The following is a 576,716-nucleotide window of genomic DNA, read 5'->3' as shown; positions in this document are numbered from 1 at the left end:
GCCAAATAAACGGCCATTTCTTCTAGAAGCGACGCTGGTATACATCAACACCAACATAGACCTTTTTTTCAAATCTTTTTTTCATACGTATGGCAGCAGGTGCAGGTGTACACACACACACATGTTGTAAAGATACATGATCAGATTGAATCGCATTACACCACGACCTGACCAGAACTGAATTGGGAATTAAATTGCAAATAATTCTTGAATTTAAATTGAATTAGAACAGCAAACAGAATGTGGATTTGTAATATGAATCCGAGAAAGTAGAATTCATATGAATTGAAATTCATATAAATGCTTTAGTTGTGCAGCATTCATAATAATTAATTTCATTTTTCAGTATGAATTATCACTAAACATTATCAAATACACAACAAATTGGGTATTTCCATAATTATTATTATATAATAATTATATTAAATGTTAAACATTGTTTTTATGCTTTTGAAAGAAGTCTCTTGTGCACAGATTTGATCAAAAATACAGTAAAATCAGTAAAATTGTGAAATATTATTATAATGTATAATAAAGTGTTTTCTATTTGAATATATTTTAAAATGTAACTTGTTCCTCTGATTTATTTATTTATTTACTGAATTTTCAGCATCATTTCTCCAGTCTTCAGTGTCACATGATCCTTCAGAAATCATTTTAATATGCTGATTTGAATAAAAATGTCTTATTATCATCCATGCTTAAAAAGTTTTGCTGCTTAATATTTATGTTTAATATTAAATTAATAGATTCGCATCTAATATTAATGTTTATAATAATATTATATATTCATATAAAATATTTTTTTTTGTAACAATATAAGAGTTTTTACTCTCAATTCTGATTAATTTAATGCAAAAACAAATATTACTGACCCCTAATGTTTGTAACAGTAGTGTGTGTGTGTATATATATGTATATATATATATATAATTTTTATTAAATATTCAATTTATTAAATATACATTTCATTAATATTTTTCATCTTAAGGATCATAGAGGAGGAATACATCACTTCAGATCAGAGCAGTCATAAGCCTAAAAATAATCTCAGCGTTGTCTTCTTTTGTGGTCATTTTGTTTTTCTTTTGGGTCAAGATTGTTCAACTAAACCAAGTTGGTCTTGCAATGGCCAATAACTAATAAAGTGCATTGGTTGTATTTCTATGAATTACAATTTAGTACATTTCAGTTCAACATCCTTTGGGGGTCAATTCAGTTCAAACTCCACAACTGTTAAATTTAGAACCACTGTCAAACACCGCAGTACACACTTCTCTTCTGTCCAACCCTTTCACACCCCCTTTTTGCTTTTGATAAACTTCCCCAGACAGCTCAGATGATTAATGGTAGTTAACAGAATTGAATCAAGGTTAAGAAAGACAGGGGCCGGACGGAGAGCGACAGGGAAAAGGGCCAGGTTGGTCTTGGAGAAGGCACGGTAAATAACTTCTTTACAGAAATATACGACAGGGGCCCTCCCCTTCGCCATGCCCAGTAATTACTCGCCCAGGCCCTCTGTAATAATTCCTATTACAAGCAGAACGGAAAAAGTCGGTAACTCACAGCGCCGGGACAAGGTGAAGGCAAGGCCACGGAGCAGCGGATCAATATTTCATTTACTCGCCCCTTGCTTCCACACCCGGACCTGTATCAAATTCTTCACAGCCGGGCCGTGGAAGGAGGGAGAGAGGCCGAGCGCTAGAGAAAGACAAGATGTAGAAGGAGAAAAGAAACAAGGTTCACGAAAACAAAGACACAAGGCCTCTAATTTCTCTGGGGTGCTGGCTGAGACGGTGTGTGTGCGCAAGGTCATTCATTACGCACCACTGTCAAATGGAAACGCACAGACCCATTACAACCGCGTTGGTAAGCGCACGTCAATCAACTCTAGACAACAAAATGGGCCTTTTCACTTCTTCAGTACCAGCTGGAAATGAAAAGGCCCTTGTCAGCTTCATTATGAGTCTGTGAGAGCAAGGTTGGTCCAGCAATTGTTCCGGACAGGTGTTGAAGCTAGAGTGTAGTGCTGCGTTTGCCTGAGCTGGGTAATGTCGGACGTTGTGAAGTGTTGTTAAAGAGATGACCTTCGCTCTTCTGTCGAACAGGAAAAGAAGATATTTTGAGAAATGTCTCAATGTGTGATTTTTTCTTCTGTCCATAAAGAGGAAATCTAATGTTGTTCTTCAAAATATCTTCTTTTGTGAAAATAAGTCAAAAAGGATTTGGAACGATATTAGGGTGACTTAATGATGACAGAGTTTAATATTTAATATTGTCCACTGCTCTCTGTTTACCCATAATTCCTGCACCGAACAAAGGCCAAAATGGCAGATTTGACTTGATGCGGTCCCATGTCCTTTTGTCTGTTCAAAAGGAGTTGTTTGTCCTCTGGATACTTTTTGGAGATTTTAATGATTGTTTGACTGAAGAAAACATAGAAACAATTTTCACTCAGAAATTGCAAGTAAATTTCAAAATTGATTACAAAGAAATGGCAAGTAACACATTGAATTAATTGTGAAATTTTGATTGAAATTGTTTTTTTTTTTTGTAAAATAATATAAAAATAGTTTTCATTTACAACTTCAAAAAAATATATATTTTTTTATATATTTATAGCACGATGCATGGGCCATGACTAGTTTACTTGTGCAGCTCAGCATTGTGATAGTGCTGACTTGTGCAATATTGTTAAATCATTAATGATAAATTGCTTGTGATGTTACTGATTTTTGAGTCGTTTTAGTGTCTGCTCAGTGATTAAATGTAAATGACTGGCTTCTTTTCAACCAATTAAAGGTACCATTCAATGTCCACTATATACCATTGAAGTTTGGGGTCAGCTATTTCTTTCTTTTCTTTTATTCAGCAACAGGATGCATTACATTGATTAAAAGTGACAGTAAAGACATTTATGGTGTTGCAAAAGATTTCTATTTCAAATAAAAGTTTCTATTCATCAAAGCACCCAAAAAAATATTCCACAAAATTAATAATCATCACAATTGTTTATGTTGAACTGTTATGTTGAATCATGATTTCTTTTCAGTACCCTTCATATGTGTGCCCATGTTTCTCTAAGCAGTTATCCACAGTATAGAAGTGGCTTTGAGAGCGCTATCAAAGCACCCAGGCCAAATTAACTTCAGTAGCCGTAGGAGTTTGAATTTAATAAATAAATCTAGCTGGTTCTCCTCTGAGCTTTGCTTTGTGCTTAATTGCACTGTATTGATTTTCTGTTTGTAGCCCGGGCTGAAGTGCATGTTGCTGGGGTCTCATTCTCAATACAATCAGGAGCACAAAGTGGACCTCGGTACCTCTCGGTCCCCTTGTTTTCAATTCCTTTTTCCCCATAATGCATCAGAACAGAGGACAAACCAATTTGGTTCAGGGCCAATGGTCTATGTCGGCCAGGGTATGTCATCAAGCCAGCAAATACCTCTGAAAAGGTTTTAAACTCTTAGGTATGTGGTTTTAAAATGTAAGTACTAGAAATCATTCTGAGAAAACATTCTGAAGTTTAAGTGGTTTTATAGGATTGCATGCCAAACCCTGCAAAAATATGTTGGGTTTGTGTATCATTGATGGATATTTTATCAAGCAGAAATAACTTTTTAGTTTCAAAAATATTCTTAATTTAATGCAAAAATTTGCATTACAAATTAGGTTGAGATATTTAACCACTGTAAAAAGTGAAAGTTGACTTAACTTAAAAAAATTGAGGAAACCCGTTGCCTTAAAATTATTAAGTACATAATAATTTTAAAAAAAAAAGTTAAGTGAACTTGACAACTCAATTAACTTATATTTTTAATGATCATTTACTTTAAAATTTTAAGGCAACAGGTTTCCTCAATTTTTTTAAGTTAAGTCAACTTATCACTTTTTACAGTGTAGAAATAAATGAAGATATAATAAAAAAAAATAAAAATAAAATAAAAAGATAAAAAGTTTGTGGAATTGTGAGAATGTCACAATTTACCTTCTTTTCTTTTTTATTCCATGGTGGAAAACAGCTTCCTACTCTTGTGCAGAATCTTTTTTTTACTTATTTTTTTTTTTTTTTAAATATATAACATTTTTCTTTTATTTTAAATGTTTATTTCTGAGTTAAATTAGATTTTCAATACCAGATTTTGAATGAGTTCAGAATTTTAAACTGTAAATGCATTTTCCTGTCTGATTGTATTCGGCTTTGTTATTTTCTCATTTCTCCGTTTTTATGAACCAAATTACAGCTTTTATTGTTCCAGTATTTTGAAAGGTTTCAAAGGTTTCAAAACACGAACACGAACTTCACGAATGACATTTTACTCTCAAACGATGTCCTTCACCTTTCACTGAGACGGTGGAGAAAATGATGGGTTGTACTATGACTTTGCATACCACAGCATAATTAAATATGATGAATGCAAAGTAATAAGGCTTAACACAATCTTGAAAATGGCAGTAAGGATCTCCAGTGACAACACGGCCATACCTTTCTTTCTTCCCCTTTCCAGGGGGAAACGCATGTGTATTTTCATGTGAAAAGGCAAACAATTGTGACGAACCCCTTCTCGGGTTGGGGACTTGACATTTCCTGTCATTACTGACACAATGCACTCCATTAGTGAATGAATGGCAATTACACACAATGAAAAATGTCAGGAGAATTGCACCACGCTGGCCTGTTTGGCGCTTGAGACTTTGTCTGTCGCTGCAGTATTCACGCTCACTCGCTCTCTCTTTCTCTCTCTCTCTCTCTCTCTCTCTCCATGAACGATGGCGGGAATGTAAGACCGCACATCATAAGTTTACTAACTGTCTGCTTTGTATAATTAACAAATACAAATATTATCCTTTTTGTAAGTGATTGGACTTCCTGTAGCTTTACATTTTGAAGGACTAACCTGAGCCATATAGAGGCTTGGAGGTGAAACTCTTTGATCACTTTGTAAAAGATTTTTTCTTCTCTTTGTCTTTTTAAAGACGCCACGTGATTTGTTTCAATATTTCATTGATCAGGGCATAAAAGAGTCTCCTGTCTCTGATTTGATCATCATCTCCTATTTTGGTGTTGATGTTTATTCATTTTTCAGCATTGTTTTTTTTTATGAATTAGTTTGCCCTGCTCTCTTTTTCTTTTTTTTTTTTGTCTTATAATTTGTTGATGAATATCTCACATATTTGAATTTACTGTATGGAACTAACTCTTGAAATCAATTAATTTGCATTATTCTTGTGTTATATTTGATAACATTTATATTTTATAACAAAATGCTATGTCATTGGCTTAATATGCTAATAAAATAATATTTTGATATCATGTAGAAGACCATTTTATTTTTAACGCAACTCTTACAGATCCACCACCAAATTCCATTAATAGCCAGTATAAAAGTGCAGATTGATTTTCTATTTCATTATATGAAGGAGTTATTTTTTGTTTATTTTTGTTATTTTATTGTTTATTTTATTTCATTTTATTGTATTTTATTTTTAATTGTTGTAATATTTTGTTTTGTTTTATTTATTTTAGATTCTGTTTTATATTATTTTATTAATTTTTGTGTTATTTTTTATTTTATTTTGTTGGAATTTTTTGTTTATTTTTATTTTGTTTTAGATTTTATTATATTACTTTTAGGCCCGGTTTCACAGACAGGGTTTAGACTAAGCCAGGATTAGGCCATAGTTCAATTAGGACATTTAAGTGATTTTTATAAACGTGCTTAGAAAAAAAACAATACTGGTGTGCATCTTGAGACAAAACAAAGGCACTGATATATTTTAAGATCAGTCATTGCAAGTTTCTTTCAGTTAAAACAACTCAGACTTACATTTTAGTCTAGGACTAGGCTTAAACCTTAGTCTATGAAACCGGGGGCTAATATCTATCTATCTATTGGCAGAGTTTAGCTATAACCATTGCAAAAGGGTAAAGTTACAGTTGAATAACAATTGAATAATGCAACTGAATAATTAGGAGAAAAAACACAAAAGCTAAAATGAAAAATAATGCCTTTGTACTGTCTAAATGAGCATGTCTATATGTCTATATTAATAGACATATTCTAGAATACATAATAATATATTCTATATTATTATTATTATAGTACTCATATATAAATATAGTTCACATCTCAGAAGCCATTCTGTATATTATTCATATTCTTTATTTTTAATATAATAAAACTTGTCTGAAAATGTCTGGAGGGAAAAAACTAACAGCACAGATGAATTCATCATTGCCTTATATTATTGCTGTATCCCAAAAGCCATTTTGTCCACCCATATTATCCTGCCATTGTGTCCTCAAGGTTTTTCTTGGCAGGCTGTTTGGCGCTGCGCTGAAGAGCTGAAGGCTTTAGTGTTGTTGCTCTGCACCTGTGTCCCTCTCCAAAGTGACCTCACCTCTAAGTATGTAATTTCCCAGTTTGCAGTCTGTCTTCAGATGTATTTCAGGCCTCTTACCTCATGGCCATCGAACTCCGTGCCACTCAACAACAACGCGTTTTGATTATGTCAGAGTGCTTTTCCAATGTCAGAGGTCAAAGGTTAAGTCTTTTAAGGGTCACCTGGGTCAAAATACTTGTGTGGACAAAACACATGTGATGTATTCCATCATTTTCCCTTCGAGGTTGTTATCTACATTCATCGTAAGGTAAAGTCGGGAGGTCATCGCTGAAAGAAAGCTTTTAGTTTCTTCAGTTCATGAGTTCAAGATATTGTGTTCATCTTGTGCAAACCTTTTAAAGTTTAACCTTGTCCTCGGTAAAAAGAAAAATGTGTTGTCTAAACTGTTGTATTAAAATTGAATGTCTGCTTGCCAAGTATACATCACATTCATAGTGGGTTACTTGGTTGAATTTGTTTCAAAATACATCAGGTTTAGTCTGCTCAATATGATTTTTGGCTTGGCTAAGTAACATTTTAGATAGAAATGAAAGTTTTCTTTTTAAGCCTACACACATTTATAATATCTTCAGTGTTTTTAGGGTGTTCAGAAAAAGGAAAGTAAGCAATAAGTTATATCGCTCCGAGTCCAAAATCTACTTCTGCCATCCATCTTTGGAGGCCAAAACAATGAATCGCATGTAGTGCCCTGGCATGTTCCTCTAGATGAAGTTTATTTTAAACTCTGCAGCCGGAGCTTTCATCTGGTTTGATGTTTGTTAACGTTTGTGTTGGTTTAGACTGGATTGAGCTGTTTTTCTTAGTGGTGGTGTTCCGGTCTTTGCAGATCTGGCTTCACCAGAAGACATTCAGTTCTTATGTTGAAGATAGAAGTATCTTCTAGCCATAGTAGAGCTCTTCTACCTCAGTTTTAAGAAGAGAGATGTGAGTATATATAAACTATGTAGTAGACATTATAATGGATGTGTTTTGCTTCATTTTAATAACTGAAAGTTTGATTGCAGCAGTTTAGTTGCTCTCGGTTTGCTTATAAATCCTGATCAAATTACACAGCTGTGGTTACAAGACATTTATCATAACAAATACAGCAATAGTAGGTCATAACAAATAAGTTTGGTGTTTGGAAGATTTTATAATACCAATATTTGGACGTTTGTGTATGTACTTAAAAAAAAAACATAAATGGCAAAAAAAAAAAGTTGATGTAATGTGATGTCAGATTAATTTGATATATATTTTATATATATATATATATATATATATATATAATTAATTTAATGAATAAATAAGTGTTTATTTAAATCATATACATAAATAATAATATTTACAGTTATCCTAATAAAATATATATTTCTACCATGGTATTTTTACATTATGTATTTATTTATTTAAAGAATTTAAGCATTTATCCAATAATTTGTTTATTTTATTTTATTTTAAGATTTTCTGCATAGCCGTTTCTTGTCACTGACACATTAACACATCATGTTCAAGCCACTTTATGTCCCCTATAATCAACACATGCAAAACATAAAGTGTTGTCACAGGTTCGACTCTGATCTGCATCATTTCTTATATTACCCATGAGTTGGTCTCCATTCTGTTGTCCTAAAAAAACTGTTCAAATCAGTCTCTTAACCTTGCTCACAGTTCCTTACAATCACTGTATTTGACTGCTCTCTGTGATATGTTGGGGTTTCATATGTATTTCTTTATGGATAGTCATCGGTTTGGGAGTTTATACAACATGAGAGAAGTGGGCATATCCTAGTGGGTTGCCTAGAGGTCTGATCTAGGTGGTCATCATCCTTGGCTAACTGGTGTTGATAGTAATTGTGGTGGATGCTGTGGCAGTGGGAGGCTCAGGAAACATATGTGCACAGATGCCCCCCCTACCGCGGCTGGACTTACTCTCCCGGCCTCCTACAAGCCACAGACCAAACACGTCTGATCACGGGTAACCTCTCACCACCAGCCCAAACACATCCTCAGGCTCATTGATCCCTTCTGCTGTCAGACAACCGGCCGCAGGAATAGGATTAAACTCGTTGTTGTCTGTCTCATTTTTACAGCTTCACGGAAACTATACGAGTACTAAAAACTGAGATTACACTCACTGCATATTACAGTACACTTATTACAAAAACAATCCACTCAGAGCAACCGGAGATTAATTAGCTTACTCAAGATCACAGTGGTTTTTGCAAGGCTCAATCCAGCAACCTTACATCCCACTTGCTAAAAGGGTAAATTTGTCCCAACGCACTTGCAAAGCTTGTCTTGATCAAAGAAAATTATAGTAAATGGGATCAGGAATGCAGACCAGAATCAAACCCATGTATCCCATACAGTCACCAGAGCTTGACGTTTCTGCAGCCTGTGCACTAATTATCTATATCTTGCTGATAAGTTTATTTTATTTATTTGTTCTTTTGTTTTGTTTTAAGCAAATACTTATGCATTTATTTATTCAAGCATTTGCTTTATGTATTTATGCATTTAGTTTATGTATTTATGCATTTTTGTATATTTATTTATGTATGTATTTATTTTCATTTAGTGTTTTTGTTTATGCATTGTTTACATGTAATTATGCATTTGTTTTATTTTTTTAATTAATTTAAGCATTTATTTATGTATGAATTTGTTTATTTATGCATTCATTAATTTAATGCATTGTTGTATTTAAGCATTCATTTATTTGTGCATTTGTTTATGCATTTTATTTATGCATTTGTTTATATATTTATGCATTTATTTGCTCGTGCATTTGTTTATGTATTAAAGCATTTATGTTTGTATATTAATTTACTTATTTATACTTTATCTATAAATTCAAGTATTTATTTATTTGTGCATTTGTTTATTTATGTATTTTAAAAATTTATTTATGTGTTTGATGTTTGTCAACAAATTTTTAATTTGTCCCTTGATCAGTCCCCTTGAGACCTCACTGTCTTTTGGACATTTTCTATATAGTCATGTCTTGTCACTGACACTCAGATGTAATGTACATGCCCTTTCATGCCCCCTACACAAGCAACACATGCAAAATGACACAAGTGTGCACAGCTCACATGCCCTCGCGCACATACCATAATAAACAAACATGCACACCATACTAGCACCTCTAGATCTTATTAATGTTTACAAAAAGATTTAATTATCCATTATAGAACCAGGTTGCCCTTGGTGGAGTGAAACTGTCACCTATCAAATAAGACTCTTCTTACCTGCAGCCAATCAAAAGCTGTGCCCGACAAGTGACCTTGCTGCTGAGCAGCTGATTGGCTTTGTCAGAACTGTCAATCTCTTCAAGACCCTGACAGGATAAACAGAGCAGAGATATGCACATAGTCACAAACAAAAGAGATGCAAGAGAATGCAAACAAAGAGAGAAAAGGTGCATTCAGTCAGGATAATTTTTATTTCATTTATTTATCTATTTTTTCTTTATACATTATCCTTGATATATACAGGTGCATCTCAATAAATTAGAATGTTGTGGAAAAGTTCATTTATTTCAGTAATTCAACTCAAATTGTGAAACTTGTGTATTAAATAAATTCAATGCACACAGACTGAAGTAGAACAAATTAGAATATGGTGACATGCCAATCAGCTAATCAACTCAAAACACCTGCAAAGGCTTCCTGAGCCTTCAAAATGGTCTCTCAGTTTGGTTCACTAGGCTACACAATCATGGGGAAGACTGCTGACCTGACAGTTGTCCAGAAGACAATCATTTACACCCTTCACAAGGAGGTAAGCCACAAACATTCATTGCCAAAGAAGCTGGCTGTTCACAGAGTGCTGTATCCAAGCATGTTAACAGAAAGTTGAGTGGAAGGAAAAAGTGTGGAAGAAAAAGATGCACAACCAACCGAGAGAACCGCAGCCTTATGAGGATTGTCAAGCAAAATGAATTCAAGAATTCAAGAACGGACTGAGGCTGGGGTCAAGGCATCAAGAGCCACCACACACAGAGACATGTCAAGGAATTTGGCTACAGTTGTCGTATTCCTCTTGTTAAGCCACTCCTGAACCACAGACAACGTCAGAGACGTCTTACCTGGGCTAAGGAGAAGAATAACTGGACTGTTGCCCAGTGGTCCAAAGTCCTCTTTTCAGATGAGAGCAAGTTTTGTATTTCATTTGGAAACCAAGGTCCTAGAGTCTGGAGGAAGGGTGGAGAAGCTCATAGCCCAAGTTGCTTGAAGTCCAGTGTTAAGTTTCCACAGTCTGTGATGATTTGGGCTGCAATGTCATCTGCTGGTGTTGGTCCATTGTGTTTTTTGAAAACCAAAGTCACTGCACCCGTTTACCAAGAAATGTTGGAGCACTTCATGCTTCCTTCTGCTGACCAGCTTTTTAAAGATGCTGATTTCATTTTCCAGCAGGATTTGGCACCTGCCCACACTGCCAAAAGCACCAAAAGTTGGTTAAATGACCATGGTGTTGGTGTGCTTGACTGGCCAGCAAACTCACCAGACCTGAGAATATAGAGAATATATGGGGTATTGTCAAGAGGAACATGAGTGTAACGTGTCTGCCCCATCTGAAGTCCCCATTGTCCTTATTTGGTTTAGTTCCGTTCCTTGTTAGTTAATTATCTGTCATTGTCCCCACCTGAGTGTGATTTACGTTGTTTGCTCTTTTGTTCTCTCTCCTTTATAAGTCCTCAGTTCTCCCTTTGTGTTTGTCCATTCTTAATGTAATTAAGTGGGAAAAGTGAGTTGATGCCGTTTCGTTCTCCCGTCTTTTATTTATATTCCCTTTTGCTCACGCCACAACCACAACCCGTAACAATGAGAAACAAGAGACCAAAAAATGCAGATGAGCTGAAGGCCACTGTCAAAGAAACCAGGGCTTCTATACCATCTCAGCAGTGCCACAAACGGATCACCTCCATGCCACGCTGAATTGAGGCAGTAATTAAAGCAAAAGGAGCCCCTACCAAGTATTGAGTACATATACAGTAAATGAACATACTTTCCAGAAGGCCAACAATTCACTAAAAAATGTTTTGCTTATGAAGTATTCTAATTTGTTGAGAAAGTGAATTGGTGGGGTTTTGTTAAATGTGAGCCAAAATCATCACAATTAAAAGAACCAAAGATTTAAACTACTTCAGTCTGTGTGCATTGAATTTATTTAATACACGAGTTTCACAATTTGAGTTGAATTACTGAAATAAATGAACTTTTCCACGACATTCTAATTTATTGAGATGCACCTGTATATATCAAGGATAATGTATAAAGAAAAAATGGATAAATAAATGAAATAAAAATTATCCTGACTGAATGCACCTCTTCTCTCTTTGTTTGCATTCTCTTGCATCTCTTTTGTTTGTGACTATGTGCATATCTCTGCTCTGTTTATCCTGTCAGGGTCTTGAAGAGATATGCAATACATATTATTAATAATAAATTAAGTTTTAATATATTATGGTGAGAAATGTACAAAATATCTTAATGGAACATGATCTTTACTTAATATCGTAATGATTTTTGGCAGAAAAATTGATAATTTTGACCTATGCAATATATATATATATATATAATCTGAACAGGTCTTCCTAAATTACAAATTCGGACTGGAGGCCTGTTGCAAATAAATAACACATCATCATAGTCAGATATTTTGGTGTGATAAAGTTCATATAGATGGAGTTCAACTATATATTTCTTTTATACTTTATTTGATACTGGAGATTTGATGCTTTAAAGGTAACTCACCCTGCAGCATTTGTTGACATTTCAGTGGCATCTTTGTGTCTTCATGTATATTTTACTATTCTTTAGTCTTTTTGTCACAGTCATATTTGTGTATTGCAGTGCATGTATGTTTAGCAGTGGACAGGAAGTGATGTGTACCACCTCTGCCAGGTTTGTCCCTCAGGCCTCTATATTTGTATGGGTAGGAGCTATACATTCTGTTTTTATTCTGGTCATGTCCATCATGCAGGAAGCAGAGCACATGGAAGCAGGAAGTGCCCCATGGGCAGCTAAAAGTGTCACAGCATGAGTTGACCACACTCAAACGAACACACACGCTGAATGGGTTGTTCACATGTTCACCCATCACATGATGGATTTATAACAACACTGAGAAATATCATTGCTGAATTCAAGACTACATGAGGACTTATGCACAGTCATATTCAGTTTTCAGTTTTCAATTTTGCATTGCAAATTAATGTATCCACCAGCTTTTAGATAGACAAGACACATTTTAGTGCAAGCAGTAATTATATAGTTGATTAAAGTTGAAATATATGCAGTATATATATATATATATATATATATATATATATATATATATATATGTATGTATGTATGTATTAAGTATTTAACTATTTAAATGTATTCATAATTAAATATATATATATATACATTGCCTTTGCGAAAATATTCAAACCCCTTCATTTTTTTCACGTTTTGTTAAGTTGCAGCCTTATGTTAAACTGCTTTAAATTACTTTTTTTTCCCACATCAATCTACACTTTCATTTCTGTTTTATACTGATTTTACTGAAAACAATTTACTTGAGAGCAAAAAAAAAAAAAAAAAAAAGGAAAGTGGCAAAAAAAAGGAAAAAGCTGTTTATTTAGTCAACAGGCGATCTTTCGCTATTTCTTATGTCATATGGTAGCTCAGAGTTTGACCTCTGTGTCACAGGCTCAGATTAAACATTGACTCTTTCACGTCCTCCTCGCACCCGCTGACCTCTGCTGATGTCATCTCAACCCCATACCTCACTCCCGTTTTCCTGTAGTCTAATTTTAGATGTAAGACAAAACTTGCATTTCAGGCTAAGAGCACTTAATAAATTACTCCCACTTTTCTGTTCTCTCTTCTGTCTCCGGCCTTTTCTTTTTTTCCCCCCAGTCTTGAATATGGCATTTGAGACTTGAGGTATTTTAAAAGGCTTTATGGGAAATGTATGTGCAGATGTTCAGAAGCAACAGCGTGCCCGGTCCATAAAGGAACTGCCATTTTAGTCACTCATTGTGAGCGGCGAAACACGTCAATACCAGAACTGAAAAGGCCGGCCTACTTAACCTCAGAGCTTTCATGAAAAATTCTCATAAATTACAGGCTGCCACTAGCATTAAGGCAGGTAATTTTCCTCCGTGTTTTTTTCTTCTTCTTTTCTCTTTCCCCGACACACAAAAAAGTCCTGTGACCTCTTCCTCAAAAGAACTGGCAGACAACGAAAAGATTTTATTCTTCTTTTATTGCGCAAAATAAAAGAATGCCTAACCTTTATTTAATGTGTTTTTTTATGCAGTCTTTGGAGTAATGTGGCATGTTAACCATCATTTTTAATGTTGTTTCATATCATAACAGAAGTCCAAAATCTTTGCTGATTTATATCTATGTAATTTACAAATATGTTCCTGGTAGATGTCTTCATACTCATGTAAATTAAAAGAAAGAGTGCAAATGACATATTATTTATGCACTTTTGTGTTTAGGTGAAAGCGACAGAAAACTGGAAGGAGATGGAGGCCAGCCTTGAACCAGTGGCTCTTCATTGGTTCAAATGTATGTATTAACCATGGTGCCGCATCTCTGAGCTGACTTTTAAAATCAAACAGCATTATATAGCTGGGGTCTTCAACAAGTGCACCATTTGCTTGATTTTTTTTTCTTTTTGGATATTATTAACTAACCATTTTGTTGTTACTTTCACATAAAAAAAATACTAAAAGTAAAAAATAAAGCAAAATAGACAAGTATAATAATCTATTAATAAAATTTAATAAAAATTAAATTAAATTAAATAAACGCATAAGTGTACAAGCATATTACTTTATTAATAAATAATAAATATAATACAATTTTAATTAAAAAAACACATAAATAAAAAAGCTTAAATTATACAATAATAATAGTTATTTTGATGTCTTCACAATGTCATCCTCATAACAATGTATTTGAATACTTTAATATACTAAATGCATGCTATTATAGGTCAAATTTAATTTAATTCATTTTACATTCATAACTATGCTGTAAAATATGATTTTTTCAAAGTTGTAAATCAAACAATAAATAAAAGATTATTATGCATTTTACAAGAAAATACTATTTCAGTTTTTCTACTTTATTAGTTTTTTTACTATTTGACTTTTAATTCAATGTTACTTGCCATTTCTTTGTTTGTGAAATTTATAAATTAATGATTGAAAATGTCTTCTAAACCATTTTTTCAGTATACTTGCAATATTGCAAAAAATAGAAAGAATCCATCTGTTTTATGCCTTTTTGAATTACAAACAGTATAAAGTATAAAGTATATTATGATCATATAATGTAGTTGCGTATACTGCATAAACAGGATTCAATGCACAAACACTTTCTGCGATTTCTGCAACTTTTAGGTCATTTTAAGGTCGCACATCACTGAAACTCTTCATATGTCAGATGTTCTCGGCTCCAGCTGTATATATTTCAAAACATAAAGCTTTATTCTGGTCTTGGAATCCATATTCAGAGTGACAGTGCTGCTGTTTTGGATGAATGGGGATGGGTGGTAAGCGGCAGAGGAAGGATGGGTTGGAGAACAGAACAAGAACAGAGACTAAGGAGATTTGCAGTGCATTGCAAAACAGCAAAGAGCAGCGGCAGTGACACAGGGGGGTTATAAATAGATCTCCATATATAGAGCCAGAGGCTACCTGGCTGGCGGAGGCCGAGCGCTCGCTACAGTAATCACACATGATTTATACCTGGTCCGGTGAGGTGCTGCGATTCTGCACCTGAGTTCTGCCACACGTGGTGTCGATTATGTGATTAAAGATCAGACGGTGGCTGTGTTTACAAAGACGGCAGTAATATGACCATAGACACTATTTTGGATGAGAAAATTGCTGTAATAAGGCACGTGGAACATTTTTCGAATTGTATCATATTATTTAAGACATGTAGACATTTTAATCGGGCTATAACTCTCTATTTAGTTTGTGAGCGACTGGCAGCATATGGCAGTCACTTCACGGCACATGCTTTACATTCCTTATATGCAGTCATTAATCAGACCATAGCATGAGCGTGAATGGGGAATCTGAACAAAACAGTTGTACAAACAACCCATGTAAACAATTCACAATCTATCTAAACTACTTAATCAGTATATCGTCATATTCAGAGTAAACGCAGAATATGTAAACAGTGAGTTGAGACTGAAACTGAGACATTTATTAGAAAATAGTACTGCTGTTCCTGTAAAACATTTTTCTACTAATTTATATTTAATTTTTTATATTTGATTTACTCTTTTATCTGAACGGTGGGACGTCTTTTTCGTACAGCTGTCATATTATGCATTACAACTTTTCAGTGAGTTTTTTTTTTTTTTTTTAAGAATAGGCTCAATGTCATTGGAAATCTCTGGTATTTTTACACATTAAGCTTTTTTTTAGCTCACATTTTAGGTTGTGTGGTTTTTAAGACACCTTACAGTAACAACACTGATATTTTAGCATGTTAATTAGCCGTCTGAGAGAGATTCTAGTGAAAACACAAAAGTTAAAGTTACACAACTCATCAGAAAAAAAAAAAAAAAAAAAATCTTAATAGCATATGCTAATTCATAACCTAATAAAGAATTGCATTCTTTCAGTTAATTGTTTAAGCATGTAACATGTCCCATAAGGATGTCGGAGATCTTTCCCTACTCCCAGAGCCATATGACCTATATTGTAAACCACAATATTATTATTTTTTTATCTAATCCCATATTTAGACTACAAATCATGTACTATAAATGCAACTAACATAGTAACCTAAAAATGAAATGAGTGTTGCCTTTGATGTCTGTGTACTGTTGTTTCCAAGGAAAACATGTATCTTTGTTCCTATATCCTTGCTGATACATGGTAAAATACAAAATATACAAATAAATCAAATTTTAAAAGAAAAATTCTAAGTTACTATTCATAACAGTTCACATACCATAGGAAACGCTAAACCTGCACTCCAGTAAAATATGATATCATGCATTACTAATTTTATAACATGTCTACATGACACTACTGCGCAGTTGTTTGAATTCATATTTTTTCCATTCCAGTTTATTATTGGCATCAACTATTTCAGATCAACCCATCCCTAAATGACACACCAAACAACATGAACTGTAACCACACAGACTTTTCCTGTAATTGGGTGATTAGAGAATTAGCTTCAAACAGGACGAGAGACTATATGTTGATAGTTAAACATACCTTCAACATGTAACTACACCATCTGAACCCAAACAGTAATTTCCCCTTTGAAATTTTATTTAATTTTATTTAATTTTTTTATTTTGTGTTTACTATTATTATTATTATTTTATTTTACTATGGCTCTAGATTGATTAGTCACGTGGCATTTACGGTTCAGATGATTGCCTCAAAATTATTTTCCTCAAATCTTGTACTTCCAACAGATCCTGCGCCAGCCAGGCAGCTGCCATTTAGATGAATGGGAATGCTAACAGATAGCTCTCTCCAGGTATTGCACTGTTTTTTTTAAACACATTTGGTGTATGTATCTATATTCACTATCTGTACCTCTTTTGTAGCCCTTCCAGTTTTTAGATAGTCACTTTCTCTTTAGAGCACTTTATTATTTTGCTCCTCATACAGTATTTTCGTTGTCCTGCTGTGATTTGTTTGAGAAGGTGTCCAGGGATGCTGTGAGCCTGTAAGAGGGGTCATCCTCACGCCCTCTGCCTGACACCCCTCCACGATACTCTACCAGACCTCACAATCAACCCATTGTTCATGCGGTCAATGTCGCAAAGGAAAAGGTAAGGTGCATGTGTGTGTGTGTGTGTGCACATCTTATTTATCCTGAAGCCTGCGCTTACTATTGCAAGCAGTCAGACTCCAATCGTAAGCCTGAGGATTTTAGGAAATGAACTTTGATCAATGACAATCACTTATTTTGTTTTGAAGTGGAAATGAGGTTTTTTTTATTTAATAAAATGCTAATTTTAAATAATACTTTAAAATTCTGTACTATTTTTCAACTGCAATTTCAAATGATTTCCTCACTTCCATAGTGAAAATAACAACAATAACAACAAATATTAGTTTTAAATGACTGAAAATGAGACATGCAGAGACATGCAGATTTGAAATTACATATCTTGTGGTTTAAGGAGTTAAAATATAGCTACATTCATGAAAATCTTTTTAAGTTTAATATGGAAGTTTGTATGGAAAAGAGTAGCATTTATCAAAAAAATACTTGAAAATGAATGTGTGTGTTTGTAAGACAAATAAAGATATATTTCAATTCATATTTCAAAGCAGACTTTCTATCTATCTATCTATCTATCTATCTATCTGTCTGTCTGTCTGTCTGTCTGTCTATTTTTATATATTTGTATATACGAATGAAAATGTTTATTCTTGCGCACCACCTAAAATAAAACTTAAGTCGTTTTTGGAAATAAATGGTACTAAATCCTTTTTGGTAATTTTGCAGTCATTCAGTCGTCATAGATGATTTCTGATTAGAAACTGTGTCTGAATCTGTCTGTGTGTATATTCAGCCGCTCCGTCTGAAGTTTAGCACAGCAGATGTCGTGAGTATTCGCTCACACACACTTCTGTATATACATATAATGTAAATGCTGCAGTTCTCAGTATAATGACCCCTTGTGTATACACATCTGGACGTACACACACACACTTAGCTTCCTCTGTACATACTAATATTCAGGCTCCCCTGCTTGTGCTGCAAAAACAAGCAGCTCCCGTTAGAGGCCTGGAATAATGGCTCCATTTTTCTCTCTTACTCTCCCTCTCTTTCTGTTTCTTTCTCCTTTTTTTTGCTGTGAGACGGGCAATTCTTTACATCCTATGAATACTGCATAAAGCTAGCCACGCGCCTACTAGTCCTCCGGGGCCTTCCCCAGACACAGGCGGGCAGGCCAAGGCCCACTCAAAGAGCTCTCTTGCCTTTATTCTTGTGTAAAGCATTCACACACAGCCTGCTCAGAATCGAAACCGGTAGAGCTGAGTTCACTACATACAGTGATGTGCAGGACAGGTTTGGCCAATTCTGTGCAGGTTTGTCTTAAGGCCACACATACATATTTATGCGCCCACATTGCACATGAATGAAAATGGACTTATATTTATTGAAGCTACTAAACTGCTTATATTATCATCTAAATCTCAACTGGAAACTGTAGAAATCTTTTGTATGAAAACACTGCACATGGTCAGAGAAATCCACAGAGAAAAAAAAAATGTACAAAGCTGTCACTGGTGCTGTACCCTGAGGTACAAAAGCTAAAAGTTATATCTTTGTACCTTATTCACTCCTAAATGGTACATATTAGTACCATAAAGCTACATATTAGCACTTTGAATGTACAAATTAGAGACATCCCACCTCTCCCGGAAGGTCCAGGATTCTCCTGCATATTGATAGTGGCTCCCTGATGCCCGCAAATTATATACAATATCCCTGAAATCGAGTGAGCAAGAGATAAAGCCTGTTTCCATCTGGTATTAAAATGTGTTTTTGGTGAAGTGATGCCAAGATGCATTCAAGACACATTACCTGGTATTATTATGCATTTCAAATGCGTTTTCTGTGTCCACATGCTTTCTTGTGTCCACTTGCCTCTTTTTCGTCACACTCAATTATATCACTTTCACTTTCGGTGCACAAATAGTATTGAATAAAGTATAGTATTAAAGGCAGCTTACGCAAATGAATAATTTCAGAGTGGGATACCTGAAATTTGTATTTAAAATGTACATTCTACCCACAGAATAAAAAAAAAAGGTAATTGCGACTTTTTTACTCACAATTTGGACTGTGTTTTAAAAAAGTCAGATATGCGAGATATAAATGTACAATTCTGCACTTTTTCTTGGAATTCTGAGTTTACATTTCCATTTAAATTTCAGTTTTTTTGTTTCTGCAACAGAAAAAAGAAAAGAAAAAAGCAGTTGTCACTTTTTATTTCCAAAATTTCATTCTTGCAATTATGAGTTTATATCTCACAATTAAGACTTATCTTCTCAGAATTTGTCTTTCTTTCTTTCTTTCTTTTCTTTCTTCTTTTGGTTGTTGAATTGCAGGTGGCAGAAATTATCCAAAAAGGCAATGCAGGAAATATAGATAAATAATAGGAATGTCAAGAATTTCAGTTTGTCTTTTTGCTTTCATTGAAGTAAACTGTTAAAAGAAGACTAACAGAATCTTGCAACATAGGCTCATTGGAAATACGTGCCTCTCAATAAATTTCTGCAAAACTGAAAAAAATAAAAACGTACCTATATGTACCTTATGAATCACTACAGTTTCCAGTTGAAATGAACACTAGAGGCAGTAAAACTCTGACAACGTAAGCCAATGCACAAATGCAGATAAGTATAATTTGTTTTATTTGTGATAACACAATATATTTCATTTTAACATGTTACTGTAATACACATCATTAAAAAAAGTTGAAAAATGTTGATTATTGGGTAAATGTGAGTACTTTAAACTGATAATTATTTGTATAAAGAGAGGAATGACTATTATGGTTTATGCCACCGTTTTCAGTCCATGTTTCGAACGAGCAGGTGTTTTTGATTCAGAGAGGTCTGGTAACATTTTGACATGAAACACATTTTACCTTCACAAAGTGATAAATGCTTTAAGCTTGTATCACTATGCATCTTGCCTCAGTTTTGCTTTTATTACTGATTTCACTCTTAAATGAAATTATTGATTGAAGCTTTTCAATGGTTCTTTTCAGCAACTTACAAGAAAAGCCTGCTGAATTGGGCTTTTCACTTGACTACCGAGACCCCAAAATGCATTTGGACACTTATAATGTCTGAATTTCATGACCTGACTTTACTTTTCTTAATCATTTGTGCTGACTTTTCACCAGTGGTGTCAAGGTTTATTAATGGAAGTACTGTATGAAGTCACTTCTCCAGGACACAAGTGTCCAAATACATTTTGTCTCCATTTTACAGTATTGTTTTATAATTTCAAACCTAACAAGCTTCTTTTATTGATTTGCTGAAAGTGTGCCTGTGCTATCTTACTTTAAAATGAAGCCATTTTGCTTGGATATGTTATTATATAATGCAACAACAAGCATATATTATTAAGCATAACTATCCAAATATTTTTAGGAGCCACTGTATATGGTTCTTTTGAGATTAAAACTTTATGTGTATGTGTGTGTGTATGTGTGTGTGTGTATATATCATGGTTTCCACATAAAAAAATAAAAATAAAACAGCACAACATTGATAATAATAAATGTTTCTTGAGCAGCAAATCAGCATATTAGAATGATTTCTAACAATTGACAATGATCCTGAAAATTCAGATTTGCATCACAGGAATAAATTACATTTTGAAATATATTCAAATGGAAGACAGTTATTTTAAATTGTAATAATATTTCACAACATTGCTATGTCACTGTATTTTTGATCAAATAAATGCATCCTTGGTGAGCAAGAAGAGACTACTTTCAAAAACATTAAGAAATCTTACCAACCCAAATTTCTGAATGGTAGTATTCATATCTCAACACAGTCTCATGGCAATTTGTATTGTATTGTAATTTCTATTTTTTTTTTTTTTTAAGTTATGGCAAATTTTTAGCTAATTTAAATGAATTCATACAATGTAATTTGGATATTTTTTATATATGATCTGCTTACCCTTCAGTGCTAGTTATGTTAGGAGTGGATCATCATGCTTACTCTTTTGCTAAAAATAGGACGTTTTGGACGATTTACATTATGTGAATTCATAAGATATCACCGCCTTGTAAAATAGTCATTTTTCCTGTGAGATATATATATTTAGGGGTGTCGCGATATACCGTCATTGACGATAACCGTGATATTCAAAGCAACAATTATTGATATCGTGTTAATTTAGTGTCTGACGATATACCGGTATTGGCGATAACCGCAATATTTAAAATGAACAGGACTCTTATGATAACACATGTAAATACTCCAGCGCCAGTACCTGGTTGACCTCCAGGTGGCAGTATTGCGCCTTTACCCTGACACCTGTCAAACAAGAAGAAGAGGCAGCGCATACAGCTACTCAGAGGAAAGCAATGTTCAGTTATACAGAGTAAGTTGCGATTATTTTATTAGTCATAGAATGGGAAATGTTACATTAACCTGTTAACAGAGGTTTTCTGTGTTCATATATTTAAGTAAAGGGTGATTTTGTTAATAAGTACCGCGTTTTATTTACTCGTCTTATTTTTGAATTTGCAATCAATAAGGCCTGTGCTTAGTAACACTTAATTTCTTTGTTCAAATCTATTATTAACAGTTACACGATTAAAACTGATCTTGAAAAACTGAGCGACTACATTGCTATATTAAACGTTGTAAAATGGTAAGTTGGTCGCTGTGCCATGCCTTTAATGCCTCATCTGCAGCCGTTCTAGATGCACATTAAAACTGAGTTAGCAGCGCTCTTACTGCATGACTTCAGTGGCGCCGGCGCAACCATAGGTTAAAGAGATTAAAATACCGGTATACAAGTTAACAGGTTAAAGTAATAGTGTAGATGTTAATATGGCAACACTTTACAATAAGGTTCATTAGTTAACATTAGTTAATTACATTAGTTAACATGAAATAAGAATGAACAATAATTCTACAGCATTTATTAATCTTAGTTAATGTTAATTTCAGCATTTACTAATGCATTATTAAAATCACAAGTTGTGTTTGTAAACATTAACGCACTGTGAACTAACATGAACAATGAACAACAGTATTTTATTAACTAACATTAACAAAGATTAATAAATTGTGTAATAAATGTATTGTTCATTTATATTAGTTAATACATTAATGTTAACAAATGACATCTTATTGTAAAGTGTAACCATTAATATTTATTAATCATACTGTTGAACTTTACAGTATTTTCTCTCTTGTTATTTCATAGGAGCTCCAAAGAAGACAGAGAAAGATAGAGTCTTGTACCCTGTGTTTATCAGTATCTTTATGTTCGTTGGGTGAAAAAGAAAAACTCAATAAACAAAGTAAAAAATAATTTGACATATCTTCCCCTTCCCCAATATATATTCACATACAGTATATACGTGCGTGTGTGTGTGTACTGGTATATATGGTTTATGAGGACACAAATGTGTATAATGACATGGGTACTACAACGTAAACATGGTTTATGAGGACACTTCCTGTGTCCCCGTAAAACAAAAGGCTTAAAAAAACATACAAAACAGTGTTTTATGAAATTCAATTGCCAGTAGTTTCCTGTAAGGGGTAGGTTTAGGGGTAGGGTTGGTGTAAGACGATAGAAAATACAGTTTGTACTGTATAAAAACCCATTACGCCTATGGAGAGTCCCCGTAAACCACAAATTCAAGTATGTGTGTGTGTGTGTGTGTAAAATATACATGTATTCATATAATTCATATACAGTATGCATCGTAAGACAGGGCCTTCCCATGTATTTTATTTCCTCTGAACTGAAACTCTTAAGTAGAGATGGAAAAAAATACGCAATCCGTAAGCAAAGCTACAGCCTCCCACATCAAGGTAAAAATCATACTATTGTAAGAATCCCTGCTGAGTGAGTGATTGGAAACATGAACTGCAGCTACATTACAAGGTAAATAATATTGTAAACTATATATACACACATGCATGCAGTTCTTTGCTTGTCTTTGTAATTCTTTCATGTCATCTGTATTTATTTTGACTGTTTGAACAGACTGCATTTGTTTCCAGAGAGAGAGAGAGAGAGAGAGAGGTGGAGCAGCGCCATACAAGCCCAGATGTAACACATCAGTGAGCGGCAGATTTGATTGTGTGTGATGGCCCTGAGGTTGTGAGACGCTGGAGAGGCGTGTGCCACAGATACATGAGGTCATCAATTTAACAGACAGACTTTATTTGTCTGTTTCTTTTTCTTTCTGCTCTCAGTTTTTGCCCACACACATAAACACACGACAAACACATCTCTGCACCTCATCAGTGCTCTCTCTCTTTCATTTATTTGACTGTGCATGCCATGTGAGTAGTTATATGTTTTACTTCATATATTTCACAGTGATCTGTTCTCAGAGTCCAGTAGAAGATCTGATTGGACTGAACTGACGAGAAGGATCATTCCTACTGGACAGTACATTTTCATATCTTCAGTAAATTCATCTTAATAGATCAGGTAAAATATTCACAATTTTTAAAGGAAATAATCTTAGTTCATTTATTTTCATTACTTGAAAACAGTAGGTGTAGCATTCCTGTAGGTCAAACTAGATCATGCTGTTAGCAATGCCACTGTCATGGATTGGAAGTGTTTATCTTGAATGCAATGCAAGTCGCTTTGGAAAAAATGTTTCTTGAGCAGCAAATCAGCATATTAGAATGATTTCTGAAGGATCATGGGTAACACTTTACAATAAGGTGTCATTTATTAACATTATGTAATGTATTAACTAACATAAACACACAATGAACAATGCATTTATTACAATATTTATTAATCTTTGTTAATATTAGTTTATGAAAATACAGTTGTTCATTGTTTATTCATGTTAGTTCACAGTGCATTAACTAACGTTAACAAACACAACTTGTGATTTTAATAATGCATTAGTAAATGCTGAAATTAACGTTAACTAAGATTAATAAATGCTGTAGAAGTATTGTTCATTCTTAGTTCATGTTTACTAATGTTGTTAACTAATGAACCTTATTGTAAAGTGTTACCAGATCATGTGACACTGAAGACTGGAGTAATGATGCTGAAAATTCAGCTTTGCATCACTGGAATAAATTACATGATAAAATATATTCAAATAGAAAAACAGTTATTTTAAATTTTAATAATATTTCAAACTACAACTATTTACTGCTGTATTATTGGTCAAATAAATACAGCCTTGGTAAGCATACAAGACTTCTTTCAAAAATCTTACCAATCCTAAACTTTAGAACAGTAGTTAATTTGAAGATTCTGCAATAAATGTACATTTTTAATATATTGCAATATATTATTACTTTACTAATAAGTAATTTATTATAAGTCAATACATTTACATTGTACTCTTTCTAATCTGATTGTCATGCTTCATGACTCAAACCTTCTACCATAAAAAAAAGAGAAAGCAAGTATGACTTAATATATTTCAATGTGACTTTATTTCTCACAATTTCAGCTTTACTTATCATAATTGTGACTTTCGTATCTTATTATTTTAAACTTTATTATTACCTGTTTCATTTTTCAATCCTAAAGTGGAAACAAGCTTCCAAGTTATGCATTAACCTTTTTTTTTTTAAATAGTGTTTGTTTTTTATAAAATGTTCATTCAATTTCACTTTCCATTAATAGTCTTTTGTAATATTCATTTAATAGTGCCATAGTGACATCAGCTCCCAGGAAGTGACATAATTTTGGTGCAGGACCACACAAATATAAGTGTTTGCAATTGATGAATGTTTTTTGGGGTTTTTTTGGCATCAACTGGTATTTCACATTCCTGCTGATAATATTATAAAGATATCTGTATGATATCAACATTTCAAAAGAATATTTAAAATATATCAAAACTAAGTTGAAATCTTTATGCAAGCTAAATGTCAATCCCTCATTTATCAATGGCTAACTTTAGCTCTTAATTTCAGTCCTGGTAGACATCCATTCATTTTCTTGCTATTATGTAAGTAATCAATTAATTTTGAAAAAAGTCCCTGAAGTCTGAATACCCTTTATTAGAAATACATACTTAAAATACAGGCATATCAATTTTTTACAGTTCCTGCATGGCAGGAATGACCCAGGAATGCTTTTATGAAAGTGCTACGAACAGCCTTCTATCCGCAAAATATGACAGACAGAGATAGAAAAAGAAAGAGAGATGAATGGGAAGCAGGCAGAGAGGGGCGGAAAACAACTCTTTCATTTTCTGCAGTGAGGACTTGGCTAAAACATGGTAAATCATGGCCACGGGACAGCAACTAGGAATGCCATTGACAGGATATAAAACATTGCATGTACTCGGCTGGCTCTCATTCATTCCACACGCGCACACACTCACACGCACACAATCACGCTGTCTGTGTTCCACATAATGAAGAGACCATCTACCATCTCCTCTCGAGATGGAATAGAGAGTTAAATGGAAGTGGGAAGAGAGGAAGGATGGGGGAAGGGAAGGAGAGATAGAGACGGATGTGTAGAGATAGAGCGATGGGTAAATGGACACATACAGGAAGCAGAGACAGAGTGAGTATCCCACACGGGAAGTAGTTCTGTTCTGCATTCTGTATTCAATTCACTCCTCAAAATATCAATGACAACAGTGTTAAAATTAAATCCACATTGAGTGTGAAGAACCATACTAAACTCTTTTGGTTTTTGGAATGACAACTACATTTAAATACAAGTGCGAATCCCTCTTATTATTATTCTGTGTGTGATGACCATAGTTTTTTGGCATCTCCCAATTAAGACACATGGATGTTAACAGTTTAAACTATTGGTTGTTAGCTGTTTTTGACCTAACAAATGTTAGAGACTGGCAAATGTTAGTATTGCTGTATTACACTGTGAGGAACTGAACTCACTGCCACCAGGCAAAATATTATAAATATAAAATAAGTATGCAGCAATATTGTGAAATACTATTACAATTTTAAACAGCCAATTTCTATTTTAATATATTTTAAAAATGTAATTTATTCCTGTAATGCAAAGCTAAATGTTCAGCAGCCATTGTACTGTAAGCCTGTACAAGTTATGGAAACCCTAAATGCTGTTGCCCTAAAAAAGTTGATTTTGTCTTCTTGAACAAACAAAGTTCTTTACATGTTCATTGAACTAAGTATCTGTTACAATAACTAAAATTTACCAGTTAAGGTAACTCAAAACATCAAATTGCACTAAAGTTAGTTTAGTAGACCAAATTGCATTTTTAATATGACTATTTAATTGGTTTAATTTGACTGAATTCTCTGCCCATTTATTGTTCTTTAAGTTACAGCTGCACAATAAACAAGGACAAAAATACAAACAAGGATTTTGTTTTAGATTTCAGTTTATTTTAATTCATTTTACTAAATCCATTTAACAAATTTCAGGTAACTTTAGGTATGTTGAGATTTTATCTAATAAAACAAAGAGAAAATGTATGTGTTTAATGTATTGCTCATTAATCAATGAGCTGCAAGGCATAAGTCAATCTAAAAACAAGAACAAATGGCCTGAGGGAGGTTCTCTAAACCGTCCTTCCCAAGATTACCCTCTGAGATGATTCCTTACAGGGGCTAGATGGAGGAGAAAGACAGGGGATGCTGTGCAACATCTTAGCTTTCGTGGATTCCAACTGGAATGTTTTGGTGTGACTCCTCATCATCAGAAGCCTGGACATGAAGGAAATTAATAAAATAAATTTTAGTTAAAAACTATGTTATGACTCCCTTTTGACCCTCAGGCCATTTAAAATGTAGGTGACTGAATCCATGGTCCTTGGTGATTCATAAAATGGAAGTGAAGAGGTTCCATCACTTTGAGAGTCATAGAAAAAAAAAAGCAGATACAGAAAACACAAAATAGCTGGCTCTTGAGGATATATGAGATCTTATGAAGCAAAACAGTGAGCACATTGACATCATTACCTTTAATCCATAGCCTTAACTTAAATAAAATGTTTAGTCTAGTATGTTTTAAGTAGTATCCCCTTTTGCCACAAGGAAATTGACAGCACTTACATTTCCAGATCTTTTTTTTTTTTCTTTAGTTCAGCACTGCACTTCTTGGAATCTGTAGTGTGACAACAATGCACATTAGACTTTTTTTTTTTTTTAACAAGCTGATAAAGCAAACTGTCATTAAGATGTGACCTGCTGAGTTATCCATAAACTGCTTCTAAAAATTGCAGTGAAGTTATCCGGCATTACATGGTAGAAAAGACTTGGTATTAAATTAAATGTATTCAGTAGCTATAACTAACTAACACTATGTGGACGAGAGAACGCATTTCTTGGGCTAATATCCGGCACATGCACCAAGTTTTTCAATATAAGCTTGTTTGTGTTAATACATTCACACTCGCAAAAGTAAATAAAAAAAAAAAGGCTGTGAAAGACCGTGGCGAAAGTTTTGCAATCGACATTCATGCAGTCTTAAATTATATATTTTTTTATTAGCTAACTGTTATACCTTTCATTTATTAATAATGGTTTCAGAGCAAAAGGTAAAGAAAGAAAGAGTTTCAACTCACCAGAAAACCCTCGAGGAGTCGGTTCAAACAGCAGCTCAGACCAATCAGATTCTTTGTGTCGCGTTCCTCATTTAATTGCCATTGGCAACAGACTCAAATAAGCTTAGTTGAGTTGATTCAACTTAAAACATTCAATAGAGTGAGGAAACTCATGTAAATCGTTCACCTAACCAAAGTCTCTTTAAGACAAGTCATGTCACTCGGCAGCCATTTTTCCAATTTTAAGTATATGGTGGTTACGCCCATGTATGTATGTATATATATATATATATATATATATATATATATATATTTATTAATAATGGTTTATATATATATATATATATATATATATATATATATACATGGGCGTAACCACCATATATATATATATATATATATATATATATATATATTTTTTTTTTTTTATTTATTAATAATGGTTTATATATATATATATATATATATATATATATATATATATATATATATATATATATATATATATATATAGTATATTACGTAAGGGATAATCAGCGGCTAGCTGTGCATTAAGCGATTTGAATGCACGGCGTGGAGGCAAAGAACCACCCGACACGCAGCGGAGTGCATTCAGATCGTTTAACGCACAGCTAGCCATTGATTATCCCGTTTATGCCATGGTCATTTCCCAGCATTCACATATTAAAGATGTTAATAATATTTGCGCTGCAATATTTGACCGGAACGATAAAAATGACGGTTATTTTCGTCTGTGTTACTATTCAACTGTAGCTGTATGTTACTAGGGTTACCAATGTTTATAGGAAGCGCATTAATATAGAACGTGATCAAACTGACCTGGAACATAATATGCTGTGTCTCATTTAGAAGGCTGCGTCCTCCGGAGGTTGCATCCTCTGTAGGATGCATAACGTATACGAAGTGTCCTCAACCTAGAATTAAACGAGACGGCCTTTGTAGGATGGGCGGGGGGAAAAAACAGGAAGTATCACGTTGATTTGCCAACACATTTAGAGCATTGTCGCACTCTCACACTACTTAAATTAAGGAAAAATGTTTCTAAATTTGGAAAGTAATTTAAAAAAAAAAGCTTGTTTTATTTCGCTCAATGTTTGAGGAGCTGCAACGTTCGTACAACAGACAGCTGTTAGAGAAAAAAAGGAGGAGGATATTAAGAACAAAGTTTAACCTATATCAACCTCAAAGTTTTTATTGGAGGCAATTTAAGTTAAGTTGAAAACACCACATCTGCGCTTGTGTGTACATCTGCCGGCACCGGCATTTTTCAAATTAACGACAGTTGTTTATTGACGCAAAGAATTGTGGGTTATCTGTAGCAGCGAAGGATACACCTGATGCATCCTCCGAATTCCCGTGAAAGAAGGTCGCATTCGGAGTGTCCTACTTGCTTTTCTGAAATGAGACAGCCTCGATGACGTATGCACCCTTCGAATGAGACCTCCGGAGGACGCAGCCTTCTAAATGAGACACAGCTCAACACCTGCCAGCCAATCAGAATCGAGTATTCAGACAGACCATGGCATAATAGTAATATACTCATTTGCTGCTCAAGAAAATTGATCACATTTTTATAACTTTTATAACATTATAAATGTTTTTAACTTTCACTTTTGATAAATTTAATGCAGCTTTGCTGAATCATTTAATTTAAAATAAATGTTTTAAAGGGTTAGTTCGCCCATTTAAGACATGAAGTTGTATGCAATCCTTACCAGCACTATAGTGCATACACACTGACCCACCCTTTAGTCACCTCCCTGGTCAGAGTTCTGGCCGCTGGAAGTTTTTCAAGATAGTACTCCCGGTTAGTTTCTGGGGCCTCAAAACTGGGTTGCAACTGCATGTCTACTAACTCTCAGTAAGGTAGGTTTAGGGTTAGTAGAATAAGATGACATATACTTGCAAAGTTTCTAATTCTCAGTATGTTGCATGTTGTGGGTCCATCAAAATAAAGTGTTAGAAGATATTAAGCAGACAGTGACTGCTAGTTGACATGTAGTTGCAAAGTTACTTACTGTTAGTAGAATGTCTAAAGTGGACTATCGAAATAAAGTGTTAGCTTAATTTCTTTAGACAAAGATTTTACACTAAACTTTTGAACAGTTATATTTGAAAATTTTTAAATAAAAATACTTTTTTATACTAGTAATTGGTGACTTAAGACAATAGTTTTATGTTGCGCTCTTTCTGATTTGATTGTCTTACTTCATGAGACAAGTAGATCGTTTACTTATAATTTCTGATTTTGTCTCAAATGTAGAGTTGGTTGTTTTGGCTCATAGATTATGGTTGGATCATGGTTTGGTATACTGTGAAAAATAGTGTGATGATAACAGTTAAAATGACGTATTAGCAGGCAGTTTCATTTCATCTAAATTTAAGTGCACACTCTCAGAAAAAAGCTACAAAACTTTCACTGGGGCGATGCCCATTCAAAAATACTGTAACTATGCACTTTAGGTTCTATTGTGTACTTTTAAGGTTAATATAGACCATTTAGGGGTAAATAAGATATAAAGGTGTACCTTTTTGCATTTTAGGGTACTGCCCCAGTGACAGCTTTCATTTCTGTGAGTTTATGTATAAAGTCAAATTTATATTTAAATTCATCATAGAAAAAAATCTAAAACGTTTTGATTTTTTTCCACACAAAGATTTCCACACAAAGCACATTGTTTTAGGTTAAATGACAAAACATTCATAATTTAAGGGATTCACTCCAGTTATCACTGCCAAACCTTGTCACCGCAGTGTGCATTTGGCCAAATAGTTCTAACGTGCATCCAAACAACTGAGAGCTCTGAGCTTTCAAGAAATTAAACAGTGCGGTTTGTTTGCTTTCATTCCAAATGAGTCTGAAATTTCATTAGAACCGAGAGCCCGAGAACATCAAGCCTCTCAAAAGGCTTAACGGCACCCATGATTTCTCTTTTCTCATTGAATATGGGGAGACTATAAAAATGTAATCAATACGTTCTAAATCAAATTGGTTTTCATATTTGTTCCTTTCAAAATATAATGTGCAATCATGGAGTGCATGGGCCTGCAGTCTGATTTATTTGATTATTGTGGACAAAGAAGACGTCAGACTTGTGTTTCATTGCAGGTCTGTTGAGTGATTGAGAGAGATGAGAATGAATGTTTGACAAAGAGTGAAATAAAGACGCTACAGAGACAAACATCGCCTGCCACACACATACACACAATTCTCAGAGCAAAACACCATCAACAACCACAGCAGGGTGGAAAGCAATGAAACTGTTATATTGTCTGAGACGCACAGACTTCATGGTCCAGATATATCACACACTTCTATTTAAAGCTAAACAATATATACATATATTCATGATTCACATGCATTATTCACATGAGAGACCATTTCATGTGGTATATCGGAGGCCATGAAGTCTAAATGCATTATTGCAAGTGTATATATGACCATCATGTCGTAAAAGTGCAGTTGGTTCACCGCTGACTAAAATTAATGTTTACACAGATGCTAGTATGATTACACATAGACTTTTATCCAAATTTGTCAACAACACTATTCTATATAATTTGTAATAAATATATCTAAAATGATTCTTTATTAATATATGACAATTTTTTACTTATTTTCAATATATAACGTCTTTAATACAAATATTTTAAAAATAGTTTTATTTTATTAAAATATTATATTTTTATAGAAATAAATATCAGAATAAATTGGGATTACAAACATGCTTCGATGCAGAAATAAGTTTGCATTTAAATAATATATGTATTTTTCACATTAAATTAATTAATTTTCTTAATGTATTGTGTGTGTGTGTATACACGTTAGCATATAAATAATATAAAAATTATTTTGTATAACATTACCTATGATGTTTTTATAGTTAATGTTATAAAAAAATTTAAAAAAACTTTAGAAGACTTCATTTTCTTAATGTATTTTATGTAGAGATATATAATAAATATATATTTTAGTATTTATCTTAATGGGTTAAATGGATAAAAATTTGCCACAGACATTCACCTCATTAGCTTTTGTTCCATATTCTCTTATGCAACCTAAACTTGCATTTGCTACTTGCTTTTGCTGCATGTGACCCTCACAAACACATCAAGCCGTTGTTGTTTCACACTGCAGTTGCCGTCAATATCCCATCTCTACAATAAATCTGTTTTCTGTTCTTCCTTGTTTTATTGTCACACTTTCAGAGCCGATGGGGGAGAGAGGGAAGAGTGATTGATCCATCTCTGCGGTTTAGCATTAGCGGAGGGGAGAGATGGGATTGAGAGTTCAGTCCCTCTGAAGAGAATCAACTTCACTCTGGATTCTGAATTCTCAAACACAGACACTCAAAGAATTTAAAAGTAAGAGGTGAAGAGAGGGTCAACACTCCAACTTTCTTATTTTTTCAAATATAGATAGATTCAAGGAATTTTACATCTATCTAGCTATCTACTGTATCAATCTATCTATCTATCTATCTATCTAATGTTCTGTCATTCTATTGTGTGTAGGGGTTAAGGTGTTCTGGTCGAATGCCACTTGCACCTTAGCGAAAGAGCAACTTCAGTGACGATTGAGCTGTCTCTATGAGATGTGCTGTTACAGAACAACAGACCTTTGTAAACCCTGTCAAAACATGACAAGAGGTCATTCCACGTTTTGTAGAAGCAGCATTGTGACGCTGTGAGTTCTCACCCTGATCAGTGCTCCAGTTCTCCATGACTTCTGAAAGGTATACGTGTAGTGCACACCCTTGGACCCACAGGTGCAGAGCTGTCAAAGGCGACAATGAACAAAACACTGGGTTAAACTTTACAAATGCAACCTGATATTTTACAGATACCCTCATATACTTAAAGGGGTCATCGGATGCCCATTTTCTACAAGTTGATATGATTCTTTAGGGTCTTAATGAAAAGTCTATAACATACTTTGGTTAAAATTTATCAGTGGTAGTGTAAAACAACACCCTTTTTACCTTGTCAAAAACATCTCTGCAAACAACAAGCCATTTTAGTGCATGTTTCTTTAAATGCTAATGAGCTCTGCTGACCCTGCCCCTCTCTTCTGTGGGGTGACGAGCCGTTCTCATGAGACTGTTTACTTTAGCCGTGGAACTGGCTAAATAGCACATTATTAGGAAAGGCGATTTGCAAAGATTCATAAAAAACCCTTATACTCACTTCTTCTGTAGGTTAAGCTGGATCACGAATTATTTGTGCGAACATAGATGCATTTAGGTAGATCGGGGATCTGCACATTCCCTTCAGAAACAAACGTAATCCACTGTGTCTTCAGCGGCTCAGATGTCGGGAGTAAATGACGACTGCTATGTTCATTATTACATCCAACAACAAAACACTTCAATCACTTAGGAGACATTCTTGTCTACTCCTGCTCCAGCGTCGAAGAAAATGGCGGACTGATGACAGCTCACTCAGGGCGGGTCTAAGGTAAAACACCAGTGTCAATCAACAATCTTGGGAGGGCCTGGGTCTGTGTGACGTCACACAGACAGGCATCTGAGATCGGCTCGATTTGAGAAAGGGGATATTATTTATAGAGATTAAAAAAAAAAAAAAAAACACTCGAGTGGATTTTTTTTATCATTATAGGGTGGATGTGTACAAACACTGCCAACACACATTTATGTTCAAACAACATGCAAAAGTGAATTTTGCATCCAATGACCCCTTTAAAAATCTGTTTTCTACTTATAGGGTTACTCCACCCCAAAATGAAAAGTTTTTCATTAATCGCTTACCCCCATGTCGTTCCAAACCCGTAAAAGCGTTGTTCGTCTTCGGAACACAATTTAAGATATTTTGGCTATTGGATATTTTGACTGCCAAACAATTAACACTGTCAAGGCCCAGAAAAGTATGAAAGACATCGTCAAAATAGTCCATCTGCCATCAGTGGTTCAACCGTAATTTTACAAAGCTACGAGAATGCTGTTTTCGTTTCTTTACGCTTTGATTTCAACTAAAATAGCGTATCCGTGTGGTGCGGCTGACACAGAACAGCGTACGCTGTTTGCATCCAGCAAATTTTCTCCAAAATGGCGCTATATGCTAACACAGAGGAGATGAATTGTTGAATAAAATCGTTATTTTTGTTTTCTTTGCATACAAAAAGTATTCTCGTAGCTTCGTAAATTATGGTTGAATTATGGTTCTCATCCAAAATATCTTAAATCGTGTTCCGAAGTCAAACGAAGCTTTTACAGGTTTGGAACGACATGGGGTAAAGTGATTAATGACAAAATTTTCATTTTGGGGTGGAGTAACCCTTTAAATGTATTTTAAAGTGCATTTTATTTCTGTGATCGTGAAGCTGAATTTTCAGAATCATTGCTCCAGTGACAGTCTCCAGTGTCACATGATCCATCAGAAATCAATTTAATGTGCTGATTTGCTGCTTAAGAAAAATGTATTATCAATACTAAAAACATATGTGCTACTATCAAAAGAACTGCCTTTAAAAGTATTTACTGTCGCTTTAGATCAATTTAATGTGTCCTTTCTGAATAAAAGTATGATTTTCTTTAAAAAATCTTTTTGATCCAAAACTTTTAAATGTCAGTCTAAAAACTTTCAAAAATGTATTATAAAAATGTGCTGCTTTACTGTCAACATGAAAATATTGTTTCAATATTTTATATTTTATTTTAATTAAGTTGTGAATGCTGTTTCATGACACTTATTATAATAATTACAGAAAATCACATGGTGTGTGTGATTGGCAAGTTTATATTAGCTTCAGGCTATGATTCAATCCAGTCATATAGGATATCGAACTTGTTTGTTATTTTGAGCCAATTTCGTAACATTTGTCTTGTATCTCCACACACGTTGTCATGTTTCTGTGAGCTTGTTGTGTTCAGAACGACTTCAAAATTGTGTGGTGTTTTCCAGCCTTAAGTTGCTTTGGATAAAAGTGTCTGCTAAATGAATAAATGTAAATGTCACATTAAAAATGTCAAGGTGTGAATTTGGGCCTTTAAATTTGGGTGGATATCAGGCAGGTTTAGTATTTGGCTGCTTAGAATCGGCAGTCAGCCTCTGCTGGTAGATCTCGTAACTACACCATTTGGTTTGTCTTTTGAAGGCAATTCCGAAATTAGCTGGTGTACTATGAAGTCATTTTTTGCAAGCCATATATACATTGCAAATATTTTGCTGTATTATAGTAGATGTTTTACAAGAGCACGGCTGTTTTTGGAGGCTTTTAAAAATGTGAAATATATTTTTTGTTGTCAGAAGCCTTCGACGTCACACTCAGGATATGGGTTTGTGTCCATTTTGGCATCAGTCAATCAGCATCATGATGCCATTTTGGCTATAGAATGATTAGTCACATGACATTTTATAGCTCGTGATTGGCTCAAAAAACTGAGCATGAGCAAAAATCCAAGGCTGTGTATTTTCGTAGGCATTGAGGTGAATAGGAATGTTCTCAGATATCCTTTTCCAGGTATTACAGGCCTACTTGTTTAGAATTTAATATTTTAAGATGTAGATTTATAAAATAAATCCTTTTTACTTAAATTAATTCAGGCAGTCATGCAGTGCAATATTATATGAAATCCAATTATATTTTTCTCTTCTCCTCTCATTCCCTATAGTCTTGATTTCCTAATCCAAAGAGTGACAATATGTGTGATCGACATAAATCTGTGTGTGTGTGTGTGTGTGTCTGCGCTTCTATCTGTCTGAGAGCCCCTTGTGCCCCCACTGCTAGATTTGGGTTAAGTGAAAATCACCCACCACTCGTCACACAGAAACTATCCCACCCTCCCGGTTAATATGGCTTTTATTCCATTTCCATTTTCATGGAGTCATTTTGCCCCTCTTTTATAGAAGGTCATAAAATATATAGTGAATTTTTTAAGCATTCTGCATAACATTTACATTTTCTATTGTATAGATGTGATCAGGGGAAGGAGACTGAATAAAACATTCATGTCAGAGGCCATTTCTTCAGTGACATTTGAAGCTGTATCTATCATCGCTCTCTCTCTCTCTCTCTCTCTCTAGCGCAGGCAGGGGGACAAATGATGGTGCGGTGTTTAACGGCGGCCTCAGCGAATAAAATTCCTACTCTGCCTTCACATTATTGCCCGCTGGCTAGTCGATGAAAACACATTTTCCAGTGATAAGAGAAAAGTCAAATAGAAATGTCGCTTAGTTGTGTGTGGTTTGCGTGTATTAGTGTATGTGGGTTTGTGAAAATTGAAACATGTCAGTGAAAAATACACATTTCAAAGATTCACCTTCTTGCATAAAGTAACAGTAATGCAAAGCAACTATAGTCCTTTAGCTTGAAGACACTGAAAGAAAACATAAAACTAAATGCATGCATGATGAAATGAAAAGCAATGTTAAAAATTTACATCCCTGTCATGATTTTTATGGCTTAGTAAAAGTCACCACATATATGAACCATATTTTGTAATCACTGCAAATGATTCACTACACAAAAGTATACTTCACTTATACTTCAGCAACTTTCACTTATAAGGTCTATTATATTTACAAAACACTAGAAACTAAAAATAATAATAATAATAATTCTGACCAGATGCTTCCTTTCTCTTTAAAATAATCTAATTTTAAGTTAGGATAAATCATATGCACACAGTATATTGAATGCGTTATCCATAAACACACACACACTGAGAAACTCACATTACACTTGTGTTCATTTGGTTATGAGTTAAACAAAAAGCACAACTGCACAAAATTACAATTTAAAAGAAATTATGAAACCGTCTTTCCAAGTGTCTATAGATTGTTTATGAAAAATTATATATGTAATTATTCTTTAGAGCACTAAACTAATTTGTCTCTCTCTCACACACCTACACACACTAAGTGGTTCAACTGAGTTTTAGCAAGATATTTCATATTGTTCTTATTTTGACACCCCCAAGTCATACGCAGTCCATCTGAACTGAACCCATCGCTCACATACACTTTAATTGGTATGCCATAATGCATTTCCTGTAATGTAATGTCATGTTAAAATTAAATCAGGAACATTAGTATTCAATGACAAGAGGGTTTGGTTCTTTGTTCACAATTTTGCTGTAGATTTTCTGACTCATTTTGCCATAAACACAGTAGCTGGGGTTTCTAATATTGTAATAGCTGCTTTTTGTTACATAATTTCAATGTAAAAATGATATAAGACCTGAATTTACCAAAAAAGTGGCTCATTTTACCTTACACCCAGCCGTTCACAGAAAACTTTGGAAACATCACTTCATTTTGACAGTAACAAAGACCCAGTGCTCTCTCTCTCTCACACACACACACACAGTGTAAAGTAAATCTTGGTGTCTCCTTTAAAACGCAACCAAAATGAGCACTTCCTCCAGGTATTTTAGGTCTTCTCAGGTTTGATTAAATCAATGCACTAAAATGCAACAAAGGACACTGCAGAAAGACGCGAAAATAAGCAGCAGAAGAGGGTCTCTCCTCTCCACGTGTGAACGCATATCATGGCAGACTCTTCTGAGGGAGGGGAGGAGTAACCACACACACATTTACACACACACACACTCGCTCCGCCATGCTAGTACGGAGGCTATGCTCTCGTCGCTGCTCTCTGACCCCAGTGGCAGTCCTTTCTTCCTCCACTGCGGTCTAGACTCACTCCCCCTCTCCGCCAGTCAGAGCGAAGCTCTCGCCGCCTGCCTGCGCCGCTTTTCCCGCGTCTCGCCGCCAGCTTCGCCGGAGGGTCTCCCAGGGTCGAGGGTCCTGCCCCTGGCCGGCTCCGAGTGCCACCTCTTCGGCTACCGACATCTGCATTCCCCGGCGTGTATGGAGCAACATCTTTAGAGGTGGGCGAGAGAGAAAGAGGGTCTTCCAACCTCTTCTGCTATGTTATGCAGCCTGGAAATGTACGCTTAGACAGGGAGCGAGAAAAAAAATAAGACACAAAAGGGTTAGAGGTGGCTTGTCATTGAGCGGCGGTGTCAGCGCGGCCACTCACCCAGGGAACGATCACCCTTCGCGGCAGTCGTGTTGGACACATTTACGCGCGACTTTGCGTGTTTTTAACAAGAAATGTCGGGGATATTGTAGTCGGGGGTGATGTAGGTTCAACTTGATCTCTTGTGCTCTCTCTCTGAAGAGTGTAGTCCGCACTTGAAGCATGATTTGCAGCCTTTATTTTGATCGTTCCCTCGCATTGTTCAGCCGGAAGCGGTAGAGTTGTGCGCAAATAAATATCACGCGGGGATATAGACGTTATGTATTAAACGCAACGGTAGGTTTTTACGCAGCTATGCTAGTGGTTGCTAGCTAGCTGAGGCGAGGAAAGCGATTTTTTTTGCAGAATACGCGGATTAATAAGGATTAATATTTTTTTTTATGCAGAAATTGAGCATTTTTAAAAACTGTTTGATTTACGTTAAACAAATTAGTATATCACCTGTAGAGTTATTTTAGAGTTTGCCGTGAAATCAAAGATAACTTAATGACAGATACCTGAAAAAAAAACTAGTAGTATACAACTTATCGTATAATGTCGTGTATGATAATACTTTTAAATTAAGTTAAAATGAATGTAATTATAATTATGGTTATTATTTGTATGTCATTAGTACAATACTGTATATTAAAAACAGTAAGCATAACTAACTATAATGTGTTACAGTTGAGTGAAAAAAAATGGAATTAACGTTAAGTCTTGCAAAATAATACTTATAATAATAATGTTATGAAGTAAAGCTACAGAAATATTGAGGAGGGGACTGGGAAAACAAGATTCATAAATTAGACCAGACTCATAAATTATTCATCAATTTAAAACAAACATCTAATTGACTGACAGAATACTACTGACTAATTCTGGCATGTCCAGATCTACAGAACAAAAAGCAAGAATTCAGAATTAATTTGCATCACATTTCAAATGCCTTCAGGCTTGTACATATTTAAATATGTTGTATTTAGTTAAATAATGTGATTTTTACACACACCTGGTTGGTACAGTAGATAACATGGAGAGAGCAGTGCTACTCTTTACTCAATTTTTAGGATGTACGATGATGGGTTGTGTCATTAAATGATGTCTAGTAAGGTGTCAGCTAAATCTAGTGCGGTAAACCAGTATTTAATCAGAAACACAAAATGTACTTTGTGGCTGGTGTTCCTGTGCAGAATCAGTGATTATTATTTATGCATTCATTCATTTAAACAGTAAATATTATAATGGACGTTGTAATTATTTCCCATATATGTATATATATATATATATTATTTTCTTGTATTTGTATTATATTTATATATTTTTTAAAGAATAAAATACAAATTGACAGCAACATGCTACAGAGTTTCTACAGTAAATATGTTATAACATCTTTTTAAGTAAGTGAATGAAAGTTGTTTTGAGAGGGTTAGATTTTGTAGTTGGTTGTGGTTAACTGTCCCTCTGAAGATGTTGACTCGCTGCTCACCTTTCTGTTTCTCAGCTTTTTCTGTTAAGTTTTACTTTCAACACTTTTGCATCTGTCATTAGACACTGTGTTTAAGTTTTGGTTAAGTTTGCAGCTGGAGTTTGTGTTGATGATTTTAGAGGAGATTCTGGACAACTTTATTAGTGATGAGCATAAAGTTGTTTTTATCATAAATTTAAAGTGGAAATTATATGAAAATGATTATAAATTGTAATTTTGAGATGTTTGCTAGAAAAGCTTTAAATATTTAGGCAGATGTATTCTAGAAAATAAAATTGATATGCACTGTAAAAAAAAATTAACTTAAGTGTGTGTTTATGGTAGTAAAATCTAAATTAACTGTTTTTTTTTTTTTTTACAAAACGAACATATACTTTAATATGACTAAATAAACCTAAAAACAAAGTCATTTTTAGGTAGAAATGTAATGATTGTCCATTTTCACTTGTTTTTTTTTTTGTTTTTTTTGCAGTGAAAAACACTTCAATAAGATAATAGACATTTAAGCAAGCAAATATTGTACATATTTAAAATTTTCCACAATACAACTGCAGTTATTTAGTCATTTCAATGTCTTCCCTTGTTTTACAATCTATTTTTTTTCTATGCATTACTCATACAGTCATTTTATGCAATTGATTTCACATCATAATCTTTTTTCTGTCACTCTATCTTTACAGATAGGATATCGTCCTCCATCTCGGCACTATCAAGGGTTCTTTTCCGCGTTTAAGTGGTGGTTCTGAAGGATGCTGACTGCGTGGGTCGCTCCAGGGTCCTGGTGAAGTGTCTCATGTGTCACGTGGAGAAAGAATGGCCCACGGAATGCCGTCACAAGGCAAAGTGACCATCTCGGTGGACGAGTACAGCTCCAACCCCACGCAGGCCTTCACCCACTACAACATTAACCAGAGCCGCTTTCAACCGCCACACGTGCATATGTGAGTAACAAGGGACAATGCACAGAAATACAGTTCTGTTTGCTTTTTTATGCATTCCGTTTAGTTTAGTTTTTAGCTATTCTGTTTTGCGCTCACTTTGAAATTAAGAAATGCATCGATTCATACTTTATTCCTGGTCTGTCAGGCTCGCAGTATCACAAAGCCTTATATGTCTAACATGGTGTTTGTTCCCGAGTAAGCAAACTTTGTAATAGGTTTGGACTGCATCAGACACAAGATACCTTTAATAGCATAATGGTGTACGCGGGTCAGACAGAAATAGATAGTTACTATTACGATTTTCAGGCTCTTGGTTTTTATATCGACCTCAGCTGTGGCACAATATTACATATTTTAGGTGAAACGTACACCGGACTCTTTGTCAAATACATTTTCATGCACTGCATTATGTGCAATTTAAAACCAGATTGTTCACTCCACGTGTAGAGGTTTGTGGTTTGGAGGAAAAAGTCTTTGCAGCAGACATGCTGTTTGAGCATTATTCATTTTTGGGTAAGGTCTTCCAGACAGTTGAATATGATGATAAAATTACTACTGTAGCATGCTGGTGTTATTACAAAAGCTTTTACATAATTTCAATTCTTATTGTCTGTTTGATAGGCTGATCATTTTGCACGATCCGTTCAGTTAAAGTATAAACCGAGCCATTTTAACACAGCAAGTGTTTTTGAGCTGTAACATGATGAAGATTAAAAAGGCTGCATCATTATTTAAAGCCACTGATGTTTGCATCACCCGCAGTTTAACGTACCACGGCCTGTGATTCCTTTCTAGTATCAGCTCTGCTTCGTCCACTGCTTTCTCCTTAATCACCTCCTTGCTTATAGAGCAGTGTGTTCTGGGAAGGCAAAGGCTTGTTTAGATTGGGGAGATAATGATCGTGTTTACCAGAGGCAAGGGTTGCTGGACATAAACACACACAACTGCACATTCGCTTGAAGAAACGGGGGTCTTTTAGAAAAGGCCATGTTTTTGCTTTCTAGTCAGCATGCACTGTGATTTGCTTTACTTTAAAGCTGTATCTACCTGATCTGGTCCTTAAAGTCATCTTGAAATAAAAAAAAATAAAAAAAACATCTGTGAAATTTATGGAGAAAAAAAACAGTAGCTGTGGTTGCCTGAACTTTACTGTAAAAAATATGGTAGCAAGATTCTCATATCGAAATTAAATTTACAGTAAACAATGCATATAATGTATAGTTGAAATAATGTTAATATACCAAATTACTAAAATCGGTTTTTTACCTTTATAATATACTGACATCCACCTTAAAAACACATATGAGAAGATGTAACGTAAATCCCTAATGTACATACTAATAAAAAAAACAAAGAAGAAACCGTAATTTCAGGGAAAACCCATCAAATGTGAGCTGTCACACAGAATTCTGGGAATGTATGTGTATGTTTTTTTTTTTTTTCACCATTACAAGATGGCTTGTTCTTTTACACTTTCAAAAAATGTACATTTAACAGTATTTTACTGTAATGAAATATCCCATTAGATCTATTACAGCTTTTCACTATAGAATAAGGGAACTTTTTACCGTTAATTATGATCATTTTGTTAGTTGATTTAAACGGTGCATTTTTAGGTTACCTGGAAAAAATATTTTTTACAGTGTGATTGTGAACCTGTTTTATATCAGTAACATATTTCTTTGTGAATGGATACAACCAAAAAATATGTAGGATTTACTATTGTCCATTGGGAGTTAGTCTTTGTGGCATTTCCACGCTAGAGTTAAAAGACTAGCTAGTTGGTTGATGTCAGCTAAGAAGGAAAGATGCTTCAGAGAAAGATTATAAATATGTTTTTACTCTGGAATAATATAGATGAATTGGTGCACTACACCAGGAACATGGTTTAACAAACCGGCTCAGTTTGGATTTCACGCTGACTTTATGCAGCCCTTGTGTAGGTGGTTTAGCAGGGAATTTCGTGACGCTACACAGTCGACGTTGTGTGTTCAGATGATCGTGGCCGTGACCCAGTTATGCACATGGCCCCTGTGCATCGACAGCAATTACCCTCGTTAAGGCTCGCTAACGTGACCTCAGGGGTCAGAGGAAGACTTAGGAAGAAACGTTTTTTCTTTTGTGCAGCACTCTGGCCAAGAACTAGCACGTTTGTCAGTTTTAGTTCCCTCCCCTTTCCTTTAGGCACCTATGTGTTTTTTTTTTCTCTCCTCTTGTTTGCATGGAACAAATTCACAGCAACAGAGAGCATATGCTCTGGTGCTAGGCATGTCGTGTAAACTACATGAGCTTGTGTGATTTTTGGGAAGATTTATGGAAAGGAAATGCTGAGCACATTGTTTAACAATATCTAAAGCTGACATGACTTCGGCATTTTTTTTTTTTTTTTTTACTTTAATTTTTAAAGTGTTTAAAAGGCAGCACTCGATTAAAACTCTTCTTCTCATCCACAAAGTTTTTGTGTAGATAATTTCAACCTTTTTTTAAGAGAGAAATTACTTAAGAAATGTAAGATTTAAAGTTTGAAAATGTTGATAGTGTTTCAGAATCTAAAATACTGCATTGTGATTTGACCTTTCTTGCATTTATTTGAATACAGCATAGCAATTGGTCTTCTTTCTTGTGCTTATTTGAATATTGAAATGTGATTGGTCTTTTCTTTATTGCATCTATTTAACCACATAGCTGGCTTTGCACTGTTAGGTTACATGTTTATTCTCAATAACAAATTTCTGATGCAGCATTTATGCAGAACCAAAGCTTAGATCCCAAATTACCTAAAGCTTATTCTTTTGCTGCCTTGTAAGCAATGATAGTATAGTCTAGTTATATACTTTTTTTTTTTTTTATCTACTGTCTCCCCTACATCCTTTTTTATTTGTTCCCTCTCTTTCTTTTTCTATCCCTATCTTCTTTGTGATTGAAATCGGTTGTTCACCTGCTCCCTCATTACCCCTCCTCCCCACAGCCACCTTCCACCTGAAATTGGTTGTTGCCTTTTTTTCTTTTTAACCTGATCTAACAGAAATAACCGAGCACGGCCCGGCAGCTCCTGTGCCTTTATTTCTCCAGCCCTCTTTAATAAGAGTGTAATTGATCTTTGGCTCCATTGCCCTGCTCTTTAATGTGCACGTTTTCAGGCCTGAAAGGATGCCAGCCTAAAAATACTCGGCTGTTCAATACAGAGTAGATTGATTATGAAATCACAAAGAGAAAATGGAACAAAAAAAAAAACAATAGTTCTATTTTCGATAGATTCATCAATGGGATAGTGCTTTAAGTAGTGAATGTGAATTTGCATGTAGCATGCAGCATGTCCAATGCAGTCTGATTCACAAGCAAATGACTCTTATGAGCTGATTCATCATTGTTAACTTGATTAATTAAAATTAATACATTTTGCTGGGAAAAATTGCAATATTGTGCACTTCATTTTAAAATTTTGTCTTAAGTCTGCAAGACTGAACTATCCCTCTAGTTTCCCCCCTCTCTTTCTTTCTCTCTCTCTTTTTTCATTGTGCGGCTCTGATCGGCTTCCTTTAGCCTTGTTAATTTCTCAACTTTTGAATAATTAAAACGCTCATAAAAGTGCGAAGCGTTTAAGAATTTCAACTCCGTTCATTTCATCCCAGCCACGGGGAAGAAGAGGGTGTTCATATCGAGCTAAACGAATGCAGCATGCTTTCTAGCACACAAACAAACCACAGACTTTTGTATTCGCTTTGAATTCAGTGTTGTTTGAATTACCTCATGTATTTATCTTGTTGTTGGACAGGAGAAAGAAGAATATTGTTGCTTTACGAAGTCTGTTTCTCTTTTCGTTTGAAAAAAAAATTGTTGCGTTTTTTTTTCCATTGATGAAAGACCTGCAGAAAATTCCTCTTCTAAAAGAGGATATGGTGACTAGCCTAGTTCGGATGCATTGACGTGTTGTGTATGAGCAGGTTTTACCGCACCTGTCTTTAGAGATTTATGTTCGGCACATTTACGTTGTCTTTCTAAAGCACATGAGTGACAAACGACAGAAATCGAGTGCAGTATGTACGTTCGTGTGCGCATCCGTGTGCGGTGCGTGTAATGGAAATGCATGGGATTGAAAATATTGGAACTAGTGGGGCTTTGCGTGGACTGTAATTGCAGTAAGCACTCTAGCCGGCCTCTGTAATGCAGATGTCCCGCAGAATTAAATCAGCACTCTCTCTTGTTCTGGCGGTTCCTCCGAAAGGCCTGAACTTTTCAGGGGGATCTGTTTTAGCTTGTGTGTGTGTGTGTGGGAGGGTTACACAGGACTTCCCAAAGCCTTTGAAATGAGAGAACCCTTGATTAAACTCACACAGCTTCTGTCCGCCGAGGCAGCCACTGCACAAGGTCACGGGGGTCAAGTGACAATTGACATTGGGCAGGTCTGGGACAGGTCTGTACGTTTGAAGTTTTTTTTTTTTTTTTCAGCCCAGGCGACTGTGCACTTCCCTTCCAGACAAACGGCACTGTGGCCGGTACAGAGAGGAGTGAAGATCCTGCTAAATCGATTGGCTAAAATTTCCCACTTCTGTCACAGATAAAGGACGTCTGACTTGCTAGTTCTGAATAGATTATTCGTTAAGATTAGATTGCCCTCATACTCTGCTTTAGATGTCACGGTGGACTGCATTGCATGCTCTGTAACTTTTCCTTCAATTGGTTCTGTAAGATTGAAGGAATCTGTTTTATAACAGCCACTTCAGGATTAACTGTTTCAGTTCTACAGTCTGCAGTGTTAAAACAGTCTGAATCACAGAAAGTGTGCTTAGCTCACCAAGGCGTATTTATTGATCAGTAAAAACGCTAATATTGTGAAATAATATTACAATGTAAAATAACAGTTTTTTTCATTTTAATGCATTTTGAAATATAACTTATTCCTGTGGTGGCAAAGCTGAATTTTCAGCATCATTACTCCAGTGTCACATGATCCTTCAGAAATCATGCTGATTTGTTATGCTGATACAGCTTTTATTTGAAAAAGAAATATTTTTTTAACCATTAAAAATGTCATTTTTGATCAATTTAATACATTCTTGCTGAATAAAAAAAAGTATTAATTTCTTTCTTTAAAAAATCTTAAGGTCATTGCACACTGCCTCCGAAACTTTCATCTGTCATTAAATAAAATTCAGATCAGGTTCGATTTTCTGCGTTTTCACATCCGTAGCATGCATTTTGATTGGAAAGGCACGTGAAAATTTCGGACTCAGTGTGCAATGGCCTTTACTGACCCCAACGTTTTGAATGGTAATTATTAATGATTGTAATATTTTTAAGTTTAATCAACATACACTATTTGAGTAAGTATAATTGATAAGTATAATAATTAATTGTTAATGTTTATTATACAATATGGTATCGTCGCCATTTTTATAGAAGCGATAATCCACTGGAAGCTGTGCAATATAGTCATTTTTACCACACTTCACATCCTGCCTAATAACATCATTTGGCTTATTGTTTTATTTTATGCATTTTTTATCCTTGTCAGTGGTGAATCTGAATTATATTTTTTGGCAAAGGGCTGAAAATGACATCAAAACATGAAAAGTTGAGAGGTTGGCGTATTATGAAATCTGCGATTTTAATTTTAAATAGATTTTAGACTTACAATACAGCAGATTTTTGAATAACAACACAACCTGTGGAAATACACCATGGTTTCTAAAAGGGCTGCAAATTGTCATGTTCTAATTGAAATGTTTGTTCATGAAGTGTTTCCTCATTCATCCTCCATGCTGTTTTTCCAGCTTCTCTCTCTCTCTTTCTCTCTCGTTTTTGTGCTCTCTGTGTTACTCTGAAGTTTATTGAATTAGCGCCGACAGCTGAGAAGCACAAGATAAGATAGAAACGCTGTGTCTCTCTTTCTGAAATGGATTTCATTGCTATGTATGAGGGAAGGTGGTGGACTGCACGTACGGCTTGATGTTTCTTCACCAATACAAGCCGAGCCGCATGAGTGGAAAAGCCAGTAAATATTTGGATCCTCTTGATGATTATCATTATAATTTTTATTCTTTGGCCCTGGTTCATGGAGCTTCCTGCCCCTGCTTGTCTTACACACACACACACACGCGCGCACGTGGCCCTGAGTGAGGCAGATAAGACTGAAAAGTCCATTTCCTGCCGAAGATCAGTGCAGTGGCGGTGCTATCCGCATCAAAGGCTTGACTGCAGGGCACTCTTTTCACAGCCCTGTGCCCCACATCTACAAAACACGGCCCTCTGAAATATTCATACTGTACACAGAGGGTTCAATCTCTCACTCCGACTCTTTCTCTCGGTCACTCTCTCAGCAAATTCCTACATTAAAGAAGGAATCTTTCCATGGCGGGAGAGAAATGCGAAATATTTCCTTGTAGTCTGTGCGGAGCTCTGATTTATCCTTCTATGAAGAAATTGCACGTCTTCTTTTAATGGCTGTAATTTTTTTGTTTTGTTTTAGATTTAACCGATATAATGTCCTATCTGTCTATCATATTTGTGAGGTTAAATCAATAAAAACTATTCCAGTAAGTATAATTGTTGTTTAAAAACTAACATTAATATAACATTTTTATCATACATCTATCCATCATATTTGTGAATTGTGATGTTATTATTTCTGATATTTTCAATATTAATGCATCGACCTGATTTCAGGACTTTTTTATTATTAAAACAGGTTATTATTTATTTTTCATTCCAGGATTTTTTTTTTTATTTCAGATAAATGCAAAAACACAATTGCACAAAAATGCAAAAACAAAAAGGCAAAAATGCTGAAATGCTCAAAATTAACAAAAAGAAAAATATTCTATTTAATAAATTAATCAGTTTTATATATATATATATATATATATATATATATATAATATACTTGTTTTTGAAAACTTGATTTATCCATTCATTGTCGATAGATTTGACCTCAAAAACCAATGCCAAAATACAATCTCCTTTACCAGATATTTTGATCTACAATCAGTTGTTTGTCTGGATTTGTCTCCGTTTTGTAATTCGATAATGATTTCATTTACATTAGCAGAGAGTAATATTAGTAAAATGAATGTTTCTGACTAACGTAAGAACCCAGATAATGGGCATCTGATGTTAATTAGCAGTTGGAGCACTGCCTTTAAACCCGTAGACCAGAGGTCAGGCTCTAAATTAACCGCCTATTGACCGGACAATCATTATGTCATAATGAGCGCTGGGGTGGGGGACGGAGGGTCTAACGTAATTATTCTTTCTTCTCATTGGACAGCAGGTGTCTCTGTGCTGTAAAGCACATTGACTAACATTTCCTCTGTCAATTATGAAGAGTAGGTGGGATCGCAATGTAAATCTGGCTATATTAATGTTGATGGAAATAGTCTGATTCAAAAAGAGAAGCTTAATTCTGAGAGAAGTGGATTTTAAACCTATTTTGCGCTGATAATGGATGAAATGTTCACATATAGACTGTTAGATATAATCTGGAAAAGTTAAAGTGTCATTTGTTTGATACAACAGAGCCAATCAGAACATGTTTAATGCACTGTTAAGTGGAGCAGGATTTCCGACCAATGAGAGTGTGCAGTGGGCGGAGCTACCCAGCACAGCATACACAAATAGAAACCAAGCAACCAACAAAATGTCACTCATTTTTAGCTCTGATTATGACTTGATTGACACAAAAACTATGATTTGTGTGGCAGATATGCCTTTTATCGTATATCTTTAATCACTTGTCACTTTATTTCTTCCCATGAGGACTGAGGGTGCAATGTTAACTGTGCTAAAAAAAGGAAGAAAGTCAAAATAGAAACCAGCTAATTGTTCCCAACCTCAGTTTTGACCTTATAAACAATTGTGGCTGCTATTTACAAATTTTAGGTTATTTCTTATAACAAAAGCTAAAGGAAAGAAGAGAGATCCACAAATAGCATGCCTGTGTTCGGCTCTCTGAAGCAGATGAACTGTGGCTGTTTTTGAAATCTTTGATAAAGTTCAATTGTTTGTTGTTCCTGAAGGTTAAAGAATCAAGTGAGCGCTGTCAAATAGAGTATCTTTGAACAGAAATCAAAACGCTTTCCTGTGCAATATGACACATGTATCTAATAAAAGAGCCGCGGTGCATCCGGAGTCTGAACGTGTGTGTTTTATAAAGGTCTTTTCCTGGCATGAGGAAGCTTCTCATATCTAAGTGTTGTTTTTACCATACTTTTACTGTGGATTCGAACGACTGTGTCTTTATTCACTCAGTTTCCTAAGATATTTCTTTCCTTTTACAGTTTCACACATTCCCAATCTCTCTCTCACACACACACACACACACACACATTCCAGTTTTGCTCTAATGCAATTTCAGTGGCTCCATAAGCCCCTGGTCCGAATAATCCTTTCTATTCTCCCCCCGCCTAATGAATATTTAAAAGACTGAGTGAATATTTAAAACAATGAGCAAATATTCAAAAGGCTCCATCATGGCTATATTTGTGGCTGTGGTGATTTCGGCTTTCTTTTAGAAAGCTAAGCACCTTGAGTAAATGTTTTTTCAGGTAGAAATGTGCTTCATGTAAATAAATTGGTTTTATTCAAGTGGAAATATATTTAAAAATCAATGAATCAACCAGTTTTTAAGGAATACTGTTTCTCCGGCTTCATGCTTGATGCTCACTGGTTTGATTTTCATGTACGTTTTTTAAAATGTACCTCAGTTAATCATTCACAATTCGTAAGAAGTGTATTAAGAAAGCAAATGTCCATTTTTATTTCATGTTGGCATTAAAATGTTGGTTTGCTTGTGAAACGAATCCTGTGATTCGCGTGTTCAGGTGACAACGGACCGACAGATACGCAGCTCTGTTTCCATGTGGAAAAACCTTGTTGACTCATATGACCGTGTGTGTGTGTGTGTGTGTGTGCGCAGGCCACAGAGTTCAGCACGCCAGCCGCTTCCATAACTAGATCTGTCGAGTCTTTTATATCTCCGTGGCTGGCCTGACCACCACAGACCACATTTAATCAATACTTGTGTGTGTGTGTGTGTGTGTGTGTGAGCGTGCACGGGCCTGCTTTTATTTACTGCATTGTGATCAATAACAAATATTATTTTCTGTCCGCTGTTTCTCTCTCTCTCGTTTTTAAAGTGTCATGATTTTCTGTGCAGGTGGTTCATTTCAGATATGACTTGGTCATATAAATGTAATCACAATTCAGAAAGATGCACGAGCCAGTGACGATGGAAAACGGGTGGCTTTTTCTTTCTTTCTTTTTCTTCATTCTTTCGTTTTACTTTGTGTTTGCTTACCTTATAGATGACTCTGTATATTTCTTCTTTCTCTCTCTTTCTTCTTTTTTGTTGACTCGCTATTTGCCATTCTGCGCTATTTTATTTTCTTTCATTTGAGTCTATTCTCTTTTATGTACAACTGCTTAACATACTTGTTTTCCTTAATGGAATTGTGTGTGCGTGTGTGCGTGTGTGTGTGTGTGTGTGTGTGTGTGTGAGAGAGAGAGAGAGACAGAGAGCATGTGTGTTGTGCACAACGGCCCACTTCCCTTCCTAAGGTCCTTTATATTTTTAGTCGGACAGGAGATGTAAGTGTTAATTAGAGAGCCGAGGGCTTTTTGTCGACTGACAACCCTTTTAGTAATGAAATAATAGTGGGGGGGAAAAGTGTGGCTTATTGCACGTTTCTGACTGCAATTACAGCCAAGATCCTTTTTTCATTCCTTTTGAGTTATAGAGGAGAATTTCTTCCACCCCCCACCCCCTGCCCCCCAAACTATCTTTGGGAAAATAAATAAAAGGATGTTCAGACAAGAAGAGAGTGATTCTCTTAAATAGACATCAAATGTGAGAATTTCTGAAGGCTGCTTCCATTTTCAGAGCTTCTGCAACAAAAGATTCTGCTCTAGTTTTCACTTTTCCACGAAAGCTGTGAATGCAAATGGAAAAATGTTTCTGCAACAACAGTTTTTGTTGCATTCCAATTCCAAAATATCTGTCTATCCAACTATCCATCTATTTGTTGTTCTATTTGTCTGCCTGCCTATACTTATGGACGTAAACTAAATTTTAGAACGGTTGTATTCCAGATTATAAGAACATAATTTATGTTTGTTTTTATATTTTTATATATATATATATATATATATATTTATAATTAATACAAGAATATTTGTCATTTATAAACTATTAGTCAAAAGGTTGGGGGTGGTAAGATTATTTTTTATTTATTTATTTTTTTTTTAAAGAAAAATAATACTTTTATTCAGCAAGGATGCATACAATTGATCAAAAGTGACAAGGACATTTTAAATGTTTAAAAATCTGTTCTTTTGAACTTTCTGTTCATCAAGAAATCCTGAAGAAAAATGATTTCCACAAAAATATGCAGCACAACTGTTTTCATTGATACTGATATTATATTATATTATATTATATATAACATTGATAATGATAAGAGACGTGTCTTGAGCAGCAAATCAGCATATTAGAATAATTTCTGAAGGCTCACATGACACTGAAGAAATTATGTTGAAAATGAAGCTTTAACATCACAGAAATAAATCACATTTTAAAAATATATTAAAATAGAAAATTTCATAATATTACTGTATAAATGTAAATGCATCCTTGGTGAGCATTTGAGACTTCCTTCAAAAACATTTTAATGCTTTTGTATGACTTTAATGCTAGTGTATGATAAGAAATATGGATCAATTCCAATACCTATCATTCATTGAATCCGGTGCCTTATTGTTTCCGTCACACATGGATCTGTTATAGATAAGTTTTGCCACTACAAGTTTTTTTTGGTTTGTTCTGTCGTGTTAGGAGTATAGCAATGACAGACTGATTTTAAGCATGTCGCTGAGCTCATGTACTTGTGTAGCTAGCCGGCTATCAGTTGTGTACAGTTATTTCTGCTGATTTTCATGTTCATAAAATACCCTCCTTCTCTTTCTCTCCCTCCATCTGTCTTTCTGTGGCTTACTCTCGCTCTCAGGGTGGACCCCATCTCGTACGACAGTCCCAAGCCGAGTGGCCACACGCGTTTTGTGTGTGTGTCGGACACACACTCACGGACAGATGGCATCCAGATGCCTTACGGGGACGTTCTGCTGCACACGGGGGACTTCACCGAGCTGGGCCTGCCCTCAGAGGTCAAGAAGTTTAACGACTGGTTAGGTAAAGAGCTGCGATTAACCACCGTTTAACCCCTTGCATCACAGCTGACCCTCACACACACACAGGGTTTAGCGACGTGTGAAGTGGTGGTGACAGGTTTTAGTGACTGAAGCTAATGGTCAGGAGAGGCTGAGTTTCTCCTTACGGCATCCGTTACATTAACAGAAGGTGTTCAGTGGGCTGCGTGTGTCGTTACTGAATCTTTTTTTCTGTTCAGTGAGGATTCTGGGTACTCCAAGTCATTTTGTGAGATTTTTTTTTATGCTAGTTTTGGGTTTGTCGAATTACGATTTAATTTTCCTCAAACTTTTAACTTTGAATTTGGATGTATGGAAGTATTTCTCTTCTAAAACAAAACGTGCTTATCTAGTCATCCTACAGTGCCGTTCAAAAGTTTGTGGTCAGTAAGATATTTTTTTTTTTTTTTTCAAGGATCAATACTTTTGTTCAGCAAGGGCACATTAAAAGTTAAAGTAAAGATTTTGCTAGAAAAGATTTCAAATAGATGCTGTTCTTTTCTAATGAATTTTCTATTGATCCAGATATCCAAGAAAAAAAAAAAACATTTCATGGTTTCACAAAAATATTAAGCTGCACAACTGCTTTCAACATTGATAATAATATAAAAAAAAAACTTCTTCTTTTTTTTGAGAAGCAAATCAGCATATTAGACTGATTTCTGAAAGATCATGTGACACTGAAGACTAGAGTAATGATGCTGAAAAATCAGCTTTGCATCACAGGAATAAATTCTATTTTAAAATATATTCAGATTGAAAATAGTTGTTTAAAATTATAATAATTTTTGCACATTGTTACAGTTTTTACTGTATTTTTCATCAAATTAATATTCTGCAACGGTGAGTGTAATTTACTACTTTTAAAATTCAGTAGTGTTAAAATTAACTTTTACTATGTTGTTATGGAATGAAATACAGTATTTTACACAAAAAGGTATAATTTACAAAACTGTATATACATACGATCAGAAACCAAAACTTTAAATTAGTAGGCAAGAGAACAGCAACATCTAAATGTGGCTTTGATTTAACAGTAATAAGTTGTTTAAATGCACAAATGAAATTGAAATGAAAAATATATTTGTATTAGTAAATAAATGCAATTCATTTCATATGGACTAGGACAATAAAGCGGCAGGAGAAACGTTTTCAGTGTAGACAGCTCTGCTTATTATAATCGGTGAGATCTATTTTTATCTTTTTATCTGGTGTAGACATGGTGTTAGAATTATTTAGTATTTTCTACAAGACATTCTAATTACTGATTCATAGGAGAGCAATGGAACTTCATTAGCAACTAATTATGCTTATTTATGTAGGGTTAAATTCAACATGATTTTATGTGTAGGAACAATCCTCTGAGAAAAATATGTAGAATACCGATGAAGAAAAAGCTGAAAATTGTGAATATCACAATTTTCAGCTTTGTTTACTTATTCTAGCTAGAGGAAAGATTAAATATTTTGTTAACGTTTTAAATAAATTGGTATTAAATGTTAGGTTTTAGGAAACCTTAGCATAAATTGCTATTTTATAGGCAGTTGTCTGCTGATTAGCAGTATATTAGATAACTAGCTATTGAAAAAGTAAATTTCCAGACAAAAAAATATGATTTGTTTTTGACAAAGAACCCCAGATCGTAGCCAGCTTGCAGCGCGTGGCCGTTATGGATGTTGTTACTGTGACACACCGTGAGATTGATAGATTTGAGATTGAAACATCAGTCCTGACTTCCATAACTCTTCCATAATATATCTGTTTGGAAGTCCTTGATGCGTGACGTGCTCTCATTAGTTTGAGCTGTAGTACAGTGTGTGCATATAAAACACACACAATCTGTTATGCAGTGTGTGTTAGCATGCATGGAGTTTGTAATTTGCATAAGTCTTGGCTTTGGTAATGCATTCCAAATCTTATTGTATTCTTGGAAATTCATCTTTTAATCTGTTTTCATTTCAGTTAGTCATAAAGTTCTTGGTGTTTGAACTGTGGGTTATTTGAGTTTATATTTAGCTTTTATATGGTATTTTGTGTACAATGTATACAGTGGGACAAAAAAGTATTTAGTCAGGCACCAATTGTGCAAGTTCTTCCGCTTAAAAAGATGAGAAAGGCCTGTAACTTTCACTAAATTGTAAATTGGTATTTTGGTCCATTCCTCCATGCAGATCTCCTCTAGAGCAGTAATGTTTTGGGGCTGTCGCTGGGCAACACGGACTCCAAAGATTTTTGATGGGGTTGAGATCTGGAGACTGGCTAGGCCACTCCAGGACCTTGAAATGCTTCTTACGAAGCCACTCCTTCGTTGCCCGGGCGGTGTGTTTGGGATCATTGTCATGCTGAAAGACCCAGCCACGTTTCATCTTCAATGCCCTTGTTGATGGAGGTTTTCACTCAAAATCTCACGATACATGGCCCCATTCATTCTTTAGTTTACACAGATCAGTCGTCCTGGTCCCTTTGCAGAAAAACAGCCCCAAAGCATGATGTTTCCACCCCCATGCTTCACAGTAGGTATGGTGTTCTTTGGATGCAACTCAGCATTCTTTCTCCTCCAAACACGACAAGTTGAGTTTTTACCAAAAAGTTCTATTTTGGTTTCATCTGACCATATGATCATCCAAATGCTCTCTAGCAAACTTCAGACGGGCCGGACATGTACTGGCTTAAGCAGGGGACACGCCTGGCACTGCAGGATTTGAGTCCCTGGCGGCGCAGTGTGTTACTGATGGTAGCCTTTCTTACTTTGGTCCCAGCTCTCTGCAGGTCATTCACTAGGTCCCCGTGTGGTTCTGGGATTTTTGCTCACAGTTCTTGTGATCATTTTGACCCCACGGGTGAGATCTTCGTGGAGCCCCAGATCGAGGGAGATTATCAGTGGTCTTGTATGTCTTCCATTTTCTAATAATTGCTCCCACAGTTGATTTCTTCACACCAAGCTGCTTACCTATTGCAGATTCAGTCTTCCCAGCCTGGTGCAGGTCTACAATTTTGTTTCTGGTGTCCTTTGACAGCTCTTTGGTCTTGGCCATGGTGGAGTTTGGAGTTGGACTGTTTGAGGTTGTGGACAGGTGTCTTTTATACTGATAACGAGTTCAAACAGATGCCATTAATACAGGTAACGAGTGGAGGACAGAGGAGCCTCTTAAAGAAGAAGTTACAGGTCTGTGAGAGCTAGAAATCTTGCTTGTTTGTAGGTGACCAAATACTTATTTTACCGAGGAATTTACCAATTAATTCTTTAAAAATCCTACAATGTGATTTTCTGGATTTCTTTTTCTCATTTTGTCTCTCATAGTTGAGGTATACCTATGATGAAAATTACAGGCCTCTCTCATCTTTTTAAGTGGGAGAACTTGCACAATTGGTGGCTGACTAAATACTTTTTTTCCCCACTGTATATGGCATTTTGTAGGGCTGGGTAAAAATTTCGATATCTAGATTATAATCAATTTTAATTTTTACGAAGCGATATCGATTCTTAAAAGAATAAATTATTCTAGCCTGTTTTCAGTTAATGGACAGAACATTGAAGGGCACCTCCCATCCAATAAATCGCAATAAGCATTGTGCTTTGGTATTTTTAATATGAAACAAAGTTTAAGATTTCAAATTATGTCCATTGTATTGCAGTATTCAAACAATAAATGCCATTTTGGTGCTGTTTAATGTGGAGTGATTGCTGTAGCGCGGCGTGCCTCATTTCAATAAAAGCGGTAGTGCACGTGAACTGATCAGATCTCCTCCATATTAATACCAGTTTCAGCACAAAATAAACATGACTAAACCATCCGAAAGTAAGTTTAAAAAAAAAAAAAAAAAAAAAAGAGTACAACTTTACAACCGCGCAGAGACGTCAATATAACGTCTTGTAAACAATGTCACGTATTGTCACATTTACCTCAGAAAAAAACATATTTGACCATAAACTCATTAGTCTCATAGAAAAATAAACTTAGAGAGGAGCATTTTGCTAAATATATGCATCATATAATATATTCATTATAACTTTTACTTTTCAATGTTTAATTTATATTTCTTTATGACAGCCACCATTTAAATGTTTATATAAAAAAAAAAAAATGAATTGAAGTAGAAATATTATGTAATTGTAAGTGTAATTTAAGCAGTTGTATAGCCTAAAAAATCTGTCAGTTTTAACCTTCGATATTATAGTAATGTAGTACCAACTGACTCTCATGTATATTTTACAGCATTAGTTGAGATTTTTTTTTTCCTTGAGAAAATTTTGCATGTGTACCTGATATATATCCAAAATAATCGATATCGAATCGAATCGAATTGGGAATCAAATCGAATTGCAAGCTTGTGAATGAGAATCGAACTGAAATTTGTGTCAAAACCCAGCCCTAGCATTTTGTTTACTGACCATGACTGAAAGTGAAAATTATAAAACCACTCTTTTTTTTACCACTCTTTTCAAAATACTGTGGTATTACTTCAAAGTATACTATGGTATTACCGTGGTTCATTTTTCTTAGTGACGTTTGAGTTGGTTTCTTGAAGAATTGTGTTCTTAGAAATGTAGTTTAGGAGGGTTCTGTATTGTTTTGATCATGTACGTAGTAAATCCTGCACCTCAAGTCCTATTTGATCCTGTGCTTTGGTTGAGGTGTAGATCAAAACACATGTGATTAAATCAAACGCTTGCCGACTCTGACATCCAGAGCTCTGTTGGCGCCAGGGAGTCCCGGGCCGAGGGTTTGGGATGTTGGCACCTGATGCAGTCATAAAGAGATCACACTGAACCGTGAAGCCGCTCATACCGCTGACCTTCAGACCAGCGAATCTGGTGTATTGTCATACTGTTTGTATGTGTATCCTATCCATGTGGCCTCTTTACATGAGCCGTGCGCCACAAGCAATATTCAGTATTAGAAATAAACTAAATATAAGTAAAAAGTACTAAAATTGCAAAATGTAATTTTTTTTTTTTTTTTTAGTATCATAACATTAGTTCAGCTGGTTTCAAAGTAGCGTTTTTAGATGCTAATATTTCAGTCAAGTAGCAATTTAGCATTTAGAATTTGTGTCATGCTGTACTGTGATTACTGTCGCAAGTACATGAACACAGACAATTCCAACTATGCAAACTCAATACCATGCATAATTGCTTTCTGAAATGTCAGACCATGCAGTTACCAGAAATGTTTGTATTCTCAATTGGTTTTCTGGCCAAAATTAGCATAAACTGTTGTTTTTCTCTCTTATTTGAGCAATGATTTAAGTTAGTTAAAAGACAATATGTTTACAACTTGGTGTGAACAGTTTGATTAAGTGAATTAGTTCATACAGAAATTAGATTCACTGATTCATATCATACTATATAGTTTTTGCTAAATTCTTCGCAAAATGTTGAATGTCTTTGTACTACTCTTTTCTTTGTTTACTTGTCTAGCAAAATAACTTGCAATGTTTATCAGTTTTATTAGTTAATGTATTTATGTTTTTGGGCCCACAGAACTCTGTTTTTATGAGAATTTTCTACCAGATATTGTCCTCATAAATATCTTCAATATAATATAAAATATAAAGTATATAAGTATTCAATATAAAAGTACTGCACCAAAATTAGTTTCTTTTTATTTCTTTAGTAGCATGACAGTAGTTCAACTGTTTTTGCATATTGCGAATACTGTACACAAGTACACAGGTTTTAACACTTGCTTGAGCTTGAGCTTGAGCTTGTTTTCTCAGTGTTGCCACAATAGGCGTTAGAGTAAACATTCGCATAAACCGTCTTCTGTTTTCTCTTTCAGCTCAGCTACTCTTCTGATTGAGCAGCTGTTTAAAGAGAATCTTGCTAAGAAAGTTGGTTGCTAACCTAGTTTGAACGGGTTGATTCAGTGAATTGGTTCATTCAGAAATTCAATTCTGCGATTCATATGTCAGTCATCACTCATATAGCGTTTGCAGAACTCTACTGTTCCACCAAAATATTTTGTAAAATGGTGTGTTTGTCATTGTTTTCAGTACAGTTTTTAGGTTTTATCATTTAGTATTCCTCATTTTTGGGCCCACAAAATAATTGCTGCTCTTTTACATTTTTTCTCCAATACATTGTCCTCATAAATACCTTATAGCTTTTAGAATAGATTACCATATTTTACTATTGGTTGGTCATTTAAATAACAAGTGACTTCAATCTTGGCAAGTTGCAATTTCAAAGTAGTTTCTGTGACACTCGCATATGTATTTGCAGGAGCCTGATTTTTAATGTCACAGGCTCTTAGTTTGTCCTTCGTGCCGTCATTCCATGCATACTCCCGTGTCACACGGTTGAAATAGTGCATCAGAAAGAAAGAAACGGAGAGAGCTGTCAGCAATCTTTCCATCCCTCCATCTATCAACGTACTCGACGCCACCTCTTTTTTTTGTATCTGGCATGTGACACCCGGCAGCTTTTGAAGTGCCTGGTGGTCGGAGAACGCTCCGACTTTCTTATTATTCACGTCCCACAGGAAACCTGACGATGAAATTATTTTTCACATCATCGCTTTTTGTTGTAAACACACAGCTGGGCGCTGATAGATAATCTCATGATGGCTGAAAGCTGTCTTCTGTCAAAAACCATGTTTGGAGAGAAGAGTTTAGTCAGTTTAAAACAAATCATTCCCTCGAACATGACGCGATGATGGAGTAGTTTATAGAAGCCTTTTGAAGAACTCTATAAGAAAGTTGCTCAGATGAGCCTGAAGGGGATCTTCGGGAAAAAAGGATCTTTGTGTTTTCATTGTCCGAGCCAAAGCATTCCGGTTATATTTTCTGGAGAGTTCCACAACATAAATGCTTGCATTTCTTTCCAAGGTTGCTCCTTTGTTCTTTAGCAGTTGGGGCTAAATGATACAGGAGGGAAAAAAAACATAAAAGGCCTCTATAAATTAAACTTGCAAGGGGAAATTGGTGTTGTTTATTTTAGACCTTTTAAATACTGCCGGTTTTGTCATTCCTCTCCCTCTCTCTTGGATTTGCCTCATTCACTATGCATTTTCGTGAAGCGTAGCTCACTTTTGTTTGTTTTTGTGGCACAGAAAGCCCAGCCGCTAATCGTTGTCATTGATCATGGTTTTTGTTGGTAAGTGGGATCGATTCTCCGGAATCGTTCGGTGGGAATGAGGTTTCTTTGCTAAAGTTCAGTTCTGCTCGATATCTTGCCCGTGAGATCTGACCTGTACTTCTCCGTGCGGGATTCACGGATGCAAACATGGATCTGTGCACCGTAAATAAGGAGCTTTTCTAGGTCTTGACTTCGTTTGTCTGAGTTCACTGGTTATGATCAATGCAGGACAGCCGATAGATCCAATGTCCAATAGATCAGCTTTGTTCCTTTGTTTTGCAATGTTGTGAGGGTGGAAAAATAAAGTGTTTGCATGTCTTTTAAACAAGTCAATGCTGAGATATAGGGATAGTTTGCCTTAAAATGAGAATCCTGTTATTCACTCACTCTCATGTCATTGCAATATCCTGCTCTTTACAATAGGCTTCTCAAAGGACACAAAAGAAACATAAAACTGTCTTAAATTAGTCCATATGCTTCGTGAAACTTGCCATAATTTGAGTTCTTATTTGCTAAAAATCTTCCTCTCCAGTGACCTTATAACTGCGGAGACCTGAACATTGAGTCGGTGAGAACTCGAGAATCAAATCAGCCAGATTCATGAACGAATCATTCAGACAGGTATTGTGCACCAACTCAAGTGATTCATTGGAAACATCTGACTCGTGAATCACCCATTGGTATTTCTCTCAAGAACATCATTACATTTTGTAAAAGTTAAAGATAGAAAAGATAAGTTCATACTGTGGATGAGACTATTGTAAAATAGTTGTTACTTCCGTTGATGTACATCAATTAATTTCCATATTAATCAGGAATTGTTTAATGTAAATATTTGTTTATTTATATATTTTTTTAAATGTATTAACACAATTGCAATCAGTCTGTAATCTATAATAACACGCCATTGTTGCTGCTATATTGCAAGTTGCAAAATAGCATAACACTGTGTCTTTATCAGATACTAAATTATCTCTTCTAAATCTTCTACGTTAATTGTTTTGTGGATTGATCAGATTCATGAAAAAAATCTTTCAGACAGGTATTGTGACCCAAATAAACTGATTCGTTGGAAATATCTGGCTCAAAAGAAAGTTTTATTCACAAAGAACCCGCTTAAGCAAATGTAAAGACTTTGAGTAAATAACTTCAATTTTGCTCTGTTCATCACAAAACTATCGTATGGTTCCAGAAGAAATAGAAGATTGGCGTATGGACCAATTTTATGATACTTTTGTAATGCTTTTTGACACCCCCAGTTCTCATTTCCTTTCATTATACGAAAAGAGTGACCAGGATATTCTTTAAAAATGAATCGTTTGTGTTAACATGAAAGAAGAAAAGACGTCATACTAGTTTGGAAAAACATAATGAAGAGTAAATAATGAGTTTTCATTTTTGGGTGAACTATTGCTTTAATTTATGATTGAACGTTTGGTGATTTGTGCTGTTGGGCTTTCTGGTGCCATGTGCTCTTTGTTTTTTATTCTATTCATCAAATCCCACATGTTTTTTTGAGCAGCGGTTCGAAAAACTTGACGAATGTGATTGCGCCGCTCTGTTTTCAACAAAATACACATGTTCCCTACCAGTCATCCTTCAGTTTCAGATGTTTACGGTGTGTAGTTTATTTTCACTAATTTGATTTACATTCATTACGTGCAGCGATTGCCAAACTGTGCCCCGCACCGGTCCTCTGATGTAAATCAGATTCAAACACTGAGGCTAAACCCAAATCCCTTTGACTGTAAGCGCTTTCCCATACGCCACATACCTTCCCATATGTTCCTCCGTAGCTTCTTCAAAGTAATAAACAGAGTTTATATCCGCAGTCCTCTTCGAAAAATACATTTTGATGGCAATAAAATGTTGTAAAAATCCCTGCGGGGACGCAGAAGATGCAGTCGGTGGGGAGGTAATTGCATTCTAGGCCTTTTTCCGCCATGGAGAGGCTGGCACGAAGCTCGTCCGCCGGGAGTTTGTGATTCGGTTTTGTGCGACGGGAAAGCTCCATGTAAATGGATCCGTGATGGTGTTTGGCTGACTGCGGACCGCGGAGCTGAGAGATGGGCTCCTGTTATTAGATTAGACTGGGATTTATGATATATCCCAGTCTGTATAGTGCCGAGCGCATGGAAGGAGCAAGAAAGTAAATTAAACTGCTGGGAAAGTGTTTACTTTTAAATCGGGTTATCTTTTTATTTTCTTTATACTTTCGGTCAAGCGTTTTGCTCCTTTCTGATGCCTTTACAGTTCAAGATTTAATTGGTTTTTATTGTTTTCCGAAAAAGACACACTTCCAATTTAAATCGTGAAAAGCCGTTATTAAACTGGCTATTTCACACTGTTCTCTTTCATAAAAGAGAACAAATAATGGGCTGCGACGTGCACCTTCAGACATATTTTATAGAGCTTCTGATCACACTGGATTTTGACTTTTATTACGTCTTTGCTTTTTCATTTTTAGTCCCATTTTGCTTTGAAAAGCACCTCGTTTCATCTGTTTTGGTAGGTGAAATATTGTGATTTGTTTTGTTCTCAAACTCACTCCGCATTTGAAGCGTTCCATATGTGTTATGCAATCCACTGAGAGACGGTCTGTGTGTTTTCCTGTCTGAGGATTGGCATATAGAGAGAGAGACACTCTTTTTGTTTGAGTTCTGTGAAGAACAACTTCCCCTGTTGCATTATCCTGATGTACCAGCACAAAAGAGCTTTGCTGTGACGATGGAGGCTGAAGTGAGGAAGAGAAAAGGGAAAAAACGAAGCGACCGTGACTTTAATAAACGTTTGGTGGTCGGTTAATGGCCGCTGAGTTTTAGCGCACTTTCTGTAGAAGGAAAAAGAAAGGCCATAGTGGCTTGAAAGACACAGACAATACCTTTATCCTTGACTAAAAGTCTTTCTGATGTGTTTTAGCTTTAGGTTCTCGAAGTCGATATCCAGCCATATCGTTGTTTGAAAATAGACAGTAGCCTGAATAGAGAGAGGTAAAGAATGATGCTTTGGTGTATGTTTTGTTGTAATGGCCTGTTTCTACTTGCAGAGTCCTGTTTTTCATTATCTGACTTTTCCTCAGGATCGCAATAACCTCACTTGAACTTCAACAGAGCATTTTTTGTGACCATACGTGAGTTCCATTGACGAGAAATATGTCTGTCGGTGGGGAATGCAAACTAGTGTGCAACAATGTCCGACCAGAAGATATGTGATCAGTGTTGCCAAACCCCTCCCTCAGAAAATCTCTAGAACCACCCACAAAAGTCTCCATTTTTCACAAAAAGTCGCCAAATATGAAAATAAAGTAAATACAGGTAAAATTGGTAAAGGAAAGTAAATATATACTTTACAATGACAGTACAATTTTATGACAGTATAAAAAATATAACAAAAGTATAAAAAATTCTGAAGTGAAATTTAGGAAATGCACTCTGCACGACACATTTGAATCAGTAAATTCTTCCTGTGATCTGCAAGCACATGATGGAAATGATATAAAGACACAATGTTGGGCATTTGTTTCATATGTCACCAAAGTGCATCCCTGTCCTGCTCAAATACAACAGATAAGAGATATTATGATTCTCCAAAAACAAAACCTTTATTCATACAAAGTTATTTCAGTCAACACACTCTATTATACGGTGGCCGAGAGAGCTCAACGTGCTGCAAATAGGAAAAAAAAAACACCTGCATATTAAGAAAACAACTTCATCAATTTGACAACACATGCGCTGCAAATGCTCACAACACAAGAAACGCAAATACAATTCTTTATTTGGTTATGTTGTGAGCATTTGCAGTGTGTTTCTTTATTTGTTTGTGTTGTGAGCTTTTTCAGCAAATTGATGAAGATATGTTCTTGATTTGCTGGTGCTTTTTCTATTTGCATGTGTTTTATACTGCAAAGTGCAAAATACTGCATCCCAGCACACGACACGATGATGCACTGTCTCTCAGTATCTGGTTGACATGATTGTGCATGAATTGTGGTATAACATTTGTGTCTGTGGTTAAAACAAGATGTTCATGCACTGAGTAGTTGGTGCCCTGATGTAATCATAATTTTTCATATTTGTTCTCCGCCATCTTGAAGCTTATAATGAAATGGTGGTGCGTGTCATCATATCTGAATGGCAGTTGTACTGATGTGTGTTCACTGCACACTGTGCACAGACTCATTGGCATGATTGAGAGTAAATGTGGGAGGTCACGGGCCTAGTCGGTGTGGCCAAGTAAAAAAAATTAAAAATCTCCAAAAAAAATCGCTATTTGTATTTAAATATAGCTAAAATAGTTCCTTGTCGCAAAAAAATCAATAAAAGTCGCAGCAACAACGAGAAAGTAGCTAAATTTGGTGACAAAATCCCCAAATTGGCAACACTGTATGTGATGTTTAGCGTGCAGTTAAGGGGTATAGGATTTTTTTGGACCAATGAGATTTCTCTGTAGGCGCATGGTTCGGTTGCACCACTATTGTAAAAATGTCAACTTCTATATTGTCACAGTTCTTCCAAACAAGTACTTTAGTTGCCATTATTTGTTGAATATGAAAATCTAGGGTTAATGTTCTGTTTTAACATTGTATGTTTTTCTGTGGTGTTGCAGGCAGCCTGCCATACGAGTTTAAAGTGGTGATCGCGGGGAATCATGAGCTGACCTTTGATAAGGATTTCATGACGGAGCTGGTCAAGCAGGATTACTATCGCTTTCCCTCCGTGTCCAAGTTGAAACCCGAGGACTTTGACAATGTTCAGTCTCTCCTGACAAACTGTGTTTACCTGCAGGACTCTGACGTCACCGTCAAGGGCTTTCGAATATATGGCGCACCATGGTAAGTTCCTCATGCATTTCTTGTGTTTTTACATTTTAAGATCATTTACTTTAATCAAAATTGCATATTGTTGACAGTCATTCGATGGTTAGAGTGCTTTCTCTTTGCTTTGTTTTCTGTATTTATCTTCTTCTTCATCGTCGTGTCACCGTCATTCTGTTTTTGAAGATTTATGTTATGTTGTCAAACATATATTTTACCCATTAACAGACTAAGAGAATTTGCTTCAGTAATTTAGTCTTTTTCCAGGTTTGAGTTTACAATGACTTTAGATCGGCATACGTCAACAGACTAGATGCCAGTTTTGCTTTAAAGACAACATGACGGCATTCATAACACCTTTAACTTCTGTAACATGACTATTTCTCAATGGGCAATAATGGAGGGTAGAGCTTGATCCTTTCCATTGGTATTTGATTCAGTTATTATGGTCTGATGATATTATTGTTGTCTAAAAGAAGTCTCTTATCCTCACCAAGGCTGCATTTTATAAAACAGTAATTTGTGAAATAGTATTACAGTTTATTTTAATACTTTTTTAAAATTAAATTTATTTCTGCGATGGCAAAGCTGAATTTTCAGCATCATTACTCCAGTCTTTAGTGTCACATGATCCTTCAGAAATCATTCTAATATCTTCATTTAATGCTCAATAAACATTTCTTGTTACTATCAATTTTGAAAACAGCTGTGCGGCTTAATATTTTTGTGGAAACCTTAATGCATTTTTTATTTTTATTTTTTTCAAAAGAACAACATTTATTTGAAATATAAATCTTTTGTAGCATTATAAATGTCTTTACTGTCACTTTTTTATTAATTCAGTGCATCCTTGCTGAATAAAAGTAATCTTATGGAATTTATTTACAAAATTTGTTAACATACTAAGAAAGTTAATTGTTAAAATACTTTAATTATGAGATTTTGAATTCATATGTACTTCAAAAGCTTTTGTGATGTCATTTCTAGTAAACAAGCGGCCTGAGAAAGCACCTCCTCGTCATTCCCATACTCCATCCCCGTGTGTTTGAATTTCCTCGGATGCTCTGATCCTCTTGGAACCTGCGTGTTTTTCTAGCGCTGCTGTGGGAATCGTTCGCCTCGCGCTCTATTGGGCAGCCCATTTAGCTGCACCTCTGCCCTACTTCCTGTTTTCCTAGCGTCCATATAAAAAGATAAAATGGCCCTGAACTATAATTATCCCGCACAACATCTTTAATGCTTCCTGGCATTTTCTATTTTTACGTCTTGCCCCTTAGACTCCGTTTTCCTGTGTGTTTTTCCCTCTTAAGAGCCATTGTGAGATGCACCTCATGCGCTGTCTTGTTTTTGTCTATAATTAGCCGTGAAATGAAGTTAAAGAGGGCGTTGTAGAGGGCATCCCGCAAAATGTAGAGAAACAGACAGTGGGGAAGCGGAAAACAGAGGGAGGAAGTGGAGAAGGAAGGAAGGAAGCCCCCCGTGGCCCTTTAGCGTGAAAGCTGCTAAATGTCTGTTGTGACAGCGTGGGGTCTTGTGGGAAACGGGGAGGAGGGGCCCGGCGGGTGGATACTGATAACTCAAAACACACACACACACACACAGATGGCCGTGAGGTGGTCAGTCTGACCAGCAGCGTTAGGTCTTGCTATAAAAGCATTTGGGTGGCCCTGGTGTGGCATGTGCCTCATCTGGCCTAGAAATTTGAGAAGCCGGCTAATTTGTATTACCATATTGTCACACCATCGAATGTGTAACATAAGTCAGACATTCGCTGAATATCGTGACGGCAGACCGGCCGTTCGCCTCGAGTGCTGCTGACTCATTCCCGAGAGTGAAAACGGAGAGAAAGCGGTCTAAAAGAAAAGAAAGATATCCATAAAGCTATCTTGATGGACAGATGGAGACAGTAATGGCATACTTTGAGACACAGAGACAAATGGTGACAGAGGAAGGGAGACAGCGAGAGGACGGGTGTCAGAAAAAGGGGAGAAATGCATAAAGAAATCAGAAAGCGCTGATGCAGATAGACATGGCGGTGGCTGTATTGATGGGAACACATCATGCGCAGACACGCTCCGGGAATCAAATACATCTTCACACCAGGATCTTTTTTTTTTTTCTTGAAATTGTCAAAAGAGGATTTTATATATTGTAGTTCAGCATGAACCGAGTCTGTTCCCAAAAATCAGATGTGCAGCTAATTGTTTTCAATATCTTTTCCTCTTGTTTATTTAATACAAATAAATTGTTTATTTTTATAAAAGTAATATCACTTATTTAGTAATTAAAAAAAAAAAAATTAAATTAAAAGATTTTATATTGTAGTTTTGCATGGACCAGGTCTGTTGATCATAGTGAAAATCAGATGTGCAGCTTATGTTATAGAAATACATTGTCTATGTGATAAGTAATATCACTTACTTAGTAATTTAGCTTTAAGTTTAAATGATTAGTTAAATTTAGGGGGGAAAAAATGCAATTAACTTACCTTTCATTTCATTCCAAACCTATTATTCCTGGGAAATTTTGAAGGATCTTCACACAGTTCTTTTCATGCCCTGTTTTATTAGCAAATCAGTGTTGCTTTAGTATCACTTATATTTATTGAATTAGCTTAAATATTTTTATTTTCAGATCTCATTTTAAGAATTATGAATTTTATGTAATTTTATCATTTTTGTATTTTTTTTATATATATAATTCTATATAGATTAAATTTTATTTCAGTCATTTTTACAGAAAATACAATATAAAGTAAAATACGTTTAGATAGTTTTATTATATTCATATTCCATTTTATTTCACAAGTCACATGGTTTAGTTAAATCGTGGTAATCTGATGATGATGAACTGTGGAAATACTGTATATCTGCATGTGGGTTTGAGTGCGGTTGACTGATATGAATTTATCATCGACAAAGAGCGTGAAATTCTCTACCAGAACTATAGGCCTGTCTGTCTAGGCCAGAACATGCATCACAACACTAGGCCAGCCACCCGGTCTAATTCTTCTATCTGCAATCAGCTACTTGAAATGATACCAGTGTTAAACGCACCTGTCTTCAGTCCAGGGTTGAGAAGTCGAAGTTAGCAGCCTTAACCTTTAAAAGTCTTAAACTGCAACAAGAGGGAAAAAAAACTTTTGAAAATGCATTTTTCAGAAAAAGTTGATGTACTCTACTGTTTAAAAGTTTGGGGTCGATAAGATTTATCGAATGTTTTTGAAAGAAAACATCAAGGCTGCAAAAGTAAAAACAGGAGTACTGTCAAATATTATTACAATTTAAAATAGCTCATTTCTATTTTAAATGTAAATTTATATTTAAAATGTAATTTATTACTTTTATAGTAAAATAAATAAATAATGTCTTATTGCCCTCAAACCTTTGAACCATGGTGTATATCTTATACCTGGGACTATGGAAAAGTTTAAATAAAGTTATTATAGCAAACTAAGAACCAAATACAGATGTAATGATAAAGGTTCAAATGCTATAAATGGTTTTTTTTTGCTTTGCTTTTTTTGTCAGCTACTGTTTGCATAGCGACAGAGAACCCAGACATCTTTCAGGAAGTGGCCTTTTGTTCAGGAACATCCTGGTGCTTTTGTCTGCTCCACGAGATCAGACCCTGGCCTGACCTCAGAGAGCCACTTCCACAAACAAACTCACACAACACGATAAAACCCTTTGAATTTTAAGGACAAGAAAATATGAACCGAGATAAAAAGACTCAACAGTTGACATATGCATCGGCTTTGATCGACTATGTTTAGATACTGGTCACTTAAATATGTAAATTTAAACCTAAGAAACTCTAAACGTTTCCATTTTCAGGTAGAATTGAATTTTAAGCCATTTCAAAACAAACATTCAACAAGCCGCTGGTGTTCTTGGATGTTTTTAGAGTTTGAAGGATTGATGAATGCCTTCAGATGAGTGAAAGCCGTGTGAGGGGTCGTGGTACTCAGGTTTGGGTATTAAGGGGAAGGGTGGGGGTGTCTGTCTGGCTTTTTAAAGCTGCATGCTAGCAGTAATCTCCCTGAAGGCCTGACCCGTCTGGTCATGTGATGCAGTTCAGATGGGGTGAGTCCTTCTGCTAGTCAATCTGGGCGTAAGACCAGCACCACTCCCCAGGGGTTAAGACATACTCTTATACTCTCTTATGAGATTCAATCCCTTTAAACTTCAGAAGAATTTTTCAAGCATGTTTTCATGGGCACAATAAATATTTGCCTGAAAGATGCCAAGCTATGACTGATTTTGCAGTTTAAAAAGAAATAAAAACAGTAAACAGTGGCAAAAAAAAATCCTTATTCCTTTAAAATCTTTCCTAGGTGAATTCAAAGTCATAATGGTAATTGGCAATTCTATTTTTTGTGAATAAAATATATAATCATATGTAAATATAAATTTATTTATATACACACTTATATAGGGGTGACCCCCGAATAGTCGATGCTTCGATAGGAGGATCCTGATTCGACATAATCCGTGACCGACAGAGGAGCATCTTGGTGGCAGGGATTTAAATCTTTAACAAGACTCAAACTGACACCGGCAGAGTGAAAGACAGGTGGGGTAGAAGTGATTTAAAAACATGTCAGTCGGTTTATATATCGTGTATATATTATTTATCTCGTATAAGATGCATTTGGTTGTGCTGCAGTAAAGCGCTTCATTGAACGGTGATTATCTCGTCAGCGCACAGCGCAAGCAGTACAAGCAACAATGCATAATATTAATGTCATATATATATATATAACATTATAATGAGAACACTATTATAATAAAACGCTGTGAATTATTTTTAGTTTAGTTGCCGTGTTTCTGCACGTTGTTGCGTGAAGAACGTGTCCACAAAATGAGTTCATTCAGAGCTGCGCAGACACGTTCACGTGCATTCGGGGCATTTTGTGCAGATAGCCTATAAGTCGTAATATTAATGTTATGTTGTATAAATAACGTATTATATATGAGATAAATTAGTTAAAAGCCTGCTATCAAATGCTTCATTCTATTGGTCATCTTCAGCGCGCGCAGCTCAAAACAGAAATGCAGAACATTAATTACTGTCATTTACATAATGTTATAATGAGACATTAGGGTTAATGTTATCTATATTTTAATCAAAACATAAAACATTATTTACCCCATTGCACATTTGCCCTGTGTGTTAACGTCAGTATTTATGACTGTCGAATGTCTGACTTGACTCTTGGTAATGTATTTTGGCCCTGCCCCCAAACATAGGATTCGACTATCAGTCGACTATCGGCAAGATTCGAAAATTCCGATTCGACTATAAAAATCCTTAGCCGGGGACATCCCTACACTTATACAGACTTATATATAAAACATTGACATTTAGGATATGTCAGATAGTTTTTAATGTGTTCATATATTTCAGAAAGTTTTGATATTTAACTATTAATTGATTTTTTTTAAATTATTATTTATACTTTATTGACAATTAATATGCCTTACAGTAATGATTTACAATTTTTTTTTTTTTTTTTTTTTGCCTGGCTACTTTACATATTCTATTATCCTATTTGTTTTATTTTTGTGAATACAATTTTATATATATATATATATATATATATATATATATATATATATATATATATATATATATATATATATATATATATATATATATATATATATATATATATATATATATATATTATTGACATGGCAAGTTATATCCAAATAAATATTTTTACTGTTTTCATGTATTTTAGAAATGTTTCTTTTTTTATTTTAAAGATTTTTTTTTTGTTTAGTTTATTTATTTAGTAATACTTTTATAGACAATTAATGTGACTTCCCAAATTGTTAAAAATACTGAAACTTTATTGATCCCTTGAAGCTAACATTAGTAAAAGTACAGCAATACCAAGCTGCAAAAGTGGACAAAATAGCTAGATAGCAATCACCCAGATCTTGAATGATTTTGCTCGAGTGTATTCAGCGCTCGTCTGGATGCTGGGAGAGTTTGGCTGTGTTGGGTAAATATTTCTCTGTGGCTCAAACGGGCTGGTGGTGCAGGCGCCAGGCTCTTCTCTCGTTTGTGTTGGCCCGGCGCCCTCAGCCCACGTCCAGTTCTGTACGATAATGTGAAAATCCCCCTCTGTCCACAGGCACTTGCTCCGGCGCTCTCTCTCGTACGCGCGCTCAAAGACACTTATCCTCTTCCACTGTTCTTAAATGCTGTGAGAGTAATCCTGAGCCGTTCATATTATCTGTCTCCCTCAGCCCTTATCTGAGCATAGAGTGATTGATAGTGTGTGGAAAAAGACCTCACAGAACCAGAGAGAAAGGATCGCTTCTCTCTTGCACTTCCAGATTATTGCGTACGTATGATAACTGCTGGAAAATATTGAATTCGAGACATCCAATCCCGTTATTTTAAGCGCACTGACATTCCATGCATATTGTAGCTTCATCGTAATTTCACAAACTGACAGTTGAGCAGGACCTTAACCCTTACAACAATTTACCAATTTTTAGCTAAGTTTCTACCAGAATCATCATACACTCTTAAAAATAAAGGTTAGTAATTGACATTGATGGTTCCATGAACATCCATGGAAATTTTGCAAGGTTTTTCAGAGTATTTAAATGTTCTTCACACTAAGAAAAAGTGGTTCATGATTCTTAATCTTAAACTAAATTTGCAAAACTCACCACCATGATGCTATGATGTTTAACATTTGAAAATTTAAAAAAATAAGACAGCCATAAATATTATTGTATTTTTACCGTTGTACTGTAAAATAAAACCTTATATAATTTTTCTTAAATATATATATATTTTTTTTTTTTTTTTTTTTTTACAGTGAAAAATTACAATAGTAATAATTATTTTATGTTTATTATTTTATTTAGTAGTTATAATCATTATATAAATTATCATTTATAGTCATACTGAGATATAATCACTATTTGTTTTTTTAGCACAGCAAACCAGGAGCTTTTTATCACATTTTAAATTCATATATTTGTCAGAAAAATCACAATTAAAACATCTTAAACATCATAAAACATACTGGCCCCTATATGACTCCCATCCCTTCTTTTTTAACCCGTATTGTCTTCCGTCAGATAAAAATCATGATCGAGCCACGTGATTTTAGTCGTAATCCATGTCCATAGCACGAATGTCCCAGGATGAGTTACACATCAAGGTTTAATAATATATTTTGTAGCTTCATATTCTGCTATACACAAACAGTGACTAGAGCAGGTTGACTGTCTTTGTGTTCAGATTTTGGACTCATACTGAGAGAACTGTTCAAATGAGAAGGTGTGAGGGTTATGTGTCCCTAGTGATTTGGTAATTTTAGTTTAGGGAACTTTGAAATGGTGGCACCAGGTGTTGGGCTTGCAGTCCCAGCGCTCTACGGTTCCCCGACTGAGCCATGGGCTTAAAGCGGGGCTCATAATGTAGTCAGGTTACTGATACTGGGGGATTTAGGCAGTCGGACTTCATACAGACTTTATGGAGCCTACAGGCTGAGGGGGAGGGTTTCTATATCTGTGTGTGTGTGTGTGAATGGCTTTCCCAGGCTGAGTCGCTCGGTTGACTGAGTGAGTTTTAAATGGCGCATTTGTCATCACCTTTGCCCCACGGAGTGTGACGGGACGCAGAGCTCCCCCTCAAAAACCTCCCGCAGCCCTTCTCACGTATACGCTCACACACTCCATTCTTCCATCATTGGCTCATCATCCGACCCCCTGCTCTCCACGGTTACTCCTCCGTCACATTCTCTCCATCAGGCGAAGAGTCGTGACAGCAGCTACTGTTTGAGATCCTCCCGTCACATGCACACACACACACACACACGTGACCGTTTAGACTATAGTTTTATAGAAAGCTAATTGTAATGACTGAATTAAAAAAATTATTTTTATATATTTATTTATTTATGAATAATGTTTACATTTTAGGGTGTCCACAAAAAGAGGTTTTACAATTTTGTCCCTGAATTACAGCTAATTATACCCCCACGCACATTTATCCATCAGCGTCCGGTCAGACACGGCTGATAAACCACAAACGACAGGGAAAGTTTGAGGAAAGGACCGTTTCAGAATCTTTGCGTTTGTTTGTTTGTTTGTATTTCCTCATGCATTAATTATTTAGCCTTCAATAAATGGGTCTTACTGTTTGGTTTTCTTCAGGGCTAATTAGGATTTGCTGGAAATGCGCTTACTTGAGTTTTTTTTTTTTTTTTGCCAAATTATAATCTTTATTAATTCTGTGGTGGTTGGTTGTTTTCCATTAGGTCTCCCGCTCTCTCACTCCCTAACGTCTGTAAAATCTGAATAGATCTATTTCCAAAGGTGTTATTCATTTATCATATTTCATACTTTTTTCTTTCGTAAATTCATTTTCATGTATTTGTGGTCACAAGACTGTTTAAGGATTAAAATACATACAAAATAATTTATATTTTTAATTATATTGTGTAATTTATTATATATTGTGTCATTTATTATTTACACAATAGTTAATAAATAAATAAATGTATTAAATATATATATATATATATATATATATATATATATATATATATATATATATATATATATATATATATATATAATATAATATAATATAATATAATATTATTAATATATATAGCCTGATCAACGCTTCCTTTTTATTACAATTTTTATCGCAAAATATGCATGAATGAACATCTCACCTCTCAATTAGTGTTTCAACTGGAAAGAATCATGAAAACAGCTTGTAAACAAAATGTCACGTAGCCAAACCGTCATGTTTGTGTACCACCCCTAATATACACAGTCATTTTAAATATATCGTATTATATATATTCATATAGACACATAGAGAAAGATTTAATGGTCAGTTGTGTAATGAAAGATATCAAATAATTATATATAATTTTTAAAGAAATATATATTATATAAATATAATACATTTAACATAGTATATAAATGTAATATAATTCTATATTTACACAATATTCAAATACACATAGATAGATAGATAGATAGATAGATAGATAGATAGATAGATAGATAGATAGATAGATAGATAGATAGATAGAAGGGCTGCAACAAACGATTATTTTGATAATCGATTAATCTAACTATTATTAGAACGATTAATCGACTAATCATCGATTATTTCACTGATTAATCAATAGACTTTGATTATTCAGCTTTTGCAATTAGTTAAAATATTAAGTTATACATATTCTAACATAAAGGTCAATTCAGCTTTAGAAAAGCATGTTATGTAATTACAATTATTATACAATTAATTGGTAACACTTTACAATAAGGTTCATTGGTTAACATTAGTTAACATGAACTAAGAATGAACAGTACTTCTACAGCATTTATTAATATTGGTTAATGTTAATTTCAGCATTTACTAATGCATTTATAAAAATCACAAGTTGTGTTTTTTAACATTGGTAAATGCACTGTGAACTAACATGAACAAACAATGAATAACTGAATTTTTATTAACCAACATTAGCAAAGATTAATACATGAATTTAATAAATGTAGTGTTCATTGTTCATTCATGTTAATTAATACATTACAATAAGGTATCATTTGTTAACATTAGTTAAAGTGTTACCAATTCATTATACAAATAGATGTATTTAGCACACAAAATGAGACGCTCTCTCACCATTTAATTAGCTACATGGAAAAGTAACACATCATTCTGCCTAACATCTCCTTTTGTAAGTGATGGGAATCAAAATAAAGGTAAGTGATGAGATGCTTTGGATAAACAATTTTATTCAAAACATGTCTTAAAATAGCCTACCATATAGGGTTATGATAATGATTTCTGTAAAACAAACTATCACTTTAATTAAATATTTTTTCCCTACTAATAAAAACATTTTATCATTAGCTAGCTCCACACTGGAGAGCTGATTTTTTTCAGAAAATCAAGTTGTAATTCTAACTGAAAGCGACACTGACTCTGGGTTTTCATGTTTAATACCGTAAAGCTGATTGATTTAAGGCTACCTATTGCATAAAGTACTATATAAATAAACATGATGTTAACGGACTTTACTTGAGTACTGAACTGCAGAGCTCATGCAAACATCCACATTGTTGTAATCAGATGCATTTTTAACTGCTGCTTTCACACTGCTGTCAGTTTTTGTTGTGTTTATTTTGTTACTGAGAGGAAAGCGCGCAATATATATTTACATATTCATCAAACGCCGCTCAGGTTCGGGTGTGTCTTCTCTTGAATTGCATCCAGGAGAGCTGAATTACATTCTTGCGCTACAGCGCCACACTGGTCAAACCGCAGTATTGCAAACTCTTACATTAGGTCATGTGAGATCAAACGATTACTTGACAACAAAAATATTTGTTGACAATTTTTTTATTGTCGACGTTGTTGATAATGTCGACTAATCGTTTCAGCCCTAATAGATAGATAGATAGATATGTATAGATATAGATATAATATACAGTGGTGTGAAAGTTTTTGCCCCCTCCCTGTTTTTTTTTTTTTTTTTTTTTGCAGATTTGTCACAATTGAATCATTCAGATCATCAAACTAATTTCAATATTACACAAAGATAACCCGAGTAAATACAAAATGCGGTTTTGAAATAATGATTTCATTTATTAAGGGAAAAAAGCTGTCCAAACCTGTGAAAAAGTAATTGCCCCCTAAATCTAATAACTGGTTGTGCCACCCTTAACAGCAAAAACTGCAATAAAGCGTTTGCGATAACTGGCAATGAGTCTGTTACATCGCTGTGGAGGAATTTTGGCCCACTCTTCTTTGCAGAATTGTTTTAATTCAGCCACATTGGAGGGTTTTCAAGAATGAAAGGACTGTTTAAGGTCAATCGGATTTAAGTCCAGACTTTGACTTGGCCACTCCAAAACCTTAATTTTGTTTTTCTTGAGCCATTCAGAGGTGGACTTGCAGGTGTGTTTGGGATCATTGTCCTGCTGCATAACCCAAGTGCACTTGAGCTTGAGGTCACAAACTGATGGCCGGACATTCTCCTTCAGGATTTTCTGATAGAGTGCAGAATTCATGGTTCCATCAATTATGGCAAGTCATCCAGATCCTAAAGCTGCAAAGCCCAAAAGTCTTGGGGATATTCAAGATATTTTTTGGCAAATGAGAGACGAGCCTTTGTGTTCTTTTTTGCCTTGGAACTCTCCCATGGATGCTGTTATTGCCCAGTCTCTTTCTTATTGTTGAATCATGAACACTGACCTTAATTGAGGCAAGTGAGGCCTGCAGTTCTTTAGATGTTGTTCTGGGTTCTTTTATGACCTCCTGGATGAGTCGTCTTTGTGCTCTTGGAGTAATTTTGGTAGGCCGGCTACTCCTGGGAAGGTTCATTACTGTTCCAAGTTTTCTCCATTTGTGGATAATGGCTCTGACCATGGTTTGCTGGAGTCCCAAAGCCTTAGAAATGGCTTTATAACCTTTTCCAGACTGATACATGTAAACTATTTTGTTTCTCATCTGAATTTCTTTAGATCGCAGCATGATGTGTTGCTCTTTAAGCATGCTTCACTTTGTCAGACAGGTTCTATTTAAGTGATTTCTTAATTCAACAGGTCTGGCAATAATCAGCCTTAATAAATTAAATCATCATTAAAAACTGCATTTTGTATTTACTTGCATTATCTTTGTGTAATATTAAAATTAGTTTGATGATCTGAATCTTTAAGCGTGACAAATATGCAAAAACCTTTTCACAGCACTGCATATATATATATATATATATATATATATATATATATATATATATATACACACATGAAAGGAGGAAGTACAAAAGGGGTTATAAAGAAACACTATAATGCAAAGGAATAAGCTTATTTATTTGCATTATTGTGTTTCTTTATATCCCCCTTTTCCTCCTTTCATTGAGTGCATGAATGGGATAGAGTCTGCTTTGCGTGTTTAAGACGCAGAGTAAAAGAACAAAAACACTTTGCCCTCTGTTGAAGGAGGAGATGGGGGGCGGTTATGGGGGTAGAAATCACTGCGAGTGCTGGAGAAGGGGGGAGGAGCGGCCCAACAGAAGAGGGAGGGTCGGAGGAGGTCGTCTGGGAATCTTTGTGTCGTCTTTCCAGGGGCAGACACTACCTGCACTTGTCAGTGATTGCAAGGTGACCCTTGACCGGGGGGAGTGGCGGCTTGTCAACATTAATTAGCGGCCCATGTCTGGGTATGTTCCACAGACCCTCGGCCATGACCGTCAGACAGACAGACCCACAGCGGCGGGCGGGTGACGGCCCCCTCTCGGCTTTGAATGACTCTTTTCTCCTTTCGTGTCAGAGGTCATCGTGTAGCCGCGCTCTGCTAATTGTGCTTAAAAATGTGTTTCTACATCTCCTGCCTTCTTTCTTCCAGTTTAAACTGTATAGACGTAGCAAAAAACTGCTTAGCATCATTCTGAAAAGGTGAAGGGAAACATATGGCAGACATCGATGATCTGTGATTAGAAAGACGGAGGTCTGTGCTGACAGGACGTCAAACGGAGCCGGTGTTTGTTTACGTGTACGCACATATGTTAAGCTCTAACCTTCCCCGCACTGGGCCACGAGTTACATACCACACTGCGGCCCCCCTCTATCCATCAGTCTTGGGTCCAAGCAGCCAGAGAGAGAGAGAGAGAGAGAATTAGCAATAATGAGAACTAGGACAGTTGCATGAATCTAATTACCCGTGAAACGAGCAACATAGTGGTTCTGCTGTTGGCCAGGCCGTTGTTCACCATACACACCAGGGATTTACATGCACAATGCAAACACGAGACGCCACGCACTATCATGACCTCACATGACTCAAACCTTCATTATGTTTATTAGATTTCAGTGGCGTTTATTTTAGTGGCAAAGGTTACTGAGTTTAGTTCATGGATTTAGGTGGATGTCATAACTTTTAAGCTGATATATCATACTGATATATTTTATTCAAAATTAAAAGTCAAATGATCTGTTATTTGAACTTTTCTATGGCAACATTGATCTTACTTGCGTTCTCTCATGATGTTACATTCTCCTGTGTGGACTAAAACCAGACTGTAATAAAAAAAATTTAAAAAACACTGAAATTAATGAATGATTATTTATTATATTTAACATTTTATGTATAAATCAGAAACAGCCTTTATATATAGAATATAAAATTATATATGTATGTATGTATGTATATGTACATAGATGTGTGTGTGTGTGTGTGTGTGTGTGTGTGTGTGTGTATATATATAATATATGTGTGTGTATATGTGTATATATGCATGTATGTATACACATACACACACACACACACACACACACATATATATATATATATATATATATATATATATATATATATATATATATACAGAGCTGGGTAGTAACTGATTACATGTACTCTGGATTACGTAATCAGATTCCAAAAATTAAGTACTTGTAATTAGAGTATGTTACATTTTAAAATACTCGTAATCAGACTACAGTTACTTTTTTATGGATTACATGATTACATATTATTCACACAATAGCAATAAATTATTCATAATTCATTGTTTCTCCCTAATTTCTCTTTTTCATCTTTTAAATTTTCCTTTCTAAAATAGCCTATCGATTATATACATATTATATATATGTATATATAGTCCAGTTTTGTGGACATTCACACAAAGATCAGTCATTATTAGTCAGGTGGTGAAAGAATTTGACCACTGGATTTACAAAAATCATTTCAGGTTTAAGAAGGGTATCAATATTGCATCAACTACTGATGAACACATTCATTTTTATTTGAATTGTTACTCTGTAGGTTTTTTTTTAACCATGTATTATTAATTATAACTAATTAAAATGCATATATTCACATTATTTCTTAGTTACATGTAATGCAGGCATTCCAAAACTTTTTTTCATCTAAACCTTATTCACCAAATATATTTGCTTTAAGTACCCCTGAGATTTAAAAAATATATATATATTTCAATAATTAAGTATCACATTTGCATGTTCACAGTTTCTTTGATGTTGATTAATGATCACATGGCATGCAGGTAAATAAAAATATTTCATCTTTTTTAGTAAGTGTTTTATTTACTCCTATCCTTATGAATGGGAGAAACTGTATTCTGCAATATGGAGGAATAATCCCACTTTCTAAATGAAAGAGCCAAATTTCCCATAGAAACCTGACTAGAGTCGATGCACATGCGCAGTATAAGCACGTTATGACTCCACATGCGCATTGGTTGGTCTAGCATGAAAAATAAGCTTTTTAAACGCTATTTAGCATAAGAAACAACATTCATGGGGCAATTAATTTCAGATTTTTGTTGTTGATTTAACATTTGTAATTTAATTGTGATTTCAACGAACAGTTTTTGAGATTTCTGGATTCCCCCATTCATTAAGATAGGTCTTATACGAGCTGCCCGGAGGCGTTGCAAATATGGCCGCTGAGTGAAGAGACTTTCCTCAAAAGGGAGTTTGTTTTAAAATGATTTATTTTCATTAATTTTTATGATTTAATTAATTGTCAGCTTTTCATTAAACTCTCAACCACCCTGCAGTTACTTTATGAACCCTAGTTTGGGAAACCTTGATGTAATATAATGTTTAATGCACTTCATTTTGTAAATTACAATGAATGGAACAAGTTTTCTTACACATTGCATTTTTTTACATCATTATGGTACAAGATAATGCCATTTAAATCGATGTGATAAACGAGTTAAATCAAAAGTAATCCAAAAGTAATCTGATTGTTACCTTAAATGTGTAATGTAACGGATTACGTTACTGACTACAATTTTTGTCATGTAATCTGGAATCAGTAACGGATTACAATTTGTAAGTAATTACCCAGCTCTATATATATATATATATATATATATATATATATATATATATATATATAATGATACAGCATCGTCTCTATGGGATTTCTGTGTGAAAAGTGTTGTTGTTTTTAATTTTTAAGTATTAAAAGTGTGTTTCACTTGTGTTGTTCCTGCTACTCTTGTTCATATCCACGAGACTCAGAGGAAGAAAAAAAACAACTGCCCGTTTATATGACATCCTGTTCATTGTAAGTGCCTATTCTCTCTGACCCTGGCAACACCCAATATAGAAAGGTTAAGACAATAGCCTTTATCACCCTGGCTCTCTTTCTCACTCACATGGGCATTTATTCACTTACCCCCTTTTCCTGTTGACTACTAAAACCTTTGCCCTAGACTCCTTACAAGCGATATAAGGTGCACGGCTCAGTGGATTGTAGTGTCGCCCACCCTCCTCTCAGACTGCAGCTGATTCTAATCTCTCCCCTCCCAGCAGCCACTTCTTCTGGTAGACTGAATGGAGACCTGTGTGAATAGTGCTGCCTTCCTTCAAGATTCTACTTAAGAATTCTGGAGTGATTTTGGTCAGAAATAATAGCAATTTTGTATTTCTTTCTTTCTCTTTTTCATTTCCAGCTAAAGACGGGAAGCTTTTAGCGCTAGCTTTTAGTGGTAATGCTAATACAACAGAATGAAGAGTGAAAGATGCACATTAGGCATTTAATTGATGCTTTATCTGTTGGTGTGTTCAGGTCATGTTAGAATGAGTGCACATCAACATGGCTGTGAAGATGTAGTCTTTTAGCGAAAGTTTCCAAAGAGGATACTTGTCAATTAAAGAATCACAGCGGAAGCCGATTGTTATTGATCACAATAAGTAGTTGTGAATGTTGAACATTTAGTGCCTGTGTGCATTCTGTGTACAGTTGATAAAGAGTAGTGATAAAGCATGCCATGAAAACATGAATCATTTAGCTGGTTTATTATGAGACTGAGTTGTGCAACCAAACTACATTTCCCATAATTCTCTGTTATAGCATAAGAATGAAAAAGTACTTAGATATGATATCAGATACACAGCTATGCACATCCTTCATCCAGTGAGTCTGTTTTAATCCAAACAAAATGATAATTATGACCAGTATGTTTCTGCCATGAATTCCCTTAATTGCTCAAGTCTACAGTTTTACAGTTTTGCTCTGGTATTAGACACACTCATGCATGTATGGCTACAGACAACATAGTATAAACAGATAATAATTAGAGCATTTCATATCATAATGCATTGAAAATGGTATGTTAGATAGCACTTTGGTACTGTACTTCTGGTAAAAATTCTGCATAAATTTTAGCCAAATATTTCCTACAATCCTTTGCATGCAATGGTTTCCAATGGCATAATTTTTGAATTTTTATTTATAAAATTAAATATTAATATTTACGCTACAATTTACAGGTTTATGGCCTGTAAGGTGTTTCTGTTTTTGAAAAAGATTTCTTATGCTCATCAAGATTGCATTTATCTGATCAAATAAAAACAGTAACAATTGTCCGATAATCGGTTTTACAGATATTTAAGCATTTTCCATTATCTGATATATTATATAATTAGAATACTAATCTTTTTGTTTTTAAGATGACTAAAAGATGACTGAAAATGTTATAAATAAACCTTTCTCTATTGGTATCGGTTATACAAACTCAAAATCGGCCAATCTCTCTGTAAAATATTAATGTGATGGCATGTTGTGAAAACCATGATACAATTGTTTTGCAGGATTTTTTATAAATAAAAATAGTAACTTTTGTTGCATTATAAATGGCTTTACTGTTGCATTTGATCAATTCAGTGTGTTCTTGCTGAATCAAAGTATTCATTTCTTTTTAAAAAATGCACTGAAACTTTTGAATGCTAGTGTACGTTTTTTAGCAACTAATACAATTAAGCAAATTGGGATTCAGTTGTTCTGTTTGTCTCTTTCTCTCTTAGTATAAATACACTTTCTAAGCATTATAAATAACACTACATTTCTATTATAAAAGCAGTTGCAGTTAAGCTAGTAGAACAAGCATGGTCTCTTTTGTCTTTTCTCTCTTGTTCTGTCAGTCTTTGAGCCCTCTGAACTTCCTTAGAAAAAAATCTTTCTGTTTTTCAGTGGCGTTGGTTTGTTCGCTTCTCGTTTGTGGGTTTCTGAATCAGCTCTGAACAGTAACTCACGTCGGTATGGTGAAGGAGGTAGAGTACACAAGCTCAGGTCGATAAAGGGAAGCAGATGCCAAAACGCTAATTGGTACAGCCTGTGAGCCGCTCTCTTTCTCATCTTCCTCTGTAATCTTTTTTCATCCGCCTCTTTTTGATCTTTGGTTTACAGTAGGAGAATGAAAATAGGGATTTCTATTGGGCTCTTTCCAAAGTCTTCCAAAAACATTTCCATGATTGGAACAATACATTCAGCCCATAGGAATGAGCAGGAGACCTTTACCTGCTTCTGAAGATTTATGTTCACCTCAGATTCAAGTTCTTCATTAAAACATCAAGATTTTATATCTGAGCGTGATCCTTTTGGGTGGGTTCCGGTGTTTCACATCTTTATTATATATCTCTTTTCTCTTTGAAGGACAAGTGAATGTTTTTCTTCGGAATATTTGAAACTGGTACATAGAAAAGTCTCTGTGAAATGCATTACACTTAAGCTTCACTCTGGAGAGAATCAGACAGAAATTACTCTTACTTTCATGCTCTTGATTTAACATCTACAGTCTATAAAATGTTATAGCCTCGTGTTGCAAGTTTCAACCCTGCAACCATTGAAACACCAATGTGCTACTGACCCATACAACATTTAGCGTAGTAACCGTAGTTTCCATACTGTAGCTCTGATAGCACACATACACAGAACAGGCGTCTGTTAGATGTGCGTGTGACGGAAAAAATGTTAGGAAAATATTTGCAATGTGTCTCTTAAAACATTCCCTGTTGAATGTTAAAACAACATTCACAAAATGTTTCTGTGACATTTTATGAATTTAAATGTAAGTGAATTAGGGTTGCATGGTATACTAGTACAGTAAAAGGTTCCAAACGTTTATTAGAATGATTAAATTTCTTTATTTCAGAATTTATATACAGGTTAGAGTACATGATTTATATTATATTATATTACATATAAAAATTGTTTTATTAAATTATGCACTTCAAAGTTTCTGTAAGATTTTTATTGTTCCTTAGAGAAGACTTTTATGCTCACAAAGGCTGCATTTTGAAATAAAAAATTACAGTAAAAACAGTAATATTGTAAAACTTTTTACACTTGTGTAAAAGTTTACTATTTTTAATATATTTTAAAATGTAGTTTATTCCTGTGATACAAAGCTGAATTTTCAGCATCATTACTCCAGTCTTCAGTGTCACATGATCCTTCAGAAATCATTCTAATATGCTGATTTGCTGCACAAGAAACATTTCATATTATTATCAATGTTGAAAACAGTTGTGCTGCTTCATATTTCTGTGAAAACTGACACATTTTTATCAGGATTTTTTGATGAATAGAAAGTAATAAAAATAAAATGAAAAAGAAACATTTTTTTTGGACAGTCCTATTTAGCAATCAATGCTTTTCCAATCATGTGTTATTTAACATACATCATGGGACGTGATACATTTTTGTAAAAGAAGCGTGACACTTGACCCCATATTGCTCCAGGGTGTTTGTCCTTGTATTGTAAGTGTACTGTAAATCACTCATCTAAAAGTTTCCCATAGTAAACTAACCATGACCAACATCAAATTTGTAAAAGCCTCCAGATCTCCACCCTGCTCCTTCACCTTTTTTCTGTGTATCATGTGCGGTGGGTCAGGTAACCTTACCGCACCTCTGGCCCTCCTTTAGTTAAACAGAGCATAGTCTGGGGTCTCTGTGGCTCTTTTGTGTGTGTGAAAGGGCTTTAGTGTGTGAATAGGGTTGAGGTGGGTGAATGGGGCTAACTGTGTCTCTCCATCTGTCTATCAGAGAGGGCTCTCATTACTCTTTGGCTTCCTGAAATGATCCATATTTCAAAGTCACGTCGTCCTGCGTTGATGTGTGAATGCACAGGTCTTCATTTTCTTTTCCGCGAGGCTTTTTATACCTGCCAAGAGGGAAGAAAAGGAGCGAGATGGAAGCGTACGGGCTTGGAAAGAGCACACTTGCTCTTTGTTACGTGACCCGAAAAACATACAGTCTGTGTATTCACACGCACACACACACATGTTCTCTCTGGCATGTCGAGACATTTATCTACCCCGTGTGCTCTTGAACTGTTCTTTATATTGCACTGCACAATATGTTTTCCCTCCTGGATGAACATTAATTATTTGAATAACTCTGCTGTAGATGGTAAATCTTTGGTGTCCTTGTGAATATTGACGGTAGTGTCTCTTACTCACTAAACCTGTCAAAAATAGGCCAGGGTCATTTTTCAGCCCAAAATCAAAAGACAAAAAATATATATTATATATTGTAAAGGGCCACTGAGAATCTTTTGCATTGTTTTTCATGACACTTAAGCACATTTTCCTCTCAAATTCTCATTACCATAATGGGGGAAAAAATCATTACTTAAATGCAGAAAAAAAATTGATATATTTAATTTATAAAAAATATGTAATTCATGGTAGCCTTTGCTGAACTGCCTCTAATTTCTTGTCATTTTTTTTTTAAATTAGCATAAAATAAAGTAATAAGTGAGATTTTTTTTTTTTTTATTACTATTTTTTTTTTTTTTTTTTTAATGGATTTTTATTTTGCATATGTGGTGTATATATATATTTTTAGTTTTTGTTGTCTTGTTTTTCTTTCCGATTTTTTAAATAAAATAAGAAAAAGTTCTATACACTGCAAAATATTATATAATATGTATGAAATAAATGTATATAATACATGTATATGTGTGTATGTGTGTGTATACACAATATAATATATAAATATATGTATGTATATGTGTGTGTGTGTGTGTGTGTGTGTGTGTGTGTGTGTGTGTGTGTACCTGTTTTTCTATTCAGGTGGGGACTTAAACCTGAATACACACAGACTCATGGGGACTCGTGTCACGGTGGGGACCTAAATTGAGGTCCTCACAGATAAACAAGCTAATAAATATCACAGAATGAAGTTTTTTGAAAATCTAAAAATGCCTGTAGTTTCCTGTAAGGGGTAGGTTTATGTGTAGGGTTGGTGTAGGGCAATAGAAAATACGGTCTGTACAGTAGAAAAAGCATTACGCCTATGGAGAGTCCCCACAAGGATAGCTGACCAGACGTGTGTGTGTGTGTGTGTGTGTGTGTGTGTGTGTGTGTGTGTGTAAAAACAAATTATATTGTGTATCTTTCCTATTTTTAAATAAAATAGGGAAAATATTTAATGAAAATGTCTACACTGCTGTAGCTTGTAAAACAAATATTTGAAATCTGTCAACCTATGGCAGACGTGTGCAGAACCTTTTTTGATTTTGTTGTGATTTCATGAGGTTCACTGAGAAATTATTTACTGCCTGATCTTGAACTCTCTTTATATTCTGCACAGAACAAAATGTTTTCCCTCCTGAATGATCATTAATTACTCCAATAATTCTGCTGAAGTTCGTAGACCTTTTTATCTCCTCGTGAGGGTTTTTTTCATGTCTCTCACCTCAGCTGTGGAGCTCATATGCGTAGTGTGAAGTCATTTCCAGCGCTGTTGAGCTGGTTAAATATTTAATATGTGTCTGACACTTTCTCTGTACAGGGTTCAGGTACTGAATCCCTCAGCTTTGACTTTTGTGTGCGTGTGCAAGACACACATGCACCGGAGCTCCCGCTTCCCGCAGAGACTGCTGAATATTTCACTGGCGCACCGTGCCCTTTGATGCCTGCTTTAATCCTTCATGGCGCTCTGCAGGAGGAGCTCTCGGGGGACGTGTGTGTGTGTGTGTGTGTCTGCACACATGTGCGTATGTGTCGGATGTGTTTTAATGAGCCATATTTTTTTTGGTGAAAACTACAGTTGAGTCGTGTCTGATGCTGTTTTTTTTCACTTCTCCTGAAAACCCACAACCGGTATTTTCAGAGTCAAAAATGCAGGTTTCTCGTTCAGTTCCTGTGTTGTTCACTTCTTCACTTTCCTTCTCCCGTAACCGTGTTTGTACCTTTCAACCCTGATGTACCTTTCATTTCCAAAATGTTGAGACATGTAGTCGACACTGTTTTGCAAAACACGTTAAATTTGGAGATCATTTTACAAAGACTGAGATTGCACTTGGTATTAACATCTGTCTTGGGTGATCCGATCACAAGTGAGAAGAACAAAAATACAGGTGTGATCCAATGTGTCTTGGATCCAATCATAAGATGGGCAGGGTTTGTAAATGGCATCCAAAATAAAAGTTTTTGTTTACATAATATATGTATGTGTACTGTGTTTATTTATTATGTATATATAAACACACACACATTCAGTATATATTTTGAAAATATTTACATGTGTATATACATTTAGATATTTATATTATATATAAATATATTTAATATATAAACAACATATTTTTCTTAAATATATACGTGTGTTTGTATTTATATATACATAATAAATATACACAGTACATACTCATATATTATGTAAACAAATCTTTTATTTTGGATGCGATTAATCGTTTGACAGCACTAATATATGTATTTTTATTTATTTTAAGTTTTTTGTATCATATTTAGATATTTTTTTTTATAGACGCCAATGGTGCAATATCAGAAGATGCTGTTTTAGTTTCAATGTTAACAAAATAGTTATTTTATGTTTAGGGTTTATTATTTAGTGTCCCAGTCTCTCCCTGAGGACGGCACCGTCTTATTGCCCCACGGTTAAGCATCTATCCCTCTTCACTCCTGTTGTCCTCCAGGACCCCTATAAACTCGATCGTTCTCTCGCCCTCTGCCCACATCCATCCGTTACAGTCCAGCTCAGGTCATTACCAGTGTCCCAAACAGCGACAAACCCCCCTAATACCGGCCCACGTCTCCTCCCCTAAGTTAACCTGCGAGTGGCCTTGGGCCGAGAGGTCATTTATCAGGGGTCGGTGCATTGGGTATCATTACGGCGGGACTCTGGGTGCTTGATAAACTGGAGATGAGCGCTTTGAAACAGGGCATTACACGTGTGTGGGGATAGATAAATATACTGTCCTGTGGCAGTCGGGTCGGCCCCCCTCGGGACAAATAAAACCCCTATTAACATCCAACCCTTCATTGCGTTTGACAGGCGAATCAATTAGGCGAGTGTTTAGGTGACCTGTGTGCTGCAGTGACAGTGAGGTGAGGGAGCAGATGAATGGAGCGGTCACTGGAACTCTCTCTGGGGACTGCAGTGCGCTGCTCTGTGCTGGATCACTGTCACATGATGACCCGTCTTTCACTTCCTCACACTTCCTGCAGCTCTGTGCTTGCACAGTATTCCTTGTTTTTCTTTTCCTTCCTTCACTGCTTCCTTCCTTCCTTCCTCTTTCTTTCTCTCTTCTGTTATTTCTTCCTTGCTTTTGGTTTTATATCCTATGTTCATCCTTTCTTCCCCTCCTTTTATTTCTTAATTTACTGCTCCAGTAACCCTGCATCTTCTTTCTTTCTTTTTTTTCTGTTTTCCTTCCTTTTTTCCACCTTTCTTTCTTTCTTTCTATCTATATTTCCTTCCTTCCTGCCACCATTCCATTTTGTTTTTCCTCTTTCTTTTCTTCCTTCCTTCCTTACTTACCTGCTTCCTTTTTTCTTCCCTTTCTTCTTGTCCCTCTGCTTCTTTCTTCTATGTACCTCCTTCCACCATTCATCACCTTTCTTGGCCTTCTTCCATCCTCTCATTATTAATTTCTTTTTCTTAATTTTTTGTTTTTCTTTCTTCCTCTTCCATCCTTCGTTTTTTCTATTCTGTCTCCACTATCACTGCCACATTTTTCCACCTTCTCTCAACTTTCCTTCCTTTCTTTGATTCTTCCATACTTTTCCTCTCTTCTCTTTCCTTCTTTTCTTCCACCTCTTTCTTAATTTTTCTTCATTCCGAGCTTCATTTCATCATTAATTTTTGTCTTTGTCTTGTTATTCGCTCATTCAGTTCTCTCTCTTCCTTCCTTCCTTTCTTTCATTTCCTCACTTTCTCCCTTTCTTGTCCTTTTTTCTTTCTTTCTTTCTTCCTCACCTTTCCTGTCACATTTTATGTCTTCCTTCCTTCCTTGCTTTATTAGTTTCTTCTTTATTTCCTTCCTTCCTTTGTCCCTTACTTTTTCTTTTTTCTCTTCATCCATCCATCCATCCATCCTTCCTTCCTATCCCTCTTTTCTTTCCATCTTCCTTGTTTTTTGTTTTCCTTCCTGTTCATTCCTCCTATTCCCTTCTTCTGTCCTTTTCTTCTTCATTCCTTCATTTTCTTCTGTTCCTTCCTTCATTCATTCCTCCACTTTTCCTGCCACCTTTTCCACCTTCTCTTCTTTCCTTTGTCATTCTTCCTCTTTCCTTCCTTTCTTCGACCTTTTACTTCATGCTTTCACCCTTACTTTCTTTTTTCCTTTCTTCCATACTTTCAATCCATCATTAATCTCCCTCTTCTTGTCTCATTCATTTCTCACTTGCTTCCTCCTTGCTTTAGTTCTCTCTTCCCTTTTGGTTTCTACCCATTATTTCTTTCCTTTTGTCTAACTCCAATAGTTCTTCATCTCATTCTCTCTTTCTCACACATGCCTCTTCCTTCTCCGCCGTCCACCACTGCCACTATTCCCTTGCCGATGCTCTTCCATTGTAGAGCAGATTAATGGTGTCTCAGATGTATATCACACTTAGGTTTCTGATCTTATCGCAACACTCCACACAGCCGAACAAAAGCCCGGGAACCTGCGTGCATCGTGTGAATACACACTCCCACATTCACCTCCAGGCCTACCTCTGAATAACATCAGATTCTCTTAGAGTACCGGAGGAAGGCAAATTTCACCCCTGACCTGAACTCGACCTTTCATAACGTGCTGTAATCCATAACACGAACGTCCCACCGTGCCCGCTCTCAAACGTGAGAATCAAAGCATTATGCCTGAAATTCATGGATGCACAGAGTTCAGCGCTGACAAAACACGACTCTTTTTCCCATTCTGGCTGCAGACGTCATTTAAACAGCGCTGTTTCTTAGGCCACGATAGGGTCAGACCTCAAACCCTGGTGGACTTTTTAATAGTGTAACCGGTTCAAGCGTGAGCTCGTGCTGAGTGAGGGTGGAGTGTTTGTGTTCATAAGCTCTATGGACTTTCCTTTGTAATGGTGGAGGAGGTAAACATTCAGGAAGACTGTGATTTTGCTCCGTGGTGCTGTGGCGTGGGTCATAGGAGCGCTGTGTATTGAGAGTTTAATGTTATCTCGCTCCCCCTCTCTCTCTCTGTTTGTTTTGTCTATTATATTCGCAGGCCTCTGACCTTTGCATTGCCCGGTGTGTAATGTCCTGCTGCCTGACAGCTGGAGCTAGTAATACTCCATCCGTTCCTCACACATGAACAGAGAGCAGTATATGAGGAGACAGAGAGGCTGTGTGTGATGATCGAACTCACTGGGGTTGATATAGTAGGCCATCTGAGGACAAACAATGATAAAATATGGTGCATCAAATGACCTTCCTACAGTGTATTGAAGCCAAATTGCTAACATTTATATTTGAAATATTGCTTCATTTTTGAAGAACACTGTGTCAATTTTAGTAAGACTGGAAGTTATTCATACTGACAGTGTTCGCTTCTGTAAGCTGATGTGTAAACTGGGCAGTTTGAGAGTCATACCTGTTTCAGTAATATATTTGTTGTCCGTCTCAATCAGTAACTCTTTAAATGTAGCATATATTGCAAGTAATATTACATACTACAAGACAGTTTGCGTAAATATAATTATCCATTGACGTTGGCACGTAAATTATATATATCATTTTATAGAACACTCATGAACCCTTCATTGAAGCCTGTACTGAAAATTGAAACTTTAAAAGTTTGAAATCTTTATTAACGTGTCATAGTACTAATAATTATTCTGTAGAAATAGGACTGTGCAGGTACAATAATTAATTCAATATTTTCTATTCTTTTCCTAACAATATTGTATGGATACTTCAGATTTTGTATAGATTTTTTAAATCAATGCAAAATTAAAAAATAAATAAATAAAATAAAGTAATAATAAAACTAAAATAATAAACAAAAATACAAATAATATAAGAATGCTTGATCTTAAAGCTATCATGTTAATATTATGTGTGTGTGTGTGTGTATATATATATATATATATATATATATATATATATATATATATATATATATATATATATATATATATATATATATATATATATATATATATATATATATGTGTGTGTATATGTACTGATTTTTTCTAAATTATTTTTATCAGTTTTCAAAGTGTTGTAGCAAGATCTTGACCTTAACGATGTAATTTTTATATTAATTTATATTTAATTTATAATAATATATTATAAGTATTATTATGGTTTTATAAAAAATATGTGATATAAAAGAACAGTGTGGCATAAATACTTGATTGAATTTTATTTTATTTGATCCTGAACACAGTTTTACATCATAGTGATATGAAACTTTTCAGTGTTGAAACGTCTATCATTCTTGATTTTTTTATTTTTTATTTTTTTATTGTTTTTGTTTTTGTTTTGTTTTTTATGTACTGCCATTATTATATCTGAACTTGATTTTCAAATCTTCAGGATATTTTGAGTACAATGAAAAAATTGTTAAATTATGTTACCTTCGTCTGCATGAATCAAAACAAAAAAGTTTCTTCTGCCATTGTGCAGATGGTGGATCAGCGAGAGGACTATCTAATCCGGTGCGTCGGTGTAGCCGGATCACATCCCGTCCTCGCATCTCCCACTCAAAACACACACACGCTCACACCTCTGTACAGTATAATAAGACCTATGTGCTTGGGTCCATAGAGGAAACAAGGTTTCCTTTATATGACCGGGATGTCGTTAATCTTTATGGAGGTTAACAAATGCATTCGCATGGAAGGTGTATTTCATTCACGGACACCAACAATGGGGCCATTGTGCAGTCTGATCTTCCAGCGTCCGTACCTTAACATTCCTACCATGTAATGCGCGGTATGAATGAACGTTGTGTTTTTCTGGACAATATATTTATTTGAGAAGATTATTTGAGATATGCTCAGGTCATGAGATATAGGTTGGATTTACACCACACTATCTTTGCTCCTCTCTGTGCTCGTGTCTCATTCTTTTTCTTGTTTTTAAAAGACAATATTGCAGGAGGTTTTTTTTTTTCACGAAAGCTCAATTTTGTGCAGCGTCTGTGACAAATTGCTGCCGCAGTACAGAATGGCCTGGTTCGCTATGAGTTATGTCAAGTCAGAGCTGTTTAAGAGTTGTACTTCCCCCCAAGACACATTGCTGCTTATCCTCACCACAGGGATGAAACGCAATACAGCCTTGTCAGCTTAACATACTCATTTTCCTACACATTTCTTGACAATTTTGTATAAATCTGTTCACTTTGTTGCAGAGTTCGGTTCCTTGTTAAAGGAACGACACATTAAGACCTCTGTAAATTCTCTCTCTTTTTTTCCCCCTCTCAAATTTTTTTTTATTTCTGCAGATAGAGATTGAAAGACTGCATGAAGCGTTTTATATGTGTCAGGTCTCCCCTCCGCCCGACCGCTGTTCGATAATCATTGGTAGCTGTCGCTGTGGCGGCCTCTGACTGTAACAAACCTTATTGACGTTTCTGAGCCCTGATTTCCCACCCTGGTCAAATTCAATACAAAAAACGCTGCAGCTAAATAAGTCAAAAATAGCAACTACAACCTTCCTGCCTCTCTTTTTCTCTGTCGCTCTCTTGTAAAATTGTAAACCCGTTTGGGAACAAGTCACTTTATTTTCTTATGCTGCTTATGTAAAACCTGTGTGTGTAAATACACTAGTGCTGTCAATCGATTAAAAAATGTAATCGCGTTAAACACAGTCCTGGACTGTGATTAATCATGATTAATCACAAATTTAAAATACTAGGATTTACCTGTAAATGTGTTGAAATAAAGAAATGCATGACAAACTAGTTTAAGGAAACAGAACCTTTCACACTTCCGCCAGGTATGAGACATAATCCTTATTGTTTTTTGTTTTTATTCAGCCATTATTAGCCTTTATACTGGCAATAAAACGTTTACCAAGCCACATCGCTTCAATCCCAGTATACATTTACCCAACTATTATCAAAAGTATTTCTAAATAAATACAACAAAAAAATTTTTTTGCGACCTTACATGAAGTATTATGACAAAATGCATTATGAAGAAGAATTGGACCTATTCTGCAGGTGCATTAGAGCTAATATTACCATCATGCTACATAAGACAATTTATGAGATTAATAATACACTTTTACTCAGAACTCACTTCAAACCACCATCGAGTGTTTGTAATAACTTCCTTTTGCGATCAAATGTGGAATTTGGTTGTTTACTGTTGTTAAAATATGCTATTTATAGCCTTTTATATCGCTGCACAAATGAGCATTTCAGATGTACACATTCTTCTCCAGAAAATCACATACAAATATCCTATCATAATCGTGTGTTTATTATCTTATATAATCTATAGTGGCTGTTGTCAAGTTTATTTCTGCTGTGTAAAAGCCTTAACATGTATGCTCTGCTGAAACTCACGTTGTTTGATGTTACAACCGCCTCTCCGTTCTTAAGTTGCCAGGGATACATTTCAAGTATAATACACATTAGTAAAAGGATCTATTTTAATTTTTATTTGTCTATATACACTTTGGGCGGCCGCCGTACATTATAAAAGTAGCCCAAAAAACCGCAAACCACGGCTCTGTAATTTTTCCCGCGACTGTATTTTCAAAATAGCCCACTTGTGCCGTTACCCTGGCAACACTGGTTCGCTGTGCCCTCATCACACAATGATAGATAACCTTCCACGCTGCGATGACGGGAAGACGTTGGGGTCAAACCTTATCAAACGATTAATTTGCGTTAAAAAAGAAAATATTAACGTGTTACAATTTTTTTATTAATCGCATGCGTTAACGCGTTAACGTTGACACCCCTAAAATACACACACATACAGCATATATTTAAAAAATTACATGTATTTAAATGTATATATTTATATTCCTATAATTTTATATAATATATAAATATATTTAATATGTAAACGTAACATATTTTTCTATTTGTGTGTATTTATATATTCATTATAAATATACACAGTACACAAATATATATTATGTAAACAAAAAGTTTATTTTGGATGCGATTAATCATTTGACAGCACAAATATATATATATTAGTGCTGTCAGATGATTAATCGCATAAATATATAATGTATTATGAAGATAAGCATATATAAATTTTATTTATATATAAAAATATATTTAGAATATATTTATATTATTAATTGCTTAATTGTTTGTGTGTATGTATGTATATGTATGTGTAAATATATATGTAAGAAATATCTATAAATTACAGTTGTTTTATTGATTTTATATAAATAAAATTTGTTAGACTTTATTAAAATATGTTAGAATTTAATATAGAAATATTTTTTATTTGCTTTATATAAATGTTTTTTTTTTTTCAACAAAATATTTTTCACATTGCTCGACATTTCTTTGTTGCTATCACATGTGAATAACATGAAACTAGTACAGTACCTGCACGAATATATCTATTATGGTTAAAAAAGAAGAAAAAAACTACAGCACAATCTCCATCAGTTTACCTGTATCCATAATCATACTGCCAGCCCAAATGTGTAGCACTATTGGGCTTTGCTAAAAGCTTTTCATCACGAAACGTGTCCTGCGCTGTCTGTAATTTTCTATAAAGAGTGCCAGACTTCCTGTTCTGGTGATTTCCACAGACAGTGATTAGTGTTTCTCACCAGACCTGGGACAAATGGACGCTCAATTTATCATCACTATCAGACCCTCAGCTTCACACAAACATATAGATGTATAAATACACCCGCATATGAGCACGCGCTCATTTTTCACATTATTTCATTTGGGCGTCGTACCTACATTAACCCCGTGGCTTTATTTGAGCTATCAATCCATAGCAGTCATGGGAGAGGGGCCTGTTTGCTCTCTGCGGCTGCATCTCCCAGAGCATTTGCATTTATTATGGCAGCCTGCAGTGAAGCCCTTCTCATTTCACACTTTGAAGCTTCCTCCAGGGATGGATGGAGGAAAGAAGATCACTTTGACAGGTTGAGATTGTTTCTCCACATCTGCCGTCAGCTGTCATTTTAAACTGCGCGTATACGTCTCTGTCCCGCCGCGTGGACGGATGCATGTGTGGTGCTTATGAATGTGTTTTTCTGTCTCCCCGCAGGACGCCGTGGTTTAATGGCTGGGGTTTTAACCTGCCCAGGGGACAGTCCCTGCTCGATAAGTGGAACCTCATCCCAGAGGGCATTGATATTCTCATGACCCATGGGCCGCCCCTTGGTGAGTTCAATTAACCAATCCTAATGGAGTTCCATCCAATTATTCAAATGCTCGAGAATACATTAAATGGCTTTCAGGTAGAAGCCTATTGTCATGCTTGTCAAGAAACCCATCTTACGAAGTTATAGAAGGAAAGAGTGACATTTGACATTTCTGGCATACATGAAGTAATATCTATCCTCAAAACATTTTATTAAAACTAAAACTTAAACCAAAAAACACATTTTCATTACTTGAAATAAACATGATCTGAAATAAAATAAAATATTAAAAACATATTTTATTTCTGTAGTATAAGTTGCTAAAATGAAAACTTTGATTAAAACTATATCGACATATTTAAGCAAGCCAACAAACAAACAAAATAAATAAATAAAATAAAAGTAAAAATGACAAAACCATGCAAAACAAATTGCCAAAACTTAAACTTAGATCTATCCTCAGAGCAGGGTTATTATTGTTAACTAAAATGAAATAAATTTAAAAAAACATAACCGTAAAAATACTTGAAATAAAATATGCATTTCCGTAAATGAAATAATTTATTTAAAAAATTTATTTTATTTCAGCTTGTTGCCAAAACAACGTTTTACCTTTTTTTTTTTTAGTAACTAACTAAAATAGCTCAAATTAAAACCTTATAAAACCTTTAAAAAAAAAAAGAGCATGCAACAAAATTAATAAAACTCAGAGAAGAGTTAATTAAAGAATTGAATTAATTTTATTGTTAATTAAAACTAAAACTAAAAACATAACCATAAAAAAATCATTATTAAAATGAAATAAAATATTACCTGAAATGAAATCAAATATTAGTATTCACTAAGTTTAACTACAAAAATAACTCAAACTTAATAAAATGTATTTAAAAGAAATCCAATTTAAAGAAAATGGCAAAACCACACAACAAAATTACTACAGTTTCACCTCAAAAGAAAAAAAAAAAACTAATTCCAAATATTAAAAACTATAATGGAATATCAATGATAGTAAAATAACACCTTAGAGTTGTAAAATGCCTCAGAGTTGTTGTTGTTTTGGGTTTTTTTTCTTACTGATTGTCTTGTTTTTGAAGCTTTAGGTTAAAAAGCACAAATGATTGGACATGAGTCACAATGTGAGCTGTTTTTCCTTTAAGATTAGAAACTGATTTGTGTGTGTGTGTGTGTAGGTTTTAGGGACTGGGTACCGAAGGAGCTGCAAAGAGTTGGGTGTGTTGAGCTGTTAAACACAGTCCAGAGGAGAGTCCGGCCCAAGCTCCACGTCTTCGGAGGAATTCATGAAGGTGAGTAACCACAAAGACAAACCGGCACTGCCATAAAAAAAAAAAAAGGAAAAAAATGCACTACAGTGATTTCCATAGTCAAAGGGTGTTTATTGACAAGACATAAAAAGAGAGGCGACAGCAATGTGATAAAAGACACCAAAAGTTTAATCATTAACCAAATTTTATGAATAATAATCACAATAAAGACTACAAAAAAGAGGCCAGAAATATTGCAGCGTCACTTTGATATAATAGTTACACGTCATTCAGGAACGGTTCCCTTTTATAACGGTTACCAGTATCCCTATATTTTTATATTTTTGAGCGGACCAATATCCCTGTACAATAACCATGAGGACAGCTGATGGGTCTTTTGAGACAAAATCTGAAACAGGCCTAAATAAATATACTCTACTATTCAAAAATGTGGGGTCTGTTTTTTTGGAAGTCTGTTATGCTCACCAAGTCTGCATTTATTTGATCAAAAATAAGGTCAAAGCAATAATACTGGGAAGTATTTTTATAGTTTCAAATAATTGTTTTCTATTTTAATATTTTCTAAAATCTAATTTAATCCTGTGATGATAAAGCTGAATTTTCAGCATCGTTGCTCCAGTCTTCAGTGTCACATGATCCTTCAGAAATTATTCTAATAATACGCTGATTTGTTGCTCAAGAAACATTTCTTGTTATTATCAATGAAAACAATTGTGCTGATTAATATTTTTGTGTAAACTATGAAAGAACAGCATTCTTGAAACAAATCTTTTGAGAAATGCATCAGCACAAACATAAACCCAATAAGCAGTCTAGGATATAAATATATATGGATATGGGTTGCATTTTAACACCAGATTTGGCTACAAGTTCAACCCAGTACTGAGGGAAGAGGGATCAGAGAGATCTGCCTTTGGGTTCAACTTCAGACTCTTTTCACCAGATGTGCTGCATCCCCTCGCTTCCTCCCTCCAGCTTTTGAGGCTTTTCATTATTATTATATTTTTAATTAAACATGTTTAAGACAGAGAAGGGTTTCTGAGCCCAGGGGCTAATTTGGACAAGTGCTCCACTTGAGGAAAGACCTTGTACGGTTTATTGTGTTTACTCAATGTGTTTGTATGCACACACACACACAGTTAGTGGGCAAACTCATAACTCCCTTTTCTGAATATAGACTATTTAAAATGCTCATAAAAATATCTATATTTACAATTTATAAGTGTTTCAACCTCCATTTTCATTTCCTTTGTTTGAGCAGCAAGTGTCTTTTTGTCACACCAACCTTTGAAACTACTAAAAAAAAAGCTCATTGGCTGCTGATATCAAATGAATGATGATGTAATTATATCAGACTGAGTTAGAACCTATTGACCTGTGCCATCTAGAGTCTCATGACAGAACTTTGTATTTTAGCAGTATTGTTAAAAGTGTGGAATTAAACAATGTTCAATAATGGAAAATACACTACCATTCACAGGCTTTGTGTCAGTAAGATACTTTTGGAGGACATTAATACTTTTATTTAGAACACATTCAAATGGATCAAAAGTGACAGTAAAGACATTAATTTTACAAGATTCCTTTCTGCAAATACAGGTGCATCTCAATAAATTAGAATGTCGTGGAAAAGTTCATTTATTTCAGTAATTCAACTCAAATTGTGAAACTCGTGTATTAAATAAAGTCTTTGGTTCTTTTAATTGTGATAATTTTGGCTCACATTTAACAAAAACCTCAATAAATTAGAATACTTCATAAGACCAATAAAAAAACATTTTTAGTGAATTGTTGGCCTTCTGGAAAGTATGTTCATTTACTGTATATGTACTCAGTACTTGGTAGGGGCTCCTTCTGCTTTAATTACTGCCTCAGTTCGGCATGGCATGGAGGTGATCAGTTTGTGGCACTGCTGAGGTGGTATGGAAGCCCAGGTTTCTTTGACAGTGGCCTTCAGCTCATCTGCATTTTTTGGTCTCTTGTTTCTCATTTTCCTCTTGACAATACCCCATATATTCTCTATGGGGTTCAGGTCTGGTGAGTTTGCTGGCCAGTCAAGCACACCAACACCATGGTCATTTAACCAACTTTTGGTGCTTTTGGCAGTGTGGGCAGGTGCCAAATCCTGCTGGAAAATGAAATCAGCATCTTTAAAAAGCTGGTCAGCAGAAGGAAGCATGAAGTGCTCCAACATTTCTTGGTAAACGGGTGCAGTGACTTTGGTTTTCAAAAAACACAATGGACCAACACCAGCAGATGACATTGCAGCCCAAATCATCACAGACTGTGGAAACTTAACACTGGACTTCAAGCAACTTGGGCTATGCGCTTCTCCACCCTTCCTCCAGACTCTAGGACCTTGGTTTCCAAATGAAATACAAAACTTGCTCTCATCTGAAAAGAGGACTTTGGACCACTGGGCAACAGTCCAGTTATTCTTCTTCTTAGCCCAGGTAAGACGCCTCTGACGTTGTCTGACGTTCAGGAGTGGCTTAACAAGAGGAATATGACAACTGTAGCCAAAGTCCTTGACACGTCTGTGTGTGGTGGCTCTTGATGCCTTGACCCCAGCCTCAGTCCATTCCTTGTGAAGTTCACCCAAATTCTTGAATCGATTTTGCTTGACAATCCTCATAAGGCTGCGGTTCTCTCGGTTGGTTGTGCATCTTTTTCTTCCACACTTTTTCCTTCCACTCAACTTTCTGTTAACATGCTTGGATACAGCACTCTGTGAACAGCCAGCTTCTTTGGTAATGAATGTTTGTGGCTTACCCTCCTTGTGAAGGGTGTCAATGATTGTCTTCTGGACAACTGTCAGATCAGCAGTCTTCCCCATGATTGTGTAGCCTAGTGAACCAAACTGAGAGACCATTTTGAAGGCTCAGGAAGCCTTTGCAGGTGTTTTGAGTTGATTAGCTGATTGGCATGTCACCATATTTTAATTTGTTGAGATAGTGAATTGGTGGGTATTTGTTAAATGTGAGCCAAAATCATCACAATTAAAAGAACCAAAAACTTAAACTACTTCAGTCTGTGTGCATTGAATTTATTTAATACACGAGTTTCACAGTTTGAGTTGAATTACTGAAATAAATTAACTTTTCCGCAACATTCTAATTTATTGAGATGCACCTGTAAATGCTGTTCTGTTGACTTGACTTTACTCATCAGAGATCAGGGCTTAAAGTTCTCTGGCACTGTGCTGGATCTCCGGTGTGCAGCGTTTGGCTACGGAAAAAAATAATCCTACATTTAAAAAAAACTTGTTGATATCACTTTCGAGTCCATGAGTTCACCTACCAATGGTATGAGAGGAGCACAGCTTTCACTCTCAACCAAACTAACATTACTAGCCAATCAGAATTTTTGCTCTTATAAACACGAGACGCGCATCGCAGCCCTGATGAATGGAGAAGCGCGACACGTTAAAAAGCTGCGAGGTGCAATGGTCAAATATGTCCATCTAGCGCATATTTACATAGAAAAACTAATTAAAAAGCAGCGGAGCTTTGTAAACCGCTCAGAGTAATCATGTCAACTCCATAAGAACGATATGATTGCCAGAACAAATTTACCGGGATTTTTGAAAAGGTCCCGTTCACACATGATCTTTTAATGGTAACTTACCGATAATTTACCAGTAAAGACTCTATGTGTGAAAGGGGCTAAACTCTTCCTCTGTATATGCTGTGAATTTGAATTGCTTAACGTTCATCTGGGAAAACTGCATTATCTCACTAGATTTGTAACGGAAATAATTTATAAACCTTTGCACAGGAGAATACATCAACCTACGTCTAAATGTGCTATGTATTGTACATCGCGATTTCAAAATAAGTTTCTGCATGATGCCAAATATTAAAATGTAATGGATTTAAACATTGTTTAATCACTCTGTAAAGTGAAACAGGCCGTTGGCACCATCTGCAGGTATTAGTTATAATACATAATGTACTTAAGTTGGTTATGTTCATATTATGTTTAGGCATATTACTTTATGTATTTTAACAGTGTTGTTCAATAAAACCATGTAATTACTTGGTTTTGATATTTTATTTGAGCCAATTATTATTGCCTCATCATTAGTTTATATATAAATAGTCATACTAAAGCCTGGTTTTCACTTAGGTCTGTTTGTGTTACTAAAAAATATCGGATTACTCAGTTGTCAAAATAATCAGTAGATTACTCGATTACCAAAATAATCGTTAGTTACAGCCCTAGATTAGTTAAAATATTTCTAAATACAACTGCGTTGTTTTACTTTTTGTAATTAAAAGACAAATATTTTGTCATTGAAAAATTCTTAAAAATAGTATTAAAATATTGTCTCTTTCTAGTGAACCGAGTATCTGTATTTTCTCATCTCGTGAGCTAAGTGTATTGTCACACCTCTAGTTTCGATAAGCAGTGATATAGCTCATAATTTTCCAAGTGTATGATACAGCTGTCATTCTTCAGGTCAACCATATATTCATGAAAAAAAAATCAGTTTGAATAAGTAAAGCAATAACTTTGCCGTAGTATCCTTTCAAATGTTAAAGTTGCCACAGTCATTGCAATGCTTTGCATGTGCTGCCATTTCTGAAGGATCATGTGACACTGAAGACTGGAGTAATGATGCTGAAAATTCAGCTTTGCATCACAGGAATAATTTACATATTAAAATGTATTAAAATATAAAACAGTTTAAAATGTGATAAAGTTCTACTATAATAGTGTTTTTACTGTAGTTTGATCAAATAAATGTAGTTTTGTTGAGTTTAAGAGACTAAAAAATCTTACCAACCCCAAACTTTTGATCTTTTGTGCATCATTTAGCAGATTCTTTTGTCCAAAACGAAATACAATTTGTATTCAACTGAAGAGAAATCATATGGGTTTGAAACCATTTCATTATTGGATGATTCGTTCCATCAGTTTGGTGTATGAATATTAACTCCTCCCTCTCTGCTTTCCTCTAGGTTACGGCATCATGACAGACGGGTACACAACATTCATCAACGCCTCTACCTGTACAGTCAGCTTTCAACCCACAAACCCTCCCATCGTGTTCGACCTCCCGAACCCCCCCAGCTCTTGAGACGTCCGTGAACGTCACCATAATCTCCTTTTCTCCTTATGTTTTCTAACAATACTTTGAAAGAAAAAATAGTTGAATGTTTCTTTTAAAATCGCCAGTCTTTTGCTAAAAGATTCAGTGAAAGTTTCTGATGACGGACGGGGTCATGCAGGTGTGAACAACAATCTTATGAAAAGATCTGATTAAATCTGTAAGATAATAAGCTTTGTGAATTTGTAAAATTGTCTCTTTTTTGTCAATATTCGAAGTATGTTGGTATGGGATGCCATTGTTCATTTTGTATATTCTTTTTCAGGATAATTAAGCTTTCTTTTAGCTGACAGGGATAATGCCTTAAACTAGCTTTAAGTTCCCCTGGCTGGAGCCCCTTCTTTCTGCTAGCGAAGAGAAAGCGTCATATTTATTGTTTTTTATCCAAAACTAAGGGGATTTCTCTCTTTATTTTTCTTTATTTTTTATTTTTTTTTGCATTCAAAGAACACTTTCTTACAAGCGCAGGGAAGACATGGATGCATTTTAACTCATGTATATTCTGGAGCGCCTCATTCTGCATAGAAATTGGAAAATGTCTTAAAATATGAGTATATCTATATGTATGTGTAAGCTGTAAAATCTCTAACTAAAATTGTGTTTGTTCTAAGCCTCTTGAAGAATATCATTTTGCCTGTAAGTGATGATGACTTAAAGTGCGTAAAGCGCACACATGCTCTTTTCTGTTTTCATGAAATGTTCCTCTGAAGCTCATTCAGTGTTGCCTACTTTACGGCGTATTGTTCCATACAATAAACGAGTATTCGAGTTGAAATTATTTTAATGTACAATCTCAAAGGTTGTTTTTTTGTTTGTTTTTTTTCTTTGAACCTGCTGAAACCAGGTTTAGTTGTCCTTTGATATCTTGCATATGATATTTTTTCTCTTTTTTTTTGTAATTTTGCACTGTGTAAATGCAGTCTTGCTAGCACAAAAAAAATGATGCCAATAGTTGTTTCAACTCTTGCCACTGTAAATGCCTCTCAGCTTTTTTTTTTTTTCAGTTACAGTCTCATTCCTGGGAAAGTTTAGATACATTTCTTCTTTTTTTTCTTCAGGTTTCATTGTTATATATTTAGCTGCCTTTATATGCAAATAAAATTGCAAGATTTTTACTTCTGAACATTTTGTTTGGTTCATTCTCGCCTCTAGTCTAGCTTTGCACAGTCAAATTCTGCAGGTTTTTATTGTTCACCTGACACCGAAGTTGTGGCTTGTTAGTGACAAAATATATTCTTGTGACTTTTACTTGCAATCAAATTAGATATTCACAAGCAGAAAAATGTATATTTAATATCAGTGGTACTGTTAGTATTAGTAGTATTATTAATATGTTTAGATCTATTTTTTTATATCTCCAAAACATAATTGGTCAGACAGTCTCTTCTTGTCTCAGTGGGCGAATAAGTAGACCAGACTTTATGGCAATTGTGAAATGTACAGCTAAACAGGGCTGTTTTTATTTTATTTATTTATCTATTTATTTATTTTCATTTTACCTAAAAGAGCAAATTGAAGTAATATCTTGTAAACTATAATCTAATAGCTCAGAATGTAAATATTTAAATCTAAATGAATGCAACTGAAAGAATTTTAACGTCCCTTTAATGCATTTTGCACTTTCATCTCTTTGACTTTCCTTTTTCCTTTGTCACCTATATGAACTGCCCTCTGCATCTTTTTTCAATTGAGGTTGGAGGTTATTGTTGTCTGACGTCTCCAAGATATAATTCAACCACATTCCTCAATACGAAACCTCAAAAGATATTTTACTTCTTCCAAGCAGTCATCTTCTAAAAAGACCTCCAGTGAATGTAAGTTTTCACGCTCACAGGAAGCGCATTCACATTTATCTCTTTGTAATCCAATTTGAGATACACATGAGCCAGCGGTAAGCTAAGAGAAAGAAAACCAGCAGCGCTCTGGCCTTGGAGTCAAAGTGGGATCTCTTTTCGTCAATCTGAATCCCTCCAAGGCCACAAAAACACACTTTTCCATAGTCTCATATTCACCCTCCCCCATCCGGCTTACCAGCAGTCACATCAAAGGCTCCAAACCAATTAACACTTCCCCCAAACGAGAGCATGAAATATAGCCCCAGACCAGCTCGTTGGCATAATCCACATAATCATATTAGTGTAACCCTGTGAGCTGGCAGCCTGGCACAGACACTTTTGTTTTCTCAAATCCTATTTATAGAAGCACCTACTAGCTAATATACTACTTTTTACATTTGTGAGTGGTACTTTCCATGTAAAACTCGCCACCTGCTATCAGATTGCAAAGGTGTTCTGAATGTTTTTTTCAGCATTTTGCCATGCAGTTGCTAAAGTATTCTGAGAGGAATTTAGCATATATGGATACTAAGACACCTACTTAAAAATATATTTCTGTAGAATTATAGTTCTATGAGAGTAAAAATCATCAAACAAACACCCTTAAGGGTAAATTAGCTAAAACTAATGCTGTTAGCATTTTTTTAGTAGCGTGACAGTAGCTTAGCTGCATTCAAAAAAGTAGCTTTTCCAGTAATTATTTTTTTCCCCTAATCAGCTGTGATATAGTGACATTACATGACATTCTTTTAGTTAAAATATATTGTTGCAGAGTTATTGCTATAAGACATTCTCAAACTGTGGGTAAATTAGCTAAAAATTAACGCTGTTAGCATTTTTACTAGCATGACAGTAGCTTAGCTGCATTCAAAAAATAAAAAAGTAAGTTTTTTCCTAATCAGCCATGATAGCGACTAGCATTACGTTTTGTTGGTTGTTTGGTAGAAATATATTATAGAATTACTGCTATACAAACGTAAAAATCTTAAAACAAACACCCTCAAACATAGTGGAGGGTAAACAGCTTACAGTAAAGCTGTTAGCATTTTTCAGTAGCATGACTTAGCTGCATTCAAAACAATGTAGATTTTCCAGTAACAAGGCAATATTGCTGCAATATTACCTTGACAGTGTAATTTGTTTGGCAGTCAATGGGACAGTCACAAATCTCCCGGTTTTCATCCAAAATATCTTAAATTGTATTCTGAAGACGAACTAAGCTTTTATGGGTTTGGAACGACATGGGGGTAAGTGATTAATGACCAAAATTTTCATTTTGGAGTGGAGTATCCCTTTAAAAGTAAAATTGCCTACACAAGTAACATTTAGACTGTGCTTCTGATTAAATAAAGCAGTAATTGATGTCATAAAATAATAAGTATATTTTGATTTAAAGGTCAGAAGCAAACACAAACAAGAAACTTGTAAATTAAATAATTTTATATATACTGATTTATTCATTAATGTGTAATATATATATTTTTTTAATCATAAGCTCTAAAAGATTTTCAGAATTTTTACAACTCTTTTGCTTTAGACAATCTACAAATGTTAAATCTTAATATAAAATGTTAGGGTTAACACTGCATCTTTCTGGGGGGGAAATGCAGCGATTGATATATATTATTGATAGTTTATTTATAGTTATTTCCAAAGCTTCAATGTACTGTCAAAAAATCTTCATTATTGTTTATTTATATATTGAAAAATACTTCCAGAACCAAAGCTGCTGAAAAAGTGGGCGGGCACTGTTGCACTCTTTTGCACTGAGTAGCCACACCAACAATAAATGCACATTGAACTGATATACCACTCCTCATGTGTATTAACCAAGCTGACTGCTTTCAAATGTAGCTTTACTATTTATATAAGTGCGCAGCTTGAGTAGCCGTTAGCTACAGCTACGGTTTCAAAGTAGCTTACTAGATACACTGAAGCATCGCCCTTTTCTCTCTCTCTCCCAGCTGTCTCTGCCTTAAATGAAGGTGAAAGTGTGTATGTCAATCTAAATTGTGTTGGGAGCATGTGTGAGTGTATTAATTACCTCGTCCTGCAGCAGGGGCCAGGCATTAATAGGTGCCCGTGACAGGGACTGCTATTACCCTACAACGCCCCGACAGCTTCTATTAATATTGGAAATTTGTCAACTTAGCCTTCGTGCCAATGTGATGGATGACGTGCAACTCTGAAGGCTAATACCCACCGTCACTACTTGAGAGATTGTGTGTGTGTGTGTGTGTACACACTGCTACACAGAATATAAGGTAAGGTTTAGACTGAAAAGAATATGAAGTACCTTTGGTGGAACAAACAGTCACATGATCAAGGTGTTTGTGTCCATACGTCTTTGAGGTAACTTATATGGTCCAAATAGAATCTGAGTGCTATTTTTGTATTTTTTCTGTGGCATTTGGAGGGAAATCTGGAATAGATTTAAAGTTTGAAAGAAAGAAAAAATCTGTCATCATTTTCCCTCATGTTGCTCCAACCCAATTATTTTTATTTCTTTTGTGGAAAGCAAAAGGCAAATTTCCAAAGATTGCTGATTGAAAAGGTTGCAAAAGTACCCGCCAGTGTCATTTCTATCAGTACCGCATCAGTCCATATTTTGATACTCTTTTTTTAATATTCTTTGGATATAATGGATGCAAATCATACTTACCTGCAGTACAGAGCCGTTCACAAGTTGCACACACAAAAAAAGAGCTGCTTCTTTGTTGCCAAAAGATAAACACTTTTTTTTTTTTTTTTGTTAACAACTTTTTATTAAATTTTCTTCTGGGAACAGTAGTAAAAACAAAAGGCAACTGTGCAAATTTAGAACCCCTCCCACCCCTTGGTAGACTTAAAAAATAAATAATAATAATAATAAAATAATTTTTACAAAGATTTTAGAAAAGATGACACAACATTAAAAGCTGAATGCCATAAATTTACAGTTTTCACATTAGATCCATGTATACAAGAAGCTGCGAGTTCCATTGAGATGAAGTCCAACAAATACAGCGTCCAGGTTCATCTGTCCATTGTGTGAGGATTGCAACAATTGTTCAAACTGAACAATTACAGACCTTTTTACAAACCATTTTGATCAATGGAGTGATTCAGATATTCCCAGAAAATGATTCCCAGGTTAGTATATGGAAATCTTCATTGGCACAAAGAATCTTTATCACAAAGAAAATATAAAGAATATTTATTCATGAATTGGACACTGCCATGTTTTAAATTAATAAAATTTTTCTTAAATTTTGTCTAAATATTCATCTATATATATATATATATTTTTTTTTATTTTATTTTTTTATTATTTTTTTTTTTTTAAAGCTATCATATGGCTTCAGAAAACTTGGAATAGATGTAGATTTAACCAAAAGCATGATTAGCCAAAATATGTAATATACATACATGCGACAGGGACCTTTGTGAAAGAGGTACATTGCAGTTCTGTGGAAATCTGTATGCTCTTCCTGCATGTGTAGTTTCTGTGTGGGCTTACATGTTGCTGCATGTGTTTGTAAATGTGTATAAAACAGCCTTCATAAGTCTGACTGTGCTGCCGGGAGCTTAGTATGGAGTGTTTACGCTCTCCTAATTGAACCCAGCCCTGGCATTATTGTAATCTGGATTTCATTTGGGCCTGACTTGACTCACCCATGAAATAATGAAGTAAAATCTGGGGTAAGAAGAGAAGTGTTGGGTTCCTTTGTTACCCATTTCCTCATTGCCCATGTGTTGCACATTATCAAAGAAATCACTGTAATATTATTTTATTGTTTCAATTATGATTAAAAGATTAGGCATATCTGGGCTGGAAAAATGAAAACACCCCGGCTCATGACTGTACTGTTCACTTACAAACGCACACCCTCTCTGAAGCTAAGAGACATTACATGGCCTCATTACATTAGAAAAATGACTCTCCAAGGATTTCCATGATAAATGCATCACTATTTTGAGCGACAGTATATTTTTCTCTTGATGTGTCAAGATGAACTATTCACCCTCTTTTCCTCATCCACACATCCACACACAGCAAAGAGATGAATGTCGTCTTTGTACATTAGAAACACAAGCAGTGACAGCCATGACACTAATTTTCTTTGTTTTCCGTGTTGTTTAACGAATTGCTTTTTTCTTTGTTTTATTATTTTTTTTTAGATATTAATGTTTTTTGTTTGTATAAATGTTTTTTTTTTTTTTTAATTCAGATTTTATTTCAAATATATACACATCTTTTCTTGTCTTTTTAATGAAAGTTATATTTCAAAAATATACAAATACATTTATTTGTGAAATATATAATAACTTTCATTAAAAAACTTTGAAACTTCAAAAATAATGATCGGTTCAGTATATATAGAACGAAAATTAATATATATATATAAAAAAACAATCTATTTAATGATGGTTTTTACATGTTTCACATAGAATTTCATGTAACACAGAAATGCTGCTTCTGTGCATCAGTGCAGTTTAGTACCAGACTGAATCTGATGATTTGATGAGGCTTATAGTTGTTTTCAATGGAGCTGTAATCACAAACATCACATGAAAACCTGTGATGCAGCAACAATAGCTCAATCTGACCACATTACAGGCTGATTATGAGACGACAGGCTGAAGTACACAGGACTGTGTCGAGATGAAGATGAGGGATAATCAGGACTTGTTTGGAATTCTGGAACGTGTGTGAATCTAATTTGAATTCATCATGTCGGTTTGTACAGATTGGATGATAATTGGCACTTATTCAATTGACATAATTTCCACCCCCCTAAAAATCCGAAACAAATGATCTTAATTATGAACATCTTACATCACACCGCCTTATAGTTAGATTGAATAGAGCCTTAATTGATAAATTAATATGAAAAAAATCTCAGTTTGAACTGGTGTGTCAACAAGTACAGATAACAGCTAAATTAAGCTTGACATTTATTCTTATTTAAATTTAGATAAGTGATGTTATGTGCAAAAAACATGCAGTTTTCTTTGCAGAGATGTTAACGTCTCAGATTGTGTTGGGTAAAATCAATAGACACTTAGGCCTCGTTTACACCTGGTATTAACATCCATCTCAAGCGCATCTCCTGTGACCTCCTGTGATTAGATTTTGTTGAGAGGAGGGCCTCTGATTTTGTGACTACATGTTTAACTTACTGTGGCAATGTGTTACTCTGTGTTTTCATGCACAAAGAAGTAAAAAAAGGTCTTTGTTGCACCCAATGCACCTTTTTTGCAAGACTGGTGTTTGCTTATGCTAAAAATCAACCGGATATATTCAAGTAACAGGTGTAAACAGGCCATTTGCAAGACATATTTCACAACCAACTAGCAGAAGTTCAAACCATCTCATGGTTACTGACACATTGTAAACAATTTCACAGTTCCATAATGCAAAATCCAGTGTTATCTGCAACACTTGTGTGGTATAAATCGTGGCGCTTGCATCTCGCAGCAGAACACAAGTGCAAATCAGTTGATTTAATAGCTGCTGCTGATTTGGGAATTAGTGCCTAGCATATGACGACTAAGTGGCGCCACAACATCACATCCTCCGGTTACCCATCCCCACAGCTGCTGCTGTTGGCACCGTCCTCAGAGATAATCGAGATGTCCAAATGAAATACATTCACTGTGGAGAATGCATTGTATGCTTCAGGAGAATAGATAGCAGTGTTGCAAAACTTTTCTACTGAGCTGTTGTGTTGCTGGTTTTGCAACATTGTACATAGTAGATCACACAAAGTTACATTTTCACAAATGCAACTTCTTAAAAAGAAGCAATTTAGAGTTCATGTAAACTCTTTTAAACATTGTGAGCATAATATTTTTTGCAAGGGTTGAAATGCATTTATTCCTGAACCCAAAATTAAAGAACTCAAAAGGGGAGTCAAGTCACACAACTCAAAATGTTCTTTTAATGAATAAATCTGTTTGGTCATAATGAGTTAGACAGGTGTATTAATTGCATTTTGATGCTTTTACGTTGTCTGGCTTGCATCTGCCTTTGTCTTTCCTTTTCTGTTAATGGATGAAGGTCCATTTGGATAATTAGTATTAATTTATTTTCAGCGTAATTGAGGCCTTATTTAATTGACTGACCCTCATTGTAATTATAGTTATCGTGAACATAAAGTGACAGCATAGCAGCGGTTTTTCCTTCTTGCTCCTCATCTTTGTCCTCTGTCAGGGGCCTGTGGGTAATTAGCAGTGGTGTTTGCAAAATCCTCACTCTTAGTATTGCTCATACAGTATGTGGGGTTTGTGAATTGAACAAACCACCTTCTTCCTACGCCTCATGATGCTTTGTGCAAATTATGGGAGTAGCTTCCGTTACACTGTAAACAACTTGCTCTTCAACCATCGATCACTGAGAGGAAATTTAACAGTGTAAAAGCATTAACAAGACACTTTCAGCATAGCATGAATAACCTCAAAAACTCCACAACAATATCATGCAATATCACATCATTCAATCCAAATGCAATGATAGGATAGGATGTACTACCTTCCTGTCAACCCATGTCTTTGCATACCTCCAAACAGCCAATAGTGAGAGTTTGGGGCGTGGCAACTGTAGCAGGCAGAGGGTGTTTAGCCAGTGTGGAAAAGAAATTCAGAGTCTGTTACAAAAGTGCAAGGCTAAAATTCAAAGACTTCAAAAATACACAGAGACAGACAACGGGAAAGGGGTAAATCAAGAGTAAACACTGGCAGTTTTTAACAAGATGGGGGAATTTGATTGAATGTTTGGGACACGACAAACTTTAAATTAAAAGTATTCCTAAATGTTGGACCTTTTATTGAAAGTACCTTTTCCTGTTGAGACATGCCTTCACTTTTATAGACCTGTAAGTATGGAAGGCAAACGGGGCCAAAAGTTCTTTAAATGGATAGTGTTATGTTTGTCTATGTTAACAATACGCACAGCAGCCAATGAAATTGTTGCATTTGAAACTACATTTTCATATTTTACATGGTGGTATGTTGGTATATACATATACATACATCAGACGTAGGGTGGCCATAAGTGCCATTTATACGGGACACGTCCTGGCCAGGATTTTTATATTGCCTAAAACATCCAAAGTAGTTTGACCAATAACATGCAGGTATTGTACATAATCGACCAATCATGGCGCGTGAGAAGGTGAGAACCTTGGTTCGACTTGAAACTGCGCACCGATCATTGTATGACACCAAAGTACTGCGAGAGCGATTTGAAAGCATAAGGAGCCATCTGCTCTGCTCTCTATAGCTCTCGTGAAATAAAGTCATACAATGATCAATCTGCACAGTGCAAACAGCCAAAACCTGGATATTTTAGGCAATATAGAAATCCTGGCAAGGGCGCATCCTGTAAAAATGGCCAGTATGGTCACCCTAATCAGATTTTGATTGATCATTTTGATTTGAAACATCAGACGTTATATTATGTTCATGAGAGATATTGCTTCATTGCATTGCATTACATTCTTTCTCAGGTAGAAAAGTCTTAATTTACTTTGTAACATTATTATTTCACTCTAACACAGTTAGATATCAGTAAAGCAATGCTGCAGTGAACTAAAGAAAGGATTACTATGTGGGTAAATTTAAAGGTAAATCTGCTTTAAGCAGAATGTGTGCACGTTAAGAAACACATTCAAATTTGTTGTCTTACACCTGTGCGCCTTTACACATACTAAAGAAACGCCGGCAAGAACTGATGCCTTAACACAGCTATAATGTTATACGTTAGAAATGTGTTAACGTGGACGATCAATGCATGTTGACATGGTCAAATTTCACATGCTCAGTTTAAAGGATTTTGGCCCTTTCTGCCTTCCATATGTAAGAGCTGTGTTTGTGATGTTTGAGTTATGACACGCAAAAAGTGCATGTAAAAAGATCTGTTACATATACTGTAAGACATGCTTTGAAATCCCCAAACCCTCTCTGGTGTATTGAGCTTGTTGGTGTTTCAGGGTTGTTGTGTGTAGGGTTTGTGTTAACATTGATTGCTGCGGTTCGTTAGACGTCAGGGTTTCTGCTGGTAGGGAGAAGGGGGTGATGGGGGATCACTCCACAGATGGGTATCACATTCCTTTTGTTCTCGGTCTAATTAAAGCACTGCTAATCAAGGCTGTTGATGAGGGGAGAGAAAAAGAGAGGGGCAAAACAGCAGGAGATGCTTTCCTCCATTTGTAAGAGTTGCTCATCATGCACATGCGATTAAATTCATACCAAGAGTTCTCTCCCTCATTCTCGCTCTCTTCCCCTCTCTCTTTCATCTCTGTGGTAGTAAAGTGACATTTGTATTGAACTACATTTCCTCTGTATTAATCTTTCACACTAGAATCATTGCAGGGGATCCAGGAAGCGTTGAGATGAGACTGTTTGATATGCCAGCTGCTCACTACAGCCTGACAGTACAGTACAGACTCTCTTTAAATGAATGTTACAACTTCAAAACAAGTTTGAAGAATTACTAAAAGCACTTTAACAATTTAACCCATCTGGGATGCAATAATGGAACTGCATTACTGTAAACATGTAAATGTGATTTTTATTTATTTTTTAAAATATCAGATTCATGAAGTACAGTACAGAATACAGATTATTTCACTACAAAATCAAAAGAAAAATATATTTTGCACTAATTATTTATAACATTCAGAAATATTTATAATATTGTCATTTATTTATTTGCATTATTACAATTCCTCATGACAATAAGCACAATTATACACAATTTCTCCCCAAATTTGCATTATTTTGATGCATCAGACATTTTTTGTTTTTACCTGTGGTTCTCAGTAGATTCTCCTTATTGCTTATTGTGCTGTAATACAATACACTTTATTGAAATCGAAATAAATTAAATGTAAAAACTTTCATCATTTAAAAATGTCATCTTTTATTTACATTACAATAATGAGAATTTCGGACAGAAATGTCAATGTAAATAGTGTGAATATATAAAGAAATGTAATTGAAAATAATATTTCAAGAAAATTAAAAAAAACATTTTCTAAAGATTTTAAAGCCCAAAAGATATATATATTCAGACAAACTCTGGAGATCTTTTTACTGTAGTAGTGATGAGCATCGGAATATTTTTGTATATATATGATTTCTTTATTTAGATTTTTGAGCGAAACAAGTTTTCCATACTCATTTTAATATGTAGAGACAATTATAATGAATCTCTCTAGATTCATTGCACTAAACACTGTGGTTCTGTGACACTTTTAATGCGTTTAGTATGCCAACACTGCAACATTGCCTCAAACAACCAACTATCTGGGACTATCTAGTTGTTCGACCAATGGTATAGATCAGGGCTCCTCAAATCTGGACCTCGAGATCCACTTTCCTGCAGAGTTTAGGTGTAACCCTAATCAAACACACCTGAACATGCTAATCAGTGTCTTCAGGATCATTAGAAAATCACAGACAGGTGAGTTTGATCAGGGTTGGAGCTAAACTCTGCAGTGGATTGGACCTCCAGGTTAAGATTTGAGGAACCCTGGTATAGATGAAGGGAAACCCGTTTGAAAACAATCATTTTGATTACACACTCGAGCTTTAATGACTGCATGTTCTGCATGTTCTGGGTTTGACACAAAGAGACCACATGTGAGTCTTTCAGAGATTATGATTCTGGAATCTTGGCCCCCACAATCCTTTTGCCTACAGTTCCTCAGCAGTCATCTTCACTCTTGAACACCGAGTGCATATGAAGACACTCTGGGTCTGATGTTTTTCTCACACTGACACATCTCTCCCCTCCTCCCCCTCTCTTCATCCCTGCAGCTATCTCTCCGTTCCACTGGATCACTATAATCAGAGGAAGACAGCCGCATATATCGTCTGATTCCAGAGAGAGGAGAGAGAGGGAGGGAGCAAATACATGTATAAATTTTGGGAGGTGGCAGAGAATCAGAAATGCTTGAGCCATAGACAGGCAGTAAAAAAAGTTGGCAGATCTCAAAGTTGTAATCCAGTGTCCACAGACCTGTGTGACAGATAAAAGATAAAGGGTGAAACACACACTTACACTCCAGACTAAGAGGCACACTTCACATGTGAGGATATGTGCACCTGCTTTCCCTTCATATGAAGATGAGTACATAGAAAACATGGTTTATTCACCTATCTCATTATAAGTTTTATCATTCTTTATAGAGTTGAAAGGTACACTCTCAGAAATAAAGGTACAAAAGCTGTCACTGGGGTGGTACCTTTTCAAAAGGTACACTTTTGTACCTATTAGGTTCAAATATGTACACTTTAAGTACTAATATACCTTTAAGGTACCAAAATGGACCCTTTAGCTACAAGCATGTACCTTTCGAAAAGGTACCTCCCCAGTGACAGCTTTTGTACCTTTGTTTCTGAGAGTGTATGAAGGACTTTATATTTCTTGATTTGATTATTTTATGAAAAAAAGCCTGTTCACACAGAATGCATTTTTGCATTTCAATCCAATCCAATCCATGCAGTTTTAATGGCATTATCTTCATGTTTTTGCATCCTGATGCCTCTTGAACTCTTGAATGCCTGCTTTTTTCTTATTTACAAAGCTAAACATAAACATACCATGATTTCCAGCAGTCTAATAGAAGCCCAAATGAAGACATACTAAATATAGGAGCCCTTTATAAGTTCTTTCCAAAAGATTTCTCTTTCTGCTTTATACCACCCCAGACCTAACATCCTTTTTTCAAGGGCTGCTCTCTACAAGGCTAGGAATTGTGAATTTTCAAAAGAGTTCGAAGTAAAGAAAAGCAAGAAAAAAAATTAAAAAAGGAAAATAAATGCATTCATGAAAGCCTGAGTTGGAGAGTTCACTTCCTCAGAAGAGGAGAGGTCAGTTTTGAATAGATGAATCTCTGAGAGTGCAAGGTTCTCGTGTTATGGGTTGGCGGCCCTGTTGTCAGGAGGCAGGTTCTTTTAATGCATCCTGGGTATTGATTCTTTCCCACTCTAAATGTAGGGGACATGCCTTTTTATTAAAGTAAGCAGCTGGTCAATGTGCCTAACCAGTAATGGGAATTGACTTTCTGCTAATTACCCAAACGCAGAGCATTAATGCAGCTTCATAATGGAAAAGAAGCACTTTAAACCTCGAGATGGTGTGTAAAACTCGAAAGATCACTGCTCTTTCCTTTTTTTCCCCCGGTAGGGGCTCTGGCTTCTGCGAATGGTAAAATCTATCTATAAGCTACCATTCAAAAGTTTGGAGTCGTTAGGATTTCTTTTTGAAGAAATTAATATATTTATTCATCAAAGATGCATTGAATTGATCAGAAGTGACAGTAAAGATTTCTGTTTTAAATAAATGCTGTGAATTTTCATCAAAGAATCTTGGAAAAAAAATGTATCACATATGTTTCCTCAAAAATGTTAAGCAGCACAACTGTTTTCAACATTAATAATAAGAAGAAATGGTTATTGAGCAGCAAATCGGCATATTAAGGATCATGTGACACTGAAGACTAGAGTAATGATGATGAAAATTCAGCTTTGCATCACAGGAGTGAGTTACATTTAAAAAAAAAATAAACATTCAAATAGGAAACAGTTATTTTAAATTGCAATAATAATTAAAATAAGTTTTTACTGTATTTTTGGTGAGCATAAGAAACATATGGTACACTTACTGTATAAAACATGCTGAGAAGTTTCATCTGTCAGTTATTTGGGAATTTTTACTTATGAAGCATTAAACCTGAAAACAGAAAGATTAAGGCTAATTATAAATTTGGTCATTTTAACATTCCACATGTGCATTCAGTTGTAAGATATGCAAGCAACTATTTTAAGTCTTTAACTTGCAGCCCCATGTGGGCAGGATTTTCTCACTTCACTTATCATAGCTGTTAAAAAACAATGTTCATATAATAGGCCTGTATCATCAAGCTAAATCATACATTTTGCAAAATGAATAAATCCACTAAAATTGAACATTTTTCAGTCTAGTATACTGAATGCATTACATGAGTTTCTTCATATATTGTACTGAAGTGTCAGGAGAACAGCATCAGTGAAGATGCATGAAAGTTTAACTAGCGTTGGCATCATTGGCCACCCTTGGCCAGGGCATGAGAAGGAGAAATTCAGTGTGAAGAACTTTGTGAACTTTATGTCTACAATCCACAAGGAGATTAAGTAGGCATTAGCTGTTATTTATTATTTAAACAGGTGTCTGAATCAAGCGAGTGTGTCCTGTGGTTTAGTAGGCTAACATCCCATAGCCGTTCCATATTAGCATGCATGAAAGCCTGTTAGCTTTGGCAAAGAGGCTTTACCTCATGCAAGTGTACTTTACTGTAGGCATATTTTTATTTGGTTAAAGGGTTTAAATCTATTGGGAATCAAAGTGTTAGTGGATAAGTAAATAAATCCACCACTTTATCATAAATATCTTTATGAATATTCACAAAGATACAAAAGAACAAGGGCTTAAAATCAAGTCAAATTACAAAGCATTCATCCAAACGTCTGTCATAATTTATTCCAAACCCATATGATGTTCTGTCTTATATTGATTTCTTGTGATGTCTCATTTATAAGTCGCTTTCAATAAAAGCATCTGCTAAATAACTAAATGTAATTTCTGTTCCTAAAGCTACCAAATGAAAGCCTGTGTATCCCTGCCAACTTTTTCTTATATGCTTTGACTTCAAATTTCAAAAACTGTTAATGTGACATTTCACCCAAATATCAAAGTTTCTATTTTATAATCTTAGCTAACATCCCTCACACCAAAGAGGTCTCATAGCAGACAATTTGCATGTCTTGCTAAGGTTTTCTTTCCCCAAAAAGCTCAGAAAACACACTCAGTTGTACTTCAAATCAATACGGGAATAAATATTGGCAGAAATGTCATTTTAGTGTACTGGGGGATTTCTTTTCTTTATTGTAGCTTCACTAATCTGATCCTTTCAACAAAGATTTGTCATGTTGACTTGACCAGAAATGGGACTTAACTGCTTTTACAGTGCTTTTGCTGCTTTTCCACATACAAACAAATATGGAAAATATACAGTTTTGTGACAGATAGGAGAGACGGAATAGCACAACACACTTAGCATAGCGATGCTTAGGCATCGATATTCCTCACACTGACAGTCAGAGATTGCAGCAGATGAATGGACGGCCCAAAGTGCCGCACACGCAAATGTCTTTCCATGTTTTGTCTGTCTTATTCAGATGTAAATTTCCTTCCTTTCTCTGGGGGTGTGGAGGAGGGTGGGAGGTTGTGGGGGCTGGACTGAAAAATCTAGCCCAAATTGAAATGTCAATAGTAATTTTTGGCATACTGGAACCTTTAAGAGTCAAGGGCTCCTTCCCTCGTGAGGAGAGAGAGAGAGCGGTCGTCCTCTGGGAGTTGATGTCTTCTTGACGGACATGCTGAAATACCAGGGAATACTACCTTCTTTAATGGATTGATGAATGAGCTTTACTGCCCTTCTCCACACAAGCATGTCTGGATAGCGGTGAATTCTGATGGTATACATTCATTCATTTAACATTCAGCTGGATATGTTTCTTATTAGGGGTGTTTGGGGTTTAGGGTGAGAACAAAGCCCTATCCTGAAGTACCACAGTTTAGTGTATAACCCATCCTGCATCAAAATTGTTGAGAAGATGTGTAGTCTTACTTTTAAAATAATTTGACTTATAATAATAAAACAAACTGGGTAAATTCATTCATTCATTCATTCATCTTTTACACTTTTAATAAATGGTGGCCAGTTGATAGATAGATAGATAGATAGATAGATAGATAGATAGATAGATAGATAGATAGATAGATAGATAGATAGATAGATAGATAGATAGATAGATAGATAGATAGATAGATAGATAGATAGATAGATAGATAGATAGATAGATAGATAGATAGATAGTTATTATGATTTTTTTTCCTCTGTAGATTCAGTATGGATTAGTTTGGTCTTGAGGTGATCTTGACTCCCCTTGTGTAAATATGATAATCAGTTTCTCTTATGTTGTGTTAATGAGCGCAGGAGTCATCAGGAACACCTGCATTTTTTAACCAAACAACAACAAAAAAAGCTTTTGAACTTGAGAAGAACTTGGTGGAAGGAAAATCACTTGAAACCTTATTGCAGCTTTGGGAGGCCTTGACATTCTTTATTTTCAAGTCCATAGCAAATGGCCTTCAAATATTGATTTTGATGTCTGGGCAAATTGCCCAGAGTTATGTGTGTCCCCTTTTATCAAACCAGCGCAGCCCACACAAAACTCCATTCCACATAAAATGGATCACCGGGCTGATTATGGTGAAGTATGAATGAAGTGGGATGATACATCAGCCATCGAGGATACAGATGCACACAAACACTAAGCCGAGACGGATCGTTTTGTGTGCATGCGGGTATATCTGTTTGTTCATTGGTTTGTTTGTTTACATGAGCCTCTCATAAATAAAAATCAAATCCCTTCTGATAGCCGAGTGTCTTTTTTATATATAACTCAAGCTCAAGATTTTCACTTGCATTCAGTTGGAAATCTATCAACAAAGAGTAATCCTTACTGTCCAATGTATATTTTAGCATGCATGCAAATTAATATCAAGCGTATTTTGTAAGATTAAAGTGAAATGTGTGGTGGAATACAGGAAGTTCAAAGTGTGGCGGCCCACCATTTTTTAGCTCATTAGTTCATGATGTCCGCCGCGCGACATGCTCATGTTAGAGCACTAAACACACACGAGACAGATGGAGACAAAAGCTCAGCATCATGCCTGCAGACATCTTTAACCCCTCTGTACTGCCATTACATACTAATGAGATCAGATGAGCTGTGCTGGTTTTGTGAGGATTGGAAGAGTGTGAGGACGAGGAATATGTCTGCTGCAGGAAACTAATATGGTTTTGTTATAGTACACGAGTTGTGAGTAGCTATGTCATCCATACTTGTGTGTTTGTCACTTCAATACGGCTGCTCTCCTAAGGCTCTCATAAATCCATAATACATATTTCCTTTATGACAAAAGGGCCTTGACTTCAGAGATATTTCACAATGGTTTGAGCGCTGGGTCGCATACATTACCGTTAATGAGGCTGGAGAACAATGTAAATACATCAATCTCGTCAATGTAATTATGTTCTCTCAGCCCTGGAATAAAAAAAAGAGAGATTACATGGAGCCCCTGCTGATTAAATTAATTATGCTAATAAACTGTTGGTCTCCCATAGGTATTAATGAGCTGTATATATGTAGAGTGACTACTATTCTTACTCCAGCTCCGAAATCAACCTCATAAACAGGTTTCTGAAGATGCCTATAATTCAACAGTTCATTAAGTGTTCAAATTAGATTCGACAATTTAAATATCAATACATTTCGCATTTATATAAGAACAAACCGAGACAGATAGATAGATAGATAGATAGATAGATAGATAGATAGATAGATAGATGGATGGATGGATGGATGGATGGATAGATAGATAGATAGATAGATAGATAGATAGATAGATAGATAGATAGATAGATAGATAGATAGATAGATAGATAGATAGATGGACGGACGGACGGACGGACAGACGGACGGACGGACGGACAGACGGACGGATGGATTGACGGACGGACAGACAGACAGACAGACAGACAGACAGAGAGAGATGGATGGATGGATGGATAGATAGATAGATAGATAGATAGATAGATAGATAGATAGATAGATAGATAGATAGATAGATAGATAGATAGATAGATAGATAGATAGATAGATAGATAGATAGATAGATAGATAGATAGATAGAGGGACAGACAGACAGACAGAGAGATGGATGGATGGATAGATAGATGGACAGACAGACAGACAGAGAGATAGATGGACGGACGGACGGATGGATTGACGGACGGACAGACGGACGGACAGACGGACAGACAGACAGACAGACAGACAGACAGACAGACAGATAGATAGATAGATAGATAGATAGATAGATAGATAGATAGATAGATAGATAGATAGATAGATAGATAGATAGATAGATAGATAGATAGATAGATAGACAGACAGACAGACAGACAGACAGACAGACAGAGATGGATGGATGACGGACGGACGGACGGACAGACAGACAGACAGACAGACAGACAGACAGACAGACAGATAGATAGATAGATAGATAGATAGATAGATAGATAGATAGATAGATAGATAGATAGATAGATAGATAGATAGATAGATAGATAGATAGATAGATAGATAGATAGATAGACAGACAGACAGACAGACAGACAGAGAGATGGATGGACGGACGGACGGACGGACAGACAGACAGACAGACAGACAGACATTTAACATTCAGCTGGATATGTTTCTTATTAGGGGTGTTTGGGGTTTAGGGTGAGAACAAAGCCCTATCCTGAAGTACCACAGTTTAGTGTATAACCCATCCTGCATCAAAATTGTTGAGAAGATGTGTAGTCTTACTTTTAAAATAATTTGACTTATAATAATAAAACAAACTGGGTAAATTCATTCATTCATTCATTCATTCATTCATCTTTTACACTTTTAATAAATGGTGGCCAGTTGATAGATAGATAGATAGATAGATAGATAGATAGATAGATAGATAGATAGATAGATAGATAGATAGATAGATAGATAGATAGATAGATAGATAGATAGATAGATAGATAGATAGATAGATAGATAGATAGATAGATAGATAGATAGATAGATAGATAGATGTCTGTGATTGTGTAATATCTCAGGTTCAGGTCCAACTGAGTGCGCTTGGAGACAGTAATTCAGAGGAGTGTGAAGTGATGGATCTCTTCAGGCTTTGATTGATCTGTGGCAACATGATCAATAGTTCTGTACTGGCAACAAAATGCTGAGGGGTTTTTTCCTGGCTGAGGAGCTTCCATTAGTAATTTACAGGATATGCTGCCATCTGGTGATCACTATTAGCCTACACTCTTAAAAATAAAGGTTCCAAAAGGTATAGGCCTATATATATCAGTGAATCTTTTGTGCAATGGAAAAGTTCTATGGAACTTCATATTTTATATTTTAACCTTTAGTTTTAAAAGTGTAGGTCCCAGGAAGGAATTCAATACATTTAATAACATCCAGGTGTTCAAAAATAGCATTGTATGTAGGCTACTTCAAACTCCTCCTGTGGGTTATATGATCTCAAAAAAGGTTTGTTATTTAATGAATGATCAGTTAATGATAATTGTTTCTCAAGACCTTTTAAAAAAGGTGTTGTGGTTTATCACGGGTTTGATGCACTAAAAAAAATCTGCCACACTGCTAGGCAATGATTTAAGCAGAATTGACAATATCATCTGCTTTGTTCTTAAACCTGCAGCAGCTTAGTTAAACTAGATTCAGTCCGCATAAAATAGGCTAATACTTAGTTAAAATCTTGTATTTACATTTTTTTTGTTCCGCTACCAACGACAATGCAAATGCACTAGGCCTTTGTAAAATGTAGGCAAATATATGAGTCTCATATGTGCGTTTATACTTTGGGGACATACAGCCTAGGCTACACATTTAGAAAAATGATTCATAAAAAGGAAAACTGTATTAGTTTAATAAATAAAATAAATTAAAATAAAATAAAATAAAATAAAATAAAATAATAAAATAAAATAAAATACAAGTTTTCTAGTAGTGTTTGTCCAGAAACAGTGTTTGCATGATGTACCATACCAAGGAATTTTTTGTTAGCTCTGCAGAAACCTGGAATAGTGTGATTATATTTATTATTTTAATAAATTCACACAATGCCTGAAACCAATCTCATTCGCATATGCTCTGTTTTTCACAATGTTTCACAAACTGAACCGGAACAACATGTTTAACTGGTATATGACCCACGTAGAGTGTGAAACTTGATGTAACGATAATCTGCATTTCTAACAAACGATGGCTCTTGTCTCTGTCTGCAGACAGGAATGTGCTCTTGTGAGAGAGGAAATACAAAAAAGGAGAACAAAAGCAACGTCACTGACACAAGGCGGCCAATCAGAGCGCAGGGTTTGTCACTCGTATCCAGGAAGTGGAAGATGCGCCCAACGCACGCCCGACTTCAGTCTCTGTCAGCGTAAATTCTTCATGATCAATCACTTATAACTTTGCACAGAAGTGATGGACTGGTCAGAAGGAGACGGAGTAAGAGAGAAAATGTTTTATATTCTCTTTTGTTTCGTCGTTAAATGGATTCATAAGACTAAGCTAACTTAGCATCTATTGCTAACTGATCACCTGTGTGTACGTGCTGATCGATCAACTATTCAATTCGTACTGCACATTTTATACATGTAATTATATGATTAGACCTGGAAAACAAGCCCGGCCGTGATTATTGCCTTTAACTGGCAATAACTGACTATAAATATGGGCCAAATTTTGAACATGGTTATGGGTCAGCTACAGTTTTCAGATAATTGGAAGGTTAAATTAGCATATTCAAAGTTCAAACCATCACTACAAGGAAGCAAATCAGATGTTTACTAGCAACATGTACCGAACTGAACTAAATCTGCTTGTTTTTAATATATATATATGCACTCGATATTGTCTGTTGATTTAAAAAATAACACATTTAAAATGTTTGATTATTTTTAAATAATTAAATATAATTTGGCATGAAGACCATGTTTTATTTTACATGGAGAGGGTCTCCCTCATGGGCACTACCATGTTGAAGTCACATGACCAGCCTGGGCATGCACCTTTTACTACAACCATTAATACTAATATGATTAATAGTAATATGTTTTCTACACACATCTGTCAGTGGATGTGTGTAGAAAACAAATTCTGTTTGTTAATTTTCAAAATCAGTCACATTTGATGTTAACCTTAAAATTAGTCAGAAATAACTTGTGATGTGATATTTTACAGAGCCACTCCCATGGACACATGGGTGACAGTTGCCATGGACATGGCGGAGGCCACTCCCACAGTCACGGTCATGGAGGACCTGGATTTGGCGGTATTGTGCCCGGCGGCTTCCACGGCCAGCTGGTCCCGGGACCTCTTGATCCCACGCAGCAGCCGAGGAAGGTCTCGCACCCGGAGGACAGCAGTTCTTGGGATATCGTCAAAGCAACACAGTGAGACTTATTCCCTAGACGTGCAATAAACACAATAGGATTACACTTAATAACCAGACCGGAATGTTTAGCTGCTGGTTATGTTTTTAAGATGCCCTGGAGGTTTTGTCACAGCTGTATACTGAAAGTATTTCTGTGATTACAGGAATTAGTTTAAGTGTAAATCTCACAAAATTGATGCTCAGATCACATTTCACTCCTAAAAATTATTTTTTATTATCCTGATTTGTGACAGTGTTTGCTTGACAAACAAATTCCCCCTCATTTAAAAAAGACAGTTATTGTATAATTATATTTAGTTTTTACCTTTAAAAGTTTGCATAAAAATAGTATTACAAATTCTGCCATTGTGTAAATATTGTGCAATTTGAATAATGTATCTTTATAATTTAAAACATATTTTGTTATATATTTTACATACTGTTCAAAAGTTTGGGATCAGTATGAGCATTTAATGTTTTTGATAGAAGTCTTATTCTCATCAAGTCTGCATTTATTTGATCAAATATACTGTAAAAACAGTAATATATTATTATTGCAATAATTATTTAAAATGCAAATGTTCTTATTTAAAATGAATTCTCAGCAGATCCTTCAGAAATCATTCTAATATGCCGATTTGCTGCTCAAGAAACATTTCTTATTATCATCATAATTATTGTGCTGCTTAATAATTTCTTGGAAACTGATGTATTTTTTCAGGATTTATTTTAAGAATAGAAAGTTCAAAAGAGTAGCACTTATAACATACTCATATAATCATACTGATCCCTAAACTTTAGTATTTTAGTGTCTGTTAATACTTTTTTTCCTCCCAGATTTTGCATTCACTGTTTTACAGGATTTTTTTTTTTCAATGTTGTTGAGAGTTCAACACTCTATGGATATTTCAAGCATCCAGTAAATGTTTCACGTATGTTCTTGATCTTACTCTGAGATCTATCTGCTCAGTAGTGAGTAGAAAGATTGTGTAAACAGATCATTCATCTTCCCTTTGTACAGAAGCAGACAATACAAATACACAATACTATTGTGCTGTTGTGTTGATATCTGGCTTTCTATTAACTCAAGCGGCGTCCATATCTGTTGTCTCACCTGCATGCTTCACACTGCTCACAAATAGTTCATTTCCATTAGACGATGCAGATCTTTTTATCACTTGTTCATGCAGAAAACCTGCATTGTATGTGGGTATACATGTTCAGTCAAGTCAATTCTGATGAAAAAAAATAAGTAAACAGCATCTTTCTTTTTAAATTTCTTTTTTTTTTTAAATTGTAGGTTTGGTGCTCTTGAGAGGTGTAAAGAACTTATTGAGGCTGGGTATGACGTTAGGCAGCCTGACAAAGAGAATGTTACACTGCTCCATTGGGCCGCCATCAATAATCGAGCAGATATTGTCAAGTAAGATGTGTTTTCAAGGTTTTTTTTTTCATGCAGTTATAATTTTTTTTAATATTTAAGATTTTTAAATGTTTTTGAAATAACCTCTTATGTTCACTAAGACTGCATTTATTTAATCATAAATAGTTTAATATGTAGTTTATTCCTGTGATGCAAAGCTGAATTTTCAGCATCATTACTCCAGTATTCAGTGTCACATGATCGTTCAGAAATCATTCTAATATGATGATTTTGTGCACAATTATTATTATTAGTGCTCAGTTAATAATGGTTCATCTTATTATCAATATTGAAAAACGTTTTTGCTGTGTAAACCGTGACATTTTTGTTCAGGATTATTGGATGAATAAAAAGTTAATTGAACAGCATTTATTTGAAATCTCAGCTTTGCATAACAGGAATAAATTACATTTTAAAATACATGCAAATAGAAAACAGTTATTTAAAAATGTAATATTACTGTATATCGTATATATTACTGTAATATTCGATCAAATAAATACGGCCTTGGTGAGCATAAGAGACTTCTTTGAAAAAATTAATTATTCCAAACTTTTGGCTGCCAGTGTACATTACTATTAAACAGTTGCAACACTTAAATCCCTTCACTTATTAAACCTATTCTTATTTGTATTTGCGTATGTTCTGCTGTGTTTCATAGATACTACATATCTAAAGGAGCCGTCATAGACCAGCTAGGCGGTGACCTGAATTCAACACCACTCCACTGGGCCATACGGTACGTTTCGGATACATACAGCAATAAATTTGCAATGACCTTACATAGTAGAACATGTCCTAGTAAATGTAGTGAACTACACCTGTGTGATCTTGAAGAACTGACATCTGCATTCATACATCCACTAGAATCACCAAAACACAGTCAGTTAACACCAGTGAAAAAATGGCTTTGAAAAATGTTGGTTCTAGCAGCATTCGCTTGCAAGTGGCACTTGACCGTGTTTTATATCTTCTGATGTTGTTCCTGGTCACCCCTGAACAGACAGGGTCATTTGTCTATGGTCATTCAGCTGATGCGATATGGAGCCGATCCATCATTAGCAGATGCTGAAGGGTATCGGGGTCTCCATCTGGCTGTGCTCTTCCAGCATATGCCCATCGCTGCATACCTTATGGCCAAAGGACAGGTGTGACACAAGCACAAAGTGACATTTTAAATAATGATGGAGGGTTTGAGTACTCAGTAATACAGTTGAATACTATTCTTGTTCCTGTGTTGTTGTAGGAAGTGGATTCGCCGGACATAAATGGACAAACTCCACTAATGTTGGCAGCACAAAAAATCATCGGGTAAGATGACCAATCGACTCAATCAGGCTTTGGAGTTTAGTTTTTTTTTTTTTTTTTACATCTGCCAATTATTAATTAAGTAACTATGAAACTATAATTTTTTTTAGTTAACATATGTAGAGATGATAGTAAATATTAACCTATGTATTTAAAATTTCGGGTCAGTAAGGTTTTTTTAAAAGAAGATAATAAATGTATTCAGCAAGGACTGATTAAATTGATCAGACGTGACAGTATAGAAATGTATAATGTTACAAATGATTTCTGTTAGTTTCTACAAAAATATTAAAGAGCTGTTAAAGAACTGTTTTTAACATTCACAAGTTTCTTGAGTACCAAATCAGCATATTAGAATGATTTAGAAAACTGTTATTTTAAATTGTAATAATATTTCACAATATTACTGTTTTCCTATATTTCTGATTAAATAAATGCAGCCTTGGGGAGCATAAATAAGAGACGTCTTTCCAAAACATTAAAATGTCTCACCAACTCCAAACTTTTGCACAGCATGTAATTGCATAATCTGTAATTTATAATTTATAGGTATCTTTTCATCTTGTACTGGCATTTGGCATATAGTGAGTGTTAATTTTAGAAGCTTTACTCAAAACGTCTAGCTCAGATATCGTAAAGTATTGGAGATTTGAGTCATCTTGTAGGCTGTGGTTGATGGCCTGATGTTTTTTTGTTCTCACACCTTGTCGTTTTGGTTTTTTGAAACGCAGACCTGAGCCCACAAACTTCCTGATAAAGTGCAACGCTTCCGTGAATGCGGTTGATAAAGTGAACAGAAACTCGCCTCTACACTGCGCTGTGCTGGCTGGCAATGTTGATGCAGTCCACATCCTGCTAGAGGCTGGAGCCAGCATCGACCTAGAGAATGCCAATGTAAGTGGGCACATAAGCCCTTAAAGTGCCCCTCTTATGAGTAATGAAGTGCCCCTCTTATGAGTAATGAAAGGTTCTTATTTTGGTTTTGGGAGTCCCCAGGTTGACATGCGTGCAAGGTCAAAAAACACTTTCATTGTCTAATAATATGGATTTATTTTTACCTTACTTGCTCAACGACTGCCAAGCGATTCGCTCAACGATTACATTTTCCAAACCCCTCCTTTGCGTGACGCTAATGTGCGGTGATTGGTCCGATTGGTCTCATTTTCATTTCATCATGCCTGTAATGCCTGATAAAGCAGCGTTTGTGAGCACAGTGCTGCTCTGTGTACAGTGTTACCGGGGAAACAGCTATTTTTAACGCTTCAAAAGCGGCACCTAGTGGCAAAGAATGAATTTGCATTTTCATTCAGACCAACACTAAAAGACCAATAAGTGGGCGGCAATATGCTAATGTTTCATGTTGAAGTCAACATGAACCTGCTTGGGATTCGTTTTAAAAACGACTCGTTTCAATGATTCAGAGTTGACTCTTTCTTTTGAGAGACAATAACTTTATACAAGGTGCACTTTCAGATTTAAAACTCTGCAGGATATTTTCATTCACTTAGAGCTGTGTTACACACTGCATGAAAAGTCATTTTCAAAAATCCATAATAGGGGCACTTTAAAGAGACTGTTCATCCAAAAATTTTAAATCTGTTATTACTTACTCCCCGTCATGTCGTTCCAAACCTGTATGACTACTTCTGTGATATTTTGAAGAATATTGCTAAGCAAATGGTTTTGGTTCCCAAATAACTTCCATAGTTTGGACAAAAAGTATAATGGTAGTCAATGGGACCTAAAACTGTTTGGTCTTGTTTTGTTTTGTGGTTTGCAGAAGAAAGAGAGTCATGCAGGTTTGGAACAATGTGATGTAAATGATGTCAGAATTAAATTTTTGGGTGAATTATCCCTTTAAACTGGCTTGTGTCAGAAGAAAACTCATTTTAAAAAAAGAGAGCATTTTATTACATTTTAGATGATTTATGAAAAATTGTGAGGTTATGAAAACTCAACTGTGCTGAATTGTGCATAATAAGACCAGAGACATTTATTAAAGAAGTAAATAGGGTCAGCTTTGATTTTATGATTATTTAAGTAGGCCTGTGATGTTATTTGTGCAAACAAAATGACTGCAGTCAAAGACTGTCCTTAAAACCTGTGTACTTTTTGAAAGTGCTCACATTCATTCCACATAAATGTAAACATCTTATTGCTTGCTTATTACATATCCAGTCACTAATTTCAAAGCCATAATGATGCAGTTTAAAACGGCAGAACAAAAGAGTAGTGTTTCTCCATAGCTGTAAAACTGGTTTCAAAGTAATGCCCTTCACTCAGCTGGCCGTTCGGTTTGAAAGTTGAGCTTTAATTTGTGTCCTTTTTAACTGATGTTTTTGCTGTTTTCAGGGTCACACTCCCATTGACCTGGCACACCAGGTGCACAGTCCTCTGCTCATTCACATGCTCAGTTTGGTGAAGACAGAGCGAATGAAAGCCAACTCCACATGTCTCAAACTGCTCAACAGATACAAGGTACACTCATGCTCAGACACACTCAGGCCAACAAGTTCAGATTAGAAAAAAGATTTACTTCGTAATGTAGATTTAATGCACTAAAATCTGGAGTATTATTCAGGTAATTTTGAATTTGAACAAACCTCTAATTTAACCTAATGAATGAATAAATAAAATAAATAACATTTTCTTAAGAAAATGGGAAATGTTAATAGTAAAAATGGTGTTTCATTGCATATGAATCCCAGTTTTAATGGTTGGATTTGTAACAATTGTTCCAGGCAAACTCACAAACACAGACATACACACACAACCGCTCTCACTAACCTTATTAAAGAGATGTGAGGCGAGTACTTGAAATCCCAGGGCTATATTTAACCTTGAATTAAGCTTTCAGAAACAAAAGCAGCCAATTTCTCACATAATGTGTGTTTGGCCCTGGAGAATTCTCCATTTTTAGGCTTTTATTAAACAAGAAAATAACATTCCACTTATTCTCTGACCCACATTCCTCTGCTGTAACCCTGATTTTTCATCGCAGTTGAAAAGACTTCATTATTCAGACTCTGAGTGTGTGACTGTGTGTGTTTCAGGTCTGTCTGCTGTATGTGTTCAGTGTTGTTGTGGTCGGAGCCATCGGTTCCATATTAGACATGAAGACAGAGTCCTGGTTACTGAAGGGTTTGCTGCTGGCCTGCACCATAGCTGTGATCAACCTCACTTCAAGGTTTAAGCATTAACAAACACACTGACTTTACTGACTTGTCGTACATATGGATTTATAAGGCCCTGTTTCTACAATATCACTCTTATCATTTTTACAACAAATGTATTCCTTTGTATATTATACATAAAATATAACATTTGCAACAAACTATGTACACTATATTACACTAAGAAATCAAGAAACTAATTTTATTTTGGTAATATGTAATCTGATAAAAGAATGCTATATTTTATTTTATGCCATGGTCTGTCTGAATACTGGATTCTGATTGGCTGGCAGGTGTTGATTAAATTCATTGAACTGCACAGGTAGTTCCAGGTCAGTTTAATCACGTTCTATATTAATGCGCTTTCTATAAACATTGGTAACCATAGTAACATACAGTTACAGTTGAATAGTACTACAGACGAAAATAACCGTCATTTTTATCGTTCCGGTCAAATATTGCAGCGCAAATATTATTAACATCTTTAATATGTGAATGCTGGGAAATGACCATGGCATAAATGGGATAATCAACGGCTAGCTGTGCATTAAATGATTTGAATGCACCGCGGAGGCACGTTCTTCGCCTCCACGTCATGCATTCAAATCGTTTAATGCACAGCTAGCCATTGATTATCCTTACATGTATTATATGTTTGTGTGTGTATATATATATATATATATATATATATATATATATATATATATATATATATATATATATATATATATATTATATAAACAAAAGCATTAATTAAAATCAGATTAAAATATAATAATTAAAATATTTTATATACAGTCGTGGCCAAAAATATTGCCACCCTTGCAATTCTGTCAGAAAATGTAACCCTTCTCTCAGAAAATTGTTGCAGTTGCAAATGTTTTGGTATTCACGTTTATTTTTTTGTTGTTTGCATTGGAACAACACAAAAAAAAAACAGAAGAAAAGTCAAATCTGATACAATTCCACACAGAACCCAAAAAATGCACTGGACAAAATTATTGGCACCCTTAACTTAATATTTGGTAGCACCCCCTTTGGAAAAAATAACTGAAATCAATTGCTTCCTGTAACCATGAATGAGTTTCTTACACCTCTCTGCTGGAATTTTGGAGCACTCTTCTTTTGCAAACTGCTCCAGGTCATTCAGATTTGAAGGATGCCTTCTCCCAACTGATGTTTTCAGATCTCTTCACAGGGATTCAGATCTGGACTCATTGCTGGCCAATTCAGAACTCTCCAGCGCTTTGTTTGTAACCATTTCTGAGTGCTTTTTGAAGTGTGTTTTGGGTGATTGTCCTGCTGGAAGACCCATGACCTCTGGTGGAGACGCAGCTTTCAGACACTGGCCACTACGTTGCGCCCCAAAATTCTTTGGTAATCATCAGATTTCATGATACCGTTCACACAGTCAAGGCATCCAGTGCCAGAAGCAGCAAAGCAACCCCAAAACATCTTTGAACCTCCACCATGTTTGTCTGTAGGGACTGTGTTCTTTTCTTTGAAGGCCTCATTTCTTTTTCTGTAAACAGTGCCATGATGTCCTTTACCAAAACGGCAACTTTTTTACTTTTGTCTCATCTGTCCACAGTACCTTCTCCCAGAAGGATTGTGGTTTTGTCACATAAGTTTTGGCAAACTCCAGTCTTGCTTTTTTATACCGTTGTGTCAGCAGTGGTGTCCTCCTGGGTCTCCTACCATAGCGTCCCTTTTCATTCAGATGGCGACAGATAGTGTGAGCTGACACTGTTGTACCCTGTGTCTGCAGATCAGCTTGAATTTTATTTGGAAGTTAATTAGGGGTTATTCATCCACCATTCGAACAATCCTTCGTTGTGATTTTTCATTAATTTTGCTCTTCTGTCCACGTCCAGGGAGGTTAGCTACAGTGCCACGGGCTGTAAACCTCTTGATGATATTGTGCACAGTGGACACAGGAACATTAAGATCTCTGGAGATGGACTTGTAGCCTTGAGATTGTCCATGTTTTTCCACAATTTTTTTTCTCTCAAATCCGCAGACAACTCTTTACACTTCTTTCTTTTCTCCATGCTCAGTGTGACACACAACACAAAGGTTGAGTCAACTTTTCTCCATTTTAACTGGTTGCAAGTGTGACTACTATATTACCCACACCTGTTACTTGCCACATGTGTCTAAATACAAATTACAGGAGCATCACATGCTTGAAAAGCAATTATTTCTTACAATTTTGACAAGGTGCCAATAATTTTGTCCAGTTCACTTTTGAGTTCTGTGTGAAATTTTATCAAGTTTGACTTTTCTTCTCTGTTTTTTTGTGTGGTTGCAGTGCAAACAAAAACAATAAGCAGGTGAATACCAAAACATTTGCAATTGGAACAATTTTCTGAGAGAAGTGTTGCATTTTCTGACAGAATTGCAAGGGTGCTGATATTTTTGGCCGTGACTGTATATAAAGATGGATGGATAATGTAGATTTTGTTGTACTGATTTTAATGATTTTGAATGATACTGATTTTAGTATATTTTTAAATTTAAATATATTTAAATATTACATTTATTTTGTTATAATTTCAGATTTTTAAATAATTCTGAATACTGCACATTCTCAGAAAAATGCTTTATAAATTGTTTGGTTTTGAAACTATTTAATTTTTATTTTTTATTTTTTTAAAGAGACAGATCATGGCAGTATGTCTTGGTATGAAGGGCTTTATATAATTTGCAGGTCTGTTGCACTTAATGCAAATCTGTGAACAGAATAACTGTGTGCAATAATATTGACTTCCTCACGAGGGCGCTGTAAGCTCAGTAAAACATCTCTGTTTAGCTCAGTGGTTTTCAATCCTGGTCCTGGAGACCCACCACTCTATTGTGTATCTCTCATGTATATTACAATACATATTAAATATCTACGGTACACAGGCAGAGTAAGAAGAGCTGAATTTAGAAGAAGAGCTGTTGTTCCCAGTATTGAAAGCATCTTGACAATGCTGTCCCGTTTGTGTGGTTTGTTCCTGTAGGCAGTTGGCGACTGTGGCGGTCCGGTCTTTGATTCCCTCCACAGGTCTCATGGCTTCTGTCTTCTGGATGGTGGTCACCTGGGGCTTGTGGTTTCTGCCTGATATCCTTGTATAAGACATTTGAAACTGATCATAACTTTCATACAGATGTGTTTATACCAGCCAGGATGGGTTTTATATATCCACCTCATGTTCAAGCCAGAGTTATTATAGTTGTATGTGTTGGGTGTTTGTAAATACCTTAACATGCGTCGTTCACATGAACCGAGCGCTACGGTTCAGATGCTCTTCACTATCAACATCACAGCCTTACTGTATTACTACCTCCGCTCCTGCAGGACAGACCCTGGCATCATCAAGGCAACCGAGGAGGAGAAGAAGAAGGTAAGACTCTGGATGTGATTGGCTGGCATGCTGCCGCTGACTGATTAATACATTTACCAGTTACTTGTGGTGAGATTCTGGGCACAGTGAACCAGTGTTGCCAGGGTAACGGCACAAGTGGGCTATTTTGAAAATACAGTCGCGGGAAAAATTACAGAGCCGTGGTTTGCGTTTTTTTGGGCTACTTTTATAATGTACGGCGGCCGCTCAAAGTGTATATAGACAAATCAAAATTAAAATAGATCCTTTTACTAATGTGTATTATACTTGAAATGTATCCCTGGCAACTTAAGAACCGAGAGACGGTTGTAACATCACAAACAACGTGAGTTTCAGCAGAGCACATGTTAAGGCTTTTACACAGCAGAAATAAACTTGACAACAGCCACTATAGATTATATTAGATAATAAACACACGATTATGATAGGATATTTGTATGTGATTTTCTTGAGATTGAATGTGTAAGTCTGAAATGCTAATTTGTGCAGCGATATAAAAGGCTATAAATAGCATATTTTAACAACAGTAAACGACCAAATTCCACATTTGCTCGTAAAAGGAAGTTATTACAAACACTCGATGGTGGTTTGAAGTGAGTTCTGACTAAAAGTGTATTATTAATCTCATAAATTGTCTTATGTAGCATGATGCTAATGTTAGCTCTAATGCACCTGCAGAACAGGCCCAATTCTTCTTCATAATGCATTTTGTCATAATACTTCATAAGGTCGTAAGAAAATGTTTTTTTGTATTTATTTAGAAATACTTTTGTTTTGATAATAGTTGGGTAAATGTATACTGGGATTGAAGCGATGTGGCTTGGTAAACGTTTCATTGCCAGTATAAAGGGTAATAATGGCTGAATAAAAACAAAAGAATAATAAGGATTATGTCTCATACCTGGCGGAAGTGTGAAAGATTCTGCTTCCTTAAACTAGTTTGTCATGCATTTCTTTTTCAACACATTTACAGGTAAATCCTAGTATTTTAAATATGCGATTAATCACAGCCCGTGATTATATACATATTATTTATTTTATTTATTTAATTATACTATAATTAATTAATGTATTTATTTATTTATAGAAGCAACTTAGAAAATAATAATAAAGCAAATGATAATGAGATTAATTAAAAGATAACAAATAGCATAAATTTAAAATCAGTACAGCAAAAATATATGTATAAATAGCCATTAATAACACATATAGCATAAATTAAAATCAATACAGCAAATCTAGATATGTATGAATAACATGATATTTATTTATACATATTATTTTGTATAGTTTGTAGACGTAGTTATAGTTTGTGCAGTACTGATTTTCATTTATTTAGATTTCTTAAAGAACTAAAAATGTAAATTTAAATAAGCATTTGTAAATTCTTTGTTTTTTAAATATGTTTAAATAAAAAAATATTTTAATATTCTTGCTCTTTACATGTGCTTGTTGCGATCAGCGTTTTCTGATTTATATTGACCATTTGAATTGGCGGAGTCGGTTGCATTGTTTGACGTAATGATTCCTTTAGGTTCTTACACTCTTTCTAGTCTCTTGGGCGACTTTAACAGGTTCACCTGTCTCTCTGTAGAATATCGTGGTTCTGGCAGAGGCAGGCTGTCTGGATCCCAGGATATTTTGTACTTCATGTATGGTAAGTTATTATCTCTTTTCAGTGACGAGATAGAGAGGGCAAATGATGAAAAGAAAACTGGATTGGGAAATGATGCAAGATAAATTCAGACTTGTTACCTTCTCAAAGCACCGAATGAGTCCAAGCATGTGCACTAACCACAAGGCCATGGTTAGGAAAATCTGCATGGTTTTACCGTAGTACTGACAGGAACATATATTTTAAACATTCTTCAGAGTTTCCTATAGAGTTTAAAAACCTTGTTTTTGCAGATGAGGAAGCCAATGAGAGCAAATCACTGCTTTTCCTGTAACGCCTGTGTCGCTAAACAGGACCACCATTCCATTTGGATCAATGGCTGCATAGGTAACCTGCACGAACTAGGATGTTTTATAGCATAGACTTCCTTCTCTCTCATTTTTTGCTCTCGTTATGAGTCACTCATGCTAACCTCCTTTTACAGGGGCCAGAAATCACCCGTACTTTGTGCTATTCCTGGTTGCTCTGAACTTCCTCTGCATATGGATGTTCTACGGCAGTATCGTGTGTAAGTCACCACTCGAATGTACACTACCATTTGTGGTCAGTACAATTAAAAATAACTGTTTTCTGTTTTAATATATTTAAAAATTTGTGATGCAAAGCATCATACTCCAGTCTTCAGTGTCACATGATCCTTCAGAAATCATTCGAATATACTGATTTGTAGCTCAAGAAAAAAAATCTCATTATCAATGTTGAAAACGGTTATGGGGCATATTTTTGTGGAAACCATGATTTTTCAAATTCTCTGATGAACAGAAAGTTCCCAAATGAATAGTTGATGTCTGTAAAATACTACATCTTGCATTTTCAGTGTTTTTTTTTCTGTGTGTAGACTGGTCCGAACACTGTCCACCGCACTACACAGAGGAGGGCATCTGGGGGGTGGTGACCGCTCTGACGGGCTGCTCTCCCTGGGTGCTCTACATCTTCTGCTTTGCTTTCTTAAACGCTTCCTGGGCCTCCATCCTGCTTTTGGTGCAGCTCTATCAGGTGAATCACATGATGATTTGCTATAAACTTCGAAACATCCCAGCTAAATCAGGGCTCTACGAGTAGTGAGTAGTGCAAGTTTAAATTCAAGTTTAAAAAAAGGTGTAAACCTTTTAAAATGTGTAAATAATGACCTTCTCATATGTCTGTAGTGTTTTAGCAGGAGATTGAATTTCTCACATGATTAACAAACAGGCATTAGGAACATGTTCTCACACTAGCATAATAATGCCCTGACTTCCTGTCGGGAGTTTGAACGAGTTAATAGTGGTCAATAGTGGAAAGTGGGAGTGGACTGTTTGTCTTTTGATTTCACACAAATGCATGCACAGACTCTTCATGGTTTGCTTTGTTTCTTCACAGATCGCGTTTCTCGGGCTGACGACGGCCGAGAGAGCGAACCTGATGCACAGACAGAGAAAACTCCCTCAAGCCTCCTCTCTCAGACAAAACCCATTCAAGTGAGGACGTCTTCATTAGTATAGGGTTGATAACACTCGTAAAGTTCTTATTTTTAATTGTGTTTCTTCTCTCACAGTCTTGGAGTGGTGAGGAACCTGGTGAACTTCTTCCAGTGGCGCTGCTGTGGTCTCTGTAAGCCAATGGTGCTGGACTGGACTCAGCAGTATCCCATGGGTCTCAGCAGAGACCATCCCATGTTCAGCGGCCCCGATGCTGTTTGACCCCCAGCAATCAGTCGCCCACTCAGGGAGAGCGACGTCCCCAGTTCTGGAGCCATTGGTTTGATTTGAATGCCTTTTTAATGATGGAAATGAAGAACAGACTGAATGCTAATTTGGATAATCATTTGTTCTATTTGCAAGAACATCCACCTTTTGTATTTGAGGGAAATATAGTATATGTGATGTGCGTTCAAGGTCAGATTTTGCCTTACAGCTTAAGTTGTACATAAGGATGAATACATGTTTATAAGCACACTGATATATTTTGAACAGAAATATTTTGTAAGGTAGGGTAAGATCACTTTATGGTTTTTACTCTAAGTCCTTTTACAGGAAGTGACCACTATACGTATGCTCTTTGTGAAAAGATTTGTAAATCGGAGCAATTTTATTTCTACAAAAAATGCTAATTTCGAGAACCGTGCATCCCTTGATGAGTCAAAACACATTTGAAATGACTTTACAACCACAGCGTTTATAGCATTATACATGCAGGACGAACCATATATTTTAGTAGCTATTAGTATCACGTTACCTTTAATCAGTAATGTTTTCAAAGGCAGTTGATCTTTTATTTATGCACTGTGTAGTACAGGGCTGTGCCTGATAGCATCAGCTCGCTCTTTACTGCAGTTCTCAATTCTATTCATTATACTTTATTACGCTGTATGTCATAATAAGAGAAAAGTGCTGTTCTTGATTCTTGCTCTGTGCTTTGGAATAAATCGGACCACTTTTGTAATTCGCTGGTCAGAGTGTTTCTCCAGGTAAAGGTATATTTTTTGCTGATCTAACAAAAAAAAAAAAAAGGTTATTATTGAATAACTTGCATTACAGCCATTATTAGCTAGTAGAGAAGGAATTTTAGATATATAAAAAGTATAAATATATAGTTTTTGAAATAAGTGCTGCTACTTGATCAAAAATACAGTAAAAACTGAATTGATAAATATTACTTCAATTTATAATAACTTTTCTATTTTATTAATTTTGTAATATAATGTACTTCTGTGGTGCAAAGTTGAATTTTTAGCATCATTACTCCAGTTTTCAGTGTTACATGATACTTCAGAAATCATTCTAATATGCTGATTTTATAAGTTTATTATCCTAGTTACTGATTGTCTTTGAATCAATGTTGAATGACACATCTTTTATCCTTTATTTACTCTTTATTTTTGTTTTTATGCTATGACATGACATATATACAGTTACAATTCTTAGGATTCTTATAATTGTTTCATGCAGCATAGCATCAACATAAGATTAAGTTTAAAGCTGAAGTGTGTACATTTAAAAAAAAATCTTAAAATACTTTCCCCTGCCCCAACTTAACATGAGGGAATAAGTAAGGTGGATGAGGTTCTCAAAAAGTAAACATTTTGCACCATCACAACATAATACTGCTTAACCACACAGGAACACCGGTTCAACCAACGGTGAGAGTTTTGGGTGGGATTTTTTTTTTTTAATCTGATCTATGGCAAAAAGTAAAGTACAATACTGTTTGGAACTGACACACTTCAGCTTAAGTATAAAGCTGCCTTTTCACTGCACACAACAAACAGCGTTTGATTGACCAGAAGTCATTCATTTCCTATGGAAAGTGGAATTTTCTGATCCAAATTGAGCTTTGAATGCATTAAAACATGTAAAAATGCATAGTTAATTAATTCATTAATAAAATTTTTGTACTCTTTTATGCATTCCACCATAGATGGTGCATGTTTAGAGGGTAAATGCTCTTGCTATTGCACTCCTTCACTGAACATGCAAAAAAAAAAAAATTAATCAATGCTGCCACTAGGGGGCTGTCCTGTTCAGATGATGTGTGCTGTGAAAAAGCGGCTGTATTGGGTTGGATTAAACTTGTCAATCATTCTCCTCAACCATACCCAGGTTCCCCAGGCCACGCCCCTTTGGACCAAAGTTTTTGGCATAGCAAACTGGAAAAAAATTAAAAAAGAGAAATCTGTTGACAAATCTTAGTTGTGAATAATAAAATACGTCAGGGCTAAAATTCAATTACACTCTTAGGATAAAAGGTATAAAACTGTAACTGGGACGTTACCATCTAGAGGTAAATAAAGTACAAAGATGTACCTTTTAGCTTTTGTACCCTAGAATACCACGCCATTGACAGCTTTGTACCTTTTTTTTCTGAGAATGTAGTATTCAGCAATATTTTTAAAACGCTGTTGTAATATTTTATTTTAATTATTAATGCAAATTTCTATGGAAGCCCATTTCTGCCATGGAACAAAAAATAAAAATGGTACTTGCAAGCTTTTATCTCACAAATTCTGACTTTTTCTCAGAATTGCGAGAGATAATTCCACAATTGTGAGCAATAACACTCCCTGCTAACAATCATGAGTTTACATATCACATTTCTGTCTTTTTTGGAATTCTGAGTTTTTCTCGCAATCCCAACTTTTTTTTTTATGTCTTTGCAATTGTTTTTTGTTTTCACCATGGAATTAAAACAAAGTTTAATAATGACTTTATATCTCACAATTCTGATTACGACTTGAATTTTTTCTCTCGCAATTCTGAGATGTATTTTTTTTTTTTCTCTAAAGTGCGAGAGAAAAGGTTTGAATTGTGAGATCACCTTTTTTGCTTTTTTATCCTGTGGTGGAAACAAGCTTCCGTAAATTTTTGTTAACATGATCAAAAGCACTCGGCGTAATACAACTTATTAAATGATCATCATTCAGGCTTTCATCGCTGCAATACTTGTGCTCTTGATTGCATCAGTTGGCTTGTAATGACTGTTGAACGATAACTAGGTCTGTCTGAAACAGAGTATCTATTGATTGGTTAAGTGATATTAATGAGATTGAGCTGGCAGAGATCTTGCAGTCACGTTTGATTGATTGTACCTTTACAATAGAGCTCTCCATCTTTATCCGTCACTGTGGTGGATTCCAGGCTCTTCCCACACAATAAACAACGGAAGCAGGTTTTGTGCCAGGGCTGTTGGATCAGAACCAGTCGCAGTCTGATAAATTACTACAGTGAAATGTGCTATACACAGCGCTGACCTGTGACAGCAGCATATTGCAGAAGTGCTGAGAAGGGAACACGTTCTCAAAATATGCTTATATTTCTGTTTGAATGGTTAAATATTAATATATTTCATATCATAATACAGTATAATGCATCAAAACTCTTGAGTCAGCTTCTTGCTTTAATTCTAGCTGTAGTTTTACCTTTCCAGCGCCCATGACTTTCTCTGCTGCGTAAACGGCTTTAGAGCAGCGAGGACAGCGATCTGTACTCCCCAGCTTCTGTGCAAACTTGTTTGGGTTTGAGTTAGAAGATGCAGGGCGGGGAGCTTTGGGCCTTAACATAAAAACATGCACATAAGAATCACAAAACTACAATAACTCTTCTTCTAAATGCTCTTAATTAAAGTGGTACTCTATCTTTAAAGGAATTGTTCACACAAAAATAAAAACTTGCTCAAATTTACTCACCCTCAGGCCATCCAAGATGTAGATGAGTTTCTTCATGAAAACAGATTTGAAGAAATTTAGAATTACATCACTTGATCGACAATGGATCCTCTGCAGTGAATGGGTGCCGTCAGAACAGAGTCCGAACAGCTGATAAAAACATCACAATAATCCATGTTTTTAATTACACTGTAAAAAGTGATAAGTTGACTTAACATAAAAAAAACTGAGGAAACCCGTTGCCTTAAAATTAAGTACATAATAATAAATAAAAAAGTTAAGTGAACTTGACAATTCAATTAACTTATTTTTTTAATTATCATTTACTTAAAAATTTTAAGGCAACGGGTTTCCTCAATTTTTTTTCCTCAACTTTTTACAGTGTAAGTTTGTAAGAAAGAAATCCATCATTAAGACTTTTTAACTTTAAACCATTGCTTCTGGCTAAAATACAAGTCCTCTATACATAATATTGCTTTTTCCAATGAAAGGAGAGAAATATACACAGATCAAGCACTGTTTACAAGCAAAATGAGTCTAAAACGGTTTAATCACGTTATTATGTACACTGTAAAAAGTGATAAGTTGACTTAACTTAAAAAAATTGAGGAAACCCGTTGCCTTAAAGTTATTAAGTAATAATAATTTAAAAAAATAAGTTAAGTGAATTGTTAAGTTCACTTAACTTTTTTTTTTAATCATTATTTAATTATTTTAAGGCAACGGGTTTCCTCAATTTTTTTAAGTTGTCAACTTATCACTTTTTACAGTGTATTACTGACAGAAATAGTTTAAAGTTAAAACACCTTTTTAGATGTTTTTTTTTTTATAACAAACAGCTTTTCACTTCATAAGACAGTAAGTAATGGACTGGAGTCATGTGGATTATCGTAGTTTTTATCAGCTGTTTAGATTCTCGGCACCCATTCACTGCAGAGGATCCATTGGTGATCAAGTGATGTAATGCTAAATTTTTCCAAATCTGTTCTGATGAAGAAACAAACTCCTCTACAGCTTGGATGGTCTGAGGACGAGTAGATTTTCGGCAAATTTACATTTTTAGGTGAACTGTTCCTTTAAGAATATATATATATATATATATATATATATATATATATATATATATATATATATATATTTAAAGATATTTCCAGGACATACTCTTGAGGCTGAAGTTCTTCATTATTGATGGGATCAGAACTCAAAGCTCCGGCGCCCTGGCCGTACCCATAACCTTTTGGACCATATTTCTTGCCGTAACAGGATTTGCAGTAAATCTCAGACTCGTGTGCTGCAACCGTAGTGCTATCCAAACCTTTACGACAAGTCACTAAAGAACAGAAAGATAACTCTTTTAAAATATGTAAAGCACATAAAGTATAAAATTATAAATACACACAATTCAAACATTTGATTTTGAAAGAAGTCTCTGTGGCTCAAGGCTGCATTTATTTGATAGAAATGCATTGAAAACGGTAATATTATTAAATATTATTCCAATTTTAAATAACTTCATATGAAATACATTTTAAAATGCATTTATTATAAATTGAATTTATGAATTCATGATCCTTCAGGAATCATTCTAATATGCTGGTTTTCTGCTCAAGAAACATTTCTTTTTATTATCAATGTTGAAAACGTTTGGACTGTTTGGATGCATTTTGTTTTTTAGCATTCTGTGATGAATAGAAAGTTCAAAAGAACAGCATTTATTTGATATCAAAATATTTTTGCATTTTAAAATCTCTTGATGGATCTATTGGGAGAGACAGAGGGAGTGTAGAGTTGGAGCGTGATCTCGCGGCTCCTCCAGAGGGCTGTCATCTCCTGTCTGCGTTCGTCAGCTGCTGCACTTTCAGCCAGGATGGCTCAAGAGGCTCATGGGAGCTTGTCTTTGTGTCTAATTTTGGGATGGATGAACAAGAGGCTCTGGGAGACCAAAGCATCCACAGCAGATGGAAACAGGCCCTTGAATGGTGGCGAAGTGCAGGGGTGTTTGTGTTATCAGTCTCAGACTGACTATCACCACCCTTTCTGGCACGACTCAAGCGTTTAAGAGTTAATGCTGCGCCACTGAAAGCTGCTGCTCACTGGGAAACATTTCAAAGAGTACTTTTGCTTTTGATGGCATTTTAGTTCCCCAAACCCCCCATCATCATCATCATCAGCTCCATATATCAACTATATATTAAATATTCTGACATTTTTAAATATTCTGACATAACCAGATACATGAAGCAGAAGAAATGGGCCAGGGTTATCAAACTAACACCATTAAAAAAACATTACTTGAAATAAAAAAATAAGTATTTTTAATAAAAATTTAAAACAAAAGACAACATTTCTAATTTTCATTAGTTTAAGTTGAAGTACTAAAATAACTAAAACAATAAATTAAATGTAGACATAATTTGGGGGGGAAACAAAAGACAACATTTTTTTAAAATAAAATGAAAACGGAAAATACAAAACTAAAATAAAATATTAACAAAAATGATAATAGTAGTGATATTAAAATAACACTCCTGGGAGCTTATTGCTTCATCCTAAAATACTGATGCTATTGAACTAAACATTTGATGGCTCAATATAAAACTTAAAGGTAAATATGTTTGGCAAACATACTAATGGACCCAAGGGCTGAAGGATGCACATGTTTGCGTTTTAACAACTTATTTTATTTAAGTTTAGTTTGGTTTTACATTTTGTTCTTCTTTATCCCACTGGTTTTTCCTTATGTTTGTGTGTGTGTTTTTCTTTCTAGCTAAAACTGCTCTATTCACAATGCTTTTATTTTTATTATTTGGCACCTGGTTACCTGAAAGACGTATCTGGTGAAGTCATCTATCTTAAAATGTTTCAAACCCACAAGGAAAATCTTAAACTCTCCGAACTTGACCTTTCAGGGTAAGAGTAACATTCAGTTTATTAATGTTTTGTGGCCTTACTGCAGATGAAGCAGGTTTTGTGGAAGCTCCGGCTGTTGCACTGGATCTCCTCAGCATGGTAAACCGTCTTCTCACAGGCCGCACACTTGGCTCCTCCACCCCAGTTTGGCATCTTTGGCTCTGGCACAGGCTCTGACATTCACAAGGACGGGAAAAGAGGCAATCAATGCAAAACTGCCAACAACTAGAAAGAATGAGTGTTAAAAAAAAGAGTTAACTAACACAGTTGAAATCTTTACCATTTGTTAAACACTGACAAAAGCTTCATGTGACTGGTCAGATATAAAAATAGATGTATGCTATCTCAAAGTAATATGTGTCTTTCTATCTCATCTCTTCTAATATCACCTCACTAGTCTGGAATGCAATGATAACGGCCCAGAAATAGAACTTTTATTAGTGCCACTGCCAGCTTACAAGTAATGACTGCTTTGTAGTGTGACTAAAAGACTGCAGTTCTGTAAAAATCTGTTCGAATATTTACATTACGAAGTCTTTTATGTTCACCAAGGATGCATTTATTTGATTGAAAATGCTGTAAAAACTGTAATATTGTGAAATATTATTACAATTTAAAATAACTGTTTTATATCTGAATATATGTTTTAAAATGTAATGTATTCCTGTGATGCAAAGCTGGATTTTCAGCATCATTACTCCGGTCTTCAGTGTCACATGATCCTTCAGAAATCATTCTAATATGCTGATTTGCTGCTCAAGGAACCTTTAAATGCAGTTGTGCTGCTTAATATTTTACATAATCCTTTGATGAGTTAGAAAGCTTCCTTTTTGAATGATAGTAATTTCTTTCAACTAATAAAAGCCCATACTTTTGAATGGTAGTGTAACTTTATTGATCTCATACTGATATTCTCTTTACACATATTCTACTTTGTAAGAAGGAAAGATTTAGTAATGTCACGACTGTTGAAGCAATTTTAATTAGTAACTCTTTCACATTACAGACAATAAAATTAACTTTCATTAAAAAGTCATTAACAGAGCTTATATGTTACATAATCATTTGATGTACATTCAAATGTAAATATATTTGTAACATGATCTTTCTAACTGAATGTATTATTACCTGTTTTGTTGTTGTTGATTTTATTGATGAAAGTCATTAGTTACCCAATCATCATAACTCAAATAAAACCTGATGAATTCTTCTAAAATCACTTTTTACAGTGTTTCTTATTTCCATATTTATGATTACACACTCTCAGAAATAAGGTAGGAAATAAAGGTACAAAAGCTGTCACTGGGGCGGTACCTTTTCAAAAGGTACACTTTTGTACCTATTAGGTTCAAATATGTACACTTTAAGTACTAATATGTACCTTTAAGGTACCAAAATGGACCTTTTAGGTACAAATATGTACTTTTTGAAAAGGTACCGCCCCAGTGACAGCTTTTGTACCTTTATTTCTGAGAGTGCATTACAGCACAAATGATGAATCTATGGATAAACATAAAAATGCAAATGTTTAAATTCTACTTACACAGGTTATATAAGAAATCTTTTTCTGGAAATGATGCTTTCACCTCTGTCCAGCTCAGGGTCCTGATCATGTCCATTTCGGACCCTCTTTGGTGGATCTTTATATACTGGGCATCACTGCCTCACCTCCACACACACTCACTCACTCACTCACAATTTTAAGAGGACCAGGAGGCCGTGCTGACATTCAAATTAGTCTATCCTCCTAAATTAACTGCTGACAATACACAGATGCAATGCAGTTGCAGTGGCCTCCTCCAGTCCTGAGCTCAGATATTCTACAAACTCTGCAGCATTTGTTCAGTGCTTTAAAGGCTTGAGTGCTCAACCCAGTTTAACAACTGTGCACAGTGTGACAAGTTCACAGGCTGAATAGCCTAAATAATGGGAAAATTCATATAGGCTGCATATACATTAAATGTTCTGGATGACTGAATATTAAAATTGATGATGACAATTTTTTTTGGTTACCATTTCTCTGCCTAATTGCAGTTATTTTATGCTTTGGATGATTATCCAAAAGAACAGACTGTACTTTACAGGCATAATTTCTATAACTACTTTGTATCTGATGCAGCACGTTGCACATTAGTCTGAAAAATTATAACGTTTAGACTTAATTCTTATTAGTAACATTATTTCTTTATAATTTAACCTAATTTATTATTTAACCTAATTCAATTGTCTTTTTTTAAATCAGTGGAATATGAGTGGCATTATTAGCCAAAATTACGGATATGCTCTTTGGCATACAATGACAATGAACGGGAATATACAGCAAATATATAAAAACCCATTAAAGTTTTATATTCATGCGAAATATCTTCAATAGCAATCTATAATAGATATGTGAGGAAGTTACAGGGCCTACAGGCTTTAACTCGCCGTTCACTGAAAATATTGCACTGATTTCCCATTTAAGTAAAGATACATGTAGATTTGTTTACTTACAGCCGGAAATGCAGCGCGCTTGATACCATATAAGGAGAAGAAGGGGGAGGAGAAACTGCGCAGAATGCTGAAGATGGTGATGATTAGGTGCTTTATGTTCCTGCACTTCTTTATTTTGTTTACTTTTTATTTATTTTTTTGCATTATGATACAGTGAATGTTTGTAAGATTTTGTACTTCAATAAAAAAAGAAAATGCTGGGTTTTGAAGAATATATGGTGACTATCCACTATTAATAAGAATTATTATTTTTTTTAATTAATTAATTAATTACAAAACTGAAATACACTGCGTTCTGTAAAGATGTGGGTGTAATCAATGTTGTCCAAACCGAATAAACATCGGTATCACATCAACCGGCCTCGTGGCCTAATGGATAAGGCGTCTGACTTCGAATCAGAAGATTGCAGGTTCGAGTCCTGCCGGGGTCGTATCTTTAGGGAAATTGTTATATAACAGCAAATAAATCCAAAAATAGCCACCCAGCTGCTGGAGAACTACTGCATTGCACAGTCTAGCGCCAACACTCATCTAACGCACCTGAAGCTCATGAATCTCAGGTGTCAAGGATTGGCTAAAAATTAGACAGGTGTGTTGAAGTAGCATTGGAACTGGAATCTGCAGGTAGGTGGCTTTCCAGGAGCAGAGTTGTCCCAGATGGTGAGAAACAGATTGAAGATAGTGTGTAAACTTAACTAAACTCAGGGTGCAATATTCTTCACTCAAGTCATGTAGCATAATGTAATGCTGTGACTGATCCAACTCTAAACTGGTGTTTGCATGGTGAAATGTTAACTGTATTATCGCATTGCTCTCTATATAGTTTATATATATATTATCCACAAATTTACCGGCAGGTATAAAGTATGCTAACATAAAAAATTACACTATACAGCAGATCTAAACTGCCTGATTTAGTTGCAAAATGTAACTTGGATATGTAAGCATGTAATGACAAATGACTTGATTGTGTTCAAAGTTAGGCTTACTTCAAAGTGATGATGACCTCAAACCTCAAATTTTTTTATTGACTTTGATATGACGTTTGCTGTATTTACCTTTAACTACACTGTAAATTAATCAGTGCATTTCTGTATCTTAACAGATTATTCAGATGATAATATGTCGGTCTAAAGTAGTTCATTCAAAGTATATGAAGTCTTCTTGCTCATTTTCACATTGGAACTAGTTATTATTAATTAAAAGTTAATAACAATTGTGATAATCACAAGTGTTTAACTACGAAAAAGCAAGGAGCTCTAAGAACTTTGGATTCATTGAAATATACTGATTTACTAAAATGAATCATTGCTTGAAGACATTCATAAAGATAAAGACATTTCAGGGATGAAATAGTGGAAGACAATTCCTCTAAACATTTTACCAAAAATTAAATAAACACAAGAGTGGAGCACATTCATTTATCTTTATTACAAAGAAATCAGATTGTAATAATCTCAAATAAATGATGTGCAGGTAGTAATATTACTAGATTTCATTAACATAAAATACATCTACAATATTTAATAACACCCTTAATCTAACATCCCATATTAATACATCATAACACAATGTCAAGTTATGGCAATTTAATATACTGTGGTACTTTAACACTTTGAGGCCATGCCACTCCCAACAATTAAAAAAATCGTAAAAATTTGGCAATTCCTACAATCCCTGAAATGAGATTTCCTGTTAACATTTCATACATTTGACCATTTTTGCTCATTTTTCCTTCTTTTTTTTTTTAACCCTAAATGTACAGCATATTTAAATAAAACCCTGAATTGTGCTTTTATTTTGCAAATATACCCTCAATTGTCTTGGTAAATAGCATAGCACCATGTTTGCTGTGGCACCAAGAGCCTCAGCAGTAAAAAGCATTAAGCATCACAGATTCATGTGAAGTTAATGCAGACCCTACAGTAAAGTAACAATATAAAAAGAGGAAAACATAAAAAACACTCAAAGACAAATAACAAGCACACACAATGGCTCAAACAGAACAGTGGTTTTTAGCAGCATAAGGACTGCAGGTGTGATGATCATCAGTGTGAAGGTCTTAGCTGTCCTCTGGACTCACATCAAGCTTTCTCTGAGGGATGTACATGTTTTTGGGAGCCGCAGTGTTGGTTACAGTAGGGAAGGAGACGGGAGTGTGAAAGAAACTCTGCTGGAGGTGTTGACAGGCACCTTTAGGTGTGGTTACTAAAGGCTGCAGGAGAAAGAGAGTAAATATGCAAATGACTGTTTATACAACAAAGGACTATTTGCACAAACCCAGGGAGGCTCCAAGAAAAATGAAAATTACACTGTTGTTCAAAAGTTTGGAGTCTGTAAGATTTTTTAAATGTTTTTATTTTTTTTTTTTTTAAGTGTCTTATGCTCACCAAGGCTGCATTTATTTAATCAGACATCCAGTAAAAACAGTAATATTGTGTAATATTATTACAATTTTAAAAAATATATATATTTTCAAATGTAGTTTATTCCTGTGATACAAAGCTGAATTTTCAGCATCATTACTCCAGTCTTCAGTGTCACATGATCCATCAGAAATCATTCTAATAAGTTGATTTGCTACATTTATTAAAAATGTTTCTAATTATTATGAAGGTTGCTGCTTAATATTTTTGTGAAAACCACAATACATATTTTTTCAGGATGCTTTGATTAATAGAAAGTTGAAAGAAAAGAACAGCCTTCATTTAAAACAGAAATCTTTTGTAACATTATAAATGTCACTTTTGATTTTTTTAAAAATTAACTCTTCTCTCCAAACAAAAAAAAAAAAAAATCATACTGTCACCAAACTTTTGAACGGCAGTGTAGGTCAAACTAAATTTTGTTTCCGAGCAATAGGAAAAATAACTTTAATGTGACTTGAGTGGGCATATACTACACACATAATAAAATGTTTTTATTTATTTAAAGAAATCCTTGATATTTTATCATTGGCCAATGCTGGGGCCTGTACCATGATGGTGGCTGAACAAACTCAGGGTTACAAGATTAGTTTTGAGTTGACAAAACCAAACCAGTCCAATCCGGCTTTGTTGGTACCATGAAGCTGATCATCAACTTTCTCTGTCAACTCAGGTTTGGTCCTGAGTTAATAGAGCGCGTGCACATGAAAGTGTGACATCAGTAATGAGCAGCCAATCACATGCCTTAAAACTATGATTCACTTATTGTGAGAGAGTCAGTGCGAAGTTTAAAAGATTGAATAATATGAAGAATTTAAACACATTTACACAGCACGATCGTGAAACGATCTATCCATGAAAGAGGAAAACTTAAAGATAACATCTTACCATATAAGTGCAAGTAAAAGTCGTAAAGTTAGTTTATAGAGTTGATAATATTTATAGTTATAAAAACACTTAAAAATCTAAGCTCACATGTAGTCATGTTTAAAGCTATTGATTCTAAAACTTATTTATATAGCATATTATTTATATTATCTATATGTTTACATTGATTTTAAATAAAATCTTAATAATTACTATTAAACTAAGCTGGCTTGTGTAATGGATTAAGGGTATAATAATTATATAAATAATATAAAATAATTATAAAAATAATCAACTTTAAAAATCAGGTGATTTTATCTTTAAAAATGTTTTACTATGTAGCGTCCTTTCATTTGGAGTAAGAGAAACTGGAGGAGTGGCTTTCTTGCGTCAGAAACGTATCACTTTCCTTGAAGCTGATTGGTCAAATTTCAGTTTGAGATCTCTAAACCAGAACATAACCTGCCCCGGAGCAGGTTAGCTGTGGAGCGTAAGTTACTATGGTGATGAACACTGCTAAAAGCCAAACCACTTTCATGGTACCTAAAATCCAGAGTTGGCGCAAACTAAACTGAAACTTACCTGGCTAGCCAGCTAATCCGGCTTCATGGTACAGGCCCCTGGTGTTTTTAACAATTTGAAGCTAAAAAATATATTATTTTACTTTTTCTATTCCAGGTTTCCTAAAAACATAGTTAAGAATAACAGTTAACTATTTTGTCTAATGTCGATTATAATATCTTAAATTATAATATTAGTTATAATAAAAAGAAAATCATAATATTATAATTTCACACACTATGTAAAACTAGATTTTTATTTTATTTTATTTTTTACAAAAGTGGACTGCTGACTGTAGATTATCCCCTACGCTTTACTTTTTTTCCATATTGTTTCATAGCTGCAGTTGCTGTACCTGTGGTATGCTGATGAGGGTGACAGGCTGCCCGTGTATAGAGGCCGGCTGCAGAGCTCGGCCAGGTGAGATGGGCTTCACAAAGATCATGCTCTGTGGAGGGAGCCCTGGGTGGGGAGACGGAAGCGTGCTGGCCTGCTCAGGAGTGGAGTTTGGTGTGCTGGAGCCAGGGATAAGGCCCAGGTTCTGCAGGGTGAAGTTGAGAATGGCAGGACTGGGGCTGTGGATGCGATGCCCTTGAGAAGGGAAGGGAGAGAGGGACGGTAGCCGGTGGAGAGGGAGCCGGGTGGGGGTGATTTCTTGAGGAAGTGGATGTCTGGAACCTGGAAAGAACAGATAAATCAGTGATTGTTCAATTTGTTACGTGCATGTTTAACTGTATTTCATCATTAACACATGAGTAGTGCTTATGAATTGCCATATTTCACATGTTTGCATTTTTGTAGTTTACACAGACACAATAATGGTATAATTTTCAAAAACTTGCACAATGAAACCCATTTTAAAATGCTTACATTTTTAGGCTCCCAAATGTGGCTAACATGTAAAGTCCGGTACACACCAAGCCGACGGTCGGCCGTCAGGCAGTTTTTGTTCGTCGGCCGACTAAGTTTTCTCAGTGTGTTCCGCACCGTCGGTTGAAGTTGGTCCTCGTCGGCTTTTTTCGGCCGATTCGACATGTTGAATCGGCGTCGGAGCTCGTCGGTCAGTCGGGCCATCTGATCATTCTGATTGGCTGTTGAGCTGGCGAACCAGTGCACGAGAAAGGGGCAGAACGGATGTGCTACTTGGCCGTCGGGTGTGGAGCGTCGGCTTGGTGTGTCAGGGCAACTTTCGACCCAGACGCTGCCGATGTGAGTCGACCCCGGAGTCTGCTTTCATCACCACTAGTTCGTCGGCGTCGGCTTGGTGTGTACCGGGCTTAATGAACAGCCAAAACGCATAAAAAAAGTTTTCCGTTTTGAGTTGAAAATGCCCCTCAAAACCAAAACAATTTACTCACAAATCAAATCTCACAATTAAGTTCTACTTAATATTCTAATATTTGGTCAAAGAAATATAACTAGAAAGTACACTGGGGTTAAAGCAAAAAAAAAAAAAAATACTGAGCCTGAACTTTTTTCTGGGTGTGGGGCGGGGAGTTTGGGATGGAGCAGCACATGACTGTGGCAACTTTAACATTTGAAAGGATACTACGGCAAAGTTATTGCTTTACTTATTTAAACCGATTTTTTTTCATGAATACATGGTTGACCTGAAGAATGACAGCTGTATCATACACTTGGAAAATTATGAGCTATATCACTGCTTATCGACACTAGAGGTGTGACAATACACTTAGCTCACGAGATGAGAAAATACAGATACTTGGTTCACTAGAAAGAGACAATATTTTAATATTATTTTAAAGAAATTTTCAGTGACAACATATTTGTCTTTTAATTACAGTGCAGTTGTATTTAGAAATATTTTAACTAATCTAGGGCTGTAACTAACGATTATTTTGGTAATCGAGTAATCTACTGATTATTTTGACAATTGAGTAATCTGATATTTTTTAGTAACACAAATAGACCTAAGTGAAAACCAGGCTTTAGTATGACTATTTATATATAAACTAACGATGAGGCAATAATAATTGCCTCAAATAAAATATCAAAACCAAGTAATTACATGGCTTTATTGAACAACACTGTTAAAATACATAAAGTAATATGCCTATTATAATATGAACATAAACTTAAGTACATTATGTATTATAACTAATACCTGCAGATGGTGCCAATGGCCTGGCGATGCTTTACTTTACAGCGTGATTAAACAATGTTTAAATCCATTACATTTTAATATTTGGCCACATGCAAACTCAGAAACTTTTATTTTGAAATGGCGATGTACAATAAATGGTATATTTAGAAATAGATTGATGTATTCTCCTGTGTTGGCAAAAGTTTATAAATGATGGAAATCACCGGCAAGTTACCACTAAAAGATCATGTGTGAACAGGACCTTTTCAAAAATCCCGGCAAATTTGTTCTGGCAATCATATTGTTCTTATAGAGATGACATGATTTCTCTGAGCTGTTTACAAAGCTCCGCTGCTTTTTAATTAGTTTTTCTATGTAAATATGTGCTTTTTGTTACGCTTCTCCATTCATCAGGGCTGCAACTCTACAATTGGATACTATTATGCGCATCTCGTGTTTATAAGAGCAGAACATTCTGATTGGCTAGTAATGTTTGGTTGAGAGTGAAAGCTGTGCTCCTCTCATACCTTTGGTAGGCGAACTCATGGACTCGAAAGTGATATCAACAAGTTTTTTTTTTAAAAATGTAAGATTATTTTTTTACACAGCCAAACGCTGCATGCCGGAGATCCGGCCGGAGCACTTTAAGCCCTGAGTACAGCTAGAAAAATTAGGCCTAACTCTTTCCCGATATTTCTATAGTAAATACGTATATACATGTTTGGTATAACCTTGGGTATCGGCATACCTGCAGTTGGGGTGTGATAGACGTTGTATGTTGGTGTGGAGGCTTTGGAGCTTTCTCCAGTGGAGCATTGTGGATCTCTGAAATTCACAATGGACTGCTGGGAGATCGGAATCAAATAACCTGCAGGGATCAAAGTCTGACGCAAAAAAAGAAAATAAATTAAGAGTCAAGACTGGCACTGTGTCCCAATGTGCATATTATCCACCCTATCTGCCCTAAATAGTATTGAAAATGACTAATATCACATAGAATTTAGGATGGATAGTATGCACACTGGGACGCAGGCTAGAACTCATGTGAAAATAAAAACACATAAAAACATTTTGGATCATTCCAAAATAAGGAATATTGAGGATCAGACAGACAAGGTGCACACGTGTGCACACGTTTATATAGTAAATAGTATCTCTACCTCTGTATGTATGGGTCCAGATGGCAGCACCATGTCCTGAACGCTGAGCTTCTGGGCCTGTGATTGTGGTGGTCTGACAGGCGTCAGTCCGGCCTCATTGTCTGAGTTTTGAACCTTCTCCTCCTTCTCCAGGAAGGTCTCCACGCTGTGCTCCAGAGGCGCTGTGCTGGTGATTAGCGAGGGAGGCTGGTTCTCAGAGGGTTTAGAGAACTCCAGGTGCAGGGCTCTCGGGGAAGGCCGGTTGGAGGCAAAGGTCCCTCTATGGGCATTTAGTCGAGCTTGCAGAATCTCACACAGCTTTGGTGAAACATGCTTAAAAGGAAACACACACCAGAAGGTTAAAACTGTTACCCCATGTACTGTAAGCACATAAAATGCAGAAACTGAGCAGTTAATTTAAGACTTAAAATGCCAGTTCAAACTTTTATTATGATATTATAATAAAAAAAAATGTTTTAGCAAAATACATGTAGGTAATTATTGTTCTTCTTCTTATTAGATTTATCTCCACATTTTTTAATAAACATTTTAAAGCATGTGAAATATTTTTGTTTAATTGATTTATTATTTTTAAAAAAGATATTCATGTTTTTCAAATTAATTTGAGATAAAAAACATATAACATATGGTAATGATATGCACAGCTATGGAAATTTATTATATTGTTTGGACAATAAAATATAAAATAATTATGCAAAATTATTGTTTTAGTTGGATACATGTTTTGTTTATTTGCACAATTAATGAAACGTAAAACAAATAAACAAAACATGCAATCAACAAACAATAATTTTGCATAAATTATTAATAATAACAGTAAATAAAAATTGGCTCTGAATTATTTTAATATATTTTATATATAAAATCTAAGGTGTGTGTGTGTGTATATAAATATATACTGTGTATATATATATATATACACAGAGTATCTCACAGAAGTGAGTACACTCCTCACATTTTTGTAAATATTTTATTATATCTTTTCATGTGACAACACTGAAGAAATGACACTTTGCTACAATGTAAAGTAGTGAGTGTACAGCTTGTATAACAGTGTAAATTTGCTGTCCCCTCAAAATAACTCAACACACAGCCGTTAATGTCCAAACTGCTGGCCACAAAAGTGAGTACACCCCTAAGTGAAACAGTCCAAATTGGGCCCAATTAGCCATTTTCTCTCTCCGGTGTCATGTGACTCGTTAGTGTTACAAGGTCTCAGGTGTGAATGGGGAGCAGGTATGTTAAATTTGGTGTTATCACTCTCACTCTCTCATACTGGTCACTGGAAGTTCAACATGGCACCTCATGGCAAAAAACTCTCTGAGGATCTGAAAAAAAGAATTGTTGCTCTACATAAAGATGGCGTAGTCTATAAGAAGATTGCCAAGACCCTGAAACTGTGCTGCAGCACGGTGGCCAAGACCATACAACGGTTTAACAGGACAGGTTCCACTCAGAACAGGCCTCGCCATGGTCGACCAAAGAAGTTGAGTGCACGTGCTCAGCATCATATCCAGAGGTTGTGTTTGGGAAATAGACGTACGAGTGCTGCCAGCATTGCTGCAGAGGTTGAAGGGGTGGGGGGTCAGCATGTCAGTGCTCAGACCATACGCCGCACACTGCATCAAATTGGTCTGCGTGGCTGTTGTCCCAGAAGGAAGCCTCTTCTAAAGATGATGCACATGAAAGCCCGCAAATAGTTTGCTGAAGACAGAAGGACATGGATTACTGGAACCATGTCCTGTGGTCTGATGAGACCAAGATAAACTTATTTGGTTCAGATGGTGTCAAGCGTGTGTGGCGGCAACCAGGTGAGGAGTACAAAGACAAGTGTGTCTTGCCTACAGTCAAGCATGGTGGTGGGAGTGTCATGGTCTGGGGCTGCACGAGTGCTGCCGGCACTGGGGAGCTACAGTTCATTGAAGGAACCATTAATGCAAACATATATTGTGACATACTGAAGCAGAGCATGATACCCTCCCTTCGGAGACTGGGCTGCAGGGCAGTATTCCAACATGGTAACGACCCCAAACACACCTCCAAGACGACCACTGCCTTGCTAAAGAAGCTGAGGGTAAAGGTGATGGACTGGCCAAGCATGTCTCCAGACCTAAACCCTATTGAGCATCTGTGGGGCATCCTCAAACGGAAGGTGGAGGAGTGCAAGGTCTCTAACATCCACCAGCTCCGTGATGTCGTCATGGAGGAGTGGAAATGGACTCCTGTGGCAACCTGTGAAGCTCTGGTGAACTCCATACCCAAGAGGGTTAAGGCAGTGCTGGAAAATAATGGTGGCCACACAAAATATTGACACTTTGGGCCCAATTTGGACATTTTCACTGGTGTACTCACTTTTGTGGCCAGCGGTTTAGACATTAATGGCTGTGTGTTGAGTTATTTTGAGGGGACAGCAAATTTACACTGTTATACAAGCTGTACACTTACTACTTTACATTGTAGCAAAGTGTCATTTCTTCAGTGTTGTCACATGAAAAGATGTAATAAAATATTTACAAAAATGTGAGGAGTGTACTCACTTCTGTGAGATACTGTGTGTGTGTATATATATATATATATATATATATATATATAAACATATATATCACCAAGCCCTATATTCTTCACATAACCTCACCTTTGGCTCTATTCGCTGCAGTTTAGATGGACTTCCTGCTAAGCTCTTTTCTCCACATGGTCGTTTAAGGGTTGAGGGACTCGTCGGCTCTTTACCGTGTAATGATGGTTGGTTGGTTTGGTTACTGCTAGCTGTGGCAGCCGGTGATGTCTTTGTGTTTGCACTTCCTGGGCTCTCAAATGTCATTGAACGGACTGCTAGGCTAGTGGGCTGCGGTCTGAGAGAAGTGGGGTGCATGTAAACAGCATATGACCCGCCTGCCTGATGCTGGGGTATCAGAACCGGGATGATCGGGGAAAACTTGGTAGAAAGGTAAGGAATCGCCCCTGCGGGAAGAACTGGGATCTGCATTCCCAAAGGCCCGTGAGACTGATGATTGCTAGCAGACGTGGATTCAGGTAGTTCAGATACTTGTGAAGTGCTTCCATTCAGAGCATCTGTCACCTCATTCTTAGGTTTAATACGATGGCCCCTGGAAGACAAATCATGGCTGTTATATCTGAAATGGCTAGTTCATTGTTTTTTGTTCTAAGAAACACAGAAAGTTTACTTACGTTGATTGTTCATCTAGTTGCTTTTTGCAGATGGCAGCCAGATGAGCCATTTTGTTTGTGTAGAACTCGCCGTTTGCAGAATCACCTATAAAACGAAATGGGACATTAGTTTTCAGGTGTAGTAAAAGTCTAGGGATGTTAAGAAATAGATAAACTACTAAACTTTTTTAAAGAAATCTCAATATGCTAAATTCATTTTAAAGCATTTATTTTATCAAGCATACAGTAAAAACAGAAATATTATCACAATTTAAAATAACTGCTTTGTATTTTAATATATTTTTTAAAGTTTAATTTATTCCTGTGATGGCAAAGAATTGCAATTACTCCAGTCTGCAACATCACATATTCTATTTCAGGCTTTTAATTGCAACACAAAGCGCCCCAAAAATAAATTTGTTTGTGTGGTCAGATTTCAAAAAGGCAATCTCAAGCTGGAAGGCAGAAAAGAGGCTGGTACTATTAATAATGACTGACCTTAAAGTAGAAAATCCCCATAGAAAACAGAAGATCATTAGTTGGTTGCTTTCTTATGATGAAAAAACAGTTATGGCTCACCTGTCATTTTAATCGGACTAGAAGGAGCAGAGTTGATTTTTCTGCGGTCATCTTGTATGCTCTTGACCAGCTTGACTAAGGAATGATGCCGAGTAAAACCTCGCTTTGTTCCAGGTGAGGAAAAGAGGTTTTTAGCACAGTTGTCAACAGAGGAACGAGACTCCAGAGGCCGTGATGCTGCTGATGAAGCTGAGGTCCCCAGATCTATAAAACAAACATAAGCAAAAACAACAGATGATATTAAAAGTGATACTGTACTATAAATAGGATTATGAGCAATTTCATGTGAAATATGCTACACTTACCCTTTGGAGATGGTAAGTCTTCTGGCCCAGTCCACATGAAAGCAGGCTTTCTTCCTCTATCCTCAGTCACATGCACTTTCTTTATCAGCTCTAGGCTGCTCAAAACATTTGCAATGTCATAAAGTCTGCGGATCTTAGCTGCCAACAAAAAAAGAGAGAGAGATCATTTAGATAATCAGTTCCATCTTCACTGAGCAGACAGTTAAAATTCAGATGAGTTTTACACTCAAGCATTAAAAAATGAGTTTCTTCAAAGCAGGATTTATTGGGTGAGTACACTTGATAATGCACTTTTGCAAGATTTGTATCTGTCCGCTGGATAACAAATGTGCCATACACTATAATGATTCAAAGTCCTTTTAATATGTACGATGAGAACAGCACTCACTTTTGAACTTGTTTTTGTCCTGATCCACAACGTGATCTTCACCGATGAGGATCTTGGCAGCTATTTCCAGACTGACCACAGGAGGGCTGGACACCAGGAACAACATGACGAACTTCTGACTCATCACTCTCAGAGATTTGTCTTTACGACTGTTTGCCGAAGCTGCAGATAAAAAGGTCAATGGGTCTCAGTTAAATATGCGTACAAATGTTTTCATGAACAAATCGTGATTCACTGATAACTTTCATACTAAAATATATTCTACATTTACAAAAAAAAAAAAAAAAAAAAAGGATTAATTGAAATCACACAAACTTAAAAATCACAATCTCTGTGGCCTTACAATCCTGTTAAGTTTTAAATATATTTCATCATGTATAGTAAATAATAATTATAGAATGAGCTGCAAGGTTTGTCTGCATAAAAATGCATTTAAAACAAGTTTTTTATCATCTGAAATGTGCTTCAATTATAATGCAAAGTGAAATATAATGCAATTATTGTCAGGCTTGCAAAACATACACAAAGCGTTCACATTTAGATTTCTTCCAAATTAAAAAAAAAGTATGGGAGCACAAGTATATATGTTCAGTGCATTTCCCACAAATCGGCAGTTTCAGATTTGCTGTTAAATTTATAGGATTTGTTGTAGAGAGGGAACTAAAACACGTTTCTAGAGTTTATAATGTTTGTAAATGTTTACATTATTTCTGAACATTCTAATAAAATGTGACTTATATGCACCTTTTTTTAATTTCAAGAAGAAAACATTAACATTACAACGAAATTAAGAACAAATTCATGCGTGTATGCATGTGTAATGATTTTTGAGAAATTCTTCTATTAATAAATAATCCACACAATTATTTGTAAATGCAACCTAATGTCTTTATATCATGCATAGATAAATACATCTAAAATAATACGATACTGCCTTAAGCAGATGGTCAGACATGACGTTACCTGCTTTAGGATCTGCTCCTGAAAGCTCTGCTTGACCAGAGTCTCCATCTATATCAAAACTGGACATTTCTTCATTCTCCTTCTCCTCTCCATCCAAGTCAAACTCTCTCTCTTCTCGCTCTAGGCTTCTTTGCCGGATCTGCTGCATTAGTTGGTTGTAGCGGTTCTCTTTGCCGGCCCGTTTCAGCATGGCAAGTGTCTGTGCAAGTTTCACTCGGCCATGCCACGTGTATCGGTTCTTAGCCAGTCGGCTGACCATGTTTAGGCTCTCGAGAACGTTCATGATATCGTAGATGCGACGTCGTTCCACATCTGACAGGTTAGCGAGAATGGAGGCAATTAGGATTGTTGAAACGCATGATTTGGTGACTGAAATAAGTAGTTTTGTTTGATCGTTGAACGACTTACTTAGCTCTGTCGCCACATCGTCGAGGCTAATGTCGTTGTTTACAGCAGGATTGGGGTAGTTTGGGTACCTTGCAAGAAATTTGTAACAGAGCAAACCCAGGCTTTTGTCTTTACGACTTATCTGGAGCTTTTCTACTTCTTCCCCTTGTTCAGGCTCCTGTGTGGCACGACAATGGAAAACACACACATACATCAAAACATTTTTTAGCAATACAGACCGTAAATCAACAAATGCATGAGATGCACACAGAATTTTATTGATACCTGTGAGTTTTCTGATTCGCCACTGTCTACGGCTCGCTCTTTCTCGCGGTTGCGAATCTCAGGACTGGCTGCACTGATGAGCATCTTCAGGTTGGAGGTAGGTGTCCAGGGATCGCTTGATGGTGCCTCAAGGCCCTTAGTAGGTGTTGTCAGGGGCCCCATGTTCTTATGGCTCTCCAGCAACGCAGCTTCTGAAGCCTTACTTGAGTTTTTTAGTGGTGTTTGTGGCTCAACAAAAACATGCCCCTATTTCATAGAAAACACATTAGGTCTTCTTGATCATAATCATGATGTTTTTCAAGAAATGCTTCTAGAGCTGAGCTGCCTAAACCTTTTACTAAAAAGGACCAAAAACAAAACTCGACTGAGGGCTGTGGGGTCAAAGCAACTGTTCCATTATATCCAACTATATTATATTAAGACATTTTTATTCTTCACATTTCAATGCAAAAATTAAAAATGTTAACGCAGAAAGATAAATTAGAAATTAAGATATTTCTTCCTTTTTATCCCTCCTCTTGTGATATGATATGAGGCCCTTGTTTGGGCATGTTTGCTCTAGAGTATGACAAGTTAACTGTATAGATTCTTCAAATCACTCTTTTGTGATTTTGAAGACAAAATATTTATAACTGACCTTGTAATTTTCTGATCTTTCCTTGAATGGACTTCTTAAAGGTTTCCTGATTAGCTTTTGACCTTCTGATAATGTACTGGACATTTTCCACCTAAAGAAAAGAACACACGAGGCAACGTTAAAATAATCAACGTTCACTTATTATTATTTGCATTTAATAAAGCAGTCCTACCGTTTCTTTACAGCATTATACATTCTTGGAGACAACATTGTGAAGATCAGTCCGGGTATAACGTTCAACAATTTCTCACTCAGCTAAAACTGATTTTTAAAACTTAACAGATGTCAATCAATGTGCGTAAATTGAAAAGTATTATGATTTCAAATGACAGTGTTGTTTTTTGCGCTTAGCAATAACTGACAAGCGTTCCATCGAATGGCTACGGAGAACTCGTACGAAAACACGCCCCCAACTGACAGCAGCCAATAAGTGCGGCGCTAGGAGGCGGGACGTCACCTCGTCCCGCGCGCCTCCACACTTTTTGAAATCTTGGCGCGGAATCTCGCAGATTGCAAAAGATTTAATCCGGAAGTTACTAACTTTAATGCAACTTTAAAGAATTCCTTTAGCTGCCGATGGTCGTGCGCCTTGAATAACTCAAACAATCTATGTAAACTATCAAGCAGTTTTTAAAATGTTCAGAGTACCAGCAGAAGTAGCTAATAGCTCAGTCGCTTACGTGCTGTATAATATGCTTATTTAGTATAACGTACATAATTATCGCTCAGGAACTAATTATATAAATATACGTACGAACTTATATCAAGATTTTAGTCATGTTGGCTCATAACACTACAAAACTATTAGCAGTTTCACAGTTAGTTAGCGCGGGTTCAAAACTACCAAGAGCCGCCAGTCTGGCTTGTGTCCTAAATGTATGATATTGAATGTAACTATCGTACGTATTATATTATACGGACAAATATGATATGTCGATTAATTTTATTAACTAAAGCGGATATGTTAAGCCAAAACAAGCCTGAAACCAGCTAACAGTTAGCCCGCAAGCTTACAGCCAACCACATAACATTACATTTCTCCCCAGTCTACATAGAGCAAAACTACAAAAACATGATAAAATATAAAAGCTACTCACCCAAAAAGAGAAATGTACCACTTTCACATACTACTGGACATCAGTCGTGCCCATAAATCCGTGGGAATACTGTACAGGTAAGTATTACACGTAACGCATACAGTTCCAGGTCTCCAGTAATACGAGATCTAACACTTCTGTAAATTAACTTTTAATAATTAAAAGTCGTATTAAAGTAACCGAAAATGAATAAAAAAAGAGAAAACAAACAGCTTTTGATGCATAGCTGAGGAAAAGTTGTATGTAGCTGTTTCCTAGTGAGTAAAAAAGTTTATTTGATCAGTCTGACCATTTGTCCCGCCTAGATGCTGGAGCTGGACACAGCGCGCTACACTCCGCCCCGCCTCCTCTCGCCTCTCCACCAATCACAGCTGGAGGGACCCAGACTGGAGGCGGAGTCAGACTGTCGCTGCTACTCCCACAGCAGGTCACGGGGGTAAAAACTCAGTGAACCAGGCTGTTGCGTGGTCCTATACACATCACAGGAGTTTAACCACTTCCTTCTTATTTCAGAAGACAAATGTACTCAAATGAGAGAAAAATGTGTTTTGACAGGGATCCAGTTTTATTGAAAGTTTATTATATATATTTTTTTCATTTTAGCTCTTAAAAACATCCAATGTGTGTACATTGGCGGTCAAAAGTTTGAAATATAGTTTTCTTTTTCTTTTTAAAATGTTTTTGAAAGAATCCTCTTATGCTCACCAATCTGTATTTATTTGTTAAAAAATACAGTAAAATTGTGAAATATGAATACAATCCAAATTATCTGTTTTCTATATGATTATATTTTAAAATGTAATTTATTTTAAGCTAAATTTTCACCAGTCTTCAGTGGCACATGAATCATTCTAATATGCTGATTTGGTGCTCAAGAATGTATGTATGTATGTATGTATTTATCAATTTATGTATGTTTAAAGCACAATAAATAAATAAATAACGGTGGTACCCCCTTTCCCCCCTAAGATTCTTTGATAAAAATTTAAAAAGAACATTTATTTGAAATATAAATATTCCGTAACATTATATATATATATATATATTTTTGTTTTTGTTTTGTTGTTGTTGTTGTCACCTTTAAGCAATATAGTCCATCGTTGCTCAATGTTTTTTATTTATTTATTTTTAAATTTAATTTAATTTTTTTTTTTTTTAATCATTTATCTGACTTACCCCAAACTTTTCAATGCTAGTATAACTGTTTTCAACATTGATAATAATAAGAAATGTTTTGTGGGCACCAAATCAGCATATTAGATGCATCAAGTCAGTAAATGCTCGAACATCTACTTGCAAAATTTACGTTTTCCCTCATATTTTCTCGCACTGAACTGTATGAGGTCTAACTATTAAATATTAAACGAATCTAGCCCAATCATGTTATTCTTGCAGCACAGTACATTGTTCGCTAGCGACACTTCCGTTGTCTGCCGCTAGGTGCCACTGTGCGTATTCGCTGTGGACGTTTCCATGGAGACGGTCGCCGGCATGAAGCGGCGAGAAAAGAGCAGTGTGCGCGGAATGACGTAATGTGATGGATTGAAGCCGCTGTAGCGCCGGTCCCGCGTGCACTCACTGCTGCTCCGCTCCGCATCCCTCAGCGGACTCTCTGCGCTCTGCTTTGGGTGAGTTGTCTCTTTTATTTTCTGCTTATCGTTACTAAATAAGCGCTTCGGAGTTAATATGCTTTATCACACCTTATCTATTAGCGTCGCGGTCTGAATTGTTGTTCAATGTTATATATTTTTTTATATTGAATCACGTAAGAACCAAAGGATTTCGACTACAATGCGAGTGCTGTGAAGGAGGGGCTGCATGGCAGAGATATGATTACTTAAACTGAGGGTTTCTATCCATATTCATGCATATACAATGCCAAAAGTCGGAATAATGTTTTAAAGTATTTTAAAACAAATCTTCAGATGATTGTGGGTTTGTGTGTCGCTTACGTAAGAGCTTATTTTTATCGAAATCAAACTTGCAAAATTTGTATTTTAGGGAGAAAAGTTTATTTAGACCAACGCTTTTTTTGTTTATTGGATGTTTTATGATGAATTGTGATATATTATACTATTATATAACTATAATAATTAAATATCAATGTAAGCAGTCACGCTTGTTTAGCCGCATCTCAGTCTTTCTCATTGAAGTTGTAAATATAATGCATTTTCATATGTATATCTGACGATATTGCTTATGCTGTATTTAGTTAGTGTTAAGTTACTTTTGAAGTGTAAGTTATTTTGCCCTCACTTTGTCATTTTTTTATTAAAATGAAGTGAAATTTGCTTTGTTTTGTTTCCTTCTGACCCACATGCACCTGTTTATGTAAAGAAGACCAATCCTGGAGCAAACGTACCATCTCTGGATTTGTGCTTTTTGAGGATTTTACAAGACCCGACTGTGATGTGAAGCTGCAAGAACATGCCGCTGTGTCATTTGCAAGTTTTCAGATCATCGGGAAAATGACTTTGTGAATACAGAAATGTGTAATTATGAAGTTGGGGTCGCTGGTCACAGGGGCCCTTCCCCCCTTCTCGATGCCTGTCACAGAGCAGCCGTGCTGGGCTTCATCTGAAGGGATGCACCATGGTGTGATCACACGTCTGTCCTACCCCAGACCCAATGAATCGCATGAATGAATGGACATTACTGTGGCAAAGGGAATTAGCTCGGTTGCATAGGGATTTGGGATTTGGGAGTACTGGAACCGGTCGGAGAGTGTTGGATTTTTATTTGAAGAAGTGCAGTGGATACTTCAAGGAGTGTTTTTGGAAGATGTCTGAGAAGGGAGCTGAGGCGTCTACATCTCAGCCCACAAAGCGGAAGCAGGTGATTCATGGTCTGGAAGATCAGAAAAAGGTTAGTGCTTTGATTTGAGATGGTAGATAGCATCATACCTTATGTAAGACTACAGCGTTTCCTAAATTTGATGCTTGATCTTTTCCTAAACACGGCTAATTTGCTTTCAAACATCTCAGCTTCCAAACAGAATTGTGTCTGGATTTGATTCTGCAATCGCCGTTTGTAACTTTTCAATATTTTTCTATTTATTTTCATGCTAAAGTAGAAACTTGGAACACTTTCACCTTGGCCATGCTGCACATTATCCAGTGATTTATGGTCAGCTGAGGCCGCACGTCCCTTGGCATATGGCCCAATAGCATAGCACCAGGTGCAATGGCCGCTTAATTGACTTGTGCTGAGATTTGTGTGTCTACTTTATGACTGCTTGCAAATGCATGTGCTGACCACAAAGCTTGTGGATAATTTTAGACTTTATAGCAGTGAAGCATGAGAAAAATGATGCCAGAGTCTTGGTGTTAATGTAAGAGTGTGATTTGCTTAGTTTAGTTTTATTTGAAAGCAAATCCTAAGCCTCTCAGTGCAGATTATCACTCATGCAAGTTTTATAATAAAATAAACAACTAGTAATGCAGAATAACTTCAGGGCGGGCATCACAAACCTAGGCGTTCTTTGCATCCGATCCAGTTTCAGGCGCATTCTGCTCTCAAGAGCCGAACTAATTGGCTTAGAGATTCCTCAAGGCCCATGTTTCACTTCCGTCTTTGGGAATCTGATTTTACATGTAAACGGATACCCATTTGCTTGCCTGTCCAAGTATGACATGTTTTGCTCGGTGTAAATCCTAGCGTGAAGCGAGTCGATGAGGCTTGGGCTTCCTGGTTGCCCAGCTGGATCCTTCAGGGGCATTTTGGTTTCTCGCCCAGGCTTAAAGGAGAGTCTTGGAGGTCTATTAAAATATACAGACTCATTTTGCTGAAAGTCTTGGTGGATGGGCATTTTTCCATCGTCCTCTTTGGTTTGAGTCAATTAGATATGCAAAATCGATCACCTGGGATTTTAGTAGAACATGAATTAATTAAAGTAGCAAAAGGCACAGCTGCTGTTTTCCAATTTTCCAGCATGATGAACTCTTGTTAGGACACTACGCCTTCACTAAGACGAACACACACCGTGACATAAAGAAGATTGTTGGCATGAAATCCAAAATTCAAGTAACTAATTCCATATTCAAGTTATGAAAAGGATGATATGAATCAGTAATTTGTTCATTTTGAACGTGGCGCTGTATTTTGTATTGCACAATAGTCTCTGCCAACTGAAACCGGTGGTTTTGAATAGGTCTATCCGTCTGCTAGTATACGGTCCATTGTTTGCGGAATAACAGGGGTCTCCCTGGATCTGACGCTAGGTGTTTCCCAATTACCTCATGCTATATAGATTTTCCTGAGAGAGCTGCTCCTGCTTTGGTTAATTGGATTTTCTCCCACTATTCGGCCTGATTTTTTGATTACGTGTGTTCATCAAATAACATTTCCTGTGAGAGATGCAGGTAACACACTTCATTATGGAATTGCTCATTGATGTGAAGCTTACATCATATATTTTTTTCAGTCTGAAGCCATGAATTTTAGATTAGGGCCTGGTAATGACAAAGAGCCAGTGAACTCCTGTTCTCTGTTCATTGACATCAGGAAGGGTGAATCAATGAAGAGGCTGAATAAAACATTAATGAAATAGGTATAATCGAAAAAGCATAGTGGCTTGTATTGAGAAGCATCTCCGAATGTTGCATCGCTTTGTTTGGCTTCAGAAGAAGAAACTAAAGTGCATTCTGTATATGTTTTCTGCTACCATCGATGCAAAAGCACAGTAGAAGGTTTCTTAATGGATAGCTATATTTGGTAGCATTTCCATTCCATTCTTTGATTTTTGGGGGCTTGTGAAATGAAAATTCAGTTATCATCATTTACTCTCCCTCAGGTTGTTCCAAACCAGTTTAAGTTTTTTTCTTCTGTTGAACACAAAAGAAGATATTTTGAAGAACATGGTTAACCAAACATTTGACTGTAGCCATTGACATCCATAGTACATAGTACTATGGAAGTCAATGGCTTCTGTGAACTTTGGGTGAGTAAATGAGGACAGAATTTATTATTTTTTTTGGTGAACTATGCCTTTAACCTCTACGTTTAAATATTTTTATTCAAGTCGGCAAATGGCAAATGGTTTTTGAGTAAAATTGATGGTAAAAGGATAGAGCGGAGGTTGCCCTTAATGTTATCAGTGTGTGAATTAAGTTTGCTGTATTTATCATATTTTTGTGATTTACTTGTGATATGTAAATCTATGATGATTTGATAACTTTTTTTGGTGATGTACCATATGTACCGCTTTCTTTTGACTGTCTTTTAATTTGACTTTTGTGGTAGCTGAAATGCAATTTGAAAACTTTAAAACATACTTGCAAAAGAATATGCATTTTTAAGACCCCCATGCCTTTGCCCTTGCTTTTTACATTAGCCTAGCTAAATAACAGATCATGCTTTAATGTATTTATACTTGCCGACTTTTTATTTTTCCTCTTACTTTGATTTCTTAATTTAGAAAGTAAAAGAAACAATCTCAGTGAAATTACAGGTTTTTTAAAATCTCAGGTTCATCTTTTGCTTGTTTTATCAACCGCTGAAACGTACCGACTCTCTGACCGCTGAAGAACCTGAGCTCTTTTTTTAAGGGATGGTTAGTTACTAACACAAACAGCCAGTTCTCAGAAGAATGTTTTTATTCTTTTCACCATTTCTGTTGATTCATAACTTATCCTTTTCAAAATCAACATGAAAAACCGTGGTCGTTTATTAATGTTTACATAAAAAGAGCTGATTTTTAAATATGTTGAGTTGGTCTGCTTTTGAAATTTTAACTCCAATTGGTTGACATGGCTACTGTGTCAGTAATGTACATTAGACTGTGTTTATTGAGGCCACACACAGTGGAAACAGACAGAGCCTACAAGTGCTATTATATTTCCTTCAGTATTTTGCCTGAAGATACAGTTTAATATCTCACATGTTATTAAAAGGAACAAAATGCTGTTTGTACATGTTGTGAGATGTTAACAGGTGAAAAAAAAATATGAATGCATTTTTAATTGTATTTCAATTGAAATCTCTTTGTAATGGGAGGTCTAGATCAGGGCAAAAGCTTTGACACAGATCAGCAGTTGCATGTGGTTCCCTGTCAAGAAAAGCTGTTTCTTCTGAAACATGTCTGGAGAGATTTCCTGTGCTATTGGGAATGATGGGAGAGTGATGCTAATTGTAAATCAAACTGTTTGGCTGTGACATCTTGGACGTCAGATTGCTCTCATTAGGATGGGAAGCCTGTGTGTGTTTGTGCTTGAGCTGAGAGGCTGTTTTGTTTTGATCTTCTTCACTTTATGTCATATGGTGTGAAGTGTTGAAGTGTTAAAGTGCACGTGTGTTTTGACTTATTAAGGCCGCTGCCTTTGATATTGATACTCTTTGGGATCATTTTGATAGTAAAGAGAGAATGATGGCATGCTGTAAAATTTTTGATGCCATATGATCCCAAATATGATGATCTCTCATCCACTGATATAATGACTATGTATTACTGTTTTTATTTATACAGGCCCATTTATGCTGTGAACTATTTTATTAAATATTAATATTATTAATATTGTTAGTTTTATTAAGTATTACTATCAAAACATAAATTAAATATTAATATATAATATTACCTGTCCTATTAAAAAATATGTTGTTTCTTAAATTCAATATTTTATTTAAAATTATTATTATTATTATTATTTTTTTTTAAATAAATTGTTAATTCACAAAAGTGAAAGCAAAATATTAAAAATCAGGGAAAACAGCTTTACAGAGAATATTGGCTTAGTTAGTATAAAATTGTCTGTAAATAGCATAAAGTGTCATGATTTATCTTATGGTTTTCAATTTGTCACCAAAGAAATGCACCAAAAATAAATAAATAAATAATATATATATATATATATACCTGACCTGTTAAAATGTATTAGATGTATTCGGTTTGATATTATTTTAATAATATTCAAATAATGTATTAATTTTAGAATTAATATTAATTAAAAAATAATTTAATATTTAATTAACGTTAACTTTGGCAAAAGTAAAAAAAAAGAAAAAGCATTTTGTAAAGTTTTTTTTCTCTTCATTTTCAGCATCTTCTCATGGGTCTTTGAAAACCTCTGTCATTGGTTATATTTGCAAAAATGTTGAGAGATGATGAGAGATGAATACACTTATGGAAAGAGCCTTCTAAGATTTTTCATTAAGTCTTGATTCAGTATAAATATTCAATCACCTTTTCTCCTGGAATAAATATAGGTTTTGCATGGTATTGTATTGCATGTATATGCTAAACAAGCGATATCTCTATCCTTAATGTTCTGTAATTATTTAAGTGTATTGGCAGTAATGTTCTGGCTGTTACAGATTTAACTGGAGTGCTAAAACTGCATCAAAGACACTAATTGCCATTTTGAACAGTATATGTCTGTGCACCTTTATTTAGTAATGTTGGCTTCCTTCCTAGAGAGGCAAAGAGAGAGAGAGAGAGAGAGAGAGAGACCGCTGACAGCCTTGATTGATCGTTTGCCACTGGCCCATTCTAGAAATATCTGAGTCTAATTGAACATAATATCAGTGAGGCAGGAAAGCTCATTGAAAAATGACTGTCACAGCCTCTTTATTTACAGCCAGCCATTATCACCGTAATCAGGTTTTCCTCCCCTTCCCCCCCACCAGCGTTTCTCCACTGGAGATGAGAAGAACTGTGTGCTTGGCTCTCTCTTTTTACACCTCTTTGACAATTCATCTCAATAACTCCTGCGAGGAACTGCTCATCCGTAGAGGAAGGTCTTACTCTCTGCCGACAGAGATCTGAGAGGAGACATAAGGTTTCTGACTGATGTTGACAGTACAGGCCACTGTATTATGATCAGAGTATTGGATAGTAGTGCAATGGTTTGTATGGTATTGTAGTGAATTTTTGTATAGTATAGTAGGAGATTGTTTAGTATATTACAGATTGTTGTATCATATATTGCATCATATATTGTAGAGTTGTAAAGTACAGCATAGGGAACTATATTAACCCCCCACAGCAGAATTTTATGGGAATTTCTTTTGATATTTGGTGCCTAAATAGAATTTAATTTCAGCAGGTTGCTGTTTGCAGTATTTTTGTAAGTATTGCATTGCAAAAAGTACAGTATAATATATAGTTTACTTTAGGATCCTTAAGAAAAAAAATCTTTAAAGGATTTTAAGTGGTTTGCCATTTGATTGGCTGATTTTAAAAAGTAGACTGGAATATATAATTATAAATTGATCATAAACACCGATGTTCTGCTGATTAATGAGCTTGTGACATTAAATGCACTTACTGTATAAAATTAATTTTGTAAAAGGATTTCATTTGTCTCAGTTCATTGATGTAACTGCATATGTAAGGATTTGGTCCAACTTCTTAACTGGTGAATAGTTTATTTAAATATAATAAGAGCAAAACAGCAATCTCGTGAATTTCTTAATTGGTAAACTGAATTCATAATTTCACAGGTTTACCAATTGGTGAAATTATGAATGGGTAAAACTGAATTGGTCAAACTGCGGTTGTTTAAACTAAGAATAATTTGTAACTTTTAGAAATAAGTAGGTTATTGTTTTGCATGGATTTGGGGGAAATATAGTCCACATTTTTGGCTTTACAGTTGAAGTGGTTCACCCCATGAAAACATGAGAGCCAATGCTATTGTGTATATCAATAACGCTATTTGTTTTCTTGGATTTTGCAGATAAAGCGAATGACTCCTGAAGCTTTGCATATTCATCATATTCTGTGTGGTGGTTAGTTTATAGCAATGACAGAAATGAACTTTTCCAAGTTATAATTTCCCTCTTAAATTGATTTTTACATTTTATGAGGACAGTTTTTGAAACCTTATTAATGTATTCACAATCTTTGAAGTCATGCTTACATTTAACTAATAAAATAAAATTTGGAATAAGACACTCTAAGTTTATTACCAATCAAATTAAATCAGTATCAACAAAATCCATCTTTGCGCTGTTAAAATGCACAACAGTTCTATTGTGGATTATTTTGGCAGTATGACAGTATTGTCTAAAATCTAACTCACAATATTAACAACTTGTTTACTGAACTGTTTTATAAAATCAGTATCGTATTTGCTATCACAATCAATTTGGGAAAAACCACACTCTTGCTTGTGTGATATTGCTTAACTCTATCATTTGATAGATAAGACAAAATCTTCATGCAGGGGCATTTTTGTCTTGCATTTTGAAGTGCAGTAGACCTTTCATTCTGGTCTGTTGGATTCTCCATGAACAATGTCAATGCAGGGAAAGTGTTTTTGTTGGTCAGGGCAGGTGGCACTGATGAGCCGTTGAATGTGATGGAGGGTGGAGAGTGGAAAAACCAGCTTCTGACTCTCTGAGGCCCTGAAGCACCATCTGTCAGTCCCCTCTTCTTCCTCACGGAGGGACGGGTGGGAGGGGACAGGTGGTCAGGCCCAGTTGGAAGGTTGAAGCTGAGCATGAGCAGTCTTGTATCTGTAGGTCTCGTCTACGTCTTTTAATTAAACTACACTAGTGCCTAGATCTTGGATGCAACCTACAAGAGTCTCACTGTGCTGCTATAAGCCACTGATCTGAGCCATCGTTTGAACATGATGGATACTGGAGTCACATAATGGACTTGACAAGCCATGCATGTTCTTACAGGATTAATCAGATTATCATATGCCATCTGCATGTCCATAATCGGCACATTACAATACCTTTAAGATGGCATGAACTATAGACTCTGGATAAACCATGTCCACTTTCTGTAGAGAATCCATGTAGAATTTATGAGATATAGTTTGGACTGTGGGTTGGCATTACATGCTGTACCTGTCTGGGGTGTTATACACAGAAATAATGCAGTCTTGTAGTGTGTTATACAGATCATTACTGTTAGTGGTGTTTGCTGAAACAAGCGACCACATATAGGAAACCTTAACAATCGCATTGCAATGTCCTGGCAACACCTTAGCATCGTTTCTGAGAGTTGGTAAACACCATTCATATTTAAGTACATGTTCTGAAGAAAATATATTTTATTAAACCAGAATCGTAATAAAGCTCTGTGTGCAAACAAAAATACAACCATTCTGTTAGCCAGTGATTTCCAACCTGGGCTGTGTGAACACTGCCATTTAAAAGTTTGATGTTCTTTAGATTTTGTGTAACGTTTGCTTGAAAGAACTCACCAAGGCTGCATTTATTTGATCAAACATACAGTAAAACAATAGTATTGTAAAGTGTTATTACAATTTACAATGGCTGTTTTCTATTTTTCCTATTTTTAATATTTTTTTTCTATATTCTAATATAGAAAATTCTAAAATATATATTTCTATATATTTTAAAATGTAATTTATTCCTGTGATGGCAAATCTGAATTTTCAGGATCCATTACATCAGTCTTCAATGATCCTTTAGAAATCAATCTAATATGCTGATTTTATATTTAAGTTTCTTATCAACATTAAAATGATGATAATATTTAGATTTTTAATATTTTTGTGGAAACCATAATCATTTTTCAGTATTATTCAATGAACAGTAAGATAAAACTAACAGCATTTATTTGAAATAGAAATATTTTGTAACATTATAAATGTCTTTACTGTCACTTATGATCAATTGAATGCTGAATAAATGTATAAATTACAATAAAAATTGTACTAACCATAAACTTTTGAATGGTAGTGAATGTAGGAGATACTGGGACAAATTTTGATTTGCTTTTAACCAAGTCTGTATTGTAACTCATTGTGATTTGTGCTGCGACAGTCTATTCACTTGTGCAGGGCTCGCAAAATTTCAAAATCCCTGGTAGCCCTTCGGGCAGGTACTCTTCAGATTTTGGTAGCCCGAAAATTAATTTAACTAGCCCAAATTAAAAAAATTTTTTTTTTTTAAATATAGAAAATCAGATAGGAGTTTAAATGTCAATCAAAAATATTTTCATTACACAAATATCAACAAATATGAAGGAAGGAAGGAATCTTATTTCACTATTTACAGGGTATCTGCAGAATTTTTAAAAGTAAATTTAAGGCAATTTATGACCCATTTTAAGAGCTGCACAAGTAAAATGAACACAATATGAGCGGGGTCGAACAATGTCTATGGCAACATACAGTATTGAGCCATAAAATTACATGATTTTCAGTTCAGATACAGGTTTTCACAAAAACAAAAATCTTATACAACAGCATTTCAGGCTATAGAACATTTTTATGAAAAGGGATCAATCAAGCATATAAATTATGTTAATTTAAAACACATAAATTTTACTGTCTTAATTGTTTAGATTTTTAGAAGGCACATTAACTTCTTTCTCATGTACAACTCTATGTGTTTGCTGCGTAAAAACATGAGTTGATATTTGCATTGAAGTTGCGCTTTAGGAGCGCTGATATATTGCGGTTTCCCCGGAAACGCTGTACACAAAGCAGCTCCGCGCACATAAACGCTGCTTTATCAGGAATTATAGGTCAAATGAAATTAAAATGCCAACGACACGTTTCTGAGGACAGTCGGTTACCTTCAGATACATTCACATAAAGACATCCGCGCCGTGTTTTGACTTGAAACGTGCAGCGCTCATATTTATTCAATGACATCATTGCCTTTTGCAGTTTAATCCTGCCGTATTGCGTGACTCTTGTCTTTCCGTCCCCAACTGTAAGACCTCTTGAAATTATAATTAAGACATTTCTTATACCATTTAACATATTTAAAACTTATGGCCTTAAGTTTGATACAACTCACTTTCAGAGTTTTTAAGGACCCTCGGGAGATCTGTATTTAAGGAGCCCGTCGGGCAGGCGGTTATACATTTTGGTAGCCCGACTGGAAAACACAATAACCCCGGGACGTCGGGCTAGCGATTTTGCGAGCCCTGTTGTGGGTCATATTGCATTCTTGTCAAGCTTTGAAAATAAAAAAACAAATTGCAGTGCAAAAAAAACTTTACTTTTGCTAAACATCCCTTGAAAATTTCATTTAGGAATAAATTCGCTGTTACGTTTTTCACAAATAAAGTTTCCCCAGATCTGTCCAAACTTGTCAGAGACACAAAAGCTCAGGTGTCTCTTTAAAAAGGAAGCTACTTTGGTGTGTTTTTCCCCACAGTATTGATTTTTTTTTTTTTTTGGTTTAGAAAGTGAATAATTGGAATAATTTTCATAATAATGCTAATAAATGATTTTGTAATTTTAGTATGAAGAGCCTTACTGATAGAGTCGTGTGGCTACGTAGTATAAAAATGTTTATTTGTCCAGTCTGAATGACTAAATAAAAAAACTAGTAGTTTGTAAAGAAGTCAGTAGGAGACATAGGGCTGCCACTAACGACTATTTTTATTTTTATTAATCTGTCGACTAATTTATCGATTAATCTAAACGATTAATTTCCCACAAAAAATCAACAATTTTACTTAAGAATATTTTATTAAACCAAATAAAATCCAAATTTCTATTAAATCCTTTTTTAAAGCAAAAGTAAAGTGCAACAGAGTGCAAGAAGCAAGTGTCCATCTCAGTCCAAATCACTGAAATCAAAGTTCAACATATCCACGTGTTCTTGTCTACTACTAATAAAATTATAATAAAAAAAAAAAAAACACTTTTTAAAGGAGTATTTACCAGAAATATTATTTACCAGAATTTATTTAGGTGAAAAATGTAAATGTGCAGTATTTCTGAAAAAATAAATAAATAAAAAAATTAATTAAAAAAAGCATTGGAGATGCTTTTGATTATTAAAAGAAAGAGTATAGAAAAATGAAAATGGAAAAAAAAAAAAGAATTTGGAAATAAAACGGATTTCATACTATAATTATAATTTTTTTTTTTGTAGTAATAAAAATAGATTTAAGTGAACAATAGCTTTTAAAATGACTTAAAATACACATATAATAGCAATGATGCAATAATAATTAGTTCAAATAAAGTATCAAAAGCAATAAATCATATGGTTTTATTGAACAAAACTGTTAAAATACATAAAGTATTATAAACAATAGAGCTAATGTACATTACGCATAACAACAAAGGCCTGCAGGGGGCGCCGACGGCCTGATGATTGTTTTTACACATTACTGCGCAATCTAGTCCTTGTTTAATATTGACCAAGAATTTAATTTAAATGTCCACTTAATCTTTAATATTTGGCCATTTCTTTAGGACAGAAATGCTATAGCCATTGTAATTAAATGAATATGTGGACATCAAATCCTGTAAACTCAGAGTGAGGGTTTGAGCTTTTATTTTGAAATCGCGATGTGTTTGTGTGGATTTATAAATGATTTACCTTACAAATATGATGAAATGGCGCACATTGCGTTCCCAATAAACGTTATAATAAACCAAAACTCACAACAACATGCAGAGATGGAGTCGTCCGTGAAATGCGCCACTTTCGGTATTTTGCCGGTTAGTCGACGCGAGCAAAATGAAGTCGATGATTTTTAAAAATCAACGAATCGCGACAGCCCTAATGAGGCAACATCTTAAATCCAAATTGTATTTTCACACTCCATATAGATTACTAGACCCATAACCTGCTTATGAGATTCCCAATTTTAATTTATTGTATGACCTTTGTGACTAGCATCCAGGCTCCGGTAAACACAATGTATGAGATTTGTGCACGGAGACAAATATCCATACGTTCTGTCATTCATCACGGCGCATCCGCCCAAACACGCCTGAGGCGAGAGTCGCCTGCTGATCTTGACTAACAGTTCTCCTCACATCAGCACGCGAATGAACTGCCTTCCCAAAGTGCCTGGAAGCTGTTTTTAAGGCTGTTATCTTCAGTCTCTCACGCAGGGGGCTGCTCCGCTGCAGATATATGGTACCTGCTTCAGTATTCTCCTTTAAGCCCTCATCCACTTCCCAAACTCTTCCCTAATGTCCCCCCTTGGCTCTGGCACGGCATATGATCTCATCAAAATTCAATTTTACACTCTAGGAGCTTTCCCGCCGATAACGAAGGATAAAGGCGTCTTTTCCCTCTCTAGCCATCTGTAACCTGCAGTGTAAAGCCGGAGAATCCCGTTTCTGCCACCGCTTGGAAGAGCGGCTCGAGCACTGAATCCTAATCGGCAAAGCTACAGACAAGCACAGGGACAAAGAGGGGTGGAGAGGCGGCGAAGGAGAACACGGAAAGCCACTTCACCGAAAACCTGCAGTTGTTGCTCTAGGTCAGGCTGGCATATACGTGTGTCCGTGTGCGATGTGACACATGTTGTGTAAAAAATGTCGAGCCGCAGTTTCCTTCAGGGTTGTGGGAAATGGGTTTGCCGAGGTGACAATGAGCAATGGCACAGGCTTCGCTGGCCTTTCTCAAGACAGATGGAAAAGTGGTTACTTGTTTTCTCACTCCGCTGTATGAAATCCTTATAGATTTTCTACATTGTTACAAAAATCGATCCTTGTGCTGGAATGACATGAATCTCCTGTGTTGTTTACTTTGCTGCTTTTAACAACATTTTCACTTTTGTCTGGTTCAAAACTAAATGCTTAAATTTGAAAGGATAGTTCACTCAAAAAATGACAATTCTGTCCTCATTTACTCACCCTCATGACTCTTTCTTCTTCTGCAGAGCACCACAGAAGATATTTTGAAGAATCTTTCAACTATTTTTGTCCATACAATGAGCAATAACAGTCTTTGTTTTGTTTTGGAGGCATTTTCCTTAATAACTTCTTTTTTATTCCACATAAATAAATGCATAGAAAGAAATGCACTAAAGAAATGCATAGAGGTTTGGAATGACATGAGGTTGAGGAAATTGTGATAGAGTTTTCATTTTTGAGTGAACTGTCCGTTTAAGATTGTAAATTCTTAATTTTTTGCAGTTTTGCCACTTTGTAAAAAGTACCATATTGGTTGTAGGCTGATATTAGATTTTTTTTATTATTTAATAATTTTAACAATATTGGCCGATTTTAGGATATTTAATTGTACATGCTCATTTTATATACTTAGATGACCTTTGCCATCATCTAATCTTTAAAAACACTGTTAAATGTAATTTTCAGTGAGTTTCATAATAAATATCCATTTTTCATGCTGTACATTACAATGTTGTGAAACTTAAAATTCACACGTGCCATTTGAAATTGCTGATATTAGTTAAAATTTTAGACAAAATATTAAAAATTTAGTATCAGTAATTTATCCACTGTCAACCATAAGATGAAAGCTTGAAAGATGAAAGCAATTATTATCAGCTTATCGCATTGGCCAAAATTGGTCTGGAATTGAACTTGGATAGCACATACAGTGATAATATTGATAAGATTGTGATAATATTGGAATAAATTGCACATTTTATATATACACCATGGTACTGAATGAATACATATACCAATGGTGTTTACATATATTATTTATTGGTTTGTTTAAAAGATACAGCATATACTCTTTTGCGAGCATCTACCCATCTGTAGAATTTCCTGTTCTGCTTTTCTTAGCCATTTCAGATGTTTTCACCCCTATCATCAGTCGTTTATGTGAGCTCCCTCCACCATGTAATCTACAGAGAATGAGGTGGAATGAATCACTGAATGATTTTCCTGTCACCCATTGGCCTCTGTTCTACCTGAGAGACGTGCAGCATTATAATGCACCTCTGCTGAGGTGGGAGTGTGTGTATGTGTATGAATGTGAATGGGTGGGAACCTTGAGAGGTCGCACCTGAGGGCCAGATACTCATGTTGCAGATGGGCTTGAAAAGCACTCATTGATTCCTGTGTCTAGAATGAGGCATTTATGGGTAAATCCATTAAAATCCTTCTGTTAAAAGCCATTCCACCTGTGTTAATGACCAAGAATAGAAATATAGAGTAGACATGGGACTTGAACATACATTAGATGTTGCAAATGCATATGGACGTTGACTTAAAATTCAGATTTTGTCATTATTTACTCTGATTCATGTCCCTCCAAACCTTTGTTTTTCTTTATTCGGCAGAGCACGAAAGAAGATATTGCAGAATGCCCAAGAGTTTTTGCTTTTATAATGAAAAGAAAAGGATGGAAAAAAAGAAAGAAAGAAAATTGGTTTGTGCAGCTTACTGGTTATCTCAGAGCTTGGTTCACTCAGTCTGTTCTTGTTAAAGTCAACATGAAATAAAAATTTGGCACTTTAATTTCTTAATAAGTGTCTGCTGTCTTATTGTCCTCAGTTCATTAACGGGAAGACATATAAAAAATATAATCTACGTTGTTACAAAAATATGAATACTTTGCCTTTTGAAATAAAATTAATTTTATTCTGATGTGACCATGTGAATGAGGAAAGATAGTTGGGAATGGTTTGACCCAGAAAGATTAGTGAAGTACGGTTAGAGTTTTATATATAAACATTTAAAAAGATTGTTTTTAAAGAATTCTCACCAAGGCTACATTTATTTGTTCAAAACAGAAAAAAAAGTTCAGAAAAATAAATACAATTATATTGAGAAATGCTATTATAATTTTAAATAAATAAAATGTAATTTATTCCTGTGATCAAAGCTGAATTTTCAGCATCATTACTCCAGTCTTCAGTGTCACGTGATTCTTCAGAAATCATTCTAATATGCTGATTTGCTGCACAGGTAACATTTCTTCTTATTTTCACTGATGAAAACAGTTGTGCTGCTTAATATTTTTGTGGAAACTGTGATTAATTCTTTTATGAATAGAAAGTTCAAATGAACATCATTTTTTTGAAATTGAAAACTTTTGTATCACTGTAAATGTTTTACTGTCATTTTACTGTCAAATAAAATAAAAAAAAAAAAAAAAAAAGCTGAATAAAAATAAAATAAAAGCAAAAGTCCAAACTTTTGAATATGCTGATACAATGTCCTTTGTCTGGTTTTGCATGGCTGTCATTATTTCCCACTAAATATTCAATTTCACTTTGAAATATGTCACAATCTAGAAGCTAAATGTGTTGTGAATACCGTTTTATGCTGTCTATAATCATAACAGTCATTTTGGCAAAAACTTGCATGTAGGCCATGCACATGATCTCACAAACCTTTGCTTGAACTCAGAGCGTGATATTGAGTTTTACTTCATAAAGCACCTGTAACCTCTCTAACCTGATCCAAATTCCAGTTGCCTCTTGGCAGGTGTTCCCTGTTCACCTACTTTCATCCAGTCCATTACTCCTGTAGAGCATCTGTGTGTGTGTACGTGATCTCCTCTGGCATGCTTCACCCAGAATCCCTCTCCCGGGGGCCTTCTCCCCCACCCAAATCCCATAATTGATGGAATTTCCCCAGATGAGAGCGAGTAACTGGAAGTATCACATATGGAGCAGTCAAAAGACAACACACGGGGGATTAATTAGCTACAGTAACCCCGTACTGCCTTCACATGAGCTCCATTCTATTCTCATTACCTCCAACCCCCAACGGCCTGTAACCCTGCTCCTCATAAAACACACACGTAATCAATATTCACATTCTGCTGCTATTGATCACAGCCTTGAGCGGCTCTGCCCGGCCATTGACGCCGTTGCCTGAAGACCCTTGATTTCCACCCAACATGTCCACAGTTGGTTCCTTCACCATATGGTTTATTGAATTTGATTGTGTATTAGTAGGATACTCATACTTTTGAACAATTCGAGATTTATAGTTGTTGTGTTCAGGGATAAATGAGTGTTTATCTGGATTCATGAAGCCAATTTATCTGCTTTTCTATTTAAATGTTGTTTTGAGTGCTGGTGGGATGAATGCTAATGATTCAAATTAATTGCAGATTTGATATGATCTAATTTGTCATAACATGCACAAACAAACCCATTCGGTTTCCACTGGGAATCAAGTGTATTCGTTTCTAATTGATATTACTGTTTTGAGATCTTTTAGATATGACATACATTTCTCCTAGATGTATGCCATATCTAGAGAGCAGAATATTATGGGCTTTTATTATAGAGAGGGTTTATGCGGCATGCAGAATTTAATTGAGAATGCCTTTTAGAATTCTTGAATTTGAATTGAGGTAGCAAACGGGATACCAGATTTCAGATATGAATGTAATAGTAATTAACTGAAATTGAAAGAAATTCATATAACTAATTGTTTTAACTAAAAGCAAAGTTTAAGACAACTGTAAACGTTTGCTTGAAAAATAGGTTAAATCTCTGATGTTTGAAGGTTTATAGACCTTAGAGATCAATGTTATTTTAGAATTGTTTATTTATGATTGTGTAATTTGATGGACGGATATACAGTATATAAAGATAGATTTTTGTATAGATGGATATTGGATAAATGGATGCATGGATTTTAGATGGATGGAATGGGTGGATGGATAGATTGTTGATAGATAGATATAGAGAGAGAGAGAGTGAGAGCGAGAGAGATTCCTCTTCCTATCAACTGCAAAGCAACTCCTTGGGAACCATCCACCCTTCATCTTTTTTTTTCTTTAGAAAATGTACAGATCATGTTTTCATATACTGTGGATTCGCGTGACCTTAGTGTTGTTGCGTGGTCAGTGGAGATTAGTTTTATTGACTGCATGCATGATGATGAGTATGCTTTATGTGATATATATGTGTTGGTGTTCATGCGTGGGATGTTGCTCAGGACGAATGAGAGCACATATATGTTTGCCCTCAACACCCACTTCCAAATCAAATTGTGTAAGTGCTAGTATGCTGTACTAATGCTGACACCCTGAACTCTAAGCAAAGATCTCTGTGAAATGAAGCCTTAATACCCACCCACCATCTCTAGAGCGGTTTACACCAGTCTACATGATCATAGCATGGCCCAAACCTGTATATTTGGTGAATACTGCATTGCAATACCTTTAGATCTGTAATAGAAAACCTTTTGAGGTGAACGGTCAAATGGGTTCTCTGAGCTTTTGAACAATGGGCTTTGGCCACACCGATCTGCAGAACAGGTCTGTCATGTCCTCGTCTTAATCCAGGCCATTTTCTTGCTGAGAAGAGCTTGTCTTCGTACAGAGAGGAGGGGCCATCCTGTCGGGAGCTCAAGGACGTTCTGGTGTTGTAATCTTAACCGTTAATAGCCCTCCACAGCAGAAAGACAGCAGAAATAGGAATGGGGAGTCTGGTTATTCGATTGTACAAACACACAACAACATTAGCTGCAAATACAAGTGAAAACCATGCTTAATTAAAAACTCATATGACAGATGTTATCTCTGCTCTGATGCACTTAGATTTAATCTACCGCAGACCTTAATGGCATTTTAAAGGGCAAATTGATTCCATGATGCATCGGTTAACATTTGCTCGTATTATTTTTCCGCAGTGAATGCTTTATTATAAATTCTAAATTAAAATAGGATGAGCCACTTGAAGCCTTCACTTCAAGTGGCACAATATTATTGTTATAATTATGTTAATAATAATAATAATAGTGCAAATTTTATAAATATTTTAGTATTATTACTACTAATAATAATTACAACTTTTTCTTTATTATGGATTTAATAACTATTATTATTATTATTTAATATAATAATTTAATTGTGTGTGTGTGTGTGTGTATATATATATATATATATATATATATATATATATATATATATATAGTATGTTATAAAATATTGTAACACTTTTGTAAATAAAATGTATTTACAAAAGTATTATTATTATTTAATAATAATAACGTGTAAAAATAGTAGTAGTAGTAATATTTAATCATATTACTAATACTTTTGTAAAACATTTTTATTGCAATGATAATTTATTAGTTTTAATAATAACAATAATAATATTTAAAGTAATAAATTATTAGTAAATTATTTACAAAAGTAATTTCATGAAATAAAAAATATATATTATTACTAGCAACTATTATAATAATAATAGATTAACATGGGAAAATTTATTATTTATTTTATTTCTATTTTACTTGTACTCTATTTTACGTATACTCTAATTTGCTATTTTAAATTAGTTTATTTTATATAAAATGTATTTATATTTTTGTTATTCATTTAAAATTTATTTTGGGGGTACATTTATTAATTTTATGCATTGACTATCAAATTGTTATTGTCCTCATTTGATATCAGAGTCTTCTCCCAACCTATCATTGTATGACCCTATGGTGGTGTGCCTCTGGGCTCTTACCAAATTAGCAGGCTGTGGGATGGGACTTTGTCTGATCTTATAGAGCTCGGATGAGATTTTTTACTGACAGTAACTTCCATGATCGAGAAGGTGTCTGCAGTCCCCTGCAAACGTTGGTCGATATTATAACCGTGGGGTAATAGTGGAGATCAATAAGCATCAGGACCGGTCTGTTCTGCTGATCAAATATTAATCAAGACAGACAGAGCCGAGTGGTGTCTTTAAGGGTCTGTCTCCCTGTCGTAGATCGGCGTTTCTATTGCCTTTGATGGGGGCAAACTAGGACTTTTCTTTAAAAATATATTCAGCTTTTTCTGTTCTCAGAGAAAAGAAATAACAGATGATATCAGGGAGATTCTTCCCAATCACATTACAAGCGCTGGACGCTCTGGATAAATGCTTTAAAGTGTTCATGGTAATTGAATGTAAAATTATGTTAATATATTGGCTGTTAGGAGTTCTCACCCGTCCTGTAAGAGACATGTGAATAATTGTGTTATAATCAGAGGTGACAGAAATTCATACGGAGGTGTTTATATTTTTCAACGCTTCATTCTGATCAGATTGCATTGTGGGAGATTGCTGTTCACAGTTTTGTATTCTGGATTAAACACATGTTAAGCTTTAATAATATAGCATTAGAAAATGCATTTGTCTTGTACCTCGTAATCTGTAAGTAAACCATGTATTGTGTGCAGTGAATGTGTGTTTGTGGTATTTGTCTAGTTATGGATGTTTATGTGCATGGTTAGGGATGCTCATATCTTCCAGCGCCAGTGAACTTGATGTTAAAATGCTGTTCAACTGCTTTTCTCTCTCATTGAGCTTCCATTCATGTGCATGGATATAACAGCTTCAGAAACGCTTAGACTGCAATGTGCACACATGTGTGTGTGTGTGTAAGGTTCTCATCTTCTGGGAGAACTCAATTCCTCTTCAGTTCAGATAAGTGATAAGGAAATGACAGTGTCTGCAACCCTAGTACAGGATAGAGTGTAATGATTTGTAGATAAGAGGCAGACTAACTTCTATCTCTGTTCAAAATTATAGTGAACTGCCTATCTATAGACAGCATTTTAAGGCATCCTAGATGCACTTCTGATTATGCAGCTTTCTAGATACCTTGCTTTGACGAAATTCTAATTGCATTTCACAGCAATTCACAGCAATGCATTGCAACAAGCTTAGTGTAGAAACACAAGACGACAAAGCTGAGCGGTGAAATGTAGATAATAAATATATTTAATTTAGTGCCAATAGCCCAATCTAATTAAAAATTGACCATTTTCCCCAATATTTCTGTTTGCTATGTACTGTATACACTGCCGTTCAAAAATGTTTCTCACTAAGGCCGCATTTATTTGGTCAAACATACAGTAAAAACAGGAATAATGTGAATATTACTGTGATCTGATATAACTGTTTTCTATTTTAATATATTTCAAAATATATTTTATTTCTGTGATGACAAAACTGACTTTTCAGCATCAGTACTCTAGTCTTCAGTGTCACATGATTCTTCTAATCATTCTAATATGTTAATTTGCTGCTCAAGAAACATTTCCTATTTTTACCTTGAAAACAGTTGTTTCATATTTTTGTGGAAACTGTGATGCATCAATCAAATGTATGCATCCTTGCTGAATAAATGTATTAATTACTATCAAAAAAGAAGAAAATCTTACTGACTCCAAACTTTTAAACAGTAGCCTCTTCCTTCTATGAAAAATATTGCTAATTAGTCCCTGTCACGGACTTGTAGTTTTAGCGAACTGAAACTAAAAGACTTGGAGAACTAATTATAAACACACTTTCCATTTATTGACGTTAAGATGAGACCAATACAAGGGGAAAACTGAGGACTTATAAATGGAAGAGAACAAAAGAGCAAACAACATAATCCAAATCAGGTGGGGACAATGAACGATAATTAACTAACAAGAACAGGAACTAAACCAAATAAGGAAAAACAGAAACTCAGACGGGTCGACACGTGACAGTCCCAAAATCTGTCTCATTTTCATTTATAATGCTATCTATAGAGCACTAGCTTTTGAAACATATGACAAAAATGTGATACTGTGTATATCACTGTTGTTGTTTAAATGTCAGGGATTATATCTTGTAGCTGAAACATGGAATTTGATTAATATTGCTGTATATGTTTATTTATTTATGTCCCATTTTATAAAAGCAAGACACTTGAGGCCATGTTGTATTGTGTGTAATGTATAGACAGAATGCTGTCAGACCTCACAGTCTCTGATACTGAGTGTGTGTGTGTGTGTGTGTGTGTGGTTATTAGAGCTTGGAGGTCACCTTCAGGCTTTGCACAGCAACTCGCCAATCTGAGACTGTGATCTTTGAAAGCGATATGTCCCCTATTCCTCTCCTCCACACTCACATGCGCTCTGATACAGACACACTATCTCTTAAAAGTAAGCTCCTGTAGTGTGGGAATGCTCCTCTGTGTGTGATTTATTACAAAGACGCTCAGCACACTTACATGGTGAGGTTCAGTGAGTCAGTGTGTCTGCAGACACTAGACAGAGATCCTGCTCCATATTCCTCCATGAGACTTTCAGGCTTGTCTTAGTGCAGTAACAGCACACAAACCACTGAGGTTACCTCAGGACACCACTGGATACCGCGGTATACACTATTACACTGCTCTCTTTTTCAGTCAGCACTGAGAGTGAAAATATTGAGATATGCAACACAGATAGATATGATGTTTAGTATATAAGTATGTGGAGCAGAATTTTGGAACAATGAGATTTAATTGTGGGTGGGGCTATTTAAAAGGCTTACCTCAGGGTAGTTGAAAACTAGTCCAGAGGCACTTGTGTGAGGCATTTAATGTAACTTAATAGTTAACTAAACCTTTAACGTATATATTGACTTACATTGACTTATATTAGTATCTTTGACTTAAGGTTTAAGCCAGTCACGGTCAGCCCACACAAGTAGATAAAAAGGGGTTTTAATATAGTTTAGTTCAGGGGTAAGCTATACGTCGGTCATGGAGTGCCGCTGTCCTGTGGAGTTTAGCTCCAACCCTAATCAAACACACCTGAACAAGCTAATCAAGGTCTTCAGAATTACTAGGGCAGGTGAGGTTTTTTTCAGGGTTGGAGCTTTGGCACTCCAGGACCGACGTTGCCTACCCCTGGTTTAGATTATACAGTTTCTATTAGGATTCATATCTTGTCATACACCTCAAACCATTGGACTGCTTATGTTGATATTACTGACATTGTTCTCTTTATTCATAATATTTTTTACATTTTTATAGGACTGCAACTTGGTCCTCTCAGAAAAGATTTGGTCCTTCTGGATGAATCTCAAAGTCGCATTTTACACAAACTCAAAATACGTTGAAATAAATAAAATAAATATATTTTGCATTAGAAAAGAATATTTGAAGTTTGAAGAAAGTGTACAACAAATAAAGTCCATTATTATAGTTTATTATTATATGCTTATATGAATATAAATATGATATGAAATAATAACATATATATATATATATAAAATATAATATTTGAAATATTATTATATGATTATAAAAATGTGAAAATAAAGTGTACTACACATCTTTAGATTTTTTGCATTATGACATTATTTTCAGCACATCCCCCAGTTCTTGTTACTGTAATGTGAAATAAATATATTCTTAGTTAAATGTAAATTACAAGTTTTTTTTCTTTTCTTTTTTTTTTTTTTTTACATCATATCCATTGTGCTGCCACTATTTGATTATAAATTATAAATTATAAAAATTATAAAAAATTTATTAAAAATACAGAAAAATAAATCTTATTTTGCATAAAGATGTTTTTTTTTAATATCTGCATATCAGTAAAATTCTAAGGGTCTTTATAGTAGATTACATTTCTTTATGCAAAATATTCATTTATTTATTTATTTTGGTTTTGTGTGCTGACTTTTCTTGATAGGTGTCATGAGGTTACCTTTTATATCTAAATGTACTTTTCTACAAAGGTCATGTTTTGTAAGTACTAACTTACCATCTAACTGAGGTTTAATTGCCACCTCTAAACACTGTTACAAATTTCACAGGTGCTTCAAAGCTTTTGTGAGACATGCCGACTGCAAGACGAGGAATGAATGGGATTTCCTCCTACTGTTTTATCATCCGCCCCGTACAGTGCTTCACACAGTGTAGAACATGTAAGAAAACACCAGCATTGTGAACGTGTGTGGGAGTGATTGTGAAATGAAGGTGGCACCACATGGGGTCTCGATGCCCCTGCAGGCTTCTGGCACAAGCTCAGCATCGTCTCCTCCAGGTGTGACTTCCCCCTCCAGAGACACTCTGTCTCAAAACCTCCCAGATTGATTCTGTTATTTACACTTTCCCAAGGGACTGGGAATCTCTTCAGAGCGAGGCCTTCAGTGGAGGCAGCTCTAAACTGTTTGGAAATCTGGGCAAAGTTTTCAGATGACCTACTACATTTGTCATGTGTGGTATATAACTGTAGCAAACTACACAGTATGCAGTATCCCACAATGCAGTGTGCTTAAATAATTAATAATTCAAAACCATTAAATAATTCATTTTTTCTTGACTTGTTTTTATGAGACTCTAAAGCTATGACATTATTAACATCAAATTGGATTACAAATAACAATATTTATGTTATACATTTGAATAAATTGTAATTACCTATTAAAATTTGTCATAATAAATGTGCACTATACAGTTGTAGCAAACTTATAAAAGTTAACCTTCTTTCTAGTGTGACGAATGAACCAAAAGTATATAATATCAGCCACGATTTGATCTTTTTCTTTACTCATTATTTTATGAGAAGGTCAAGTTATGGCATTATTAATGTGAAATTTGATTATTAATAACAACATTAATATTATACATTTTTCATATTTTATTAATTTATTAAATCACATACTACATTTGTGTTAATAAATGTGTAGTGTGAATGCTACAACTATAGCAAACACAATGCAAAAATAAAAATAAGTTGATTTAAAAGTTACCAATCATCACGTCATCATTTATTCACCATCATGTCATTTCAAACCTGTAAGACTTTCAACACAAAAAAGTAACTGTTTTTGTCTGTGTCTTGTCTTTATGGACGGAGAAAAAAAACTGAGACATTTTTCCAATGTCTTCTTTAGTGTTGCACAGAAGAAAAATGTAATAAAGGTTTGAAATGACACAAGAGTTTGTAAATGATACAGTTTTCATTTTTGGGTGAACTATCCCTTTAAGACGACACTCAACTTTCTCTAACCCATATTTCTTCCCATCTTAATACCAAGTATGTGAGCTATTTTGCTCCTTGCATTGTTTTTCTTCTCTGTTTTTTTATGAAGAAAGAATATTGGGGGAAGGTGTGCTTATATTTTCATACTCATTTATCATAAGAATGCTCTGCAGCCCATTTAAGGTTAACCCCTCGTCCACGGAATCTTCCAATAGGAAGCTTTGTTTACTGGGGCACCCTCACAGCCGGCCAATCAGGAGTCTCGTCTTGTGCCATGTAGGGAGCAGGATTGATGACTGGAGTATATCAGTGTGAAAGCTCACCACACTTTGTCGTTTATAACTTTATATTGGAGATCATATCTTTCTCAGAGCTGCAGGAGAATCTAATATGTTTAGGCCTTAACCGTGTTTCATATGATGAAAGTCTTTGATGTAGCGCTGTGAGTGCAGCCCACAACCAGTACTGCAGCATAACAGGCTTTCCCTCTCTCAACATTTTTCAGCATATATAAGCTTGTTTTAAAATTACAGCTGCTGTTGTATTTTGCTTTGACAAATGCGCAGCAGAGGAATGATATTAGAACACTTCAAGAGTTTACTCTCCGAGCATGTAGCATAAATGTATCAACAAGAGGCTCTTTTTATTGCTTTTGTCTATTGCTTTAACGGTAAATAATGTTGTATCGCTGTAACAGTCTATCACTTTAATGGTCTATTGTTTTATCATTTTGTCGATTCAACATTCTGTATATTTTTAACACTTTAACATTCTGTTGTTTTAACGCTCTCTTCTGATCTAGGCCTGTCCGTTTGTTGCTTTACCAGTTCATCGCTTTACTGTTTAAATCATATTGTTTAATACGATAATCTTTATTAATTCATTTTCATTTTATTATAGCTTTAACTTTTAATGTTCTATTTATTGTTTATTGCTTTAATATTGTTATTTTATCGCATTTACATTATACTGTATATTGCTTTTAATGTTTTATCGCTTACGCATTATCTCTTTAATGCACTGTTAGACATTTCAAAGGGTTTTTACAGTAACTTAAGTTACTGTAATTAAGATTTACAGTAGCAAACTGCATTTGATTTACAGTTGCAAACGGTACTGTTTTACAGTAAATCACTGTAAAAAATCCAATTCATCAGTATACTACTGTAATTAATTCATTTTAATATAGATTTCATTCGATTTGATTATTTTTATGTAGAATTAATTTTATTACTACTCTACATAGGTACTACTGCCATTCAATTAAAACAGACACAATAATTACAAAATATAAAATGCTTTATTTAAAACATTGCATGTATAACATTTAAAAAATATAGTCTTCCAATGCTGGAACAGTGCATCTTCACCATTTCTCCTGTCTTAGGACGTTTTGCAGTGCATTATGTTGTGTCCTCTGGATTCATCCTCACAAAGAATCTTTAGGCAACAGAAACATAATGGGGAAAAAAGACAAACATCTGTAAAACCCAGGTGCTGCTCCAAAACGTGGCCACCACCTTTGCTCACCATCCACTTTGTTAGTGACAGAAATGTCTTCTCTGAAAAACAAGAAGTAGAAATGGCACACTTTTAAAATATATATTCAATAAGGTGAGTCGAAAAAAATAACAGTGTCAACGCCTTTTCAGTGCTAATTTCCCACTGCAGGTATTTAGTAAATCCTGACAGTGTTTTTTTAATTGGAGTTATAAAAATGTGTATATATTGTCAAATGTCAGTATAATAATCAATGTATTTTCATTTTCATTTTTTACATTCAAATTCTGCATTTCATGTTTAGGAAGTGCACTGGAATTTCAAAATTTAATTCCGATGTTTAAATTCCCAATTCAATTCTGAATGATGCACAAACCTTGTTTGTTTGTTTTGTTCTGAAACACAGGTGATTCTAGGTTGTGCTGGTTTTTGCTAGGGTGCTATGCCATTTTATGCTTTCCTTAGCAAGTACCATTAAAAGTAAAGAATATCATTACAGATCTGATAACGCAAGCAGTGTGAGAATTATGTTTGGGTCATAAGTCTAAAAGCAAGCCTAGCGTCGTCTTGCCGCTGCAGTCCTTTAGAATAATAATAGACTATCATCTACTGTTTTCTTTTACAATTCATCTTAACTTACTTTCCAGGCTACTGAAGTGAGCTTTATATGGGTGGGCGCAACCTACTTTTTCCTTGAGGCTGATGGAGTGTATAAATTAAGGAAGCAGAAAAAAGATGTTATTTGCCTACCCTGCAGTTCTTAACATGACCTCACAAGTTACAGCGTAAAGTTTGATAGAGGTCATATAGCTCGGTCTTGCTCACAGGCATTTGCTCCCCATATGCATATTCCTTATAGGATCATGTGTTGCTGTGCATTTCTCCGTTTCACCGGATGATGAATGGCGTGGCTGTAACATTTATCCATGTGGATTTGAGGTCAACGGCATATTGCATTCATGGTGCATTGTAATTGAAAGCAGGTCTGTTGGAGCAAGTTAGATTTTACACTGTCTCTCTCTTTTCGATTTGTGCTCTTCTGTATGGCTTGTATGGTTGTGTAGCGTTTCTCAGTGATGTGTTGATGATGCATGGTGCAGGGAGGGACGTTTATCATCGCATGGGCTGATTAGCACGCCGTCTCTGGACACTTCATGCCATCCTTCAGACCTACACTGACAGAGCAGCCATCAGTCCTGTGGTGTGTGCTTGTGTGTAAGCTACACTTGGGGTTTCGACCTATCTTTCTTTAATGTCACATTGAGATAAAAATATATACAGAGACCTGCACAAGACATGCAGAAAAAATATAAATCATGAGCACGAAATAAGAATTTTTAAATTTGTTCCCATGATTTATTAATTTATTACCTTGTTTTAATTAAGTCAATTGTAGCCTCAGTGTATATAGCCTAATTTCATTGAATTTAAATATTTAGTGAAATGCTGGTGTTTGTTATTATTTTGACTGGGTTGTGGATGTGGATTTATTGTATTTATTATAAATTTATCTGCTGATTTTTATATAAATGAAAGTAAAACAGACTTTATTCAATGAATAAGGTTTGTTTAACAGTATTACTGTGCTTGTTTGTTTCTCTGTTTATGAGACGTTTATGAGTTTGGGTTAAAATGGCATATAAATCTTTGTTTAGGTTTTAATGCTGCTTATTGCGGCTGTTCTTTATCTGTTCCTAAGCAATCTTACAAAGCCACCAAATGTTATCAGCTAAAATTTGCACACTTTAATAAGACATTTTAGTGGAAATGATCGTTATATGTGATATTCATCATTGATTTGAACATGACTTCATCAAATATGCATGTATGAATATTATGGATTCATTATCTCTAACAGTTCCAGGCGATAATGTGCAAATGAATAAACAAATTAGATTCTTTTTTTTCTTTTTTTGAGATAATGTAAGCATTTTTGGTTGGTTTTCAGGATGTTGCGTTTCAGTTACTAACTCTATTCTTTACAGGTCCAAGTTGACATGAAAAGGCCTTAGAAAAGTAAGTTTGCGTGATTTGAGGTATCATTCATTTTCATAGCACAACTGCCGCTACCGCCAAAGTTTAATACAAACCCTACACTGTAAAATTTACGGTAAAAAACCGGCAGCTGTGGTTGCCGGAATTCTTCCGTAAAATATACGGTAGCAACATTTTAGGTTTTACGGTTTTAACTTAAATTTACAGTTAAATACCGTAATTTCATTTACTGATATAATGTTAATATACCAACCTATTGAAGTACTGAAATCTGTTTTGTACCTTTGAAATACACTGATAACCACCAAATGCAGGTGGTGATGAGAAAGTCACATTATGATAACATAAATAATAACATATATAGAAGGTGCATGGTGTCATTCAGACAAACATTAAACACCATCATGGTGAGACTCATTAAACTGAAATATGCAATAAACATTAATTTAACAACATTAGATGTAACATACAACCCTAATAAACATAACTGATCAGAAAAAACTAATAAGAAACCTAGTTATTTAAAAGAAAAAACATAAAATTCAAACAAAATTTGAAATGCAATGCAGGGAATTCTGGGAACGTCAATTTACGTTTTTTCCCTGTAAATTTTACATTCTTTTTCCCTTCCAAAAGCGGTATTTCACCTTAAAATTGTCTGAAATGTCTATTACAGTTTTTCACCGTATATATTAGGGGAACTTACCGTTAACCATTTAACAGGTTTTACCGTAGCTTTTTCACAGTTTTTTACCTTTAAAATCACTGTCATTTTTTACAGTGTAAGTATGAGCTCTAGTTTTAGTGATGCTAGTCTTAGCAGATACCACTAATGAAAAACAATTAAATGAATAAATAGAGCAGAGTCCTGGGTAAGGTTCATGATTTAACACAAACCGTACGTGTTGCTGGTAATTGATTTCCACTCTCTGCTTCGTATCTCATTAATGCAACTCCAGGAATCGCTTGCAAAACCTGCAAAAGTGAATTAAATGTGCTTTACTGTCTGACCTCTTTTCTGTAGTCTGTGTGTGTTAAATAAATGTGTAAATTTCAGAAAGTGCCTAGCGGGACTGTGGAATGCAACATCATGTCTGCGTGTCTCAAAAGTGTGTTTTCTCGCCAGGCTTTGTGTTTTGCCGTTTTTTGACTGTTCTCCTGAGCAGATCCCGTAATTGCTTTTCCTACATCCCCGCTGCCTCCTGCCTATAGAAAATCCCACTGAGAGTGATTGCTGTGCTGTGTAGCAAAGGTGTACGCTCAAGCCAAGACTGCAGGTCACAATGCAGGAAGTAAAAGTACATTAGACCCCAGAGAATGTGATGGAGGTGTTTATATGTGTATATGTTTGGGGCTGAGGTTGGCATTGATACCCAGAATGAGTCTGAATACAATTTTTAGTCTACATCACAAAATTCCCTCATGTGCAGTGATGTTACTGTTAACTAAAACCGAAACTATTGAAAATTGTTTTGGGTATTTTAAATAAAATACAAATAGGCTGTTAGATGAAAAACTTAACTTATTTCTTTTAGTTAGTTGCCAAATCAACATATCTAACTTTCATTTTTGTTTTACTTCACTACATTACAAATAAATCCTAATCTAATAATGACAAACTATATATCTTTGGAAAGGTTTTTGTTACAAATTATGTAGGAATAGTAATAGATTAATTTATGACAAGAGTGCACCTCAAAAATCTACATCGTAACAGGAGTTCTGACCTTTGTCACAAAAAGTCTTTCTTTGTTGCCTTTTTCCCTATCATGCTTTAGAAATCATCCTAAATTTTATATCAATTGAAAGCTTACAACCTCACAATTCATCCTGTGAAAACTATTGTAAAATCGGACATTGCATTACCATGGAAATGGTACATAAAAATCATATTACAAAATGTTTTTGTTCATGAATTATAGCAATTTAAGTTTGGATAGTGCACTTTCACGTCTGTTTTCAAAAATGGGAGTGACAGTTAAAGGGTTAATTTTTTATTTTAAGTATAAGTAGTACTAGTAAAACTAACACTGAAATAGAAATTAAAGCTATGTAGAAATATTTAAAAAATACTAATAAATAATAATGTATAAACATAATTATAAACATAATAACAATAACAAACGCACATAAAAAATTCCTAAAATAAAAAGGAAAAAAATTACAATTTTGGAAATATATAAAAATAAAAGTTAATTCCATAGATTAATACTACATACTACAATAGTATATCAATTAATACTAAAATAACACTGCTCATTTGATTCTAAGCAAGATCATGAAACAGTTTTCACTGTTTAATATGACTTTATAATATGACTATGACTTTAAAAATAGAATTATATTGGTAATAATACACAGGAGGGATCACTTTCAGAGCAGTTTTTTCCACCTGATGAACAATAAAATGATTGACAGCCAATCAAAATCCATCTGACTTTAAAGAATAAACATAATGTTATCATCCATTAGTGTTGATGTTAATATAGTCATCAATATAGTTGCTTTTCAGTGCAGGACTGACCTTTAGGTGTATAAGTTCTTGTTTGGGTTGTGAGTGAACCTAGGTTCAAAGCAACCTAACATAACCATAACTCATAAATATGCAACAAAAAGCTAAAAGAAAAGAGGCTGCAAGAGGAGTAACAGCAGGAAACAGTAATAAAAAGTATTCTTTGTAAATATTACATGCCGGTCCGAAGGCTGCTGGTGTCAGAGCTCAAGAAACAGGACATGATGGACAGTGTTACTGCAGACACTGCGGCTAAAATCATATTTAAGCATACTGGATATTTAGGACTTGATCATAAGCATACAGAATAGGCTAAATTGCCTAAAGATTCAAGACTTAGTTCTGTCCGAATAGGGCTAGAGGTTAATCTGCCATTTTTTTGAGTAGCCCACTGGTCTCTGTTGGGCTGGTTGTGTTAGCATGTGTGTTCATCCGAGCCGACCCGCTATCTTCTACTGAGGCCTGTGGTCTTTAGATCCCAGCTTTTGAAGTGTCTGTTCTGGCAGGTCTATTCTGCTATAAGCACACACAGTGCGTTTCGATGGAAGCTGACGTGAATACAAATGTCTGTGGGACTCGTTTGAGATCAGAGAGCATCACGAGGTCTTTCCTTTTATCTGTAGCGTTCCTGCCATATATGTATTTTCTCTTTAACAGATATCCTGATAGTATATCCTCAAAAGCAGCTGCAGGAGCGTGAGTGGGCGACAGTTTGGGATTTAATTAGGGAATATTGTAGCTTCCCGTGGGAGACAGACTGAGATGATTGGAGGGTTGGGTGAGTAGAGGAAAGAGAAGTGGTTGGAGGCACTGTAGGGAGAGAGAGAGAGAGAGAGAGAGAATTAAGGGCAGGTTTTCTCATGTTGGGTTCATTCAAGGCTACAGTAAGAGAGAGATAGTGTGTGTGTGTGTGTGTGTGTGTGTGTGTGTGAACATGTGGAAGCGTAAAGTATCTTCAGCTTGTCTTGATGTTATCCATCATTCTCACCTCTGTGCTTCCTCGCACCCCTGGGTTTCATATTCGAGCCTGATCACAACCAGATATCTTTTTTCTCTTTCACACTCGCTCTCTCTCTTGCTCTATTTGTTTGTTTTAGTCATTCTTTCATTGTTTCTCTAGCTCTTGCGTTGTTTTCCCATGTGTGCACAATGTAATACAATCTAGATTTGGGCATTTTCTGAAGAAAATGTGAATTTTGCCTTGACTGTGGAAAAATAAAGATGCAAATATGATTCTAGAGTGTTTGTGGTGGTTGTGAGGGTGTTGCTAGTGCATTTCTAATTGGTTTGTAGCACGTTGGTTGCTATATAGGGTGTGCAAGGTGGTTGCTTATTAGTCCAAATCAAAAGATTTTAGTGACAATCTAAAGTCAGGTCAGTTCAGTCTGTGTTTTCAACATTGATAATAAAAAATGTTTCTTGTGCGGCAAATCAGCATCTTAGAATAATTCTGAAGGATCATGTGTCACTGAAGACTGGAGTAATGATGCTTAAAATTTGACTTGCATTTTAAAATAATAGAAGTTGCACTAATAATCAAAAAATAAAACAATTTGTTAATTATTAATATAATGTAAAATTAATATTATCTAAAAATATAAAATGTTAAATATTTAAATTTTAAAATAATTATATAATTTTAGTGTTTCAATGTAATTACATGTAACTATTTATTTCAAAAACATTTTGGATACACTTTATTATAAGGTGTCCTTGTTACTGTGTAGTTATACATTTAAGTACTGCGTAATATTAATTAACTACATGTACTTACTGTGTGGTTAGTGTTAGGATTAGGGTTTGGCTTAGGGTTACTTGCATGTAATTATGCATAATTTATTAGTATTATAATAGCAAGTAGGTTGCATGTAACGTGTAACAAGGACACCTGCAAATAAAGTGTTACCAACATTTCTCTAAATAAATCATACGGCAATGTAAATTGTTTTTAATAACATAGGCTATTTCACATTATGAATTTAATCCAACAGCAATTGTGTTATAAATTGTGTCTCTTAAAGGTTAGCGGTAGCAGTTAGCGATTTCTGAGAAATGCTGCTGTTATTTGAAATCACCAGACCAATCATACCCCTTCCAAAAAGGATCACATGCCTATCATGATAGCTCCACCCCTAAATTCACAAACATGCTATGCAACACAGGCAACTCCCACATTATACACGCCCCCTACTGGTGATTGGCTAGAAGTGCGATTTGGGGCTTAGTCCAATCTAGAAATCGCTTACTGCACCTTTAAGAAACACAATTTATGATTCAATTGCACCCTTTTCAGTTACAGTCATTGAGATTGTTAAGCTTATCATCTACCAGGGAAAAACATAAGTCTGATGGCTTGGAAAACTAATACATTTATATTTATGCATTTTGTGGACACTTTTATTCAAAGCAACTTACGTTGCATTCAGGGTATACATTGATCAGTTTATGCATTCCCTGGGAATCGAACCCATGACCTTGGTGTTGCTAGCGCCATGTTCTTCTGTTCTACAGTTTAATACTAACTATAAGCAACAGTAATAGTCATGTTTGCTTTAGAAAACAGCATCTGGATCTTTCTGTCCTTTCAGTAGCCGATTATATGAGCTCATTATAACGATTTTCAACCATCTTTATTCTCTCTTTTTATGTTTTCCTCACACTCACTTCTCTGTTCGTCTCTCCTTGCTTATTCCCTCTCTCTCAGCATTCTTCTTTTACTTCTGTCCATGAAGAGGCTCTCAGGGAGATGTGCTGCGGAGTTTGTGTTTGTGTGTGTGTGTGTGTGTATGTATACAATTCATTAAGCCCTGGAACAGTGACCTGAACTTCCTTTTCACCAGATACAAGGACCCCTCCACTGTATTCTGAGCTGAAAAGACACAAACAGACCTCGGCTTCTCTTGAATTCGCTTTCACTGAATGCCGTGTAGTCATAGTCTGTGCAATTTGTATTTGAGAGCTTGTTGTGAATAGCATTGTATGTGGGTTTGTGAGTTTCCCCAGCCTGATGAGACCTCATGGGAGTGCTGTAATTGCCGTCTGCAGCAGACCTGTTACCCGAGTTCAGAATCAACTGTGTCTCGTGTAGCCACAGTTGGCCACGCGCGTACAATATCACAAAACCACATATACCTGCTGTGTTGCAATTTTAATTCACCACCTGTCAAATCAGCCTTCATTGCATGCTACGGGTTATTGTATTTTTAGCTTTGACACTGTGGCATAATTGGATTTGTACACCTCTCAGGGGTAATGGGAATTGGGCTGGAGGGTTACGTCGAGGTAATAAACAAGTATTGACTGAAGGGAACGCCGGTCTGCAGTCGAAATCTGGACTGTCTCCCATCAGCCCCTTTCAACATACGTATTTAAATGATAATGTAAAATGTAAAAATATAAAATGTAATATTATCTAAAATATATAAAATGTATTACATTTAATTTTATTGTTTATATACATATACACATTAATTTATATAGAATTTATTGTTTTTAGATAATGTTATTATTGTTTTAGAAAATTATTTTTCAGATAATAGTTATTATATTATTTAAAATATTATTTTAGTTATATAATTTTTATGTATTTAAAATTTAATATGTAATTTATTAAAATATATACAAATACAATAATTAATACTGTTTTATTTCTTTTATATTTAAAAGTTTTGTAATAATAATTTATTTTTATTGCACTTTATTTACAGGTTTTATTTGTAGTTTTTGGACTTTTTCTGTAGCATTGATCTTTGATTTAAATGTGTTTATCTTACATGCTATGCCAAACACGTGTGGCCAATTACCAGTATCCTCACTAGGGTCAGGTATGTTGTTTGTTTATTTATTTCTTGTCTTTTCCATGTAGGAGTGTTTGCCTCACTGCACTAAGCTGCGAATAGTGATCAATTACTCAGCCATGAAGACAAATTCAACTGAACAAATAGTACAGCTCATTTATTAACCCCTCTGTTGTTTGTTTAGCTATTCATCCGCAAATACTTGCACAGTATGGGCACAAACAACACCACAGCATGACATGAAAACATTCACATGGGACAGACCATTTGCACAGCATTCTTATCTTGTGTTGTTGATGCTATTAAGCTAATTGAGTTAATTAACCCCTGGAGCTGTGATCAACCAGTGTTGTGAGCACCAGACATTAAGCCTATACATTTGACGCCAAATAACGCCTTAGTTTATGCAGCACTGCACATTGTAAATTTAATTGTGGGTTTCATGATTATATTGGCCTTGGTGAAGGTTAAATAGACAAACATAATCTCTGCTCCAAAACCTAGTGATCTGCTTTATTGTCTACTGATTATATAGGCAGCATCATAACTGAAATGGATATGCATGGGAGACTTGACTATCAGCTGATTCAAATAAGAGTTTAAACTAACAACATAATACTCTAAGAAGTATAAATATTCATACAAATATAAATCTAGGGTGAAATGTTGCATTTTTAATTATATCCTGAATAAAAAAGGTTAAATATTAAGTATAATAAATAAAAAAAAATATAATAAATATTTTTAATCTAATTAAGTACATAATAAACTGAATAATTAAATTAATTATTTTTGTCAAAATTTGAAGATAAAACATTTACAACGAGTAGCTTTTAAGGTTATTATAGTACAGGTGCTGGTCATATAATTAGAATATCATCAAAAAGTTGATTTATTTCACTAATTCCATTCAAAACGTGAAACTTGTATATTATATTCATTCATTACACACAGACTGATATATTTCAAATGTTTATTTCTTTTAATTTTGATGATTAGAGCTTACAGCTCATGAAAGTCAAAAATCAGTATCTCAAAATATTAGAATATTACTTAAGACCAATACAAAGAAAGGATTTTTAGAAATCTTGGTCAACTGAAAAGTATGAACATGAAAAGTATGAGCATGTACAGCACTCAATACTTAGTTGGGGCTCCTTTTGCCTGAATTACTGCAGCAATGCGGTGTGGCATGGAGTCGATCAGTCTGTGGCACTGCTCAGGTGTTATGAGAGCCCAGGTTGCTCTGATAGTGGCCTTCAGCTCATCTGCATTGTTGGGTCTGGTGTTTCTCATCTTCCTCTTGACAATACCCCATAGATTCTCTATGGGGTTCAGATCAGGCGAGTTTGCTGGCCAATCAAGCACAGTAACACTATGGTCATTGAACCAGCTTTTGGTACCTTGTGCACATTTTCCTACCCAAATTCTTCCTTCCAGTCAACTTTGCATTTAATATGCTTTGATACAGCACTCTGTAAACAGCCACACCTTTCAGTAATGACCTTCAGTGACTTACCCTCTTTGTGGAGGGTGTCAATGTTCGTCTTCTGGATCATTGCCAAGTCAGCAGTCTTCCCCATTATTGTGGTTTCAAAGAACAAGAGATACCCAGAATTTATACTGTAGGGATGTTCATTTATTCAAACTCAAATGTAAATATTCTAATATTTTGAGATACTGATTTTTGACTTTCATGAGCTGTAAGCTCTAATCATCAAAATTAAAAGAAATAAACATTTGAAATATATCAGTCTGTGTGTAATGAATGAATATAATATACAAGTTTCACTTTTTGAATGGAATTAGTGAAATAAATCAACTTTTTGATGATATTCTAATTATATGACCAGCACCTGTATTTGTTTTTAAAGGGTTAGTTCGCCCATTTAAGACATGAAGTTGTATGCAATCCTTACCAGCACTATAGTGCATACACACTGACCCACCCTTTAGTCACCTCCCTGGTCAGAGTTCTGGCCGCTGGAAGTTTTTCAAGATAGTACTCCCGGTTAGTTTCCGGGGCCTCAAAACCACGTTTTTACGTGAAAAAAGTATTTGCGTTTCAAAGCTTGAATAATTTACATCACAAAAAACACGCCTGACAAAATTCATACCTCAGTTTTAATCGGCACTATTTTCTTTCCATTTCTATCAATCCGCTCTGCTGTCAACGTCAACAGTGCGCACGTTCAGATCAGCTGTTGATGGCGCGACTCGCTGACAACATGTCTGACTACGAAACTTCTGATGACGAAACCAATTTTAGCACAATGTCAGACGGAACAGATGATGATGAAAGTAATTTTAGCACAACGCCAAAGGGATACCTTTACCTATACCTATACCTATACCTTTACCGTACAGTTTAGACATTGGATCATAAAGTTAGTAAATAGAGCTTACCCGTGGTACTGGTACAGCAAAACTCTTTAAAATCATTTTTTCTTTTTCCTCCTTGGTTGGGGATGTAATCGTCTTCGCTGAAGTGAGCACTGCACACGGAAATCCTTGATTCTCGATATTTTAGCTCCGCAGAGTAGCCGATGGCAACCAGCCAAAGCTGTCTCGTAGCTATATCCGAAACTGGAAAACGATGGAATCTGAACGGTGATCCCGGCACATTCTTGTGGTCACAGCCTGGGAATTTACAAGTTCGCACCATTGTTCATTTTCTACTTTTTATGTCGTTGTCATTCGATTGTGTAAACACTATGGAACAGCTGATCTGAACGCGTGCGCACTGTTGACGTTGACAGCAGCGGATTGATAGAAATGGAAAGAAAATAGTGCCGATTAAAACTGAGGTATGAATTTTGTCAGGCGCGTTTTTTGTGATGTAAATTATTCAAGCTTTGAAACGCAAATACTTTTTTCACGTAAAAACGCACAGTTTTGAGGCCCCGGAAACTAACCGGGAGTACTATCTTGAAAAACTTCCAGCGGCCAGAACTCTGACCAGGGAGGTGACTAAAGGGTGGGTCAGTGTGTATGCACTATAGTGCTGGTAAGGATTGCATACAACTTCATGTCTTAAATGGGCGAACTAACCCTTTAATGTTTTTGAATAGTTTTTTGCTTCACATTTTGTTTTCATCTTTGATAAACATCAGGGATATTCCTTACTGCTTTGTTTTTGTATTTTTAGTAGTTCCCTGTTCATGTGTTAATTTGACAGCCATTTTATCTACACTGTAAAAAAGATCCTGCGGTAAAACAGGCAACTGCGGTTACCAGATATTCACTGTAATTCAATATTCAGTGTATTTCTTTATTTGTTAGGTGTCTTGAAAGGCGCCTTACACAAGTGTATTTTCACTAATATACCAAGCTTCTATAATTTACCAAAATCTGATTTTTACCTTAAGATGTACTGACAACTACCATAATAATACATAATAATAAGTGGTACAACAGAAATCAAATGCAACACAAAACACCCTAAAGTACATTACAGATAACAACATTAATATAAAAAAAATATTATATTGAAAAATAAAATGTCATGTTTCACACAGATTTCTGGGAATGTCATTTTACTGTTGTTCACTGTAAATGATAATTCAAATTATAATTTACCGTTAATGCTAATTAATTTTTTTACCTCCAAAAACATAAACTTGACAGTATTTTAAAGCAGAAATACAATTTATAGTTAATCAGTGTAAGATTACAGTTAACCAGTTAATAGTTTTTTACCGTAGCAGTTTTCAGTAAAATGTAGAAACATTTTTAAAGTGTATATTTTTCAGTACTGAATGAAATATATTTATAGTAATTTCTCTTGCCTTATCTGCTGCATAGAATTTAGTTCATAGCAAGTCATTCTAGGAGCACTTTCATTGTTATGAATACATGCAGTGCTGCCTTATAATTTGGCCAAAATGAGTGTCAACGTGTGTAATATTGTTTTTGGAACATATTTTATGTGTACTATGATGCTGTCTAGTTAGACAGCTCACCAAGTTTTGGAACAGAGTCCCACATTAAGGTGCAAATCAGATGCCACATCTGTGCAGCGCTGCATACAACACACACACTTTCACCCGATGCCCCACAGCAGCTTTATGAGATTTCAATGAACGGGGCCATTTTATAGGGGTGACATTTATGATGGCCAGACAGCCGTGAGCCCGAGGGGGGCATCATTCATTAGACAGCGGTGGCCAGTCACCTCCTCGCGTCACACAGACACACTCACACACTTATTCAGAGCGGAGCGCTGGCAGAAAGCTACGTTTCTGCACTGAAAAACAAGCCAGAGGTGTAGGGTGTAGATTGGAGAGGGGGGGGGATGGGTGGAGAAGAGGGAAGAAAAGAGAAAAGCAGCAGAGAGATGGATAGGAGGACGACAGCAGCCTGACAGGAAGTCTGTCTTTCTCCAGGTGTGGAGGCTCTTTGAAGATGCTGCTGCTGCTGCATAGATTCGTACACACACACACACACACACAGAGTCCTGTAGCTCTACCCAATAAAACGTGTGTTGCACACACCCCTGCCTGCAGTTCTGTCCAATAATGCTGAACAATGTCGTATTGAAATTCATAGTGTGTGTTGTGGAGAGCTTTCCGCTCTTATTTCATCGGCATGCTCGAGCTGTGTGGAAATGTTCAATAATCGCGTCTCACTTAGGCAGTGTGTGTATGTTGTAAATCTACTTCGCTTCATTAGTATTCATGTGCATTGGTGCTGTATGTACAGTGTACACATATTTTTTAATGTTTGGATAGATATTGATAATGTATAACATCAGTGCGTAGCAACTCTAATCATTTTTGATCTTGTTTATCAGTATTAGGTTCACTTTTTAAAAAACTTATATTTGTTAATATTACAAAAATCATGTATATATTTGTAATTTAAATTTAAATTTTTTCAAATTAATTATTATTATAATTACATGTAAAATAATTTACATCATATATTTAAATCCATTAAGCATACACTGAAAAAAAATTATTCATTGAATTTACAAAAAAAAATTAAGGTAAGTGGTTGCAATCAATTTATTTTAGCTAATAAACAAATTTAGTTGACTAACTTTCAATATGTTTTTTTTTAAATAAATGTAGCTAAAATAAATTGTTTGCAACCACTTAACTTAAAAAATTTTGTATAATTTTTTTTTCAGTGAATTTGATCCTGTTTATAATAATTTATTTATAATAATATTACCCTGATTTGGTGCAATTGCATATTTATTAATATCGTTCAATATAAATATAGTAAAACAGTCATTGAATTCAATATGAAACTAAACAGAGCAGTCGTAAAGCTTTGTAGATCTCTAAACTTGTGCAGGCATTAAAGTATTATATTTTAGAGGTCGTTCACTGACCTTGAATGCATCATGGTCTGTCCATGAAACATATATGTGCTAGAACTCCATTTCCTTACAAATACCTGTGAATGCATCTGTTCTTTCTGTGCTTGCTAACAGTCTCAATCTGTACTGCATATGTTGACCTGCTGTAAACCCTCATCTCTGCTTTGGAAATGAAGGTCTCTCTCCCTCTCTCTCAACAGTCCTTGAACGATTAGTTTCTCACCTGAGGCTGTAAATTTGATTTAGTATTGTCACTACACTAGAGACGTGTACACTTCTATTGGTCTTTTATGAATTTAATGGGTAGGTAGGGCAGAACTGGAGCGGAATATAAAAGAAGGTTTTATTTCCTCCTCCACAGCCCCAGTAGAAACCTTGAAACTGAATGGTTATGAGGTAAATCAAGTGAAGAGCATCATTTTCCATTTAAACTTCACTTTTTTGTATTCTTCACTGTAATTTCATTTACCTCATGCAGCTGTGGCACGTCGTGCTATTGTCCTGAGACATGCTGAGGACTTCAAATTGTGCGTCAGTGTGTGTTTATGTGGAATTACACATTCAAAGTACCAAAGTCAAGACAATTTTCAGATATTAGAGTGCTACAGAAGCATGATTATATAAAAATTGCTTATCAATTTTCTAAACCAACATAACGTCAATGCAATATGTGCATATTGATTATTTGCACACTGAATAGTGTTTTCTTTCTTGCAAAACATTAACTTCATCTATTCATCCATTGCCTTTTCATTTCATCTAATTTTGTCGCATGCCTCCAAAAACTGTGTTGTTTCATGTCTGCCTACATCTTTAACACTTTTTTTTTTTTTAGTCAAGTGCTGCTGTTTCCAGTTGGAAATGCAAATTAAGTTATATTTAGTGATGTATTACACTGCTGTTCAAAAGTATGGGGTCGGTAAGATTTAAAAAGAAAATGTTTTGGAATGAAGCTCAACAAAAGCTGCATTTATTTGATCAAAAATAGAGTCACTTAGGAAAATTAACCATGGATTTATCACAGTAAAAGTGTAGTGACCATGCTTTTTTTTGGCTTATTGATTACCATTTGTATAACCACAGTTTTACTACAGTACAAATACCACAGTTAAACTATGGTTAGTGTAGCAAAACCATGGTTAATTTGTGGTTATCATGGTTTGACTATAGTAATCATGTTTTTTTGGTTTTATTTATAGTAAAACCATGGTTAAATTTCGTAAGGGGTAAAACAGTAATATTGTGAAATATTACAATTTAAAATAACTGTTTTCTATTTGAATGTATTTTAAAGTCATCAGTCATTTTTAAGTTAAAATGTTAAAAGATTAGCGACTTGATAAAACATGCTAGCAGTGTGTTAAATCATGCTAACGTTATGTTAAAACATGTTAGCGAAGTGTTAAAACATGGTAGCAACATGCTAATTCATGTTAGCAACATGTTAAAACGTTCGAAACATGCTAAAACATGTTAGCAATGTGCTAAAACGTGTTAGCAGCATGTAAAATCATGTCAGCAACATTTTAGCAATGTGCTAGAACATGTTAATAAGATTTGATTGACTTAAAATCTTCAAAGAAAAGTTATTTTGAACTTTCAAACAAGGCTTTGTCAAGCCAATATTGAAGTTTGTTTGCAAACTTTACTTATCTAGAAATAGAAATCTTAACATGTCTTTAGTGCCAGTTTTGACAAAACAACAACAACAAAATCTGGCTGACCCCAAATTTTGGAATGATAGTGTACGGTATATGCTGCATGACATCTAAAAATAGGAAAAAACCAAAACATTTTAATGCCTAACCCACTGACCCATTTTTTTAAAGCTTTTTGCTGTTTAGTTTTTTTTCACACTTTAGTTGGCAATTATGCCGATAGTATATGATGATGATGTGAAGATGACATCTTTGAGGGAATACTACTATTTATGCTCTTTTATAAATGGTATGAAAATGCAAACTATAAAAATTCTCCCAGATCATTTCAGCAGATCCATTAAAAATGGCACACTCATTTTTAAAAGAAATTCATAAATTTGCATTTTACATTTTGTATCTCGCAAGCAAATTCTCTACAGAATGTCTGGTCAAATTTTTTTGACATCAGAACTATTTTCTAAACTACTTGTAAATGGGGGTCTAGAGTACAGTATTAGTATGAGTTTTCTAAATAATAATAAATAATGTAAAAAAAGCAGGGATGGAGTTCAGATCAAGCTGAGCCAAGTGTAAAAGCAGCCTTATTTTACAGTAGAGTTGAACCATCTGTCTCTCTTTCTCTCCATTTCCTTTTTCTAACCCCTAACCTCTTGTCATGTAAATAAGTCTGATGTTCTTACTGCCCCGGACCAGCTGCTTCTGTGCATGTTTGTGTGTGTGTTTGGGCTCAGCTGTGGATGGAGGCAGGTGTCTAACCTCAGGGAAAGAGCGCAAGTGTCACTGATACATCACACACAGAAATACACTCAACCAGAGCATGACTAATAAAGCTATTTGTGCTTTCGCTCACCAATTACAACCTTTTTCTTCTGTCGCACATTCTCGGTCTCTCTGGCTGAGAAAGCACACCGTGGTGCGGTTCTGGCAGTGTGAGGTCTCCCGCTGTGTGTGTTTCTCTTTATTTATGAGTTTTGATGTAAAAGGGACAAATATCCCCATTCACGCTGCAGAGCTTAATCTGCTGTATAAACACAGTGGCGCTCTCATGTGTTTGCAATCAATATGCGTGCAGTAGAAGCACGCAGAGAGCGCTGTGCCTCTGGGATTCAAACCTGAGACCCCATAAAACAAGTGCAAAGTCTGTCTTTGATCCAAACACGGGCTTAACACCTAATAAGGGAATTGTCCTTGAATAAACTGAGCAGTTTTCCTGTACTAAAACCGAGGTCCTTAACAGGGCACTGCAGCTGCTTGAGGCTCAATATGGCACTGGACGCTGTGCTGAAAGGTTAATGCCTGAGTAAAGCCTGTGGCAATGATTTCTTCTATCGTAGTGCAAATTTGTTCTTGATCGCCCTGACAAAATCTGACAGTATCTGGCTTACAGTCCTGCAGTGTGAGCGAGAAACTGTCTATATGCTATCATTGTCCGTGCAACAGAAATATCTTGTAATTTATGGCATGTTATGATTGTACTATCAAAAATATAGCTAGACATGTCTAGACATACTCTCCTTAATAATATCCTTACTTGGATATTGGATATTTATCCGCAGATATTAAAGGTTACTCCACCCCAAAATGAAAATTTTGTCATTATCACTTACCCCCATGTCGTTCCAAACCCATAAAAGCTTTGTTTGTCTTCGGAACACAATTTAAGATATTTTGGATGAAAACCGGGAGGCTTGTGACTGTCCCATTGACTGCCAAACAATTAACACTGTCAAGGCCCAGAAAAGTATGAAAGACATCTGCCATCAGTGGTTCAACCGTAACATTATGAAGCTACGAGAATACTTTTTGTACGCAAAGAAAACAAAAATAACATCTTTGTTCAACAATTCATCTCCTCCGCGTCAGCGTAGAGCCATTTTGGAGAATATCCGCTGGACGCAAACAGTGTACGCTCTTCTGTGTCAGCCGCACCACACGGATACGTCTTCTACGTTTATTTACGCTTTGATTTGAACGAAAACAGCGTATTCTGTAAATTTTATAGTGCATAGTGCTTTTCACAATACATATTGTTTCAAAGATGCTTCACAAGAAGTGTTTTTTTTCAATGGTACAGTCAGGAAGTAATGAGTGATGAGTGTGTCAGACTAATATCAGTATGTCAGTAATATGCAGCTATAATGTATTGCAGGTTACGTGGTTAATTAACATAATGTGTTTAGTTACGTAGACATAATGATCTTATTGACTATGATGATTACAGCTTGGGATCATAATGATTACAATTTAATCATTTGGCAGTTTTGTTGACTGTTGATCCAAGGCAGGTGTCATCCAAAGTTGAAGGTAGAAACAAGAAATCAAAAGCTGGATTATATCCTTTAGGATTGCAGGTTGAATTGAGTTACTGTGCAGATGTAGCAGAGCTGTGTGTGTTTGTGCATGAAAAAAAAAAATTTTTCTTGAAAAAGTATAAAATATTTATTGAAAAGTGCACATTTAATCATTAATCATACCCATCTAATCATTCAAATCTGTGAGTACTCTTTGAGCTGTAGTTTTCAACAATCAAACCAGCATCTTAGAGGTTCCTAATTCCTTTAAAAAGTTTTAGATTAATAACTGTCATAGTTTGTAAATAGTTATTTTTAATTTTAATAATTAGTTTTTAAGTTTTTATATTTAAAATTTTTTTTTAAAATATGTAAATATAAATTTTTTTTGTTTTGTTTTTATTTTAGTTCTTATTTGCAGTATAATTGTGTAAAAAAATTATAATATCAGCTAATAATTAGTTATTGGCAATAACATGAAAATAATTATAATAAATTTGTAATAATAATTATATAATATAAAAATAAATAATTAAATTTATCAGCGTCAGCCACCAGAAGTTCAATATTGGTGCATTCTATTTTTAATTTTTTTTTTTTAAATTGTCAATAATATCAGAACCTCAGCATTCAGTACTTGTTGCTGCTGCTTTTCTCTAGTGCTGTCAAACAATTAATCGCATCCAAAATAAAAGTTTTTGTATATGTAATATGTGTGTGTAAATACACACATACAGTAGGCCTATATATTTTGAAAATATTTACATGTATTCACATGTATATATTTATATAATTTATAATATATATATAAATATATTTAATATACAAATATAACATATTTTTCTTAAATATACTGTACACATGCATGTGTGTGTATTTATATATACATATATTATGTAAACAAAAACTTTTATTTTGGATGCGATTAATCGCGATTAATCGTTTGACAACACTACTTTTCTCAATAGAACATTCCAGACCTCAGAGTCTGGAGGCCACCTACATTGAATTACCTTTCCAGCATTACTCTTCTACACAGCAGACACACAGCTACCTGCCTTCAGTACATAGATCAGTAACATGTGAGCAGTGGTTTTAATTAATCACATGATGAGGCTGAAAGTGTGGCCAGATTTACGCTTCAGAGACAGAGTGCATCTGTGTGTGAGAGACTCAGACAATGCATATACACAGTGCGTGTGAGTAAATAGTTGTATGACACCTTAAACATGGCAACATGACAAAAAATATAATGTGAACTGGGTGGTCATCTTCGGTCATGATGGTTTAACAAAATATGTAAATTGTTACTTTTCAAGTGGAGTAAACGTTTGGATCCACAAACTGTCTTGACAGCACATTTGTTCTCGATTACACTAGAAATCACATCTGAACTTAACAAAAAGCTTGTACACATCAACAGATTTGTCATTGCTTTGCTTTTTGCTTGTCATTGCCGTGGGTTGTTGGGTGCTTTAGGGGCCTGTAACAGCATGTGGAGCTGTGCTTAGTGTAGCATGTCACATTCGCTGCCCAGCGGTACAGTTTTTAGTCAACACTGTCCAGACTTCCCACTGTGCCACTCTACTTTCTACAACACTGAAAGAGAGACACTGTATTTTCTTTACTCTTCGTCAAGAGTTTCTTTTTTCCTTTTTTTAAACACTTTTGAACTGGTAAGAAGCATGTCTCTCAAATTGTCTTTCTAGGTTGTCACTGGTCTTACAGGGTTTCTGGGTGCTGTTGTGAATGATGTCCTATTTTCTGGGTTGTTTTGTACAGTATCTATGTTTGGACTCACGCTGCATGTGTGTGTTTGGTTGTCTGATTTCATCTGAGGTTCTCACTGTTTGATTTCATCTCTTCAGAGAGCTCCTGCTACTTATTCTTTGATTTCAGTTTTGTCAAAATTATTTTTTGACAGATTATTAGCTGCTTTGTGTTCATGTGAGATAGGCCTGTTTATTTCATATTCATTCACTCACTTGCTTTTTTAGACTCAGAGTTAGGTACCTAATTATCAACTTTTTTGTGAAGATTCTCCTAGAATTTCTTAGAAATAAAAATAGACTCAAATGAGACAATTGACAAGAGCCATAGAGCTACAAAATGTGGATAGCAGGCACCTCAACTTTCACTTGAAAGTGTTGAAGACTTGATTTAATTTCAGACTTCGGTAAAAGGAAATCTGAGCAAAGTTTGAGATGCTTATGAAATCTCTCTTGTCTTGTGACTTTTATCTCAAGAGAAAAAGCAAGGGATTGAGATATATCAGTAACCAGTTTTTATATTTATATATTTTTTTGTTTTAATTACATTTTTGTCCAATTTAATACCGTTATGTGCTTTTGTTTTGTAATAAATATGGTAACACTTTACAATAAGGTTAATTAGTTAAACATTAGTTAATGTATTAACTAACATGAACTAACCATGAGCAATACATTTGTTACTGGATTTACTAATCTTCGCTAACGTTAGTTAATAAAAATACAGATGTTCATTGTTAGTTCATGTTAGTTCACAGTGCATTACCTAATGTTAACAAGATTTTAATAATGTATTAGTAAATGTTGAAATTAACATTAACAAACATTAATAAACGCTGTATAAGTGCAGTTCATTATTAGTTCATGTTAACTAATGTAGTTAACTAATGAACCTTATTGTAAAGTGTTACCATAAATATTTATATTTAGAACTATGTAAAAATGTATTTGTTTTAGTAATTTTAGTACTTCAACTTTGCAATGCATGCAAACTTTGGAAAAATAATATTTATGGCACTCAGACAGGTATGTTCAATGCAGTTGTTTTGACCGAAGTAAACAAGATTCATCTCTAGTTTCAACATTATTTGTTCTTCAGACATTACTCTTTAAAAGAAAAAAAAAAGTATCATATTTTTGCAAATTGACCCTCATTTTTTACCACTGAGAATATGTACATTTTAACAATTTTCTCCCGAAGCCATATTCAAATTTCAATATCTCTGGAACCGAACTATATAGGGCCTTAAAAATGAAGATGCCAAAAGGAAAGTTTGTTAGGGCCAAATATCTAAAAGGGCATTAAGATATATTTGATACTTCTTGAGTTACAGGCACGCAAACTTTGGAGAAAAAACTTGAAAAGTGCTGTTTCCTCATTTTTGAATGGTCACCATTGGCACATAATGCAACAAAGACTGCTAAAGTCAACAGATTTTACTAACAGAGTTACCAATCTCTGTGTAAAAATAATATTATGATGCTGCCATCTTTCTGAAATCGTTTTTTTTTTTACCCCCCTGTAATTTGGCTCTGAATCTCAGATGAAAATTGCCATTTTGACCCCCCTCTACAAAATAGTGGATTATTCAGTCAGTATTCATCCATGACATTTAATATTTTGGCTTACATTATGATACATGTCTGTCTTTCTCCAAAAAAAGATATTACCAAAATCAAAAATTTGAGCCGGGGACCTCTGGTTGAGTTGACATGGAATGACCCTATAGTTTTTGTGTATTTGAAAAGAATAGTATGTCATTTTAACATCTTCCAATTATCTGTAGACTTAAACAAAAGTCTCCATTTGCTTTCCATTTAGCTTCATTGCTATCAATGAGAAGCAATATCTTCTGACATTTTGATTGGTCTCATGTGGGCGACTCAATGTCTTAATGTTCTCTGCTGATATAATTTGTTTTATTTTGTTGCCTGCTTCCTCTTAAGAGTTGCAGCAGAAAGCAGACACTCGGTCTGGTCTGCAGGTCTGGTGTTCATACATGTCTTGCTTCTTGCGTAGTCTGTCTGGCTAGTCAGAAAGGCTGTGGTCTGGTTTAAAAAACATTTGGTGGCAGACAAATGGTGGATTACAGGTGTAATCTGTCCCAGGCTGGCGACCAAGAGCGATGTCTAAGAAAGCCAAGACCAGCTGGCCTGAATGCAAACAGAGCTCCCTCCTGCCAAGCGCCTGGGCCGGATTAACAAACAATGAAGCAATGACTCTGGATGTGTGCTGACTTTCTTATTGGATCCAAGCTGGTAATGTAATACAATGGGATTCCAAGGGGGAATAGTGTTCAGGGGTCAAAGGTGACGGCAGTACATCTATCCAAGTTGTTTACATATTGCTATGAATTTTATGTGTTAATAGTTAATATATGTGTGCATGAAAGTTATTTAGTCAATTATTTATTAGAATTTAGTTGATTTTTAATTAGGTCTTATGCAAATATTATGCAAAAGTATGCAAATTAAGCTGTTAGTCTATAATTACAAAGTATTTCATTGTACCGCCCTCAAAGTAATTTTATCTGGAACCTAAAATGAAGCCACATTAATGAAAAATTTAAGGCATTTTTTGATGAATATTGAATAGACCGATAAACTCACTATTGCTATTTTCAACCGGTGCAGTGCCAGCTAACCAAGGTGTTTATCTTCGGTATGGCTGTTTAGGTATGGGGAGAAAATTGGCCATCATTATGGTCTTCATTTGACAATAAAGCATCAATTTGGCTAGTCGCAGTGTCATGATTTGGCCAGGTTGTGGTGATTTGGCTTCTGCACTGTTATTTTGCAATGGTTAATAATTAGTATCTCATGCAGCTATATTATCACAGATGACAGCAGAACAGCTGAGCTGCTGATAAGTGTCAAGGCGTGAAGGACAGATTAAACAAGGACCCTGTCTCTGTATTGTAACAACACTGAGCTTTTTGTGTGGTATCCTTTGTCAGATTTGCATAAACCAGAAATTCTGTGCTGAAGACTTTGATTATGTTGTATATGGTAACTACTCTTAGTATTTCACTTTTAGTATTTTTTTAGTATTAGAGTATTTGACACCATTTTTAGTATTTCTTTTTCTTTTTGTTTCTTAGTATTTAATTTGACTCCATCTCTAATTATTGGCTCTCTCTCAAGTACTATGTAAATACATATGCATATACATATTAATATATTATATATATATTAATACAGCTGTATATATAAAGTAAATAATGCACAAATCTGTACATAAATCTTCTGTTCCAGATTCATACACATCATTATTATTTATTGCTAAGTCTTGCTTATTTAAATGTTTCTGTTCTCATGTCAGATATGTATGTATGCATGTATGTACCAAGAGCTCCTTAAAAAACCACAACAAATTCCTTGTGTGTTTGCGCACACTTGGCGAATAAACCTAATTCTGATTCTGACACAAATGAATGTCAATTTGTGGGGATGGAAGCACAGTCTATTCAAAGTGTCATTTTATTGTGAATATGTTCAATACTTGACTCTGATTGGTTGACAGACATTCAGAGGTGTAGAATTGTCCATAGCTGCATAACTGTGAAGTATTTCTAGGTTTGTTTACTGTCTTGTGGTTCCAAATTATTTCATCACATTCTTTCCAAATTAATAGACCCTTTTTCTGTAGGCGGGGCTTCACTAACGCTAGCTATGAAGTTTGTTTACCTTGTTTTTTTAACAATGGCTGGAGAAAATCTGATTTTACCTGCATATGTAAGGTCACTCACTGTGCAGGACCATTATTGTTACTTAAATAAGTTAACTTTAACAGACAAAGTCAGATTGGCCGACCCTCTGCTCATGGATGGACGATCTGACAGGATTAATGTTACCTCCGATTGAGTGACTCGTTAGAGAAACCTAACCAGTAGTAAAGAGAAACTCACCTGTGTCTATCTAGTCATGAAGATGTACATATATTTCAACTTTAGCAAGCTATTTTTACAGCTAACGTTACGTGAGAGTGAACTGGGCCAAAATACAAAAAGTTCAATGTGATGATATATTATTTGAAGATGTATGTATCATGGCCAAATAGTTATTTTAAAGTATATACATCCTGTAAATTATGTAAGTTAAATTTACAATACTTTACATACAGTACATTTAAAGGAAGATGTGAATAGTTTCTAGAAATAAAAATTCCATAAATTAATTTTGAACTTTCTGTATTTGAATATTCTTTCTTACTGAGTTCTTAGAAAGTCCAGCCACTATCAATCACAACAATTACAGATGATTAAGCATATACATCGTCAGTTTGTTGTTTTACACACATGCACACAGACATTATTTCATAGTTGTGAGATGCATAAGAAATCTTTAGACACGTAACACAAACCATAATCCATAACAACAAAAGACAATACTTTATTTAACCTTTTTTGATAAGAAGTGTGTGCTGCAAACGAGAGCATTTTTGACGATAGTTTCTGTCCAGTCCGCTCGTTTTATCTCGTTTAAACACAGCTGGCGTCGTTTTTTTTGTCTGGGAGTGGCAGCAGGTATGCGTTAAAATTTCAAATTGGAGCCTGTACTACATAGATTCTTGCATCCAACATCACAACAAGATGATATTTTAAGCTCCTTATGTAGCCGAATCTGCGCTGGTTTGAATGGGCCGCCTCCAGTTTTCCCTTTGTTTTGCCTCCAGCTAGCACGGTGACGTAATCGTGACGTCGGCGCAAAAAGGGTCTATAACAGTAGCATGTTCTGCTTTAATCACAATAATAATCAGCGCTTTAAAAAGGCAGAGTAGTTTTACACACAAGAACTTTCTAGAAGCAAAAACCTGAAAAATATCATGGTGTTCCATGTGTGACAGAACACCAAAGATGTTTAGCTGCACTCTTTCATATAGTGAAAGTGGACCGGGACCAAAACGAGCAACCTCAAAACAGAGGGTCTATCATCTCTCTCTCTCTCTCTCAAAACTCGTGCTTATCAAGGTCACCATTCACTTTCATTATATTTACATTCTGCTATAAATTTCTTATTTTGTGTTACATGAAAAAAGTCACACGGGTTTACAAACAACATGAGGCTAAATAATGACAGAACTGTTCTTTTAATTAACAACTAATCATCAATTAATTTTTAGGATGAATAATTGATAATGAAAAATTAATCATGTAGTTTGACACACAAAACACAATGTACTTCCATCCCCCACAACTACAGTATTATGGACTTTTTTATATAATTAATTAATTATTAAATATTAATGATTAATATTACAAAATTAGTAATAATAAATTATACATTTTAAATTAATGATAAAATAGATTAAGAATATATATATATCTATATATCTATACACACACACAAATATATATATATATATATATATATATATATATATATATATGCATATACAAACACACACACATATACTGTACATATGTGTGTGTGTGTGTGTATATATATATATATATATATATATATATATATATTATTAATTTATTTTTATCATTAATTTAAAATGTATAATTTATTATTACTAATTTAGTAATATTTTAATCATTAATTACTATTTAATTATTAATTATATAAGGCAATGAAACACTACAAAGGGAAAAGTCCATAATACTGTAGTGTGTATGTGTATATATAATATTTATATATGTGTGTGTCCATAAAAAAACAGTAGTATTTTATTACAGTTTGAATTATTTATATATTTAAATATTTTAATCTATTAATTTTGATAGATAGATATTATACTTAATTAGAATTTATTATTTTCAATTTGCATTCACAGACTCTTTCTCCTCAGCCTTTGCCTGTGCTTCAACCCTCTTTAAGAAACGTTAAACGCTTTAAACAATATTGTTTGTCTTTGTGAGTTTTGAAAAGCCTCTGGCTGATCTGCGTACTGTGGGGGCAAGTGAGAGCGACTGGTTGTGTGTTCAGACTCGCTGGTCTCTGCGTGATATGTTCAGAGAGGACGCGCTGCTTCATTTCGTATGCCTCCTTTTGAAACGACAGCGCTTTCTCTGTTAACTTCCTCCCCTCTCAGGTTCCCTTCTAAAACATTATTAGTTCGCTCTCTCTCGCCTGCCCTCACGCTACCTGCTGCGGAGACTTTTGTTGCCGAAAGTGCGGTTGCCACGGTAACGCACCACCAACAGATGCTAGACACCTTTCCCCCCTCAGCCTTCACTCTTGAGCTTTTTCACAAGGAATGCCATGATTCTAACAAGTGCATAAATAAAACTGGGTTAAAAGGGAGTGTGGCAGAGGGAGTCTGTGTGTGCTGTAAAAGAGCAACTCCACCTCATGAACTCATGAGCCCAATTAGCATTCATTATCACCCCTCGTTACTGCCGCACACACTCTAATTTTAACCATTGGCTGCGTTCAATAATGCCGTGATTATACTAAAGGAGCAGTGAAGGACATTTTCATTTGTTTCTCCCACGGCCGTAACAGCTAGCTGGCAACAAGCAGCCTCTGTTTTGTATGAGGGATCTGCCCACTTTTAATGGGACAAGGTCACTTGAGCTTTAGGCTCACAGGAACTCAGAAGTAACCGTCAACAGGTTCTGCTGACTGTTTAAAATGTTTGTGATCTTTGTAGTCAGCATTAAATGCTGGCAGTACATTGGGCCTGCAGTTATAGTTTAAATTCACATCATGTCCTTCCCTTTTCTCGTCCTTCCTCAACATGCCCTTCAGTCTAATGAAGGCTAGAGAGGAGGAGGGTAGTGATGGGGCACGATGGTCAGCTAGTCATTCAACCACCAACTAGATGATTTTTAAAATTCATATATATATTCTTTAATATTCTTATATATTCTGTTAGACAGTTTACAAGGTCAAAACTGCTCTGAAAAGTGTATTTCCATCCCTTTAAAGCTTTCTTTTTTGACATTTTTTATTGAATAAACATCAAAATTATTCAAATGCAAATAATGCATACAATAACAAATTACGCATACAATAAAACCATACAAAAATAAAAATAAAAAGGTATGAAACAGCTACAAAAAATAAATTTAAAATATAAAAATCTAGTCTACATTTTTAGTCTGCATAAATATATAAAATAAATGTTTTCTAAAGCTTACAAACTCACAAACAAGTCACAAAAGTGTCCCTAAAACAGTCGTACTTCATTCAACAAATTTTATTAGTAACACTGCTTTTATAAATGTGAAATTTGGTTAAAAATATATGTACTGATAATAATTAAATACTCCAGTCAACAAATTTGTATTATTAAAATTGCATTTATGACTGAAATTTGGTCAAAATATAAATAATTAAATATTTCAGTCAAAAACTATTATAAGTAAAGTTGCATTTATGACTAAAATGTGGTAAAAAAAAATTATGTAAATAATTAAATACTTCAGTCAACAAATGTTATTAGTAACATTGTATATGTATATATATATATATATATATATATATATATATATATATATATATACACACACTGTATATATATATATATATATATATATATATATATATATATATATATATATATATATATATATACAGTCATGTGAAAAGTTAGGACACCCTATTGAATTCCATGGTTTTCTTTATCAGGACATAATAAAAAAATAACTGGTTCTTTCCACGTCTTAAAATTTGGACAATAAAACCTCAGATAAACAACAACACATGACATATTGCACCGTGTCATTGTTTATTTAACAAAAATAAAGCCAAAACGGAAAAGCGGTTTGATTAACTGATCATCAGTAAGTGTCAGCACCTCTATAAAAGCAGATGTTTTGGCAGTTTGCTGGTCTGGAGCCTTCTGGTGTGTGTTACAACAATGCCAAAGAGGAAAGACACCAGCAGTGATCTTAGAGAAGCAATTGTTGCTGCCTTCAATCTGGGAAGAGTAATAAGGCCGTTTGCAAACAATCTTAAGTCCATCATTCAAAACAGACACCAATCCTCCCAGGAGTGGACATCCCAGCAAATTCACCCCAAGATCAGACCATGTTACGCTCAGAGAAATGGCAGAAGTTAAGAACTTCACCGCAGGCTCTACAGGCCTCAGTTAACATGTTAAATTATAAAGTTCATGACAGTACAGTTAGAAAAATATGGGACAAGTATGGCATGTTTGGAAGGCTTGCCAGAGGAAAGCTTCTTCTATCTAAAAAAGCATGGAAGCACGATTTAGGTTTGCAAAGTTGCATCTGAACAAAAACCGTAGTCTTCTAGAACAATGACCTTTGAACAGATGAGACCAAAGTGGAGATTTTTGGCCATAATGCACAGCAGCACGTTTGGTGAAAACCTAACGAGCATATCAGCACAAACACCTCATACCAAAAGTCACGCATGCTGGTGGAGGGATGATGATTTTGGGCTTGATCTGGGCACAGTCATCAAGTCGACCATGAACTCCTCTGTATACCAAAGTATTCTAGAGTCAAATGTGAGGACATCCATCTGACAGTTAAAGCTTGGCAAGGATTGGGTCATGCAACACGACAATGATCCCAAGCACACCAGCAGATCTACAACAGAACGGCTGAAAAGAAAAGAATCAAGGTTCTGCAATAGACCAGTCATAGACCTCATCCTGACTGAAATCATGTGGTGAGAGCTGTGCATAAACAAATGCCCACAAACCTCAATAAACTGGAGCAACGCTGTAAAGAAGAGTGGGCTAAAATTCCTCCAGAATGATGTGAGAGACTGATAAAGTCATACAGTAAATGATTACTTCAAGTTATTGCTGCTAAAAGTGGATCTACAGGCAACTGAATCATAGGGTGTCTTAACTTTGTCAGACATGGCTTTACCATCTTGGCTTTATTTTTGTTAAATAAATAATGACACTGTGTGATAATGTGATATTGTTCATCTTAGGCTTAATTTCCAAATTTTAAGACTTTCCAAGGACCAGATAATTTTTTTTATTATCTCCTGATATAGAAAACCATGGAATTCAATAGGGTGTCCTAACTTGTTCACATGACTGTATATATATATATATATATATATATATATATATATATGAATAAGTATAATGCCAATACAGTTTATATTTATAACGTTTTTTGTTTTTTTTTTAAATAATGACTTGCTGGACCTTTCACCATAAATATTCAGACAAACATCTTTGACCATCCCATCACGTGTACGCATGTTATGTGAACAACCATCAAAAAACATTTCAGATTTGGGTCAGATGAATCCGAAACATTATGCAGGGCTTCCTTAAGACCAGTTAGTAAACTAATTGTTCAAGTGGCCCATTGACATTTGTAAACCTTTCATTGTGGAAGTTCTTTTCATATTTGTATTGTTGAATGGAAGGGTGTCTGTTTAATGGAACTCCACAGTATTTTGCAAATAGCAAGTTAAAATAGATGAATGTCATTAAGGGGCATTTATCCTCTCCTCTTCTTTGGTATAATGTGGTGGAGTAATAAAGAAGGAGAGAGAATTGTCGAGGCCAGGAGGACATGCTGGATTGCTCTTGTCTCTTCTGCCCTGCAGTTTAATCAGTCAACAGTAATTCAATTAGCTTGCATTACTGCAGGAGAAGGTGAATGAGAGAAAGAAAGGCAAAAAATGAGTGCGATGAATAGGGTCCTTCTATCACATTGTTCATAATGATCCACAAGTATCATTCAGTTACAGAAATGAAAGGCATTTATTTTCCTGAAGTAATTTATGCAGAAGAGCTTATCTGAGATTGTGTTTTGTGACATTTGTTCCCTTCAGTCATTGTGAGGCATTAAATGAAACCGTTTAGGCTTTAATTGAGTCCTGAGACGCTGCTATTGTGTCACGATTATCGCTAATCACAGCGCAGTCACTGAAACACCTGATAGGATTGTATGGTCAACATGTACAGTTGGGAATAATTTAAATTCCTGTATGATAGAGAGAGGATGTGTTCTGAATGTGATGCTAACAAAGTACAAGACAAGTACATCCTAATTACTATTTTATTTAAACAAGTAGGCTGTTATTATCTGGGTAATTAATGCATATTGAAAGCTCTCAGTTTTATGGTTCTGAACATGATCTAGACTAAGAAGAGTATTGTTAGATAAATATGAAAGTGACCTTAAGATGTCATGTTGGACTGACTATCATAAGTGTGGATTATCATTAACTTGGGTGTGATTACAGTAAGTCGGCAGTCATAAGGAAATAACTGACAGTTTCTTTTCAAAAGTGTTCAAAGTTCAGCCGTGTTGAGTGTGATTGGTTCTGTGGTGAAATTCAAACTCACAGGTGATAGATTTACAGTAGTCATAACCGATGACCTCATCTGTGTACGCTGTACACTCTCTCTCTGAAGAAATCTGATCCGTACATCCGCTACATATCCTGGAGATTTTGATCATAGGTAAGCCAGTGTTTGCTTTAGCTATTTCTTCTATTGTCTGCAAGTTTTTAATACCTCCTTCTGAACTTTGTGCTGGCCACAATATATAATTTTAAATCAGTTTGATGCTTACAATCGTTGTTGTAATGCCTATGCTCAGGTATGATTTTTAGCCTCTAAAATTGTGTATTTTGTGAACAGTTTCAATTTAAAATCACATCGTATGGTCTGCAAGTTTTTATTGCTGGTCAATGGAAAAATTTGACAAAAGACCTTTATTCTGTCTCTTGGTATGTGTTTGTAAAATATTTTGGTATAAAAAGGTTTAAGAATTGAATTAGATGCTTTTCAGCTGCAAATACTGTAGGAAAGTGGGGTTTGTGTTTTTTTTTTTTTTGTCTGATAGATACAGTGAAGTGAAAAAAAAAATGACGATCTGTTGAAAATAACAAAATGCAGTAAATGCACGCACAGTATGTGTGTGTATATATATATATATATATATATATATATATATATATATGCAATAAAAATAAGCACTTTTACTGCATGTTTGCAGAAATGCATGCAATCTCTCTCTCTCTCTCTCTCTCTTTATATATATATATATATATATATGTGTGTGTGTATGTGCTGTCAAACGATTAATCGCGATTAACCACATCCAAAATAAAAGTTTTTGTTCACATAATATATGTGTGCGTACTGTGTATATTTATTATGTATATGTACATGTATGTATATATTTAAGAAAAATATGCTATGTTTGTATATTAAATATATAAAATATAGTAATATAAATATATAAATGCATATACATGTAAATATTTTCAAAATATATACTGTATGTGTGTGTATTTATAGATACATAATAAATAAATACAGTACACATACATATAGTATGTGAACTAAATTTTTTATTTTGGATGCGATTAATTGCGATTAATCGTTTGACAGCACAAGAGATCAGAGACCGTTCCTTCATCCAGAATCACTCCAGACCCTTTAGATTCACAGCTCCATGTTGGTGCTTCTTCTCTTCAGTTCACCCACTCATTTTCTGCAGGGTTCAGGTCAGAGGACTGGAATGGCCAGCAGAAGCTTGGTTTTGTGCTCAGTGACCCATTTTTGTGTTGTTTTTGAGGTTTGTGTTTGGATTATTGTACGGTTGGAAGTAGGGATGCAACGATATCATTTTTTCAAATCTGCTTCGATCCGATCCAGAAAATTCTGAGTATCGGCCAATTCCGATCCGATACCAGCGCAGTGTTTTTTTTAAAATCAATGTAGAATTTCTATACTTCTGTGTCACTCTTTTGTGTGTTAAACACAATCTACTAGACAACTTAATTTGAATGAAAAATAATATAAAAAAAAAATAGGGGTTGTTTACACCTTTTCACTTGCATTTTGCATTTTGCAACATGCATTTTGTAAAATAAATCCGGTCGCTTAAACCACTTCAGGAGGTGGTCTGGGCCGCATTCCAGACGAAACTGGACATGTATAAATGCATCTGGTTGTTGTTGGATAGAGAAGTTCAAAGCACAAATGAAAGAGATATTGATGCGTAGCTTATTAAATCTTGCGGTAGTTTATTGAACCTTTTCTTTTAACAGTTTTAAATTTTAGTTATTGTGTGCTCTTGGAGAGAGTTTAGTCGTCTTGACTGTCGTAACCGAACGTGACACGCAGTTTGAATGCTGAACGGAGGATGACAGAGACGCAGCAGAGAGAAGAGTTTACATGAACTTGAGTTTAACGACTTAAATATTCATCTGTACCTCACATTAAACTATGGAACGGCTTCAGAACATTTGGACTTTGACTTTATGGTGCTTTATAATGTTTTTGTGCTTTCGTGGGACTTAACAATAACACAGAATAGTATACACACAATATCGGATTTGGATCGGTCTCGTCTGACCGATACCCGATCCGCAGAAAATGCCAGTATCGGAGCCGATACCGATCCTGCGTATCGGATCGATGCATCCCTAGTTGGAAGATCCAAACATGGCCCATAAGATTTCTAACAGAGTCAGTCACTTATTGATTTTTTATCTGTTGGTATTTGATAGAATCCATGATGCCGTGTGTCTAAACAAGATGTCCAGGACCTCCAGCAGAAATATAGGCCCACAACATCATAAATACAGCAGTATATTTCATTGTACACATGGGGTACTTTTTATCCCTGTGTTCACCAAACCCATCTTGAGTGTTTGCTGCTAAAAAGCTCATTTTTTAGTTTCATCTGACCATAGAAGCCAGTGCCATTTGAAGTTCCAGTCGTGTCTGATAACTGAATATGCTGGAGATTGTTCTTGGATTAGCGAGGAGAATTTTTATTGAAACCCTCCCAAACAACATGTGGTGATGTAGGGGCAGTTTGACAATTTTTTTTTTTTCTTTAAGGTTTTCTGACCCCGAGACTCAACTATTTTCTGCAATTCTCCAGCTGTGGTCCTTGGAGAGTCTTTAGCCACTCAAACTCTCCTTCTCACCGTGCATTAGGACGATATAGACACACGTCCTCTTCCAGGCAGTTTCCTAACATTTTATGTTGATTGGAAATTCTTAATTATTGCCCTGATGGTGGAAATGGGAATTTTCACTGCTCTAGCTCTTTTCTTAAAGCCACTTCACTAATTTGTGAAGCTCAATTATCTTTTGCTGCACATCAGAAATATATTCTTTGTTTTTTCTCATTGTGATTAAGGGAATTTGGGCTTTGTTTTCCCTCCTATTTATATTTCTGTGAAACAGGAAGTCATGGTTGGATAATTTCATGTTCATAATCACCCTGGAGTGCTCAAAATTGTGAATATGAATGGGAATATACTTCAGAGATATTTTACTCATAAGAATTTCTAGGGGTGCCAATAATTGTGTCCAACATGTATTTGAGAAAAACGTTTATTTCATAATGACATTTCCCCCCATTAAATTCGTATTATCCAATGAAAGGTTAGATTTTTGTGAGTATTTTTTTAATTAAAGATCAAAAGGATTAACAATGCAGATTAATTTTCACCGCCCTCTTTGATCATATTTACCAAGGGTGCTGATATTTTTGGCCATATACATCAGCAAAAAATTAACCTCTCCATATTGTACTTTGAGTTTGTTGTTGTTTTTCAGATCCATGGTCTCTCATAACTCTAATTTTTACATGTCAGAATTGTTCTCATCAGTGTTTTATTGTTTTAGCAGTTTAAGTTGTGTCCACTTAGTCTCTCTGCATTAGTTCAGTGTGTGTGAGTTAACATGCGGCATGGTTACGGGTGTGTGTGCATGCATCTTCACAGGGTCACAATAAAGTGTAACCATCAAGTTGCCTCATGTGTGTCCGCCAGGCTGGTGCTCCATGCCCAGAGAGCCCCTTTCACATTTAATTAAGTGTCACAGACACAGCACAGAGACCCTGGGGAGACGTGAGAGAGAACTGAGATTACAGGATACAATCACAAACATTCAGAGCCAGAGAAAGGCAGAGAGGCCAGAGACAGAGAGCTGTTGTGCTGGCTGGTTAAATGCTGCCGAGTTCTTGTTCTCCCATTAGACGTTAATGGCCGTACCGTAACTCAGTGTTGCTCCTTTAACTAGCCAATCTCTCCTTCCAAGCAGCGAGGGAGGTAGACATGAATAAATGAAATGGCAAAGCGCTAGATGAGATCAAGGTGTTAACTGCAGACTTTTCATTATGACCTGCTACTTTTAACCTTTATGACAGAACTGATTAGAAGGCGGAGATATCAGCTGTGTCTGAAATCAAAGACAAGCTGCATCGCTGCCCAGAGAGTCACTGACTTAAAAGACAGCATGATGCTGTTTTCAAACAGGTTTCCAAGGCACATAGGTTCACGTCTAATGATTTAAGATTTTTTTTTAAATAATTTTGAGTCTCTTTTGCTCACCAGGGCTTATTTATTTGATAAAAAACACAGTAAAAACAGTAATATTGTGAAATATTACAAATTAGAATAACTGTTTTCAATTTTAATATATTTTAAAATATAATTTATTCCTGTGATGCAAAGCTGAATTTTCAGCATTATTACTCCAGTCTTCAGTTTCACATGATCCTTCAGAAATCATTCTAATATGCTGATTTGCTGCTCAAGAACTATTTATTATTATTATTATTACCCATTTTGAAAACAGTTGTGCTGCTTAATATTTTTATGGAACATTTTCTTTAAGATACCTTGATGAACAGACAGTTCAAAAGAAATGCAGTTATTTGAAACAGCAAAATTTTGTGAAATTATAAATGTCTTTACTGTTACTTTTGATTATTTTGGTGTCATTTTGTGTAATAAAAATAGTTAAATTTTTAAAAAAATGTTTCTGAAGACCTTTCCATTATTTTGCACTCCATTTGAAGGTTTTAAATGCATTTGAAAGTGTTTAAAAATGTGTTGCTTTAAATTAATGCATTAATTTGATGGCCCTGCTTTAGACTTAAGCAATAAAAAATGTATTCGCTACAAAAAATATGTTGTTAAAAATTTAATAATAATTAATTTTTTTGCATCCACTGAATGTGGGATATCAAAGGTAGTGGAGGACACATTTATGCTGCTTTTAAAACCAGATGAAGGCCAGTTTTCAAACTAAGCTTTTAAGTCTACATGCATGCCAAATTTGATGGAAAAACCTGACCTGATGAAGGCATTGCAGTTGACAGGATGCTGAATTAGGAGGTGCCTTTATGCCCTTTGTATATTTTTCAAATTTTCAGGTTTCAGCCATTAAGCAGTTTGCAACACATTTACATTTATTCAATTAACAGACGCTTTTATCCCAAGCAACTTACAAATGAGCAAATGCAACATAAGCGATTCATCTAAATTGATTATGAGACACCTGCTCCAGGAGCTGCAGGGTTAACATCCTCCTCACCCTTCCCACAATCCACCTGCTGTGTATGTAAGCATGTTTCTTTATACACACCTCCTTCCCCTGACTTGCTGCCTCCCTTTCTGCATTGCCTCCCTCTGTTTGGGGCGTGAGGGGAATTGAACCTCTGTTTTTTTTTTCAGTTCAACAAATTTGGCATGCATGTCGACTTCAAAGCTCAATTCCAGCAGGAGGCTTTGTGCTTTTGGAAGGATCTGATTTTAGTACATGTTTCTTCATAAAGAACATACTACTATTACACTGTGAATGTGGTTGGTGGTGCATAAATATACACGTGCGTCTATGCAAAATTTCCATTTTTCTTTCCCTTCTTCATGTCCCTGATTTCTTCTGTTTTTATTTGGCTGTCACACTTTGTTCACCAAGGCAGTGAAAGCTAGTGATACCTCTCTAGCTCGTGCAGAATATAATGAGGGAGGAACAACATCAACTCTCATCTCTATTCTTTTTCGCTATTTCTCGTTTTTAAGCACAAAATTTCCTGTTATAACTCAAAATGTGTCAATATATGTCAGAAATTTTGACAGCTGTTGTGAATATTGTTATATTAGGACAGGTTGCCTAAGGGCAAATTTTAATTAAAAATTGCATTATGATACATAGTATGATTAGCCGTGTGCTGCATTTCAATTAAGAGCAATTTAAATTCGCTCGGTGTTTGCTAGGGTGGTCGGGATTTTGATTGTCTATAGGATATTCAGGGATTTTTTTTTCACCTGTTTTATTATGTGCATGGCAAAAAAAAAATTCCATTAATATATGCACAGGTTAGTTGATAATGTTAACCTAAATAAAAATAGCTGTTTAATACATAACTATTGGCACTGTTATATACACGTTTCATGTAGATCCCTATGAATAAAATCAAGTCCCATCCTATATATATTTTTTTCTCTTAAGTATCATTTTTCACCCAGAAAAATGTCTCCTTACACATATAAAATATTTTGTGAACTACTTTGTTTGAAACGTGATTCTAAATTACACCTCTTCTCAACAAGCTGTGTAATTTGAGTTATCATTTATGTCTGGAGCCCAAACGGTACAGGATAAGTTACACTAATTGCAATCGTTTATTGTACTGGTGGTTTTTAAACATGCACATACAGGAATGAAGTATGTGGGCTGGTCATATGCATTGCATTAGTTGTAGTCTAATTCGCCTATAAGCTGGTGTGTTTCCCAGGAGAGACCCCATGTGACAGACTGTCTAAGTTTGAGACAGGAAACGGCAGACTGTCTCACTCCTGGCATTAGTGGTATTGATTTGAAGGGAAATGTTTTAGCCCAAACATGGCACGACCGCAAGGTTTATAAACCAAACTTGATTTGGATTTTAGGACCAAAACACCAAGCTTTTTCCACATGGACTGCCAGAATTACGTGGTTTCCACTATGAAGATATGCTGCAGACCTACAGTGCATTATAAAAAGCAGTACAACAGTGATGCTAATATGTCATAAGAGAGGTAATTTACATATATGTGAATGTGTGTTATACATATTTTATTCTAACTACTTTATTTATTATTTAAAAAAAACGCCCCTCAAGCACTAGCGTTCTCTATTCTTTTTCTGTTTTATTTATTATTTAAAAAAAATGAATTAAAAAATGTATTATTTAAAAAAAATCCTTGCAACATGACTTGTCATAGCACTTACATATTATTGCTCTTTTGTTGGTTTTGATTGCTTATGTTGTCGTTATTTGTAAGTCACCTTTGATCAAATGTAAATGTAGGTGTCTGTATGTGTATATATGTTTCTTGGGATCTGGACGGTTGGAGATCGTAAAGTTGAAGCGGGTGAAAAACAGTGCCCACCAGGCCTGTCGAGGATTAAGTCTTTTAGCATCACGCAGATATTGTAGGTTCTTGTGGTCTGTGTTGACGATGAATGGATGTTGCGCACCCTCCAACCAATGCCTCCATTCCTCTAAAGCCAATTTGATGGCTAGAAGTTCTCTGTTGCCGATGTCGTAGTTCATCTCCGCCGGGCTGAGTTTGCGTGAGAAGGCACGTGGATGGAGGTTGGATGGAGTCCCCTGCTGCTGAGATAAGACCGCTCCTACCCCTGAGGTAGAAGCGTCTACTTCTACTAGGAAGGGCTTCCCCGGATCGGGATGGATGAGGACGGGAGCGCTGGTGAAGGCTTCCTTGAGAGTTTTGAAAGCTTCAGTGGCAGCAGGTGTCCAGGACAGAGACTTGGGCTTGTTCTTCAGGAGGTTGGTGAGCGGGCTGGTGATGATGCTGTAGTCATGTATGAATCGTCTGTAGAAGTTTGAGAATCCTAAAAAGCGTTGGAGTTCCTTGATGGTAGAAGGAGTGGGCCAGGTCTTAATGGCTTCCACCTTCCTCTCGTCCATCTGGATGCCACCACTGTCGATGTTGTATCCAAGGAACTGCAGTGAGGGTTGATGGAAAGAGCATTTTTCGGCCTTGAGAAACAGATGGAATTCCCTCAGGCGTTTCAGGACCTCCGCAACATGGTGGCAATGTTCGGCCATGCTCCGGGAGTAGATGAGAATATCAATGTAGACGAGGACGAATCGATGGAGATACTCCCGGAGAACCTCATGCATGAAATCCTGGAATACAGAGGGGGCGTTGACTAATCCATACGACATCACCTGATACTCATAGTGGCCAGTAGGGGTAACAAAGGCGGTCTTCCACTCGTCCCCCTCATGTATCCGGATGAGGTTATACGCGCTGCGGAGGTCCAACTTGGAGAAGACAGTGGCTCCGTGGAGATGTTTGAGTGCTGCTGGGACGAGAGGAAGAGGATAACGGAACTTGACAGTGATTTTGTTGAGTGCCCGGTAATCGATACAAGGCTGCAAGCCTCCGTCCTTCTTGGCCACGAAGAAAAAGCTCGAAGCTTCTTCAATATACTCCTCCATGGCCTTCTGTTCTGGAAGTGAAAATGGATAAATCCTTTCACGGGGCACTGACTCACCTGGTAACAGATATATGGCACAGTCCCATGGCCGGTGCGGAGGTAACTGGGAGGCTCTCTTCGGGCAGAAGACGTCGCTGAAGGAGGCATAGCAGGTTGGAATCTCAACTGACTGTTTCTCTCGTGGACTCTCGATGGACGTCGAGTTGATGGCCAGCGTCCGGGGGAAAAGTGTCGATGGTCATGGAAGGTGAGGGAAACAGTCAGGAAAGCATTTGAATGAATGAATGAGGCATTTATATAGCGCTTTATTGTTTATTGCAATACACCCAAAACGCTTTACAATCATGTATTTGCTGCATTTGTTGCATGAACCAAGGGCGCCCTAGAATGATCTCAGTGGTGGATCCCTCCAGAACCAGGAGATGTATGGATTCCTCATGCAACTGGCCGATTTGAAGGTGAATGGGATCCGCACTGTACTTGACGTGTCTTCGACTGAGGGGTTTCCCCGTTATCGACTGAACTTGGTAGGTGATCTTGGTTGCTGTGGTCTGGAGATTGAGCTGGAGGCAGAGGCTCCCGGAGATGAAATTCCTGGCTGACCCGGAGTCGAGGAGGGCATGTACTGGAACACAGACATTGGAGGCAGTAAGGATTACTATAGTAGTGCGGGGCTGCATATTAGCCACAACTGACTTTATAACACTCACCATAGGTGGAGGAGGACGAATTGGACATGTGGAGATTACATGCCTGCCAGCACCACAGTGCAAACACAGGCCTCGGGTCAGCCTCCTCTGCCGCTCGGTGGAAGAAAGGTGGGTTAGGTCAATTTGCATGGGTTTGTGGCCTGGTTCTGGAGTGCTGAGAGTCGCTGGGTGGCGAAGGAGTGAAGAACTAGGAGAATTTTGGGATTCCGCAAAACAAGACTGCATGCGGTTAGCACACCTGATGGAGAGTTGGATGAATCTCTCCAAACCGTAGGAATCATCGTATGCAGAGAGCTGCAGCCGCATTCTTGGCTCCAATCCCTGCTGATAGGTGGTGAGGAGCGAACACTCATTCCAGCCGCTGGCCGCTGCAAGGGTTCTGAATTTGAGAGCATAATCAGTTATTGACAGAGATCCGTGACGGAGATGATACAATTGCTCTCCAACAGATGAATCACCAGCCGGCCGGCCAAATACTTCTCTGAAATGTTAAATAAAACTGTTAACAGATTGTGTCACAGTACCGGATTGGGTCCAGATGGTCTCAGCCCATTGGAGCACTCGTCCTGTCAGCAAGGAAATGATGAAGGCTATCTTGGCTCTGTCCGTGGCGTAAAGATGCGGCTGCATTTCCAGAGCGAGCGAGCGAGCATTGCAGAAGAAATCCGTTGCACTCCTCCGCCACACCAGTGAAGGGCGCCGGTTTGTCCATGGGACTGGCAATCACTGACTGTGAAGAAGAGGTGGTGTTGGTGATGTTTGTGACAGGTGGTACCAGAGTTGTTGTGGGGGTGAGGAGAACTCGCCGAAGATTGTCCACGAGTTCCTGGAATGGATTGGGCTGACTCATCCTGCCGTATCCCTCCGTTTTGGTCCGATCTTCTGTTAGAGAAGCAGACTCAGACAGATGGTTAGAATACAACAGGTGAGTTTTATTACAATCAGCGGAGTCAGCGGGTAGCTTAAGGAGGTAGGTAACAAGTTCAATGAACAGGCACAGTAGTATGCTGAAGGGGATAATGGAAGTTCTCTGACTTTCACAGAAACTCGTGGATAAGGGGAACGGAGCACACACCTAACAATCCTGGATGAAGGAGACACACTCATGGAGATCCTGGGAAACTCAGATGATGGAGTAGAGCTGGGAGGAACATGCTGGAGATGAGACAGGAGGCAAGTAGAATATCAAGGTAATTAAACAGGTAAGTAGCTGTAGTAGCATCAGTCCACTTTGAACGAACGAGATCGGACATTGAACTGGTGTGAGGTGTGTGCTTTTGTATGCTGGCTGATAAGGGTGCCGATGATGTGGAGGTGCGTGCAATTAATACTCAGGTGATGGAGTGCGTTGTGATTGGGAGGTGAGTGAACCTGGCTGATCCGTGACTATATATATATATATATATATATATATATATATATATATATATATACACACACACACACACACACAGAGTTTTTCTACACTACGACTTCTAAAAAAAAAAAAATTGTCTTGATGAATGTACTCTACTGTTCAAAGTTATGAAATCGGTAAGATTTTTTTGCTTTTGAAAGAAGATTCTCCTCAATGCTGCATTTATTTTGATAAAAATACAGTAAAAACTGTAATATTGTGAAATATTATTAAAAATAGTAAAAATTTTAACAATTTAAAATAGCTTATCTATTTGAATATATTTTAAAAGTATATTTTACATTACTCAGTCTTCAGAGTCACATGATCCTTCATAAATAATTCTAATATGTTGATTTGCTGCTTAAGAAATATATTTCTTAAGCAGCAAATCAACATATTAGAATTATTTAATTCTAATATGTTCTAATATATTTCTTAAGCAGCAAATCAACATATTAGAATTATTTATGAAGGATCATGTGACTCTGAAGACTGGAGTATATATATATACTATCATAATATATATATATTATGATTATCATTGTTGAAAGCAGTTGTGTCATTTGAAATAGAAATCTTTTGGAACATTATTAATGTCTTTACTGTCACTTTTGTTGAATTTAATCCATAAATAAAAGTATTGATTTCTTTAAAAATCATACTGACCCTAAACGTTGGAACGGTAGTATACGGTTGATGTAAAATGCTTCTTCTAACTTGATTAATACACTTTATTTTTGTTACTGTTGTGACAATTATGGCATTTTGGATAATGAAAAAAATAAGAAGCCCTAAAATAAGCGCATAATATGCACAGATTCTGTCTGGGCCTGCTTATCCATGTGTGAATGGGAAAATTGGCTTGGTGTCACTTTACACCAAATGATATTATCCATCAATGGAATCGCTCTCATTTGCAGGTTTAATTGCATAACAGGCATCAGCACCCACGCCACTGTGTTGACAGCAGCGACATCTCTGTGCTCTGGACACTGTTCACTTCCTCTCAGCTCTCATTGGCTCTGAGGAGGCTGGTTTGACTGAGGCCTGACGTCTGGATCCGCAGGGGCTCATTAGAGAGAGTTAGAGGCGCAGCGGCAGCTCGGCGGGAAGGCGATTAGAGGGGTTTTATGTGATTTTTGTGGGATGTGCACTCTCCTGTCTCCACTGAGAGCTGAGGAGGAGAGAGTCAGTTAGGAGTCCTGCTCGCTGAAGTTGCAGGTTATTTGTATCTGCTGCAGCCAGAACTGTGTTGTTCCATTTGTTCATTTAGGAGAAAATGAAATGTCGACACTGTGTATGCTTTTAAATGTAATAGAAAATCATGGATTATAAAATGGAAAGTTCATACTTGTGAATTTGTTTGGATAAGCCAGGGTTGAAGTTGTAAAATAGCCTGTAATGGCATGTCAAACCGTCTATAATTACATTAATGAACTATAGGTCTTAGCAGAAGAATTATTTTTGTTTTCAGTATTATGAAATTATTTTAATTTAAATATTTTAATTATTATTATTTTAATTATATATTTATATATATTATTACTTAAAATTATTTTGTTTTATTTTTATTATTTTGCTTCAAGCTCAAGTTAAATTTAAACTTGAATTGCAGTTTGCAATGTTTACATGTGTAATGTGACATTTTGCTGGGTGAAAAACTATATTTAACAAAAATAAATAAATAAATAAAATGTGGTACTTGATTTCATTCATAAGAATTAGACTGAATTGTGAAAAATTGCTAAATTAGTGCAAATAATCAACTATTAGTTAACATTATCAGACATTCTGTGCAGATATTAGTGGAAAATAAAATAAAAATGTTATTATTATTTGATAATGTTAACCAATATATTAAATAGCTATTTAATATAGTAACTACTGGCACTGATTTATCAAACTCGCATTCAGCCTCAATTTTCACGATTCATTCAATTTTTATCATTTTTATCATCTGGAATTATTCATTATGCCTCATCCCAAGGGAAGATGGGGGTCTATCCCAGAGATCTTCTGCCCTTTTAGTCACTGATTGACACGTTACAGCAGATGTGTCATTTCTATTTTTCCTTCATGAGATCCTCTCCTGTCCTCTCAGCCATGAAGGGTGACTCCAGGTTCACCTGTGTCAATCATATGTTTGTTTGTAAGACATTTCCCAATGAAGCTGGTGAGGAATACACACTTTCCCGACACGCTTCAACAGACACAGTTCAAAGCTATTGTGTTTGTCCTGTCCCTTATGTTCGCATGGCTGCATTCATATTTAGTCTACTGTTGGTGGTCTCATAAGGGAATGTGTAAGTATTGTATTGGACCTTGTATTTAATGTGAAATTCAGCTCATTTTTTAAATGTGTTTGTAAGAAATACTCTTGCAAGTGGGAGTTTTGACGATTGCAATTACGTCTGGTGAACATTGTAACTTATTGTGGCCAAGAACAGCCCATTTAGACAGTTGTTGTTGTTGTTTTTTCCTTTAGATTTGGTTGTTTATTGCCATTTTTCATGTTCTTTGACTAGTTATTGAAAGCAACAGCCTAACTGTGAGTGCTGCCACCGAGTGGAAATTGATATTACGTTGAAACAGCAAATTTTTTTTTTTAGCTGTAACCTTACTCATTGTTAACTCTGACTTTAACCTTGTTCTTTAACCCAAAATAATCCATTATAATATGGTAGCGCTGTAGCAGTTGTTTGAAAATTATGACGCAAGTCTCTGTCGTGCAGCTGCACAGATTCAGCATGCACCATCTGCATTCAGATTGAGCATGTGATTTCATTTTGGTCTTTCTGGTGTTAGAGAGATGGTGAAGTTGATAAGGAACATCTGGAAGCGGCATGCGAGGTCATATTATTTGCTTTGCCTCCATTCTGAGTTCCATCCCCACAATATTTCTATTTGCCGGACAAAGGATTTATGCAAATCAAGTAGCCATTCTTTGAAGCGCTGACAGTGTTCTTGCTGGTTTTTATTAGCAGTGACATGAACCCATCAGGAACATATTTAACTCGGCAGCAAACAAGCCCATTGTAGCATTAACCTCATTATGAACATAGAATGGCATTTAATTGGTTTAGAGAACACTGGGGCAGCCAATCAGATCACTCAAGAGAGTTACACAGTTTCCCACAGGACAGAAAAATCACAGTTGAGATCTTTTTGATACATCAATTGTTTTAGGCAGAAATACGATGTATATAGAGAACAAATGGATAGAGTAATGTGTTTTTTTCTGAGTGTCTCACTATTCAATTTTCTTTTTTTTTGTAAATTTTCATTAATTGAAATAAAACTGAAATAACTTATGATTCTAAGTATATATATAAGTAAAATATAACTATAACTAATACATGAAAAACTTCAACTTAAAATAAAAAATAAAAAAAACTTGAAAATGAGAAATATTTCCTTGGCAACTTACTTAAATAAATTGATATACTAAAATTACTAAAACTAAAACTGGAAAAAAGCAACAAAGAAAGAAAAATAAATAAATAAATACATGCATGACAAAAGTACATAAAATTGCTAAAACTGAAATAAAAATGAATTAAATCTAAAGAGGAAAAAATGAAACTAATATAAAATACAAAAACACAAAATTATTAAAACTTAAATAAAAATGAAAACCAAAGAAATATATAAAAATAAACGTTCAAAACAATTCAGACTTTCAGACTGGTTTATGGTTCATTAATGTGGTTTATGGATTTTTTTTCTTGATCCCATGATTCCATGAATACCCAGCACTCTTTATATGAGATTGTTTTTCTAACGTAATCCTGTATTGATGCAACTTTTTATTTCACAATTCAGGCTTCTTCTCCCAATTCTGAGTTTTTATCTTGCAGTTCAGACTTCTTTTCTCGCAGGAAAAATGTACAAATAATTAATATCTGTGTACAAATCATTAATAACTCTAGTTATCTGTCAGTAATCTTTGAGTGTTTGAGTGTTCAGATGTGCAAAAGCATCAAAAGCTTTGAGTTTTTCTTATTGTATGTCAACAATTGTCTAATTTATTTTATTCCTCATAAGGGACTGTAGGAGAATCACCAGAGTCAAAGTGGATGAGCAGTAACATTGTTCTCTTGGTAATGTCTGCTGCTGTAGCCCAGTTCTCAGAGACTGTAATAATAGATCAGCGGGGCGCAATGACTCATGATGTACAGTATGGCTCCTCTTCACTAAGGCATTCACATTGTGAGTGTAATAAAGAGAGACACTTCAGCCTGTCTTCAGTGGGACAGCCGCTGAGCGCAGAGGAATCAACTTGCTCACCTCAGCAAGTTCCTGGGCAGGCGAAGGCGATGAGAATATCATTTGCTAGAGGAGTGTGTGGGTTGACTGAGTGTATGCATATTTACAGGGAGCTTGAAAGAAGAGCTTCATGACAAACAAGAGGATTGATCTGATAGTATCAGAGAGGGAATGTGAGCGCAAAAGACCGATGTGAAGAAAGATAAGAAGATGACATGACGATAATGCAGCTATACTAGACATGCTATTGGCTACTTTTGTGACAATTTTCTAGCTTTAAGGATAGTTCATCCATAATTTACTCACCAGTATTATTGTATACATATATGTAGATTTTTTTCTTGTAAATGATACAATGAACACCCAGTGTTCTTTACATGAGAGTTTTTCTATTTTTGTTACAATTGTGAGATGTAATCTCAGAATCGTGAAATATAAACTTGCAATTCTTAGAAGAAAAGTCAGAATTGTGAGAAGTTAAGGCGAAAAAGTCAATTCTGCAATTTCGTGGCAGAAAGAGCCTCCATAGCTGTGTGTCCTGATACAGCAGAACAAGGTGACTTCCTCTTTAACAGCTGTCTAGGAGACTGATGATTCATGAAACTCCTGTGCCAGAGCTTCATCCTTTCATAGAGGTCAGCTCTGACATAGACAGGAAGATGGATGGGGAAAGGCCTGGCCAAAAACGGCAGTCTGACAGGAAGGGGCCATCTAATCGGTGATATTGAAGGGCTGGGCCAATCTAAAATCAATGCAGCTACAACTGGAATTTTACATCCAGTGCATGCATGTATTTTGACAACAAAACACAGTATAGCATGAAGCATAAATGCATTGTCTTGCTTGTTTAGTACATTGCTAGACTTTAACCAGCCAAGTTAATCATTTAAACACAGAGCAGCACTTTAAATGTATATGTATATAATAACACGGATCATAATCTTTCATGTTTTCTCATAAACAAATAACAGATTTATTCTCTTCTTCATGTGGATGTGACAGTTTTACTAAAAATCCTTGGAGAGAGCAGAAGTGTTTCTCTCTCTCATCAACACGCACACAATCCACTTTATAAATTGGCTTTGATATGGTTTTGAAGTTTGACGGTGTTCAACAAAAGCTGTCTCTCTGAAGTAAGCAGCTGTCAGCTTCCATTCTCATATCTGAAATGATATTTCACAGCCCGTGCCCTGTTCTGCAGGAAAGAAACACTGAAAGATAATAAAGCTGAATCATTCTATTTTGTCGGTCGATCATGGAAAATAGAGAAAGTTTCATTGCAGGGTTCATCACTAGGTTTTTGTCTTTTAGATATTTTAGAAAGAATGTGTAATGTCCATTTGAAATAATTTATCCCTGCTTTAAATCGCATTAAATTCTGCAGAATTAGTGCAATCATTATGCATCATTTCAGAATAATTTAAACCAATAATCGCCTTTTTGAATTTTTTATTGAAACAACAGACTCTTAAGAAACATTTGTTTTTGTAATCGTTGTACACTTGTCGTGCTGTCTGTCTTTGATTCACTGAAAGGATCCAGCTCAGAAAAGTCATTTGGAAGTGAATTGGACTGCACTAGTGGAACTGTATGTTTTTGATTAACTAAAAAAAAATAAAAAATAAAAAACCTCTCGAGTCATATGTCTCGTATAAGAGCATTCTTGAATCTGATTACAGTGGCTATAGGCTCTCCTTATTTAATTCACTAACAATAACCAACTAATAAGAGTCATTTGTTTGGGAATCAGGTTACTGTATTAACAAGAACCGACTTATAAGAGGCATTGTTTTGGAAATCACTCTACACCGATTGCGCTGTATATTTATGACTCAAATACACACAAAAATATGTCAAAATGCTCATCTTGAAAAAAAAAAATTCCTTCAGATTATACAGTATGTTGTGCCCTATTTTTACAGATTTTTTAGAGTGCATATAAACACAGTTATGTCTTAAGTGAACATTACAGTTAGGAAAGAAAGAAAGAAGATGCTTGTCAGTATATTAGGTCTTAAAGTGACAGCAGCCTAATATACCAGCTGCTGACTGTGTCCTTACTGTTTATTAAACAACAAAAGAAAAAGGGAAAAGCACATGGACTCACTATATTGATATCATAAGAGTCATATGAGCCCATTCTTGAATCTGACTTGCACTAGTTAGTTCATTAACAAGAGTCATTTGTTCTTCACCGATCATCGCTCTTCACCGATCATGCTGTATGTTTTGCACTTACTAAAAATAATAACCAATTCATAAGAGTCATTTGTTTTGGGAGTTGGTCTACAATTGATAATTCTCCCAATGCTTTTTCCTGTTACTGTATTTTTAAAAAAATTATCTACAGGTTTAGTCCTGAGAAGTTGCTTTCCTTCGAAAGTTTAACTGCAGTATTACAGTGCTTGTGTGGGGTTGTAGTGTCATTAGCCTCTTGACTCTGTCCTGGTGTGTGTGTGTGTGTGTGTGTTTATGGATCATTAGGTCCATGCACAGGTGGGCGCTGTAACCCCATTATAATGACCTCATCTGTCCTCATCACTGAGCTGCAGATGCATGGGGGCAAGGACATGTCTCTCTTTTTCTTTTGTTCCCTCTTTCTTTTTGTCGTTCTCCATCTTAATACCAATTCACACCGAACAGATTTTGACTGTTTTCAAACAGGTTTCCCAAACCTTTTGTATTTTTTGCTTTTTTTCTTGAAGTGAATATGCTTTACGATATCCTGTTATTTCCCTAATGTATGTTCATGTTCCTAAACTACAAATCATCTTTATCTATTTGCTTTATATCTGTCTTCTTCATAACTTCCGCCCACTCACTTCCTCTCAGAGCCACACATATAGATGGTGGGCTCATATATCTGACATCAGGTGCCCAGGAGACCCACTTTTATTAGGCGCTCATGTCGTTAAATGCAGAGCGTTGATCAATTCTCTCTCCATTAGAGGATCTGGAGGTTGAGAGGTGACTTGAGAGACCTGCTGGGTGGAGGAATGACATTTAATTTGAACAAATCACGTTTCAGCTTTCATTTTCTTACTAATACATGACAGATAGATTAAAATGGATTTCCAATAAAAAGTCTATACTTTATTGCACTATATTTGTAGAGGAATTTTCTGTCTGTCTTTCTGTCTAACTATCCATCTCTGTCATTTTTAAAGATTTGTCTTATTACAATATCTTCCATTGGCTTATTTTGCTAGAATATTCAGCATTCAGTTATCAGACTGACCTTGATAATGTTAGTAATACTTGCATACTGACTTGTCTTCTTTCTTGCATTTCTTTATACTAAATGATTGATTTTCTTATGTCAGTTTGACCTTCTCAAGGAGCCTTTACGCTTTAAAGGTTGTTGTCGACGACAGAAAACAAGGCATGTACTTGAAATCCCTGTTATTTCCTTCTAGAAATATTGACCTAGTTTTTATTTACTATATGTAATTTATACCGTAGCCACAGGAAAGCTGATCTCAGATCAGTGTTTGGCCATTAATATGGCAATTAATATGAGTTTAAGTGCTTAAGGAACTAGTCTCGATAGTATTCAGTGTTGTTCAATAATTAGTGTAAGAGCTGACTACAGGATAGATCATTGTAATAAAACTGATAAATAATTATATCACAGAAGCAATGAGGTCTAGACTTATTGCATTTATAGGTATCCGTGATTGTGTGTGTGTGTTTGTGCGGTGAAGCGCTTTCAGCCGCTGTAAATAATAAATGAGAGGATTGGATCATCTTTGTCAGGAGGAGAGACCGACAGCAAGAATAGAAGAGGGAATAGGAAGGAAGAAGGGAGAGAGGGAGCGATAGAGGGCAAAACAATGTCAAGAATTTTGGCTTTTTTTGACATTTACAGGCCGCTGCGATACAGTGTTTTGTGTGCTCCTGACATATTGTGCTGTGCTGCTTATGTGGGAAATGCGGATTCAAGTGTGATCCATGTTTTCTCTCCCTTCCCAACACTTCCTGTCACTCTTTCTTTTTTTTTTTATCAGCTTAGAAAAAAAATAGGTGGAAAATGCTACATATGTCCACATAATCCGTCTCAGAAATTTAATTTCACCATCTGCACTTACAGAGGACCTGGCAACCTTTGCAGCTAACCTTTAAAATGCCATATTGACCCTAACCAATCATGTTTCTCCCTCAAAATCATTTTCTGTGCGATACCATCTGTGAATCAGCACACCTGCCCTGTCTCACCCTTCTGTTAGCCTCTGTGTCCTTATCTTGCTGCAGTAAACAGTCAGCCGGTGACCTCGTGACCTCAAATAGTGGCAGATTTTTTGCTCTCATCTCAGACAACACCCGTGTGTTAGCCGAGCAAGCCTGACATGTTTTTCTCCCCACCTTTGCCATCTTAACTGCCAAGTGTTTGCCAACACAGTGTCACCTTGCATCATCCTGGTACCTTGTCAAACACGGTGCATGTTTTTTGTTCCATCTGTGTCCACGAAAGCTTGCTGAAACATTAGCCTTTATGTCGGTATCAGCTGCTCGACTTTGAAGGTTTGTGTATGGGAGGCCACACGCTGTGCATGCTAATTCAGCTTCGTAGAGTCCAACTAACTAACTAACTAAATGTTAAATGCATTTATATGGTTGTAGTTGACCATTTAGACTCATTAGCTAGTTGCAGCTGGTGGTTTGTATTCATTAGCAGGTTGAATCTAGTCATTTATGGTCAGTTATAAAGTTGAAGCTACTGATTTAAAGGGATAGTTCACCCAAAAATGAAAATTCTGTCATCATTTACTCACCCTCAAGTAGTTTCAAACCTGTATGAATGTCTTTGTTCTGCCGAACACAAAGGAAGATATTTTGAAGAAAGTTTGTAACCAGGCTGTTTTGGGGCACCATTGACTTCCATAGTTGGAAAAGAAAATACTATGGAAGTCAATGGTGCCCCAGAACAGCTCTGTTTCCCATATTCTTCAGAATATCTTCCTTTGCGTTCAACAGAACAAAGACATTCATACAGGTTTGGAACTACTTGAGGGTGAGTAAATGATGACAGAATTTTCATTTTTGGGTGAACTATCCTTTAAGGTCAGATTGGTTGAATCAGGTAAATTACAGTCATTAACTGGTTGAAATGGGTCATTAGATGTTTAAAGCAGGGTGTGTTTGGTCATTAGCTGGTAGAAACTGGTCATTAATGTCATTAACTGATTAAAAGTGGTCCTTAATCATTCAAAGCAGATTGTTTATGTTCACTAACTGGTTGAAACTGGTTAGTAGATGTTGGAAACTGGTCATAGTTATTAACTTGTTTAAGCAGGTCAGTTATGGCAATTAACTGATTGAAACTGGTGAATAGTAGATTGAAATTGGTTGTTTTTGGTCATTAGCTGGAAACTGGTCATTAACTTAAGCAGGTCAGTTATGGTAATTAACTGGTTGAAACTGCTGATTAGTAGGTTGAAACATGTTGTTTTTGGTCATTCGTTGGTGGAAACGTTTCATGTTTATTCATCAGCTTGATTAAGCAGGTCAGTTATGGTCAATATCTGATAAAAACTGGTCAGTAGATGGTGTTTGATCATTAGTTGTTGTAGTCATTAGCCAGAAACTGGTCATTTATGGCTATTAACTGGATCAAGTGGGTTGTTTTTGGTTATTAGCATTTATAGTCATTAGTTGATGGTCATGGATAGTCATTTGTTGTTTTATTTTAATTATGTATGGGCTTTTTGGTAGTTGTGACTGTCCATTTAAGGTCATTAGATGTTTGAAGCTGCATATGCCTATTTATGGTTGATAACAGTTTGAAGCTTGTTGTTTGTGATCATTATATGGTTGTTAAAAAGGATGGCATGAGAGTAGAATATGAATGTGTGTGTGTGTGCGTGTGTGTGTCTGGGCATATATTGCTGTAGATCAGCAGGAAATCTCAGCTCCTGTGGTGTGTGTGACTCACACTGAGCTCCTGAAAGATCTCTCCATCACACACTAGAGAGACGGAGAAAGAGAGAATCGCACAAAGATTCATTCATTCTCATTCAGTCCCGTTTTCCAATCCACAACTAACACTCAGAGTTATTATGAGTTTGTGCATGTGAGTGTGTGTGTGTGCAAATCTTTTTTCTCACTGCCACTCAATCATACACTAATATATTCTGTATCAACCCTAATGACCTTATTACAGCCACACACACACACACACACACACACACACTCTAATGGCGTTGTCAGTGGCACACATCTCTCTCCCACGTCTTCTGCCTTGAGCAAAAGTGCTAGTGTCATTAAGCAGAGCATGCACACGCACAACAGTTTTTATATCAGGGTTGCGCTCTATTGTTTTGAAATCAAGCTTATTATAATTAATACAAACCCTAATTCTGCACGAACAGAATGAGTAAGCTGTTCTAACCATAATGGAGCACTTCCTGCCTAAGTATGGCAATTGTTGAGTTTTAATTTTTTTTTCTCAGAAATTATTTTCAAAATTTGTAAATTAAAATGAATTTAAAAGAGTTTTAATAATAATAATAATCATTATTATTATTTTATTTATGATGATCAAATGTTTTGAAATATTTCAATAGTAATATTTATTATTTTGTTTAATATTTTTATTTACTATTAACAATAGTCAATACAACAAGAATAGTATAAAAATAATAATTTTATTTATATATCTTCTCTTTGTTTATTGTAATGATTTTTACATAAATTACAGACAAATAGTATTATTTATATTGTAATATTTATTATTCTGTTTAATATTTTAATAATAATAATAATAATAGTTTTATTTTAAGTGATTGTTTTTATAAAACATGCATCATATTTATGAAATATTATTTCAGTAGTAATATTTCTTATTTTGTTTAATATTTTTATATTTAGTAATGACATGAATCTTAATAAAACAATAATAATATAAATTTCGATTTTCGATTTTATTGCATTTAAGCATTCACCCTTACGGGACTGATCCTACAGTTCTAACCGACAATAATTATTTTTACAAGTGAAGTAAGACATTATTTGATCGTTTTATTACCTCTTTGTTAATATCATTTGGTTTTTCAGGACATTTGTTCCCAACAGCCACAGCCGTCTCTCCTCCTGCGTTACCCCTTTACTCACCCCACCAACCCCTTTTCATCGTCTTCTTCCCCTTAAAACTGCTGTATGCTCTTTATCCACTCCTTTGTATACAGACTCATTGACTGTGACAGGCTCTTATCTGCAGCCCAGCTTAATGAGTTTCCCCTCCGCCAAGCACACACACACACACACACACACACACACACACTCCTCTCCTTTACGCAACTTTTGCTCCCCTGCGTTTGAAGGGTTTCCTAGGCCACGTCTCTGGCTCGCACCACCGATCAAGCCTGTCCTGCTCGAGCATGACTTGTAGGCTTTTAATTGGTTTCACCCCACCTCTTCCTCTGGCCCTCGTCTCCCTCTCAATGTTTCCTCTCTGCTTGGATTGCAGTGAAAAGAAAGCAGGTCTGAAAAAGAGAGATGAGTCGAACGAAAGAAAGGAAGATAAATATACTGCACTCTTTTAAATGCATCTTGGTTTTCAAAGGACTAGCTGCGATTTTGGGGGGTTTTGGGTGTAAGAAACTGTTTTCAAGGATCTCCTCTCCACCGTGCTATCGCTTATACTTGGGGTTAGTGTACTTCATCTCACACCGTTATAGATGAATGATTCCTCAAATTATGTGGTTTGTTGACTTTTATAAGCATTTATACTTAATACATTCACATGTAGGACAGTAAACCGGGTCAAAAACTATATAATAAAAGTTCATTTAATTAGCAAATTGGAAACTCTTGTTTTTGTATGAATAGGATTTTAATTTTATTTTCGAAAAATCTAGCCTCACTTTTTGTCCCAAAAACCTAAATTTATATTTATTTTTGACATCCCTTTTATTCATTTATTATTGTTTAAATGAATATATGTGAAATAAATGTATGTAATAAATAAATATTTATTTAATAAATATATAAAAATAGTTATATACTGTGTGTGTATATATATATATAAATTATTGTAATAATAATTTGATTATTTAAAAAATATATTTGAGCTATTTTTCCCCTTTCTTGAATAATCATGGGGATCATAAAATGACAGATCGGTCTGTTTAGGTACAAAGTATTTTATTAACATATATAATATTTATATCTATTTTGTTTATTGATTATACAGTTGTTAGACACTTTGCTTTTTATTTCTTTTACATTCACTTTGAATTTAAAAATCTTCTTTCTATCAATCAGTCAGTGTTTGAGCAATCTAGCCAAACTCTGTGAATATAATTAGGACATTATGTAAAAATTACAATACCTTACACATCTGTATGTTTTTTTTAATTTTTTTATTTGAATAGACTGGAAGTAGGAAGTAGTGGAGTTGTAGAGCGTGTACAGCATTTGTGTGCTGCCCCCTGGTGGTTCATAGTAGCTCTCTCAAATCATCTCTGAGTTTGGAACCCCACTGTATGTAATTTGCATATTAATAGATGTCCTTTTATTTTTTTATCTTGTTGTTTTGAACTTTAATTTGATTCTGGATTTAATTTAGCTGGACCTCATCTGAAACATCTACATAAGGTTTTATTCTGAGATTAAGTTTATGGCCTTTATGGTCTTATTTTAGACATATTAAATTATAATTTAATCTTTCCTGTATATATACACTGTATTAACATTCTCATGACTATATGCAGTTATTAGCATGTCACAGAACATGTTTTTTTTTTATATTAATAAAAAAATTAATCAAATTGTCTTTTAAATATAAAGCTCCTGTGACTGGTATAGAGCATTGTGCTGGTGACACCAAAGTCATAGGAACACACACACACACACACACACACACACTCGTAACACATCCTTTGAATGCACTGTTAAGTTTTCTTAAAATAATTTACAAATGAGTTAATATACTGTAAATGTAAAATGTGTCAGAGGTAGAGTTCATCAGTCTAACTCCAGGTGGCGCCCTGAGATCAGCACCTGAATAACTGATCAATACAGATATCAACCTGCCTGATCAACATTGATATTCCATTCACAGCTAGACCAGGTCTGGATAAACAACAACAACATTCCCTGTTGAATTTAGCTTGCATTAGATAGTTTACATTTTTATGAAGTTTAATCTGTGTATATTTTAATTAAACAGCTTGCTAACTGTCGTTAACTGTCATTTTAACTCAATTCTTGTTCAGAAATGTTTTCAAAGACTGTTGAATTTAGTTTTGTATCAGATGCCTTGAGTTTTGACTTTTGACCTTTTTTTTTTTTTTTTATCATTAACCCAATGAACTTGGAAAGTTCTCTGAACGCTCTGACAAGGTTCTCTCAAAGTTCTGAGCAAACATTCTTCCAGTAACATTAACAAAACATTCATTTGAAGTTATCTGGTCTTTAGCAATGTTCTCAAAGCATTAGCAGACACACATGATTTATAAATCTTTTGTTTTTGTTTTTTTTCCTGAAATTTTTGAGTTGGCTGTTTGTTTATTTTAAATTTTTTTTAAATGTTACTTGTTTCCGAATGTTTAGAGTACATTCAAAAGTAACATTCCTATAATGATAAATGATACAATAGAATTTTCCCGTAATATTCATAAAAAAACAAAAAACAAACATTGAATGTTCAGCGGAATAGGAACATTAGCAAAACATTCTTATATTTTTTGTTAGCTGGGTAAAACTCACAGCGATTATTTACATTTAAAGCACAGTTAACTGTCACTTAAGTTTTTCTTTTGTTATTAATCTGCATATATTTGAATAAAACAGCTTATCAACAAGTTTTAACACGATTCTTCTTTAGAAGTGTTTGATCCCAGAGCAGTATTCCGCTGTTTGTGTTTGGATTCAGGAATGCCGTTAAATTCAGTTTTCACAGTCTACAGCTGTGAAAAAAGCATGTGAAATTATATCATGGGCAAATTGTCTGGAGGCAGTGCTTAATCTCATTAAATATGTAGAGCGAAAGCCAGTGTAATAATCATAATGTTTTAATTACAAGGGGATTTTAAATGCTAACCAGACTTTTTTTTCTCCTCTGTATTGTGGGGAGGTTTATCTCATGCTCATCCTGAGATTTTGCCATCCCTGCTCCTTCAGCTGCAGTTTTATCTCTTTAGCCCGACGGGAGATGATACGGTTCTTACGATGGCTGTAATTCCTCTGACACGTTTTCAAAGACACTGACAAATGAATAGAGAGTTACATTGTTTTTGCCTAAAGCGTTTCAGGCCCACCCAGACTCTTTAGGACACAGACAGTGAATCGAGGAACAGCAGCAGTTTTTACTATCGCAGATGCAGCATTATTTTTAGCATGTGTGACGTAGTGGTTTAAGATATTGTCCTTGTGGTAGGTCTGCTGTAAGTCACTATGAATAAGTTGAAGCTTCTGCTAAATGAAGAACATTTGTAATAGCAGTAGTTTCCTGAGGCTGGATACTCTAATGTTCATGATGATAAAAAATAAAGTCCAGAGAAATCCACTTGTCTGCCTCTTTCATTAGATTATAAGCACTTAAGAAGAGGTCAGTCATAGGTCAGTTTTTAAGATTTAGTTTTGTTCTGAATCCAAATACCATTCTGGCATCAGTAAGAATTTTATAGTTAATATTTTTATTTAATGAGGATGCATTAAATTGATCAAAAGTGGCAGTAAATATGTTTACAATGTTAGATAATAGTTCTATTTAAAATACATTCCGTTTTTTTAATTTTCTGCTTGACAAAGTATTCTGAAAAGAAAAATTAATCACAGTTTGCACAATATTTTGAAGCACATATGTGATAAATAATAAATGTGTAAAAATATATATCAAAATAATTTGAATTATGTCATGTGACACTGAAGACTGGAGTAATGATGCTGAAAATTCAGCTTTGCATCACAAGAATAAATTACATTTTAAAATATATTACAATAGAAATCAGTTATTTTGAATCATAATATTTCACAATTTTTAATTTTTTTTTACTTTATTTTTCAGCAAATAAATGCAGCCTTGGTGAGCATAAGAAACTTCTTTAAAATTAAATAAAAAAATATATATAATAATATTTGTCTTAGTCATGATGTTTTGCATAAATTTTCTGTTTTCTGTTTTTTATTTTTTTATATTTATATTTTTAAATTTTTTAAAAAGAAAACATTTTGCAGTTTGGTGAACTAAAATGTTTTTGAATAATCTAATATATTTATATGGAGGAGAAAAACTGACACATTGCTGCCCCATATGGTATTTCTGTAATTTATGTGAAAAATGCTTCGCTGTGATTTTTTGCAACTACTGTAGTATAGATGACACCACTAGGGGGCATAACATTTCCAAAGCTTCACAACATTTTTATAAAGAAATGTTCCTCAAAAGTTTTGATTATTGAAATACTAAATTAAAATTTGCTTCATTGCGTCCCTCTTGCTTACTCAGCTGTGTATGTGGGTGGGTTTAGTGTGTTTGTGAGCAGTCTCTCTCTCTCTCTCTCTCTCTCTCTCTCTCTCTTTCTGTGTGTGTGTGATTTGTCATTGTGTGTGTCGACACGTGAGTGTGTGATGATAAGCCACTATGACATCCCTCTCTTTCTCTCCGGTCACTCACTTCTCTGCCATGTGGCATCGCCTGCTGCATCCAGACATGTCACCATAGCAACACCATCATCTCCTCCTGCAGCACGGCAACCGCATACCAGTGGGTGTGTGTGTGTGCATGTGTGGATGTGTGAATGTGAGCGATGTGATATATGAACATTTCTCACTAGATCACACTCCATTCAGCCTGCAGGAGCTCCAGTGCGTTATATCCAAGTTTTTACACGTGCGGCACTGTCGTCTGTATCATGACGTGATCCTAGTAAAGATATTTTGAGAGCGCTGAAACAAAAATACACCTCCATCTGTTGAACAAGAACAGAGAGGAAAATTAATTCAGAAATGAACATGTGATATAGAAATGAATACTTCTATTCAGCAAGGCTCCTGTAAATTGGTCCAAATTGACAGAAAAGCCTTTTATAATGTTACAAAAGATTTCAAATAAATAAATGAAGTTCTTTACAACTTTCTTTTCATCAAATAATCTTCAAAAAATAAAAAGTCAGAAATATTAAGCAGCACAACAGTTTCCAACATTGATAGTAAATGTTTCTTGAGCAGCAAATCAGTCTATTAGAATGATTTCTGAAGGATCATGTGACACTGAAGACTGGATGCTGTAAAATCAGCTTTGCATCACATGAATAAATTACATATTAAAATATATTCAAATAGAAAACTTGTAATAATATTTCACTATAACTATATTTATGTAAAGACACTTATGCTCCGTCTACAGAACACGCTGTGTCATCCAAGGTCTGGCCTTTAATAAACTGTGATTCTGTATTTTCCATGTGGCACATGTGTCATTTAATAAAGACTGTCGAGTGGTAATGCGTATTTCCTCTGGCTTTTACGTAAAGGCAGAGCGACATCAAACGAGATGGTGAACTGCAAGGTTGAGACTGTAAAACTGCGTCAGTCTGTGAAAATTTGAAAAAACCACCAGCCACATGTTGCCTCGTGTCAAACAAAGCTCTGAAGTGACTCTGGTCATGTTAATTAAGATATAAAATGGCCAAAAAAGTACATAGACACTTACGTCACACTAAAATTGTTTGGAGTTAAGTGGCAAATCAATAGATTTGCTGTTATAAATGAGGATGTAAAGTATATGGTCACTTTATTGTTGTGAAATGTTAGCGTAATGCAAAAAAATCCTGTTCTTAATGAGAATTTTTGAGTAATTGTTAAAATTTTAACAATTTAAATAATCTCTCTCTCTTTTTAAATAAGATAAATTTACTTTAAGGAGACACTGCGTAAGATGTTAAGACTGTAATTCATCTGGAAGACTGTAATAAATCTGTAATTCATTGTCAGTTGTTAAGTATCAGTTAAAAACAAGTGGGAAAAAAGGCATTTCATCATATTCACGATATAGTCAACTGTTATAATATCTTAGGCAGTGTTGCTTTTTTTTTTGCTCTGCTTTTTGAAAAAAAAAAAAAAGAAGCATATCAGGAAACTCAAAATTACTAACCATGGCTCCTGACAATATATTTAGGTCTTATAAAGTGAAATGATCCGTCTGTGCAAGAAAATGTTATTAACTGTAATCCATATCCTCAAGCAAACAGTCCAGAGTGATGGCCGAATTATTCTTTTGAACTGGTTCTTTTTGGTGAACCAGTTGATCCAGTTCATCACATCGGACTGAACCGTCTGAAACAATTTGCAGCTCGAGCAGCACAAGTCTACAAGTTACTCAATCAAAACTCACTTTCTGTCTTAAAGAAGCAGTTTGCGGAAAAGAATTGGACTTCGCTGTTTGTCTGAGGCTGTGGATTACAATATAATGTTGTCAATAAGGTTCAGTTTCTTGCACAAACCAATCATTTCCCTTCATAAGACCCCAATATATCGTCAGGAGCCAGGGGTGTTAATTTTGTCTTCCGTATATACTGCGTATATATTTTTTTTACTCTCAAGTACCGACTGACTTGCATTTTGTGAATCATCAGGGACAATGGTTTCAGCTAAAACTAAATAAAAAAGTCACCTACATCTTGTATGGCCCCAGGGTGTGTAAATTAACAGCAAATTTACATTTTTAGGTGAACTATCCCTTTAAGTGTCCAAAAATGTACAAATCATGCACGCCAGCACCTTTTTCGTCTGTTCTCAAACTGTCACTTACAATATGCTCATATTTTCACCTGCTAATTGAACTGAATAATAGTTGCGCCAAACTTAACCTTTTCTAAATGAATCAATGTCGTCATAGAATCCAATTTGTAGCCTACGACCAAAAATTGGTCCCAGATGACGAGAAACACTCATTTATCCGTCTGCGTTCCCATACGCATTTATAAAGATACATCAAGAAGGGACTTTTAATAACTAATTTGAAAAGAACCATAAAACCGTCAACCACAGAGACTAATGCGGAGCATCTGTCACAGATGTCTGACAGACTCCGCTTACAGAATGACTGGTCAAACTCTGTCTTACAGCAAAAAAAGGGATTTAAGTCATTTGAACTGATTAAATGTCTTCTATTCTGTATAATTTTCATTGTAAGATTAAGCATATGTCAGATTTTCCTTATACAATTAGGTATGAAATTCCATTTGAGAACTTTGCTGGTCCTCATCAGTGTTTATTTCTTCTGTCATGTTTTTTCCCTTGTTATTTTTATTATTTAGCGGTCAGAGCTCCAGGCTTGACCTGTTATTGGCACCTGCTCCCCTGGTGTGTGTGTGTGTGTGTGTGTGTGTGTGTTTATGCCTGGAGCTTGTGTTGAGTGAAACGTCTGTATTTATTTCGGTCAGCTTGAGGAATGGTAACAGAAAGAGGGCGACACTTGGTGTGTTTGTGTAAGAGACGTTTAAAATTCTGGAGCTTATCCTCCATTTATCCTGGAGTAAGAATGTTAAAAGCGTTTGTGGAGAAACACTGGCGTGCCGCTGAGGGTTTGCCGTTAAATCCTGTCAACGGTTTTGGGAGGTGTGGAAATTCCTCCTGCTCTCCTTTACGTCACTAACGTTTCTGAACTTCTGATCCACCCACATATGAAGCTGAAGACAGCAGTTAGTTGTGTAACACACGTGAACACACACACACACACACACACACACACACACACACACACACACAGACAGACAGTTCAAAAGGAGGTTGTAAAACAAAACTATATTTAAACAGGCAAAATGTCTGTTTTAGTTTTGATGTTGTCCATGTCTTTATTCTTTGTCTGCTTCTCACCACATTTTAACCCTTGGATACATGATTTTCTTTTTAAATAAGGAAATTAAACTGTTCAAAATTTTCATATTTTTGAAAGACAGCTCATCTAGGCTGCATTTATAATATTGTGAAATATTATTAGAAAAAAAAAAAAAAAAAACAGTTCTCTGTTTTAAAATATTTGAAAAAACATTTTATTCTTCTGATGACAAAGTCAAATTTTCAGCATTTTTGTGCGATTCTTTGATGAATTGATAGTTTAAAAGAATTATTCTTGCTTTTGATCAACGTAATGCATCATCATTGCTGAATAAAAGTATTAATTTCATTCAAAAATCTTATTACCCCAAAATTGTAGTGCACATAATACTTTTGAGTATTATCATGATTTTTTTTTTTAAATTAATGTAACTTTATATAGTTTTAAGAGAGGTAAATAAAGTTGTATTGCGTTCACATTTATTTACATAAAATCCTTTAATCTGCATGACTCAATTGTTATATATTAAAAATAGACAGACAAATTTTCTCTCATTAGTGTGTAAGAGTGAATCATATGTGACCCTGGGCGACAAAACCAGTCTTAAGTGTCAATTTTTCAAAAGCTTTCCGTTGATGTATGGTTTGTTAGGATCTGACAATATTTTGCTGAGATACAACTATTTGAATATCTGGAATCTGAGGGTGCAAAAAAATCAAAATATTGAGAAAATCGCCTTTAAAGTTGTCCAAATTAAGTTCTTAGCAATGCATATTACTAATCAAAAATTAAGTTTTGATACATTTACGGTAAGAAATTTACAAAATATCTTCATGGAACATGATCTTTACGTAATATCCTAATGATTTTTGGCATAAAAGAAAAATGGATAATTTTGACCTATACAATGTATTGTTGGAAATATACCCCAGCGACTTAAGACTGGTTTTGTGCTCCAGGGTCACATATAGTCTCTCTCTCCTCACTGTGTTTCTGTCCCTCTTTTTATTTTCTCAGCAAATAGCTGGGTGTTTTAGGACACATTATTGGCCGCCGATAGTTTCTCTGCTGGTGGTCTTTGGCGTTTATTGTCTCTATGTAGATTGTGTTTTTCATCAGTAATGCATTCTCAAGGTTTTTTCAAGTTCATGCTGAATTAGCATGTATTTATGTTTCGAAAACATTTTGTGCAGTGAACCACTGCAACATTAAGTGTGACTGATGGAAGCACCAACATTAAATCAGTCATCAATTTAATTTCACTTTTAAAAAGCTTTGTTTTAAACAACAGATGTTCACATAGAATTTTCATGTTTGCAATGTAAAATCCATGCTATACAAAAGATATGTGTAACTGTTATAAGTAGCCCTTCTAGCACAAATTTACATTCAAGAGTTTAAAATTGTGGTGAATTGAGGAAAAGGTTTTTTTTTTGTTGTCTTTTTTTTGGTTCTCGTCATGGCAAAAGTTACCATGCTAGCTATAGAAAGGTCACTCATTAAAACATCACACACCCCTCAGTGAGATGGAAACCTGTGTGTGTGTGTGTTTCTAATTGCGTCATAGCTGTAAGAAAAGTGAGGTGTTCATTTGAGCCAGTGGGATTGGGTGGAGTGTGTGTGTTTATATGTGAATGTGTCTCAGGATATTTAGCTCTTTTTTTAAAGGGTCATGAAACCCCCCTCTTTCAGCATCAGTCTTTCACACCTCAGACTTGAGAAAGGCTGAAGTAATGAGTAGTAGAGGCAACTTTTATATGCTTGGGTGGGATTTTTTTCCCCCTTCTTCTTTGAGGTTTAGCAGCCACTGATCCCCATCCACTGTTGGTGAGAGGACTGTGAATGCTCACCAAGGCTGCATTTATTTAATCAAAAATTGAGCAAAAACACTAATATTGTGAAATATTATTGCAGTTAAAAAATAAGTTTTATTTTGAATGTATTTAAAAATGTAATTTATTCCTATGTTCAAAGCTGAATTTTCCGCATTATTACTCCAGTCTTCAGTGTCACATGATCCTTCAGAAATCATTCTAATATGCTTATTTGCCGACCAGGAAACATTTATTGACAGAGGTATAAAGAGTAGCTGAAAACCACACTTGAGTAAAAGTACAGATACATTACAGTGAAAGTTGCTCCACTACAAGTTACAAGTCACCAATTCCAAAGCAACTTGAGTAAAAGTCTTAGAGTATCTGATTTTAACAGTACTTAAGTATTTTACTTATACTAAATATAGGCTCAAAGATGCAATGATCAAAGAGACATGCCGGTCAAAAACTGTAATGTTGTGGAAAAGCTGGGGAAAACAGGCAGAGGCAAGGATCTATGTGCAGGTATTTCATGGAAAAACTAGATCAAATAATAAGCCAAAAACCAAAGGGAACAAAGAACAGAATGACGGGCAAACAGACAACCATTACATTCAACAACTCACAGAGAACTAAAGAAACACTAGGGCTATATATATATATATATATATATATATATATATATATATATACAGGTGCTGGTCATATAATTAGAATATCATCAAAAAGTTGATTTATTTGACTAATTCCATTCAAACAGTGAAACTTGTATATTATATTCATTCATTACACACAGACTGATATATTTCAAATGTTTATTTCTTTTAATTTTGATGATTATAACTGACAACTAAGGAAAATTAGAATATTGTGAAAAGGTTCAATATTGAAGACACCTGGTGCCACACTCTAATCAGCTAATTAACTCAAAACACCTGCAAAGGCCTTTAAATGGTCTCTCAGTCTAGTTCTGTAGGCTACACAATCATGGGGAAGACTGCTGACTTGACAGTTGTCCAAAAGACGACCATTGACACGTTGCACAAGGAGGGCAAGACACAAAAGGTCATTGCAAAAGAGGCTGGCTGTTCACAGAGCTCTGTGTCCAAGCACATTAATAGAGAGGTGAAGGGAAGGAAAAGATGTGGTAGAAAAAAGTGTAAAAGCAATAGGGATAACCGCACCCTGGAGAGGATTGTGAAACGAAAGCCATTCAAAAATGTGGGGGAGATTCACAAAGAGTGGACTGCAGCTGGAGTCAGTGCTTCAAGAACCACTACGCACAGACGTATGCAAGACATGGGTTTCAGCTGTCGCATTCCTTGTGTCAAGCCACTCTTGAACAACAGACAGCGTCAGAAGCATCTCGCCTGGGCTAAAGACAAAAAGGACTAGACTGCTGCTGAGTGGTCCAAAGTTATGTTCTCTGATGAAAGTAAATTTTGCATTTCCTTTGGAAATCAGGGTCCCAGAGTCTGGAGGAAGAGTTGCTTGAGGTCCAGTGTAAAGTTTCCACAGTCAGTGATGGTTTGGGGTGCCATGTCATCTGCTGGTGATGGTCCACTGTGTTTTCTGAGGTCCAAGGTCAACGCAGCCGTATACCAGGAAGTTTTAGAGCACTTCATGCTTCCTGCTGCTGACCAACTTTATGGAGATGCAGATTTAATTTTCCAACAGGACTTGGCACCTGCACACAGTGCCAAAACAACCAGTATCTGGTTTAAGGACCATGGTATCCCTGTTCTTAATTGGCCAGCAAACTCACCTGACCTTAACCCCATAGAAAATCTATGATGTATTGTGAAGAGGAAGATGCGATATGCCAGACCCAACAATGCAGAAGAGCTGAAGGCCACTATCAGAGCAACCTGGGCTCTCATAACACCTGAGCAGTGCCACAGACTGATCGACTCCATGCCACGCCGCATTGCTGCAGTAATTCAGGCAAAAGGAGCCCCAACTAAGTATTGAGTGCTGTACATGCTCATACTTTTCATGTTCATACTTTTCAGTTGGCCAAGATTTCTAAAAATCCTTTCTTTGTATTGGTCTTAAGTAATATTCAAATTTTCTGAGATACTGAATTTGGGATTTTCCTTAGTTGTCAGTTATAATCATCAAAATTAAAAGAAATAAACATTTGAAATATATCAGTCTGTGTGTAATGAATGAATATAATATACAAGTTTCACTTTTTGAATGGAATTAGTGAAATAAATCAACTTTTTGATGATATTCTAATTATATGACCAGCGCCTGTATATAGCCCAAGACGTATAGTGCAAAACGCACAAGATATAGTACTTTCAGTGCTCTGTAGTTGGCAATATCACATCTTTTGTAGCAGAAATAAACTGCTGCAGAAAAGCTAGGTCCCATGCAAAATGTAATGTATAACTGCAACACTCATTACAAATGTAGTGGAGTAAAGAGTACAGATACTCATTTAAAAATGTAGTAGAGAGTAAAAGTTGCTAATATCTTTGATACTCAGTACAACTACAAAGTATCCAAAAGATACTAAAGTTTAGTAATTAGTTACTTTTACTCCAATACTTTACACCTCTGAATTTTGACCTCATATCAACTTGTCGCCTTTCATAACTCTGCTATTCTGTCTTTTCCCCATCTCTCTTTCTGTTTTTTCCTCTCTTTGCTCTGCAAAATGGGCTGTTTCAGGTATTTGTCTTCTATGCTGATTCTCCTTGACCTCTCTTCACTACAGCTGAATTCTTGAAAAGGGATTGTGCACATTAGTATTTTTCTGTGTGTGTGTTGATGGGTGGGTGTGTGTGTGTGGTGAGCAAATGAGAGACCTACACCTCGAGTAAGTCTGACAGTTTTAATACACAGCCTGCAGCCTCACACACATGCAATTACGTGTGAACGAGCAAATTTGTGGCACAGACAAATTAAGACTCTGTCAGGGTTTGGTTCGAGTGTCTGTGAATAATTGTCAATCTGTGTGAGAAACAGAAATTGGGCTTTTAATGAAAGAAACAGAAAAGAAATATGGTGGTTATTATAGAGAAAGAGAATGATGGCAGCGTTATTTTACTATTATTGGTATGTTATTATAGTATTTATTAGTATTTAGAATTAGTTTTAATTTTGTTTTAATTTTAGTTTTAAGTTTTGGTAATTTTGTTTGTATTTAGCCTTAATTTATTTTTATTTCATTTTTAGTTTTTGTATTTTTAGTACTTCAACTTCAACTTTATTTTATACTTTACTTTTATTAAAAGTAAAACTTTTATAATAATTTTAAAAGTTTTAGTTAACAATAACACTGATAGATAGATAGATGTATTATACATTAGCATCTAGGTCATAATTCATACTCATTCAGGTAAGTAGTCACAAAAATAATGAATCCTCGAATGAAGTGTGTGTATGTAGATAACAAGTGCTTTATATAGCACTGTTATCAAATTGATTGTCTAATAGACTAAAATAGCCCATTATCATGGCCTCATAGATTCCATTGATCCTTAGAGAATTGAGAGGTGTGTTTCCATGGAAACAGGAGAACAAGGAACCGAGTGTTTAGAAATGGAAGAGTCCTGAGTGTGTGTGTGTGTGTGTGATTCTGCAGCCTGGAACATCAGAGGTGACCTAATTGTTCTGGTTGTTTTTTTTCTGTATTCGTCCTGTCTTGTATTGTTGGGTTTTCTGCGCTTCCCGCCAAGTTTCTTATCGCTCTTTCAGGGTTCATTTTACAGTAATGACTAACTGATTGAGTAATTAGTAATGTATTTCAGTACAAATCTTTCATTTATTACAGTCTGCTCCATAACCACCATAGACCAATATTTAGAGTAGTCTTGACTATTCCTGTTTGATTTATCACTGAGCAGTCCGTTTCAGTTGAAGCCATGGTGTGCAGTGGTTAACAGTGGTTTGAGTCCGTTCCCTGCTTTATTATAACTTTCATTAGTAAATCATTAAAAACTTTACCATGCTTTAGAGATGAGCAGTTCATGTACATAAATGAGTATTTATGAAAATATATGAATAATTTTATATTTATTTAATATTAAATATTTATTCTATTTAATTCTGTGTAAGATTGGCTGTTCATCATATAAAATAATAATATGTCCAAGTTTAATGACATTCATAAAAATATGAATACATTCGTAACTGTGAACTAACAGTGTGTTTATAATTACATTATTTATTATGTAAGCATTATTTTAAAATTAAGTAATGAAAGTTGTAAAGTGTCACTGTCTGTGCGGTATTAGCTCATTCTCTGAATTGGATGGTCTCAATTTGGTATTACATGTGATTTTCTATAGCTAAAATATGTTTAACATTATGTGTGGGTTTACATCAATACAGCCCCCGTGAATGATGAAACGTGGCCTTTCTGATCTGCCGTGGTGGGAAGCGCGGAGCAGCGGGTGGTAGGCTGGTCCCGGAGCGGACACAGGCTTTACCGGTAGAGTGAGTCATTTTTGGGATGAGCCAGACTCCAGAAGGAGGCTTCATGCCGGTTTAATCCCACACACTTATCTCTCTTCCCAGCGACTCTGACTTTCTCCTGGTTCATGTGTAGTTGTGCCTCTTGGCAAGAGACAGCTCTTCCAGAACGTTCCTCACCATGATTCTCACACCAAAGGACACCAGTAGATTTATAGTGTAGGTGATTCATGGTTCCTCTAGAGCAGGGAATTAGTTGTCAACACAGTTTTTTTGTTCTAAAGTGAGTCTAATCAGGTAGAACAAGATAACAACTGTACTTTACTTATTTTTACAGTGTTAAAATGTAAAACAACTTTAATTTATTTTTCAATATTTATACTGCAAATCAAGACTCACGTTAAACATATGTTTTCTAAAGTAGCTTTAGATAAAGTCTGAAAGTAACAATATAGAAAGGTCAAAGGGTCATAAATGGTACAAACAGGGGGGGAAAAAACTATGAATTTATGTTTAGTTGTTAATTAGTTTTATTCAGTTTCATTAATTTTACCTAATTATACTGCACACCAAAAGTTATAATAGAGTTACAAAAATAGTAAAAATAAATAAATATAATACTACAAAATAATTATGATTTTTGCCATTGTTTGGAATGGACATTTCCAATCCGATCTCCTACATGATACTGGTATGGAAGCCCGTTTCCGCCACTGAATGGAAAACATTTTTTTAAAAAGGTAATCTGAGACATAAAGTCAGAATTGGGAGGTATAAACTAGCAATTCTGAGAAAATATCAGTCTTTTCCCCCCTCAGAATTGGACTTTATAACATACAATTTTGAGAAGAAAAACAAAAGAAAAAAGAATTGAGAGATATAAACTTGCAACTGCAAGAAAAATGTCAGAATTATGAGATACAAACATGCAATTTTGAGAAAAAAGAAAAAGTCGCAGTTGCCTTTTTATTGATTTTTTATTTAGTGGTGTGAACAGGCTTTCATACATTAACACAATTAATCTCTTCTCAAGAAAATATTTATTATTTTTATTGATGTTTATGATTATTATTGTACTTATTATATTGTTTTATTTATTTATTATATTTGAATTATATCTTTTATTTATTGATTGATATTATTATTATTATTATTGTTAATATTATTATTTTCTTGCAGTCGTAATATTGAGAGCATCTAGCTGTTGTTGCAGTGTGTGATTTTAGCCAGACACAAGCCCCTGTTGCATAATTCTGACCTAATTTGTTGGAAATGTCATGTAGGAAAAGGTCAGCACTTTCCAAATATTGTTACACTATGTTCATTCAGTTTTGTTCTCGATTAGAATATGAGAACTTTGGTGCAGAGGAGTCAGCAGTTATAGATGCCCGTGTTTGTGTCATGTTTGCCATGAGTATAAAGTGTGAGTCACATTTAGAAGGTCACAGTCTCTTTTCCTGCTGCCTGCCTCTTAAAGGAGCAGGTCGTACAGATACACTGTGTTGTCTAACTGTTTGTGTCCCTCAGGCTGGCACATGACGCAGACTTGTCCTTTGAAATGTTGTTTGTAAACATTCACATCGTCTGTTAAATCCAGATGTTCTTCCAAACAGAGGCTCACAGGTGGAGTGTTTGAGAAACCTGTCTGGAAACAGTCATTATTTGTGCTGTTATTTCAGTTGGTGTAGCTAGTGACTCAGAAACTGCACATTCCATCTTTACTCTTGAATTGCAGCAATGGGACACTGCGTGTTTGCTTGCACCACCCAAGCAGTTTGATTGAGTTTCCAAATGAACATGAACAGATGGGATCTTCATATCTGAACGAATTTGATTCTAACAGCTGGTCTTGAAATGTCTGTAGCTCTGCTTCATCATTTAACTATGAAAATGTAACTATTTTCTGCAGCTTAATTAATCAATCCCTTGCTGTTAGACCGAATCACACAGAGTTATATTTTATAATTATAATTTCAGGCACTAGGCACATAATTTTAGACACATGCATACTCAGTATTACTATTATTTTTTTATATAATTGGTTTTATATATGTTTTTATGTGTATGTATGTGTGTGTGTGTGTGTACACACACACACACACACACACTTTATTAATATTATTATTATACAATTATTATTATTATTATATATATTACAATTTTTCTGGATTATTATTATATGGGATTAATGAGTATGTAAAATAAAGTATATTAATAAAATATTAGAAACATTTATTATTATTATTATTGTTAATATTATTATTTTCTTGCAGTCGTAATATTGAGAGCATCTAGCTGTTGTTGCAGTGTGTGATTTTAGCCAGACACAAGCCCCTGTTGCATAATTCTGACCTAATTTGTTGGAAATGTCATGTAGGAAAAGGTCAGCACTTTCCAAATATTGTTACACTATGTTCATTCAGTTTTGTTCTCGATTAGAATATGAGAACTTTGGTGCAGAGGAGTCAGCAGTTATAGATGCCCGTGTTTGTGTCATGTTTGCCATGAGTATAAAGTGTGAGTCACATTTAGAAGGTCACAGTCTCTTTTCCTGCTGCCTGCCTCTTAAAGGAGCAGGTCGTACAGATACACTGTGTTGTCTAACTGTTTGTGTCCCTCAGGCTGGCACATGACGCAGACTTGTCCTTTGAAATGTTGTTTGTAAACATTCACATCGTCTGTTAAATCCAGATGTTCTTCCAAACAGAGGCTCACAGGTGGAGTGTTTGAGAAACCTGTCTGGAAACAGTCATTATTTGTGCTGTTATTTCAGTTGGTGTAGCTAGTGACTCAGAAACTGCACATTCCATCTTTACTCTTGAATTGCAGCAATGGGACACTGCGTGTTTGCTTGCACCACCCAAGCAGTTTGATTGAGTTTCCAAATGAACATGAACAGATGGGATCTTCATATCTGAACGAATTTGATTCTAACAGCTGGTCTTGAAATGTCTGTAGCTCTGCTTCATCATTTAACTATGAAAATGTAACTATTTTCTGCAGCTTAATTAATCAATCCCTTGCTGTTAGACCGAATCACACAGAGTTATATTTTATAATTATAATTTCAGGCACTAGGCACATAATTTTAGACACATGCATACTCAGTATTACTATTATTTTTTTATATAATTGGTTTTATATATGTTTTATGTGTATGTATGTGTGTGTGTGTGTACACACACACACACACACACACTTTATTAATATTATTATTATACAATTATTATTATTATTATATATATTACAATTTTTCTGGATTATTATTATATGGGATTAATGAGTATGTAAAATAAAGTATATTAATAAAATATTAGAAACATTTATTATTATTATTATTTTGAAATATTTAGTATGAAATATCACATATATACATATGTGATGTACAAATGTAAAATAAAAAATTATATACAAATTATATGTAATATTTCATGATAAATATTTCAAAAATAATATTACTAAAATGTATTCTCAATCTAGAATATAATAATATAACTAATATAATAACAATTATTATTATCATATAATAATAATAATAATAATATAACTAATATAATAATAATCATTGATTACAAGACTCAAGACCTTAAACCTAAAGCAAACCCAAACCTCGTTGGGCTTGGATCTGATAAAAGACCTCAGATCCCTGCCTTCAGTTTCTATATATTACAGAGTTTTTGCTTATAAATGTTTCATGTTTTTTTTTTTTACCTGAAATGACCGTTGTTACCACTTCTGCAGTATGACACCATTAAGTCAAGCTTTTTACTGAGGGTTCATGCAAATTACCACTACTGAGATTGTTTCAAAATCCTTATCAGCTGAATTTCTTGGCCCTTGGGCCCGGCCATTTATATTCTGGCTCAGAGAAGAAAGAAGGAAAGCCCATGCTTTGCTGTCACTTTGTGAACAGTCAGCTCGCATCTTCCGCATGGCCCTTAGGGATGTGCGAGTGATTGGGCGGTAGAAGGGTAGGGGGCTGTCAAAGCCTTCTCCTTCTGCTGCGGCGTTTTAATTCAACTCTAAAGAAAAGTTTATCTGTAGCTGTAGGTGCAGAAGTAGGAGAGCGCTCTGAATTGGGTCACATGTGACACCAGAAGAAAGATGATATTCACTGATGGCATTCTGAGCAGTTATGCAGGTAAAGAGGCAGCAAAGTGACCCGCAAAGCTTTTGGAAAGCCCATTGACCATGTTCAGTAGTGCTATAAGCTGGTAAGATCCTGTAGGAAGTGCAAGGGGTTGAGATGTTAGACCTATGGGTTTCACGTTAAGCTGTTTCGGGTTTATGAAAGGTTGTGTTGTCATGCTTAAGGAAAAGACCCCTATTCAACCACTCTCAGACTCTCTCGTCTGTTCTGTGAGCCCGAGGCTCTTCTGTGCTTCTGTCTGGCTTTTATATTCGAGACTTAAAAAATCCGGCCACAGTGGTGATACGATGTGACACAGTTGGGGCTAGCAGAGGACGCCGCAAGAAATTTCGGTCTCACCACATAAACAAGAGCTCCAGCTCTTCCAAAACAACACACTGTGCTCATTTTGTTTGTTTCTCCCCAAATTAGAGTGATTTCACGTCTGCTTTCAGCTGAAGCCGATGCACAGACTTCACTCTCTTGTTGGCCTTCATGACAGCTAGATGAAATTGTGGCAGACTGGCGAAGTTTTCAGCATGAATGTGCAGTCTCGTGAAGTTTTACAGGCAGAAAATCTCCAGTGTTTGTTGTCAATAGTGTAGCGATGTATGAAACACAGCTCACACGAAACTCACTTTCGAACAAGCAGCTTTCTCTTGGCCAATGTGGTGAATTCGTGTGACCAACTTGAATACGAGCAAAATGTTTTGGTGAAATCTTTCACCCTCATGAGAAAATCTCAATCGTGTGAATTTCTATTAAAATTTTCACCCGCAAAAACTTGCTAAACAACAGTAAATTTACAAACAGCCACCTTTAGATGTCCCCTGCCCCCCACCCCCCACAATTCCTGTTTTATATAATTGAGTCAAAGACATGATAGCCAAAATGTTCAACTAAGGCAAAAATATTCATCCAAAACAAATTGGAAATTTGAATTAAATGAAAACTAAAAGAATTTCAAATCACATGAGACTTTTCAGCATTCATAGTGCCTTCCAAAACATGCAAGCTGCCCATACCGTATGCACTTATGCACCCCCATACCATCAGAGATGCTGGCTTTTGAACTGAACGCTGATAACACACTGGAAGGTCTCTCTCCTCTTTAGCCTGGAGGACACAGCATCCATGATTTCCAACAAGAATGTCAAATTTGGACTCGTCTGACCATAGAACACTTTTCCACTTTGAAACAGTCCATTTTGAATGAACCCCACAGGACATGACGGCGCTTCTGGACCATGTTCACATATGGCTTCCTTTTTGCATGATAGAGCTTTAGTTGGCATCTGCAGATGGCACGGTGGATTGTGTTTACCGACAGTGGTTTCTGGAAGTATACTTGGGCCCATTTAGTAATGTCGATGACAGAATCAGTGTCAGTAGGTGCGTTTACATGTACACTTTTTTGTCATTCCGATTAAAATCATTCCGATTGAAAGATTCGATGAACTGTTTACATGAGACGTTATCTAATCCGATATGGTGTTTACATGTGCCTGTGCTTTCGATTTTAGGATATGCTAATAGCCTACAGTGACAACAAAAACAAGTCACCAGAGGAAAAAACGCCCATATTTACGTTAATATTTTTAATATCTGTTTGCACTTGCTTAGAATAAACGGTTAATATTTGAATCCCTTGCGTTCATTCGAGCGCTCAGTCATATGGCCAGAACGCGATCATAGAAATCATATGTCCCTCTGTAATGCAGCTGAGATTAATTGTACTCTGATACTACAAAGTTGTACTGTACTTAAATGGAACAAATACACGATTTCTTACCAAGAGTTGCTGAACAATGAATCAAAGGAGCATTGCTTTATCACAATCGTGTTTCGTACAACATTCATGGCGTGAGCATGTAAATTCAAGCAGATCGGAAATTATGAATCTGTCATCTATACAAATACAAATGACAAAGGCAACTTTTGGTCAAGTTGTTTATTTTCATTGAGCTACTTTCACTATCATCACTGTGTTGTTTCTAAGCTGAAAAGCAGAAAATTGCGCTTCATTTCAGATCTGTTTTTCACTCCGGACATGAGAGCAGATAGTCCGTCACACAGCAAGCGTTCTCCTTTCTAATGTGTTTTTAACTGTATAATGGAAATTTTAACTTTATACCTCCACTATTACCCAGTCTCTACTGTAGTGTCGGTGTCCCCAAATCACAGAATGTACCGTTGCCGACATCATCACGTTCACGTTCTGACGACCCGACCTCTGGACGTGATGACGTAGACGCAAAGTAATCGGTTTAAAGTGTTTACATGGCAGGATTTTAATTTTGTTCGGTTTATAGAAAGGTTTATCCCACCCCTCTCAAACCGATTACAATTTCATTCGGTTTGGGCATTTTTATTCCGATTGAGGTGTTTATATGGAGCATTTTCATTCGGATTGGACTTTTAAACCGATTACAATGCTCCATGTAAACGCACCTAGTGATGCAGTGTCGTCTGAGGGCCTGAAGACCATGGGCATCCAACAAAGGTCTTCGGCCTTGTCCCTTACGCACAGTTTTCTCCAGTTTCTCTGAATCTTTTGATGATGTTATGCACTGTAGATGATGAAATTTGCAAAGCCTTTGCAATTTGACATTAAGGAACGTTGTATTCCACAATCTTTTTACGCACTCTTTCACAGATTGGAGAGCCTCTGCCCATCTTTACTTTTATAAGACATCCCTTTTATAGCTAATCATGTTACAGACCTGATGCCAGTTAACTTAATTAGTTGCTAGATGTTCTCCCAGCTGAATCTTTTCAAAATGTCTTGCTTTTTCAGCCCTTTGTTGCCCCCGTGCCAACTTTTCTGAGACCTGTAGCAGGCATCAAATTTGAAATGAGCTCATTTAGTGGATAAAAGTGTAAAATTTCTCCATTTAAACATTTATGTTCTCTATGTTCTATTGTGAATAAAATATTGGCTCGTGTGATTTGAAAGTCTTTTAGTTTTCATTTTATTCAAATTTAAAAAAACGTCCCAACATTTCCAGAATTTGGGATGTACGTGTTTTGTTTCAATGCACAAAACATGGGTAAACTACAACAGGTAAACATGTCAGCAGTGTGGAGACACTTGACTGTGACCTAAAATATCGAGAGGTGACTTGCTGCTGAAGAATTTTTCGTTTATTAGCTGAAATCAAGACACCCAGAAGAGCATACTGAGCTCAGTTGTCCAAATTTAAAGGTGCACTATGCGATTTTTGCCAAACGATGTTGATATTTGAAAGCAACAAAACAAATGCGCCCATACCCCAACAGGACCTTGCCCCTATTTTGATATCTCCGCATGTACGTACACAACCCTGGCATAACGACAATCGCGGAAACAAGCAAAGATGACACACCTCTTGCCTGATCATAAACCTTCTGTTTAATGTTTTGTTCCTCCGATATTTTCTCTCTATCTATAATCGATCTGCTAATATCCGTCCTGTGCATTTAGATTTTCAACTACATGGAAAATTTTACACGCACTCCAATAATCTTTATTTACAACTTCAAAAAAACTTTTTTTTCCAGATCAAATGGCAAAGAAAACTCCAAATCTTTGGAGTATTTTGCAGATATAAATGAAAATATAATGGCTTTTAATGTGTCCTATCTTTGAACTTTCAGCTAGACATCTGCATGCGGCACAATTAGAAGAAGACAGGATTATGGTTAGAGAGGAGATTTCAGTTTTAGCATATGCTAAGACAACCGCCACCGGCATCCTTTAAGCTGTTTAACGGATTTCTCTCTGCCTGTGCACTCACCTTTAAATCTGATCTCGTTAAGAAGGATTGTCATTACTGCTAGACTGGACCTCTATCACCCATCTGCAGCAGGCCCAGTCAATGACCTTCAGTTCTGAACGCGATCGAGTTGTTTTGGACATAACGTAACCTGCCAGTAAAGTGAATATTGTATGTGAAAGTCTGTCAAGAAGTTGAACCACCATAAGCCATAACCATGGTCCAACTGGCTTGATGTTGAATCAACTTCTTGTACTTTTTCCTTTAGGCTTGTCCCAGTAAACTGCAGACACCCTTTTACAAAACTGAAAGGACAGCACAGATGGCTAAGTAGGTCTTTCAGGTTGGGCTTCACAGAGATGCTCAGAAGTACCAATGAAAGCTATTTTTAGGACCCACCTGACAAATTTGGAGCTTGTGATGGAAAACAGTTGAATTTTATTCATTTCCTCCAAGAACTGATTATGTATTCATCCATTAGACTGAGGTGAACTGAGTTGGCTCGTGTGATTTGAAAGTCTTTTAGTTTTCATTTTATTCAAATTTAAAAACGTCCCAACATTTCCAGAATTTGGGATGTACGTGTTTTGTTTCAATGCACAAAACATGGGTAAACTACAACAGGTAAACATGTCAGCAGTGTGGAGACACTTGACTGTGACCTAAAATATCGAGAGGTGACTTGCTGCTGAAGAATTTTTCGTTTATTAGCTGAAATCAAGACACCCAGAAGAGCATACTGAGCTCAGTTGTCCAAATTTAAAGGTGCACTATGCGATTTTTGCCAAACGATGTTGATATTTGAAAGCAACAAAACAAATGCGCCCATACCCCAACAGGACCTTGCCCCTATTTTGATATCTCCGCATGTACGTACACAACCCTGGCATAACGACAATCGCGGAAACAAGCAAAGATGACACACCTCTTGCCTGATCATAAACCTTCTGTTTAATGTTTTGTTCCTCCGATATTTTCTCTCTATCTATAATCGATCTGCTAATATCCGTCCTGTGCATTTAGATTTTCAACTACATGGAAAATTTTACACGCACTCAATAATCTTTATTTACAACTTCAAAAAACTTTTTTCCAGATCAAATGGCAAAGAAAACTCCAAATCTTTGGAGTATTTTGCAGATATAAATGAAAATATAATGGCTTTTAATGTGTCCTATCTTTGAACTTTCAGCTAGACATCTGCATGCGGCACAATTAGAAGAAGACAGGATTATGGTTAGAGAGGAGATTTCAGTTTTAGCATATGCTAAGACAACCGCCACCGGCATCCTTTAAGCTGTTTAACGGATTTCTCTCTGCCTGTGCACTCACCTTTAAATCTGATCTCGTTAAGAAGGATTGTCATTACTGCTAGACTGGACCTCTATCACCCATCTGCAGCAGGCCCAGTCAATGACCTTCAGTTCTGAACGCGATCGAGTTGTTTTGGACATAACGTAACCTGCCAGTAAAGTGAATATTGTATGTGAAAGTCTGTCAAGAAGTTGAACCACCATAAGCCATAACCATGGTCCAACTGGCTTGATGTTGAATCAACTTCTTGTACTTTTTCCTTTAGGCTTGTCCCAGTAAACTGCAGACACCCTTTTACAAAACTGAAAGGACAGCACAGATGGCTAAGTAGGTCTTTCAGGTTGGGCTTCACAGAGATGCTCAGAAGTACCAATGAAAGCTATTTTTAGGACCCACCTGACAAATTTGGAGCTTGTGATGGAAAACAGTTGAATTTTATTCATTTCCTCCAAGAACTGATTATGTATTCATCCATTAGACTGAGGTGAACTGAGTTCGCTTGGGTGGTTTGCATATGTGTTTTTATTGAGTATCATATTTTATATATCAGGCTTTTTACGCGCATATACTATGGAGCTCATGCTCGAGAAAGAAAAAACAGAGGGCTGAAACCGATCAGAAATGTGCAATTTGCTGCAGTTGCAGTTGATATTTATGTGGCCAATAAGAAAGATAAGATTCTGATAGTTTGAAATGTAAATCAATGAAATGCATATATAAATATCAGTTACATATCAAATATCAGAAAACTGTTTAATTTTTGTAATTTTCTCCAAAAGCTAAACCTAGATTCATCCATTAGACATTGGTGAACCGAGTCCACTAGGTTGGCTTGCATATGTGTGTTTTGTTATCATGATACACCAGGCTTTTATGGCCCATATAGTTTGATACTGGAAACTCAAGGGGGAAAAAAACACCTTAGTTTTTTTTTGTTTTTGTTTTTTTTCAGATGCAAAAATATAAAATTTAGTGCATTTGCTAATATTTATATGGCCAAAAATTAAAATTAAACTCTGAACGTTGATCTTTATAACTGTTTAACTTGCATTAAATGTTGTATCAAATATCAGAAAAAGGTTTAATTTGATTTGCTTCCTCTAAAAACTGACTGCATATGCGTCCATTAGACGTAGGTGAACTGAGTCCACTTGGGTGGTTTTAATATTAGAAGCATCGTCTCGTAAAATTGCTTCTTGTTTTATTGCACCAAGATGCCTGAAGTGAGTTCCAGTGGAGGGAGTTCAAGGGAGGATTTGTCTTGGTTTTGCACCTTTTCTTATTGCTGGAATTATCTGACAACTTTGACTCCATTTAACAAAGCAATTACTCCATTATTTATAGAGAGATGGTACCGAAGGCTGTTTGGCTAGAATCGCTGTTGCCTTTCATCGCAATGCATTATTTCCATATCACAAATCTTCACAAAAGCCCCCCGTTTACAGAGTCGTGTGAATGTTTGCCTCGATTTTATGTCTCCTAGCAAAGTGAAACAAAGTGTACTCACAATGAAAGAATTTAATTAGTCCTGTATTATGCAGTTCTCCCTGTTTTCCCTTCTGTTCTGTATTTGGATTATCCCTGACACGCAGGGGCTGATTATTTTCCGAGCCGCGTGCTTCCTCTTTACTGCTCTTTATAATGTGTTGTTAAATTGAAAACACTGATTCCAGTCCCCCTGAAGCATGAGGGCAGGAAATGAGAGCAGTAGTCGTGTGTTGGGGAGCATTTCCTCCGTGTCTTTGCTCGGTGTGTGTGGTTGGTGGTCAGAATCAGCGTTGGTTCTGCTCCAGATCAGAGCGAAGCGTTTGGAGCGGGTGAAGCTGGACCACATGAAGCACTGGCGTATGCTTTACAGTACGGTTTGTTGTGACAACAGATGGTCTTAATGTTTGATGTTACGTTGTTAGGGTTATTGAATGTTGAATCACGCTGCACTGCACTATGCAGAACTGCATTTTGCCATACTGCTGCACTACATTGCTATACATTTATTCTGCCCAAAATAGTATACTAGACTGAACTATTCACTACTGCATTGTACCATTTGGGCAAAATCACACCGCAGTATACACTGCATTATACTGTATTGCATAAAAACTGTACTTTATCGCACAATATTATTCAACACTTTATCATACTATTCAATACTGTACAATTCAGCATTGTGCTGTACTCTACCATACTACACTGTGCAATACTACGCAATACTATATACAGTGTACAACACTGTACTACCATGCATTATACTATACCATAGGGTTATTATAGTTTTTCATTTTCAGTGTAGTTTTTGTTTCTATTTTCATTTCAGTTCATTAGTTTAATTTTTGTTGTTGTTTTTTGTTTCAGTTTTGTTTTGTTTTTGTCCAGTATATATGTTTGTAATTTTACTTATTTTTTTTAGTAATTTTGTTAATGTGTTACTGGTGCAGTTTTGCTTTGGATCTTCTTTTCTAAATTCTAAATAAAAACATCAAATTGTTCAGGACAGTCTAGGTGTTTTAATTTTTAATGATGGTGGGTTGCAGAGGTTTAACATTTTCTGATCTATTGCATAAGAAAAATTAAATGATTAATTAATTAAACTTTAATGCTTTTAAATATAAATTTTATTTATTGGTAACATTATTTAAGACTAATAAGTGAATAATTGTATTTTGTTTAATATAATTTTAATATATTTAATAATTAAAAAATGTGTTTTCATGTAATTTAATTCATGTAGACCTTATTCTGCAGATGACAGCGCAACAAAACACAAAAGGTTGTGGGTGTTATGTGCTTTTTGACGCTGTCCCATACAATCAAAACCATTAACCATATATCATTCTGTCTCAAAAATAACTTTTATTTTATTTTTAGATAATACAATTTTTAGGAGTCCCATGTGCCTGGTTTCTCCCAAAGTTTTTATTCTCCATTTATGTCAGCTGATGGAGTTTGGGTTCCTTTCTATGGTTGACTTTTGCTTCCTTATTTGGGGTTTAAAAGACCCTTAAAATTTAGTAATAATATTGATTTGACAGTGCTGACACTATCGGATGAGAACAAAACTTGAAAAAAACTGAATTGAGAAGAATAATGGCATTATTGTCTTCTGTAGAGCTGCTTTATAGCTAAATTGCATTTGTATCTGTATTATATACAGGGCTATATAAATACAGGTGCATCTCAATAAATTAGAATGTCGTGGAAAAGTTCATTTATTTCAGTAATTCAACTCAAATTGTGAAACACGTGTATTAAATAAATTCAATGCACACAGACTGAAGTAGTTTAAGTCTTTGGTTCTTTTAATTGTGATGATTTGGGCTCACATTTAACAAAAACCCACCAATTCACTATCTCAACAAATTAGAATATGGTGACATGCCAATCAGCTAATCAACTCAAAACACCTGCAAAGGTTTCCTGAGCCTTCAACATGGTCTCTCAGTTTGGTTCACTAGGCTACACAATCATGGGGAAGACTGCTGATCTGACAGTTGTCCAGAAGACAATCATTGACACCCTTCACAAGGAGGGTAAGCCACAAACATTCATTGCCAAAGAAGCTGGCTGTTCACAGAGTGCTGTATCCAAGCATGTTAACAGAAAGTTGAGTGGAAGGAAAAAGTGTGGAAGGAAAAGATGCACAACCAACCGAGAGAACCGCAGCCTTATGAGGATTGTCAAGCAAAATCGATTCAAGAATTTGGGTGAACTTCACAAGGAATGGACTGAGGCTGGGGTCAAGGTATCAAGAGCCACCACACACAGACGTGTCAAGGAATTTGGCTACAGTTGTCGTATTCCTCTTGTTAAGCCACTCCTGAACCACAGACAACGTCAGAGGCGTCTTACCTGGGCTAAGGAGAAGAAGAACTGGACTGTTGCCCAGTGGTCCAAAGTCCTCTTTTCAGATGAGAGCAAGTTTTGTACTTCATTTGGAAACCAAGGAACTAGAGTCTGGAGGAAGGGTGGAGAAGCTCATAGCCCAAGTTGCTTGAAGTCCAGTGTTCAGTTTCCACAGTCTGTGATGATTTGGGCTGCAATGTCATCTGCTGGTGTTGGTCCATTGTGTTTTTTGAAAACCAAAGTCACTGCACCCGTTTACCAAGAAATGTTGGAGCACTTCATGCTTCCTTCTGCTGACCAGCTTTTTGAGGATGCTGATTTCATTTTCCAGCAGGATTTGACACCTGCCCACACTGCCAAAAGCACCAAAAGTTGGTTAAATGACCATGGTGTTGGTGTGCTTGACTGGCCAGCAAACTCACCAGACCTGAACCCCATAGAGAATCTGTGGGGTATTGTCAAGAGGAAAATGAGAAACAAGAGACCAAAAAATGCAGATGAGCTGAAGGCCACTGTCAAAGAAACCTGGGCTTCCATACCACCTCAGCAGTACCACAAACGGATCACCTCCATGCCACGCTGAATTGAGGCAGTAATTAAAGCAAAAGGAGCCTCTACCAAGTATTGAGTACATATACAGTAAATGAACATACTTTCCAGAAGGCCAACAATTCACTAAAAACGTTTTTTTTTTATTGGTCTTATGAAGTATTCTAATTTGTTGAGAAAGTGAATTGGTGGGTTTTTGTTAAATGTGTGCTAAAATCATCACAATTAAAAGAACCAAACACTTAAACTTACTTCAGTCTGTGTGCATTGAATTTATTTAATACACGAGTTTCACAACTTGAGTTGAATTACTGAAATAAATGAACTTTTCCACGACATTCTAATTTATTGAGATGCACCTGTAAGGTGACTTGACTATACTATACTATACTATACTATACTATACTATACTATACTATGTACTACCATTCTTGAAAGTTCCTTAGAGTAACATGTAAATACGACGGTATATGGATTTTACTACCATGGTACTGATACAGTGTCTGATACCATCGCTGTACTACTGTAGTGTGGCAGTACTTTTTTGTGCATGCTATGTGTCTGTTGGCAGCGTCGCCCACAAAACAGATCACACACACGGCCTGACTCTTGCGATCACGCCTGACTCACAGGAGCTGATCTGAGAGTCTTTCTGCAGCAGAGCTCTGGATGTGACAGCGTCAGCTGAGATGAAGATAAATGAGTTCAGGTTTCAGGAAGATGTGTTCTTTTATCTCTGGAGTGACTGCATTTGACAGCTTAGGGTCACAGCAGCTCCTGGAGAGATTATTTTTGGGAAACCTCACAGCGGGATGCCACTGTTTTGTTGTGTATGTGTGAGTGTGTGTCGACTCTGCATGCATGCCTTGCTGTATATCAGCATTTATTTCTCAGCTTGTCCTATTCTTTTGATTGCATGTGTCTCTGGTAATGTTTCCAGCTCATAACCAGTCGGCAGACCACACTTGGCTGTCCTTGTTCAACTGTTCCTCCATGACAGTGTGTAATTTTGAAGAGTGGAGTCCAGCCAGTCGGCTGAGTGTTGAGTGTGTTTGGGTGACCTCCACTCCTGTTATTCTGGGTCAAGCTGAGTTATACGGCTGACTGCGTAAACACGCACACACACAACGGACCCACAACAGAACAAGCTCAGATGAGACTTAATAAAAATATGTGATGCACTCTAAAAAACTATAATGCACTTTTTTTTTTTTATGCATTTTTGAGAATTTAAAGATGTGAAATATCTGAAAAGATGAAATATATGTGCATGCATTTGTAAATGATATACTTAAATGACTTAAAATAGATTTCAATTTTTTCAAAGTTCTTAAAACTTACTAGTATAGTTTCTCCTTTCTCAAATAATTTGATTAAAATTTAACAAAAATATCTTAAAATATACTTAATTTATTTCTACGCATTTATTTTGTTGATCAGAAATTTTATCAAGGTATAATTATTTATTATTGTGAAATGTAAAAAGCCACTGAATTATTTTTTATAGTGTGTTTATCCACTGTCCTGAGGTCAGAAGTGAACTGTAACTGGGAGTTGGTTGGATAAAGTTGCTTCCAACATTATGTCTTTGCATACTAGATGCTAAATACGGCATGCATTGTTTTGATGAATGATGTACTTAATTCTCCATTACAGCACATTTGAAGATACAGTATATACATTTCAGAAAGCACTTGCCTCCCTGTGGAGCCGTCATCCTCCGGTTTTCGAGAACACGGCTTCATGCGGCCAAACAACACATCTAGGAGATCCCTCCTGCTCTTGACTAATGAGACATTCAGGATTTCTTAAGTTTGTAAGGAGTAATAGTTTGTGTTGGCTTGGAGATTTCAACCTCTGCTCTTGTGTCAGAGCACTAAATGAGTAAACAGTAGAAAAAGTAAAGCAAATCTGATCAGTCCCAGTCAATAAAAGTCCATCAGTTCAAGTAGACTGTTAAATTGATAAAAAGTGACTGTAAAAACTTTTACATTGTTATGAAAAATCAATTTCAGATAAAGTGTTATTTTATCAACAACAATATGAGCAGCCCAATTGTTTTCAAAATTGATAACCATAAGAAATGTTTATTGAGCAGCAAATCAGCATATCAGAATGATTTCTGAAGGATCATGTGGCACTGAAGACTGGAGTAATGATGCTGAAAATCCAGCTTTGCATCACAGAAATAAATTGCATTTTTTAAGTATATTAAAATAAAAAAACTGTTATTTTAAATGGTTACAATATTTCATAATATTATTGTTTTTACTGTGTTTTTGATCAAATATGCAGCCTTGGCGACTAATTTTTTTTTCATTACATTATCATTTTATTTTTTATATTAACTTTTTTTTTTTGGTTGAAGGGAGATGAAGTGTTCTTTGCCATCCTTCTAAAAAACGTATTATGTAGTTAAAAAATGAAAGAATCCTTTTAATTTTATTAAATTAATAATAATTTAATTTGCTGCATTATCTAGTGGAACATCGACTGCAGTTTCCTGGACAGAAAATGAGAAATGATGAAACACTAAACTGTTTTCTCTCTTCCTCTCTGTTTGTTGCTATACTGGAATGAAATGAGCTGAATTCAACTCTCAGTAGTGAACATTAATGCTAGCAGATGGAAATGTTTGATCAGTAGTTAAGTGCCTCTCGGCTTACATTAGCTTACGTGTGTTGTGTCTGTTCGCTGTAGCTCAAACAACCACAGCAACATTTCTTTTCAGCACGTTTTAAAGCTGATTATTTGGAGGGTTTCCGAGTCTGAAGTCCCCTAATGCCTAGCTAAATGATATGAGGAGACATTAGTTGAGATCTCAGAACATCTTCGTGGTTGAAGAAGCATCACTAATCATAATGAATGCTTATTAGCATCTTAATAAAGTATGGGAGAATTAGAGTGTATGAAATTAAAATTCTGATTGTAATACAGGGACATTAAGAAGTGTCTCATATTAAAATAGTCCTTTTGCAGCGTGGGGTGGAGAAGACGGAGCGCAGGAGGCAAATGGAAGCTAATTATGAGTTAATTATGTACGCTTCATTAGAGCAATGTGCTGTGGTCACATGACGTCTTTTCCAAAATCCATTCCTTTTTCTTGGCATTGATGCAATAATTCATTTTTAGGATATTTGCTGATATTTCAGTTGTACAAGGTTGTTCTAATTTTTGGGATAGCTTTGCATATAAAATATGAGTTTTTCTATGCATACTAGGAAGATATGGTTAAATGATCTTATCTGCTGTGACTTATGATGAACTGCATCACTTAACTGTCCCTTTAAACTGTAGTTCTTTACAGTAAGTGTTCAACTGTACAAGATATGTGGTATCCGATTGCCTGTATGCAGATATTTTTAGCTAATTTATTTCTCTAACCTCTCATTAGACTGCACAGCTCTGTGTTGTAAGTATAAAATCATTTGCTTTTGCAATTAAAATGTCACTGCACACAGTTGGATTAATGGATTATTAAACGTACTTCACATTTGCTGACTTTATTAGTGGTGTTGCTTTGGCAAGTATGACTGTGGCTATCGCTCATACTCAGGGTTCAGAGTGATCTGAAGTAAGGTGGTAAACTTTGGCTATAGGAAGAGAGGTGTGCTAGAGCAAGCTAGCATCTCCACATTTTTATCCGAAGGTTTAGATGTACTGTTTGCCCTCAAGCAAAGATTAAAATAAAGCAATACAAATATTTAAAAAGGGATCTGAAGAAAACCTGACCCTTTTTTAACTGACATTTATGAGTATGATGCATACTAAAATTTCAGTTGTATTTATTTATTTACTTTTTTTTTTGCATTGTATTTTTGCAATTTTTTATGATTTACTTTAGAAGAGAGGTGTGCTATAGCAAGCTATACACTCCACTTATTTGTCAAAGGGATTTATTAAATATTAAGATAGGATCTGAAAGAAATATTGAGAGATATTTTATTTTGATATTATTTTGTGTAGACAAGGACTAACGTGTCAGTTTTTTATTTATTTATTTATTTCCTCCTTTTAATTTTTTAATAGTTGCAAATCCAGTTTTTTCCCCACTGTTTTTATTATCTTTGTTTATTTGACTATATTTTAGTCATTTAATTACTTGAATTCTCTGTGAACAACAAACTATTTGGTGAAACATGAAAGATTATATTATCAGGTGTGTGGCTTTACTCTTACAAATTTTTATTTATTTTTTTTTTAAGGAAAGTCCTACCTTGACTATCCTCAGGATGTTATTGTAATTGAAATGTTGCAGATCTCCAGGATTTGATATATAGTCTCAAGTGCTTTTCAGGGTCCAAAAATAGATTGGACTGAAAATGTCAACCTGCAACACAGTGTGTGTGTGTGTGTGTGTGTTTGTGCGTGAGAATTCCATTCAGCCAATCCGTGACATTACACACCTGCAACTGTTTCAATATAAATTTAAAGCTAAAAGCTGTCAATCAGACTTTAATTACACGTTTTCCACCGTAATCCTCAGTGGAGCCAGTCGTTAGATATTATTCTTGTGCCTCACTAACAGATGTGGTGAAATGACAGTGACTGCTCTTGAATTACCGAGCAGAACGAGAACAGAGGTTGCCTTGGCAATGCCTCAAACGTATGGCCTTCAAATGAGACCACTGCTGGAAGATGATTTCTCATTTTGATCTCATTTATTCAACTGATCAGATCTGCATTTTGCCTTTTGTTCTTCAAGTTGTACTTCCCTTTGCATTGCATACACCTTGTAAGATTATGTATTCAAATTCATATAATTGTTTTATGTTGAAATGCAGAGTGCATGCAAATTTGCATTATGGGTAACAGGATTATGTGTGCGTGGCGGCTTTAGGAGTCACACAGCGTGTTGATCTGGGAAGACTTGAGGACATCAACTCTCTCTCGAGACCCCAATCTTCTCATTACTTCACTCCCTTTCATTTCACAAATGACTGAACTCTGTCAGTGTGATTATGAGTGAGCGTCTCCACCGAACCATTAACCTGAATTTGAAATGTTGTGTTGGATTGGACAGTGTCTGTATGTTAAAGTCTAATTGTAATGGGCAGCAGCGTTATTCTCGCGTAGCGTCCATTGTCTGCGGTCATAGTTTCCTGAAATGCAACTGTTTGGAGTTGGGTGTGGTGGCAAATAACTAGGTTTGTCGATGCTGGGAAGTCAGGGAAATTAAATTAAAGATTCTAAGATCCTTTATGATTGTATCATTTGAGATCATGTTTGGACTTTGGAAACCAAAATCATTCGGGTCGAGGGATGTGTCGTTCAGAGATGTTGTACAAAATCTGAATGACTTTCTTAGCATAAAAAAAGATATTTTGAAGAATGTTTGACTATTTTTGTCTATACAATGAAAGTCGATGGAGTCCAAAACAGCACTGGACCGCATTGACTTTTATTATACACTCTTAAAAAAAAAAAAAATTAAAATAAATAAAGGATATTTATTGGGATCTATGGTTTACATGAAAGTGCTTTGAAACCCCTTGGAACTTTCTATTCCACAAAAGTTTCTTTAGATCTTAAAAATGTTCTTCAAAGAAAAAATGGTTCTTTTAGGAACTGATAACTGCTAGGTTCTTTGGGGAACCAAAAATACTTTTGCAAAACTTCTATTGCATTGCTGCGAAAACACCTTTGTAGAACCTTTATTTTAAAGAGTATATGGATAAAAAACAAACAAACAAAACACTATTTTGACATTTTTCAAAATAGCTTTTGTGCTCTGCAGAAAGCCATACAGGTTTTATATGATTTAAAGGGATAGCTCACCCAAAAAGAAAATTCTGTCATTAATTACCCACCCTCATGTCGTCCCAAACCCGTGATACCTTCATTCATCTTTGGAACACGTTCTACGTCAGAATGCCAGCTCCTGTATCAGCAGCTCCACACACATGGACTGACATGGAAGAGAAGAAATTGTTGAATAGAGTCATTATTTTTGTTTTTCTCGTAGCTTCATAAAATTAAGGTTGAACCACTGATGCCACATGGACTATTTTAACAATGTCCTTACTACCTTTCTGGATCTTGAACCTGTCTATTGCATTGCTGACTATGCTGGATCAGAAAGCTCTCGGATTTCATCAAAAATATCCTAATTTGTGTTCTGGAGATGAACGAAGGTCTTACGGACCTGACTTGAGGGTGAGTAGTTAATGACAGAATTTTCTTTTTTGGGTGAAATATCCCTTTAAATATTTTTGTTTCTAAATGAACTATCCTTTAACTATCCCTCATTTTTAGGTAAACTATACTGTTAATGCCTCTTTTACTCACCCGCCAGTGAACTAAGATCATAAACTGTCATGATATAGCCTACAGATGGTAGGATATTGATCCAGAAGTCATTAGGTGGACATTAATTGAGTATTACATTGCAATTGGCTGACTCATAGTAGTTAATGCATATATAGCTAGTGTTTTCAACCAGCTGGTGTCTCTCTGTCTTTTATGTTTCTAACAGCAAAGCTCATAACATTGCAACATCAATACCGAAGGCTCTGAACCAGACCCTGTAATGTATATAAGTTAATACAGAGGTGGAGCTTGCCTTATTAATAGGGGGGACCAAGTAAGAAAGCAAGGACTTGGATGAATACTTAAGGACTTTATGTGTTTATAGAACATATATTTATATGTTATCTGCATTTTTTAATATCTTTGTTTTTAATTTGTAATTAGAAATATTGTGATATAAAATGTAGCTAATTTATTCCTGTGATGGCAAAGCTGAAATTTCAGCAGTCATTACTCTGTCTCTAATATATGTATAAATACATATTTTTTCAGTAATCTTTGATTAATGGAAAGTAAAAAAAAATATATATTAGATTATATATTTCATAGATTTGGCACCCATTTGATATGGCAGCCGTACTTGGTTTTCTCCTGATTAATCACTTGAGCTTGTATTACTCACGTTTAAGTCACTTGGGATAAAAACATCTGATAAATAAAGAAATGTAAATGAAAACCACTTATATGCAGGATTTATGCTCTTCCATGTCTCACTAAACCGCTTTATCATTCTAAAATTCATTAAAAACAAAGACCGAGAAACAGAGGTGGATCTCTGCAGTGATTAATGAGAGTCTACGAGAAAGAAATAATGAATAATAACAGAGAAATATGAGATATGCACTAATCCCTGCAAGTAACCTTCGCCTCATTTGACATCTACTGCGTGCAGTGTGCCTGGAGGAAAGCCCACAACATGGAGAACACTGCATCTCTCCCTGTCTCACACACACAACACAGAGAGAGACAGAGGGAGTCACAGACACACAAGCTGTCAATTCTAATCTACAGTATTCGAACATGTAAGACATGCATAGTTCCTTCCATGCTCAACAAAACACACACATGCACACCAGCTAATCATATCCAGCCTCTACTGCTTCATGCTGCTCATTTGCTCTGACGTCCTCTCTGTAGATGGGAGGGGTGTGTATGTGTGTGTGTGTGTGTGTGTGTGTGTGTGTGTGTGTGAGAGAGAGTGTGTGTTTATGGGAGTGTGCACTGCACAGCTGAGAGAAAACTAGTGCTTATATACTGGTGTCAAGCAGGAGCCACTAGTTACTGCTGCTGTCTTAAAGCCACACCTGCTTGTGAGTTTAAACTGAGAGAGAGAGAGAGAGAGAGAGATCGTGGACAAGTGCATTCAAATCTCTGCAGTCACCAGCTGAGCACCATTCGCTGCTGTCATGTGTTTGCTGCTCTTCTATATTCCTGCCCTTCCCATGATGCTGTGATTTTTTCCTGCCGTGGATTTTCCATGTTGGGTTACGTACTTCAGGAAAACCTTAAGAGCTAAACAGATTCACATTTGCTCTTGGAAGAACATCTTGGACTGGTCAACATACAGGTGGATCGCTTTTTCATTTTTGAAGACCGTAATAGGGACTGTATTGGGAATAATATCTCAAGAACGCTGGATGCTACAGTGTGTGGCAGGATACAGTGGACTGATTCTGGGTCCAGGGGAAGATGCCTGCTATCCTGGTGGTCACTAACATGAAGTCTGGACTGCCGAAGCCGATCCACAGCGCCCTCCCCATCCCGCAGGTGCCCACCCGGGCTGTGGCCCCCCGGCCCTGCTTCACCAGCCCCCCGCAGAGCAACACTCACCTCCACCTCGGGAGTCAGAGCGGGTGGGCAACAGGCAAAAACTACCATCCTGCTGACAGTGGAGAGGACACACAGGTTAGAAAGATGTGTGTGTGTGTTCAGTGGTGTTGAGGTTGAGTTTAGGTTGAGCTAAGTTTTCTTTTTCTTATCTATCTATCTATATGGTGCAATGTATTGTCATAGACTACTGCAGGATATCTGAAGTTTTGCATCTTATGGCTCTGCCGATAACTTATGTATCAGTAATAAATCTGTGTGTGTACATTATATTCCTCTTACAAAAGACATTGTAGTGGTACCATGGTACAGGGATGGTATCTGGCGGTAATACCATAGTACTGTTTGACAACCATATTTTATAGCATAGTATTTAAGAATACCATGATGCAGTATATTAAACCAGAAAACTACCATTGTACATGTATTAAAAACATGGAATTACCATGATACATGTTTAGAGGAATCATGCCATGGCAGTACCAAGATAAAGTGGCACTTTAATATATAATACTGTGGTACTCATATTTAATGATATTTGCATGTTACTAAAAGGTCAAACATGGTGCTTTTGTTAAGTGTTTTATCAGATCAAAACATGATAAAATACTATACTTCTGCATAAAGGTTAAGATGCACCAATCTTACATTTGTGCACTACCACCAATATTGTAACTAAATTCCATATTATTTTATCTAAAGTTTGAGATTTGTTAAAGATTACATTTTACAGGTATGAAATTATTAGTGTTTTTAAAGAAGAACCTTAGTGAGTGTTAGAAGACAGCAAATACAATCAAAATGTAAAAATAAATGCACAATTAAATATCTAATATAACTGTAATATCGGCTGATAACTGCTAACCGTTAACCGATACACTGTAATGTGCATCTCTAGTAAACCTTTGCCTTATATGGTGATATGCAGATGCTCGTTTAGATAGATCAGCTGTAAATCTGTGTTTTTTTTTTTTTTAATAGTACTGTGGTTATACCATGGTTTAGTGATGATAATACCACGGCACTTTAATGCACACCATGACACACATTCAAAAAATGTTGTATTATCATGGTCAATTTTCTGGTGACACCATGACACTTGTTTTGAAAGGCTATTTATTGAGTGTTTGTTTTAGCTGCCTGCTGGTCTTGAGCTATTGTGTGTTTGTTCTCAGTCATATCTAAGCAAGCCAGGGTGGCTCGGTTTATTTTTGAGTTAGTAAGTCTGCTAGGCAACCCAGGAGACATCTCCCTCTCTCTCTCCCTGCAAACATGTTCAAATGCCATTTAAGGCTTTGTCAAGGGAAAGGAGAGTGTGTTCTTGTGTGTGTGTGTGTGTGTGTGTCATCTCTGATAGGAGGGTACAGATTGGACACAAACTGATCCAAAAGAACTGAGGAACCAGAGCTTGACCTTTTGGATGCGTGATGTAACGAATAAAAGCGGAACAGGCATGCTTTTTAATGTGAATGGTTTTTGTATATCTGACTGTGGTTAGTATTTTTTATCACTGCATGTCATTGCACAATAATTGTGTTGACAATGTACATTTAAATCCGCAGCTCTGGCTCACTAGCACAGGCTTTAGCAGAATCAAGTGTTATATTGAGAAACAGTAAATTTAGCCCTGTGTGTTTAGAGGTAGTAGATGATGCATGTGTGAGTATATATAGTATGTGTGTGAGATACAGTCAGCGTAGTAGCTAAATGTGTACTGTACCTGCATGAGATCTGGCTTTGCTTTGGCATTTCTGAAAGAAAGATGCTGTTCTGTTTAACTTTCTATTCATCAAAGGTTCTGGTTTCTACAGAAATATGATGCAGCGCAAGGGTTTTTCACACTGATAATAAGAAATGGTTCAGCATGTTAGAAGGATTTCTGAAGGATCATGTGACATCGAAGACTGGAGTAATGATGCTAAAAATTCAGCTTTGCATTACAGGAATTAATTACATTTTCAAATATATTCAAATACAATCAAATAAAAGCAGCACTAGTGAGCTTATACATATATATCATATATATATATCATGTATGTTCAGGAATTGTGTTCTGCTAATGAATCAGTTGATCATGGATTAGGCTCAATCCAGCGTAAGATTCCAGTCTAAGTATGATACTAATCCACTCAATTAACTCATGAGGTTCTTCTGTCCATACTGTAGGTTAAAGAGATTATACTGAGTGAGAGAATGAAAGAAAGTAAACCTGGGCAGAAGGCATATTCAATTCATGAGGAGATGATCTGATGCAGATGATGTAGTCTACAGTGCCCTCTAGTGCTTAAAGTATGGACTGCTCTCTCTTTCTCTCTCTCTCTCTCTCTCTCTCTCTCTCTCTCTCATGCAAGTAATTCTCCAAAAAGATATGATTTAATGTAGTCATTATGAGCCTGATTTCACAGTTTTAACAAGATCTTCACAACATATACAGCTGAAACAAAAAAGAGGTCATGTCTGGTTTGTGGACATTTGGATTCAGGGAATTGTTGCATGCGTCAAATAAACACTGGAAGTGAGAAGTGAATGTATAAACTCATAAAAACACTGCAGATTTTCACCATTTGTGGCCATCTGGTTAAGAGTTTAGACCCTTTTATTAAGGATGTAAAAACTCTAAGCACCACTGTATTACATCTAAAGCATGTTATTAAGCACCACTGAATCTTATCATTGTCATAATGATCCGAAGACCTTTTATTACTCTCTTTCAAATTAATAGATGTATCTATTATACAAATATTTGTATATTTATATATTTTTAAATTTATATGTTTTTTCAGGGTTTTTTTACTTTTTATTTTTTATTTTATTTTTATTTATTTATTTGTTGCCTTTTGTTGGAGATTGTTACTCTACTACTAAACCACAGCTCTGACACCTCTTTATAATATTTATTTATTTATTTAAGTAGTAGTTCTCTTTGTTGTGGTCTGTTCTTTTCCTGTCACCTGTTACATTTAGTGTAGCATTTTATATGTGATTTGTTTATAGTTTAATTCCTCTAAAAAATACAACTGTACATTTGGCATATTGAGCACCATGTCTTCCTTCTTTCTTTCTTTCTTTCTTTCTGTCTTTTTTTTTTCCGGTATCAGATGCGCACACACTTGCCCCGTATCTCAAAGCCGTGCCATTGTGCTCCTGCTCATTGACTTTAATGCTCTTTGCCCTGGAGGCTCTGGCTTTGCCTCTTTCTCCATATTGATTTGCAGGTGATAGTGATTTTAATTTGCTAATATAGTGGACTGGCTGTCTGCACTAGAGCACTGGAAAAGATAAAGGATATTAACATAACAATACAGCCATGCATGTGCATGGACTTCTCACCTTGATGCTTTCACCCGATGGTCACTTGCATTTATTGTATTAGCGATATTCCAGAAATATATATATATTTTTTAATATATATATATATATATATATATATATATATATATCACCACAAAAGTATGACAAATTGGCAGTCTTGATGCATGTTGAAAGGATGCGTTTTTTAGCATTAGCATTCTTTAAAGCTGTTTTTCTAAACCAAGATTTTCAGTCTTATCACACCATGTTTTAAAGGAATAGTTGACCCAAAAGATGAAAACATGCTGCTCAGCCTCAGTTCATCCAAGATGTAGAGGAGTTTGTTTCTAGCAATATTATGAATAGAGGACTCAGTTATTGCAAACATGCAGCTTTTAGTCTTGTGGATTATTGTGTTATTTTTTTCAGCTGTTTGGACTCTCATTCTGACGGCACCCATTCACTGCAGAGGATCCATGAGCAAGCGATGTAATACAAAATTTCTCCAAATCTGTTCTGATGAAGAAACAAACTCATCTACATCTTGGATGGCCTGATCCCTAATTAATTTTGTTCAGTAGAGAAAAAAGCATCTTGTACATTCTGTGAAATGTTTTCTTTTGTGTTTCATGAAAAAAGGAAAATAGCATGGGTTTTGAATTGCATGAGTTTTAATAAACTGATGTTTTTGGGTGAGCTTGTTCCATTAAGGGCATCCATAATGCTGTCCAGAATGCATTGCTCTTATGTATAGTATGCTCTCAATTTTTGCTTGCAGTAGATTTTCCTGCAACATACACAGCCAGCATTCCAATACTGTCAGGATCTGCAGAGAGTCAGCTAAAATGCACAAGTTTTCTTTACAGCCTGTCACCATCTGTGTTACTGCCGTAACACAGCACTGTTCCCTAATGGCACGAGCGATACTAAGCAGATCTCTGTGTGAGAGTACTTTTAAACACTTTAAAAGCTTGTTTTCATGATGTGTGCACAGCAGGTGTCCTAAATGCATGACAAACGTCCTGCGTTAGTGTCTGTAGGATTGTACATGTGAGAGCTTCCTTTGTGGTCTCCCATCAGAAACGTCTTGCTCGATAAAACTCAACAAACATTTAATCTCAGTGGATGAAATAAAGTGTCTATTTTTTCTTCTCCTTAAAGTGTCTTGCAAGAATTTGCATATGAAATAGATGATGTCGGCATAACGAACAGGCAGAGACTGAAATAGATTAAAGGAGAAGATGGTTTTTTCAGAAAACTTTTATTCAGATGTCGGATTCCTCTGAGGACATTTACAGCTCAAACATGATGTTCCCACTGTAGCTTTAAAGCAGAAATGCATGCATAACAAAGGACTGTTTTATTTACATTAAGCTACTTTTTTTGCAAAACATTTTTGTGGTAACAATTCGAGTGTCAAATGTTTCACATTTTAAGCAGTTAATTTGATATTTATTAAACATATTTATTTAATCTACAAATCCCAATGAAGGGATGTTTGCAAGCCATTTGACTTTTTATAATGTAATGTATCACGGAGTAAAATGGGATATTCTGGGACTTGATTTTATCCATCAGGAATAGATGCATTTTACAGCCAAAGTTATTACATTTTGATTAAAGTTGCAAAAACAGACAATTTTGATTTTTTATTTTTTTTTGCTTTAAATATTAGGTTACACTTTATTTGACGATGTCCTTGTTACAGTGTAATTACACATTTAAGTACTGAGTAATATCAATTAACTACATGTACTCACTATATGGTTAGGGTTAGGATTAGGGTTTGGCTTAGTGTTACTTGCATGTAATTATGCATAATTTGTTGTTATTATAATAAGTACATGTAACGTGTAACAAGGACACCTTAAAATAAAGTGTTATCAAATATTTCTATTTGGAATTTCACAAAATAAAATCCTATGTAATTACACTTTTTGAATGTTATTCAAATTTTTTATTTTTTTAATTATGCAAAAACAAAACTTACAGTTACATACAACAAAGAATAAAAATTAAAATAAAACAATTTAAAGTGCAACCTACAGTAAATGTTAATATTGATTTGATTGGTTTGGAAAGAAATGATGTGAGTAAATGTTGAGTTTGAGAGAACTATCCCAATAAAAAAGTAATTGAGGCCAATTTTGAGTTTTTAAGTCTTTGAGACTTTAAATAAAATGTGAATGAATCCAGCTGTAGAGACTTTCATTAGGTCTCATGAATGATGTGATTCTAGACTGAGTGTCGTTCTTTTTGTGATCTGCATTTATTTAGCTGTACTTCCTCCATCTGTCCTTGAACATGTCAGTCAAGACATCTGTCACCCTGAGTGTCTCTGTTTAAGTCTCACTCTTTTGTCTTCTCTTTATGGTGCTCCATCATAGAAACACCATCGCCACACTGAGAAACGTGGCGTTATGCGTCCGGATGCTGCTTGGTAATTGAACTACAGATCTGCTGTGACGTGAACAGTAAAGGTCAGCATGCACTTGTGTACGGGTCGAGGTGAAAGGTCACAGCTGATGAAGCTTTAAGTGCTTGACCTTTGTCGGTTGATTTTGCCCGGTGAAAGCGTTGCTAGTATATACGTTATTGAACACTGGCTGCTGTGACAGAGACTCCACTGAAATTATTTAGGTCTTCACTGTGAGCAGGTGGATTCTGGGTAGGATCAGTTTCTTTGCATTTAGTGTCAGTAGGACTGATCCAGGCCGGTTTGAATATAGCTCAGATTGAGTGAGCCAATAGAAACAGCCCAAACTGGCTTTTGTATTCAAATGGAGTTAATGGGTCAGTGATGGATGCTGCAGTAATGCTAATAATAAAACAATAACTTTTAGATAAACAACATTAGCAAAATTCTTAGCCAATTAGATTGAAGCACTTTCTAAAATCTTTTGTAAATATTTGTTTGTATAAATGTTATAAGCACATATTGTCCTAGTATTATTTGGATCATTATTACTGTTACTGCTGGCTGCGTTGTGGTTCATTGTACATTAACTGTTGCAAAAGAGGCTCATTAAGATGCAGGAGAAACACTGCAGGAGGATCTTATTCTAGCAGCATGTTAACATCACTTCTCATCATGAGTTCTGGATAAAACACTTTCATTAGCCAGCTGGTAACTATGGCAACCACCCACAGATGTTACTGTGATATTGTGCATGTAGGATTTCCAACATCACAGTAACAACATCATGACTGACTCCTTCTTTTTTTTTTTTTTTTGTCTTAAATCTTGGCAAATGTGCATATATATATATATATATATATATATATATATATATATATATATATATCGTATAAAAATATTAAAATAAATAATTTTGATATAAATAATATGTTTATAAAATAAAATTGCATTTATATATTTACATATTATTTTTATATATTATTAATTAATTTTTTACATATTTAATAGATTTCTGTTTTATATATTTATTATATGTTTATTATATAAATTATATAGGTTTAAATTATATATTGGAAAATTGTAATTTATATATTATTTTTATATTTTATAAATGTATTGTTTAATATATAAATTATGTTTTTAATTATATATATGTTGAAATGTGTATATTTATGTGTATTTATTTATTATATATTTATTATATAAATTATAATTTTTTTAAATTAGTAATATAATTTAATAATACAGTAATACACACCCACACACATAACGACACCAGAATTAGTCATTTGTTTTTGATATTTCAGCAAAACCTATCACTATCATGGTGTATTTTTTTAAGGCAAGGAAAAGGCGAAAGGAAATGCTAGCTAACAGAAGCATGACATCAGCAGTTGGACATTCCTTACAAGTGTCTTGAGTTCACACAACAACTCCAGCCCCTCCACCACAGGCTCTATTCTCTCTCGGGATACCCAGGGTGCCTCTGAATCCCTCGTGATTCTGTGTCAGAGCCCCAAAAGCCCATATGTCCCACCCACCCCTGACAGCCTGGCAGTAGGGACCCATCCACCCCCATCCGTCCCCAAACCCCCCGAAAAGCAGATGATGGGGGTCTCGCAAAACAAAGAGCCTCTGCACAGGGTGAGCCCCCGCATTGTCTGCACATACTTGGATTTATTTTAGCATCCATTGACACAATGAATGGCGAGCAGGGGCCTGTGATTCAAAGCTGTTGTTTTTTAATGAGCTTGTTCACTATTGCCCGACACATGTAGCGTCCGCCACATATCACTGGCCACTACAGAAGCACAATAAATCTGATGAAATGTTCAGTGTGTTTTTCTCACACTTTGAGTGAGTTATAAAGAGGCAATTAGCTTTTTATGTGATGAAGGTGTTATATAAGTCATTTAAGATGTGACTCAGCTCTTGAAGGATTGATGTACAGTAAAGTTGATCCATAAAAAAAAACAGCATCCTACAGTGCGGTGTTGAAGATAAACTAAAATGCTATGCTAAAAAAATTTGTTCCAGTCTTGTTAATTAAAAAAATAATAATAAAAATAAAGCTAAAATTATATAAAATTGTATAAAAAATATGAAGTTTTTTTTTTTACTTAAACTAAATTAAGAAATGTCTTTGCAACTACTGAAATAAAAGAAGTTGAAGTACTTTAATTGAAACTGAAATAATAAATTTTATAGAAATATTACTAAAAATAAAAATCACAAAAGCACATAAAACAAACTAAAAGGAAAAACTAAAACTATAAGCAAAAGCTAATTTATCTTTTTGATGAATATTATAATATGTTGTTATAGTATTCATTAAAATTCTGAATTAACATTTTTAGTGTGTGTGTATATATGATATATGTATATGCACACACACACTAAATATATATATATATATATATATATATATATATATATATATATATATAATTTTATTTTAGTAATATTTATTTATGTTTTGTTAGTAATTTGTAAACTTACTAGAAACTTTTTAAAACTTTTTGCTTGACTTTATATTTACTAGTAGTGTTATAACTGATACTAAAATAACATTGAATGGTTCTAGTTTAGCTAGTTGTTTTTGTCAAAATAAATCCTATATCATTCATAGATTTTATTTCATTTTTTATTTTAGTTTTTTTAACATTTGCTATGTTTTGTAGTAACTTGTAGTCTAACTTTTTTTTTTTTTTTTCAATTTTCTTTATTAGCTTTAATTTAACTACTTTATTTCAAGTATAGCTTGCTGTTTGGCAAACTTCAGTTTTACTGTAGCTTTGCCAGCGCTGCTAAAATCTCTTCAAGCTCTAGTAGATCCCTTCTGTCACAGTTTCAAAACATCTGCTTGGATAAGAACCCCTATGTGTGTTGTATATTTTTAAAACATGCTTCATTTTGCAGCCTCCAGGGTACTTTAGTGTGGGAATGAGGGCAGAAACTTGGGCGATCCCCAGAAACTGAAATTTGGCTTGTAATTTGTGGTTTGGCTTGGGTTTTGGCGAGAGCTTGGACATGGGGAACACCTCGCGTCTCGCGCCGCAGCTCATGCCAGTAGTCTGTAGCACACACTCCAGCACTGCAGCTGTGGAAGAAGAGAAAAGAGGCTCTGACCTCTGTGTTTTCAGAGCCGCGGGGTCTGCAGGAGGTTGACAGGGGTGTGCTACACAAATGCTGCGCAACAGCACACAGATCTGAAGTGTAGATCATCATTAGAGCGATCAGCCCTATTCACACTAATGCATTAATCATCTTGTCAGTTTTAACACATTTTCTTATTCATATTATGACCGTCTGTCCGATATTTCACTGTGTTTGCACACTAGATGGCTGGCGACGTTAGTGTGTTTAATGAAATTGGCTCACCTTGTTACAATTAGATTAGCTTAATTAGCAATCACCCTGTGAATCACAGACTTTTAAATCATTTAAAGAAAATAGGATACAGTCTGTAGTGGTTTTAATATTCTAACAATAGCTAAGGTAACTAACTAGTCCCTAACTAGTCACCACATTAATGTATTTTTATGCATATGTTTTAGATTTCTTTCAGCTTCTATGCAAAGTGGTAGTATGTCAGCGGTGTTACTTCATACTTCAAAAGTACATATTTTGCTGTAGCTTTAGGGGCAATATTAGGTCAGAAAGCATGTAGGGATATATACAGATGCATACTTACAAAATCCACAGAAAATAGCACACTTTCAACTTTTTTCAATGTCCTGTGATTTTGAATGCACTAATCATAACCTGACATACTATATTAGACGAAGAGCATGTGGTTTGGGATTCAGCCTTTACCCACAATATCATTAGAGTGGAGGATTTCTTGGATCTTTACCAGTTCTTGAGGCAGAGCACCATCTCAAGAGCATCAAGTTTCTCAGAATACCACTACTACAACTTATTCACACAATACAGAAAATACTGTGCTTGTTACGCAAGTTTGTGTATAATTTGTTTGAGAACAGATTTAAAGAAAGTTCACCTCAAGTTGATCCAGACCTTTGTGATTTTATTTATTTATTTATTTTTGTACAGAACACAAAACAAGACATTTTATAAAAAAAAAAAAAAAGTCTGTTTTTTGACCATTTAATCAAAGGCAGACCCCATTGACTTCTATTGAGTGGGCAAAAATGGTTGAAACATTGTTAGAAATCTGTTATTTTGAGTTTTTGCAAGAATTAAACTATCCCTTAAAGCTATATATATAATGTTCATAGAGCTTGGTTTCATTAACAGTTCTGAAATGCTTAAATATTCTGGCGATGCTGATTGGTCACCACAAAATAATACAAGGTGGCAATTAATAGACAACACTTTCTATTGTGTTGACCAGTACAGTCTGATTCGTGTGCAAGTTGATCTTAGTAGCCAATTCTTTGTAATGAATTAGTCAAAGGACTGGCAAATCAATCTTTTCCTTTTTTTTTGGTCAGTAAATGTAAATAAACAATGTGCACTCTTTCTCTGTGTAACCTGCACACAAGTATCCCTGTTTATTTGTCAGCAAAGGTCCACCGGATGACAAGAAATGCTTAATATTTTGTCATCTGACGGACTTTTGATTGCTCCGGGGTTCTTAAAACTACAAATCTAACCACGTTTTTGTATTCCTGCTCACAGACAGTCAGATCAACAGAGAGTGAATTATGAACATTAAAGTTCTTGGCAAAAGTTCTTAGCTCTTTTACCAGTCATATAGCACATTTTTCAGAATTGATTTAACATTCAAATCAAATCAAGTCACCTTAATTTATATAGCACTTTATACAATACAGATTGTTTCAAAGCAGCTTTACAGTGATAAACAGAAAAATAATGAGTCAGTCATGCAAACAAGCAGCTCTAAAAAGACAATATTAAACAGTCATTTTTCAACTGAAATCAGGTCATTATTGGTTCAGTTCAGTTTGCATATACAGCCAAGTTTTATTAAAAGTCCATCTTGCCAGTGGTAAATTACCCCTTAAAGATACACATTCAGAACTCACTTTTTATAGCTAGAACTAACTATTTAGGTGAGGGGTTTCCTAAAAAAGAAATAATAATAATAATTTAAATGCTCTGTGATTGATTGATGACATATTTGCAGACGAGTTGTGTTGCATAGGTGATAGATACCTTTGATTTGACCTGTTGATGATTGTGAGTTCATAGTTTAATGGTATAAATGCAGGTTGGCTGATACAGAGCCAGAGCGGTGTGTGCTGTCCAGGACCTCTCAGGGCAGGGAGGGATGTATGGTGCATGGTTGGAGGGAGAGGGTGTAATGGAGGGGTGGTGTGGGGGTGGGGGGGTTAAAGAGGGATTCCCCCACGCTCTGCTGACGGAGGACTGCCTATCCAGCTGCTCTCTCCTCCCCACCCCCTTCAGCTGTTTGGTTTGGCTCATGTGAGCACTGGCTGGTGTCTCCTCCCCTGACCGTGTGTTTCAGACCGGAGGCAGCATGGCACAGCTTTAGTGGTGAGAGCTCTGTCTGCTTCACTTTCTCTTCCTCTCAATCTCTGGTACCCATCCACTCTACTCAAACTCTCCTTCACCCCGGATTTCAGTCCAGGTTCATTTAACTTCCTTTTCTCCATTTGCTTGGATCCTTCTCTGTCAGACCTTTCCTCACCTCTTCTGAATCACTCTTTCTGTGGATGTTTGTGATGGATGCTGCTCTCCTCCTCTGATGGATTGTAAATGGGATCTGTGTGTCTGGACCGTCCGGCAGGTGAAGTGAGGAAGATAAAGGGTAGAGGAAGATGAGTGTGATGCTGTGGCGCTGGGATCAAAACAATCACAGCATGAAACTGGTAAAATACTTCCTTTGGGGTGTGGGGGTTAAGTAGCTGTTGGGTAGTTGTTGATTTGTTTGTCATTCAAGTTTTGAATTACACTTTATCACTCATTTGTTCCACCAGAAAAGCATAAACTTGTATATTGTAAACTTGTAAATTTGTGTTTTGGTTTGGTTTTTGTTGTGTTTTGTTTTGTTTTTTGGACTAATTTTGTTTAGTTTTTTTACTTTAAAGTGTGTAATTCATAAATAATAATGATAAATAATAAAATAAAAAATACTGAAGAAATATTTTATAGTTTATAATTATTATTATTTATATACTAACATTTACACTATTATTAGTCATCATATATATTAACAGTATATAAATATAATAATAATTGTTAATTAAAAATACATCATGTAAACAGTGTCACCTGTACATAATGTTTGTAATATTTTTATTTTATTATTTTCTTTATATATTATTTTCTTTATTTATATATATATAAGTATTTATAAGTATTATGTTGTACATTATTGTTTTAACGCAGTCTGACACCTTGCAAATTGTGCATTTTATATGCAAACATTTTGATTTGTTTTGCCTTTTTTTGTGCATATTTTCTGTGACTTAAAAAACTTAATCTAGGTTTTTGTTTTTGTGAAAAATTTCTTAGCTTCTGGTCATATTTCGTCTCACCTGATTTTAACCACTTTTTTTGATGTTTAATCAGGTCTTTAATTCATTTAAACTTTAGGATTCAGTACTTATTTATATTCTCGTACGTTGTGCCAGAAGGCTCTGGTTTGTTGTTGCATATTTTTTCCGTTACCATAAACCCTAGACTACAAGGTTTCACTTATTTTGGATTTAAGAGCTATTCAGATACAATACGTTAATGCAGAAGTCTGTTGTTTGTTATGATGTCTTCTGTTAACTGAACACTGCAGGGTTTTGCTTGTATTTGCTGGGATGCAGTGTTTATGTTAGACGATCTGACAGGTAATAATACAGCAACAGCTCAGCTTATAAAGAATTCAGTTTTATTTCTGAAAGCACCCTTTATATTTCCTCTTTATTAATCCATGCACACCCTCCGTCCTGGTCTTATCCGCTTCACGTCAAAGCCACAAAGGCAGGCCGTCTTATTGCTTGTCTGGAGATGAGGTGATAAGGGGAGCTGTTTAATTATGGATTACATGTGCAGCCCAGCACAAGTGCCAGTGAACTGAATATGTTTAAGGTCGGATGTGTGTGTGAGAGAAGGAAGGGAGGTGATGGAGGCTGAAATGTGTCAGTGTGACCCGATAATATCAGCAGTGAATATTGCAGTCACACTGTGGGATGAAAGAATCAGAACGAAGGCTGAATGCACCTCACATTCGTTCATTCACTTCATCATTGGACCTTTAAATATCCTGGTCTGTGTGCTTTTCAAACCCGAAAGGAGAGTGAGATACACATCTTGCCTACTTTTAATTAGAGACGTCCAATCTAATACAGACTTAATTTGATATATTCCAGCGTAGCCCCATTTGTGCAAATTAAAATGACCACATTCAAGACTTATACTTTAGTTATTTTATCAGCTTCATTGTTTATCGATTTTTATGACCTTACAAACTGTTATGTGTATTGCAATATGGGAGATTTTAAAAAGAGCACATGATTTACTATTGAGAGTCATCAAACATTGACCTCAAAGGGCAGAGATTTCTAAATCATCTCTGTTTTTCTTTCACCTTTTCTCCCACTTCATTTAACTGCTCATTTTTATAGTATTATTATTATTTCAGCATTTACTATTTACATTTACACTTTTTATCCAAAGCTAAACGTTTTGCCAGCATGTATTTTCCCTGGGAATCGAACCCATGACCTTGGTGCTGCTAGCGCCAACAGTTCAACGTCAATATTAAACATATGCCTTTTTCAATTAGTGTTACAGGTTTTTGCCACTTTATTGAGAATGAATAGGAAGGACACTAATCAAAAAATACCATGGTATTACCATTTCTTTACATTATATCATGGTAATTCCATAGGTTTTGAGACATACATCATGGTGCAATCAAGACATATACCATGCTAGTACCAGTGTATTCATTAAAGTTCCAGCAAAGTACTGTAGTAGTGCCATTTGATACTATCACTGTACTACGGTACCACCACAGTACTTTTTCATGATACTTTGATGAAATCAGACGGTAATATATTGGTATTTTGGTAATATACCGTGTATTATGATGTTTATATTACACAATCCATAGTATGACCAAAAACACCATAATAGGTTGATAGTACTTATCCACAAAAAAAAAAAAAAAAAAATACTTTGTAACTCAGAGATTTTCTTTCATTTTTTTTCTTTTTTTTTGTGAGCTAAAAAATTCAAAATTAAAGTACACTCTGATATTTTAAGTTAATATTTAATTAATTTCACAACATGTATATGGTTCTCTGATGTTGACTATTGGTCACATGACATGCAGGTAAAGAAAAAAATATTTTAATATATTATTTAATTTAATTTAATTTATTTATTTTAATTAATTTTTTTTGGTTAACCTGCATGTCATATTTTTTAAAATAAGTATTTTAGTTAGATTGCTATTTTTAAAGTGCCCCTATTATGGATTTTTGAAAATTACCTTTCATGCAGTGTGTATCACAGCTCTAAGTGAATGAAAACATCCTGCAAAGTTTTAAATCTGAAAGTGCACCGTGTATAAAGTTATTGTCTCTCAAAACAAAGAGTCGACTCTGAATCATTGAAACGAGTCGTTTTTAAAACGAATCCCAAGCAGTTTCATGTTGACATCAACATGAAACATTAGCATATTGCCGCCCACTTATTGGTCTTTTCGTGTTGGTCTGAATGAAAATGTAAATTCATTCTTTGCCACTAGGTGCCGCTTTTGAAGCGTTAAAAAAAGCTGTTTCCCCGGTAACACTGTACACAGAGCAGCACTGCGCTCACAAATGTTGCTTTATCAGGCATTACAGGCATGATGAAAATCAGACCAATCACCGCAGACTAGCGTCACGCAAAGGAGGGGTTTGGAGAAATGAATCATTGAGCGAATCATTTGGGAGTCGTTGACCAAGTATGGTAAAAATAAATGCATATTATTAGACAATGAAAGTGTTTTTTGACCTTGCACGCATGTCAACCTGTTGTTGGGGACTCCCAAAACCAAAATATGAACCTTTCATTACCCATAATTTATTTTAATTTTACATTTGTGTGATTTAATTATTAGCTTTTCATCATCTCACAAACCCTCTGAAGTTCCCTCACAAACCCCAGTCTAAGACACCCAGTTGTAAAAGAACAGGATTATGTCATGATGCATTCCAGATTTGAACCCACATTTCCCATTTGAGCACCACAGACCATCTGGAGCATATGTGCTCACCGCTTAGTCTTTATGACTTTTTATCTGCCTGTAAACAATTCTACCTGAACTAATATTCCATCAATACACTAGTATATTGGAAGGTTTATGAATATATATATCATACTATAGGCTACTGTATATACAGTACTATACTGTAGCACTCAGGGAGGTTATATTACATTATGTTCAGGGTTGAAGCAAAATCTACAAATGTTATTATTCATATTTCAGCAGAACAGAAGGGAACATTCATTTCTATCAAATCACTTATTCATACAGCACAGGCTGAGCAGACAGCTGTCTGGTGGTTGAAGGTGAGGAGTAGTTAATGGTGTTTAGTCTCCTGCTGAGAAGACAGACCCACATCAACCCGTCTGTTAGAGCTGAAGGTGCTTCAGTGCATCCTGGATGCGTCTCGCAGCCCCGGCCCTGCAGATGGCAGATTGTGTGTGTGAATATGTTGACTCTAAAAGTGTACTGTTTATTTTGAGAACCGCAGCTTGAGTGTCATCAAGTGCCGTGTTCTGGTTGGCGCAGATGGCGTCATTGAAGTAACGTGTCGAGTTCTTCATCTTGAAAGCAGCACTTGTGCAAACGACGAAACATTTCCTGCTTTCTGTTTGGTCTGAATGCGGCTCTTAATCCCGACTGAACTCTCACAGTCCCAGAGGTTGTGCTGACGCTCACATCAATCTAATGTTCACGCTTTCATCTCTAAACCACAGACATGGCAGCAGTCAAGAGCTGCTCTTGGAGCTTGTCATGTTAGCACAAGGCCAAAGCCACTTGAAGTGCTTGTGGTGCTCGACGGACACAACCAAAGCCACATGCGCAACACGTGCTGTTTCTATACTTTGTTATACTTTGTTACATCCTTTTAATGTCTATGATGCTGAAATTATCTGTTATTAACTGTAACAGCTTTCCTAACTAAAAAAGTAATAACCTAGATATTTTAAAAGAATACTAAAAAAAACTTGTGAAAACGTATTTTATTATATGTATAGGATATTTTATATTAATTATAATATTAAAATTTTGAAAAAAAAAATTTTTTTTTTGAAGATATAATAATAAATATATTTTTAAATATAATAAAATGGACAGCACCTGAGTTAAATATATGAGTGTCACAGCAAAGGGTCTGAATACTTAGGACCATGTGATATTTCAGTTTTTCTTTTTTAATATATCTGCAAAAATCATCAACAATTCTGTGTTTTTCTGTCAATATGGGGTGCTGTGTGTACATTGAGGAAAAAAAATGAACTTAAATGATTTTAGCAAATGGCTGCAATATAACAAAGAGTGAAAAATTTTAGGGGGTCTGAATACTTTCCGTACCCACTGTATATATACATAAAAAAATTTATTTTTTACTTTTTATTGATTGTTTATTTATTGTAGAACAAAGCCAGCATACATGGCTTACAATAACTATATACAAGCCAGGGTTTGCATTAAAGGAGAAAAAAGCCACATTTATACACTAAAACGTCTTTTATTATAAGAAAGTGAAAAGCGTATTTTATTATAAAAAATGGTCTTCAAGAAATTGTTCTTAAATAATTCATTTTAGAATTTAGAATTAACTTTCCTGTTAATTCTTCTGCTAATCTACTGCTAATTTAGCACTACAGTAGATGATGACAGAACTGTATAAAATATGAAAATAGGTGCAAATAGGTGTCCACAATTAAATATGCAATATTGGCTAATGCTGAAAAAAATCACTCGTTTTTCTTAGCCAATACATGGTATGTTCCTTATATGCATGTCTAAAAAGAATCATTCAAAAAGAACAATTTGTGTGGGATTCACACATACAAATTAAGGCTATAGTCTCCTACCAGATATTTCATATTGTGAGCTTACAATCTATCAAATGTCTCTGTAAAAATGCTATTATTATACTTTAGGTTGGCCCAGCGTAGGTTAGTGCATTTTAAGTTGGTGGAGTGTGCATTAAAGGACTGCTTTTATTTCTGCCGTTTCTTTGACTGAGAAAACACTCAGACATATATTTTTCCTCTGTCATCTTCATGCTTTTGTGTGGTAACTGTCTAAAATGGTCCATTCTCCTCCAGGAATTGAGGTTTCCTTTCCCTGATGGGTGAGAGGACGGCTAATTTAACTAGGCCGAAATCTGATCACAGGCTGAGGGAAAACACTTAAAAGCAGGGCACTTTTAGGTCACGCGGGGAGTATAATTACGGTTTAGGGGTCACGGCAGAGATGCAGGGAGCAGGGCATGAGAAAACTAAGGACAGACCTTTTCAGTATTTACAAAAGCTCTCAGTGTGTGTGAGCGAATTTGATGAAATGCGTCTGTTTGAGTTGTCATGCGGGTAAAAGGACTGTGCTGCTTTGTCTTGGGTGCTCAGAAGATAATAGTGTGTGTTTCTTTATTTTCCCTGTCTGACTGCATGACAAGCTTTAATTGTGTGCTGTTTCTTTCTGATTACTCACCAAAAAAGATCTGTGATTATGGCCGAATCCTAAAGTGTCTTTCTGTATGCTGGATACTCTGCTCTCAGTTTGACCCTGTGTGTGTGTGTGTGTGTGTGTGTGTGTTGATTTGATCTTTTTTGATCACATACTGAAAAAAATTTGGAGGAATTACTTTGAAACAATTTTCATTCAGAAATTTCTAGTAAATTTCACAAATAGTTATAAAGAAATGACAAATAACACTGAATTAAATATGGAATTTTGAAGTAGAAAAAAAACTTTAAACTATTAAAAATTAATTTTTTCAGTGTATGTCTTTTGAATTAAACTATTGTAGAAAAAATCTGGCTGATATTATCACTAATAAGCAGGACCAAAGCAAAGAGGTGGATATTAATTTCCCATAGAGCATCTCTCCTGAGCTGTTTTCTGTCTGTCTTGGGTAATAGATCTATTCATCCCAGTTACAATGACTGTCCTAGTTCTGGATAATGACTAACATTGGTTTGTTCCTAAGTGGCTACACACATTAGACACACAATAACAGTGTGTGACAATACACAGTTAACACTCGGCATCAAATATAATACAAAATCCTCCAGTGTTGGGGAAGCTACTCTTTTTTTTTATTAACTAATAACACAAAGTGTTTGTTTTTTCCCCCTATTTTTGAACTGTTGACAGATTTACTAATAGACAATCTATGTGTAAAAATAAATGAATGATGCTCTCTCTCTCTCCTGTAATTTGGCTCCAGATAGTGGACTACTCATATCTGGCATTTAATATGATGGCTTTCATTACTATTTGTGTTAGTCTTAGAAAAAGAAAAAAAAAATTACAAAATCAAACATTGGACGTTTCTGAGATTTGGTTTGGTTGAGAACTGACAGGGACCTATTCAAAACCTATTTTCATTTATGCAAGCATTTCCACTTCAAATGATGTATCACTGTTACACATCAAATGCTTGATGCATGTATATAAGCCGAATGAAAGAGGGCGCTCTCTGTTACCATGACAATGTCATTGATTCACTCTTCACCTCGACTTGACTCCCCTCGTTATAATGCTTGACCTCCGGAATCAATCACTGCTCATTCACTTTCACTGCATCCACCACACCTCACCCTCATCAGCCAGAGACGTTCACTCTTTCACCATACTGCGTAGCTTGAATTATTACATGTATTTTAGTAGAAGTGAGAAATAACTTTATCTCGCGTGGTCTGACCAAAGCAATTAATCATAGAATTTGATTATGGCACATGGAAAGCAAAAAATTTCATTTAAAATTACGTTTACATTTAAAAGTTGGTAAGATTTTAAAATGTTTTTGAAAGACGTTGCTTCTGCTCACCAAGGCTTTATTTAATACAGTAAAAACAGGAATATTTTGAAATATTTTTACAATTTAGTTTTCTATTTGAATATATATATATTAAAATGCAATTTATTCTTTTTTGTTCAAAGCTGAATTTTCAGCATCATTACTCCAGTCTTCAGTGTCACGTGATCCTTCAGAAATCATTCTAATATGCCGATTTGCTGCTGAAGAAACATTTAACATTATTATCAATGTTGAGAACAGTTGTGATGGTTATTAACGTCACGGAAACCGTGATGCATTTTTCTTTGATAGATTCTTTGATGAATATAAAGTGCAAAAGTACAGCATTTATTTAAACAATCATTTTAATGCATCCATTCTGAATAAAAATATAATTTCTTTTTTTCTTTTTTTTTAATTACTGGCACCAAACTTTGGAATAGTTGTTTATATGTCATTTTATGGATGGATTGAAGAATAGATCCAGGATATACAGATGGATTTCAGATAGACAGTTCTTGATGAAATACCAGGTCCAGCGAATGGACCCTCTTGACTGTGAGATAATGAACATTAAGGTCAAGTTGGAGTGACCGGAAAGCTTAGCTGAAGGAAAGAATACATTTGCTTTTGAAATTGAATTTGTAGGGCGGTTAAGAACAGAGGGACATAAATAAATGAGGCATCTGTGCTGTGTGCATTATTAGATTACAGCTCTAATCTAGACACTCCAGAGTAGAATAACTCACTTTACACCACTGCTGCACCAGATCAGAACCAGACTGACACAACACAGATGGCACGAGGGAAGACCTTTCTTAACTTCAGATTTTAATAGGGTGAAAGAGATTTCACAATTGACCATGTCTACTCAATACTGTTCCTAAGACGAAGACCGGCATTTGTACAGTTTTGTGTGTGTGAGTAAACTTGGCAGGTCTTGACTCGAGGGTCTTGTGTGATCTTGTGCAATGGGCTTGATCTTTGCTTTCGAAACTTGCAGAACATGTTTGGTTTCGAATGTGAGCTTAAGTTAAAGGGGGATGGAGAGGCGCAGAGGGGGTTTGTGGAGCATCCGTCACCCTTCTCACCACCCTGACACACATTCTCGGTTGTTGTCAGCACCTCTCGAGTAGCTGTCAGACCTCCCACAGACTCTGCTCCTCTCTGTACATGTGCGTGTGTGTTTGCATAAGTATGTGTACATATACATTCTGTATGTTTGTGTGAAAAAAAAAGACCGTTTTAAAGCTCAACAGTAAACCTTTAGAGAACATCAGCTAGATGTGTTTTTAGTGAATGAGGCAGGAAAAGAAGCATTAATCTGGTTAGATCTTCCGAAGACATTGTTCAGATGAAAGGAAATGGGAAAGATTTGTTAGAAACTAAGGAAATTAAGAAAGAAAGTTAGGAAATGAAAGCCAATTGCAATCATGAGTTGAACAGATCCTTAGTTAATCTACAGGATTCTTATTGGAGTTCTAATATATTACAATTATATTTAAAAAAATATTACAATAAAACTTAGAGAATTCATAAAGAATTCTAAGTATCATAAAGAATTCTAAGTATCCCTTTGCAATTAAATATGGTTCTACTAAAGTACTAATTATATATACACTGAAATAATTATTACTTATTACTAATCATTACTTATTTAATTATGATTATTAGAGTATTTTATCAAGAATTTCAGTTTACTCTGTAGAATCATATTTAAAATATTGGTTACAGATTATTATTGTAATAATTCTAATATAATTCCAATATGAATGTTTAACAGTATGTTTTATTAGAATTATTTAGGATCATTTGCAAATTATGATTCAGACTAAATTTAACTTAATATAGTACTATTTCAACAGTAATTCTGTACTCTCTTTTTTGAATTATTATAAATTAAATTTGAATTATTAGTATTTTTAATTCCATTAGTATCTTTTAGGATTATTTGCATATTATAATTCAAATTAAATCTAATATAATTTAATAAATATAATTCCAATAGGATTCCTTAACAGTATTCTTTTTTAATCCATTAGTAACTTTTAGGATTATTTGCAAATTATGATTCAAATTAAAATCAGTTCAGTTAAATCAATGCTTTAGTGTATTTTATTTTTTTGGTAGGTGAAGCAGTCATAATCTGATATGTCTGGGTCTCGGCATTTGACAGTAAGCGTGACACACAGAGAGAGGTATATCTTAAGCAAAGGTTTCTCAGCGATGCTCCAGAATGCATTTCGCCGCTAAAATTATCCCCCCACAGCGCTGACTTGATTACAGGCGTGAATGTGGCAGGCCGTCCTCGGGGTTTCAGTGTTTACGAGCGCTCTTCACCTGTAAGAGCAGAATGGCTCTGAACGTGAGGATGCACATCCCAGAGCGACGCCGCAGCAGGTCCTTCTGCAATCACTACAAATCGGTAAGACCTCACTGCTGTGGAGAGAAGGCTATTCCTGCTGATATCTGTAGGCAAGCAGCAGGAGGGTATATTTAGTCTCATGCAGCGGGTATAGATACGGTCCAGACTTACTGCGCTATTTACCGCAAGCTGAGCTGAAGCTCTTTTGAGATGTTAAGATTAGCTTTATGTTTAGGACTATAGAGATTGCACCTTCACGCAGGTCTATCTATCATCTACAACTTGAGTGCGAATGCAGAATTTTCATTTTAAAATTGAACTATCTCCTAAATGTTGTTCTTGCTGAAAATTTGTCAATTTCTTAAAAAAAATCTATCTTACTTACTTGCATGGAAATGCATGCTTGTCTGTTAGCAGGGCAGTTATCTGACCTCACATTCACCTCAGTAAATGATCTTGTGTAATTACCTTAAAGTACCGTATTATTTAAAACCTCTCTCCTGAACCTGAATGGAAGTTCTGTAGCTTCCGCCTGTGGGAACAATTCTGTGTCTGTGACTAACACGGACAGCCCTGTGATTAGTGTTTGACATGAGAGCCTTTGTAGTTGAACAGCGTCCTACCTCCCTGCTTTGAGCTTAAAGATGAGTCCATGTGACAGCTGTTGCTAAATTGTTGAAAGTTACCACACTCAGGAACTGCCGTCTTACTCACACAGGTAGTTAAACACACTCACCAGCAAATGCGTGCAAGAGCCACCTGTTGAGTTCTCCAGAGTTGTTCAGTGACAAATCGCCCCTAAAGGCATGTCTGAACTCAGAGAACAGCTCATGCTCGGGTCAAGAGTGGACTGTACAAAGCCACGAGCTCAGAAGAGTGCAGAAATAGATGCTGGTTTGACATCCACGCAACAAAGCAGGATTTGTATGGGGGTGGATTTCTAAGTGCTGCTTTTGTGTGTGTGAGAGATGAGGGATTGTCACAATATTCTTACAGCAGTGGGACTGAAGCATCATGCCTCAGTGCCTCAGAATATAAAGGTCAGTGTATTTCACAGCATAACTCATCATATATAAGTGCTGATTCAGATGGTATGTGTACGGATGCTTGTGAGCAATCAAGTGTTTTTTGCTTTAAAGGAAAATGTCCCAATGGAGGATGTATATGAACACTGCTTTCATACAGATACTACCTTATGTCAGTTTTAGACATTCATTTACTTACTTTACACATAAAGAAATACATACTTTTTAACAAATACAATACTGTTCAAACGTTTAGGGTCAGATTTTTGAAAGAAGTCTCTTATGTTCACCAAGGCTGCATTTATTTGATACAGTAAAACGGTCGGGAGTATTGTGAAAAAATATTACAATTTAAAATAACTCTTTTCTTTTTAAATATATTTTAAAATGTAGCTAATTTATTCCTGTGATGCAAAGTTAAATTTACAGCAGTGTCACATGATCCTTCAGAAATCATTCTAATATGCTGATTTGCTGCTCAAGAAACATATGAAAACAGTTGCGCTGCATGCTTAATATTTTTGTGGAAACCGTGATGCTTTTTTCAAGATTGTTTCATGAATAGAAACTTCAAAATAACAGCATTTATTTTAACTAGAAATATTTTGTAACACTATAATTGTCTTTACTGTTACTTTTGATCAATTTAATGCATCCTTGCTGAATGAACGTATTCAGTTCATTAACTTTTACAAAGAAAATGCAACAAATATATTAAAAATCTTATTCATATCAGTAGCCAAACAAAGCTGTTTAATAGTTAAATACTAAATACTTTAGTGTACCTTTTAAACACTGTTTTAGCATAATTCTACATGCATGCCAAAATTATATCAGCCAGTCCAACATTTAAAAAAGTATTCTTACTGCATCTTTAAAGCATCGTTTCAAATATTGATATGGTTGTATGAAAGGAATACTTAGATAAACTGAATGCAACACATGTACTCAATTTGTACCTTGATTAAAATTTCTTATGACGTTAATAGCTATTTTAGTGTTTGTGACAGGTTCAGTCTGACGGACAAGTGTCATCTGTAATTTCCTCAGCGTTAATTCGATCTTTTGTTGCTTGAAGGCATGTTTACCCTTACCTTCACTTCACCGTCTTCACCTCACCTTTAATTACATCTGACTCATCTGACCCACAAACCTTCAAAGCATGAGCTGGATTTGTACATTTCTCCACTGACTTTGGTCATTGCTCTCCATAATTATATGGGCTTTGTGTGCTGTTTTAAGTCTGGATGACTCCAGCGAGAGCGATCGAGGGAGAGCGTGTGTTTATTTTGATGGCACAGGGACTCAGGGTGCACCTGTTTTTCCCATTGAGAAAACTGATTCCTCACATGAGTAACACTGCAATAATACACTCAGGCTTTATTTACTCATCAAACACACAACACCAGCTCTTCAACCCCCGTTGTGGGAATGCATTTGACTACTGCCTGGCCATTGATTATGCCTACAAAACACCAAAACAAAAAAAAACAGACTTTTGATTAACGTTAATTGTGGAAAAAGCCAATTTTATTTCAAATTGTGATATTAAAGTCTTGTTATTGGTATTTACATGTAAGTTTAAAGAATATCATGGTATATGTAATAAAAACTACAAACAAAAGTTTTGGCATCTCCGTGGTTTTTAATGCTTGTTGCACTGCTTGTTTCCCGCTTTTCTTTGCTTGTAAGGGGACGCGGGAATGTTTTTGGACAGACCCGCTCCAAACAGCAAACAACACATGACTCCTTTCAAACCCATTCAGAGGTTTAATTTAAGCTCCCTCGGGGTCTCCCTCCTCCTGCCCCAGTGAAGGGGCTTTTCTGTGATGTCAGACGGGAGAATTTGAGCATTATTGGTGCTGAATAACTTGAATAAGGCACAATGGAGCGGATTTGAATAGAGCGCGAGAGACGCGGCGCTCTGTCCTCGCGCAGTCGCGCTTGCATGAATGCCGTGAAACCTAGTTGTGTGAAACTTTTTTGATGGATGGATTTCTAAGCGAATTTTTCTCCTCTCGTGTTGACAGATCTACACGGACTGGGCGAATCACTACTTGGCCAAATCGGGACACAAGCGGCTGATTAAAGACCTGCAGCAGGATGTGAGCGACGGCGTGCTGCTGGCTGAGATCATCCAGGTTATCGGTGAGCGATTCACTTTCTCCAAAACAGACATGAAAAGTCGATCGAAGATTTTGTGTGCAAGGTGTCAGATTCATCGAATTAAATTTACAAAAGCTATTTTATATACACAGAAAGCATATTAGATGCAAATAAATAACTTTTGCGAAAATAAAATGTCAAAAATATGGGTGAAATAATGTTCCATCTTCATTCAGCATAGGCTAACACATGTGAAAATAAAACAACAATGTACTTATTCTCACCTGTACTTATAAAAATAATAATGATAATTAAATAGAGGCTTTTAAATGTCATCTAATGATTCTGGTTCTAAATATGCCTGACAAGTTTCATATGAACTTTGTTACAGACATTTTAGTGGGTGTCTTCTGTAAACCATGGGAAAATGTATGATAGTCATTATTTTTTGCTCAAAATTAAAATTAATATTGAACAGGGCACATTCTTACAGAGTAACACAATATTATAAATTAATGTGTGATGTATTTATATTTAAGCAGTCCTCTTGAGTTTAAAGCATGCATTTATTTCAGTAAAATTACATTTGACTAAATAAAAATACATTAGAAATGTATTGCAAACTATTATAAATTTATATTTGTATTAATTTATTCATTCATTCATTTATTTAATGAGTTCAGTTGTTTTATGCTCAATTTATGGATTAGACTAAAATGAGATTATAATGTAATAGATTATATAATATTGCATTACTATTAGATAATCTATTTTTATGTAAGCAGTCCTCTTGAATTCAGAACCTGCACTTTTAGACTAAAATTTAATTTATTATTTTAGAAAACATTTCTAATATAACTTTACTTTTCACAACTATTACTACTGTAAATGATGATACATTGTTTCTTTCATTCACTGTAACTTTGAATGTTTCAAAACAGCAATGTTTTCAGTTACTAATATTTTAACAGTGATCATTCTGTCGTGACAGACTATTAATTACCTCAAGGGTGTGTGACCTCTTTGTGCTGTAGATACACCCAATTGCAATAGGAGCTTTTATTGTTTTAATAGTATTTATGTACTTCAGAGTGCGTAGTAAGAAAATTAATCCCTGTCAGCAGCTCTTCCCATGGACATGCAAAAATAGAGTTTTGCATTACCTCTGTCCTCTTAAAATGTGTTGCGAGAGCCGGAAAGCATTTGGTTACTTAAGAGCAGAAAGCACTGAACAGCGTTCTGGGCTGAAGTGGTGTTAAATGACTCATCACTGTTGTCATCCCACTTTGTCCTCCTGTGTTTTCTGCATCTCAAGGGAATCCCACACTGGCCAGTTGAAGCTGAAATCCGACCTGCCCTGTCTGACAGACACAAATGGTGCATGCAACCAGTGACATACTTCACATATTTAGTTATTTCTGTTAGTGAGAGCTGATGGATTTTGCCCTAAAGTTTTGAAAGTAAATTTTGAAATAAGACAATGCTTGAAATGGTGACAATAAGACATTACATACAGGGGCCCCAAAAAGTGACATTTGACCTTTGTACTGAAAAAATAATGATTAAGTGACAAATTATGTGGTAAATTGTAGTCTAAAATAATAATAATATCTCAAATGTTTTCAAAATATTAGAATTTATTTCTGAGGTCTAGAATTAGTTTGCAGATGCCACTTTGATCATTTTTGATGTCTAATGCAGTGCAATTAATGCATTCTTATTTGTGGCTTAATTATTTTATATATCTTGTAAACAATAATTCAGTTATGGAAGCTTGTTTCTGCCATGGAATAAAAAAAACATGAATATTTATTCTTATGACTTTTTTTATCTTACAATTCTGACAAGTTATAAACTTGTAATTGCGAGTTTACATCTCACAATTTTGACTTTTTTCTTTGAATTCTAAGTTTACATCTTGAAATCTCCACAGAATAAAAATAAAAAGGTAATCGTGTATTTTTATCTCACGATTCTAACTTTTTTCTCTTCAGAATTGCAAGTTTAGAATTAGTTTTTTTTCCTTCTTGTGGCTTTCAGAATTTAGAGAGAAATGTCTGAATTGTCAGATAAACTCTGTGAGATATAAGGTCGCAGTTACTTGTTTTTTTCATTTTTTTTATCACACAGCGGAAATGGGCTTCCATTTGAAATAACATTATAAAATAATAATTAAATCACAAATTATTTAGAAGACATGGCCACCCAGATGGTTCTCCGGTAGTCTGAGAGCCCCTCCGTTGAGACAGCCCGTCTCAGATGTGTCTGTCCTCCATGCTTACTCACCTGACATCTTACACATTCCTGACACATTTTTCCCACAGCGCAGGAGGTAAAGTGATTCCTGCAGGCATTTAGCTGTCATTGTAGCCGTGTGTGCAGTTGTCAGCTGTGAGTGAACGGCCCTGTTTCAGCTGCCGTGGGGTGGGTCGGGCCCGCCGGGATGCTGGGTGGAGAGCAGTCACCCTCAGGAAAGCCCCAAAGCAGTCGCATCCCAGCAGGCCCTGCCACACAGTTGCTCAAACTGGATCTAGTTTCCACATTAGAGGTCAAAAATCTGTCCGGCACAGACACAGAAAGGACATACTGCACTTGAGGCTTACAATTAAGAAAATCTGTCACTTGTTTTCTTTTTTTAGCAATTAATTTGTCTGTATTTCTCCACAGCAAATGAGAAGATTGAAGACATTAATGGATGCCCCAAGAGTCGTTCTCAGATGGTAAGAACTTGTGTTTTATCGCCTACTGCCAGTGTAATTTTATAATGACTTTAATGCACGTTTGTGCATTAAAAGACATTGTTAGATCGGTCTAGGGAAACATTAGATACTAATATGTACTTTTAAAGTTCTTGTATGTATCTTTAAGGTATTAATATATGTACCATAAATAAGGTACAAAGATGTACCTTTTAGCTTTTTTACCTTAGGATACCGCCCCAGTGACTGCTTTGTACCTTTTTTTTTTCTGAGAGTGTAATACATTAGATTCTCACTGATGTTGCCAGCAGGCTTATGGATATGCACTTTAATACTGTTATTTTTGCTTCTCTTGCGGTCTCTCTTTATAAACATCTGGTTTAAGGGGGGTAGTTTGGCTGAAACTTTAAAAAACTCTCAAAACCATCAGTAAATGTGTAGGTTTGGAGGAAGCACAAGCCAGATTACAGACATAAAGAGCTATTTTAGCCAAGCCAAAGCTAAGCAAAACAAACCCTAGAAGTTTGAGTATCGCTGACGGTCGTATCACACATGAACCAGGGGCAGCGGTTGGTTTTGACTTGTCTCGATTACAAAGGCGGCTGTCAAGCCTGATTGGACGCAACAAAGGAATCATTTTCAAAGGGCTTGAGGTCTATACGTGCGTTTTGTTGTTATTGGAGGTTTTGATTGTAATGGTGGTCCTTTGAGGCATTGCTCTTGTTTTGACAGTGATGAAACCCAGGTGAAACCAGCGTATATGTTGGGTTTGGAGGCTGGTGTGCTGCGTTCTTTGGCCAACTATAGCTTCAGTAGAAAGATAGTGCTGCTGTAGTTAATAAGGATGGGAATCCTGAGGAATTTAAAGATTCTGCTTCTGATTCCAGCTAATGGTTCATGTTCCTTGACAGTTCAAATATGGAGTCTTTTAGTACTTTTTGAGTACCGATTGAGGTCTGTAAGATATTTTTTTTTTAAAGAAGCCTTTTATACACTCCAAGGCTACGCTTATTAAAATCGAAAATACAGTAAAAACAGTAATATCGCAAAACGTTATTACAATTTAAAGAACTGTTTTATCTATTTTAATAAATGGAAATTATTCCTGTGATAGCAAAGCTGAATTTCAGAAATCATTCTTATATGCTTGATGCTCAAGAAACATTTCTTATTAATATCAATGTTGCTTCTTAATAGTTTTGTGAAACCCCATGCTAGTTATTAATTTATTTACTTGCTTACCGACCAGAATAGAAATCTTTTGTAACATTATCAATGTCTTCTCTGTTGCTTTTAATTAGTTTAAGTATAAATTGTATTAAAATTATTCATTTCTATCCCAAACAAATAAATATCTTAATGGTAGTATAACATCATAATATTTTTGTAAGAGGAGTGTTTACACAGATACTGAACAAACAAAAATATTGTGACATTTTTAATTAATTTATTAGTTTATCTTTTCTAAAAAATATTGCCACTGATTATAATGTGAAACTTTAATTGCATAATAAAATAATGACTTGCGGTTCAATAAGTGAGTCAGATTAATTGAGTAACCTCTCTGATTCAAGTGTTTTAACCAACTCGTAAGAGTCATTCATTCAGGAATTGGGCTTCATTGGTCACACACTGCATGTTTTGGATTTTGGATTTGAATAGTTAGAAAAGTAGTGCATTGATAAAACTAAATATTGTGAAGATCATTTGATCCCGATACTTTCTTTTATAAAATGAAACCAGCCCTAATGCTTTGGCCACAACTAAGCTGGTCTTCTCAGATGTGAGAGGTAGATTAGGAGGCTGGGGTTAAGTTGAGTGGCAGGGGTCTGATTGTCCAAGCACCGGAGCTGATCTCTCATTGCTATCTCTCACTGACTTCCATCAATTAGCACAAATTGCACCGTAATTTACTACTTTTAGACACACTGTCTTTGTGTTCCCATTTTCTTTCTCTTTCCCTTTTCTTCGCTCACAGTTTTCTTTCGTTCTGTAGCTGCATGAATGCTCAGGTCTTTTGAATTCATTCTTCTTCTATAACTCAGCCGGTGGTGACTGTACGAGCGTGTGCATATATGAACGTCTATTTGTACATCTCAGCAGGCATTCTGCATTTATGCAGTTTTCCTGTATGTGAGTCACTCTAATGCTGTTTAAATTCCAGCGTGTGTGTTTGTTTGTGTCTTTAGCTAGGAAGCAAAGCACTGCTGGAAGCAGGTGCAAGCAAAGCTATTATGCAAATATCATCATTGTGTGTTTTTATCAAGAGCGGCAATTGCACAATCGCTCTGTGAATGGGCCTCTAGCAACAGCTTATGCTGGACATACAAGTGCTTGTGTTGATTAGCATAAAGATCCATCGGGCAGAGTAATATCACTGCGACTGCTAATTGCTGACATGATACTTAACCTCAGCATTCAGATGGGTAAATATGTAAACACATTAAGCTAATCAATGGAGGGGTTTTGGCTCATATTGTAAAACCGAGGAGTAGAATTTGAATGCGTTTGTCACAATAGATTTGGAGGATCATAATATTGATGCAGCTGAGCATATGCTAACTTTTATGGAACAGTTTTGAGTGTTCAGCATGAAATGTGGTACACAGCCCAGTTTACATCCAAAATGCATCATATTTTCAGGAGAAACATGGAATTAAACTGTCAAAAAATAAAGAATGGGCATTACATAAGAGGCTTATTACAGCCGACCACAAAAGTAAGTGGTGGACCAATTCATTACAGTTTGATAAAAATGACAAACAATTAAAAAAAAAACAAGCTCTTTATGAGTCATGCTGGAAGACTTTTTATTTTTAAAGACGTCTCTTATGCTCACCCAGGCTGCATATATTTCATAAAAGATTTGGTAAAAACTATTTATTTTTGTATTTAAAATATCTGTTTTCTATATTAATATATTTTGAAATGTAATTTATTCCTGTGATGCAAAGCTGAATTTTCAGCATCATTACTCCAGTCTTCAGGATCACATGATCCTTCAGAAATCATTCTAATATGCTGATTTGGTGCTCAAAAAAAGAAAAACATATCTTATTATTTTTAATGTTGAAACAGTTGTGCTGCTTTTTTATGGAAACCATGGTACTTTTTTTTCAGGATAATTTGATGAATAGAAGATTCAAAAGCACAGCATTTATTTGAAATCTTTGTAACAATGTAAAAGTCTTTAATGTCACTTTTGGTCAGTTTAATGCATCCTTGGTGAATAAAAGTATTATTATTGATTTTTTTTTTTTTTTATCTGACTTTTGAATGGTAGTATATGATATATTACTTTCCTTTCCTTTTGTTTTTGATTTGTTTGCATTTATTAATTCACATTTTTTGGTCAAACCAATATATTTTTGCGGTCTTAACAAAATGGCAAAAAATAAAAGCATGATATTTTTGTGTTAAACACATATCACTGTACTGTCAATATCAACTGCTTAAACCCTTCCTAAGTGTTATTCTATTGAAACAATATATGTGTTAGCCCTGCATATTTTGTGTTCATTTGATAGCTATTTCAGCAGTCTGGGCCAGCATCAGATTCTCTCCTTCACCTTTGGGACTGTTTTTACACCTGCTCGTTCCGTCTGATCCGTCTCAGATCATCTCCTCCTCCCCTGTAACCCACCAGCAGTGCAGACAAAGCAAAGCACAAGATTGCAGCATTTATGTCAGTGGCTGTTGACACAGGGCTGCTAAAACACGCAGGAAATCTCAGTGTCGTAACTCTAATTCTCCTCCCCAGTGGTGTGTTTTGACACAAAGATGGTTGCTTCAGCTGAGTCATGTCTGGTGGAGTTAGCGAAGCAGTTAACATCACTTAGAGCAGCTTAAAGTCATTTACTCTATCACAAAAGATCATAATCATTGCAGAGATCATATCGACAGGATGTTTACCTGTCTTTGTTTTTCACCTCATCTAGTTAATATGTTCTTCTCATGGTTTCCCAGAAAGCTAAAAGTTACAATATACAGCATTAACCACTTTCCTGACCAATCCTTCCATTTGTTTTGTTAGTTAAGAGGAAAAATTATAAGGGGAATGATTGGCATGTTAATCTAATTTGGTTGTCTGTCAATCATCATGGGATGGTTTTTGTGTGTGATTTGTGCTCAGGATGGGGAAGGAATCAAAACACGGACCACATTCTTCTGTAGAGGCGTCCATCACTGCCTGTGTTTTCCTCCTCTTCTTTTAAACACTCGTTGTTCTTGAACTTCTTTGCTGTATTTGAATGAGGCCTGGAGTAGATAAGTGATGAAAGTCAAGTTGGACGAGATTCATTGTTTTTGCTGAGTAAGTGGGTGCACAATATTGTTCAAATAGTTTGAATACATTTACATTTAGCAGACGCTTTTATCCAAAGCAACTTACAGTGCATTCAGGCTATACATTTTTTTATCAGTATGTGTGTTCCCTGGGAATTGAACCCATGACCTTTTTTTCTATATTTATATATAAAATTAAATATAAAAAAGTTAATAATCCAGCTTTGCAGTCACAGGAATAAATTACATTTTAAAATGTAAAAATATATTCCAATAATAAACTTAATTGTAATAATATTTCACAATTTTATTTTTTTTAATTTTTTTTCCGTTTTAAAACCATGTTTTTGATTATAAATGCAGCCTTGGTGAGCAAGAGACTTTTCAAAAAGAGGAAAAAATATCGCCTACCCTCACAAACTTTTGAAAGGTATTGTATGCATGAATAAGATTTATTTCATGTGAAGTTACGTATTCAAGTTGCTTTATTTTTTGGTCATATTATGAAACAATCACACTACGCATTCCATCCATTGGTTTGACCTAGAAAAACACATTTCAAGTGCATTAAAGTAAAAAAAAAAAAAAAAGCTGAGATATAATCATTTAAATGTAGGGTGACATTTTCATTTTTTTTTATTTCATTGCATAAAACTCAAAATGTGCTTCTGGGTCATAGCGACTCTAATGATGTTTTTGAATTTTCTTGATTCTTTGTTTCACAATACAAGAGTTCATTGTATGAAAACATACAGCAACATTCAGAAGCCAAAACTTTGCTTGTGAGAAAGAAGTGCATTTATTAAAGCTGAGTTTGGCACAAATGTCTGACATTAGACATTGAATACAAGAGGCTACAGTTTATTGAACAAAATCATTTTAATCTGATCTTTAGACTTTGAGTAGCGCAAATCTCGCACAACGATTAATGAATTGAAAATGATCATAGAATAACTAAATTATGATTGTTATTAATGTGAAAACACACTTACATGAATAAGTGAACATTGGAGAAAAAAATTTAATAAGCCTGATGAGACCCTGTCCTACAGTAATTCTATTAATATGCCCGTGTCTCTTTTTCATACAGTGTTTATACATAAAGTGCCTCCATCCTGTCACATGACCATCTCACCTGTCAGTCATCACCTTTAAATACATGCATTCTCTCTCTCTCCTCAACTCACATAAACACACTTACACACAAGGAGGAGTTTATTAGGGAACCAGTGGTGATGAAAAATATAATGACAGAGAGGGAAAAAACAAGCAGAGGGAGAGATGAAGACAGATAATGAGAGAGACAGTGTCTGTGAGGAGTCTCATATAGAAGGAATGTAACCGGTATATGTTCACGTGTGCATATAAGCACGTTATGTGCTTGAGACAGACAATAGTTGTGTGTGTGTGTGTATGAAGCTGTTTGTTTAGCAGGCTGTCCCTGTCTTAAACACTTGAGGAGCAGATAAACTCTCACAGGTAACAAGCAGCGAGCTGAGATACAAATGAAGCGCTCTTGTTTCAGGTACGGACCTCTTGTTGCTTTAAGGGCTTCCTTAATTCGTTTTTGACATTGGATACGCGTGGAAGAGGGAGTAAGAACTTAAAATGCTTTTATATTGTTATTTCTGATAGAAACGTGCAAGTGTTGTACAAACGCGTATAGTCTGTAAATGGAAGGTAAATATAATTTTAAGTGAATTCAACATTTTTGACTTTTTTGTGCCTTATTGATTTTAGTATTATAGATGTTCATAAAGTTCTGGAGTATTTCAGACCGGAAGTGTTCACATAACCTAAAATTTGTAAATATATTTGGAAAAAGCTTTAACATTGAGCTCAAATATGCATTTTGTCATTATTATAGCATTTTAGTGATAGAATGATATATATTACATGGTATCTGGTCATTTTGAGACAGTTTTACTTCCTTTTGTCGGTTTACTTCCTTTAACCAAGATCTGTGTCAATAATTTTGCTGATTAGGGTATTGTAAGATTAGTTTAGCAACATACATTTCCACAAAAATATTGTCTAATATTGTGTAAAATGAAGTGTTTATTTCACTGAATACAATTTTGTGTATGTATTTACAGTCTTAAAATTGTAGTGTTAAAATTTTATTTAAATCAAATGTAAAATTTAAATGTTATCCTATTTTATTTTGTTTTATTTTTTATTTTAAGTAAAATATACAGTACGCATTTTATCACCGTCTAGATCAGCATTGGTCTTTGAAAAACACATACTGGTCAACAACTAGTGTTTTTCACGAATACATTTCTGTGGCTGTGCTTGTGTTTGGATTGGGTTAAGTGCTTTTTTATGGCACTGCAATCAGTTGTTTGCTTTTATTCCTGTGGCTTCTGATTTCTATTGACTCAGTGAGTTTTTAATGCAGCTATTATGAGAATGTCATTCAGAGTGGTGTTTGCTGTCATGCATGACCTGCAGCCCAACAATCAGAGAAGACAATGTTGTTATGTTAGAGCTAAATTGCCCCACACCCCATTTCTTAATGCATTCATATTGACTTCATATAATATTATGCCTTGTAATTCAATTCACAGAGAGAAAGATGATATAGATTCATTTCAACCCCTCTCTCTGAGATATTTTTTATTTAGAAATGTTATTTTTAGTCCTGGATGTCTGGGATGTGGTTCCTTCAAAGGGTCAGAGGAATCTAGAGCAGATTCTTTCCTCACATGTCTATATCTCCCTCGACCCTTAAGGCCAGCAACTGTTGGCTGCCAGCAACTGGGATACAGTCAGTGAGGCTGAATGTGTTGCTATGGCTGACATAACTCACACTTGTGCTGACTAACCCATGGCAGATGACCAGCTCTTTAATGCAGAACATGGGCAATAAATCAAAGCAATGCTCTATTAATTATACAGTGGCCCCAAAAAATATTGGGACAACTGAGCACAACCGTTGAAAATGTATGAATTTCATTGCATAACAAAAAAATCAAAGCAAGTGGCTTATACAAACAAATTATGCTTTTGGAAATCAGCCTAATTTCTTTTTAGTCGTTTTTATCAATTCCTTTTAATGAATGAAGCTTCACCAATGTTTTAAAATTGAGAAAATGTTGAAATACCTTGTGTATATCATGTATATCAAAACAAACGTTTTGTGAAATGTTTGAAAAGCGTACTTGTGCTTTCTTTCTTTAAAATTAATAATACTTTCTATATTTTGTTATGTAATGCAATGATATTCATACATTTTTAAGTGTACTGTAACCAAAGTTTGAATAGAGTTTACACTAAATTAAACTTTTTATTATTTGAGAAACTACATATATTAGTCTTAGGTAAGAACCTTTTTGTAATAGACTAGGCCAAAAATGTAAAATAATATACTATATTACATAAAAACCACTATGTTATACTGTATACTATATTATAATAGTAAAATTATTATAAATACATTTTTATTCTTTACCTGAAATATTGATTTTAATTTAAGAAAAAGTTAATTATGTCTGCTAGTGTATATATATATATATATATATATATATATATGTGATAAAGTATGTTTGTTTTGAAGTAGTGTTCATTATTCACTACAGCTGGTAAACACTGATCTTTTTATTTATTTACAGGGTGCCAGTGATCTAAAAAATGTGAATATTGTTATAAAAAAATAATATATATTTACAATTCAATTTACTTTTTTTTGTATTGATGCCAGAATATGGGTAACATAGCATGAAATATTGGCTCCGTAAATAGAACAGGCGGCTGTGATTATGGATAACCTCGACCCTAGAGTATGGTAAATGTCATTAACATATTCCTGGTAGAATCCACATGACCTTTAAGTATAGTCTATTACATCACCCTCCTCCCAGCCAATCAGATATGCTTATGCTCAGAATTGAGTGACACTAGGACTAGGCTGGGTCAGCGTCAGGGCCTCGACGACGTCTCCTAGCAACAGGGCAAATGGGATGCCCTCAACGATTGGCAGCAAAGGCTTTGCATACTGTTTTGACTGAGCAGCCAATCTATGCTCTCTGATAACACTACAGCTCCTAGAGCGAGTCACGTATTCAGCCACAGAGCAGATGTGAAGCAAACTCAATCTAGACTGCAAGGAAGCAGCATCTATTCTGAATTTAACCCGGCATGTTTGTTTTAGGTGATAATGGCTCCTTTCTGTGTTTACATGTGTGTGTGTGGTTTGTCATGATTATTTTTTTAATGATCGCTACAGTGCTTATCAACATGCTCTCTCTTAATTTCTCTGTAGATTGAGAACATTGATGCCTGTCTGAGCTTCCTAGCAGCCAAAGGTGTGAACATACAGGGACTTTCAGCTGAAGGTAAAAACACAGATTCAAGGAAGATTTTATTACACTTTTGATCTTTGATCTGGTTTTTCACACTTTAATTTATTAAGCCAGGGTTATTTTAACCTGGGTTATCTTGTTACAAGTTTCACACTGTTCATTCTTCACCCTAGGTTAGTAGTTTAACAATTTTACATATGTAAACCATTAGTCAATATTTATGAGGTTAAAACTTTGATAGGACAAGTACAGCACACAGTTTGTTTTCTTTCACTTTTTGTGACTTTTACATTTCCCATAGATGCAGAAAAGTTACTTTGACTGCACAAAGTACATTAATATTTCATGAAGCATGAGTTGTTTAGTTTATAATTGGCTGTTTGTTGCAGACAAACTTTTAAACACCACATTTCAAACTTTGACGCTACTGCAAAAGCTGTTCTTCATAACCCAGTTAAAACAAATTTGTTTGTATAGTGCCTTATACAATACAGATTGCTTCAAAGCAGCTGTTCAAATAACAGTGTTAGTATTATAAAATTCACGAATTATAAAGCAAATTCAAGCGGTAAAGCAGCTCTACAGAAGATAATTGTCATTATTCAGCTCAATTGTTTCAGTTCAATAACTCAGCGTTGTAAAGTTGATCAATTATGAAATGAGTTCAGTTAAACTATAAGCAGCTCTATAGATGGCAACAATGTTCTTAATTATTCATGTTATGTCAGTCATTTCAAATTTGATTCAGTTTAGTTCAATAAGAGTGTTGATGCTGCAAAATTAGCAAAGTTTAATTTGATAGTATCAGTGCAGTTTAATCGATAATATTATGGAATATTAAATGTGGTGCTAACGCCCTTTCAAAATTACAACCTACTTAACGTAAAAAGTGACATTAGTGTAAAAGCATATTAATAAAACACACATAAAATGGCTTTATTGTCAAGCACAGTGGCTGATAACTGGAAGGCTGTAGGTTCAATTCCCACAAGAAGCAAGAGTGAGGCACTCATTCCCATCATGCTTTACATGGGAACTGTGCTTGTAATTAGCGCCCTACTAATTACTTTGAGAGAAAAGTGTCTGCCAAATTATATACTAAACAGCAATCTGTTGTTGAACATCTCTTCCTCACAGAGATCCGGAATGGAAATCTGAAAGCCATCTTGGGGCTTTTCTTTAGCTTGTCTCGATACAAGCAGCAGCAGCAGACGCCGAACAGACAGACGCACACGCAACACACACATTCACACGCTCCCTTAAGCCAGCAGAGCAGCGCTCCGGCCCAGCTGACCTCCACCTCGCATGGGACGCATACACACAAAACACAGCCAGAGATGCAGTCCAGGTAACATCTCTCTCTCACTCTCAATCTCTCTCTGTCTGTCTGGCATTCTAGCGTCCTATCGTTCTATCATTCTATCAAATGTGCATATGTTATATGAATTGTTTGTGGATTGATTTGAAGCGATCTGTCTATCTAAATGTGCCTTCATTCTCTTAGCGTTGTGATTGTGTGATGTTGTGTTAGTCATCACTGTCTGTGTTTGTCAGTCTCTCTCTTTATCTCTCTTTCTTCTCTTGTTTCTCTTCTTCTTTCGATCTAGGGATGGCTCTCAGAGTAAACTCAAGTTTTCCATTGGTCAGAAAAAGTCTTCTAGGTAGCGCTCTCATTCCCATGCTGTGCTCTCCTGTATTTCCTCTGCTGTCAACCTGCTCGTCATCACCCTCCTCTTCCTCACTTATTCTCTGCATGTGATTTTGTGGTCTAATTCTACTAATGTATGTACAAGATTGTTCTGTGAAACTCAAATATTCGAACTGACAACTCAACAGTATAATTAAATAGTATTAAATAATCAAAATTATTATTTGCCTATATATATAATGCATTATAAAATATTCATTCTCAAATTGACAATGCCTTACTCTAATGTTATAATTTCATAAATAACTGTAACAGTTATAACTTAAAATAAAAAAGTATATCGCATTAAAACACATGGCCAACACCATATTTCAGGTGTTTTATCATGTGTTGTCAATAGTGCATTACACTATTTAAAACATGTGCAGATTATTATTATTATTTTTTTTTTTTTTTGCATTTGATTGTATATATTAAAGTATTTTATAAAGCAAAGTATTTTAACTGTGGTTAAAGGTATTAAAGAAAGTATATAACTGAATGCAATTCATAAGAAATTATGATAACTTTATGATGCATGTGTATATTTAATAGATATCTATTTAACAGTTATATTGTTAGATAGAGATATCTATTAAATAGATAAATAAACTAGATTTATTCTAAATATAAAGAAGAAAATAATCACCTATTGTTTCCTAGAATATATCCGACCAGACAGAATATGTGGACTCTGTCAGGTGATGTTACCCAAAAACATGTCCCAGTGGAAATGTCTGCTCAGTGAGCTGTGATAACTTTAAAATAACTGCTCTGTGTGATGCCCTGCTTGAGTAAATTATTTATTGTGGTGTGTGACAGACAGGTTGGGGTTGTAATTTTGGTTTCAGTGAATGATGTGTTCGTGCCATCAGTCACCAAGTGCTACAAATGCATTTCAGATGCATTTCAAATGCAAATGTGTAATGCATTTGAGATAACTACACTAAAAATATTATGAATCACCTTATTTAAAATTCCCAGTTTAAATATCAGTCCAATCTTTTCCATTCCACCATTCGTTTTTGACAACTTGTGACACAATGTTGCCATCTAATGGTGGATAGATATAATTTCAGAAAAGCCTTCCACAGAAATGAGATGTATTTGAGGTGAGCAGGAAAAAAGAGCTGCATACTTATGATGAAATGTCAAGGCCACACAATAGACAGCAATGTGATTAGCATAATTCACTACAGATGTTCCTGTATTTTGACATTTACCTAGACTTGATTGTTAGGTGAGATTAGTCTATTTGTCTGTCAATCATGAGGCCTTAAAGGACTGATGGAGAAATGCCACATTAGAATCACAAATCTTCATCATAGAGACGTTTGCTGGCTTTTTATTGATATGTTTCTTTTAAGTCAATATGTTACAATTCTTTTTTGAATATGTTAGATTTAGGATTGGTTTAGACTCTGTATATTTTAAGGTGTGTTTTGTTAATATTAAATATTTATAATCATATTTGTAATTTATAATATGGATCTATAATATTGAATATTTTGCTTCTATTCTATTATGTCCCTGGGCAGCATCTACACAAAGCTCTGGTGTTAAACTAATTATCTAAACCTTAAACAAGGCACACAATGCTTGATAAAAATATTTTCCTTCTTAAATTGCTCCAGTTTTGTGGAAGTAAATACATTGTTCGGGGTTATTTACTGTTGCATTACTCAGAAGCACAATGTACTATTTGCTGGAGGGATTCACTACTGATGCATTGAACAGATCCTCCGTCACTTTGCGTAAATTAAAAAAAATAACGTGCACCAAAGCAATTTAGAGTGTTTTTGCTGCTGGGGAGAGAAGACTCTTTTTTTTTTTTTTTTTAGCTTCATTAACTGGGAATTAATTGATTAAGGCTGATTCTAAAGCAAGAGACCCTAAGAAAGGCACAAACATTCAGGTTTTTAAATAAATAAAAAACTCTTTAGGCATCTAGCAACCACTCAGAATGCATTAGCAACGTCATCGCAATACCCTGACAAGCCCCAACAACACCTGAGCACGAGTTCTGCTCCGGTAAGAAGCACGCAGATTTTCTTCAGAAAATGTACGAATGTTGTTGTTAATATTTTTGCTGTCTTGCTGTCACAGATTACCTGGCCCCACCTCGAGGATGTCCACTGCGGGCAGTGAGAGTTCTCCTCGAGGGTCCATCAGTTCAGCAGGGAATCGCCGCAGTCAGGTGTTCAGCGATAAAGCCAAACCTGCAGCAGCTCAGGCCAAAGGTAAAGTGAAGTGACCTCTGAATCGAAACGTTACTCATTATCTCATCAGAAAATGGCACGTCAGGATTTCATTAAATAAAGCTTTTGTGTGGCAGCTGGCGTGTGTTTCGCTCTGACAGATTTGAACACGCTTGTCTCTACAGAGTCCTTCCAGTTTATATATTATGTGTGATTTTATCATGCCTGGACAAAATGAATCTATTTTCTGTATTTTATTTATTCAAAAAATGCTGACTAGCTACAGCCCCTGGCAATGTTTATAGAAAAATTAGATAATAAAAAAAGATAGTCTAAGGAAAGTTTCAGATGGGCTGGAAGAAAACTGTCTCATGTTTTAGTTATGTATGGCAAGATTTGTGATATGAATGAGGTATGTTTATGGTTTGTTTCTTTCTCCAAATGAAATTTCTTTTGTCATTTGTATTTTGAACAGTAATGGATAAAGTTTTCTCCATTTAAAGTAAAAGCTATGGAGCTGGTGTTGATTTACTCTGTTGGCTGTGTGCATGTACACTACATTTCCAAACGTTTGCGGTCTGTAAGATTTTTTTTAATCAATATTAATACATTTATTCAGCAAAGATGCATTAAATTGAAATTGAAGTCACTGTAAAACAAACAAAAAAAAAATATTTTGAACTTTCTGTTCATCAAAGAATATGGTATAAATACACACACACACAAAAAAAGCAGCTTAACTGATTTCAACATGGATAATAATAAGAAATAAAATGTTGAGCAGCAAATTAGAATGATTTCTGAATAATCATGTGACACCGAGAACTGGAAAATTCAGCTTTGCCATCACAGGAATAAATAACATTTTAAAATTGTAAGAATATTTCACAGTATTCCAGTTTTTTAATGTATTTTAGATCAAATAAATGCAACCTTAGTGAGACCTTTTGAATGATACTGTATACCGTTTATCATTTGTGCATTTACAAGAACAATGTCTAGATGTAAAATTTGGCTCTTAGTTAGCATTATCCAGTAGCCCACATGGCATGGGTGAAGTCAACAGAAAACAAAAGTGGACTTTCTACAGGAAGGTATTGCATTTTAAACATTTTCTGGAATAACGTGCGCTGATGAATTACGCACCATAAGATAAACTGGGTCAGTTCTGAGTTCATGTTGACTTAAAACGTGCCAAACACATTTCTGTGCTGTGTGACGGAGCTGTGCTGAGTTTGGAGTAGTTAATGTAGCAGGCAGTGCTGGAAATAACTGCTTATAATGACCTTGAGTGAAGCTAGTCACACAACCCCTAGCTGAGATGTTTGAAAGATGTTGCAAATGTGCCGTACGTGTGTGTGTGTGTGTGTGTGGGGGGGGTACTGGCTTTGAAAGCAGAGTGAGTGAAGCGTAGGAAGTTTCTGCATTAATTGAGCTCCAATTAGTGTGTTTTGACCCTGAGAATTTGGCGGCAGTGAAAGAGACACGGAAAGAAGAAGGTTTCCACAGTGTCGTGCTTTAGGCAGTCTGTCCTGTTTTCTATTTTTCCCGTATGTTTGTGTACATTTTCCTAAATGAGTGAAGCATTTGAAAGAAAAATTCAAAGCAGGTTCTTCTAATGGTAGACTTTGCAAACTGCATGCCCATGTTCACTTTTTAAGAATATTTTCTTGAATAATCTGACTTTATTATCAGACTTGTGTGCAGTTGAAGAGTTCAGATGTTTTGGTCTTGTGACACTGAAAATTAGTAAATGGTGTCAGCTGACCGATTCTCCCATAATGCATTTAGCTCTGTTAGTTTGCGTGTGACCTGCTTAATGCAAAGCAGAGTGAGAATGAGAATCACAGAGCAAAGGAGCATAACTCTTCTGTGTGTGCCATTATTTTGTCACTGTTGAAACGGATATAAGCCTCATTTGAGATGACATGAGTCAAGGGAAGATTTAAAGTTTCAAAATTTTAAAGCAGGCAAGAAAAAAATGCCTTTTATGTTTTCAGAGTTTGAAATCAATTTTCTACACTGTAAAAAGTGATAAGTTGACTTAACTTAAAAAAAATTGAGGAAACCCCTTGCCTTAAAATTTTTAAGTAAATGATCATTAAAAAAATAAGTTAATTGAATTGTCAAGTTCACTTAACTTTTTTTTTATTTTTTATTATTATGCACTTAATAATTTTAAGGCAACGGGTTTCCTAAGTTTTTTTAAGTTAAGTCAACTTATCACTTTTTACAGTGTAGACGGATAAATAAACAGTAGTATTTGTATATTTGTAATTTTATGCAGTTTTATTTTGTTTTATTTTAAAGCAGCATTTATTTTATTTTATTTCCATTTCATTTCATTGAGAGAAAACTTTTTATACATTACATCTTTTTTCCATTAAAGGGATAGTATACCCCCAAAAAGTTAACATCATTTACTCACTCTCATGTTGATCCAAATCTGTTTGACTTTTATTCTTCTGTGAAACATGGAGAAGAAAAAAAAGAAGTTATTTTTAGTTCCCACTGGTTTCCTTTGTCTTCTATTGTATGGCCAAAAAAATACAATGGAACTGGATATGAAGAAAGAAGATGATACAGGTTTGGAACAACGTAAGTGTGATGAGTAAAATGTTCATTTTTGGGTGAACAATTGCCTTATGGTCCATGTGGTGTTTAAGCCTTATTTACAGCAATTGCTGTATTTGTGTATAATATTGGCTTATTGAAATACTAGCCTAATCAGGCATGTTTACATTATGAATACAAGATAAAAATATGACCAATAACAATTGGAATTTTCTTACAATCACGTGATGACTGTATTTAATAACAGAGGGGGGGAAAAAACTGACAAGGTGCAATATGAAACAGGCATGATGTGTTTATTGGTGGACTCTCGTGGGGTGGTCATCTGAGACTAATGATAGCTGTTATTCTGCCGTGGAGAAATAATCACTTAAATATGGACGGAACTGAGAGGAACTGAGAAGGGCCACAAACCCTGAGGGCAGAAAGTTGCTCTAGAGTTTCCTAATGACATGAGGGCGACAGCGAGATTATTTCTGCCCAAAGTTTTGCAGTTTATTGTCATATGGTCTGTTTCTGGACAGCAACTGCTCAACTTTTTCTCTTTTTCTCAACTAAGGTCTTTTTCTGACCTTATCCCCTTCTCGCCCCCTCTCTTTCCTCTCTCTACCTATTGGAAGTCATTAGTGGTCTGACCCACTTCTCTCTGGCTGGCATGGCTAATTGGGCCTTAATCACTTCCTAATTGCTGCTTTGTTTCTGTGCCGCTCATTAAATGCCAAACTGAATGAGATGAGAACAGTGTTTTTTCCCCCCATGTCAGATCGTTTAATAAAATATACAGATAAACGCTGAACCTGAAAAATAATAAAACATTTAAGTGTAATCACTTGATTTTTAGTCAAAAGCTTTACATTCAGTCTTAACAAGTGCTTACCAGAAGTTTGTAGCTAATATTATGTCAGATCTGAATAAACAGTGCATAAAGTATCTGTGAGAAACATCCAGCGCTCCGACTAGGCACTCAGTGGGATAAACCTCTCATTTGTAATGTGCAGCATTAGTATATGCTCAGATGTTTTAGAGTTTTGTTAACAGTTTTTGGGCAGTTTTTCTGGATCTGGACCACCGGCTGGCTGACAGAGCGAGTGTAGTGTGATCTAGAGGCTCAGAGGGAGGGGGCTGGACAGAGGGACAGCAGGGTTTCTGTGCGAGAACTCGGCAGGATTTGCAGTTAGTGTTTTATTTGCAGTGTAGCTCCTCGACTACTGAGACACTACAGGCTGGACTGACGCTGGAACCAGCTCACTTTAACAAATGGACCTGCCAGGTGAATGAGAGACCGATAACATGCTGATTTCACTTTAATTTTTATGTTTTTCTTTGCTTTTTATATACAGTTTTTTTTACTACAGTGAAGAGGAACATTTTCCATGATCATAATTTACACTTTTAGACTATTTCATATGAGCAATACATGTCATTCTGCAAGGTTTGGCTAATTTTACTGTTTGTTTTCAGACTTCTTATAGCACTGTTGTGCTAAAATGCATATCTGTTTATTTCATCAGTTAACACTGGCTAATTATAGATTTCCATGCATTATTTAACATTTCAGTTTTGGTATGATTTATATTTGATGTCAGTTATTTAAAGGAAGTTTTGATTGTGTATGTCACACAGAGCACAATAGCTAAATTTGGCCTCCTGTGTTTGAATGGGCATTAAAGTCTTACTCGCTGTGTTAGTGTAAACAGTTTAGAATGGATCTCAGTCGTCTGTCTGCTGCTTACTATATGAATAACATTAGCTCAGCAGCCTTTTATGGCCAGGGAGAACAGTTTCAATATTCATCTCCGGTTAAACTTTCAAAACTTTTATCCTGTTTTCCGTAGCCTTTGATTCAATTTGCTTAAATTTTGGCTTTATTTCCCTGGTTCCCAGGTTCTTTTTCCACAACATCCATTTGGTTTTGAGATGGGATCTTTAGGACTGACTGTTCATCAGTGTTGTTGTTGTATCTGTTGCTATAGTAATGATGTATGTGTCAGCGCAGTGCCAAGAGACTTTCTCATATATGATGTTATGTGTTCCACAATTATGAAAAACCACATGACATCTGATCAGACTGTTTGACTCATTTGCAAAAATGAGATTTTTATTGGATTTCAAACACATATCGCTGCGGTGTGTCTGCAAAAATTCATAGATGTAAATGTAACTTAATTAAGTTTAAGTAGTAAGATTACTAAAACTGAAATAAAAATAAATGGAACTTAAATGGAATGTTAAAAAGAACATTAAAAATGACAAAAGCACATAAAAAACCTAAAACACAAACTAAAATGAATACTAAACATGAATCTGTCCATTTTTTTATAGAACAATTTTTTTTTTCTTTTTTTTTGGTATATTTTGTGTTCACTTGCTGTGTGGGTTTCATGCATTTCATTTTATCTTTCTTTATTTTACTGCTCATCTTGTCCAGGACTCTCTGGAAGAAAAGATATTGAATTTCAAAGGGAACTTCCTGATTAAATTAATGATAAAAAAAGAAAACAAATGTTAATTCAAAATATGAACAAATGTTATAATAGCATATAAACTAAAATAGCATTGGACCAAATAAAACTGAAACACATTTCTGATTTTAAGAGGATTCAAAATCTGATTTTAATTCAAATTCAGATTTCATTTAAGTATGGTACAGATATGAATGTGTGTATGAATGTGTATTTTGCTGTGAACTGCTGCTCACTCCTTCTCTCACATCTTCAGTCCAACTTTCTCCATGACTGTTTTATCCTGTGTTTCACTGTCACCTCTCGTGTCGTTTCCTCTCTAGAATCATCAGAGGGTGTCTCCTCACAAGGCGTGACTGAGCACACTCTGTCATCCCTGGCGTCCGCCTGCACCTCTGTTAGCACCAGCACTGTGGCATCTTCATCTTCATCATCAGCCATCCCCCAGCCCAACTCGAGTAGCAAACCCTGGAGAAGCAAATCTCAGAGCACCAAGCACACTGCATCCTCCACCGCTACCTCCACGGTGCTTTCCATCAAACCAGATCTCCAAGCCAAGCAGCCCGTGCCTGCAGAGCCGCCACCGAAAGCTGTGCCTCAGAAGTCCATGCTGGAGAAACTCAAACTTTTTAACAGCAAAGGAGGCTCCAAGTCATCCACGCAAGCAGAGGGCGCCGTTACGCCGACAGGAGGAAAAGATGCCGGTTTGGTTTTGGAAAGAGTCGAGGCTGGTTCCAATACAGAACCCAGTGAGGAAATGGATGGAAATGTCAGACCCACAAACGGATCGAGTGCCGTTACTATGACAACCAGCAGCCCAAAGATTGCGCTAAAGGGCATTGCGCAACGGACATTTAGCCGGGCGCTCACGGCAAAAAAAGCCTCAACTAAAGCTGTAGATAAAGAAAAGGAAAAAGAACGAGCTAAAGAAAAAGACAAAAATGGGAAAGATGGGTCAAAGCGTGTCCCTTCTTCAGAAAAGGTAGAGATCAAAGAGGAAGTTAATTTGGAAGTTGTTCCGTCAAGCAGAGTTGCTTCCTCCGAGGCAGAGCCCAGGAAAACCTCCAAGATCGCCAGCTTCATACCCAAAGGTGGCAAAGTGGGCGGTACCAAGAAAGATAGTCCCGCCCCTGTGCAAAGCGGAATTCCAAAACCAGGAAGTAAAAACACTGGAAATGGAGCGGTAAAAAGTTCAGTGTTGCCCTTCGGCGGTAAAGACAATGAGAGGCCCCGCAGCATGCGTCTGGGAGGGGGTCTGGGACTTCATAGGGACAGCCGGCATTCCTCGTCCTCTTCCAGCCTGGCTTCCACCGAGGGGAAAGGACACCACAGCGCCGCCCTGGTGGCCAATGGAACACAATCCACGGCCTGCAACACAGTCAGTGTGCAGCTGCCTCAGCCACAGCAGCAGTACAACCACCCCAACACAGCCACCGTAGCACCCTTCATGTACAGGTGAGACTTGTACTGGCATTTTCAGCTGAAGCATGGGGGCAATAAGTAGCCACAAAGTAACCATTTTTTTGTTAATTGAAACAAAGCAGAAATAATACTAAATATAAATATAAGTCGGAAAAACTTGAAAAATTAGATATGTTGCTTTGGCAACAAACTGAAATAAAATAAGCTGAAGTGCTAAGTTACTAAAATAATATAAATAATATAATATAAAAATAGAAATAAAAATAAACTCTAATTCAAAATATTAATAAAAACAATAACAGTAAATGAGTAATAATAAACTAACACTGGACTATTCAGACTAAAACACATTTCAGATTTTTTAAAGTCTGAATTTTAATTAAAATCCTGTGATACGGATATGAATGAGGTTTGAAATAGGTTTGTTAAAATCTGTATTTTGCTGTTAACTAAAATTGATACTCCAAAAAAAGCCATATAGCTTGAATTTTCTTCTCTCACAAATGCAGTCCAAAAAAAGGAAGAAAAAAAGAAAGTTAGAAATGTTACCTTGGCAACTAACTAAAATAAGTTTAATTTGAAGTACTAAAATTTATTAGAATTAAAACTGAAATAAAAATGTAAAATGCTAATAAAGTGACAAATTGCTAAAACTTAAACTAAGATTTGAATGAATACTGAAGATATAAAAAAAGCAAATTCAAAATATTAATAAATGTATAGTAGAATATAAATAATACTAAAATAAGACTGCTAGAAACCACCACCAAAAAAAAAAAAAACTGCAACCACGTAGCAATTTGCTTAAAATATCTCACAAGGCCTTAGTAGCTGAATAGCAACCTCCTGACAACCACACAAAACCAAAACACAATCACATACTGCACCATCATGCTAAAAACATGCTAAAGAACATCTTACTAACAACATAACACAGGATATTGTTTTGTATTGAAAAAAAAATTCTAGTGAAATTTTAATGTATGCATGTAGTGCATATCAGATAGACAGATAAATAAAATGGATTCATGCCAAAACAGAAGCAGAATGTTACAAATTTGTATTTAGTTTATGAGACTGCCACTGTAAAACTCATTGTGAATGGCTGTAGTAAGTGTGCATGCATGCTCACATGTGTATGACTCCCCGTCAGGCTCAGCTGTGAAGCGTTTGACTGGTATTTCCTCTGAAACAGACCTGTTGCCCTGTGTTTGTTTTCCATAAAGGATTCCTTTAGTCAGGCCATGACTTCTGCTGACTAGAATGTCACAGAAAATGTGTGTGCATCTGCACGAATGACATCTTTTTTCATTTTAACCCCTGTGATTTTAGGTCTCAGAATGAGGCAGATGGAAACATTGGCACAAACCCAAGCTCTGGATGTCATAGCAGTGACTCCAGTAGCTTCAGTAAGATCAACCAGTCTTCTACTGAGGACCTGTCAGGTAACCTGTTCATTTCATATCTGATGAAGTGTAAAACATTAATCTGATAGTCTAAGACCTTTTCCTGTTGGTAATTATAATAATCAATGCACCATTTGGACAAAATATTTTTAAAAAGCATTTAAGACTGATACTGATGGTAAACCAAGAAATTTTACAGTAAGTATTCTGTACTCACCTAGGCTGCATTTATTTGCTGAATTTCAGCAGCCATTACTCCAGTTGTATTGTCACACGATGCTTCAGAAATCATTTTAATATGCTGATTTGTTGCTCAAGAAACATTTATTATTGGCAGTCAGTGTTGAAAACAATAGTTAGCATTGTTTGATGAATAGAAAATTCAAAAGAAGAGCATTTATTTGAAAAGCAAATCTTACCCAAACTATTGAACAGTGTTAAAATACTGATATATGATATAAAAAGTGAAAATTAATGCTCTATTTTCAGGTGAAGATCCAGAGACCAGACGTCTGAGGACTGTCAAAAATATTGCTGACCTGCGGCAGAATTTAGAAGAGACCATGTCAAGTTTACGGGGGACGCAAATCACACACAGGTAGATGAATCTATTTCTCACTTTTCAGTCTGATGTAGCAGGAGAACTTCCAGTGAGAAAGCGGCTAAGATAAGATGGTTCTTTGGTGAACCATGAAGCTTTAACAGTGAGGGAAAAAGCATATTATTCCCCAATTCAACTGGCAAGGACACAGGCTGCCATAAAAGGACACTTTTTTTCTCACAGTATTTTATCGTTTGAGACAGTAACAAGTAGCCATTCCTTCCTCAGCTTGACTCCTTTAACTGTAAATGACTAATTGAATAGAGTCTGTCCACCGGCTCCACCATGCTCTTTCCATCTCTATTCTTAAAACCTTCTTTGTTCCTCTTTTTTGATTATTCATCTGATCGACCCAGACTGCATTGCTATGATGGCATCATGCTGTAATTGTGAACTGCTTAAAAAGTCCATTTTAGGGCAAAATGAGAGCAGCAAGGCATTTTTGTTTCCTGAGGTGTCAGGATATTGGTTACAATTCCTCAGTACTAAGCATAAAACCTTTCCTCATATTATAAATTAGGTATATATTGTAACTGAATACTGTTTTGTTGAAAAATATCATGTTAACTGTGGTTTCCTGGATTTAACTATACTACAACAGCCTACAAATGTTGGTAAAACTTGGTACAAGCCACTGCTGTAATAAAAACAACTAATAACGTGGTGTTTTTGAAGAAACTATAGATATGTACCATGGTATATCTATTGATACCACGGTACATTTTAGCTTTTAAAAAGGTCATATGAATTTGATTTTACATTGACTTAAGTGAATTTTAAATGTTCTTTCTCTCTCAGCACACTGGAGACCACTTTTGATGGTAGCGTTACTACTGAAATGAGCAGTCGTAGCATCCTCAGCATGGCATCTCGCTCTGCACCACTGTCCTGGGCCAGTCGCATGGGCCAGTCCAGCCCCCGTCTACAAGCAGGAGATGCTCCTTCGGTTGGTAACGGGTATCAGTCCCGCAGCGGAGGTGTGGCGTCCGGCCAGGGCCGATATCTGTACCAGGCTCCTCTACGGAAGCAGCTGGCAGCGCGTGGCAGCGCCCTCTGTGGCCTGGAGCTGGGAGACAGGGTGGAGGATCTGGAGCTAGCAGGTGTGGGGTTGGAAGTGAGCGGCTACATGAGTGATGGAGACGTGCTGGCTAAGAACGCCCGCTCTGATGAGCTGACTAGCGGGTAAGTGTGAAGATGATTGGCACTGGTTAAGACGGATGACTAATGGGGTTTTCCAATAGCTGATAATTATGGGCGTTTTCAGTATGAAGTTAAGTGGAGATGAAAGGAAAATTAAAAGGCAATTTAAAAGTACACAGCGTAATTTACACAAGTGGTAATTCTTTGTTGGCCCTTGATTAGTATTCACAGATTTTTAAATTGTAATTTGTAAAGTGCCTAAAGGGAGCAGATTTGGTACCAAAGGTCAGGTGAGTTTACCGTAATGAGCATTGTCATGTTCATAAATTTGCACATTACCATATGGCATAAAACTTATCAAATGGATCATGCTTTCTGTGAAACTCTCTAAGTGGCCATTTGTAGTGTGGTTTTATTGCAGCCACTAGAGGGTGATATGGCTCTCTAAATATGAATTTGCGTGTTGTTTTCTTAGGTCCAATGCATTTTCATATTGGTATTCTAAATCAGTGTATGACTACCAGGGTCAGAAATTAACTTTTCCATTTTGGGGCAATATTTTCCTCTTGGAATTGATTGGCTTTTTTATTTATTTATTTTTTCTTTTCTTTTTACTTCATAAGGACAGTTTTTGTGCTTACCTTATTAAATATAGCCTATTGGGCAGAGTTAACCAAATTTTACACTGAGGCATTGTTTTAGTAAACGCACAAATTCAGGATTTACCATTCAGAAGTTAATTTGATGCCTCCTTCCTGAATAAAATTATTAGTTTAGTGCAGACACATTAGTAAATAAAAAATGTACTAACCCTAAACTTTGGATGGTATTGTATTTCACTAATATATCATCATATAACATTAGATGTTTGCCTTTTTTGGTACTCTTAAAGGCATAGTTCACCCATAAATGAAAATGATTTACTCACCCTCAAGTTGTTCCAAACCTGTATGCATTTCTTTCTTCTGGTGATCACAAAAGAAGAAGAATGTTGGTAACCAAACAGTTGCTGGTAGCCATTGACTTCCATTATTATATTTTTCCATACTATAGAAGTCAGTGGGATCCATCAACTGTTTGGTTACCCATTTTCTTCAAAATGAAAATAAATTCATACAGGTTTGGAATAACATGAGGGTGAGTAAATGATGGCACAATTTTAATTTCTGTGTGAACTATCCCTAATCTGAAATGGATTTATACTTTTTTTCTCTCTGCTGCCTTTACTTCGAAGCTCAGGATAGACACTAGAGAAGGATTTGGGACTTTGTGTGTTTTTATGTTGGCATCAGTGTGAATCAGCGTTGCCATGATTCACTGAGTCAATTCTCACGGGGAGATTTGAATCCAATTGTATTTCAGATACACATATGACGTCTAATGACATAGGTAAACACGTTAAATGCAATGAATACTGTCACCTTGCGGCTCTGGTCCTTAGGCAGTAATAAAAGCAGCTTTAGTGCATGTGCTCTCCTCTGTACTGAGTGTACAGATTGAAGGGGCAATGTAACACTGATTTACCGCCCCCTTCGTGCTGAAACAAGCTCTCTGCATACCTTGGCTGTGATAATGTGCAATTTAAACCTCTTGTTTTATTATTTCCCCACAATCACAGTCTTCCTGTGTGGTTTGAACACTGCAAACCGTTCTAGTGCTTCTAGCATTACCAGATTATAGAGAACGGGCCAGGTGACAGGCTGCAATTACACCTGGCCATAAGCCTGACATCTGGATGCAAAATATCACTTAGATGGTCATTAATAAACATCTGACAAAATCCAGGCATCAAAAACCTGTCAAATTCATGGTTTTGCTCACTTTTACTGCACTCGTTTGGGTGCTATTGTAAATCTGACATTTTGAATGTCACTGACACTTAACTGAAAAAAAGGAATCTCCTGTGTGCTTTGACAAATGTCTCTTAAACTAGAGGATCTCCTGCACAATGGATGATTTCATGAGCATTGAGGGAAGTGAGATTGCTATTGGAGGGCTATATAGATCTTGAAGTGCACTAACATGTTTGAACCAGATAATTCACAGAAAGAGGCTCTCATGATACTGCTGTTGGATCTGATTTCCCAGGTCTCAAAGTGGTTGTTTTCACAGTCCAATCAGGACTGACTGGTTAAAAGACTTCACCTCAGGCTGCTCTATATATGAACACATACAGGTTGAGCTAATATGATCTCCTTCCTCTGTTCATGACAGCACTTTGATAATGGAGAGACAGGTTTGTCACATTACATCATAAGTATCACGCTGAAATGAATATGCTCTTTAGTTAAAAGACGCTGACATATGACTGACATTTTGGTTACGGCAATTGTTAGGCTATTGAGATATACGTAAAGCAAATAATCATCAGGAAAAAAAATGGAAATGCTATAGGTCAGAAAACACATGCTAAGACCTTGGTGTTCCTCTCCAAACACAGATTATACAGTAGCTGTCAGATCATGAATACTTTATATCATCAGGTCTTGTTTACATAGAAACACAAACGCACACGCTCACACACATTTCGTAGTTTTACAGTGTGAATTCAATCAGAAGATTGTCTGATTTTCTCATATTCAGGTTTTTGGGATTTAAAAAAATCATTTTTAAACTATCATTATATTTTAGGCTGTTATTTTGCATTTGAATTTGATGTGTTTTCATTTTTAAGATTTTTATTGATTGAAATAATTTTTATTCCTTGATATATCACCCAGATTTCAATTTAAATTTAAATTTGAATTCTTGACTTAATATAATTTATTGATTTATTTTCAATTTTAATAACAAGAAGTTATTTTCATATAATTTTCATGACTCTCTCTCTCTCTCTCTCTCTCTCTATATATATATATATATACAGTGGTGTGAAAAAGTGTTGGCCCCCTTCCTGATTTTAAATTTTTGCATATTTGTCACACTTAAAAGATTCAGATCATGAAACAAATTTTAATATTACACAAAGATAATGCAAGTAAATACAAAATGCAGTTTTTAAATGATGATTTCATTTATTAAGGGAAAAAAGCTGTCCAAACCTACCTGGCCCTACGTGAAAAATTAATTGCCCCCTCCTATTAAATCATGAAAGAACTGTGATTAACCACATTATTTTAGATAGCTGAGTTAAATTTCACTAGCCAACCCCAGGCCTGATTACTGCCAGACCTGTTGAATCAGGAAATCACTTAAATAGAACCTGTCTGACAAAGTGAAGCATGCTTAAAGAGCAACACATCATTCTGCGATCTTAAAAATTCATAAACAGATAAGAAACAAAATAGTTTACATGTATCAGTCTGGAAAGGGTTATAAAGCCATTTCTGAGGCTTTGGGACTCCAGCAAACCATGGTCAGAGCCATTATCCACAAATGGAGAAAACTTGGAACAGTGATGAACCTTCCCAGGAGTAGCCGGCCTACCAAAATTACTCCAAGAGCACAAAGACGACTCATCCAGGAGGTCATAAAAGAACCCAGAACAACATCTAAAGAACTGCAGGCCTCACTTGCCTCAATTAAGGTCAGTGTTCATGATTCAACAATAAGAAAGAGACTGGGCAAAAACAGCATCCATGGGAGAGTTCCAAGGCAAAAGCCATTGCTGACCAAAAAGAACACAAAGGCTCGACTCCCATTTGCCAAAAAATATCTTGATTATCCCCAAGACTGTGGACTGATGCGACAAAAGTTTAACTTTTTGGAAGGTGTGTGTCCCGTTACATCTGGCGTAAAACCAACACAGCATTTCATAAAAAGAAGCTTCAGAGCCTGGATGACTTGCCATAATTGATGGAACCATGAATTCTGCACTCTATCAGAAAATCCTGAAGGAGAATGTCCGGCCATCAGTTTGTGACCTCAAGCTCAAGTGCACTTGGGTTATGCAGCAGGACAATGATCCCAAACACACCTGCAAGTCCATCTCTGAATGTCTCAAGAAAAACAAAATTAAGGTTTTGGAGTGGCCAACACACAGGGCCATGTGGGTTTGGATTTTGTTTTCCCTTCATAATAAAAAACTTCATTTAAAAACTGCATGTTGTGTTTACTTGTGTTATCTTTGATTGATATTTAAATTTGTTTGATGATCTGAAACATTAAAGTGTGACAAACATGCAAAAAAAAAAAAATCAGGAAGGGGGCCAACACTTTTTCACACCACTGTATATACAGGTGCATCTCAATAAATTAGAATGTCGTGGAAAAGTTCATTTATTTCAGTAATTCAACTCAAATTGTGAAACTTGTGTATTAAATAAATTCAGTGCACACAGACTGAACTAGTTTAAGTCTTTGGTTCTTTTAATTGTGATGATTTTGGCTCACATTTAACAAAAACCCACCAATTCACTATCTCGACAAATTAGAATACTTCATAAGACCAATAAAAAAAACATTTTGTGAATTGTTGGCCTTCTGGAAAGTATGTTCATTTACTGTATATGTACTCAATACTTGGTAGAGGCTCCTTTTGCTTTAATTACTGCCTCAATTCGGCATGGCATGGAGGTGATCAGTTTGTGGCACTGCTGAGGTGGTATGGAAGCCCAGGTTTCTTTGACAGTGGCCTTCAGCTCATCTGCATTTTTTGGTCTCTTGTTTCTCATTTTCCTCTTGACAATACCCCACAGATTCTCTATGGGGTTCAGGTCTAGTGAGTTTGCTGGCCAGTCAAGCACACCAACACCATGGTCATTTAACCAACTTTTGGTGCTTTTGTCAGTGTGGGCAGGTGCCAAATCCTGCTGAAAAATGAAATCAGCATCTTCAAAAAGCTGGTCAGCAGAAGGAAGCATGAAGTGCTCCAACATTTCTTGGTAAACGGGTGCAGTGACTTTGGTTTTCAAAAAACACAATGGACCAACACCAGCAGATGACATTGCAGCCCAAATCATCACAGACTGTGGAAACTGAACACTGGACTTCAAGAAACTTGGGCTATGCGCTTCTCCACCCTTCCTCCAGACTCTAGGACCTTGGTTTCCAAATGAAATACAAAACTTGCTCTCATCTGAAAAGAGAACTTTGGACCACTGGGCAACAGTACGGTTCTTCTTCTCCTTAGCCCAGGTAAGACGTCTCTTGACGTTGTCTGTGGTTCAGGAGTGGCTTAACAAGAGGAATACGACAACTGTAGCCAAATTCCTTGACATGTCTATGTGTGGTGGCTCTTGATGCCTTGACCCCAGCCTCAGTCCATTCCTTGTGAAGTTCACCCAAATTCTTGAATTGATTTTGCTTGACAATCCTCATAAGGCTGCGGTTCTCTCGGTTGGTTGTGCATCTTTTTCTTCCACACTTTTTCCTTCCACTCAACTTTCTGTTAATATGCTTGGATACAGCACTCTGTGAACAGCCAGCTTCTTTGGCAATGAATGTTTGTGGCTTACCCTCCTTGTGAAGGGTGTCAATGATGTCTTCTGGACAACTGTCAGATCAGCAGTCTTCCCCATGATTGTGTAGCCTAGTGAACCAAACTGAGAGACCATTTTGAAGGCTCAGGAAACCTTTGCAGGTGTGTTGAGTTGATTAGCTGATTGGCATGTCACCATATTCTAATTTGTTGAGATAGTGAATAGGTGGGTTTTTGTTACATGTGAGCCAAAATCATCACAATTAAAAGAACCAAAGACTTAAACTACTTCAGTCTGTGTGCATTGAATTTATTTAATACACGAGTTTCACAATTTGAGTTGAATTACTGAAATAAATGAACTTTTCCACAACATTCTAATTTATTGACATGCACCTATATATATATATATATATATATATATATATATATATATATATATACATACATACATACATACATGCATACACACACATACACACACACACACACACATATAGTCATGAATGTATTCAGCTTTCCATTGATGCATGGTTTGTTATGATAGCACAATATTTGGCAGTGATACAACTATATGAATATCTGGAATCTGAGGGTGCAAAAAAATCAAAATATTGAGAAAATCAAGTGTTGATATATTTATGGTAAGAAATTTACAAAATATCTTCATGGAACATTTAATATCTTCATCTTTACTTAATATCCTGATGATTTTTGGCATAAAATAAAAATGTATAATTTTGACCCATACAGTGTATTTTTGGCTATTGCTGCAAATATACCCCAGCAACTTAAGACTGGTTTTGTGGTCCAGAGTCACATATATATAATCCTTCTTTAATTTTCATTCATTTATTTCTTTATAATTAAATGTAAATATATATAGAAATAAATGTATAATAGATAAAAAATGTTAATAAATGACTTCTTGCAGCCATGCTTCCTTTAAAAATGATCAGCCCTTTTACCTTTCAAATGTCAGACTCAGACATTGAATCTGTGTCATCAATTTAGTCTTAACTCTCCTCTTAACTTTCTTTCCTGTTCCTTCTCTCTTTCTCATCCCCCTCTTTCTTCCCCTCATGTGCTGCCTTTCTCACAAAACCCCTCCAGGCTCTCTTGTTCATGGGGTGGGGGTTGTGTTTATGTGAGGGTGTGTGTGTTTTGGGGAAGGGGGTGGTTGGTTTAGCCTCCTCCCTCTTCACCAAACAGTCCAGCAAACCGGCACAAACTTTAGCCACTCACATACAGAAGAGTAGAGACAGAGAATATACTCCAGTACTAGAGAAACACATGCAAAACATATTCATAACCTCACACGCGAATGCAAACAAACACCTGACAGAGTGTGTATTTCCCATGGGATCTCACCTGTGTTTTGGCAAATTAAACATCTGATGGATTTGTAACACTGAAAGGTATGTCAGTCATTGTTGTCACCTTGTACTATTGTTATCATGTGACCATTAATGCTTTTAGAGATTGTAAAAGTTAAAGAAATTACATTTAAATTTAGAGGTTTAGGTCTGTTTCTGTTTAGTGTAATCTTAGTGTTTAGTGTAATTTTCTTAGTAGTACCAAGAGCAAGCGCAAATGTTTAAAAAAGTAAGAGCAAATGTTATGAAAATAAATTTATTAACCACAAAATAAATTCTTAAAAATATGTTTTGCATTTGTTACATTATTTTTGTAGCATTAATGCATTTATTATTATATTATATTATATCGTATTCATGCATTTTATTATACGATGTCCTAGCAACTCTACACTTTTTACATGTACATTTTTAAGCATTTTAAGCATTGATTTCATAGCAATTAAGAGTTTATGGTGAAATATAACCTGGACATATTTGTGAGATTCACCTACATACTCTCAGAAATATGGAGGGAATTTGAGAGTTGGAGGTATGTGGAGGTGGTCTGAGCAGAGATGTTGCACCGTTAGCTGTCTGGAGGTTTTTGGCAAACTAACTATAAAGCCACAGTATTCCAGCAGCTCGTTCTCAATATGACGTGACAGTATTTTACACAAAGAGGCACTGTACCGACTCACAACCACACACTAACAGACACACAACGGTCTTACCTTGAGCGAGTCTGTTGAGCGTGAAGACTGGGGAGTTTATTCCAGTGTCCAGAGTGAGTGACTGCAAGCAGCGAGGAATCTAGTGACAGGGCAAATATTTGGAAGAGTATCCGATTTTGTTTTAGTTATGTGAGGGTTTGTTTTTCTCCAGGTAGCCCTTTCAACCACCTAAACCTTAGATGTGTGTGAATGAATGAATGGATAAAGATATGAGTGTTGTTGCTGGAGTGAAGACTGCAGGCACACATCTGGTATTATTGGACAGCAGCAGTTAGCTGATGGTTGATGATGGTTGTTACACATTTTTGGATGCTTTTTATTATCTGTACAAGTATATTATGTGTATATGGGCGATCATTTGTTCATGTATGTGTGATTATCATTTATGATTAATGTGAAGTCTTGTCTGAAGACATGGGTCATTTTCCTTTTTTCAGAGTGACTGTGAATCATTGACCCCACTAACCCCATGCTGCACACACACACACACACTTCCTGCTGCCTGATTTAAACCAGCGGAGGGTTGGATGTCATGAGGGCTCTATTAGTTAAAAGACTGTTTAACTTAGTTTTTGACTGAGATGTTCATTACTAGTTCTGCTGCTGATTTTTTACTCCTTGAACATCCCATTTGCCTTAAACATTTAGAAATTAAAAAAAAGAAGAAACAGCATTTCCTTTAGACTGATTATAATGAATATAATTATCTGCATTGTTCTTTTTATTTATTGATATTGGTATGATATGCTGACCAGCATTAGTAGCAAAGATTTAATAATATAATATAATATAATAATATATTTAAATTATCTAGATAATGTAGAGTTCTTTGACATTTAATTGCTTTAAGAATTAAAAAAAAAATTGTGATCACAAAATCATTTAATTTCTTTACTCAGGACTTATCATTATTATCTTATATTATATTTTTTATTTAGTGCTTTGTTTTGGGTTAATGACTGCAGTATTTATTTACGTATTTATTAGCAATGAATTTATTTGTTTAGCAGTTAATATGTGAGAGAACTCTGTTATCTTGACCGTTTTATTATCTGTTGTTATATTATATACCATTATATTTAGTTGTTTAGTGTTTTCTTTTGGATTAATGTAGTATTATTTATTATTTTAATTATTTTTAATTGCAAAGCATATGAGACCTAACTAAACTGTGGTTTTCATTAGTCAGTGGCTATAATGTATCTGTGAACAGTTTCTTTGCTTTTGAATGTTCTTTATGTCCAGTTTTCGTTTAACTCTTTTAATTTGATGAGTAATGTAGGATCTCTGTGTGTGTGTGTTTTCTTAGGTACATGACGGATGGGGGATTGAGTCTGTATACGCGACGTTTGAACCGCTTGCCGGATGGAATGGCAATGGTACGGGAAAGTCTGCAGCGTAACGCCTCCACCGGCCAGGGAGACGCCGACAGGTACCTAAAACCTCTTGCTCTTCACCCTGATCATCATCAAATCTTGCATTCTATACATACACAAAATGTGGATTCACTCCTGCATTTAAGGTATGATAATAATATCAGCTTCTGTTTTGTCTGAATATAGCTGCATTGGTTTTATAGGCTGCTGTAGGTCTATATTAAGTTCAGTGGGGGAAATCCTGTATAGAGGTGGCTCTGGTTGATGATGGCACGCTCCATTACAGAAAAGAAAAAAATAGGTCTTCTATGGAGTTGAGCTTGCACACTCCACTAGCTTTCAAACGAAAGAAAACAGCTGAAATGATGGCTTGTCACCACAACCCTCTCTGTTGCAGATCTAGGTTGTAGGTTGTGGGTGTAACCCTACAGAGTGGCTACGACTGCCCCTCTTAAACTATCATATTTAATTAGCGTGTGTATTTATATGTGTTTGAGTCATTTAGCTGGCAGAGGGACAGATGTGTGCGTGAGCCAGATGAGATGCCACTCGTTCAGATATTACATCACCATATTTAGTCCTTCAGCTGGAGGGGAATGTAAGATTTAGACTGTGGAAAATATTGGGAGATTGTGTCTTTTAATGCTGCCCATATTTCATATCTGGATAGATTTTAAGGTCTAGATTAAATCGTATGAAGTGGACTTCCTAATAGTGGTGTAATGCTGTGTGTGTGTTTTATAGACTCGATTTTTCATTCTGCTATGGAATATTGCTCATCTAATGGCAATTCAGTTGGTAGTTGCCATTATTTGACTATTGCCCAAACAATACTTGACTTCGTACCGTCGTGTCTTTACTAGAATTCTGATTAATTATTGTTCTGTGGATTGTCGTGCCAGAGAGAGATATTCTGAGTAGACCTATAGTAAATCTGTTGAGTGTTAGTTATTCTGAGATCAAATTTTATATCTCCTGTTTATCTGAACATTGCCCGTTTTGACTATGACTTGGATTCTGATTCTGCTTTGTGTACGCCCTGGAACTTTGTAAATACTACTTTATTACACGTTTGCCGAATTAAGGGATGTAGGGGGCTAGACGCCGTTTTATTTTGTGTATATTTTTCACTTTGTTTATGGTTGAGGGAGGTAGGGAAGTTGGTTTGTAGTTTGTTTTCTTCATTTTTCTTTGTGCTTATTTAGTTATCAAAAAGAAGGTCGTTTTGTTTATTGTTTTGGCTTTGTCTGCCCCTGAAGATATTCACTTATTTGAAAAATAAAACTCTTTTTTTTCGGCATCTCTCTGGTGTGGATACTGTTTTCTATTTCTGTTACGTCGAACCCCTAGAGGTCGTAACATCACACATGTACATTATTTATAAATATATTTAGATGCCAGAAAGTTTTGAACAGCCTTTTTTAAAAAAAATTTTTTTTTATTAATTTAAAAATGAAAATCTAAATTGGTATTAAAACTCTATTAAAGTCTCCCTAGTTTTAAATGTTTTTTATTTTTTCTATCGAATTTTATTTGTAATACTAAAAATCTAAATTAATCTAAATCTAAAAATATACTTCATATATGTCAAAATCTCTGTTTTTTTCTGTTTAATCTATTAAATATTTCATCACCAATTAAATTGGTTAAAATGATCAAATAAAATTGTTGTTTATTTTTAATCATTTTAAACATAATATTTAATATTTCTACTTTTTTACTTGTATTTTGCAGTATTTTTTTTATTTTACTTCTTGTAGTCAGAGTGTGTAATTTAGTAATCCTCAGTTTTGCATATGACATTTGACACATGACGTATTGTCTCATTCTTATAGACAAAACACAAACGTAAAAACAATCCAGCCCATCTGATTTGAATTCTCTTCTCTTCACTAGAACAAAAGAGCTTGTCTCTGTGTTGGACCATTTACATGGATCTGTTAAAAACAGATGCTTTTGAATACGATCAAGACTGTCTTGAGACAATCACCTATTATCTTTTATATAATTGCATTTGACCATTTTGCACTACATTGCTGTCTCCAGTGTTTATAATTCAGTATTGAGGGGTATACTGGGAAGGGTTACTAACCCCCTCACTAAAGTGTGTCTTGTTAGGACTTGACCACAGGACGAGCACACGGGGGAATTCCTCTCTATCTTTATAGTCCCGTCCCCTTGTTTTCTCCCTGTCCCCCTCAGACTCCGCACATCAGAGGAAATGAACAGCGCAGTAATGAAATGATATAATATGGGTGTTTCATGCACCATAAAAAGCGTCCCTCTATTTTGGACGGTTCCCCTCCTCCTTTTCTGAGAACAGGTCCCCTCCACTGCGCTGAGGATGTTGTGGTTAACCTCCAGCCTCTAAACATCTACCACTGTCTCTGCTGCCCTGAAACTCATCCATTACTTTCTCTCTCTTTGTTTCTCTCTATTGACCAGATCTATCTGTTATCTTCCCCTTTTGTTCTGCAACCCGATCATCTAACACCCTTTTACCACACACCACATTAGTGCGTTTGCTTCCTTTGCTCAGTGCAGAGCAAACAGTTTAATCATGAGAGCTTCTTTATGAATGCAATATCAGAAGTTCTTGTTTTTCCCAATCTATAATATTGGAAAGGCAGCTTTGATATGGCACAAATTCTTTGGATGTTAAAGCAATCAGGGCCCATTTTGACTTGACTTAGTGTATGTAATGGCGGCATTTTCTACACATTCGTCGCACTTAATTTTTTGTAATGCTAATAACGATCGATTGCATCAATTTCACCAAACATTTAGTAATGTAGTTTTTCATTACCTTTTTACAAACTCTCTCACACCCTTAAAGTTAGGCTGTTTTTGATATTATAAAGGGATAGTTCATCCAAAAATGAAAAAGTCTGTCATCATTTACTCACCCTATTGCTGTTCCAAGCATTACATAAATGTTTGTTTGTTTGTTTGTTTGTTTATATGTATGTATGTATGCCCATGAAAGTCAATGGGATCCTGTATTGTTTTGGACCCCACAGGCTTTCATTGTATAGACAAAAACAGTTCAAACATTCTTCAAAATACCATCTTTTGATATCGAAAGTCATACAAGAGTGAAGATTTTTGGTTATAAAATATAAAATAAAATATAAATATTAGCTAAAAACCTTTTAAAAATTAGAAAATGAAAATCAGAAATGTTTAAGTGCTATAAGTTTAAGTACTAAAACCAAAACTGGAATAAAAAATATTAAAGAAGCTAAAGAATATTAAAAAGAAGCTAAAAAAAATTTAATTTAAAAAAGACATAAAATTACTAAAACTTAAATTAAAATGAAAACTAAAAAATTCAAAAATATAAAAAAAATACTATATTAGTATATAAATAATACTGGCGTATTTAGGTTGGTACCCCAGTGTGAGTAAAAATCTGTTTTCCAGTATATGGCTTCATATGGAATTGATAAATATTGCCATCAGTTAATCAGATGAGTCATTTTTCTCTTTTTTTTTTTTTGATTTTTGGAAGAGACCACATGATACTCTTTACGATGAGATGATATTATTTACAGCTCATATAATTAACCACAAATCATTACGTTGTTTTCTAGTGTCCTAATGAGAGGAGAACATTTCAAAAGTCTCTGGCGTGTCCTGCTTTAAATAACACTTCTTCTGGCAGGCGTGTAGATAAAAGGGAGAAAGATAGCATGAGAGAGGCCCTGGGAACGACACAGCCGTGTTTCTCCACCACATGTTTGAGTGTAAGGGGTTTAAGGTCAGAGCACTTCAAATGACCCCGGACAGGCATTCAAACAGCAGTGACCAGCCAAAGACCCTCAGCCAGCTCTCAACTCTAGTGCACACTTCTCAGGCTGGAGTGAAGGACAGAGAGAGTTGGTATAAAGAGGCAAAGGTTGCTTACATTTTCCTGAGCAGGTGCAGTGGATCACTGATAGGGAACTGTGTGAGTGTGATGTTGTAGGATCCTTCTTCCCTTGTTTGCGCGGACCCTCTTCCCTCCAACCGTCAGTCTCTGATCTGTCTGCAGCACACCTGTGCAGCCGTAACACACCTGGGTATAAGGACCTCCCATCTTTCTCATCTGTATGTGTGGGTGTCCTGGACTGTTTTCGACTATAAAGACTCAGTATTCATGGGCTTCTCATATATTGGTGATACGCTGAGAAAAGAGTCTAAAAACGGTTACACCTGTTGGAAGTTTAGACAAAAGACAAAAAAAACAATTTAGACAAAAAATGACAGGTTTTTAGCATCATGAGGAATATATTCAGTTATTTGCTAGTGTGCATAAACAATGTATAGATTGTTGAGTAGGTAATAATGTAAAACCTAGCTACTTACAGTAGTTTCCATTTGTGGCATTGTGCTGGACCTCCTTGATTTTTACTGTTTTGAAAAGATTGTACAAGTACACAGACGTTTGTGCTCAGCGAGGATGCATTAAATTGATCAAAAGTGAAAGTAAAGACTTTTACATGGTTACAAAATATTTCTATTTTAAATTTAATTCTATTTCTATTTATCAAATAGATAAATTTTCTACATAAAACATTAAGCAACTGTCTTCAACAATAATATAATAATAAAAGTTTTCAACAATGATAATAATTTATTGAGCACTAATTCAGAGTATTAGAAGGATTTCTGAAGGATCATGTGACACTGAAGAATGAAGTAATGGTAAAAATTACATTTTAAAACATATTATAATTGAAAATAATAATAAAATAATATTTAAATAAAGATTGTAATAATATTTTTCAATATCGATACCGTTTTTACTGTATTTCTGATCAAATAATTGCATCTTTGCATTCAAAAACAGAAAAATTTTTATTTGAAAAACATTTTAAAAACTTTTGAACTCTAGTATATTTATTAGAAGACATTTTTTTAATGGTAAGCTTCTGCTTGCATGATAACATTTTCTCTTATGGCACTGAAAAAGAGAGATTCCTCCCTACCAGCCCACATCTGTCAAGATTCCCAGCGCCTCAGAAAACCTTTGGCAATCAGAATGAAGACATGCCCTGGAAATCGGGAATCTGGAATTTTACAGTTACAGCATTTAAAAAGCAGAGTGGTGAAGTGAAGGTGATGAGTTTCGGGTAGGTGGACTTCAGAGATTTAAGGTAATACTCCAACTGAATATATCAGGGTTTATTTGGATGTTATGGTTATTTTTAGAAATAGTAAAAGGAAATAGAGCTGGTAGTAAAGTACAGAGAACACGTCACCATTCTTTCTACATATATGCTGACAGAGAGATTATATGAGATACATTTAACAGATGGATCGGCCTCTGCTTTTCTCGGTGTAAATTGATACAGCGTAACATAAACTCCAGTTATGGGATCTTGATCGCAGTAGTGTTTCATGTGTGCATGTCTCTGTGTTTATATTCCTTAAACCCTCAGAGTCTGCAGATTTTAAGTGTGATTACACACACACATTACAGGTAACTGGATCAACATGATGATCATGTTTAAGCATTCAAAGCAGGCAGACCTTATGACCAGAGACAGAGAAATGCTGGGCATCTCACATGCGTGATTCTTTCAGGCCATGATGAAAGCTCTGTTGCTAAGGAAAGTCGGGCAGATGAGAGACTCTGTGTGTGTGTGTGTGTGTGGTGGGGGATGGGGCTGTACATCCACTCTAGGTGCTAAATTCAATACATATGTGTTTATGTAGGTGCTGGACTTGAAGTAGTGTTAGCTAGAGCAAGAGAATCATTACAAAATGAATTGTTCTAAAATGAATTATTTTTGAACTGGACCTCAAAATGGAATCTCATAACTGTAGCAAAGAACTTCTTTGGGGGTTTAAAAAATATATTAATTATATCTTTATGTTAATTATATATTAAGTATCTTGAAGTAATAGTTCTGTTTTCAATGTTTTAGATACATTTATTTACACAAATATGTTCATTTTTACAGCTTGTCCTCACACATTTCCAGCTTGTTTTCTCTTCTGTGGTCTTCTGATCTTATTCTTTTCCATACAGTGAAATTGAATGAAAAATGATATAAAAGCACCAAAAACATGGTTCAAAGGCTATATTCCAAGTCTTCTATAGCTTTGACATGTCAGATATGATGACATATGACATCCAATTATGTTCAGTGTCATTGTTGACAAACCTGACACAACACTTTTTAAGGTGCTATATTCGTGTGTAGGAGCTAAACCTCTACTGATTCACTGATTCATTTGAATCTTCAGTCCAAAAAGGTTTCCAGAAATCCCTGTGAATCATTTAATGCTTGCTTGTTTGAAGATAAATAAATATTTGCACAGGCATTAAATGATCCACAGGGATTTCTGGAAACCTTTTTGGACTGAAGATTCAAATAAGCCAGTGAATCAGTTCAAACAGACTGTTCATTTGAACTGATTTGTTCAAATGAATCAGACCAACTCTAAACCGAAGTCTAATGGCAGAAGAGACCTTTATGAAGCAAGCTGGTGAAATAGTGCATGTAAAAAGGGGGAAAAACGATAACCACAGACGAAAGAATAAAAAGCCTGTTGACCTCTCATTGTTTTGTGGTCAGAAGGAGCTTTGTCATTCTTCTACCGCAGAGCTGAGGATGGAAAGGTCTGGAATGCCCCAAACTGTTTGGGAACGTAACGGTCTTCTTTAAAGCCTGCCAGTTAACCTACTCCACCCCACACACACACACACACACACACACACACACTCACTCGCCTGGCTTAACCCTGACTCCCTCCTTCCCTGCGCTCAGGTTTATTGCATTGATACCAGATTGTGAGCGGGGGGATTTGAGAGGCGGTTAAAAGCAGCATAATCAACATTTTAATGTATGGTCTAGTAGAGGTTTAGCTCCACATTTTGAGCAAGCACAGAATATACATTTTTGATGTTCCTTATCTTGATTTCATTCATTCACTCGTTCGTTCGTTCATTAATTCGTTTGTTCGTTCGTTTATTAACAGTCTCCTGATCTGTCAGATATTGTTTTTAGGTGCAATGACTGAAAAATATATCACTCCACATTAGTGTTGTCACGGTACCAAAATTTCGGTATTCGGTACCGATACCAGTGAAAATCCACAGTTCTCGGTACCAATTTCGGTACCACATGCTAATTAAAAACACACTATTTTTAATAATAGTCAAACAAAAATAAAATTTACAAAAATCAATGCCATTCTTCATACTTATTTAAATTGTGTTTCAAGTTTTTCCGCAAGTAATAAAAGTATGAAAAACAGTAAGCAGTAAAGTTTCACTCAAATTTAATTTGTCTTTTAATTAATGAAATTTAAACATTTTATTTTTGGGGTAAATAAAGGGGATTTACTATTAAAATTAAAATATGGAAGAAATATTGTGTGATTATTTCTTTAAAAAAATATTTTTTTTTATCAACAGTAGTAATAGTATCACATACATTCTACTAAATAATAATAATATATTTTTGGCACAATGTCTTTAAGATAAACTTTTATTTTGACGGGTTGCCGTGAATACCTTTAAATTTCTGTGTGTAGCTATATGATATGAAGCTGGTTTTACTCAAATGGAACGGTAGAATACTCGTGAAGGGACTCTAAGAGCAGTTCTGTAGATGTTGTTTATGTATTTATGTCTTCATTGAGACGGCAGATGATGAAATCACCGCGAGCGTCGCGCGCTTCAGTGTAAAAAAAAAAACAAACAAAAAAACGTGCGTCTCTGCCATTCATTCATTCATTCACACACACAGAGACTCGCAGAACATGCGGGATTCATATCTGAATCGACTTTTGCGGCTTAATATTTACAGATACTAGTCCATGTCGCGATTTGATTAAAGTGTGACGACCTACTTTTGATTAATTCATCCAAACTTTGAAAAATTCCGTGACATTCCGTGCTAAACTGTAAACTCCGTTTTTATAACTGCATTCCGAGATTCCGTCCGCGTTTTCTGCATCGCGGAAATCATAGGTCCGTACGCGTCAAGTACCGGGTTGACCGGGTACTCGGTACCACCGGTACTTTAAAAAACCTGGTACCGTGACGTTTTCATTTTTTTAGTACCGACGTGGTACCAAAGTACCGGGTCTTTTGACAACACTACTCCACATGATATAAAACTGGAAAAGAGTGCTAGATTAAAGGAGGAAAAAACAGGGAAAGCAGACTGAATATATATATATATATGTGTGTATGTGTGTATATGTATATAAAAATAATAATAATAATAATAAAATTAAGTTAAAATTTGCCAAATGTAAGATTATTATTTCTGTTTAATTCTAAACACTAGGAAATGAAGGGATAAATTACAATTATTTTATTTTATTTTGTTACTTATTTTACTTTTATGTTTATATATCCAACAATACTCTGTTACTTATATATTACAGATAATAGGAGGTCTATGGGAAAATGTAATGGTTTAAAATGTTTTAATGATAATAATAATAATATGTTTACATTTAAATGGTTTCATATTAAATACTAGTTAAATGAGGCTAATTACAGTTATTTTTATTTTGATAGTCAGAGTTCTGTTTATATATCTAACAGTACACTACTAAATAGAAAAGACAGTTTTTTTAATGATTTTGAATAATTGTAATAAATGTGTAAATATGATCTTATATTAATTTTTTTTTTTACATATTTATAATATCTTTAATTTTCACTTATACAGTAAATATATAGTATGTAAAACAAATATAATTTCTATATACTATAATTATATAATCTATATATTATAAATTATTAAAATTATAAATATATAGTAGCTTTATACTATAAATATATACAGTCATATTTTAGAACAAGAGGATCACTATATTATATGTATGGTATTATGCCCAGGCAGAACATGACGAACTTTCTGGGGAAATCTGTGTATTTTTGCAGAATGAATTTAAATATTGGAAAAGGTGTTTACACTCTTATTGGTAGCTGAGAGCATTATCAAATTGGCTAAATTATTTAATGAACAAACATACAATGCATGGGGGATACAGTGTGTGAAAATTTAATGATGCTCTAATTCTTAGTTATACAGTTTCTTGAAAAACCATTATGTCTGTTTAGATGATAGACAAAAGTCATAGATCTGTGTGTGTGCTGAAGTGACTGACGTCACCCCTGCAGGTTTTAGTGGAGGATTGGGTTCTCAGGAAGAAACGCAGGCTGCGGTGGGCTGTTGCGGAGGTGCTGTTTAAAGCAGGCTGGCTGGTTAGCCCGCTGGGCCGCTGGAGACAGTAATGGCAGGGTAGCGAGCCAAAGAGAAGCCCTCATTCAAGCTACACTCAAAACGCTGATCTCTAATTAGCATCCTAGACCCAGTAGGGTGGTTCCTGCATGTGCGTGTGTGTGTGTGTGTGTGTGTGAGAAAGAGAGAAAGAGTGTGTGTTTGTGTAAATGTGTGCTGTTTTTTGTCTTTGTGACCTGCATTATCACTCTCTCTTTGTCCTCCTCAGCTCTGTTTGTCTGTGTGTCGATGTGTGTGAATGTGAGTGAGCGTTTCTTTGGCTTCTTGGTCTATGGCAACTTCAGCGATCTGCAGGGTTAAAACGTCCCTCTCAAGGATCAGATTACCAGAGAAAAACTCAGACAGAGTTTTGGGAGTTTTGGAGTGAGGATTAAATACAACGAGAGAGTTTATATTTTGAGCATTTAAGATCATGAGACATCTTTTCCCTGAAATCAATCTCATTATTTCCACCCCGGCTACTGGCATCTATGGCGGCCACCGACATCGAGTCAGGTAGAGTGAGTTATATGTGTATTATGTTTGAGATTTCTTCGAAAAATAACGTGTTAGTGGATGTTAATGTGTGTTCTTTAAATTAATACCCTGATTTACAAATCCTTCTGTCTGGGTGTTAGCCAAGCAAAATGTGTTATGGATTTATAGTTTGATCCTTTTAGGTTCATAGGAAAGATTTACTCCAGGCAGATTTTGGTTTAATTTATTTTCTTTAAAGACTCAATGCCCATCTATATGGGTTTTATGGAGAAATCAGTGCCTTGTCCTTAGACTTCACATTCGTGTCTTCTACTAGAGAAAGTTTAGATGATAAAAGCATTTATAATGAACACTGGGGAGTCAACATGCAATAAAGAAAGAGAATGGAAAGCAAAGGAAAGTGTGTTGATTCACTTGCATGCTCTCTTTAGACTAATATACTAAATGGATGGATGGATGGATAGATAGAGATCTATCATAAATTTATAGATCTGTTCCCTAGTTTCCTCTGTTCCTACATGTCTTCTCTGTCCTCTGTGACTGATAGGGGTTAAAGGTCACATGGGTCACTTGTACTGTTGTGTGGTTGGTGTGTGTGTGTGTGTGTGTGTGTGTGTGTCTGTTTGTTTGTGTTTTCTTTTGTTGTCATAGTACTGTCTGAATGATGGTGGCCACCCGGGAGTGAGAGGATGGTGTTAAACACAGTTATCAGTTACTCTGGTTAGCCACTATGACCCTGAACAGATCCAAAAATGTACAGTATTAAAAGCCTATCATGTGTGGGCTTCATAGACCTGTGATGTGGTTCAAAGATCACTGCTAATGCTCTTTTTTCAGTCCAAAGATGTGTTTCTGTATAATGTTTCCACTGATGAACAGAACTTAATAGCACGTTCCATAGCATTCATACTGTATCTTTGGAATCAGAGGCTCAGATAATGTCTAAAAGTTTTAAAAAATTCTTGTCTCTGTCTCTCTTTCAGTTGGGATGACAGCAGTTCAGTCAGCAGTGGGGTCAGTGATGCTATTGATACTGATGACATTAACACCAGCTCCTCTATAAGCTCTTACGCCAACACCCCCGCCGCGTCCCGTAAGGCTCAGAACGGACAGGTATGACCCATGCACATTTGCGCACACACTGTTATGCATTCATTTATGAACACTTTGATCCAATATCATATATCTGTGCATGCACCTTTGTGTAAAACCTGAAATTTGGAGCTCATAAGAGATACTCGATACTCCACTTTTGAAATTCTACTAACTGTAAGTAACTTTGCAACTACATGTCAATTAACTCTCATTAGAGTATTAGTAGACTGTTAAGTTAGGGTTTGGGTTAGTAGAATAGCTTCATGTATTTGCAAAGTACTTAGAGCACATCTGTTTTCAACACTGATGATAATAATAATAATAAATGCTTCTTGAGCACCAAATCAGCACATTAAAATGATTTCTCTGCATCACTTGAGCTACATCTCAAACACAAAGAGGTTTTTCTCCTGTTCTTTGTCAACCCTCGTTCTTTCCTCTCGTGAAACCCCCTTCTCTTTCTGTTTACTTGAACCCAACTCTCACATTCCCCTGCTTAAGACCCTCATTAAGTGCTAAATAGGTGCTGTTGATTCCATAGACACTTGTGTCAATATTTAAGCTAAAGTAATTGACATGCCACATCACAATAAAACATTGGAACAAATATGCGGTCTAAAACAAATAGGTTTGACTCAAGCTTCACTTCTACATTCCTCTGGACTGTGATTTCTAATTATATTGATATGGTAAGTTTGGTAAGTGTGGGTAGACAAAACTCTACAAACTCTAAAACCACCAAATCTACTGCCCTGTGCTGTGTGGAAGTTGTTACACATTTGGTGGAGGTGCTTATTAATTTTGAATTATTGATATAGATTTATTATAAGTAAATATACTGATAACTCAATTCTAAAATTTGGAGCCTAATTCCCATAAAATGTTTTAGCCACCTTAATACCAATAAAGGTTTATCCATCTATCCATTCGTAGTACTTCTATATCACATCACTGTGGAAAATATGTGAGTACTTGCTAATGTTAATAACTCAGTTCTAAAACGTGGTGCCTAATTCCTATAAATTAAGGAATATTTGTACTTTTTCATATTAAAACATTCATAATGTTGATTTGAAAATTTATTTTGTTTTCCGTAGCCTCAGACAGATGCAGAGAAGCATTCAGCAGTCGAACACAGCACTGCTTGGTCCAGTGATGAGGTAAAGATGAAGTCAGATGGAGGTTTGGATTGCGGCATCAAAATGGAAGCGGGTCTGAAGTGGCGGCGGAACCCTTCAGATGTTTCAGAGGAGTCGGATAAGAGCAGCTCTGGACGGAAAACAGCACCTATCACTCAGACAGGCTCCTGGAGGAGGGGCATGAGTGCACAGGTGGGCGTGACCACGCCGCGGACGAAGAGTACAGCTGTAACCACAGGAACCGGAATGATTAAGACACAAGGTATGAGTAGGTGTTCTCTTTCTAAAACATTTTGAAAATATTTCCCCCGCAACTGGTCAGCGATGTTTGTCTTTAGGCTTGAAATTCAAATCAAATCAAATTTGATTTACAGCTGCACGATTGATCGAATAAGATTGAATCAAAGTACGTGCTGCGTGTTTCACAGTGAATCGTGGCACTGTGTTCTTACACACCAGCAGCTCATGGTCCAGAGTTTTCAGCGTTTTCCACTGAGAATGGGCAACAAATTTCTATCTGAATACTTTAGATTAGTTTTGGTCTCTGTGTCTCTCTTGGTTGCCCGTTGAGGGCAATATTGCTCAAAAAGTTGCCCCGTGTATTATCACCTTTTAGAGCAGCTCGGTTTACAGTAAACGCTGCTCCACTGCTGATCCCCTCATCTGTCTGAGTTTGACTTATAATGTGCAATTGGGAACACTGCATGTACCAACCATCTTCCCAAACTTGTAATGAAAATCACTTGTTGTCAACTCGAGAAGCTTTATGGACTCTCTATGCTTTTCTGCTAAAATAAAAGCTTGAAGGTTCAATGTTTGAAAATGGATAAAGTACTGTAAATATTAGCTTTTTAATTTCACAGATGTACTTTAAATTATTTTCTTAAATATTTAAATACTTATTTACAGTAGTACATTTTTGCATTTGTTTGTTGTTATTATTATTATTATTTATTTTTGTAATATTATTATAAATTCATTTTAGTTTTTTTTTTTTTTTTAAATCGTAATCACAATTTTCATCTGTTTTTTTCTTAAATAACTGCTTAAAGTAAATGCATAATACAGTGATATTGCAAGTTATAATTCTTATTTTGTTTAATATTTTTATTTAGTAGTAATAATAATAATTAAAATATTATTATTATTATTATTATATAGTCATATTGGTATACAATTAAAAAATGGCCAGATTGAACAACCCTACAAACAACCACAGCAAACCTGGAGCTTTTTTTATTATTATTTGCATTTTAAATCACAACTTTTATCAGAAAAATCACAGTCCTAGTTTCATTTAATCACACATTGACCTCCTGCACACAGCGTTGACTTTATCTGCAAGTTTTATGCATTATCAACACGTCCAGCTGTAACATTCTTTTGTCCGATAGGTAAAACAGATGACGCCAAGGTCTCTGAAAAAGGCCGCATGTCTCCCAGTTCCAACATCGTCCAGCATTCCTCCTCCGACGCCGGTCGAAGCAGCGGAGACGAAGCCAAGAAAACGCCTGCAGGCCGAGTCCCCACAAGCACATTCGGTTTCAAGAAGCCCAACGGCATCCACGGCCCGGCCACTGTGGTAAGCACCTCCAGCATCACTCTGGTGACAGCGAGCGGCGCCACTATTACCAGCGGCTCTGCCACCCTGGGCAAGATTCCCAAATCCTCCGGCCTTCTGGTCGGTGGGAGAGGGTCGTTAAAAGGGGCTGTGGATGGTTTATTGCCCCCTCAAGAAGATGGCTACCTGTCCCCCATTGCTCGTTCAACGCTGCAGTACCGAAGTCTACCTCGACCCTCCCGTTCTGGAGCCACGGCCCGTAATGGAAACCGATCGTCCACAAGCAGCATCGAGTCAAGCTTGAGCTCCCGGACGCCCGTCCTTACTGCCGTCACGACCAGCAAACCAAGAGATTCTGGCACTAAAATCAACGGGCATGTAATCCAAGCCAATCAGACGGACAAAGAGAAGGGCGTGGCCTCAGACGTGGACAACCTGAGAACCAATCCGATCGTTTCGGGAGGAGGAGCGGCAACTATTCCACAGACAGCGAGACAGGGAAACAAGTATAGCGAGGTCTCGTCTCCAACATTGCGAAGGTACGAAAAGGGACAGGGGGAATTTACCACACACAGAATTTCACCCTCATAAATCAGAGTTTCCATTGACGCTTCCTCAATTAATGGCTCCATTCATCTTCTCGGGCCCCTCTTACATAGCCAAACATGTGAAAGAAGGAATGAGTTTTTGTAACCTCCTCCAGCTCCATGATTAGGGTCTTTCTGAAGCTGTTTACATAACCTGCTTTATGACGGTCATGGATCACGACTCTCCAGGGTGGCTAGCGTTTCCTTCTGCGCTGCTCGTGTTATTGATGAGCAAAGTGCTTTTAATCTTTTTCCACTGTTTTTAAGGATAGAACAGTGTTTTTTTTTTCTTTAGCTTCAGGGTTAAAAGAGACATAGTGAACATTAAATGTTGGAAATAAAGAGAAATAGGACTTTTCAAGCATTACTCTCACATAGTATGCATATTGCTCATACTTAAAAACACATAAGTCTTTGTATTAAACTTCGGTAACTTGTCCTGCCTGTTTGCGTTGTGTATATGACCGCACTTTTTTAATTATTTATTTTTTAAAGAAAGATTATTTATTATGAAAGAAACTAATGTTTTTATTCAGCATTAATAATTTTTTTATTCAAAATAAATGCAAAAACTTTCTATTCATCAAAGAATACAAAAAAAAAAAGAAAGAAAGAAAAATGATCACGGTTTCCACAAAAATATTAAGCAGCACAACTGTTTTCAACATTGATAATAATAAGAAATGTTTTTGATCACCATATCAGCATATTACATATTATTGACCTGAATAACGGCTGCTAAAAATTCATTTAAAAACTATAATAAAATTGAAAATGGTTATTTTAAACTGTAAAAATATTTATTTTAGCTTTATTTTTATAGATTTTTTTAAGATATGTTAGTACTACAACTTAAATATGTTGATTTTACTTAAATGCCAAAGCAGCATGTCTTATTTTTGTTCAAGATTTTAAGTTCAGATTTTTCATGGAATATTTATATTTTATTTTGTTTCAGCTTTATTACAAATATTGAAAAAAGTACAGAAAAATACTCTTTTACGGTATATTTTGATCAAATTGGTGAGCATAAGAGACTTACGAGCGCCACATTTTTTTAACAGTAGTGTATATGTAAACTAAAATGCCTTTTCATTTTTCTTCCATGTCTCTTTCAGAAATTAAATAATCTGGATATTATGTTTACTCTTATACCTATACCTGACTTCTCATTCTCTGTTTTGCTCTTATTATCTGAATTACTGAATCTTTGGTTTTATTATACTCTCTGTTTGTCTTTATTTGCCTCAGACTTTTTGGTGGTAAGGCTGCTAAACAGGCCCCGGTTACCTCTGCAGAGAGCATGAAAAACTCAGTGGTCATCTCCAACCCCCACGCTACCCTTGGCCACACCCAGTCCTCCGGTGGGCCCTTGGACTCCCCCTCCACAATACCAGGCAGCGGCGGCAGCAGTCCTCTGTACGGGGGTCGCGGGGCCAGCATAGGGGGCAGCGAACAAGCTTCGAGTCCTGGTTCGGTGTACTCAACGGGCACTGGTACCTGGGGCACCACCATCAGCAGCTCTTCGGCTCTCGGCTACCCCTCCGTCAGCAGTATGCACACAAGCAGCGAGTCCATCGACATGTCAGTGGGCAGCGGGCATCACCGTGATGATGTCCACCCGGTACTGATGCGGACGGGTAGTGCCAAGACAGGCATGTCAGAGAGGTGAGTCTGGGAGAGACTAGAAAAAAAACTTTAATGGTGTCTTTATACTTTTTTTTTTTTTATCTGTGAGACTGGTCTGGATTCACACTGAAATTCACAATTCACAAGGTTTAAGGGGGTAACCACATTTAAATGTGGAAATAAATCTCCTATATGATTTTTTCCTGTGTGTACTTAATCCAGAAGCAAAGAGACATAACATTTGAAGTGTGTATGTGGTCTATGAGAATCAGAATTCTGAATCGGAATCCAAATCTGAATTAGAATTCTGAATTTGACTCAGATCTATTCAGAATGGGATTTGTAAATCAGGAAACTGATTGCTTTTCAACATTATTTTTATACTATTATAATATTCATTAAATTTTTAATTAGCTATATATATTTTAATTAGCTATATATATTAGCTCTATATAACATATACATATATATAGGGGGAATAGTTTTTTAATAGTTTTTGTTTACCATAACACATTTCAAATTTTTGTTAAAGATTTTAAGTTCAACATTTTCATGTAATATTTATATATTTTTTGTTTCTGCTTTAATCCAAATGTAAAAAATGTAAAAGTTTTTGTTTACCATAACAATACTGTTTTGATTTAGATTTTATTTATACTAAGTAATTTGATGCTTGCTCATGTGATTTTATGAATTATCATTTATAGATATAATTTTAAGTTTAGTCTTTTTTTTTCTTTATTCTTAATAATAAATGTTTAATTAGTTGGTGTTTGTTGAAAAACCCAGTTGATAGATAAACTTTATATTGATAGGTAAACTTTAGGTTTAAACTGAACAAGTGTCTTCCTATCACAGTGCTCAGAATAACAACACACTTTATCAAGTTGACGAACATGATACTGCAGTGTGGAAGCCTCTTGGGGTGTCTCTAATTCTGTATTCATCTCTTCTCCAATGCTCTGTTTGTCTATCAACCCTCTCCCCTCTACTTTCCCCAAGTCCCCTCTCCTCTCCCTCTGCGAGTCCTAAATTCAGCCGTAACACATTGCCCCGGAAGCAAGACAGGTAAAATGCCTGATAGATTTGAATCCACTTATGCTGCTTTTTAATAATGACATGGCTTTGTGTCTTTGTGTTTGCGTAATTTTAAAGTTTTAAAGACCCCATGCAATCAAAAATGAGGTTTTGTGGCTTTTAGTCCATGTGTCATTTAAATGCTAGTGAAAAAAAAAGCAATTATCTTCTGGAAAAACGGACCAAAAATAAGTTTGTGATAGAAGTGTCTGGTGAGGTTTTGCAGGGCTGTGGCGTAAACTTAAGGGTACTGGCTATTTTAAAAAAAGGACTTCCTGTTTCAATAGGAAATATGTCAACACACGAACATGATACAGAACTGTGATTGTCAAACCATTCCATAGGGACTTTAATTACACCTTTGTTGGCACTTGTTACTCTAGTGACACCTAGTGGTCAAATTCATAACTTTCCTCAATCAAAGCCAGAGCTTTAATTACAAAGATGGTTTGTTTGCTTTATGATTAATGTGATAGCACAGATCAAGTCCAGCTTTTGTTTGGACTCTTATGAGTTTTCAAAGGACAGATCAAAGGATAATCACCTTTAATACTTCAATTATAATTGAATTAAACCTTATTATCTGTCTGGACCAACCCCCATCATTGAGTAAGCTCTAAATGTTCCTCTCCTCCCTCGCTGTTTTCATTTCATCCGTCTCTCAGTGATTCCTGCAGTGATAGAAATACGCTTCCCAAGCGGGGACTCAAGTACAGGTGCATTGTGGGAATATGCAGATCATGCTCACTGTGGTTAATTGTACTGGCACTCGTGTTCTCCTTTCTGTTCTGTCTCTCTTTCTTTCTCTTGCACATGCTTCTATGTTTTAACATGCAGTGTGGTTACAGTTTTATTTTTGAGCACTGTTTTCTGTTGCAGTTTCGGTGTGAGCGCATGGCACTTGTCACTTTTTGTACAGAGTTTTTTCACATTATGGAGTACTATAAGTAAATTAGCAGCTTTTTTGGAAATGTATGTTTTTCTTCCCACAGTTTTATTACTTTTTCTGTCTGCAGTGTGTGAGCAAATCAAAATTTTAGCCCAACTTTAATTTGTAATTCCAAGCTATTGATAAATTCCAAATAATTCTTCACATTATGAACATTAATATTTATTTATTTATAAGTTTTTTAATGCAAAGTATATATTAAACATTAATGTTAATGTTCTAAAATATAAAACAGATATATTTTCATATATACTACCATTCAAAAGTTGGTGAGATTTTTTGGGGGGTGGGGGGAATCATGTTTCAGAAATCATTCAATATTCTGATTTGCTTAATATATCTGTAGAAGCAATTATACATTTTTTTAAAGATGCTTTGATTAATACAGTATTTGTAACAGTGACATTTGAATGCCGGTATCTGATTGGATGGTCCTCTTGTTGCAGGTACGCCCCTTCACCACAGCTGCGTCAGGAAGAGGCACGTGATTGGCTGCGCTCACATTCGGCCGGTGGATTGCAGGACTCAGCCAGTAATTCTCCCTTCTCCACCGGCTCCAGCTTGACGTCACCATCCGGAACGCGGTTTAACTTTGCTCAGCTTGGTAAAATGCATATATTGTGAATAAACAATATTGGATATAACATTTTCTCTCCATAGTCTGTTGCGATTATTCAAGTATTTTTTTTTCTGAAATGCATTGTGCATTACTTTTAGGCTTTACTTAAGTGTGCACTTTGCTTTAAATAACATTTTTTGGTAATTTTCCAACATAGTTTGTCTGAAATTATATTAAAAGCAGCAGACCATACTAGAAATGAATGTGTCATTGTGACTATTATTATTTGTCTTGTCTTGATTATGTGTTATTGTGTGTTATACAGGAAGCCCCACCACAGCTGCTCAGATTAATCTAGCCAGCCTGCGCAACAACAGCCTGACCAATCAGGACAACCCGCTGGACAGCCATGGTGATTCCCGTCTGCGCAACTCCTGCATGTCTCTGGATGAGAAGACCCGCACCATGAGCCGGTCGGGATCCTTCAGGGACGGGTTCGAGGAAGGTGAGATAAATAACTGCAAGAGACAGTAGATTCATTTATGCTCTTCTCTACTTTAGAAATGTTACATTAGATTAGTACATTACTTTAGTCTGTCACAACTTAAATGATTTTTGCATTACCGTATCTATGAATGATAAATGCAATGATTTATAATTTGACCAAAATAAGGGATCTTAGAAGGCATAATAATGTTGTTGTCTACATTTTGGAAGAGTCTACATGTCAGGAGCACCTGTATAATACTTAAAAATGTTGTCTTGGTAGGCAGCTCACTCACTGTTGTTCTTTAAAGACAAAAGAAGATAGGCTTTTATAAGAAGGAGGTAAATATCTGCAACAGCTTGTCAGCTTGAACTCCGAGCTGAAACACAACTCAGAGACAGCTGAATCCTGCATAAGCCCGTCTGTCTATCCTCAGTCTATTCACCCATTAGACTAAATCAACAGTCTCTGTTCTCCTCTCTTTCAGTGACACACGTGAAATCTTTTTGAATAATCGTTGTGTACATGTGGCTTTATGTTACATTTGAAGTCATTCCAATTTTCCACTCAGCCCCGACCACCTGTTTGCGCATTTACCTGTTATGAGTCTCCTCTTTAAGAGCGACAAGATGTTTGTCGGAGACAGTTAAGCCATAAACTGGCCCCTGCAGAAAAGTGTAAAAATGACACAGTAACCCAGTATTACCCAACTGTGCCTTTTGTGACATCTGAAACCAAATACAGGCTAAAAGCCATGTATGTTCTCTTAAGAATAAAAAATATGATACAGTATGTGTACCACGGACAGGGGACTGAACTCTGTGACTCTGAAACATGAGTGCTGTAAAAGTCCCAGAGGGATTGTGGGAACTGGTTTGAGAGAGGACTTGATCCACACACAGGATGTAAAGAAGATACATTTCATATCCTCAGCCTCTGGCAAAAGTGATCTATCTATCAATCTGTCTGTCTGTCTTTGAAATATCTTGGAGTACCACAAATACCATGGTAAATGAAAAGAAAATGCTTTCTTGGCCAGCTATGATTACAAATAATTAAATTATGCTTGCATTTGAATTAAATGGTAATCATTCAGTACCACAGTGTATTTCAAAGCACGGTGTACCTTGATACCATGTTTTTTTTTTTTTTATGCCTTTCCAAAACAACCATAACACACTCATAAGCTGTGAGAGACATAATGAATTTCTCTTTCCATAAACCATCCATCCTGTCTTTCTCTTTCCCTCTCTCTCTCTCAAACACACATTACTCTCTTGTTTTGGTTTTCTGGGTGGTCCTCAGCCGAGTTTATAAGCATCACTGCTCTTTCATTCTTGCGTCTGTAACCCCGCCCACATCACGCCCGGCCAGCCGTTTGGCTTTTCCTCAGGGCTGATAGGGCATCATGAGGAAGTGCCAGGGACCCGTGGGTGGACTGTGGTTGGGCTGCCGTCTGTGATTTGTTTGGGAAATGATTTGAAGGCACACCCTGAGTTCACAGTCACGATCAGCGTTACTGTCTGTAACTGATGCTGTTATTACCTCTGATGAGTCACATCTTGTCAGGGCAGGTGAAAGTTTAATTAGAGGTTTTAGTTGTTAGACACAGTGTGTGGGTTGATGCTTTTGTCTGTGTTTGTTTGTTTGTCTGTGTAGGTTAGCCGGGGGTTAACGTTGCATTTAGGTGTTTTACAAAGTGAGCATTCATAAACTGTGCTGGATGTAAACTGTTCTGTCTACTTTAAAATCTACTACTTCCATTAAGTAGTAATTTTAGTGCTAAAATACACTGACTTTATCTGATCTGCTTACTTTTGATATCGTTTTTTTATTATGTTGCCTAGCACATCCCAAAATTTCTTAATTACTATACTTTTATGTTTTTCTCCCTTTAGTTCATGGATCATCCCTCTCGCTGGTGTCCAGCACCTCTTCTGTCTATTCAACGGTGAGTTTTCTGTTTTATAATTTTATTTTTACTTTCTTTCTTTTTATTTACTTTGTTTTGTACAGACTCTTCCATAATAAACAAAAACATTTATGAAACTTCCATACAATCTGAACACCAAATTGTCATACACTTTACATGTGATAGATAGATAGATAGATAGCTTTATTATAATCTATTTCACTATAGGCTAAGTTTCAGCCAGTGATTATATACTGTAGGATAAATGCATAAATTGGAGTGCACCACACCTCCAGATGGGCGGCTCTACTTACCTGCGGAGGTGTTTTAACAACAGTCTCTCTCTGGCACACGTGTAGTGAGTCTTGACTTCAAGAAGAGAGGAGGTAGTTGGTTATATACTTAGGATCAGATTTACTGAAGTATAAAGAGTGGAAAATCATGATGATGGCGACTCTCTCTATGGGGAGAGCTGTGACTTCTTGGGGATACACGGTAGGAACCTTAGTTTTTAGATTCTATCCCTATTCTATATTTATATATTTATGTGACATATTATTACAGTTCATTCATTCTTAGTTATGTACCAGTAAATAAAGTCTGTAGTGACTTGAAAGGTGTATCTTGTTGGACTTACCTAAGCAGAGAATTGACTCTACAGTCTGTATAAAGTGATTTGTTTGAAATTGGAGGCTGTAAGGTGTGTTTGTTTGTGTATGTGGGAAACAGCTGTCACGCAGAAGCATAGCGTCTCTTAGACACAAACATGAAATACTCTGTGGTGCTTTTGAAAGTATAGATTCATTCTGTACCGTAGAGTACTGAACATTCATCAAAAGCCAGATATAATAGCATGGTAATCTTTGGTCTCAGAGACAACAAAAGCTCAGAGATTTCAAACAAAGCTCTTCTGGTCAGAGTTGCATTGATAAAGTCACCATGTTGAGTCTGTATGCTCAAACACGTTTACAAAAAGCAAGATTTGATTAAACTGAAACCAGCTAGACGCCACTGGGGTTGTCCCACATGTCATATGATGCTGTGACGGACAGACAATGCTGCTATTTTAATATCACTGTCAGTCTAGCTGTCGGACAGGTGTCAACGGTAAAGAAAATCATTAGACTGGGTGTCATTACATGCGTCTTTTCCAGACGACATACAAAGAGCCCCAGTATGCTGTTGTCATCTGTCAGCAAACATGCTTATTCACCTGAAGATTTCAAAATCTAGATTTAGATTTTTAAGATTTTGAAAAAAAGTTAGAGCGAATTCATATTGGACTTTATTTTTAGATCACTATTTAAATAAGCTAATTTGCTAATTTTGTACAAAAGGTCAGTTGTTCTTTATTCCACTGAATCTGTAATTACACAAACTTTATTTTTTTAAATTCTGTTTTTCACTCAGATTATTATGCTCATAATATGTTGTAAATTGAATGAAATAAAAAGAAGCATATTTACTAGTGCTCTCACACCTGTGTGTTTAAACAAAGCTTTTTGCGTACGTGTTTGTGTCAGTATCATTAACGTGCTTCTGGGTGATTCCCATTGTTTAGTTACCAACTTTAGTGTTACTACCAACACTCAGTCATATTCAAATGAGTCCAACTTCCTGTTTGTCCACTGGTGGACCAGTAGAGATGAGCTTATAAGTCACAGGAAAAGGAAAAGTCCCTCTTTAGAGCTTTAGGGTTATCATTCTGTTCACTTTCAGGTGCGTGTTGCTCTCTCCGGTGTTCATTTTATACCCTCAGGAGAGAAAGCAGCTCATTTTTCAACTGTTAAACAAGAAAAGCTGTGTTTAAACGTGCCAGTAACTACTCTGTCTTTTTATTTTAACAGACAGAGGAGAAATCACAGTCAGAGGTGAGGACATGTTTTTCTTTTCGCAAAAATAACACACACGCGGCCCCCCACATACCTGTGAACCGCACTGTGTGTTTATTCACCACCATTGACCTGTTGTGAACACAAACTGTGGGCGGATTCACGGTCGGCTCTCATTTCGCCGCACATCTCTGTGATCTTTACATCCACCTGTGCAACACACCTCTATTCTGTACATACACCTGCGAACTGTTTCCCCCCTTTGATACCAAATCACAAAGTTGTCTTTCCACGACACACCTGGATCCCTTGTGTGTGCCTCCTTTTCCTCTTCTTTTCATCTGTGCTTTTTTCTTCCTCTTTTCAACCCGTTTCTCTTCTGCATTTTTTCTTTCCAGATCCGCAAGCTGCGTCGAGAACTGGACACCTCCCAGGAAAAGGTGTCCGCCCTGACAACGCAACTTAGTGCCAATGTAGGTGGACACAGATACATAGTTCTGAGACTGCTCTTTATTCTTTTAGTATATCTACAGGGCATAATTAATTCACAATTCAGTATCTAGTGTCAGTTGTCATCCTGAGGAAATTTATAAATGGTGTTATCGTAATCCCAGTGACGCCTGTGTGGGTTGTGTATTTGATTAATGTTAGCGTTGATCATGACCTCATTGGAGTTTCCATTTGTCGTTATATTACCATACAATAGTGCTATGTCTTAGCTGGCTATTGTAAAACCTCTTCCTACACTTAACATGTAGTTGAACCTGTTATGTTAAAAAATGTAACTTGTTTTTAAAGATCACTCTACTATATGATATAGTTGCAATTACGAAAAATCAAAGTCAAAACATGAGATGCATAAAGTTTGAGCATAAAGGCATAAAGTTGCAATTATGAGAAAAATGTAGATTTTTTTTTTTTTTTTAAATATAAAGTCATTTTTAGAGTTGTAAAATTACAATTATGAGAAATGGTCACAATTTTGAGATTTTAAGAAAAAAACATTTTTTGAGAAAAATTAAGAGAATTTCGAGAAAAAGTCACTGTTGTGAGATATAAAATTACAATTGTGAGTAATTGTTGCAATTTTGAGATATAAAGTTAAAATTAGAAGAAAATCACAAGTGTAAATGAAAGTGTAAAAGTTGAAATGATCAGAAAAGTTTTGAGGTATAAAAGTCAGTTATCCAAAAAATTATGAAAAAATTAAGTTCAGTTACGCAACTGTGAGATAATTTTGTGAGGTATTTAAATCACGTTATGACATATAAAGTCACAATTCTGAAAATAAATACTATTAAATACAATATAAATGCCACTGTATTTATAAAATATAACACACTAGACTAAATTATAATATACTCAGAGAATAATTCAAGTCGGAACAGATCCATGCCATTTCCACCAGAGAAATGGGCTGTGTTTGATTTGATGATTTATAGCTATAGACAAAGGGGAGTGCAGACCATGTTCAGTTTGATATGTTCTCCTAAAGATAAATGTATGTGTAAATCATAAAGACATGTCTCTTATGCCTAAGGCAAAGGAATCCTGTCTTGTAAGAACAAACTAGACAAGATTTTTTTAGAGGTACTAACAAAAGAGGAGTTTAAATGTACACTAAACAGACAAGATTTTTGTTGCATTGTTTATTTCTTCCATTTCAAGCTTGTGCGTAATGGTTTCTGACGTAGCGTAGTACACCATGAACTTGTCAACTTGTTGAGAACAATGTCAAGAAAGAAAAATAATAGTTTAAAAAAAACAACAAAAAAAACAAGGCCCTTGAGACGGCAGTAAAACATGTCAAGGCCCCAGGCTACCTCATTGCTTTGTCTGTCTCAGTTATCAGTGTTAGGAGGAGCTTCACTGCTTCTTAATATATCGCTGTAGTTTAGTTATCAGAATCTGAGCTATCTATGGAACAGCAGAAGAGCTTTAGTGATGTTTGCTCTGAAGGGACCGGCCCTCTGATCTGGCTCCCTTTGAACCGCTACCCTTCCCATGGGTGCCCAGAGAAACACGCTCCCTCTCAGAAAGAAAAATATAGACAGGGAGGCTTTACGGAGACAAATGACAACTCCCAAGACCCTATTGGATGTGAGGTGAGGCGGTGACCCAGAAGAAAATTGTATGCTTAGTGGTTTCTTTTTCATAGTTTAGGAATATTAGCTTGGAAAGTTTTAACTTTGACTCTCATATTTTCTTTGAAATATCTCATGACAAATAAAATGGGAATTAATGAGAATTTTTGGTATTAAAAAATGTTTAAGTTCAGACAATTTGGTCAGGAATTTGATAGAACATGTTTGAATTTATATTTAAAATCTTTTTATTTCAAACTTTGTTATCTGAGCACAATTTAAGATGTTGAGATCACTTTTGAAATTTTAGGGGATGCATGTGTAAATATTCAGGTTGTCTGAAAATTAAGAGACTAAAAAGTCTCCAATTGATCTCCATTTATTGCCATTGTGGTCTGGGAGAAACAGTTGAAACTTATAATTTGTAATTGTTTTCATTCTTATGGGGAAGATTTCATTTAGAAGGAAAGTGAACTGTAACGAAAGGGTAAATTAAGTTTGTGTTGTCGCATGCAGGTCTGGGATATGGGCCAAAGTTTAGATTGCACATCTATGTGTTTATTTAAAGGTAAAGTGTGTTTAGTAAGTTTAAGCTTTGCTGCTTCAGTTGAACATTTCAATAACCAGGCAGCTTCTCGGGTTATGCAGTTCATGCAGCTTTGTATGAAATAGTCACAATTTTGAGGTATAAAATTTGCAATTATAAAATCTGCATAACAAAAAAAAAATCAGACTTGTGGGATGAGTGAAATAAACTCACAATTTAGAGAAAGTCACAACTGTCAGATAAAAGTCATATTGTGAGATATTAAATACACTATATTTATTGTGATATTAATCATTAAATCACTGAAATCACAGTTATGAAAAATAAATTCTATTGGAGGCCACTGTGTATTTATAAAACATTCTAGACTAAATTATAATATAGTGTGAGACTACACAGAAAAATTTGAATCAGAACAGAGAAATGGACTGTTGGGGAAAAATGGGGGCTTTTAAGCTTTTCTGCTTCTGTTGAACATTTCAATAACCAGGCAGCTCCCATACAGGTCATGCAGTTCATGCAGCTTTGAACAAGTGCATTTGTGACTGCTCTTATCATCTCAAGGAGAAAGCTTTGCTTAGACATTTAATTGAACCACCTTGAAGGCAGATTGCACAATGTCTGTGTGTTATGTGAATAGTGTATTATGGTGCAGCTATGATGCATGCATGCAAAAAACATCATTTTGAACTTGAATGAACCCTCTTTCCTCATTTTGCCTGTTTTTTCTCCACAGGCCCACCTGGTGGCAGCGTTTGAGCAGAGTTTGGGCAACATGACCATCCGACTCAAGAGCCTCACCATGACCGCAGAACAGAAAGTAAATATCAACACGCTTGCATTTGATTTTAATCACACTTGTTAATTAATAAACTTAAACAGAATATGATTTTGTAGATGCATTGTCAATAAATATATATTTGTATGTTAGGACTCTGAGCTGAACGAGTTAAGGAAAACCATTGAGCTGCTGAAGAAGCAAAATGCAGTGGCTCAAGCGGCCATCAACGGCGTCATCAATACTCCAGAACTCACCTGCAAGAGTGAACGCACAGGTGAGGAAAAGAAGCTAATCAATAAATCAAGACTTTTTTTTTTCAGTTTGACTTCATATTTGAAATCTGACATTTGATTTCAAACTTTTTGTTATCTATCTTTTCATTTAACGTGAATAATTACATAAAATGATGTATTTTGAGCATTCTTTATATACTTTTCAGACATTGTTGTGTTGTGATGTATTGTATTGTATTGTTTCATTTTGCTGTTTGAACAGTAAATGGCACACTTGACGTCAAACTAATCTCTGTCTGTTTATCAGGTAATAATGGTTCAGCCCACGGAGCGCAGCCGGACCTGCGCATGCGCAGACAGCACTCATCTGACAGCGTCTCCAGCATCACCAGCGCCACCAGCCACTCCAGCCTGGGCTCCAATATGGACAACCCTGACTCCAGCAGCAAGAAGAAGAAGAAGAACTGGGTGAGAACACAATCCTCTCAACAACGTTTAAAAAAAAAAGATGTTTCACCCAAAAATGACATTTCTTTCATCATTTACTCAGCCTCAAATTGTTCCAAACCTGCATGAGTTTCTTTCTTCTGCTGAATACACAAGAAGATAATTTGAAGAATGTTGGTTACCGAACAGTTTCCAGTCCCCACCTATACTATAGAAGTCAACTGTTTGGTTACCCATATTGTTCAAAATATCTTCTTTTATGTTTAACAGAAGAAAGATGCTCATACAGGTTTGGAACTATTTGAGGCTGAGTAAATGAAAGAACTGTCACTTTTTGGGTAAACTATCCCTTTAAGAAATGTTCAACCATTGCAAACCTGTGTTTCTTCATTGTGCATTTTATTTGTGTCTAACATTTGTCTTTTATGTTTTTGTCTGAAGTTGCTAAAACTTTAAATATAAATAAATACTACTAACAAACATCTAGTGTGATAGTAAACTAAATGCTGATACTTTTCCTGAAAGGTCCTGCCTTTTTGTAGTGGAAGTTAGTTTACCATACACATAGAGTTTAATATTGTACTTCCTGTTTTGCTGGATCATGCTGACTGTAGCTGGTGACCTGTGCTGGAGGTGACGTGTCAGATGATGAATATGAATATGAATATGAATATGTATGTTAAATAATAATGACAATAGTTACCCTGTTATGTTTAGACAAGTGTAACATTGATAGGCTTTCAATCCTTGTAGATATATATATACACCACTGTTCAGAAGTTTATGTTCAGCTTGCTTGTCTTTGAAAGAAATTAATAATTCTATTCCACAAGGATGCATTGATCAAAAGTGGCATGAAAGACATTTACAAATTCAAATTTCAAATTCAGTTAAATGCTGTTCCTTTGGACTTGTAAAAATGTGTTAGATTTCCACAAATATATTAAGCAGCACAACTGTTTTCAACATTGATAATATATATATTTTACACCAAATCAGCATATTAGAATGATTTCTGATGTTAGAATGATGCTAAAAATTCAGCTTTCCATCACAGGAATAAATTACATTTTAAAATATATTCAAACAGAAAAACAGTTATTTTAAATTGAAACAATATTTCACAGTATTACTGTGTTTTTTGATTAAATAAATGCAGCCTTGGTGAGCATATGAGACTTACTTCTTTCAAACTTTTGAACAGTAGTGGACACCAGCAGTTTGAGTTTTAAATGCTTAGTATCCCAGTTTGTGTTGTTATTTTTGCTAACAATTATTTTTCGACTGAATTTAGTTGTTTAAATTGGTTATTTAGTTTTGTAGGTGCATTACTGTTGTGTAAAAAAGGTCATATTAGCCTGGTAGTCCATCTAGTGTTTTGGAGTTGGTCCCTGTTCCTGCAGTCGATTTGTGTTATTGTGTGTGCATTGGTCCTGGCAGACGAATCACTGAGGGGTTTGTCTTGAGGAGTCTTTAAGTGAAACATGGTGTAATTTAACAAGACTCTCTCAGCTGAGCAGTTGTAGTCATTGTAGACAGTGATCTGACTTCATGCAGCTTGTGCTTCAGACCCCTGTGCAGGACACAAACACACACAGCTGAATGTGCTTTTCTGTGTCTCTCTGTTTTTCGCTGTGCTATCGCTTCATATGGCAGGTGTATGAGGTAAGAGTGTGTGTTCAGAGAATCCTGCACACCTGTCTTTGGTTAACCCAGCTTCACTCCACATCACACCACTAACCCTGCTAACCCTTAGATGTACGGATGTACTGCTCCTCAGCCTGCTGTCTTTCTCTCACCTACTCTGTTTTCCCAAACCCCTTTTCCCTCTTTTTCCCTTCTTCTCGTCCTATTTGAAATAATTTCTTACAGTGATTTATAAGTCTATTTATACAATTAAACTGACATTTAATTTAGTGTATAGTTGCACACAGGACAGCAAAGTCTGCAGAAATGTTCCATGACCTGTCAGTGGGATCATGAGTTCTTATTCTTGATTATAAATTCCTCTTCTTTGAACTTCTATGAAGTACTTGATTTTGAGCTATCTGATTGTGAACAACTTCTCAGTTTTTAAATTCTTGATAGTGATCTTATTTTTTTTTTTATTATTATTATTTGTATTTTTTTACAGTTTATTTTATAACTTTTGATTATAAACTGCATTTTAATTTAATTATTTTTTATTTTACATGTATTATAAACCTTTTAATTCTGAGCGTCTTTGCTAAAAATATAATATAATATATATATATATATATATATATATATATATATATATATTATTTTAAACTTTATTCTAAACTTAATTATTATATTATATTATTATATATTTTTAATTTTTTTTATTTTACAGTTATTGATAATAAACCTTGTGATTATGCACGTCTTATTTTTATTTAATTTTTGTATTTTATATTTATTATAAACCTTTAAAAAAATATATATATATATATTATTTTAAACTTTATAAACATATTTATTATAATTTTGTTTTTTCATTTATTGATAATAAACCTTGTGATTATGCACTTCTTATTTTGATCTCTTTTTTGCAGTTTTTTTTTTAAATTTAAAACTACTTAATTATTAACTTTTTATTTTTTGTTTTTTATTTGAAACATCTTGATTCTGAACTGTTATGGTCCGTGTACGTTGTGTTCATTGGTTTTTTGATTAAATATTGAAAACCAAAACATGAGAAAACGGCACCATTTTCATTTTTCGTTTTTTCAAAAAAATGAAAAAACAAGAAATCGGCTTGTTTTTCCGTTTTAACATTCAGGGTTAGAAAATGGATAAACAGCTTGAATGTTCGATTTCCACATGTGGGAGGGAATTAAACGCCCCTTTTCACTGATTGGTCATGCCAAAAATGAAACGGTGCCGTCATGATGTCGTCTTCAGTAGCCTACTGTGTAACAGATAAGAGTCCTCCGCTGTTAAAGCGTTTATTGCAACTCCTGCATCTCTCTCATCAAACAACCAGACTAACAAATGAACGGGGTTTACTTCTGTGTAGTCATAGATTCTCTATGGCAATTATTAGGTGCTTATTGCAGAAATATGTATGTACCTTGGATCTGCAGCCACATTACCCTTTTAGTCTATTTCTTTGGCGCACCGCACATTTTATTTAGCTGTCCAGTTATCAAAATCTGTGTAGCAATGCTGCGTGACGCACTGGACAACACGGGGCGAATGCATTTACATTATAGTGAAGCGCAGAGCAGTATTGATTTTAGTATATCCAGCAGTCATAACTTTTAATTTAGACAGTACAGTTTCATTAATAATGAGTATAAATTGATTTCATTTTAGACACAAAACAGTCACAAAACACAGGCGTTTCATTCTTGAATGAATCCGAGTCTTTGAATGAATCGTTTGAGCGAGTGGTTCAATGACCCATTTGCTTTTTGAACGAATCGGTTGAATTGATGACTCTGACTCATTCATCAACACAATGACTTCCCGCCACCTACTGGCGATGTAACCTTCATAATTCAAGTATCCAATTGTTTCATTTTGTCACTCATTCCATATTTCTGTAGGCTATTCAAAATGTTTTTGTTTAAAACATTAACCTAATTCCATAATGAAATTGCTGTGTTAATGCATTTATATGACAGTATCGTATAAACTTCTCTATGAAAATAAATAAATAAATCAAAATAATAATCAAAACGATAAGATACACTAAAATCGATTCACACTAAAATCGATACTGGTCTGCACTTCACTATAATGTAAATGTCACGCAGCTTTGCCACACAGATTTTGAAAACTGGACGGCTAAATAAAATGTGCGGTGTGCCAAAGAAATAGACTAAAAGGGTAACGTGGCTGTAGATCTGAGATACATACATATTTCTGCAATAAGCACCTAATATTTGCCGTATAGAATCTATGCCTACACAGGAGTAAGCCCTGTCTAGGCGCTACCCCAGTATGGTTTGTGTCAAACCATTTGTTAGTCTGGTTGTTTGATGAGAGGGAGATGAACGCAGGAGTTGCAATAAACACTTTTATTCTGTTGCACAAAACTGAAGACGACATGATGACGGCACCATTTGATCCTTGCTTGACCAATCAGTGGAAAGGGGCTTTTCATTTCCGCCCACACGTGGAAATCGAACATTCAAGCTGTTTATCCATTTTCTACCCCTGAATGTAAGAACGGCAAATCAAGGCAATTTCTTGTTTTTTCTTTTTTTTGAAAAAACGAAAAACGAAAATGGTGCGGTTTTCTCGTGTTTCTTTTTTCAATTTTAAATCAAAAAACGAATGAACGCAACGTACACGGACCTGTTATCAATGTTTATTTTTTCTTTTATTTTAAACTTTTACAACTATAGAGATATACATAAAATTGTATTGTAAACACTGTTTAAAATAACTGTCAAAATAAAAGTTTAAAAGCTCAGCACATTCGAATCTACACATAAAACAACACGGATAAAAAGGCTGCTTTATCTTCAATGTTTGATATGGATGTTGCTCAACCCTGCCTTTTTATTTTACACTGTTTCTCCTTTGCTGTTTTACTCCCCTGTCTGCACTGTACTGCTTCTCTTGCACATATTTAAGTGCTGCCTCGTCATTTTTTGGGAAACTCTCAGCTTTATGATCTTCTCTCTGTTCTCTCTGTTGTCATTGCAGCTGCGGAGCTCCTTCAAACAGGCCTTCAGTAAGAAGAAATCACCCAAATCAGCCTCGTCCCACTCAGACATTGAGGAGATGACGGATTCCTCTCTCCCTTCCTCTCCCAAACTCCCTCACAACGGCACCAGCACCTCGGCACTGCTGCTCCGCAACACACACTCCAGCTCAATGTGAGCATTACATAACAACTCTGGTCCTCATAATGGACCAGGATTATTAACTAAAACTATTAAAAACATTTTTGTCAATTAAAATAAAGCTGAAATAAAATATAAATATCAGATTAAAAACTTTTAATGAAATTACAAATGTTGTCTCGGCAACTAATTGAAATAAATTTAATATCAAATATAAAAATGCTAAAACGACACTTAAATTTGGATTTAGCAGGACTGCATATTGTGCTCTGTTAACATCTAAGTGCTGTTTTCATCTAACAACGTGTGTGTTGTCATGTAGACTGTCAGACTGTCTGGATGGGGAGGCGGAGACTGTGATGCAGCTGCGTAACGAGCTGCGAGAGAAGGAGATGAAGTTGACGGACATTCGACTAGAAGCCCTAAGCTCCGCCCACCAGCTGGACCAGCTGCGGGAGGCTATGAACCGCATGCAGGTGTGAGACTGACCTTCACGTTACCTTCTTGCAGTCCCACAAATCAGATTTATTGGAACAATTTCCCGAGATGCTTCATATTGCAACAGTGTTTTTCAAAAAAATTTTAGTAGAAAAGAGAAATGTTACATACTTTATCACTGTGTGGGTGGTCTGATAGGTGGAGATCGAGAAGTTAAAGGTGGAAAATGATCGTCTTAAGTTGGAAAGCCACGCCAGTGGGAGCAGGGCGTCCTCTCAAGTGTCCGTCTATAACCCGACCCTGACCCCCACACCTGGCCTGTCTCAACACAGCCTCAACCTCACAGAGTCCACCAGCTTCGGTATGAGCATACATGGTATTTTTTGTTATTTTTTCCCTAAAGTTTGTTTTGCAGCTATATGCAAGAACAAAAAATCATCAAAGCACATTACAGATCTAGTCTGTCTTCTTTTAGACATGTTGTTGGATGACTCTGGTGGAGACGGAAGTTCTCGTAAAGAGAGCAGACATGTGAAAATAGTTGTCAGCCTTCAAGAGGACGTCACATGGAAAGAGGTCAGTTCTTTTGCATTTTTGCAGGAGGATTTTTAAAAATGCCCCATTTGAGAGGGTTTTGTTTTAATGATGTGTCTTCTGTCTCCCACAGGGCTGCAAGACTCGAGACTTTCTGATTGGCTGCATTGGTGTCAGTGGAAAAACCAAGTGGGATGTTCTGGATGGGGTTGTACGGCGCCTGTTTAAGGTAAATTAATTCATACACATGGTTTACATTCAGAAGCATTAGACAGTGGTTCAATAAACTATTTTTATGAATTTATCTTGTATGGGTACTTAATCTGTTGCAGAGTTTCTAGAAAGAAAGAATATTTTGCATACTTTAAGTTGGTTTTGTAAATACACAGTATTTCTTTATTAAAATCAGCACGAGTTCAGTACAACAAATACTACTATAATGACACGAACAATATTACTTTACAGATGTATTTCACAATTTAATATGTATATTTTTAATAAATAAATGAATGAGATTTGTTTGTGTTACAGTAGGCTACAGACAATTTCTTATAATGGAGGAAATATCCTTAATTGTTAAGAAAATATCAAAAATATGACCTGGATATTTTTGACAGTTTTGTGTGATTTACCCAGACACATCCAAATTATTTGACTTTGTTGATGTTTACTATATAACAAAAGGCAGCCGTTCTGATTATTTTGAACAGCTGTTGTATTGATTATCTGATTGTCTCTCTGCAGGAGTATATCAGGCATGTTGATCCGGTCAGTCATCTGGGCCTGGGTTCAGACAGTGTGGAGGGTTATCGTATTGGAGATGTGATCCGGTCCAGCGGAGTAGACACACCTGAACTCCTGCCCTGTGGATACCTTGTGGGAGAGAATGACACAATCAACATCTCGCTGAAAGGTTCACACAATGAAAAGTTTTATTCGTTCTCATTATTCGTCAAAATTGTTTCCTATTTCAGTTGTTGGTAACGCTGTGAGTGTTTCTCTCGTTTCAGATGTGAACTCTCAGTCTGAGGATTCTCTGGTCTTCGAGACGCTGATCCCCAAACCCATGCTGCAGCGCTACGTGTCTTTGCTCCAGGAACATCGCCGGATCATCCTTTCAGGCCCCAGCGGCACTGGAAAATCCTACGTGGCCCACAGACTGGCAGAGCATCTGGCGCTGCGAGAGGGCAAACTGCCCAATGAGAGCAACATCGTCACCTTCAACGTCGACCATAAATCCAGCAAGGTGAGAATTTCTCTCTTTTCTTTGGTTTGTGAGCCGAGTTGTTCGTATCATTCCTACATCATTTAAATTCTAGTTTATATAACTTCTATGTCAAAAGAGCACGGAAAATTTATTTTCAAAACCAGTCATAAGGGTCAGTTTTCTGAAATGGAGATTTATACATTATCTGAAAGATTTCTGTTTGAGTATTTGAAAATCTGGAATCTGAGGGTGCAAAAAAATATAAATATTGAGAAAATCGCCTTTAAAGTTGTCCAAATGAAGTCCTTAGCATTGCATATTACTAATCAAAAATTAAGTTTTGATATGTACAAAATATCTTCATGGAACATGATTTTTACTTAATATCCTAAATATGATTTTTGGCATGAAAGAAAAATCGATAATTTTGACCCAAACCATGGATTATTGGCTATTGCTACAAATATACCCGTGCAACTTTTATCTCCAAAACGTAAAATAAAAATGACTAGCTAACAAGATATGACCCGAAGTCTAGAAATCCTTGTGTATTAGAAAGTAAAGATGTGTATATTTATTTGCTAGGAGTTGCGTCAGTACTTAGCAAATATAGTGGAGCAGTGCAGCGCTGACGGACAGGACACTGAAGCCCCTCTGGTGCTCATTCTGGACAACCTTCATCACATCAGCTCACTGGGAGAGATCTTCAACGGCTTGCTTAACTGCAAATACCAGCGCTGGTGAGTCTGCCTTTTGATATTTTTTATTTAATACATGTTCAAATGTTTGATGTCAGCGTGATATTTTTCTGAAAGAAATTAACACTTTTATTCAGTAGAGACATTAGTGGCAGCAAAGACATTTATAAATGTCTGTTTCAAATAAATGCTGTTCTTTTGCTTTTCCATAAAAAGCATTAGGCAGCACAACTGTTTTCCACATTGATAACAATAAGAAATATTTTTTGAGCAGCAAATCAGCATATCAGAATAGTTTCTGAAGAATCATGTGACACTGAAGGCTGGAGTAATGATAATGAAAATTCAGCTTTGCATCACAGGAACAAATTACTTTTTAAAATGTATTAGAATAGAAAACAAAAAAATTTCAATTGTAATAATATTTCACAATATTAATGTTTTTACTGTATTTTGTGGTCATAAGTGGCTTTCAAAAGCATTTAAAAAATCTTACCAACCCCAACCTTTTGAACAAAGTGTATATTAAAGTGCACACTATAATGTCACACTACAGTCAGTGTAACAAAAGCATACCAATGAACACAGCAATAATAAGTGTGCGTACAATTAATGGTTTTATTTTGTCTCTCTGTATTTGCAGCCCATATATAATCGGCACGATGAGTCAGGCAACATCTTCTGCTCCAAACCTGCAACTTCATCATAACTTCAGGTACAAAACTGCTCTCTGTTTTGTCTTCAATTAGCCCTAAAATAATACCTTGGCCTTAATGGGGAAACTGCTATAGAGCGACCTCTAGATGGCAGTCATTGTGCTGTTGTTGACAGCAATGATAAGATTCTAATTGTCCTTTACATCTCAATGAACAGGATTAATCATGATTAATCGCATTGTTTTGCAGAAAATTCAATAATGAATTCAAAAGTAGTGTATTGTGCACTTTTTTTCATCTAAAAGTACTGCTATATGAACAAAAGTGCAGTAACATTTGGTTTGCAAACACTTTAAACAAGGTGCTTTTTTTACAGCAGTATTCCTTTTGCATAGTAGCAGTTAAAATATTTATTGTAAATCTCAACTTATAACATTAATGTTATCAAATTTAATATAAAACCAAAGCGGGACACAACGCAGCAGAGTGCGGTGCGGGACAGCACTTCATGGGCGGGTGCAGGCGGGTAGAGACTCTTGTGTGCGGGATGCGGGAGAATAAGGGTGTACGGCCGCAGTATGCATGTAGTGTGATGCATGTACCCAAAATGCTGTCATTGGTTGAGACGTGTGATGACACCCATCCCAAGCCAGTACTGATCAACATCCCACCCCTCCTGTGACCCATGGTTTGTCTGTATGCGTATTCAGAGCCAGTGAGCAACATACTTTCATAATAATAAAAAACTGCGTTAACGTGCGATAAAATAATTGTCAGCATTAATCAATTAATGTGTTAACACGATAATAACACTTTAAGTTATATATATATATATATATATATATATATATATATATAAGTTCCCTTTTTGTTTTGTATTTCTATTAAATGCTAACATGAGCAACATGTGATTTCCGTCCCAGATGGGTGCTGTGTGCTAATCACATGGAGCCGGTGAAAGGTTTCCTGGGCCGGTTTCTGAGGAGGAAGCTGATCGAGACAGAGATCGGCAACCGAACACGTAACCCGGAGCTGGTGAAGATCATAGACTGGATCCCTCAGGTCTGGCACCACCTCAACCGCTTCCTGGAGGCCCACAGCTCCTCTGACGTGACCATTGGTACAGAGATAACCCACCATACTGAAACCAAATATTAACAGACTGTTCCCAGTGTCACTAATTTGCTCTGCAAGAGTTGAATGTGAGTCTCATGTCTCTTCATCCAGGTCCACGTCTGTTCCTGTCATGTCCGATGGATGTGGACGGTTCTCGCGTTTGGTTCACTGACCTGTGGAACTACTCCATCATCCCCTACATGCTGGAGGCTGTCAGAGAAGGCTTACAGGTAACATTTGGCCTCTTTTATAGTAAAATCTGCCTTTTTCACATCACTGATACCTTTTTTTTAATTAAATTTCACTGTAAAAGTGACCTCGCACAAAGTAGTTCTTTTTTGCCTCTCCATATCTCTCAATTTATAGAAACAAACAATTTATCGATTGTCTATTTGTTTGCATTTGTTTAGCTGTATGGTCGCAGAGCTGCATGGGAGGATCCTGCGCTGTGGGTTCTGGAGACTTTTCCATGGGCAGCTTCTCATCAGCACCCTGATTGGCCAGCTTTGCTGCAGCTCCGCCCAGAGGACGTGGGCTTCGATGGATACTCCGCCTCCAGAGAGGGTCTTAACAAACAGAGTACTCAGAGTGACAGTGATGCCGACCCACTGGTGAGAAACACAAACTGAGCACAAACTAAAGCATTAGTTTAGTGTAGCTTAGTGTTTATTCTTACAGTTTATGATTTTCTGACAAACATTTCAAAAGCTACGAGTAAAAATAGCCATTTTTCATACCTCATGACCTGTAGGTGACGCTGTCCGCAAAGTTGGTAGGTATCCTCAGATCATGGTGCTGGCATGTTTCGTTTGGCTAGTTTTTTGCTACTATTGAGATACAGCTTCTCATCTGATTTTGGGTCAGCATCAGCAGTTTGCGTCATCAAAACTTTTGGACATAGGCAAAAATAAAAATCCAGGCATTTACAGCAGTTTTGTGTGGATCGGTCCATCGATCATTTGAACCAATCGTGAGAACTCAATCAATTTTGAAGGAATAGTGAAAAAACTAAATACAGTGATTTTCAAAATGGCACCTACTGTAATGAGTGAAGTCTAAGATATGATATAAGAATATGATCAGCATTATTTACAAAAATATGCTGTTTGCTGCACTAGTTTATAGCTAAAAATGCAAAACTCACAAAAAAAAAAATAATAATGCTGGGGACATAATAAAGAAGAAAATTGCTCTTGGAAGTTGGAAATTGGTTGCTCAATAAAATCATAATATAAACAATGGCTGAAAATAATTGACATAATAATTTATGTAAATGTTTGTAAGATGAATACTTAGAAAAAAAAAAATGTTTTATTCTACCATGCCATGTTGAGATCATGTGACCTAATGAATGTAACTTAGTTCTTAAAATAATTTCAGTTAGTTGCCAAGGTTGCCAACATTTTACAGTTTTTACAATTTTTCATTTTTACATTTACATTTTTTGTCTAATATTTATATTTCATTTTCTTTGTTTTATTTTTTTATTTCACTTATTTAAAATAATAAAAATTATCAGTTACATCACGTTTTTTATGACAAAAAATGATAAAATGTTGACATTTGGGGACTTTGTATGCAACAGAAATGCGACAAGAAGTTTAAAAAAAAATTGTAAAGAGCAAAATTGATATACATTTTACATAAAAGTATATTTATGCATGTGCGTTGTATAAATACATATTTTATATATTTATATATAAAAAACTTTCAATTCTTAATGCACCTCTACAGGTCAAAGATAAGGGAAAACAAATTAGTATCTAGATTTAGTAATTTCTTTATACTTCAAATATGACTTGTTTTTAAACACGTGTAATGTCATCAGGCCTGACTGTTATTTTTGTGTGTTGTGTGAACAGATGAACATGCTCCTGCGTCTGAAAGAGGCGGCCAGCTGCTCCAGCCCGCAGAGCTACGACAGCGACTCCAATAGTAACAGTCACCATGACGATATCCTGGACTCTTCGCTGGAGTCCACACTATGATCCAGCCTGAGCCGTTATGCCATTTAACTCCTCGACTCTAATGCCAGCCGAGGCAGCAAAGTCAAGTCATTACATCACATCTGCGGGTGCTGGTAACCCAAATATAGAATGATGCATCATATATAAAAATATATAGAGAGAGAAATATATATGCGCCAAAACTCAACGGTACTTCAGTTTTAGTTTTACAACAACAAAATCAGAAGAAAGTGCTTTGTCCCAATTTTTACCTCGAAAGTAGAAGTGCGGTCACATTAGCTAAATTTTATGGACAAAAGGGTTCATTGTCTGTCGTCAATAATGTAGCGATGTGTGAAACAGAGTTCACGCAATTCACTTTCAAACCAAACGGTGAATCCGAGTGAATCTGCTGCGAAATCTGCGTAGATAAAATTTCCACCATCACACGAAATACCCGATTACATGGATTCCTATTGAAATGACTGGATTTCACCTACAAAAATTCGCCAAACTTCGGTAAATGTGACCGCACCTTACCTGTTGGAGAAACTTTCGCACACAATGCAATGCTCATTTGTCTTACCCTCTACTGGTGAAACAGAGGAATTACATCTTAAAACCATCAGCGTCTCCTTCCTCAACAGACCACTGTCATCACTCCAAAAAACACTGACTTACCCCGTATTGATGGACTTGCTCATGACTTCACAAAACCAGCTTGATCGGATGCTGACCATCGTTTCATGTTTTACATAAGGATGAAATAGCATGGTGCTACACTTATGATTTTGGATTTATTTATTGTGATGATTGGAAAAAATACCTCGCTTGCCATCTGGGACGTGTTTTTGTTAGCCTTTCTGCATTTTTTTTTTTTTTTTTTTTACCACCCGTTCCTTAACTGCTGACCGCATGTTCCAGTGTTCTACTGTAGCACAAAGCCTGTCTATCTATTTTTTACACTAGATCGCGCTCTGTTTTTGGTGCTGAATAGAATCTGGTGCCTTACTCCATTTTTGAAAAAAAAAAAAAAAATGGCACTGTTTTATACTTCTGAAAAATGCTGATTTTAGTAACTACAGGGCTCTAAGCTAGTCCTTTGAATTTGCCTAAAATAAACAGCCTCACAGTCATCATATCATATCAGAGGTACAAAATGTGTGGTTTAGAAAAGAGGAAGTGGATAAAGGGAGCGGCAGGGCGACTGTAATCGCCATCTGTATTAAAATTCACATTTCTAAGCAAAGTTGCTATACAGTTAAAGGGACATTTTACTTTCAAACATGTATGAGAAAAATGATGCTTTTTTATATGTGAAATATATATGATCACTACTGGCACAGGTCATCTTGAGTGGTTCAGCTGGAAGGCTTTGCTTGGTGCTTTAAGACCGTCTCAACACATCTTGGCAAAAGCACAGTGAGAAATTGTTCATAATTTGGTGTATGAGTATACCTCATTGACCATTTTGGCCTTTTTCATGTACATATCTTGCATTCAATGTGAAAGAAACGTCCACATAGTCATTGGATTAATAATAATATACTGTATTTGCTGCTTTGTGATGCAAGGATGCTTCTGGAGGATTTGTACATAAAATTTTATCTTTGATTCTCTATAAAGGAACATTATTTGGATGGACAGTGAGTTTCCTTGCATGGGAAAGCATAATATATAGGGCTCTTCAGTGTTTTCACCCTCTGTACGTTGTCGAATGCTGTTGGTATGGCGCTGCAGGGTTTTAGTCACACCGTTGCTTCCATTTCACTCCAGCGTATGATTCCTGTCAGTCATCGATCCTATGCAACATTATCGTGGATTTCAAATGGAAGCCAAATATCGTAGCTCTGTAATGCTGTCAGCACTGCCAATACGTTGTGTGTACACTGTGTATATAATTTGTGAATAATTTTAGGATATGTGCCTAATATTCATTTTCTTTGATGGATTATGATGATGATGAAGTCATTTTAAGCACAAATGTTGTATGTGATTGTTGTAACTGAAATGGGAGGGCTATAACTGAATGGATTTCATGTCACTGAATGTGTATACATCGTTTCTGGCTGTAATATATTAATGTAAATATTTGACTACCCTGCAGGCTGCATTTTGATGAATAATCTTTTTTCTAGCCGTTTATAACAGTGCTTGGAAATATGGAATATTTTGTGTACAGTGTCTTTTTCATCTTAACAGTCCCACAGATGGTCTGTGAAACACAGGCAGCCCATAAAGATTTACTGATCACCTTACCAGTTTTAAATTATTTGTAATTCAATAAACCTAATAATTATTTATTAATTGTTTATTAGTTTGTTTTCATGACTTCATGCAAGCACAATAATGAAAAACATTTTACAAGAAATGTATTCACAGCATTTTTATATCAACATTAACAAAGAGTAATACAATAAAAACAACATTTTAACTATTTAAAACACAACAACCAATTTTAGTTTTTAGTCTAACTATGCATATTGACTAAAATATAATTCTCACGCTTATATGAAAGGATGTTTCAGTCCTAAGCATGTACAAATTAACATTAAGCAGTAGATGATATTTTAAACATTGTTATATTCAGGGATGGGTGTGATACTTTTTCCAGAGCATCTTTCATACTAATTTTGTTAAGATACTTACAATGCAACAATTAAAGAACACAGACTAGTGAATTAGGCATACTTGCAGGAGTTTACATGAGCTTTGAGATCATTCTAATAGACACAGAAAAGATGAACGATCTCAAATGCATATTTAATTTCCAACAATTAAATGATGTGCTACAATGTGCATTGCATTTTTTGTTTGTTTTTTACATTTCTTTTCTTTGTTTTCACTTTTAACTTAATTTCACGATGGTGAAATAATATACACCTAACATGAAGCAGTGAGTACTAACGAATCCAGCACAATTAAAATAAATAAATCTAAGGGTCTAGAAAGCAGGTTAGCGTACTGTCTCTCGTAATGTGTGAGAGACATAGAAGATGCAACTTTATGGTTGGTTTGACCTCTAATGGTGATTGTCAAGGTGATGAAGTCTCCTGAATAGCTTCAATTTCAATTTGAGCACATTGCGTTAATCTTTCCTTGATCATTTTCTTTGTTTTGCATATTTAGCAATTCCATACCAGGGATACAGATCTGTTGGTTTTCTTTCCAGACCATTTTCTCCTAGAAAAAACTGCCAAAGACAGTTCTGCGCATGTGGAAATCTGCCAGGGTCTACTAAATATCCTCTGTGTTTTAGTGTGTTTTTCCAATAGGGTTCATCAACAAACATGAGGTAATTCTGAGGAGCCTGTTTAACGATGCTAATCAAGTGATAAAAATTCAAATACAACTTTTTTCCTTCTTCTTCCAGAAAGGCAGGTGCTGTGTTATTGATTTTGTCATCACACGTCATCCTTACTCCTTTTGATTTTGGGTCAAAGCGATCACTTTGTTCACACCTGGGTAAATACCAGATCATTTCTTTACCCCTGAGATCCAGTTTCTGAATTGCAAGTTTCAGATCATTTAAGCGAGAATCATCATAGCTTGTGTAGCTTTCGGTATTCAGAAACCACCCTTCAAAGTTTAATCGGTGGGCGATGTCCACTAGTTTCTGTAGATTCTCCAGCTTTGCTAGTTCTTGCATGTCTTTCACATCTCCCCCACTTGCCAGAGGAGGCAAAAAAACAGTGCCAAATATGGCGACCCCATTCCTGTGTGCCTGATCAATCCAAGCCGGATCCGGGGCAAGCACTGCTCCTTCACGATGTGACCCACCAAAGAAGACAAACTCTTTGATATACTGCCAGTAATCCAATCTTATTCTCGTTTCCTCTGTAATGACCTGAGGAACTGTTTCACAGGTTGGCCTCGCTCTGAATATTAAGGTGAAGTCTTGGTGTGTGCTTTCATGTTCTTCTCTTGACCACTCATAAGTAAAGCCATCAGTTTGAAGGGGTTCCGTTGAAGGACGCAAGTAATCATCAGAGAACTTCTGACCCTCATAATAATCTTTCAGTTCTGGGAAGTCATTAACAGCGTTCTTTGGTTTGTTCAAAAACCAAGTGTATGTTTTTAATTTAGTATCGTTTTCTTCTTTGTCCTTGTGTTTTTTTAGAGCAGGTATCTCATCATAAAGCACTGTTAGTGCCTCTTGATCTGTGACTTGATGTTTGTTCTGTACCAGCTGAGCCACAATGAAGTATGGGTGAGCAGGAGGTTTGCCATCTCTGCTCCAGCTATATGCAGACGTCCCCTGCAATTCACTAGTACAGTTCCCGTTAATTTTGGCATCTTGAAATTCTTTCAGAAGGGCAGGATCTTCACTGGCTCTGAAATCACCTTTAAATTCATGAACGATACCCCCGATTGTAATAGTCTTTTTTAATTGTACGGCGTAATAGTCCTTCCCGCTGTATTTACCCTGTGCACGAAAAATGTACCAGCGGTAACAGTTTTGCCCCATTCTCTCCCACTCTGGGTATATGTAATCGTCACTCTTGTTTCTAAATATTTCATTTCTCTCTAAATGGTTAAACCTGAGGCAATCAACTTCAGACAGCAGGTGTACATCCCATGAAAAAATATACCCGTCTGGTTTTGGAGGCTCTTTGCCTTGATTTATACTATCCATCACATTTTTAGCTATTTTAAAGCCAAGTACGTCTATGCTTTCTTCTGTGAAGTGCCGGTTTACACATCGAATGATCTCTGTGAGCTCACGGCTGTCACACTTTATGAACTCAGTCGATGTACGTTGCTCCCCTTTTAGATATTGAACGGCTTTGTGGAAAGCTTGGAGAGACTCTTCATCAGAAACATTGTAATGTTTGTTTCGAAACATGAAAGTCTGAGCTGCAAGTAAGACCACATCAGGAGATAATGTTGAGATGTCACAGTCATCACGCGATTCAGCAGCTTTCAGATAATCTACATTTCCTTTTATAGCCTCGAGCAACTCGTTTACAATTCGATGAGGAGATGTATAAACAGAATCAAGAGAGTAAGAGTGCGATGGTGTAGGACAACATTTCTCGTAGTTAATAACAGCCTGGATTTTTTGCTTTGCAGTACCCGGACAGCGCAAGCCACAACAAAGTGCTTTCTCTGAGAATGCTAGCAAGATACCAGAATTATTATCATGCATGTCAGACATGCATTTTTTTAGCTCTGAAGCCCAGATTTGAGCTTCTGATAATGTCATGTTTGGGTCCATATACTTCATAACAACAGCCAAGTTTGTGAAGGACACTGGCTCGTTGTTTTCTGCCATTCTGGAATGCTTTGTATACCTATGAAAAAAATGCATTTGTATTGAGTTACATGGAAGTAATGCTTTCAAGGTCAACTGAGAATATTTGTCTATTAAAATCCTCTATTGCTAGCTTAAAACACTTACATTTGAACTCTTACAGCTCTATTATTTATGTTTTCATTAGCTACACACAAAAAGTTATAAGTGAAAAAGCAGAATGATTTGTCAGGTGCTCCTCGGCTTGGGTTGGGTGGCAGACCTCTACACTGTGCTACAACAGCTGCTCAGATGGTTTTAATCAAAATTAAGAGAAAACTATCTTTCTTACAATTAGCTAAAATATTTTAATGCATTTTAAATCTAAATATCAGCTCAGAAGAGAATAATAATAATAATGTATACATTTAATGAGTATATTAATAATAATAATAATAATTACAATAAACAGTTAACGTTTTAACCTATAGTTTACACACTAAAGTATAGAGTTGCTTGCAAAATGCAGAGCACAGATACATCGATATGCATACAATAAGTATAAAATGGTATATTACTTACCAAAAAGTGGTTTGGTGTTGAAATAAGAAAGAAAAATTGGCTTACTTTTCACTAACAGCCAAACTTGCCTGTTCCAGCGAACCACTCCACACAATCATCTTCCCGTATTTAACCTTTCCAGGAGAGTGGGCGGGAAAGGGGGTGTGTGTGTGTGTGTATGTGTGTGTGTGTTTTTAATTCTTTGTTTGCTCAAGTATGAACATATTTTATAGAATAGGTGATACAGGATAAAAAAAGTCCTGCTTTATCATTTATTGTTATTTTAATATGGTCAAAAAAGAGTAAATGTCTATACACACTGAAATTGCAGGTGGGTTTTGGGTTTGTCACGTCCCTGGACTGTCTTGTGTGTGTTTTGCTCCCCATGTGTGCCCTGTGACCTAGTTTCTGTCTCCCCTTGATTGTTTAATTTGATTCCAGGTGTGTCTCCTTAGTTCATTGATTGTCTTGTCTTTATAAACCCCAGTCCTTTCAGTTAGTGTTGGTCGGTCTTTGTACGTCAACCTAAGTGTCTACGTAAGTGTCTACCCTACCTGTGATCTGTGTTCCTGTCTATATATTAAACTCCCGTGTTGCTAATTCCTCGTCTTCTCGTTCCTGGTTCCCGTGCTCCCCTGTGAGATGTGACAGAAAGACCGACCTATACAGTAACCTCCGTGTTTGTACCCTCCGTTTTGTTTCCGTTTTTACCCAGTGTTTTTTCTTTCCGTTGTGCATCTATGGATCCCTATGTTCGGCCCGAATTCCTCCTCCTCCTGCTGGAGCAGGGGGAACGATCTCTCGAGGACCACACCAGACTATTCCTGATGATAGCTAATGACACCAGCTACCCGGACGGCACGCTCTGCTCATTCTACAACGCAAGTCTGAACACCGCGTGCAGAGCGCTGTCGTCCGAGGATGGTCCTCGAGAGGATTTCGCCGCCTGTGGAGTGGATTCTGGTGAGAAACGGATCACCCTCACCGTCTCCCGAGGATGATCTCGCCAGATCCACTCCAGACCCAGAGCCCAGCCCACCAACTCCCAGCGGTACGGAGCATCAGCCCGAGCCCACCGATGACGGAGAGCCATTCCCGCCGCGATCTACGAGCCAGCGCGGCCGAGCGACTGAGCGGAAGATCGCCCGGAAGTTGAGCCCAACACGTCAGATCAGGTGCGAGAGCCGGCGACGGTGCCCATCGCGAGGGAGCCAACCGTGGACGGTGTGAGCGCGGAGTGGAGCTCCGCCCCCTGCATCACGGCTGAGGATGAGCTGATCATCTATCTGGGGCTGCTGGACATGGAGGAGGATTTACTGGACTGGGAAACGGATCTGGAGGTCAACGTTTCCTTCACCAGCCGCCGTTCGCGGTCCAGGAAAACCCGCCGGCAGAGAGTATGGCAAGCCCGCCGGCAGAGAGTATGGCAAGCCCGCCGGCAGAGAGTATGGCAAGCCCGCCGGCAGAGTATGGCAAGCCCGGCAGAGAGTATGGCAAGCCCGCCGGCAGAGAGTATGGCAAGCCCGCCGGCAGAGAGTATGGCAAGCCCGCCGGCAGAGAGTATGGCAAGCCCGCCGGCAGAGAGTATGGCAAGCCCGCGGCAGAGAGTATGGCAAGCCCACCAGAGCCGGCCCCTCGCAGAGCCCGCCAGTGCCTGCCCTCGCAAAACCCGCCAGTGCCTGCCCTCGCAAGAGCCCGCCAGTGCCTGCCCCTCGCAAGAGCCCTCTAGAGTCTCCGCTGGTTCCGTCCAGCACAGCGCTTCCCGAGCGCCCCCCAGTGCCTGCGCCAAGAAGGCGCTCCCAAGAGTCTCCGCTGGTTCCGTCCAGCACAGCGCTCGGCGCCCCCAGTGCCTGCGCCAAGAAGGCGCTCCCAAGAGTCTCCGCTGGTTCCGTCCAGCACAGCGCTTCCAGAGCGCCCCCCAGTGCCTGCGCCAAGAAGGCGCTCCCAAGAGTCTCCGCTGGTTCCGTCCAGCACAGCGCTCCGAGCGCCCCCCAGTGCCTGCGCCACGAAGGCGCTCCCAAGAGTCTCCGCTGGTTCCGTCCAGCACAGCGCCCAGAGCGCCCCCAGTGCCTGCGCCAAGAAGGCGCCCCAAGAGTCTCCGCTGGTTCCGTCCAGCACAGCGCTTCAGCGCCCCCAGTGCCTGCGCCACGGCGCTCCCAAGAGTCTCCGCTGGTTCCGTCCAGCACAGCGCTTCCCGAGCGCCCCCCAGTGCCTGCGCCAAGAAGGCGCTCCCAAGAGTCTCCGCTGGTTCCGTCCAGCACAGCGCTTCCCGAGCGCCCCCCAGTGCCTACACCAAAAGGCGCCTCCCTGTCTCCGCTGCAAGAGCCTCCCTGTCTCCAGCGCTGCAAGAGCGCCTCCCTGTCTCCGCGCTGCCAGAGCGCCCCTGTCCGCGCTTCAAGAGCGCCCCCAGTGCCGGCCCTCGCAGTGCCCGCCAGTGCCGGCCCTCGCAGTGCCCCCAGGGCCTGCGCCACGGCGCTTCCAAGAGTCCCCGCTGGTTCCGTCCAGCACAGCGCTTCAGCGCCCCCAGTGTCTGCGCCAAGAAGGCGCTCCCAAGAGTCTCCGCTGGTTCCGCCCAGCACAGCGCTTCGAGCGCCCCCAGTGCCTGCGCCAAGAAGGCGCTCCCAAGAGTCTCCGCTGGTTCCGTCCAGCACAGCGCTTCAGAGCGCCCCCAGTGCCTGCGCCAAGAAGGCGCTCCCAAGAGTCTCCGCTGGTTCCGTCCAGCACAGCGCTTCCCGAGCGCCCCCAGTGCCTGCGCCACGGCGCTCCCAAGAGTCTCCGCTGGTTCCGCCCAGCACAGCGCTTCCCGAGCGCCCCCAGTGCCTGCGCCAAGAAGGCGCTCCCAAGAGTCTCCGCTGGTTCCGTCCAGCACAGCGCTTCAGCGCCCCCAGTGCCTACACCAAGAGAGCGCCTCCCTGTCTCCAGCGCTGCAAGAGCATCTCCCTGTCTCCGCGCTGCCAGAGCGCCCCAAGTGTCCGCGCTCAAGAGCGCCCCCAGTGCCGCCCTCGCAAATGCCCACCCTCCCACCCGCTCCTGCCTCCTCCACCGCTGTCGCCTGGCAGCCCCTCTGCTCGCCTCAGCCCACCATCAATACGGTGCGAGCCCCACAGGACTGCCATCCTCCAGCATCGCTGGGCTGGAGTATCCTCACCTCCGCCTCCAACCTCCTCGGCCCGGACTCTGCCTCGGCCCGTTGACCCAGCGGCTCCACCTCGGCTCCTAGCTCCCTCGCCTCCACCGTCACCCGTCGATCCTCCAGCTCCACCAGGCTCCCTCGTCCCTCCGGCTCCGCCTTGGTCGGGCGTCGACCCGCCATCGCCTCAGGACTCCGCTCCTCCGGCTGCACCTCGCCGCTCCGTCCCACCGGCTCAGTTGGGCTCCTTCCTCCCGCCAGCTCCACCTTGGTCCTCAGTCGCCTGCCCGCCGCTGATCTCCGGAGCTCCGCCGCCGCCTCGGTCGCCAGAGCACTCTGCTCCACCTTGGCCCCCGGATCCTCGGCATTCCCTGGCTCGCCGGCTCTCCGCCTCCGCCTCGGGCTCCTCCACCACCTGCTCCGCCGCTGGTCGGCCCCTGGAGTCGGAGGCCATTCCTCCTCCATGGCTCCTCCCTCCGTCGGCTCCACCGTGGCCATCATCATGGCTGTGGCCTGGGTCCGGCCAGGCTCCTCCTGCTCGGGTCCCTCCTGTCTCTTCCCTGGCTCCTCCCTCCTTCGTTGCCTCCCTGGTCTCTGTCTGCCGACCTCCTCCCGGTGGTCCGTCCTCCTCCTGAGCCTCCGCCATGGTTCCCACCCGCTTCCCCCCCCCTCTGTTGTTCCACGGTGCGAGGACGCACCTTCCGGGAGGGGGGAGTAATGTCACGTCCCTGGACTGTCTTGTGTGTGTTTTGCTCCCCATGTGTGCCCTGTGACCTAGTTTCTGTCTCCCCTTGATTGTTTAATTTGATTCCAGGTGTGTCTCCTTAGTTCATTGATTGTCTTGTCTTTATAAACCCCAGTCCTTTCAGTTAGTGTTGGTCGGTCTTTGTACGTCAACCTAAGTGTCTACGTAAGTGTCTACCCTACCTGTGATCTGTGTTCCTGTCTATATATTAAACTCCCGTGTTGCTAATTCCTCGTCTTCTCGTTCCTGGTTCCCGTGCTCCCCTGTGAGATGTGACAGGGTTATTTCCATATGGTGCTTTTGCAGCAATTGAAATTCTTTTTAAATACATTGTATACCATAAACATGTAATTGTTACCATTGATCAGATGTTGAACAACCTGAGACTAGTCAAATTAAATGTCATTTTACTTTTTCAAAAAATAAAATAGCCTGCCTACAGTAATGTGTTATGTTACATATGTAATATTAACATATTTAGATTGGCACAGATTAGTTTAGATGATGAGGCATATTCTAATTATGCTAAAGGAAAACATTAATCTTTCAGTGGTCAGCTAAGCAGAAGTGTAAGGTTGCATTGTCAATATCAAATATTAAAATATGTCGACATCAGGAGGAATGTGCAGCAGTTATAAAAACAGACATGTCTGGTCAAGATTTTTAGGACTGCTTCCTTGTTCCACTGAACAGGTGCATGTGAATAAGTCAAAATGAGTGGAAAAACATCAGGCTGATAAATAAGAAAGTTTGCATTCATTTATTTTCAGTGACATTCTTCTATATTTTAATCTCTGTTTTCACTGTTGAATACCACCTGAACTGCAACAACTGTATCTGAACCAGTGAGTGGAACCACACACACCTGTTCCCTTTTGTTTCACAGCCCATAACACAGATATTTTTTTCAAAAGAAAGAGTGTGGTTAAGATTTAACTTCTTTTATTAGAAACTGTTGAATAGGAAACAGTCTGAGATAATACATTTCATGCATCCACAAACCCTAATCATCAATTCACTGGGCATAAAACAAGCTCACACTCATGTTATGGGTTTATCACCCTTAATGCAATTTTTTTGGGCCAGGGTGCCATATGCCTTGGGACTGTCCAGATGTGCAACATTTCTGGGATATGGTGCTGGATGTTTCATACAAGGTCACTAGGATTAATATTCCCAAAGACCCTGTTATAGTTGAATGATAATTCTCAATTTCCTCTAACTGAGAAGGACCTGAAATTTTGGTTAGCTGCCTTGATTGCTGCAAAGAAGCCATTAGTTCAGTGGTGGAAACCTCCTCATGACCTCTCTATCAAACATTGGTTGCATTCCTTGCTGGAGAGAGATAATACAGTTTTATGCAAAAGTTTGGGCACCCCTGATAATTATCATAATTATCATAATTTCAGTTTATGATGGAAAAAAGACATCAATATTTAGTAGAGCCAACTTTTGCTGAAATAACAGCCTTGTAGCCACTGATAAGTTTCTGAATTCTTGCTGCAGGTATTTTGGATCATTCGTCCTTGCACAATTTCTTCATTTCATTTAGGTTTGATGGCTGCCATGCGTGGACAGCCCACTTCAAATCAATCCATAGTTTTTCGATGATGTTCAAGCCTGGGGACTGGGATGGCAGTTATGGGATATCGTCATTTATAAATGACACTAAGGAAATTACATTTAAAATACAATATTAATGTTCAACGAAAAAAAAATATTTTAGCGATGTCAAATGACATCCCCTTCAACCAGTAAAATTTAAATTTATTAGCCATGTGCTTCACATTTTTGGTAACTAAGTAGTAAAGGAAACATTAGCACGTTAGGTCACATGCTCTCAAGGCTCCATAGTGAGCTCATTTTAGACTAGAAAATACAAATAAATTCAAGTTATAAAAAATATAATTGTACATACAAATGTGTTTTCTGAAGTTTTTGGCATTTTTAATGCACTTTTATAAAAACAACAACTAAGAGACCAACAAATCTGAGCGTCATGCATAACTGACAAAGTCCTATTATGTGATGCATATTTTGTGTAGCTGGCTCTATTGACCAGCATTGGTGGACAGTATAATAGCCTTTATGCATGTGTTTTAGGTTCATTTTTGTAAGAGCCAAAACATTGTATCTGTGTCTATGCATGAATTCCTTGGTAGATTTGGAACAATGCTTTGGGTCATCTTAGTTTCATCTGTCCACATTCCGAAGATCAAGGAGAAGCACTAATAGCAGTCGGCTACCTTAAATATAATTTTTCATGATTGGTTGCACTTGTGTTTGGAGAGTTAAGGTTCATTGAGTCAGTCATATCAATTTTCTGTTGCAATCAATCAGCATTAAGTGATTACATGTATTCAAATCCACACCAATGATAGGGTGCCCAAAGTTTTGCACAGCCTATTTTTCACTTTCAATTTTTTCACACACCTCAATACTGCTACACTAAGAATTTTTGTCTGAAAAACATCACATTATACAGCTTTCTCTAGAAAGTGAATAGCATATCAACTACGATCTTTTCTTACAAGGAAAGAGCACATTATTACGCACACAGCCTTTGACGAGTGCCCAAACATTTGCATAAAACTGTATATCAGGACGCTAGTAATTTTTTGTTCTTACAATGTAAAATACAGTAAAAAGTATTATTTATCAGAAGTGTAAGGTTATGTTGTCATAATCTGTAGACATCAGGAGGAAAATACAGCAGTTATAAAATGTCAGGTCAAGATTTTCACTGTAGATTTTTTTTTTCTTACACTCGATTGCTCTGTTTTTGGTGCTGAATAGAATCTGGTGCCTTTCTCCATTTTGTAAAGAAAGAAAAAAAAAACACGCTACTGTTTTATACTTCTGAAAAATGCTGATTTTATTAACTACAGGGCTCTACGCTAGTCCTTTGAATTTGCCTAAAATAAACAGCCTCACAGTCATCATATCATATCAGAGGTACAATATATGTGTGGTTTAGATTAGAGAAGATGAATAAAGGTAGCGGTAAGCAACTGTAACCTCAATCTGTTTTGAAATTCAAATTTTTTCAAGTGAAGTTATGACACAGTTAAAGGACCATTTACATACTCTTGAAAACTTTCAAACATGTATGAGAAAAATGATGCTTTTATATTCATGAAATACATCTGATCACTACTGGCACAGTTCATCTTGAATGGTTCAGCTGGAAGGCTTTGCTTGTTGCCTCGCTCTAATTATTAAGGTGAAGTCTTTGTGTGTGGTTTCAGGTTCTTCTCTTGACCACTCATAAGTAAAGCCATCTGTTTGAAGGGGCTGTGTTGAAGGATGCAAGTAATCATCAGAGAAAGTCTGACCCTCATAATAATCTTTCAGTTCTGGGTAGTCATTAACAGCGTTCTCTGGCTTGTTCAAAAACCAAGTGTATCTTTAGGATCAGTTGTTCTTTTTTTTCCTCTAGAGGAGGCATCTCATCATAAAGTACCGTTAGTGCCTCTTGATCTGTAATTTGTTCCAGTTGGTAGTTTAAATTGCGTGGAATATGAGGCCAGTAGAGTTGAACCACTATGAAGTATGGGTGAGCAGGAGGTTCGCCGGCTCTGCTCCAGCTATATGCAGAAGTCCCCTGCAATTCACTAGCACAGTTCCCGTTAATTTTGCCATCTTGAAATTGTTTCAGAAGGATAGGATCTTCACAGATTCTGAAATCACCTTTAAATTCATAAACAATAGCCTACCCCTGATTGTAATACTCTTTTTTTCTTTTTCTTTTTTAAAATTGCATGGCATAATATTCCTTCCCACTGTACTTACCCTGTGCACAGCAAATGTACCAGTAGTAACAGTTTTGCCCCATTCTCTCCCACTCTGGGTATATGCAGTTGTCCGTTTCGCACTTCTGCATACTCTCTTTTTTTAACCACCCGTTCCTTAAGTGCTGACCGCATGTTCCAGTATTCTACTGTAGCACAAAGCCTGTCTATCTGTTTTTTGCACTTGATCATGCTGTTTTTGGTGCTGAAAAGAATCTGGTGCCTTACTCCTTTTTGTAAAGAAAAAAAAGGCACTGTGTTTTATACTTCTGAAAAATGCTGATTTTATTACAGTTTGTAATTGAACTACAGGGCACTACACTAGTGTAACGCTTGCTTGAGCGCTTGTGGGTGTTTTCGGGACTTTAACTGAATGTTTAGAGAAATAAAACCCTTGAATACTGATGAGCTCTTTTTCCACACTTTATTCTCTATTCACATCCTCCTCCTTTTTTCTCTTCGACTTCTGCCCCATCAAAATAAACGTCCTCATACAGGGGTTCTGTAGGATTTTTAAGCTCAAATTTAAGACTTAAGACCTTTTTTAAGACCTGCACAAATCAAAATAATACCGTATTAGTGGGGTAGGGCAATGTCTATAGTACCATATTAAACTGTAAAATTACTGTAAAAAGCATAATTTACAATTCAAGTTTTCACTAAAACAAAAAGTTTTATAAAATCAAACTTTACATTTCAGCCTTTGAACCATTTTTAAGAAAATGGATAAGTCAAAATTATTAATTATTATATTGATTTAAACAATTATTATCAACAAATTATTATATAAATTAAATAACATGAATTAGGGGTGTGCGATATTCACAAAAATTTATATCTTTATATTTTCTGGGGGGGTTTTTTCGATAACGATAATTAGACGATATTTTGCTCAGTGTGTTACCGTGGACAGCTTACTCCTGAATTTTTTTTGATATTCTTCATATTCTGTGTGGTCAGTGATGGAAATTAATCTTTTGAAAATGTGTTTTATGGGCATTTTTCCTTTTAAGCCGTTTTTTTTTTTCTAAAAGTGTGCATCATCTTTTGAGTCAAATTCTTGCATTTGGGCTGTTACCAAGCAAATTAAATCAGTATAAACAAAATTTATCTTTGCAATGAATCTGAATTGGCATTTAGATGTATTTACACACGGTTTAATGCAGCTCAGAGGGACATAGAATGCTAACCTGCAGTTACAAATGCATAAATAATGTTTTGATATTTGAAATATAAAACGTTGAAAACTGATGTTTGAAATTATAAAAAAAAAATGAAGATACTTTAAATGTGAAATTAAAACTGCCAGTAGGTGGCAGCAAGTCACTGTTAATAAGTGAGTCATTGCGATTGAACTGAATCATTTAAACGGTTGATTCATTCAGGAACGAAACACTACATGTTGCTCAGAGATGCAAAACAGTGCCGTGGCTGTGTTTGGAATGTTTATTTAATGAAATCATAGCCTTTTGAAGTTTAATCGTCACATTCAGCCATATCGCAATTCTGGTCTTTCCATCTCCAAATTTAAGACCTCTTGAAATCACAAAAGACTTTCTTGTACAATTTAAGACTTTTTAAGACCCCGCGGAAACCCTGTCATAACAACATACACTTTAACATGGGGCATTTCTAACACAAAAATAAAATTGTTAAATTTTTTTAAAACTCTTACACTACTCCCCCCTTATGAAAAGAAACGTCATCGTTTTCTGAAGGAAAAAAAACACAACAAAATCATACATTTGTAATAACATAAGCTTTCCAGACCCTTGTAATTTCAACACAAAACAATTTCAGGCACAGAAAAAAACAATTCCAAAGTTTCAACAACAGTAAACTTTTGCAACATACAAATAACAACTTGAATGTGTTATGTTTCTGACCTCATTTGACCTTATTCCACTGTGAATGTATTAGCAAATGAGAAGGAACCAAAACCCACTATAGAGATGAATAAAGACATTATAATTCCCTATAACATATTGGAGGATGCGCAGATTGTCCTGACCTTGTTTTCGTGCGCCCTCTGCTGGTTTGTCACAAGGGATTTCTACTGGCAATTCAGCTCTAGACCCCTCAGACAGTTCATTCTGAACAGGAGGTAATGTACCATCCCTCTCTTGCACCCCTTGAATGGGTCTTACAGACTTGGGTACTGAAGAATCTTGATGAACATAAGGTCTGGACCCTGATAGCCTTGTAAGTGGAGGGCGTCCACTTTGAGGGGTTCTCAGAACTGGACGTGGTTCAGGGGACCACACAGAGCGGCAAGGTTTTAGCCGGTTATAGTGAATCACTTTAGGCTTTGACATAGGATCAAGCAGATCTAACACTTTATATGTCACTCCAATGTCACCTGTGGATGAATCCAATCTGCTCAAGACCCTGTATGGTCCAGTCCATTTTGGAGAGAGTTTGTGTCTTTAGCTGGAAGATCAACTCCTACGAGATCATCAGGCTGATAAGCTGTATGGTGGATATGGCGGTCATAGTAATGCTTTTGCTGTGCTCCAGATGTCTGGATATTGTCTGCAACTGTGGTGAAAGCAGAACGTAATCGGCCAAGCATAGACTGCGCATATTCATTTGGGGTTCCTAAGGTAGCTTTAGAAGGTGCTATGGGAACACCCAGAAGAAAATCAGCAGGAAGGTGAGCTTCTCAGCCATGTGCTAAGAAAAAAGGTGTGTTTGGTCGATGAATGAACACTTGTATTGTAAGCAAATTCAAGCTTGTATTGTAACCATTCTCCCCCTTTGGTATACAGGTACTTTGCAAGCTGATCTTTTATAGATCTATTGGCACGTTCCAGAATTAAATTGCCATCAACTGATCTGTTTGTCCAGCGAACATTCAGTACAAGTTCATATCAACTCTAAGAAAGGATATTTCCGTGGATACTTTCCTATTAATGCATTAAAGAATGTAGCGTGGGTCAAAATCGTTAAGAGACATTAATTTGCAAGGCAGAACCAGAAACTCATGTAATTTGTGCACAAAACTTTTATTAACTAAACGCTAACACCCATAACTAATCTAAACCAACAAACGAATAAACATACATTCACGTGTACATACAAAAGGGGAGCTAAAGTGGATGAATGAAGCCATTAGAGAAACCAGAGAATGCAGTTATGGAAAGAGTCAGTTAACCACCTGAGTAAAACCAACAGCGCCGTTTATAACGGGGTCTGTAACTTATACTAAACCTCTGTTTTGTTTTGTTTAGTTAAATGTACAATACTTATATTGTCTTGGTCGTTGGCGAGTGTCCGGAATGCAGTCTCGGATGAAAGTCTTATTGGTTTCAAGGTTTTGGGACTCGCGATCACGTTCTTCCGGGTTGAAGAGTGATGAATTGCAAAGATGTACTGACTCGATGGTGATTGGGAGTTTCTTCCCAGGTAGAAAGTGAAAAAGAGCAAAGAAAGAGATCTGCTGAGGTCCGAGGACTTTTGGTTGAATGGAAAGTCAAGGCCGCAAGGCCTAGCACAAAAACTTAAGGGTCCAGAAGAGTTCTAGCTCACATCCTCATCTTCTCAGAATCTAAAAGATTCGCAGACTGGTAGGTGTCACTGATGTGAGAGCTTTATCTGATATAGAGGTCACACCTCTGGGGTGTCAAAGAGCCAATGGTGTCTTAAACTTTTGGAGGGAAAATTTTATGACGCTTTGTCTCTGAACATGGTAATTTGCATATGAACTGGATTGGAAGTTGATATACAAACTATTAAAGATTCTTAGAACACTAATATGTTGCATAGGTATCAACATATAATATACACTCTCAATTAGATCATCCGAAGACAAATTGATAGAGACCAAACATGGTTTGTGAGGTAATATTAACTAGTGATCTATCATAAGCATGCATAAAACAGGATACAATACACAAGAACATATACAAGAACAGTAATAACATACACAATGACCTGAAGATATGTGTGTTCATTCAAAGAAAGGTTTTTCTATGAATTAATTAGAGAAGAGTCCATTTTTATGGCATAAAGTCACTTTCCTAAGTGAAAATGAGGTGAGTATTGCTCTGCCCGCATTCCTTTGAGCAATAAAACTAGTGTTATCAGAATGGCTGCCATGGAACCGGGGGCCTGGAGTCATCCACAGACATACTAGCACCCAGTATGTGTATTGGGTGAGGGGTCTGTGATTATTTGTTAATCTAATAACTAATTGTTAAATCAAATGAAAAATTGTGTGTCTGATTGGTCCAAATGCTACAGCCGATACCGATAATTCTTTATACATGAAAGCCGATAACCGATATGTTGGCCGATAAATCTACATCCCAATTTTTTATATAATTTTTGAGAGTCTGATTACAAAAAAAGTCTCACCATTAAAAGCCATTAAACACTTCAGCATAAATCAAACATAAAGCAGCCTTACAAATAAATAAAACAGTGCTTAAATAATGCAAACAAATCACTGGACAACATTACTTAACATTACATGTAAAAAAATAAATAAATAAAAAATCATGTGCCATGGATAAATTAAACGGAATAGCCTCCACACCGATAATTAAATTATTTCAATTAGACCATATTATTGACGAAAATAATAAGAAAAAAATAAAAGTGGTGGTTATTATTCATATATCAAACATTTTGAAAAAGATGTATGTTAAATTAATACCACTGTTTAAAATAGCAGCATGCAGTTTTAGCGCTGCTGAAGGGCTGAACGAACTCTTCTGTTCAATAAGATGTGACACGCTCTTGGCTTATCCCACAACAACACACTGAAACACGACAAATTAAACCAAAGAATTCACAACGTTTTATTATAATAGTGTTCTCATTATAATATTATGATTGTCCCAATCATTGTTATTAATGTGCATTGCTGTTCGAGCTGCGTGCGCTGAAACTTAAGCTGAAGCGCTTTGTTGGCATCTTATGAAGCGCTTTGCTGGCAGCTTATTTAACATAATATTACAACTTGTATGTACAAAAAGACGCAAATGCACAAGTGAACTCGAACTAAGTTGTGCTAACCAGAATGTGTAACTTCTGTAGTGGATGCGCTCTTGCCGCTGAAACACGACAAATTAAACCAAAGAATTCACAACGTTTTATAATAATAGTGTTCTCCTTATAATAATATGATATATATATGACAGTCCCAATCATATAGTTATTAATGTTGTGCGTTGCTATTTGAGCTGCATGCGCTGAGCTAAAGATGATCACAGAAGCGATCTATTAACGCTCTATTAGCTTAACCAAATGAATTCTATAGGTCTATGAGATAAATCATACACACACATACATACATATATATATATATATATATATATATATATATATATATATGCATAAAATAAACACAATATTACAACCCACAATTGCACAAAAGGCTGCAAATGTACAAGCGAACTTAACTGTGCTAGTCATGAATGTGTAGCTCCGTTGTGGATGCGCTCTTCCCGTAACAACACGCTAAAACACGGGTGCACGAAGATTCCATTCATTATTTTACAGTAATGTTCTCATTATAATATAACAGACTTGCCCTGTACATGTTGCATTTCACTGTATTTTCTTTTTCAAAGTGATTCCAATAATATTTCAAGCAATTAAAAACCATTGTGGCGAACAGTGTTCATCTGAAGTGCCTCTGCAGGACATAATGCATTATTTATCGGCTTTAATATATTGGCCAAATTTTCTTATCGGTTCGATAACGATAACAGAAAAATTTACTTTTATCGGCCGATACCGATATGGTGGCCGATATATCGTGCATTCTTAATTTGAAGGTTCAACCCTAAAACATGTATCAGAAGAAGCAGGCTGTACAGAAGTAGAATACGGTTCGGTGACCTCAGTTTGCGTTGAAATGGATACTAAATGGACAGACTTGATCTCAGAATTAGTAGAAATCTCCCTACTCTCCTCGTCAGGTCGACAAGACTTGGCATTTGCGTTGGCATGTTTATGGCCATGCCAGTACTCAATAGTCCAGTCATAGAGTTCAGTCTCTAGAGCCCACCTTGGTCTGCGACCTATTGGATCGCCATCCAAAACCATTCGCCTAAGACTATAAGCATGGGCTTATGGTCTGTGATGATCCGAAAAGAGTGCCCCATGAGGTACTGATGGAAATGGCGAATGGACCAAACGAAAGCCCACTACTCCCTGTCATAGGTGGACCATCGCTTCACCGTTGATGTCAAAACATGACTACCGTAAGTGAAGACCCTTTCTTTGTTGTCCCCTTTCTTTGTTGTAGATAGAACACACCCAATGGCTGTGTTAGAAGCATCTGTGAAGAGTAAAAACTCTTTTGAAAAGTCTGGGTAAGAAAGAATTGGAGCATTTGTAAGTGCATGTCACAGAGAATTGAAAGCTTCCTGTTCTGTCTCAGCCCAAACAAACAAACAACCCACAGTATCTTTGCATACCTGGTTGCAGTACAAAAGGGATGTTAGTTGGATTCATGAGCCACACTACAGTTTGACCATTTTCCGTTATTGTAAGGGTGCGTGCAAACTGCAATACCATCTAACTTGAATAGATATGGCTCAAACAACCCACAGTATCTTAAACCTGAATTAACAGCAGATGGGATAAGTTGCGCTATACAGTGCATCTCGCATTGGGCTGGAATGGTAGTTGTCACAGTAATTTGAGCTGTACAATGTACAGGGGTAAGTTGAGATTTGCTTAACAGTGGCAAAGTTTGGTCATATAGGCAACGTGTACATTTACCCACATTCAAGACCACCTGGTGCTTCTGGAGAAAATCTCAACCAAGTATGATACCCTGATTCACATTTCTGATGACGTGCATGTCATGCTGTAATGTCAGTGTACCTAATCTGAGATTAACAGTCACAGTTCCCAGAGTATCTAAATTCTGACCAGTTACAGATATTGACAGAATGAAACTCCTCTTTAGTGGTCTTTTACGCAACGAAGGAATTGCCATATGGGTAGTTTCATTAATGAATGAAATACTAGTCCCAGTGTCTATTGTGATGTGCATGTCAGTACCTTCAACAATACCACTGACGTGTGCTGTACTAGTGTCCATCATGTCCGCAACAGGAGAACATCCAGTCTCTTGATGTCTGGTGTCTGTGGTTGTCACCTGTTAGGTGTCGCTTGGGGCTAGTGGTGAAATAGCTGATGTGTGCCCCGCCGCGTCAGCTAACGGAAGTTTCCCTGACGATAGCTGCGATGATCCGGGTAGACATCACACAAACCACTCTGATGATCCAGGCTGTGCTGCTGAGGTCTGTAATGATGGTCCTGGTAGTCGTCAAAGGTGACACACCTGTGATGAGGGCTTGGACTGCGTCGATGTAATGATGAGTTGCCCCACAACTCAAAGCCATGGTGTCATGCCGTTATCCCTGTCTGTATTCCACGTAATGGTCAGTGCTGGCTGCATTGGAGTATTTTGGAGAATAGTAATCCTCAAACATCTCCCAGCGGTGTGGTGAGAAGTCCACTCTGTCATTATGCCGGTATGTGTCGTCCTGTTGTCTGTAAAGGTCTCTGCGATGGCTAGGAGATCTTCTGTAGATGCCAGGTGAAGGAGAACGTGCATCAGGATGTTTGGTTGATAAACAACCATATGATGCACTCCATTCCGTGGCATGTCTCGTTGAACTGTGTGATGGGGTTTGATGAGATCATGCAGCTGTAGTTTCAATGCTGAGACATCCTTACTTAAATCTTTGACTGTGTTTGTGAGATCAACAATGGCTTGCTTAAAAAAATAAAAAGTGTCAGTGTCAGAAATAACATTCACTGTCTGTGCCATCGAATTCTCTCTCACTGTAGATGAAACTGGCTGTACCAATTTGGCTGCTGTAAGTGCCCGTTCAGCTTGGGTAGCGACTTCGAAGGCATCTTTGAACGTTTTCACACCCCTCTCGTGGCATTTAATCTGGAGTTCTTGATCTAAACCCACCAGAAATCATGACAGTTTCATGTATTCAGATGCATTCTGTTCAAAATCAGGAAAAGCTTCTTTGACCAGTCTACATATGTCTGCTGCATACACTTCCATTGGTTCATTAGGCAATTTATGGCGTGAATTTGGAAATGTTTGAAATTATGCTATGACATCCTTCTGGCCAAACGATTCTTGTAATTCTTATTTCGCTGCCTTGAACGAGTGCTGAATTTCAGATGGAAAATTGTCCCAAACAATGGGACAGGTGGCAGTCTAGTAGGCAGCTCTGCTGCTAACACTGCATCCAAATCAACACCGCTATCTTTATAGCGAGCCTCTTGAATCGCCTCATAACGATGAGCCCACAGCTGAAAGGACTCAAGGTCATTGCACACGGAGTCCGAAATTTTCGCATTCGTGATCCTAAAAATTCGTCACGCACAGAAACTTTGCACAATGAGTCAGATGCGTATTAATTAATCCGTTGCGAAACAATTAGCAAAACAGTAGCCTACTAAATGGAGTCTTCAAGCATTGAGGATGATTTTGTTGTCCTCTCACTGCTTAAAAAAAAGAAAAAGAAAGGAAATATTGGGTCCATTCAATCCTGAGAGTTCCTCCTTAGGAGCAGCGGGATTATCATGGGCAATTCAAAGTTTACTTCAGGATGTTAGTGGCTCAGTTTGATGCTTTGCTAGCGATACTAGAGCCACATATTAAAGACTGTCTCAACACCTTGGCAAAAGCACAGTGAGAAATTGTTCTTAATTTGGTGTATGAGTATACCTCAATGACTGCGTTTACATGCGCACGAATATTGCGATTATTTCCAATAATCAGAGTAAGGACTTAATCGCATTTTGATGTTTACATGTCAAGAGCAAAGCTCTTACTCCCGTTTACATGCAATTTCCATTATTCTTATTATTCGCTAAGAATTGTGGTTAATTTTTTCACTGCCATTATTCACATACCCCACTGGACAGCACAAATGATGGATTCAGAAAGAGCAGTATTACTGATCGCTGTTTTAATCTATTTACGTCTAATGCATAATGATTTTGTATCGCTGTATTCCACGCTTTTTCGGCGCCATGATAGAAATATGATGGAATTTGTTTGCCTATATGCTGCCGTCGCGTTCTGTTCGTCCTTTCTGGATGAGGGTAAGGAACAGAGCAACCTGATCTCACAGAATTCCGTGTAATGTTCACGGACTTAATTAACCCCGAATCTGTGGTGGCATCACGGAATCGCCGAAAATTCCGTGATGGGCTCACAGAAGGCATCAGCCGTGGTCCATGCACGGATTCACTGGTTTCCGTGCGTGGAGCACGGCTGATGCCTGTCACTGACTTACATTGGTATCACTTCTGTGAGTCCATCACAGAATTTTCGGCGATTCCGTGATGCCACCACAGATTCGGGGTCAATTAAGTCCGTGAACATTACACGGAATTCTGTGAGATCATGTTGCACAGAGACTGCTGGCAGCTTGTTGTGTTTTCCTCAGAATGCGATGCTTTCTTCCCCTCCATCGTTTCTAATCTCCGTATTATTACAGGTGCGTGTCACGTTATTCATATATGTCACAAACGCATGCGCACTTTGGTCAGAGCAGCAATACTGCGATTAAGGTGTTTACATGCCTGTATATTCCGATTAAAATCGGCGTACGCCACCTATGTTACGATTATGCTTGCTGCGATTATGAGCTTAATCGCATTATTTAGATCGAAGTATTGCGTTTACATGAGGTAAAGCATAATCGCAATATCGCCAAAATCTCATTATAATCGCATTAAGAGGGTCCATGTAAACGCACTCATTGACCATTTTGGCCTTTTTCATGTAAATATCTGTTACTCTAAAAACCCTTTGAAATGTCTAACAGTGTGCTATTACAAGAAAATCATTCTTCCGAATTGGATGTTAAGTTCTAATCAGTGGGGTGACCAATACTGTTTAGTCATGGGACCAATAAGTCTGCTGGTGTTGCAGTTTGTTTTAATAGGTTTCCAGGTGATATAATAACATACAGGACAGATAACCAAGGTCACTTGCTGATGGTAGTTTTAAAAATTGATGGTTGTTTTTTCATACTAACTAACTAACATGTATGGTCATATAACTGTTGCCCTAAATAAACAAATGCTTGAAGAAATTACGAACACTTTGTCAGAGCTTAAAACAGTTTATCCTACAGACTTTATTCTAATGGAAGGTGACTGGAATATGACACCTGACGACTGGGAAGACAGATGGCCCACTAAATTTGACAGCCATCACTTTAACCATATAATAGGGGAATTTATGGATAAAAACGACCTGATATTTGGAGAAGTTTAAATCCAGGAGTTAAACAATATTCCTGGTTTAAACCTAACACCTGTAAATCCAGAATTGACTACTGGCCTGTGGATTACTCGTTTAGAGAATTTGCCTCAGGCATCTTGATTTCTAAAGCCCCACTAACAGATCATTGTATTGTAGAAATGAAATTAAATCCAGTTGATAGAATAAGGAAAAATAAAGGCTACTGGAAATTTAACTCTGGTCTGTTCAAAATAAAGAATATTGTACAAAGATAAAAAAAATAATAATTGAAATTGAAAAGAATGAGACTATAAATAGTGTGGAAACTTTCCAAGATGGAAAGTATATCGAAAGCTATTTACCCTGCCTTTTCATTAGAAATTTCAGATAACATGATCAAATTATTAAACAAGATAAATTTCAATTTTATTTGGAAGGGTAAATGCCATTACATTAGAAAAGCTGACATGATATTGTCTGGTATTGAAGATGGTGGCATGAATGTCATAGATTTTTCTGTGATGAATGGTGTACTAAAACTGAAATAGTTGAAGTCCTTTGTTTGTCATAAAGAGTCTTTTTGGTTTAGCATCCCGAATGCAATTTTTCAAAAGATGGGTGTAATTGATTTTCTATTGCGTTGTGACTAAGATTTATACAAATTACCTGTAAAATTATCTGATTTCCACCAGCAAGTTCTTTTGTACTGGAACCTAATGTTTAAACACAACTTTACACCACATAATACACCTTTATGGAACAATAGATATATTCTGAGTAATAGGAAATCATTGTTTTTAGGCACTTGGATGGAAAAAGGTATATGGGCAATAAGTCATTTGATGGATAATTTGGGTAATTTGTTGTATTACAATGATTTATGTGATAAAATTCAGTTTCAAGTGCCCAATTAGAGAATACAATAGAGGGATAAAGGCCATCCCAGCACCTCTGAAAACAATGATTCAACAGTTTGTAATATACTCCAACTCTGTCAGAAATGAGATCACTTTGTATTGAAGGTATTAATTTAAATAGCAAACAGTTTACAAATAGGTTTATTAGAAATGTGTTATCTAAATCTAAATTATCCTAATCAACTGAAAAGAAAAGATGTTCTACAAGACTTCAGTGAGGATGAGGCGAAAAAAATAAGGAAGCGATATTTATCATGCCCAATTCTTCCCAAGGCCAATGAAGTGACATTTTAAAATCTTAAACGACATTTATCCATTCAGTGTGAATTTGTACATGAATTTTGGCTTTCGTTTCAAAGTTGGATACAATCTAAAGATACAGTATATCGCTGCATCCTTTGAATGTGACCTCAATTAAAGTTGGAGTGTTTATAAAGGATAAAAATGTAGAATTTCTGGTAAATAACCTGATCGTGTTAGGCAAACACTTTATCCACAGATGTAAGTACGCATTTAAAGGTTAAACCCCATTTCACTGGATGGAAGAATGATTTGAAGTTATTTGCAAAATCCTTTCAATGGATGATGGACAGAAATGCTTCGGACCCCCCTTGCTTTTTTTACAGCTGGGTAAATACCAGATAATTTCTTTACCCCTGAGATCCATTTTCTGAATTGTGAGTTTCACTGTATTTAAGAGAGGCTCCTTATAGTCTTCGAAGATTTCGGTATTCAGAAACCACCCTTCGAAGGTTAATCGGTGGGCGATCCCATTCCTGTGTGCCTGATCAATCCAAGCCGGATCCGGGGCAAGCACTGCTCCTTGACGATGTGACCCACCAAAGAAGACAAACTCTTTGATATACTGCCAGTAATCTAATCTTATTCTCGTTTCCTCTGCAGGGGCGGATCTAGAAAATAATATTTAGGGTGGCAAAGGGGTGGCATGGGGTCTATGAGGGGTGGCAACACCAAAGCATGCAAAGATTTTGGGGATTTATTGTCTGACGTGCACAGTTATGTTCACAAATATTGCATTACCATTAAGTAATCATCTATACTGTTTAAAATGAAAAATAAATAACAACATTTCAATATCCATCATGGCACCAAGTCAATACACAATATGAAAAACTTCAACAGGTTATAAATGTTTCTGAGCTTGTATAATTAAAGAAGACATTCTGTTATTACCAGAGGTGGGAATGTCTGTAATCACCCAGAACACTATCAATAGTCTAGCAACACCCCAGCAACTGCATAGCAAAAGCCTAGCAACCATCCAGAATATCCTAGCAACCAACTAGCAACACTTTAGCAAACATCTAGAACATCTAACTGACCAAACTATTTATGTTTCTTAAACAAGACTTTAAGACAAGCCAGCATAAAATTGTCTTTCAAACTTTTCAATCTAGTTATTACAGGTAGCCTATTCTTAAATGCTTACAAACAATTAAAATACACAGATGACTTTCCTGCCCAGTGAACACTCATGAGATCAATAACACTTAACAAAAAGCTCTTATTAGGATTCAATTATTTTTGCAGCTCAATCATGTCTATTACAGTATACAACATAAATTAAATTACAGATAATAATAATAATAATTCAGCAATTAACTTTTGGGAACGGATAATTTTCATTTTACTACTGGAAAGTAATCTTGCAGTAGATGAAAAACACTAGAAAAGTTAAAATACCAAAGAATTGTATATGAACTTGGTATGCACCACAATACAGTACAAAATAAAATAAAATAAAATAAAATAAAATAAAATAAAATAAAATAAAATAAAATAAAATAAAATAAAATAAAATAAAGTAAATTCAGCATCCTCTGCACATTTGGTCAAATTTCATTACAGTGTACAGTACTATAGCAGTTTCCTGGTCTCCTGACACAAGACTATATCTCTCTAGGCAGTCATTTCTCAGTTCTGCAAACATGCAGTACACATAAAAGATGGTTACAGATAAAAGTTGACAGTCACACGTTTGAAGGTGTACAACATGTGCTTGAGTTTACTGTACATATAGAAGAGTGAAATTTCCATCATGTACTGGTAGGCTACTGTACTGTAGTTATATTGAATGTGTAAGTATAAAACCCATGTATATTATTCGGTCAGGTCTCTCCGTTGTTAGGATGCAGAGATTCTGATTGGTGTCATCAGTTTTGCTGCCTAATCTCATTGTTAAACTTTTTGAGAAATGTGTCTTTGTTTTGAGAACTGAATTAATGGTTTGGGAAAATGGGCCAACTAAAATCAGTTATATTAAATTAACAATAGAGAAAACTGCAATACAAGATTCTTACCTAACTCTGCTATTAGTTTTCGTGATCGGCTCATGTTATTGTTTCGTCCGATATGGCAGAAAGGCCTCTATATTCATGATGAAAGTGGAGCGAGCGGTCGGAGAATCGGATCACCAAACAATTACGGGATGAATCTCAGAACACATCCGGACGGGATTAGATTTCTCAGAGGACTTCTGAATAAACCGAGAAGCAGTATCTGATTCACGAACAAATGGGCTGCGCTTTGTATTTTTGACTCAAAAAGAACCGGTTCTTAAGAGTCATTTGTTAATGAAGCCGACTACACTGGCGCTGCGTGCAACCATCGCATGGTCATCGCCGAGGCTGAAAAGTAGCACATGAAACACTGCTTACATTTATATTTTATTCTGTGATAATTCTGGGGTGGCAGGTGGGGTGGCACAGCTTTTTCTTAGGGTGGCACTTGCCACCCCGTGCCACCCCGGTAGATCCGCCCCTGTTCCTCTGTAATGACCTGAGGAACTGTTTCACAGGTTGGCCTCGCTCTGAATATTAAGGTGAAGTCTTGGTGTGTGCTTTCATGTTCTTCTCTTGACCACTCATAAGTAAAGCCATCAGTTTGAAGGGGTTCCGTTGAAGGACGCAAGTAATCATCAGAGAACTTCTGACCCTCATAATAATCTTTCAGTTCTGGGAAGTCATTAACAGCGTTCTTTGGTTTGTTCAGAAACCAAGTGTATGTTTTTAATTTAGTATCGTTTTCTTCTTCGTCCTTGTGTTTTTTTAGAGCAGGTATCTCATCATAAAGCACTGTTAGTGCCTCTTGATCTGTGACTTGATGTTTGTTCTGTACCAGTAAGTAATTTAAATCATGCACGAAATGTGGCCAGTAGAGTTGAGCCACGATGAAGTATGGGTGAGCAGGAGGTTTGTCATCTCTGCTCCAGCTATATGCAGACGTCCCCTGGAATTCACTAGCACAGTTCCCGTTAATTTTGGCATCTTGAAATTCTTTCAGAAGGGCAGGATCTTCACTGGCTCTGAAATCACCTTTAAATTCATGAATGATACCCCAGATTGTAGTAGTCTTTTTTAATTGTATGGCGTGATAGTCCTTCCCGCTGTATTTACCCTGTGCACGAAAAATGTACCAGCGGTAACAGTTTTGCCCCATTCTCTCCCACTCTGGGTATATGTAATCGTCACTCTTGTTTCTAAATATTTAATTTCTCTGTAAATAGTTAAACCTGAGGCAATCAACTTCAGACAGCAGGTGTACATCCCATGAAAAAATATACCCCTCTCATTTTGGAGGTTCTGTGCCTTGATTAATACTGTCCATCACATTTTTAGCTATTTCAAGGCCGATTATATCTATGCTTTCTTCTGTGAAGTGCCGGTTTACACATCAGATGATCTCTGTGAGCTCACGGCTGTCAGTCGATGTACGTTGCTCCCCTTTTAGATGTTGAACGGCTTTGTGGAAAGCTTGGAGAGACTCTTCATCAGAAACATTGTAATGTTTGTTTCGAAACATGAAAGTCTGAGCTGCAAGTAAGACCACATCAGGAGATAATGTTGAGATGTCACAATCATCACGTGATTCAGCAGCTTTCAGATAATCTACATTTCCTTTTTTAGCTTCGAGCAATTAATTTACTATTCGATGTGGAGATGTATAAACAGACTCATAATAGCTGAAATTGTTCCATGTGGGATGAGATTTCTTGTAGTCAATAACAGCCTTAAGCAAGTCAAGTAGTCAAACCATGAGCAAGTGAAGTCTCATCAGAGAATGCTAATGATGGACGAAGTGTTAGGTTCGGTATGTCAGAAACACATTTTCTGAGCTCTAAAACCTGGATTTGAGCTTCTGATAATTTCAAGTTTGGGTCTAAATACTTCATGACAATAGCCAAGTCCAAGAAGGACACTGGCTCATTGTTTTCTGCCATATCTTCTAGTATATACCTATAAATAAAAAATGCATTTATATTAATTTACATAGAAGAAGACATAATGCTTTCAAGGTAAACAGAGAAGAATTGTATATTAAAATCCATTTTTGTTAGGGTAAAACTTTGAATACTAGCATCTGCTTGTGCAGTTGGGTTTGTTATTTCAGCCAGTGGTAGACAAAATGTGAGTATTTACTTGCTGTTGCAATAAGGAAAGTGCACAGGAAGTGGATACCGTGGCCCAAGCTACTGCTCCTTTTGCCTTTATCAGGTCCCTCGCTGGAGAAAATAAATACATTTCCATTCATTCCTGTAGCAGATGCTTTTATGCAGCAATTTTTATGAGGGGAGCTATCCTTTTTAAAATTAGAAAATATATTACAATGCCATGTAAATCTAAATTTCAGCTTGGAAAGAATAATAATAAGTATTATTATTATTATTATACATTAACAGTATAAAGTTTAATCCTGTACATATTTTCACACAGCTACTTGCAAAACAAAGAGCAAAGAATCATCAATAAATAAATACAGAAATAGTATGTTAATATTACTTACCAAAAGGTAGACTTTTTTTATGTTGAAATATGAAGGAAATATTGGCTTGCTTTTAGCCTAAAATAGACGTAGCCTATCTGTTCCAGCGAGCCCCACCACAACAAACACAAGTCTTCCCCCATTTAACTTATTCAATAGAGTGGGAGGGGAAAGAGTGTAGATGTGCAGGTTTTTTCCTCAATATCAATATATACGGTTTAGTGTGTTTTAACTGTGCTAAAGGAAGATATTCCTTTAAAGGCCAAAGCAGAAGTATAAGGTTATATCAGAAATTAAAATGTCAACATTAGGAGGAATGTGTAGCAGTTATAAAAGCATACAGGACTGCTTGCTTGTGAACAGGTGCTTCCGGATTAGTCAAAAAGGAGTGGACTTTTCTCTGGAAAAATGTCATTTGAACCTAAAACAGATCTGTTTGTTTAATGTAAATGTGAATGGCCAACATAAAACTGTTACTAATTAAAATAAAAAGTTTGCATCCTTTTTTGTTCTTTTGCATTTGCTTTTCTGTTTTCACTATTAAATACCACCTCCAACAATTGTATCTGAACCAGTGATTAGGTGGAACCACATACACAATCCTCATCCCCTGGTGTTTCTCAAACCATAACACAGATATTTTTCCAAAAGCAAGGGTGTGGTTATCAGTTTAACTCATTGTATTAGAGCTATTGAATGGGAAACAGTGTGTGATAAAACATTTCATGCATCACCCCACACTCTTTGTAATTTTTGTGTGCCATATGCTTTGGGTCTGTCCAGATGTGCAGAATTTCTGCGAGATGGTGCTTCATGGTCACTAGGATTTGTTTTCCCAAAGATCCTGTTCTGTTATTGTTGAATGATAATTCTCAATTTCCTCTGACAATGACCAACACCGACCAATCATGCTAAACCTGTCACTTTGTCTATGTGGAATAACTGTGCATGTACAGTTAGGGAGATATCAGTCATTTAAACCATCTCCACTATTTTTGTTGTTAATATTATGATTTTATTTATTTATCTGTATTTTTATTTTATTTATTTTCAAATTCCTGATGTGCGGTGGGCTGAGTGAAGGATGGGGGTTGTGTGGGGTAGTAGTTGTTAGGTGACTTTTTTCGTTTGTTGTAACGTTTTATATGCTTTTTGAAAATAAAAACAAAAAAAACACTGAATACTGAAAAGCGAACTGGTATGATGGGGAGCTCTGTATAACTCCGAATTAAAATTCTTGATCAATTAGTTTGTATTCTGGTGTGTGTGAATTCTTCAACACACTTTAATTATTATTTCTTTTTTCTTACAATGTGAAATTCAGTATAGTAAAAAGCATTAGTATCAGTAAAAATCACACTTTTAAATTTGCTTAAGAAAAATATTTAACTTACAGAGTCCAATGTTTGCAGATAAGCAGAAGTGTAAGGTTATGTTATCATAATCTGTCGACATCAAGAGGAATTTGTAGCAGTTATAAAAACAGACATGTCGGGTCAAGATTTTGAGGACTGTTGGTAAGTTGGTAAAGAAAGACTGGTAAAAAGACATTTCTCAGGAAAAATGTTTTGATACAAAAACAGGTGTAAGTCACAACAAATATGAATAGTCAAAATGAAACTAAAATTGTTATTTTTGAGAGTGTAGGCTACCTGTTGAAATGTGTCAAATTATAGCTACACTTATGTAACCTATATAGCTAACTCTGGTATTAATTCCAGTTTTAACTACTAAACACCCTCTACAACCAAACTGTTGTGTTTGAACCAGCAAAGTTGTGTTATTGATATTTTGCTTTATATGGCCAAAATACAGTATGTGGAGAGCATTGTCATGCTGGAGCAGAAAAGGGGCCCTCTCAAAACTATTGCAGAAAAAAACCTGAAAACAGAATTCTCTAGAATTTCATTCAGTGAAGTGACATTTGGCCATAAATTTGGCCAAAGAGAGTGCTGCAGATGGGGTACAAGAAAAACGTTGTTGGTTTGTGGACACAAGTGGTGAACTGTGTCTGAAGGTTTATAGATAGACCCCTCTATTGGTGAAATTGAGGAATCGCATCTCGAAATAGGAATTTCAACTGTTAACTTTCTTGAGAACGTTCAAACATACCTGTAAAAGAGAAAATTATTTGTTATATATTCTACAAGAAAGTCGAACGTTTGTAGGCCAAACCTGAAGACTAATTCGCCACATTTTCCCTCGGAAATTACCAAATAGTGTTAGTTTTAAACGTATGGGGACAGTAAGGTCAGTGGTTATCACTTGATTTCATTCATTCACGTTTTGTTCTACAGTGTAAATGACCTCAAACGATAATTTTGAAGAAAGAAAGTTTATTATACTATGCAACATAGCCTACGTGCCTGCTGTGGTTTGTATGACACGTTCCCATTTAGCCTAATCCATATTTAGGTGTTGTCAATTGTTGGGGATTAAAAAGGTTTGCAAAGTTCGACTCGTTTTAGTGAATCGGCTCGTTCGGAAGGTTCATTTAAATGAACTGATTCGGATCTCTGTGCGTGAGTCCTCGCGCGTCTTTTACAGAATTATTTATGTTAACGCCTTAGTTCATTAATATTATTTCGTTTCATAGTTTATTTTGAAAAAAAAAAAAAAACGATTTAATGCACTGATCTATAATAGAGAACAGATCAGTGATTTAATGTGGTCTGTCTGTTTGATGATGACTTTTTAATTGAGATTTATTTAGGCCTATTCATTCAAAAACTTTTGCTTTTGTTTTGAATCCAGAGAAATATCCTCTATGGCTAATATTTATATTAAGGTCCCTTGTGCTAAAGTTTGATTGTGCTTGTGGGAAAATTGAGGCCGCTTATTCTTGAGGTTTCTGATATTTATGTGTTAGTTATTTAGTTCTTCAGGTCAGGATATTCGAAACGAAGACTGCGGTGAAAGAGCAAAAAAATTACTGGTGAGGTCAATTAGGCCTATCTACCGAAGTAATGGATCCCCCCCGCCACCTCTACAAAACTGTGATTATAAACAGAGATTTTACTTTATTTAGAGTTTGCATTCGATAACTGAAACCTAAATGTAACATTTTGAAAGGGTACTATTCAAAGGGGCTATATCTTATTTGGAGGGTATTATTTCGTGGTCTTTGTTTTCCTTTCGCAAATTATTCATAGGCCTAATTATTTGTAATCAACCACCCTAAAGAGAGACGATGAAATTTACAATTTATTTGCAAACAATACAAAACATTTTCAACATATACATATACATACAATGTGTCACAAAGAGATAAATTCGTATAAATTATACATACGTCTACAACTTTAATAAAGAATCTAAAACTCAAAATTCTTGGTATAAAATATCCATACAAAAATATTTGTACAAAATACTGTACAGTTCCCCCCAAAAAGCTGTGCGAAACAGCAAAATCATTTTGCGAAGAGTTTTCAAATAAGTCAATATAAAGTGATGTGGAAAAGATTTGCTACAAACACTCGTTCGAACGTAGAAGTGAAATTACACGCCAGTCAAAACCATACCATGGTTATGGCGTACACTTGTGCTTGAATACAGACATTGTACAGCTGATAAAACTTATGAAACTGTTATTTCATCCTCTGATTCAGAAAAGTCCGAGTGTTTGAATGAAATGCTGGAATCAGTGCTGTTTGAAAGTTCGCGCGTCGGTGAGAGGCAGAAATGTGATGTAGGCCTAGCGCAAGCGTCTTCTTCATCTTCCTCATCCTCAGAAGACTTTTTACCCACGTCGCTGAGATCTGGGTGAGGATTTGTTTTGGTCGGCAGGGTTTGTTCTCGGCAACCGCCGGAAGACAGCAGCTCCCTCTCCTTGGAGTTTCTCCATTTCATTCTCCGGTTCTGGAACCAGATTTTGACCTGTTTAAAGAGATTGTATTGTCAATGTTTGAGTCTTAATAAAGCAGAATGAAGTAATAACATTTTGCCTCGATAAAAAATTAACATAAATCTAAAATAGTAAATTATTTAAATGTAGCTTAAATAATATATTTTTCTAAAACATAGTTTTGTTATAATTATTAGGCTAGAATTATTAGTATAATACTTTTCCACCCGTATATTCACCTGTGAATCTTTTAGGCCGAGTTTCCCTGCGAGTTTTTTCCTGTCGGGCTTGCTGATGTATTTTTGCTTTTGGAACATTTTCTCCAGAGCTTTGCGCTGCACATCAGAAAACACTGCCCGGCGGAGCATCCCTCTTCTGGGCTTCCCTCTCGCAGCAAGAGGCCAGGAAAAAGTTCCAGGAATGGGTACAACCGATGAAGGAACTGTTACAAGAGACAAGTACATAAGGTAAATAACGCATTCATGCACACATTCACAACAGTGTCAAAGAGTTGCATTTCGTTTTTCGCCCAGGAGGCTAAAAGTTAACGTTGCGTTACTAAGGGCAATTGGGTGTTGCTTTTCCCAGGGACAATCTAGAGTGCTGAATGATCAGGGAGAAAGAAATCTTTTCTTCATTATAATCATTATTTTGAATTTATTCTCTTGAAATGTTTTGAGTGAAATGGCACGAGGTGACTAATTAGCACATGGGCCGGATCCACGCTGCATTGGTATGGTAAAAAGGCAGAGTATCCTTTTCTACGAGCCTCCCAGTGAAGGACAGAGGAGTTAATATACCGTGAACGGTAATTGTGTAGTAATGAACTGGCTGAGAAAAGACTTCGGACAGACGGCTAAGGCCATATATTATTGCCACAAAAGGAGATTTACACTTTCAAACTGAACGCAACTGCATGCCGGAATACTGATGACCGGGGACCGCGTTTTTTGCCCTCAAATAATTTTCATTAAATGAACACGAAAAGCAATTGAGAGCGCTCAAGTTGTTTTGTTAAGGTATTCAGCGCGCGCAGTGAAAAGAGTCGTGCTCTATTATTATTTGGCGCCGATAAAAGAATGGACCGTAGACATTTAATGCCTCAAAAGAGCATTTTAAGCTCGAATTTTAAATAGCCTGTTGAGAAGTATCCTGTGTAGAGCACGTCCAAACCGAAGTGTGTCTGGCGCGCAGTCAGCTGAAGTTGATGTTTGGCAACTGCAGCTACATTTTCAATGGTTTTTGTCAGCGATTTTGTCGATTTTTCTGATTTCTCGCTCTCCATTCTAAACGCACAGCTCTCGATATTGTTCTTTTGCAACTCTTTCCACAAACACCAATCACACTCTATGTGGTCTTGTGAGAATATTGAAACCGCTCAATGGCTCCTAATGGGCAAATTAGTCCATGACTGGTAAACGCCCCTCTGTCGCTGGTTAAAAGTCTATCTTTGGCGGGTTTGTGGGTGGTTTGCCCCGGAGGGAGCTGACCAGATTGGTCATGGTGCTGACGGCATTGTTGGCAGTCAGCAGGCCGAAATGCTCCCTCACTGTGGGAAAGACCTGCGCCAAAAGCGCTAGTAATTTGAGGACTTAAAGGGGAGAAGAACCTCACGTTGGCAATCGATTAAACTAAACTCTAATTCTTTTGCCTCTCTCTCCCTACTCACAGCGTTGATTGAATTCAAATCACTTTAAGTGGACTGTACAAGCATTTCAATCTGAATACTCACCAGGGAAGTACGAGGAACGGACGAAAGGGCAGAATGAACCATCAAAATAAGGCACCGAGAATCCTTTGGGATGCATGCAGTGAACGGACGGTGGAGATGTGGCTAAAACAGAAACGCAAACATAAGTTAGTGCTGTATTAACTTATATTTTGTCATTATTAATAGAAATATTAGGTTTATTTTAAACACTCACCTTTCTTTGGTGATGGTGCCAAGATGGCACTCACCCCAAACTTGAGGTAGGTTGGATCCTTGCTAGACACTGACGTTTTTGGGGAGCAAGATCCATGCTTCTCCGTGATACTGGGGCTGACTCTGTCCAATAGCCTGGAGTTATCCGGGATGGAAAGAGGTGTTGAAGTGGGAGGAGAGGCGCATGGCGAGTGCGCGTCTTGGTTCAGGTAACCGCTAGGTCTGTTGATGCGCAGGAGATCCTCCACCAGAAAGCTCGGGTGAGCCGGGAAAGGTGAATGCAACGATGCTGCTGCAGGACGCATAAATGCTGAATATATTGCAGGTGGTGCAATAACACTGGGGATCATCATTGTCCCGGCTATTTTAATGCGAAATTAGACGATAGGGTTACTCCTGTTAGGATTAGAAATGTCTCTTCTGCCAAGCTCTGAACTGAACGAGAGGCGATTTGCTTCTGGACGTCTCCGTTTGGGAAGGGGTCCTTTATATCTAGGCCCCTGTAAGGGTCCTTTGAGGACTGACAGCCACAACAATGAGACTCAATAAAGTCCTCCGCTTGAGTCCCATTGAATGATGCCTCGGAGGTGCCTGATTGGTCCGACAGAGCAATTTATGATTGGATTAGACTTCATAAGATTTGAATGGCCAGGGCATGCCGCTTAACAAAGAAAATGTGGTCATAAATTTTGCATATCGACAAACAATTTATTTATTTAAAGCACAAGCAATATTTATTATGTATTTAGTGTCGTAAATATATGTTACTCGTTTGCAAATGTATTTTTAATTTACGACGCAATGTGAATACAGCGTTATTATTATAATTTTTTTTTTAATGTGAACATTTTTTTCGGATGCATAGCAGTGACTAAATATAGGCCTAATGCATTTTTGAAATATAGGCCTAGAATTGATAGAGTCTGAAACATGTTTTTATATTTTGGGAAACCTTGTGTAAAATATAAATAAAATAGGTTAATGCCCCTCAGACTATATGCTCATTGCCTGTATTATATGCACAGTTCTTATCCTGTTTTATGCCGTTCCTTTAGCTGTCAAGAACCTCCCGATTAAACCCCCATTTAATAATCATTTATGCTGTATGCTGTATACTTCTACTGAAATCCAATCTGGGCTCTGTCACGGAGTACAGCTTTAAATGGATTTGTGGTTGAATCGCCATGACAGATGTGTTAGATATGTATCCCCGTGTTTGAAACCGGGCAAGTCTTCATTCTTCTTACACACACTTTTGCCGGGGCCTCACTTTACACACGCTCGAGAGACGTGTGCAGCTCCGTTTGAACCGTGAACTGTCACCCTCAGCTGCTCGCGCCTCGCTTTCTTTTACCCTCACAAAGATCTCTTACACAAAAACACACCGATCTCTGTTTCTATAGACGACGAGGCTTATTCTGCCAGTTTAACCGCTTGAATAAAAGTGCATATGAGATTTGAAACGCATGCGTAAGAGGTGCATTTAAACTCGTATTTAACTGATATGAGAGACTGGTGGACACACGCAAGTAACGCTTGCGAACGGATGATTCAAAGCTTCGTGTTTTAGAATTGGTCCTATCAGTTAATAAAGACAAACTTAATATTATAAAAAAATGACAATAATACAGTTTAAGCAACAACACCACGCTACTGCGCAGTGACCGAAAATGTTCGTAAACAAGCGCTCACGGTTTAAAACTCTCAATCCGCCGTTTATCTTTCCACCGACTTTACTCTCAGTCCCCAAACTGCATGTGTTGAAAAAGTCTTGAAAGTTTCATGTGTTCGAGACGCGCTTTATAGCATAGAGGTTTCACTCCTCTGAGCATAAACTCTTTTTGAAGCAGTCAAGCATAGAAGATGGGCCTATAATGCCTCTCATAGATCTTATCTTGAATGTAATAGATCGTATTTATTTATTTATAACTCTCTGCTTTTAACCTTTATCATCATCAAATTTGTTTTATTTAAAATTTCAACAATTCTAATGCAAATATAAGATATAACAGTAAGGACAAATTCAAATGGACTAAATAAGCGAAATGGGTATAAAAATAAAACCTCTCAATACATTACTAATATCTAGCATGCCCAATTTAACTATATCAACTTTATCAAAGGACTCCAAACTGCCACCAAGATCATATTTATCCCTTAAATTTGTTTTTCATTTACATTTTTGTGGCTGTATCCTTTACCATAGCTATGCATACAGATACTTTTTATGAATCATTTTTATCTGTATCTATGTGGATGTCCACAAAGTAAGATTTGTCTGTTATTTTTCTTTGGCCCCAAAGTATAAAACACATGCACACACACACACATTTACCTAGGTGGCCTATCTAATTAGGCACTTCACATAGACTTTTTTTGTACTTAAATTAAGCTAATTATAATAGACCAACTCTATTCATACAACAGGACTTTTAGCATTTTTAGAAGTGAATACAGGCATTATTTACTCCTTACAAAACAATTGTTCCTTTTAAGGTATATCCGAATTATTATTATTATTATTATTATTTTTTATTTATTTTTTTAAGTTAGCTAACTTGTTACTTGTTAACAGCTATTTTATTTTTTAGACACACACACACACACACACACACACACACACACACACACACACACATACATACACAACCACATTCTGTAAATGCACCTTAAGCAAAAGTGATGAGGCAAATTAACAAAACAAAGCCTTTTTCCATTATGTTTAATTTTTTTTATAACTCCATATTTCTTTGCTTAGGAAAATCCTTCTATTGTTGCAGACTAGCAGATGGTTAGCTGGAAACATGGCTTAGTCTCGATGACCGAAGCTAATTTCTAATAGCTGTGGAAGCTTGGCACATTTTTTTTCCCCTTTTAGCAAAGGCTAAAAACAGCTGGTGGGATTTGATTAAACCCATTAAATGCACATTTCCAAGATATTATCCCCCTCCGGAACACCTCGACTTAAGTGCAGACACTGTTGAGGGGAGCAGCTACGGTGCCGTCTAGATTCTTTACACAGTTATTTCACAACAATATACTAAATAGATTAACTTGTGCATTATCTGGCGTCAATGTTGCCTAGTTAAGAGAAGGGCTGAGTAAATATATTACACATGCATGAAGGGTTCTTTTGGGATTGTTTTACTGGGTGTTGGATCTGGCAGGTGGTTAAGTGTTTACTCCTTTTTTCATTAGTTAAAACATTGGATTGGACAAACAGGAAGTCTTCCATTTTTTGTGCTTGGTAAGTGCATTAGTTCTTTACATTTTTAACTATAGCAGGACAAATAGAATTTCAGTTCTTTGAAATTAAATTTTGAAGTTACATTCCATACAAGCTTCATATATTGCGAATAATCAGATGATATAGCAGGCCGTTTCTTCCAAAGCATGATTTTTTTTCCATATCTTTCTAAGCATTCAGAGGATTTGCATTGCCAAAAAAATATATAGAACCGCTGACAAGCATTAAATCGATATTAACTCGGCATTTAACATAACCCTACAAAAACCACAAATCTATTGAACAAAGCCTTTAGTACGCCTGGTCTCGGTCCACCTGTTCTTTGATATGTCAGGCAGCCAACCCGCGTTTGGTCACAGCAGGGATTAACGTTTTTTCTTTGGCCTTCAGTCTTGAATCCTCCATTGGTTGTCACCGTTCGACGTGTCTGCAGGTTTGGATGAAGAAAGGACTGGGACGGCAGAGACAATTTTTCTGAGACTATTAAATTCAGATGTCCCTCCTATTTGGCTGGCTGCATAACAGGTGCTGTTATAATCCTCTTTACATGGAGTTATTGTTCTCCAGACTCAAAAACAGGAACAAGCCTGGCTATTCACTGTTCTACAGGCCGGTTTTTAAAATTTCACTGACAGCTTAGGCCTTCCCTGAAGCAGATCTTTTGTGCATAACTTTTGTCCATGACTGAATGCAAATTTAATTGCTCGTTGATGACAAAATGTTCCTGATAGAGTATGACTTTGATTTTTTGTACATTATGCAACTCAACATAAATTTGAACAATTAAGACAGCATAGAAACACTGTTTTTAATGTGTTAAGTGGCTACAGCGGGTGGGGTGGGGGTTGACTGAAAAGGTCTCATCACAAGGCATAAATGATTTACAATGATTTGCAACGTTTTACAAGGAAATACTATTTCAGTCTTTCCACTTCAAAATGTCACATTTAATTCAGTGTTACCTGCCATTTCTTTGTAATCAATTGTGAAATTTACTAGCAATTTCTGAGTGAAAACTCTTCTACACCAAATGTTTTTTTTTTCAGTGTGTAAGAGTCTGATGTGCTCCAGTGTCGAATTTATGTGATATATCAATATATTGCCTCATAATAATCACTTTATTTATTGCTTGTGGTTTCTGCTGATACAGAAATTAATATTTTATTCTCCACTAATGATGCTTCCGTCCCAGCAGAGTTACTGAAGTTTTAATGAATGCACTGAGCAGGATTTAAAAGGCAGCATCTGCCAAATACATTTCAAATCTCATAAACAGTTTCCGATTTTAACTTGTGAACTGTGTCCAAGTAGGTGGTAATGTTAGTGTGGATGTGTCTGTATGGATGAGGCCCAGGAGAAATGGAAAGTCGTTTAAGAGAAGGACAGAGGGACTCCAGCGCCTGTTGCCTGGTCTGCGCTGACACATTTAATCGGATTTTGAGCGAGTGTGGGTACTTATGTCAGTCTGCGTTTTGTCAGAGCCGCAGAGCGCTGGCTGGCCACGGTGCCTTAATCTCCCCTGCTTTACCTTCTAGAGGAAAAACCCAGAAAGCCTCATTTAATTCACATATAATTCTCACTGAGCGCTCTGACGCATTAGCATAACAGCAGGAAAGCGTTGCCTTTTCAGTGTTTTTTGTGAATGTGTGCTTGATTGTCCTTTCAAGTAAGTTATACCTGCTTAATAGTATAGAACTTTGCATGTTCTGAAGAATCTATCTATCTATCTATCTATCTATCCATCTGTCTATTTTTCTGACTATCTTCACTGAAAAATTTTGGTGTGGGATTTTCGCTCAGAAATATCTAGTAAATTTCACAAATAATTACAAAGAAAAACCAAGCAACACATTGAATTAAACATGAACGTTTGAAGTAGAAAGACTGAAATAATGTTTTTATTTATTTTATGTAGGCTACTACTTAAAATCATTCCATCAGTGAATTTTGAAGACAGCATGTTTTACAAGTAGCAAGCTTCTGATTTCTGTTCTTATGTGCCGTCAACTCTTATTTACCTGTGCCACAAAAGAAGAAAAGCTATTTTCAAATGATCGGTGTCTTGTTTTTGTTTTTAGTTTTTTTGAATGGAAGAGGATATGAACTTTTGAACCAGGATATGGGCGATTTCAGGTTAGAGCTTTGAGCCGTAATGAACCCTTCGGTCATTGCACAGCATTGGATTCATGCGCAGGTACTTTAGTCAGGCAAACGGTACTAATGAGCTCTGACTGACTTTGCACTCGGGCACAGCAGTGGGCAGCCCCCTGATGGCAGGACCCCAGTGTGACCAAAGCTCTGCCTGCTTTAAAGCACAACAGTCATTCATGTTCATGAAACTGGTCATGTGCACTGACAGAAGTTTATATTGACTGATCTTGTTACGCATCGCTTTAGTCATTGGCCTCAGTGATTCAAGGGTTACAAGACGTCACTGATCATTACCATAGAAGGGTAGACCTATGTTTAAAGTGTAATAAAAAAAGGTGTATCTTTTTGTTGACCTTTAGTTTTTAAGTCCATTTCCACCACACAATAAAAAATAAAAAAGATCATTTTGACTTTTTATATCACAATTCAGACATTTTTTATCACAATTTGATATCACAAAAAAAGAGATAAACTCGGAATATAATTTCATTTAGGTATCTCCCTGTAGCAGATTATATTTAGCATTGTGCACATTATGTGTGATATTATTTATGTATACTGTTTGAAAGTGTTTGAAATTGGAATTCTGTCTTTTTTCTCACAATTCAAAGTTTCAATTTTGACTATTTTTTTCTGTGAATTCTGAGTTTACATCTTGCTTTTTTGCCACCACAGAATAATAAAAAAAAAGAAAAAAGTAATTGCAACTTTTTTTTTTTTCCCCAATTGCAAGTTTGCTTCCCAATTCTGACTCGTCCTCAGAAGCTTCCATAATTTTTGGTCTTGCATTTCCAAGATACTGTATTTGCACAAGCTAGTTTTTTGGTTTGCGACATTAGGCTGCACTTTGCTTTTCCATTTAACGAGTTACCCATTACCTTAAGAAACATTTATTATTATTATTAATATTATTATTTTAAAGTCACCTTTTTAATTTTTGAACTAAGAATCTTCTAACAGTATACCCTGACTCTAAAGTATTGTCACTTTCCATGACTTCTATAGTTTCTCATTCTCATCTAAAAAACAAAAAGGTATAAAACTGGTTTCACGTTCATATAGGTTTTAAGTGTACCTGGCCCAAAGTCAGACATTTCTGACATAATTGGCATAATGTCACTTAAGAGCACTCAAGATGTATATTTTGGTCCATGTATTTTGTTCAGAGCTAAACATGTCTGACTCTATAGAAAGTTCTTGAAGTAATGTTGAAGTATATACTTGCTGTGTTATTGTTACCCACTCCATAAATATTTTAATTGTCCACTTTCTGACATATCTGCTCTCATTAACAGGTCCAATATGCCTTTTCCAGAGCTTTTTTAATCCACCTTCATCCAAGTAGATGATTTGTTGGAATAATCAATGGAGTTTAAAAAGGTCAGTGCTGCTGTTTTCTTTTCCAGATCAACATGTGTCCTTTTCCTGGACCTCAGCTCACCCCAAATACTTTCCCATTGGCATCTCTAAACACACAGGGAAGGAGATTTCATGGAGCTTGAAATGCACAGACGTTTGGAAGCAAAAGAGAGGGAGCGACCCTGATCTGAGACAGGCAAGCTGACCGTTGTGTCACAGTTCAGTCTTTGAGGCAAACTTAGTTAACTTTATGAGCTGTATCCAATGTTCTCATCGCACTGTTACACCACATCATGATATAATCACCTGTTAGAAACATTACTGTGTTTACCAAAGCCATGCAAACAATATTTCTTCACGTTAAACTATATGACTCCTGCCAAAATCACCAGCATTCAAATGATAAGTATGAAATAAACAATGCACATAAAATAATAAAATAAATAATTAATTAAAACATGAGCACAACGATGAACAAAATGAACAATTTTTCATTTAAAACTGAAATTTATCAACTTACACCAACTTAACACCTCTTTAAAGAAGATTTCATGTGTTTTGTTTTTTTTTTGTCTCAATTTCTGTTTTTACTGCGCTGAACTCATTTATGGATGAACCAGCCATTAAAGGTGTGATTTCTATGATAAAAAGAGCAAGTAAACGAGTAACATGTCCTCAACCCTAAGAATGATTGATAATAATAGTAATGATTTTCTCATGATATTTCTAGCTGCAGATTCTTTCAGCAGAGCATCTGTCTCCCTCTTCTTTGTGTACTCGGCCTCATTGAACAGATTTTTGAAGGCTGTGTGTGTGGGGCGTGGGGGATTCTGGGGTTGTATCAAAGTATCCAAACACTTCCCTGCTTTTGCATAAGAATGTGAGCCTAGTGCCTCTGATTTCTCTGAAGATGCCCGTGGCACTGACATCTCTAATCCCTGAAATATTGTCCGGCCTGCCTGAATGGCAGTGCATCAGAGCGCAAGTGTAATTATTCTCTAATACGTCTGAGGCTATTGCATGTTCTCACACATTTACTGAGAGGATTGAGAACAGCCTCTCTGTGGAGATGAATGGTGCTACACAAGAACAACCTGCTACGCTCACACTACACACTTTGCCTTTGTAAACTTTGTAAACTTGCACTTTGAGGACTTTTAGTTTGCAGTTCTGATAGTATTTTTAAAATTATTTTCTTAATGCAGACTTGCGTATGTGCTTCAAAGCACATGAAGTGAGCTTTGTGTTTCTTTTCACTTATATTTACTTGATTTAATGCAGATTTCTCTTTCAGCATGAAGTTTGACACAAATATTTGTATTAATGTTGTCTTTACACAGCATAAGTGGCACACAATCTGCATCAGATGCTACATACAGTATATGGGTGTTTTGTCAACTTTTTCCACAGAGGTTTATTTTATTTTATTTTATTTTTGTTATATGAAGAACACATTACAACTTAATAAAAAAAAAAAAAAAATATTACTATCCCAACAGTTTTGACCCTAATAAAAATTTTTTTATTGTTTTTTTAAGAAAGTAGTGCACATGTAATTTGTGAACAAGAAAAATTGAGGAAAATATCACTTGTGAGAAGAACATTTTTGTGAGCTGTAATTTTGCTGATTTATGAAAAAGAATAATTAATGCTAACTAAAAAAGGCTGCCAGTTTATTTATTTATTGAAAAAAAAAAAACGTAAAAATGTCACTTGCACCACCATCATTTTCATCACAGAATGTTATTTAAAAAAAACACACTACTGTTCAAAAGTTTGAGGTCAGAAAGAGTTGTTTCATGTGACATTGACAAGACTAGAGTAATGATGGTGAAAATTCAGCTTTGCATCACAGGAAAAAATTGCATTTTAAAATACTTTAGAATAGAAAACAGATAGCTAGTAGATAGTATTTAACAATATTACTGTTTTTACTGTATTTTTTTATCTAGTATATGCAGTCAAGATACTTCTCACACAAACATAAAAAATGTAACCGACCTGAAACTTTTGAGCAGTATTGTAATTTGAGATTTAGTTGAATTTTTTATTAATTGACAGAACAAAAGACAGAATTATCCAGTGATGTTTGCATATACGCTGTTGAACAATGTACAGAGGTTCAAAAGTGCAATAGTTGAAGAACCCATATATACCATGAAAAGGTGTGTGTATATAAATCATGCTATAAACATAATAAAGCATTTATTCAGAAATTACAATTGCAAAAATATTTTTTAGATTTAATTATGAATACAGAAACATGAAATGATCATGTAAATGATCAATTCTCTAATTTATTTACATAGAACCAAAGCTGTCATTTAATAAGCTGAGCTGTCTTTGTCAAGCGACTTCTAGCAGTAATAGTAGCAAGATTGTGTTGCGATCTTATGTAAACAGCAGCAGTGGAGGGGTTTTTAGAGCAGTTGGCTAGCCAACCCTTCTTCTTGAAGCACTCACTTTTTTTCTCTGGTCTCTGAACCCAATAATAAACCCAACAGAGGCACAAAGAGCCTCAAGAGAGTTCATTAGACTGACATAGAGCCCTGAGGAGTCTTCAGCTGACTCCGGCCATTCTTCCACACGGAGTGGAAACTAATGACAGTGAGCCGGTCCTGATTAGACAAAGCAGACGGCTTTAAAATTGGCTTGTGTCCCATTATAAAGCACACCGTCATTGTATCTAATGGGATCCCTCCATTGACACCAGGAGTGTGAGTAGAGGCTTTCCAGCATGCAAGTCATTTGTGACCCTCATCAGACTGAGGATGTTGATTGGAATTGTTCAGGGGTTAATCTGCAGGAGAGGAGCATGATGGGAAAGTGAAGTTTCTAATTAAGGCCCGTCATTACCTCTATGCGCACTTTCACAGGCTTTAGTGCGGCACAAGTGCACTGAAGTGGATTTGAAGTTGGGCAATCTAAGTTATATTCAGCACAGACACTGCTAAAGTTCTTCTTGGCTCTTCTTCTAATTGAAAATTCCAAGAGCCTGAGTGTAGGACAGATGCAACTTACATGAATTGAGTGCATACAAGCAAAAAAAAATCTCCTAAATCTCTAGCTACATGTTGAGAATGGAAATTTTAAAAATACATTGGCAACACTTTACTTAAAGTCTTTATGTATAATGCATTATAAAGGTATTATATGTACATTGTAATGCATTATATCTTTTCTCCAAAGTTAAAAATGCATTATAATATTTGAAGGTTTGTTCATCTTTCTCAACTTTCTAAAGGTGTAGCAATAACTGTGGTTGCAATTATTCATTAGATCATACAGTACAATGCATTATAAGGTGCATTACAAGGCATAATTCATGCATTAAAACTACTTTTATAATGCATTATATATAAAGGCTTTAAGTAAAGTATTGCCAATGCATTGTTCATGCTACATTTCCTCTGTGTTTTATTTATCATCTCTTTTATTATTAATGTTATTATTATAAATGTTTTTTATATGCAAGTAAAGAATGTGACAATGTTTACATGTGCCAAAATCACATGGACAAACCAACATATATACTGATAGCCAACATTATTATGCAAGTAAAGAAAGTGACAACATTTACATTTTGTAATTAAACTGCCAAAGGTTTTACTGTACACAATGATTTTTTTCTATCATTTTCTTAATCTACCACAATTTGTGTGCATGTCTCAGTGTGATTGCATTATTTTACTTTCATAAGTCAGATAGACTCAATCCTCAAAGACCAAAAAATCCACAGAAGAACAAGGGGTTTCTGGGACATCTTTGGTGCAGGTTGGGGGATTGGATTAGGGTGACAGTGGCTGGGAGGCGGGCCGTCAGGAGTAAGTCTATTCAGCAGTGTCTGAGGACCGCTATTGTGGACTTGAGGGTGAGTGTCAATAAGGGGGCAATCAAGCATGGAGGCAAGGGTTATTTTAGAGGAGCCATCCCTATTCTGCTCTACCTGTGACAGGCCCTCATGTGCCTTCCTCAAGCCTTGTGGAGCCGCTGAGGACAAAGAGAGAGAATAACAATCCTGCTATGTGCCGCTCATCTTAAAGCATGTCCGTGGAGAATGTGACCTCCCTCACATTTATACAATACATATATATGCTCATTACTAAACACAGCCTAAATTCATCAAAATAAGACTTTTCTCGCTTTCCTACAAGTCAAAGTTGTGTGCTTTTAGTTCATTTTGAACACAATAAACTAGATTTTTATGTTTTCTGGAGAAAATGTGAGTGGTGATTGCTAGTGCATGAATAACTTTTAAGTGTTATTGGTGTTGGCTTGATAAGTAAAATATTTAAGCTAATACATTATTGCCAAATGATCATTGGACCCCACATTATTTCTAGTACCTATTGATAAACACAAATATTCAAACACAATTATTATTTTTTTTTTCAGTACCTGTCATATTTTATCTATTGCACACAGGCATTTCTTTATTCTTCTTATTATATTTGTGACATTTATATTTTCTATTTAACTTGTATAAATGAAAGTTGACTATTAGCTTATGTTGTTCACAGTTGGCTTACATTTTTTCAAATGATTGTGTCAGATTGTTTTCGACCGCACTTGATTGTTTGGTGTCATATGAAGCCTGTGGAGATCTGGACTTTTAAGTGTGAAAGTTATACAAGAGTGTGTAAGTTACACAACATGTAAATTGATATATAATACATTGGTGTATTATTCATCAGCTTCAAAATATCAATAAGATAATACATTTTGGCTATGATATAGGCCAAAATTTCCATATCGGTGTGCTTTAGTGCTGATCTTTTGAACTCTGAAGTCTTAAAAAAAAGTTTCAAACATTGATAATAATAATAATAATACATTTTTCTTGAGCAGCAAATCAGCATATTAGAATGATTTCTGAAGTAATGATGCTGAAAATGCAGCTCTGTATCACATGAATAAATTAGATTATAAAATATATTAAAATTATTAAACATTTATTTTAAATTGTAATAATATTTAAAAATATTTAAATATAAAATAAATGTAGCCTTGGTGAACATAAGATACTTATTTAAAAAACAATACATATCTTGCCAACGCCAAACTTTTGAATGGTAGTCCACTTCTCTTTCGAAAATTGTTTGATGGCTTAGCAAACTGCTGTTAGAGCTATTATTTTCTGCATATTAAATGACTCGTTTGCACAGTTTTTACAGTTATTGCTTGTGCATTTTGGGTATACTTTAATGTCTGAATGATGCTGAAAGATATAATCATCATATTGTTTCACAAATATGAGCTCTTCATCTGGGTGCTAAACATACTACTGTGCATCTAGTTCTTGATTATGTTTGCATACATGAGGCATCCCATGAATTTTTTACTTGATAATATTACAATTATTCAGAGACAGCGTGAGAGAAAGTTTAATACACCTGTGCATATGGCTTGATTCCTCTTAGTTGTGTTACATCTGGTGTTGAGACTGAACCAGTTTAACTGTGTCAAAGCAAGCGAATCATTACACACCACCAGCTACACACTCACACACACACACACACACACACACACATGCACACAGCATTTCTCTTTGCCCCATTACTCACAAGCCAGCGTGACCAATCCTGCTTTGTCACCAGTGGTCAGGTCATTCAGTGCCGGGCTGTATTTCTCTTTCCCTCTCTTTCTCTTTCTCTTTTTTCCACACACTCACTCGCTCAGCTGTCGCATGAGAGGAACGTAAAGGGGGGAAAGACATAGCTTCTCTCCCTTTGAGTCGGGTCACCGAAAAGAGTCACAGAGACAAGAGCAAAAGAAAGAAATGTGCGATTTAAAAGAGATTTAGAATTTAAAAGAAACTGTTGAAAAGTGTGTGTGTGTGAGGGGAGGGGCGCGAATTATCATTTATATCGTCTCAAGAAGCAGATAGTTATAATCTTATCAAATATTTATAATCTCAAATTCATGGTTTGTGATCTGAAGAGCTCAGAGTTCACAGTCCTGGTTCATTGAACAAAACTTATTTACATGCATTTATGTGCATTTTTACAGATTTTCACCAATGCTAAAAGAATTAATTCATTTGTGAAATGTGTCAAAAGTGCCAATTTTTATCTTTAAGACATTAAAATGAACCTTATATAAACTAATATAGTCTTATAAATACACTTTTGTTACCTGACCATCCTCATAGTGTATAATCATTAATTTGATATAATTTAATAATTTATATATTCAATGTATATGTACTTTATTGAACTGAATGAACTATTTTATTCATACCTTTGCATAACTGACTAAAATGTTTTTAATGTGGTAAAAGCTACTCTAAGTGGTTTTATCCTTGCCAAAAATATACTTTAATAGGACAGACTCCTAGACTTCGAATCCATTGCATTTAACCAACAAAGTGATTTTTAAGACCCAGATCAGTTGTAAATAACTCTCAGTGTATATTTTTACGGTCTAGTCTCCTCAGTCTGTTCTCCATATGTCGTGTTCCCTGTTATTGGGACGAATGGACATCTTGCCACCAAGCTGGTTCTTAATTCGCCATGTCAAATACAATGGCAGCAATTATATGCTAATCAGCACTGGCCTGCCGTAGCCCTCTCGCTGCAATGTGCCTCTCAGTGTGTCTGAGCTGGTACCCGTGAGCGTGTTTAGTCATGGCCTATTACAGCACCATTACAACGGTCACGCTTTAAATCAGGCTTTCTCCACGCAGACGCTAGCGCTTTCAGCCTCTGTGTTCAAAATCATATTAATGATAATGATATGTAGTAATGATAGGTTATAGTCATTATTAGGACGATAGTGAATGTAATTGTATGTAATGAATATGATTTTTACAAAAATTGCCTATGGCTTTTTTGCCATCCTGTATTTGTATTTTTATGTACCGGACACAGATTGATAGTTTAGCACATATCCAAAAGATATGCATTGATGCAGGATCGCATTTAGTGTCATTCCATGTGTTTTCACTTATAAAATATTCTTTATTTTGTAAAACGATTCTTAATTTGATTGGTTTTAAGGTACGTTTTTAATATCCTTGTATTTAAAATGTATTTAACTGAGCTCACATGACTGTGTTTTGGGATGTAATGCATATTTTTATTCTTTATCTAAATGGACTAGCACATTGTCACTATACAGGTAAACTATGCATGACTTTAGAGTAGAGTAAACTATTAAAATACTAAGAATTTAATTTATGTAGAAGAAAACTGATATATATTTTGAAGAGAATTCAATTAAGTATGTTATTAAAAATGATGTTGATGTTTGAATATAACCTTTCAGTAGTGCATATTTCTTGATGATATTTCCTGTACACCAGGGCTATTATATTTAACTAAACTAAAACTAAAATCACATTTTTGTTACTTTAAATAAAATAAATGTTAACTGAAATAAAATAAAATAAATTAAAATATAATATAAAATACAAAAAATGTTTTTTCCATTTCCATTTAGTTTTGCTTGATGTACTAAAATAACAAAAACTAAGATAAAAAATAGATAAAAACTAATATAAATAACAAAAACAATGTCTATTTTAAATTATGAAATAGAAAAATAAAAGCTAATTCAAAATATAAATAAAAACTATAGTATCTCTTTGATGCTAAAATAACACTGCTGTAAATACACAGGAAAAAAATTGGCGTATGATTTATTTTGAAACAATTTTCACTCTGAAATTGTGCAATAATTACAAAGAAACAGCAAGTAAAATATAAAACTGAATGTGTAATTTTGAAGTGAAAGACTGATTTTCTTTTGTTTTATCTTTGTTTACCTTATAAAAACATTTTTTTACAGTGTAGTAGTAGACCGATAAATGAGTGAATGCTTTTGAGGTTGTGTTTAGTTTAAAAAAAAAAAACCCACACATCTCAGCAGTGATTTGTGCCCATGATAATAGAAATCCTGCCCAGAAAGTTCCCCCTTTAAAACCAGCAAGAATACTGTATGTTGTATCAGTCTTTCTAATTTTGATGGTAATATAGGGGAGCAAATTGCTGTTCTCACAAAATGCAGGAAAAGCAAAAGTTTGCCGATTAGCATATGTGCTGCGTGCTGGCATCTCCTTCGCTCTCTTCAGTCATCGAAACAGCGCAGGCCGGCCCCGCTTTTAGCCCAGCACACACCCACAAACGCTTCAACCGCACAAAGCAGAGCCCGGGCTGAATGGCCACTTTGACAAATGAATTGTTTTAAAATGAAGCTCCCTGTCTGTCTGTTGACTGCACCTACGCCCCGATCTCCCCATCACCCCCCCGCAAAAAAACTTTAACACACCCCCAGTGGCCGCACCTCCCACCCCCTAAAAGCAAAGGCCCCTTTTGTTAACCTAATGTGCATTTACCAGTTGCTTTAGCCGGAGACATCTGCTGTGTGCAACCAGTCAATATTGTGAGGCCAGTTCAAAGCAGCCAGTTCATTATTCCTGTCAGCTTAACAGGCAAAAGGTGGCAGACTGCGGGAGTGCTGGAGCACAATGCCAGGCACAATGAAGGGCTCATTACGCCATGATTTATCAGGACAAGATGCCCGTTTTCACCTCGGGTCGGCACCGGTCTTTAGGTCTGGCCCTTTCCGCGTCGCCACCCCTCACAGTGAGATCTTCAGAGAGAGATGATATTGTAAAAGGTCACGCTGACGTGGAAAGCACGGTGGCTACGGTGAAGTGTGTCCGCCGAGGGTGGCAGCTCGGTTGGAGGCATTCAAGGCTTTTATATTGTGCCTGTGATTTTAAAAGACTTTTTATGACATCTTTGTACACCACTGGCCTGGTTTTATAAGCATTAGCGGCACATGTTTGTCTTAAGAACTCGGACTGTTTACTTTTGTTTTTTTAAAGTAGCCAACAAACTGTTCTCTTTGACAGTTAACTTAAATGATGTGGTAACATCTAAATTACGGGTTTGGACATAGTCAGAAATAATTAAATATGACTGATTCAACATTTTTAAGGCTCAGATTGGGCAGAAATAGCTCCTTAGGGTAACAGGTTTTGACTTTTGGCAGTGATTGTGAAGATTTGTCTGCTTTGCTAAACTTGCAACAACCTTTTGACAAAAAAGTGAAATTGAAGTAAAATTTCTAAGGCCTCTAAATGATCAGCATGATCAAAACTTTGTGGAAAAAACATATTATAAACAGTCGTCTGATGATAGTTCATACTTTTCAGAAAGTAAAATGCTGAAACCTAAGAATAACTTTTGTATTGTTAGTAATATTTCAATATGAACACTTAGTGAAGGTTTTCATAATTATTCATAAATCATTTTGTATGCAATCATCTTAGTATGTAATGTATGTAATGTTTTGTATGTAATGATAAATGTTAAAATGTAATAAATATGATAGTCAACAAAAAACACAAGCAAATATTTATTTATTTTTTTAGACTTTTTTATATTTAATTAAAATATTTTAATAGGTTCAATAAACTATTATATTTAAAAATATATATATTTTTGTGTAATCATCAAAAATCTGATATTTTTGAGAATATATGCACACACACACACACACACACACACACACACACATATATATATATATATATATACACACAGTATATACAAATATTTTTTATTTAGTACTGACAAAAGTTAATCCACGTAACTGATATTTACATATATTCCATTATTTCTGTATATTACATTTTTTCTTGTTTTGTGGAAAATATGTAAACATCTGTTATATAAATAGTTTAGAGCAATCATAAAAAAAGATTTTTTGATCCCTCTCTTTTTAAATGATAAAACTTTGTAGTATATGATTTTAAGAATTAATATATCACTGGATAAAAAAAAGACTTTGAATTTGATCAGACAGGGCAGTCAACTTCTACTACCTCACCATCTCATTGACTCTCATTATTTTTAATTTCATACACTGGGCTGAACCATAGAAATTGGTATTTAAAGACATGATCCACCTCTGCCCTCTATGAAAGCCAAGTATAGGTCTCATAATGCTCAGAGGAGATCATGTGAGGTGATGAGTATGGCTCATTCATGCATATGCAGTGAGATCATAGCGGCTCTTCTCCCTTCAGCACACTGCACACATACAGAGCCTAATTGCTATTTAATGTATGGAGGAGACTAAATAGGGCAGAAGAGAGAAGATTCAGTCTCGACTCATGTGGCGTTTTGTTAAGACGCCACGGCCACACCTCTCTCTGAATCCATTTGCCTAAATCACAGCGTCTCCAGAGGCCCGCTGGATAATGTACCAGCCAAGCCTGGTAAACTGTTTTGTTAACAATGCATTATGAAGGCAAGAAAGGGAGGACTAAAAGAAAAGAGAGAGGCAAAAAAAGAGGTGGACACTTCTGAATGCCAAACAGTTGGGTGGGTGTGTAGGGCCTCTCTATTCGGAAGAGCAAGAGGTGACACCCCGTCTCATCTCTCCACACACACATATATGCACGGCCCATTTGCGCCAGGCTCTGCTTAGTCACACCACCTGCTCTACCCATTTTTCGAATACACACTCGTTCACAACCACGATGGCAGCGACAGACGGTGTCCCGCTCCCCCCGACCACTCTCTGCCCTGTCTTTACCCATCACTTTCCATCCCGCTCCTCCCTGAGCACAGGGTTCAATAGAAGATGACAGCGAAGATTGAATGGCCGTCACGGAAAAAGCAAAAAGACATAATGAAACGATCAATAACGCTGAGATCAGAGGACTGTTGAAAGTCTGTGTGTGTGTGTGTGTGTGTGTGTGTCCTTATGGGTCATCCGTCACGGTTAGTGTTTCCTTGTCATGACAGGTTATAATAAACACCCTTTATTTGCTCGACATCATCTCACCTCTGCTTCAAAGGGGGATTAAATGTATCCCAATTTGACACTGAATCATATTCATTTTATGAGAGGTTTCTAATGACCATGTTTTTTTGTTTTTTTAATGATTTCTTTTCAGTTTTATTTGATTTAAATTCATTTTATTTTAGTAATTGTTTGGTAACACTTTAGTTTAGGGACCAATTCTCACTGTTAACTAATAGCATGCCTATTATATTGGCTGTTTATTAGTACTTATAAAGCACATATTCTGCATGGCCATATTCTACATCCCTAATCCTACCCAATACCTAAACTTAACAACTACCTTAATAACTATTAATAAGCAGCAAATTATGAGTTTATTGAGGCAAAAGTCATAGTTAATGCTTTGTTAATGGCAAGAATTGGACCTTAAAAGCAATTGTTTTTATTGGAAGCGTATTTAGGCCTGTTTTGCTAGTGACCAACCAATTTGATACCTAATCCGTCAATTTATCTATATTATGTATTATGTCCTTTATTATGTCCTTAATTTTCTTGGGATTATTTGCATTTTTTATAATATTTTGCAAGGATGCATTAAATTGATCATATATGACAGTAAAAAATTTTAGATTGTTGAACAAAATTTGCATTTCAAATAAATGCAGTTCTTTTTAACTTTCTAGTCATCAAAGGATGCTGAAAAAAATGTATCCTGGTTTCCACAAGATTAAATTTGAAAATGTATTAAAATAGAAAACAGTTATTTTAAATGGTAAAAATGCTGTATTTTTGTGATTTAATTTCTTATTTAAAAAATGTAAATACTGTATTTGTGATCAAATAACAACCTTGCTGAGCACAAGAGACTTTTTAAAAAAAATAGTAGCAGTCAATTTTTTAATGGAGAGTGTAAATGATATTGTCGTTCTCTGCTGGTTTTAGTTCAGAAAGTGGTGACAAATTTCTAATACAACATACAGTATATTAATATTACCTTCAACTGTGTAGGCCTAACAATATGCACATTTTTTAACACAGCATTGGTGGAATAGGAAAATGTAAAAATTTTTAAATGCAAAAATTATTTATGATAACAGATGACAAATGATTTTTTTGCAAAAATAGTGACAAAATTGATGCCCAGACGTTAACAACAAAATATATGGGAATTGTTTGTTCCTTAATTTATTTTGATATCCTAATGATACGTGACTATATGGTTAGTTGCATTTATTATTTACATTTGCATTTTTCCCCTGCTGCTCATGCACTCCAGTTTATGGGCTGCAACCCACCAGTTGAGAACCACTGTCAAAGGTGGCATACAGTATACGGGTGGACCGGACTGGACCTGTTTTATACACCAAACATTGAACATATACACATAAGACATGTTTCTGCACATTCTACACATTCTTAAATGTTTAAAAATTATTTTTGAAAACCATGTGAAACATTCTCAGAACTTAAAAACACAGTTTGCAACAAAAAATTTTAATAATAATGTACATGACATGTTTACTTGTCCTGTCAAAACTCTGATCAATCTCTCCCAAGATCAGACTAATGTCTAATTCAACAGCCACCATTTAGCGTCTCACCATGTTCCACACTTGCGGTCTCTCAGGACAGCTATCCCCAAAAGGAGTTAGCAAATCCATCCACTATGAGGACAGCAAGTCCCTCTCTGATTAGCCATTAGCCCCTGAACCGGTGGGCTTTAGTGCCCCAGCAGCGCAGCTTCTGCTCCACTCCCCCCCCCATGCCTGTCGCTGTCTTTCGTCCTTTCTCTTGACTAATTGGCACAGAGGGGTATCTGACAGGGTTGCAGCCTGTGGGAATAGCCATTGACATCTGATCTGATGCTCACTTAAAATCAAAATCAGACTAAACCGTACTGTCGGGCCTTCTGAGCTCCCGTGAGGATGCAGATCTTGCCAGCAGTGGCTCAAGGTTTGGGACACTGATGTCAGCACTGCAGACAGCATGTGAGAGATGAAAGCATGAGGACAGACCATTTTCTGTTGCACTCTTATTAGTTGGCAACAATGTCCAGATGATGTATGTAAAAAGAGAAACCTTGTCTTACTCTCTTGATCTTACTAAGCTGTCATATCTTACATAAAATCATCATGTTTTCTTTCCCTACACTTGCATGGAAGAAATCCTCTCAGTATAGCCTGAAATGCTTTGAAGAATATGAATTTATATACACTACCCTTTTTAGGATCGGTAAGATTTTTTTTATGTTTTTGAAAGTTCTTAAGCTCCCCATAAAATGAAAATATATAGTAAAAAAAGATTATGATGAAATATAATTACAATTTAAAATAATTGTTTTCTATTTTAATATATGTTAAAATATAGTTTATTCCTGTGATGCAAAGCTTAATTTGCATCAACAGCCATTGCTTCAGTCTTCAGTGTCACATGTTCCTTCAGAAATCATTCTAATATCTTATTTCTCATTACATTTCTCACTATTATCAATATTGAAAACAGTTTTGCTGCTTTTTTTAAACTTTTTTTGGGGGGATCAATAGAAAGCTCAGAAGAGAAGCATTATTTAGAAATACAAGTCTTTTGTAAGATTACAAATGTTTTACTGTCACTTTTGGCCAATTTAATGCATCCTTGCTGAATGAAAGTATTAATTTCTTTCAAAAATAAAACCTGGTAATTGTTCTACAGTACTTCATTGCAGTCAGATTGAAGGGTCCGTGTACGTTGCGTTCATTCATTTTTTGATTTATAATTGAAAACAGAAACATGAGAAAACGGCACCATTTTAGTTTTTTCAAAAACCCCGAAAAACAAGAAATCGCCTTGATTTTCCGTTTTTACATTCAGGGGTAGAAAATGGATAAACAGTCTGAATGTTCGATTTCCATGTGTGGGAGGGAATTAAACGCCCCTTTCCACTGATTGGTCAAGCAAGGATCAAATGGTGCCGTCATCATGTCGTCTTCAGTTTTGTGCAACAGAATAAGAGTCCTCCGCTGTTAAAGCGTTTATTGCAACTCCTGCATTTATCTACCTCTCATCAAACAACCAGAATAACAAATGGCTTGACACAAACCATATTGGGGCAGTGCCTAGACAGGGCTTACTTCTGTGTAGGTATCGATTCTATATGGAAAATATTAGGTGCTTATTACAGAATTTTTTATGTACCTCGGATCTGCAGCCACATTACTCTTTTAGTCTATTTATTTGGCGCCCCCAAATTCCTGAATTTAGTCAATATTTGAAAAATATGACATTATAGGTGACATTATAGGTTATTACCAATTAAATCAGTACCAACCAAAGCCATCTTTGCACTGTGGCACAGAAGCTGCATCTTAAGTTGAATTTAGATGTATTTACACAATTAATGCTGCTCAGACAGCAGTAAATGCATCAACACAGCAATTGCATTATGGAATGAGATTAATGTTTTAAACAAAAACATTTTGAATAGCCTACAGAAGTGACAAAATGAAACAATAGGATACTTGAATTATGAAGGTTACATCGCCAGTAGGTGGCGGCAAGTCATTGTGTTGATGAATGAGTCATAGAGTCATCAATTCAACCAATTCATGAAGAAGAAAATCATGAAGTGCACATCTACTACTTTGATGATGGTTTTATTGTGCTTTTTGGAGCTTGACAGTCCCAGTCCCCATTCACTTTCACCATATAGCAAAAAGTGGTCTTTATCTTATGGTGATCGACGGAGGAAAGCAATTTATACATGTTTGGAAGATGATGACTGAATTGTCATTTTGGATGAACTATCCTGTTAAGAATCATATATGATATTGACATTGATAGGAACAATGTAAAAGTTGCAGGTTTCATTCTCAAGTAAGGGTGAACCAGGTCTCACAGATTACTGAAATCACAAAACCTCTTGGCCAAATGGCCATTACACTTTTATAATGTTATCATGTGCACATATTTCCTCTCAAATGTGTATGCTAAATAACTCATGCACCTATTTTTGTCCGTCATCCAAAAGAGACAAGTAGCTTCATTTTTCCCCCCAGCAGCCCAACATCATCCTCTTTTCACCTGATTCGTATCCATCCGAATAAGATTTGTAAAAAAAGTTCCCATCCCATTCTTGTTGCGGCATTTCTATATCATCCGTTCTGAAAAGAAACTGAACATGGTGAGACTGAACATCACAGTCGGTCGACTCCTAAGTAAACATCTCGGGCCTAATGACTCGCCCATCTTCTCCACCTCTCCAATTAGGTTCAGTCACGGGGGTGAGAGAATCTTCTAATGCCTGCTAATCTCTAACACACACACGGCCCTCGCTCTCACTAACACAGTCTGGAGATAATCATCGAACCACCCAGGCAGCGAGAGTGAGAGTGTGGAGGAATGAAACAAGTCCAATCCCTGCAAACCTTCCTCATCAACCAATAAATGGAGAATATGCAAATGCTGATTTGGTAGGAGGAGTACTGTAGGGTTTATAGGGATTAGCGCTTGTTCAGCTCAGCTCCCTGCAGAGCTAGCACACTAATACAGGTGTTGGTAAATTGTTGTTAGCCTCCAGCTAATTTGGTTCCTTTCACTGTGGCATTGTGCTAGCAGCCTGGCCATTTGTAGTTGTGTTTGCTCTTTGGCAGGGAGAAATCTCAGTGCTGTGGTGGGTCTGATATGATCCTCCGCTTGGTTCAGAGTCCACACTCTGGGCTACTTTGGATCATCTTAATGAGGCTCTTAATGCCAAAGTCCTGCTGAGAGGCCAATGGAGACCTAGAAGATGCTGATTCCACCTTTTGTTGAATAAGATCTTGTTTCGTAATTGCTCATGCTCATGAGGTTTGTTTAGTAGGAATTTTGGCACAATATCAATTTTGTAAGTAAAACTGAGAAACCATTCTTGCTCAAAGCAGTCGTGGCTGATGTGGGAGCGAATGTAGAGGTTAGCGACTTAGCATGTTTCCAGACGAGAGGTTGAGTTGCACACAAAGCTGAACCTCAGAGAACATCGGCAGTTCAAAGAAGTCATTAGGATAGTCCAGACGCGCGACAAAAGGGAGATTTGAAGTCTGCAAACAGAACTGATGGAGAAAACCTAAATCAAACATAGATATCCGCTATAAGAAGCTTTCTCTTATTATAGCATTTCACAGAAAACAAAAGACTCGGTGCTTGCTTTTTCTCTTGGGAAAATCCTGGGAATCTCCCAAGCCCTAAAAATCTCCCAAGCTCTATCCATCCATCCATCCATGCAAATAGTTTGTAATTGTAAAATAGCAATTGCTAGCAATTGACTGAGTTGTGTTTTTAAAGTCAAGTTTTCTGTATGTTTTAGAACCTGATTCAATTAAAGACAATTTTCATTTTAATTTGTATAGTTCATGTAAAAAGCATCTATTCACTTGTGTTTTAAAGAACCTACAGTCTACACGAAAAAGGTAGAAGCTTTCATTGGTGCACTGGTACTTTTGAAAGGTACTAATGGCTCGTTTCCACTGAGCGGTACGGTTCGGTACGGTACGCAATTATTTCCGTTTCCACTGTCAGAAGCTGTGAATGGTACCAAAATAGCGAACGATACCGTACCACTTTTTTGGTACCCTTCCGTTGGGGTACCTAGCACAGCAAAGGGTACCAAAAGGATGGAGCTAAACTCACTGCAGAACTGTATCCGTTCTAGCCACAACCGCGAATATAACACATAATTACTGTATTTGCATTACTGTAAGGGTAAATTTAGGGTTGTGGTAGGTGTAGACATTAATAAATCATAATTTGAAAGGCAGCATTTTTCGTTGTCAAATTGTACCACCTGATCGTTTTCTGGCTGTTCATCCACTGTCAGAATTTGTAACTCTTGTGTTGTCCTCTGTCTATAAGCTTTCCAATTGAAGGTTCATGAGATGCACCTTTGAACTATTTCAGAGAACTGGTTTATAATTGGTTGATCTATATTCTCTTCATTAGTGAAAATTTACAAAGTCTAATAGAAATGTGTAGAAAATATGCTTGACAGTTTATGACAACTAGATCAACCATTTTGCATTTAATGACTTATACGATGAACTAATGACTAGATGTTTTGAGGGGTAAGACTATAGCACAGAGAACTATATAATACATTTTGAGCAACATGATATTAGCAACTGAAAATGTAGGAAACCGCAGACAAATGTACATAATCAGTTGCATGAATGTACCAAAGCAATCGTAACTTGTTCAAAAGAATGAGAAACTGCTTTTATGCTGTGCACAAGTGACTAGATGATGTGGAGGTTGAACAAGTAGTTTTGAGAATTTCATTTCTGATCTGAGAAATGCACCAAAGCGACTGAGAAAAACTGTAAGTAAAGATCATGTTCCATGAAGATATTTTGTGAATTTCCTAATTTTTGTTTAGTAATATGCATTGCTAAGAACTTAATTTGGACAACTTTAAAGGCGAAATTTTTTTGCACCCTCAGATTCCAGATTTTCAAATAGTTGTATCTCAGCCAAATATTATCCTATCATAACAAAACATACATGGAAAGCTTATTTATTCATTTATTCAAATCTCAATTTCGAAAAATTGACCCTTATGACTGGTTTTGTGGTCCAGGGTCACATACATACACATACACTTCAGGTATTAATATGTACCTTAAAGGTACCAAATATGCACATTTTGGGGGTAAGTGAGGTACAAAGGTGCCCCATGGACAGCTCCGGTACTTTTTTTCTGAGATCGAGGAGCTTCATTTTTCCCTTTAGAAACAAAACCAAAGATCTGTTGTAACATGAACAACTTTTCTTCAAAGAACTATACACAGCTTTTGCTAGGATACTGCAAATAACAGTGAAAGAACCATCATTTTTATTGTATCTCAGATGGTAAGTGTTTAACAAATGGCTTATTTTGGATACTGAGCATTCATTCCCTCGTTACTGATCCAGATTACTGGCACATCAGATCTCTTGATTCCTATGTGATGCATTTGCATTTATATTATCTATCTATCTTAGCTAATTATATTTATTTTTAAAAAGCTCTCACTGAGGCGGTACCATTAAGGTAAAAATATGTACCCTTTAGGGGTAAATAAGGTAGCCTGACTACGTCAGACTTCGTACTTCTGCTCAATTTCATTTCGCGAAGCAAAGCGAAGTAGCAGAGTTTGGTATTATCATGCTATAAATAAGGTGCAAAGATGTAACTTTTAAAAAGGTACTGGCTCAGATGTCACGATTAAACACAAGGGAAGCAAGGAGACAAGGAGTAACTCAAAATAAACAGTCTTTTAATGATCCACAATCCAACAGGGGTAACACAAGGCAGGGAGAACACAACATCGACGTTAATACCGGACGCTAGACTAAGGAAAACACAGGGCTTGAGTACACTAGGTAATTAATAAACACAGGTGGAACATAATGAACTAATCAGAGAACATAATCAGAGAGAACTGAAACAGGTGAGACTAAATTAACTAAACGAGAACAGGAAAAGGACCAAAATCAAATATGGGCATACAAGAGGTAAAACTAGGACATGGGGAGCACAAGGACAGAAAACACAACACAACACAAACATAGGCCTGACAAGTTGTGTGTACACTCATTTTCAATTAACTAATTGTAGAAAATGTGAAAACTTTCTTTAAGACAAACATTTTCATGTACCCTCCCCCAAAGCAGAAAATAACTCGATGTAAATTCATTTGATGAAGCCATCCCTTCAAGAAAACTTTGGCCTGCCCTGCACTGTAATATACTTCACCCTCTCCTCCCATTGTAAGCTAACGTATCTGTGCTTAACACAGCATGCCGGACAGATGTGCTAATGCATTTCCAAGTATTAACTGAACCTGCTGTGGCCTGGCAGGGGCCTCATCTACGCTCCCATCTCCCTCTGTGTTGGGCTGCTCTAATCTGTTTGCTCAATTAATTACGCCATTGTTTTGGATGAGTTGGCAGGAAGCCTGGTCAAAGCAGGTCTGAGACCAGCTTAGCTGATGGCATTTGGGCCACAAAGCCAAGCTGAGCTGCATTGATACTAAGCCTAGATCGGCCACTCTGCCAGCACAGAGACTCAGTCCGAGACGAAGGTACCTGTTTAACGAGTAATGATGAAGTTGTTTAGTTATGCAATTGATTACACAAAAACCGTGCAAAAGAGCCAATTTCCCCCAAACCTAAATGATGTCCACATTAAAAATGGATGAATAAGGAATACTGTACTTTTTTTTAACCATGTATTGCTTGTAATATAAAATTGTAATAAATAAATATTAACTAATTTCTATTTAGAAATTGTAAAATGTTTTAAAACAAATTTAATAATTTATTTTATATATATATATATTTCATTTAGTTTTTAAATAATATAGAAAGTATTTCATATTCATGTTTATTATTACAAGCATTATTAAAAACATTTAAACAGTACATACATTGTTTAATATTCATTATAATACATTGCAAGGAGATATACACTAATATACACTATACGGAAGCAGATAAATACATGTGTGTGTGTGTGTGTGTGTGTATATGTATGTATGTATGTATATGCATGTAATATATATATATATATATATATATATATATATATATAATATATTATAATAATATCTAATGTAATAAATAAATACTATTTATTATAATAACATAATTAAATATAATACATTTGTTAAAGTTTCTAAATAAATATAAATACATTTAAATGACATCAATTAAAGATTGTGCAAAATGAATAACACTCACTACCTATTCTGTTTTTCTGATTATATACTGATTACTCACATCATGTCAAAATATGACATAAAATACAACATCAAATAAATAAAAACTGACAAATATAATAAAATCCCTTCCAGATCTTGGTCTGATGTGAGTCATAGGGTGTTAGGCCAGCCGCTGTTAAGATTATCTGACATGCAAATGTAAAATATAACAAGGCAAACGGTCAAGTCTAATGATGTCACTCCTGTTCAGCTCTAGGATTGTGAAGCCTGTGATTCCTGCACCTCTGGGACCACTGAAGAATTAAGCCCACATTATTGGACAGTGCTTTTCTGACAGTAACTGACAGTTGCTTTTGACTGTAAAGGGCATTGAGCTCTAATTAAGCTAATCCTCACCCGGGGATCAGCTGGGATCTGCCTGCAATCCACAGTCCCTCTGTGGCAGCTCCCCGGTTCTGTTCTTGAAACCTCCCTGTCCCCGCGCAACCACTTGCCACTTGATTCGTCCTAATGTCCCGAGCCGCCCGCCTCCTCTTTGGCCCCTTGCAAGCTGCAGATCCTGCAAAGGTGCTACAATGAGCAGCAGATTGTGCTGTCAGGCTCCATTAATGGCCATCATTAGCATCACACTCAAGAGTCAGTGGCTCTGCTGGCTAAGCCCTCTGTGTCAGTGGGCAGGTTTCAATTGGCCAGGATATGGGACATATTGCACTGCAGTGGGGCATTAGGCCTCCTGGTTCTGTGGATTCTGGATTAGACATCCTTTTTTTAACTTAACGATCTTACAGTTAAAACAATCTCAGAGTCATTTGGAGGCTTTTAATACTTTTGCTGTGAAAATGCTACATTGAATATTATGAGATACTTCAAATCTAATGTAAACCTAGAAATGAACTAGGTTTTAGGGTTTAAAACATTTTAAACAAATGTTATAGCCTAAAATGAATATGAAATATCTTGGTCACTAATTTCTACATCACTATTCAGGTTTTCAAGTGTTGCTGTCAATAAAGCAAAATAGGGCCATATATATATATATATATATATATATATATATATATTCACTTTTCACTCAAATAGTTTTGCTGGTTATATATTTTTATAATTAATCATTTTAAAATATCTAATACATTTTTTGCATTTTTACTCATGATCAACACATTTTACATACATTTAAAATACAATTTAAATAAAAAGAATTTTAAATTAACAACAAAGCATGCCAAAATTGACCTATAGACCTATTTTTCCATTTGTTCATTCTTTCATTCATTCTGCACTTTATTAATTTGTTTTTTGGAACCAACTTTATAATAGACATTCTAACATTCTAAAATTCTAAATTTAAATACATTTTACTTTAAATTCTACTTTTTAAAAATTGAACATTTAATTTACAATTTAATTCTAGTTTTTAAAAACATTGTCAACAACAAAATATTTAAAATCAATAAGCTTAATTTTGCATTAATTAATTCATTTATTCATTTATTGAATTTATTTATTTATTCATTAATTTGTTTAACAGTTTTATTCATTCATCCATTCATTATTTGTTTATTTATTTATTAGTTTATTCATTCATTCATTTGTTTAACTGCCTTATTCAATCATTCATTTTTTTGTTTGTGTAACTTTCTTATTCATTCATTCATTTATTAATTCATTTGTTTTGTTTTTTGTTTAACAGTCTTTATTTATTTATTCATTCATTTGTGATTTATTTATTTACATACTTATTATTTGTAAATATGGTTGGCACTACTTGCTTTAAATAACCTTTTTGAACGTGCCACCTGTAAAGACAGTCGTCAGTCAAAAGATATTAAAAAGCTTAATGCACTTACATGCGCTTGAGTTACCACTAGCTAGTGTTTATCTGTAGCCTTCTATTTCTTCGAATTATTGATTGTGAAGTGTAGTTAAAGATCTGGTTTTGCTGAGTTAGAATTACAAGTCAAATGCACGACTTCAAGAATTCAGATCCACATATCAAGCTGTTCTGACATTTAACAGTATGGCTTTAAAAAGTGTTTTTAATGACACTGTGAATGACAACCCTCCCCTGAACCTCAGCATGGCCTCAATCGCATTTCCTACATACGTTCATCCGATCGAAGTCAGGCCACAATGACTCAACATGTGTGTATGACAGCAGCCTACACAAAGCCATCTCTCCACCGCAGGCTGCCACAGACCCCCACTAAGACGGGACAATAGGAAGCCATTTTGATTCCACTCAGTGGTAATTAACAGACTATACTCCGCCGGCATCTCCAGAGCTCACCGCAGTCGCCCTGTTACCGACAGGACAGCAAGATCGAAGCCTTTTGTCTTAAGCGGCGAGGGGGATGTGGATTCATTCATGACGCATTTTGTCATTCTTCCCTCTCCTCGACGAGATTGGTTTAAGCTCAATAATAGAAAAAGAGCAGCTTTTCAGAGGGAGGCTTAAAGTTAAAAAATCAGCAGGGAAAATTCATTCATTGCTTAGGCAGATCCAGATGCACTGTGGGTTGCTTTCTGAACAACACTTCTTTAATTGTGCCTTACAGTCATTTAATTCTACAAGAGTAGTCGAAGAATGAACTCTGTGGCTGCATGTATAAAAAATGGTTTATTGGACTTATGCAAAAACATTCTTCTGTCCTCAAGAAAGAGCTATTTTCTGTTTCCCTAATCATTTTAAAGAAGGAATAATGAAAGCTGATATCAATAGCCTTCTATAAATCTCCACTGCATTTGTTCAGTAACATCTGAAAGAGGATTGTCAGCTGACATATGGCTCTATTCATACCAGTGGCCAACAAACGTTTGAACAAGAGGTGGAATTTAAACAGTTGGACAATAAAATCTGCTTTAAAGGATTGGAGCATATGGTGTGGCCTCATTGGCTGTAGAGGAAACGGTTTAATTCACAACTTTAATGATACAGTATAGTGTAGTTTTGCTCCATTTGAAGACTTGAATCATGACTTCCTCTAGTGATATTGTTAAAATATGTTCATTTGTGAATTGTACTTTTTAGTATGAAAGCCTTTCCATAGCTTTACAGGAATTAAGCACAAATAAATGATTAAACAGAAAGAGATAACTGTTATTGAATGTATTTCATCTTCAAAAGCACCAGTATTAGATTAGTGGCAGGCAAGAGCCCATCTTCTGAATGCAGGGGCCCCAAGTATTAAGCAAGAGGAAAAGCAGAGTTCAGAGATCTTTACAAGGTTTACACTGACACCTCCTGGTGAGAATAAGGCATCACACATGAGCGCTTTTGGTTACAGGTGCCATTGGCCATTGTAGAAGTGGCCTGTTTTCAGGACAGAGCGATAAAATGCATTTTGGCATAAAATTTTCTTAAGAAAACTAAAAGAAAAAAAAAAAAAGGTCAAAATGAGGCAACACATCATGCAGAACAAAATTACTTCATTAATCTAGACCAGTGATGTGACGCCATATATATTTTTAGAAGTAATAATTATCAATTAAAATATTATTTTGTTAAAATACAGTTTGAAAAATGTTTTTAATTAGGACAAAATAACTAAAAAAATGCCTTTTTTTTTTTTCTCTGTCTCTCTATTCAGTCTCTAAGTAAACAAAAGAGAAAGAAAACACCATAATTGTGTGATAAAGTTTAATATATGAAATAAATTCACACTGTGAGATATAAAGTCAAGTGAGGAATAAAGATGCAATTGTGAGATTAAATATAAATATGAAAATATGAGATTAATATGTAACATGAAAAACATCAAATAAATTTGCCATATATAAAGATAAAGAAAAAAAATGAGATGCTGTTTATTGTAAATTTCAGTTCTTGGACTAAATAACTGGTTTTATTTACTGAAATATTAACTTTATGTGTAGAGTTTACATACTTTTATCTCAATTTTAAATGTTGATTGAGTCAATAAATAGTAATAATGGTACTGTATATTCAAAGGTGCAATTGTATGAAGTTGCAATTGTGACATATGGAATGCAAATGTGAAAATATGAGATAAATATGTGATATAAAAATATAACACTTGCCATGGATAAAGATTTCACTACAAAAAAATAAAATAGATGCCACCATCAGTTCTTGGATTGTAAAGTATTGATTTTATTTACTGATATATTAACCTAATGTGTAAGAATTGCATACTTTTATCTCGTTTGAAATGTTGACCGAGTATAATTGACACAATACATTTATCTTAATTTAACCCTAACCTATGTTTAATTTAACTATTTACATTCTTACATTTAACTCTTTACATTTAAAACTAACTTTTTTTTCTATTCCATATCCAGGAGAAAATATATCTGGAGGGTCTTTTAAAACCAAAAGATTTTGGATGGTAAAAGTGAGCACAGCTGATACATAATACATGAAACATGCATGACTGATTTTGTTTTTTAAACATTGTACAAAAGCATACAATGTATGCATACAAGGCATACAAAGAAATCCGGCACATTAGATTATGAGAACTCTAAAGTCAAGTCAAGTCACCTTTATTTATATAGCGCTTTTAACAATACAGATTGTGTCAAAGCAACTTTCCAATATCAGAATAGGAATATAGTGTCAATAATGTAAAATGACAACATTAAACACTCAATTTTCAGTTAAAGGCATTTCATTACTGAATTCAATCATGTCATCGTCCAGCTCAGTTCAGTTTAAATATTATCTGCGCAATCATGTAGATGATATCACTGGAAATTAAGTATCCCCAACTAAGCAAGCCAGAGGCGACAGCGGCAAGGAACCAAAACTCCATCGGTGACAGAATGGAGAAAAAACCCTTGGGAGAAACCAGGCTCAGTCGGGGGCCAGTTCTCCTCTGACCAGACGAACCAGCAGTTCAATTCCAACTTCAGCAAAGTCAGATTGTGTAAAGGACTCATCTGGTTCCCGAGGTCTTGTTCTGATGGCTGTCTAGGTGACGAGGTCCTCACTGGGGATCTGTCTCTGGGGTGTCCTGATCTCCGCTGACGTTCAGGGCTGTAGAGGTCATCTCTAGGTGCTGATCCACCATCTGATCTGGATTTGGACAGGATCCGGGTGGCTACGGTGATCTCGGAATAAGAAAGAAACAGACTAATATTAGGGTAGATGCCATTCTTCTTACGATGTATGGGAAGTGTTCCCGGTTCCGGTTGATCTAATTAATGCAGCCTAACAATCCTTTAACGGATTTGAATATTAGAAGCGTATTAGTGTGTTATGTGTAAGCCAGGTTAAAGAGATGTGTCTTTAATCTAGATTTAAACTGACAGAGTGTGTCTGCCTCCCGAACAGTGTTAGGTAGATTGTTCCAGAGTTTGGGTGCTAAATAGGAATAGGATCTGCCGCCCGCAGTTGATTTTGATATTCTAGGTATTATCAAATGGCCAGAGTTTTGAGAACGCAGCGGACGTGGAGGACTATAATGCGATAAGAGCTCACTCAAATACTGAGGAGCTAAACCATTCAGGGCTTTACAAGTAATTAACAAGATTTTAAAATCTATACGATGTTTAACAGGGAGCCAGTGCAGTGTTGACAGAACCGGGCTAATGTGGTCATACTTCCTGGTTCTAGTAAGGACTGCTGCTGCATTTTGGACCATCTGGAGTTTGTTTATTAAGTGTGCAGAACAACCACCCAATAAAGCATTACATTATTAAAGAAAGAAGTGCTCCAGTTAAGTCAGACCTGTTAGTCTGTAACCTCTGCAACTGAATGTTATAAGTACATTTACACAGCCATATCACCCTGCAGCCCAAGACTGGTTTCCCATGGAAGCTAAGCAGGGCTGAGCCTGGTCAGTACCTGGATGGGAGACCTCCTGGGAAAACTAGGTAGCTGTTGGTAGAGGTGTTAGTGAGACCAGCAGGGGGTGCTCACTGTGTGGGTCCTAACGCCCCAGTATAGTGATGGGGACACTATACTGTCAAAAGAGCACTGTCTTTTGGATGAGACGTTAAACCGAGGTCCTGACTCTCTGTGGTCATTAAAAATCCCATGGCACTTCTCGTAAAGAGTAGGGGTGTAACCCTGGTGTCCTGGCCAAATTCCCGCCACTGGCCCTTGTCAATCATGGCCTCCTAATAATCCCCATCCACTCGATTGGCTCTATGACACTCTCTCCTCTCCACCTGTAGCTGGTGTGTGGTGAGCGCACTGGCGCCGTTGTCCTGTGGCTGCCGTCGCATCATCCAAGTGGATGCTGCACACTGGTGGTGGTTGAGGAGAGACCCCCCCACATGATTGTAAAGCGCTTTGGGTGTATAGCAATACACATTAAAAGCGCTATATAAATGCATCATTCATTCATTCATTTCCACTGATTTGACTGAACAACTTAAAGTCTTTAATAAACCAAATATTTTGCATTTAAATGTAAAACTGTTGCCATCTGATGCAAAAGAATGCAGGAATCTTAAGGCTAAGGAGCAGATGGATGGCTTCAGATTCTGAAACTGTAAGTTTCATGCTGGGACATGAGGAATGTGCTGTGACATTTTAGGAAGAGAAGAGCAATGGCAGATTATTTACCAACATCACCAAAACCAGGAAAGGCCATGAGATGGAGTCTGGATGCACCTCCAAGTCAGTACCCCAAAAAATGAAGTGTACAAACAAATTACGGCAGGCAATAATACATTTTTTATTTTTTATTTTTATTTTTTCCCTCTGCTGTGTAAGTCAATCAAACAATCAAAACTATATTGTGCTGTATTACAATATTTTTTTTTAAATTCATACAGAATGTCTTGGAAATCATGTACGAGATCAAAAGGCCATCTAGCCCATGTTTGTAAAGAAAAACATTCAAAAAGCACAAAATTGTTCCACGACAAAATAGAAACCGTTGCCATTCAAAGGACCTTTGCATACCAAAATCATTAGGGTATTAAGAACGTGATGGAACTGTGATATAAAGTTGAGTACTGATCTAAACTAACCTTTCTTTCTTAATAACATTACATGTGTTCAGTATTCTAACAAATATTCAATTATAAAATCCACATTTCAGCTCTGACATCCTCCAGTGGTGCTGTAGATGAAGAGTCTCCAAGCTCTGTGGATCTGGAAGTGTTGACTGATCCAGTCTCCACTGAAAAATGCCTGAAAGAATGGAATAAATGGAAATACAGTAAAATATCTGACAACATCAGCCAGTTTGTTCAAAATGTTGGACTCGCAAAATCTGAAGTTCTCTGTGAAGAAACAAAGATGAAAGCCTTGAAGTCCTGTCTGGTGTGTCAGACCTCTTACTGTGAAACTCATCTGGAGTCTCATCAGAGAGTCCTGAGCTTAAAGAAACAAACTGATGGAACCTGTGGAGAATATGAAGGACTATATTTGTGAGGAACACGAGAGACCTCTGGAGCTGTTCTGTAGAGATGATCAGACGTATGTGTGTGTGTTTTGCACTGATGGAGACCACAATACTCACAACACTGTTCCTCTAGAGGAGGAGAGTAAATAGAAGAAGGCATGAGAAACTAGTAACATTAAAATACAATAATCTGGTTTTAATAACAATTAATTAAATGTGTATGAGTGTTCTGGTTTGTCTGTAGACTCATATGAAGAAGACACAGAAAGATGTGCAGCAGATGATCCAGGACAGAATCAAGAAGATTCAAGACGTCAAACACTCAGCAGAACTCAGAAAAGTGTGAGGATATTGAATATTAGATGGGTAATGATTTGATTTGCCTTAAAAAAATAAATCTGATTATATAAAGTAATATTGTATTTTTCAGAAAAGCTCAGAGCGAGAGAAAGCAGCCAGTGTTGAACTCTTCAGTGATCTGATTCGCTCCATTGAGAGATGTCAGGCTGAGCTGCTGGAGATGATGGAGGAGAAGCAGAAAGCAGCAGAGAAACAGGAGGAAAAGCTCATTCACGAGCTGGAGCAGGAAATCACTGAGCTCAAGATGAGAAGCACTGAGATGGATCATCTCTTACACACCGAGGATCACCTCCAGCTCCTACAGGTCAGTGTCTCTCTGTCTGCTCACATCACAGGACAACACTCACACTCCTCATGCTGAGGGATTTCTCCTCTCTCCTGCTGTAGATTGATCCATCCCTGTGCAGTCCTCTACACACCAGGAACTGGCCTGAGATCAGTATGAACACTGATGTGAGTGTGGAGACTCTGAGAAGAGCTCTGACTCAACTGCAGGAAACTCTAGACCAGAAACTCAGTCAATCTGGTAGGTCAGTGTAAATACAGCTACACAAAATTTCTGTCATGCTTTATCTATATTATGGCTACAGAGGTCACAAATGCTCACCAAGGCTGCATTTAATTAATCAGCAATTAGTTAAACATAATATTGTGAAATATTATTATAATTTAAAATGACTGCTTTCTATTTTTTTTATACGTTTTATAAAGTAATTTATTCCTGTGATGACAGCTGAATTTTCAGCAGCTGTTATTTCAGTCTTCAGAGTGACATGATCGTTCATGATATGTTGTATAATGTAATATCTCATGATTCTAATATGCTGGTTTGGTGCACAAGAAACATTTATAATCATTATCAATGTTGAAAACAGTTTTGCTTCTTTTTTCTCACTTTTAAAAAAACAATTAAAAGTATTAATTATATGACAACAAACTAGCATTTGGATGTTGGTTTATCCACACTTGTTGATGTTTCATTATTATTTTCCTCCACAGTGTTGAGGGTGATGCAGCATTATACAGGTAAAATGTGCCATTTTTACTTTTCTCTCACATTCAGAGATACAGATAAACATGACTGCTGTAAATAGAATCATTTGTGCCAACTATTTTTTTGTTAAATATTAAACACATCTAGATCTTTGTACTGTGAATATTCATATTCTCTGATTTCTCTCTCAGTGGATGTGACTCTGGATCCTGATACAGCTCATCCAAATCTCATCCTGTCTAATGATGGGAAACAAGTGAGACATGGAGACATTAAGCAAACGCTCCCAGATAACCCAGAGCGGTTTGATCACTATCCTGGTGTCCTGGGAAAGGAGGGATTCTCCTCAGGGAGAATCTATTAACAGGAAGAGAAAGATTAGAGTGAGTCCTCAGGATGGATTCTGGTCTGTGGCTCTAAGGAATGGGGCTGAATATTGGGCTTGTACTGGTCCGTCCGTCTCTCTGTCTCTGAGAGTGAAGCCGCAGAAGGTGGGGGTGTTTGTGGATTATGAGGAGGGTGGTCTCCTTCTATGACGTGAAGTCTAGATCTCATATCAGCTCTTTCACTGGTCAGTCTTTCACTGAGAATCTCCATCTAGAGACCCCCCCTCCCCCCTCACAATGTAAAGTGCTTTGAGTGCCTAGAAAAGCATTATTCATTATTATTTGTAGTTGCTACAATCAAAGACTGTAAAAACTGTAAAGTGTAAAGATTTTATATACTGTAACTTAACATACTTTATTGAGTGGATTTTTGAATGGGTGGATGCTCTTTTCCGTTATTTTGTTTTTCTTACTTTTCTTTCTTTTTTTTTTTTTTTTTTTGGTTTGTAGACAACAGTGTATGTTCTTTTGTTTCTTTCCTTATTTTTCAAACAATTTATTACTATTTATTCATTTATTAAATGTGCTACTTTTACATTCCTGAACACCAATCTTTGTTTACAGAAAGAAAAAAAAGAACAATAAATTGGTTATTTGTGCAATTATGTGCATAACTGGATGTGTGTATACGTATCAAACCATGCCATCTAAGTACAGATAGTACTATATAATACGTGTAAAAGTGAGGTATGGTGAACCAGTGGTTAAGTATAGCCACATATCTATGAAATTATACACAGAGAAACTCAAAAGAATGAGCTCAGGAAACAGTGCAAGCCAGACTCAAACCTGCACCACCACATAAGCAGCAACCTGAGTACAGCTTTCTTTGCTTTGTTTTGAGAGGTATTCATTTGCACTGGCAATGCCAGTACTTTAGTATGTAAAGTGATGACTTTCACGTTCTGAAGTGATTCAAGTGCCAGTAAAACCAAATGCAGTCGTGCTCGTGAATATGCTTTTCAAAACAGCTGTAACACGCTGCATTCTATGTAGGCGTTCTGCGCATGCGCAGTGTAAAACAGTGTGGACGCTACAACAGGAAGAAGCTCCAGCGTATCAACTATCAACTACCAAAGTCCTCTGTTTATCGAGCTTGGCATGAATATATTTGAGAGTAACTGGGGTAAAACCTTAAGCTTCTTCAGTGTTTTTGTTGTGGCTCTCGCCGTTGTTTTTAATTATCTGGAGAGCTCAGAGACTGACGAGATCCCAAGGTGAAGTAGCCTATTCATTACAGACCACTACTGTCACTTCTATTGCTATGCATCCTACTGTGCAATAATGGTTAGCATATTGTTGCTTTGTCCTGCCTGTGCTGGCAATATGTTTTTCTTTTTGATTCTCGAATCTCGCGCATAGCAGCCTATGAACGACCACACCTCGTGACAATGGCAATTTTCCGTCGTTATTGTATTTAGCCTTATTTATTGTATAACCTCTTCAAATACAAAAATATAAATAAATACAGAAGGAGAATTTGAATCAGAGAGATAAAGAATAAAACAACAACAGTAAAAAGGAAAAAAAAAAGCATGCTATGCATGATGAAATAAGTCTACTGGACGTGGCTGAATGTAATAATTCAATTCAGTAAATTTGCTAATAATATTTCTCGAGTTCATTCAGGTCAGGGCAGGTCAACAAACAACACCTTTGCTGGAACCAACTGTATTGTCACGTGGTACTCGATACTTTTCTCAGCATTGCTCAGCATGGACAAGTCACAGTTGATTGTAATTATATTGGATAAGGATGTTTAAAAATAATTTGATATAGATATCTGGGGCGGATTTACATTAGCATGCCAGGTACCAAATACTGGCATTAATGGATTTCAACAATCCCAGACATGTATTTTAGTGTAGCTACAGATGTTATTACCAGTAGACAATCGTCCTGAGATTTGGAATGCGGTTCAGTGAGCCTTGAGCCAGCGAGCGCCGCTTTGAGGATCAACTCATGATGCAGTTATTACGAATAACACACCTGATGATTATAGTACACCTGTGCAAATTCTGCACTGTCATGGTGATGTTGCGAGATTCAAACGGTTGCGTATGCAATCATTTCTTCATTACAGAATGGATCTGAACGCGATGGAGGAGAATTACCGGCAGAAGAACAGAACGTGCTTCATTCTCGGCGCTTCAGGTGAGACCGGAAGAACGCTGCTGAAGGAAATAGTGGAGCGCAACATCTTCTCCAAGATCACTCTCATTGGACGAAGGCAGCTCACCTTTGAGGATAAAGCCTATGAAAATCTGGTAATGCGTCAAGTTTGAAAATGCTATTATGTCCAGTAGCCCATAATTTGTTTGGACACTTATTCACTTTAAAAATGTATGATTTCATTGCATACCTAATATGAAATCAAGTGGCTTAAAGGGATAGCTCACCCAAAAAAGAAAATTCAGTCAACATTTACTCATACACACTCAAGTTGTCCCAAACGTCAAACCTGTATAAATATCTTCAACCATTGACTTCCACAGACTGAATTTTCATTTTTGGGTGAACTTTTAAAGTAAGACAGCACAGCATAAAGTTTAATATTTTGTTGCAATGCAATTTAAAAAAAATAATGTTATCAAGGATTTTATTCTGACTGTTTATTGTCTTTCTTGTTCTCTATAGGTGCAAAAGGTGGTTGATTTTGAGAAGCTAGATGAGTATGCTGAGGCTTTTCAGGGCCATGATGTTGGATACTGCTGTCTAGGAACAACCAAGGCCAAAGCAGGAGCTGTATGTTTCAGATGTGATCATTTTGTGAAATGCATGAAGGATTTTCTCCTTAACCTATAGTTATTTCAACTTTAGAAATATAAGAAAATGCTTTTTCCACAATATTTGTATAATACTCACGGAAAAAATAAAAATCACTGCTCTCAACTTAGTTTTGGGTGCGTAGATCGATAAGTAACATTACTTTCAGATAAAAGATCCGCACTTGCTGTATCTTCTTAATAACTTGTAATTTAATTTTAATTTTGCAACAGAGCAATGGACAATCAAACGTTTTGGCAACAAGCCTTCTTTAGTAAATTATACCATACAGCTTGTTGCCAAAATGTTTGATTGCCCACTGCTCTGTTGCTAAATTAAAATTAAATTACAAGTCATCAAGATCAATTAAGATCAAGATTTGTATAATAAGAATGTTTTTCATGGTGAGACATAAAATAAATGCAAACTAAAACTCTAATTGGCAATGCGAGTAAAGAACACTTTAGCAGCTGATGAACATTTTTAAAAGAAAATCACTATGTTTTTGCTAACGTTGCATTTGTGTTGGAACCCCTTTACATTTCATGTTCATTTTTTTGTGGTAAAGTTTGTTAATTGCATACTAAAAAACATAACATTTTGTGCATACATTTTGTATGGGCTACAGGAAGGGTTTGTGCGGGTGGATCATGACTACGTACTCAAGTCTGCAGAACTTGCCAAAGCAGGAGGTTGCTCACATTTTCACCTTGAATCCTCCAAAGGTGCAGACAAAACCAGCAGCTTTCTCTACCTGAAAACGAAGGTATTATAACTTGTTAAAATTATATGGCTTATTTGATTTACAGAGCAAAGAAGTTTGTATTTTCATGGCATTCAAGCCAATCCATGTCCAATCCAACACTGGTGTATTTACAGGGACAGGTTGAAGCAGAAATTGAAGACCTAGGGTTTGAGCGTTTCTCCGTCTATCGACCAGCGTAAGTCCGGCTGATTTTTTTTGTTCAAAAAATACTGAATCAAGGAATAAAATCTGTTGTGATTTCTTATACTCTGCATATAAGAGGTCATACATCTTTGTGTTATGCATGTCTGCTTTTTCAGTTATTTAAATCATCATTTCATATGTTATTGTTTTTTTTTTCTAGGGTGCTCTTAGTGGACAGAGAGGAGAGCAGGCCAGCCGAGTGGGTGGCCCAGAAATTTCTTGGTGCATTTTCCTCTGTTTTCCCTACAATGTCTATTCGCATCACAGCAGTGGCCAGGGCTATGGTTGTCAACACACTTAAAGATGGAGAGAAGAAAGTGGAAATTCTCGAAAACAAGGCCATATGCAATCTTGGACAAATTGGAGACAAAAAATAAGACTTTTATTCTCACATTTCTTTACTTAAGTGCAATTCTGGCATGGTGTGATTCTTCAGCAGGATAAGCCAAAATATTGTTTTACTGCAGTTTACTTGGATGTAATTATTAAGTATTTTAAAAACATATTCAAAATATAGTACTGCTTGACACTAATTTAATATGTGCTGTGTTTCTGTATGCTTTATATTGGGTTCTGGTGCTTTTTTTTGTTATGTAATTTTACATTGCTCAGGAAAAATAAATTATATTCATACTTGACAACTTTTGTGTATATAGTAATATTAGTTTGTATGTGATATCTGAAAAGTGGATTAAAGCAGTCACCTCTTCAGTCACAACTGAAAGACAAAAGGATTTATTTGCTGTATTAAACTTTATAATGCACAGAAGCTGTTCAGCAGCTATACAGTTCAACTGCATGCAGAATATTCATTTTTGAACTTGGCAGCTGCATATATTCCAAACTTTATGATTAGGCTACTGTAATGCTTTTAACCAGAATTGGAAGAGTTCACGTGTGCTTGACTCTTGCTCTCTTTCTTATAGAACTCATCCTTTAAATGTAGCTTTGTAAATAATTTCCACACAGAAAAGTGACAATACTAATTCACACACTAGCGATACAATATATAGTATTACTGCAAGCCTTACAATAGGCTAATTATAAGAGTCCAAAGTGTTGACTGTAGTAGGTAGGCCTAGTGGGTTATTCTACAATTACAAAACATAACGATAATGGGTTGTACCGGCACGAACGACTTTTTGATGTTTTGTTAAGATGCACAAATACAATAAACACGACGGATACAAACACTAAGGTATTTAACGGCATAAGGCTCAAGGTTACTGCGATTAATAAAGAAACAGCGACCTCACATGGCGAGAAAAGAGAATTACACCAACATAAGAGTGACCCGGATGAGAAAAACGCGAACTCAAGAGACTACAACATGGCAGCGTACACAGGTACACGTGAATGTATGAAATGTGATGCATATATTTGCTTTAACCTATGATGCGATTTAAACTGCGTTATTCTAGCGAGTTGGAGAGTGTATTTTAATCTTAGCGAAAATCTATTGCAGTTCGGCATTTTCAAATGGTGTAACACTGTTAATTTTGTTAGTGTTTCACATAACCGGTTGTTTAGAAGGTGTTTATTAGTTATGGATTTTGTCATTGTATCCTGTGATGTAGGTGATGCTGACTGCGAGGTGTGTGAAGATGTACCCGAGCTGTCGGACAGTGATGAAGAACAATGGCAGTCGATGGAGGAGGGATCTGAACACATAACAGTCCCGTGTTTACTCTGTGACAGGTAACATTCAGTGGAAATCATTCATGGTGAGGCTTCCAGAAAGAAAACTGAAATATGACTTAACGGAGACTGTTTTGTGGATTGTGATCTGCTCATGTTTGCGTCAAACGTATTATGTCAGAAACCTGCAAATATGATAATAAACAGCAGTATATTTTCATGTTTACATACACATTTATACTTATATGTGAGAAAATATAGCATGTTATTTCTAAACTTAAATAATTTGCTTTTATGTTGGCTTTTTATAGCCAGAGGAAACTATTAAAATATATGAAATTGTTACTCCTTGGCTATCTTATCTTTTTCTACACACTATTAGTGTAATGTTAGATGTATAACCTAAAGAGAAACATTTTAACATTTTAATTTAAGTTAGATTAAATGCAACAATTGTGCGGTGAAGCTAGAAGAAGAAAAATGCAGAGAAATACATCACAAATACAAATTCTTTTTGAACTCATGGATGCCACAAGGATGGATATATGAACCAATGCCATTATAGTTTTGTTTTTGTACTATCATAGATTTGTTCATGTACAGTATATTTTAATTTTTTTATTACTGTTTTAATTTTTATTTCCACTTAGTAATTTCAATGCTTCAACCTAAACATATTTTTATTAGTTGCCAATGCAGTATTTCTATGCAATGTTTTTGTTGGGTTATTTAAGTATTTAGTTAAGAATTTTTTTTATTTTATTTCATCTTTTTAATCATTTTAAACTTAAACTATTTTATACTTTTAGTTTACAGTAAGTAACCCTGATCTGAAGTTTGATTATTTATTTATTTAAAAGTAGCAAAACTGAGTAAGGCTTTGATTTTGTGTATCAGAACTGAACAGAAAACTTAATTTGTACGAGCAGATCAGGAGTCTAGGTGTATCTATACTTCTTTTTTCCAAATCTGTGTTCTCAGAATTTGTATTTTTGGTTGAACTGATCCTTTAAGAACAAAGGGTTTGTTTTGTACTCAAGTATCTGTGTCTCCCTTTAAACAGGACTCTCACCTCTGTGTCTGAAACAGTACAACACTGTAAGACAGATCATGGTGTGGATATTCCAGATCTTGTCCAAAAACACAGTAAGTTTTCCAAACAAGGACTGCTCAGTGTGCAGAGTGATGCCTGATGTCTGGAAATACAAATCTGGTTTAATTTCTCTTTAGGGCTTGATGACTATGGCTACATAAAGATGATAAACTACATTAGAACTACAGTAAGTATCCTTTTAACACATACAATTCAAGTGTATGTGATGAGATGACTTGATGTATGACCAAGCTGAGTGTGTTTTGTAGAAATGTTCTGCAGAGAGTTTGCTACTGGCTTCAAATGGTCCATTGCCATGGGACAGTGATGAATATATGAAACCAGCTTTACCAGATGACCCATTATTGCAGATAGGTATGAGAATCATTGTTTTTGTCTCATTTATAAGGCCAAATTCCTGTTGTTTTCTATTTTACATGATCCATAGTCATGTGACCCTTCAGAAATAATATGCTGGTTTGCTGCTCAAGAAACATTTCTTATTATGATCAATATTGTGCCACTGAAATTCTGTGTGTAAAAAGTGATTTCCTTTTTTTGAAAAATAGAAAATTCCTAACAAAAATTCAAAATCTTTTCTAACATTGTAAATGTTTTACTGTCAATTTTGATCAATTTAATGCATCATTGCTGAATAGGTATGTTTTAAAAAAAAAAAAACTTACTAACTTTATAACTTTTGAATGTGGTAATCTTTCTTACATGTTTGAAACACATTTGTGCTACTGGCTTACATTTTGTCAGATGTTGAAGAGTTGTGCGAGGCTGCAGCTGTGACGTTGAGCCCTGCGGCTGGCGATCAGGTGTCTCTTTTGCTTCAGAGAGCCAGACAGGCTGAAGACAGAGCTCAGAGAGCTGAGGAAGCTCTGGCCCGGGCCATGGATGATCTGCACAAACTCAAGTCAGTATAACCTTAGCATTGAATCACTGTGGTTCAGCTTTTTAGTGCTATTTTTTTCCTCAAAGTATAAGCAAAATAGCATTATTCAACTTGTTGAATAATTTATGCAACCTTAGTCTCTTTTGTTCAATCGCTCATCTTTAGTTTGATTGCAGTAATAACACAATATTGTTTGTGCCATCTTAAACATGCCTTACCTGATAGTATGAAGTTCAAAAAACGCGTCATCCAGCGGACTTTTGACAGTTCCAGGGCTTTTGAGAAAACTTCAGATTTTTGTATTCCTACTCGTAGATAGTCTGATTGAACCCAGTGCATTATGGGTGGGTTTTTTTTTTGCCACAGCACTTTTTTCCTGTTTTCTTGAGTCATGTATCACAGATTTAAAAAATGTCTATTTCTGCATAGACAGACAGTTTTTATTAAAACCTCGTATTTCCAGCAGTGAATTACCCTAAAGGAATTAAAAAATAAAAAAAATGGTTAAAGAAAATTCTATCGTCATTATGGCAGAACACAAAAGAAGATATTTAGATTTTTATTTTTTTTGGTCCATACAGTGACAGTCAATGGGGTTTAGTGCAAAATATTTTATTTTGCATTCTGCCGATAAAAGAAAGGTTTAAATGAATGCAGAATATTAAACTCTTTAAATACAACTTTAAATGCAAGCTCTATGGACTGTATATGCTGCATACTGCATAACTAATATGAATTTCAGTCATTAAATTATGCGATACATTTTCTCACAAACATTACTGCACACACATTCTCTTTTGTTTTTCCAAACTGATGACCAAGTTATTTAACTACAGTATGAACTGTTGTTACAGTATGTCACAAATTCTCACAAAGATGCTTGAAAATTAGTTTAAAATTCAAAGGTTGATGAAAAGAACCAAATCCACTTTTTGTTCAGTGGCAGTTAATAACATGTAGTGTATTGATTGCAACACTTTTTTTTTTGGTTTACATCTTCCTTTATGTTGGAACCAAATTTATCATTGTTTAAACTGATCTGACCAAGCAATTGGTCAAACAATAATGGCACTGTCCACAAACATTTTTTAAGTAAATTATATAGATATATAAAAAAAGAGACATTACCTTCAGTCTTGACTAATTTGAAAGAACAGCTCACTCTGAGTTTAAGCTGTGCAACTCCAATAGATGTGTAATGTATAAGTGGGTCCAGCAGGGTGTAGCATAGAGTTCAGTTTCAAACACACTCACTGAAGTGGATAGAGGTGCAAAAAAAGAGGCGGGGCAATAGAAGTTAGAGATGGGGTAAAATTCCACTGCAGTGGTTAAGATTTTGAGCGAGTGCTCACATGCACGTGCACGTGTGCTGGTGGACTGACCAATCCTTCCTCTGTCTTAATATATATATATGTGTATGTGTGTGTGTGTGTGTGTGTGTGTGTGTTGTTTGCATTGCCCCAGATTGTTGGCACAAGGTCTAGTGCTGAACGCAGACACAAGTCGTGGCCCTTCACGCTCAGGGGCCATTGCTGAGTTGAGAGAAGATGAAGATGAGGCCTACTTTAGCTCTTATGGGCATTACAGCATCCATGAGGAGATGCTGAAGGTAGGTCTGTCCCCATCTAACATATATCTGCGGCCTTATTTGCTTAGGTAGAAGGTCACAAGCAACTCACACTTTGTGCAAACTACTTAAAAAAAGATGCAATGGTTCGCTCTATGCAGCATATTTTCATTATTCGCCATTATTTATTTTCCCACATTGCAATTTTCCAGATTTATTATTAGGATGTCATTGTTTGAGTGCTGTAACTGCAGTAAGGGAGGTTCAAGTGAGGAGCGTTTGGATCATCAGCTCTCATACTGCAGTACGTCCTGGAGAGGGCCAGTGATTGGTGCCTCCTCCAACTTGCATTAAACGGCGGTTTGCGTCAGAGTCGAAACTCTGCAGAGGAGAGGCGAGCTGTATGGTGCAACGCAAGCACTGACGCCTTTTACTGTCCACCGTAAAATGATGCCGTTTACCGTCATGAGTCAGATGCCGCGATCTTTAACCCTTTAACTAATGCTAAACTTTCCATGTAAGGAAAGTTAAGTGAACTTTTCCGTCATCTCTTTTTTTCTGCATCGAATAAGTGTAATTGTTAAAAACAACCCACAGATTTTTAATGTTTTCCCTTCAGAACATCAAAGCCTACAGGAATGCTAATAGAATTTTTGAAATTTGAAAGCATTTTTGAAGGATTAAGTATGGATAAGAATCAAATCAGATACTACTGGATAAATAGAAATTCTGAAAAATCAATCTAATATGCTGATTTGGTTCTCAGTTATTATCATATAATATTATTATTAGTTATTATTGATACTAAATTATTAATAATGGTTTTTGCTGCTTAATATTTTTGTGGAAACAGTAATACATTTTTTAAGATTATCTGATTGAAATAGAAATCTTTTGTAACATTATAAATGTCTTTTACTTTTACTTTTTATCAGTTTAATTGGTTTATTCTTGCTGAAACTTTTTCTTTCTCTCTCTCTTTCTTTCTCTCTTTCTCTCTTTCTTTACCCCAAACTTTTAAATGGTAGTGCATCGTGGTTTTCACATAGTAAGCAGAAGCAAAAACTCCATATTAGATTTATTCCTAAAGGACTATGAGATGCTGAATACTGAAGTAATGCCTGCTGAAAATTCAGATTTGCTGTTACAGGAATAAATTACATTTTAAAATATATTAAAATAGAACAAAACATATTTTAAATTGTAATAATATTACACAATATTATTTTTGTTGTATTTCTGATCAAATAAATGCAGCCTTCTTTCAAAAACATAATTATTCCAAACTTTTGTCCAGTACTTTGAATGAAAAAAATCGTAAAAATTCAAGCTGAATGTGTAACCATACAAAAAAAGACTTTCATTTTTATTATTATTATTATTATTTTTTTAAGTTACTATTGTTATTTTTAACATGTCCTGGTTTAAACCAATATAAATGTAATGGCTCTGGTCTGGATTGTAAATAGCTTCCGGCATCATGTATGTTCTGGGTGGTACTTAGTCTGATTGGCAGGTTAATTAGCCATTTCTGGCTAGAATTCTGCTGGCAAAGCAAGAAGTGTCAGGGTCAGTTTCATTTAATTTTTCATCTCCACTCCCAACAACACCAACCTCCTCCCCTCAAAAAAAAAAAAAATCATTACCAGTCACACATCCTTTAAATTGCTTTCTAATTCAATCTTGACTCTGTTAAAAATGAGATTTTTTTTCATGCTGCTTAACGATTGTTAATTTGATTTCCAGCGTGCTCTTTGACTGTCAGTTTTAACTGTGGATAAGGCGTTAAAATTAAATTTTTGCTCTGAGTGATTGGATCATGTTCAGCGATTTCTCTCGCACTGGGATGGGTGCGTTCTGTCTTCTTAATGAAAAGTAGAATGGTGACACTGTGTCATTACTTAGGACTTTGGTTGTCTCGTTTTTCGACAGGACAAGGTGCGCACTGAGAGCTATCGAGACTTCATGTACCGCAACATGGACGTCTTCAAGGGCAAGGTGAGTATGGGCTTCTTGCAGTCCAGCCACTTGGGCATTTTTAAGTGTTGTAGAAAAAGCTTTGACGGAGTAATGATTGCTTTGACCGGGCTGATATAAGAAGCCCTCGCATTATACCAAGCTGCAGTATTTTATTTTTTTTTAAAGGGGGGTTCTTATGTGTCAACTGCAGTGGGCTGATAACAGGATAATGGTGCTTCAACGCACACACACACACACACACACACACAACATACACCACAGCTCATATACAAACCATTAATTTTGCGCTGACATTGGCTAGATCTGCTTTAGCCGGCCGCGGTTGAACATGTATCCCGAGGTGACGCGCTGAGCTGGAAAGAAAAAGGTGAAGTGGGGGTAGATGACGAGAGGCTTATCTCGGCCATCGTGGTCCAGCCAGTGGACTTTGGCAAATAAGGGTTAGACCCTGTCAGCATGATAAATGCCTCGGGTGCCATTATTACACATCTGCACGCTTAAGATGGCACAGACAAGCTGGCATAGCGCGGAAAGGTTACGCAGTGCTCCTTTAACCCGCAGGTGGTGCTTGACGTAGGATGTGGTACGGGAATCCTCTCCATGTTCGCCGCCAAAGCGGGAGCCAGGAAGGTCATTGCTGTCGACCAATCTGAGATCATTTACCATGCCATGGACATTGTCAGGTGAGTCAACATTGCACTCAAGTAATGAAAAGGTTCTTGAGTATATGAGAAAGGCCCTCTTGGGATACGTTTACTTGTTTTTAGTAAAAACAAGGTATAGTATTGCTCCTTTTGGAAAATAAAAACCATCTTTCCATCTTGTGTTCCTCTTTGGTGGTTCCTGAACATCTCCTCTGTCAATGGGAAATCCTTTTATGGCTTCCAAAGTGTTTTTCGCATTATTTTTTCCAAACTTCATCCACTTTGAGACACTTCTTCCCATCTTCCCATCAATCCAGCTACCTTTCGCCTGTTTTTGCTGGGCTTAACAATAAGATTTTTTTTTTCTTCTGTTTTTTTTTTTTACTGGCCCAACCACAATTACATTTTTTTTAGCATCATGTTTTTATATTTGAGTGAAATATTTAATATATATATATATATATATATATATATATATATATATATATATATATATATATATATATATATATATATATATATATATTATTATTATTATTATTATTTTTCTTTTTTTTTTCTTTAAATGTTAGTTTTCTTCACAACATTTTATAATGCATTTTTGATTTATTGATTTATTACTTTTTATTATTTTTATATATATATGTGTGTGTGTGTGTGTGTGTGTGTAAATCATTCATAAACTTACTTTATAATGCATAAACCCATTTTAGTTTTTAGTTTTCAAAACATTCTTAATTATGTTTACATATCTATCACAAGTAAATTTTACAGTTTTGGCAAGTTTGATATATCTTAGCCAGCTATACAACAACATGTTGTTGACAAATCAGCAGAATTTGCAAACACAATATGGAATACATCATAGAAAACCAAATGTATAAGTCATAAAAATGGATGTACAAGATCAATTAATGCAATTTGTTTTTGTGACAGTGCAGAATTGTTCTAAAAGGGAAACACTCTCACACCAAACCTGGGCCAGCGAGCTTTATTACCTTGCAATCTCATCCCCAAACTAGTCCTCTTTTGATTTGTCTCAGTGCTTGACTTCAATGTGTTTACGGGCTGCAGTCACGTTCCTAAAGGCCTGTCATTTACCTCCACCCAGTCGACTTCCAATCTCCCCTGCTTCCATCCCGGCCCTGTGACTCACACGCACACTAAACATACAAATGGACTCCAGCCTGCCCTATCTGCTTCCTTTTACGACCTATCTGCCCATTCAAATTACCTCATGTATCACCTCCGAGGGCACTTCCATTTCATCCAGAAGCAGAAATATAGTTTTATTTGTTGGAACTGAGATGTGTTCGCCACATGAGGTGTCTCTGGGAGATTTTTTTGATTATGGTTATTGTTATTATGTAAGTCTGAGGAGTCGAAGCAGGCAGGAGGATGAAAGGAAAATGAAGTTTAATTTTACAGCTCGCTGGGCCGCTGTTGGGCCGAGGCCTCCTACATCCTACATACAGAGGTGGTATTCTGACGTGCATGATGCTTTATGCAGCTTTATAGAGGCGAGAATGAAGTATCTCAATTTATGCAAAATATATACAAAAAAAGCAATATAGAGGTATTAAATAAACACTTAATTATTACAGTGACTAAAAATGAGGGAAGCCAAGAATGTAAAATGTGATTTTTCAAAGAAATAATTAAAACACAGATGACTGGAGTACATTTTACAATAAAACACTAGTCAGTTTTTCTACTTCAAAACGTAATGTTTAATTCCATGTTTTACTTGCTGTTTGTAATTGTTTGTGAAATTTATTAGCAAATTTTAAGTGGAAACTGTTTCCATACCAGTTTTTTTTTTTGTTTACATTATTTATGTTTACATTATTTATTGAAGCACCTGTTTTACCTTACACTGCTTTTTTTTTTTTTTACAACTATATCTAAAAATGTCACGTTTAAACAGTATGTTTATCATTTCATAGTTTCTTTGTGAAATTTACTAGCAATTTCTGAGTGGAAATATTTTCAAAATAAATCCTAACTTACAAATCAATAACTTGTACATTTTTAGATATTTAATATGGACTATTTCTGTAATGCAGGTGCAAGTCTTGGACTTAATGATAAATTCTTATAGGATAAAAAATATGTACTAAATACTTTTTGAAGAACTTCTGGATATTTAATGGGCAAAAGCAATCAAGTATCCTTGATAAATGCATGTTATAATATGTTTGTCTGTGATCTAGAAGTCATTCTAAATCAAGAATCATCTAGAATCAAATGAAAAACTTGTTTTTCACAAACCTAGGCTATTTGTGTGAAATGTTGCCCTGGCTTTTTGTTCCGTAAGTGTCTTTATTAATGTTTTAGGAGCATTTACAGCAGAAATCCAGATAATCCCCACATGATCTCTACAATTTAGGTACTTATTCCCTAGATTACACCGTTTAACACCAGTCATGATGGTGATTTGGTGGATAATCCAGTCTGCTATCGTCACTTTACAGCTTAAATCCAATCATTAGTCCCAGAGGATCAATATACTTGGATCATATTCCCTAAACCAAGTACCATCCAGTGGAGGGAAGTATTAGAGCATCCCAAATCCCCCTCCTCCTCCTCTTTCTCCCCCCGTAGCTGACATTGTCCTCTAAATTAACCCAGTAATGAGATTAGTGTTTCCTAGCTCAAGACAGTCCGCTGAAGGAGGGGCGGATAGAGGGAGCGCTACAATGGGATTCTGGAAGAGTGTGATAGCGCGAAGGTGCAGAGATAAGGATCGGTTGGGCAGAAATGCGCTCCGCAGCCTTGAGTAATGACTCTGTCCCTAGTAACATTAGCTGTCATGATAATGGAGTATTTAGAGAGATTGATGCTGAGGTTTACCGGTCAAAATGGGAGCGATCATTTTAAATAAGGGGGGATGGGGGGTATTCATGCACGCTTACACACTTACACACAAACACTCAGGTGAACGGTAGTTTGCTGACCCTTAGTGCAAAAGGTCATGGGAGGAGGTGCTGTCAAATTGGGACCGTTAGTGTTGTTGTCCTGGTGAGTCCGCTGTGGTGTGTGTAATTTGGATTAATTATCAGCCGTCTTTGAGGAGATTGACTCCCGGCCAAATTAGCGTAATTAACATTCATTGTCTCAGACGAGGTGTTCAAATCTAGTAACATGCATTTTCTAATTTATCATTTATTTATTCATTTTCTAATTTATTTTATTTTATTTTATTCATGGGAACAATTGCAACAACAACAAAAATTTGAGTTAATATAATCAATATACCGGCATCTACTATAAGTGTTAGATAATAAGTTTATTTTTGCTTTCTCTAGATCAAATAAACTTGAAGACACCATCACGTTGATCAAGGGCAGAATAGAGGAAATTGACCTCCCTGTGGATAAAGTGGACATCATCATTTCAGAGTGGATGGTGAGTGGATGTTTTCTGTGCATTTTTCAGTTTGTAAATATTAATATGCTTTCCAGAGAGAAGAAAAATTAATTTTTTTTGCAATGGAATGTACTGCTCATTGAAGCAAAATGGCTAGCTTTGCCTATAAAAGACTGCATTTGCAACAATTATAGTTGGGTTTGACCCAAAATTAGACATAAAGGATTTGTATGTGTCAGCGTCTGTTTTTTCTGCCCAGTCATTTCTCTTTTCAAAACCTGCCCAGGTGTTGGAAAATGAAAAAGTTGAGATGATGTATTGTTGATTGATACATGATATATTGCAGGCATAATCCTTAATGGCATAACTTTCATGCTCATTTTAGAAGCCAGGCATCACTCCTCATTTATTCAAACATGACTGATGACGAGTATGAGAGGCAAAATTTTAAGAGACACATTTTAAAGGAATAGTTCACCCGAAAATGAAAATTTGCTGAAAACTGATTCACCCTCAGGCCATCCTAGACATGTAGATGAGTTTTTCTCATCGTAACAGATTTGGAGAAATTTAGCATTGCATCACTTGCTCACCAATGGATCCTCTGCAGTGAATGGGTGCCGCCAGAATGAGAGTCCAAACAGCTGATAAAAACATCACATTATTCCACAAGTAATCAGTATGAAGCAAAATGCTGTGTTTGTACTAAACAAATCCATCAAGATATTTTTTTACTTCAAACCTTTGTGAGTTCTTAATTGCTTTCTCCAGTGAAAAAGTCATGTCATCTGAATGAGGAGAGAAATGTGCACAGATTAAGCACCGTTTACAAGCAAAAACTATTTTAAACAGATATTTATCCACTAATGCAAACAACCTCATAAAATAAACTCTAAAGAGTGCGATCAATGTGAAAAATATTACATTTGAAACCATATAGTTCTGGGTCTTAAAGGGATAGAAAAACCTGTCATCATTTACTCACCCTCATGTTGTTTCAACCATGTACGACTTTTTTTTTTTTTTAATTAATTTTTTTTTTTTTTGTGGAATATAAAACGTTTCTCAAATATCTTCTTTTCTGTTCCACTAAAGAAAGAAACTGATACTGGTTTGAAATGACACGAGAGTGAGTAAATGATGACAGCATTTTCATTTTTAGGTGAACTGCCCCTTTAAATCTGACCAAATATTGCTCATCCATTGTGAAATAGCCAATGTAATTGTCAGCATATCAGTTAAATTCTACTTATTACTGCTTGGCTGAAGAATTGTTTATTGTGATTACTCTTGGTGATAAATTATTTATAAAAATGATGTCTTTTGTCATATTTCTATTGCTGCTGCTTGAAAAATGAGGACATTTCATGCTGTGCCCGACTCCCTTTAAAGTAATGTTAAAATGACTGCAATTCATAGCATCTTGTGGATAATTGCTTTGATTTCTATCCTAGCAATACAGAGAAGCTGGTATTATGGATTTGACTGTGAGGAAGGTGATAAAAGCTTGTATTGCACTGCTCTCCTTGTTTAAGTTCCCTTAATTTGTAGTCCAGCAGGAAAGGGGAAAAGTAGGTCATAACTCGAGCCACCTAGCCACAGGCTCCAAAAAAGGACATTGGAGAATTTTTCTCTAAATTTGGAAACTTCCAGGAATTCCCATGCGAATTTGACCTGCATGCGATTTTCTGCCGTCTCTCAGTTTTTTATCGCTTGCAGGTTAATTGTGAAATAATAAATGTTTTATATTTCGTCCCCTTTTTCTTTGCATGTTGGGGCTATAATTCAACAAACTCAGTGCCTGAGGCAGTGGCGAGCGTGTGAATGATTTTCCCAGTATGTACCTGTGTTTGTATGTGTGTGTGCAATGCTTCTGACAAAGTAACCTGAGATTTGGGTCACTGGAGCACATTATTTTATGATTACAACTCTGGCTTGCTAAATGGTGTAAAAATCCTGCCCTTCATCATCTGTGCAATGTCGTCCATTTCATTCCGAAAACGTCTGAAGTGTTTGTGCATTGCCGCCATTTCCTTGTGAAAGCAGGGGAGCGTACAAGCCGTTTTCTGAAAATCATTTTTCAAAATGTTATGGAACAATAGTTTTACAATTACATTATTACACAGAGTTGTAGGAGACACATGTCCACAGAAAAATGCAGTCACCCTGGTCCACCACCTCCGATATCTAACTTTGATGTGCTTGTCAATCCAAAAGGATTAGAAGCTGAATCGGGTCAAATGGTCGTGAGCAAAGTATTGCTGTACATTGATCCATAAAAGCTTCGAGAACAGACCATAAAAGTCAAGTACAAGATACCGTAAGCAATGAAAAAAAATCATGTAGGATTTAGTTGGAAACAGTTTTCACTCCGAAATTGTAAAGGAGTAAATTTCACAAATAATTACAAAGAAGCTGCAAGTAACACATTGAATTAAACATGAAATTTTGAAGTAGAAAGACTGAAATTGTGTTTTCTTGTAAAATAATATTTTTTGCTCTTTACAGCTATGAAATTTCATTTTTTAAATTTATTTTTGGGGGGCAGATTTTTGCAGTGAAAATTCAAAATACGTTGAGCAAGTAAAAGAAAAAAAACTTCTGACCTTGCCTTATTGACCATGTTAAACTTACAATATATATATTTTTATAATGATTTATATATTTTACGTAAACTTTAGTAGCATTTTGTGTAGAATTCAGTGCCTGGCTTCTAGGAAAGTTTTTTTTTTTTTTTAATGTGTTTTAGTGTTGTTTTAAAAGTTATTTCAGTATCATTCAGGTAGTTTTTATTAATATTTTGAATTAGTTTTTTTTTGTAAATGTAATTTTAGTTAAAATCTTGGTGTTTTTGTCTTTTTTATAATTTTCTTTAATAAATGTAAATATTTTTATTTTTTATTGTTTTATGTTGTTAAATGATAATGTGAAATATTACCTTGACAATTTAGAGAAAACAAGTTTTTAATGTTTTTTTTTTTTTGGTTTCAGATGTGTACCGCATGTGTGTTTAAGGTAGCTGATTTTAAACATTCAGCAAGTCAGCAAGCTTTTCTTTAAACTGTTGCTTCACCATAACCTGAAAGAGAAAGTGGATCATAAATATTGTGATCATAAAGATGCTGACGCCTGCAATAGCGCCCTCTGTGGCAATGCTGAGAATGCAACACAGTGTGCTTGCAGTATTGAATGTGACAGTGTCTTGCACAATCAAGTTTGCATTGGTAATCTTTTGCTTTCACATGCTTGCCTTTATTCTGCATTAAACAGAGTGCCAATTACCATGAAAAAAACTTTCAATTAAATGTTACAGTTAATGAATGCCATAGTCTCTATGGAATTGGCTCTTGGAAACTCACATTGGTGCACCTATAGTCCGAAGTGTCTCATCCTCTTTATTTTCTGTCTTATTGAGTGTCAGAGAAAGTTTATCCCTGGTGGTTGACTGTCCTACTTTTCGGCTGTCTTGAGTTTGGATGTGTACGTGTAAGTGCGAGAACGAGAGTGAGAACGAATCGATAAATCAGAGGGGGTAATTTTCAGAAGGACGAGATGTCGTCTGGCAGGGAGAGACGGGTCTGAGCCGCCGTAATGTCATTTCATAACTCACACAATTGATCTGTACTTTAACATCGAGCAAAACAAACAGACTGGATTAGATTAAGGGGCAAAAAGAAAGAGAGGGATGGTTTCTGCCACTGGCTAGGTGGAGGAGAGGCGAAGTGAATTAGGAGAAGGCTAAATAAAGCTTGTCACAGGATGATCCATCACATCATATGCTATGGCTTTTCAGTCTTCGGTTACACCTAAGAAGCGTGAGGATGCTGGATCAGGCAGTCGAGGGAAGCTTTAACATGTTTTGCAGCTCTTGAAATAATCTGACAAAACGGGTAAAAAGACCTTCTTTACGATTATCTACTGGTGTATATGGCCTTTGAGGGATAGTTTACCCAAAAATTACAATTCTGTCACTATTTGTCATTCCAACCCATATTTTTTTATTCTGTGGAACACCAAAGAAGATGCTTAGAAGAATGTCTGATCTGCTTTATACGTTGAACATTAATGGGAACCAGGGCTGTCTGACTCCAAAACAGACAAAAAAAAGCACCGTTAAAATCATCATAGAAATACTCCACATGACTTCTGCACTATATTTCAAGCAGTGTTGTTATCATTAAATAAACTATTAAAACACATTTACGTTGATTGAAATAATAAAAAAAAACATGATTTATTTCAATTAGTTGCCAAGGCAATATTTCTTAACTAATGTTAAAAAAAAAATTAAATTAAAAAATTAAACGGAAATAAAACCGGAATAAAAGATAAGGTAACACTTTAGAACAGGGAACACTTATTCACTATTAACTACGACTTTTCCCTCAATAAACTCCTAATTTTCTGCTTATTAATAGTTAGTAAGGTAGTTGTTAAGTTTAAGGGCAGGATTAGGGATGTAATAAGGCATTAATATGTGCTTAATTACTACTAATAAATGGCTAATATTCTAGTAATATGCATGCTAATAAGCAACTAATTAAGAGACCCTAAAATAAAGTGTTACCAAAAATAATTATATGAAAAAGAAACACTAATAAAACAAACAACAACAAAAAACCCAACAAAATGACAAAAACTTAAACTAAGGCAAGGCAAGTTTATTTATATAGCACATTTCATACACAATGGTAATTCAAAGTGCTTTACATGAAAGAAAGTAAAATAATCATAAAAAAATAATCACAACAAACTTAATGTAAATGTTTATTTTCATTTCATTACTCATATAGGGCTTGATAGTGATAGTTGCTGTTCCTTTTTAGTGAATGCATTAAATAGTGACAGAATTTTTGGGCAAACTATGCCTTAAAGCATTTTCAAGACTTTGTCTTCTGTAATCAGTTTTTTTTTTTTTTTAAATATTAATTTCAACTCATTTTAATTTGTTACCTCAAAACATATGTACACCCTCTACTCTGCTTGATTTAGATTTATCCAGGTTCACCATGACAAAAGTTTAAAAAAGGTGGATGACACTGGGATATTGTTGACACTTCTTACAATCATTTAATGCTTTAGCAGGTTGTAGTTCACTTCACATTGGGCATATATTGTGTGTTTGCAGCAAGCCAGATGTCATAAATACTAGCAGATGAAGGAAACTAATGATATGTGTCCTTCAGTGATGGGGACAAAGGTCTTGTGTAGATGCCTTCAAAATTCTCTGGCATTAGCCTAGTGGTTAAAGATCAGGGCTGGAGAACAAAAGGTTGCAGGTTTGAACCTCTCAAGGGGCAGGCCTTGAGCTATCACCACTGCGTCCTTGAGCAAGGCACTTAACCCCATGCTTCTCCAGGAGGATTGTCCTTGTAATAAGTTCATGGTGGTTTTCTGTAGATCTGCTGTCGTGTGAAAGTCATGGTAATGATTAATAAAAGCCCTGGTCAAAAATGAAAATTCTGTTATCATTTACTCGTCTTCATGTCATTCCAAACCATTATTCTTTCTTTCCTCAGAGGAAGGTAAAAGAAGTATGGAAGCCCGTTTCTGCCACTGAATAAGAAATAAAAAAGGTTATTGCAACTTTTGATCTGCTGCTGCACGATTCTGACTTTTTTCTCGCAATTTCGACTTTACATGTTGCAATTAAAAAAAAAAAAAAATTCTCAGAATTGACAAATAAACTCACAATTTTGAGAAATGAAGTCAGAACTTCGAGATATAAACTGGCCATTATGATTTTTTTTTCTCAGAATTGCGTGATTTAAATTCGCAATTGCGAGTTATAAAGTCAGAGTTGTGAGATATATACTCGCAATTCTGAGAACATATCAGTCTTTTTTTCTCCTCAGAACTGGACTTTATAACTCTCAATTGTGAGTTTATATCTCAGTTCTGAAAAAAAGTCAGAATTGTGAGATACAAACTCGCAATTACGAGAAAAAAAAAGTCAGAATTGCTAGTTTATTTATTTCTCGCAATTCTGACTTTATAACTCGCAATTGTGAGTTTATATCTCGCAATTCTAAGAAAAAAAGTCAGAATTTCGAGTTTATATGACGCAATTCTGAGAAAGAAATCGCAATTAAACTCGCAATTGCGAGAAAAAAGTCAGAATTGTGAGATAAAAAGTCGCAATTGCCTTTTATTTTTTTAATTCAGTGGTGGAAGTGGGCTTCAATAAAGAAGATATTTTTTGGGGAAAAAAAAGTACTTTTGTTCATACAATGAAAGTCAATGGGATACAATGCTATCTGAATATTTTGTTTTCATTTTCACTAAAGAAAGAAGGAAAGAAATGGAGTTCATTAGTGCTTGCCCACTTTCAGCAGTGTTGGTTCCAGAAGTATTTTTTCATTCATTAAAAAAGTCTCCTCTAAAGCAATATAAGCTATGAACCAAACCAACCAGCTACGAGGTGAATCACCTCGTAGAACTACAATCCCATGAAACCCCATGAAATGAATAACATAATCGAATTAAAAACATTGTAAAATATAAAACTATTAATTTAAAGTTGTTGATTATATCTATAGAAACAGTATATTTGAAACAATATATGTTGTGCTATTTGCTCACAACGGCTTAGCAACTTGGTGGAATTTTCTGTATGGCATCATGGGTAATATAGTTTTTCCACCACTAAGATTATTTTAAAAACAAGTTAATGAGAATAATGCGAACAGATGGCATAAACAAAGGCATATACCATCGATTAACAAATTTGGAGCTCACAGTAGGTCTGTTTTTAAAAGTTTGTCTTTTAAAAAATCAATTTCCCGTATAGAGAAAATGTGTTTTTACTTTCAGAACCCAACTGCTGAACTGGTTTGTAATGACATGTTGCGTAAATGTGTCTCTTTAACTAAAGTCACCCAACGCTGATATGGTAGACTGCAGATGTTAATGTTAGTTTTACAAACTTTAACTTGCTCAGCAACTGTTTACATCATCCCAACATCCGAAATGACGTGTTCATGTCGCCGTTTATCTGGTTCGGTGCCTCGAAATGAACATAGCAGTTTAAACTTTCAACTTAAGGTTGATTTGAGGTATGTTTTGATATTTAGCACATTTGGGAAGCGATGAACTGCTGTGTGTGGTGATGGTCAAGTTGAATTAATGGCAGATCCCATCTTGGGGCTCATTATCTCTTGATAGCAGTCTTACCTGTCGCAGAAGAGGACAGCTGCAATCACTCACTCCGTCCACAGCCTACAGCTGCCTACCACACACACACACACACACAAACAAACCAAAAACATACACATACTCTGAAGTACCCAGATACTCTTGCTCTTTAAACAATATGTATTAAGCACAGAGAAATGAATGTTGTGTTGAGGTCAATTGGAAGGAAACTTGCTCTTTTAGCAAAAGGATTGTTCGTTTCCTGATATTCCCAGATTTTGACTCCATCATGGTTTCCCTTTTCTTCTATGTTACACCATGATATATTTAACTTGTGTTTCCCACAGTGCTTACCTGGATCTGTCACCGACCGACAATGAAGCTTTCAAGCATCTATTGTCCCTCTAAAATTAATCGTGGAGACGTGGGGCTTGCCTCATTTGAATATGCCTGTACAATATGGTACATTTACTACTCGTCTGTATTCATATGCAAATCAGGCTCTTTCACACTTGAGCCACACCAAGCAAACTGTTTTGCCCCTAGTGTTTTGATTTATTTCACAAACTATGCTTTATTAACAATAGCGCTTAGTGTAGTGTTATGGCCATTTATCTTAATGTCTTTTAATGGTTGCCCACACACAACGCATTTTTTTGTTAGCTTTTAATTTTTTCCTTTAGATGGAGAGGTAGAAACTTTTTAATTAAGCACAGACTGTTGGTTTTATTTGTCTTGTACTCTTTTCAAGCTGTAACACAGAGCTGACTTGATTTTTCATAAAGCATCATCAAGATTGCACACTTTGGTACTAATTAGGGATGCACCAATATTAGAATTCAGGCTGATTATTATTTTCATTTTATACATGATAGCTGCAATAGGCTATTATCAAGCAGTGATGTTAACTGATTATTTTTGGCTGAACGCACACAGCTTTGATGTCCTTACTCTGACATGATATTTAAGGGACAGCGCTATTAATGAGAAAATGTTCTTATGGGGTTCAATTTTTACTTTCTATTGATAAAACAATCCTGAAAAAGTATCAAAGTTTCCACAAAAATATTAAGGCAGCACAACAACATTCTTCTAACGCTGATAAGTTTTTTTTGTTGTTGATCAAATTAACATATTAAAATGATTTCTGAAGGATCATGTGACACTGAAGAATATATTTTTAAAATATATTAAGATAGGTAATATTTAAGTGATAAGTGTAATATTTGTATATATATTTATAGATATTGCGCACAGTGGACACAGGAACATTAAGATCTCTGGAGATGTACTTGTAGCCTTGAGATTGTCCATGTTTTTCCACAATTTTTTCTCTCAAATCCACAGACAACTCTTTTCACTTCTTTCTTTTTTCCATGCTCAGTGTGACACACAACACAAAGGTTGAGTCAACTTTTCTTCATTTTAACTGGTTGCAAGTGTGATTACTATATTGCCCACACCTGTTACTTGCCACATGTGTGTCTAAATACAAATTACAGGAGCATCACATGCTTGAAAAGCAATTATTTCTTACAATTTTGACAAGGTGCCAATAATTTGGTCCAGTCCATTTTTGAGTTCTGTGTGTAATTTTATCAAGTTTGACTTTTCTTCTCTGTTTTTTTGTGTGGTTGCAGTGCAAACAAAAACAATAAGCACGTGAATACCAAAACATTTGCAATTTAAACAATTTTCTGAGAGAAGTGTTGCATTTTCTGACAGAATTGCAAGGTGCCGATATTTTCGGCCATGACTTTGTGTATGTGTATATATATATATATATATACATATGTATATATATATATATATATTAGTCATGACAACTCTCAGGGGGATTGGCATGTACATGACAATGTTAATGTGTTTGATCTTGGCGGAATAGATCTGCTACGCTGCTGCTACGGTGGCAGAGCAAGTACCGAGACTTGCTACTAATACATCCACAACTTGCTGCTGTGAGCATGTAAGAAATACTGCTGCTGCAAATATATATTTGCAAATATTTTCTGTTTTACCCGTGGCCTAGCCTGTAGCCAACTTAGCAACTTTTCCGACCCCTTTAGCAACTTTATTTATTTTCCTTTTTTTTATTTTTCAAAAAGCGCCTAGCGACCAATCTTTAGGGTTTTCCCAAACCTTATTTAGTTTCTGAGACTCTCTAGTACTGCTGCACGAGCGTGAGGTCTCTCTTTCCCAGCGCGCGCACACCTCTTTCTCTCTCTGTGCGTCTGCTTTGTTCAGCGAGCTGCAGAGGAGCAGTGCTTTCAGTTAAAACAGATATTATGTTGCTTCTCTAATTTTACATGCAAGTACAGCCGAACTCACAGCACAGCTATTGTCTTTATCTTATGTGTAGCCTATTTGATTTTATCAGATGATGGCTCAATTATAAATCAGGGTTTTTGTGCAGATTAACATCTTGGAAGGGAAAGCTGGTTAAGTAGTCTTAATGGGTCGCGTTTCAGTCACTATTTCATATTCATCCCATTGTCTGACAACAGAAACAGTAAAATATATTAATGAAAACAGTTTTATTGAGTTTTGCTGCATCAAAATACAGTATATGCACAGAGAGGCAAACAAATGTAATAATAAATAATAAATGTACATTTTGCATGTTCAGAAGAAGTGAGCTGCCCTGTCATGCGAAAATGTAAACAGATTTGTGTAAGTAAATTGCTCAATGCAAAGAAAGAGAAGTAATAGGAACCTGGTATTTCAATGTTCTTTTTTTAATGTGTCTAATAGACATGAACAAGTTCTTTGAAAAACATTTATGACCTATGAAACATGTCTACTCTTCAGGCTCTATTAACTATGGTTTCACTAATAATAAACATATTGCATAAAGCATTCATATTTGTCCATGCCCATGTTGATTAGAGTATTAAAAACTTGAAAAGTATTCAATTTAGGTACATTTGAATAGATAAAAATGTGCGATTAAGTTGCGATTAATCACGAGTTAACTCATGACAATCATGCGATTAATCACGATTAAATATTTTAATCGATTGACAGCCCTAATATATATAATATTAGACTAATAAGTGATATGGTTACATTATTTCCTGTAATGTCTGTCCCAGTGGTGGAAAGGTTAAAAACAGCAGGGGTAATTATTAAGACATTAGTATTTATTTACTATATATTACACTGTGGAGTGATTAGTTGAGTATTCAGACATTAAATTCATTATAGCTTGTAGTTTGAACCATTTATGGGTTGAGTGTTTCTGGCTTTGGATTTGTGGGATTGAGTGAGTGAGAACTAGATTACACAGCCCCTGGGAGTTGGATTGATATTGTTGTACTGTAATTGAGAGGATTGTTCATTGAATGCTCATGACGTTGGCAGAGGTTGAATAGTGCTGATGCCAGGTGTTTATAGAGCAGAGATGGCCACTCTGGGCCAGACGAACACTATTTTCTGATGTTCACAAGAAACAGATTACAGCAGCATGATCTAAAACAGACTCTTGACTTAATTGACCCTTGTTGATTATTTGTCTTTTTGTTAGAGAAGCACTTTTTTTGCACAAGTCATCTGAATCCTCACATTTAATTTATTGTTATGTGAACTGTAATTATATTACATATCATAATGAATTCTCTGCTCCAGATCTAAATGGAAAAAAGTAGCATTCATGTATGTGTGTGTGTGTGTTTATGGGGTAATTTGTTTAATGTGCATGAATGCTGCTGTCCAATTTTCATTAGCATTTCATTAGTTGCATTCATGTAATTCTGCCCCAGCTCCACATGGCTTAATGAATCGATCTGCATTTTGGCCACATTCAGCCATTAATGTTGCAGTGACTCTTTACCACCAGTGTGTGTTATTGGATCTTCTCTCTGTGGGATTTACCTAGTTATGCACAGATAATGTTCCTGTGAATACTCACATTTTGCTTGTTGGACTAGAAGTTGTGGGATGTCAGCTTATAAAAGTATTTCTTTAAAAAATGTGTTTCAGAAAGCAGTGTTTATGCTATTTTTCAGGAAACAATAATGGGAACAATGGATCCACACACCATGAAAGAGGCTGGCGATTGCACAGATTAATTCTTTCACTACTAATAAATGTTTAAATGCTTGGTGGGAGAAAAGATAAATAACTTGATTTTAGGATTACAGAGCAGTGTTGTGGTGCTACTAGCTAAAAGCAGAAAATCTGATAACTTCACTACTTTTTTTCAATACTGTAATAGAATCTCAACTGCTTTCAAAACATTGTAGCTCTAGTTACAGGCTACTTTTATTTAATGAGTAGTGGTTTAGCACGTTCAAATGCTACAGTGGCATTTACTTCCCATTAATTAATATATATATATATATATATATTTGACTCTGGTATGAACATTTCTGTTTATTCTAGTTTGTGGTTCTGGTTATAGATTATATTTAAAATAACGACGGCTATTATAAAATATTTTCCCTTATAGCTTTAATGTAGTGCATGTAGCTACTTATTGTAGTAGCTTGGAATTAGAGATGGATACATAGACAGACAGACACACACACACACACATACACACAAACACACACAGAGACAGACAGACATGTAGGCAGACAGACAGACACACACACACACACACACATGTTCTTTTTGTGAAAAGTGGGGACATCCCATAGGCATAATGCTTTTTATAGTGTACTTACTGTATGTGCTATTGCCCTACACCAACCCTACACCTAAACCTACCCCTTACAGGAGACTGTGCATTTCAACTTTCCCCTGACCTCATTCTGAGTGATTTATAAGCGTTTTGAAAAGTGGGGACATGGGTCAATGTCCTGAGATGTCACCTTCACCTTGTAATACCTATGTCATACCTTTGTCATTATACACATCTATGTCCTGACTTTTCACAAAAACGCGCACACACAGACACACACACACACAGACAGACAGATAGACAGACAGATAGATAGATAGACTTCAACATTTTGGTTGGTAATTTTTTAAATATTTTAAAAGTTTTTTTTAAGCTCACCAAGGCTGTATTTATTTGATCACAATATATATATATATAATATATAATATAAAAAATATATATTTAAAATAAATAAAAATAAATAAAAACACTAAAAATAGTAATATTAGTGAAATATTATTACTTTTATATTTTAATAATTTTAAAAATGTAATTTATTCTTCTGATGTAAAGCTGAATTTTCTGGAGTCATTACTCTTCAGTGTCACATGATCTTTCAGAAATCATTCAGATATTTGAAGAAAACAAATCAACCTTATTATCAGTGTTGAAAACAATACTGTTATGCTGCTTTTTTAGAATGATTTTATAAATAGAAAATTCAAAATAACAGAATTGCAAAAGTGTGAAAAGTCTTTACTGTAATCTTTGATAATTTAATGCATCTTTTGCTGAATAAAAGTATAAATTTATTGAAAAAAATCTTGCTGACCCCAATATTATGAATGGTAGTGTGTATACAACGTCTCCCCTTATCGTCTCTCTCTCTGTCTCTCTCTCTCTCACTGCAGTGGAGGCAGCCGCCTGTGAAATTGGGTTCTAAATTACACCATGGAGAAGCTTAGCCATCACTCTAATGCTAAGTCTGTTTAAAAACGACCCAGAGAGATCCAGTACAGTCGCTGTCACAGCATGGCTTTTGAGGGTGCTGGGCCAGTTGACCTCAGCCTACGAGCACAGAAGTGCCTATGTGACCTTTTACAGCAACAGCCTTTTCAATACAACATCATGAGAGGAAACCTTCGTTAAATATCAAAATATTATATGGTTATTTATTTTTTTGAACCAATATACCAGAACTAAATTTCTAGAGGAAAGTGTTTTATGCACATCAGAGCTGTCGTTTCTTCACTAATATACACGTTATGCAAGACACGTGTACACTTTGGTGTTAAAGAACATCTCGCTTTTAGACTTCCATGTAACTTTTGCACCAACTAGACAGCAGAAGACCACGTTGATGAAGAATGTTACCCCTCATTCTAGGTATATCCATCACGTCTGTCTTCTGTAATTGATTATGCCTCTGTTTTAGATTACTCTGAGCAAGCATGAAGCAGCCTTGTTTCACTCATGTCCAGATTGAGGCCAGCGAGATGCGGTTGAGCTGCAGTTGAGCGGTAATAGAATAATTCAGAAGGTGACGTGTCAACTACTCATGCAAAACCAGTGTCAGCGAGGGGTCAGTGCAGTGAATGCCATGCATAGGTTTAAACAGTGTGAATGTGTCATAAATCCAGAGGTCTCGTGTTTGATATCGGTTTGGTTGTGTTTGTGGATGCTTGTTTGGAAATGTGTGAGAGCTAAATAAATAAATGCCAAATGTTAGTCTGAAAGATATTGCTAGCGGAGTTTGCTCATGGGTGGTTGATAGACTGTTCTAGGTAGTTGCTTACTGTCCCAAGTCAAAAGAGTGTGCTTCTATCCTATTCTCATATTTAAAAATATTGCAAAAATATCACAAAAACAATTTCAAATAAAATAGCAATTTTATCCCATTGAATATCATTCAGTATTGAAATGAGAACATGTGAAATTCATGTAATCCCAATAAGTCAGATTTTTATTTGAAAACTAAGGTTCAACACAAACTTTGAATGATGACTCTAGAAATAAATAAATGTATTAACAAATTATAACATAAAATAAATTTATTCTAAACATAAAATCATAAAAACATAAAAGTTATTATCTATAAATAATTTTTCAGCGTTTTAAATGTACATACACACACATTTTTTAAAACATATATTATCCAGCCCAATATTTTAAATCTCTCCTCAATAAATTGCATGATTTCATGACTTTAGGTTTCATGGCCGGTCTATAGCATTAAGTTTTAAAATGTTTGTGAACGTGTTTCAATGCTGGAATATTACATGTACACTATAAAAAAAAAAAACTGTGACATTTACGGTAAAATACCTTTTCATTAATTGATATAATGTTAATATACCAACTTATTGAAGTACTCATATGTTTTATACCATTGCTGACAACAAAAAATGATATTGCTTATCACAAGCAGCTTTTCCACAAGCTGAGAAGCTCAATACTAATATATAAAAGGTGCATAGTGTCATTCACACAAATACTAAACACCATCATGGTAACATGATACTAAAATAATGCAATAAACATTAATTTAACAACGTTAGATGTAAGATAAAACCCTAATGTACAAAACTGATAAGAAAAAAAAACAAAAAAAAAAACGTTATTTCAATGAAAAAAAAACCCTTAAATGTGAAGTGTCATTATATAATAACTTGTTCTTTTTCACTTCCAAAAAAATGCAATTTTAACTGAATTTTACTGTAAAATTACATTAAATGTAAGGTTAGATCTATTACAGTTATTCACCGTATATAGTACAGAAACTTACTGTTAACCAGTTAGCAGGTTTTTATTGTAACAGTTTTATAGTCTTTTACTGTTAAAATCACTATCATTTTTTTTTACAGTGCAATCTCTGGCCTTCTATATGCGTATCTTTAAATATTAAAAAAGTTTTCCCCCAATTTTGTGATTTTCTAGGGCTACTTCCTGCTGTTTGAGTCAATGCTGGACTCTGTGCTGTACGCAAGGGATCGGTACCTCGCAGAAGATGGTTTGGGTAAGTCACATGTGCATGTTTCAGCCTTTTTACCTTCTCATTGTGAGATTAGGGGTATCTGGGAGGTACTTGGCCAGACCTACCTATAGTTTTTTTTACTTATGGGACACAGTGAGCCCATCCCTCATAGTGGGCTTTTATTTTCAAGGTCTATCAAACAGACTTCATTTATTTTAATAGGAGGATTTCATACAGACTGAATCAGGGCTGTCCGAAACGATGAAAGATGAGTCAGCGTGTGTGTTTGTTTCTCCTGCAGGGAAATTTTAAGGAGGTGTTATTAAGAAAATGGTGTAGTGTTGAACATTGTTTTGCCTCCTCCTTTATCCTGACCATGACCATTGAAAACGTGGAGGCATGTTAATGTGCCATAAATAGATACATAGATTTATTTTATTTTTACTTATTATTTATCTATCTATCTATCCATTCAGCTCACTATAATTTAGTGCAGTTTACGCCTTTTATATTTGTAAAAGTTGTGCCACCACGACAGTTTTGTAGAATTACCTTTCACACTTGCGTATTTTACAGCATAATGCTCTGTGTGTTTTCCAGGTGTTCTCTCTTATCTCACACCCTGCATGCTACTCTGCCTTTTACTACATATTGATTTGCATCAATAAAACATAAATTATACCAAGTGCTGAATAGCTAAACAGTCCTTGGGCACTCACCTTCTAGATACCAGAAAACAAACATGTTTTTCTTTCATTGTTCGGGAAACTAAAGTCTGCCAAAGGTCGTGGACAGAGTGGAAGTGGATGTTAAACATTCTGCACGAGTCTAGTGGCTCTGCGTCATTTTCTTGTCCACCGTGGAGGTTTAAGTGAACAGATGCTGAGGAGGTTCGTGGTACGCAGCACTGTGCACACGCTGACTGGATGAATTATAACTTCAAGGATCCTGACACAGGAGATGTTACACTCTCCTGATCTTTACGGCATCATGGGATTGAGGATGGGTAGGGATGGGAATTGTAAGGAATTTAACGGTTCTAGTTATGATTATGATTCCACTTTATGACGTCTTTTTATTCTACTAGCGGTTCTTTTTGTACTTTTCAAGCTCCAAATAATTGATCTTAAGTACTATGTATTTAGATAGATATTTAGATAGATGTTTTTGTTTGATCAAAATACAGTAAAAGTGAAATAGTATTGTTACAATTTAAAATACTGTAGCTGTTTTCTAATTTAATGTATTTTAAGATTACTCCAGTCTTCAGTGGCACATAATCCTTCAGAAATCACGATAATATGCTGATTTGTTGCTCAAGAAACATTTCGTATTAGTTTTATGCTGCACAGCTGTTTTCAACATTGATATTTTTGTGGAAATCATGATACATGATTTTTTTTCTTTTTCAAAAGAATAGTATTTATTTGAAATATAAATAGTTTGTTAATAATATACATTATATCCTTACTAAAAAAAGTATTAATTTCTTAAAAAAGATTTAGTGATTAGATATAGTAATTTAAGTATTTTAAATATCCTATTTAAATAATAACATCATAAATAATAAAACATATTCTTGTAGTTCAAGTAATATAAAGATTATTTAAAGTTTATTTTAGACTATTTTAAAGTACTTCAAGACTTTTCCAAGCTATCGTCACTTATTTAAAAAACAATAGTCTGCTGCAATACAAGAAATTGCTTACAAGACTACTTTTCATTCCTGTGTTGTCATATTTTCTATTTTAGGAAATTAAAAAAAAAAGGCAATAGGCTTTATTTACGTCACAGCCATGAACTATTTGTACTTAATACATGCATGTTGTATTAGGGGGAGGTACATCGTCATTTTATTGCTCACAAATATGTTGCATCTAGGATGAGCCATCCACATTTTTCCAGGAAAATAAATGTTGAACATTTTAAATCCATATATGTGCTAGGAACTCCAGAAACTGAAAGACAGAGGCTGAACAGCACTGTCTCGTCCAGTGAGGCAGCACGTTTCTATTTTTCCGCTCAGTCGGAAAGCCCGCAGCCATGTATACCTGGTGTGAAGCAGATTGATATAATGGCCCATCATGTGGCAGCTCTGCACTGTGTCAGATCAACATTACTTACCCCTGCCACTATAACCTCGTTTCTCCCTCTCTCTCTTCTTTCATCTCTCCTTTATACCTCATATTATTAACCTTTCTCGTGGCCCGCGCTTTCGCTCTCTCATCGCTGGATGCTTTTTTTCCACTCCCTGTTCCCACTACCCTCTTCTTCTTCACGGCTGCCCTCAAGAGGAACCGGAGGGGGGTGCTTGACAAACGGGCCATGAGCACCGAGTCGAGAAGGACGCAGATGTCAAAGCTATGAATCTTGGGACACTGCCTCCCCCTTGTCCCTCTTCTCTCTCTCTCTCTCTCTCTATCCTCCGCTTCGCGCTCAGGTGCGGGACAGTCCCGTGTAGCACCCAATCAGCGCTCACCTGCATCTCCCAAGACAATCACTCATAGCTCTACCAATCAGAGAAAATGAGGTGACAAATCCACTCCAGGTGTGTGCGTGTGTGTGGTTTTTCACCCTACGTGACACTCGCAGGGTCACAGCGAAGGCTTTAAGGAACAGGCTGGAGGTTATAACTCGCCAGTCACGATCCTGTCACATGGGAGACGAGATTTTGATGGCACACACTTTATTATGGCGCGTGAGAGTGAATGTACACCTTTAACCCTTGATTAAAGGTCAGACAAAGTTGGTGAGATGTAGTCCATCATGCATTTCTGTCTCTTGGACTGAGTTAACGGTACTGTCCGATCTGAAAAAGCTGTTTTTGGTATTGTATAGGTCTCACTACTGAACCTATAACATCTAATTACAAGAAAGAAAGCTTTCCTTGTCCGTGTTCGATTATGTAATATCATCAGATAGAAAATGTAATATTATATTACATTTCACAATACCATTCAAGATTTTTTTTGTTTTTGAAACATAAAATGTGATCACCGAGACTGCTTTCTTTGATCAAAAATACATTAAAAACAGTAATATTGCAAAATATTATTATAATTTAAAAGAAGTGTTTTAAATTTTAATAGAATTAAAAATTGAATTTATTCCTGTGATACAAAGCTGAATTTTCAGCATCATTTCTCCAGTCTTCATTGTCACATGATCCGTTTTTTCACAATGTTTTTGTGAAAATGTCTTTTTTGCATTTTGACAAATACAAAAGTTAAAAAGAACAGCATTTATTTGAAATAGATTAAAAAAAGTTATAAAATACAAATAAATAAAAAACGTCATCACTGTCACTTTGGTTTATTTTGTGGATCCATTACTGAATAAAAGTATTAACAAGGGTATTAATTTCTTTACAAAATATTACTTTATTATTTTTAGCTTTGTTTAAACAGGTAAGTCACTTTCAATTTTCACTCAAAATTAAATTCATATTTACATTTTAATGTATTTTTTTTAGTTAATATTGTTTATACCTTTGTATGATACTAATTCTTTTAGCTATCAGAAATATTTATGCATTTAGTTCTCTTTATTTAAATACATTTTATCTTAAAATAGATCAAATAACTACTTCAAAGATTTTTTAAAACTAGTGCTACAGACATTCGTCAATGATGCAATCACTTCTTTTTTTGTCAAGCACAGAGAGAACGTTACCTCATACATACAGCACAAAAATGACCACTGTAGCTTGTTTGTAATTGAACATATTTAGTGTTACAATTACCCTGATCTCCTCCAATACTCTTACGGTTGAAATTATTAAAAAGGGAAAACAAGGATTTGCACTTTCATGATCTCCTATTGGTAGTATAGATATTTGACGTCTGCTTTCTCCTGGAATGTGAAATAAATGCACAGCAGCTGCATGAGTTTGTGTTTGATGGCCAAATGTAACGGACATTAAGAACTGATGAATGCAGAGTTTTTACGATTATGACCATCAGCTGAATTTAGATTTTTTTTGTTGCCAGAAGCATGTGCATGGTAACCATTACCATCATCACACAGGGACATTTACGAGTGCTGGAAACGACTGAAACATTACTGAAAGAGGCCGTCAAGGCTGTGGTTTACCATTTCATGATAGATGTGCTCATTATTGCACATTTGTGTAAAGGATGAGGTCTAATACGCCCACACAGTGACCAGCCGTCTGTTATGCTTTAGCTTTCAATTACATAAAAGCACGATTTTCGTAAAAGCTAGTCATATTTTTAGTTGTTAGTTATGTTATCCTGATTCAGCTTGAATTGGAAAGGTCTTTGGTTTGGTTGGCTTTTCATCTGTGTATTTTGAACACATTTACTATTAAATTATATTTGTTTGTAACGTGTTTTGATTATTGCATTAATCTTCCTTATGCCTTGTCATAACTGTGGTGCATTCAAACTGCTTCCAAAAGTAGTTTTGGAAGCTTTTCCTTCTTTGATTCATGCCAGTGAGTTTGTTCAAACACTCAGAGCTGGTATATTTAATGACAACAAGTTAATATGCAGTCAAAGTTTACAAATGTAGGACATTTAATTGGAGTCATTTCGAGTTTAATGGACTCGAACCAGCATCCCTGGGAGCTGTATGGCCCAGATATGTCTAGATCATATGAGCGAACCACTGCACCAGAGATCTCAAAAGCTGCACAGAAATCTTTTAATGGATGTGACATGGCTTAGTGGTTGAAGTTGTGGACCGGTACACCAAAGGTTGTGGGTTCAAACCCCAGAAGGTGTGTTTCAGGAGCTCAATTCAAAAGTATGACTGTTGTAAAATATGCACCGCGAGTCACTTTGGATAAGAAAGTGTCTGTTAAATGAATAATGTTCTTGTCATGTGAAGTATTGACTCGTGAGGGCTTCATTTGACTTTGTACATATATCATATGTAAGTAAGCCCTGCAGTTTATGTCTTTAACTCACTTTCGTGTATCATCTTTCATCTCAGTTTATCCAGACCGCTGCAATATCAGCCTGGCGGCGGTGGGGGACACTCAGAAACACAGTGAACGCATTGCATTCTGGGACAATGTGTATGACTTCAAGATGACGTGTATGAAGAAGGCTGTGATACCAGAGGTGGTAGTGGAGGTGTTGAAGCCCGAGACGGTCATTTCAGAGCCCGCAGTGATTAAGGTAAGGGAAGAGTCTTTCTAGAAAAGTCTGAAGGGAATTATCAGCGAAATGATTAGTTAATTTTGAATGTCCCCTTGGGGAGCGATGGAGTGTGCCATCTATCAAGATTTAATAGTGTGTCTTCAGGTAAAACATATTGTCTTTTGTGCTTGTAATGTTCCTCAAGTCGAATTGAATAAAACCATGGTAAACGAAAATGTAAATGCATATATTTATTTTAAATAATTTCACAGCACAGAAGTCTAGATGAGTAGGGCTCCATACACTACTTTTCTGATCTGTTTTTTTTTTTTTTTTTTTTTAAAGAAATTAATACTTTTATTCACAAGCATGCATTAAATTGTGACATTAAAGACATTTATTATTTTCATTTTAAACACATGCTGTTCTTTTGAACTTTCTAGTCCTCAAAGAATCCGGAATGAAAATGTATCACAGTTTCCACAAAAATATTAATTTCTGGGCAATTGTTTTTCTACATTGATAATAATAAATATCCCTTGAGCACCAAATCGGCATGTTAAAATGATTTCTGAAGGATCATGAGACACTGAAGGCTGGAGCAAAGGCTGCTGGAAATTCAGCTTTGCATCACAGGAATAAATTATATTTTAAAATATATCAAAAAACAGTTATTTTTTTTTATTTGTTGCTGTTTTTACAGTATTTTTGATCAAATAAATGCAGCCTTGGTGAGCATAAGAGACTTCTTTCAAAAACTTTAAAAAAAAATTACCGAACCCAAACTTTTGAATGGTAGTGTATCTCAATTCTAGATATTAAAATAATAGTTTACCCAAAAATGAAAATTGTCATAATTTACTGATCCTTGTGTTATTTGAAACCTTTCTGAATTTCCATTGAACACCAACAAGGAGTTTTTGGAAAATGTCCAAGCTGCTCTCTTTCATAAAACAAAAGTGGATGATGATTTATACCATGATGCTTTCATGTTTGGGAGAACTGTCCCTACACATTTGACTAATCTCGCTACCCTCTTTTTAACTAGGCTATATAATGGTTTCTGTCTTATTGGATTTAGTGCAAATCATTAGATCACCTGAATCCCTAATTAATTGAGTCTGGGCTGGACAGAAAGCCAATTTCCTGTGTTGTGGCCTCGTTTTGAGATGGAGGGAGGAGGGGAAGGAATTTAGGTAGGGTCAAGCCAGAAGATGAAGAGAATGACAGATCGTGAGAGAGGAAGTAAAGCCTCAGAGACCGTTTGTGACAGAATGGCTGATTGATTATTCTAATCCTTGTTTAACATCCTCTTTAGTAATCTTCATTACTTACCACTGCCATGGCCTTGGGTCCACTTACAAACACACACATATGCTTAATGCTGTGTTTGTTTAATGCTGCTTAATGGAGTTTTTCCTTATACCGGCTTTAGTGTCATGTATATCACTATCTTACAAAAGTTTTGTTCCAAAAAATATTTAAGAGGAAGATGTCACGAATGAATCTGATATTTTATGTTTCCAAGAAAGCTACTGTATGCTAGCATTAGGTTGTGTGATTAACCAGTAGATATACTGTACATGTTTTGACTAGACTGAACACAAGTGTAATTTTCCTTTTTTCTTTTTTTTTTTTTTTTTGCTGATTTCTTTCATTTGCAGTTTACCGTTTCTTATCAGAAAAAATTTACAAATTTTTACCCATATGTTCAACCTTGGGAACTGAATTTCATTATATTCCCTGACCTTGATCATAAAATGGTTCAGACATAAGCAATAATGAAAATTCAATGCACAAATCAATCTTTTCCTGTCTGTGCAGAAACATTGCACATCTTACTTCCATTATCTCACTGACCCACACCAATAACGCAATTTAACGGTGGTCAGAATTCCATTAAATGAACACACTCTAGCGTGGAATTCTCTTACAACGTTTAATGACTCATCTTCCTCTTAAACGTGCCACGTTCACTGCTTTAATATATTTAAAGGCTTTTATAATTTTTTTTTTGTTGTTGTTGTTTTACCATTTTATCGTGTGTGTGTGTGTGTGTATATATACACACACACACACACACACACACACACACACACACACACACACACACACACACACACACACTCATACATACACACACACACATATATATATATATATATATATATATATATATATATATATATATATATATATATATATATATATTAAAATGTAATCTTTAATTAAAAAATGAATGTCTAGAATAGACATCCAGGTTTAACTGTCTGAGAAACCCTGAAAAACCTGTATTTTCATTGTTTGTTGTGTTCACATTCATTTGCTATAAGGAATAGTTCAACCAAAAATGAAAATTTGCTCAAATGTACTCTCATTCGGGCCATCCAAACAGTTTGTTTCTTTATTAGAACAGATTTGAAGAAATTTAGCATCACAACACCTGCTCACCGATGGATCCTCTGCAGTGAATGGGTGCCGTCAGAATGAGAGTCCAAACAGCTGATAAAAACATCACAATAATCCACCAGTAATCCATATGACTCCAGTCCATTGCTGCATGTTTGTGAGAAACAAAAGTCATAGTGCCTAAGTCAGGAAAGAAATCTGCACCGATTAAGCGCTGATTATAAGCAAAAACAGTCCAAACCAGTTCTAAACAACTATATCAGTGGATTTTGATGTAATTGGACAAAGGGGATGGACATTTTCACCGGAGGAAGCATTATTATCAATTTCGGTAGGATTTATTACAAACATGCAGCTTTTCACTTCACAATGTTAATTAATGGACTGGAGTCGTGATCTGTTTGGACTCTCATTCTGACGGCACCCATTCACTGCAGAGGATCCATTAGTGAGCAAGTACGTTACAAATGCTAAATTTTTTCAAATCTGTTCCGATAAAGAAACAAACTCATCTACATCAATGGCTTGAGGGTGTATACATTTTCAGCAAATTTTCATTTTTGGATGAACTGTTCCTTGAAGTTGAACCACTATAATATAAAAAGTTATTAACAGCAAACGACAAAGTTGACTGTGGGGTTTCAGAATTATATTAAATGGAATGGGATGACCATAATATTTTTATGAAACAAATGTATTTTTGTGACCTCTACTGCTCCCAACTTTTTATTCAGCAACATTATGTTTGAAAAAGTTGTGTGTGTGTGTCTGTGTGTCCCTCTCTAGACTATTGACTGTGGCTCTGTGACTGTGTCTGAGCTGGAGTTCACTGTAGACTTCAGTCTGAAGATAACGGCCAGCACCTTCTGTACAGTGAGTAGTTCCAACTTCTAACACACACACACAAACAAACACGCATTTAGTTCTAACACAACTCACAAACAAACTGTGATTATTACCTGTCTTACACACACTTCAATCTTCAGAGCTAATCAAGGTTGTCAGGTGTGAAGATTAATTAGGGGTGGGAAGATGGATTGGCCGTTTGATTGGCTGGGATGGGTCAGGGAGCTCAGACATCAGTCTGGTTTGATGGACAGACAAGGTTTCTTACAGGTGAAGGTAAAGACAGGCAGTGAAAGGTTTACTTTAATTATTTAATGGCCAAAATTCAACCGCATGTCTCCATGTGTGAGATCAAATAAGGTGGGAGGTTATTAAAGGAACATCTGATACAAAAATCTTATCATTATTTACTCACCCTTGTGTAAATTTGTATTGTTGTCATGTCTGTCAGGCTCCAAAAAGAGCAAAACATAAAACTTCCAAAAAGTAGATTATATAGCTTGATCAAATAAATGCAGCCTTGGTGGGCATAAGAGACTTCTTTCAAAAAAATCTTACCAACACCTAACTTTTTGAATGGTAGTATATATTCAAAGTAGGCTATATTTTCCTCTGAAACCATTCAATATCTTTTTGTCAATAGTCACTGAAATTCATCTTTTTAATATACGTCATTTGAAAAATACAGTTGTCGATTCAGCTTATTCAAGCTGGTGCAATGCAGTCATTTATGACACATGCGAGAACCAATGCCTTTTGGTTTTAAAAGAGTCATTTGGACTATTTTTATGGAGTGTTTTTTGGTTTTATTGGATCTTGAACAGCCTGTTGTAGGAAGCAGAGCAGCATGAACATTCATGAGAGTTTCTTCTTTTGTGCTTCATTGAAAAATAACATTATACAAGTTTAGAACAACATGAGGGTGAGTAAATCCATTTCTGTGTGAACTATTCCTTTCCAGACAATATGTTCCTTTCTTTCTAGCTATATTGTGTGCTAGTTCACCATGGTGTATTTTCTGGCGAGAGAGAGTATGTGTGTGTGTTTGTCAGTGAAAGAGTGAGACTTGGTGAGAGAAAGAGCAAAAAAAGCAACTGAAATTTCAAGTGTAATTTTTCTTTTGTCTCCCAGTTTTGTCCCAGCATTATTGTTCCTGCTTCTTTGTTATAGCTTTTATGGATTAATCAATACTGTATTATTATCTCCCTTCACTTCTCCGAGTTACTCTGGATTTAATGGAGTTTGTAAACATCATCTCATTTTTCTGCCGCTCTCCAGTAATGGAAAAGCACATCCTGATTTCCTCCCCGTTTAAAAACTTCTATTTTTAGATAGAAGGCAGGTACAAGCAATTTGCAGTTTTTTTAAATATCCTTGAATTTAATGAGGAAAATTCCATTTATAGTCATAGATGGGATTCAGCACCCTATTTTGCACTGCTTTGTCATGTAATTATGGAGGCACCCCAAAAACGGAGGGAAAATGCTGTCGTCCCCATGATTGAGTGCATGGACTTATTCTCCTGCCGACAGTCCATTCATCACATCAGGCTGCCTAACCTTGCATTAAATGAACAGCGCTACCCTGCGCTCTCGTGCTCGGCCGGCGGAAGACAAATAACGCTCGCTCTTACAGTTGCACTGGTCCTCGGCTCACATTGTCCACAGGGACGACAGTCTCTCTTTACTCTCTCTCTCTCTCTCTCTCAGTATCTCTACTACGTTCTCTTTCACCTCCCACCAGAAAAAATGTGTCACTCCTAAATGTGTCAGATTGATTTTGATAAATTCAATATGTATCTTTAAGCTCACTTTTGGCCAAAGTAGTAGTAAGTGGGTAAGCTGTGATGCTTGTTTACTTTAGTTCCTTTCTTGGAATTAAAAATGAGACGGAGTAAAACTATCTGAAATTATATTTCAAATTCATGATCAGTTTCACAACACACAGTAGGCCAATTGTAATAGTTATATTTCACAATAAATGTTTTACTGTATTTTTGATCAAATAAATGCAGACTTGGTGAGCATAAGAGAATTCTTTCAAAAACATTCAAAAAACCTACCTACCTCAAACTTTTGAACAGTAGTATATATTCCAAGTCCTTTGAAACTGTACAATAGCTTTGTGTCAATAGTCACTAAAATTCATCACCATTTGAATAGAATAATACAATGTCGATTCAGCTTAATCGATCTGGTGCAATGCAGCCATTTGACACATGCAAGAACCAGTGCCTTATGCTTTTAAAAGGGTCATATGTACTAATTTTTTTTGTGTGTGTTTTTTTGGTTTCATTGGAGCAATGTTGTTGGCAGCAGAGCAGCGTGAACATTCATGAGAGTTTCTTCTTTTGTGCTTCAAAAAAAAATAACATCATACAGGTTTAGACCAACATGAGAATTAGTAAATTCATTTCTGTGTGAACTGTTCCTTTCAAGATAATATCTTTGCTAGAAAAAGGCAGCTAATATTGATGTCCTTGAGCTTGTATATTAGGTATAAAATGCTCATGGCACATCTTGTGCACTGCAGTTAAAGCTCATCTGATGGTTGTGCGTAATGTTTGCGTCAGTGGTGATTTGCCTTAAGGACACTTCATGTTACTTCAAGCTGTGACAAGAACAATACTGGTAATGATCTTACAGTATGTGGGGGGAAAGTAAAGAGGCATAATGCTTGTTTTCTCCATATTTGTAAAATGTCAATGGAGACAAAGCAATAGGTAAAAGTTAGTTATAAGGAGTGAAAGTATCAGCTGTAATTAGCAAGTCCTAAGTTCTTTTAAAAATTAATTTTAATTTTAATTTAAATTAAAAATGTAAAAGTTATGATTGCAGTGTTAATAAATATTTACATTTCAAATTAATGCTATTTTGATGTACTTTTGAATTTTCTATTCAAAAAGTATCAGTTTCCACAAAAATATAAGCAGCACAACTGATTTTGATGTTGATAATAATAAGAAATGTTTCTTGAGCACCAAATCAGCATATTAGAATGATTTCTGAAGGATCTAGTGACACTGAAGACTGGAGTGAGGATGCTGAAAATTCAGCTTTGCCATTACATTTGAAAATATATTAGAGTAGAACACAATTATTTCAAATTGCAGTAATATTTCACATTACTGATTTTAGTGTATTTTTGATCAAAGAAATGCAGCCTTGTTGGACAAAAGAGTCTATGAAAAACATTTACAAATCTTTTAAACGAAAGTGTAGGTGGTTGTGCAATAAAAATTTAGTTATTAACAGCATCACTGTATTACTCACCCCTTCTGTTATGATTCATTGTGATCATTGTACATATTATTTCTGTTAAAAAGCGCAGTGAAACGCGCTCATCCTGCATTTCTGATGACTTCAGAGACTGGCTCTGCATTTCCAGTGAATGTTGACAATGGGACATCTTTAGATATCCCAAATTCCTGGACTAGGGAGCTGCTGAGACCCATAAGGTGAAATCAAGTCAGTGGCGTTTCAGTGTGGTGCAGTAAATGTTCATTTTCTGCAAATTAAACTTCCTTTGTACATACAAGTTACTCTTTGTTAGATCTTGACCTCCAGTAGTTGTCGTAAAGTAGTAGTAATCGCAATCTAGCAAATGCATTCATTTAAAGTGACTTGCCTAATTGAATCTAATCAAGCCTAATTTTGACTTTCTTATAATTAAAAATGCGCCAAAGTAATCAAAAAGAGGCTACTGTATATGCTTGATAGTTTATCAGCAGGGAAGTGAAGTTTGAGTGCAAACAATTCTGCAATTCTTACTCTATTTTTGTTGCTGCCTCTCTGGTGGCCACATTAAGACTTTTATTGGCATGATAAAACTCACTTGTTTTAACAGAACAGTATGTACAGGATGGCCTAAAATATAATTGAGAGAAAAGTTTAAAGATTTTGGGAGAAAGATGCTATGTTTTGGAAAACTGGTTCACAATGGCTGTAGAATCAAGTTTAACCATGTCCTTGCCATTCCAAGTACACAAATGTACACAAATACTCATGTACATGATGCATACAGTTGTTTTGCATTGTAATGTGCTCATAAATTATTCTGTTGCATGAATGATTGTGCTTTGCTATGTGAGGGAGACTAATAGTTACTCTAATGTGAGGCTATTTTAATAACACTAGTTCCAGCAGAGTGTCAAACTAGAGTCAGTAGTGTACAAACCCACGCACCACATCAGTGTTTAAACATGCACTGTTGATTTCACCAAGCTAAAGGAAGGTATGCATGTGCCCAAGCTCCCATATGGCTAATCCAGTCCTGGATTTTACAGTGCATTTATTGTCTGGACTATCTATTTTAGTTCAAATGTTTTTATTATACATTTTTAGATGATAAAATATAAATGGAGAGCATATAGCACCATAACCATAGTGATTCTTCCATTGTTCATTAATACTCTTGAATATAATGGGAGGCTCAATTTTTACTTATTTGTACAAATGACCTGAAATAGGTTATTTTTAGTTATTTTTAAGACAAAAGGTGTTGTCATCATCTTCTAAGAGAAGCAAGAAAGGCTATATTTGTTCTGTTTTAACTAATGATAGGCTACCACTTTTCTACAGCATTTCTGCCGGTTGACTTTATGTAGGTGACTGTGAGTGTTCCTGCAGTAATGTCCTTCCCCTCTAATTAAACCCTGTATATTTGTTTCCAGTGCGGCGGAACGTCAAACTCTGAGGGAAAAGCAGAATAACAGGAACGGGAGTTTCGTTGGCATTGGTGTGTGTTGTGCACAGAATAAGGGGAGACGCCGGGTGGAGAAGGAGGGGGGGGGGGGGGTTTAGAGAGCTTGAGGTGGTCGAGTGTGACGCCTCGCACGCGTGAATAAACCCCATCAAAAGCGCATTAGCTCTCCCTCCTCCGCAGCTCGCCGCATAATTGTATCTGGCTGCACCACGCTCTGCTCCGACATGATAGCGCTGGAAAGGGCTTGATGATGAATTGCTCCCCGTTGGTGTTAGCGATGATGATAATTATTAATTTTCCCCCGACCTGTTCTCCAGGTAGCCTCGCTGAGCGGCACCGTGCGCCGCCTCCTGGGCCGGGAAACAGCTCGCGCGCATCACTTATCTCCGACATTCCCCGGGTGTGAAGGCTGAACACTTTGATGAGAATAAAAAGCCTCCGTTTCCACCATTTGTCCCCCTTTTCCCCGCGCAACTCGGGCTTTTGTGTCTGCTCTTTCACTCCGCCCCGGTGCGTTAACGGGGGTGGTTTTATTTTGTTTTATTTCTGGCAGGGAGTTATTTGGCTCTGACCCCCGTGCTTTCAATGCGCGTCCTTTTTTGTCGGGTCTCGGTTTTTGTTGACATTTCTGGGCAATTTACGCTGACAAAAAGGATGAACCCGTTTAAAGGAAAGCGGTTTGGAGATGCAGAAATTTTAGTTTGAAATAAATGACTCAAAATAAGGAAAAAACATTTTTTAGACAATTACAGGAATACTGTAATTGACAGTAAAATGTATTTGAGAAAGCATGTTAAAATATATAGGCCTATTGGTTATATTAAAATATGACCATCTTAGTAATATAATTGATTGTAATTATTATAGTAAATGTTACAAAAATGACTGTATATACATATAAAATTTTAATTTACTAATCTATAAATATAAACAATTAAATGTTAACTTACAGTATTTTGCAATTCTGTTTTTAATACTGTTTTTAATAGTGCCTAAAATAAGCCCATATGAATGAATCACACAGAACAGAAGTTGTTTGTGGACTTGGTGCTAAACCCTTGATTATGTTGCTGTGGCTTTGTCCTCTTAAAGCTATTTTAACAGAAGAAGAGGAGGATTAATAGTTGGGTGTTCTGCTCTGGTTTGTAGGGGAGGGAGAGAGAGACATAGGCATTAAGCCAGAGCTGTATTTCTCCCCACAAGGTCCCTAGGATACTTCAGGCAGAATGGCTCACATTATCACTGCAGTGTCCCCTGGGAGTTCACAGGGTGACTGTGCTCTGTTTTCTCTGTGTGTGTGTGTGTGTGTGTGTGTGTGTGTGTGTGTCCATCTGTGAGAAGGTGTGTGCCGTGACCCAGCTCAGCCTTTCATTCAGGGAAATCCTCCTCAATTTACACATTTCATGATAAATACTGTAGAAATATAAATGACCCCTTACTGTGTTTTGCTGATTGTGAACAGTTGCATATGGGAAATATTGTACTTGGAAACAACGTGAGTCATCAAAAGAGAAAGTTACGAAATGTTTGTCCCCAATCAATCATATTTATGAGCTGTTGTCATCAGCGACGACAAAGTTCATCTCTGGCGTGCCAAATGACTCGCAAATCCTCTCTTCCTAACGCATTCAATAAGCAATTAGCCCTGATTTGGTAATTATTGCGCCACATAATGTCTGATAATGTTCATTACAATCCATAATTACACTGACCTGACTTTTTTTTTTCTATCACACCCTCAGTGATGTCTCTTGATCTTAACTGTCATTTCCGATAAAAAGTGATTTGCTTGGATTTGAGAATTGTGTTAGATTTTTATACACTCTTAAGAATAAAGGCTCTTTATTGGCATCTGTGGTTCCATGCAGATCCTTTAACATCCATGGAATCTTTCTATTGCACACTAGGTTCTTTATAGTAAAAAACAAAAATGAAAAAATTTAAAAATGGTTCTCTGGGGAACCCAAAATGGTCCTATGCCATCACTGCAGATGAAACCCTTTTGGACCTTTATTTTTAAGAGTGTAAAATAATACTGATTCAATGACTGATTATCTGTCTACACTGATCTACCAAAGCAGTCTGGGACAAAAAGTTAATTTATATAATTTACCTTAATAAAGCAACTTTAAAATAATGCGTGATTTCACAAGTTATTTTAAGATATTTTGTAAATTTGTACGTTGTGGGTAGATTTTTAAATGGCTGTTTTATTTTATTTTATATTGTTAACATCTCTAGATCTCAACTGTCCTTTCCTATAAATAGTGAATTGGACAGAAAGTTTATCTAAAAATAACTAAAGTAACTAAAATAATGTATGGTTCAAAAGTTTTAAGGTATTTTGTAAGTTGTGTGCAGCATTTATTTTATTTTATAGTATTTATTTTATTTTAAAATCTTATTTTAGGCACAAGGATGCTTTATAAACAATATTTAATTTCAAAAGAGGGAAAACAGAAAATGCTGCTCCGAGTGTAGTTAGTTAAAGAAAGGAAAAAGCATCTTATTTAAAATGTAATCACTGCTACTTTTTCTTCTCTCTCTTTTTAAACATCATTTCAAGTGTTTCCCTTTTCACTGTGCCATTGCCATGCTTACATCTCTATTTCTGCTCTGTTTTTCGAAGTCTGTTTGTCATATTCAGATTCACTAAAAGCAGCCTGGAACAGAAAGTTAGTTTATGATTTGAATTAATTTAATAAAGCAGGTTTAAAATGATGCAAGTTATTTTAAGGTATTTTGTACATTTGTAAGGTGTGCCAGATTTTTTACATTTAATTTAATTTTAATTAAAGTTGAAAATACTCCAGATTTGGTTAAAGAAAAGAGCAGCTCCAGTAAACATCTTGCTTAAACTTTAGTCACCTCATTTTCTTTTTCTTCCCACTCTTTTTTTTTTTTTCCATTGTTGTCTTGCTTACCTCTCTCTTTATGCCCCGTTTTCTCTTTATCAGTGTATTTTCTCTCTCTTTCTCTTCTCATTGATTGCACTCTTTGTGTGAGCGAGCAGACCCTCGTGTTGTCAGCTGCGTCAGGATTAAAAGCTATTAGTTCTGCATCATTGCCACTACAAGTATGCTCCTGAGATTGATAGAGTTGCTCCACTGTCATTGGGGGCAGGTTGGGACAAAAAAGGGTAGTTTTCATTTCCATAATATTGGGTATTTTACACACCGTGTGTATTAACACAGAAAACAAACAAAAAAAGGATTATTATTCATCACTAGACTATATTAAATAAAAAGATTATCTTGCATTTCCACAAGACTGTGCTTTTTTTAAATTACTTGTCAGCATGTCTGTTTTTACCCTGTTTTGCTAATTACTTCCTGCTGGCCTGAACATGTGTGAGCGTTTACGAAAATGTCATGTTGTAACCTCTCTCTCATATTTCATTCCAGGCCATCGTGGGCTATTTTGACATTTTCTTCGACAAGAGCTGCGGAAACAAGGTAAGCAATAGTGCTGTGCTGTTTAACAGCGAGCAATTGTGGTCACGCCTTGCCGTCTTTTAGGCCCGAGGCAATCGTAATGCAATCGCCAACCTCTCATACCTAAATGCTGAAATAAGCATTTGCCTTCCTCCAGTGGCCAACTGGAACAGGCAATGAAATAAGCTAAACCCATCAGGCACTGGGAGGGTGATCGTGCGCTGGGTTCTGATAATGGGAGTTTAAGCAGGAGGATGTAGAGGGGTCTTGTATCTTTTGTCCTGTTTTTGATGTTTGGACACCGTGTTTAACCTGCAGCATCCGAGTTTGTGTTAATGATCTGGTGGATAACCACAGCAATTATGTTTGATTTGGCTTCATTCAGTTTAAAGGAGCAATTGTTTTGTTTTCTGACCTGGGAAATTTAATTTTGGCCCATTTTCTGTCTTCACACTTCTCTCTAGTTTCCCTAAATTCAGTCTCTGTTGTCACCTCGTAATGAATTTGTAATGAAATAATTTGCGCACAATTTTTTTCATTGAAATTTATACTGCCACCTATCGGCCTGGATGTATGGAAGCTTATTTCCGTTATTCCGGTATAAAAAATAAAGTTCTGACTTTTTCTCACACTTGTGAGTTTATATCTTATGATTCTGACTTAATATCCCACAATTTTCAAGTTTTATCTCACAATTGCAAGTTATAAAGTCATACCTGCGAATTTACATCTCGCATTCAGATGTTTTTTTTTCTCAGAATTCTGACTTTACATCTTGCAATTCATATATATAAAAAAAGTTAATTTCGACTTTGATCTCAAAATTCTGACTCTTTTCTCAGTTGCGAGTTTAGATTTCACCATACAGACTTTTTTGAGTTTGCATCTCGCAATTTTGATTTTCTTCATAGAACTAAATGTCTCGTATTCTGTTTTATTTGTTTCTACCACAGAATAAAAAAATAAAAACAAAAAAGGTAATTGTGATTCTGACAATTCCGACATTTTTTTCAATATTGGGAGTTTGTCTTACAATTTTTACTTAATATCACACAATTTTGAGTTTATATATCTTGCAGTTTTTTTTTTTTTTAGATATATTATAGATATAATTTAGAATAGCTAGGAAAAAAAAGTCAGATTTGTCAAATAAAAAGTCACAATTACCTTTTTTATTCTTTATTCCATGGCAAAAATAAGCTTTCATATAGATGCAACATCACACAAAAGCAAGCATTTTTAATTAGTGGTGCCTTTCAGAAAGGCTTCATGTTTATCACCCATAGCTGATTTATTCTGCAACCAAAAGTGTCAGATTATTAGGGGGTTACTGGGATGAAGTGAGTATTGTTTGGTCATGTGATCTCATCATGGGCATTTACCATGACAGGGCGACCCACCTTATGTAGAATAAAACAGCTCCTTTGACTTTTAGTTAAAAAACAAAACCTATCCAAATATTATTTGTAAATATTTATTTGCATGAATCGTCTTTAATCATCAAGTTTGACACCAAAACTGAGTATTTCCACTTATTCACTTACAGAATCAATCGGTTGTCTTTCTTATTAGTCACTTTTTAATATAAGTCAAGCAGGGCAAGATCATTTTCCTGTTTATCTTAACATAAACTGGTTTTTAATACAGCTGTGTTTTAATTTTAGGTCATGTTCTCCACTGCTCCAGACTGCACTAAAACTCACTGGAAACAGACGGTGTTTTTACTAGAAAGCCCCATCCCTGTCAAAACCGGTTTGTACCCTGTTCACACATGATTCCTATTAGTTTTAACTGTCTTCACACCAGTGTTTGCATGTACTTGTGTCTGTCTTTAAACTGTGATGAGATCTGGCAAGTACATATGCAGCCATCACCTTTCTTTAAAACACAAAAAAGATGTGTGTCACAGGGAGGTGTATCTTATCTTTCTTTACTCTGACAGTTGATTCTTAGACGGTGACACAGGTTATCCGTCAGTCATTGAGAGATAGACATATGATTGAGCAGTTCTAGAGCCCGTCCACATAAACCATGCAGTTTGTTCTTTCTGTTGATAAATATATATGATGATATATATTGTGTCTTGAGAATCATTCCAACAGGGATTCGAGATGACACAACACATCAGGTTTGTAGACCGATTTATTTAGGGGCATTGTTTTTGTGATCCCTATGTTTTATGTTGTTCTAACACAAAATCATATGGCCAGTTGAGGTTGTATGTGATCTGATTACATGGTACTTTCACACAGAACCAATAATCCATTGATTTCTTGTGAGCCCTAAGGATTTTTACCAATTAACCCATTTTTAAATATGCTTACAAAGTATTTAACAACACAAACACATAAGAGATTTATTTTGTTGTTATATGACAATTACCGTCACCACTGAAGATTAAATATTAGAAAATTAAACTGAAATAATTAAACTTTTTTAATTAACAACGGTTTAGAATCATGTAAATAAGCAAACTTACACAAAAACAAATGCATTTTTATATATATATATATATATATATATATAACTTTTAAAAGGCTTTTGCTTTTAGTTATGTCACTTATTAACAATAACATTAATGTAATTGTAATGGTGCTATGGATATATTAGTTGACAAATAATACAAATATAATAATTGTAGTAGTGCTTTTGATTCTTTTAAAGAGGATTCAAGTGTAAAAACACCGTGAAACGGCATCATTAATATCAGCCAGAAACTGATTCATTTATATGTTTATACATTTCTGTGTCATTTTATTTTAATATTGATTTATCTTTATATTATTTATTTTTAACTGGCTAATGCAAAGTTGCAAGCATATCAGCCCTCTATTGTTTAAAAGAAGCAAATAATGGGAAGAAAACCATATAAATGATGAGAGGGAAGTGAATCAGAAATAAAAATCATATTGCCTCATGTTTAGGTATAAGAGTAATGCAGACCATCTACAATTAGATCAAGGCTCTGTATGTCCGTAGATGGCGAGACAGCGTCCCGGCTGTGCTAACAGATGAAGTGTGTCTTATCATAATGGGAATCGGAGAAATGTCATCTGATGCGCAGATGGATGAAGGTGCTTTAGCCAGTTTCTCTGATACAGCACACTATTATAAATGACTATGGCCTAACTGTAGCTGTCCACGGGCATTACCACGGACAGTCCCTGCAGGAGCCGTTCAATGATAAGAGTGCTGTCCACTTGAAGGTCTGCTAGCACTACTTCTGCATTGCTGATACCAGCGTCAGATTGTAATCAGAAGGCACAGTTTTGTGATTATATTGTATGGCATATTTGACCATTTTGCAGTAGCTCCAAAAAATGCCAAATCTATAAACATTGTTCCTCACACTGGTGATTTATAGTGACTAACCTTGATTAAGTTATTTATAGTTCATATTTTGCTCACATGCACACTCACCTAGCTCTGTGAATGGCCTATTGCCTCTGGATTGGCACCATATGGGTTTAGAGTTTTCGTTTTCTGTTTTCTGGGGGTTTTTGGGCATGTACCATGATTATACTATAGAGTATGTATAGATTTGTTTAACATCCTATAAGAATGACATTTAAAATTATAAAATGGTATTTTGTCATCATTCAGTACCATGGTACATTACTGCTGTTACTGATGTTTGGGGTCATTTTTTTTAAATAATACTTTTATTCAGAAAATACATTAGGTTGATGGAAAGTATTCATCAAAGAATACTGAAATAAATTATATCGGCTTCCACAAAAAAAAAAAAAAAAATATTAGCAGCACAATTGTTTTAAACATTTCTATTAAGAAATGTTTCTTAAGCATCAAATCGGTAATACAAAACAGCAAATTCACCTGCTGAAAATTCATATATATATATTAAAAAAAAATTTTTTTATTATATTTATATGTGTGTGTGTGTGTGTGTGAGAGAGTAAAAATAGAAAAGTTATTTTAAATGATAATTATATTTCATAATATTACAGCCTTGTTAGTAAAAATAAATGCGATATGGTGAGTAAAAATAAAGTGTATTTATCACTGTACAATAGTATTACCACAGTACTTTTTTGGCTGCTCTGGTACCTATTTATGTCTTTTCTTTTTGTGAAATTAGTAATTTCCTTTGTTCAGTCTATACTCATTTTTCAGTCGCATTTATGTGTTAAAGTAGTGATGTCAGTTTATCTTATTGATTGAGTACAGTTATTATAAAAAAAATTATGCATTTAATCATGACCTACCAAAGCCGCACTTACTGTGAGCATGAGTAAGGAGTCGTTCACAGATGATGCAAAACTTGAAACACATCTAAAAGTTCTTTTTTAACTTAATTTGGCACCTTGAAAAATAACTGAAACTTAGTATGTCATGATTCATTTTTATTGATTAAAATGAAAAGATAAGAACCACACTTTCCTGTAATGTATCTCACAAAAATAGGAATCTTTTCAAATAATATTAGGAATTACATTTGACATTCTTCTCACTTTACTTAATACGTGATTTGTAACTTGTGAATTTAAATTGGATTTCTTTTACAAACAATAACAGTAATGTGTTTTGTGTTGTATATCGCCAAGCTGTCATTTGCATAAAAGAAATCGAGAGAAAAATGATTGTCAAAGAAAAATGCATTCCTGTCAGCTCACGCTCAGGTTGCGTGGATTCTTCTCCTGTTTGTGTTAGTTTAGTAATTACTTTTCAGCAGTGTGATGAGAGGGGAGGTAGAGTATTCAACGGAAATGCAAAACGCCCTCAGAAACGCCTTCAGATGCTGTCGCATCAATTAAAGCATCCTTCATTTGTCATGATTTAGTTGGTTTTGCCGATCATTAAAAGGAAAAGATGAGAACATTTCCTTGAAAAGCTTCATTTGTCATGCAGAACCAACCTTTGAGCTCGAATAAAAGAGGTCACCCTGTGTTGAGTGTTCTTGGGACATTTTGAGTGTAGAAAGTGTACTGCACGTCACGTCTGCTCTCCAAATAAGTGTTCAAAAGCCGATGTATTGGTAATAGACTTGAAGAACAAGGCTGCTTATTGAATCAACCATGCAATGCTTTGAGTAGTACTTTAAAGTAGTTTAAACTCATAGGAAGTGCAGTCCGTGTGCAGTGTGAAAAGGTCCTTGAGGTGTCAGAGCAAGGTTCCTTTAGGGGGAGGTGCGATTATTTGATAGACGGGGCACTGTGGTGAGCTAGTGATTCCGAAGGCCTGTTTTATGCATCTCCTTTACAGGGGCCGCAGATTTATGAGGTTATGCGCTTTAGAGCAAGCGAGAAGTTTTATAATGCAGCTTTTGTATCTTGTGCTGCAGTGTTTGGGAAGGCTTTTTTTCCCTGAAAACTGCTTGCTGCTTAGTAATGTCTTTTTAAAGGGTTAAGTAGTTCACCCAAAAATGAGAATTCTATCATCATTTAACTCCAAATCTGTTTTTCTTTTTTTCTTTAAGGTCCAATGTTGTTTTGGACCCCACTGACTTTCATTATATGGACAAAAACAATTTGTGTTGTGCAGAAGAAATTTATCATTACATCACTTGCTCACCAATTTGCTCTGCAGTGAATGGGTGCCGTCAGAATGAGAGCCCAATGAGAGTTCTTTCTTGTAAACAGTGCTTGATTTGTGCACATTTCTCTTCTGATTCAGACTAGATGAATTTCTCACTAGAGAAATTGCAATATTATGGATAGCAGACTAGTAACAGTTTAAGCTAAAAATGTTATTATAAATGTGCAGATTTTTGCTACACAAGATATTAATTAATGGACTGGAGTGGTGTGGATCATTGTGATGTATTTATCAGCTGTTTGGACTCTCATTCTGATGGCACCCATTCACTTCAGAGGAAATAAAACTCATCTACATCTTGGATGGCCTGAGGGTGAGCAAATGTTCAGCAGTTTCATTTTTGGTTGAACAATTCCTTTAAATTAATATTTGCGTAGACTATGACACTTGTTCTGTGCATTTACACACCAGCTCGTTGATTAGCAGTCACATTATCAAGGAATACATCAAGATGTTTTACGTTGTCTCGTTCGTTTCTCGTTTCAGCCTCCGTCACCCTTGGTTGCATAGGCATGTTTAATGCAAATGGCACGGTGATGTATGACGGCTCTAGAAGCAGCCTTGTCTCCTTCATTTAATTAACGCGCACCAACACCTTCTTTCTCACAGATCGCCAATCTTTTTCTCGCCTCTGTAGACTCCGAATAAAATCTTGCAGTAACTACATCCCATACTGCTTTACTCTGAGATTTAACCAGGAATTGTAGGGTCAAGTAATTGGACTCTCTGTCTCTTGGTTCTCTCTACAGACCTCTGTGTATCAAAGCCCATTGGCAGTAACTGGGCAAGTGTTTGTTATGAAGTGCAGACACACACCAGTGTGATGCACACAGCCATTTTCTGCAGGGTGCTGAAGTTTAATAGATCTTTCTATCATTTGTGCTCATACTGGTCAAGAGAAAACCCACTGTGCATGCTTTTTACTTTTGGTAGGCAATATGCGATCTGTCAAGTTTTCACTGCACAGTTGATTTTAATTAAAGGATTTCTTGCTAGATCAATTGTTTTACAAAAAAATAAATAAAAATTATGATTCAGCTTTTTATTTGTGCTTTTTTGCTATTGAACAAACCTTTTGATGATTTCTATTCCTGACACATTAGTGCATGACTTGTTTGCCAAGCAGTTTCTAAAGGCCCGTTTACACCAAGAATGATAACGATAACTATATTAGCATTCACATAAATGTGTATTCACATAAATAATGTTCTGTGTATTATAAGCACGTAGGGTTGGGAATTGTAAAAATTTTACAGTTCTGGTTCTGCCTAATGATTTCAATTCCAATTCCATGAACTATTAAACTATTCCATTTCTATTCAAATTAAGGAAATTCAGTCAATTCCATTATCACTGCAAAAAAAATTTTTTTTTTTTTTTTTTTTTGGTTTATTTATACATGTGTATTTTATTCACATCTTATTTTTTATTATCTGTGTGTTGTTGTCTCTGTGTACTGAAAGCTTGTGACACCAAAACAAATTCCTTGTATGTGCAAACATACAGTGCTAAGTTCTTTCTGACTTCTGATACTTCTGGTAATGCTCCCAGTGCTTTGCTAAGGCGTTGCACCAGAAACTTTTTTGAACCAAAAGTTATGAATTTTGCACAGTTCTGGTATTTTTCAGAAAACAGAACTGGTTCTGTATAAGAACCACTGATCTATATAAATATTCTCTATTATAGACCAGTGCTAAAAACCTTTCTTGGTCCCTAACCTTGTAAGTGCATCCTGAAGCTTCCATATATTCCTCTGTAGTGTTATCATTATAGTTGTGGTATAGACTTCCCTATTCTCATAGAATTGGAATGATTACTTAAACTTTATAGTTTTCGTCCTTGGTGTGAACAGGCCTCAGCAGTCTTGTACTTGCATCCAAAAATAACTTTTTTGGGTTAAGGAAAAGTGAATTATGAAAGAATAAATTTTTAATGTTCTCTTTTGGCAGTAAAAGGTTCAAGAAAACCACTGTGACAGTTGCAGCGCACTGTGACGGTCACATCTGACTTCTCCCCATCTCCTCACGTCAAAATGCTGCAGTCAGCATATTTTTATCTCATGTAACCTGCAGCAAAGAAAGAAATGATGGGGGGTGGAGGGCTTGTTTGCCAAATGGGTAAACATTCATTTACGTCTGGCAGTGAAACGTGAAGTTAATCAAAGTGATTATCTGGTGTAATCATCGTCATTGTCTTCAGGCCTTCCAGATAAACCGTGCCGCCTGTATTCCTACTGTAGTTGTACTGTAGCGAGAAGCAGCTTTCTCTGCCATCTGGAGCCAAGCTGCATGTCATCCTCCCCTGATTCACTCTCAGCTTTTTAATCGCATCTTTCTCTTCTCAGCTAGTTTTAGTTTTGTTCAATGAGAGGCAGTAGATATTCCCACTTTTGGTATTACACAGCTCCGAGTTTTGACAGAAAAGTGTCAGTTGTGTCTGAGCTATATGGTAATAAAAAGTGAATATTTACTCTTGCATGTAAACGCATGCCAGGAAAGCTCAAATATCTTACATTTCTAGCTGGTGTGAAGGCATGTCACCATGGAGATTGATCTGTGTCAAATCCTGTTTTCCACTCTCTATTTTTCCTTGTGCAGGAGAGGAACTTCCAGGTCAAATCGCAGTGCATAAGAACAGAAAGGACCCCAGAGCGCTGCTGATCACATTTGACATCGCTGGCCGGAAGCAAACCTACAGCCTCCAGTGAAGAAGTTTTATTAGGGGGAAAACACATAGTTTGAACAGTGCAGTGTTTAATAACTGAAACATTCTATTAAAAGTTTTTCTATCAAATGCCAATCATTCATGAGTGAAAGTTGTTCTCTCTGTGACAAACAACAGGACCATACACTGAGTCAACAGCTTGAAAGTCAGTCTTTGTTTTAAATCTCTTAATGCCCATGTATTTGGGCCTCTTTGACTCTTCATGTAAAGCAGTGGAAGAAATCTCATTTCCTATTTGAGTGAATAAAGTAAAAGCTACCATGAAATCGAAGTACTCCGTTTCTGTCTTCTTTTATATAAAAAAGGTATTATATTTACCATAAATGTTCTTTTTTGTTTCACAAAGATTAGAGGTTAAGTTCTTTTCACGCAATGGCCTCATTTGCATACGTAAGTCTAGCAACTTTGCGTCGAAACATTGAAGACCCAGCATTCACATAGTGATGATAAACAAATGAATTACGACAATATTGTACAAGATTGGTTGCCTTTACGCACTCAGTTACATTGACAGCTGTCATAAAGAAATATCACCTGAATGCCACAATTGTCCAATCAGAAGAAAGTTTTCAGGGAGTCGTGTAAGAACGGAACCTGTCCACTAGGGGGAGCCTCAAATATTAGCTTAATTAGCTCAAAACGTGCACTTGGCGGCCTCCCGGAAGATAAACAAAAGCTTGTTGTTTGAATGGCAGTCAGTGATGCCTCACGCTAAATAAACTGCTTTTGTGTGGAAAAAGCTGATAATATAGGCATAACAAATCGACTGCTTATCCACTAGTCAATATGTTTGGCATGACTTCTTCATTCGAGTGTAATTTGGTCTGAGACCAAAAATGCTGGGGGGTTTTTTATGTTGTTATTAAGAGACGTGATAATTTTGCCTCAGATGACACTGATGTACTAGATGTTCCAGTATCCACACTTGCGGTCTTGCCATTTAAGTGCACGTGCACGAATAGAGTAGGTGTGCAAGACTGACATAGGTCTTTAAAAAAAAAATCAATCATGTTAATATGAAACTATCTTTTATTAACACAGTTGCGTTAAATTTTAAAAATGTCCACAGAAGAGAAAGTGATAACCGTTGTAGAAACACGATTTCGTTTAAGGCCCTTTAATATCAATTTCTTACGGGCACGTTTTGTGCTGTTTTAACAACAAATACTAACAAGACAAATGACCATCGGCTGATGCACAATCTTATCTTATGCAATTAATTATAGGGTGAAAGAAAGTGGAGAGAACTAGCCTGCTTTGTTTCAACGTAATTTATTCCTTATCAGACCCATTGTGCCATTTTTAGCAAAGCAAAAAGAAGTTCGGAAAATGCCCAAATACAAAAATGTTAAGACAATTCCAAGTTTGAAACTGTAATAAACAGCCTGAGAAACTGAATTGTTCGTTAGGTAAATGGTTAGCTGGTTGTAGACCACTGAAAGACTGCATATTTTTGTTGGCTCTCTCTACTCAAGGCGTAGCCTACCGTGTTTCTCTTTAACGCGCTTTAAAGAGAACGTATAAAGGTGACACGGAAAGACAAGCAGAAATCAATTACAATTATTCTCTGTTGACAAAGCAATTAAACCCAGAGCGAAGAGCTAATCCAGCCGTATAGAGGCTTATCACAGGCGGCCGCAGATTTATGATGGTCACTGCAGCAGCGTGCATGTATAGAGTGATATCAAGACTGAGGAACTGAGCGGCCGAAGATTGAGTAACAACGTATACCGGCCTTATTATATTTCTTGCTTAACTGGTTGGGCACTTTATAATAACTTTAATCAAAAGCCGTTATTATGTAGCCTAATCTTTAACAGCTCAGTATATATGAATCGACTTAAATAGCCTATTGGCTATATTATCTGTTATTCTATGTATTGCAATGTGTGTGTCTTCAAGTTATTCATGCAAGTTATTCTTCCCAATAATAAATATTATTCATAAAGATGCTATATTTAATTCAGTGCTTCTCTGTTGAAAAAAATGGTAGCTACTCCGGGGGATGATGCTTGGATGCTCAATGCGGTGTGGTTACATCGAAGCTAAAAATAGAAAATTACTCCTCCTTTGTCTCGCGTAAAAGTTTAACAAATGAGTGCCTCCACTCCTCTGAAAACCTCGCCCACTTTTCACACTTCAACAATATGTGTGCCGCTGACGCATAAGGGTACGCGTGCGTTCGTTTGACGTGTGGACTATGAACCATGAGATCCATTACTCAAATACTATAGAAAATATTCTACAAAAGTTTTTATAGTAGTGTTTCATCATTTTCCAAAGTCAACTGTTTGGTTGCAGACATGTAAAATATAAGCAACTTCGTTCAAAAATCATATTTCCATGGCCTTATAAATAAAAAAGCCAGACTATACGCAGATCTGTGCATTGCATGTAAATAACCTGAGCGTGATAAGATGTAATTAGAAAACATAAAACGGGCCTGTTATCTAGGCTATCTTTAATAATATTGTATGATGAAAAGTCATTAGATTTATCTGTATGTATAGGAGTCGGTCAACTATGCAGTCCCAACGATGCCTGCGTCTGCAGAATCTTCTCCGTGCGTCAGATGAACATCTTTACATAGTCCTGAGGGACAAGTTTATTAATCAGTCACGAGCCAGTCCGTCCCCAAACGTAGTCTCGCGCTGCCTTGTGTGTATCACGAGCTCACGTCTTCGCTTGTTGCCCCTTTAAAAATCAGAATTGAAGGCCAATGATTTATCAAAGCCCTATTATCAAGAAAATGTCATGCGAAGGGTACCTTGCCATGCACTGACGCAAACCCGCTCTTTCCCACGGAGATATAGAAAGCTTTGCACTTTGCACAGCCAAACTCAGTCTGCCTGCCGTCTTTCCAGCTGTTTCCTGCTATTAACCCACATTTGTTGACTCTGCACAAATGGTAAGTACAGCACATTCATTACTTTACGCTTTGTGTGTTTTTGCTGTGAACAGTTTACAAATTATTTAGAACAGTCTTGGGGGGAGAAAAGTATTATTTGTAAGTGCACTAATAAACGAAGTGTCGCTATCCAAGGTGCTGAAACTTTATAGCAGGCGTTTTTACACCTTTTCAACGGAAGTACTTAGTTGTGTATATCACGTTAAAAATAAATAAATCATTACAAATTTATAACCTTCGTAGTAGTATGTAGTATTCAAATGACAGCTTAGTTATTTTATTTTTATTTCCTCATTTTTTTTCTTTTATTATTTAGAAAACCAGAATATTTTAAAAGGGTTTTAGGACAGTGATCTCCTATGGTGCGATGTAATTGTTGGTGTAATGTTCCATGTTTGCACCCGGGTTTGCACTGTACACTTACACCGGGACTGATGCCTGCCGCAGGGGGGAAAAGCCTCGGCCGAGCCCGGCAGCTTGTCTATTGCCCATAAAACCAGGGGATGTGCCGGGGTTGAATGACAGGAGGTAAATGAGGCGTAAAATTAAAGAATCTTTCTCTAATGGTGAAAGCAAGAAGCAAACAGCTACCGTCCGTGAGCTGAAAATCAAAGAAGTGTAGCAGACATGTCCAGAAACGGTCTAGCATAAAATACATTGCAGAAGTTATAGTATGATAGCGTGAACATTTTGCCTAGGGGTAGGTTTCTGTAAAAATGCTGGGTCACTAGGTGTGAAATAGCAGTTAATTATTAGGCTGCGTTAATTATACTGATCCTGTCTAATGTGTGTTTAACGTTGCAGGATTTTTCTGAGCACGGGGAAATGTTGAGACAACCGTCAAACAGTATTCCGCCCCAGCCGTCTGGGGGAGCGGTTGGAGCTACAACTACTAACAAACCGGAGAACGGGACTCCGGTGCCCCAACCGCCGCCTGTAAACGAACGGAAAACTTTTTGTCCTTCGGAAAATAAACCGTGCGAAATGGAAGCCAATAAAGCATACGGGACGTTCAAAAACGCCGCACCTGGACCCACGTTTGCTCCCGTTAATTCTGCCGTGCGCAAGGATTCCGTCGGTAAAATGGATGGTTCGACCGGTAAAGCCACGTCGGACTTCATGTCTAACAATCAAAGTGCTGTAAGGATCGCGGCGGAGCATAACAACACCACCGGTGACTGGACCTCCATGAGCCAGACCACCATCATCCTGGGTACAGATGGCAATACATCTGTTCTGCCTGGCACGGTGACCGGGGTAAGTGCATGGTTAAGGAACGTTTCATTCCGGTTGAATCAGCCAATCACCCCTAAGCGTAAAGCTTTCAAACGGGCAGAGTCTTGAGCAGAAACAAAAGCTAGATATTTTAAGCGCCGTAGCATTGTAAAACCAAAGGAATCCAGCTGCAGCTTTGTCCGTTACGATCGTTAGAGTTTGAATTTTGTTCGCGAGACTTTTATTTAACCCACTTGCGATTGTAAAAAAAAAAAAATGCAAAAAATGATTTAAAAAATGATGATGATAATAAGGTTGGAGTTTCTAGAGGTTCGTCTCACTCGAGCGAAACTGCCATTTGGCGCCACCACAAGCACTTTTATTCTTTAAAAAATATATAGCGTTTTATTGTGATATTTAAATGTACACTTAGCGATAAGTAGTGACGGTTATTTGGTGCGGCGTACTGTTGCTATGGTTACCTCCCAGCCAAAATCTATTCGCTGACGTTTTTGGCGACAGATAAAAATGCGCTGTGACTAACTTGTAGTTTTTCGTAGGATTTTACCGTTACTGAAACGTTTAAAACACATATGCACATATATAAATATGTAGTCAAATTTAAGACCTTAGAACCTTTTGTTTTAACTTTATTTGGACCGTTTTTACTGTCTAAAATAACGGTGTAGGTTCGGTTATGTATTCTATGCAATGTGCTTCAGGAGTTAAAACTCAAGACGGCTATTGTCATTTGTGATATACGGCTCTCATTTTAGTCATAAAAGTGTTTTGGATATAAGGACATTGTTCTTTAGTCTCTCAAAAGTGAGCAGCGAAACGAAATCTGTTTCTATTCTGGAAAGATTTGAACAGTGATAGTGATTCTTTCTGACAGCACAATAATTACAGCAGTTTTCACGAACAGGTCGAGTGAGAGGATGTGTCAAGGAACCTGAGTACATCAAAGCTATGTATTAGGATACTGCATTGCCAATGAAGTATCCCCCCCCCCAGATCAAGAGTTAACTTACAACATTTGCTTCATGGTTGGAAATGAAGATGCTGAGCTCTGCATGTATGTCTGTGAATTGTGAGGTTTATTGTCCTCAGAGATTGGTTTCTGATGACTGGTTGTGTTGAAGGATAATGTGTTGCATAAGAATCTGCTTATGGTACAATTCCCCTGGGGGTGTTTCATTAGAGCCAAGGGCGACCCCTTTATTCCCAGGTCACGGAAACGAGGCAAAAAAATTTGGGGAGGGGAACATTTTTTTTTTTTTTTAAATGTTGATGCCTCTATAATTATAATGACCCCATGATCTGATGATTGTCGTTAAAAGTGGAATATCTATTAAAATGTATACAGCAGCCAACATTCGATCATAAATACTTAGTGGACTGTTCTTCCAGGATGATGATGATGGAGGAGATGAGAATAAGGCCCGGGGGAACTGGTCCAACAAACTGGATTTTATTCTGTCCATGGTGGGATATGCCGTGGGTTTGGGAAATGTGTGGAGATTCCCATATCTTGCTTTCCAGAATGGTGGAGGTGAGAAACAATCAAGGGCCATCATATTAGAAAATATTAGGAAATATATTTGTTCTACTACAGATTGATTTTTATCGAAAATGAGTCGGAATGTCAATGCGTAGTAAACACACATATAAACTTTCGTTAGAGGCGATTTTATTTTCTGTTAAAAAATAAAAAATTCGTTTTATAATTTCACCGATTTTATTTTAATGTACGAATTATAAGGGCAACGAAAGATTAGGTATTATTTGTACACATTAATAGTGTGTTATTGTATTATGTTTAATATTTATTGTGTTTATTATCTATTAGCCTATCTTGTTATAATATTATAAGATAATATTATTCGTTATATATTATATGTTTATGTTAATTAAAAATATAAGAACATCTATAATTCAAACTTTAATATGCTTATTGTTCGTATTTTATTATTATTATACACTCCTGAATCATGACTTTTTCAATAGCAGCTGTTCTCTCTTTTTGTATAGGTGCGTTTTTGATACCTTACCTAATCATGTTAGGCCTCGCCGGTATACCTATATTTTTGTTGGAGGTGTCTTTGGGTCAGTTCGCCAGCCAAGGCCCGGTGTCAGTATGGAAAATGATCCCAGCTCTACAAGGTAAACTGACGTTACTTTATTAACTGATGCTTCGTTATGAGCAATGTTTGTTTGTGCTAATGTGTCATATTAGTGTTTCCAGTGAACTGGTAATCGACTTTCCGACTGCTTTAAGTGTAATTTCTATTATCTGGTTTCATTTTGTTATTATAGGTTGCGGGATTGCCATGTTGATAATATCTGTCTTGATAGCCATATACTATAATATTATTATGTGCTGGACATTGTACTACCTGTTCGCTTCGTTGAAGGAGGCACTGCCATGGGCCACCTGTAAAAATGAATGGAACACCGTCGAGTGCAAAGACAAAGACATGCTGCTTTTGGGTAAGGATGAGCGTCTCTCTCTCTCTTTCTCTCTCTCTCTCCCTCTCTCCCTGTGAGTCCACCCCCCAACACCCCTTTTTTTTCTAACTAAAATGCGCAATGCGCAACCTGTATTTCAGGAATTAAGTAGCCTACCACTCAATTTAGGTTATTCAGTGTCATCCTGCTCTTTTTATACCCCAAATGCAACTGTTTCTCCCCATTGCTCCAAAAGTTCTTATTTGATGACTTGACAGATTTTTTTTGTTTGTTTTTTTGTCAGCTACAGAAACTGTAAAATCAAGTGCTTTTTTCATTTTAGTACCATCATGAATTAAGAATAGATTTTGTTTTGTGTATTTTATTTAGAATTATTGTGTCACATTGAAAGGTGCGATTAGTGAAATAAATGCTGTTTGCTAAACTTATCGGAATGAGTTTTGCTTAAAATCTAATTTGAATAAAATTTCTGGTGTTTCATTATGCGTTTGATTGAATTTGCTGACATTTTTTACGTTTTAATTCGTTTTAAAACGCTTTTCTCAATGTCGTGCTTTTGGTGAATTCAGCAGAAAATCTGCTTGCTTGACAAATTTACTGTAAGAGTTGGTGCAATGCCGCAGTGAGATGCACTGCCACCTCGTGGCCTGTTTGAGCAGGGTCGCCGTGATTTTGCCAAGTAAGACATGTTCCTGGATCAACATTACTGTCCAAAAGTATAGATTTAACCCAATCCCTACCCCTAAACCTATCAAGTCAGAGAGAAATGATAGCTGATTAACAAGGGTGTAGAAGCACCTAACCCTGATTGTAAGCCTAAAACGGACATTTCCTCAAAAGTTCATTCTGATTGGTTGATTGGAATGTTCCAGGATTGATCCAGGAACATGTTGTATTTGGTAGCGCCTCTAAATTTGCATGAATCCAAAAAGTTGTGTACAGTATGATTACAGTTGTGTGTGAACTTCTTAGGCCTTTTTGTACGACGTTTGATTTATTTCGTTGACTTAATTTGTTTTAAGGCTGTTTTTCAGTTAGGCAGAGAATGACGATGGAAAACAGGAACTTTTTTCCGCGTTCATTCCAAGTTCTGTCATTGTTTCTTCTGGCCAGACTCCTGTATACTAAGGGACAGAAACATCACATCAGTCAAGAACACTACATTCTGTTTATCTGCAAATGCTGTCGGGAATTTAAGTAAACTGTTAAATGTCACAATGGACAATAAAACCTATGTCAGCCCTAGTGAGGAGTATTTCAAGTAAGTGTGCTTTTCTATCTACCCGTCTGTCTGTGTGTTTAGAGGTGTTCTGTGTGTAATTTTTTAGATGAACTGGATGCTAATCGCCCTGATTTCTTGACAGGTATAATGTATTGCATATTTCTAAGGGTATTGAATACCCAGGTGACATCCGTTGGCCCTTGGCTGCTTGTCTGTTTCTGGCCTGGCTTATTGTTTATGCCTCTTTGGCTAAAGGGATCAAGTCTTCAGGGAAGGTAAGAAAACAGGTTGACTATTTTCTCTCCTTATTCTCCTCTATGTACTATAGTTATTAAGAGAGAAGCACAGCAGGCCTCATTCGGGACCAGTGAAAAGATGTCACGGGACCCTTCAGAAATCATTCTAATATGCTGATATGTGCTCAATAAATATTTATTATTGTTATATATTGTATGTTATAAACAGTTGTGCTGCTTATTGTTTTTGTAAAATGTGGTGAATGTGGGTGTCAAGACAAGTAATTATGCGTCTAAAGTCAGGTTTGGTAATTTATTATATTTATTAGCAGAGTTTCTTTCTTGGAAAGTTTCCGTCAAATAGAACAGGTTAAAAGTAAGCCTTCGTGACATTATTATCATTTGGCAGGAACATCAGACAAAACTGTAAGTGATTAGCAGTTAAATAGGAATATTCCCAGTATCACAGAGTAAATGTGTGTTTTGGCTTAAGAAATATTAGATAGGTTAATAATGATTTCTAAGCTTGTAAGAAAAGCAAAAGATTGTCAAAATATTGTATATGTGTTTTACTTTCTGAATTTTGGTCAGTAAAAGTCTTTTATATTTCACAAACACGTTGTTTGTACCTGTTTTCAGGTGGTGTATTTCACTGCCACGTTCCCCTATGTGGTGTTGGTCATCCTCTTGATCCGAGGGGTCACTCTGCCTGGAGCCGGTTCTGGGATCCTTTACTTCATAACACCCAAATGGGAAAAACTCAATGATGCCAAGGTAATAAAAAGAATGGTGCATTTTTATTTATTATATTTGATGGTAAAATATTACATATTCTTCTCCAGAATGCTTCTTATTTCTCTTCCTCCATTGGTCTTTCTTTCTTTCTTTTGCTCTTTTTCACTGTAGGTGTGGAAGGATGCTGCTACGCAGATTTTCTTCTCTCTGTCTGCAGCATGGGGTGGTCTTATAACCCTCTCGTCCTACAATAAGTTCCACAACAACTGTTACAGGTAGCCAGCTGTGTCATTTTAGAATACACTACTGTTTAAATGTTAGGGTCAGTAAGATATATTATTTATTTATTTATTTGAAAGCCATTAATAGTTTTTTTTCAGGATGCATTGGTCAAAAGTGACAGTAAAGACATTTATAATGTCACAAAAGATTACACATTGTACACATTCAGTAGACACATCTGTTCAAAGTATGCATTATGGTTGATTATTTATGATGTAAGATTACACAATGTGCTCTGTCTCTTTGTTTTGCAGGGATACTCTCATTGTGGCGTGTACTAACAGTGCCACAAGTATTTTTGCTGGTTTTGTCATTTTTTCAGTTATTGGCTTCATGGCTCATGAGCTCAAAGTCCCAATTGAAAGTGTGGCAGATGAAGGTAGGTAGTATGAATGCATGTGTTTGTGGCTGGTGAGCTATGATTAACTATGATCAGATGTCTGTTTGCTGTGTTTTTTTCATTTTTTTCTAAATACACAAAACTCATCATATCGTCATTGTTTTCACTTTCATCTGACCTAAAAGTCATTTGATCTGTCTGGTCTGTAAGTATGCTCTTTTTTTTTGTGTGTGTGTGTAGGTCCAGGGATTGCTTTTGTGGTCTATCCAGAGGCTCTGACTAGGTTGCCCTTGTCACCATTCTGGGCCATCATCTTCTTCCTCATGCTGCTTACCCTTGGTCTGGATACTATGGTAATGGAAATCATAAATTGTACGATTTACAGTTTTCTTCAGTAATGTGATCACAGAATAAAATACAGTCAATAACTAAATCGCTTTTCGTTCACACTTTCGTTCCTCTCCAGTTTGCCACCATAGAAACTATAGTGACGTCTGTTTCTGATGAGTTCCCCAAGTACCTGCGCAAACACAAGCCTCTGTTCACTTTGGTTTGCTGTTTGTCCTTTTTTGTGCTGGGTTTTCCCATGATCACTGAGGTAGGACATTTACTCTTATTCCCATCTGCAAGAACTTTACCTTTATAGCACACTTTAATTAAAGCAGCTCTCTGGTAAACAATAATAAAAAATAACAAGTAAATAGGAAAGTAAATAGACCGGAATGGAATTCCTAAAGCAGATAATTGGAAAGGTCTGGAATTAATGTTAGTTAGTTTGTTTTTTTAGTTAAAGTGATTCACTGGGTGATTTTTTTTAGATTAGGTCTCATTTATTTTTATTTTAAATATGCATGTGTGTGTTTGTGTGTGTTTTCATGCACAGAGTGGAATGTACATGCTTCAGCTGGTGGACACTTATGCAGCCTCTTACTCTCTGGTCATCATTGCCATATTTGAACTGATTGGAATCTCGTACATTTATGGTGAGTTTACAAAATTATGATCATTTGTCTTTTAGACTTACTCCAGTCATTTATTTTAGTGCACAGCAGGAATCAGATTTTTAGGTAATGAAAAAGAAAATTACGAATAATTAAACAAACAAGCAGGCAGTAATGAATAGGTTTAAATGCTAAAATCTTAATGCCCGTTGATTTCTTCCTTCCTTGTATTTGTGGTGCAGGACTACAGCGGTTCTGTGAGGACATTGAGATGATGATTGGGTTCCAGCCAAACAAGTTTTGGAGAATCTGCTGGGCCTTTGTCACACCAACTATTCTCACAGTATGTTCACCTTATACCTTATATGACCATTCTTGACACACATCCACTGTTGTTGCATGCACAAATTCATCCGCGCTATTACTTTTGGTTATTGCTGCCACTGACCCTTTCGCTCTCTCTGTCTCTCTAGTTTATCTTAGCACTTAGTCTGTACCAGTGGAAGGTGATGACATATGAGGATTACACTTATCCGACCTGGTCTATGGTTATGGGCTGGCTTATGGTCATCTGTTCTGTCATATGGATTCCCATCATGTTTGTTATTAAGATGCACCTTGCACCTGGATCGTTAATTGAGGTAAGGGAAAGATGTTTGGGTTGTTTTCTATTTCAGTGTTATTAAAAATTGCTCAGTATTGCTTTTCAATAAGTAGATGGCTCGTTAATTAACATTTTAGGAAAAGTGTTTAATTCCAGGTCCTTTCCGTTTTTTTGCCCAAAGTTTTTCACCATTTTAATAACCTTATGCTATCATTTATTCATTGTATTTAGTCCTGTGGTGAGAGCCAGTGCTATTTTAATTTCATTGAGATACTATTATAGTTTTACTAATATTTTGAATTAGTTTTTACTTTTACATTTTTTGTTTTCATTTTAGTTAAAGTTTAGAAATTGTGCTGTTTTTGTCCATTTTTTTTAGTTTTTTAGTTCATCTTTTTTTAATTTGTCTATATAGTTTATTCATTTTTATTTCAGTTTAACTGAATGAAAATAAGAAATGTTGCCTTGGCAAATAGCTGAAATTGTTTGTTTAGAAACTTAGACAGAACTTTTTAGAAATTGCATTTTGTTTCAGTTAATTTTTATTTCAAGTAATGAAAAAAATATTTTTATGGTTTTATTTTTATATTCAATAACTCTGGTAAGAACTAAATTTTTGCATGCATAATAATTATAAAGAATTATCGCAATCTCATGGATAATAAAACAACATGTTTTATACACATGAACAATGTTAACATCAAAATAATGAATCAAAGTGAGACTTTTTCAGTAATTCTATTCAATTCTATTTTAAACGTAATAAATTAATCAATATCTAGGATGCAAACCAAGCACCCAGCATGCAATTTAGATGCTCCTTCTCATTCTCTGCAGCGTCTAAAGTTGGTGTGCTCTCCTCAACCCGACTGGGGTCCATTCCTGATGAAACACCGCGGGGAACGCTACAAGAACATGATTGACCCTCTAGGCACCAACTCCCTTGGCCTCAAACTTCCCCCCAAAGATTTCCAGCTATCAGCCCAATATCAATAATCCTCCTCAATTCCCTGTGAGTGTGAAACTCCCAGAGGCCTCTGAGGGTGAGACCTGCACTCACGTCAAACTCTTTCCCTTTTCAACCTCCCCTCTTTTCCATAGCGTTCTCTTTCAGCCATATTCCCCCCTCTTCTGACACTTTTAGAGGGGTTTTTCAGGTGGAAAGCACAGACAACTCCCTATGATTTTTTTGTTTTCTGAATAAATATTCGTAGTCAGTCTGAGAGTGGGTCTTTCGCGCACATTCTGATACACCGATCCCAGCTGAACCTTTTTCTCAGAGGCAATATAATGATGCAGTTGCAACTGCTGAGGCAATATTTGACTGATTGTGCATCATGCAGTGGTTGTTTTTTAATTAGTTTTTCATTCCGAAGTGACTGCTGATGTTAAAAAGAAAATAATGAAGAGAATAACATTTATATTTCTTGTCTATTTGCTTGTCATCTCTTAAATGTAGCAAACATAATGAGATAAACTGCTGAGTAGTGCACAGTGAACTCGAACTCTTTTCTGGTATCATACTATCGCTCTCCACTTATGTCCACTTATAGCTGTACCTTGTGCCTCAGACTTCCTCTGTTTATAAAATACCGCATAGTATAGTGCTAATTAAACCAATCGTACTACATTATGGAGGGAAGTGAGCACATTTCAGTCTCTGTGAATTATAAGCTATCCTACTCTTTTACTAACCTGTCGGAAATATCTCTACAATGTTATAGAAGCCAAACTCATAGTGTAGGCTCCAGTAGTATAGATCCATCCCTGTCTTCAAGAAAACCTAGCCATGCAAAACTGTAATAATACCTTTCAATGTTGTTTAGAGTAGTTCTCAACAGCCAACTAGCAGTTATGTATGTATACTAATATTATAGAGTATGCTTTGGAGTTTGTGTCGTGATCTGTTCATAGACTTTGTGAATCCTCCTATTCTTATGCAGTACGCCGTTATAGTGGAGTACACAAAAGAAAAATAGAGGAAAAACAAGGAGTGTGGTATGTGTGGCAAACCAATCGTCTCATAAAAAGTGTATATTTTAGAAACTTCAACTAGCTTACACAATATTTTTAACAATTGCTTGCAGAGGATATGTAGATTAGAAAAAAAAAGTTTTTCACCTGAAATCCTGTGCTTGGGGACCACACTCCTTTTTTAAAATGTTTTCCATCTGTTTGTCTGTTCGCCTTCATGAAACAGGGTCTCAGGTATTACTCCATTCCATCAACCTTAGTAGATGTTGGATTAGAATTGAACATATTTGTGGAAACTTGATGTGATTTACATATAACTAGGGCTGCACGATGAGTCGTATTTTAATCGTGATCATGATTTCTGCTTCTCTTGATTTATTAAGCATAATCGCCTGTGATATTTGCCTGCTTTCTATTTAATTTAGCATTTGCATTATCTTGCACTAGCAGCAAGCTTCCGTTCATGGTTGCTGTTGCCAGATTTCAACAGTTTAAATACCCCAATCAGAGTATTTTTTTTTTTTAAATTGATACGTGGTTTACTGAATCTTCCTAACCATGTGCACGCTCTCTCTAGATTACGGGAAAAAAAGCACAGATGAGCTGAAAACACCAGCAAACATGTAGGTTGGAGTTTAGAGATATTCTATTGAGATATTGTGCTCAAATAAAAGTGCAATACAACCAGTCTGGTTTCTTTCAAGCAGCCGTTTGTGCTGTTTGCTGCGATTAAATCCGTGAGCAAGCCATGGGAGTTGACTTTCTCTTAATTTGTGCTTATGTGAAAGTGCAATAATTCAGATGAAATTAAAAATATATATATTTTAAGCAAATAAATTAACCGTGAGTAACCATTTAATCATTATCGTGCAGCCCTACATATAACCAATTCTCTATATGATTTGTAAAAGTGGACATTTTCAGAATATTATGCCATATATTGACAGTTTGAATCCTTATATATCATTTCCAGCTTCTGGACTGTAAATATGGTTACAGATAAAATGCTTTCATAGTATTGCTTTAGCAACAGTTTTGTTACTTAGAGTTGAGTAGTTAGAGTTATTATATATATATATATATATATATATATATATATATATGTATGCTAACTTGTTGTGCTGATCAGTTGAAGCACTACAAAAAGCACTTTGATTAAACGCCACATAAAAATGAGAGGTTATTCTCCACCACCACAGTCATAAAAAAGCCTAAATTAAAAAAAACAAAAAAAAAACTTATTTTATTTGTTAGTTCAGAATGTATACCTAAACGATTAGTACTGTGCATATGATTTAGTTAGTGAAAAGAGCCACACTGCCCACGCAATGCAAGTAATAACACTGAGACTTTGCCTGGGCATGCTACGTTTCAAAAGCCATGTAATATGCGGATACTACACTAATCACCTTAAATATAACGCATTTATAAAACATAAAAAGAAAAAAGGTATTCCTCAGTATATTAGTGTCAGAAAAGAGACGCTTTTTCTGATACATGTTTAATCTTACTCTCTGTGTAGTATATGTGTGTGTGAATGTGTGGAATAATATGCAGCGCTTAATGTTTAGATTTATACTTATCCGACCATCCAGACGTGGTCAAATGCAGCCTGGCAGTCAGTTTGAGGTTTTCCTATTCATTGCATTGTTTTATCTGCAAGAGCTGATTTTACTCGAATAGAAGCTCTGGGTTATGTAGCACAACAAACAGTATACAAAGCACACGAATAGTAGACGGCTGCTGTGATCGTTGTAATATTTAAGGTTCTGGATGGAGTTTCTGTTAGTCCTTGTGTTGCTGTACGTCTGTCTGAGAGCTATTGTTAAAAGCCCTTTCACGTAACGAATATTCTGTGGGAAAAAAATAATAGGTAACGGTCTTGCATGTGCTGTTTGTGTTGCTGTGGATGATTTGTCCATGTATGCTTCCCCTTTACGCTCCTTTTCTCGAATGTGTCCCTCGCTTAGCAGCTGCAGCTGAGTTTGCCACCTCTTCCTACCTACAGGGCGACACTGGGCAGTAGGCAACCAAAGAAGGAGAACTTTTCAAAGGGTTCTGAAAATAAAAGCTTAAAAAAGAACATATATTCTAAAAGAAAAGACATATATATATATATATATATATATATATATATATATACGTATATATATATACAAATAGCCTATATGAAGAAATGAAATATATTATTCTGTGTATTTTGGAGACTGAGATACTGCCACTCATCCTTCATTTAGTGGTCATTATTGATGTGTGTCAATATGTTATATGACATCTTCAGGTAACCTTTGGCCTTATAGATGTCCTCTGGTAATAAACTATTATGTGTGTTTCAGAATAACGATACAGAGTAGCTTCCAATCAGTCATTATGTGGTCAGTCTATATTGTAATGTATGTCGTGTCATTTGGCACTTTACTGTGGACCTATCGGAGCATAGGTAAAATTTCTTATTACTTGGGTAATGTCATATATTTCTGTGTGTTTTACATGAGGGAAATCTGCCTATGGATACAGATATGTACCTCCAACAGATCATGGCATCATTTGAGTTGAATTGTAGAGTATAAATATGAAAAATATCTAGATTTTGAATCCTGTGCCGGATAAAAGAAAAAAAAAACATATAAAAAGAAGAAAATAAACATATATGAAAAGGCATAATTTATTTTAATTGTCATTAATCCTTGAGGCCCTACCTCAGATTTTGTATTTATGTATAGAAATGCAATTTGAATCATAGTATCTTTGCCAATAATACAATAAAATACCATATTTATCATAAAATGTATAACCTCTTAATCAATAAATAAATGTTAATGTTTTCAACTCCAGTTGTGTTCTTATATTCTTTTGAGTAATATTTTGTTCAAAAACACACGCGCACACATACTGTACAAACATGCTTCACACTGGGTGATGTAAAAGACAAAATGGTTGCAATAAAAAAAAAAGAATATCAAGAAAAAAGTATCTTTGTCAAAGAAGTACACTGGAATTCATGCGTGTGAAACATTACTACACAAGAACTTGATCGAAAACTAGTTACAACAGAAATATTGTATTGAAGACTGTTCTAGTACACAGCATATTTACTTCACAGCACAAATTATACAGGTCAAAACTAGCATTTAGCATTTTAATTGTTAGAAAAAAAATTTCTTTGAATTGGTTATACTGTAGGTTAATTCCTTGCAAGATTAAATTATTTTAGATGATCATTTCAAATCCACTAATTCTCTTGATTTCTCATAACTCCGTATATTACCTGCGACTCTTGATCTACTTTCGATCTCTGTTTAGTTTTCCTCTGATTGTGAGCAAATGTTAATGCTGCATAGTTCACCTCCTCCGTTTTTGACTAAAACAAAACAAAACAAAAAATGTAAAAGGTAGATTACGACATTTAACAGCTATTAAATATTTTAAAGCACCAAATCATGTAGAATATGTAAAAAAATTCTTACATTTTGACTTGCCTGTGACATTTGTGACATGCCTGAAAAAAATAAATGGATATATTTATATATATTGATAAATAAATATATATATATATTGTAAATAAAACAAATTGGAATATGTTTAAGAAAATACTAATTTACTTCAAAAAATTATGTTCAATTCAATGTGTTATTTGCCATTTCTTTGTAAATTTACTAGCAATTTCTGAGTGAAAATCATTTCAAAGTGAATCTTGCACTAGTTATTTTCAGTGTACAAAACACATTTTTGAATGTTTCAAAACATTTTTGAATGTTTTTTAGTCTCTTTGCTATTCAGCTATATTAATTGAAATCTTAGTTATCTTCTAATGAATATCAAAGTGGACCTACCGCAGCTGTCTTCCTTTTCCTTAATTATTTCCGTTCCTATGAACAAAGCAAGTCATTTAATATTATAATAAGTCACAATGTATAACGCAATATCTGAAAGTAACAAAATCATGAAACTAAGGCTATTCGCAAAGTATTTCTTCTCACACTTAAGGTGCATGAAATAATGCTGGGTATATCCCAATATCAATGCTTACCATTAAAACGCTCTTCAAACATCAGTCTTGTTCCATTTCCAAAAACCATCCAATTATAAATAATAATCCCACAGTAGTACACAGCGATGTCTGTTTGCTCGATGTTCAGTACTGAGAGACTGAAGCTGAGCTGGTTCCACGTTACTCTATACTTCAAGGCATCCTGAAATTTTTCTCCATCTGTTGTGCCAGTTTTGTCTGATTCAGCCAAAGCCACAAGGACTGGAGCAGAACTGCTCTGTAATTTTAACCAGAACACTTTAAAGTGTCCTTCGTCTGGTGTGAAGCAGTGAAGAGTTGTGGTATGTCCAGGCTGAACTCTCACCGCTGACTCTGGTTGAGACACATGCAGTAAAAATCCAGCAAATGCACCTGAAATAAATTTAAATCAACTTTAAATATTTGAAATGGTAACAGCTTGTTCCTAGTCAACTCTAGAAGGAGTCTTTTAATATCACAACTTTTAAACATCGAAGTATTTAAAAAGAAAATTCATACATGTTAAAGTATATTTAAAAGGAATAACAGGTTTAAAAAATCTGTGTGTACTTACACTGTTTAAGGACAAGACATATGAAGTATAATAATCTAGACATGTTTGAGGTGCTGTGCGTTTACACTCCTTCACCTGAATTGAAATGTGACAGCTTTGATCTTATCTTCCTGTGCCTTCTCTTAAATGCTCATTCATTGGTTTGGTTTTTGGAGAAAAGAACATTGGGCTCAAAGGTGTCTTGTGTGAGACTGGGCAAGGCTTATAGCCTTCCACTGGCCACAGGCTAAAATTAACAGGAACTTGAAGCAAAAATTCCACCAAACCAGACAAAAATTCAACTCCATAGCTGAACTAAATGTATTACGGTTGTTGCGAATAAAGTGAAAATAAAATGAAAAGTGTCGATTATTAGATTTGCTTATGCATCATATGTCTGTTTATGTATGTATGCTTTTTTAAAGCATTTAGCATTATAACCAATCACATGTTATTCTGTTGAGTTTTTGAATGCAATGTCCAATCAGAGGCGTTCAGATTAGTCATCGCTGAAACGCTACAGTTCTGTTCAGTGCACGTGCTCGATGGCTGAATACTGCACTCTTGTGAATTGTCATCATAAACATCAAAGTGTAGCTTAATTGATTATGGCGGGAATTTTTTGAGAGTGCTTAAAGTCAGCGATAATGTTGCAAATGGTCTTTGTTCGCTGTCTGAAAAACCGTGGAAATGAAATAAAATAATGTTAATAATTAGTAACTAAAAGCTATGTTTTTTTCTTAAATTTGTGAGTAACATGTTAAATTCAGTCATATTAAAAAATATATTTTATGACATTACAGCCATTTATGGTTTATGATGTGCATAGTTAATAGATTACACTAACAGCTTTTAGCCTTAAGTTGATTCACCCTCTGGCTTATGAACATCAGCATATTCCAGTAAGTTTCAAGTTTAGTTTATATAGGCCCTTTTTTTTTTTTCAGCCTTTAATTTTATTTAACAATAAACTTGATCCAGAACATGTTTAATTGAATGTCCAGCAGCTACCGTATTGATCACTGACAGAGCACTGTTTTATATCGAATAAAGATTTTAAAAAATTTGAATTCATTATCGCTAAGTGACCTTTTGAGTCTCAAACTGTTTCTGTGCAGGCCCTTACCAGGAAATTAGCAGCTGCATAAAAAAGACAAGCAATGCTAACCGTGGCCATTTCTCTGCAATCCGGTGTTGTTGCCTCAAATGAAAGGAGGTGTGAAAAGCGCTTCTGAAAATAGTGTTTGTGGTTGTGATGCAGCACAGGGTGTGAAAGTAGAGGTACAGGTCATCACTGTGGACGGAAGCTTTATGTACTCCATTACATTCAGAGAGAAAAAAAATAAAATAACTTATAATAATGTATATAACCCAGAATGGTACATCAAATATAAGACTCATAATTACACATAGTAAATAACTAATTCAATTAAAAGCTCTTCTATTACTAAATTTATTAGCAATTGTCAACTAAAACAATTAAGTACAGAGTAGGATGAGGAAGACGTAGTTTAAATCAAGTGTGAACTACATGCTTTCCACTTTCTGTCCATTTTTCTATGCATACATAAATAACTGTAGCATGGCTTCTCATGCATGCAGCTAAAATTGTCGTCAGCATGCTTCCCAAAAAGAAATGCCTAGAATTTTGAATAAAAACTGTGCTTATAAAAATCAATAGTCAAAGACTCACAAGGGCAGAAACAATGCCTTGGACTGAAGGATCACACCATTTTGCTGGGGCTGAGCTGTAATCACAAATCATTTGCACTACAGGAGTTTTTTTTTTTTTTTTTGACATCTTGAACATCTAAACTCCATCTTCATGGCTGCTGGTGCTTTGGCAAAAGGTGATCTTATTCTCTTTGCACCTGCAGTGATGCCACCAAATGTTATTGTTATTGAAATGTTTAGAGCCCATGTGAGAAAAAAATAGTTTATAATGGTAACTTAATGGTAAGGTATCGATGAGTAACAGGAACACACTTCCTACCAGTGCCTGCACTCTCTTGTTTATGTCAGAAAAACAACAATGCACAAGTTAAAAAAGGTAAATACATATAACTTGGAACTTTACAAAGTTCATAAATTTTGCAATCTGACAAAAAAACAAAAAAATAAATACAAATAAATATAAAACAATAGAAATCACTAATATTGTATGTTATCTAATTTAAATAAAATAAAAAAATTAATAAAATAAAAAATAAAATGGAACTCAGGCACTTAAACCAAAGTTGGAATAAAGGATCAAATTAATTCAAAAGCAAGTTCAAAATAAAACTATACACCTTTTTTATTTGTTAAAACAATATTATGACAACAATCAAATATTCAATCAAATATTAAATACATAATCAATCATCTTTTACAGCTGTGTATACAACCTGGGTCTCCACATCTTTTAAAACAAACATTTGTATTTTACCAAGTTTATGACTTCGGACAAATCTTTGGTTCTTCGATGTATCTGAAAAGTGACAAAAGTGAGATTTTAATAAAAAATAGTGTATACTAAAATCCCAGGAGGCTGAAATGTTACCTGAGTTTTACCTGTTTTTTGTAGATACAGGATGATGTTGAGAAGTATTGAGGCCACAGTGACTGGCACCAGTGTGAGCAGAGCATAGACAAATAAATGGTCACCTACCACAAGACTGATTATAAATTATGATGAAATCACACAAATATTATTATCCTTTTAGAAGCACGAAGAAGAAGAAAATAATAACTACACATATGAGTAATTTTTTTCTAAAAGGGATGTGATATGTAGGGCTATGATTTCATAGTAATTATAAAATAATTTATTTATTGAGTTTTAAAAAAAAATTTTATCAGTACTGTAGACTATTCTGCTAATGCATTTATAAAAAAATTGAAATGAACTTACTCCAGTGGTCTTCTTTTTCTTTAACTAGCCCTGTTCCTGTAAACAAAACAAATATTTTAATAAATAATAATCATTACAGACACCACCATCATCCTCATCTGAAAGGCCTTTATTTACTAGGACTATTTGCAAACTACTTTACTTGCATGCATGTGTTAAAGTATGTGTTGGGTAAATAGTCCTTCACATTTCAGTCTTTCTTTTTTTGATTATTCACTGCTTACCATTAAAATGCTCTTCAAACATCAGTCTTGTTCCATTTCCAAAAAACATCCTATTAAAAATAATAATCCCACAGAAGTACACAGCGATGTCTGTTTGCTCGATGTTCAGTACTGAGAGATTGAAGCTGAGCTGGTTCCATGTCAATCTATACTTTGAGGCGTCCTGAAATTTTTCTCCAACTATTATACCAGTTTTGTCTGATTCAGCCAAAGCCACAAGAACCAGAGCAGAACCGTTTTGTAATTTTAACCAAAACACTTTAAAGTGTCCGTCGTCTGGTGTGAAGCAGTGAAGAGTTGTGGTGCGTCCAGGCTGAACTCTCACTGCTGACTCTAGTTGAGACACATACAGTAAAGTGCCGACAGCAAATGTACCTAAACATTAAAAAATTTAAACACAATCATTTTTAGCATCTCTGTCCTTAGACTATGTACAGTACACACACATGAATAACTCAGCCTAAGTGTTTTTTTAAATTAATTGTTTGTGTGATAAAGTCATTTACCAAAGGTTTAAAGAAAAATCGTAAATTCATACTCACAAAGGTTAAGTATAATGCACGTGATGTATGATAATTTAGTCATCTTAACTGATCTGTAGAAGACTACACATGCCACAGGCCTTTCTGCGGGATAAAAGATCAATCTTGAAAGGGTTATTGAGTGAGGGGGTGGAGGCTTTGTGCACATTATGCAACTTGACCGCTTTAGCCACATCTTCCTGTCATGTGGTCTAAACTTGCCATTTATTGGGTTGGTTTTAGTAAGGAAAGCTTTGTTGTACCTGTAAAAAGGTCATTATTTTTTCACTAAGTTCCAACAAATGGATTAGCTAAGATACTAAGCCTACGTTTTATTAGTCAATTGCAGCATATACAGTATAAAGTGTCAAAACAACGCACATAAACGGTTCAATAAGAACAAGAGATTCAAAAAGTAAAGTACATCTTTTAAAGAAGTGTGCACATATTACATGCATTAATTTTAGCTTACTGGCCTTACTACAAAATCTATAGCGTCAGTCTGAGTTTCCTCAAAAATGTAAAGGAATGTAACAATGAAACTAAAAATATATAGGCCTAGTTTATTTTTCTTTCATGTGGCTGACAGCATAAAGGCTCCTCTCAGAACTAACCAATCAGAATACACTGTAAAAAAAATCCGTAAAAATACAGTACAATATACAATGAATTTTCCTTATTTAGTTTTTACAGGTGTTTTTCCGTATTTTTTTAATTACGCTTTGCATTGTGGGAACAAGAAGCTCAGTCGATTATCGGCGCGAAAACAGTACTTGAGCAGACGCCATTATTCACAGAGATAGTCTCGGTAAAAATGTCATTTTAAAGTCGGATTTCGGGTTTGAGGAACCGTTCTTACACTTCCGTGGTAAATTATATTTTGTTAAATGTAACAAACTGTAATGTTAACTTAGTTGCTGTCTTCCTTGTTTGCCAAATGAATGTCGGAGCCGTCGCATTTGACATTTTCAGCACACCGTCACATCTCACTCGACGTGGAGGTAAGTTACGTGTTACAGTGTGCTCACTTTCAGTTTTATAAATAAGTTTATTAACTTTTAATTGTTGTTGATGCGGTGTATTTGTTACTGCGCGTGCCGTAAAGCAGCCGGCATGTTAACGTTACTGAGGTAATGTTAAGCAGCTAAATCTGAAGTGTCGTACAACTGTGTTTAGAGCGCTGTGTGCCTTCAACAGAAGCTGGCAGAGCAATTGTCAAGAAAAGAAGATACCATTACGACTTTTTTTATTCTTTAAAAGAGATTATACGACTAGGTGAAGATCTGACATCGCGGAATTCTTCAAGGATAACGCAACTTTTCTGCCAAACGAGGTAGGTTTAGACATTTTATTGTCTTGTTTGTTACACACACACACACACACACTAGTGATGGGTCGTTCTTGAACGATTCGTTCTTTTTGAACGAATCTTTAATGTGACTCGGGAAGAACGAGTCGTCTCAGGGAGTGATTCGTTCAGTCGCGCATGCGCAACATCCTATAGGTTCTGTAATGGAATTAGTTCACCTGTTTCGAGTCTTCGGGTTTGAGTCGTTCGTTCTTCACGTGACAGCCCCATAAGCTAAACCTATGCAGTCAGAGCCGGAAAGAGAATTGATTCGTTCACCTCCCGAGTCTTCGGGTTTGAGTCGTTCGTTCTTCACGTGACAGCCCCATAAGCTAAACCTATGCAGTCAGAGCCGGAAAGAGAATTGATTCGTTCACCTCCCGAGTCTTCGGGTTTGAGTCGTTCGTTCTTCACGTGACAGCCCCATAAGCTAAACCTATGCAGTCAGAGCCGGAAGAGAATTGATTCGTTCACCTCCGAGTCTTCGGGTTTGAGTCGTTCGTTCATCACGTGACAGCCCCATAAGCTAAACCTATGCAGTCAGAGCCGGAAAGAGAATTGATTCGTTCACCTCCCGAGTCTTCGGGTTTGAGTCGTTCGTTCATCACGTGACAGCCCCATAAGCTAAACCTATGCAGTCAGAGCCGGAAAGAGAATTGATTCGTTCACCTCCCGAGTCTTCGGGTTTGAGTCGTTCGTTCTTCACGTGACAGCCCCATAAGCTAAACCTATGCAGTCAGAGCCGGAAAGAGAATTGATTCGTTCACCTCCCGAGTCTTCGGGTTTGAGTCGTTCGTTCTTTTGTCACGTGACGTGACAGCTTTGGGCAGATAAATTAGTTAATTTACAACCTTCCTTACAAACGGGTGCATAGTCATTATTATTATTATTATTATTATTATTTACTCGTACAGTTATGTGATGCATTTCTGGTCTCAAATTATTGCTTTTAATTTCTGTCACAATGGTTCTTTTCCATAATACTGAACGTAGTAATAAAGATAATAAAGAGTTGGTTATGTTTTAATTTAATTAAGTTTTTTTTAATGTCTTTTGAGTTAACCCTTTAGATTAGACTGTAGTGTTACTGACTATACTTTTGTAACATATGACACTTTAGACATTAACACTGTGTACACACTCTTGAATTGTTTTTTATTGTTTATTTTTGTGCCAGAAAAAGCTTTAGCAAAGAGGATAACTATTCCAAAATGAATTAAAACAATTTAAATAAAAAATACAAGAAAATTAAAATATACTAAAGCCACAGAGCCAGATCATAACCTTAATATTTTAAACTAACATTAATCATTCATATTCAAAATGTTATTTGTATATTGTGTAAAGTGTGTATATTGTTGTATATTCTTGTCTATGTATATTGTAATTTTTTTTATATCTTGTTGCTTGTACTGCCATGGCACAGAGTCTGCACCTAAGAATTTCACCATTGGTACACTTGTGTACATGATGTGTGACAATAAAGAGATTTGATTTGATTTTTGATTTTGATTTGCTTTCACTTTATGTCATTGTGTCCTTTTTGACCAATCTTCTTATACAAATATTAGACCAATATGTCAAGTCTGCCTAGGAAAAACAATTATACCAGCAAAGTCAAAATTGGAGTAAAAATGAACAAACTATAAGTGCTTTGTAATTTTAGGCTTGTATTTTTTATTATATAGTTATAGTATATGTTTATTGATAGACAAAGACAGTGAAAGGACAAATCAATCAATATTTTATTTATAACAGGGTTTTATTTATTTATAAAATAACACAGCTCCTCAAGAAACAGTAACAAAAACATAGTGACAGAAGTGAACAGACCATTTTTATTTCTCGGAAAATGCTTATTACACATATTTTGATAATTTTATGATAATTCTTAAATATGATCCAACATACAAAAATACAGTTTTACTTTATAGTATTTTACTGATCCGGCAAGTGGTCACGTGACAAAAGAACGAACGACTCAAACCCGAAGACTCGGGAGGTGAACTAATCAATTCTCTTTCCGGCTCTGAATGCATTGGTTAGTGTATGAGGCTGTCACGTGATGAACGAACGACTCAAACCCGAAGACTTGTCAGATAAGAGGTGAGGTGAGCTAATCAAGACCCAGGTAAACGATGAATTAATCTTTTCTGTTTCTTATAGCATTATTGTTTGTAGTGTGATCAACGTTTGCATAAGTAGTAGATGTGTTAGGGAAGTAGCACGTAACATTTTAATTATATTTTGCTAAAATGAAATGACTCGAAAAAAGATTCGTTCATTTTCCTGAACGAGACTCAAAGGTCCGAGTCAGTAAAATGATCCGAACTTCCCATCACTAACACACACACACACACGGACAAAAGCACACAAAATTATGTCAAAATGACCATTTTTGGCTAGTGACAGTTTTAAATAAGTTAAAATGTCTTGACTGATGTAAAGTTGGGATGTGTCAGATGTGAGTCATGTTTTAAAGGGACAGCAGTTCATGACATTCATTGTGTTTCTTTGTTTTCTTTTCTAATGACAGGTCGTAATTGCTGCTGTGTTGTGCATCCCAAGTACCCCCTGCATTCTTATCAAGGGTTTTTATTCTGTTTTATTTATTAACACTACAGTTTTATTTATGGAAGCATATGGGGAGCAAAATTCAATTTGAAATGCAAAATGGCAATGTATTTCTGTATTTAAATTCTCCCATACATCTGTGCAATATTTAGTGCAAAATGAAAATTCAATTATATAATTTACGTTTGCCATTTCCTACACTAGCTTTAATATGCAAAATAAAATAATATTTTAATGCTTTATAAGTTGCAAAATGAAAATGTATTAATAATACAGTATTTATAATGTCAATCGTTAGGTGGGGCTCAGCAACAGGATGCACAATAGGTCAATATTCATCGTCAACCAAACGCTTTCCACATTGACTTATTCATTGCAGGGTATTAAATGAAAATGTTATTGAAATGTCTTACATGTAAGTGTCAATGCATTTAAGAAAAATGAAAGACATTTAAATCAGCATTCTGCTACCCTTTTGCTGCACCTTTGGCTCAGAATGCATCCTCAAATTCTAACTGCATTTTGCTACAATTATCATGCGGTATTATGATGGAAATGCAATCCCAAGTGTCCTACCCCTAAGTCTAAATGCATTTAGGAAAAACAGCATTTAAATGATAATTAAAACGAATTTTTTGTTTTAATTAACTTAATATTGTGAATAAATAACTTATAAAGTGTTCAAATATGTTTTTAATTTGCATATTAAAACTAGTGTAGAAAATGGCAAATGTAAATTATATAACTGAATTTTCATTTTGCACTAAAATTTGGACATGTATGGCAAAATGTAAATAAAAATACAGAACTACATTGCCATTTTGTGTATTCCAAACTGAATTTTGCTACCCATATGCTTCCATTTTTATTTACCTTTAGGGATGTTCAATACTGACAAACATTAGTAATGGAGTCGTTTATTCAGTTGACTTTATTGAAGTTGTTTGTGTAGGAAAAATTTAATCAATGTTTGGAGTGGCTTTCTGAATTTACAATGTGTTGTTTATAATTTCTTATTTTTTTATTGTTATTGGTGATTCCAGATTGGCACATGGCAAGAGATACTAAAAGCACACAAACACTTGGAGCCCTGCTCTTAATTTAGGTTGTATAGTTCTCTTAGTTTCACATTGAAATGTAAGGCATGAGTGCATGAATCTTTGTTCTTTATTTTCTAATGATGTACAAGAGTTTTTTTTTTTTTTTTTTGCAGTACCATGTCAGTTGTAGATGACAGAATTCAAATTTTTTGATGTGAACTGTCCTTTTAAATAACATTTCACTTGACTATTGACTAGAAGTATGTAGCAATTGTTATTAATGACAGCCCTGTCTTTGTATTAATTTTTTCCCATGTATCTGAAAATGTTTTGAATCTTGACTGTTTCACAGTGAAGTTTATCTTTGTGAACACTATTTGGTGCAACACCAATATTGTACAAGTAGCTGCTCATGTTTTCTTTTTTCTGCCTGGTGCTGTTTAAAACTAAAACACATTGTTAAATTAATTGATGTAATAATATTTTTGTCTTCACCTGTTAAAGGCAAATAAAAGCTACTGAACGCACTTTTAAGAATGTTTACATGAGGTAAAAATAAACCATGTTCAATTTGTATATATTGTGCTGGATTTATTTTCTACTAAAGATAGGCCTATGCTATAATTTTTTAGAAATTTCTGCGAAACGGATTGTCCGTTTATGGTACAGAAGAAAATGTAAATCTACAGAATTTTCCTTTTTAATGTGGAAGGAAATGTCCGTAAATTTAACAGAAAATTTTCTGCCTGTACATTATCCGTTTTTTTCCGGAATTTTTTTTTACAGTGTAGATACATTATAATAGGCTTGTTTGAGATGCGCCTTGCCTCGCCTGAAATGTAGGCGAGAGTAGGCGGCTGCAGTGAGGGGAGGAGTGAAATAAGCGCAGTCAAGACGGACAGTTCTGACCTCTCGAAGTGGAACAGATACAACGAGATCAAAGGCAGATATCGCGTTATTCTCACTCATGCGCTGTGCTGCTGATAAACATGATATAATTTCAGTTATGTTGCTTTTATATTAAAATAAATATGATGAACAAGACACCCTAAGTGCTTGCTATTTAATTTCATACGAAGGGCGTATTTATAATCCATTTTTATTTTAGATTGCTTGAACCAAGAGAAGTAGTTTTCATAGCTTTGAGATATCAAGCACTCTAAAGTTTCAACTGCAGTGAAGGTCTCCAGGACTTTCTTTTGAAATACAGCAGCAGATGCAATGAAGCCCGAGAAGGAAAAAGAACAAACAGTATCATTCAGTACAGATCAGAATAACATTTTCTTAAATATTGTAAGGTAAGAATTAACTTTGCAGAACAAATTTCAGCTTTCACAACAAACAAACCTGTCCTTAAAGGTAAAAAAAGTCAGAGGTACTTTAAACACAGTTGAGGTCCTCTGTGCATTTGGCAATATGTTTGTAAGACATGGATGTGAAATGTATGGGTTTAGGAGAGTCAAGACTTGCCTTTCTGATTTAGATGTCATGTGATGACATGTTCATGATTGGAGTCTCGGTGAATCTGGGTCTGGTGTCTCCTTATGATCAACTGATAATTTTTCATTCTTGTGAACTCTCTCATTTCCAGTAGTTTTTGACGTTTTATTTTCTTTATTTCCTTGCTACACATTTAGAAAAAAACAAACAAAAAAAAAAACACAACACGTCCAGTGTTATTTGATCAACCTTATTAATAACCAGTCATTGTTCCAATAACATCATACTCTCAAAATTACATTTATATGTAGTATGTAGTCTAGAAATACAGGGAGCATTTAAATGTTGCACAGTAGCTCATCCAGTAATGAGCTGTTCCAGATAATTAAGCCTGTCATGGCTGTTGGACACACTTTGCATGCTTTTTGATGCTTGATTATTTAACCCTTAGAACATGTCCACTAACAATATTATTCTGTAAAACATCTCAACTAATGAACTGGTGCCCCCTATGTGCAGTAATTGGGAAAACACAGGCTCAAAACACCTCCTGCTGTCAAACCACTGCAGAACAACTAGTCATACAGTGTTTTCATCAGCCAGTTTCCCTCAAAATATAAGAATCGCTCAAATTTATTGACCTATTTTAATGCAAATAAAAGCATATTTATTATTTTAAACTCTAAGCTCATATAGATACTGTAGCAGTTTCCTCAGTCTAGCAATGCATATTACTGTAGGTCAGGGGTGTCCAGACCTGTTGCTTGAGGGGCACTGTCCTGTAGAATTTCACTCCAACAGGAATTGAAGCTCTCTGTAGGATACAGGGCCCTCCAGGAGCGGGATTGGACATCCCTCCTGTAGGTCATGTGATTTTGGGTTTAAAAACCACAGTAGTTGAAAAGAAATAAATATTAACATTTGATATTACAAATGGGCTTTAGCAAGATCTTTGCTTTGAGAAAAATGAAATATGGAATGAACTTCAAATTCTTTTAACTTCTTTACCTTCAGGTAAACTTCTTTACTTCTTTGCTTTACCTTCAGGTAAAGAGCATTTAGTTCAATTATCTGTTAGCAAGTTAAACTACAAAATCCTGTTAACATGTGGCATATTTTGAACTAGGGGAAAAAACAGCATGATGGTTCAGCACATTAAAGAGGTGCTTGAATAATCACTATCTATGGAGGGTTGCTAACTTGCTTGATAATGCTGGAGGAGAAACTCTAAACAGCCAGATCACAGCTGTCTGCACTTTGCTTTGATGCTTGAGTTTCACTGCAATAAGATGATGCATGGAAACTTTTGCCCACTGAGACCTAAGCGCACTTAAGGTCGCTTGTTTATTCTGTTACTTTTAGAAACAAAAGTTAACCGCAACCTGAGCGTTGTGCACCAAATTCATTGTCTTATATATATTTAGTGGCATAAGTCTGTTTCCGAAACCATTAGTCAATGTGTGAAAGGAACTAACATGTGGTATTATGCAGTAGCACACTTTAACAGTGCATTGTGATAAAATTGCAGTGGCACATCTTACTAAAGATAAGACATATTACTGTATTAGATCGTCATATGACTGCTAAATAATGGCACTTGCAAATAAGCAAAGATGTCAAGTTTCTGTGGAGCACAGTGATATTATGCATAAAGAGAAATATTGTTTCTCTTCCTCACACTAAGAAAAGTCTGTAAAAATAGGGCCCATAGAATTTTAGAACAGAATAGAATTTTCAGTATCGATCTTTTTCCAAAGCTGTTTTTACCATGTTTTGGATTACATGTGCCATTGTGTTGTGTTTTACAGTTAAAAACAAATTCTGAAAACTAAACAGACAATGTCCTGGCAGAAAATTACCAGCTTTTTTTCCCGTTTTTCTACAGTGAAAAAGAGAGCGTGTTTTGGACTGCAGGTTGGATCAAGATAAGTGACAGACCATATTAAACAAGAGTAAAGTTTTTGATTTTATTAATGAGCCTGGCCTGATACTTTTCAAAGTAGTTCAAAGTATTACTATATATTATACTATAAATTATATATTTACAAATAAAATAAATAAATAAATATAGCATTAAAAAAAGTTAATTTCTTAAAAAGATTTATTGTTTATTGTCATTGCTGTCTCATAATAATATATATATATATATATATATATATATATATATATATATATTTTTTTTATTGTTTTTTTTTTTTTTAATTCAAATTCAAGTTATTGTCATCGGTGACTAAACACCTCACTTAAAAACAGGGGTATTTTGTCTGTGGTTATGGAAAGTAGAGTGAAAGGCATGTAGTGTGATGGTGTTTGTGTGGTTGAGAGATGAGCGGGGGGTCAGTCCGGTGGGTGGAAAACAGTCAAACTGTGATGGTCTCATGTGCTAACAGGTGCACACACTGGTATGCAGATATCTATGAAAGCTTTTATCTGATTTAAACAGTTTACACACACATGTAATCAGATTTAAACAATGAATTTGAATATTTTCTTTAAATTGTCATGAGTAATATTATCAATATTCATAATGATCAGACTGTACTGCTGCTGCTCACAGAGCACTAAATTGTTGTCAGATGAGAGCATAGTTAATAAGAGTTTTAAGAATTTGTACAGCTACACTGTAAAAAATTAAAAGTTAAAAGTTTAAGGCAACCAGCTTCAGGACGTTTTGGCGTTTTCTCAACTTCCTGTATTCAGTTTATTCAACAAAAAGTTGAGAGAACTCAAAAATCTCCTGAAGCTGGTTGCCTTAAACTAAGTTTTCTCAACTTTTGATTTTTTGATTTTTGATTTTTTTTAACATACTGTGTATGTTTTGTTGTGTATATTTACAGCTTTGTAATCTGGTCCGCTGAAGTTCCCCTCAGCACGTCTCATTCTACACTGAACAGCTTCTTCCTGTCAGGGTCTGTATAGGAAATGATATCATTCACAACCCTGCCTCTTGAGAAAGGGCCTGCATGCTTATATCTTAATTACAGAGAACATAAACACATATAAATTAAACTTCTTAGAACTTTCAAATGCATTTGATCTTTACAGCTTTTATTGCATTGAAAATACTAAACATTGCAGAGCTCACATTCACTTTAAATGTATGGCATTAGTAATAGTGTATAAATATTAGAGTCTTGATAAACACATGGCTTTTAAACATTACAGTAGGCTACAATATTTGACTGTGCCATTTTTGGACTATCTAGTAGCAGAATACACAACATCTGTATCTTCTGTATTTCTGGCTGCTCTTTTGGATTTGTGTTTTGAGAATTGTAGAGCGGCATACACTGATGAATAAGGCTCCTGCAACAGATTGAAAGATGTATTTAACAACATTTAAAAACAAATTGAATTAAAACATGTACAGAAGAAAACCCTATAAACAAAACAATCATGAAACAAGGATTTTGTCTATATATATATATATATATATATATATATAAAGCTTATTAGCAATCGAATACGTTCTCACACTTTATACCATTACTATTTTTTTGTGGTTTATTTTTACTTCTAACAATTAACCATATAAAATTTCCCTAATTTAGAGCGATATTCTGCTCGAGAGTTGCATTCACATGAAATAATTTCAACTATGCAGTCCTTTTTAAAGACATGGTTAGAGCTAAACAGAAAAGGCCCGCAGGCCGAATGCAAAACAATCTCAAGAAACATTACGGTAATATTTAAATATAAATAATTTATGGTTTATAACTATTCTCATTATTAATCATTTGAATAGCATAGATTTGCATGTTTAAATCTTTTTGTACACCGGTCAGCCTGGTCTTTAATTTCAAGGATTTTTTTCAATACTATCGATGTTGCAGATCTTAGAGGACTTCTGAGTAAAAAACTAAACAAAACAAAACAAAAATAACTTTACTTTTTGGTTATGGATTCAAATGAACTTTTTCCGCATTCGGAGAATGAACATTATTATTTTAACAATAAGTGTACCTCATGATGTTGTGTTTCATGGCCATCAGCATCAGCGGCGACAGAAATGGAGACTGAAAAAAGAGTTACAATTATTTCACCGCACAGTTATTTCCCAAATGTATATAGCCTAAATCTTCTGAACTGAATAGATGCATTATTACCTTTTCCCTGTGTGTTTTTGTTCTGGATCTTAATGATGAGCATGGTGAGCAGAATGATGGTAAGAATAAAAAAAATACCACCAAAAATAAAGGTCAGCTTATAAAAGATGTTTTCAGAACAGTCTCTTGTAGAAATCGGGTTCTTGTTCAGATCTGTTCAAATTAAATTACATTTTACTTTAACAAACCGCCATTCAGATAAAAGCATTATTGTATGAATGTTAAAGAAACTCAGATGATAAACACCTTTATTTGTATTTTCTGTTTCATTTTGCAGTGGTGTTTCACTCCTCTCTGCACAACAAATAAAGACTTGCAATATATTTAGTCATTAGTCATTTAACATATTAAAAATTATCCACATATATGTGTATTATGTAATTTATTTTGTTATATTTTGCTACTAGACATAAAAAAAATCCTTTACAATAGTGTTACTGATAAGGACAGATTACCTTTAATGTCTAGCTGTGTTCCATCTCCAAATACCATCATCCAAGCATCCCAGCCACAGAAGTACAGACCAGAATCAGAAACATCCACATTTAATATTCGTAGGGAGGTGTTTTCGGGGTTCAGAGACATCAGCAGATGATCTTGTTGAAATCCATTTAAATAAGTAGTATGTAGTTCCTTATGCTGGTAGGTTATCATCATGTACACAATGGCAATAGGTACAGAACTCTTTGTTTGCTTGAACCAGTGTATGTTCTTTCCAGTGTTTGAGTTGTGTTGACACCAAATAGTGACATTCTCTCCTGGTTGAGCAGACAAATTGTCTATCTGAGATGCTTTAACAGCTGTAAGCAAGCCTAAAACCCACAGAGGAATAACAGTGTTATAATATTTATATTTAAATCTTGATAAAAATGCTCCCAAAACATTGTAAAGCTCACTATTTCATACCTAATGTTTACAAATTATTATTGAATTAACCATTCATTAATCTTGCATGATTGAAGTAATTATAGTGCAGTAATGCTTACCCGTGCCACAGATCAACAGCGCTGAAATTATCATATGCACCATTGCAATACTGAATCAGACTAGAACCAACGAGGAAATTAAGATGAGGAAATCAATGTGCTTTTTTATGTGAGGGGGTGTGGCTTATGCTTACATCAAACTATGACAGAGCTGTCAATCAACAGGCGAGTCCACAGCTACTAGTTCAAAATAAAAAGATTCATTATTGATCAGATATATTGATATTTACTGCTTTGGCTCTCTATAGTTTTTGTATAGCACTTTTGAGAATATATGCAGCAAAGAACTAAAAGCATGTTTGACTGTAATATATCTTTGAATATGTCTTTTATTTATCATTTCTGAATTATTGACATGATACATTTTACCTTAATTGATAAACTTGATTTTATCCTGATTTTAATTCTCTGAAGGCCCAGCAAGTGACACTCAGTCAGGACTGTAGCTTTCTGCCTAACCATTCAACCCAGGCTCATGAAAAAAACATGCAACGTGACTACGTAGAACTACTATTTAGCCATGAGTTAGCAAGCTTTAAATGGTATTAGTTAACACTACAGTCTATGAGTTTGTAACCATGACATCCATGTATAATAACCAGTGTGACACTTTAAGCGGCATCCGATCTGAGATGCAACCTAAAACACTGATGTTTAATTGTTATCTGAACCTAAATTCAAGGGCTTTGTGTAATGGTTTCAGATTTAATTAATATTAGGAGTCAAAGTATTGCAACCAAATTTGTGACCCTGGACCACAAAACCAGTCTTAAGTCGCTGGGGTATATTTGTAGCAATAGCCAAAAATACACTGTATGGGTCAAAATGATAGATTTTTCTTTTATGCCAAAAATCATTAGGATATTAAGTAAAGATCATATTCCATGAAGAAATTTTGTAAATTTACTACTGTAATATATCAAAACATCATTTTTGATTAGTAATATGCATTGCTAAGAATTCATTTGGTCAACTTTAAAGGCGATTTTCTCAATATTTAGATTTTTTTGCTCCCTCAGATTCCAGACTTTCCCAAATAGTTGTATCTCGGCCAAATATTGTCCGATCATAACAAATCATACATCAATGGAAAGCTTATTTATTCAAAAATTGACACTTAAGACTGTTTTGTGGTGAAGGGTCACATTTAATAACCTTAACCATTATTTACAAAGACAGATCTCTGATCACCTCAATAATTACATTTTTAAAGAGTAAAACAGTGATGCTGTTTAGCTGTTAAAAATAATCCATAGTTAATTAACAAATAATATGCTTGAATATATTTCCTTTTTCAAGTAGTATTAGTGTACACAGCAGTTGGGTCCTTCGTATGTCGTCTTGCTGTTTTGGGTCTCTTGTTTGAGAAATACACAGCAGCATATTCTACTGAATCATTTTCCTGCAAAGAAGTACAAACATGTATGTCACGGTCCAAATCCAGGTGATCATACGACAACATAAATTTTATTCTGGAGCCTTGAAAAGCCTTGTAAACCTTGTAAACTGTTTTCCTTTTCCTTCCCCTCTAAAATAAATTCTACAGCAAAAATAATGCTATTCATGTCCTTAACAGCCAACAGAATTAGAAATAATATTGTTTAGTTGGAATCATAAGATAATAATAATAATAAAACTCACATAGCAATAATTAATAAGAAGTAATTCATTTATAAAGTAATTAAAAATTTAGTTTTTTATAATAAATATTTTGTTCTTTATAATAAAAAAATTATAAAAAAGCTTTGCTTTCATATGGTGAAGCTGGGATTGTCTGTAAATTATTTTACTTTAGAGTAATGCAAGTCTGTGGAGTTTACCTTGTCATTATGTTGTTGTGCTTGACATTCAGCGACTGCTACAAAGCAGAGAAAAAGACAATCAGTTGCTCTTACGATAATGAGAGAATTGAAAAGCCGTAATTTCAAAGTCATTTTTAATATTGCACATACTCCACATTTGCTATTTAACTTAATTTTTCTAACTATGTGTAAAGAGTTTACCTTTTTTATGCTTCTGTCTTCTGTGTTCCCTGATAATCGCCAAAATAAGAGGAACAATACATGTAAAAAAAATGATTCCACCAAATAGGAGGGTCAGTTTGAAATAGATGCCTCTAGAACAGTCCTCAATAGACACGGATGATTGCTCATGATCTGTAAAAGAGTGGATATCATTTCAAAATTCAAATACATTTTAAGTGATGCCACAAAGAACACATTTTATATATTTATTTTTCCCTGTAATTTGAAATAACAGATTAAAAAACAAGAGCATTAATATATTAAACACCTGTAGTTTTAATTTTAATATTAAAGGTAAAATAACATAGCCTTTTTTGAGGTTCCTGTGTAATTTTTCTCTGATATGAAAACAGTTGGTGAGGATAAGTCATTTACCACTGTGGCATTTACAAAGGTATTTAAATTGTGGTGCTTTTCAACATATGCTATTAATGACAAAGTGAAACAAAGAGCTATAAATATGGTATGAACGTGCGAGTATAATGAAAGAGGTTAAAAAAAGATTACCTTTCACTTGAAGCCTTGTTCCATTGCCAAATTTGTGATATCCTTTAGCTCCACAAAAGTAGAAGCCAGAATCAGACATTTTAACTTGCTTAATTGTTAGGGAGGTATTTTTGCTGAACTGATCCATGACCATGTGGTCTTTTGTGAAATTGTTGAAATAATTTGGCTCAACCTCCCGAAGACTTTCGGTGTATGACATGTGCACAATAGCAACTGGTACAGCACCGTCTGTCTGTTTGAACCAGAACAGATTTCCAGTAACATGGATATTGTGTGGACACCACATCGTGACATTTTGTCCTGGACGAGCCAGTATACTTGCTATCGAAAACATAACTTGGAGAAAACCTGAAAGCCATTAAACAAGAAAAGTAAAACCATTGCACACCACAAAACAATATCATTAAAATGTATATCTCCCCATATTGTTCACAGTAGAAAAAAAATATTACCTGTCCCAAAGAGTATTAAAGCTGCAGCTGAAATGCGTAACATTTCTGCACTGAGTCAAAACAGAACTGAAGAGGAAATTAAGTGATATCAGATATTTAAGGAGGAGGAGTGGCTTTTGCCACAGGAACTATGGTAGACCAATGAAATGGCCAGTCAGGGTCAGACACATATTTAATAGTTATGATACAGGAAATTAGTTTTTAGTGCTCTGAAAATATTTATTTTCTGAATGAATCATTTTGAAACATATTATTGGATAACTAAATGTGATATCTTACAGTACAGCTAAACGTGTTCATTTGTTCTTGTGAATAAATACCTCGGGAGAAGCCGAATATTCACCAGAAGAGACGGACAGCAGCTCGTAAGTGTTGCGATACTTAGTCATAGATCTGTTGTTTAAATTATTTACCTGCTGTTGGGAAGGAATACTTTCGTTTCCCTTCTATTTCTATTCTGCATTTTCGTTGAGGTTTCGTTGTTTGATTGCACTTTCTGTTAATTATAATAATTTGCACCTCGGCTAAGAAGGAACCTGGATCATTTTCAGTGCTCCTTGCTAGCGAAGTGTTAGTTTCGTCTTGAGTTATTTGCACAAGGCTATTGGCTGGGCCAATCAGAAGCCGACCACAGCGACTGTAAAAGTATTTAAACTGCCTGTTCGCTATTACAAGTCGGGAGAAGCCGAATATTCACCAGAAGAGACGGACAGCAGCTCGTAAGTGTTGCGATACTTAGTCATAGATCTGTTGTTTAAATTATTTACCTGCTGTTGGGAAGGAATACTTTCGTTTCCTTCTATTTCTATTCTGCATTTTCGTTGAGGTTTCGTTGTTTGATTGCACTTTCTGTTAATTATAATAATTTGCACCTCGGCTAAGAAGGAACCTGGATCATTTTCAGTGCTCCTTGCTAGCGAAGTGTTAGTTTCGTCTTGAGTTATTTGCACAAGGCTATTGGCTGGGCCAATCAGAAGCCGCCACAGCGACTGTAAAAGTATTTAAACTGCCTGTTCGCTATTACAAGTCGGGAGAAGCCGAATATTCACCAGAAGAGACGGACAGCAGCTCGTAAGTGTTGCGATACTTAGTCATAGATCTGTTGTTTAAATTATTTACCTGCTGTTGGGAAGGAATACTTTCGTTTCCCTTCTATTTCTATTCTGCATTTTCGTTGAGGTTTCGTTGTTTGATTGCACTTTCTGTTAATTATAATAATTTGCACCTCGGCTAAGAAGGAACCTGGATCATTTTCAGTGCTCCTTGCTAGCGAAGTGTTAGTTTCGCCTTGAGTTATTTGCACAAGGCTATTGGCTGGGCCAATCAGAAGCCGGCCACAGCTGTTTTCACGGTAGTGTGTTAGGCTGTATTTATCAGAGGTCCGAGCGCTGACGCGGAAGCATCAGCGGAAGCGTTCAGCCTCCTCGTGTGAAGACAGACGAGGGTAAAGACCATCGACTTTTCCTGCGCGACTTTAACCGAGCAACGACTCCGAGCGACACACTTAAGTATCTTTTCTTTTTTCCCCCTTCCCTTACACACTCTCCGTTTCCATCCTCTTTCCTGCCACCTCTATCATGTGTTTCCAAACTATTCCGGTTCTCTCTCAACCACGCTCTAACGTCCCACGCAGACGGCAACGTAATCCTGCTAACCTGCGCCTTATCTCTACCTCCTTCACTACACCTCTTTCCTTCTCTGTGGGTCTCTGGAATTGTCAGTCAGCTGTCAACAAAGCTGACTTCATTTCTGCTTTTCTTTAAAATCCACGCTCAGCATCTTGGGCTTGACTGAGACCTGGATTCGTCCAGAAGACTCAGCAACCCCAGCTGCTCTCTCTACTAATCTCTTTCTCTCACACCCCGGCAAGTTGGCGGGGTGGAGGCACTGGTCTGCTCATTTCTAACAATTGGAAATACTCAACCCGCTCTTCCCTATGCAATTACAACTCATTTGAATCTCATGCCATTACTGTATCAGCTCCGATAAAACTCCAGATCGTGGTCATTTACCGTCCCCTAGCCAAATTCTAGCCACCTTCCTAGAGGAGCTGGACGGGCTGCTGTCCTCTTCGTGGAGGATGGCACTCCACTCTAGTCTTTGGTGATTTCAACATTCACCTAGACAAGCCTTATGCTACAGACTTCCATGCACTCCTAGCTTCGTTTGATCTCAAACGCCTTACCACTACTAGCACGCACAAATCAGGCAACCAACTTGACTTAATTTACACACGCAATTGTACTGCAGATAACATTCTGGTACAACCGCTACATACTGGACCATTTCTTCATTACATTTACATTACACTTTGCTTCTCCTGTGCCACCAACCCCTACCAGTTACTTTTAGACGAAACCTCGCTCCCTTTCTCCTTCCCATCTTTCCTCTGTGGTATCCTCCTCTCTTCCTTCACCCACCCATTTCTCATCTCTGGATGTAAACGCAGCTACTGAGACTTTATGCTCTACCTTAACCTCTTGTCTAGACGACATTTGTCCTCTCTCCTCTAGGCCCGCACGGCTGCTCCTTCCAACCCCTGGTTATCCGAGGTTCTTCGTGAACATCGGACTACACTCAGAGCGGCAGAGAGAAAATGGCGCAAATCAAACGATCTGTCGGACCTCAGTAGGTACCAGTCTATGCTCACATCCTTCTCTGCTAAAGTCCACACTGCCAAATCCTCACATTTCCGCAACAAGATCGACAGCGCTCCAGACATGCGTAATCTCTTCAGAACATTTAATTCCTCCTCTGTCCCCTCCACCTCCTCCCTCCACCTCTATTACAGCTGATGACTTTGCCACTTTCTTTACAGACAAAACTAGATCAATCAGTGGTCAGTTTTCACCTCCACGCACACAGGACCCTCACCCTACCACATCCACTGCTAAAACTCCCATCTTTTCTTTCTGTCCACTCACTGAAGCTGAAGTATCCAAGCTTCTCCTCTCCAACCATCCTACAACATGTCCTCTTGACCCAATCCCTCACACCTTCTCCAAGCAATCTCACCCACACTCTTACCTGCACTCACACACATCATCAACACATCCCTACTCACAGGTAACTTCCCCATTGCGTTCAAGCAGGCTCGGGTAACCCCACTGCTCAAAAAACCTACATTAAACACTTCTCTTATAGAAAACTACAGACCTGTCTCTCTCCTTCCGTTCATAGCGAAAACACTTGAACGAGTTGTCTTCAACCAAGTCTCACTGTTTCTTTCACAGAACGACAAACTGGATGCTAAACAGTCAGGTTTCAGGAGGGCCATTCAACTGAGACTGCGCTTCTCTCGGTCACTGAAGCCCTGCGAATTGCAAAAGCCCATTCAAATCATCAGTCCTCATTCTGCTGGACCTATCTGCCGCTTTTGACACTGTCAATCATCAGATACTCCTGTCCACCCTCTCATCACTGGGCATCTCTGGCATTCCACTTCGCTGGTTTGAATCCTATCTCACTGGTAGGTCTTTCAGGGTGGCCTGGGAGGTGAGGTATCCAAAGCACATACACTGGTCACTGGGGTTCCTCAGGGATCAGTTCTTGAACCCTCCTCTTCTCCACATACACTACATCACTGGGTCCCATCATACAGGCACATGGATTCTCATACCATTGCTACGCTGATGACACACAGCTCTACCTCTCTTTTCAACCAGATGATCCAACGGTAACTGCAAGGATCTCAGGTTGCCTGGCGGACATCTCGGCATGGATGAAAGAACATCACCTGCAGCTCAACCTGGCAAAGACTGAGCTTCTTGTCCTCCCTGCCACTCCGACTCTACAGCATGACTTCACGATCCAGTTAGGTTCATCAACAATAACCCCATCAACTTCGGTCAGAAATCTTGGTGTAATCTTTGATGATCAGCTGACCTTCAAAGACCACATTACAAAACTGCTCGATCTTGCAGGTTTGCACTATATAACATCAGAAAGATCAGGCCCTTTCTGACAGAGCATGCTGCACAACTTCTTGTCCAGGCCCTTGTCATTTCTAGGCTGGACTATTGCAATGCTCTTCTGGCTGGACTTCCGTCTAATACAGTCAAACCTCTACAAATGATTCAGAATGCAGCGGCACGACTGGTCTTCAACGAGCCCAAAAGAGCCCATGTTACACCTCTCTTTATCTCCCTGCACTGGCTACCAATCACGGCTCGCATCAAGTTCAAGACACTGATGCTTGCATATAGAACAACCACTGGCTCAGCACCCGTTTACTTGCACTCTATTAACAAACTACATCCCTCCAGAAATCTGAGATCTGCTAGTGAGCGGCGCCTCGTGATACCATCACAGAGAGGCGCAAAATCACTCTCTAGATCATTCTCATTCACCATTCCTGGCTGGTGGAACGATCTTCCCACCTCTATCCGGAATGCTGGATCCCTGTCAATCTTCAAGCAACAACTGAAAACTCATCTCTTTCGACAGCACTTGACTTCATCCTAAACTTAAAAAAAAAAAAAAAAAAAATTATCTTTACTTATTCCTTCCTTTGGTAGTTTGTATTTATTTGAACAATGTCTGAGACTTGGTGTTGCAAGCACTTCGTATGTCTGATTGCCTCTTCAAGATTAATCGCTCGATGTATTCCCCAATTGTAAGTCGCTTTGGATAAAAGCGTCTGCTAAATGACTAAATGTAAATGTAAATGTAAATGTACCTCTGCGTAAATAATTGTGTTATTGAATACATTATTCATGCAGTATTCGTAAATGGTCAGTGAAATAGAGATACTGTACCTCATAAAATGAGATGTGTAGTAGGCTATTATTGTACATTTCAAAGGGAGCTAGGTGTTTCTTTTTTATGATATATATTTATTTAGGCATGTTATTGGATATCTGCTGTATTTTCCTGGCCTTCTGCTATATTTTCAGCGTATAATTTGTAATTATTATAATTTGTATTTCATCTATATGACATTAGTGAAGTGTTTAGAACAGCCCAGGGTTAACTATTTAAGGTATGAAATGCCCTCTGCTGTCTTCCTTCTAGACCAGCTTGCAAGTCCGCTGCAATACTGTATGATGTTACACTCATTCAGTTAAAATCTCTTGAGTAGATTACTATCCCTCACCACAGCCCCCTAGTGGCTTTCAAAATCATTGCCAGCACCCTCGTTTTATCTACAACGGTGCTTCTCAAACCTGTCCTGGGGACCCTTAACCACTGCACATTTTGTATGTCTCCATCATAGCATTAACACAATATGAATTCACATTTACACATATGAAGAGATGCCTGTCTTCATAAAAATCAGATCACATTTTTGATGACAGCACAGTTTTGTGATCACGTTGATTTCCCTTCATCTTCTATGCATGCGATCAAGAAGCGCTTATAACACAAGAAGGCCAAGCTAGAAAACCACAACTCTTACAATAACCGTTCTTTAATTCAGTTCTTCATTGATATATTAATGTAGCCTGTTAGAAGGAGCTTAATATCAGGCTTACCTGAAAATATTGCAGATAGCTGCTTGACATTCACATTTATATGGTAGACTCTGCTGTCTTCACAAAAATCTAGTTGATATATTGCAAAAAAATCTGTAAGATTTTGCTTCATCAGCTATGTAATTCTCATTCTAAATAATACAATTATGTGAAATTGGAGAAAGATTAACCGCAGAGCTAAAATTAAATAGAAACAAAGTAAATTCTAATAAATGTAGCTTTTTTTATTCAAAAGTGAGGGAAAAAAATAACAACTAATTTAAAGGCAGAAGAAGTTAAATTATGATAAAAAGTAATCAACAAGCTGACACAGGATATAAACTGCATAAGTTATATAAAGGGACACAAAATGCTTACCATGATTTATGACGAAGAGGAATCAGTTCATTTAGCTGACAAAAGGGGGCCAAGTTTGTGTAAAGGAATCAGTCTTACAGTTTGTGGAAATGCAGTTATTTTCTCCAGGTTTGAGTAATTTGAGCCAATGATTTCTGTATTTTCAAGTGAGTTGAAAGTTTTTTTTTTGTTAATGAGATTAAAACATATGGTTTGAGGTGAGTAGAAATCTTAAATGGAGAATGTGTGAGCTATTACAGGACAAACTGGGATGGCAGGATAGACATTGTTATTTTTAAGGTAAGCAATGCACTGAAGTTTGTATGTTGTGATGTGTGCTCTGTGTAGGTCTGAGAGATGAGTCGTGATACAATTTATGTCGATATCAATGATAAGCTTTGGACATTTTCACTTGATGGATTAATCTAACAGCAGAAATAAGTGTGACAACAGCCAGTTAGTGCTTATCGCTAATAGACTAACTGCATGTAACTGGACTAACGAGCAGGCCATTCTTGATGCAAAGGATCTGAAATGTTGAAAGCCGCTGAAAACAAGATAACATGACCGTGTTTCATTAGGTCTGCACATTCTAAGGTGCAAGTTATTTATTATATATGAAAAAAGACCCATATTGGCTACTTTTACTTCAGTAAATTATCTATTTCTTAGTGTTATTTGTCACCAGTTTATTGGGAAGTAATGGTTTTGTTCTCTTCGTCTGACTATTCGACAGTTGCATGTTCATATAGACAGTATTTGAGACACCGCTGTAAAATTGGGGGACAAGACCACGGGAACCAGATGAGTCCTCTCCGAAAACCAGTCAGTATCTGGTGTGACCACCATTTGCCTCACGCAGTGCAACACATCTCCTTCGCATAGAGTTGATCAGGTTGTTGATTGTGGCCTGTGGAATGTTGGTCCACTCCTCTTCAATGGCTGTGCGAAGTTGCTGGATATTGGCAGGAACTGGAACACGCTGTCGTATACGCCGATCCAGAGCATCCCAAACATGCTCAATGGGTGACATGTCCGGTGAGTATGCTGGCCATGCAAGAACTGGGATGTTTTCAGCTTCCAGGAATTGTGTACAGATCCTTGCAACATGGGGCCGTGCATTATCATGCTGCAACATGAGGTGATGGTCGTGGATGAATGGCACAGCAATGGGCCTCAGGATCTTGTCACAGTATCTCTGTGCATTCAAAATGCCATCAATAAAATGCACCTGTGTTCGTTGCCCATAACATGCGCCTGCCCATACCATAACCCCACCGCCACCATGGGCCACTCGATCCACAATGTTGACATCAGCAAACCGTTCACCCTCACGACGCCATACACGCTGTCTGCCATCTGCCCTGTACAGTGAAAACCGGGATTCATCCGTGAAGAGAACACCTCTCCAAAGTGCCAGACGCCATCGAATGTGAGTATTTGCCCACTCAAGTCGGTTACGACAACGAACTGCAGTCAGGTCGAGACCCCAATGAGGACGATGAGCATGCAGATGAGCTTCCCTGAGACGGTTTCTGACAGTTTGTGCAGAAATTATTTGGTTATGCAAACCGATTGTTGCAGCAGCTGTCCGGGTGGCTGGTCTCAGACGATCTTGGAGGTGAAGATGCTGGATGTGGAGGTCCTGGGCTGGTGTGGTTACATGTGGTCTGCGGTTGTGAGGCCGGTTGGATGTACTGCCAAATTCTCTGAAATGCCTTTGGAGACGGCTTATGGTAGAGAAATGAACATTCAATTCACGGGCAACAGCTCTGGTGGACATTCCTGCAGTCAGCATACCAACTGCACGCTCCCTCAAAATTGCGACATCTGTGGCATTGTGCTGTGTGATAAAACTGCACATTTTAGAGTGGCCTTTTATTGTGGCCAGCCTAAGGCACACCTGTGCAATAATCATGCTGTCTAATCAGCATCTTGATGGATTATCTCGGCAAAGAAGTGCTCACTAACATAGATTTAGACAGATTTGTGAACAATATTTTAGAGAAATAGGCCTTTTGTGTACATTGAAAAAGTCTTAGATCTTTGAGTTCAGCTCAAGAAAAATGGGGGCAAAAGCAAAAGTGTTGCGTTTATAATTTTGTTCAGTGTATATCCCACAGTAATACAAAGCGATGTCTGTTTGCTCGATTTTCAGTGCTGAGAAATTGAAGCTGAGCTGCTTCCATGTTAATCTATACTTTGAGGGATCCTGAAATTTTTCTCCAACTATTATTCAGGTTTTGTCTGTTTCAGCCAAAGCCACAAGGACTGGAGCAGAACCGTTTTGTAATTTTAACCAGAACACTTTAAAGTGTCCATCGTCTGGTGTGAAGCAGTGAAGAGTTGTGGTGCGTCCAGGCTGAACTCTCACTGCTGACTCTAGTTGAGACACATACAGTAAAGTGCCGACAGCAAATGTACCTAAACATTAAAAAATTAAAAATTAAACTACTCGTACAATCATTTTTAGCATCTCAGTCCTTGCCCTTGAAACTTTGCCCGAGTGTCTTTATGAATTGTGTCAAATGTTTTTAATTTGTCAAAGGATTAAAGAAAAATCTTAAATTCTTACTCACAAAGGTTAATTATAATGCATGTGATGTATGATAATTTAGCCATCTTAACTGATCTGTAGAAGACTACACATGCAACAGGGCTTTCTTCAGGACAAAATATCAATCTTGAAAGGGTCATAGATTGAGTGTTAGGGTAGAGGCTTTGTGCACTTTATACAACCTGACTGCTTTAGCCACATTTTCCTGTCATGTGCTCTGAAGTGTCATTTATTTTGCGTTGGTTTTGGTAAAGAAAGCTTTGTTATACCTGTATAAAGGTCATTATTTTTTAATCAGGCAAATCACTAAGTTCCAACAAGTAAAAGGTTTAGCTAAGATATTTAGCCTACATTTTATTAGTTATTTGTAGCATATATAAAGTGCTAAAGCAAGGCACAATAAAAGCATCAACATAAACAAGAGTTTCAAAAATAACAAAGCAAGGGACAAAATGCACGTGCATTAATTCAGGCTGCTGTGTAATTTATTATTTTAGTTTATTGGCCTTACTTCAAAATCTATAGTCTCAGTCAGGCCGTGTTTCCTCAAAACATTTAGTTCAAAAAGAATGTAACAATGAAGCTAAAAATAGTTATAGCCTAGTTATTTTTCTTTCTTGGGGTGGACGAAGTACACAACTCCATTACCTGAGTAGAGTACAGATACTGCTGGTCAAATATTACTCCATTACAAGTGAAAGTTGTAAAGACAGATTTTACTTAAGTAAAAGTACAGAAGTACTTGCTTTTAAAAATACTTAAGTACTGAAAAGTACATTTCAAATGCACTGTTTTATTATTGCTGTACTGTATGTAATACTTGCAATCCCTTATGCCTCTGAAGCAACTTAAACTATACACTGACTTGTAGTATATCTTTGGAATAAAGAGCTTTTAGAATGTTAAAAATCTATAGAAATTAAACAAGTGAGTTTACAAAAATAAAAGTACCCCTACCCACCCTCACAAAAGCAGCATAGTAGTGATCTCACACAGCTGGCAGTATGAGCACACATCTACGTGTAGCCATCATTCATCCACATTTGAACCGAGTGGACAGTGAAATTGCTGTAAAGACAGACTGTAAAGAAAAAAATCAAACCTGTTTAAAACCCAGCAACACAACTGTAGCTGTATAACTTTACAACAGCAACACTGCTTTAACCAAAAAGCAAAACAGCAAGGGTTATTTGACATCAAAACAAACATTTCAAAAATACTTATAATACATATGTTTATAATGGTCATAATCCATATATCGTGCGATTTGTTCTGCTGATTTACTTATTGTTGAGTTGGTGATGAGAGATTATAACCAATCATCACTAATTATTAATAGGATATTATACATATATGTGAGTTTAATTATCAATAAATGTAAGTTATGCTATCATTTATTGGTTTGATCAATATCGTATCAGCCTCCCCGAAAAATTCCTTAACTGGCCAACAATTATCAGTAACACCAGATTTGTAAGTTCACCAAAGGGCGTCTCATGCTCACTTGATCTCAGGACCTCTAGTACAAACTTGAAATTTAGTATACATGAGGCTGGACTGAAAACATTTCAGTTCTTGAAATGCATTTTGAGACTAACTGCTTCATCTTTGCAATTTCGATTCTCAACAACAGGGGGAGTTAAATAGCCAAACTGTACACTCCAGTGAAACTCTGCTTCAGCTGCAGCTGCAGCTGGCTCAGATAGGGTTATTTGTGTGTGTTATAAACCTTAATGTAACTAAGGTTCGCTTAAACTGCTTACAATTGACATGTATCATTATTATTATTATTATTATTGGGCTATTATTATTTATTGTTTTATGTGCATATATAGGTTCAGGTGATTGGCTCAAAAAGCCTGGAAGTGTAACATGCCAATGAGCAAAAAGGGCAGATTTTTTTTTATTAGGGGTATGAGCACTGAAGATGTTTAACTCCTGTTTTTTTTTTTTTTTTTTTCACCAATGGATTTAAATGTCATTTACCTTATGTTTTACTATTTAAATTACAATAAATACTAAGAAAGACAAAAGTTTTGGTGAAACAATGACATTCTTTTTATTAGTACTCATAACAACGCAAATATAACATCAAATATAACTAGTAAACACATATAGGACAGTATTACTTTATCATGTTATATCACAGAATTGTTATTTAATACTAGAGCATCTAGCAGTGGAATATACAACATGTGAGTATGAGCTTCTTTCAGTCTCGTGTCTGTTTGAGTTTCTTCCAGAGAAATGTACTGCTGCGTAGCTCAGCTCCTCCTCTACACCCTAAAACCAACAGCAAAGTACTCCATACATAAATAAAACATAATATATAATGAATACACAAATATAGTTTATTTATTTTACCTCATTAGCAGGAGACGAAGAAAGTGTTGTTTGCAATGGCTGGGTGTCTGTAAAGAATATGAACCTTTTCAGTTGCAGTAATCAGTGAGTTTTTTTAACATACATTTTAATATAAAATCTTAATATTTACACTTTTTGATATGTTAATATGTACATGTATATTTTGCAGTGCATGCTCCAAAATAATCGAACTTCTCTTAGTCATATCTCAATGATAAAATCAGAATTCATCATATTTTACAATAGAACAATTTTTAAATTAAGGTGGATTTAATTTCATCTTCATCAAAATCACTGTCAGTAATGCTCTAATATGATAATAAGATTATTATACAATATGATCATCAGTGAATATTCTTGATATGAAAATGGCTTACCAGAAAATGCTTTTTGTCGTTTTTGTACTCTCTTACATAGAAGGATAGCGATGATCACCAACCACAAGATATTTGTTGCTACCAAAACTGGGACCTTTAAGTCAGTCCAGACGAACTCAGAAATGTGTTCTAAGATTAAAAAAAGTCTAAATATTTAAACTGCAATTAAAAGGTAATTTGATCTATCATATGCAATTTTTCTTACCTCCAATTTCAAGCCTACTTCCATTTCCAAACAGAATCTCTCTACACATGACCACAGCGCAGTAGTAAGTCCCAGCATCAGTTAAACTGAGGTTCTTCTTGGGGAGATTGTAGATACAGGACTGTACATGTGAATCTCTCTCAGAGCTCTTCTCACATTGATCATTTGTGTTTCCGTGCTTGTAAATGATTCCTGGATGTGTATCTCCCGATTCATCCCTAAACCAGTAGATGCTGTGATTTCCTACAGATTTCTCAGTGAGAACTGAACACTGAAGATTCACAGAGTCTCCCGGGTAAAACTCATGCTCATTTACCTGAGTACCCGAGTCCATTGCAGACAAAAACTGCTTAATATGATGTTGTCTTGTATTTACCCCTGAAATTACAAAACTATTACATTATTTAGATGTTCAGAATGTTTTTTTCTCCAGGACAAGCAATTTGACTAATTTTTGCTATAGGTTTGCTTACCTTTGTAGTTTAAAAACAGTCCACTACTAAAAGTTATAAGATCATAGTCACGGGCGCCACAGTAATAGATTCCAGTATCCGATGGCTTTGCATCTTTTATGGTTAGAGAAAAATTAATTCCTTGCTTTAGAACTGTAAATCTCTTGTCATTCTTGAAGTCTCCGTAAAATGTTGGTGTTAAAGTGTCAGCATAGAGACTGAGGATGCATGTTGGAGCTTCTCCCAGAGATTGCTTGAACCAAGAGAAATAGTTTTCAAAGTCTTGAGATATCAAGCACTCTAAAGTTATAGTTTCGCCTGCAGTGAAGGTCTCCAGGACTTTCTTTTGAACTACAGCAGCAGATGCGATGAAGCCTGAGAAGGAAAAAGTACAAACAGTATCATCAGAACAGATCAGAATAACATTTTCTTAAATATTGTAAGGTGAGAATTAACTTTGCAGAACAAATTTCTTTTCCACAACAAACACACCTGTCCTGAAGGGTAGAAAAAATATCAGAAGTACTTTAAACATAGTTGAGGACCTCTGTGCATTTGGCAACATCTTATGGAGTGTTTGTAAGACATGTGGGTGTGAAACATCTAGATTTAGGGGAGTCACGACTTGCCTTTCTGATTTAGATGACATGTGATTGGCTGTTGTCATTTTTCCATTCAGGCCTTCTGACCCAAGACATATAGCATCTGATGTGGCTTATCTTTTGTTCTTATGATCACGATTGGAGCCTCTGTGAATTTGGTGTCTCCTAATGATCAACTGGTAATTTAATTCTTTAATTCTTGCGAACTATAATTTTCAGTAGTTTTTTTACCTTTTATTTTCTGCATTTCCTTGCTACACAGTAAGCTCAGAATGACCCCCAAAAAAAAAACACTGGTCCAGTGTTATTTGATCAACCTTATAGATAACCAGTCATTGTTTTAATAACATCATACTCACAAAATTACATTTATATGTAGTATGTAGTCTAGAAATACAGGGAGCATTTAAATGTTGCACAGTAGCTCATCCAGTAATGAGCTGTTCCAGATAATTAAGCCTGTCATGGCTGTTGGACACACTTTGCAAGCTTTTTGATGCTTAATTGATTATTTAACCCTCAGAACATGTCCACTAACAATATTATCCTGTAAAACATGTCAACTAATGAACTGGTGCCCCCTATGTGCAGTCATTGGAAAAACAGAGGCTCAAAACACCTCCCTGCTGTCAAACCACTGCAGAACAACTAGTCATACAGTGCTTTGATCAGTCAGTTTCCCTCAAAATATAAGAATCCCTCAAATTTATTTACCTATTTTAATGCAAATAAAAGCTTATTTATTCTTGTAAACTCTATTTAATAATCATTACACAACTTTTAGATTTAATGAACGAAAAGATTTAATGAATTCTGTAATGGAAACTAGCTTGTATAAACCTTAACTAAACAATTTAATAATCAATAAATAAGAAATCTGTACCTGTATGATGCTGTACCCACATTGGACAAGTGGTTTGGAGAATGGATGGATGATTCAGCTTCTTCTGGCGAGATGCGGGAATTTATTCGGCATGACCCTCACAGTGCATTATGGGTATTCTCTTCCTACTGCTGAGTCTACATCGACTGTACTCTCATTATTGCGGTGCATTATGGGACTGAATGAGTCCATTCAATAACGTCCACTATGGTTTCAGACACCACAATAAATGGCTGTCCCCTCTAATTGTGCCCTATTTAATGGTATAAGGAGGATTTCTGGCACAGCCAAGGTCTTCAGACTCACTGGCTGGGTCCGAATGCTTTATTTATTTCAAAAGGCTAATTCATTTTTGGTTCAATAGTCAAGGAATGGAACATTATGGGATGTCAAAGGCAGCGAAGAATACATCTATGCTGCCTTCAAAAATCAATCAGTTGAAGACATCTCAGGAAACAGGAAGTGAATCTAACATTAGATTTGGACATGCCTTGATTCCTACCTTTTTGAAGGCAGCATTTTTCAGCTTTCAGATGCATCCACTAGAAACTTCCAGGCAAGTGTGTTAAAGCTGTTTGGAGCTAATCTCTGGATACTGGCCCTCCAGGAACAGGATTGGACATGCCTCCTGTAGGTCATGCGTGTTTTGTGTTTAAAAACAACATTAGTTGATAGTGAATGAATATTAACATGTGATATTACAAATGGGCAAGATCTTTGCTTTGAGAAATATGTGATGGAATGAACATCAAATTTGTTTTAACTTGCACCTTCAGGTAAAGAGCATCTAGTTAAATGATCTGTTAGCAGGTTAAAGTACCATATCTAATTAGCATGTGTCAAATTTTGAACCACTGCAAAAAAAAAAAAAAAAAAGAAGCATGGTGATTTTTATTGAAGAGGTGCATAATAGTGAATAATCACTATTTATGTAGTGTTGCTTAGTAATGCTGGAGGAGAAACTCTAAATATAGCCAGATCACAGCTGTCTGCACTTCACTTCAACGTTTGTGTTTCACTGCAATAAGATGATGTATGGAAACTTTTACCACAGAGACGTAAGCGCGCTTAAGTTCGCTTGTTTATTCTGTTTCAGAAACAAAAGTTGACCGCAAACTGAGCACTGTGCAACAAATTCATTGTCTTACATGTATTTATGGCATAAGTCTGTTTTCGAAACCATTAGTCAATGTGTGAACTTGTGGCACGCATGCAGCTGCACACTTTAACAATGCATTGGGATAAAAGTGCATTGACAGAGACACTTCAAAAGACTATAAAGATAAAACATATTACTATATTAGATCCAGTGCACTGTTCATATAATGGAATTGTCAGGGCTTTTTTCACAGGTGTTTTACCTATATTTTGAATTACACGTTGCACTGTTTTGTGTTTTAGGGTTAAAGAAAATGTCTGTAAACTAAATGGATAATGTCCTGGTACAATATTACCAGCACTTTTTCAGTTTTTCTACAATGTTTATGCTGGCCAACAGACTATACATGTAAAATGTTTTGGACTGCAGGTTGGACCAAGATAAGTGACAGATCATATTAAACGAGTAAAGTTTTTGATTTTATTAATGAGCCTGGCCTGGAAAATTCTACTTATGAAAGGTGCATTCATTCATTCGTCCGTTTTTATTTATTTATTTATTTTTCCAAAAATAAAAAAGACACCCATTTAAGAGAATGCAGCATCTGCACACAACGATTACATGCTTTGAAAGACAACAAATCAATTTTAAAATACTGTGGTCTTGACTTTAGTTTTTTATTTCACTTCTCATTTATTAGTGCCATCAGTACCATCATTTAAAAATTACTAAGCATTAAAAATATGGGAATTTGGGAATTTTAATTTCTGACAAGGGTACATATTTTAAATTTTAAGTTTATTTTCATGGCTGTTTCATAATAAAAGTGCATTTTTTAAGTTATTGTCATCTGTGACTTAACACCTCACTTAAAAACAGGGGTATTTTGTCTGTGGTTATGGAAAGTAGAGTGAAAGGCATGTAGTGTGATGGTGTTTGTGTGGTTGAGAGATGAGCGGGGGGTCAGTCCGGTGGGTGGAAAACAGTCAAACTGTTATGCTTTCATGTGCACACTGGCACACAGACATTTAAGAAAGCCTTTATGTGTTTAAAAAACAAACAAACAAAAAAAAAAAACAGTTAAAAAAAAAATAGTTTACACACATTTAAAATAGATTTAAATAATGTGCATTTTCTTTAAATTGTCATGAGTTTATTCATAATGGTCAGGCTATACTGCCACTGCTCACAAAGTACATTTTTGTGAAATGTGTGCATAGTTAATAATAGTTTTAATAATTTGTACAGTTATGTTTTGTTGTGTATATTTACAGCTTTGTAATCTGGTCCGCTGAAGTTCCCCTCAGCACGTCTCATTCTACACTGAACAGCTTCTTCCTGTCAGGGTCTGTATAGGAAATGATATCATTCACAACCCCTGCCTCTTGAGAACGGGCCTGCATGCTTATATCTTAATTACAGAGAACATAAACACATATAAATTAAACTTCTTAGAACTTTCAAATGCATTTGATCTTTACAGCTTTTATTGCATTGAAAATACTGAACATTGCAGAGCTCACATTCACTTTAAATGTAAGGCATTAGTAATAGTGTATAAATATTAGAGTCTTGGTGATCATATGGCTTTTAAACATTAGAGTAGGCTACAATATTTGACCGTGTGCCACTGTTAGACTATGTAGTAGCAGAATACACAACATCTGTATCTTCTGTATTTCTGGCTGCTCTTCTGGATTTGTGTTTTGAGAATTGTAGAGCGGCATACACTGATGAATAAGGCTCCTGCAACAGATTGAAAGATGATTTTAATGACATTTTAATTAATTTTATTTAATTCATTTTAATTTGACATTTTGACAAATTTAATTCAAATATGTACAGAAGAAATCATATAAGCTAAACAGTGAGCACACACACACACATGCATATATATATATATATATATATATATATATATATATATATAGATTTATTAGTATCCAAATACATTCTCTGGTGTTAGAATTATAATTAATTGCTCATTCTGGCAGGAATTTAAAAATTTTTTAGCTGATATTGTTGCTGGTTTGTACCCCATACATACAAAATGCAAGATACTTTTTACCCAAGCTTTATTTTATCACTTTTTTTGCCTTATTTTTCCTTTTAAAAATTAACCATATTAAATTTCCTTAAGACAGAGCAATATTCTGCTCAAGAGTTGGATTCTCACAAAAAGATTTCAACCATGCTGTCCTTTTTAAAAACATGATTAGAGCTAAACAGAAAAGAGAAACAGGACCGCAGGCCGTATGGAAAACAATCTCAAAACACATACTATATTTCCTCTAAAGAATTTTCGACATAAAAATAATATTGAAAAACACTGATATTAGAAAAGTTATTTTATAGCCATTGTCATTATAACTCCTTTCAATAGCAGAGACTTGCGTATTTATAATCTTTTTGTACACCGGTCGACCCAGTCTTTAATTTCAACTGTACAATAATTTTTGTCAATACATGTTGCAGATCTTAGATGAATTCTTAGTAAAAAAAAAATAATAATTCAAATTTATTTATTCCACATTCATAGAATGGACATTTTTATTATAACAATTAGCTTACCTCATGATGTTGTGTTTCATGGTGATCAGCATCTGCGGAAAAGAGGTATAGTTTTTTATTATTTAAATTTATTTCACTGTTATTTGCAAATGATTTCCATACAGCAATGTAAGAATATCTTTTGAACGGAATAGATGTACTGTTACCTTTTCCCTGCGTGTATCTGTTCTGTATCTTAATGATGAGCATGGTGAGCAGAATGATGATGAGCATAACAATAAAACCACCAAAAATAATGGTCAGCTTATAAAAGATGTTTTCAGAACAGTCTCTTGCAGAAATCGGACTCTTTTTCAGATCTGTTAAAAGTAAATCACATTTTACTCTAACACACCACCATAAAAGCATTATTGTATATGCATATTACAAGGATTAAAGAAAGGCAGATGATAAACACCTTTATTTGTTATTTCTGTTTCATTTTGCAGTGGTGTAACACTCCTCTCTGTGCAATAAATGAAGACTTGAAATGTATGAGTCAGCATCACAGAAACATTTTGGAAATCATAAGGATGGATAAGGATTTTCTACTGCACATAGTGTGCAAGCTGTTCTACAAAAGTGCTGTTGAAAAAGAAGTATTACCTTTAATGTCTAGGTGTGTTCCATCACCGAATGCCATCACCCAGTTTTGCCAACCACAGAAGTACAGACCAGAATCAGAAATGTCCACATTTAAAATTTTTAGGGATGTGCTTTTGCTGTTCAGGGACATCACAAGACGGTCTGGTTGAAAACCATTTAAATATGTTGCCTTTACTTCAAGCTCGTAGGGTAACATCATGTATACAATGCTAAGAGGTACAGCACTGTTTGTTTGCTTGAACCAGTGTATGTTGTTTCCAGTATTTGTGGTGTGTTGACACCAGATAGTCACGCTATCTCCTGGATGAGCTGTGATATTTGTTGACTGAGATGCTTTAGTTGTGAGAAAACCTAAATCCAACAGAAGAATAACAAATCACTTTAAAACATATTAATATTTATATCTGTGTATAGAACTGTCTTAAACTTAATGTTTACTAATCAGTCTTGAATTAATCATTCATTAATCTTGCATGATTGAAGTAATTATAGTGCAGTAATGCTTACCCGTGCCACAGATCAACAGCGCTGAAATTATCATATGCACCATTGCAGTACTGAATCAGACTAGAACCAACGAGGAAATTAAGATGAGGAAATCAATGTGCTTTTTTATGTGAGGGGGTGTGGCTTATGCTTACATCAAACTATAACAGACCTGTCAATCAACAGGCGAGTCCACAGCTACTAGTTCAAAATAAGAAAATTCATTATTGATCAGATATATTGATAATGATGTGATGTTTTCTTTACTGCTTTAGCACACCATAGTTTCCCCATAGCACTTTTGAGAATAAATTGTTCCACAGCATCTTTACAAAGAACTAAAATGGATGTTTGATTCTAATGTATCATTGAACATATCTTTTCTGATCATTCCTGGATTATATAATTGACATTATTGACATGAATTGTTAAACTTGATTTTATCCTGATTTGAATTCTCTGAAGGCCCAGGGTTGAATGGATTTACAGGGTTTAACTGTTTGATTTAAAGTGTATTTAAAGAGCAGAATTATTTAGTCTTGAGCGAGCAAACTTAAAACACTGCTGACTGATCAAAAATGGTATTTGGAGCATGCGATTCATGAGTAACGGATAGCTGGACACTTTAATCCGCATCCAACTTGAGAAACATCCTAAAACACTGATGTTTAATTATAATATAAATTCAAGGACTTTTTGAACTAGATTAAATTAATATCGGGAGTCAAAGTAAACTGCAACGCAATTTTAATAAACTTGACTATTATGTACAGTAATGCAAAGGAAAGACAGATCTCTGATCTCCTCAATAATTACATTTCTTAAAACAGTGATACTGTTAGAAATAAACCATAGATAATAAATAATATCAATAATAAATAATATAAATAATATCTTTCAGTAAGTTTCATGTTTCAAGTATTAGTGTACACAGCAGTTGTATCCTCAGTATGTCGTCCTGTTGTTTTGGGTCTCTTGTTTGAGAAATACACAGCAGCATATTCTACTGAATCATTTTCCTGCAAAGAAGAACAAACACGTATGTCAAGACTCTAATCAAAGGGATCAAATGTCTTGGATTTTATTCTTGAGCATTTGGATACAGTTTTCCTTTTCCTTAGCCTCCAAAATAAATTCTACAGCAAAAAGTAAAAAGTGCAACTATTTATGTCCTTAATAGCCAACATAATTAGAAATAATATTGTTCGATTGGAATCATAAGATAATACCACACATAGGCTATACAAACAAACTATACAAAATATAATTATTCTTTTAATGTGTAGTTCAAAAAACTCATTGCAATGAATCACTCGTAGAAGAGGCACATCAGTAATTAATTTATAAAGTAGGCTAATTAAATATTTTGCTATTTACCATAATAAAAAATAAATTGTGATCTGGTAGAAAACAAATCTTTGGTTGTTTTCATGTCTATGGTTTGACTTAGCCCTTAGAGTAACACGAGTCTGTGGAGTTTACCTTGTCATCACGCAGTTGTGCTTGACATTCGGCGACTGGCACAAAGCAGAGATAAAGACAATCAGTTACTCTTAATGAGAGAATTAAAACAATTTCAAAGCAATTTTAGAATGTTCATTCCACATTTGTGGTATTACTTCATATTTTTGACCATGTGTAAAGAGTTTACCTTTTTTATGCTTCTGTCTTCTGTGTTCCCTGATAATCGCCAAAATAAGAGGAACAATACATGTCAAAAAAATGATTCCACCAAATAGGAGGGTCAGTTTGAAATAGATGCCTCTAGAACAGTCCTCAGTAGATGTAGATGATTTTTCATGATCTGAAAAGGAGTGGACATAATTTCAATGAAACCTTTTAAGCGGTTCCACAAAGAACACATTATATAATTATTTCCCCCCATAATTTGATTAGAGAGTTTAAACTAGCACATTTATATATTAAACACATGTAGTTTTAACTTTAATACTGAGAGTAAAAACAAAAACAAAAAAAAAACATACCCTTTTTTGAGATTCCTGTGTAATACTTCTCTGATGTGTGAACAGTTGGCGAGGATAAGTCATTTACCACTGTGGCATTTACAATGGTATTTAAATTGTGGTGTTTTTCAACATATGCTATTAATAACAAAGTGAGAAAAAAAAGCTATAAACAGTATATAATAATTAGAGTACAGCGAGGGATCACCAAAAAGATTACCTTTCACTTCAAGTCTGGTTCCATTGCCAAATTGCGTGTGATATCCTATAGCTCCACAAAAGTAGAAGCCAGAATCAGACATTTTAACTTGCTTAATTGTTAGGGTCGTGCTCTTGCTGAACTGATCCATAACCATGAGATCTTTTGTGAAACTGTTGAAATAATTTGGCTCAACCTTCTGAAGACTTTCGGTGTATAACATACTCGCAATAGCAATAGGTACAGCACCATCTGTTTGTTTGAACCAGAACAGACTTCCAGTAACATGGATATTGTGTGGACACCACATCGTGACACTTTGTCCTGGATGAGCAAGTATACTTGCTATCGAAAACATAACTTGGAGAAAACCTGAAAGCCATTAAACAAGAAAAGTAAAATCATAGCACACCACAAAACAACATTTTCTGTCAAAATGTGTCTCCCCATTTTAATCTGTGTCTTCCCATTTTAAACTCTACAAAGATTGTATGTCTCTAATCATAAAATTGTAGTTTACAGTAAAAAAAAACAAACAAAAAAAACTTACCAGTCACAAATAGCAATAAAGCTGCAGTTGAAATATGTAACATTTCTGCACTGAGTCAAAACAGAGCTGAAGAGGAAATTAAGTGGGCGATATTGATGTGTTTTATATATAAGGAGGAGTGGCTTTTGGCACAGCTAAACTATGGTAGACCTATCAATGAAAAGGCCAGTCAGGGTCAGACCCATATCTGATATAGCTGCACTACAAAAACACACACACACACACACACACACACACATACACACACACACACACACACAGTCTGGCATTTGTGGTTTTTATACTGTACAAACTGTATGTGCTATTGCCCTACACCAACCCTACACCTAAACCTACCCCTTACAGGAAACTACTGGCAATTTTTGAATTTCATAAAACACTGTTTTGTATGTTTTTTTAAGCCGTTTGTTTTACGGGGACACAGGAAGTGTCCTCATAAACCATGTTTACGTTGTAGTACCCATGTCATTATACATATTTGTGTCCTCATAAACTATACATACCAGTACACACACACACACACACACACACACACACAATATCTGTACAGAGTGCATGATCAAGTACAAAATATGCTGTGATGATGGCCACATTGCACTATACTGTTTAGCTAGTGTTTTTTGTTTTTTTTTCAGTGCTCCGAAAATGTTTGCTACTGAATTAATTAGATTACCAAATGGAAGCATTAACTAAATGTAATCTTAATTAAATTAATAATATATAAATGATATTAGTACAACTAAATTAGTTTTTTCCCCCTTGTAAATACATATACTTCTGCATGCATAAATAATTGGATGTTTGTGTGTGTTTGTGTGTTTATGTACTTATGCACCATGTTTATAAATGGGCAAGTGAATTAAGATACTTTTTTAAGTAGTAGGTTGTAGTAGTTGTTGTACATTTGAAAGGGGAGTTTTTAGTCTGGTATATATTTATTCATGTCTATATCTACAATACTTGGCACTCTGTAATGTCAGCCCATTATTTGTAATCTTTTTTTTTTTTTCAAATTAAGTATGCAGTACATGTTTATTATTTTACTCTGTATATCCTTCTCATATGCACTTTAAAGTTAAAATATCTAATTAGGGCATTCGACTACAGGTGCATCTCAATAAATTAGAATGTCATGGAAAAGTTCATTTATTTCAGTAATTCAGCTCAAATTGTGAAACTCGTGTATTAAATAAATTCAATGCACACAGACTGAAGTAGTTTAAGTCTTTGGTTCTTTTAATTGTGATGATTTTGACTCACATTTAACAAAAACCCACCAATTCAGTATCTCAACAAATTAGAATATGGTGACATGCCAATCAGCTAATCAACTCAAAACACCTGCCTTCAAAATGGTCTCTCAGTTTGGTTCACTAGGCTACACAATCATGGGGAAGGCAATCACTGACACCCTTCACAAGGAGGGTAAGCCACAAACATTCATTGCCAAAGAACCTGGCTGTTCACAGAGTGCTGTATCCAAGCATGTTAACAGAAAGTTGAGTGGAAGGAAAAAGTGTGGAAGAAAAAAGATGCACAACCAACCGAGAGAACCGCAGCCTTATGAGGATTGTCAAGCAAAATCAATTCAAGAATTTGGGTGAACTTCACAAGGAATGGACTGAGGCTGGGGTCAAGGCATCAAGAGCCACCACACACAGAGACATGTCAAGGACTTTGGCTACAGTTGTCGTATTCCTCTTGTTAAGCCACTCCTGAACCACAGACAACGTCAAGAGACGTCTTACCTGGGCTAAGGAGAAGAAGAACTGGACTGTTGCCCAGTGGTCCAAAGTCCTCTTTTCAGATGAGAGCAAGTTTTGTATTTCATTTGGAAACCAAGGAACTAGAGTCTGGAGGAAGGGTGGAGAAGCTCATAGCCCAAGTTTCTTGAAGTCCAGTGTTAAGTTTCCACAGTCTGTGATGATTTGGGGTGCAATGTCATCTGCTGGTGTTGGTCCATTGTGTTTTTTGAAAACCAAAGTCACTGCACCCGTTTACCAAGAAATTTTGGAGCACTTCATGCTTCCTTCTGCTGACCAGCTTTTTAAAGATGCTGATTTCATTTTCCAGCAGGATTTGGCACCTGCCCACACTGCCAAAAGCACCAAAAGTTGGTTAAATGATCATGGTGTTGGTGTGCTTGACTGGCCAGCAAACTCACCAGACCTGAACCCCATAGAGAATCTGTGGGGTATTGTCAAGAGAAAACGAGAAACAAGAGACCAAAAAATGCAGATGAGCTGAAGGCCACTGTCAAAGAAACCTGGGCTTCCATACCACCTCAGCAGTGCTACAAACTGATCACCTCCATGCCACGCCGAACTGAGGCAGTAATTAAAGCAAAAGGAGCCCCTACCAAGTATTGAGTACATATACAGTAAATGAACATACTTTCCAGAAGGCCAACAATTCACTAAAAATGTTTTGTTTTCTTATGAAGTATTCTAATTTGTTGAGATAGTGAACTGGTGGGGTTTTGTTAAATGTGAGCCAAAATCATCACAATTAAAATAACTAAAAACTTAAACTACTTCAGTCTGTGTGTATTTAATTTATTTAATACACAAGTTTCACAATTTGAGTTGAATTACTGAAATAAATGAACTTTTTCACGACATTCTAATTTATTGAGATGCACCTGTAATTACCATCCCTCACTACAGCCCCCTAGTGGTTTTCAAAATCATAGCCAGCACCCTCCCTTTGTCTACAAATACACATGGTGCATTGGCCTAGATTAGGGGGTGGTGACATGAAGTCTTGACATAACAAATGCTAATGCATAATGCTTCTTATAAAACGTGCAGAATGATTTGCACCACTAAAGAACCAACATTTAACATTTCAGACAAGATAGATGTGTGTGGATGTATAGCTGATTGTGATCATTTTAAAAATCTGTACCCTTTTGCAAGAAGTAAAATAACAACAACCCTTTGTTATAATTATGAGTGTATATCACTAGGGTTTCTTAATTTTATGCCTAATTTTATGTTTTACTTTTCTTAAAGAGTTTTGTGCAACTGTGCTGTTGATATGTGTTCATGAAGAAAAAAAAAAGGAAAAAAAAAATCTTTGTTTCAGTCTTTCATCATTCGGCTTAATTTTTCAATGCGTTATTTACAATCATTAAAAAAGCAACAGAAAAAAAAACCTCAATTTAGAAATATGTTGGCATCAGAACAGACATAAAACCACTATAGTTTAAAACAAGAAATTTGAGTTTCAACTTTTTTAGGACATAGAGACCTTCAACATTATCCTGTTACATGCCTTTCACAGTTTGTACTATGAAGCTGATGTGATGTGTACCTGTGAAGCCACAAGGCTATAGGTCTAGAGAGCATGTCGTTGTGATTTTGTTGTGGTCATCACAGATTTGAGTTCAATCTATCCTTTATTAATGTTTTTAATGTAGCCAATTAAAAAAAGGTTATTGGTTAATATCAGGCCCATCTGACAAGTGAGATTTTTAACATATTACACTGTTTTCTCTCATCAGTAAAAAGTAAGACTGCAATTTTGATGACTGCACAGTTTTGTGATCAAATTTGATTTCCCTTCATCTGCTATGCAGTCAAGAAACACTTACTTAGAACTTAAGAAGGTCAAATTACCACATGACCAGCAGAAAACCACAACTAGCACACTGCCTTTCTGTCTTTATGTTTTTAGAAATAATTTTCCTAAACATACTTCTTTTAAAAATGCCATATATAAAGGTATTTACTGATGGTGGCTGCTCGTGTTAATCGTGCAATTATTTGTCTGAGAAATTAAAAGTAGATCATGAAATCATCTCCGAAAGAAATGATCAGTGGAAAAAAAAAAAATCTGGCACAGCACTTTTTGACATGAACACATCCTACTGGTTGCTCACATCATTCACTGCATCTCTGGTGATGTTCGTTTTGTCATCGCTCACCTGCTTCTTACTAGTTTAGGATAAATCTGTCCAAATATGATAAACTTTGGATATTTGCTTATTTTTCTCATCGGTGAGTTGAACTGTCTTTTATGTCAGAACTAAACTGTCTTTACATTCATTTAAGCTAAAAAATTTTTGCTTGTTGTTTTTAATATTTTTGTTTAGGCCTCACTGCCTCGCACCTGAATAATCCACCTGTGTTTGCCAAACTGGGAGAAACCACTAATATGTCTTGCTTTTACCAGAGCCAAATGGCTATGCACTTCTCATGGTACAAGCATGAACTTGGAAAGAATCCAAGGCTCATCTCCACCATATACAAGTATGAAAACAAAGCCCGGTTTTACCATAACTTCGAGAATAGTTCACGCTTTTCTGTGCAGAATTATGAGGGTGTGCATCGTTTGGTGATAAGAAACATACAGCTCTCAGACTCTGCAACATACTACTGTGGAAGCGCTTATTCCAATGTAATGGAATTTGTTGAAGGGACAGAGTTGATAGTTGAAGGTAATTATAATGTATTTTTGTTTTAAATAATTTTGAGTTATTTATGATTATTTTGAGTTATTTCTTAGTTATTGACTTAGTTTTGGCAGCAATGCAGTAGAAAAGCATGTTGGGTTCCCACCAGAACCTTTCAGTGAACAGATCTTAAACATTTACATTTAGTCATTTAGCAGACACTTTTATCCAAAGGGGAACAATGGAAGCAATCAAAATCAACAAAAGAGCAATGATATGCAAGTGCTATGACAAGTCACAGTTAGCTACACGTAGCATGTAGGTTTTTAATTTTAAATTTTTAAATTATATAATAAATAATAAGAAAGCAGATACAATAGAAAAAGAATAGCGCAAGCTAGTGTTAGTGGCCTTTTTTGCTTTTTGTTAATTGTATAATAAATAAAAAGAAAACAAATAGATAGAATAAAATAGAGAAGCTAGTGTTAGTTTTTTTTTTTTAAAGAAAACAAGCAGTTAGTAAATGAATAGAGTGCAAGTCTAAAAGAGGCACGTTTTTTTTTTTATTATTATTAAAAAAAAATAGAATAGAGAGTGCTAGATTAAAAACGATTATCCAAAAATAATAAAGAACCTTCTTGTGAAATGAAAAGGTCACTTGAATATTAAAGGTTCTTCATGGAACCATCTATGTCAATAAAGAACCTTATTTAAAAAGTGTATATTGGTAGGTATATAGAGTGAACTTATATTTATAGTGGTAGTAAAACTATTACCTAAATGCTAGCTTTTAAAAATAAAGTACAATATTTGAATGCCGTATCCATAACATTTTTCACAAAAGTCACTCAATAATTACATTTCCATACAGGGGTGAAAAGCTACACTGTTGTAAAACAACCTGCTTTAATTCCATCACATCATGGAGATTCAGTGAATCTTACCTGCACAGTTTTAAACCAGAAGTGTGTGGGAAACAACAGTGTGTACTGGATCATACAGGAGTCAGAAGAATCTCGCCCAAGATTCATTGGCGCACATGGGACGAGTGTTGGACGGTGTGAGTGGAGCTCTGAAGCTGGTTTTAAAACACGTCGATGCGTTTACGGCTTCTCTAAGAAAGATCTCAAACTTTCTGATTCTGAGACTTACAACTGCACTGTTGCTGCATGTGGGGAGATACTGTTTTGGAATGGCATCAAACTGGACATTATAGGTATGTTCTTCAAGAAGTAACTGGTAAAAAAGTAGCACTTTTATGATATGTTAACATTATATTCACCATTTTGTCTTTTTCAGGCACTGATTCAGCAGAACAGATGATGACTTTTGTAATTCTTTCCATTGCTAGAACATTCCTTCTTTTAATTACCATTTCCACAATTACTTTTTGGTACTGCATGAATTCAAAAAGAATTTTAAAAGATGGCTGTTCTCCATCTGTCATTGCTCTCCGAGACAGACGATCCCGACCAGAAGGAAGACCAGGTTTTTTGATGAAATCAGTTTCTGATCATCTGTAATATATAACATATCAATCCAAATTCATGTATGAAGGAATAAGCAAAGACATAATCTGAACCTTTTAACGTAATTTTCTTTCATGACTGTCTCCTTATTAGAACTAAACTAATAATAATATGAATTAACTATTTTAAGTTACATTGAGGTTTCAAAAGGGAGTTTTGGCAGCAATGCACTAGAAAACCATTTTTGTTTTTTTTAGAAAACCAAGTGAACAGTTCTTAAAATAATTTTTTTTTGTCTTGTTGTGATTAATCTGAAGAACTGTTTTATTATAAAGATCCTTTTGTGGGATGAGAAGGTCCCTTTAAAAAATTGAATGGGTTATGTTATAGCCCTGCTTGTTTTTAATGTTTTTATGAAATATCTGTATTGACTGCATGATCAAATCATAGTATTAGCTATTTACTGCCATGCAAGCCACACATTAAAGTTGAATAGCACTGCTCTAACTCTAGCACTCTCTATTCTAATTCTATTTTATCTATTTGTGTTCATTTTATTTTTTATTATTAAGAAAAAACACTTGACCCTCTAACACTTGCGCTTTCTATTCCTTTTCTACACTGTAAAAAGTGATAAGTTGAATTAACTTAAAAAAAATTGAGGAAACCCGTTGCCTTAAAATTATTAAGTAAATGATAATTTAAAAAAATAAGTTAATTGAATTGTCAAGTTCACTTAACTTTTAAAAAATATATATTATAATAATTTTATATTATATAATAATAATATAATAATTTTAAGGCAACGGGTTTCCTCAATTTTTTTAAGTTAAGTCAACTTATCACTTTTTACAGTGCATAGTCACAGCCTAATAATGCAATAGTATGTTCAGTATTAGGATTTTTCAGTAAATATATCGTACTGATTTTGACATTTAGGCACTTTAGAAAATGTGTTTTAATATATTTGTATGGAATAGGTTTGTTAAATCTAGGGTATTTAGGCTAAGCCATTTTAAGATAAATAACATTCTGTGCTAACAAATTTAAATGAGGTGGTTGTTTTCAACAAGGTGGACACAGTTCTGTTGATAACAGTAGACCTGCTGGTGAAGAAGTGACAGGCACAAGAAAAAAAGGACAGACAGAGATATTGAGGAAAATTTAGAAAAGGAAAAGGGAAGTGAAGGTGCTGTGTAAGAGAGAACCTTTAGGCCTATTTATTTTCCATGGTCTTAGACTAAGGATGTAGACCTTTTTTGTGACAGCCATACAAATAATAGGGTTATCTGTGGTTTCAGAAATTGCTGTGGATGCATAGGCTATATAAAAAAGTGCCAAAATGACACCTTTTGGGGTACAACAGCTTGTCATTGGAGCAGTACCCTTAAAAGAACATCTTTGTACCATTTTTTATTTATTTATTTATTTTTTATTATTATTATTATTTTTTTTTTTACCCCTAACAGGTATATAGTGCATTAAGGGTACAAATTACTACCAAAAGGTACTGGTATTTACTAGGGGTAAAACATTTTTAAAAAGTCCTTTTAAGAGTACTGCTGCCGTAACAAGCTGATGTACCCCAAAAGTTAAAAGTTTTGGCCCCTTTTTTCTGTGTGGCCTGGATGAGTGTGAGATTTCCTGGCCTGAAATTGCGTCCTAGTCCAGCCCTGGATGCAGCTCGTGTTGAATGCAGGGTTGCCAAATCCGCATTTTTTGCACGGAATTGGGCTGATTTTAAACTGTTGCGGAGGGTTGATTTTCTCCCCTGGGTTAAAGGTTTGAAATATTACCTAAATTACATTTGACTGAAATGCTTCTATTGAAAGATTTTGCATTCTAGCTATGATAAAACTGTGGTAGATGTTAAGTTTTGTGAAGGATGGCCACTGGTAGGACGTTTTTTTTAGCTGTGTTTATGATCAATCTGCATAACAGTGACTGTAAAATATGTATTTTAGGTATGGAAATTACATTTTGTGAGTTTTGATATTTGGGATGGATATGGTCGTTGTGCTACTTTGGGGGTTACTTCAACCCCCCTCAAACCCAACAAGCCTTCAACCCCCCCCCCCTTCTGCATCCTGCCCCCGCTGTCCTCTTTTTTGAAAACTAGTCTGTTCTCATGTCTTGCATTTAGTGAAATATCTGAATAATGCAGAAATGAGAAATGCATATACATTCAACAGAGATTAAAATGTTCCTAATTCATACATTTATTATTATCAGGACACAAAAACACATTTGATAAATGCATTAAACCAATGATTAAACAGATGTTTGACAATAAAAGAAAAACACAATAATAACACAAATGATAAGGGTATTTACAGGCCCAGAAAAGGTAGAATCTTTAGCATGGCAGTTTGTATTGCACAGGAAACATTCTGGTTAGCAACAATTTTGGTGATTTTTCTGGAATGTGGGCATCTGATTTAGTGAATTTCCTTGAAAAACCTATTAGAGGAAGTAGAAATAACCATGAGAATATATATATATACATACATACACATATATGTGTGCATTACCTTTACTTGCAAATAATGCAACAGTATTTAAAAGATGCAAAAGTCCAATATATTTTACCAGTAAATAATTCATTAGTTTATTATTGTATAAACAAAATGACTGTAAAATGAAAAAGATAAAAATGAAATAGAATGTACAGTACTTAAGCCAGACCGACTATTTGTGATTTGTCAGTTTTGAACAATCAATTTCCCATTAACGAGTGTCGATATAGTACAGCAGCAAACTAGCCAATAGATGTTCTGGGAAAGTATTTCACATTAGACTTACTTAGACAATTAGACAGAATAGACTTACTTGGACAGAGAGGATGACTCAATTCAGTGAGCTTTCAGAAGTAAAAGAGATTAGCAACTGTTAATGTTAAACAAATATTAGACAACTATTAATAAAACATATAACAAATACAGATAAGAATGCACTTACCTACAGAGTGTCTTTATTTTTATGTTGTTTGACTATGATTATAATAATTATTACTGCTGAAATTATGTTTGAAGACACCAAAATGAGAGTCACTGGATTCATAATGTTCTGATCTGCAAAGTACATATTGCACATGGTTATGTTTGTACCAGCATAACATTCATGAACATTGAATAAAAAGAATGCTTTGAATATTACCTGTGTCAGCAATAGTCAGTTTAGTTCCATGACCAATGATTATTTCTCCATCTACATCCATGGCACAGTAGTAGGTACCAGTATCAGAGATTGTGAGGATCCTCACTGTGAAGTTGTAAACACACGTTTGTGTAGCAGCCATTGCAAAATGAGCATCTTTGTTGCCATCTATAACTCTAGACAGGGATTCTCCTGAGCTTCTCAATAGACTTTGTGTTGTTCGCAGTCATCCATGAATCGAACCGTACACTGCAGAGTTATGTTATCACTAAGATTAACAGGTTTTAAATCAGGTTGCTGTAGAATTCTTCTTTTATTTGAATGTTTTCCTTAAAAACGAATTCAGAATATAGAAGTTCATTGTTTTAGACAACAGATTGAATGAGTTCAAAGCTTTGCAATAATTCAACTTACTTGTTATCATCAGAAACGTTCCAGAACTGAAATACAATGCAGTGAGCTTAACCACTCCACAATAATAAGTTGCTACATCCTCTTGTGTCATTCGGAAAATGTTTAGATGATAAGTTCCATTCCCCATTGTCACACCGAGGCGTCCATCATCAAAGCCTTTTAGAAAATGGACATCGTTCCTATAATAGGACTTTGCCATGGGCTGCGGGTTCTTTCCTAATAGTTGCTTATACCACACAATGAGATTAAAATCTTTTCTGAGAAAATAACATTGTATTGTCACACTGTCTCCAATTTTGGCTTGATGCACAGGTTTTGGTTGGTTAATCGTTTGGGCTGTGAAGCAACCTGAATTTAAAAAGTAAATTAAATAAAAATCCATGCTTTAACAATGTATTTGAGAAGAAGATTAACAATGTTTGCCTACCACAAAAAGCAAGGATGATTGCACTGACAGCATGCATCTTTTCTAAGCGTTTGCTCATTTTGAAGAATGAGAGACACAGGCCATCAAAAGGAAAATGTTGTTTGAGCTGATTGGCAGATGTTGTCAGGTGGCAGAGTTGCCTCTCATTGGTTAACCAACAGCATCCCCCTTTAGGACATATTTTGACATCATATTTTTAACCCACTTGTGGAAAGTTTGCTATTATATATATTTAACATTTAATGTTATTCTAAACTAATCTTGACAAACCACTGTATATATCCTTAGAAAAACTTGAGAATCTAGTTTCCATATTTGTATTGAAATGACTCAATTTATGAATTTGTTACAAAGTACTCATGAGTAGTGACTACAGACTTTTATTTTGAAACAGCAATGCACATGTACAGTTATAAAAGATTGGGAAACCTCGGTTAGTTTTCATGCCAGAGTTCAAAAATAATATACTTTTTCCACTTTTTTTGAGGAAAAAAAAAAAAAAGCTAGAAAAATGTTTATGATATAAAGAAATATTGATAGATTCTCCATTTATGTCTTTTATGTCTCCATTTAAGATCAATGTCAAATTCTAACATTAATTTGAAAGGAAATTGGAAGTTCATTTGCCTAAAAGTATGCTTAGATTATAGCTAAGCATAGCTAGATTATGCACTTTAGAAAAAAAAAATGTTTATGATAACTAACATACAGTATAAATAAACCGAATGGCGTATGTAAATCATTCAAATAAGAAAACAAGAGGTTATAAAATAAGGCCAGACATACTTAGCTGGAATAAAAGTGACAGACTAACCTAATATGAATAATCTGAATGTAATCTGAATAATGATATTTTGCAAACTTTGCATTACATATGCATTTTTATTTTTCACATTTAGTTTTGAAGTTGTGGTGGCCTGATTTTGTTCTATATGCTACAACAATTAACCTTTAGGAAAGTTTGAAAAATAGGCCACTTTGTGTTCCATCCTGTCTTTGAAACCACATGGTGTTTCTCTCTTAGTTTTTGGTTCTTGTGGGCAAGTACAAGGGTCTCAACAGTTCATTAAATGTATATGCATATTTGCCTCTGACCCCATTACAAGACATAAAAGAAGGCAAACAAGGAAAGTTCAGAAGTACTGGATGTTATTATTATTATGTTCTGAACCCTTCAGCTTTGACATTAATTCATAAATGATTCCAAGTAGTGCTTAGTTTGAGTGCATATCAGTTTTAATATTGATCAGGTCCAGTTTTAATAATATCAGTTGAATACTGATCATGGACAATAAGCTGAAACAGCTTCTAAAACAGAAACTTTAAAGTAGAAGTGCAATTTTAATAATAATGTTGCAAAATATACTGAAAACAGGAAAGTACATATTGCAGGAGTAAAGAAGTATCAGGTTAAGCAGCTGCTATTACTGATTGCCTTCACCTTTAGGAATTAACAACCTCTATAGTAAAGCGTGAGGTTTTGTCATTATTAAAAATAAAAATCAATAACAATTGTAGTTCAAAGTGATTTGTGAAGGACAAGTAATAGCTTAGTTTTCCTCAGTGATGTCCGACATTTGACATTTAAGGCTGGAGTAGATTGTATCCTTTCTCGTCATTCTTGGCTCAGTCTCTGAACTCTCTCTAGTGGCATTGTTTTCAAGGAATTGTAGGGTTGTGTAATTTAGGTTCAGTCTATCTTGATTCTGTGAGGGGAGAAAAAGGAAAGGCATTTGCTCAATGAATGCAAATACCAACTTTTAGCACAGCAACTTTATCTGCTGCGTTCCTGACGCTCAATCAGTTGATCATAGCGGTAGCAGCGCTAAGGTCACGGGTTAAATTCCCAGGGAGTGCATGAACTGATAAAAAGTATACTTTAAATGCAATGTAAGTTTTAGATGAAGTGCATGAATGTAAATACTACAGTGTCAAAATGTTAAGAGATTCTGACGTACCAGAGAAGAACTGACATCAGGCTCTGGAATGTCTGTTGGAGACGGGTCAGAAACTTCTGAAACATATTAAAACTTACTTTTTAGTGCTGATAAAGTGGAAAATAAGTAATGGGGTTAAACCAACTGAGGCCTTAATTTCATAATTGAAATGTACCTGCAAGCAGTTCACTCAGTCTTCTCAGTCTTTTACATAGCAATATGTTGATTATTCCACTCAAGAGCAAAATGAGAGTATTGAAGACAAACACCACATGGTAAGGCCAGTTTTGAACATGATTCTCTAAAACATGGGGAAAACATTTTGGTTATGCAAATGAATAAGCTGGCATATCAGTAATGTACAAGAAACAAATAACAGCAAAAAATAAATAAATAATAAAAATAAATGTTGAATCTCAAAATGATTATTGGCAAAGCATTTAAAGTGCTTATAACATATGCAATTATAATTATAATTGTAACATACATACAAACATATACATATATGTTATGAACTGTAACTAGTGTAAAATGCTTTTTAATCTGTGTTGTATGGTGTTTTGGAAGCATCGGCATCCTACATTGCATGTTATATGTACATAAAGCACTTTTCTTTTGCTAAATTCCTGTAATACAAAAACTTTTGTTTTAGCAGTAATCACTGGAGTAGTTCTTACCTTTAAAACATAGACTTAAATTTCCCCACATGGTTTGGTTGCTCCACATGCATTCATAATGTAAGAGTTCTGTTGAACTTTTAATACTAAAATTGAAGCAATTATGTCCTTGTATATTATAAAAGTTTGCGTCACATTTTACAACTTTACATGTTTCATAAAGATTCATTTTTTCACCTACAGAGGAAACCACAAAATAGGCCTGTTAATGTTATAATAAATAGATCTGTAACACTCAAGTACTGACAATGTAATACGATACAAGAGGAAATTAACTTACACATGTTGGATATGAAGAGAGTCTCACATGATCAGAGTTCTCAGAGATCTAAGGGGGGACAGGCTTTGAACAGTGCCTTATATAGACCACCATATAGACAAAATCACCTTTCACCTCAAGAGGAGCTGTGTCATTAGTGTGTGAAAGTCAGTTTGGTTTTAACATTGGTGGTGAGGCTACAAACGCCCACACCTAATAAATTATATGTCCCCCTAGAAAGTCCTTTCATATCAGTGAGTAAAATACCTTCAAAAATGTCCTGATTTGTAATTCAGTAATATGTATTTAAAGGAAATACACATATTAAAGAACACCCTCCTGTTGTTTGTTAGAAAACTCAGAGCTAAACAACTGAATTAGCCAATCAGAATGTTCATTTGATAGTTTGCTTAACCTGTATCTTTCATTTGGGAGTCACACTTCACGATCAAAAGTGACTGAACACCTGAAAACTTAACTTTTAAAAAAAATTATTTTCAGCAAAATCAATGTGAAAGGTTTTTTTTTTTATTATTATTATTATATTTTTTCTTTTGTATTTTGAGAGAATTTCATGGTACTAATTGATATTTATGCAATAATTATGATAAATAAAATAAAAATTACCCATTGAAAAAAAAAATCTAATGTTTTTATATTACTTTTCAATCAGAGGCGTCATGCCCATTCAAAGTGAGGGGACACGTGCCAAGTGGATTTTGAATGCAGCTTCCAAAAGAGAAAAAAAATAGCCGATTAATATTTTCTATATTTAATACAATCACACCTGCGTGATTAGATCGTTCAGTGCCTTATATCATCAGCCGCTAAAATCAAATCTGCGTTTGCTGGCTGGTGCTGAGCCAGAGACAGACGCATCTGTACAGCGCTGCATTATAACCAATCACACACGATTCTGTTGAGCTTATGAATTCAATAACCAATCAGAGGCCTTCAGATGAGTCATCGCTAAAATGCCAGTGTTTTCTTCACTCGCTCGCTGACTGAATATCTCTTTCTTTTCTCATCAGAATCAACAAATAAAGTGCAAATGTGTGTACGAATCTGTAAGATATTAATTTCATAGTGTAAACAGCAGTGATTTTAATGGGAGTTTTTGAGAGTGCTTGAACTAGACTCAGTGAAAATGTTCTTTGCTCTCTTTCTGTACAATGAAAGTGTGCAATCAGTACCATTAGGCATAGGCAAGCTAGGCGGTCGCCTAGAGCGCCACCAATTGGAGGGGGCGCCAATGAGCGCAAGTACTGCCGCTACATTTTAACAGGGTTGTGATCAAGAGTGGCACGGACACTGAAATATGATTGCCGCCCCCACTGGATCCCCCAACATCATTGGGCTAGAGGACTGTCATTCTGACGATGCCTGTATGCCATTGGATCAGAGCGCTGTCAATTGCTGCCTCTAATTGTTGCATGCAAAGTTTGCATTTGGATTTGGAGCACTCAATAATTAGATCAATGGGTTCTGTCAGTGTTTTGGCAAGGTAAGGCTTTTTTTTTTGCCGTGCAAGTTCAAAGGCCAATTTAAAATATCGGTTAGGCTACATAAAAAGTGCACACAATCAGTATTTTGTTTAGGCGGTATTTGTGGCAGTCGAGAAATCATGTTTCATGTGAAACTGGTCTAAAAGGTGTGCTTTTTTGCGCCAATGCATTGTTAAAGGTTCAGTGTGTCATGTAATATTTACATATACAACTTTTACAGCCAATTTAAATCAATACAATTAAGATCAATACATACTTTATTAAACCGCTTTGTCAAATTTAACGCATGCTGATGGAAGTGTCGAAATGCTGAATCAATTCATTCGCTTCCAAAAAAAAATGTGTATATACAGTGGGTACGGAAAGTATTCAGACCCCCTTAAATTTTTCACTCTTTGTTATATTGCAGCCATTTGCTAAAATCATTTAAGTTCATTTTTTTTCCTCATTAATGTACACACAGCACCCCATATTGACAGAAAAACACAGAATTGTTGACATTTTTGCAGATTTATTAAAAAAGAAAAACTGAAATATCACATGGTCCGTATTCAGACCCTTTGCTGTGACACTCATATATTTAACTCAGGTGCTGTCCATTTCTTCTGATCATCCTTGAGATGGTTCTACACCTTCATTTGAGTCCAGCTGTGTTTGATTATACTGATTGGACTTGATTAGGAAAGCCAGACACCTGTCTATATAAGACCTTACAGCTCACAGTGCATGTCAGAGCAAATGAGAATCATGAGGTCAAAGGAACTGCCTGAAGAGCTCAGAGACAGAATTGTGGCAAGGCACAGATCTGGCCAAGGTTACAAAAGAATTCCTGCTGCACTTAAGGTTCCTAAGAGCACAGTGGCCTCCATAATGCTTAAATGGAAGACATTTGGGATGACCAGAACCCTTCCTAGAGCTGGCCGTCCGGCCAAACTGAGCTATCGGGGAGAAGAGCCTTGGTGAGAGAGGTAAAGAAGAACCCATAGATCACTGTGGCTGAGCTCCAGAGATGCAGTCGGGAGATGGGAGAAAGTTGTAGAAAGTCAACCATCACTGCAGCCCTCCACCAGTCGGGGCTTTATGGCAGAGTGGCCCGACGGAAGCCTCTCCTCAGTGCAAGACACATGAAAGCCTGCATGGAGTTTGCTAAAAACACCTGAATAAGATTCTCTGGTCTGATGAGACCAAGATATAACTTTTTGGCCTTAATTCTAAGCGGTATGTGTGGAGAAAACCAGGCACTGCTCATCACCTGTCCAATGCAGTCCCAACAGTGAAGCATGGTGGTGGCAGCTCATCATGCTGTGGGGGTGTTTTTCAGCTGCAGGGACAGGACGACTGGTTGTAATTCAAGGGAAAGATGAATGCGGCCAAGTACAGGGATATCCTGGACGAAAACCTTCTCCAGAGTGCTCAGGACCTCAGACTGGGCCGAAGGTTTACCTTCCAACAAGACAATGACCCTAAGCACACAGCTAAAATAACGAAGGAGTGGCTTCACAACAACTCCGTGACTGTTCTTGAATGGCCCACACAGAGCCCTGACTTAAACCCAATTGAGCATCTCTGGAGAGACCTAAAAATGGCTGTCCACCAATGTTTGCCATCCAACCTGACAGAACTGGAGAGGATCTGCAAGGAGGAATGGCAGAGGATCCCCAAATCCAGGTGTGAAAAACTTGTTGCATCTTTCCCAAAAAGACTCATGGCTGTATTAGATCAAAAGGGTGCTTCTACTAAATACTGAGCAAAGGGTCTGAATACTTAGGACCATGTGATATTTCAGTTTTTTTTTTTTTAATAAATCTGCAAAAATGTCAACAATTCTGTGTTTTTCTGTCAATATGGGGTGCTGTGTGTACATTAATGAGGAAAAAAAATTAGCTTAAATGATTTTAGCAAATGGCTGCAATATAACAAAGAGTGAAAAATTTAAGGGGGTCTGAATACTTTCCGTACCCACAGTATATATATATATATATATATATATATATATATATATAATAATTCGCTTCCAACAGCGCTTAAGGGAGTAGCGTCATACATATAGAGGGCAGAGCGTCACGTTATTTAAAGGGGAAGTTCACGCGTCAATGAGTAATAAAAGAACTACTAGCTGCATTCTTATTACTTTTATGTTACTGATCAGGCTTTTATAGGCCTATGTAGTTTGGGGTAACAAAGGGTTTTATAGGTTTGACTGAAATAATAATACAATAACTGACACAACAACAACAAAACAATTGAACAAAAAAACAGATAAAATCAAAAAGTAGCCATTGATAATATCAAAACATGTATCCAAATCCAAATGTAATAAAATTAATTCATGTGTGATGACAATTTCTTAGCAACTAGGGATTGTAACATAGAGCTATATACAGGCATCCAGTGGCTATAATGGTGTCACAGATAACAAACTGTGCACAATGTTTTATCTTAACAGTCACTAGGCTACCACCAGCAAATAGGCCTAATGCGTTCAGATTTGAGGAACTCACAATGCGCTGAATTTTCACAAATTAGTGTCGTTACTATGACAACCAATTTAAATGTGACAAGAAACTGATGTTTGAAAAAATAAATTATATATATAACCTATAGCCTATAGGCCTACAAATATAATTTGTAAATGTATCAATGTTGTTATTTAAGATTTGAGTGTTTACACTAATAAGGATTTTGCATAGGGCGTCAAATTAGCTAGAAACGGCCCTGCTTGCAATGCTTTTATTCACATTAACTTTCAATGTTAAATCCACATTAAATATAAAGTTAGTCTTATTAAAAATATGTTATGGCATGACGCCCATAAACGGACAGGTGTTTATGCCTAGTTAATAAATTACATTATTAGGTTACTTTGACCATCGCCCATCAACATAATCTATAAAGGTGAGAATCAAGATATTTCATGATATAGTCAATGCGTTTGGAAATGTTTCGAATAAAAAGGAAAAATTAATAAAACATAAGTGCTGTTGGCTGCTGTGTATCACATAACGACCCCCAACTCGTGCCCCCTCAAAAATAATGAGTGCATGACGCCCCTGTTTTCTACTGGGTGCCCGTATGTCTGTGAATGAGTCCAGGCCCTCGGTTCCCCTGTTTTTTTTTGTATTGTATCCTGTTTTATGCATGCTTATGATAGATCATTAGATAATATTACCTCACATACCATGTTTGGTCTCGATCAATTCGTTTTCGGATGATCTAATTGAGAGTGTATATTATATGTTGATACCTATGCAACATATTAGTGTTCTAAGAATATTTAATAGTTTGTATATCAACTTCCAATCCAGTTCATAAATTACCATGCTTGGAGACAAAGAGCCATAAACTTTCCCTCCAAAAGTTCAAAAGACACCATTGGCTCTTTGACACCTCAGAGGTGTGACCTCTATATCAGATAAAGCTCTCACATCAGTGACGCCTGCCAGTCTGCGGTTCTTCTAGATTCTGAGAAGATGAGGATGTGAGCTAGAACTCTTCTGGACCCTTAAGTTTTGCGCCAGGCCTTGCGGCCTTGACTTTCCATTCAACCAAAGCTCCTCGGACCTCAGCAGATCTCTTTCTTAGCCCTTTTTCACTTTCTACCTGGGAAGAAACTCCCAATCACCATCGAGTCAGTACATCTTTGGAATTCATCACTCTTCAACCCGGAAGAAAGTGATCACGAGTCCAAAACCTTGAAACCATCAAGACTTTCATCTGAGACTGCATCCGGACACTCAGTCAACGACCAAGGCAATGCAAGTATCGTACATTTAACTAAACGAAACAGAGGTTTAGTATAAGCTATAGACCCGATTATAAACTGTGCTGATGGTTTTACTCAGGTGGTTAACTGACTCTTTTCATAGCTTCATTCTCTGGTTTCCTGATGGTTTCATCCATCAGCTCTCATTTGCCCTTTCCCATATATGAGTGATTGTATGTTTGTTTGTTTGTTAGACTAGTTTGTGTTAATGTTTAGTTAATAAAACTCTTGTGCACAAATTACATGAGTTTCTGGTTCTGCCTTGCAAATTAATGCCCCTTTACGATTTTTGATCCTTATTACATGCTCTAATGCATTAATACTTTGGAAAGTATTTTCTGTGGCCACGAAAATGTCCATTCTTAGAGTTGATATGAACTCACACTGAATGTTCGCTGGATAAACAGATTAGTTTGGCTGAAGGCTGCAGGTTTTTGAAAATGTAAGCTGTTCTTGCAGCTCGCTGTTCTAAATTAAAGAATTTGGATGATGACTGGTGATCTTTTACATGTTAATAATGACATTAATAAGGAGTCGTTTACAAGGCAGAGAGCAGAAACCATCTGTACACAAGTTCAAGATCATTTGCGATTCATAGATTTCACATCTGAAAGAGATGCTTTCATTTTATAAATCACAGGTACGCATATTTGAGAAATGATCATAAGATCAATTTTAGGATGGTTTCTGCGCATCATTTTATAAATGAGGCCCTTGATATTTTAGAGTGTCACCCTTTCATTCCTGTGCACTTTTTTTTCCTGCATCATGAATGATTTGTAGATTGTACACACAAAAAATTCTCAGCATTTTCGAATTTTTGCATATTTCCCATACATTTCCAATGGCGGTCATTTTTGACTGCGAACAGCACAAGTGTGACAATTTTTTTTTTTTTACGACCATTTTGCTTTTTCGAATCAAGTCCACGGCTTTAATTGAGTTTTCGAGTTTCGTACCATTCCGATGAAGAAGCGATTTTTTACATTTCAAAACATTTTTTTCCCTGTCTAAAATGACTTAACAACACCAGAGGATTAAAAGTGATGAGTAAGTTCTGCACCAGTACTTGCATCTTTTTTCCATTGACGGCCATTAATACTTATTGTGTGGAAACACTTGACTTGGAGGATGCATCTTCAGACACTGCAATATGATGGTCACAGGATATGATGTCACATTCTAGAGCTTCTGTTTTTAATAAACAAATAATAAATGTAAAACAAAATGATATGCAAAAATGTGGAATTAGTGCTCCACTCTTCCACAACACTGCAAAGATGTTGCTTTGAAGTTTGTTCTTTTGAGGTCAGTGAATTTAAATACAATTTTAAATATAAATCCTCAGTTGGTGGAAGGTCTTGTGCTATGATAAATCACAGGTCAGAGTTCACCAGTATCATGCTGCAATTTTGCCATCAACATATTTAATGCTAATATTTCATAACAGTATAGAAAATAATTGAGGTCATTTCCATTTTGAAAGGCTCTTCAAAGCATGAGATGGACTTAAATTTTCCCTTTGTGCTCTGGACAGTCACTATAAGGGTTTGGTTCTGTGCCATCATGCAATCAGCATTTATGTGGCATTAGCAATTAGGAAATAAAATAAATAAATAAAAAGTAACAGTTAGAAGACAGCTTGTATGCTTTTTTTTTTTTTGCTTTTTTTTGTCATGTTGCATTATTCTGAGCATATGCATATGATGGTTGGGCCCTGGCCTCTCAGACAAATAGAGCAATATTTACAAAACCACAGTTGTCTCAGTTGTTTTCAGTTGTCTTTTCACATAAACTAGGATAAGGGAAAATATTTAAAAAATACCTCTGATATCAACAGGCCTGGTATCAGGCTTGGTATGTAAGGTGGTAGCTTTGACTGCCCAGGCTATGCAGTATTTCTGTAACAGAGCTCATGTAAAAGAAAATAATATTATATAAATAATAAAATGCAATAACAAAACAAAATCTAAAAAGCAAAAGTGAATTTGATGGTAAAAGATCTAAGGAAACAGACAATATTAGTTTGCAAAAGATAAAGGATTTTTTCTTCTTCTTCCAAAACAGAGATCAGCCAAGGGAGGAAATGTCAAAGGCAAAATATTTTAATAGCAAGAATTTTTATTATTTGTTCCACCGTAAATGCAGACTCAATGATTGCCATATTCAGACAACAGCTATATTATAATAGATATTGTATAGCATAATATTTTATCGTACATTTGATTGTATCTTGTACTGTTTAGTTCATCATGCTTTATTCATTGGCTAAAGTACAGAAAACAAGTTTAGGTTTTCCAGTGGTTCCTCTGTTAGGACCGGATCTGTGAATAGACATCAGTATGCTGGGAAATGTTGTGTTGTTTAACACTTTTAGAGGGCCGTGATTTACTGCTGAAACTCGCAGATGTGTAAGTCAAGACATCTGCATCTCCAACCTGATAAAGAAAGATCATTTCAGATATTTCTGTTAGAAAGGCATCTGTTCATAAACTGATACAAATCTTTAAGTATAGAAAACTTTAAATTATTGAAAAATGTAACACTGAAAATGTTAGGAAACAAACATAGTATACAGTTGTTCAGTGCATTCAATAAACTTCTGAAATAGCATCAAAATTACATCAAATTTATCATTATAAATAAATGCAATTGCGAGGATTTACCTGAGTACCTTCAGATGTCTCTTGATTACAAGATCTGTTGACTGACATAAAGAGATAGATTCAAAGGCGCTTTATATTTTTGCAAATAAAACTAGGAATTGGATTTAAATAAAATGATGATACCTGATGAGTTGCCTTGGTCTTTACATTGCACAGCCATGAGTAAGATCATTATTAGCATAGAAATTATGTTTGATGAAACCAGTATGAGAAACAAAGGACTTGTTGTCAACTTGCTATCTGCATGAAAAAAAAATTTGTTTAAAACAAGAAAATACTTTGAAAATCTTAATGGTCATAAGTATTGCTAACACTTAAAAAAAAAAAAAATTTAAATTGAATTATTTGTATTACTTTTTTCTACGAAAGTTATATACAAACTATTTGAGTGATGCAGTAGTAGACCGAACATAAACGGACATTTATTATGTTATATGTAATTTATACCGTTTTGTTATTTATAATAATTTGTCATAATGGCAAATTATACTGACATGATAATATTATTAAGAAAGCACTGAAAGCATTATATGTATTAATAAACCAATTGTATTTCACTTAATAGAATTTAACACTTTACCAGATATTGAGCTGATTTCCAGAGAAGTTCCATTTCCAAACAGTATCTTGCCGCATGCGAGTACAGCACAGTAGTAAGTACCAGCATCAGAAAGGCTGAGGTTCCTCTTTGTGAGGCTGTAAATGCAGGTTTGTGTAGTAGAATCAACTTTACAGCTCTCTTCATGTTTCTTCATATCTCCATCAGTGTAAATGATGCCGGGACCGGATTCTTCTGCATCCTCTCTGAACCAGTAAGCATGGTGTCCTTTACATTTCTGATCTACTGTTTGCACTCTACACGCGAGAGTAATGTTGTCTCCAGTGTGAACTGTATCTGAAATAGGCTCCTGAAGAACTGTTGTTGAGGTGTGCTCTTCTTTAAAGCAAAATAATTAGCCATTTAAAATAAGTATTTTCATTATGCTATTATATTTTTTATAGTCTCTTCATTATAACCAATATTTATTATTTTTAGCATGAACATCACATATAATGAAAGGTCAAACATACCGTTAAGCATCAAAAATGTTCCAGGTCCAAAATCCAGTTCTCCTAGGGTTATCACTCCACAAAAGTATGTTGCTATGTCTTCCTTTTTTGTCAAGGAAATGTGTAAATGATAAATGCCTGTGCTTATTGTTACATTAAAACGACCATCATTATATCCATCAGTAAAATCAACCTTAGTCAGGTAAATGTAACTTTTTGAAATGATGTGAAGGTTCATTCCCATCTCCTGCTTGTACCACACTATATTGTTAAAATCTTTCTTGGGTAAGTAGCACTCAATAGTGATGTTATCACCCAGTTTAGAGGTTTGCAAACGTTTTGGCTGCCGAATGTTTTGTGCTCCAATGCAACCTGAATTGAAAAAGTAGTAAATGTGTTACACAAATCTTTAGTGTAAAATTCATTTTAGGATCTTAGTTGCTATGGGTGAATGTCTGATAATAAATAATTTAAAAAAATGATAAAGTTAAAATGTACTAATAAATTGTCATAACTGAATGATTATATCAATTAAACAGTTAAATCAATCATACTTACAAACAAAGGTGAGGAATAAAACTGCGCTCATGTTGCTTTGATTTGCTAGTAAAGAATAAGAGATGGCAAGGTGCACAATCGAAGTAACTAAATCAAATGGAAACTGATCGTAGACATGATTGGTTATTCTCATATATTCTCATATGACAAAGTCAGATTTCATTGGCTGTAGGTTTTGGGTGTAAGGTGACACTCTCACAAGCAAAGGAAATTCTTCTTCTTCTTATGAACACCAATAATGAAAACACACACACACACACACAAAATCTTACTTAAAATGGAAATTTCAAATGACTGCTTTAAGTAATGAATAGATTTTTTATTATTTCAGACGAATTGTACAGATACGTTAATTTTGTTTCATTTGAATGACTTTTTTGCTGTTTAATTGTAAATTTTAAATTCATTTAAATAACCTTAGGGAAAAACAGATGAATTAACTGGTTTAAAACCACAGCAGCTCTATGTGAGGGGGTGTTGCTTGGCCTGTGCAGATGGGTTACTAGGCTGTGTAGGCTGAGCAGAGCTTAATCAGGCTTGTTTTTAAATTTATTTTTATTTTTTCTATTTATATTTACAAAAAAATAAATAAAAATAAGGCTGGTGTGGTGTATTGTTCCACATGTCCTTGTCCATGGTGCTGAATCATGCCAACTGAGTTTATGGCTTCAACAAAATAATGCTTCAGTAGTTATGTACAAAACATTGATGACCACAATGTTATCAAACAGTAACAGAAAATAAGACTAATACTGAAGCTGAGATGTAATGATGGAGATTCTAATCTCAAAGATATTCAGAAAGAGACCGATGTAAGGGAATCAGATCAAACTTGACAATTCCTATTTTTTAAAGAACATTGCTGTGTTCGTTATGAATTATTTATCCTTGGACATTATGTTTTAATTAAGATATTAAACTATAAAGAATAGCCAAATGAAATGAGCAAATTGTTGCCTTTTTTCTTTACAATTAACTGCATATCTAAAGTGAACTTATTTGAGACTATGTAATACAACCCCACAATTTATGTTTTTATTGATTAATTGATTAAATGATTGATTGTCTTTTGTCTAGTAAATCCTCAGTTAGATTGTCTGTGGTCATGTGCCACACATTTAACAGCAAATATATTGTACATATGTGCTTGCTTTTTGTGTCTTGGTTTAAAATGTTATTGTATTAGTATTAGTAAGAAATATTTGACACTGGTACTTCTCAAAAAGTTACTAAAAATTAATAGAGAAAAAAGTTTGTAATGTGTGCAATTAAAAAAAATGAGATGCGATTTGGGGTTAATTGTGGATTTATAAAGTTAGCATAAAGACAATTATTCAATTAATCTTGTTTAGGTAATGAATTTATTTACATTGTTTTGGTGCATTGTTTTGTTGCTTTTACTGTAAAACAGACCATTTGTTGATATTCCACCTTGAGGGCATGAGGACAACTGTCAAATGTCTGAAGGTAAAGTGTTAAGCTGGATGGAAACTTCTGACCACAGAAATGTGAGCTGTGCATGCTGGGGGCTTTCTGACTGCTCTTTTTTCATTCTTACAGTTTGGCTGCAAACTGAGCAGTAGGTTGGGCTCAAAGTCCAAAACCACAAGTGCATGTTGCATCAAAGCTACAGCCTGTGCAAACAACAAACAACAACAGAATGGTTGCTCATGTTTCTTTTGTACCTGAAGGCCTTTTTGTTCCTCTAAATGTAAGGTAAGTCTATAAGCATAAATGCAATCTATAGATCAAAATTGTCCCTGCTTTAACAGCTTTGATCTCTCAATTTATTCAGTATATTTCAACTTTTTGCTTTAACTTTTAATTATAATTGTTTATTAAAATTACTTTTCACCTGCAAAAAAGTATACAAAAGCAAAATTTCATTTTTTCCCCAGACAAATACAAAATCTTAAATTTAATGTTAAATTTATCTGTAATGTTTGTTATTGTATACAATGTACACAATTAATGTTGTTAATATACACAAAATTTCAAGTACAGTTTTTTCAACATCAGTTATTTCTCACATTGTTTCAGACCTTAGATGTGTTATTTCCGTAACCATGGCAGTCCGTTTTGAAGAAGGAGGGGCATTTGTTAAAGTAAGAGAAGTGTCTCGTGAGAATACTGCTTGGTAAACCATGTGGTTTTGTTGTGGTTGGAAAACATCTAAACATTGATACATAAACATTCAAAAGCAAACAAGTCATGCCATTGTGTAACTTAGTCTAAAGCATAATTTAAACTTTGTTCTGAATCTAAAATATGTACAAAAATTACACATAATAGTAAATTAATAAATACATTTTATACTAATTAACAGACTTGTTTTAAGCCTTTTCTGTTTCCTGAATTGTTGATATTGTTGTACTCTATTTTTTTATTTATTTAACAAATGATTAATATTACTAATGTAAATTGCATGCAAAGCTCAATGCATAAGTTGGTCCGCTGATGTTCACCGCAGCAAAGCTCAGTCTGCTTTGATCAACTACTTCCTCTTAATGACTCTACAGGAAATGCTTAAATTGTCTCCGCCTACTGTATTAGATCTCGCATCATTTCCTTATAAAGAAAATAACTCCTCTTCTTTGAGGCTCATGGTTAGTGATGCTAAAGTTTATTTTTCTTTATTACTTTATTATTTCATTTCATATTATTTATTCCACACTAATCTTCTCTGAACGTCAGCTAGTTGAATCTGAGTCTGTTACAGGACAGATCATAATCTAAGAGATCAGATGTTGCTTCTGTCTGAGCTTCATAACACAGATTTAAAAGTGCTAACTCCTTTTCAATAAGTGTCATTAAATCAGGATGCCATACAATCTGGTGTTTGTTACTCTTGTATTTGTTTGAACAGATCACAGGAGCACATAGTATTTATTATAAAAAATAAAAAAATATATAAAAAATTAAGTAATATTAATCGAACATCAGCATTAACAGGAAAAAAAGATTAATTTGTTAATTGCTGTCTGAAACAGAAATCTAAGCTATACCTAGGAAGAAACGTTCAACTTTCATATTGTGTTTCTTAGAAATCCTTCTGCTGCGATGCTCCAATGTGACAATCTTTCATCACATTATCACTTCGCTGGCAAGGCTTCACTTAAATTGACTTGTTTTCTTTGCAGCACATTTGGTTTAGACATTCTCTAGACAAATACTTGAAGAACTTGAAAGGCTGGTTGGTCAGTGCCTTTCTGTTTGTTTTGTCGTGTCTTAATAGCCCTTATTGCTGAGCACACGCAAAGGCTGCACTGCATTTCATCTGTATAGAAATGAAGGCTACAGTCACTGTGTTCATTTTTTTGAGTCTCTTTGGACTGAACTTCAGTCTCTACAGAAAACACTTCTTTGTGAAAGAAAGAATGACCTGGACAAATGCACAGACATACTGCAGAGAGCACTATGATGACCTGTCCACTGTCGATAAAGAAGAGGCACGACAGCTTTCCACTAATTCAGGAATCAATATTGGATTTTTTTGGATTGGACTGCAAATGATTTCTAACAACCTAGAAAAATGGAGTTGGTCTGGAGGTGAGGATCAAAAAACTGACTTTTGGGACATTGAGGAACCGAACAAAGGTTTTGAACAGTGTGGCTGTGTAAGAAAGTATAATGCTAAACTGCACAATTTCGAGTGCTTATTGTTAATGCCATTTTACTGTATGAAGGTCTTTGAGCCCGTTTTGGTGCATCAGAATAAAACATGGGAAGAATCTCTGAACTACTGCAGACAGAACTACATTGACCTGGTGAGCGTAAGATCTCAAATATACATGGAAGAGGTGATAAATAAGGCTCTGACATCCCAGACAGCTTATGTGTGGACTGGTCTGCGCTTTATGGTTGCTCATTGGTTCTGGGTCAGTGGTGATTATCTTCAATATAAAGACTGGCCTGCAGAAGGGGAACCCCAGTGCCCTGCTAGAAACCTGCGCTGTGGAGCTCTGGATAGAAGAAGGAACATTTGGCAACCCAGAGACTGCGAGGAGAAACTCAACTTTGTCTGCCTTATGAAGCCATAAATGTTCTTCATTCCACACGTTTCTCCACTTGAAAATATGTGTCAGTTTGATTGTTTATTAATATCAGGACTGTATTCTCATGCACATCTCTACCCTTTTATTATTTTATAAACATTTTGCTTATTTTAGAACACTGTGTGAGAAGTGATATGAGGATTTTAATAGAATTTTATTTAACTTTTGCTCATATTTTGGTAAATGCTTATAGCTTACTAATTTTGCATAATATAATATAGAATTTTTAAGCTCTTGAATGATTACCTATTAAAGTTTATACTTTTAAATTGTAGGGATTGCTTGTTTTCTTTGTATCATTGTGTTTTTGTATTGGGTGTGTATATTATGTGTTGGGTTTCTGTTAACATTTGTTAAACAAATATTTGACTGACGTGCTGATTGGTCACTTTTTTATTGAATTCTTTAAAAATAAAATTGAATAATGAAATAGAATTGTGGCTGAGCATACACACTGTGTTGAACAGCTTATGAAAATGTTGCTCCAGTGCAAAAATGCATACAGTATATATAGGCATATAACCACCAAATAGTGTCTCTAAGAGATCCTGATTCAACATAAATATACAGAAAAAATATAATTAAATAATATTAAATATTTTCTAGGCATGTGAATCATTGGGTATTTAGTAGTTCAGATTCTGATTAATTGATGATTGCTTTAACAATTCTAAACAATTCTTCTTTCTTAATTCTCAGTACTTTAAGAAATAATTATTTAAGATAAAGCAATGCAATTATTATTGCATTTACATTTACAGATCTTGATGATATTGTTTACATAAACTGGTTTCAGAGTTCCTACTGATGGTGTGAATGCAACTTGCCTAGGGAAAAAATTAGTTTGTGGGGGGCCGCCCTGGTGGCTTAGTACTATAACTGAGTTCCTATAACTATATGCTGCGAAAGCCTTTTATGCTGAAAGAAAAGAAAACAGGTGATCCTTCCAAGCAATGATGAATGATTTCTTCAAACATGTGTTACACAATTATTAAAGGGTGTGACCTTCTGGACAGTTCCTTAGAGTTTTTATATTGGTCTCTTATTTAAAAAAAAAAAAAAAAAAAGAAAGAAAGAAAATATTTAAGAGGTTTGATAACTATCACTGAGCAGACACACATTGCTGTATAGATAATTTGTATAGAATTGAAGGCTGTTATTTATTTCTAGTCTCTTTAAACTAAACATCAGTCTATATAGAAAACACTTTATTGGGACCTATAAAAAAAAAAAAAAAAAAAATTCATACAGGCACACCGCAAAAAGTAGTACGATGACCTGTCCGCTGACAATTAACACTCTTAAAAATAAAAGTTCTTTATTGGCATTGATGGTTCAGTGAGGGACCTTTAACATTCATAGGACCTTTCCACTGGACAAAAGGTTCTTCACAGTGAAAAAAGATTCTTTAGAGTGGAAAAATGTCTTTAGATTAATAAAATGTTCATCACACTACCAAAATAATGGTTATTTTAAGAAATGTTCACTGAAAGGTTATTTGGAGAACCAAAAATAGTTGTTCTATGGCATCATTGCGAAAACCCACTTATTGAACCTTTATTTATCAAAGTGAAGAAGATGAAATCTGGTGTTTGTTAGTCTTGTATTTGTTTAAATGGATCAGCAGATTTGCCTGCATGGGTAAGTGTGAGGTTTCTGTTCATTTGTTACTCAAATACTAAAAGCCTCACATTCTGAACATGACAATAACACTGAGTGAACACAAAAGGTGGTGAGGAAGCAACAACCGACAGTTGGGACAACAGAGAATCAAATAGTGTCCATGGGAGAAAAATCCACTTCATGATGAGGAGTGCATAGTGTTTATAACCTAAATTATTTAAACATTAAAAAAATGCTAATTAAGGAATATTAATAGAACATTAACATTAACAGGCTTTCAGCCTGACTTTTTCCTCTCTCTCTCTCCCTCTGTACGAAGATAACCTTGGAACACAGGAGGAAAATGGAGATTGGAAACTTTGGTCTTAACACACCTGTTTTTGTATATCTCCTATATGCAGATATTGTTCCTGGAAGCCAGCCTAGAAAGGAATTATCCAGTTGAGGATTTCTGTTTCCAGGAACTCATGTTCTTTACCATATAATGTCTTGTTTTCGTCTTTTGTATTACGTTTCTATATGATGTAATGCATAATCTCTCTTAGTAAATCATTACACCACCTTACTTGACAATGTATTAAAGTTATGCTTGGACAATGAACTTTGTGAAGTTTGTGGACAGAGACTTTGCCTGTGTTCCCTACTCTTCCCACAGCTGTGTGAGGGGACTGAGAAGTATCTGGTGGCATTGAGAAATAAAGAAATAATCTAACTCTACGCTATGCTTAAAAAGACGCGTTCAACTTGCATATTGTAGTTATTTCTGCTGTGATACTTCAATGTGACAATCTTTCATCACATTATCGCTTCACTGGCTAGGCTTCACTTATTTTAAGTTTGTTTTCTTTGCAGCACATTTGGTTTAGAAATTTGCCACACAAATACTTGAAGAGCCTGACCGTTTGGTTGGTCAGTGCCTTCCTGTTGGTTTTATTGTCACATATATACAGCATTTTTATTGGTCTATTTAAAAAAACATTTAAGAGGTGTGGTAACATTAATGCTGTGTGGGCAAAAGGCATTAATGTGCAGATCATCTGTATATACAGTAAATGAAGGATGCAGTCACCGTGGTTTTTGTTTGCATCAAAATAAGACATGGGATGAATCTCTGAACTACTGCAGACAGAACTACATTGACCTGGTGAGTTCTCAAATAAATATGGAAGAGGTGATAAATAAGGCTCTGACATCCCAGACAGCTTATGTGTGGACTGGTCTGCGCTTATGGTTGCTCATTGGTTCTGGGTCAGTGGTGATAATCTTCAATATAAAGATTGGCCTGCAGAAGGGGAACCCCAGTGCCCTGCTAGAAACCTGCGCTGTGGAGCTCTGGATAGAAGAAGGAACATTTGGCAACCCAAAGACTGTGAGGAGAAACTCAACTTTGTCTGCCTTAGTTTCAATAGAAAACATACTGTCAGAGGACCAGTAGTACTTTAGAAGTTTTGGATAAGGATTGTGGGTTTGTGAGAGTGTAATTTGTTCGTGTGCTATACACTGTCAACCCTGGAGCGCCATCTCTTGGTTTCAGCTGATTTGCCAAGACAACTTCACTAATCATGTCGTGTGCTCCGTATGTTCTTACGTCTGTTGGAATGAGAACTAGCTATGTCCGATACGTAAACGAATCACTCTTTCGAGTCGGTTCTGTTTTTGAGAGTTGATCACACACGTTTGGAATTGGTTCAATGTATAATCTAAATCATTCAATCATGCACAGACAGAATCATTTTATCACAGGATGGCTTGCATCAAAAAATAGTGCGATGCTTTACAAGAGAGCATAAAAAGCATCAAGTATTTTAAATTTTTTTTTTTTGGCGCAAAAAATATCTTAATTGCAGCCGCTGAACGACTCTACTGTAAGCCTACAGTACGACACAGACCAAAAGAGTATCAAAACAGCAGGCCACACAAAACCGCTGAAAGTATCTGTTACTTCCATGATATAAATATCACATTAGGGTTGTTTGGCGT

The 576,716-nt window shown here is 35.8% G+C and overlaps 19 protein-coding genes, 3 long non-coding RNA genes, 1 other non-coding gene and 1 pseudogene across 56 annotated transcripts; 12 read left to right on the top strand and 12 right to left on the bottom strand.

Moving 5' to 3' along the window:
• Positions 1-21,474: 21,474 nt before the first annotated feature.
• LOC131544324 (uncharacterized) lies at positions 21,475-34,956 on the top strand. 4 transcript variants are annotated; one of them, XR_009272085.1, is made up of 6 exons: positions 21,475-21,524; positions 22,359-22,392; positions 22,923-23,048; positions 23,168-23,603; positions 31,876-32,031; positions 32,182-34,956. It is a non-coding gene; the product is annotated as an uncharacterized LOC131544324 (long non-coding RNA). The 4 variants fall into 4 exon arrangements; XR_009272083.1 differs by having other exon boundaries at positions 22,359-22,409; XR_009272086.1 differs by having other exon boundaries at positions 21,480-21,524; positions 22,359-23,048; positions 23,168-23,305; positions 23,490-23,603.
• Positions 26,449-28,524, bottom strand: LOC131544325 (uncharacterized). Of its 2 annotated transcripts, XR_009272088.1 has the most exons (4): positions 28,486-28,524; positions 27,667-27,787; positions 27,155-27,206; positions 26,449-26,806 (listed from the first exon to the last, which is right to left on the bottom strand). It is a non-coding gene; the product is annotated as an uncharacterized LOC131544325 (long non-coding RNA). The 2 variants fall into 2 exon arrangements; XR_009272087.1 differs by lacking the exon at positions 28,486-28,524 and having other exon boundaries at positions 26,505-26,806; positions 27,667-27,870.
• A 1,112-nt stretch (positions 34,957-36,068) lies between the features above and the next one.
• mpped2a (metallophosphoesterase domain containing 2a) lies at positions 36,069-100,043 on the top strand. 2 transcript variants are annotated; one of them, XM_058782614.1, is made up of 7 exons: positions 36,069-37,517; positions 39,818-40,078; positions 51,079-51,260; positions 62,967-63,192; positions 92,460-92,575; positions 93,747-93,860; positions 98,804-100,043. In XM_058782614.1, exons 2-7 carry the CDS (start codon positions 39,951-39,953, stop codon positions 98,920-98,922), a joined length of 885 nt encoding a protein of 294 aa, XP_058638597.1. In that variant the 5' UTR covers positions 36,069-37,517; positions 39,818-39,950; the 3' UTR covers positions 98,923-100,043. The 2 variants fall into 2 exon arrangements, with proteins under 2 accessions (XP_058638597.1, XP_058638598.1); XM_058782615.1 differs by lacking the exon at positions 36,069-37,517 and adding an exon at positions 37,646-37,772.
• An 18,762-nt stretch (positions 100,044-118,805) lies between these two features.
• zdhhc13 (zinc finger DHHC-type palmitoyltransferase 13) lies at positions 118,806-133,272 on the top strand. The gene is made up of 17 exons (XM_058782723.1): positions 118,806-118,955; positions 119,691-119,902; positions 121,184-121,306; positions 121,968-122,045; positions 122,310-122,454; positions 122,553-122,617; positions 123,346-123,508; positions 124,967-125,092; positions 125,668-125,801; positions 128,793-128,895; positions 129,054-129,176; positions 130,771-130,833; positions 131,085-131,178; positions 131,276-131,359; positions 131,690-131,847; positions 132,211-132,308; positions 132,386-133,272. Exons 1-17 carry the CDS (start codon positions 118,932-118,934, stop codon positions 132,528-132,530), a joined length of 1,938 nt encoding a protein of 645 aa, XP_058638706.1. The 5' UTR covers positions 118,806-118,931; the 3' UTR covers positions 132,531-133,272.
• csrp3 (cysteine and glycine-rich protein 3 (cardiac LIM protein)) lies at positions 133,185-140,604 on the bottom strand. 2 transcript variants are annotated; one of them, XM_058782724.1, is made up of 7 exons: positions 140,445-140,604; positions 138,943-139,074; positions 137,153-137,321; positions 135,746-135,878; positions 135,416-135,509; positions 134,426-134,476; positions 133,185-133,320 (listed from the first exon to the last, which is right to left on the bottom strand). In XM_058782724.1, the coding sequence occupies exons 2-7, from the start codon at positions 139,052-139,054 to the stop codon at positions 133,202-133,204; spliced, it is 678 nt and encodes a 225-aa protein (XP_058638707.1). In that variant the 5' UTR covers positions 139,055-139,074; positions 140,445-140,604; the 3' UTR covers positions 133,185-133,201. The 2 variants fall into 2 exon arrangements, with proteins under 2 accessions (XP_058638707.1, XP_058638709.1); XM_058782726.1 differs by having other exon boundaries at positions 133,223-133,315.
• A 1,148-nt stretch (positions 140,605-141,752) lies between these two features.
• Positions 141,753-141,825, top strand: trnar-ucg (transfer RNA arginine (anticodon UCG)). Its single transcript has one exon. It is a non-coding gene; the product is annotated as a tRNA-Arg (tRNA).
• Positions 141,826-142,827: 1,002 nt separating this feature from the next.
• Positions 142,828-156,608, bottom strand: e2f8 (E2F transcription factor 8). 2 transcript variants are annotated; one of them, XM_058780596.1, is made up of 14 exons: positions 155,397-155,550; positions 155,225-155,315; positions 154,588-154,833; positions 154,324-154,480; positions 153,916-154,227; positions 152,953-153,114; positions 152,565-152,702; positions 152,260-152,463; positions 151,702-151,786; positions 151,148-151,619; positions 148,513-148,824; positions 148,101-148,236; positions 145,604-145,926; positions 142,828-143,609 (listed from the first exon to the last, which is right to left on the bottom strand). In XM_058780596.1, the coding sequence occupies exons 1-14, from the start codon at positions 155,432-155,434 to the stop codon at positions 143,457-143,459; spliced, it is 2,829 nt and encodes a 942-aa protein (XP_058636579.1). In that variant the 5' UTR covers positions 155,435-155,550; the 3' UTR covers positions 142,828-143,456. The 2 variants fall into 2 exon arrangements, with proteins under 2 accessions (XP_058636579.1, XP_058636580.1); XM_058780597.1 differs by lacking the exon at positions 155,397-155,550 and adding an exon at positions 156,322-156,608 and having other exon boundaries at positions 142,829-143,609.
• Positions 156,317-367,916, top strand: nav2a (neuron navigator 2a). 6 transcript variants are annotated; one of them, XM_058780589.1, is made up of 42 exons: positions 156,317-156,398; positions 156,627-156,757; positions 157,762-157,949; positions 158,662-159,186; positions 293,894-294,011; positions 296,637-296,689; positions 305,217-305,289; positions 306,394-306,604; positions 306,864-306,917; positions 309,050-309,183; positions 314,501-315,632; positions 316,932-317,044; positions 317,495-317,603; positions 318,405-318,788; positions 327,504-327,626; positions 338,285-338,414; positions 339,494-339,797; positions 340,930-341,635; positions 342,935-343,351; positions 344,315-344,380; positions 345,055-345,105; positions 345,785-345,942; positions 346,223-346,402; positions 348,283-348,335; positions 350,144-350,167; positions 350,527-350,601; positions 353,496-353,579; positions 353,691-353,814; positions 354,081-354,241; positions 358,883-359,055; positions 359,345-359,498; positions 359,659-359,821; positions 359,936-360,036; positions 360,128-360,223; positions 360,739-360,907; positions 361,005-361,240; positions 361,787-361,941; positions 362,543-362,614; positions 363,479-363,675; positions 363,783-363,901; positions 364,082-364,282; positions 365,534-367,916. In XM_058780589.1, exons 4-42 carry the CDS (start codon positions 158,950-158,952, stop codon positions 365,657-365,659), a joined length of 7,236 nt encoding a protein of 2,411 aa, XP_058636572.1. In that variant the 5' UTR covers positions 156,317-156,398; positions 156,627-156,757; positions 157,762-157,949; positions 158,662-158,949; the 3' UTR covers positions 365,660-367,916. The 6 variants fall into 6 exon arrangements, with proteins under 6 accessions (XP_058636572.1, XP_058636571.1, XP_058636577.1 ...); XM_058780588.1 differs by having other exon boundaries at positions 158,659-159,186; XM_058780594.1 differs by lacking the exon at positions 306,864-306,917 and having other exon boundaries at positions 158,659-159,186.
• A 71-nt stretch (positions 367,917-367,987) lies between these two features.
• On the bottom strand, positions 367,988-371,501 carry LOC131543350 (uncharacterized). Its single transcript, XM_058780598.1, has 2 exons — positions 371,433-371,501; positions 367,988-370,911 (listed from the first exon to the last, which is right to left on the bottom strand). Exon 2 carries the CDS (start codon positions 370,890-370,892, stop codon positions 368,721-368,723), a length of 2,172 nt encoding a protein of 723 aa, XP_058636581.1. The 5' UTR covers positions 370,893-370,911; positions 371,433-371,501; the 3' UTR covers positions 367,988-368,720.
• A 26,907-nt stretch (positions 371,502-398,408) lies between these two features.
• On the bottom strand, positions 398,409-401,329 carry dbx1a (developing brain homeobox 1a). The gene is made up of 4 exons (XM_058782893.1): positions 400,792-401,329; positions 400,599-400,700; positions 399,106-399,308; positions 398,409-398,898 (listed from the first exon to the last, which is right to left on the bottom strand). Exons 1-4 carry the CDS (start codon positions 401,141-401,143, stop codon positions 398,599-398,601), a joined length of 957 nt encoding a protein of 318 aa, XP_058638876.1. The 5' UTR covers positions 401,144-401,329; the 3' UTR covers positions 398,409-398,598.
• A 32,678-nt stretch (positions 401,330-434,007) lies between these two features.
• LOC131543872 (zinc finger protein RFP-like) lies at positions 434,008-436,334 on the top strand (annotated as a pseudogene).
• Positions 436,335-437,067: 733 nt separating this feature from the next.
• Positions 437,068-440,473, top strand: htatip2 (HIV-1 Tat interactive protein 2). Of its 2 annotated transcripts, none has more exons than XM_058782299.1 (6): positions 437,068-437,207; positions 438,165-438,348; positions 438,719-438,826; positions 439,476-439,613; positions 439,727-439,788; positions 439,957-440,473. In XM_058782299.1, the coding sequence occupies exons 2-6, from the start codon at positions 438,166-438,168 to the stop codon at positions 440,171-440,173; spliced, it is 708 nt and encodes a 235-aa protein (XP_058638282.1). In that variant the 5' UTR covers positions 437,068-437,207; position 438,165; the 3' UTR covers positions 440,174-440,473. The 2 variants fall into 2 exon arrangements, with proteins under 2 accessions (XP_058638282.1, XP_058638281.1); XM_058782298.1 differs by having other exon boundaries at positions 437,078-437,298; positions 439,957-440,457.
• A 569-nt stretch (positions 440,474-441,042) lies between these two features.
• On the top strand, positions 441,043-490,738 carry prmt3 (protein arginine methyltransferase 3). Of its 2 annotated transcripts, none has more exons than XM_058782806.1 (16): positions 441,043-441,142; positions 441,374-441,494; positions 442,498-442,580; positions 442,665-442,714; positions 442,797-442,902; positions 443,293-443,449; positions 444,893-445,037; positions 446,928-446,993; positions 447,537-447,658; positions 450,928-451,027; positions 465,660-465,738; positions 470,653-470,840; positions 473,997-474,083; positions 482,165-482,215; positions 483,859-483,946; positions 490,348-490,738. In XM_058782806.1, exons 1-16 carry the CDS (start codon positions 441,127-441,129, stop codon positions 490,455-490,457), a joined length of 1,569 nt encoding a protein of 522 aa, XP_058638789.1. In that variant the 5' UTR covers positions 441,043-441,126; the 3' UTR covers positions 490,458-490,738. The 2 variants fall into 2 exon arrangements, with proteins under 2 accessions (XP_058638789.1, XP_058638788.1); XM_058782805.1 differs by having other exon boundaries at positions 441,118-441,154.
• Positions 490,739-493,251: 2,513 nt separating this feature from the next.
• Positions 493,252-505,505, top strand: slc6a5 (solute carrier family 6 member 5). Of its 5 annotated transcripts, none has more exons than XM_058783113.1 (17): positions 493,252-493,382; positions 494,187-494,639; positions 496,008-496,149; positions 496,629-496,760; positions 496,914-497,087; positions 498,180-498,327; positions 498,431-498,563; positions 499,164-499,298; positions 499,431-499,534; positions 499,796-499,920; positions 500,122-500,234; positions 500,348-500,479; positions 500,765-500,864; positions 501,065-501,165; positions 501,296-501,463; positions 502,264-502,469; positions 505,371-505,502. In XM_058783113.1, exons 1-16 carry the CDS (start codon positions 493,380-493,382, stop codon positions 502,420-502,422), a joined length of 2,322 nt encoding a protein of 773 aa, XP_058639096.1. In that variant the 5' UTR covers positions 493,252-493,379; the 3' UTR covers positions 502,423-502,469; positions 505,371-505,502. The 5 variants fall into 5 exon arrangements, with proteins under 5 accessions (XP_058639096.1, XP_058639097.1, XP_058639095.1 ...); XM_058783114.1 differs by having other exon boundaries at positions 505,374-505,431; XM_058783112.1 differs by having other exon boundaries at positions 502,264-505,505.
• A 4,751-nt stretch (positions 505,506-510,256) lies between these two features.
• On the bottom strand, positions 510,257-513,351 carry LOC131544367 (uncharacterized). 6 transcript variants are annotated; one of them, XM_058782523.1, is made up of 6 exons: positions 513,128-513,351; positions 511,622-511,705; positions 511,080-511,454; positions 510,856-510,891; positions 510,516-510,608; positions 510,257-510,432 (listed from the first exon to the last, which is right to left on the bottom strand). In XM_058782523.1, the coding sequence occupies exons 1-6, from the start codon at positions 513,177-513,179 to the stop codon at positions 510,320-510,322; spliced, it is 753 nt and encodes a 250-aa protein (XP_058638506.1). In that variant the 5' UTR covers positions 513,180-513,351; the 3' UTR covers positions 510,257-510,319. The 6 variants fall into 6 exon arrangements, with proteins under 6 accessions (XP_058638506.1, XP_058638508.1, XP_058638509.1 ...); XM_058782525.1 differs by having other exon boundaries at positions 511,622-511,701; XM_058782526.1 differs by having other exon boundaries at positions 513,228-513,346.
• On the top strand, positions 512,468-517,122 carry LOC131544368 (uncharacterized). 4 transcript variants are annotated; one of them, XR_009272108.1, is made up of 4 exons: positions 512,468-512,601; positions 512,777-512,933; positions 515,485-515,539; positions 516,566-517,122. It is a non-coding gene; the product is annotated as an uncharacterized LOC131544368 (long non-coding RNA). The 4 variants fall into 4 exon arrangements; XR_009272107.1 differs by having other exon boundaries at positions 512,473-512,601; positions 512,861-512,933; XR_009272105.1 differs by having other exon boundaries at positions 515,485-517,122.
• A 3,916-nt stretch (positions 517,123-521,038) lies between these two features.
• On the bottom strand, positions 521,039-523,218 carry LOC131544335 (uncharacterized). Of its 2 annotated transcripts, none has more exons than XM_058782477.1 (6): positions 523,095-523,218; positions 522,564-522,920; positions 522,355-522,420; positions 522,109-522,261; positions 521,966-522,018; positions 521,039-521,308 (listed from the first exon to the last, which is right to left on the bottom strand). In XM_058782477.1, the coding sequence occupies exons 1-6, from the start codon at positions 523,135-523,137 to the stop codon at positions 521,201-521,203; spliced, it is 780 nt and encodes a 259-aa protein (XP_058638460.1). In that variant the 5' UTR covers positions 523,138-523,218; the 3' UTR covers positions 521,039-521,200. The 2 variants fall into 2 exon arrangements, with proteins under 2 accessions (XP_058638460.1, XP_058638461.1); XM_058782478.1 differs by having other exon boundaries at positions 522,355-522,402.
• Positions 523,219-524,376: 1,158 nt separating this feature from the next.
• On the bottom strand, positions 524,377-526,128 carry LOC131544336 (uncharacterized). The gene is made up of 5 exons (XM_058782479.1): positions 526,078-526,128; positions 525,626-525,973; positions 525,098-525,250; positions 524,915-524,952; positions 524,377-524,496 (listed from the first exon to the last, which is right to left on the bottom strand). Exons 1-5 carry the CDS (start codon positions 526,118-526,120, stop codon positions 524,389-524,391), a joined length of 690 nt encoding a protein of 229 aa, XP_058638462.1. The 5' UTR covers positions 526,121-526,128; the 3' UTR covers positions 524,377-524,388.
• Positions 526,129-536,489: 10,361 nt separating this feature from the next.
• On the bottom strand, positions 536,490-538,406 carry nitr12 (novel immune-type receptor 12). The gene is made up of 6 exons (XM_058783464.1): positions 538,335-538,406; positions 537,864-538,217; positions 537,391-537,768; positions 537,186-537,314; positions 536,809-536,855; positions 536,490-536,727 (listed from the first exon to the last, which is right to left on the bottom strand). The coding sequence occupies exons 1-6, from the start codon at positions 538,375-538,377 to the stop codon at positions 536,599-536,601; spliced, it is 1,080 nt and encodes a 359-aa protein (XP_058639447.1). The 5' UTR covers positions 538,378-538,406; the 3' UTR covers positions 536,490-536,598.
• Positions 538,407-541,891: 3,485 nt separating this feature from the next.
• On the bottom strand, positions 541,892-544,226 carry LOC131544932 (uncharacterized). Its single transcript, XM_058783467.1, has 6 exons — positions 544,090-544,226; positions 543,583-543,933; positions 543,395-543,442; positions 543,144-543,296; positions 542,998-543,029; positions 541,892-542,172 (listed from the first exon to the last, which is right to left on the bottom strand). The coding sequence occupies exons 1-6, from the start codon at positions 544,130-544,132 to the stop codon at positions 542,065-542,067; spliced, it is 735 nt and encodes a 244-aa protein (XP_058639450.1). The 5' UTR covers positions 544,133-544,226; the 3' UTR covers positions 541,892-542,064.
• A 748-nt stretch (positions 544,227-544,974) lies between these two features.
• On the bottom strand, positions 544,975-546,847 carry LOC131544930 (uncharacterized). 2 transcript variants are annotated; one of them, XM_058783465.1, is made up of 6 exons: positions 546,782-546,847; positions 546,253-546,603; positions 546,054-546,170; positions 545,720-545,872; positions 545,551-545,585; positions 544,975-545,087 (listed from the first exon to the last, which is right to left on the bottom strand). In XM_058783465.1, exons 1-6 carry the CDS (start codon positions 546,822-546,824, stop codon positions 544,983-544,985), a joined length of 804 nt encoding a protein of 267 aa, XP_058639448.1. In that variant the 5' UTR covers positions 546,825-546,847; the 3' UTR covers positions 544,975-544,982. The 2 variants fall into 2 exon arrangements, with proteins under 2 accessions (XP_058639448.1, XP_058639449.1); XM_058783466.1 differs by having other exon boundaries at positions 546,054-546,122.
• Positions 546,848-550,675: 3,828 nt separating this feature from the next.
• On the top strand, positions 550,676-552,700 carry nitr9 (novel immune-type receptor 9). The gene is made up of 4 exons (XM_058781684.1): positions 550,676-550,782; positions 550,878-551,222; positions 552,049-552,393; positions 552,477-552,700. The coding sequence occupies exons 1-4, from the start codon at positions 550,746-550,748 to the stop codon at positions 552,698-552,700; spliced, it is 951 nt and encodes a 316-aa protein (XP_058637667.1). The 5' UTR covers positions 550,676-550,745.
• A 14,102-nt stretch (positions 552,701-566,802) lies between these two features.
• Positions 566,803-569,133, bottom strand: LOC131544468 (uncharacterized). Of its 3 annotated transcripts, none has more exons than XM_058782679.1 (6): positions 569,059-569,133; positions 568,522-568,872; positions 568,031-568,387; positions 567,574-567,690; positions 567,459-567,491; positions 566,803-567,222 (listed from the first exon to the last, which is right to left on the bottom strand). In XM_058782679.1, the coding sequence occupies exons 1-6, from the start codon at positions 569,087-569,089 to the stop codon at positions 567,173-567,175; spliced, it is 939 nt and encodes a 312-aa protein (XP_058638662.1). In that variant the 5' UTR covers positions 569,090-569,133; the 3' UTR covers positions 566,803-567,172. The 3 variants fall into 3 exon arrangements, with proteins under 3 accessions (XP_058638662.1, XP_058638661.1, XP_058638660.1); XM_058782678.1 differs by having other exon boundaries at positions 567,451-567,491; positions 568,031-568,384; XM_058782677.1 differs by having other exon boundaries at positions 566,804-567,222; positions 567,451-567,491.
• Positions 569,134-570,661: 1,528 nt separating this feature from the next.
• Positions 570,662-573,494, top strand: LOC131544440 (snaclec 3-like). 4 transcript variants are annotated; one of them, XM_058782636.1, is made up of 3 exons: positions 570,662-570,774; positions 571,099-571,163; positions 572,199-573,494. In XM_058782636.1, exon 3 carries the CDS (start codon positions 572,346-572,348, stop codon positions 573,096-573,098), a length of 753 nt encoding a protein of 250 aa, XP_058638619.1. In that variant the 5' UTR covers positions 570,662-570,774; positions 571,099-571,163; positions 572,199-572,345; the 3' UTR covers positions 573,099-573,494. The 4 variants fall into 4 exon arrangements, with proteins under 4 accessions (XP_058638619.1, XP_058638618.1, XP_058638616.1 ...); XM_058782635.1 differs by having other exon boundaries at positions 570,664-571,163; XM_058782633.1 differs by having other exon boundaries at positions 570,717-570,769; positions 571,099-573,494.
• The last annotated feature ends 3,222 nt before the right edge of the window (positions 573,495-576,716 follow it).

The sequence above is a fragment of the Onychostoma macrolepis genome, chromosome 07 (assembly GCF_012432095.1).
Source record: "Onychostoma macrolepis isolate SWU-2019 chromosome 07, ASM1243209v1, whole genome shotgun sequence".
Lineage (NCBI taxonomy): Eukaryota > Metazoa > Chordata > Actinopteri > Cypriniformes > Cyprinidae > Onychostoma > Onychostoma macrolepis.
The sequence above is the reverse complement of the archived record's forward strand: the minus strand, read 5'-3'. Positions and strand labels throughout refer to the sequence as shown.

Excerpts from the sequence above, each read along its gene's own strand:
- mpped2a (XM_058782614.1), top strand. The coding sequence starts at position 39,951 with ATGGCCCACGGAATGCCGTCACAAGGCAAAGTGACCATCTCGGTGGAC. Across the intron at positions 51,261-62,966 it reads GAAGTTTAACGACTGGTTAG|GCAGCCTGCCATACGAGTTT; the intron begins GTAAAGAGCTGC and ends GTGGTGTTGCAG. Across the intron at positions 63,193-92,459 it reads CGAATATATGGCGCACCATG|GACGCCGTGGTTTAATGGCT; the intron begins GTAAGTTCCTCA and ends GTCTCCCCGCAG.
- zdhhc13 (XM_058782723.1), top strand. The coding sequence starts at position 118,932 with ATGGACTGGTCAGAAGGAGACGGA. Across the intron at positions 118,956-119,690 it reads ACTGGTCAGAAGGAGACGGA|AGCCACTCCCATGGACACAT; the intron begins GTAAGAGAGAAA and ends GATATTTTACAG. Across the intron at positions 132,309-132,385 it reads CTCAGACAAAACCCATTCAA|TCTTGGAGTGGTGAGGAACC; the intron begins GTGAGGACGTCT and ends CTTCTCTCACAG.
- csrp3 (XM_058782724.1), bottom strand. The coding sequence starts at position 139,054 with ATGCCAAACTGGGGTGGAGGAGCCAAGTGTGCGGCCTGTGAGAAGACG. Across the intron at positions 137,322-138,942 it reads CAAAACCTGCTTCATCTGCA|TGACTTGTCGTAAAGGTTTG; the intron begins GTAAGGCCACAA and ends TCTGTTCTTTAG. Across the intron at positions 135,879-137,152 it reads GAAGAACTTCAGCCTCAAGA|GCCCAAAGCTCCCCGCCCTG; the intron begins GTATGTCCTGGA and ends TTTTATGTTAAG.
- e2f8 (XM_058780596.1), bottom strand. The coding sequence starts at position 155,434 with ATGTTGTCTCCAAGAATGTATAATGCTGTAAAGAAACG. Across the intron at positions 154,834-155,224 it reads AAAGATCAGAAAATTACAAG|GGGCATGTTTTTGTTGAGCC; the intron begins GTCAGTTATAAA and ends TCTATGAAATAG. Across the intron at positions 154,228-154,323 it reads CGATGTGGCGACAGAGCTAA|ATGTGGAACGACGTCGCATC; the intron begins GTAAGTCGTTCA and ends CTAACCTGTCAG.
- nav2a (XM_058780589.1), top strand. The coding sequence starts at position 158,950 with ATGAATCGCATGAATGAATGGACATTACTGTGGCAAAGGGAATTAGCT. Across the intron at positions 296,690-305,216 it reads CCAAGAGTCGTTCTCAGATG|ATTGAGAACATTGATGCCTG; the intron begins GTAAGAACTTGT and ends ATTTCTCTGTAG. Across the intron at positions 360,908-361,004 it reads AATCAACATCTCGCTGAAAG|ATGTGAACTCTCAGTCTGAG; the intron begins GTTCACACAATG and ends CTCTCGTTTCAG.
- LOC131543350 (XM_058780598.1), bottom strand. The coding sequence starts at position 370,892 with ATGGCAGAAAACAACGAGCCAGTGTCCTTCACAAACTTGGCTGTTGTT.
- dbx1a (XM_058782893.1), bottom strand. The coding sequence starts at position 401,143 with ATGATGATCCCCAGTGTTATTGCACCACCTGCAATATATTCAGCATTT. Across the intron at positions 400,701-400,791 it reads GGCACCATCACCAAAGAAAG|CCACATCTCCACCGTCCGTT; the intron begins GTGAGTGTTTAA and ends TTTCTGTTTTAG. Across the intron at positions 398,899-399,105 it reads TCGGCCTAAAAGATTCACAG|GTCAAAATCTGGTTCCAGAA; the intron begins GTGAATATACGG and ends CTCTTTAAACAG.
- htatip2 (XM_058782298.1), top strand. The coding sequence starts at position 437,183 with ATGAATATATTTGAGAGTAACTGGGGTAAAACCTTAAGCTTCTTCAGT. Across the intron at positions 437,299-438,164 it reads GAGACTGACGAGATCCCAAG|AATGGATCTGAACGCGATGG; the intron begins GTGAAGTAGCCT and ends TCTTCATTACAG. Across the intron at positions 438,827-439,475 it reads CCAAGGCCAAAGCAGGAGCT|GAAGGGTTTGTGCGGGTGGA; the intron begins GTATGTTTCAGA and ends TATGGGCTACAG.
- prmt3 (XM_058782805.1), top strand. The coding sequence starts at position 441,127 with ATGGCAGCGTACACAGGTACACGTGAAT. Across the intron at positions 442,715-442,796 it reads TAAACTACATTAGAACTACA|AAATGTTCTGCAGAGAGTTT; the intron begins GTAAGTATCCTT and ends TGTGTTTTGTAG. Across the intron at positions 442,903-443,292 it reads TGACCCATTATTGCAGATAG|ATGTTGAAGAGTTGTGCGAG; the intron begins GTATGAGAATCA and ends ACATTTTGTCAG.
- slc6a5 (XM_058783112.1), top strand. Across the intron at positions 497,088-498,179 it reads CAAAGACATGCTGCTTTTGG|ACTCCTGTATACTAAGGGAC; the intron begins GTAAGGATGAGC and ends TCTTCTGGCCAG. Across the intron at positions 500,235-500,347 it reads CCCTTGGTCTGGATACTATG|TTTGCCACCATAGAAACTAT; the intron begins GTAATGGAAATC and ends GTTCCTCTCCAG.
- LOC131544367 (XM_058782522.1), bottom strand. The coding sequence starts at position 511,796 with ATGTGGCTAAAGCGGTCAAGTTGCATAATGTGCACAAAGCCTCCACCC. Across the intron at positions 510,609-510,855 it reads AGAAAAAGAAGACCACTGGA|GTGACCATTTATTTGTCTAT; the intron begins GTAAGTTCATTT and ends GTCTTGTGGTAG. Across the intron at positions 510,433-510,515 it reads CCTGTATCTACAAAAAACAG|ATACATCGAAGAACCAAAGA; the intron begins GTAAAACTCAGG and ends GTCACTTTTCAG.
- LOC131544335 (XM_058782477.1), bottom strand. The coding sequence starts at position 523,137 with ATGGTGCATATGATAATTTCAGCGCTGTTGATCTGTGGCACGG. Across the intron at positions 522,921-523,094 it reads GCTGTTGATCTGTGGCACGG|GCTTGCTTACAGCTGTTAAA; the intron begins GTAAGCATTACT and ends TGTGGGTTTTAG. Across the intron at positions 522,262-522,354 it reads AACAGAAAATACAAATAAAG|ATCTGAACAAGAACCCGATT; the intron begins GTGTTTATCATC and ends TAATTTGAACAG.
- LOC131544336 (XM_058782479.1), bottom strand. The coding sequence starts at position 526,120 with ATGTTACGCATTTCAGCTGCAGCTTTAATACTCTTTGGGACAG. Across the intron at positions 525,974-526,077 it reads TTTAATACTCTTTGGGACAG|GTTTTCTCCAAGTTATGTTT; the intron begins GTAATATTTTTT and ends AATGGCTTTCAG. Across the intron at positions 524,497-524,914 it reads CACAACAACATAATGACAAG|GAAAATGATTCAGTAGAATA; the intron begins GTAAACTCCACA and ends ACTTCTTTGCAG.
- nitr12 (XM_058783464.1), bottom strand. The coding sequence starts at position 538,377 with ATGTTTAAAGTACTTCTGATATTTTTTCTACCCTTCAGGACAG. Across the intron at positions 537,315-537,390 it reads AAGTAGGCTTGAAATTGGAG|AACACATTTCTGAGTTCGTC; the intron begins GTAAGAAAAATT and ends TTTTAATCTTAG. Across the intron at positions 536,728-536,808 it reads CTTCGTCTCCTGCTAATGAG|GGTGTAGAGGAGGAGCTGAG; the intron begins GTAAAATAAATA and ends TGTTGGTTTTAG.
- LOC131544932 (XM_058783467.1), bottom strand. The coding sequence starts at position 544,132 with ATGGTGCATATGATAATTTCAGCGCTGTTGATCTGTGGCACGG. Across the intron at positions 543,443-543,582 it reads AACACACCTAGACATTAAAG|AGAGGAGTGTTACACCACTG; the intron begins GTAATACTTCTT and ends TTTATTGCACAG. Across the intron at positions 543,030-543,143 it reads CAGATACACGCAGGGAAAAG|ATGCTGATCACCATGAAACA; the intron begins GTAACAGTACAT and ends TCTTTTCCGCAG.
- LOC131544930 (XM_058783465.1), bottom strand. The coding sequence starts at position 546,824 with ATGTTACATATTTCAACTGCAGCTTTATTGCTATTTGTGACTG. Across the intron at positions 546,171-546,252 it reads AACCAGACTTGAAGTGAAAG|CATATGTTGAAAAACACCAC; the intron begins GTAATCTTTTTG and ends TGTTATTAATAG. Across the intron at positions 545,088-545,550 it reads CACAACTGCGTGATGACAAG|GAAAATGATTCAGTAGAATA; the intron begins GTAAACTCCACA and ends TCTTCTTTGCAG.
- nitr9 (XM_058781684.1), top strand. The coding sequence starts at position 550,746 with ATGATAAACTTTGGATATTTGCTTATTTTTCTCATCG. Across the intron at positions 551,223-552,048 it reads GACAGAGTTGATAGTTGAAG|GGGTGAAAAGCTACACTGTT; the intron begins GTAATTATAATG and ends ATTTCCATACAG. Across the intron at positions 552,394-552,476 it reads CATCAAACTGGACATTATAG|GCACTGATTCAGCAGAACAG; the intron begins GTATGTTCTTCA and ends TGTCTTTTTCAG.
- LOC131544468 (XM_058782677.1), bottom strand. The coding sequence starts at position 569,089 with ATGAGCGCAGTTTTATTCCTCACCTTTGTTT. Across the intron at positions 568,873-569,058 it reads TTTATTCCTCACCTTTGTTT|GTTGCATTGGAGCACAAAAC; the intron begins GTAAGTATGATT and ends TTTTCAATTCAG. Across the intron at positions 568,388-568,521 it reads AACATTTTTGATGCTTAACG|AAGAGCACACCTCAACAACA; the intron begins GTATGTTTGACC and ends TTTGCTTTAAAG.
- LOC131544440 (XM_058782636.1), top strand. The coding sequence starts at position 572,346 with ATGAAGGCTACAGTCACTGTGTTCATTTTTTTGAGTCTCTTTGGACTG.